We start from the raw sequence: 464,396 nt of genomic DNA, 5'->3' as shown, positions 1-464,396 counted from the left end.
ATGAATGTGTAAATATAGCTGCCTTGTCTCAGCTGCTGGAGATCAGCTGCCAACACACAGAGGCCTCTACTGTATGTTTTCCCACCAGGGGACGCCACATCACTCACCATTGCTCAGGGGGCCACAGAGGAGGGACCCCGTTTAAAAGACACGGCCACTTAAGTGCTGCCATTTGTGCTCATTATAGCTAAATCTGGCATAAATCAACTGTTCTTTTTTGGGATTCATTTATTTCTATACATGGTCCTTGTTTAATAATACTAATCATAGCTTGAAGCTCAATAAGTATCATCTTTTCTGGGTTATTTTGTCGCATTTCTAACTAAGAAAACTAAGAAAGTGAATACATTTATCTCTCTACCCACTGTGGAAATATTCAGATCATTTGCTTTAGTGGAAGTGCAAATAATACAACAAAAAAACATAACAACATGTACTATTTTACATCATGTTTTTGGATTCATACGAATGCTGAAATATGAAAGGTAACTAAAGCTGTCAGATAACTGCAGATGAGTTAAAAGTACAATAATTCCCTTTTGAAATGTAGTGGAGTAGAAGTATAATATAGCATAAGGGAAATACTAAGTAAAGAAAAAGTACTTATACAACTATGCTTAGGTACAGTACTAGAGAAAGTTAAACGTTCTGTCTTTATAAAACAAATGTTGGATGATTTTCTATAAGTAGACAAAAGATAAAGACCTGTGGGTACAAATTGTTCTTTTTGCTAGAACAGATTTGTCACACATCAATATGTGTGAGACAGATTTGTGCAAATGATGAGTCATTATTATTCAAGGAGGGTGGAGGGTAAACACACCTGCTTCTGCTATATGTGTGAGACTTAAACTGTCGTATAAAAAATAGAAAGAGATAGTGTTTGTTAAAGGGAAAACACATGAAGACAATAACCCAGTTTTTGTTAGTGGTGGAAGAAGTCCTCAGATATTTGACTTAAGTAAAAGTAGAAATACTACGTTGTTAACATACAAATAAAGCCATATATTTAATTTCTCAAGTACACGATTAAGCACCTAAAAATAAAAGTTGTCATTAAGTTTGATAGCATCAGTAACTTTGCAGATACTGATTTTTTAATACCAAAAATGATGTACACATTGATGAATTGCAAATTATAATCCAGCCATTTTATATGGGTTATTCTGAAATAGGACATTTTGCGTTAACATTCCTTTATATTTCAAACGCATGCTTTACAAAAAAATCTGAATAAGGTATTTTTAGTTTTCACCTACAAGGAAACTGCTTTGGTGAATAATGGAAAATTCATAAAAGAAAATTAAAAAATGTTGAAGAAAAACTAGAAAAAAATAGCTGAAATTCTACAAGATACACCTATAATGAAAAAACATACAATTACAAATATATATATTTTTAAAAGTACATTTACATGTGATTATCAGAATTAAAATAGGAAGAGCTGTGAAGGGCACAGTCTGCAACAGTCGGATAACACCGTCTTATGGTATTTTTTACTTCATTTAAATATCTGGAACATTTCCCCACCGTAGACTTACCTCCAGCAGCATGTTATTAAATAAATACCTGAATAATTGTCTTATTTTCGCTGTTCCCTCCTGTGATGGAGCACAGGTGCACAGGGCTGATCCCGGGTCGGTCCCACTGCGCCTGCGCCCCGCTGATAGGCAAACAGAGCAGCTATTGTTAGCCGCGGACTGAAGTCTCCAGCAGGTTGTGTCAGAGTTTATCCCACACTCACCACCTTCATACCTGTTGAATATTCACAACACCTTTTTTTGGTTTTACGAGAGACTCTGTCGAAGAAAAAAGCTAAGCTGTGTGGGGCAGGTGAGGAGAGGGAAAAGTGGAAGGAAGGAAGACTGGAAATCTCGGAGGAAAGAAGGAAGTAAACACGACCATTGGAGAACTCAACAGGTTAAATGTTATAACACACGGACTTTTTTAAAACTTCCAACGTCGAAAAACGTACGAAAACAACAACAAAGATGCCGTTGGGACCATGGAGGAAGAAAAACAAGTCGACGAAGGAGCATTTGGTGGAAAACGAGGAGGTCGGTGGCGGACACGCAGGTGCTGGGAGCTTGGCTAATAAATCCTCGGTGAACGGAGCAGGTCTACCGCCTCCACCGGCCAACCTGAGGCCCAAACTGGTGTTCCACACGCAGCTGGCGCACGGCAGCCCCACCGGCAGGATCGAGGGCTTCTCCAACGTCAAGGAGCTGTACGGGAAGATAGCAGAAGCCTTTAACATCAGCCCACCTGAGGTAAGAGGAGCCCACCTGGTGTTAAAGAAGGACTCATGGGAGTGATTTCGTGATGCGTTCAGGTGCTTCATTTCAATTATTCTCAACGGGAATATGTAGGCTACTTTTAATGTGTAATTGCCCACATATAACATCACTGAATTAATATGTATGATCTTAAATCACTTTATTATTACTTGCAGCGAGTTAAAAGGACATGCTTACCCTCTCAAATGTAATGGAGTAGAAGTATAAAGTAACATACAATGAAAAAACTAAACTAAGCTGAGAAAAACAAACTCACAATTCCTGCAATACAGGTAAATGCTTTTGCAAACAGGGTTATTTAACAGTGTTTTGCTTTTACTTATAGTATCTAAAATAACTTCCTCCATTAATGGTTCCTAGACATTAACTCTGCAATGTTACTCTCACTACATTTCATAGCCATGTGTTTAATAAGTATTGCAATATGTTTCCTTTCAGATTAAGGTGATGATATAATTGATCATTTAATAAATTGCAATCCATAGTGGTTTAATAGTGAACTCAAACCTCTACTGGCCCCTTGTCTGTTTCAGGTGACTGAGTTTTTAGAAGTTCTATTACATATATTTAATATATATTCCCTTAAATCTTAAAGGCTACTGTTTGTGACCTAGAGAGATCAAAAGATCAACTATATAAAATAACACTAAGGTTTCAAGAAGTCAAAATGATGCAACTTTATGTAGTTCAACTTTCCTTCTTCTTTCTTACCCTTTTCATCACAACCCCCAGATGTATCTTGTTAGTGTTAGAGACCCCACAATGAGAAAACACCTGCGTAAACCTCACTCCACCTAAACTAAACATTAGTGAAATGCTGCTTACTCAGTGCTGCATCAGTGACGGGAGCCATTTGTCAGGCAAAATACTTTTCGATCCTTAGGTGGATTTTGCTGTGAATACTTGCATACCTACAGTACATTTCTAACGGTGTATTTGTACCCTGTGCTATTGCTACATTTACTTAAGTAAAGAATCTGAAGTACTCCTCACCACTGTAAGATGAATACCAGCAGCAAAGGTTCGGGTATACATTTTTATAAGTCGTATGTCTTAGAAATTAGCCACGTCCATTAAAAGTCCACTTTCATTTTCACGGGTCAAAGCTAAATGGTGTTTGCGAAGGCACGCCCTGCCAGCATTGCACAGTGCACACCCTTAACAATATTAAGATAGATCTGTCTTGTCATCATTATAAACCTGACCTTACCTTACCTCTATTTTTAGATACAGCATCATCGTTTTCTGCAGGGCAAGCAGTATAAAAAAAAAGCTTGTCAATGAGGAGGAGATACTGAAAACTAAAGCAGGCTGTTTCCTTCTCTCAGCCCAGACTGCTTAAGCTCATCTTTTCAAAGGAAGGTGTGAGTGGCATGTTTGGCTTTTGTCAGCCTGAAATATGACTAGATAGTCCGGCGTGGCAGCCTGTTATCAGTCTGCTTTGCTGTAAAAGCAGCAGATGTGAACTTCCTCCCCCAAGAGAGATACAGTCGCTTCAATCAACAAGTGCGATAGTTGGAAAGGAATTTGTCTCAGTGGCATGGTACATAGAGAAGAGAACAATACAGGACTCCACGGAAAGATGCACCTGTGATAAGAGGAGGGTTCCCTGACACGTCCCACAGTCTTTCTGGTTATCTGATAGTAGGAAATGTCCTTAAGGGGCTCAGACTGCAGTTATCACTCAGCTATGTTCTATGGGTATATGTTCTATCATGTGTATCAATAACACTCATCAGGACTGTTCTGTCTCGACTTGTTTAATAGAGAAACTGCCTCAGAGCGCTTTCTTTTTCTAACAACATGCACAGTAGAGGAGCTAATGGGATTTTGGATTTCAGCAATTCTTAAGCAGCTTGTTTAAAAAATACTGGTATTAACACCTTTGTGTCTCTGAACACTGCCCTCCTGAAGTGTCTTTGACCAAATCATTGATCGTGTGCCAGCTCTAGCACTTCGACTTTGTATAGGGATAGGGATTGAGAACCTGTTCCACTTAAAAACCGGTTTGAAATAGTCAGTTTCAGTGAAAAATTAGGCCTCAGAGGTTATTCATTTTTATTGATGCAGGCAAAGAATTCATGCCGTATGATGTCAAGCTCTGCGTCTATGCTTACGGCAACTTGCAACAAAAATCATGGCCAAGCGGGCTTCATTTACATACACAATGTTCTGCTTGTAATATCTGTAAAAGGGTCATTACAAGTAAAGGTGGTTAGTGGTACTAACACCACTAATGCGTTGAAATGTCTTTTGACGTAAAACAGGCTTAAATTCCTGGAATTCCATGCCTTTAACACTCTCTCTACTCAGTGTGCACGATTGACACTGCTTTCCAGCTGAGCAGCGGGATGTCTACCAAGGTTAAATAGTATCAATAAGCAGGATCGATTATGGCAGTACAATCTTAGCAATTCAATCCATTGTACCGTAGCCGTTTTGACGTTTGACTCCTCTGTAAAGTGAGGGAAGATCTATAGAACAGGGAACAGTAAAGAATCATAATGCCGTTGCCACCTGAACGTTTCTTTCTGAAATGATGCTTTGAACCTTGCCAAGCAGGTAGCAAGAGAAAAATAACAACCCACGTTTTCAACAAAGCTTTATTGTTGGTGTAGAAAGCGTGTGCCACGGACTGGTCAGTTCAGAAATGTGGAACAGATAGTTGCTCAGAGAGAGACGCAGAAGGATGGAGTGTGAGCTGTTGTACTCCGCAGTTTTTGCCACAGGAAGTCCCTCACGTCCTGCTCAGTGGGCATCGCCTCAAATCTGACCAGATAACTCGTCCCAGAGGACTCTGGCCAGACCTCCTCCCTCCATAAACACACCCAAACCTCGCCCTGCTGCCCATGTTGACTGCAGGTGACCTCTGTCTCCCAGAATAATAGTATATAAAACAAACTACAATCTACTATATCTGTGTGTACTACTATGTTATATGTTGTGTGTCAACTTTTACTTGCACATTCGGAGTATGGGGAAACGCAATTTCAATCATCTGTGTAATTACTTGTACTAATTGCATGGTCTGATCGACAATGAAGTTCATTCATTCATTCATTCGTTCATACTATTCAATGGATACCTGCAAGTTAGGCTTGATCCTGGTTCCAATGGTGTGTGACGATACCAAAAAGACAGTTTTTTCTCAATCCATAAAGAGGAGCTAATGACATTTTGTTCATTCTAGCCTCCAAAATGACCATAAAGTAAAAAAAGCACCTTTCTATAACAAAACCTGAACCTAATAATTGTAGGACTTATTGATTTATATCAGATTTCAGGGATTAAGATACACATTGGATCTCACTTTTCTGCGTTTTCAATTAAAGGATTTGCTACTTTATCTACTTTGCTTTATGATATGATGATACTCCATGCCGTGGACACATTCAAGTCAGTTTTATGGGGGAAGGGCAAGTGGACGGTTCGGTGCTCAACATGTTTTTTATCACAAAACTGTCAAATGCAGTCTGCACTCAGAATGTGCGGAAAATAAAACGTCCCACTGAGATCACACTTATTTTGAATATGCCATCTGCTTAAGCTCTTTAATGGACCTGAATATTTATTTCAATGTACTATTGATACATGTTTGCATATTAAAATGATCACAAGCAGCTGTGAGTAAAATCAGATTAAATACGAACCATAGACTTCCTTATCCAGAAAACGCTTAGATATTATTTTTAATACACATCCCAGAGAAAGGATATAGTATACGGATGGTTTTAAACTTTGAAGTCATTTGTCGTGTCCTTTTAAATAAGATATCAGACACGGTTTACATTATTTAACATGTTATCAGTGTGAGGTTAGGGCTAAATGAAATCTGAAGTTGCTGTTTATGCAAGCACCTTAATACACAACAATGGAGGTTCTTAAAAAATAAAGGCGATCAAAACATTTTCTCTCAGATTTAACGTAACGGTCCTAGCTGAGTGCTGAATATACATGTGTAAAATATACATTTAGTGGCATGTCGGTTAAACTGTAGTCAATTCAGTGAAATGAATTGACAGATGTTGCATCGATAATAATAAAAATGCAGAAATTCAACTCCTAAAATATCTGCTGTAAAGAAACGAATCAGTAAAACTCATTTAGGAGCTGCTTCATATTGAAAGTAAACAAGAGGACTTTAATACTCGCCCACAGAGCCATTAGAAACCACAGCTGTGTGTGTTTTTTAAACCAGTGTCTCTCAGGGCTCTGAGGTTACTCTAGAGTGCTCAGCTGAGCCCGAAATGAATTATGTAATAAGCAATAGCATTGTCTTCCTCGTGCTCATTGCCTGTAATAAGTGACACATTTATTTCCAGAAATACTACAATTAATCGTTGTGTTGCCTTTTAATAAGCACTCGTGTTAAACCAAGTCACTTTATTTAGGAAGTAGAAGTGATGGAAAGGAATGAAATCAGATCTTATCATTGAAACAGCAAACACTCTAACAGTCAAAGCCCTTCAGAGAATATGTTGTGTAAACTCAGCTCAGTCTTTATGTTACCTGCGTCAGTAAGACACGGTGTTTCCGTCTTTACGTGGACCATGGGATGTTTTTATGTGCTCGGGTCAAAGTCTGCTCGTTGTCCTCTTCAGAGTTTGAGGTGTGGCTCTGTGACTGTGCTCCTCGTCCAGCTGTCGCAGAAAGAGCGTGCTCACCAGACACACATTTGCGTGCACTTTGAATATCTGCGCTGCGGTCGTGTTGAAGAACCAGTCATTCTGTCCCTTTTTGTTTGGCTGGGTTGCAGGTGGTTTTGCTTCCATGTTCGCAGCCAGACATTTCTTAACCAGGGGTGGGGATTAGGTGGAATAATCTCATTGGATGAAGTTTGAGTCTGCTGTATTAGCCGAGATCCTGCTCTCACTTGTAGTAGTTTACTAATGTAACGGATATTGGATTTATCCGACTATTCATGTATTTTTTTTGTAGATATTGTTCATTGAGCTCTCTTCTATTTTAATATGAGCACTAAGCACAGATTGGGAGCACCGTGAATCCAGAACAGCAGCAGTACAACTTAAATCAACAATATCCATAGTATGGTCCATGTTGGTGTGTAAAACATCAGAGACACTATCATTATATTGCAGTCCAGTTCAAAACGGCTGCAAACTACAGTCTAAATCATAAATATGTAGCAAAATAAATTGAATTCTTCCCTGACAGTGTGCCAAAACTGAACAATATGTGTTTCTAAACGCAGATTTTACTCTATTTATGGATGTTTTAAGGGAAGTGACCCTAAATAGTAAGCACATACACAATCAATTAATGGTCAAATGTAATGTTCAACTAGTAGCACTTGCTTATGCCTTGGACACAATTATTTACTCATGAAACACTTGAAATTTAGTTACTGGTTTTGTGAGTTTAGAATCATCAAGTGGGATTATTTTGGTTTATTATAAAGGGTCTAAAAATCTCCTATATATCTTAAATGTCCTTAAACCCACTGTCCTTTTGTGGAAAACCCACCGAGTTGTTTTATATAAGACGTCCTGAAGTTCTCCTGCAGCAGGTATCAAGTGAACATGTGGTTACTGGTAATTGTGCTTCATTACACAGTGTTAGACAATAGATTCTCCCTGTGTGACTGTGAACACACCAAGAGAGAAATATCTGACATAGTAAGGAGTGTGTGTTTGTGTTCAGACCCCAGGTGTGTGTGTACGTGTTCATCCCTGATTGGATGTGGTTTTTATAGGGATTTAAGTGGTTGTTTACCTGCAGCGACGCAGAGGCAGCTGAACCTGCAGGGTTTCAGAGATGGGTTCAGGTCTTGATGTGTGTTTGGAGACAAATAACACTCGGGTTAAAAACAATGGTTGTTATGATTACCTGTCTGGTATAGTAGGGGATTTATCCGGGAGAGTTTGACCCCTGTTTGCTTCACTGACCTCTCCCCCTCCCATCAGAGCTGTAAATGGTGTTCTATTACTGCCTTGGTGTATCAAGCTATTCATTAATCTGCAGTTATTCTCTGAGGATTCAGTGTTTCCTTGGTGCATTCACAAAGCAAGTACCAGTAAACCAGGCTTACTTAACTTATTGTTGATTATTTAAAGGGAATTGAGTTTGATAAACCTGTTTGATAATCTAAGCAGGTCAGGCTAGTTTTCAGACTTAGCTTCTCCTCAGACTGAACCAGATTTCAAACCAATCCAACACAGGTGAATAGTTTCAGTCGATGACTTCAGTGCATTGTTGTCAACATAAACATACATACAAAATATAAATATAAAAAATATGAAAGAAGATGTTTGTAATAAGTAGTCTCTGACAAATCCCTTTTTTCATATTATTGTGCTATAAAATAAATGGGTACCACTTTACAATAAGACTACCCCTTATAAAGGATTCATAAAGGGGCTGTAAACAGTTTATAAATCATCAACAACCATTTATTAACCAGTTTGAACACAGTTCGCCTATATCAACACAGGCTCACTATTTGGCAACATGACTAAGCATTATATTGGCTACCTAGCTTACTCCGTCTTCTTCATCAGCCACGTCCTTGGTATCTGTTGTTCACTGAGTTGATTTTCCCCACATCCATTATGATGTTTCTTGGCATCTCTTAAGCTAAATAGCAATATAAGGCTTAGCAGTACAGATACATGTGGGCTCACTATTTGGCAAGCAACAGGTCACAGTTGCCCTGTTTGTCTCATGTCTTACAAACGCTTATTTATGATTTATGAAGTGTTCACAACGTAATTAATACATGAATTACAAACTATTTGCAAACCCTTTATAAGGGTAGTCTTATTTTAAAGTGGTACCGCCTAAGTTATACATTATTTTACATACAAAGAAAAGTCACTTCCTCTGAGCTAACATGTTTAAACTGTTCTTGTTTTGCTTTTATATGGCAATTGTTTTGTTTGTTGCTCTTATATTTTGCTCTTGGTTATATTTAGTGTGTTCTTCTGAGTGACTTTGAGCGGCACAGCTTTGTTTTTCCATGTTTGTTTCACTCTCTTGATAATATCAGTGCTTGAAAACCAGAATCACATTAGCTCTAAATGGACTTTATGAAACAGATTTATCTTGGTTAGGTTGTCAGGCTCACTCACACAGACCCTTGCTCTGTTTCTGACTCACTTTTTATGAGATAAACCCCTCAGTTTCCCTTTCGAGGGATCGCTCATCCGCAGTGTGGTAAATGATTACAGCGGCTGAAATGCTGATGGATGTGATATCCTGTTGAAAAAGCAGCCACACCATAATACACAGCTTACATCAGCATTCCCTGTTAACTGCTGAAAACACCTGACCCGGGAATAACAGAATGAGAAACAGGAAATGTTAAACTGTCTCTGCTAGCCTTTCAATCATTATAACCCTCTTCTCTGCCATTAAAAGATCTGTTGAAGAGGATGTAAATGGACAGAGGCTCAGTTGCCAAAGAAACAGGTTTCCCCAGTCAACACTTCCAAGTGCAAGACATCATTTAGAGGGAGAGCCAATTAAAGGCTGTCTTTATCTTACCGTTCTTCAAACACAGGCTGGAGAAGGCCTTACACAACACATGTAGCTGCAGATTTGTAAAGAGTCATTACATGTACTCTTACTTGTATATTGTGGAATAAAGCCTGACGAATCTCTCATTTTCTTGAACTGCAATACATTTTTTGGAGCATTGGGTTTCTTCTAAAGGTAATTTATTTCAGTACACTTATTATTTGAGTAGCTTTGTTGCAGTGTGGGATGCTAGAGTCAAAAGAAAACCACTTAAAAACACATTATGTAATTTTCCGCTGCTCTAAATAAAATGATCACCGTATTTGTTGACTTTGTGAATTGGCTAGGGACCGTGGGAGTTTTCCACCATCATTGCAGTTGGTTTATTTAGTGTTTATAGGGAAGTAGGTTTTTACCGGTGAGTCGGTTTCTCTGCAGAGGTCCTCCTAAAAAACAAAAGGACCAGGTTATCAAAACTGGGAAGAAAAAGTGTGTCTATAACGCCGTCCCGTTATTGTTAAGGCTTTCAAACAAACAGTAAAAACAAAAGTCCATCCCGAGTTGTTAAGGTCAAAGATGTTGTCTTTTAATGTCTTTTTTTAAAATAGGAAACTTATTTTTCTCTTTTAAAGGCTTAAAACAACTATTTCCACCAATTTAGCATGAATAATTAATGCATGACTCCTCATTGCAGCTCTAGTGCCAAATCTAGAACATGAACATTGTCTCAAAACTCGTATTCAAATCTGATTCATGTGATTTTTCTCCTCTTGAATGTGTATTTGCCTCTTTGACTTCGACCCATGAGTATCTCTTTACTGTGTGGTGCTGAACAGATTGCGCCGCCTCTCCTTTCACCTGCCCTTCTGTGGTGTTATCAGGGTTGTGGTCAGCGTGATGCAGGCAGTGGGAGGGGTAGTATCTGTTGTAGTTAGTCAGGTTTGTAAGAGGAGGACAGTCGCTCCGCTGTGTGTGTGTGTGTGTGTGTGTGTGTGTGTGTGTGACGCAGCATCGCAGATACACCCGTCTGTGTGAACACGCTGTGTCCTCGGAGCGCTGAGAGCAGGCGCAGCCTTGGTAACCGGGTGTAGGCGTCTGCTGCCGCTCCTCCCACTCACTCCTGGGTAATGCCCTGCCTGGAAGGGGCTACTGTTATGGAAAAGAGCCATCAATTCAGCTACAGTCCACCCCTCCTTCGCCACCTCTCCTCCTCTAGTGGCCTCCCTTTTATTATAATCTCATTCTTTCATAGTCTGGTTACCCAGGGCAACGCATGAGGCCATGTTGGCAAATGTGTGTGTGTCTGTGTGTGTGTGTGGACAAAAAAAAAAAGCCCAAACAAGGCCGGCCTCGCTGCCAGAGCCTGATTGGTGCACAAAGGTCATCTTCCTGATAGAGCAGCACGAATCTATCCCTTTCCAAAGTGGTAAAACCCGGAAGTCAGTCACTAAATCCTTGCGAGGTATTTCCCGATGCTGTTACCACATCAGAGGTTCCATATGGGCACAACCCATAAGGTTAATTTAGGTAAATAGAGATGAAAGTAGATCAGTTATATTTACTTCCACATCCTCTTTCAGTAATTGAAATGACTGAAGTTGTACTTTTAGTTTTTAGTATATTCCCTTATTTTAGTTTTTACATTTAGACTATTCTTTAGTAGTACTAGTGTAGAAGCATTCATTTGTATATTTTATACCCCTTATTTTACCTTGAAATAATGTATTAGTAATTATCTAGTTATTATTATACATATTTAATATGCTCTGTTGGAAGGAGCCTGGGACGCTGATTGCTAAAAACTGCTCTCCGTTTGTTTGTTGTGCATGAGATAAATAAAGAAGCTAAACCCGAGATCTTATTAATAGCTTCTGTCTAGGAGAGCCTGATAAATGATTCACACAGCGGTCTCCTCCGGGGTTTAAAGTGCTGTCAAATCAGGCCGCTTGTGTATCGTGTTTCTGCCGATCACATTCCCCCCCCCCCACACCCCTCTGTCCGGCCAAGAAGTGGCAGCATGCTAGGTGTGAAGCCAGATTTCCACATTTCTGGCAGAGAAGGGAAAGGTCACTTTCCTCTTTTGCTTCATCACTGGCTCGGACTTAAGACTCTGAGGGGACGGAGGGCATAACTTGCTGCTGCAGTAAGAGCTGCCTGATGAGTCCTGCATTTAGCTGCTGCGTCATCTGCACTCAAACACCTATTTTTGAATCTGCGTCACTTTTCAGGCTGTGACTTTAATGAGGGTCATCTTTTGATTGTGTATTAAAGATGAAAACTTTTAGTGGGGTTGACATTTATAGTAGGGCCTCTTTTTTCAAAATCAAAATGACTTTTTAAACCCCGCTTTCAAGCTCAGTCTCCTCATACTCCATCATGCCACACTTGCAAATTCCTCTGGATATTTTCAACATTTCTGATTCTTTTTTATTTCTGTGTGTCCAGATCCTGTTCTGCACCCTCAACACTCACAAGATCGACATGGACAAGCTGCTGGGGGGGCAGATCGGCCTCGAGGATTTCATCTTCGCCCACATTAAAGGGATCAAGAAGGAGGTGGAGGTTCATAAATCTGAAGATGCCTTGGGCCTCACCATCACCGACAACGGAGCGGGATACGCTTTCATAAAGGTTGGAAGAGGCAGAGCTTCTTATCCTCGACTTTCTTTCACATTTAACCTATTTATTAGTTCCTCCTGATGCATATTCCAAAAACGCACCACAGGAATGCACTATTTGTTTTGCTTGGTTTCTCTTGTTAGCGCTATGTTGCTCAACCTGGTGTTGCAGAATGATAATGAAACAGTCCTTGTATCCTTGAAGGAGAACAACATAATTACACGGGTTGGAAAAAATAAGGCTTGGGAATTAAATTGAATGAATTGGAAGAATTAGTTTGTCATTTCTTTATCTGGTAAACTGTACTGTCATGTTTACCATCACTCTAGTGGTCTTAACATATACTTAGCTCATTCCAATATCACCAATGAAACCTGACAAGGGTAATAATTAATCTGGGTTTAAACTAACACATTTATTTAAAAACAACTCATTTTTTTGTTTAAAAACCTCCAGTACTTGACAATAAATGATCGAAGATACTTACATGACCTTACTGTGAAAACCTCAGCTTGTAAAGGACAGTATATTGTCGGTCAATGGACTTGTTTGCGTAACAGCCGCATTTAAGGTCACTTCACACACATGCTCTCATATTGTAAGTCATAATTCAGCTCAGTGTTTCTGCCTCTGTTCTAATGAGCTTATTTAGTCTCAGACATCTTACTCCACAATAATGCTCACATGTGCCATCATGTGATGCCCAAACAGCACTGCAGCTGACGGTGTTTCTGTCACAGAGAAGCCTCTGCCGGTGTTTTAATGCAACGTTAAAGTAGGGCTGCCACTAATTATCATCTTGATAATACATTATACTGCAGATAATTGTCTAGATCAGTAAGATGTCAGAAATGCCATTGAATTTCAAGTGTAATATGACATAAAATAATGAAATTCACACCGTGTTCGGCCGTTTTTGCATGAGAAAGGTTGATCTGATATCTTATAAACCAGTCAGCAAAAAGTCGGCTAATGAATGAGTTGATATTTGTTTCAGCTCTTCTTAAAATCCAGTGACAAACTTTTTCAGATATATTCAAATGTAACTTATTGATATCTTTAAAATAAAACTACTATATCTTTTGATATTTTCCCAAAACTTAATCCTCACTTCTTTAACATCTTACAGACTCTTAACACAAACAGCCTTGCCTTTTTGACCCGATCTGGGCGATATTACACCCTCTAATGCACTAAACAGGTTGTTGTTTTTTGAGGTGAAGAGAGCCAAAGGTTGATTTCACACGAGGTCTGCTTCAATATATATAAAAAAAGAAAATGTATTGAATTGACAGCTTCTCTACAGTTAATGTTGTCTTCCTGTTTAGAAAGTCGAAGTAAAGATCATTGATATTCCAAAGTTCCCAAACCCCATGCTGTGCAGAGCGGCATACGAATATATTTGCATCACAAATGTTTGTGTCCTTTTCTGTCAAGCTTCTGAAGTCTGGTACAGAAATGCATTTAGCTTTCCGTGGAGGCAGTGCTTTTACATCAGTTATGCAACCCAACGAAAGGGCAGATACATTAGACTAGTAGCTGTATCTCTACAGGATATTTAGTACTCACTCTTGTCTGTATTTTTATCTTGGAAAGACCTTTGTGTTTGCTGCTTCATACATTTCTGACATGATTAAGCTGGCTTTTAATGATATTTTTCCCTGATCCATGTATTCCAGCGTATCAAAGATGGCAGCGTGGTGGACGGGGTGAAGGTGATTAATGTGGGCGACCACGTGGAGTGCATAAACGGACATAACATCGTCGGGACACGGCATTACGAGGTCGCCCGCATGCTTAAAGAGCTGCCCAAGGACAAGACGTTCACACTGAAACTGGTGGAGCCCATGAAGGCCTTCGGTGAGTCAGAGACAAAACAACATCAGCTTTAACATATGAAATATGTTTCACTCAAGGAAAACCTTCAGGGTTTAGTCTCCACACGTATCCAGGAAGGATGGTGCTGCAGTGTAACTCAGAAAAAACACGAGATATTATTGTGCATTTATAAAACGATTTGCATAAAAACGAAAACATCAGAATGTGCCTACGCTTCAAAAAGGTCAAATTATACCTTGGCTGTCTATACTTTGTAGTGAGGCTGCACTGCTTTTCTTCAAGGACTATAAATATCTTACAGAAACCATAACTGGTCATTCATAATGCTCATGTCTGGTTGTAAGTGGCTGAAAACACACATGTTCAGCAGCATGACAGAAAATCAAATACAAATCTACCGCACCTTTCTGTTTTTGTATCTTATGTGTATTATTCTAAATGTGTACTCTCTATTTAATGACTGTTTTTAAGTGTATCTAACTGACATTTCACAAAGTGTTTGTTTTGCACTGCCTGAATGCACTTTTTGTAAAGCACTTTGAATTACCCTGTTGTTGAAATCTGCTTTATAAATAAACTTGCCTTGCCTTCTGATTGACAGAAATGCTTGAGCCCAGGTCAAAAGGGGCCAAACCTGCCAGCGAAAACAAGATCGGCACGGGGAGGGGGACCCTGAGACTCCGCTCCAAGGGCCCAGCTACTGTAGAGGAGGAGGTGAGGGTTTTTGGGGAATCCTGCCGGGGTGTGGATGTCCTGTGTTCTTTAACTTTTGATGTTATTATTGAGACTGCTTGAAAGTCGTCTTATCTTAAATGCTCTCCAAGTTGAAAATACAAACACATAAACCATCCAAACATGTAACATCCGCATCCCCATCCCTACCGTATCATCCACATGCACTCTTTCTATAATAATATATAATAATGAACGAACCAAGGATGAGATTGGTTGAAACTGAGCTGTGTGTGTTTTTGACATTTTTCAGCCAACAGAATTTGAGGACAAGGCGGTAAAGAAAGTGGACGACCTCCTGGAGAGCTACATGGGAATCAGAGACACTGAACTGGGTGAGTGAAAATGACTGGAGCATTCATTTCCCAGAGCAACGCTTGTACATTCTTCACTTCTGAGGAATGGGAAGATAACCTTTTCTCTATCAGAAATATAATTATCCAAGGTGAATTGCTAAGCCTGTGTAGCACACTTGCTATGTTTAGAGATGTGTGCGGTTTGTGCCAGAGTTCTTAAAGACAGTAGCTGAAGTCTTGCATACTAATTTCCCTACAGTGGCTTCAGTTAAAAGAGGAGATAATTACATTCACGAGGTAAAAACAGAGAGGGACTCTTCCAGAAAATCATGTAGTCTAATTGAATTGTTTATGGTTTAAGGCAGGGGTGTCCAAACTACGGCCCGGGGGCCAAATGCGGCCCGCAGGACATTTTGAATCGGCCCTCAGCAAATTCTAAAAGTATAATGGAATATGGCCCACAATTTAAACTTTTGCTTGTCTTATATTGTACTTCTCAAATTTAAATGTTCAAATATATTAATGAGCCCATTTTCAAATAAATTCAGTCATTTAGAATTTAAAACATTTTCTAACAAATCTTAGTTGATAAAAAAAAAGCCCAATAATTTATTTCTATAACCAGCTTGAAATGTAACCTTCATGTTTACTCTTATTATCAGCAATCTGAGGCTTCTGTTTTAAGGGATGAGCTGCCAACAAAATGAATGAAACCCAAAAGACAGATGGGATGTAGGCTGTTTTTTCCTTAAACCATTTGAAAGTATCGATCATTATTCGCCTACATTTGATTTGTTTTGCTAACCTATAACTTAACCTATGAGGCAATATTCACCTCTATAAGTGGTCCAGATCTCCGTATATTTTGCTGTATGTGGCCCTCGGTGAAAAAAGTGTGGACACCCCTGGTTTAAGGGGTCATACTATAAATACCAAGCTGATATAAAAGCATGAATGACCTCGAGATCAGGTTTACGAAAAAAACCTAAACATTTTTGAGATGCTCCAGAGCTCACGTGATTTAAACAAACTGCAAGAAAGGGAATACATTCAGTGAAATGTGCTTCTTCTATTCTCTCTCTCTCTCTGCAGCCGCTACGATGGTGGAGGTCGGCCGTGACAAGAAGAACCCGGATGAATTCGCCATGGCGTTGGACGAGACCCTCGGAGACTTCGCCTTTCCCGATGAGTTTGTGTTTGACGTGTGGGGGGCCATCGGAGACGCCAAGCAGGGAAGATTTTAAACTAGCTCTTGTCCCTGAAAAACATACACACACACACACACACACACACACACACACACACACACACACACACACACACACACACACACACACACTCTCACATGTAATATCCTCAGAATGAAACTGGACAAACTTCAACCCCCACAAACTGGAAGTGGATTGATCGTTTTTGCCATCAGTTTGCTCTCGAGTGTAGCTTTGCACTTTGGAGTGTCTTAAAGCATCAGTAAAGTCAGTTTAGGTAGGGAATTAAACACGTAATGCATTTCCAAACACTGGATCTGCTTCCTGGACGAGTTAGTGATTCATTCCAGATGTTGTAAAATACTTTTGTACCCCCACCCCCTCCCCCGAGAGACACTTAACAGCTCTTGTTGCTCTTCTTCTTGAGAGTAGCGAACACCGGTCTATTACACTGGGTTTGTGCACACCTTACATTTTTTAACAATCAGTTTAAATCACACTCTATAGCTGTGTCATTTCTAATATACAGATGTTTCACAGCTTTTTATAGATTTTTCGTTTTATATATATGTGAAAATGTTGCTGGTGTTAAAGCAGCAACGTTGTGTAATTAGTGTAATTATAGTGATTGAAGCAATACTTATTTTATTTCCCTCCTTTCTTTTAAAATCTTTTAAATGTCGGATCGTCGCCCTCATTCACTTTGCTGATGTTTGTTTACTTTCAGATTTTCTCTGTGCCCTTACACACCTCAGGCTGGAGCCCTTCGTCAGTAGATGTAGTAATACGCAGAAGTGAGAGTTTTATTTTGAAATTGAACTTTAGCCAAGATTTCTGACACATTCCAACACCATTCCTCATGTTTCTCATGTTGTTTTAGTCCGTTAGGCTTGTTAAAATGTCTAGAAATGAGTCTTACTTTTAGATGCGTGCTTATATTTTTCCTGTAATTTATTTTATTTTGATAAATCCTATGCTGCAAGTCATTTTTACACTGAGACATGGCTCGGTATGAGAGACAGTTTTTTCTTTAATAAGCCATTTTTAGGGCTGTGTCTGGAATGGGATCAATTGCAATCCAATGTCTTCAATAAATGCACTCGCATTAATGTACCTGCACTATTTAAATCACTGTCAAACTGAATTTAAATAGTGACTTGATTAGTGTCATCTGCTGTTAACTGTGTGCAGCAGTTTCATATTGTTTGACACACCATAAGGGATCACTGTTGTACGATAGACAATAAAATTTGATATACTGTTATTACTGCTGTGTCCTGAATGCATCACGCTCACGCACGACTCCGTACAACAAACTTTATTTGCACACCTGGCTGTGTACATGTATAAAATACATCAAGACACATTACCAATGTTTTCATCCCTCGTTCATAGGGTTTAACCAACAAAACTAAAAAGGTACCGAGTGGTGCCACGTCACGAGCAGCAAAACAAACCCGAACAGGAAAACAACAAGTATATAGCTATAGCTAAAAGTATACATTAAATGGCAGGTTTAAATGAATAGGTAATATTGTTTAAAGACTGTGGATAATATAAATCAGAAGTACAGAGCCTACGTTGAAGTGCATGGTGAAAATATCACATTATAACAAACGTACTGTAGAGGATATTTGGAAGCACGTTACTCTAGATGTTAATATGTCAAAAGAAATACTGTATCATTTCCGTTGGCTAAAACATAACTCTACTTGGAAAATAAATTACGAAGTTGTAATACAAGGTGTTACGGAAACTTTTATACACTAATAAGACTCAAATGTCATAGTCGTCTCATGACAAACATGAACATGTGCTAAAAACTTGGCATTTTCCTGAAGATTCCATTCAGGAAACAGTGTAAGAGTTAATGGTAGCTAACATGGCTAGCGTGTGTTGGTGTTATCCTCTACAGATACAGTACATGGCATTAACAGTAGACGACGACAGGAAGTGTTGGAAAAACCGTAGAGGACAGAAGGAAATACTCAAGCACCGATTTTAATGGTCGTCTTGGGTTAGTTTCGTGTGGGAGTGTCGCTGAGGCTCGGGTGGGGGAGGTGTAGCCCTTTCAGCCCGACGCTCCTCTGCGCCTCCTCACAGCTCGTCTCCGGTGTGACCCTGCTTGAAGGCGTCGCCCGTCAGCGCCTCCTGCGCCTCCTTCATGCCGGACACCACTGAGCGGGGAAACACACCGTTAGGGCTGAATGATTCCGAAAAAATAACTAGGTTTGATTCTATTTTAGCGATATATTATAGGAATTTGAAGACGGTTTTGGTCGCTTTAAAGTTCAACTTTATAGTCTGGATGTTTTACCATGTTCGGCGTTGCTGTAGAAGTACTTGTAGTTTGGGTTTCCGTTCTTGTTGGTGATTTCAGGATGGACTTTACCGCTGGGATCTGTGAGGAAAGAGAACATAAGGTTAAAATCCAAACAATATAAAGCTGCCACCAACCCATTCTTTTCCTCAACTAATCTGATGGTTATTTTCTTTATTATTTGCTCAATAAAATGTCAGATAATTGTGAAAAAGCTTTCCTAACAACTCTTCAAATACAAATTAATTTCTACAAAATGCTTGTTTTTCCCAAACGGCAATTAAATAAGGAAGGTAGTTAAATAATCTGAATGTACAAGACCAGCAAATATAAATGTTTGAGAATCTGAAAACACTACATTTTGGATACATTACTACTATGATCATTTGCAATTTGAATAATTGACTTATCGTTTCAGCTTCAAAAACAATATACAATTTGAGCCTGACCTTTAATATTTGTATGCCTGCTTCTTGAGTGATATTAGGTATCTTTGGCTCTTTACTTGCTGTAACAAAGGTAAACTTCCCCTCTGTGGGAAAGATAAAGGTATTCTGATAATCGTTAAACTTTTTCCTGTTAATAAAGGGGATATATTAAACCATTTGGCTCTTCCTACATCCAATCAAACACCTTCAACTATTTGAGACGTTGCTGCGTCACATTATTCCTCTGTGTTGTCCAGAATGCATTGCAGCTCATTTACAAATCCTTGATCAGAAGCTTGCTTCTCTACACACTACGATAAGAACAGGCTACTGAAACGTTATCAGACACTCGCGTGTTACTATAGACTAAACTATCCGTCTCTCTAATCAACGCTTTTTGACTCAACCCCCTCCGTACCGAGGAAAAGAATCCGAGGAATGTATCCTCCATCAGGGCTGTAGGTTTCATCCTTCGGCTCCTCCTCATCCTGTAAACACGAGATAACTGATCACTTACAAACCTGCTCCAAAACAGATAATGTTCAATGTGTAAGTGTTGGCTAGTAGCAAATTATAATACACATGAGTGAATTCAAACCTGGATAATTCAAATAAACTGCGTATATTTACGTACCTCCACGTTGATCATAACAAAGTTGTGTGCAAGCTCAGAGATTTCCTTAGACTCTGCAAATTTGGGCTTCAGTGCTGATGTAAAAGGAACAAAGTGATAATCATGATCTTGTATTGCCACAAACAAAAGCCAGTTTTGATAATAATTTTCAGTTTTAATTGTTTGCCCACATAACAGATGATGATTAGCCTGCGCTGACGGGACAGGATTACTAATGTTTAACCATCTGCATGCAGTGTGATACCGTTTGCTTTCTGTCTAAATGAATAAATGTCTCACATCACACAACATTTGAATTGTTGCCTACGCTTTTCCCCTATTTCCTGATGTACCTAAGCCTGAGCTTTTTTTATTAATTAAAGTGAGTAACATATAATTAGAGTATTTTACCTTTGCAGGCTCCACACCAGGTCTTGTGGATGATGAGCATGATTGGCAGTCCGCTGTCGATTCAAACACATGAAGAAATGTGTTAATTCTTTACCTCATTGCATTTACATTTTAAATAAAAAACGTCAAATACTTTCTACGATTGTATAATGCATACGCTATATTGTTTATACGTTATTTTACTAGCAGGTTGGTCTATTATAGTGTGTTCTAACTACATCTGTATATTTGATATTGTGTATTCTATAGAGACTCTACGGATATATATCTTTTCACAGTTATCTATACATTTACTGTTTATTATATTTTTAACTTGTGTGCAATGCCTTGTTAACATGCTGCTAACTGACTTCAGTTTTAGCCTGCAACTGCAATAAATAATGATATGTACATACTGTTTAAAGTCTTTGAATAAAACATTGAAGAGTAAAAAAATCCTGAACATCTGCTCCAGTAATTAGTGGAAATGTAGACGTTGGGATTTCTTTAAAAGTCGTTTCAAGCCTCAGGGCTAATGGTTGTACAGAGGTGGTTCAGCAGGTTTCAGGAAGTGTGTGTAATATTTCCCCTCTCAGTGTGAACTCACCTGGCCTCAGCTTCTCTCTTTCCATCATCCAGCGTCCTCCAGTGGATGTTATCTCCAAACCCTGCCGGGGGGGGGGGAGTGGATTAATGAGCACACATCCATTGTGTAACTGGAACATTATATTTCTACAGCAGGGCGGGTCTGCCCTAAATACAATATCAACAAAAAGAGGTGCCGGGAAGCAAGTGAATGGAGGCAATGGAATACACTATGTTCACTCACTAAGCTCACAGGTTTATTAAGGTAATTATGGGGCAAATTATGCAATATACTAAATTAAGATTCCTCCTCATCTGCATGCACCTGCAAGGCTTTGGCTGTTGCATTTAGTTACATATCCTGGTACAACTGCTGTACATTTTATAGTATGTGAATGTGAATGTAGTATTACTGTATAAAATGACACATATATACGTGAGAAACATATGATTTCTGTCATAGTGTGAACTGTTTACAGTTAAGACTTTTGAAAGTGCGGTCAAAATAGGAGACTATTTATGGTGTTATATTTGGGATATTTTAATACAGTATCTGTGGTTTGGTGATGCCATTTTCTGAATATACAGTACAAACCTGTTTGAGCAGTTATACTATTTTCCTTTATCCGCTTAGTCATTATATCTACATTACTGTGGAATATCACGGTGTAAATATTATGGTGTAAATATTAGGAAAAGCACCTGTCAAACCTACAATATCAAAAGAGGTTTTGGGGGAAAAAATAACAGGATATATGATTATCTTCATTCATCTATTTGTACACTTGTTCTGCAATACTAAAATTAAATTAAAATAGAAAGTCATAACAAACTGGTGATATTGTTCTGTGTTTGCAAATATCTGGTATTACATTATGCATATATTTATTGTATTAAGTTTCCTGCGGGACAAATACAGTTGTTTTCATCTTAATGAAATCACTGTTTGCATTAAAAAGGGAACACTTTATCTATACAGTGATTTTGCAGTGAAAACATTTCTGTTTATCTGGAGAAAAAAAAAGGAAATTTAGGGTTAATTTGTGGCTGACAAAGCGCACCTTTACTAAAGCACCTGTCGAGGACGCAGAGTTTGTGATCCAGGATGTTCATACAAAGACATCCAGCCCTGGTAACTCTATCAATGACCAGGAATCTGCTCACACTCGCTCACTTTGTGTGTTAACTCCAAAAACACAAACTCACCTTTACCGCTGGCTGCTTGCACAACATCTTGAAAGCACGTCAAAGAAAACAAAACCTGCAGAGATGAAACTAAAGCGATTTTCACTAGAGACGTTTGCATTTTGACTGGCCTTTTCCCCCTCACAACTGCAGCTAACTCATAAGCTAATGGCACTGACTGTAGTGAACCAGTGACCCGGATGTTCAACTCCAGGATTACACAATAAAAGTCTATCCGATTAAAAAGTGTTTCATTTGTTATTTATTTTTCTGTTAATAGAGGAAAATTATGATAAAATAATAGATGTTTGCATAAAACAAAGTTCTTTGGTTTTAGTTCCGCTGCCTTAATTAAAAACAAAAAAAACCATTATCTTTGCAAAAAACGAAATGCTTTTAGATTTGATTAATTAATTTATCTCAGGTTATTTCACAGCCCTGATTATCAATGGAAGCATGTTGCTACTTCCTTCTCCATGTCAGGCATGAAAAGTTCATTTATGTTGCTTGCAGATAGAATAATTAGTTTCTTAAATATGTTTATTTCAAAATAAAATATTTGAGGCGTGATTGACCCCTCCTCAGCAGTGACGTTCAAACGACGTCACATCCACAAAACCGCGTGCTCCTGGCAGCATTTTGAACTGGTGAAGTTAGACAGCGAATTATTAGAAAGAACCGGAAGTTAGTACCAAAACAAAAGTTTAAAAGCCGCTACATAATTAATAATTTCATATTTCTAGGCCTTCTGTATGTCAAATCCCTTTGGATTATATCAAAACGTGTATAGTTTCACTTTAATATTAATATGTTCCTTATACAAATCAACCAATGAGCTGGTGTTGCGTTCACGGTCATTTTACTCTGAAAATCGTATAGGGAAGTGTTTTATATTACTGCTGTCTTGACCCTTCAGCTTCATTAGTAGCGTGAACAGTTCAACGGACTGTCAGCTAATTCCTTTTAAAAGGTAATACAATCTATTATTCTGTGGTAAACTTCTTAGTCGGTTTGTTTTATCGTTTGATTTTGAAGCTGATGTTTGCACTTTCCCATGTCAGGAACAAAAAGACGGTTGGTTTATCTTGTTCAGCTAATATTAGCTAAATTAGCCGTCTTGCTAGTTAGCAGCATGACTAGCAGCTAGGTTAGACTCAAATGTCATTTCGAAAATAAGCCTCAGATCCTTTTCTTTTTCCTGTTCAATTTATATTATGTCGTGGTTAATAAATGTAAATGATCCCAACAAGCGGTATGTCTGTCAGCAGATCCGTTAGCACTCTGTTAGCTCCGTGCTAACGTGTGGAAATGAGGATTATTGTAGCTTTAATTGCCCAACTCATGCTGTAGGCTACAACATGTAATCACACGTGCTTCTGTAGTTTTGCAATAGGTATTCGGACATTTTTATTTCAGTTAGTACAAATATCGTGAAGTACAAGTCATAAATTCATAACCAAAAAAAGTAATTTTGCAAATTTTGCAGTGAAGCGTTTTCAATGCTTTTCAATTATGTGATATTTCTTGGATTAATATGACTGCTGGCACAATGATCACATAGTGGAAATAATACAGATGGAATAATACAGAATTGACAATCAATCAAAAGTAATGGTACTCATTTGCAGTAAAGTGTTCAGTGTTTTCAGTGCTTTTCTATTATAGGGTTTTTTTTTTAGAATAATATTGATGCTGCGATCATTTGTAAATGCAAAACTGCTGTAGATGTTTTAGTTTGAGCATAAAATGAAAAATACAAATATCTTTGTTTGGTGTAGGCTACTTGAGTAAATGTGTGGCACAGTAAAAGGCTTCTTCTTCTCTTCATGATCAACTGTTTTTGCTTCTATGTAAAATGCATGGGAATAAATAATTAAAGTTTTTGCTTTTTCATTCTCAAACAGAACACTATGAATCAAGAAAAGCTCGCCAAACTCCAGGCACAAGTCCGGATAGGTGGAAAGGTACAGTCTGGACATCTAAATATGTAATTCTCTTTTCATGGTGAAAAAAACGCCCAGTATTGAAACCTCAGTCAGTTGTCCCTGATTTTTAAGGAGTGTTGTGGCATTCAGCACCTGCCAGGTCTTTCCTCCTGACCTCAGCAGTCCCTTTATGGAGAGAGCATTTGCCCCTTCATCTGTGGCCCCTGTGGCTTTGTTACCATGCATTGTGAGGTCTTCAGCCACACACTAGGTGGCGTTATTTGTTATTTTAGGTGTGGCAGGCCTTGAGCCCATTTCCAAATTGCACCACATTGGCACTTTCAAAAAGCCAACAGAATAGAAAGCTTTTATTTTTGTTGTAAAGAATTCAATCACATTAGCAGCGCGACTGCCTATTACAATTAAAACACACTTAAAAAATGCCTCAACAGCCTAGACTGGCTCCTTAAATCTAGTCATTTTAGTCTTGTATTTGAAACCCCTTTACCACAGATATTATCTAGAAATGATTAATTTGTGTGTTTAAGATGAAATGAAAACAAACACCAAAAAGGTCTGTGTGTGACCTGATGGTTTAAACTGTATTTGAGATATTTGTAGACGCAGCTGTCTAATCGTTTCTTTGGATTCCTCACCTGTTCTGTGCTCAGGGAACCGCCCGCAGGAAGAAAAAGGTTGTTCACAAGACGGCAACAGCTGATGACAAAAAACTCCAGGGATCCCTGAAGAAACTGGCAGTGAACAACATTGCTGGGATAGAAGAGGTGAGCCATCAAAGGAAACTTACTCACAATTGTTGTTTTTTAACTTTCCTGAGCGTCCCGATAAGGAAAGATAAAAGCACTGGAAAGCTCTCTCCGATCACGTCATCTTGTTTATTTATTTTTTTGTCTCCTTCATTTATCTTGTGGCTCAGTTTGCCTTTTTTATATATGACTGTGAATTATTAAACCAGTTAAAGGTTCATTTTTTGTTCAGGAAACGGTCTACGGCTCAACCTGAAAATCTACATAAAGTACTGCTTATCTTCATGCTGCAGAATCTGTTGTAAGGTCCTATTGGCTCTAAATCTGACTCTGTGGCGTTTGTTTCCCCAGGTGAATATGATTAAAGACGATGGGACGGTGATCCACTTCAACAACCCCAAAGTGCAGGCGTCTCTGTCCGCCAACACCTTCGCCATCACGGGCCACGCCGAGACCAAGCAGCTGACGGAGATGCTGCCGGGCATCCTGAGCCAGCTGGGCGCCGACAGCCTTAGCAGCCTGCGCAAACTGGCCGAGCAGTTCCCACGGCAATGTGAGTGCACACACACACACACACACACACACACACACACGCACACACGAGTACAACAACAATTGAAAGTGCAATATACTAAAAAGTAAGAGCATTTAGACGGTGATGTTTGATGAAAGACAACATAACCATCACCTGAGAATATGTGTTTGCGTGTAGGGGATTCAGTTTCAAGCCTTTGCATGTAATTGAAACTAAATCCAGTGACGCAAACGGATACAGGAGTGGCTTTTCCACATGGCAACACAACTCATTATGTGATGTGTTTTCTCCAGTTGTCATGGAATTGTAGATGTTGTCATTTTATCTTACCAAGTATTTCCATCCACGTTAAGCACCACCTCAGCATGGAGCTCCACTTTGGATTAACTGTTGGTTTTCTCTCATGTATTTGGCAGCAATGGACATAAAAGCAGTTAAGGAGGAGATCGCAGAAGAAGAGGATGACGATGTACCAGGTATAAACTTAGATATACCTGCTGTTCCCCATGCTCATTAAGATTGTTAAAGATCACTGTTCCTTTTTTAACTTAATCTTTGTGGATTTACACAAGTTGTTTCCAAAATGGTGCAGTGTGTATTTTAGGGCTGTTGCCTTTTTTATCAGCCAAGAAAATAAGAACTATAGTTTTGTTTGCGTTTTTTATTATCAATGCTTCAGTTGCAAGCTCGTGACAATAAGGCTTGAATTACTCTCTATGGCTGTCACAAAATCCTGATGTTCTTTGTTGTTTCTTATCTTCCAGATCTTGTGGAGAACTTTGACGAGGCCTCAAAGAACGAAGCAAACTGAAGAATCCTTTTTTTTTTCTCCGTCAACCGTTTTATGTTTTACCTCGTTCGGACTCACAAAGGGCATTTCCTCTTGTGCTGGAAACGGTTGTTAAAGGTGCGATGCATCAGCATCTCCGGAGACGTTTAGCACTGCGGTCTAGCCTGCCACTGCAACAACGTGCAGATACAGTAGGTTTTCATTTCAGTAGGCTGTGATGTTGTGGACACGGCAAGAAACAAGGATTGGCACGACTCTCGGCACCAAAAGGACTCCAACTTCTTTAGAAATAAACTTTCTACATTGTTAAACATGGTTGGTATTTAAGAGATTGTTTATTAAATTGCAATTAAAGAGAACTCTTCATTCACTTTGCATTATAGCGGTGATTATGACTTTAATAAAACATTTTTGGGCTATTGAGACATCTGGTTACTTGACTTCTTAGATTCGTTTTGGCCGTTACAAGAAAGCTTTTTACCTTTAATGGCAACTCATGGGGAAACAACGAGACTGCAGTATTTGATTAACACTTTCGAAGTAGTAGTCGAGGCCTTTTATTTTAAGAGTGAAACTGATGCTAGTTTTATAAATAGAATAACAGTTATTATAAGCCCCACAGTGGGCCTCTTCCTTTACACTTTCTTGAATTCATAGATATCTGAGCCGTTATGTAACACAATATTCTGGATGGTGAAATAAAATACTTAAGATACAATTTTAAAACTGAACTTTTTGTTTAAACTACACTTCAATTTTGCAAGTAGGACTGTGAAATGCATTTAAGCATAATTCTCAATTACAAGTTAACACCTGTTTTTAAAATCTTTCTAGGCCAACTTTTTAAAAGTATTAGCGTCATAATCTATTCAAAGTACCAAACTAAAAACTCATTCAGCAGTGTCCCAACTTCCAAATAAATAAAAAGCTCATTAAGATTACTGGATTATTATTATGGATTATTATTATGTTTTACTCACTTCAATCTTGCAACAAAGGATCCATTTCCTTAATTTTCTTAAATGAATAATATGGTAATATGAAACTGATTCTATAAAATAAATGTATCTGGGTAAAAAGCCTAATATTTTCCTTAGAGATGTAGTGTAGTACAAGTCGAAATGAGTAAAATGCACAAGTTAATGCACCATTACTGATCAGAAGTTATTTTATTGTGTCTGTTCAGGTAACGTGAAGGGGTTTGCACTTGTGTATTAGTTATGCATCAAATATGAAGAACTACTGGCCTCACTTTTCCCCACTATAGTACATTGTTGTTAAAACTTGGAAGTGGTTGGGTGTGCACATAAGGAGACTGTCGCATCCCGTTCCATTGATCCCTGTGACGCTGCTTTGCTGCATCGTGCGGATCAATGATGCCCTGCTGTCAGTCTGCCCAGCTGGAGAGCCTCACAAGGTTACCGGGGATGAACGGGCCATTTTGACTCTTGTGTGTCCTGCACCGTGAGGCTGGGGGGGGGGGAGTCGGCTGCGGACCCGCGGACCCGCCCCTGGGCTCACCCCTCCACCCTCAGCCTGGGTTGAGCCAAAATGTCCTGCTGCTGCGGCTGGACCTCAGAGCAGGAGCTGGATGGAGCTCAACAGCTTTACAGATGCGTCAAGAAACACAGTGGCAGCTTGGTCAGAACCGGAAACTGTGTTGTAGCCTTTAAAATTAAAAGCTTACGTTGACTCATTCCTGCATTTTACTTGCACCATTGTGTCTCTTAAACTATTTATGTCTATTCTTATTATGTTTAAAGTATCTAGTCTACTGTATGTTGCACTGTCGAAGGAGCATGGGGCGTAACATATGTTTTGTGTTGTAATACTACTTTTATTTTATCATAGGGTCTGAACACTTACCCTACTGTAAGTTTATATTGATTATGACACAAGTCGTACGGGAAGATATATTTCACTTGGACTAAGAAGATAAATAAAAATACAGGTTATTTTAGTGAGATTATAAATTAAATAACAAAAGTTAACCTAGAATAGAAATACCTACATTAGGGCATCATTTAATCAGATTTACTATAAAATAGCTTGTATAATTGAGTAGTTTAGTTAAATATGTTATAGCAAAGTTATTACATGCAATACTGCCTACAGATATTAATTTCAATCTGAGTTTAAATCTAATTTACATTGACAATTTCTTCTAGAATTGTATTTTGTGTATGACACATTGTTTAATGCTGGATAAATTCAGTAATTAACTGTTGGATATTTTAAACAAATGGTGTTCTTATAAGTTATAATATAAAACTGAGAAACAGTGTAGCTGGTGGGGTTTTATTTTGAAATATACAACCGGAAGTAGTTGGTCTCCATTCTGGCTGTCTTGATGGTGCTTCTTATTTTTCCCAATATTAACCCTTGGGGGAGGGATCTTGAGTGCTGTCGCACAACTACGGCAGACTACAGGCTGTACTTTGCGACTTGCGCTGTGTGAGTTAGGTAGCAGCGGAGGGTCTACCTGAGGAGACTCAAAAATAGCCCTCAAAGGCGATTAGGTATGACGGATACTGACGGAGGGGCTCCGCGGGAGGACTGTACGTAGAGATGAGGATTCCTCCGGTGAGTAAATGTTTTCATGACATTTCATACACTGTCTGTTGTTGCTCTGACGTTACAACCCGCCATTGCAACGGCAAGTGTTATAATAACTAAGCCGAAGAAGTCGTTATGGATGTGGGGTTTTATGGTCTGTTTGGCTAGCTAAACGGTAAGTGACACCGAGAAAGGTGATGCACTATTTTACGTTCAATTACACAACACGCTGCTTTACGAGCTGTAGCTTAACAGTCACTAATAAAAACACTAGCAATGCAGCAAAAAGCGAAATATACTTTTAATGACTGTGATGAATGGGCTGAGTTAACCTGAAGAGGAATGCTTTTTTAAATAACCGTTAAAACCGTTAGCCACACAATAGCCGTTAAACCGTTAGCCACCAAGCCCACCGAGCTGCATACGGTTGAGTGTCCGTCAGAGGAGCACGTCTCTGCCGTCACTCGGAGCACGACTACACGCTGAACCCTTGGAGCTAACACTAGCCGCTTCATCCTCCGGATACACCCTGCTGCTGTACAGTGGGGTTATTTGTGTCTAAATGCTCCATCATATTGTTATACCCGGCTTGGTTATAACTGTTTTGTAAACTTAACTCGTGGCCTTTTTAGGTGTGGACATTACACTCAGCTAGCAGCTAATACAACTATTAACCCAAGTTCTGGTGCCAATAGAAACACCTCTCTTGTCGTGTGTGTAGCTGTTTTTATCATTACATACCGCCTTTAATAACACAGGGAAGCTTCCCATGGCTTAACCCAGTGTACCTGTGAATAATATTTACTATCCAAGGCTGTGTTTGGCCTGTAGGCAGCAGGCACACACTGCTATTTTATGATTGCATAATCCAAGCTAATGGTCATTTGTGTTGCCCTGGAGAGTTTGTTAGTGCTATGTCTTTTACATTTACCTCATCATGTGGTCTCAGGGCCTTTTATTTAAGATCTGGAGGTGGGATTCATAAAAAAACCAGTGGGCCCATCCCAGTGCCAGCTTGAATAGTCATCACTAGTGAAGAATTTAAAACGAATTTGTCACTGAAGAGAAACCCAGAACAGATCATATCAAAGCATCTGGAAAGGCTTGAGTTCATAACACTCATACTTTCTCTTGGCTTATCTCCATCTTGACTGAGTGGCTGTCCAGGGCATTTGATTTTTACCTCACTACATCGTCAAGCAGTATTAAACCCCGGGCGGTTGATTGAGTAGACTGATCCAACAGGCTTCCCATTCAAAGACCAGCTCTCTTGTGTGCAGAGACTTCCCAGATGTAGGTTACTGTACGCTTTCAGAAACTATTACAAGTCTCTCCCTGATGGCAGCCCGGCACAGCAGCCTGTCTCCTCTTTCCGTTTCTTCTGTCGTGTGGCGGTTAAATGTAGATCAAAACATAAGGGAGAAAAGAAGATGATAATAGCTTTTGACACTTTCTGTGAAGCAGAGTAGCTCTTTGTAACAGGAGGAAAAGCTACTCTCTTCACTTTTCCAGTCTTCAGATCTAAACAGATTTGCCATTATTAACCTCTCTTTTCAAATATATTTGTTTCAAATTATTGAGAAGACTCATCTTTTGAGGATACAAACCTGTGGCAGGTTTTTCTTTTATGTATATTTCTGAAATATTTAGCCGTACTTGGGAATTGCATCTTTAAATTCTTACAGGAGGAGGGTAGACAACTCCCTGTCAGGGCGTTAATCGTTACATAATAATGTGTCAGTCAGGTCATGCGATTATGTACTTAGAAAGTTGTGGCAGTCCATTCTTAAAGAGGGGAAGTGATCATTGGAGGTTTCCTGTATCCACCCGGAGGCGACGCCGTCTGGAGCACGTCTGTGCCGGGTATGGATCTATAAATGCTGTTTATCAGGATGTGGGCCTGCAAACCTGGGAAGCACTTGGATCAGTAGAAGGAGAAACTTTGTTCAGAGGTCTGTCTTCCTGTAGAACTATTTACCACCATTATCACATTCTCAAAGAGAGCTTAAAAATATAGTTTTTTTCTCTTAATCCATAACATTCAGTAAAGCATACATCAGTTTGAAATGTATTACTGCAACTAATAATGTCTCAATGTGTTTCTGTGTTTCTATTTAATAATTGAAGTATTGGGGAAATCCCGTTAGGACTTCCCAAGATGCTTGTTTCATTTGATCAAAATTCTAAAATAGTTTTAAAACTAACAATTATTTTCATTATTGATTACTTAATTTACCTTTTTGGTGTAAAACAGCACCCACATTTCTCAGCCCCTTCAGTGGTGTCTTTAATGCCCAACCAATAATACAAAATCTGAGAAATGTTATTTTGTTCTTGCATTAAACAAAAGAAAAATGGCAAATCCTCACGCCTGTGAAGTTGAAACATTTGGTCTTTTTGCTTGAAGAACTCATTAGATAATTATCAAAACAGTTATACAATAAATGAAGTAAATGTCATAACCCAAAGATAGACGTCAAGGCTTTTAAGGGAATTCCACGTAATGTGTGAGGAAGTGACTGCAGCTCCCTCACAGAAAACAACAGCAGGAAACCCGAGTCTTGTTCTGACAGCGAAGACCTAATGAACTGTAGTAGCATACTTCTAGTTTGTCCAAGCCGCCTCGCTGTTTATGCCCTTGTCTTATTTAATTTTGCTGCCGTGCGGGGATGTCCAGTCAGGCGTGCTTTATCGTGTTAGTAGTCTGTAAGGCCATTTCATTATTAGCATGTCTGGCTTACAATGGAGGGTGCAGCATGGCTGTGGAGGGGATCCTCTGTTGTTCTGTTTAAATATAGAATAAGGTCCCTTTTCTGGTTCTCAGTCAATTCAATGTTATGTGTAATATTTGTATAACAATAAAAAACAAAATATCCAGCTGCTGTACTAGTTTGAGGATTTGCAACATTACCCTATTTTTATGCAATTTTAGATTTTAATATCTCTTCAGTTTCTTAGCCTGACAAAACATGTGATTTCATAATGTCCCCTGATTTTTGTGCTTCACAAAAGGTGGGCTAATGTGCTAAAAGTGGCAATGCTAACATGCAGATGGTATAAAGGTATAGTGTGTTTGTTTAGTGTGTTAGCATGCTAATATTGAATAAGTTCCCCTTAATGCAAAGTGGAGGTGAGGATGGTGTGAGCGGGGTTAGCTACGCAGGTATTTTTTCACAAACTATTGGACACAATTTGACCAGATGATGGTGCAAAATCAGCTGATCACCAAAGTAGTTACACAATTTTACTCAGGAGGATATAAATGTACCAGATAACATGGCAATCCATTTAATAAATATTGAGATATTTCAATCTGAACCACAAAAGCAAACCTCATGGGATTCCCCAAAGTCAGGAGGGTTCATCCTCTTTACCATCCCAGGAGCTTTGCCTCTATCATGGATAAAATAATGAACTTTTACTGGTAACAGCTTCACACATATGAAGACCTGCTTGTTGTTTTACAATGTGATAACAAGTGTGAAAACTTTGTTGTGTTTATAAGCACTTCCTAGACATTATTATAGGCACTGTTAAACACAAGTTTAGTCTGAAAATACATTTTAGGTCAATTAGAATAACCGTCAGGTGTGGTTGCACATCTTGATTTTCCTGTTTGACTCCAGGCCACACCACATGTAACTGCTTGCGTTTGATCCTTTTTGAGTAGTCTAGTTGAGGAGTTGGAGCATGTTTTAACAAAACATGTAAAATGAGATTGTGTAACTTCAGAACCATTTTTGTCTTTTAGTCCGACGCGCTCTCTCATGCACATTTGTCTGCTCTAAAGCATCTCCCCAAGTTTACATTTCTAAAAATACAACCCCTTCGCGCACTTTGACTAAAGCTGCATTATTTAACGCCTCTGCAGAGTAATTAAATCTTAATCAGGGACGGGCTCCTGTCGTCATGGAGGTGTATCATGGTTGTGTGTGTGTTTGTTCACGTGTGCACTGTCCTCCATCCACCGGAGCTTTTCAGGCTCTTACGGTGCGGGGCGCATTCTTTTAGAGGCAATCTCTCTGCTGAAGTAGAAACTGGAGAGGTTTGGCAAAGTTAAACTTTTGTGCTACCATTCAGTGATGGGTTCAGGTGATGTCAGGGTGATTTACTCAACCCAAACTGTATTATCTCAACTTGATCTACTCCTGCTGACAACACCTCTTAGTTGTGTTTAATCTTACCAAAAGAGTTTCATACATTGATTAGTAGTCACTGTCAGCTGTTGTTAAGCAGCTATTTTTAAATCATGATTTAATATGCAATGGTTTTGAAGATGTCAGTGTATATTTATTGAAGCAGCAGTAGTGGAGTTTCTCGTATTGATCTTGCAGTGACGTCACGGTGTGTGTGTTGTGCCTAATCTGAGTCATCATACTCCATCTGGACTGCGCTTGCCTAATGGTTCGTAAGATGCTCTAATTACAGCGTTGTGTCTTTGTTTCATTCACTGATGGATTATTTATTCTGTCGGTCTTCTTATTTTAAACGGGGCCTTTTTTGGCTCTGACAGCAGCGTTTCCTCCAGAAATGGTTTGACCCACGGTACACACTACAGTACATGTGTATCCTCCTGTCCTGTGCACTCTCCGTTTTGCTGACGTCGTGCACATGCTTGCGCTTTAAACTAAGCGGAAAATGTGTTGACTCTGCTCCTTTCTCCGAAGCCTTCGCGCTGCGGAATATGTAGTCTCTGGTGTAATCCCTGGTCGCTCTTGTCCTTATGAGAATGACCCTGAGGTTCAGCATGGCTGTTACTCATTTGCTGCCACACACACACACACTCTCTCTCCAAGGTCTTCTCATCAGCAAGGACAGACTGGGCAGGTTTACTGTGCAGTGACTCAGGCTTCATCTGATTTCCATTCATGCCTCTGATTGCCTTGTCGAGCGTGAATGAGTATTTGCTCACGATGTATGATTATGTGCAGTACACATGATAAGCTCGATGTGCTCTATTATCATTTGAAACATGGTGTTCATGAACTCAAACGTTTCCCCCTTACTGAGGTGTTGTTCTGATTCATCGTCAGTGTGATGGGGGGAGACATTACCTTTGAGCCGTATGATCTGATGCCAGTCTAAGCTTGAATATGAGGCTGCAGATGGAAAAGAGATGTATATCAATCCTTTATAAAATGTTATAATAGTGACAAAGGCCCAGTATAATTCCCCCAAGCTCAAGGTGAAGTCGTATTGTTTTTATCCAAACATCTAAAACTCAAAAGATGTTACTGTTAACATTTGTGACTAAGAAAAGCCTCAAATCTTTACATTTGAAACCTCAATATCTTTTGATTATTTGATCAATTATAACTAATCATTTTAGCAAATATACAAACATTTGTTACTTGCAACGTTGAACCTTGGCTTGTGTTTTTTAAGGCATTTTTGTTTAGTTTTTTATTTAAAAAACAGCCTTAGCCTGAACCGTAGCTGGACGTATTGACCAGTCGAACTCAGATGTTTAATTTGTACTTTTTTCAATCTCAAGCTAAATATGAAGCCCAGATCAATCACTTAGCTGGCTTTACTCACTTTACTATGATGTGTAGTTGATAAACTGTAAGCATCTAGGACATGCTGTCAGCTCATTGCTTTTATTGCCTTGTAATGAGACTGGCAGCTTGCTTTTCCACGCTGGTTGAGAAGCAGTTGTTGGACTGAAAGGTGTTTCCCTCCCACTTCAAGGTGTGGGCGCTCGGCGCTTGCCAGACTGGGTGAAGTGAGAAGTGAGAAGGGAAACCTGCTGAGAAAAAAACACCGCCTGGGACTGCTGAGGAGGACCTCTGTGCAGGTGAGGAGAGATGAAGAAGCCAGCTGTAATACAGGTATACAGAGGAGTCAGTAAAGGCATTTAAAGAATGAAGACTGTCCAAGTTACAGAGCAAACAATTGATCCTGTGATACAGAACACCAGGCTGGTGAGAAAGTTTATATCCAAGTGTTTGATAATTAATTTATAATTTAAGTTATTTTTCAAAACTGAGACTAAGGATCTGTTTCCAGTTCAAAAGAAATAAAATATGTTTTTTATCTTTTTAAAATAATATAAATGTAGTATTTTAAAGTGTCCGACCGTCAGACGAAGCAAGTCAGTTAGAGATGTCACCTTGGACTTACAGTAAGAGAAACGGAATTATTGATTACATAAACATAATCTTATCATCTAATCAACCATGCGATAAATTAAGAAAATAATAAGCGGATTAAATGATGCTGCGACACATTTTTTAGACTTGAAGAGGTAGAGAAGTGAATACGTGTGTATCCTGAATGACTCTTTGTTACTATTTTCAAGGCTTATAACTCACTCGATAACCTTCGTATTCATAACATACTTTTTGACCTTACCTATACTTGCCTTTTATTATCTTTGTGGCCCCAGAGCGATCACAAAAGAGAGGACTGCTAGGGAAGGAAAATGAGAACGAAGAGCCAACGGGGGTGGAGGGGATGTTTCTACTTAAACAAAGCTTATTAAAGTGAGATATGAGAAAGGAGATACGATACAGGCCATGGGGGACATTTGCATACTGCATGGAAATGAACGGATTTATTTTTAAGGACACTCTCTGTGTTTCTAGGTTCACACGGCCGTCGGCAGCGTGGAGCTTTCTGACCCATGGAGAATTATTTCCAGGCCGAGGCCTTCAACCTGGACAAGGTGCTGGACGAGTTTGAGCAGAACGAAGGTGAGCTCCTCTGTTGTAAAGAATGTGGCGAAGACACGGGGACAGACAGTGAGTCATTGTGTCTGAGGAAAGACTGACGGGACAGGGTGTAATTGTCGGATTGAAGTTTCAGAGGAGCTGTGGTTAGGATGCCCTTATGTAACCGGTGAGTAAACCATCACTGTGTCAGACACAACACCCGAACAGTTTCTGCAACATTTCCAGGTGTCGATTGAAAGTGTGCAGAGAAGAAATGGGGCTAATTGGATTATCAATTTCCCCCGGGCTGGTGTGAAACTGTGTAATTGGTGCAAGACAAGAGTCTTTTGTTTCTTCTTCACACTTAATGCTTACAATCACTAAAGAAATAGAGTTTGAAACAGTGCTTCCACAGAGCTTATTTATGGTGATTGTAGAGTAAACAATGTATTACTGTGCTGCAGAACAAACGATCTGTTATTACAGAGGGAAGACTGCTCCTTTTCTGGATTCATGACTGAAGATGACCCCAGAAATATGCCAGCCCTCCATACACAACATATTTTAATGGTTCTCTGAGCTCAGTGTGTATTTTTGCTGTGAGCGATTAACTGTGTGTACTTGGCCAGAGATCCAGCTTGGCAGATTAACTCTGTGTGAGTGAATGTGTGTGTGCGCTTGAACCTGGTACGGCACATACCGAAACAGCTTAGCATGAGTTCCAGTGAAGAAAGGAAAGCACTATACAGTAGCTGACGTGGCTGTTAAAGAAAGTCCTTTTGAATAAATATTATACGATTTTCCGCTCGTATTACCCAGCATTCATGTGTCAGCTAGCTTGACTGATGTCTCCCAGGGGTGACTGAGCCGTTTGGCCCACTTTCCCTGAATTCCCACACTAATTTCCCACTCCCTGCCAACCTCATTTCTCAATTTGTCCCCTGGTTTGTCTCCCATTTTTAGCTCTCGATCACCTGGGACTGTGTATATTTGCAATAGTTCTCCGTGGCAGTTCATTTGAGGCTTCCTTGTGTTTAAGGTTCATGATCTTTTCTCTGGGTTAAAATCTGGGTTGAACTGAATTGTGTAAAGTTTTATTCGTAATGTTGTATCGCTGCATTGTCAGATAAAGATTAAGCTAATGGTATTATGCTATTTGGAGAGTACGATTTTAGGTGTGGCTGCATAAGAGTCTCTCTCCCTCCTGTGATCCAAACGGTTCCCATAACTTATGTGTTGTTGTTGTTGTTGTTGTTGGGAAATAAATAGATGCTATGATTTTCAAAATGTTTCTGTCAGAATTTGCCTCGGTTTATTTGTTGTTGTTTATCCTCTCAAAAGTAATATTTTCAGGGCAGGAACTGAAGGGATGCAGCTGTATTAACCCGACAGTCAAGCAGCGATCTTACAGCACCATTAAAAAAAAAAAAGCACTTCTATAACCAGAATAATAAAGAATGAAGGTTTTTATGTCGACGTTCAGCCTTTCATTTGACGCCTCAATAGAAGCTTTATGTGTAAAGAAAAAAATGGACAATATTATTTTTGGTGAGCTCCAGTCGCTGATCAGTTTTCCTCTTCTTCCTCTGCCAGATGAGACGGACAATCCCATTCTCTCGGACGCCAAGTGGACCCAGATCCTGGCCCCCCCGGCCCACCTGCTCTCTCTGAACCCTGCCCTGGCCCACGCAGACCTCAGCCCCGGGGAGAGTCCGCTGCCCTTCAAAACCCTCCCCAACTCCTCCTCCAGCACCTCCCCAGGGGGAAACCCCAAAAGACATCCAGGTCTAGAACCTCCATCCTGGGTAGAGGAGAGGCCGGCAGACGTCCACAGCCCTCCCCTCCCCCAGCCCAACATCGGCAAACTGGTGGGCACCGACGACCTCTCGCCGCCCCCGGTGACGGCCTGCACTGCTGTGGAGAATGGCTGCCCTGCAAGCCCAGCACTGGGTGGGCTCAGCACGAAGATACACTCTCCTTCAGACAGATACCCTGGGGATTCTGATCAGGAACCGCATCACGAGGAAAGAGCCAACTCAGCATCAGGAGGAAGCTCCACTGTCGGTCACACTCACTTCACGTTTGAGGTTGGATCAGAAACAGAAACTAAAATAAATCCCAATGTGCAACTAACAACACAAAATGGGGAAGATGTCCAACAGAAGGCCCGTACAGCTGTTTCACAGGACAATGGTCAGGAAAAACAGACTGCAAACCTTAATGAGGAGTCTGTAGAGAGTCTCCTGCATAGAGAAAAAGACATGCGGAGTGATTGTAAGGTGGAGGAGAATGGTGTTTCTCCTCCTGACAGGAACGGAGTGGAGCAGAAGCAGAGGAGATGTGGTCCAAAGGGACAGACAGACCAACTCCTCAGAATACCAAGCCTTCCCAATGGTTTGGAGCAGGAGAGCAGTAACCATTCCAAACCAGAGGAGACAGAGGAGGAGCAGGAGGAGGGGTTTTCTCCCTCTCCTGTCCCCTCCAAAGAGGACTCCATCACTGAGGAGAAAGAAATGGAGGAAAGTAAGCAAGAGAGCAGTGATGGAGCAGCAGTGGGGTCCGGTAGCATCCAACCAAAACTCAACAATCGGCTGCAGCCGGTCAGTGTTCCCTTCGGAGGAGCGCGGCCAAAACAGCCGGTCAACCTCAAGCTCCAAATCCCACAGCCTCTGTCGGGCCAGGTCCAGAATCAGCTCGGCCAGCCCGCCACCAGCAGGAACAAAAACCAGGAGAACCAGTGTCGTAGAGGCACGCCCTCTGAAGCTACTCCCAGTGGGACTGAGCCCAGTTTAGTGGGGGTGAACGGAGATGGTGTTGTCCACTCTCCTGCCCCGATGCCCTCAGAGAGCCCGGACAATGACCTCCAGGCCGGCCAGCAGGGCACCCTGTGCCGGAAACCTGCCAGCTCCCTGGGTGAGGTGGCCCCTGTGTGGGTCCCCGACTCCCAGGCCCCTGTCTGTATGAAATGTGATGTCAAGTTCACCTTCACCAAGAGGAGGCACCACTGCAGGGCCTGCGGCAAGGTCAGTGGAGTGCTGCTTTGCTGGGTGAAGTTTGGCAGAAGATGAACTGCTTACAATAGTCAGCCTCTCATAAATAAAGAGACACTTTGCACACATTCTAAAGTGATCAAGAAATCGATCAGATGAAGTAAGAATACCTTTCCTAAGCCTACTGCAGCTGTATGAGCTACTGGAGTGCATCCATTAGCTATACTGTATTGAGATTAAGGTCAGGTGCATGACTCTGAAACGCTCCTGCCAAAAAGCTTGCTGACTGTTACCATGCTGTGTTTTATTATTGCTTACTCCACATGTTTGTTCTCCATAATGTTCACACCTCTCCTGGGGGTTTGTCAGAGGGATTAGCCAAATGATGTTGGCCTTTCAAGATGGGTTTGGAGAAAGCTTTCACATAAGATAAAAAAGAACTAGCAAAGGAGACGCGACAACTAGATAATGTGTGGCATTTTGGCTTTAGTGATAAATCAATTAGCAAAAGGTTTGCTAACTCAATCTTTACCTTTTGAATGAAGAGATTGTTTATCTATAAAACACACTTACCTGGAATCATCAGACCTGTAATGTTGGACAATCAAGCAGTTTTTTTTTAGGTCAAAAATAAATGTACATAAACAAAAAGCAAACTGCAAACAACATAAGAAAGGCAATTCGGCCCCGGCCGTGGCGCAACTGGCTGGGGCACCTGCACTGTACGCCGGTGACGCGGGTTCGATTCCCGACCCGTGGTCCTTTCCGGATCCCACCCCGACTCTCGCTTCCACTTCCCTGTCACTCTCCACTGTCCTATCCGATTAAAGGCAAAAAGCCCCCCAAAAATAACTTTAAGAAAAAGAAAGGTAATTCAACTTTAGTGTAGTAACCTTGAAGTAGCTTTAATTGATTCTGTGTAAGGAGGTAAATGAAGTGTTTGATAGAGGAGTTAGAGCTTTAGGTCTTTGCAGTAACTTCCTAGCATTATGCCCCCCTACACAAGTAGCGGGGGGTCCTCACAGTGCTTTAAAGTGAAGGTGTTGACACTGCACTAAAAAAAGTCTGCGGACTGTTTCCTAATTTCCCATGGTGGTAAACAAACACACTCCTGAGCAGGGAGGAGCCGGCACTGCAGTAATACTGACACCAGCACCGGGCCCGCAAACAATACACACAGCGGGATCCTCCGTGCACCCGCCATCAGCTGTGAGAATCCCAATGTTTCTGGATAATGAAGTGTAATGAGGTGCTAATCCATTGAATGTAAAGTACCCTGCACGCAGCTGTAGCTCACTGGAGCACTGGCAGGACAGGAAATGAGGCACAGGAAATCAATATCCATAAAATGGGATATTTGCTGCATACTTAATCACAACTAATTTCCAATTTGCCACCTTTTTGAAATCCTCGCAGTATACGCAACATGTTTTTGTCGAGTGTGATCATCATTTTGTAGGAATGTAGTACAAATACTCTTCTTTTTCTTGGTGTTTTTAAGGTGTTCTGTGCGACGTGCTGCAGCCTGAAGTGCAGGCTCACGTACATGGACAGGAAGGAGGCTCGCGTCTGTGTCACCTGTCATTCTGCTCTGACCAGTGGTGAGCATAACTGCAAGGAAAAAGTTGGAATTCTTTTCAACACATATTTATACGTTTTATATATAAATGTAACTGAAGATGCTGCTCAATTAAAAAAGATTTTAACCATTAAAAGCTATTTAAAATATTGGCCCAAAAAGATATTCTGTTTTGAATCATACTCAAAAGGTTCTTCATGTGGTACATTTAACTTGCATAACTACACAGAAATTAGTCAAATAAAAAATGTAATTGCATTCATTACATGTAAAGCATTGATCGGTGCGGTATGGTAATGGGAACAGCTACTATATAAATAGTCATTTTTCCCAGCTGACATTTTGACATGGCGATGCAGGACAGCACAGGTGTAATGAATGACACTAATTACGGCTGTGGCTAATTCAGGAGAGTCCGCCTGCTCACTGTAACGCTTACTGAGCCGCTGATGGGGAGAAAGCCCTCGTTAATGAAATTAGTTCCACATGTGGTTTCATAATATGACATTCTGTCAATGGGCTCAATCAGGAGGAAATGGACCTCCTGATTGAAGTTGGGCAGTAGCTTTAAATGAATATACAGGGAGTCACAGAGATACTTGCATCCTGTTGAAACGATCTATTCATTTATATGTATTTTAGTTATAGGTGGAAATGTGAGAGTATCTGGTGTTGTATTCTATCCTTTGTTCTTGTTGTTTCTGCATTGTTGAGCACTGTCATTTATTGTTTTGATTAGCGCTTCATAATCAAGCTTTTATTATTATCAACCACACAGGATATACATGTTTGGTCTCACATTGAACGTTCATAGCGTACAATCTAAAATGTTACATAGAAACTTGGGATATTCTATGAAACAGACACAAATGAGCTCTTGGATCAGGTGAAAGCAAAGCATTTCCCATCATGCCCTGGGGCTTGCAATCGGTGGAGAGCAGCTGGGACGCCTGGCTCTAGAAACTGCGTCCGCCTCAATATCGTGAGGATATTGTTGCCCAGTGTGTGCATGACATCATAGCAAGTCAGGACAAGTCTGGACAAATAAGCACAGGGATCCTTTATATATATTATATTTTATAGAATTGGCATTTTCAAGCAGTCTCCAGTACCAGGCATGGGACATCTGAACGTAGGATTTGATGTATTGCTAAAAAGAAATGTTCTGCGATCATCAGTGTGAAAATGTGTCTGTATCAAGTCTGAAGACGACCTGTACTGATGGTGTTTTCTGTCAGCTCCACCATGGGAGACGCCGGCCACTGCAAGCAACCACAGTCCGAACCCCAACAACCCAGCAGAGTACTGCTCCACCATCCCCCCCCTGCAGCAGGCCCAGGCCTCGGGGGTCCTCAGCTCCCCTCCGCCTACCGTCATGGTGCCTGTGGGAGTCCTGAAACCAGCCGGCAACGAGGGTACACACTTTACACTGAATAAAAAATGCTGTTTTTAATTAGTTTTTATGTTTTAAGTGGCATTCTGTCCCCACTGATTGGAAATAAATCTTTGTGTTGCTCCTTCTGATGAGGGTTATCTTGCTTGCAGTTTTCTGTAACTCTGTGTACTCTCCCCTGTAGGGACCATGACGCGGGAGCAAAGGAGGGTGTGGTTCGCTGATGGACTGCTACCTAACGGAGACGCATCAGAGTCCCCAAAACCTCCAACCTCCAGTCCGGCCCCCTCCCACTCCCTGGCCATCTCCACGTACTCAAACAAATCCTCCCCTCCTGAACACTCAGAGGTACGCTCAGCACAAACACTCCCCCTCAGCTAATGCTATTAGGTGAGCGTGTAATGTTTATATGAGCTCGTCTGAAGCAACAAAGGACTCTTTCACTGGGATCCTTGGTGGTTTACCCGCGGGGTCACAAACATTCAAAGGAAACATTCCTTGTTTAATCAGATAAAGTTTCCCTCAGAACAAATACAACAAGTCTGGTTGGTTCTGCTGTTGTGCTGCTTTCACACTAATTAGACCTCTATTGATGAATAATATGAGGGTTAAGGATTGCTCGGATGGCCTGCTCTGCAGACAGAACTTGTGTATAAAATCTGACTTTCACATGACACCGTTAAAGTCAAACCGGCATAAATTAAGTAATGCACAGATTTTAATTTAATCAAAAGCAAGGTAGTCTGAAGGAAAAGCAAGTACGTTTTCTTGGTAATGTACGATTTAACTGTAGTTTCTTTTAAGATATGACCCTCTTCCCGGCTCCTTTATACATAATACAATACACCATATTATGATTCTTTAAAAAAAATTGAATTAGGTTTCTGCCATTAGAGCTATAAACAGATTAGTCAAAATCCAGCTTTCACAACACCATGAGTCATACTGGCAAAATCTCAAATTAAAATGTACTTTCAAAGGCCTGATTTACAGGAATAGGAATTGTCCACAATTAATCTTGGGATATGAACCCCTCTCTGTCCTCCATAATGCATAATGCACACCTGACTTTAAAAAAACTGAATTTAATAGTTTTTTGGTCATAAGAGCCGTACAGATGTATCTCTATCCTAATCCAAACCTCTTGAATACTGCTTATCAATGCATGTTATAACTCACTTCTAACCCTAAAACCCTCCGCCCACAGGCCGCTCACACCCCTGTTGCCCCAGTGGGCAGCCCTGTTGGCAGCTCGCTCAGCCTGATCCCGGAGGACGGGCTCCCTCCCATCCTCATCTCCACCGGAGTCAAAGGAGGTACGGGAGGCCACATCACAGGTGCTTGCCCTCATCCTCACCATTCTGCTGCCTCCTCATGGTGCTGCTGCTGTGTGTGTGTGTGTTTGTGTGTGTGTGTGTGTGTGTGCTGGTTGAGTATGTTTTACATGTGCTCTGTTTCACAGCTCATGTTGCGACCACTCATTGTCAGCGGGGCGGGGGGAGGAGAGGGATTCATCATGGGAATGCAGTGGGGAGGGAATTTATCTGTTATCATCTCCTTCACTTACCTCACACGCGACTCCTTTATCATCCTCACTCCGACATGTCCCGCCCTCGCTCCTTCCTGTCCATTTATCTAACTTTACCTTGACTCCTCCTCCCTCCATGCTTCTCTCCTTCTTTTCCTCCTCAACACCTGCAGACTATGCAGTGGAGGAGAGGCCGTCAGAGATCGTCCTCATGCAGCAGCTGGAGGAGGGAGGCCCCGACCCCCTGGTCTTCGTGCTCAACGCTAACCTGCTCGCCATGGTCAAGCTAGTCAACTGTGAGTTACCCAGACCTTTTTCTACCATGGTTTGAATATTATTCACACTGGGAACTTTTGGAGGAGCAGTGCACGGATCTGCTCGTAAATAGTTGATTTAATGTAGATATAAGATAAAGGGGAATATAATATTTGTACTGTATACATTTTTAATTGTGCTTTAATGAGGCTTTTGTCTGAAGTACACAGAAGCCAAGATTCAGATTGAACTTTTCTTTGGTTCCCATTTTCAAGATTGGATTACACATTAAATCCCCAAGTTTCCTGATTGTGCTGCCTATTGTATAATCTGCAACAGTGAGCGAGCATAGTATTAAAACACATTTTATTTCCCATTAGCTCTCATGCTATATGTAAAGTGCTTAGCTGGATGTTCATTTATTCATCCGAGCACCTAGCAGGTATGAACATATAAGATCTTAGCTTTTTAGGCATTTCAAGGGCGCAGACAAAAGAAGCCACCTTTACAGACGGATATGACGTTAACATTTCTGAATGGTAAATGGTTTAAGGATGTAAAGACACCTAATAATTCCCGTTGTAGTTCCAAGCGTTATCATTAAGGTAATTCTATGTTCCTTTTTTGCTTGTGAAGTTTTCTTAAAAAAGCAAAGACTGACATTTAATGTCTGCGCATTTTTCAATTCAGACTTGTGTGGGAATCATTACAGAATTGTGCTAAATAGTAAGATCTTAACACATGTCTATGGCTCTGATGTAACAGCAGGAAATAGTGACTGACACTTTATCTGTTCCTCCCACCCACAGATGTAAACAGGAAGTGCTGGTACGTGACGACGAAGGGCATGCACGCAGTCGGCCAAGCTGAGGTGGTCATTCTGCTCCAGTGTCTACCGGACGAGAAGACGATCCCGAAAGATGTCTTCACACACTTTGTGCAGCTCTACCAGGAGGCCCTCAGTGGTGAGAACACAACCAAAAGTTCCACCAGGAGCCCCACTGTAAAACTAGTTCACCTGCACGGTGGGTCCCTCTGAGGGAGATGGCAGCTCATTAGTAGTCATGCGTCTACCTGTCAGGTGCTGCTCTGTTAAAAATGAGCCATGAGCTTTATGACCTTAAAGTAATGCAAGGTGGGAAACTATCCCAGCTCTATTTCTGTTCCACAGAGACAACGAGACAACAGGTGTTCCTAGTTATCCTCTATTTGGAAACCAGGTTACTCTCCACCGCCGCTGAACTGTGTCTCTGCGTATTCCATGAAAAATGGTCTAAACATTAGCTCCCTGCTGTCAGGTCTCCTCCCTCCGGGTGTGACACCTCACCAATGCTTGTCTTGCGTTTTACCCCCTTATGCTGCAGAGCAGAGTCGGCTAATATCGGGTGACTTTGACGGCTCGCTCCCCTCAGGCTGTTTCCTTTTTAATATTCTCACTGGAGCAGTTTCAGGCTGTTGGAAAGGAGCCATACTGTGGGTGTCGCTCCTGATTAACTCGCCGTCAGTCAGGACTGGGGAAGAAGTGCTGGCTTTAGCAAGTCCCTGAGCTTTGTCATGCCGTTTTTGCAGTATGAGGCATGTAAAGCCAGCTACCCCTCCCACAGATCATTAGAAACATGAACCCTTTGTGAGTAATACGAGGCTGTAGGGCAAACATATCTTTTCCCTGCTGTGGAACTCAAAACAGAGCTGTACAGATACACTTAAAGCCTCTTTCTTCTCATATTTACCACTCAATTCAGAGTTTCTCACTCCTTTTCTTGAACTTACTCCTCTACATGTTGTTTACGTTACCTTTCACAATATTCCCTGCTTTTCTTTTGACCTTTATTATATTTTTCAGATATCCTGCAAACACACCTTTCACATGGCAGTCTGCGTATACCCCTCTTTCCAGAAATATATATTTTGTTTATATTACTACTCTTTTCTCCCCCACTACCAAGCTGCCCCCGCCCCCTCTCTTATTTCACCAACCCCTCCTTTTCCTCCCAACGTCTCCTATATCCCTAATCTCTCTCCTCCCCTCCTTCCTCATCTCCTAAAGGCAACGTGCTGAGCCACCTGAGTCACTCGTTCTTCACGCAGAGCTTCCTGGGCAGTAAGGAGCACGGCGGCTTCCTCTACATCAGCCCCTCCTTCCAGTCGCTGCAGGACCTGCTGCTGCCCAACCCGCCCTACCTCTTCGGCATCCTCATACAGAAGTGGGAGACGCCCTGGGCCAAGGTCTTCCCCATCCGCCTCATGCTGCGGCTGGGCGCAGAGTACCGATGTGAGTCGGGGGGGATTCACACTAGGAACAGTAGCAATACAGTAATATGTGTAATTTAATATTTTGAAGTGTTTACATACAGTTCTCCTGAAGAAAATGCAACAAAATAAATATACACATAAATGAGTCCAATCACAAAGTTGACCTTGAAAACAGCCGCTGATGAGACGATGTAATCTATAGATCAATTGAACATTTGTTATGAAGCTTTCCATCATATGAGCAGATCTTTCTTTCCAGTAAACATGGAAATGTAGATTTTCATATTCTCCATTTTGCGGTGTGTTGAGCCATTTTCGCTGTTGGAAACGCAGTTAGTTTGCAATACAAGCAAAGAGATCAATGAAATCATTTTATGGGCCACATCTCCACCTTGCACTTAACTGGCTTTCCTGAGAAATCCAAGCTGAAACTGTCTGTAGTTCCTGCTCGTAGTTTTTGTTCTCTTATTGTCTCACATTGCATCATGGTGCAGGAAGGAAAGATTTTTCAGCTGCTTTCTGTTTAATTTATCACACACTGAGAAAGGTATTGCTCAAATGAAATACATCTAGCAACAACACTTATTGGACCTCGCCCCATAGGATGGACAATGGTTTCTTAAACAGAGATTTCATTTTACTGTCATCAGAACCAAACGTCTCAAATTGGAGGAAGGGAGAGCTAAGAGCGGGAGTGTCCCCTCATGGTTGGTTTGATGGTTTCCTTTTGGTAAATATAAAGATCTAGCTTAATCCAAAGAGCTTAGTATGTCAGTTGTCAGAAGAAGCCTTTATACATCAAACCAGCCTGCGTTTCTCACGGCTTCTCATATGAACCAGGACGTCTTGTGAGGGGGTTTATCGGAGAGCCTCCGCTCCACCAAATCCCCTCTCTCTACGCCGAGCTGCCAGCCTGAGTGCCGCCTGACACCGCTAAGCCTCCGCGTTGCTTCCAGCCAGCCCGGATAGAATACATTAACAAATACACGTACAGTCCAGGCCCTATACACAAAATACCACCTTCACCTGAAATGAATCTGCCTAACAAACGGTGAAGTCGTCTCCTCTCACCTGTAATAGTGACCAGCAGGAGTTTGTGTCGCACGTCATGGTACAGATCTCCACTGAATGGCAGATTTGTTTTTATTGCTAATGAGAGTTTGGGGCGAGAGTTCTTTTCCAGCTGTTTGCACAGATAAAGCTAAAAATAGTCATCTAAGGAGCTTTGGTTGCTGGTGAAAAAACAGCCTTGGTTATCGGTTGTGGATTAGGAGTGCTCCTCTTAACGGCGGGGGGTGCTCTGTATGTGATGTGTGGGGTCTCTTCAGTTCATTTGCATTAATGAGTAAAAAGGATAAAGAACACAGGATACACAGCTTGAAAAAACCCGCTATATAACTAAGATAGACCAAGAACCACGAGTGGGGAAATAGATAAATGCTAAGGAATGTTGTTACAGCAGCAAAGGAAACGAAATCCTAAACACGTTATTTATTTCAGATAACATGTTGGTAGTCATACCTTTCTATTGTGGATTTCTCAACAACCTAACCTTTTGTTTTGCAGTCTATCCCTGTCCGCTGTTCAGTGTGCGCTTCAGAAAGCCGCTCTTCGGAGAGACCGGTCACACCATCATGAATCTGCTCGCAGTGAGTGGCTTTGTTTTTTTATTATTTGAGTCCGAGGCTGTAGTGCATGGTTTGTGAAGTCAAACAGACCCTTAAATCACCAAGTATTTTTATTTATTATTTTACCTGCATGAAGATTTACAATTTGAATAATGCCGTTTTAAAATCTTCATCGTAGGACTTCCGGAACTACCAGTACACGCTGCCGGTGGTGAAGGGTCTGGTTGTGGACATGGAGGTGAGGAAGACGAGCATCAAGGTCCCCAGTAACCGTTACAATGAGGTGAGTGTCCTGCAGCTGATTACCGCTCTAAACATCTGATACACTTTAAAAATGAACAGACATCCTCTTAAATAAGGTCTCCATCGATCGTATGGACCGTATCATGAGACACATGTACTACACATAGGTTTGTGTGTCCAACCAGCAAAAGACAAATATATGACATTTTTTATATTGTTTAACCCTTTGTTGACGGCCCATGTAAATTTGGTTCGATATCGAACCATGACGTCTTCGCCGTGTTTGAATCACGCATTTAACCTCACCGATGAAAAAAACTATGTAGATATGTTGTCAACACCTAGCCAATCACTGTCAAGTAGTTGAGTTCGTTTTGATAGCCTATTGGCTGAGTTATGTCATTTTACATCTTGTGATCGTCCCGCCCTAAAAAGGTTCGCGTGAATCGCCAGGTGAATCGCGTTTGGCTCATTTCGCGGCTGCACACTGAATGAACATGTCAGATCGTAGGCATCCTCAAGTGCGTTTTTCAGCTGCTGAGGTGGCAGAAATGTGTTGTCAACACACAAATGATGACAATAGCGGTGAAGACAGTGAAATAGGAGGTATATCCAGTGGAGAAGAGTACGAGTTGGACCGTGAACTGAATGAAGACTTTCATGACGACGACGACAACGATGATACGTGAGTAAACAAATAAAGTTCTTGAAACTCAAGATTGTATTTTAGACTACTTACAGCTTCATAAAACATTATAGTTTCGAGGGATAATACTCAGAGTAGACTGTGCCTTTTGTATAATGTGTTTTTTTGTCTGTCACAACAAAAAAAATCGTGCCTGGTGATTGTTTATTTTTGATCGCGCTTTATAGTGATGCGCGGGCTGGCCCAAAACCCGTGGGTCCCGCGGGCTAGCCCGTGGGTCGGGCGGGCCGGGTTGTTTTTTCCGTGGAAAATGCGGGTAGCGGGCGGGTCGGGTAAAAATCGCAATTATTCCAGCTATTATAGTTATATGTATCCGTTCATATGCTTGTCTTTTGTGTAAGGATAAAATGGGGTTTTCTCCCTCTCTTCCCGCTCCGTCTCATGCACCGCACACAGGCAGCACGTCAGAAGGCAGCAGCAAGCTGCGAGCTATGCCTCCTGTCAATCATTTGTTTAGCGAAAATAATAGCCTGCCGTGCATCTCCTCATAATTGTGAGCAAAACCCCTCGTTAATAGGCCTACCGTTTGGCAAATCACGACGTAAACTCACTGGTATCTTTTTTTTTTTTTTTCTCCCATTTTCGCGGGTTGGGTCGGGTTGGGTTAAAAAATCAGAGCGTAATTTTGCGGGTCGGGCGGTGCGGATTGGCTGTCACGATGGGTTGGGTTGGTGCGGGGGTTAAAAATCCTTAACCCGCGCATCACTAGCGCTTTATCTCTCGCGGGTAAATTAGCCCTTTGCCAACATTGTAGCGTTGTTAGCATATGCCATGGGCATGTCTGGATGAAGAGCTGAATATAGGATTGAATAAATAAATAAATATCAGTGTTACTCGTTCTGTTTAGTTCCAGAAATGTCTATTTTTGCTCCCTATAAGAAAGTAATGGCATATAAGAAAGTAATGGGATGCCTAGTAAGTAGCAACCTTCTCTGACTGAAAGTAGCCTTGAGCTAGGTTTTGAACAACTTGTATTTTTGTTCTCAACTTCTAGACAGAAAGTAGCCTAATGACATTTAGTAAGTAAGCAACCTTTCTGCTACAACTTTTCTGACTGAACTTAGCTTTGACCTAGGTTGTGAACAATTTGTATTGTTTTTTTTATCTCAACTTCTAGAAAGAAAATAATGACATGTAGACAGTGGCAACTTTTCTGCTACCACCTTTTCTGACTGGAATTAGCCTTGACCTAGGTTGTGAACAACTTGTATTGTTTTTTTTATATCTCAACTTTTAGAACTCAACTTTCTCCTGGTTCTGCCACCGACTCAGAGGAGGATGAGCCTGAGCCTGAGCCTGAAAGGGAGGCACCAGAAGAAATGCCAGAGCGACCGCGCGCAGGGAGAGGACGAGGGAGAGGACGAGGGAGAGCTGCACATCGAGTGAATCAACCTGTTGTCCAGACATCTAGCTATGATGATCCAGACATGCCCAACCAGTTGCCATCTTTCCGTCCTGTACGCCAGCCTGGTGTTCACCTAGATGTACCAGTAACACGAGGTACCATGACCAAAGCCATAGATTTTTTTCAACTTTTTTTTACTGATGCCCTCCTGCTACAAATCTGCACCTACACAAATGCTTATGCCTGGGAGGAAATACTCAGAAAGCCCTATTATGGTGGCACAGATGGTACATGGAAAGAAACCAGTCCAGATGAATTGGCACGACTGATGGCCCTTGTAATGTTTTGTGGCCTTGTCCCAGTTAGTTCTTTTTACAGACACTGGAGCACCAAAACCCTGTACCATGGCCTGTGGGCACGCAGCATAATGTCAAGAGACCGGTTCAAAGCATTGATGGCAATGCTCCATGTTGTAGATCATGGTGCTGAAGATGAGCGTGATAAACTACGTAAAATCACTGGCCTGTTAGAGACTTTCAAGGTGACGTGTAAAGCACTTTACCAACCATTCCAGCATGTTGCTGTGGATGAAAGAATGGTGAAATCTAAACATAGGTCTGGTATTCGCCAGTATATAAAGAACAAACCCACAAAGTGGGGAATTAAGCTCTGGGTGTTAGCTGACAGTTTGAATGGTTATACTTATGACTTTGACGTTTACACTGGCCGAAATGTTAATGCTGCACCTAGTGAGAATGGTTTGGGGTATGATGTAGTGATGAGACTCTGTAGCTCTCTTGCACACCAGGGGTATCATGTGTACTTTGACAACTTTTACACATCCCCAAAACTAGTAAAGGACTTGTTTCAGCTCCAGATGCCTTCTTGTGGGACTGCAGCTGAAAACAGAAAAGGTTTCCCTGACTCAGTAAAGAAAGGGAAGCAGTGGGTGAAAGGGAAAGATAGGGGAGCTATGAGGTGGGTCCGCGATAACTGTTGTTTGGCATTGCAGTGGAAGGACAATAGGCCTGTGACCCTTCTGTCATCTATCCACTCAGCAAATGAGTTCCTGCATGTGCAAAGGAGAGAAAAATTCGCACACAGGTGGCATTGTATTAGAGTGAAACAACCCAAGGCTATACATGACTACAATTTTTTCATGAATGGGGTTGACCGGTCTGACCAGCTTATTGGGCAGAGCACAGCCTTGAGAAAGTGCATGCGATGGTGGAAGACTCTCTTCTTTCATATGATGGATATTGCTGTCGTAAACAGCTTCATATTGTTCCAGATTCACCGGGCTGCAAACCCTGATGTAGCTGCGCTCAAGCGACCACAAAAGTATTCTGTGACCGAATTCAGAGAGGAGCTTGTCCGGCAGCTGGCTGGCCTTGAGGAGTATGGAGAGCCCCCAGTTTATGCTTCTGTACAAAACCCTGGGGAATTTGTCTCTGATCACATTCCTTCTGTCTCTGATACAAAGAGAAATTGTAGAGTCTGCTATGACACCAGCAAACAAGCACTCAAGGTTGTTACAAAATGTGATGCCCCTCAATGCCAGGTCTACTTGCACATAACTCAAGACAAGAATTGTTTTAAAGTATGGCATACAAAGAATTATGAACATAGAAAGAGCAATAAAAACAAAAATGAATTGTGAACACAGAAATTGATTAGTTTTGTTCCTTGATTTTTGTTGATTTATCTTGTCATAATTGTTCATTGACTGCACTTTACATGATTGTTCATCATCAATTAGAAACACTGTCTTAGTTGATTGTTGATTGACCGTTGCTGTTGATTGATTTTGTATTGTTTGTTAAATATAAATAAGAAGAACGTTTTGGTACTGTTTATAGTGATTGACAAGAAAATATTGTTTATTGCACATGAAAACAGGAGGCACTTCCCATTACCATTGATCTGACATTGAGTGTTCATTTACTATTGATTGTTTATTGGAAATGCACTTACTAATGAATTTACATTTATTATTAGATTTTATTGATTGACTGACATGCCTTTTCATCCTAAATAAGAAGCACTTTTTTAGTTGATGGTTGACTTTTTGTCCATTGCTGCTTATGTTTATTGATTGTTATTTTTCGTGATTGATAATTGCACTTCTTTATTGAGTTACCACATCTAAAAAAAAATGACTTAAGCAATATGTTTTGTAATAACTTATGTTTGCAAATAAATCAACTAAATACCATCAAAATTGATGTTGGGTGTTTTGGTGGTTTACAAAAAAAAAGTTAAAATGTACATATTTGGGTTTTTTAGGTGTAAATTTTCAGCGGTCACTAAAAGGTTAACACTTTCTTTTCCAGAAGGATTTGTATTACCTGTCCTAAAGTATAATGAAACATACCATATATAGCTCTGTCTCATTGATATATGGCCAAAATAACTTATTTTGACCATTCTGTCTGGATTTTGAGGTCAAATGTCAAATTGGGCAGTGAAGACATTCTACTCTGTAAAGATTCTATAATTTTCTGCAAACGTACAGGGCATAATGAATTGACCATAACTTTTGAGCAGAAAATGATAAATTGATTCTGTTTTTTTTCATTGAGTAGGGGACAACTTTGCTAGTCTGTCATATACTCTATGTTTTTCCCTATCTACAACAGAAAATAGGGAAAAAATAACATTTCTGTTGAAATCTGTAATTTTTATGATTTTTTCGGATTAATTTTGAGCATATTTATAAAAATAATTATGCTACCTTTACACATAATTATTTATGTTTTATACCATTTTAAAGTGCTCTTTCTTCTGATTACAATGGTGTGTATATTTCATCTCTGCCATGTAGTATGGCCACACAGTAAGGTTATTTGTGCCATGAGGTCATCAAGTGTGGAAAAAATGGAATGTTCGGGGCAGTCAACAAAGGGTTAACAAGGAAAGCATTACATATCCTGTTGCAGGGAAAGGGTTCAGGTATTTGTAAGGGAACATGAAATGCAGTCTTTACTTTCTTAGTTTTTGTTTTTATTCACACCAGAGTTTGATACACCGCTTTCACACACGCCAGACTTGTTTTCTTGGAAGCTCTCTGAATCTTTTTTACTCAAATATGTTTGACTTTAAAGCAGATTCTAGAAAAGGAGAGAAGGCAAAGATGTCTCATGTTTCCTATGAAGCTTTTTCCTCCATAATAATAAATCATCCCTCTAACGAATGAAACCCTCTACCAGACTAATGACATCAGTGGAGGAGGCTCCCTTTAAGCTCTCTGCTCATCCACACACACACACACACACACACACACACACACACACACACACACACACACACACACACACACACACACACACACACACACACACACATACATGTTCGTTCTGTGTAGGTGATGTGTGACGAACTCTCCTGGGGCCCTGCAGCTGAACGGTAGGCGTGGGCGAGCTATAACGCTCCCTTGAGGGTGTGAATGAATGTCCGACCAGAGGAAGTGCTACACACGAAGAAGAAGAGGCAGAGAGCCGCGATGAAGAGCTGGTTGTAGCGTTTGGCGGCGGCTGCACCGACAGATGGGAGAGCAGTAATGTGAAGTGGGGACCGTTTCTCAACAGCTTGCAGACGAGCGTTCCGCGCAGCAAGTGGTTAAAGCCCTCCAGATTCTCACTTTTTATTTCTGATTCGAGGAGGGGCGGCTTCAAAGACAGGCAGGGGATTTAGCAGAATTAGCGTGTGGATCTTTCAACCATTCATACCCACCCCTGTCGGCGTCTTCTTCACACAATCTGTGATCTCACCGCAGTCTCATTCCACTCGAGGACTTCACCCACGATCCCCCTGCAATTAGGCTTATCCAGGCGGCCTCAGGGTGCGTTTACTGACACACAGCAGAGGGCAGAATAATTAATCATGGGTTGGATTTGTCCTTGCAGCTGATGAAGGCCATGAATAAGTCCAACGAGCACGTGCTGGCCATGGGGGCGTGTTTCAACGACCGGGCCGACTCCCACCTGGTGTGTGTCCAGAACGATGATGGCAACTACCAAACGCAGGCCATCAGCATCCATCACCAGCCCCGCAAAGGTGCTGACACACAAACACATCCATTACGTTTCCCTTTCAGCTCGCTCTGTCTGGCTTTAATGTCTGGAGCTCTGAAAACCCTCCTCCTGACTGTCTGATGCTACTTTGTCCTGCTCGCCTGAATAGATTGTTGATTTGTGACGTTCAGCTGAAGTTGGGATTGTTTTTCTCTACAGTTACTGGAGCCTGCTTCTTTGTGTTCAGCGGCGCTTTGAAAGCCTCGTCGGGCTTCTTAGCCAAAACCAGCATTGTGGAAGGTGAGAAAAGTAACAACAAAAAACATGTTGGCTGAAAAAAGGCTGTGGGGAGACATTTTGGAAGCTTCCTCACAATGCTCTCGGTACACAGGAAGAATAATTGGGTACAAATTGTCCAAATGAGATTGTTGCGTTTTGTGCTGAAGTATATTTGATTTGCAAGGTATTTTACTTCCTGTAATATCCAAAAAACAGACATCCACATCTGGTTGCTTGATCTGTTAACAGCCTCAATATGTTTTATATCATGATACGCAAGGTTGTCATCATATTTCCCACCTCTATCTGCAACTGACAACTGTTTCACCATCAATTATTCCAATGGTCATTTTTTTGTTTAGTCACAATTATCTGAAGCCTGAGGGAACATTCCACAAACTCAAAACATGAATTAACAGCAGTAGAAAACGGAGAAAGAAGTAAATCCTCCCAGTTGAAAGCTGAAAGTGCTTTATTATTGTACTTCCATAATGCTTTTGGGTCTCAAAATTTGTCTAGAGAGGTTGGGTTGGATTTACATGCGTCGTTACACCCATCATGACGTTATCTGATCTTCGCGTTAAATCGGCGACATTTCCAAAGTATTAATTGCGTCTGGAAGTTCTTGAGTAATTGACTCGCAGATAATTAAACTCTTTGCTCCCGCAGTAATCCTGATAATGGATCTTCTCCTCCTCAGACGGTGTAATGATCCAGATCACAGCGGAGACAATGGACTCTCTACGGCAAGCCCTGAGGGACATGAAGGACTTCACCATCACCTGTGGGAAAGCGGACCAGGAGGAGAACCAGGAGCTGGTCCACATCCAGTGGACGGAGGACGACCACAACTTCAACAAGGGGTGAGAGGGAGGGGGGGAAGGGGAACAGACGGGGAAAGGGAGTTATCTCACAGACAATTGAGCTGATAGCTTCCCCGCCGCCGCTTTACTACTTAGCTATAAAAGCTCATTATGCACGCTCTGGGAAATCCTCCGCAGGGAGTGTTAGCCGGGTGGAATGATGGGGTTTGATGTGGCGCAATCAATTTGACGGCAGTCTTGATAAAATGTGCACATTTCAATGTGACTTTAACCATCGGATATAACTGACAGCAGACACTATATCACTTCAGCAGAATATTAACCCACATCTCAGCTGATAAGTCACTCACCATTCTGACACTCCTCCGGCCTCCTGCACTTTGTTTTTGTTCTTTATAGAGGAGGAAGAAATAGAAATGTGTATTCTACCACAGAAGAACATTAGCTTCAGCTCTCCAAAACACAGAAAGCCGCTCAGGACAATGCATCACATAGAACAGACACGCCACTAAAAGATATAAATAAAACAGAATCTAAAGAGGCAGTTCGGGGATTTGGAAGAAGATATTCTAAATCCTTGATAGGCTTTACTGATTTGTCTGTGCCAAACTTAACATCTGGCACAGAGACGGCAGTAAAAGCATTTTAGATGTCTCTTTCGGTGAACACACAGCACATTCAGAGTGAAGGAAAATAAACAAAAACAAGATGAAAGTTGTCTGACTCCGACCTCACCCACTATCTTCGTCCAGCGATCTCTAACGAGCATGGACCTGAACGCTCTGTCATAACGCTGCTGTTTTCTGTTTTTGCTCATTCAGGGTCATCAGTCCGATCGACGGGAAGTCCATGGAGTCCATCACCAGCGTCAAGATCTTCCACGGCTCCGAGTTCAAAGCCAACGGAAAAGTCATCCGCTGGACAGAGGTAACGCACTGACGCTCATTCACTGGTTCACCTTATTTTTGGCACGCTATACTATGACTCTTTCAGACTTATCTGCATCACTGTACTTTACTACAAACTGATTTTTTCTCTGACTGGGTTGTTCGTCTTGGTTCCAAACAGAAACACAGCCTTCATTTGTAATCTGGGTTATTTCTCTTCCTGTCTCTCAGGTGTTTTTCCTCCAGAGTGAAGACCAGCCCAGCAGTCTGAGCGACCCGGCCGACCACAGCCGACTGATGGAGAACGTGGCGAGAGCGTTCTGCGTGGCGCTGTGTCCCCACCTGAAGCTGCTGAAGGAGGACGGCATGGCCAAACTGGGCCTCAGGGTCACGCTGGACTCGGACCAGGTGGGACTCTGATTATTATACATATTATAAAATATGTATGATCATGGCGTTGAGTTGGACTGTAAATAAAACAAAAGGACAATACTGTGTGTAAACACTCATCATTATTTTAGAGACCACATCGATTGACTCTGGTAGTGAGGATCCATTCTAACATGTTGTCCCGGTTACAGGTGGGCTACCTGGCAGGAAGTAACGGGCAGCCCCTCCTCCCTCAGTACCTGAGCGACCTGGACAGCGCTCTGATCCCCGTCATCCACAGCGGGGCCTGTCAGCTGAGCGAGGGCCCCGTCGTCATGGAGCTCGTCTTCTACATCCTGGAGATCATCTCCTAGGAGCTTCGCCTCCAAACACCGTTTGCTTTCTGACGTCATCTCCCCCTCACCTCCCCTCCAGCCGTTTGCACTTCACAAGAGCCCGGAAACTGTGGCGTGCCGGCGGGGTAGCATCATCACGTCAAACCTATGCATCCAGCCGCCAGGTTCCTGCTCCAGGGGCCGCCCGGGGCCCGAGGAAGCTCCCAGCAGGATCGCCTGAACCTCAGCTGACAGGAACCCTGATCTCTGCTGGTCCTGTGAGGCGCTGAGCAGGAAACACGCACCGGGGGTCGGACTGACGACCACAGTGTGTCACAGCGCCCTGAAGAGTATCACCCCCCCCGGAAGGATTTAATGGCGTATTGATTTACATCATTAAATAGATGTGATGTGGCTTCTTTTACACTGATTAACAGAAAAATACAATCAGTACTGACCTCTAGAGAATCATCATCAGTCATTTAATCAGCCAACCTTATTTATGATGAGTCAATTACAAAAACAAAGGAAAATAGTAAACCATAAAGAGATCTAATAAAACAGAAGCAATACCATTACAAGTATTAAGCAAATTAACTTTCCCTTACAGTATTATTAATGATCCTAACTGAGATGTATAATAAAAGGTATGTAATAGGCCTTATATTTGTTACAAATACGGTCATTTGAGAAGTAAACATTGGGAGCTTTTAGAATGTTTATCCTGGAGTCTGGTCTGATTAAACAGAAGTTGTCTCAAGTTCAGACCTAGCTTCACTTCTGCTGCACTTTATTGTTATTATATTTCGCTTAGCCTCACATCTTCTGTCAGAGGTGCAGAAAATAAGGACTTGCCAGACTGATTATTTATGATGACTCTGTTCTGTTGGTCAGTGAAGAAACAAAAGCCACTTTAGATGTTTTCTGAAGTTGTACAACAATGATTTCCAGGAGGGTGGATACTTCACAGGCTGTGTTTGTAGCTCACGTCACGGTAACGTCACTGTGGCTCCTGAAGCTGTGTGTAGCACGGAGACTCGTATCCACTGCTGAACAACACCGGACTTTTCCTTTTGCAGCAACGTTAAAACAAAGAACTCTTTAAACGGTCCGATGAGGAGTTCAGAGGTGTGTCTGTGTGGTGGTTGTTATTTTCTGTTTTGCACCGTGGTGCTCAGTGCCTGCAGCAGCGATCGTTTAGCTTCACCTCTGTAAGCTTTATCAGCGAACACCAGAGGCTTCACTTCAGTCACCTGTTGGAAATGATTTTGTAAGCGGCATCCTAACTGCATCTGTAGCCTCCAGAGATGAAGACAGAACTACTAAAGAGAAAGCCCTTAGAGCAGACGGCTGATTCAAAGGAATAAAATAAAGCTTTATTGACAAACTGGATCTGAACATAAAGCTGAAGAAGGAAATCAGATTTAAATCTCATCAATCATCAGTGCTCGTTGTTTGTCCGCCACTCGTTGAAGATGTAAAGTTATATTAACGGTATATATATATAAATAAATATATATAAGAACTGTATTAAATTGCAGAAGCAGTGCACTGGATTCTAAGCCATTAACAGGAGAGCCAGAGCGATGCCGTTGTGTCCTGAAAGACGTTTTTATTTTCCAATGGCAGAAGAGAAAAGTGTTATTAAAGATCCTGCAGAAACAAAGAATTGGATTGGACCTGAAGCTGAATGTATTTCGTCTCTGCAACGTATCATCCTTCCAAAATCCAGAAACCAAGAACATCCCACTAAAGACTTTTTCAAAAACGTTTCGTAGGAACCCTGCAGATTGTGTGTCGACACACAGGTCTGCTCTGGACTGCGCTCTCCTGCAGCATCATGGACCTGGGAAAAATTAAAGAATGTATTCCTCCTGTTTCTGTTAAAAATCTGCAACATGTCTTTTGTTTCTGGCTAGACTAATCACCAAAAACCACCGTGTCATGTCCAAATGCTCTGTACAGTTTATCTATCATTCTGCATTATGGCAATTCCTCCAGTTTTAAATCATGCTAATATAAAACCAGAAGGGGCTACTCAAAAAATGCTGTTTGGTAATACAGTTTTTAAAGCAAAAAGTCGTCATCATAAGTGAGAATCAGACAATCACATGGAAATCTGCAGACGAGCCTTCTGAATTAGACCCGTAGCAATTAGTTTATCTCTCAATTTGAAGTATTTTAGGAGCTCCTGTAGCAGAGTAACGTTAGCTCACTGGTTCTGGGTTTATTACTGTGATCATACCCGAGCTGGTGCATCTCAATCACTGTGTCTTCACTGTGTGACGTTCATCTGACGAGGAGACATGAGGATCTCATTTCTCTGACCTTCTGTTTTCTGTTCTGTTACCGTTTTCTGACGTGTGCAATATGTCCTGAATCCAAAAGAAAAAAGGTGCAATTTGTTTGACTGAAAAAGTAGCATTTTGTTTTTTTATTCAGTTGTAAGATGTTACTCTCTAAATTATAACACTGCATGCAAACGAGCTTGAAACAGTGAAGAGAGAAAATCTACTTTGCGTTTTGACAGTTTTTCGTTTGTGGATGAAACAACACAATGAATCCACTCCTTCATAAACTGGGTTTTGGTAAAACATCTTTTTTTTTTTAAATAAGCATAAGTCAAAAATGTTTGAAAAGCCAAAAACCCTGTGCATCTTCTGTTTCTTTTCACTACAAATGTCAAGAAAAGTGGTCTTTATGAAACAACTGTAGTATATGTAAAATAAAAACTTATAGAAAATTGAAATTGGTGTGAGTGGTTTAGTGTTTACCTTGTCTTCAGGTTTAATTTGAACTGGAATAAAACACGACGATGCAAAATTAAAACAAGATTTTTTTAATTGGTACATTTTGAAGCAGGATAGGCAAATTCAATCAACAATTTGAAACAAAATATAGCCTAAATTCTGTTTTAGATTAAGTAAATATAATCAACATGACATCATCTTTCTTTAGAAACACGCATAATGTTTTACCAGAAATTAAAAAGATGTTTAAAGTGTTTTAAATATTTCCGCCCATGTTTACAATAAACCTAAAATTGCTCTGAAGTTTTCCTAAGAAGGAGAAACAGTAATGTGGCGACCACAGTAACGTTAGGCAACGGAGTAATGTCGCAGAGGTAAATCTGTTGCTAAGTGTTTATGCACTTGGCTCAGTGAGTCGGTATGGCTTCTTGTGTCGCATTGATTGAACATTTAAAGGGTCAGTTCACTCACATCATGACCAAAAACATAGATTTCTCCTTCCTCTAACAGCTCCATGTCTTTCCAAAAACTATCTTCTGGTTATTCTTCATTAATCCACCCGGTAACAAGTGCTCCAATAAAATTACTTCATTATTTTGTTATGAAAGACATGTTAGCTAACGGAAAAAGTACGCTTAACCAAGTTTAATCCTGTGGTTGTCATTTTTGAGGGGCTTTTTGTCCATAAAGCTGAGATTGTAAATTCCTTATTGTCCTTGAACATTATTTAGATGTTTTTTCGTTGCGTTGTTTGAGCAGAACAAAGTCAACCTTCATGTGTTTATGGATGCAAAGCAAAGTAGGAAGATTAAGAAGATAGGAATCCTCCCTGTAAGTGAACTGGCCTTTTAAAATAATGGAGATGCATAGTTGGTAAAGTTGTGCCTCACCTTTTAAATTAATAGTGGGACATTTTGATGAGAGTAATCCCACTCACGCAAGCATATTTCCCAAAACGTCAAACAATGAATCCAACTGAAATGTTGAGAATAAGATCACCCAATCACGTTTACTAAAAGATGATGTGCTGTAATGGATGTCTGCCTCGGATAATTAGCTTCCTATATGATTAAAGATCAGCTCAGTTTGTACTAGTGAGTGTAAACAAGACAAATATCAATCTAACGCACCTAAAGCCGCGGAGAAGTTAGTGTGCAGTTTAGTGACCGCAGTGACAGAACACAGACGGTGCCAAAGAGGGAGTGTGCTCTTTATAATAGTTAAATAAATCGTACCTTGGCTTGCTCCTTTAAAACATAGATGAGAGACGCTGCATCTGCCAGGGTTCTGAAGCTGAAGACAAGATCAATTGTGTGGGAGGAAATGATAAAAAGAGTCCCAGTTCGGGTTTTAAATGGGTATGAAATAATAATTAATGATGCCTACAGTAGATGGCGGATGGCACAGAAGCATTGCAATGTGTGTGTGTGTGTGTGTGTGTGTAAGAGAAGTTTTCAAGCTTAACTTAAGGAAAAAACTGTTAAAGAGTACACCATGATTAGAATATTTCACCCCCTCTACGACGGGTGACTGAAGCCAATTGTCAAGCATGCATTTAACCTTAAATTGACTATTTTAGGGCGGATTAAACGTGTGTCGCTGCTCCCCTCTCCACTGTCAGTTTCTCCAAATTTGGGGCAAACCATTCGCCACCCACTGTGTGCATGTACCTCATAAAACCCACTAAGAATCCCTCCTTCACACTCCGCTGTTTCTGTAAGGTTTGGCAGCGAAAGAGCAGATTTCAGATATGCAGGATTCGACAGCAACAGTGATTACTTTGGTATTAGTGCATAGTTGCAGTTCTCTATACCAGAGCTGTAATAATATGAGGAATATATACACATTCTTCCATATATTATAGTAACATGTCGGGCAGCAGGATCATGTTAGCTTCACACCGAGCCCCTCAGCAGACGACACACAGGAGACTCTTCTGGAATCTGAAAAGGATTCCTGCAAGTCTCCCCTGATGCATCACAAGCTCGTGTGATTCAGCAGCAACGACACAAAGCAGGAAAACAACAAGTACTTTTGGTCCATCAGCAGGCGTCAGACTGAAGACCAGCTGACCTACCGTAAACCGTCTCCATGTTACTCCCGCTCGTGTCTCGCAAAAGGTGCAAAAGTTGTATAAAGTCAGAGACCCGTGTTGCTCCGAGTCGACTCTGAACAGCAGACCGTCTTCATCACATCACAAACTCTGTCCTCCTCCGAGTGTTTTTGATTGAGTTCCTTTAATCTGCAAACAAAGGAATTATCAGTCAGGTGAGTAAAGGTATTTAAACACAGCCTGAAACATTTAGAAGAACTGTTAACTTCTCATCATGTTCGATAAGAAGATCAACACTCCTGTCATATGCATTAATGGTGTCATCATCTCATCTACCCCTTTTTCTGTCTCAAACACTTAAATTCAGACAACTTAAAGGAGAAGAAAGTTACCTTCATCTTGTGAATCATTCCTGATCTTGCAGCAGCATCTAAACGAGAACCTGGGAGATAAAAAGAAACAACATCAGATGTTTTTACACAATCTCCAATGTGTCTATTGAAAATATCCCAACTGTATATTTAACGCTACCTGTGACGAGTCGATCACCAGCCAGCGCTCTGTGCTCGACTGCATGTCCTGTCCGCTCAGAGGCTCCCGCAGCCGGACCTTCACCTCAACTCGCCCTCCTGTCGGCTTACGGCCGTCCATCACCTGAAAACACACACATGAAGGTTTTGACTTACAGATATTTATCACATCTCGAATACCCCATACATTGCTTTTATTCGTGGTGTTGTTTGATCTCTAACTCACCTCTACGATCTCCCTGATTTCACTCTGAGTCTCCAGTTTTTCCAGCTTTAGCAGAGCCGCCCCGATCGGCTTGTCGCTCCGTAAGAAACCTCTGAAACGATAGAGAGCACCACATCAGTGCCGGACTGCAGCGGGGGGGGCTTTGCCTCCCTGCAGAGCGGCTCTCTGACTCACCCTTTGTGCAGCAGCTCCAGTTTGAGGCCTTTGGTCGTCACCAGCCTCCTGAAGCCGCGGTGGTTCCTGTTTATCGACAGCGTGAAGCTCTGCTTGTATTCTGGTTTGAAACACACGAAGAGATGAAGCCTCATGAGACTTTACATATCAAATATTATTAGAGACATAAACCTTTTATTCACATGATCTGAAATTGTTCAAAAATAAACTTTTCTATAGAAACAAAATCTATAAGGTGACTCAGAATCAAACCCTTTTTTTAATCAGGACAGGAGAGACTGGGAACATACACAGCCCACCCAGATGTTGAGTCTCACCTGGAGAGTTAGTGTTCTTGATGACGGCTGTTCTGTGTTTCTGCGGCTGCTCCTGGAGACAACAAATCAGAAACAGAACACTTTGAGGAGAGAAGTCTCATTTGTAGATCTCAGCAGCCTGCGGTGACAGGGAACATTAAAGCGATATGTCAGAGGGTCTCACCGCGCTCGGGTACGGGAAGTCAAACTTAATGTAGGCGTCCAGGTCGTTGGGCTGGATTCCTGAAGGGGAAACAGGAAAGACCTTTTGGTTAATTACAAAAGGTCATAATGACATCAAGTTAAAAGGTAGGAGCCAGATGTTCCAACATAAAGACAATGATTGTAGATTTGAAGTTTGACTAATGCCTTTTTTTATTTATGTGACACAGCAGACGCTTTGTAAACTGAATTCAGGATGTAAAATACCACTTCTGTGTTTTCATACATTTTTTTCAGTATTCGCAGACAACCTGTGGACATACTGTCCTCTGTGTAAGGACTAAAAGGTGGAGACTTTTGTTTTTACCACTAGGAGCAGGAAGATTCATCCCTTTGACGATCACAACAACCATGTCAGTGCTGCTCAGGTCTGGAAATATCCTGAGAGCAAAGAAAATGATTAAATAAAGAGAGGAATTGCTTTAAACTCTACATGAAGTACAACAAAACTGTCTGACTGTGACAGATTTACTCAATAAATCAAACATAAATAGACAGCCATTCATTTCAACTTTCTTTGACAGCGGAGGATTGCCCCTTTCACTCTGATCTTTTGCAGTTTAATCTAACTGACAACTAAAGCAGAAGTCCCACCTGACCGTGTGAAAGGATCTCTCCTCAAAGTGATGTTTGGGAGGAGGCAGACCTTTGGACTGAGCGAGCTTCAGCACCTCCAGACTCTTCTTACAGCTCTCCGCCATCTTCTCAAACCTGCAGCACACACACACAAATACACAGGAGACATTGTGAGACATTTTCTGACAATGTATAAACTGAATAATTACATAATTTAAATAAATAAATCATCTATTTAATCTAAGTATCTATTTACTTAGTCCAGAATTATATATAGATCTTGGAGCTTGGATGTAAACTGCTGTAAACTCACTTTGTTGTTTCGGTGACGTTCCCCAGGTGTGTGAACTGCTTGGAGTGAGTCATACATTTCTACAAACAAAAATGGAGAAAGAAAAGGAACAATACATTCAGACAGCTCAAGGAAACAGGACATTAAAAGATATATATAATATGACAATGTATTCAACTTCAAGAAGAGCTGTGGTTGTAAAAAACAGACTTTCTTCTCAAGTCTTAGAAATGTTAATATTATGAATAATAGTAGAATGGAGACTTCCTCCTGATAATCTGCAGCTTTACCTCGTACTGCTCTTTGAGGATCTTGGCCAGCTGTGTGTAGAGCTGCTCGGCTTTCTCTGAGATCTGCACGTCGCTGTGATGAACTAGGATGAAGTCATCGTCTTCATCACCGGGGGGCGACGGCACCTACGGGACAGCCGTACAGAGAGGACGGCTCAGATATATGATGTGTGTATTCTGAGGGAAAGAGGCACTAATACCCCCTGAACCTCCACTCTAGTCTTATTTAGTTATAGCTGTACATAAGTATTATAAATGAGAGATACAAGTGATGGTGAGGGGTTTTAAAATGCACCTTTGGATCATTCAAAACATGTTTTCAGAACCAAAGGCATATCGAGAGTAAAATCAAGGCTACATTTACGTGGAAAACAAAGAGCAGTGTTTCCAACTCTCCTCCAATGAGAGTAGCTTCCACTAGCCGTAGAAGTCATGCGTTTATTTGCATGTTGTTGTAAACATTGTGCATCAGTTTGAATAAAAGCTTTATGTTGCAGCGAATGAGAGCACGGTGTAAGAGGAGAGAGGGAGCAAAAAGTATTCCGAAAAATAATCTGAATTGAGACACTTTCCCAAAAACAAGACACTGTATTAATCCCACATGTTTCTTAAACAGAGTCTGGAATAAAACCAGCTTAATAAATAAAGCCGTGAGATCAGTTATACTATTCAAACAGAGCAAATCTAACTTCCTTTATTTTTGAATTATTGTGTGAGATTTGGAAAAAAAAGTCAGTCAACAAAGCAACCAAAGTCAGAACTGTGAAGGTCCGGTAGCTCACCGTGCTGATGTCCACCGTCCTGCCGCTGCGAGCCGCCTCGATCAGCGGGTCGAAGCCCTTGGCGGTGCGCAGGAGGATCTTGGCCTGCTCCATGTCGCTCTTCTGCTTGGCCTGCAGAGCCGCCTTCATGTACTGCTTCTTCCTGCCCTCCAGGAACTCCACTGGAGGACAAAGAGACAAAGAAGACATCGGATATAAACAGCGACAGGTGGATGTGTGCAGAGGTGCTACATGGGAACAGTTATGGTGCTCTCGATGCAAATAAGGGCAGGGTGATGTTGGCAGGAGTCCAGCATGAAAACACAGGGCCTGTCTGCAGACACACACCTCATGTTTCATAGGTGATGATTCAGAGGGATTATTTTAGTTTGAGTCTACATATTACTTTGTTAAGAAAACTCCTACTTACTGTGCATTTCAGATATTCAATTTACTGACAGATCACGACCTTTATGAAGCTGGGAACAGATCATAATTGGCCTTCTTACTTAAATAAATGACCATTTAATCATATAGGTCACAGGTTCATTCACTATCCATCAACTTATCCAATCTAATTCTTTTTGAAGCTCAAATTAAAACAGTTTTTATGCATTTCTGATTGTTTTTCTCAGTTGTTTTGTTGGTATATTATTAGTTTTCTTCCTTAAAATCACCCAACTCATGCTAGATAAAGAAATAAAACCATATCCTCCGAGGAAGGCAGCAGCAGGTGATGGTCTGACTGAAAGGTTTTGACAGTTTTGGTCTTTTGTTTAGTTTTTTTCCCCCTCTTATGTCAGAGAGCAGCTAACGTGCTGCTTCAGAACCCAACGTCTGATACCTCGAACATCTTCTCTTGTTTTTATTCCTCGCAGATATTAAAAGGACTTCTATGACCTGCTTCACAAGGGGCTGATCTCTCTGGTGTTTCCTCTCCAGGACTGACCTGTAGCTGAGAGTCCCTCCCTGACGGCTGTTCCTTCAGGTGAAGTAGAGGAAGTCCTCTTCCGTTCCTGCGCTGCGGCGGGGACGTCTAACATCAGCTTCTTCGGCTGCGCTGCAGGCTTAGTCTGCAACAAACAAAACACTCCGTCAACAATTTGTCCACAAACTCTAAACACATAAATGAGCTACAGATGAGCCACCTCCTCTTCCTTCTCCCCGTCTTCTTCTTCATCAGCTATTTCAGTCGCATCAGTGGAGGCTATTTTATCGGCTGCCTCCAGAGCAGCAATTAATCCCTGATCCGCTCCCGCTGGCTTCTGGCCCGGGATCGGAGGAAAACCTGAGAGATAAAAGATCATTCTCATTAGAGTTTCTTAAACATTAGATTTAGTCTTTTGGTCAAGTACAAGACCTTTGTCTTAAAGCTCACTGGCAGCTTTTAGAGTGTAACAGTACACAGTAACACCTCAGGACAACAGGACTGGACATTAAATCAATTTAACGGAGCGGAATATGGCTGGGAAATTACACAGAAACCAAAGACGAAAGAATCTCACCTGGGGGAACCGGCAGCTCCTCAAAGTTCACCGGTTTTCCTGCCTTGTGAGTTCGGATGGCACTCTGATATTGCTGCAGAAGGAGAGAGGTAAAACTATTCAGAGATAAGACTTGTTACCGGAAAATGCTACAAGTACAGTGTTTGAAGAGCTATGAATGCTTCGTCCATTTCCTGGTATCAAATGTCTCCACTGGTTTTCTTAATCACACTCAAAATTATTTTTTTATGTCATTATAATACTTGATGGTAAACGTTTAGCATGTAAGAGGCAGAAAGATCAGGATCAGTCTCTCCTCGTACCTTAGCGATACGGTCGTGCATTCGGGCTTTGCGGTCGTCTCCAGCAGCTTTGGCTTGACTGGACGCCTCCACGTACTTGGCTCGTCTCTGCTCCAGAGCCTCCAGCACGTCTTTGGGAGCCGATGGGGGGGCAGCGGCAGCGGCTGAGGAACAACGACAGTGAAATAGTTTAAGGTGAATACTGGCTTTCTCCCAATGAAAATGCTAACATGCTGATGTTTAGCAGATATTCAGTTTCCCTATCAGCACTAAATACAGAGGAGATCTAAGGGGGATGGGAATGTCATTTCATTGGCCTGAATTTAGTCATCAACCAAACTATTTGAGATATGGAAAAATTGATCTGATGTAAATAAATAAAATCTCATCACATCACAAACAGTCTTGAATTTATCGTCTATATTTGTTGAACAACTTTGTAATTTGAATGGCAATCCATCCAGGGATTGTAGAGAAATGTCAGTCTGGTTTTCTGCTGTAGTGGTAAGCATCAAGCTGACATTTGATGGTTAATCTGAAATGCTGATAAGAGAAATAAGGGATGCTGTATCACCGCTCTAATCCCATAAAAAGAGTGACTAAAAGCTGAAGGTATTCCCACCTGGAGCAGAGGTAACTGGTTGGGTGGCTTCTATGTTTGGCCCGCAGGAAGCTTTCTTCCCGGGAGCAGAAACTCCTCCTGCAGCTGAAGCCCAAAAACACAAGATTAATACAAACACTCAGAAGCACACACACACACACACACACACACACACACACACACACACTCAGGCTTCTGTTTATTAATAATATGAGATTATCGTACTTATTAAGAACAAATCCAGGGGGCATATTGTGTTATTTGGTAAAGTTAGCTGAACAGAGTGGCTGCCTGTCACCTGCTATCATTATGACTTCTTTTTTTTAAAGTTATTTTTGGGGGGCTTTTTGCCTTTAATCGGACAGGAGAGTGACAGGAAAGTGGGAGAGAGAGTCGGGGTGGGATCCGGAAAGGACCACGGGTCGGGAATCGAACCCGGGTCGCCGGCGTACGGTGCAGGTGCCCCAGCCAGCTGCACCACGGCCGGGGCCATCAGTATGACTTCTGTCGGGTATCGAGACATATTTCTTTCCATCGCTTTCAAACGCAATAGTAATTGTTTTTGGGAACAGCATCTTGGGAAAAGATGTTCTCTTTGACAAAGGATTGATCAAAAACTAATTTTTAATCCCTTATTTTTGATCTTACTTTGCCTCAAAGGATCAAAGAAACCCAATCAGTACACCTCTTTAAAAAAAAGCATCTAGTGGTAGAAACACTAATCAAACACTTATTTCTCCCTGATGACTTCTGCCACTTATATTTCCTTTTATTCCTCCTGTATATCACCTTGAAATCTCGGTTTTTTAAAAGAGATTTGGTTGTGTGTTGTACTCTTCTGTTCCTCACCCTGATCTGGAGATGGGGGGAGCTCACTGAGGTCGACTGCTTGTCCTTTCTCCAACGCCTCGATCATCACATCGAACCTCTGCACCAAAAAAAACACAACAAACCAAAACTCTGTCAAACATAAAGGCGGTTCTGTCTTGTTCCAAATTGTTGGCATGTTTCACATACTCCAGGGAGAAATTCTTCTGACTCAGACAACAGACTGCACGAATATGGAAGTGTAACTTTATGCTAGCAACATGTAACTATCATTTATATCATTTTGTGAAGTTCATTGTTTAAATATTTAGAAAATGTAGCTTTAAGAGACACACACACATCTAAATTGGTTCATTTTCATGACTAATGTTAGGTATATGAACTGAGACAAGATGTTGATATAAAGAAAACAATAAGATCTTAAATACTAAACGTTCTTTAGCATTAACCAGGTAAAACAGCATGTCTATTGTCACAGCTGCTGCTACATTCCTACAGCAGAAAACTGCATTGTTGCTTCATGTAGCAGCGGGAACAAGTCTTTATTATATTCATACAGCTTGTAGAGAAATATAGGAACATAAAACGTAACAGACAAAATCACGGAAATGATTTTACTCCCTAAAAAGTTCCACTTCTGCAAATATATGTGTATTTAATCTAAAGGAAAGGACAATAGAGATTCATCTTGCTGTAAGTTGTATGTATTGAGTTTATTTCCCCAAACAATTGTGTTCAGTGGGGAAGAAATGCTGGCACCCTACAGAGAAACCAGTTTTTAGGAGAGTCACATGTATTCAAAACACTGCAGATACAAATCTGTGAGAGGAGACACTGTCCGTCCTCATGTCCACTGACTCACCTTGCCGGTCTTGAGGTGCAGTCTTGCTTGCTCCACATCCCCCTGCTTCTTGGCTCTCAGAGCTGCCATCTTGTATTCTTTCTGTCTCTCCAAAAGCAGCGTCCTGGTTGCCTCGTTCGCTGTGAATTCACGAGGACAGAAACGCAGAACCGTTACCACAATGAAAGAACCACATTCATCCTGTATAGAGAAGCTTACAATGCGCTGTGAGCATTGTGAGGTTAGGTGATGTCTTTTCAAAAGAGTCATGTATGTCTCGATTTTTGAGATGAGAAAAATAATCTGAAATGTTTAAAAATCAACATTTAGAAAAAACTCAAGAAATCTGAAACAAAATCAGATCTTTTAGGAAAAAAGCGATAAGTTTGAAGTCGGAAATTCTAAAAAAAAACGAAATTTGCAGAAAAAAATCTGAAGTTTAAAAAGAAAATTAAAAGGAAAAGAAATTAAATGTTAAGAATAAGATATCAGAAGAGGATTACATACAGGAAGAAGTTATAAGAGAATAGTGGGACATTTTTAAAAGTCGAAATTTAGAAAAAAAGTGATAATTTTTAGGAAAAAGTTATGTTTTTTTAAATGGTCGGAAATGAGTCATTGCATCCTGTCTCTTCTGCAGTGATCATTCTAAAATCTGAATGTCACACCCCTTAAAAACACACTGTAGTCACTATCTGCTCTCTGAAGACACTAATAGCTTCACTTTAACTTTGTTTCGCTGGTTTTGCAATTTGATTCTGTGCTTTGATTGAACTGGGGATCTGAGGGAAGCGGGCCGGTGTAACCTATTACCGGGTTTTAATTGTAAGCTACTATCTTGTACACTTGTATTGTCACATGAATATAATCACTGGTATGATTTTATGTAATCCGTCTCACACTGACCATCAGTGAGACCGGTCTGAGCTCTGTCTGCAGGCTCCTCTGGAGATGGGACGGTGCTCAGAGGCAGGGAGGCGGAGGGCTTCTCTTCACTGCTGGGGGTGATGATCTCCGGAACAGCAGGAGGTGGCGTCGTGGCCTCCGACCCCGCCTCCTGATCAGAAGGAGAGGGTTCAGGAGGCGAGGGTACGGGGGGAGGGGGTCGATGGGGAGCAGCAGGATTAGAGGCGGCACTCGGGGCTCCAGTGGCGACAGGAGGAGGGATCTCTGCCTCGTTCACGGGTCTCCCTTTTTTTACAGCAGCGACCATCGACTGCAGAGTCTGTTCAGAGCAACATCACCGTCAGTATCATCTGCACTTCTATACAAATTATGAAGAATATTTCACTGCACTACAGTCATTCCAGGCACAAATTTCTAACAAAGAAATTAGTAAACATCTTAAATCACGGGTTTTGAGAACTGATTTAATGACAAACAGCACGGTGTCTTTCCTTATGAGCTGAACTGTATCGTCCTACAAATCTGTAGCTGTTGGGCATGTTTAGTGCTGCTCACATAGTTTAAAGAAAGGCCTTTATTGAATAAAAATAAACTGCTCTTATTTGGCTCTTGAATATGAAAAAGTTTGAACATAAAAAGTTGTACTCAGAAATATATTAGACAATTCCATCCATCCATCCATCCATCCATCCATCCATCCATCCATCCATCCACCCATCCATCCATCCATCCATCCATCCACCCACAGTGGGGGAAATAAGTATTTGATCCCCTTGCAACCAACAAAAATTCTGGCTGCCAAGGACCTGTTAAATAAGTCCTCTCGCTTTAAGAAAGTACTACTGATATCAACTCTTTACCTGGATAAAAGACACCTGTGCACAGTCAATAAATCAGATAACAAACTCTCCACCAAGAGCAAGACCAAAGACATCTTGTGGTCATGTTGGAGCTAATGTCCAAGAACATCAGGGACAAGATTGTAGACCAGCACAAGTCATGTATTGGCTGCAGTATTCTCACCTTCAGACCACGATCGAATCTCCTGGCTTTGGAGGTCTCCCCTCCAGCTTTAGCGTTTTGTAAAGCTGTCTTGTACATGACGACTCTCTCCTCCAGGGTGTGCTGGAGGCTGCCGGGGGCCGCCGAGGAGACCTTTACTTCCTGCTGCTTCACCAAAACAACAGACAGGTTCAGTCAACATTGTCTGAAAACAGCTGGTAAACCTACACTACAGGTCAAGTACTTATTCAGAATTTGGGTCATAGAAGTATTTGTTTCGGATAAATAAAACATATCAATATCTCATCTTTATTCTCTTTTCACTGCGAGCCACAAACGTGTTGTGTAGGTTTTACCAGGGGGGAAAAGCGTGTAGAAAGGAAAGTAGATTTACTAGAAACAGCGGAACATAAATACCTGAGGTGCATCTTTTCTACCATATTAGTAAGTTCAAATAAAACATTTATACTTTACAAACACTGGGGAAAAGGGGGATTTAAGATAATTAGGCAGCTAATAATGTACACCAGCAGAAGGCAAGGACGACACATTTTCCTTTTCTTGTTACCAGTAGCTAACACTTTGTCATGTATTTTGGTGGCTGACGGTGTAGATGTGCCAGAGAGCAAACTGTGTTTCGAACCTGTTTCAATGTGGACTCTGGTGTTTCAGCTTGAGGAGATTCAGCAGTGGCAGAAGATGGGGAGGAAACATCATTCTCAGCTTCCTCCTCACCCACCACTTCCTGTAGCTCTGCCTGATGAGGAGAAAAATAAAGCAACTGATCAACATTTGCTCGTAAATCTGAAAATTTCACGTAATTTAATACTTTGTGCTACTTTATAGTTCTACCTCCCTACATCTCAGAGGGAAGCATTTCACTTTTTACTTCACTATATATATTTAAAACTTTTAGTTATTATTAAGTGATACGTTAAGTCAAATACCAGTTTAAAAAATATATATATATTTAATGGAGATGCCTTTCATGTAACCCAAGAAGCTAAATGCATAACAACATGCTAAGTACTGAGGTCAGTTGATATTTGTTACAAAACTGACACATTTGGAAATACAACACAGCTCTGTGCCACTGTTTTTCAACATGGTGTACCTACTTTAAGAACCAATAAATAGTTCACTTGTGTACAAACCATTTCAAACCATGTGGCTGATTGATAAAAGGCGACGTTATCGACAATCAACCACAACCAACCACAGATCCTCATGAGGGCAGAGATAAAAAAATGCAAAACAACCAACCAATAAATCTTCATCGTCCTCCAAGTTACTGTCATCTTCATCGTCATCGACATCTCGCATACAATCGTCAGCCATTTTTGCGATGTCTTCCATGGGCAGCGGATCTACAACACAAACATGGTGCCATGTAGTCTGGGTTTGTATGCAAGATTAACAACATATACTACATGGTAATATAGTATTCTTTCTTATTCTTTATTAGGATCATGCAGTAACATACGTAAATGTCATTCATTGCAGGACATTTCTTGGTCGAGTTGTTGTGGGAAGGATTTCAGAAACTCGTAAGCATCATAACTATACATTATAGTGAAAAGCATGGAAATAAAGGATGTTTAGTACCAACAGACAAAAACACTTCCCATATTTCATATTCTTATACCATCAAAAAACTTAAAAGGAGAGGATAACAGTCTTTTGATTCACAAGGGAGAAAAAGTGTTACAGGAAGGGCCTTTTCCATATCAACATGACACTCCTGCACAAAGAGAGGTCCAAAGGTAAATAAGTTCCATGCTTGGGTGTGACCAAAGCCGTAGCCTGCTGAACAGATCTTAGACGTATACAGTGATGTGGAGGTCTGTCCACATGCTCGGATCATATAGTGGATTACATGCTGGCAAAATGTATATTGGGGTATAAACTGTAAGGTCAGCAGATAAATAAAAAGGAAATGGAAGTACAGAAATGCTGAAGATGTGTTTTGAGTGTCATTCATTCTTGATTTTCACTCAGTATCTTACTTGATAAATAAAGTATCAAATTTCAATATCAGCCAAGTGAAAGGTCATCAGACCCTGCACATATTAGTCCATCATGACATATAAACACTCACTTTTCCCCTTCTGCTTGGCTCTCCCTCCAGCAGCAGCTTTATTCCCAGTGATAGCAGCCAGTTCAGCCTCTAAATCCGGGTCGTCCAGATTCCCCTCCATACCCATCATCTCTTCAGCGTCCAGATCTACAAACAGACCCATCTGAAACCAGAGAGTAATAGATAAACTCCCTCCCTTTGGCAGCTTGTATCAAGACAAATCTTTACATAAACATCCTGATCAGTGTTGCTGTTGTTGTTGTTGTTGTTGTTGTTGTTGTTGTTGTTGTTGTTGTCACCTGCTTGGCTGCAGCGGCGCCTTGGCCTCTGGGCTGCGGAGCTTTCTTCTTTTTACCAAACATGTTGTTGTTGTTGTTGTTGTTGTGGCTGGATGTTTAACAAGCCCAAACGCGACACTCCAGAGATCTAAACTACAAACACAAGCACGTTTAAATGATATGATTGCTGCAGTGTAATATCATGTGTGTGGTTGCAGTAGTTAAAGTCATGTGAGCGGTTGTCAGGAGGCTCCCAAACAGACAGTGAGAGGTAACCCAACTGACGGTTGTGTTAGCTAGCTGTTAGCTAACCGTGATTCTCGCCTCTAACTCTTAAAGTTTGTTTACGAGAAAGATGGCGACTGTTAGTGTCACAGTTAGCAACCATTTCAGAGAGTTGTATCCAGCTCTAAAAGCGTGAGTGTCTTTACCTGCTCTTTCAGCACTTCATCAGATACTTCTCAGAGGAACAGTTTCATTTCTGTGGGTTGACTTTGATTGCGCATGCGCAGAACAGGGGAAGCGTCCAGGGCTATTTTTAAAGGAGCAGCCCTCAGTTCTGTCTGCCAGGCGGCCCTGAGTGACCCCCCCCCCCCCATTCACAAAAGATTGGGTCTGATGTTTGAAAAGAAGAAGAATACATTTGCCTCATTTACTGATGATGATATCGTTTATTTATAGATAACTTCGATGCAATAAGTCTGGTAAAAGTACTGTTTATTGTTTTTGTCCAGTTGTGTTATACCATTATTTCCACAAATGTTTCAATCCTTAATGTTGTGTATCAATTATCTGTTGCTTTCTTTGTGCCAAATATGAAAAGAAAGCCTTGACTTATATTGTATTTGAGTTGATAATACGTGTCCTTCTACAGAAAAATATAATAAAATAATAGATGTAAATACAATAGTCCATATCTACGAGTTTCTCCCTTTATTCTCAGATCTGTGACTTTATTATTATTATAACTAGTTCAGTGAGATTTATTGGGATTGTGCCTCCAATTATTTTTAATCATCTGCTTAAGCACTTTTTTCACAGTCAGTTGAAAGTGCTGCCAGCTCACCAAATCATATCTGCCAAATAGTTGTTTCTGTGTTTTCAGAAATAATACTTGGAATGTAAATGACTTATGCTAAAACAAACAAACGTTATATATAGATAGACACTGAGTCCAACATTTATTGTTTGGCCAAAATTCCAAAACAGATGAGAAATTAAAATGCAAAAACTACTTTTTAGATAAAGAAACATTTATTGACTCCATGATAGCAAACAGAAAAGAACGGATAAATACTTAACAAGCTTCATTATACCAATCCAGAAGTTTTAGGATAACAAATAATTATAGACAGCTTAAGCCTGGAGTTTAGTGCAAGAAGAATCAGGATTTGTATTAGGGTTATGCTTATAGGAATGAAAGTGGTACACAAATTGTTTAACATGAAAGCGTGTTCATGAAAAGTCCCAGCCTGGCATGGACTGACGTTACTAATCCCATTGGTTGCTGCTGAGCAGTTTGGGATAAGACGTGCCGATGCATCGCCCGTTCCGATAGACGACCAGCTCCAGCAGGTACTCGTCCACCTTCACTTCCACAGACGTCCTCTTCTCCCTCGACATGAGGAAGATGATGGTGAAGAGAGCAAACTCGAACTCTGGACTGACGCCGATGAAGACACCGGCAATCGGCTTCACGAGACCTTTCCAACTGAACTGCAGATTCAGGACGTGGTCATCCTCGTCCGGCTGCAAAACAATGAAGTTCATTAAGAAATACATTTCAGTTCAGTTCATCTTTTTTGTCCCACAAGGGGAATTGTACTTGTGGCAGAGCACGATTAACAACAGAAAACATGAACATATATATATTTTTAAAGTAATTCAAGTTTTACCGTAGGGTGGGATAAAATAATGTGCTTCAATCCTAATTGTTAGCAAACGGTTCATGGTTACATTTAGCTTTTATGCAAATGAATCATGTTTATTGGAACTTCAAGAAACAAAAAATAAACGTATTGCACTTTGCTCTAGGAACACAGTCCCTCTGATCTGAACGGAGAGGATACAATTTCTCAAAGTATCCATCAAAGTCTTAGCGATAAAAGATGTCTGACATGACCTTGGTGTGTTTCTGTATCTTAATCATGCATATAACATACAGTGTTTTCTTACTGTATTTTTGTTCGCTCTTGCTTTGTAGCCTTTGTAGTCAATATGGTCATGTTTCTCCTGCAGGTAGAACTGGACCCAGTTGTGAAGACCCAAAATCTCCCGGCCAAACTTGGTTTCTCCCACAAACACATGTTCGAATCCACAGGAATCCTTACTACAATGAAGAAAACAAAACAATATGTCAAATAGTGTACAATGTCTCCATGTGTGTCTGAGATCAGTTCCATTTTCAAATGTATTTCCTTTGCATTCCTGTTTTGTTTTAAATATTTTCAACAATGAGTGCTTTAACTTTTAATAGTCAAAGTACCTTTTACTGATAATACTTACATACTGTTGTTACTGCAATATTCTTTTTGTAGTAGTACTTTTACATTAGTAAAATATCTACACAATGGGAAAACATTCTGTGCCTCTTCTTAAAGAAAACATGTAATTATTGCAACATGTGGCTTCTGCATTCCAGCTGCTCCCCCTGCTGTTATTGTGAGACTCACCCTCCACTCCTGTCCCTGTGGTAGAGTCTGAACCAGATGTCATACAGCTGTCTCTTGAACTGACCACGGTCAGATGGGGACTGCCCTTTGTTGGACAGATATCCGTGAGCAAACTGATCAGAAAAACAAACAATAAAAACAAGCTTCAAGCTTCCAATGACAAAAAGGTCACTAATAACACACATTTCAGCTTTTATGTGACATTCCTTCACCTAATTTAATAAAATAGTTTGGATTATTTAAGGTAAACTGTTGCTGATACTGTGGGTGCCTATTTAGTTTTTTTTTAATTGCCATTCACATGCTTAAAGCCTTCAGTATTTCCTCAAACATTTATGATCAGTATAGTAGGAAAACCTTCAGGAAAAAAACAAAGAACTTGATGTTAAAAAATAATAAAAGTAAATAATAAAAAAGGTGTCACAGTGGAAAGCATTTAACTGCACTTGAAAAAGTGTTTGCACCCATGCAGGATAAAAGAAGGCACCAAGACATTGCCATGCCATAAAAAGGGAAATTAATTATCTGATCAGATGTTTAATGCTTGCAAACTTCCTGTTACCCTCTCTTAAACCTAACGCACCTTCATGACAGCGGTCTCCATCATGGCGTCGATAAAGATCTTGTTCTCTTTCAGCTCATCTGACGTCACTTCCTCTTTTATGCCTGTGGAAGTCTCATAATTGTCCAGCAGGTTCACGAAATCTGCATAAAAAAACACCACATGCCTGTTAAAACATTTTAGGTGGCAAAAGAGTAATGGAAAAAAGGAACTGCTACTTACGTAAATATGTCTCGATGCTCTTGAGTTTGTCTTCATTGACATAAGTGAAGAGAGGATGTCTGGCCTTGTCTCTGGCATAGGTACTGCCCTGAGCCACATAACCTGCCTTCCCCTGAATAAAACAGACAGATGTTAAAACTGACAGATGTTAAAACTGACAGATGTTAAAACTGACTCCGTTTGCATTTGGTGACACTTCACTGTGACTCCTGTCCAGATGGGGTTTGCATTTATTGCATGTACTGTATCTCCGACTGAGTGCTTTGCATTGCAGATAAGTGTAAAGGTCTTTATAACATACTAACAACAGTCACAAGGCAAAGTAAGTAAAAAACAAAAAGGGGACATAGAGAAATGAATAAATACAAATAAGTATTTTAGTTTGTGGAAATAGGATTTTAAGTCAGACATTTTCCGGTCTTTAACAATATACAAATTAATCAAAACAGTTAAAAAATAAAGTTAAATAATTAAACAAAATAATAAGGTTTACTCTTTGTGCACCTCTGGATTAATACCGTTATATATTTGTTAGAAAAGACAAGATGAATCTTTGTATAATTCTGGATGAAGGCAGAGATGTGGGGCTGACCTGGAGGGAGATGATGTAATCTGTCCCAGGACGGAGGCGGTTTGTGTCGAGGGTCCAGAGCTGGTTCAGCACCTCGGTGAGCTCCCGGTCAGCCTGTTGACTGGGGAAAAAAAGAATAAAACAATTGCAGCAAATTAAATAGTAGACAAACCAGAAAAGGCACAACATATTAGGATTATTTACAAATTGAAAGCACACACTTTTTGCATGTGATTTGCACTAAATCAGAGCAAAAGAGAATAACTTTATCGTCATCACACTCGGGTACAAAGACATTTTGAAGGCTTAAAGGAACACATTTTAAAAACAGCAGTGATAAAGGCAGTAGCATCAGCAAAGAGAAGACACTAGGTATCTTAAATTAAAATGTAAATGCAAGCGGAAAATGTACACCATTCAATAAATCTTTTAGGTTGTTAAGTTTTAATGAGACACTGACATTAAATTGTATAATGCATTTTAAATGGTAATGGCACAGAAATTCCCCACAATGTTATTCCCACTTTCCATTTAGTGGTACTTAGCCTGGCAGATAGTTTAGTCTGGTTTTATTTTCAGAAATGTTGTGATTCCTGCCACTTCCAAACAAATAATAAATGTTTGTGTGGACAAACCCTTAACCTTCAGACAATCTGATACTAATATTATACCACCAAACCACATACAATACAAGAAGTAGAGAACTCCACCTTTAAATAAGTGGTTTTGAGTTGGTTGCGCATTGTTTTGTGTAGTATCATGTTAGCTTCTGTTCTCTGAATGACTTCATCAACACATTCACATGATGATAACGTTTTTAAACAACACTACTCCATTGTTTAACTGCTGGATGATCAGTGGTTGTAAAAGAAGGACTTCTTTTAATCTCATACTTCCTGTGGAAAACTTTAATAAATCCCACATGCAGCAGGACACTTCCCCTTTGTTGAGTAATGAAGCTTAGAAATGGCTGCATGTTGAAACATAGCAAAGAGATCAGTCAAGGATATAACAAATAGCTCACAAGTCAAGTTAACGTTAAAAACCCCAGAGTGTGTTTAACGTTTTGGAAATTGCAAATCTGTCTTGCACAAGAAAAAGTTTTAAAACAGTCGACAACTGGATTAAAGAGTCATAAATGAGCTAATAACAAACATGCAAACAACATGAAAAACCTCTGAAATACATCTATCTTGTGTTTCTATAAGACTATGTGTTTGTTACCCCAAAAGAAACTTACCTCCTTGCCATGTTCTCCGTTCAGAGGCAAGACGTAATGTAACAGTCCTGAATTTCCTCTTCATGCAGACAGTTAACTGAGATGTCAATCATGACGTTTCTAAGGGAACCAGCCAACGCCCACGTTTCCTCCCTTTTCTCATAGAAATAGCGGACGTCATCCTCTGGTAATGCATGATCATAGATCACATTCGTTTCAATTGTTTGTCCTTCCTTCACGGCTGAAGGGTCTTCGGAGCGAGGGGCGGTGCGGAACCCTCGGAAATAATTTCAAAACAAAAGCCTTCGTCTGGGAAAGACGCTTGATGTATATTTTGAGATATCGCTGGAATTACAAACGAGAGGTCATTGAGACAGGCTTTAATCCACTCTGAGATACCTATACCGATAAGAATAGTGTTATAGAGGGCGAGAAAAGGCTTAGTTTGGGAAAGCGAGAAGGATATTGACGGATTCAAACTTGACTGATACATTACTCAAGCACAAACGACGGGTCTTAACAACCATAATTAGGTAGACAAGGAGCTTCAACACAATTCCTTTCAAAACAAGCCGATACACGCTACAACTTCAATCTGTAGCAGCAAAGAGAGAAGGGTGCGTCTACAAAGTGCAGCGCCTGAACTTCTTCTTCTTCTTTGGGTTTAATGGCGGATCGCAACCAACTTTAAAGTGCATACCGCCACCTACTGTACAAGATTGTGTAACATCATGTCATTTGCCCTTTCTTAAATTCTACTCACCAGCGTTGTGTCCTCAACTTAATCTGCGCTTGAACTTTTATTTTGAAATCCATACCTACAAAATAAAACGGAAGTAGAATTCCGCGCAGGCGCAATAGCCACACACGTTGTTTTGGAAGTTGTTCATGCAAAAATAGACATATTTCCGTGTTTGATAAGCTTAAGTCCTAGAGTTTTATCGTTGTTTCGCATGTGTGTCTTACTTTGGACTATCATTACCTGTTATTAGCTGTTCTAAAACTAGGTGACAGGAAAAGCTAAAGTTTAAAGAAAGCTAACTAGCTGGATAGCCTAGCCCTTTGCAGCGACAGCATGGCAGCTGTACTGGGGCTGATAGCTGGGAGCTACGAGCAAGTCACATTTGGGTACCGAGTGAAAACTGATCAAGAAGTAAGTTGCAGTTATTAAGTAGTTTTTTATTTATTGTGCAAAAAGGGTCTGGGCGATATTTTCTGTAACAAGTATCTGTCAGTGTGATTAATGTACAGTACAACAGGATAACAACACTTTGTAATGCTATGACTAGGATTAATGTATTTTAATAGAATGATGGACAGTCAATTAATAAGTTATCACAATTAATATAAATGTCTTAATAAAAATAACTGCAAAATCCCTAAACAATTAAAGGAAAATACAACACTATGTTGAAAACAACCCAAAAAAATGAATCGTTAAAAACATGTATCTATTGTTTGTCCTGCAGAAGTGGACAGCGAAGGCAGACTTCACTAATCATGCCCACACAGCATCTATATCAGCTGCAGCAGCCAGCGAGAGGTTTGTGGTCACAGGAAGCAAAGATGAGACCATCCAGCTGTACGACATGAAGAACAAGGTCGAACACGGAGCTCTACTGCATCATGATGGTGAGACATCTTCAGGATATCACCTATTTAACATCAAGTCATGAACACCCAATTCTACAGTGTGAAAGTGGTAGCTGTGGCTTAGTGGCTTGGAGATCTCTTGCTTGATATTGATCAAAGAATTGACCTTGCTTGCTATATAAGAATGGTTGGATTGTAAATAAATGAAGGACACTAGCTTTTGTTTTTGTTGCTCATCTCACTTTAACTTCTCCGTCATGCAGGCACCATCTCTTGCCTGGAGTTTTACGGGACGTCTCATTTACTGAGCGGAGGCGAGGACGGACTCATCTGTGTTTGGGGCACAAAGAAATGGGAATGTCTGAAATCCATCAAAGCTCACCAGTAAGCACAGAGAGAGAGAGTGATGCTGCAGAAGCACTTATTATAGTGTTAGTGATGATGTTGTCTTGTATTTTGGTTGCCAAGACGAGTCAAATGAACTTGCTTTATCTGCCCGTTTTTCCTCAGAGGTCATGTCACATCGCTGTCCGTCCATCCATCTGGAAAAATTGCACTTTCAGTCGGAACAGATAAAACTCTCAGGTAAAAAGACAGTTAACTTGGGATAAGATTCTGTTGGTTTCTCAGGGTTTTTATAGATAAAAATCTAATTAAATTTCATTAATTGTTGCAAAGTCTTTTTTAAACGTATAAAAAATATGTCTTATAAACATTCTGTAAATGGCACAAGTATTATGTATAAACAAGACAAATATATTATTTAAATGAATAACGTTTGCATGTTTTTATCCTATTTTAGAACTTGGAATTTAACTAACGGAAGATCAGCCTTCATCAAAAACATAAAACAGAGTAAGCCTCCTGTAAAATTCTGTAATTAAGGACAGTTCACGTACTTAATGTGTGCTGAGTGTATATGTATTAAAATGTACTTTTACACTTTAACAGATGCACACATAGTCAGATGGTCTCCTGAGGGGGATAAATATTTGGTTGTGGTGAACGACGAAGTGCACATCTATGACCTGGAGACCGCCTCTGTGACGGCAACAATGAAAAACCCCAAGAGGATTTCATCTGTGAAGTTCTTAAATGTGAGTTTTCTGACTAGACTAATTGCACTTATAATAATATTTATACACGGGGCGAGGGGAAGAAAAACAAGGTCTTTTTGTTCATTGTATTACATCGGACCTGGGAAATGAATAGAAACGTTTGGTTAAAGGTTAAATACATGGTCAAATAATCCTAATCCTACTTTTATTTTTTCAGAACTCCATCCTGGCTGTAGCAGGAGACGATGAAACAGTGAGGTTATGTGACTTGGGAAAAGAAGAGTGGGTGTGTGAGTTTAAGGCTCATGAAACCAGGTAAATTATGCTTACTTTACTTTTCAGATCCAGCTATGTCAGTTATTTATACCTGCATTTCTCAAAAAACACATTCCTGTAATGATAGAGAACTGGACTTTGTAACTACAAAATATTATTGACATGGTTTCACCCTAAACCATACCAAAATATGATCCATTCAAAATGTTCTTATTTCAGAGTGAAAGCGGTTGACAGTTTTGTGATGGAGGATCACTGCATACTGGTCACGGCTTCAAATGACGGCTTCATCAAAATGTGGAAACTTTTTCTTAAAGAGGCATGTATTTAATTTGATTAGTCATTTACTTGTAACTTTAACCAGATTAAACATTTACCTTGCAGTGACGTTTTAAAATAATATTTCCACAGTGCTGACATCACACTGTTTTCACATGCATAGCTGAAGTTGTAATTTTGTCTTTTTTCAAAGAGAGTTGAATTTTAAAGCTTAATTTTAAATAAAAACTGCCACCTTTACTCAAATAACTTTGAATAGGGTTTATTTTATTAACTTAACATGTGATGAATCATAGCCCATGACCGTGTCCCCTCTCCTTTTTTTTTTACTAAATCTTAAATCCTGCCTCCTTTATGCCCCTGCTGTCCATCAGGAGCTGGAGTCTCCCACTCTGCTCATGGAAGTGAACACAACGGCCCGACTGACGTGCCTCGCTGTGTGGAAACCTTCCTCTGTACAACTGACCGCTGAGGAACCAGCCGCTCAGGCCACAACATCTCAAGGTCCTGCAAACACTGACTTATGTTGCACTTCCTTATGTTATTAAAAATAATTGAGCTACAGATATCAGAGGGTTTAGTGAGGCTGGTGATGTTGATAGGGAAGCACTCTAGGTAATTCAGCCATGTCTTGCTAACCTACAGAGCGTTATTAATTAACCACAATTATTCTATGTAACACACTCCATCTGTTTGCTTTGGTCCGCAGAACTGATTCAGGAGCTTTCAAAGACGAAGAGAGTCCGAATTGCAACGGAAGAAGTTATTCTAGAAGACGAAAGCAAACCCAAGAAGAAGAAAAAGGGCGGTGGAAATAAAATGAAAAAATAAAATCAGTTTTATTATTCATGGCCTTTTTTACTTTTGGACTTATTTTGTTGCATATGCATCTTATTTTTGTCGTTGCCCAACTTTTGTGAACATCATTTGTAAAAATATGTTGAACTCTGAAAGAACAATTACAATGGAAATGAAATCAGCAACAATAAATATGTTTCATAATCCATACACTGCTTTTAATCCCGGGTTATATATTTTTAAATGCTCATGTTTACCATGTATGGATAAAGCACAGCTGTTGGTTTAATGCTTCTGAAGGATATGTTTTTGTGGCAAGATAGTTACAAGTCTATTTTGGAGGCATTGCTTTCTGTTTTTGGCAATGTTTAAGACTGATGATATATCAATAAAAAAAGATATGAAATATCACCTCATTTCATGTTTTGCCTGTCCACATAGTGCCTTTTTCGGAGTGCAAAAACATCATTTTATATGGAATCTCGTTCCTGATTAGTGAATGTTATTGAAGAGGGTTGGTTTTACATATTTTTCTGCTCTCAAGTGTTTTCATTCTACTCAATTTTATTCTGGAAAGCTCTTTGAGAATTGAAACACAATTTATTAATCTTCGCATACTTTTACTTTGAAACGACACCGGAAGTGACCCAATCAGGGTAACATTAGGAAGTTGCTGTGTGCCAATCGGAGTTAGTTTTGAAAATACAGGTAAGACATAAGTATCAATTTGCAGACTCTTGTTGCTATTATAAAGGTTTTATTGTTATTAAATTGGGATCCAATGCTGCTAAATCTAGCATGTCCTCATAACAAACTTTACTGCAACAGCAGCTGACATGGCAGTGGACTGGATTGGGTTCATCTATGCTGCTCTGGTGTCCGCAGGAGGACTCATAGGTTACTTAAAAGCAGGTAGCACACGGAGACCATGCCAATCATAAAGTACATGCAGATAGATATATGTATATAAACCAATTAAGACATATATAAAACCTGTTTCCTCCTCAGGCAGCGTGGTCTCTCTGGCTGCAGGGCTGCTGTTTGGTCTGCTGGCTGCTGCCGGTGCTTATCTGGCATCTCAAAACCCAAAGAATGTCTGGCTTTCACTAGGTGAGCAAGTTTGAGTTTGTTAAAGCATGATTGCAGCTTCCACAAACACATGGCAATATCTGTCTCCCTGCAGGCACCTCTGGGATTCTGGCAGTGGTGATGGGGCTGAGATTTCTCAACTCCTGGAAGTTCATGCCAGCTGGTTTAATGACTTTAGCAAGGTAAAACAGAATCACTTCTTCACAGATTTTAATTCCCATCAGTGATAATGAATTAGAGACCTTTACTTTAGTTTTCTTATACACACATACTTTATTTTTCAGTCATTTTTAACCATATATTCAGTTGTAAATGTTTATTTTCAGTGGACTGATGCTGGTGAAGATCATCGCTGGAATGCAAAGGAAACCACATAAATCTTAAACATATGTACAAGTGTCTTTTCTGTTTGTCGATGCATATTATGGACGTTTCCACATACTGTACAATCAATTACATTCCCTAGTTTACTATTACATTCTGGTTCTGTATAAAAAATGTGATACAAAATACGTGACTTTATAGGTGAAGGTACGAGAAAGGAAGTACATTTTTCTACAGAAGTGTTTTTATCTTTAAAATATATATCTGGTGTTTCCACTTTAATGAAAAAATAACAAATGTATTGTCTATTATTAAAAGAAAATACTGACAGTAGGAGTTATGGGACACATGTGTGACACTGAACAATATTTATTAACGTGGCAAATGTAACAGACTAGCAGGAAACCTTTAAAATATTTTCTGGCTATAGTGCATGAGTCTTTGGTGGTGCCGAGTGGACTGGTGCTACTGGTTTCCTCTGTATTTGGCGGTCCAGTCGACCCGTCCGTGCACTTGCTGGAGGTTCGTGCTCCTTGCTAAAGAGTTCCTCCCTGTGGCGCTGGATCCAGAGATCTGAGGATTCAGAGATCTGTTCCTCCACCCTTCATGCTCTGGTAGATCATCATGAGAGGGAAGAACATTTTAGGCTTATTTCGGGGAAGCAACATCAAACTGCACACATACATTTAGTCTTTTACCTTCGTTTAAGGGCAGCAGTTTATTTGAGGAGGTCTTGTTCTTGGATGATTTGATTCTGGACTCCACTCTTAGATCAACTACAAGATTTACAAAAAGGAAGTGGGTCAAATATTCAGGCTAAAAGAATGACACTGATACAAAGTCATACAGTCTGTAACAGAATGAGCGTTTTGTAATGGTGGATAGAATTTGGATTGGAGATTTTCCATTTTGTAAAATACATATTGTACATTCTGGAGCTGTTACCTCCGTGACCCTGACGGAAAAGCGGGAGAAGATGGATGGATGGACATTCTCTTCTATCAAAAATAATAGACAACTTCCAACAATATAATGGAGGTGGACGACGGACACTGGAAACTGATTATTAAGTCTCTTAAACTCTTTTAATGAGACATATTTATATTACAGATCTGCAGATCAGTTTCTTTATCAAGCGATTTATCTTTTTCTTTTTATAAATATTTTATTTTACCGCCTTTTTTTATGTTATTCTACATTACTATCATTATCATACCTTGTACAAATGTGTGCATGTATATGAGTGTCTTTGAAGTTTCTATTCAATATTACTACAAGACAGTTGATACAAAAACTAATGAACAAATTCTTCAGAGCTGGGGCTAAAATAACTTAAAATCTCCCTTAGCCAGGGACTATCTTCTTAGACATCTATCTTGACTATGTTCTAACTCCAGGGGGCGCTTTTGCTAAACAATGACGGAAGAGAAAAAGTGTACACATAAGGAAACTGCTCTCAAAACAAAAACAATTGAGTTCCCAGTGGTTTCTAGTAAACTAAGAATAAAAAGGCTGCCATTTTGTGACTCACTGGCAGAGCTTCCTCCTATGGGTGCCAGTGGGATCCTCTGTCTCGCTGATCCTATTTCAGCCTTCTGAAAAGGTGGCATGTGTGTCTTCGGAGTTTTGTTGCTCAGGAAGGAGTCTGTAAGAACAAGACATACACCACAGTTAACTGATGACCTGCTTAAAGTCAAATATAATCTAATGCTGATGCCATTACTGGCTTAATGTCGGGATTTCAACAATGTCAATCATTTCCAAATAACAGCAAAGTAGAGGCATCCTCATCAGTCACAACCCCCACCTGTAGCTGAGTGAGCAGATACCTTTAGAAAGATCAAGATCCTCCTGACTCTTCTCTTTAAGAGGCTGCTTATCTGTTAGTTTAGGAAGACTATTGTCTAAAACCCACAGCACAACATAGAGAGAGGAGAAGAAGAGTTAAACACGACGGAAATAAAATAAGTGTATCATTTACATCTTGCATGTGTTTCTGTAGGGCTGTGCATTATAGTTGATCACAGAATGCTGTATAGCTTTTTTGCATCTTTTTGCAATAACTCCAGAGCGATGACATGTTTGTACAAAAGAACTAACTATTCTGCTTCAATCCATACTTTCAAAAATAATTGTATTTCCCTCAAAAAGCTGAGTTTGCCGCACGTAGGGAGGCACACACTGGCGCACAGGCAAAAGTTGATTTAAAACCAGTTAATCAGAATTTCATGTGTGTTCTGAAGTCTTTCTTACTTTTATTTGGAGGAAACTCTGACGTATTTTCTCTGGGGAAACCTGAGGCGCCCCACGGGTTTCTGCCGATCACCTCTCTTTCTGCTGAGGAGCTGTTCTTTGGATTTATGCCTAAAAATGACAAAATCTCTCAGTGAACTCCTGAGACCACATATCAAGTTACAATGTAAATAATGATGAGTCTGGTCTGTTGGGGTTTTATCTCTTTCTGTGTTTCGGCTCATTAATGCATTATTAATTTAATGAATTTCCTAAATGACTTTTTTCTCACCGGGCAGATACCTGGACTGGCGGAGGTAGTGCTGCTTGGCGGACAGCGTGGAGGAGTCAGCTCTGTTCGGCAGCTTTACTTCCGTTTCGTTCTGTGACTCTACAAATCTAACCATGACAAAGCACATTACTGTATTTTCTCATAACAGTAATGAAACGTTTTGAATGAAAATAAGGAGGTCTAACCGACAGCTGGGCCCGTCTGCTGCCGCGTCCTGCAGAGAGTTGATGGTGGGCTTTTTGGAGATGGATACTCCGGCGTCTGCGTCCTCACCGTCGTCCCAGCTGTCCACAGATCTGTAAGACGTCTGTCCCCAGCGTCTGCGTCCCGTCCTCACTGCACTCATGCTGTTCTCTGCTCCTGTAGGCTTTGAAATAAAGAACAGAAGTTCCCAAGAAGGTCTAACTTTTACACTCAGAAGCTGCAGTTCATTGGTACCTACAGCCTGATAGCTCATTGGTTGCCTGTTTTTCACCAGGCTAAGGGGTTCCTGCTGTCCCTCCGTCAGCCTGGAAGAACACATCGTTTGGTTGGTGTTTTGCTCCATGTTGTTCTGGGGGAGGAGTATCTGCTGAAGAGGCTGGTGCTGAGACTGGCTGCATCTCTGCGTCCTACTTTGCTCACTGGACTCTAGGTCCGTCTTACAGAGGGACAGAGGCTTTGTTTCTGAAGACGCCTCGTACATCTTTGGCTGAGCCTTGTGCTGCTCCGAGTTCTTCAGAGGAGCACCGAGCACCGGGCCGACATGGAAGTATGGATACCGTAGGGCCTGTAACACAGGGAAGATAGTCCTCAATCTCATTTTTGCTCACAATGTATATTTACTAGGAATAGGAAGCTCACAACATTGCATAAAGCAGCGTATTAATTATAGAAAAAAAATAAAAATATGATAAATACAGAAATGTAGCCTTTTCAAAATAAAAGCCCGGACAAGAACATGAAAATAAAGCAATGGATTCTTGTTTAAAGGACATGGAATTAAGTATACTGTTTATAAAAAAGAACTAATGAGACAAACCATAATAGCATATTTCTAACACTGACATTTTTTGTTTTCATAACAACGTGTTTCTGTCTCAAACTGTACACACAGTTTGGTTTTACAGCAGGTCAACGTAAGCTGATTGATTCCCACTTGTGCCTCGTAGGCTTAAAATAGAAACTCAAAGGTGCTCGAGATAAAAGTACTCTCCAAACACTGCCGAATCAAAATGAGAGAGTTGCCTTCACTGTAATCTTTGTATGTTTCTACTCAGTCTATGTTCAAACTTAATGGGGTTTAAAAGTACCTGAGCAGCACTCGGTCGTTTCTCCGGGTCCCACTGCAGCATGTCTCTCATCAGTGTGATCGCCTCGCTGCTGGCGTTTGGGATCAGAGATCTGAGGCTGGTGGGGACGCACTTTGGGAAGCGGAAGTTCATCGAGATGGCGAGGTTGAAGCCCTCAGGCCAGTCTGACTGATGTGGAGAGAGACAACACAAAGCAACAGTTAGTCACAACAACTGTTTGAAATGATCATCAGTAAAGTAGATTTGATTAATTGATTTTAAAACCAGATTTTCCCACATTAGGATATCCAAAATCCAAGACAATATCTAGTCAATGCGATTTGTGCTGAGATGGTTCACCTTCTTCAGCGTTCCCAGCACCTGACAGATCTTGAAGATCTCGTCCACCTCGCTGTTTCCAGGGAACAGAGGTCTGAGAGTGTACAGCTCCGCCATGATGCATCCCAGCGCCCAGATGTCGATGGGTGAGCTGTAGCAGTTAGACTTCAGCAGAACCTCTGGGGCCCGGTACCTATCAGAACAGCCAGGGAGGATATTTATAGCAGATTTACAGGCGGTGACTTAACTCTAGTTTGGCTTTAGTTCCTGTTTGGTCCTTTGCCAAAGAGGTCAAGGTTTTTATTTGGTGTGTTTGTCTAGGGGCGGTGGTGGCAAAGTCCATAGGGTGTTGGCATGGGAACTGGAAGGTCACCAGTTCAAGTCCCCGAAAGACCAAAGTGCCACCGTGGTGTCCCTGAGCAAGACACTGGTTACCTACACTGCTCCCCGGGCGCCGTACATAATGGCAGCCCACTGCTCCTAACACTAGGATGGGTCAAATGCAGAGACCGCATTTCGTTGTCCTAGTACTTGTACTCTGTGCAATGACAATAAAGTTGAATCTTCAATCTTCATCTATCTATTAGCTGTATCACATACAAACAAATGAGTGTCATTACATTTAGTGGAACGGTGTTACATGGGCAAAGGAAGAGGAGGATACACAAATTATTTTTCACTTTTTGTAAACATTGCAAAAAAGGACATTAGAATCTCAGAACCCAAGTGCACCAGTTGCAAAAGAGCATATTTCCCCCACTTTCCCCACGTGGTATCTAGTCATGTAGGAATGACTTGTAATGTATATTGTCCTGATATCATTTTGAAGATAAATTAGTCTCACCATCTTGTGGACACATAGTCAGTGTAAGGCGGCTGTGAGCGGATCTCTCTGGCTAATCCAAAATCAGCGATCTTCACCAGCTCTGGACCCATACAGAGCAAGTTCTCCGGCTTCATGTCACGATGGAAATACCCTGAAAAACATTGAGAAATTAAAATACACATGTTCTGATGGTTGTCAAGATTTGCATTGTTTTCTCAAACTAAATAGTTAAGTTTCTGCCGCCATTACAACAACTTGTAATACTAATGATGACACAACACTTCAACTCACAACTTCATGATCATTCAGAGTTAAAACATCTCTGACCCAAAAAATATGTTTTAACCCGACACAGTCAAGCAAGCCTTGAACAGGGTTTGTACAAAGTCTTGAAAATTCAAACTGTTTTGTTTCAAGAATTACTTATATGGTTGAATTTTTGGGATTCTTCTTGTAAAATGTTTGATTTTCAATCTGCCGTTTTTTCTGTTGTTTTAGGTGGTTTCAAAATGTTTAAATGTTACTCTTATAAAGCTGTACGAACCCTGTTGGAAAGGGAAAGCCAAAGCAGAAGGCCCTTACCATGCTTATGCACAAAAGCTAAGCCAGACAAAACTTGGAACAAAATGTTCCTTATCTCATTTTCAGAAAACATCTTATCTTCCCTGGCAGCGGCAAAAGAGGTGAAAGACAAGAAGACAGAAAAAGAGGGGGTAAAGATAAAAACACTACGTAAACAATCATGCCTTATTCAAGTGGGGAAATCAGCAGCACGCAGCAGCACTTAAAACAGAGTTGGAAGAAGAGAGGAAATGTGTTCAGTTAATCCTTGGTACCACTCACACCTCCTCTTCTCACAGGAGAGAAGTGAGTCATTTATGGCGGAAAAAGATCCTGGGATGCCATGATGAATTGGGACCAGCACATCTCTGTGCTGACAGCTTGATAATACAGACATATAATCACTCCAATTATACTCAAAGGCTTTGCTGTAAGTCACCTACCATGTTTATGAATAAAGGACAGTCCCTGTAATATCTGAAATGTCATGTTTCTGACGAGTGACTCAGGGAACAACTTGTTTCTGAAAAAATCAAGACCGACACATGATGACTCAAGCTGACCCGAATCATTCTCACATTCCCAATGCACTGCAAAATGATATGACAAAAAGAACTGTGCACACAGCGGGTAAATGTCTGAAATAAGACAGTCGCTGTAAGATGAATTCTTCTTACCTTTCCTTCATGAGCTGATAGAGGTTTTCTTTCATATACTCAAAGACAAAGTAGAGGTGGTCGTTCTCTCTGATCACTTCCTTCAGTTTCACCACATTGGCATGGTTCAGCTTCTTCAGTGACTGTCAACACAAAGTATTAAAGAAACACGTACAATAAGGATCAGCTCATTATGTAGTAATGTTTGAAATTAGATAGAACATTCGTCTCAAAACAAAAACAATACATGCCCAGAAAGTGTTGGTTTTGTTTTTTTTCATATAGTAAGGTAATGTAGGTAGTGTTATTTATCAGGCAATGCAAGAGAAAGAGATTTGTTGTGTTTTTACTTTCAAACAAGGCCAAGTTACGACAAAACCTAGACTCGTAACAAATGCTCATTTAAAACTTAGTTTATTTATAACTAAAACGCTTCAATAATAAATGAAAATTGATATTGTTTCAAACTGTATTGATTGGACATTTAAATATCAATCCCCCCATGGAAATACAATATTTTTGGTAAATAATGTATAGTAGATATGTTTCTTGCTGTCCTAAAAACAAGCAGAAAAGTTGCTTAATATAATAATTACTGACACGCTGTTATTATATACAGTATTTTTAGTTTATACTAGACTATGATTACTCTCACCTTAACCTCTCTTAGATTCAAGCACTCATCCCACGAATAAAACTTCCTCTTCATTCTGTTAGGGGTGAAAACAGATTTCAGAATTTCAGAATTTTTTTCCGGGTATAAAATGGCTTTCTTCATGGTGACTATGGGCTCCAAATAAATGCCTAATCACCTATTATAATACCAAAAACAGCTTCCTGTCAACATCATTAGTTTTAACCTGTCCCCTTCTTTCCTCTCATACTCCAGGAGCAACACTACGCGGTGTGCTTTCACTTCTTTGACTGTCATCAGCAGTGTCAGCTTGCACTATAACCTTACATTTACAAACAGTACCTGAAGGAGCCTCGTGAAACATTCATCATTCATTTCTTGCCAGAGATCTTAAACAGCTCATCATGAAAATGTAGTGTGCTGTCAAAATAGGACGTCATGACGACATAAATTAACAAAACCTAGGATAATAAAAATATTTATAGTAACAATAATAGTGAAACTGTCTGTGCATCTTCAAGATTCGCCTTAAACTTGGCATTCCAGAAACTTATTTACCCTAAATGCCTGAACATTCAAGATTCAAAGGCTTTTTTGTTGTGCATAATATCTATGATGCAGTTTTGGCAATGAACATCTTAAGTCCCAGACTATTTCAACAGGGCAACATCTAATATAATCAATATAAAAATGAGGTAAAATCTGCAACACAATCATGCAATAGACATAATGGTGCAAGTAAGTTGCATTAATAGGAATAAAAACATTTGAAACAGACTCAGATGTAAAAACAAGAAGAGAATGCATAAATAAATACTGTATTAAATAAAAATAGTATATTGTAATACTATAAAGAATGATGATGCAGACAAATGCATTTTGTTTTGGAGGACGCAACACATTAGGGTCAAGATTTTTGAAGCACTCTGAAACAGTTTCTCAGAGTTTAATCAGCGTAATGCTTCGAGGCGAAACGACCCAGTTTACACTCACCTTTTTATGGCCACCATCTCCCCCGTGTCGTTGCTCTTTCCCAGGAGCACGCTGCCATACGTGCCGTCCCCCAGCTGCCTCAGCGTGGTGTAGCGGTTCATCGTCCACAGAGAGCCCTGCCTCTCCTTCAGTGAGGAGTCTTGACAGTCCCACACAGTGCAAGAGTTGGTCATTGTTAGCACAGTATCATCCCTTTCATAGATACCTATGCTACTCTGAGGCTACTCAAAGACTCTTGAAACACAGAAATAAAACATGAGTGCTCATCCTTTACCTTTCTCTCTGCAGGTTGGTGATTAGGGAAGGTGGAGGTTTACCTGGCGAGGGAGAGTGGAAAAGTGACGCTGCCTGCTGTACTGTGTCTCAACTATCCTGAGCTAAGCCTTGACGGCAGACAGAGGAAGGGCTGCGAGGGGATTAAAGCTGACATGTGATTAAGTGCCAGGTAACAGGCTCACAGGAGAACCCTCATCAAATATAGGACACATGATGACACATTTTGTCAACGCTTGAAGAAGTAGTTAGATCTTTTACTAAGCTCAAAGTAGAAAGGTAATAAAAAATACTAAATACTTCAAAAAAATAAGTGTCATACCTGTCCAGCGTAGTGCTACAAGTCTGCATTCATCTGAGTAAAAAGGTCACATTACATGGATGAAAAGATCCAAATGTTTTCAAAAAGTAAAATGTATTTATATGAAATATCATTTAGACTTAAATCCAATCCAAATAGATGTGACCAACTTTCCCAATATACTGTAGATATACAATGCTGCATTTATTTTTGAGTAAGTAGGTCACAAGACATGAAAGCTATTTTAAAAATCAAGACATTTTAATGAAAAACTGACACATTTTCATAAAGATGTCATATAATATTCATTTAAAGTAGATAAAACACCTAAATCAAATCAAAAAGGCTTGGATCATATGAAAGTTGAAAAAATATTCTATTAAAACTGTTCATGACAATCAGGGCACATCAGTAATCAAAAAAGCTTTGCTACAGGAGACACATTTATTATATTGTAAGCATCATTTTTTACTTTTCATTCATTTGTACTTAACGTGCAAGTAAGCACATTGTTTTTTTGTGTGTCATTTAAATGGTCATTTATTGATGGTCCCTAAGTGAAACCCTGTGGTTGAGAGCACTGGGCTAACCTGATTTATATTGTAGTTACTGAATAAAGACTTTCAAATGTTGTTGTTTTTCTCTCTCCTTTCAAAATAAAAGGAACCTTAATAATACCAGTCCATCACAAGCTGCAACACGTTGGATTCTCTCTTACACTGTACACCATTGAATCACGGTGTCTGAAAACTTTATCATGTAGCATCATGTGGCTAGTTAGCAGACAACAAGCAGGCCAGCATAAGAGTAGCCTAGAAACTGATGCTAAAGAGCTAAATACGCTAACATTACCCGCCTGACCAGCTCTGGTGTTCAGCCATTAGATCCAACAGACACTTCATGTTGGTGTTGTTGTTTTAACCAAATGTTTAAACCTTTAAACTTGAGTAAAATTGACGTACCATAGGAGGCATTTTCGTGCTGATGGAGGTGATGAAGAGATGCTGCTAGCTTTGGGGGAGCGGTTTCCTGTCTCCTAGCAACGCAGAGACTTCCACAATAAAATGAAATAAAAATAATACTAATTTACTCATATTATCCACAAAAGTGTGCACTGTGATGGACCTGACATGCAATGCAGTATATTATATAACAATTCAAAAAATAATCTGCATATTGTTTTGTTATTTTTTATATTTTGATCCTCCAGTTGTTTTGGTGTTTTTGCAATGACGTCAGTTCCCATTTTTTGAGGCTTTGTGTTTGAGTATTATAAGGAACATTGACCTTGTTACTATTAATAAATATAACACATTTAAGCACCTGAGATATTCTATTGTATGATGTTGCAATTGCGCCATCTAGTGGTTAATTGTTTAACCCAGTATCTGATTGTGACGCTGGTCTCAGGCAAAGCCACATTTTGTTTATTCCTAAGTAATTATTCCTTATTAAATATCATTGTATTACAGTTAAGCAGTCACAGTGTATGTGAGCAGACAGCTGTTGGGTGGCTAAGCAAAAAATGATATGTTAAAATGTAATATAAGTTGGTTTTACTGTCCTCAAAATGAAAAATACAAGCTTATTTTATTGCTAAGACCACTGAGAGCGACCCAAAGACACTTAAAATATCCCACGACCCCAATTTGAAGACCGGATATATCATCCACATTATAGTCTTTTTATAGCGACACTTGAACTTCTTTGAGGCTAAAAATAGGCCTATTATATTTAGAGATTTGGTAACTAACACTCTGATCATGAGAAATCAGAAGAAGAAAAAATTGCATGGATTAGAATAACATAATCGAATAGCTGGTACAAAAGATATTAGACATTAAACGGTAAAATTCCGTAATTATTGTAATTATATGTGATAGAATTCAAAATATTATCTTGAATGTATCCGAATGTTAGACAAATCTTCATAATGTAAAGAAAGAGCATGACAGTGCGTAACAGACTGATATAAAAATAGATCATGTTCACAAGAGGTGTCTTTAGGTATGCAGGCATGCAATGTGAGGAATGAAAATCATGACCAGCATTCTCGAAATGGCCATACTGTAGTACCGTGACGCGCCGTGCATTGCACCTAACAACTGTGCAGTCAGATTGTTGACTGTCTGCGCAGCGGATAGTCGCGATTTTTTCCAAGGTTGTGCTTTTGGTTACTTACGGTAAGATGGACCCGCAGTGTCCACTAAAGGATCAGGTGATCCACTAACTACGAAGCGAAGGCTGACTGGGGAAAATGCAAAATGACATATAGCAAATGTCGGAGCATAATTCATTCACATTTTCGGCTCAATTTCGGACTTAAATCGCACCGCTGGAGCTCCAATGTGACGATGGCTCGCTAGGGCTGCTGGCGCAACTGCGATTTTTTTGATATTTTAATTTATGAAAAATCACATTCACAGACAAATATTGGTTTCAACATGGGGCTGTGCTACAGCTTGCGTCCCCGGCTCTTCGGGGACCTGAGCGGGTCTATCTCAAACGCTACCTCGGACTCGGACCAGCCACCGGACGCTGCCGTGCCGACCCGCGCCGGGGGAGCTCGCCAGGAGGACACCGGGGGATGCGGGGAGACTTCGGCGCTACGCGGCCCGGTGCGCCCCGGGGACCCGGCCAGGCTACCCGAGCAGCGCCGTGGAGACACCGGTACCGACGGTGTGCTCATACAGAACGGAGGTGGCGGAGGAGGAGGCGGTGGAGGAGGTAGCGGTAAGGGGACAGGAAAGGACCGCGGCCGACGCTTACAGCTGCTGCAAAAGACTAGCACCCAAAAGCAGAAAAACTGGGACAAATTGCTGGTGGAGGAGAAGGAGGCCGAGAAGGAGGCGAAGAAAGTCAGTAAGAACATTGACAGGGCGCTGAAGGAGCTCAAACGGGAGTACAAACAGACGCATCGGCTGCTGCTGCTCGGTAGGTGCCTCTCTGTTGTTGTTGGATCACCAAGCTGTTTTATTATTAGAAACAAAAACGTACTGGCCTTTCCAGAAATTATGTCACTACTCTGGCGAGGCCTTATTGCCACCACATCTGTTGGCTGGGCTGGGTGAAGACTACCCCCTGCGGCTGTCATTGCCAGATGTGGAAGATGTGGTCTCTCTGGGTCTGCTGTCCTCTTACTATTTATCATACTTGATATTATGAGAAAAAAATAATTAAAGATGTTTAAGGACTTCAGAATGGAGCAGTAGCTACACACAGATTTACAGAAAACACCTAGCATGTGGCTATTGGGCAATGCCTACTCTGAGAACAGTATGGTGTAGTGTACAGTAGCCTGTATGACTACAGATGAGAAATACCCTTCTGAAATCCAGGTATAATATAATATAATAATATAGTCTAAAATTATGCAGAGAGACCACTTACCTTTGGTTTATTGGGCCATATTTACTGTGAGTATAGTACAGTATGGTATAATAGAAATGATTTGACTTCAGATGAGAGATAGCCTTTTGAATATACATAATGTAGTATACTATAGTCTAGTGGCTTATAATGTCATGCAGTGTCATTGAGAGGTGGCTTTAGTATACAGATATTGGGAAAAACGTATCCTGTTAATATCCTCTGAACATTTGATTATATGGTAGGCCTATAGTGTTGTTCCCTGTAGAAGAGTTGAGTGTTGTAGATCATTTAAGAAAATATCACTTAGTTGTCTTTCGTGTTCAAATACGTCAAGGGAGCACTTAGCGTCTGCCTTTAGGCCTTGTTTACTATGAAAATGTGTATAGTATAGAACAAAATCGTGTTGTCTATAGTATATGATGACAAATAGCCTTATGAAATAGGTACATACTATATTATAATGGATGGTAGTGGCTGGCAATTATGAGTGAGTATAATTTAGTTGGCTTTACTATGCAAATATGAAGGTCAGACCACTTTGTTTTTTGCCTGTTTGGGCTATGTTTCAAATCAAAAGTATAGTATAGTATTTCAGATGAAAATAGCTTGTAATACTATACTTTTGATTATGCCTCAAAGAATGCTAACACATTGATTCCAATTCTTATCATTAATCGGATGAAGAAGCACTTCCTGATTACAGCTTTAAATATCACATGTAAAGAATGACTTACTTTAGTATTTTAGAAACCGTTTAGGTTGTCATCGTAGCTGTTAAATAGCCGTCCTGTCATAAATAATACCTTTTAAGTCATCATTTAGGACTCTGGCATCAAGTAGAGGATTATAATATAAACGTATCCTAGTTGAAGCTCTTATTGGTTTATTAGGGGTGTGTATAAATTACAGGGCTCATATCTCTTTTAGGTCGTACATTTCATCTGTTTCCAATCACAGTTTATGTCATTTTTCCAGAGAGTTTCCTGATATCGGTCATTAGCATCACATAATTATTCCTCGGAAATTCAGATTGATGTGTTTGTCAGACCAGAGCGCTCTAACAATGTTACTCTGTTGTTTACTTCGACTTAGCTTGTTGTTATTTTACCACACATACAGCAACCATTTATATATTATGTGCTAACACACTGCTTTTCAAAAGGTCAAAGCTTAACCTTCAGAAGCAAAAGTCTTGATCAGAAATAGGAACTTATAGTGTTATCAGAGCTAATGAGGAAGTTTCCTGATTGTTTACATACATTAAAGTACTACTACTGCACTGTGAGAATATTGCAATACAAGAAATAGTCTGCATTTAATACATGTTTTTTGATTAATCTCACAGTTTTGTTGTATTTTTTAGGTGTACAGTAGGTGTTTATGGTTATTCTATTTTGAACTACTTCTTAGAGAAAACACTTAATATTTCACATTAAAGGAGTAATTGATTTCCACTAAAATGATAATAATACAAGTGATAAATCAAAATGTAGGATTAAATGTGTAGTTTGTGTTAACAGTCTGAATCTGCAACATAACAAGTAACTAAACTATCAAATAAATGTATGTAAAACGACTGTCAATCTTTCCCTCTGAGATGTAGTGGAAGTAAAATTAAAAATAAAAGTATCTCAAATGTACACTTAAGTAAAGTCCTTCAGTAAATGCACTAAATTAAATTCACTACTGGAAAACATTGTGACCAACACTTAATACCACATTGCATGCATGTGCTTTACTTTTACCAAAGTCATATTTTGTTACTGTTTATAATGAATGACTTCCAGTTTAATTTCCTGAGTAAACAGATGTCACTACTCACACACAGGAAGAAGTGGCTCATCCTTATAAAGTCACACAGGGAAGTGTCATACATTATAGTCGCATATATTGTGTGTGACCTGTGTCATTTCAGCCCATGATTTAGGGCGGCTTTCCTTAGTATTATTTATTCTGTGTCCTGATAAACCCAGTAGCCTCAGCACCGGACAAAGGCTACTTCTGGTTTTCTTGAGAAGCTTTTCGAGACTTTATACCGTCAACGTCTCCAGTAGGACTCTTGTTGCATGCCAGAGGTGGTTTCTGTTCCTCTGAAAGTGGACACCTTTCAAATAGTGTTACATTTCAAGGCAATGTATGCTAGCTAATCTGGGTCACTTTATCTGTTTGTATTTGCTACAGGTATTTAGTTGAATGACGATAGCCATAAAGAGCTAATGTTTATCCTAAGTGGGCTGACACTTCAGCTTGTGCTGGAGCTGGAAGCCATCAGTTGAGTTTGAGGCATTTTTATTCGGGACTAACATTTTGTAATGTTTGATATTATGGAATCACATTTGGTATCCTATAGATTAGTTTTAGACGGAGTACAACTCTAAAATTCCTCGTCGTTTTTATAAAATAGCTTTAAAAAAATGCACGTTTTTAAATACAGAGCAGTTGAAATTCAGAAATGACTACTTGCATGAACAGGGTTATGAATATTTTTCAAAATGTATATTAGAGCTGAAAATACCACACGCTTAAGTGATGTGTCTATCTGTAGGAAATTCATTAGCCACATAATATTTTGGTAATCAGTTTTAAGTCATTTGCACTTAGAGCAAAACTGCCAAAGCTTTACTGATTCGATCTTATCAAATATCCATATATTTAGATTCCAGTTTATTTGGGAACATTTTGACAGGCATTTTTCACTTTTTGTCTTACATTTTTAATACAAAACAATTGATGTATTTAAAAACGTTTAATAATAGATATTAAATCTGATACAAAACGTTTTGGTCCCTTACAAATACAACACAAAAATAAAACTTGAGCCTGCTTACCTTTTTTATTGTTAGACCATAAGGCTTGTGGATGTATAACGTTATCGCTTTTACTACCTTGATGGCTCAACAATGTATTCTTCTCAATTTAAGATGCCAACCGTCACGTCCCGTAGTAGATGGCTTAAATAAATTGTGCTTTATTTAAAGTTTACATTGAGTGGTACACATTCGAGACAGCATGGATACTTCTCTCATTTATATTGATGTTGCTAAATTAACTGATACTGTGATATAATCTTATTTTCAACTAAAATAAATCTTAGGGTAAATGCTCATATTAAAGTCTTTTAGAAGCCTTTTCAATATTAAATAAATCAAGGTAGTTCATTCCTCTTTTAAAGCGGAGCAAAATGTTTAATGCTAATCTAATAGGGTAGAGTTCAAGTCAAGTACATGATATATTTCTTATCAGTTAAGATTACTTAAAGATTTTGACCTCATATGGACTTCCCTTTGTGAAACGCTGTCCTATTTTAGCCTCCAAAATGCTTGTGAAACTGCAATAAATAACTGATCATAAATCTGATTTCCTATTTATAGACTTTACATACTGTGTTGGGACCTGGAATGTAAGTTCCGGTTATTTCTTGGAAAGGAAGTGACTTCATTGTTAGGTCTCAGATCAAATGTGCTACAGGCCAGTAGATTATATCTGCTACAGCTTTCCTAGATGTCCTTAACATGCTGTTTCATATCTCAGCCTTATCACCATTCATGAGCCTGAACAACAGGTTGCTAACAATGAAGTGCCCTCGCTAGAGCTGAGGCAGGCGGGCCAGTGAATAGTCAGTTTAAAGCCACTGATATTCACAATTTCTTAGTTTTTTGTAGGTCTTTTTGCATGTGAAGCCATGTTTTTTGAAAGAAAGCTCACTCAATCTAACATACAGTAGAGCCCTGTTGGCACTCCCCTTCAATACCAGTAGACTAAGGTGAACTTTGATTTGTTCTGGATTGGTTTTATCATTGACCATTGCTGAACTTTGCTACTAACACAGTTCCAAGTTGATGTAATGAGCAACAGGATGTACTGGAGTATAGTTATCATCACATTTATGATACTGAGAGCAGATACAAAGTGAACCACACCACACGAGAAGGACATTGGACTGTGTTTATTCTCCGGGTTTTTGCTTACTGTATGATTTAGTCTTTATCATGAGCCTCTGCCGCCAAAGAGAGTGCCATAAAGCAATCCTTCCAGCAGCAAATAATAAAAAAAAATAATCAGAGAGGCTAATTTTAGCTAGATATCATTTGGATGTCTGCCTTGTTTTTACAGTACATGCTTCAAATACAGCCACTGCTAGTGAGAGAAAGTGGAAGATTTATCCATGGAAAATAACACTTGGATGGTTTATTGTAACAGTTCAGTGGCAAAAAATCTTTTTTACCTGGCGATGTATTTGACTATATTTAATTTATTCATTAGAGTGCAATCATTTTACAGAACCTCCAAAAGGAAAACGGCCTTTGTGGTTGCCATTTTGAAGAACAGGCCACTATCAATCTTAGAATAGTAACGACATCTTGAAAACAGAGTTTACTTGCAATAGAGTATTTTTAGGTCTTAGTATCGCTGTGTTTACTTTAGACACTTTCCAACACTGCACACATGCACACATACTGACAGAGACATTAATCATGAGAGATAACTTCCAGCTATTACTTAGAAATGGTGTAATGATAGTTTAAACCTCCCTAGACAAGTTGGAAGACATAAAATGAATCTGCTTTAATATTTTCTATTTGATGTGGTTGTACCCCAGAAAGGTAAATTGACCTTGTTAAAAATGTGTATAAATACACATACTCCTTCTGTAGTGTATGCAGTGTAGTCATGTAACTAAGTCAATGTAATCGAGAAAGGCACTTAAGTAATTTAAGGTACTTTATTCTTAACTTGAATGTTATCTTTACTCTTGGGTTGCCAATTTGGGTCAGGGCCTTTATGCTTTTCGCTCTTACATTACCAGGTTCAGATCCCTTATACAAAATATCAAACAAGTGATGCATTATGATGTTTAATTAAGTAGTATATAAGTATTAGGTCTATACTGAAAATGAGCTTTTGGATCCTTTGCCAGCTGCACCATTAAAGTTAATTAATGAAAAACAAAGAATTGTAAGCAAGTAAAGTCATATATTCTATTCTGGAATAGGACATTCTGCATATTGAATACTTCTACTTTTTGGATGTACTGTCATAAAACCCTGCTCAAACATACACCTCTTAAACTCAGATTGAATGTTGGCACTTTTCTCCCCTTTAGCAGATTCATTTAAAATCAGATTAACCTCAACCAATCTTTTAAACAAACACACCTTTTTGAAAAAGTCTAGCAGTTAAGAGGAAGCCACAGCAAGTTAAACATGAAAAAAAGACACTTCTTCCTAAAAAGTTGACCACTTATGCAACAAAACCTGATTGTGTATAATTCATAAGATGCTGTTTGTGGTTCTGCCTCTCACCACTAGAGAGTGATGTGGGCCAGTTTCTTGTTTTGACCTTGCTTTCTGAGGCAGGGAGACTAGGTTTTTTTTGTAATGAGGGTGTGGAGGGGTTGGTGGTTTTAATATTGTCACACTACTAAAGGTGAAGTGAGTGTTCCAGTTTTGATTTGCATACCACACAACTTTGTTGCATTCATTTCACTACATTAAACTAGTATTTGCGTTGTGTTTGCATAATGGAGACAATAACAGCACACTCCTTCTTACATGTCACACACATAATCATTCACGGTTGCCTCATGCTTTTAAGGTGATCTATGAGTGTTTTTCATATGAGCAGACAGTACAGAACATATGTAACTTCCTTTCTGACCACAATACAAAGTGTTGTGTTTTAGCCTAGCATTAGCTTCATTACTAAGGCGGGCCTTCTAACTAATACCAGTTGCTCTTGAAAGAAAAATACTTAATTCTCTGTCCCACAAATACTGACAGAGACATGGATAATGACAATATGTGTGTGACTTCTGCCTCCAATAGCACACAATGGCAGCATGCATGTAAAGTGCAATGTTGGTTACTGTAAAGACAAACCTGTACAAACCCACACCCCATGTTGGCCTAGTTTCGAGCAAAGCCACAGCAAGCTAAACATAAATGTCAGACAAAACTCACAACAATGACAGTTTCCTACTTATCGGCTGAAGCATGACTTGCAGTGCTGGAGTGGTTCTGGTGCATAAGCTCTTAAAAAAAAATTGACTTTTGAGTCCTAAATGAAGGGCCCCTATGACCAAGAATTTGTCCTGTGATAGTTGTTGATAGAGCTCCAACTAATATTATTTTCCTTACCGATTATAAATAATTCCTGATTTTTTTCTAGATTCATCAATTCAATGTTGATCTATAAAATGTTAAGATTGAGCCAAAAATACAAAGATATTCAGTTTATCAAAAGATCTCCATATGATTGAAAGGCTATAAAAACAGCAATTTGAACATTTGACTTCCTATAGTATCAGAGCGCTCTTAATTAAGATGCTATACTATACACAGAATTGATATTTTGGATGATTTTGGGGGGAATTATCTTTTCATGCTCTGGTCAGTGCATGCAGTTGGCCAGTACAGTGTTGCAGGGTCTCTGCTTCTTACTCAAGGGTTCATAAGCAGATGAAATATTGAATCACTTTTTCTAAAGGGTTTGCATGATGCATAATCTATCACTTAAAACAATCTTTGTCTACTCTGCCAGGTAGGGGATGCTTTAATGGTTGTTGAAGAATCCTAAAATAGACTTCCATAGAGTGAAAGTCCCCAATTAAGATACGTTGTGATATTTCACTTTCTTTGCTGCAGAACGAGAAGAAGTACTCATATCCTTTACTGTGGTTTTACTTTCATTTCTATGAGAAAAAAAGAAACCACTCAATTACATATAAACATATTGCATTCAAAGGAAATGCAAAGTACCTCCATTTGCACCTGAGCATAACTACTGTTTCTTTCCTATTACTATCTGTGGTATACTCCTGCTGAAGGGTAGGTCAATCTATCACCCAACAAAATATATTTCATAAAAAATATTTAGCATTAATAACCTCAATCTGAAAAAATAGTACCATGGAAATACTCACAAAAGTAGCTCAATTATATTTCATTTCAGTCATGAACTTAATCTTTGTTTTTCACCACTGTATTATTTGTAATTTAATACTGGATACACTTCTAAATGGGGGCATTTTCCCAATGAGTTCTTTTAAGTTTTGAAGGGAATTAAATATATTATAAATATTTAGTATTTATAAATGATGGTATAAGCAGTCATGTATTTAAATAAGTACTTCACTTTTTTTCACAATTTGAGGTACTTTACTTATTGAGTCCATTTTATGCTCCTTTCTACTTTTACTCCACTACACTTCAGAGTACAATTCTGTACTTTTTACTCCACAATTTATTTGACAACACAATTCACTTTGCAGATTCAGATTGTTAATGCACCTTAATACAAATCAACTAGTAAATTATTTTAGAAATATTATAGATTAATCTACTGGCTGAAATACTCTAGTAAAGTATTAAAAGGTTACCTAAGTACAGTACTTGAATACATGTACTTAGTTACTTTAGTGGTGTCATAGCCTTTGTTTGTTTTGTTTTAGTTGTATCTATATTATTGCACATTGGTGTTATTTCACTTTAAGTAAATTACCCGAGTACTTCAACAAACATTTACAAGTAGTCCTCATTCTCTGAAGGACTACAATGATGGCCCCCAGGCCTGTAATGTATAAAGAACAAGAAAATTACAATTTGCACTTAACAGTTTTAAATGTACCTAATTATTTTTCCACCACTGCATATATTATTGTACAACTCAGTTAACTTTGCAGGGTGATATTTGTGATGCTCCTAAATATAAATCAACTAGTAAATGATGTTGAATTATTATAGATTAAGGTACTGGCAGAACAAAATAGGATATTTCAAACTGTACCAGCTGCAACATTGATGTATAAATACATATCATTCTGAAAAGGCCCTTGTCTGCATAATGAGTACTTTTACTTTAAATAGAATTCGTTTTTTTTGTTGCTTACCTCTGTAAATGATCAGAGTACTTCCTCAAGCACGTACGAGTAGTCCTCATTCTCTCAAGGACTACAATGATGGCCCCCAAGCCTGTGATGTATAAATAACAAGAACATTTAACATATGCACTTTAGTACAGTTGTAAATGTACTTAATTACAAGTAAAGCACAAGTCCCTAAAAATTGTACAGTACTTGAGCAAATGTACTTAGTTACTTTACACAACAGAAGTTTTGTTTGTTTAGTTAGTATGTACATTATTGCACATTGGTGTTATTTCACTTTAAGTAAATGATCCGAGTACTTCCTCAAACACATACGAGTAGTCCTCATTCTCTCAAGGACTACAATGATGGCCCCCAGGCCTGTAATGTGTAAACTACAGATAGGTAAAGCCCAGTGCACACACACACTGTAAATGGGTTGCCAGTTTGGGTCAGGGCCACCTCACTGACTGGAAGCCAACAAGAAGAAGAAGAAGAGACCCAGCCCCTCTGTTAAACCAGCACACAGACAGAGGCGTCCGGGTTTCCACCTCCACCCCCTTTGCCGAATAGTTTGATAGCAGGAAAGCGACGGACTAAAACGGGAATGGCTCCTCTCCCTTTTTTCACACAAGTTATAAAATGCTATATCAGTGCGGGTTGTTAATGTTTCAGTTTAACGCTGTTAGTTTGTTTTCCACCTCCACCACCACCACCACGGTCCACGGCTACTTCCTGGAGCCACAGAGAGAGGCAGTGCTGAGTTAAAGAGACAGATAGAAATTCAGATAGAAAAAAAACACTGAGAGAAGAGAGGGGTTGGAGAGACGCGATAGGAACAGTTGACTGGATTCCCAGAAATTGAGAAACCCTCTCTCTTCTTTATTTATATGTATTTTTGATATTTCTTTGTAAAAACCGAGCCATTAATGTCCGTCGGTTTGTACACTGACACACGGTTTGGATGACGGTTGGCTGCGGCTAAAAGCGGAATTGTAACGGGGGAACATATTCCTCTCCCCTTACGACGGAGAAGCCTCGCAGAGATTTTTTTCCCCCTTTTTTTATTTTACAGTATTGCTATTTTTAAACCGCAGAATCCACCCGGGTGTTATTTTATATTTTTGTATATATTTTTTTTTTACGGTTCCACAAGGAAGGGGGTTAGGGCGACGGAAGATGGGTTGTTTGGGCAACAGCAAGACTGAAGATCAACGCATCGACGAAAAGGCACAACGAGAGGCGAATAAAAAGATAGAAAAACAGTTGCAAAAGGAAAGACAAGCGTATAAAGCCACACACAGGCTCTTATTACTGGGTAAGGTTGATGGCTATCTGAAAGCTAATCCCTTTTCGTTTACCGAACACGTAGCCCCATTTGACAGCGCTTGCAATAATAATATGTCATGGGGGTGGATATTGATGGAAGGCTTCATTTCCAAAAAACATGTATGTGTTTTAACGATAACCCGGATGTCCCCTGTTCGTGGTCGGTGATATTTTCATGTGTTTCTTTGGTCGAAAGGTGCGGGAGAGTCCGGAAAAAGCACCATTGTGAAGCAGATGAGGATTCTACACGTCAACGGCTTCAACGCGGAGTGAGTGCTTTCTTTTTTAATATTACATAGCGACATAAACGCCTTAAAAATACATATTAATGCTTATGGCTTCCCTCCTAATGAATAACACTGTGGAGGCCTGTGAATGGATTTTCCCCAGGCACTGCAGCGCCTGTTGGGCCCAGTATCCCATGCAAAGCAGCTAATATCTTTCCCCCCCTCCTCTCTCTGTCTCTCTGCCTTTTCCTCCTTTTTTTCGTGTACATGTACAGTTATCATACATATGTTATGATCTCAGTGTCACACAGATGCCAAATAATTCACCGTTTCCTGTTTCATGTAAGAGAGGGTGAAAGGTTGTGATCGACACAGGCCTATTGATGATTTGTTTTGCTGCAAGGCCTTGCATGGCATTGATCTTACCAGTGGTCTCTTTTAAACAGGCCTAGTACATGTCAAGAGTCCTGTAACTGTAGGAAAACCCACTGTATGTGTAACATGGAGGCTGGATTTTCAGAAGATAGGAGGCATTATCTTGCATTTTATAAGATACAAAAAATGAAGACAATCATGACTACAACACCTCATATCCTTTACTTCAACGTTTTACTGAACCCCATGCTGTATATCCTTGTTACCGGGTGCATAGTTTAAGCCTGGACACCTGCACTGTATGTATACATGTTGTAAGAATACAGTCAACCCTTATTCTTATTTAATTCTAGCTTGATTCATCTTTTGTGGGCTGCTTTGGGTTGATGTTTTCGTAACCGCTGCCCTGTTCGTCTACTCTTTTCCCCATGCAGAGAAAAGAAACAGAAAATCCAAGATATTCGGAAAAACGTGAAGGATGCCATAGTGGTAAGTTTCATCTGTATCACTGCCCGAATAGGGTCAACGTCTCTGTTGTTACATCTACTGCAATCACATTGTACTGATTATTAGTGTACAGGCCTTTTTTCAATTATTCACCCCTCTTAATGCTTGTTTTTTTGTTTGTTTTCTCCCATAACTTCTGCTTTGTAGACTATAGTGTCTGCGATGAGCACTTTAATACCCCCTGTCGCGCTAGCCAACCCAGAGGACCAATTCAGAATCGAATACATCAAAAGCATAGCACCCCTCTCTGACTTTGACTACTCGCAGGTAAGTCGTTCATAAAGTTTGTTTGCAGATGTGGATGTGGATGGTATGTGCTTATTTTGTCTGATTTAATGTGCGTGTTGGATGCTATGTGACCAGAGCGTTTTCTGTTTTACAACCAACAATGTAGATCTTGCACAAGATACAGGTCAATGATGGCAGATGCAATATTCCTATAACAGACTTAATGTTGGCTTTTTAGTCTTTAATTTGTTCCTTTTATGATCCTTTTCCTTTTTCTAACCAACAAATCATACAGCATTGTTTTTTTCTCCTGGGAGTCATAAAGTTTTAAAGGGAAATGAAAACTTACTTGTAAGAGATCAACAGTTAATTTAAGTGCTTGTCGAAGGTTTGATCGCCTTTTGTAGCCGGAGCAGTTGTACTGCATATGGATGTGAAGGCGAGTTACAGCACATGGGATTCTTTTCAGTGTGTCATCAGGCATTCGATAGTGCGAGGTCAAGCGTTGGAAATGTAGGTGATGTTTTACATAATTTTGAAAGTGTTCCTTGTTTGACAACAGCTGTGTAGCATTGCAAAACAGGAATGACTGAGCTGTAGATGCACTATTTGAAAGACTGAATTTGTATGTATTTGTTAAAACAGTTGGCCTTCTATGGGAACATTTAACACGTGATCCTGTATTAATCAAGCACTGGGTTCATCTCTTTTCGGTGTATTGATCTGCTCTTTGGCTGTTGGTTGTGTTGGAGTCGACAATGATCCCGGAGCAATTGCACAAACATTTGTTTTCTTTAAAATATTGTCCTTTAGATCAGAAACTATTCGTTTATTATTCCATCAGTCGATTGAGCGAAAAATAATCAGCAACTCATTTGAAAACAGTTTGAGTTACTGTATGCCAAATATCCTGATCCTAAGTTTGCAGTTGTTGCAGATAAATACATTTTACTTGTGTCTTTTTATTTCTTAGCCACAATATAGAATATGACTTTTAACAACTAGGCCTGAAAATCAAACTCATGTTCAGGTTCATCCATACCCTCACTTCTCTGCTTTGTTCCTAAAGTGGGTTAGTTTTTGCATTGCTATCTTAAATCTTTGCATGATGTTTCCCAGTTTCCCTCTCAGCTACTTTATTTACATCACCAGACTATCCATCAAAAGGATTTGGGTGATAATTTCATAACAGGGCCCATAGTGAGAGTGTTAACAGGGCAGCAGTGGATGTTGTGTGAGGGTCGGGGCCATTGGGAGAGCTGGCGTTGAGTTCCCAGGCCGGGCCAGGCCAAAGGGAACAACATGGCTCTGTGTGGAGTGTCTGTGTTTGTCATCAGTCTCAGGCTTCACTAGTGCCGTCAGTGTCACCACTACATTGTCACTTCGTGCCACCAGGCATGATACCCAATACAGCGGCGCGGGAACACGGCCAATCACTAACCTGTGGCTTTCACCTGTTGGCGCCGTTGTGAAATGTGGAAGTATGTTTTACCCGGATACTTTGTGAGAGATGATGTCATAGTGAATCAAGATCATTTATCTAACAAGGAAACCATTTCCTATTGATGAACATGATGTTCAATGAACACAATAAGATTTAGTAACTGTTATAGCCGTGGATGGGGAAAAAGAAGTGGACAATATTCTCTGACTTCATACATTTCGCTGATTGACTTTGTATATATTTAGACTGGGAGGGTGAGGGTGATAGATACATGACAATTGTGAAAAATCTGCATCACAGCCAAAGTTGTTATATTTAAATGTGTCAAATAAGAAGTTAAATGGTGCTTTTGCTTTAGAAGTAACTCAAAATTATAACTAATGGTTTGCTTATAGTTTTCACAGCACAAAATAACTTAACATATGACATACCTTACTTAGACCATGTACAGTTTTTGCTAAAATACATTATGACCATGGAGATGAGTCAGTAAGCTATTGACTGCTTTTTGCTCTAAACTTTTCCTTTTTTAAGAATGTTTTCTGAAACTAATCTTAATGTTCTTCGGACACTTTATATCATCCAAGAAATCGTTCATCCCAAATCTCTGTTATATTCAGTGCCTTCTGTCATGAAGGCTTGACACAGCCTTATGTTTTGTTGACAGTTTTTGTTTGTGGTAACAATTGAAATTATATTGTTGTTTATCAAATGATATAACTTTATTGGACATTATAATTTGATGTGATAGCACAGTTAGGGGCGGGCTAATCAAATAGGAAGGCGACTAGCAGCAGAACTATAGCTGCCGGCCCCGGAGTCATGAGTCTTTTAAAGGTGCTGGAGAAGTTGCTGTCTCTTCTGTGATCATGTATTGGATTTCTTCCTGTATGATTTATAGTTAGTTGGTGTACTCACATGACAAGATAGATCATTAATATTAATGCCTCCACACAACAAAACAGGCCTGGGAGTGTTAGCTACACGTACAATAGTTTTTAGTAGATTTTCCCTTGCCTTTATCTTTATGACTGGGATGTTTCGTAAGACGACCATTTCCTCTTGACTTATTATGTAAATGGCCGTGCTTAGCTTTACTTGCCTGTATTCTTTATCATCAAAGTATCCCTTTTTCTTTTTGCTACATTTTTCCCTGCAGTAACTTGGGATAACAGTGGGCCCATGGAAAAATAAAGCACCCACACAAACGGTTGTCTATGCAAATGGAAACAAATGTCACTGTGGTAGCTATGCTAGCCACCCGACAGTGTCCGCCGACTGAAGTGGAGCAAATTCAAATGAGCCCCTGTTTTCACACAATGTAACTTTCTTTTTGTCGGACACGTGAAAGCCTACATGTTCCGTAAGCCTCTCCTTTTTAATGCTCAACAAGCAGGTCACTAACTATTGAGTCAACATGTTAGGCCTGTTTATGGTATTTAGATACACTTTCATCAAAAATACAAGGATTAACTCCACAGAAGTTGTGTTTAAGGGCTTATTAATCAAGATGTTGTAGAAGGTGAACTTCATATTATGTTCAGCCAAATCCCCAAAATACTGATCTATTTCTGTGTTACGATTCAGAATAACTGCACCAATGATTGGTTTAAAATGTACATCATGGCTAAATGTGTGCACACAGCAACTGTCAGTGAGTTTGTACCTTTATTTAATGTCGGCCTGTAAACTCTGATGACAGTTTGCCATCCAATTTCTATTTCTATTGAACGTGACCTGCTTTTTGCCGCTTATGTTCCTCACTACAGCCGTACAGGGGTTACACCTCTGTAGCAGTCCCTTGTCGTTCGCTTCTTGGTGATTTCTTCATGATGAACAGCTTCAGTTCAGGAAGTTTGTTCTTTCTTTAAATTTATTACCTGAGGATCAGCAATGTGGGGCAAAAGGGTGGCATGTAGGGCTGCTCCATTTTTTGGTCCCATGTTATGAAAGATGAGCAGTCGCTCTCTCTCTTTGTTTTGACTCTTTTTTTATAGTTAAATTTGTCTGTAGTCTTTTTCTTTTTTTGACTGAGGTAACCCATGAAAGATCTCTCTCTCTGTACTAGTTACCATTATCTAAAACAGATATCCCTTTCAAATCCAATGCATGTGGTGCTGATGGTTTACTGAGCAGCTAGCTGTGTGTATGTCTGGCTATGTATGGAGGGATTTGAGATTAGTGGCTGTACATTTTGCTCTAAGACCAAAGGTCTCTTCAAAACTTTACCCAAAGGAATTTGAGTGTCCCCTCGCGACGGAAGATGCAAACCATTTGCTCCACTACTTTTGTTTTGCTAAGTCGAATCAGTTTTAGGCCATTTTGTTCCCTGTGTCATCCTGACCTATATGATTCAAGTGAAATATTACATCACACACTTGATTAACATTAGGCTGAAGCAAGAAGGAGCCACGGGAGAATCAGCATCTGGTGATGGAGGGGAGTGGACTGGGAAGAGCACAGGAAAGAGTTAAAAAAGCTTGTGTTAAAGCAAATTCCCTCCTGGTCTCTTTCTGTGTTATCAGTTCCTCTGTAGGGCACTGCAGCACACACTGCATTTATTCAAAGGCCCAGTGTCACACGCCTCTGTGGAAAAGAGCCCTGAGGACCATACTCTGCTTTTTCCCCCCGTCTCTGCCCCTTCCACCCTCTAACCCTCGTCCTCCCTCTATCCAGTCCCAACGCTTGCTAGCTCTGTCGGGCCCTTCTTTTGGGTTTTCAAGCCTCCCCACGTCTCCCTGGGTAAAGCAAATTGTCGAGACCTGCAGAACCAATAGCAAAAGAATGTAATCAGCGCTGTGAATCTTATTGATATTAGTTGAGGTGAAAGTTTGACTGTAACAGACGTGGAAGCTAATACAGGCGAGAGAGCAAACATGGCCCCGTTTTCCTTCATAATCACAAGTTTGGTTTGTAGAAAACTTAAATTAAATGGATCAAAACTAATGGAGGGTCGCACTTTATTGTACATCCCTAAAATATAGCATCCATGTTAAGGTTATTCCTTACTTTTTGCTTGAGGCTCGAGCTTATATTCATCTGTAACAAATAAAAGTAAACAATTATTAACGTCTCTTTCTCTGTGAGACTTCAGTGGATTTCCTCCATGTCAAACTTAATCACCGGATCTGCCGAGAGGAGATCTCCCGGAGCATGTGATCATTTATCAGGCTCCTTCTCCCTCGCTCTCTCTGGTTCGGGGCTACTTTCACCCTCTCCCCAGTCAGAGCGCGGAGTGCAGAGAGTCATGTGGTGGTTCCAGGCGAGAGGAGGAGCCCATCTGAAAGACATGTGCACAGTAGCAGGCGACGAGGGATATTAGCCCAATCATCTTTGTTTAAGGCATACAGAGAGTCCTGGGAAATGTTTTAAAGTCATTGATAAGACGAGCCCCCCCCTCATAAAGCTCCCGTTGAGACATGTGTTACAGCATCATGTAGCCTTTGGATGGAGTTTGCACAGCTGGATTGGCGAAGCTCTTATTTGTATATTTTAGGAGATTTGATTTACTGTTTCTGAAACGTTAGCTGAATGAGAGCACAATTAAGTTAAGGCTTCGTAGCGTACCACCTTTGTTGCTTTAGGTTACGGTTAAGAGAGAAGACCTTGTGATCAGAAAGTCATGAGTTGAAATTCAGGAACTGTTGGATAAACCTGTATCCAGGAAGTGAATGAGAACTTATATCACCTTCCTCTGCTACAGCTAATAGAGCTGTAGAGTAATTAATAGCAAGTATTCACATTATTCAGTGTTAAATACTTTCTTGCACTTGTGCATATATATATAAGGTAGGGCTGCATTCAAACACTTTTTAGAGTTACCTTATTAGAAGGATGTTCCTCTGAGTTTGATGTGACTTTATTTTCTTAGGAAAGGCAATATATAAAAAGCTGATCAACTCAAGAAATAGTGGTCAGCACTGTGAAGAGCATTCATCTGACCAGTTGTCACTAAGTTACTCTAGTCTTCACAAGTGCTGGTTTGTACTCAACACAAGCAGAGTAATTAGGAAATGTGTGATTTTAGGGAGACTCGCGTACTGGAACTATTTCTTGACAAACACCAGTGTATTTATCCACTTGCTTCCTTGTGCAGAGTCTCTGGCTGTAATGCACACTGCTGGGTTGGTTCTGTTAGCTGACGTTGTTGTGAAGTTACATTTAGAGGTTTGATGGTATTGAAATAAACCTGGCGAACTTTTTCTTGTTCACCTGGAAATATTTACAGCATTTGTTGGTAGGTGTTTTTCACGTCAGGCTACATGTTTCCTTCTGCTTCCAGTCTGTATGCTATGCTATGCTATGCTATGCTAAGCTAATCACATTCCTACTCCAGCTATATATGTTTAGTACAAGCGGTGTAAGGAATGTCACTTTTATTTTGAATTTGAAAGACTCATCACTCCATCCAAAACAAAATCATCACCTTGAATAAAGGGATTTTACGGATGTAGTCCTTTTTGAAATCTACTTCCTGTTAGGAACACAGCTCTCTTTGTGTGCGACAAACACCAAGAGCAAACACTTCTTTTGACTGCAGTGAGAATGTTGTTTTTGAAATGCTACACTGCGATATCAATACATAGATTGAAGCACAATATATTTAGTTAGATAAAAACATGTTGGGATTTTTGCAAATGAATACGTCTATCTTAGTTCTGTTAATTTTGACTTAATACCCTCTGGAGTTAGAGTTGGATCAGCCAGAAACAATCATACAACTGGAACCTACAAATAGTATAGAATTATTAGCGTAGCATAGTTTTTTTTCTGCGACTGTGCAGAAATACAAGGCTTAGACAAAATAAATAGCCATGCAATAAAAGAAAAGAAGCAGCATTCAAATGTTGATTTATTATTTGGAAAGTCAACTTTATGAATGACGCCTGTTGGTACAGCCCTTTATTGTACAGACATGAAAATCCTGTTAAGAAAACAAATAAGCACGTTTCCCAAAATGTTGATCCATGCCTTTAAGGCAATGCTAAAACATTTATATATAGTATTAAAACACTCTTTACTCTTTGTAATTAACAGCAGGTTTTGGCCCCAAGTTAATTTTACCGAACAGCTCATTGACCAACCGTGTAAGACAGTGGTTGTGCCGGGCAGATGTGTGTGTGCACTGTGTGTATGCACTGTATGTATTGTGTGCAACTGAGAGTGGTGCGATCATCGTCTAAATGTATATACAAAATGACAAATAAATGTTTCCATTCTGTGTGTTTTTTTATAAAGCTATTTAGTTTTAAGCTATTTCATGGCAGCACGAGTTTCACAAGTTCAGGTTTTTCAAGTTAATCTTAAGCTACTCATCACAAAATATATTTACCAGTATTCACCACATTATCTAAAATACAAAGAGCTTGCTTAGGGCCTTTTTAGGCAGATAAATGATGATTTTAACCCTCTTGAAGGGATCATGTTATACTTGTTGGTCTTCACGTATAAAGCACAAGGACTTAAATGAGCTCACAGGAAGATGTTCATAATTTTAGATTTAGATTGCCTTGTGTAATCTGCTTTAACCATATAATATGAATGAACTGAAAGCTGCTGACCTTCCCATTGAGACATAGTACTTCTTTTTGTTGTCATATGTAGTCGTTTGATCCTTAATGCTTTTTTCCTTTTCTTTCCTCAGGAGTTCTTTGATCACGCAAAGAAGCTGTGGGACGACGAAGGAGTGAAGGCATGCTTTGAGAGGTCCAATGAGTACCAGCTCATCGACTGTGCACAATAGTGAGTTGAAACATTTGAATACATTCTGTGATGTGATACAGGCTTACCGTACTTGCAGGTTTGCTCGTAACTAGATGCATTGTGTAATCAGTTACTAGTAGAGCTATTATGGTAACAACAAGATAAACAGCTGTTCTTTTCGTGTGTTTGGTTCACATCCCTTCTCTGTCCTCTTTGTATCATGTTTGAGGTAAGCGCTGTGCGGTGTGTGTGCTGGTGTCATGCCGTATATGAATATGGCTGATATATGTTTACTCTGGGTGTGGCAAGACAAGCGGCAGTTGAATATTTCCTTTGGAAAATGATACTTGTATCGTGTCATGTCAGCGTGTTGACATCTCACCATGGCAATATGCAAAGCCTGGCCAGGCCTGAATTAAATGCCCAGCTGTTGAATTTGGAATTGTGTGGATGCAATGTTTGTCTGTAAACACAAGTTAATGTTTAATAATGCTGCATTTAAAGTTGGGGATCTAATGTTGGTGATGCTAACAACCTACCTGTGGAGGTAAAAGATTCATTTTAAGGGACTAATCAGAATTGCTATGATTTGTGGGACCAATCTGTGTAGAGTTCCTAATATGATGGCATTTTAGAGACTGCAGAAACTGATGCTTCTGTGCACGGTGCCCCATATTGTTTGGGAGGCTCCCACTTTACCTTGGGCCACCATAGGGTGCTAGTCGCACACAGTGGAGGGCCCCTAAAAGGAAGTTTGGATATGCAAAGTGGCTCACTGATTACAGTGTTCTCCTTCTGCTTCCTCTCTGACTCACCTCTGGATTCACATGTAAATATGAGGACATGTTCATGGTACAGGCTCAGGAGTGCAGCCCACTGGAAGTTGTCCCCTCCCGTCCCAATGGTTGGCTTCCTTTATCTCTCAGGGTTCGGTCAAAGGCACACTTTATCAGCGACTGGAGATATTGTGTTGTTGTCAACGATCTGGGAGCCTGCCGCGTTACGTGGATGTGGAGCTGAAATGTTTTAAAGATGGTAGAGCACGTAGACAAACAGTCTCTGTACTCTCTTCCTGAATATCTTCCGTTCCTTGAACATAAATTTGACTTCGGGTCAAGTCTTCCCCTGGTTGCCCTGCCTGAAAGCAGCTTCCATAGAAAGGAGAGAGATAGTCAGGTGATGGTTGGAGAGTCACATGAATCTGTAAGGTGGAGCTGTTACAGTCCAAGGCCTGTGTTTGTCTTTGCTGCTCTGAGTCAGTCTGTGTCTCTGTGCGGTACGACTGAGCAATATTATGTAAAAAAAGCATCTTGTGTTTATTTCAGTCAATATTCCAGTATCATGTAATATCAACATTTAAAATTGAGTTTCTTAATCATCTTGATACATGAGGTGGTTGTCTTCATGTTGAAATCTGAACGATTATTCTGTATTTTTCACACTGAAACCACTGAGGCTTGCTTGCTAGCACTGTAAGTTGACATGGACAGAAAGCAATAAAAGACTGAATTAAACACATTAAAGACAGATAGTATGTTAAAAGTGGCTTGTATGTGACTGTTCTTGTGTTGGAGTGCATTTACCGGTTTTGAACTAGGCTTTTTGTCCATATGTTGGAAGTGCCTTAGCATTGTTTTGCATTACAGTGATTATATATCTACTCTGAAACTACAAAAGGACTGATGCTTTATTGCTAATTCTAAGTCCCAGTGGTCTGTGCTCCCTGTTTCCAACCTCCTCCTCTTCAATATCATTCACTTTTTTGATTGCTTCTCTCTCCTGCCCCTTTTTGCTGTCCTCCTATCACGGCCTCTCTGGCTGTTACACTGCTGCTTCTGATTGGTTAACAGCCGGTGAGCAGTTGTATGTTTGGCCAATAAATTTCCATCAGGCTAACACATTTATATTACTTGTGTCTAGAGGAGATAAAAGATGGTAATAAGTTACAGATTTTTGTGGTTAACTATACCATTAAACACACAGTTTTGCTGTGGTTAATTTTCCTGTACTTCTGTGGCGGTGGCTCTTGTTTTATGTGTCAGAAGTTTTGTGTTCTTAGTGCTGGTTTTAGTTTTGTGAATTCATTTAAGGGAGCTGGAATTATCAGTTTTCACATTTGCCGATGATTTGGACATCTCTGTTCAGTAGAATCATCACAATAAGCTCTATTGTCAGTGTGTTTGATTCATGTCTGGAATTTGTCAGGCTGCGTGGCCTCTCACTTACTTCCTCTCTCAGTTTTAACCTCTGCATGAACTATGTGGACGGAGGGCATTGATAGATACTCTGTCCTACATGGCAGCAGACCTGTCTATGTGTAAAGGCCTACACACACACACACACACACACACACACCTATTGTTGTTATGACCACCAAACTACAATAACTGTTCTCAGCGACTATCCTGGAAGTAGTGAAACGCTGCTAGACGGCTCCAGCAGCCAACTGGGTTGAAAGGAAGGGAGCAGAGGTCATAACTTTGGACTCGGGCTGTATTTAAACAAACTTTATACTGTGAGGAGAATGTCCGTTGTGTTGTTTTGGCTTTTCCTCTAAGTGAAAGAGTATAAGGGTCTGCCTGTTGGCTTGTCCCTTCTTCTTAGTGCTAGCTACTTTTGAACTTTGCACCGACCCGACCTGCCCTTAGAATCCTATAGTTCGTCCAGGAAGCTCTTTCTGATCTCTGTTTATTCTGAATTGTGTTGTAAATGTCTTTGATCACAGATGTCATAATAGTGCTTTCTTTCAACAAGAGTAAATTAAACAGGAAGTTGTCCGACATGTTTGTGGGTAGGAACAGATTGACAGGCTGGAAGCTTACATGCTAACAGTCAAACACACTAGATAAGTGATCGTAAAAAAAACAACACCAAATAACTTCACAAGGAATGAAATGATGGTTAGATTTATAGCTATAGATTTTGTGAAGGCAGATTATGCTCTTCTGCCACCTCGTCTGTGTTGTCCTTCACAGACCTTGCTACACTGGCAGATATTTTTTCCAGCAGGCCTGGCCCATTGGACAGAGGCACAGGAAATAAGTATGGGCCGATGGCGAGCGCTTGTTATGCCAAAGAGCACGTCCATATCGATGCTTGTGGAATCCTGTCACCCATTGATCGGCCCTCTGCATTGCACATTTATACGTTTTAAGAGCACAGATATGTGTCTGCCAGTTGATTGATTATGAGCTATTTTCAGCGGCGGCAGGCTGGTTCCATTGCAATGCCTTGGATGTGTCAACGGCAAAATCAAACACTTTTTCACACGCAAATCTCAACTCCCAGGCCTCCTGCTTTTTAAAATGTTTACTGTAGTGAGTGTTTGTTGCAGTCCCACAACAAATATGACACAATTTATGACATGGTTCATACACTAAGGTATTGGATACTAGAGTATGATTGTTGTTGGGTGTTAGATGCTGTTTGGGCTGGTATGGAGCTCTTCCTTTGTGCTGGGCCAGAGGAGAGCTGCCCTGGATGGAGCTGGACTCTGAGAATGTAACTGCAGAAATGAGGCTATGAAAGACAGCTGAGCGATACAGCAGGTTTATTCCTGCAGTGAGAATGAGGTCCGGGACGGAGATGCTATGTTAGGTACAGGAGCGTGCGTGATGAAGCTTTAGATGCTCATAAGTGGTATTTTATCCCCTATTTTTTGGAATAGCTGGAGTCAATGCATGCACAATGCATTGTGTTCATTGTACTTTACCAGCATGCTTTCAGTGTTTGGCTGTAGGATGCAGAACAAGTTGAAACCATTATTCAACTAATATTCCACAACTTATGCTATACTATACTATAGCGCTAATACTATTTGATAAAGGCACATATGAAACAATAAATGCCAAACCCTTCAAGCTTCTCAGTTGTTTTTAACACCTTGTTTTCAACCCAAATGATCATCCCTCTACAGTAATTGGTCTCCACAAACTCGTCTAGAGTTAATGGTTATCATTAGGTAGGCTGTGACCAAGCCGACCGCTAGCAGCTAATGGTGCTAACAGCAAAAACTGTGCGAACAACTGCAACAGAGCTAACAGAGCTAACCCGAGGGGGAACCACAGGGGGGCTGCTACATTTGGGCTACAAGGTTGTAGACCGGGAATGACTACAGTGCAGAGCTGTGGCCATTAGCTAGCCACACACAGCACTACAGCACTAACATGAACTAACATGCACATGCAGCCGGACCTGCTGTGTAAACAAAGCACAGAGAAGCTCAGATTACCACACACACACACACACACACACACACACACACACACACACACACACACACACACACACACACACACACACACACACACACACACACACACACACACACACACACACAGTGTGACTTCATTCTCTGCCCAGGTAGACTTTACTCCTATACATCATTACCTAGCAAATAGATTTTTGCTACTCGGAGTATGACTCACAAGTGTCACGATACGATATCATATACATACTTTTCATTGAAAGAATTGATAAAGACCTGATCATGGAGTTCTGGTTGCTTGCAAAGCTGGTGAGCACCTTTTCATTGAAAGAATAGCTGGTCCATCTCGAGTGAGGCTGGACTGTTGTTGTTGCTAGCTTCAGGGCTAACCCCCTTTACTTTTATCAGCATGTGGCTAGCAAGACACTGGTGCTTGTCTTGAGTCTTTAGAGTTGAAGACAATTAACTGAACACACACTAGCACTGCTAGCTAACAGCAATATGTATCAGTGTTTCCCATCGCAGCGTTGCTATTGGATCGTTGCTCATTGAATCGATGGATGGATCATTGTACCCCCTCTTACTGCTATCTTTATAGTCTGAATATCAAATTAAAAACCTTTTGAAAAACTTAAACCGACTAAAACAACAAAGTGATTAATCAAAGTAGTAATGAATTAATCAACACATGTTTGCAGCTTAACAAAACAACTTATCTACTATTATCCGACAAAGAGTTGCATACCTGCTCTACCCACTGAGCTCTACGACGGCCTTTCACACTTTTTTAAATTAAATAAATTGAACTTTCCAAATCCTATCTCTGTTGTATTCAAGATGAGTAAAAGTAAAGGTTGTGCATGTTAACATTTAAACCGATTTGTATTCTGCTTGATCAAACTCAGTGCATCATATTTTCTCCAAATGACACTCGATTTGTCACACATTTTTCTTAATTCCCAAGGAACATCACAAGTCGGGATGTGATGTTATGTAGTGGGTCGTGGATGGCGGGGTACAGCTGTGATGGGACAGATCTCCGGGTCTCAGGGATGGGATTGTGTATCGACATATCCAGGGCTGGGTCTGGTCCTTGGCTTAGGCTGGAGCTGGAGCTGGGCTGGGCTGGGGCTGGGGCTGGGGCTGGGGCTGGGCTGGTGCCGGGGTTGGGATGTAGTGCTGGTCACGGGACTCTGTCACCAGCCTGGGGGCCACTGACACAGTCATCTGGGGCAGTAAAGTGCTAAGAATGGCCGGCATTGTCAGCCAGCCCCGGCCCCTGAAGGGCCTACAGAAACAGAGGGGCTACGCTTCGCAAACAGTGGATCTCCTCAATAAGGAGCCTCTTCTGTTCACGGAAGAGCCCGAGAGAGCGATATTTATACACTGGCTGCATGTCACTGCTGCTTTTTCCTGTCACCAATAAGTTGCTTCATTTCATAATGTTTTAGTGGCTTTGATGTTCCACAGCATAACACCAGCAGAAGAGGCGGATTCTGACAGGGCTCTTCTTACATGTTTCACTGTAATAACTCGTTTCAGATAGTTGGATTTTAACACATAACAGTTATTTATTTATGCCTGGATGTTTGTCTCACTGCAGTCAGAGCAACATTTGATGCTAAACCATTGTGATCTATGTTTTGAATGATATCTAAAGTCACAGGTAGCATTTAAAAGGCGTAGAATCTGTTAAAACACAGTTAAATCAGAAGAGTCCATACACGTTAACAACTAGAGAGAAGAGGGAGTGGATAGATGAATAGGGTTTTTTCAGTAGTTTAAAGACAGAACAAATACAACGTGTAATTAGCTTGGTGTGTTTTAAGCTTTGATCCTGTTATATAAATGATGGATGATGATGTATATCTATTTTTTGGAATCCTCATGTTTTTGTTTGTTGAGGGCTGAAGCCACTTCCAGTAAACACATCTTTTAAAAATAGCCTCAAAGGTTTCAGTTTAATCTCTTATCTCTTTCTAGTAAATTGTGCTTTTTAAACTACAGCAAAACTCACATCATAAGTATGACTACACCAAACGCTAAATAAATAAATACTTGCTTTATAAAGAATCATAAAGTGCCTTAATCCAGATTAACAAAAACCTTTGTGTCGCTTGCTAAAATCAGATGACCCCGCTGTCAGCTGACTGGGGAGGCATAATCAAAGAGGGCACTATGGAAGTGTGTGTGTGTGTGTGTGTTTGTTTGAATATATCTGAGAGTGTGTTTGTGTGCATGATTTCTGAGGAAAAAGAAAGGAGTGGTTTTGAGCTGAAACGGTAGAATCTGATCTACTGGAAGATCAGTGGGACTCCATCTACACAAACCACTGTCCTTAAGGTTGTTAGAGCCCCCTGTGGGACTCTCTCTCTCTCTTTCTCCCACTTTCCCTCATGCTCTCTCGCTCTCTCGTAGCCTATCTATCCAGTCCTCTCTTGAGGCCAGAAAGCGACAGCAGAGAGGATGTTGTAGAACACATGTTGTTCCCTCTGTGAAGCCTCTTCCACAGTGTGTGTAAACCCAAAGTGTGGGTCCAGAAAGCGAGTAATATTCATGTTTCTTTCTGTGTTTAAAGTACGGTGAATGTTGTTTGAAGATTAAAGTTGTAGTTTTAAGAAAGCTCTCAGTCTGTCTGGGCATTTGGAAACAGTTAAGAGAGCCTAAAGCTGCCCAGCATAGCATGCTACATGTCACAAGATTAGCTACACTGCCACTGTGTTTTTATTTTGTTTCTAGAGACCAGAGGCTGTGACAGACTCTATTTAGGTTTGTCTATGAGTTGGATCTCATTTGAAAGCAGGCATTGCTCTATTAGTAAAATTATAGATACTATATAAACGAACATATTCAAATAAATGATTAAAATAGCCTGACTTCCTGTCAACATGTTGAGTCTCTTTCATCTGTTTACTTATCAAATTAGCAAATGTATGTTGTGTCTAGTTTGTTTGTGTTAATTGTTAGTTTTGTCTCTTTGAATGTTTGATATGAGCAGCGCTGCAGAGAGAAACGGGAGTTTATGTTCCACTTAAAGAAGGGGAATTGTATCTATAAATAGATTTTTATTTTTGGGTTAAAATGTGCGTCCATTTTAAAGGACAGACAGAGACACAGAGCGAGGCTTGTGAATGGCGGATATCTGCGAGTCTGTTACTGTGTGCCGACTACACACACGCATACAGTACACACTGACACACACACATACCTTTCTCTCTCTCTCTCTCACACACACACACACACACACACACACACACACACACACACACACACACACACACACACACACACACACACACACATACACACCCTGCTGTTGACCAGGAGTGTAAAGGCACAGACTGCTGGAGGACAGCAGTGGCGCTGCAGGTTCCCTGCTCAGAGATTGTGGAATGGTCGTCCATACACCCCCCCCCCCCCCTCCTCCTCTTCTTCCTCTCTCCCTCTCTCTCTCTTCACTGAGGCTCCCCCTCCTTTCTCTCCCCCCTCTGTCGCTCCCTTTTCTCCCCCTCCCCTTCCACCCCCCTTAGAGCTTATGTAAACTAGCTGTGGAGCCAGGGCAAGCTGAGGCTATTTTTAGCAGCAGCACTGCAGAGCAGAAACTGGCGGAGGGTCACGTGTGCGCAGCCGAATCAAAGGGAGTATCCCGGCAATGCGCTGTAAACAAAGGGAAGGTCAGTAGCAGAAGGTGAGACACAAAACGCCTCTGTGTTGGTTTTGTGTGCGAGTGTGTGTGTGAGAGGAACTACTCACCGTCCGGCCATACCTTCTCTCCTCTTAATGCCCTGACATAAAACAAATCATCGCCAGTGTATGAATGCACCCATACGCTTTCCTGCTCCCTCTGTCTCCCCCTACTACACACAAATACACAGCTCAACCATTTTGCCACTGCTAGAGACAGAAGGGAGGGGTGAATTGATCAAAGCAGGGTTTGACACGGGAGGAGACATTTTGCTGTCTAATCATGACAGGGGCTCCCAGCTCCACACTCTCCCTGTTGCTGCCGAGCCGGCCTATCACAGCAGCAGACCTGGAGCCGTGCAAAATCCATCAAAAAGCACATGACCGCGTGTGTTTAGCATTGACATTAGCATGTTTTCTATCACATGGGCCCTTTCAAACCCCCAGCGCCTGCTCTGAGTTTGTGTGCTGCTGTACCTCAGGTTGTGTAGCCGGTTAGGCCTGGCTGGCTAGCATCAAGGCTAGCAGTTAGCGGTGTCCAGCCACACCCAGGAATAAGGTCTCCTTCCATCTCGACCACTAGTCAAACAAGACTCAACTTTCACCTTCTGTGGAATGTGGTCAGAGGGGGGCACAAAGCTATTAATAGAAAGCTTTTATATGTTTCTGTCACAGCGGTTTGTTTGCCTAGACAGTTTGAGCTGTTGGCTGTTTCATCAGGCTTGGCTAAAGGACGTAGCTCGGAAGCTAACTTAAGTAAACATTTGGCTCCAGCACAAGCCATGGTTGGGCGGTTTGGTTGGTTGACTCATTGTTGAAGGCATTCTTAGGCTGAGTTTCTGCAGCTTCTACATACTGACCACATAGATAAGGAGCCCATCTTAAAGTGTCCTGACATAACGCTACATTATGTCAGGGGAACATCCGGTTCCTCTTCTTATGCCGTGGTGGTTCTTCTGGGAAATACTGTACCCTAAAGCAATATTTATTTAGAATGTAATTCCAGTCCACACCTATTGTGTTTTTCCAGCTGGTAGGTTAAACAAAGGCGTAATGTAGTTGCATGTTCCCTTGTGTAAGCTGCTACACACTGCATTAGTCCTTCAGTGTCTGCTGAGGCATAAACACAGGAAACAGAAAAAGTAATCTGCTAATATTTTGGTTGCACATGTATTTTATTTCTTAAGTAAATGCAAACATCCAGTTGTGCCATCATTTAGATTAGGTGTTTTTCTTTGGTGTGTGCAGGGTGCAAAATGATGTGTAAGTGAATGTTCAAATTTAATTATAGATGTTAGATGTTTGTTTTTTTGGCTGGTTAGTAAAGCTAATCTACCGCCCACTTGGATATTTCACCAGCATTTGGTGGCTGGTAGCAAATAGACTAATTATATTTAGTGTATTGGTTGACAAAACAAGGACTTTGATGCCCTTGGGTTTATGGAAATTGAGTTTGGTATGTGTTGGTATTTTCTACACATTTTCCAGACCACTCAAAGTAATTGTCAGATTGATCAGAAAGAAAACAATGGAAACTACTTTCATTTCTATAAATCTGACAGAGTGTATATTGTAACCATTAAATACATAAATCAGCTGCATACATATGATTTAATCCTGAGTATGTAAATACAGACGGCTCTCTCGTCTAAAATAACAAACATTAGTCGACTGTAAGTGTGTTTTCACTGGACTCCACTAGCATTTTGCTAACAAAACTCACACAATCTGTACCTCTAGACAACTGAGTGGGCCATTTTTTGTCAATTCAGAAAGTAGTGATAACTTTTATTTTAAGTTAAAATAATAATCTGCAATTAAATCCATTATGTTTTACAGCTGTGTCAAAATTGGGTAAAATGGTGGAATGTGACTTGTACTGTAAAAGTTAGGGATGACATTTTACTTGAAAGCAAGTTGCCCAAAATGACGTGTGTGTGTGTCCTGTGACCTCCCTGAACATGACAGCAGAAACTCCCTTGGTAATTTGTTGACTAGCTGCATCCCAGCGTCTATAAACGCTGCTGTGATTTCCATTTTTTTTTTTGGGGATTGCACCAAGGATGTGGTGCTTTCTCTGTGCAGGCTTGTTACAAGCCGTCACAACATCACCCCAGTCCGCAGTTACCTCTGGGCCAAACAGAGTGATTTTACAGTGTGCATTACCGTAACGGGGCCCATCTCATGGGACTCCTATTGACTGCTCCGTGACTTGTAACATCCTTATCAATTATCCCCACGGTTCAGCTCTCAACTCTTATAACCTTGTGTTCGTCAAATTTATCACAACTGTCATGTTGTGACACACTTTGTGTCTCTTTACTAACTGAAATACAGACTGTGTAGTCTGTATTTCAGCTACATTTGACTGGAAATGTGACTTATTTTTGGTTGTGTGCGTGAGACGGTGGCACTCTAAAATAATCTTCCAGTCTTCATGAACCTAAATTTGCTGTGCCCTCCCACCAAAGACACACACACACACACACACACACACACACACACACACACACACACACACACACACACACACACTCACACAGAGACACAAATACAGTGTAACGCTAGCACAGAGCACGGTTCTGCTTTGTGTTGATGTATGGGAGAGTCTGGGAATGGAAGGATACAAGTGCGGCCTGGCTTAGGAAGAGACGGGGGGATAGAGCGAGAACGAGAGAGAGGAGTGGTATGGACCGACTGGGGTTGCCATGGGAACCCAGCTGCTAAAAGCAGGCAGGGTCAGTGTGGAAGAGAGGCTGTGTGCAGCAGGAGCGAAGGGATGCCACCCGGAGGCCAGTTTGGGAACTACACAAACAGCACCCAGGCCCTGACGGCTGGAGTTCTGGCAGAGGATGCGCATTTTTGACATCTTTTAAAAAAGAGTGTAAAAGGAAATGACATAAAGACAAAGGGACTAAGGTAGACTGTGTTTGGGAACCACCCAATCAACCATCCCTTCTTTGGGAATCTTTGAGCAATTGGCTGGGAAGAAAATGACAGTTCAAGTCCAGGATTGTTTCTGAGAGGTGACCAAATGAACAACAAGTGGGGACATTTTGTAATAGTGGTAGCATTGCAGTTGCTGATAAGACAATAGTTACAGAACAACACTAAAAAACCAACAGAATTGAAATAAATTAGAACAGAATTATCTGAGTTTAACAGGATGAAGTAAGTAAGGCACCATCTTCGGATCGTTTTTGGACTTATATCACACTCATAAATAAGCCTGTAGCGTGAATGTTGTCTCTTAAATATTAACTAATATTATTAAGGTTGTTTAGATATACCTCTTAGTCATGCTATTATGAGCATATAACTTATACTATTGTTTTTCCCCTTTTTATTTTGTGTTTTTGTCTTGTATGCTACTGATATAACATGTATTTTAAAAACAAGAACTGTCCTGGCGTGTATCAACAATGGAAACTTTGAATAAAAATGGTTGAAAAGGGAATTCACTTGTATTTTTGGAGAGACTGTATTTCCTTCTTGTTTTGGTGGATTCGTAATGGCAGCCCGGTTCAGGCAGCAGGGCTCGGTTCAGGCTTATGCAATCAGCACTGACACTGTAGACTCCCCTGTCTGATATTAGTCAGTGGTTATTGACTTTTGATTAGGGGAAAAGAGGAAAAGCTCATTTTCACTGGGTCACCGGTTGACTTGGAAGCGGAACAACTAATTTAATTTGACATGGAGGCTGTGGTTGTTTACGGGCGAGAGAATTGAAACCTACTCGATATTGTTGATTAGACTATTTTTATTTTTGTTTTCTATTTTTGGCACAGACTAATTCAGTAGCTGACAGATAGTGTATCGATGTTGGGCCTCAACATTATTTAGAGAAGCCCATAAGTCAATTTCACTATGAGAACTGTAGCTGGGAGCTCCACAGGGATACGGTTCAGGCCTGACATGATCTCTGTGTTCCCACTGCTGCATGAATTTAGGAGTCTTTATAAGCAGAGGCAACATAATGGTCCACGACGACATTGAACAGAGACGAAAATGGCATTTCAATGTATTTTACATTTTTATACAACACCTTTTCAAAACCATGGCTTGATGCGGCCCTGGAAGGCGAATTGGCGGCCTTGAGATTAAGCAGGCACTTTTGTTTACACAAGATTTGGTTTGACTTTCAGGAGTGTCTCCGTTCTTGCTCCTATATTTAGGAAGTACCCACTGAGCCGTTGATGGATTTGTCTAGTTTGAGAACTATCTTCCAAACTGCACAATGTTCCTGTTTGGATGGATTGAGGTGAACTCCGGGCTCAGATCTTTCCACCAGGTGACCAAGATCCTGCACAGCTCCACCTTTTACTTTCTGTGTGTGCCAAACCTGCTCAATTTACAGTCTTTTTTTGTGACAACAAAGATAAAGCATTAAAGGGAAAAGTTGAAATATAATATGATGGTGTTTTAAGGCCCTTAGTGGTAAACCGGTTTTATTCCACCTTAGATCAGGAAGTATCAAAACCGGCCTACTGTGTGTTTAACCAGGCTGCTAGCCGTAGCCATGTTGCTAATGATACATGAACAAACAAAAGCAGTGTGTCCTGTGTTGTCGGTAGGTCTAAGAGAAAACGGAAGGACACAGCAGCACCAACAATGATACCACTTGGAAACACTAGGAGAGGAAAAGTTGAAATGCTGGCTGTTTCTTTAATCTCTTGAGTTTTTTCCCACTGAATATACCAGCTTTTACGGGTTTGGCTGACATATTATTTAAGGATGCTCAAAGTTTTGCTAAAGTTTTTGATAATTGATTAATGGATTAAAGATGTGGGTTGGTGATCCCATTTTAATAGTGTCCTGTTTAATGATGAGCAGTCATTTTCATCACTGTCATTTTCATCACAATTTGCACTTCTAATAGATCAGTGGTTTGCTTTATCATTTCCGTCATTGAACTTTAACTCGAGTTGGTTGAAATTCAGCAATATTTAGTGTATGTCACGGATTGTTACTTAAAAATACTTATTTTTGTTAACAGCCAAATACCCAAAAGATTAAACCGAACGACAGTTAATATACAGCACCAGGAAATATGTAAAGGTCCTAAAAAAAAAAAAGCTTTTTTCTTTACCAGCTAGACCCGGTGAGGCTGTGCTGTCCAGCAGTGAGCTTTAGAGCGCTGTCACCAGTCAGTTGGAGACTAAAGTGAAAGTCCATTATGCTGGCCTGAGCGGCTCAAAATATGGAAACTATTGATCGGGTCCTCTGCTCTGCTAATTAAAGATGCTCCACTATTTGTAAAAAGTCAACCCAATTATCAAATGAGCACATGAGGCTGGGAGCTGTTGGCCGGTGTGAAGGTTGCCGGGGACTTTTTTCCAGCCCTTATTCCAGCGTTGTGATGACTTTTCACAGTTTTTTTATTTCACTTTTGTTCAACAACGGGCTCTTTGTTTTTGGATGTGTGTTGTTTCGATGCATAAAGTTTATTTTGAATGTTAGAATGGTTTTGTTGCTGTTTGGTTTACTTTCTTTTGTCTTTAGCTTTATTTGCATTTAGGCCAATCTGTTTGTTGTGTCTTTAAAAAAAGATACCTAATGCTACAGGAGCTTGTATCGGTGCTCTGGTTTAGAAAGAATAACCCGTAGAGCTGTGTGACCCATGTCCCCGAGCTGCGGTGTGAAGCGTTTTAATGCCCCCGCCTCTCCACTACCTCCATCTTCCCTCTTCCCCCCCTTTTCTGCTCAATGGACTGTCACATGTGAGCCGAAACCACGTGGGATCGGAGGCCCGAGGCCCCCTCCCCGCATCAACTGTCCCTCAACATGTTGGTGTGTGGATGAGCTCCTGCCTGTGTCTGTTTTATGGAAAGATGAGGCCAACAACACGGAAAGACCAGGCCAAGTCAAGTGATATTGTCCACAACAAAAACTATACATAGCAACACAGACTGGCCCGCAGGACGAGTACAGTGTGTTTTGGTTAAATACAGAGACAAGCCCCGCAGACAGAAAGAGAGGCACCGTTAATAGACAAGATAGTGGTAAAGTTCATTATTTTATTCAACATGCCCGTTAAGAACAAACTGTCACAGATTAGATGTGCCCGATTAATGTGGTGTGATGGTTTGGATTTAAGTGGAAAAAGCAGAGCAACAAATTCTTTAAAAAAACCAAAACCATAATACATGTATTGTACACATACCAGGAACAAAGTGGAAAAAAACTGGTGGCCTGTTGTCCCCTTGAATCCACACATTTAACAAAGCGACCACATCACATAACGATCCCAGCAGAGAATAGTTCTGGGAGGAAATTGAAGAAACCGACAAGAGCCGCAGATTTCCCCGGACATGAGATCCAGCTTGTCTATTTGTAGCGCCGGACCAGAACAGCCTCTGAAAACTGCACCAAACCTTTTGGATAAAAGCATTGTCTGGACGTCCGCTTGGTAATCGATGTTATCTTTTTCAGTCCCCCCCCCCCCCCCCTGGATCCTTGTTTTATTTTTTTCTTACTGTGTAGAAGCACTATATTTGGCTCTCCAGTGCTCTGCCAATAGTACTTCTGTCACATGGCAGTCACAAAGCACTCAGTAATTATAACCTTGCTAGGTTTCTGCATGATGACTGACTAAAAATACTCCCACATTGTTGCAGTGCTGGGGTAAAAAGCTGGATTTCTGGAAGTTTTTGCATTTGTTTTTGTGTGTGTGAAACAGTCTCTGCTCAGGGGAGTCGAGTGTTTGTGATACTCTGCTGTGTGTATATTTTTAGATGTGTGTGTCTTGTGCAGTTCAATGGGTTTGCTGGTTTTGTTCGCCTTGGTTCCAGGGAAGCACTGATTGGAAAAATTGATTATTGTGTAACTTGTTAAATGTTGATCTTAACCCGACATGATGCTAACGTGTTCGCTGGTACCGATCATGGCTTATTTCTGTTTCATGATAATGCGTTCAGGTTTTCTTAGTTTTATTTTAAACGATGAGAATAAAGAAGAAATTCCAGTGTCAAAAGAGGTTAAGAAGCAGGAGACTTGTATAATGGACCTCCCTTCTAACTTATTAGACACACAAACAAGAAGGAAAACATAAGCGCAACTTCATGACACCATCTTGAATTTTAGGGAATGGCGTGGACATTTTAGTGCTTTTTGTTATAGTTGAACTATTTCATAGAAGATAAAATGTTAATATTTAGCACATTTGAAAATATCTAGTAAGGTCTAAAACAACTCTGAATGAGCTAGTACTGCTGTTCCTTTTATAGTCCGTAGAAACCATGCTAACCTTTTTAGGTGAGGTGAAGCCCAAAGGAAGCTTCCAGCTGATAAAGTCATCATCTTAACTTTTAGACATTGTCTATTCGTTCCTCTTCAGGTCTCGTGAACTCTTGTTCTGTAAAACATCGCCCTACTTGTGGTCATAAAGTTATTTAAAGCTACATGTTTAGATATCAAACTTATTTAGAACAACTGTCCGAAGGTCAATTAGTTACAGACGAGGTGTGGAGGATTGTGGGAGTTTTTTTCCTGCTGGATTAGACCTCTGTTCAGCCTGGAGAGATGACTCGGCATACCTGGTCTGGTTAATAAGTACATACTGTAGTGTGCACTAAAATAATAAATAAGCACTTTAGTCTGTGGTAACGTGGCATGCGTTAGTCATTTTGGAGACATTGTAAAAGCTAATTTAAGAAGTCAATAAAAACAATCATATTGCATTATGGGAATGCATTTTGAAAGTGTGGTGATACAGTAGATACGTCTTCTTGGTGTAACACAGTCTAGTTCTCCTTCAGAAATAGCCTTACTTCTCCTTTTTTAGCCGACTGAGGGGAAGAAATGAAGTCGGTGTGTTGAAAACATTGTCAGAGCACATGAGCGCTGTCTCTGTTATCTAATGCTTCATAATGGAGCATTCATTCCCCGGCTTATTTAATTCTACAGGAGTTTATTAAATGTGCTTCTTTTCGGGGTGAATTGAACTGACAACCATAACACAAAAGTCAGGCCTTAGTGTTCATTTTAAGTCTTTAGTCTTACTTAAATGCCGGTTTATTGATATTTAGTTAAACTCAATTTGTTTTTTTAGGTCAAGATTAAGTTGACTTAAAGTCTGGGGACTTAATCTTATCCTAGTCCAGGAGAATTGTAACTATTTTCAAGTCTTGTTTTTAGTCTCGTTGATACCGGCACAGTCTGTGTTTAATGACGTCCGTGCTGCCTCGTAGTCGTCTTGTCTGAAAAAAGGTTGTTGACGAATGTATGCAGTCATAGATTTCCTTAACGGAGCTAACGCTGATCGCTTTCAGCCGTGTCTTATGACATCCTGAAGCTACAGATGGTTTTGGCGAAAAATGAAGGATAATCCTCTGCTTTATCTTTTACTTAATTTGTATCACTCTCTCCATTGTTTACTGTTATTAAATAGCATTGCTGTCATAAGCGTTATCATGGACTGCTGATGAGTGATGAAGGGTTTAAAATGGAGCTGCAGTTGGTAACTAGTCGTCATTATCAGGTTTATTGTTTTCTCAAAAAACCGATTGATTTTTAATTTATTTTGAACTTGTAATCAATTAATCAACACATGTTTTAAGCTCAATTGATGAACCAGAGAGAGAGAGCAAGAGAGACGTTTATTCCTTCACTGTTAAGGTCCTTAAAGAGAGAGTAACACTTTTACATTTCATGCTGGCAAACATATTTATAGACCAAAGATATTTTTGTTTTGGGCCCCAGATCATCTGGATCGTGGTCTGCTGTTGGTCCTGTAGTAAGACCCTTCAGGAAACAGAGCTAAACCTAGAGGGGAGACCTGCTGAACCTTCACTCTTAGACACTTTATTCATCCCAAGTTGGTAGAATTGTTTTGTCACAGCAGCATTGTGACATCAATCTAAAAGAATAACAAAATGACTTGAAAATAGAATAAAAAACAAACATATAAACAATATTTATATATTCTCAGTAAAAAAAAAAGGGCATATATTCAGAGGAGTATCCAAACACTATAAAATATACAGAATTAAACAATAAAACAAATGGTTTACAGTAGCTTGAAGTGAATAGTAATATATATCCTGTATAGTGCTTTCTCACAGCAGTGCAGTAATGGAGCTTTTTTTAGTCGATAGTAAAAGCACTTCTGTCTTGAAACGGAAGTTGGATCCCAAAATAAGGCATTGTGAAGCACCCTGGTTCAGGTGAAGAACAAGGCCTATACATTTAGTCTTGTAACTGGGTGATGCAGACCGTCCAGGGGCCTGACTGACCCTGTGTCCCTGGCCCCGCTGTCCTGAGCCTCTGCTGCTGCTGCTGCTGCTGCTGCTGCTGCTGCTGCACATGCTCCCTCAGTAGTGAAGAGACGGCAGCAGCAAGCTGTCTAACCTCCACAATAACCGCCTTATGTAATCACTCTGGCTAGAGACAGACCAAAATAGCCCAGACTGAGCAGCCCTGCCCTCTTGTGGCGACCGGCCGCCTCAACACCGGCCTACAGAGAGGCAGGCAGACATGGCGGCCGCCTTATGAAGCTTCCAGTGGATCTCACACGAGCGTATGAATAACTGTTGGAACTGACGCAGCACAACGGGTTTCATGAATGATATGAAATATGTGACGTGTGATCAGATGTGATGCTTGTTGGTAAATAGAAAACACTGTGTTGAAAGAGGCCTGGGGTTTCTCAGTGAGACGAGCTCTGGTTCTCTGTTCATGCTTTAGAAATCATTAAATATGGAGATTTATCTGATTGATTTTCTTTGAATTGTTTGAACTATGATAAACTAACTGATGTTCTTGCAGCCTTATTAAGCATGTGTTGTTTCTTTGTTTGCAGTTTCCTGGACAGAATTGACTCTGTAAGACAGAATGACTACACACCAACAGACCAGGTCAGTCTCATCACTATGCACACTCTATAGTCTGGAAATCGCCTCATAAAGCTTGTCTCAAATTTAACTGAACTCAACACGTCTTCCTTTCCAGGACCTGCTACGCTGCCGAGTGTTAACTTCAGGGATTTTCGAGACGAGGTTCCAAGTAGACAAAGTGAACTTTCAGTAAGTGTTGCTCAGCGTTCACTCGGCTCAGACGGCTGTTCCTTTGGCTGGTATATCCTTTAATAATGGTGTATTATAGCAACTAGGAATATATATTACATACGCATACTAGATGGAAAAAAATGTATGTGCCCCAAAAACACAATTCTTATCTTAACATTAGCAAAAATAATGCCTATTTCCATCTCAAAATCCCAAATCCCCCAGTGCCACAGAAAGCAGCGGGGTCTACCCAAACATGAAGTAGTTTTTCTTTCAAAAAAGCATAAATCTGCTTCCTGTTTTGCCTCACTTTTGTTCCTGTAATCACGGTTAGGATGAACGTTTCCCCCATTGGTTGCAGTTATAAAAGCAGCCAATAGAAGATAAAGTCTTTGTTTTTTAACAGTTTTGGATGATGTCAGATGAGATGACCCATTTCTGCCGCCGCAGACACAACAGACTTATTCTGCAATCTGAATCGAGCCTTTGTTTCAAATGATATCTTCCTGAAAGATTGATATAAAAGCTCTGGCACACAATCCCCCTGCGGGTGTGCCTTTCTCATTATTTAACTTAAATGTTTAATATTACTTGGTTTTTTAGGATATATAGGATAATGGGTATTTGCAAATGATGCTATACTTTCATGTATTTTATAAATGAAATCTTTAACTTGACTTGTCTTCATAAGATCTACAATCCCTTTTTGAGCATCAGACCTGAGATCAGGAGAAGATTTAAATCCCTCTAAACATTTGCTAAAAGTTATGAAAATAGTCCTCAGGCCTGCTCAATACATGAACTCTTTGATTATACAGTGCAGGAACGTGTGTTGTTGAGTCTAACCCAGTGTGTTGTCTCCTCCATAGCATGTTTGATGTTGGAGGCCAGAGAGATGAAAGGAGAAAATGGATCCAGTGCTTTAACGGTGAGACTTTCCCTTCTTCATCATGAACTTAACATCACAGTGTCCTCCAACACATCTCATCCGTGGAGCTCTCCACCTCTTATGGGTTATTCCTACACGCATGATGCCAGAGAGCTGTCCTCATGTAGTTCCTCTCCTCTTCCTCTTCTTCTAGACGTCACTGCTATCATCTTCGTGGTGGCCAGCAGCAGCTACAACATGGTAATAAGGGAAGACAATAACACCAACAGGCTACGGGAAGCCTTGGACCTCTTCCGCAGTATTTGGAACAACAGGTGAGGCGGAAATCTAAGGCTGGATGTAAGGCTGCTTCACTGATCCTCATTGGTTAGAATTAGTCATCTGAATATGCTTGTAGCTGTCAAATCATAATGCATAGCTTTCCAGTTTGATGTTGCTTTTCAACAAGGCTTATGATCATGCTGCTATAAACAGGTCATTAAAAAATCAAAAGGGTTTAGGGGTCGAGGCAACGTCCACATCTCATATAACATCCTGTTGTGTGTTACCAATAAAAGCATAAAACAGTAAATGGACTGTACTTATATGAGCTTTATCAGGTCTTTCCGACCTCTCAATGCTTTAAATACTACCAGTCATTCACCCGTTATCACCTCATTCATACAGAGCAGTGCCACTTGCTCTAGGAGCTAACATTCACACACATTCACACACCGCTGGACATCAGGAGCAACTCAGGCTAAGTGTCTTGTCCAAGGATACATCGACATGTTGACTGCACGGGCTGGGATAGAACCAGCAGAACTTCTGGTTCAAAGACGACCTCCCACTTTCGCCCTCTGTAGAAAAACTCCCCTAAAAACACCCCGCTTCTTTCAGTATCCACACACCTTTATGCTGAAAACCAAACCGAGGTGTTCAAAGGGCCGGTCGTTCCATCCTTTGCATTGAACCAATGGGGTCTAATAGCCATGTTGACTCTGATGCCGTGTGAATACTCATCCTTTGATGTTGTGTTGCAGATGGTTACGCACTATATCGGTCATATTATTCCTGAACAAGCAGGACATGCTGGCTGAGAAAGTATTAGCTGGAAAATCCAAAATTGAAGACTACTTCCCCGAATATGCTCGCTACACCATACCAAATGAAGGTTTGTGCCCTGCTGAAATAAAGACTTTAGAGTTCCTCTTTACATCAGTGTGTGTCTGAATGAGAATCTGTGTTTCTTTTAGCAACTCCTGAACCTGGTGAGGACCCGAGAGTGACGAGAGCCAAGTTCTTCATCCGAGACGAGTTTCTTGTAAGTATTTCGCTGTTTGTGGAGAGGTGTAGTTGATGACTGTCCAGTAGGGGTGGCACGGATCACAAAACTCACGGTTCACGGTGTATCACGGTTTGAGGTCCACGGTTTACGGTTTTGTACGGTTCTTGGTGTTTTTTTACTTTTTTATCGTAGCCCCATAATACACGCCGTTACACCAGTGGAACACTGTAATAGTCACTGAAAAGATTTTACTACCACAGCACAACATTACACAGTGCCTTTAGCAATGCATTACAACTTGGTCCTTGCCATTCTGGTAACAGCCAGTTTATAACAGGAGCCCTGTCTCTGAGAATATTCTTAGGCAGATGCTATTACTAACCATAGTTTAGGATACAGCATTTAAAAGGGTATAAAATTATAGTTATAATGTAATAATAATGCACAAACTTGAATTTCAATTGACTCTAAGCACACTGTTTTAACAATCTCAGAAAGGTAGTATTTTGATAGAGCAAGAGGGAAGACATGGATGATTTCAACATGTTTTACTTTATTACTCAAAATAAGTGTCAGGAATGTTTGCTGTCCTTTGAACAGGCGAACACAATTGCCTATGAGAACATGAGGCCGTAAACATAATATGAGCCCACCATCCAACCAGCCTAACAGAAAACAAAATCAACAACTCTTCTAATCCCTGAGAGTGAGGATGTATTTTTTTCACTTGAAATTAAAGTGCAGTGCTTTGAAACATATGGCTGGATTTGGTATCTAAACTTAAAGTGCCAGTGCCACTGTTATATTAACAAAATTTCGAACAAAATACACACAGACACAATCAGTATAAAAATATTGCAATAGAACCAAACACTGCACTGTTTAAAACAGCCTTCCCCCTTTCACTTAATTCTCATATTCTTCTGCATGAAAATGAGTTTGTCAACATTTTCTGGCAAGAGACGAGACCTACTTGCAGTTACAATGTCCCCTGCTGTGGAAAAAACCCGCTCACTTGGCACAGATGTACCTGGGACAGCCAGGTCACGTTGTGCCAACTTTGCTACATAGGGATACGTGCGTTGGTCTTCCACCATGCGAGGGGATTTTCATCCACAGAGATGCAGCCTGTTTCCTTGTATGAAGTGACTTCTTCACGAATTATATCTTGGAAAGGCTTTGTGCTTCTTGCCTGTGTTGTAAAAAAATCGTAGCTTTTTGGAAAGAAATTCGCTTGTGTGGCTGTCGTATATTGGGCGCGTTTGTAATACGCAGCTTCGTAACTCCCATTGGGGATTAATGTGGTGGGCAGTCACTGTCAGGTAACTTTCCGTGGACCTAGAAGTCCATCCATCCGTCGTCAGAGCTACGTGGCATGCCAAAGACAACTCCGTCACTATTTCCTCCCTTGTCTCGTCATATAACTTAGGTATCACATTGGTGCCAAAGTATCTGCGAGAGGGCATGACGTACCGCGGCTCCCGGAGCATCCTCTATCTCCGGCCTGGGCGGCCCGCCTTCTCCACTCCCACTTGCCATGTTTGTACACGCTGACACACCTCGACCTCTTAGCTTTCGCTTCTTTCGCGCGAATGAAAACCACGTGGTAACATACGGGCATTAGGCTACAATGCAACGTCGAACGTCTGGAGAAAAAAAAACAAAACAAAACCGTGGACTCCGTACGGTGCACAGACGCACCGCACCGTGGCAAGCAAACCGTACGATTCGGTTTTTTCACCAAAACCGTGCCATGCCTACTGTCCAGCCAAGAATAGCTTCATCCTTTCATTCGTCAGTGTTTAAATTCATCTAATAACATGTTGATGTACATGATACTAAATCATTTAAACTGTACATTCAACGTAGGATAAGTTTAATATTCTGTTTATTGGCCTGAATCTAAAGTTGCAGAGGCCAAAACACTACCCTCAGCCTCATCCTTCTTCTGCGTCCTCCGTTCATTGAATCACTTTTGCCTTTTCAGCACCGTGTGCTATTGCAATGGACAGGGTGGGCTGGGGCTAGCTGGTTAGCTCATTTCAGTAGATATCTCTGCAACTCAATACACAGACTTTTCTGACTTAACATAAACACTATAACCTCTGCCAAACATTCTGATGAGAATTTTAGTCATTTTTGTTATCTTTAAACTTCCATTTTTGCCACATCTTACACATTTCCCCTTTTTAATAAACACGTTTGGTTTGATAATGTCTAATACATGGCTGTTATTGTAGGGTACCTTACTTTTTAGTAGGAACATAGGAGTTGAAATGAGGAAATTTCCTTTTCTTTTTTGCCAAAATCTGTTCCTATTTCCTGAGGTAAACACCTGCGAGATCAAGTGTTTGTGTGTGTGTCTACTCAATACCTATCCACAGTTAGTTCATGTGTATATAGTTGCAGCAGATTAGCATCAGCTCAGCTGTTTAGAGATGCTCAGATGCTCCCGAATGACCAGACTGTGGATTAAATGATTTTGTATGGTTTCCACTTCAAGTATGATGTAGTTAAGAGGAAAATGTTCTACAATAAATAGTACTACATAATCTAATGAGAGAATCAGAACATTTGAGTAAGGCTTTTTATAAATCTAAGGAAAATATATGTTTATATTCCAAAGAAGTAATACTTTTAAAATCACAGGAAAACTTCACAGCAGAAATCAAACTTGAGTGATGAAACTGACATGATGGTAAATGACAGATGGATCAAACTCGAAGTTAGAAGGACAGGAAGTGATCTTACTGTAAATACAAAGAATGTGATATTTAAGTAAAAAGGTCATTTGTCAGAAGTTTCTTAAGGACAAAGGCCAGGAAGACTGAAGGACACAGACACCAGTTGTGGGTTAAAAGTGTCTAACAGGCGACCTCAGATGATATTTCCTCCCGTCTCCTTCTCTCCTTCTCAGCGGATCAGCACTGCGAGTGGCGACGGCCGACATTACTGCTACCCCCACTTCACCTGCGCCGTGGACACAGAGAACATCCGGCGGGTGTTCAACGACTGCCGGGACATCATCCAGAGAATGCACCTGCGGCAGTACGAACTCTTGTGATGGGAGACGCCTCCGTCAGCCTTCTGTGTTTCTCTCCACCATTCTGCATCCTTGACGAACCCTTCCTCCTCCTCTCCTCCTCCTCCTCCTCCTCCTCCTCCTCCTCCTTTACTCCTCACCCCTCCTCCCTGAAAGAAACCCTCTGACCACCCCCTCCTGTCGAGGACTATGAAGTACTACTGAAGTGTGTCAAATCCTCTTCCTCTTCTTAACTTCTTAGCTTTTTGTACGTTTTTTTTTTTCTCTCTGAGACCGATTCCTCCCCGTTTCACCGATGTGAAAGGAAGGTTGGGGAACAAAGTTGTTGCGTGCCGTTTCTTTCCTTCCTTTTCTTTTAATCCTTTTTGAATGCCTTGATTTTTGTCATTCCACTAAGCCTTGGGCTACCTCCTTTTTTTTTCGCCCCTTTGTGTCCTGTTTTTTTTTGTGGCTTTGTCATTGGACCTGGACTGGTGGGTGTGGATACATGAAAACACACCTACAGGACCTCAGTGTAGAGGCAGTGTGTGTGTGTTCAAGTGTGTGTGAAGGAGGAATGCCATGTGAGCGAGCGCATGTGTTTATGTTTGTGTCACCTGCCGGGTAAAGCTGGCATCACCACCATGACCTTTGCCCGCCCCCCCCCCCCCCCCCTTTCTGTTTTTACAATTTTATTTGGTTTGCCCCGTCACCCCCTCTGCCCTGCGTCTCCTCGGGACGACGCCCCCCCGGAGAGGGATGGGGGAGGGGAACCGAGTGGATGAAGAGATAAATGCACTTTGCATCAGGTTCCTTAATATTTTTTTTTGTTGTTGTTGTTGTTGTTGTTTTTTCTCCAGAGGAAGCATACACACAATGTAGCATCACAATATTTATTACCCTGTCACGATGTTAGCTTGCCGAGCTGCAGGGCGCACCGAGCGGCCGAGAGACGTGTGGAGCGAAAAAGTGTGAGGGGGGGGGGCAGGAAACACGAAGAAGGATTTAAATGAAGGAAAAGGGACTGAGCTCTCTGCACCTTAGCCCTGCTGCCTCCACGGACTCGGACCTGCCTCCTTTTTCCACACAAACCATCCTTTTAGCTTAGAGATACTGATGGGAGGGGAGGGTGGGAGGGGTGGAGGGACGGGAGAGAAAAATGTATTGTTCTCTTTTTTTTTTTCTTTTTTTGTTAACTTGTACACTGTGCAAGGTCGAATTATCCTGTACAGACTGTAAAATGTAATATTATTTTGTACAACTTAATTGAAAGAAAAACAAATCTACTTGTAGATCTTTGTGCCTTGATTATGGCTGTACCTGTAAATGAGCTCAGATGTAAGTATGTTTTCGACTGCGCTGTACAGCTTGATGTCAATCTCTATCAGCAGCGGAAGACTGCGGGTAGGGGACTTTCTCTGTAGAGTTTAGTTTTTTCTGGTTTATAAAAAAAAAGGAAATGCTGTTTAGTAAAAAATAAAAAATAGGGAAAAAATCCTAAAAACCTGTATACATTATGCAAATTAACCACTTACCTGCAGTGAAGACCAGATGTTGCAGCGCCATGCCTTTTTTTTCTTTCGTTCTTTTGTTGGTTTTATTTTTCCTCCTTTTTTTAATTTTAATTTTATTTTGAATTTCACAGCTTTAAACAAACATTGGAAATCCATTGAAAGTGTCCAAATTGCAACCTGGTGTTGTTTTAATAGGAACCAACGTTTTTTCGATATGAAGTGTGTCTGAGATCTGTACTGATGTGCGTGCCTGTGCGCATGTGTACATAAAACAAACATAGACTCACAGACGCATTGTGTGTGTGCGTGAGCGTGCGAGGGCGAGTGTGCGTTGTGTGTAAAATTTTATAAATGTATGTACATGTAAATTTATAGGTCTATATAAATATATATGTACAATTATACATGTTTAATTATGTGTGTGCCTAGGTGTACATACCTATGTATGTATACGGTAAATATGTATACATACACACATAGGAAAGCATGTTTAGAATGGAGATGAATAAATGAGAGCGTGCAATATTAGTAATTCTTTGGTCCTTTGGAGCCATACCCAATGGCACAGGCACTATGAATGTGTGAGCAGCACCCAACAAGACAAGCTCTTCTCCTTGTACAAACAGCATCAGCCTTTTCTTCTGCTACAGTACACGTCTATCCCCAAAAGAGAGTGAACTGACTGGAGGTGCAAAAACCTTGTTTGGCCTGGGAGGATGATTAAATGACATTTTTATTTTCTTTAAATAAAGAGGCACATTAGAGGACTTTGCTTTATTTCCATCTTGGTGTCCAGTTGTGTCCAGATTTGTTGCCGTTGTTTTTGTGAAAGCTGCAGAAGAGTTGTTCTTATTCCCTGAGAGGACGACAATGCCATGAAATGTGATATTATTGTTTAGCATTTAAATATTTTAAACCCAACTTTAGTTCTAAATATATTTACAGAATTCTCATTTTAACCATTTAAATGACAATTTACAGAAGGCCATTTTTGGTATGAAAAGAAAACATACAAACAATAATTTTCTGTGTAATTAATGCAAGGGGATTTATATTTTATCACAGAGGGTAAAAATATGTCGATAATAAGGAACAGTTTTGATTTTAAACATTTCTATTTCAGTGTTAAAAGGAAAATGCTTTCTTTCTACATTAGAGGACAAAAAATATAATCATTTTAAGATATTTAAATTTTAGGCAACATCTTCCAGAATCATCACCAACAAGTCTTCATTCATTTCCAGAACTTTAACGTTTTTATTGTAGTTCTTCAAATGAAAAAGTGCACAAATATTAACCTTCTCCTGTAAACGAGTGTTTATTTTCACTACACCATTTATCATGAACTTATTATAGGAGCTATCCAGCACCCGAGCTAAAGTGTAAGATAGAAACATTAACAAAGCTGAAATGATTGGTTCATTTAAACTAAGAATGTCCCTGTTGAGGCACGAGGGTTATTATGCGGTGTTGCAGGTTACAGTAGAGATGAGGGGGGCTGGGCACCACAGAGGGAGTGTTATGGTGTAAATACAGGTGGTTTTCACAGCTGACATTTTGACTCATATGAGGAAAAGTACAGGTGCTACTGACAACATTAGAGATGGCTCACCTGTATTCAAGTGTCCCTGATCGCAATGACAGGGAATCAATGTGCAAAACGAACAGAACCCTAAACCTGAAGCAGCTGAAAGGAATTCAACTCATTCATTTTATTATTTACGCTCTTGCTTTTTCTAGTGGCTGCTGTGAAAAAGGCCCGTTGATATATTGCAGTTTGTCGTGAAATACGAGACATTTTTTCATCAACAATTACATAGAATAAGTCAATCTTAAATCTTAGGCTCCCACCAACAATGCTGATTCAATTTAAGTTGAAAACATCCTATTAAATGATCTCATACAAGTTGAAAAGCCAAACATTAAGAAGTGCAAGTTATAATGAGTTTATCTGGAATGTGGTTATTCGGAAAAAGGATTTAGTCATAATTTAATTGTTTTAGGTCTTAGCTTCTATTTCAGCTTAATCACTTAAACATAACCAAAATGTAACATATTGTATATTATTTTGGGCTCTGAGAAATGTTGACATACATTTTATATATTTTTCAGCTGATTTGAGAAACAACGATCAATAGATTAACTGAAAAATGTTGCATCCAATTTCTTCATAATTCCAGGAAAATTGATGCAAAAATCGTATACAAAAACATATAGTGCTGCTCTTTGATTTGCTAAATTACCACGAATGACCTAAAACACAACGATATTTCCCAGTATGCGTCACAATGTGTCCTACTTTTGAAATGTACAAGTTCACAGGAAACATTTCCATATGATCCATCTCTAATACAAACACAGAGAGACAAATGGAAGCAGGAATCATGTCTCAATGTCAGGGACATTTGCCCAATGCTTTGTACTTTAATCTTTTTCACATGATTAGGGTTACAAATACAGGTTTGTGTTTCAATCACATCCATTTTCTTGTGCCAGATTTCCACATTTCAAAACAGTGTAGAACATCCCATAGTGCTTGAATCTCTTCCATAAAGTGACATGGCTTCAGGTGATTGATGAGAACTCTAAAAACGGACCTTAAGATGTCCATTCATTATTTACAGTTTCGACACATTTGGATAAAACTCTCACAAACATTTGGCACAGAAAGTCAGCAATAAATATTTTCAGATATGCTTCATAGTAAAAACAACGAGGAACCTGGACGGGGTTTCATCAGACGAGAGGGGAGGAGGTGAGATGCTCGGTGTGCTTACATTAAAGAGACAGAAACTGACTTTACCACCTGATTTCAGACAGTGAGTATTTACATATGTACTTTCCAGTCATTTTGTTCTTACTTTGTGGCACAATTGTACTTCTTTATACTCACAGTTTAACTGCAAAGTCAATATTTTTACTCTTTTGTGCTTAAAAACTTCTTTTTGCAAAAGCTCCTCCCGTTTGGCACTCCCAATGAATATAAAACTAACAGTAGTGATGATTTTTAACAACAATTTGGCACAAAATCCTCTACTTTCTCATAAATATCACAAGTGATAAACTTTAAGTCTTTTTAAGACATTAAAAACATGTATGAGTGTCCTTCACAGTGCCGTAAAACATTTGGACAAACAAGAGTTTTGCAAAGGAACTTCACATTTAAGTCCAGTGCACTTTCCTGGTGCAACCTGGGAAATGTAGTTCACAGAGACTTGTGCTTCCCCAGCAGGCAGAGGCTGAGGCACTGCAGCAGGCCTTTCATCCACAGACAGTGAGCGAGGACCAGCAGCAGCAGGCAGCCGCCGGCCGAGCAGTACACCCCGATCACCGTGCTCTCCTCCGGCAGGAAACACTTGGACATGGCGTAGCTGCCGGGGGACACTGATGCCTGAGAGGGGGAGACAAAGAGATAATATAAGTTAGAGGTGATAAGCAGTTAGTATTGCTGCTTAAAGGGGTCTTGGCCACCAGGGGGCGTCCCAAAAACACTCTTATTTGGTTCCTTTTTACACATTTTCATATGCAAAGAAAATGCAAAGAAGAACATTGAATGGAAGTGGCCAGAAGCTAAAAACTATAGGATAGATCAGATAAACTCAGAGTCATGAAATGAGGGAAGGAATTTTTCAGGAGAATTTTTATTTTGCTCACCAGGATGAAGCTGGGGTTGTTCCTGTTCCTCCAGCTGAAGGACGGCACGCTGATTTCAGGGTACTTGTTGTCATGGAGAACCTCACATCCGCTGTGTGTGTGTCCACTGAAGATGAGGCGAGGCTTGAACCACTGCAGCAGCTGAGGACAGAAAACACAGCTGCTCATCATCCGAAAAACTCTACGCGGGAACATTTCTGATAGAAGCATTTATTTTTATCGGACAAAACAGCTTTAGAGGAGATGTGTGTGGCTGCAGATCCTCACCCTCTGTGACGCCTCTTTAGACAACACGTCGTATTTCTCTCTGAACAGCAGGTGGCGCTCTTCAGGTGGAGCTGCGTCCTGCCCTGTGCAGCTGGCATCGCTCACTCTGTACAGAGGGTAGTGCTGCAGGACAGAGGACAGGGTTATGATCACCTTCCTATTTATTCTAATAAACTTTATATATGAAGTACCATACAGTATATGCAGGTGGATCTACAGTTAAGGACAGTAAAGGATTAAAAGATGAAATAATAAAATAAATGAAGAACAAATTTAGAAAGAAATATAACAGAATGAAACTGTAAATACTACAAGATAAAGCTGAGCAATCAAATTAATACCAACAATAATAATAATAACTTAATATTAAGACAGAAAAATATCGATACAGTATGCTAAGAAAAAAAGAATGCATCATTTATAGAAATACAACTAAAAAAGGCATAAAAATAACACTAAAAGTAATAAGGATAGAAAAGAGTGGAGACATTCATTAAAAATATAAATATTGAAACTTTAAAAAAGTGTAATTATGTTATGCAAGGGTGATACCCCATAGTTAGAGAGAAAATTAAGTGGGCTATTTTATTCCAAATAGAGCGTCTTCTGCCCTCGGCTAAACTGAATGCTTTAGTTTATGAAGCGAGCTAAACATAAATGGCTTCAGTAATCACTCGTGAGTCACTCGTGGAATTCTTCTGAGCTTTACTGGCAAAACCATTTCTTAATTTGTAAAACTGTGACAATAGAAAAAGAATAAAGAGCATAGTTTCAGTATAATTTAAACATACATTTCACATTCAACAGTATTGCCATGTGTAAAATAAACAAATCTCCGGTTTTATTAGCAACTAATAACATATCAAATAGCGATCAAAATGCTATACGCTAACACGTAGCTTTTACGGATTAAATAACATTCCGACCATAACAACACAAAACGAAAGTATCAATACGCATCCATAATAGGGCGTCTTTGTACTGAATTGACAGATTATGCCTTTCTTAAGTGCAACAGGTGAGGAAAACGGCAGACAACACAGGAACGACATGTGCGGAGAACTCGGCTGTACTCTAGCTTTCAATACAAACTCACTTCCTGCTCCCGCGAAACGCCACTAGATGGCGGTAATTCTCGCAAATCAATAGACTTCTCTTAAAGGCACATTACAATAAATCTCACATGCGAAATATACAAACAAAACAAAACTGAAGGACGGAATAGAGCGGGACAACAGCAAACATATGGACAAATTGCTACTTGCAAAAAAAGAAATCAGAGAAGCTGTTGAAAAAATGTCCAAATCTGAAAAAGCCTTTGTACTAAATAAGTAAAATAATAAACGATTCAATCAACAGAAAATGAGTTGTCAACAATCAGATTTGAACGCGATGCTTCAGCTTTCACTGAACTTAATCTGCCAGTAGATAGAGCTGCGGGAACCAGAAGGGATTTGATTTACAGCTACAAGAAACAGATGGATCCAAACTGAGAAACAGGAACACATATTCACTCAATAACTGAAGGCACACAATAAATCAACTGCTCACATGTCTTTGCTCAGTTGAGTAAATGTTTAACGGATTGGTTTGGAAATGTTTGAATTTGACTTAACACAATATGTGTGTGTGTGTGTGTGTGTGTGTGTGTGTGTGTGTGTGTGTGTGTGTGTGTGTGTGTGTGTGTGTGTGTGTGTGTGTGTGTGTGTGTGTGTGTGTGTGTGTATACATTAAAACATCTGCTGGTCGCTGCGATCGCCCCTCTTGTTTATTCTGGCTATAAGGAAGGCTCTCAACAATGTACAGAATGACAGAATCCACAGGCCTTAAAGAAAACATAAAGCTCCAGCGGTGTGAATCTATGACGATTTGCAAGGAAACAGCCTGGGAATAAAGGGACATTTGGCCACAGAAGTCAATGAATGTGTAAAATAGTGATGGAGTCACTTCAAGGAGGGACAGTCCAGTGACCAGGGAAGCTGTTAATCTACAGAGTTGGTGTCCGTAATCCTTTAATTAATTAAGCACCCATTATTTCCTCTGTCAGAGCTTCTGAGGGGCATTGTGTGCTGTACGGGTTCAGAAACAAATGCAGTATGTGCAGTGGTCAAAGTACATTTCCTCGTACTTTACTTGAGTATTTCGATTGTGTGATACTTTTTACTTTTACTGTACTACATCTCACAGGGAAATATTGTATAAAGTATCTAACTAAAACATCAAAAATTAGAAAGAAAGGAATGATATTCTGTAAGGAGAAAGGATCCATACTGCAGAGTGAGTACTTTTACTTTGATTTAAAGTACATTTTGCTGATCATATTTCAGTTTTATACTTAAGTAACATTTATTTTCACAAATTCTACTTGTAATGGAGCATTTTTAAGATAGGTAGATACCTAATCCATCCAAAATTGGGGCGAAATGATGATATTTCTTGAGTAAAGGACTTGGTAATATGCTACTCAACTACCTAGTGGTGTCAACAGTATCTCACCTTGGTTCAATGTTGAATAACAACATTAAAATGGATTAATCGTAATTGCTGATGACAGAAAATAATAATATTCTATACAGTGTGAAAGGATTTGAACTTGTAAAGGAGTATTTTGGGGCGATGGTGTTCCTATTTTTACTTGAGTACAGGATCTCAGTACATGCAGAGGGGAGCTGCAGATTACCTGTAACATGATGGGGGGGGTGGGCGGGTACATATGCGATCCCTCACAGCTGCCCGAGTTCTGCAGAACAGACGACATAAAGAATTCATCGTTTGTCTTTTACACAAACCACCATGCGTCTTCAAACATCGTTCTTATTTCACATCTCTCTGTTCTTTCTATTTTAAGATCTGTGCAGTTTGCAGGAAGACACAAAAGCATTTAGCCGCCGCTTGAAGTTGTAAAAACACTCTTTAAAAGAACTCAACACCTGATACAGGTACAGCTTAGCTTAACTGTGTTTCTCTCACGAGTGTGTTGGAGGGGCTGACAGCGTGACAGGGTGTGAAACATGTTTTCCTCACCTGAAGAGAACAGTTGAGGTCTCTGGAGAGTTTGATCAGCTCCTTCTCCACCGACTGGCAGATGGGACACCCGTCGCCGTGCAATGCCACGCTGTTCACCAGCACGAAGCTGAACAGAGGGAGGGGAAAAAAACTCAGTCACTCTGGCACAAAGTCCAAAAGAGCTGCAGAGATAAATCACATTATGCAGTTTTTATTCTGACTGCTTTCATGGGCTGGTTTGGATGTTTTTAAGTGGGGTTATATGGGGTAGGCTACTTATCCAGAGTCAGTGTTTTACATACAGGAGATTAGGGTTAGCTCCCTCTCAGTTTGGAGGAACAGGCAGGAGTACTAGCATAAATCAGAATCAGAACTGGGTTTATTACCAAGTAGGTTTACACATATGAGGAATTTGCTGTGGTATAAATGGTGCATACAAACATAGAAAGAGGAATATGTTTAATATGTACAGTAAGAAATACTGAATTGAATATGCTTTGTACTGCTGTGGACAGGGGCAGCAGGGGAAATGCTTTCTGGGCACATAAACAAATCAATATCAGTTTTACTTCACATATTTTCATCGCTTTATCTTTCCAACAAACAGCCCTTTCCGAGCGGAAACTGAAGTCTTTATATCCATGTACGTTTCAAAGACACCAGACTACTTTGACAAAATCAACTATTTTACTTTGCAGATCATGGGAGATGCTTGTTTACTGCTGCCTCGATCAGTTAGTGTTGTTGTGTTACTTTGGTGTTTTAAAGGGTTAGATTAGATTCAACAGAGTCCCACAAAAACACACTAAAGAATCTATGCTAGAAAGTCCGGCAACTTCTTTGTTTGACAAAGTAAAATGACAGTTTTTCCTCAATGGAGTCTGGTGGATGGGTAAGGGTTTCAGTTCCCTGTCTGTTAAGGCTGGCTGACGTGATGTAAGGCAGAGAAGATATGATGAATATAGTTTACATTTAAGCAGATTATTTTTAGATGGGCCTTTTTTTAGGAGGATTAAATACATTTTGCTGCTGCCCACGTTCACAGTATTCAAAGCCCTAAATCTGTTTCTCCAAATATAATATAATTCTTGAAAGTAGTTTATTTGCATTGGAGCTTAATTAGATGCTCTTTTTTTAAAACTTGTTTTCAGTTTCAAGGACACACTTGAAGAACTTTCAGGGCTCCATAATGTGCTTGCTTCAGCAGCACAGTGTGGGAACAGGGATGCAATTTGTCATTTGGTACCTGTAAGCAGAACACTTCACTGCCAGTTTTCTTGTATTAAATCACTTTTCTACATCAGACTGAGCAAATGGATTAAATCTGTGACCTTCAAGCCGTCTGAGTTAAATTCCTGCAGGGTCCTCGTGTGAATTGCATCCTCTCGTCACTCACTTGACTCCATTTTTGGTGACGATCCTGGTGGAGGAAGCGTTGAAGACCTTTTCGAAGCGCTGCAGCTTGAACCAGTCCATCCTGCAGGGAGACACAACGCGCTCGTCACAACAACAAACAAACGGGCAACCTGCTGCTCAGTCTGTCAGGTCTGCGTGTTACATTAGAGCTCTTCCAGCGCACAAATCTGATCAGTGCACATAAGAACCCATTCATGTCTGCATTTTCTGAATCACAGGCATGCACTGAACTGGAGGATGATTCTGGGCATCCTTTGGTATTTGTTTTGTTTATTTGCCTCGAAGAACAAAGATCCTGACACAAAATAGTACTACATTCAGGGGGTGAGAACAACAAACACAACACCTCTGAAATATTATGACATCCAATACAGGCTCTAAAATAAGCACAATGTTGAATAAGATCTCTGCAAGCAATGCATTATAACGTCAGGTGATGCTTTCAGGGCCTTTTTTCATACAGATTTGTTTATGCAAAAAAACTGGCGCCCGTTTTTTTTTTACATATGCGCCGTATCTCAGGAACAAACTTTATTAAACCAAATTGGAAACCAGCTGACTTTTTAATAAATCTCTTATGTATTTTACTGCAGCTATAATTGATAGTCTTGCATTGTATTCTATATTACCTTGAGTCACTTTGTATTCACTTGTCTTTGAACTTCTGTTTTTGGTTTGTTGAGAATATAAAAAACATAAGGACATCCCAAAAACGAAACACCTCAGTGACCTTAGAGGTATCTATGAACCTCCTCATTGACTCAGCAGCAAATAATCCCTTGTAGGTTATGGACCGTTGTTTTGTCCTCATTGTTTGCTGAGTCTGCGCTGTAATAGGAGGAGGGATTTATTGACATTTTTCTGGCAGCTATTTATGATCTTATCTCAATAGAAATAAAATCATCACACTGAGGTGTTTTAGAGCTCTGACAAGTGACTAATAGCACAATCGAAGTCTTTTATTCTGTGACACACTCCTTGAACTTTGCTCAATGTTATCTGAATCCACCTGAACCTGATCAGCCGGTTTAATAGACTAAAGGTTGAGCAATAAAAAGAACGTCACTCACTCATAATGGAAGCCGATGTCGTGGTTCCCAACCAGCACAACCAGTTCTGTGTCAGTGGAGTGTCTAAACATCCTGTGAAAGCGCCGCACGTCGTCGTCCCAGTGCTGCGGAGAGACAACAACAACACAAACACGCAGCTGAAGCAGGATTCGGGACAGCCTTTAATAAGACAACAGTCCTATGGGATGCTCATGAGAGTTAATGGGATCTCTGAGGGTCGCCCAGCAGCCCCCATGGGTGGCTTAGCTTTGATTTAGATCTAATGTTGAACCTGCAGGGGCTGAAGGCGCACACAGGAGGCCTTTAATTGCATCAGAGCTACGAGATGTTTTCATACTGATGTTCCTCTAAATGACTCCTGAGGCTGGTTTTAATTAGAGCTGACTGACAGATGATTAATTGACAATACTTGAAATAATAATTGATTCGACTTTGAAGTCAATTATCAGGCAAAATGGTGAATTACGTTATAAAATATGCAAATTTGTCTTACTTTTTGTATCATTTTTAAAGGGGCCCTATTATGACTATTTTAATTTCTCATATTTGTACCAAAATGGAGGATTTCCCACTTTTTCTGTGGACAATTTCTGAGACAAAAGGCAATTTGACGCAGTTTCTTAAAGGTCTGGAAACTTTTTATCACTATTTTATGAAGTGTGGACTAATAATTAATCATCCCTGACAGATTAATAAACAATGAAGATGCTGTGTAGGTGCAGCCCTTTTTCAAACAAAACAAGCAACTCCGGGATGAAATCTTGAATCAGTACAGACATTTTTCTTCTGACGTGTAAACAAATCAGCCAAGAAATTAATTGACACATTGATTCCTGATGAAAACAGTTGGCAGCAGACCCACTTTCAGTATTTCCCCTTCTGCAAATTCAAAAGCTTTGTGTGCTTCCTCTTGCAAAAACATCCAGAATACAAATTACACAAGAGCTGTCAACCAAGAGTGAAAATGACTGAGGAAGCTGACAGGGGAACACAGTAGATTAGTGCAGATGTTACAGTCTGAACGCTTGTTTTCTGTTATAATGAAGCTTTCCTCCGTGCTTCATCCTTCTTCTGTCTGAGTTGACAGATCCCCATTTGACAGTCCAGCACTGGATGAGTGAGAATTCCCAAAGGAGGTTTTTTCAATCACAAAGCCTGATGCATGTGGGGATGAGAAGCTGCTGTTGTTAATGTTGTGTTTAAAATCCTGCAGGCCTGGATGTTACAAAATGATGATGATCGGCCTCTGCTCTTCTTCAACCACCACCACCATCATCATCATCATCATCATCATCATCATCATCATCATCATCATAGTCAGCACAGTGGGTTTTCAGACAAAGCACAGAGAGAAAAAGCTTACCTTTTGCGAGCTCCACTTGCCTTCGTCGAAAATATCCCCAAGAATAAACACTATTTCGGGCTTGAGGAGCCACAAAGCGGTCTGGAAAGCCCTCTCCATCTGCCATTCCCTGTGCGTGTTTGGAGACAACAAGTAAGCGTTATGGCTTGTTATTGTTTACACTCCTGCAGACCCCTGAGCACAGACGGATGGATAAAGGAAGAGTGATGGATTGAATGAAAAAAAAACCCTGACAATCCCTACCTCCTCAGCTTGTCAAACCAGTGTCCCCCCACAGCTCCCAGGAGGTGGGTGTCTGACAGGACCATAGCGCGGACTGATGTGGAGTCCAGCGGCCGGCCGTCGATGCCCTCTCCACCGCCTCGAGCATGGCTGATCTTCGGCCAGGCACACTTGAGGATGGTGGGAAAGTAGATGAGATATTCGCAGTAGAACAAAGCACCGATCAGGAGAATCAGCACCAGCAACGACACCCATCTGGCGCTAAACCTCGGCATTTCTGCGTTATTCGGAGGCTCGGATGCCCTGACTTTGCGCACTGGCGGCGGTGATGGAGCGGTCCATGAGGCATCTTCTCTTCCAGACCCGAAGACTGCTCAGGTCTCCAGCCGTGTGATGCTCATCGTGGCAAGCCGCTCTGAGGCTGCGCCGGATAACAACAAAGAAATATATAAAATAAAATAATATATCCGTGTGGAGAGCTGGTGATTAAAAAAATAAAAGATAGAAAGTAAAAAAAATAAAATCCTCTGCTCGTGGAGAGAGCCGCGAGGAGCTGTCAGTCTGCCGCTGTTTCCAAACCAAAGGTCTACTCTCCGCTCTCCAAGTCAAGTTGGAAATCAGACTTCCGGTGATAGGATTTTCAAAATAAAACGGGTTATAGTTTAGAATAATTATCAGTCACCTGATTTCATTTAAAATTACAATTGTATTTAAAACGGCAACTACTTTGCACCCTTTATTATGTATATATCCTTTGTTTATAGTGTTTTTAGTAGTAGTAGTCTATAATTGTGTTGTCTAACTTATTCTGTATATTTGTATATTGTGTACTCTTTAGATATGTATTTTGTCTTTTGTTAATATGTACATACAGTAAATTACCTGTCTCTTTATTGCTGCTGCTGTAAAAATCAATCCTAATTTAGGATCAATTAAGTACATTTTATGTAATCTAAATCTAACAACAACAATATGTGTTTTGAGTAATGATGAAAGAAGAGCAACTGAGAAATTTTACATAAGTTAAAAAAACAATATCAAAGTATAAAATACATGAAGTTAAAAACTACTGTTTTCGAAAAGCGTACTAAATCACACAAGTAGCACAATATTAAAGTGTCAGCAGTAAAAGTATTCTTTAAGCAAAATGGCTAATTTCATTACAATACATAAACATATAACAAGAATTATAAGGGTTCTGAAGCTGAGATTAAGCTGTTTTCCAAATGCAAGATAGGGCAAATGTATTTATATAACACATTCATATCCAAAGAAAACCCAAAGTAATGTACAGATATTAAAGGGGCAAAAAAAAAGAGCATACAGTAAAAAGCAATACAAATAATTCAAGCAAAAGCATAAACTATAAACCAATAAAAACAACAAACAATCACAAGCCCACAGAATGAAATAAAAACAATGAAATAAACAAACATACCTCAACATTAAGGCAAAACAGCTCACTTCCGGTCCTTCTCTTGTTGACACCTGCAAGCTTGACTGTTTGTGGAGAGGAGGGATGATTGTCAGGGGAGAGTTAATAAAAAGCCAAGCGATCAGCTGTCTGTAAACTTTAAAACAATTGATGAATTTAAGAAGAAATCTTTGCATCTGTCCACACAAATACCTTGAGATGGAAATGATCCAACTATAGTACAAATGGGATTAAGTGATTAAGAGCCACAATCTAATCAGCCTGAGCTTCCTTTGTGTGTGCAGCTCTGAAACTCAAACCATGGAGGAGTTTGAAGCTCACACGAAGCCCCTTTGACAAAACTCTCTTAATCACAGAACCTCAGTTACCTGCTTAACCAGTTATGGTTTTGAGACTCAGTCACTCATGTATGTTCTTCCCACACATGCCTTTTACGGCCCCTTTCTTTCTCTCCTAAGACATCCCTCGCAGCTGCAGAAAAACACACTTTTTGTGAAAGGTTTTACTTGCAGAATGAGGAAGCTGCAGGAGCAAAAAAAATAGAGCAGTGCACAGCAACATTCCAGAGGGGGGAAGTTGCCACATGACAGCGTGATTACAGGTAAATCAAGACTTATGATCGAGAAAAAGCATTTCTGTCTCAAGAAAACCATTAAAGAAAAAGGTTGTGGAGCCTCAACATCTCTGATCCAATCCAGATGTTCAGTCAGGTTTGCTCCACACTCCCAACAGACATTGAAGTCATGAAGAGTATTTACTTTAAACTCTCCCTCAAATGTACAGCTTTATTTTAAACCCTCAAACTGAGACTCGCCAGCTTTCAGTGTGAAGGAGAAAGCGCTGAGATTCATTATTACCAATAAACACACACCCTAGAGTCATTTGGAGTGACTCTCCTTGGAAAGAAAAAAAATACAATTCACTCTTTTATGTCACAAATCCTGCTTTCATTCACATACAGAGTCTAGGCTATTACTGGGGACAATGAGATCTACTCAGTAGGTTCCCTAGAGCTTTTTAGGGGGCAATTAACCTAAGATTAAGCTAAAAAAGTAGATAAAAATGGCAGAATTTTGGGGCCGAAGTCAGTCTTTCAGGCTAGTACTCAGTATTGCTCCACATGTATTTAATTCCCAAAGTAAAAACGCATTTGAATCATCATTTAGCTTTTAGTCAGGAGTTAAAGGTTGTTAACACATTAAAAAACACTGAGTATGTTAATCACAAGGCTAAGTGCTACACACACACACACACACACACACACACACACACACACACACACACACACACACACACACACACACACACACACACACACACACACACACACACACACACACACACACACACACACACACACACACACACACACACACACACACACACACACACACACACACACACATTAAAACAGCTGGGCACTGTAGAAAATGTTAATTGAACTAAATAGAAGACTCATTTCAGCTGCGGATTAATACACATTCATATGTTGTTGGATTAACTGGAGCACTACGGCACAGAGTAAACACATATCAGGTTCTATCAAACATTTATAGGAGTACTTTGTCCTTGGATTAGTTGCCATAAAACTCACCAGCCCCTTAAAAAAACGTTATTAATAATTAACAAATCAAGTATTAACAGATAATCAATATTCCTGATATTGTGGAGAAGTCTTTTTTAGATCTGTATGTTGAGGAATAGAAGTTGTGATCGATAAAATTACATAGTTGTTGGATTAGCTGTTATTTCTGTTAAATCCGTTCTTCCAGCTGGCTCAGAGTGGGTTGGTTCTTGCAGGCTTCCTAAATACAGTCAGGATTATAATATATAAGCATGCCTTAATATCAGGACTGAATCAAACTCAGGATGATTAAAGCCTCAAACTGAAACATCAGTGTGGAAATTCACCACATGTGGGGAAGCTGCCACAGATTCATTAATGGAGGGGAATTATTGGACTGTAATTTGTAAATGAAAAAAGCCTTAATGCATGTCATGCCGTGTGTTGGGGGTGGGAGGATAATGTGACCTATCGTGCTGTGCTGTTGTGTTTTCTGTGTGTGTTTGTGTACTTTCATACCTGCGGACTACCAGAAAAAAGTATGTTTTGTACTGCAAGGTTCCAGGACGCTTGAGAAATAAAGAAACATCTAAATTATTACAAGAATAAAGAAAACTCCAAACTTGCAGAAAAAAGTCAGGGTCCTTTGTAGTGTCGGAAATGCTATCATTTACGTCACACCTGAATGCGACAAAGACGAAATTTCCGTGTGAGGCAGGTTTTTCTTTAGTAATAAGGACACCCTGCTCGTATTAAAGTCCTTCAGTTAAAGTATTTTCTTGTCCCCTCTGATAAACGCCAGTCCAAACCAGAATTTGTTCATGTTGAATATCTCTGAATGCTCGGCCTCCAGACACTCATTACACGATGTTTGTTCACATCTGAACAAACATCGTCTAATGGTCAAAAGAAAAAATGTAGCTGTGATGACTCAGGCCACCTGTGGTTTGAAGGAATAATCTGTCCTTTAGGAAAGTTTGATTTAGGATCCGCAGAGAAGAACCTGCCGTTTTTTGTGCACTGATGTTTTACCCCCCGGAGAATATGGTATTTCAAACTGAAATTAATAATTCAAGGAGCAAGTGAAGTATGACACGGGCGACACAGGGTTCCCAGAGCCAATTGTGGAAGTCCCCCGAACGTTCTTTGTACATGCCATTTAAAGAGGAAAAACGAGTGTGCGCACCTAAAGTGTGTGTATTCCCATGAGGTAGGCAATAACTCTGTGTGCCTCACTAAGGTGACTTAGGTCAATTCCTAGGGTATCTTTAACGTATTCCAGATGTTGTTTTTCACTCTTCTTCCACCCACCATTCCTCTGACCTCAGGGAGCATCTGCCCTGGTATATCTCCAGATTTAATACACCACACAAGTCACCTGTCCGGAGTTGTATTTCATTTATTTTGTGGATAACTGATAAATTGCTAAGTCAAAAACCATGTGTGTTTTGGTACATTTTGAATCATTAGTGCATTTATTAAAGGTTGAACATGTCAAAAAAAACAAAGCCTTTAACCTAAAAGAAAAGTTGGACATTTTTCTTCTTCGTTCTTCGTCGCACTTTGAGAGCAAAATTAAGAGGCTACATCTAATATAACTGTGTGGTCTTGGTAAGGGGGAGGGGGCACAACTCTAAACACCAATGAGAAATAAAAAATAAAAGAATATATATATATTTTTTTCAATTCCAAAATGTTCATTTGGGTGGGCTTTAAACATTTTTGGTGGCTGAAGTCCACCTTAAATAGGCCTAGCTATGCCACTGGTGTGCCCTCACTCTATTCCTCTGTGCCCCTCTCTATCTCTCACACATAGAAAATGAAAATCTAAAGACACACATACCTCTGCTCAGCCGGATGTCTTGTAAATGTCACACACCATGATATTGATAGAAATCAGTATTAAGACCAGAAGCAAATTATTGTCAGCCACACACTCTCTTAATAATGAGAAAACTACACATTTTATATTACTGCATGTTGCTTCTTTGAACTAAGTTGGTATTCATTGCCTTGAACACTCCTTTACAAATGTGGCTTTACAATATTTAAATGTTTGTATTTAAAACAAACCAATGACTAAGGTTGGTTCAAATAATGCTTCATGACGGTTATTTAAAAATAAATGAAGTGTATTTTAGTTCATTATCCTCGCATGATAACTATCTCAACTTGTACCCTGTGACTGGCAGAAGCTCTGCTGACAGAGATGCACTTTCTCTCTTATTTATTTTGTTACCGCGGTTCAGGCAACTCAGGAGTCCTTCTGTGTCGGGGGCCAGCTTTCCGTGAGCAGGCCCTCTCACACAAATCTACAACTGCAAAGTGTGACCGTTTTGATTTGACAACTTTGTATTGAGTTATTACGGTTTTATCTGAGTTGTATTTTCGCCGTTCAGAAGCAGATCTCTCCCTTCCCTGTCACATCGCGAGTGCAGTAAAGCCCGCCTCCGGTACTGCAGGATCTGCATTCTGATTGGCTAAATCAGTGTCGGAAACTCTGTGTAACAATTGGCCTGGAACTTGTGTGTTGTTAATCCTTTGTGAACTTGGATACATATGCGCAAAAAACCCCCCAAAAAACCACACAATTAAAATTCGATATGAACTGAGGAGCCGCATGAGACTGGGCAAAGAGCCGCATGCGGCTCAAGAGCCATGGGTTGGCCACCCCTGCCATAGTGTCTTTCTATTGGTTTAATTTGTCACCTATGTTACAACAAGGTCTCCATACGCACAGTTTTTCTCTATACCTAGGTTGAAGAAATTTCCTTTTCCTCCTTTAAAGGAACTGGTGACTATTCTCGCCCAGCCGTACTCCCCCTGAAGGCAAAACAAAGCAAACATTAGATATTCTGCATTCAAAACCCCCAAATCTATGAATTACCTGTACTAAAAACACCGTCTGTCAAGTAAACAGAGTACATTCATGCCTAGTAAAGTAGTTAGGTGTGAATGTTTTAGCTGCAGAGGTGATTCATTTGCAGGGTGTGGTGCAAAGAGAGAAAGAGATACCTACCCAGAACTCTCCCCAGGAGTTCCTGACTATCCAGTACTCGGTGCCGTCCTCCGACACACCCCACCCAGCCACAGAGATGATGTGATTTGACAGAGACAGTGGGTGAAACTCTGAGAAGATTCCTCCTGAATATTCCTCCAGGCCAGCAGTGGCCATCAGGGCACAACTGAAGGGAAGAAGGAGAGTTTTTCAACCTGACTATCTACTTATATATCAAGTTATATGAAAAAATCCAGCCTTTTGTGATTCTAATAGAAGAAGCAAGATAATAAATTATGAAGGTAAAATAATGAAATACTAAAATCCACAGATGAAAGTCAATAAAGACAAGGGATACAAAATGGTGAGATAGAACAAAAGCTTGAAAACAAAGGCTATCAATATGAACCCTTGAGTTGCTCCCGATGGCCAACTGTGAATGAATGTGTAGGACTGTTATATACCAAGAGCAATTGGCACTGCTCTGTATGAATGAGGTGTCAATATGTAGTACGTAAAGCATTTTAAGGTGACGAAAAGACCTGATAAAGCGCTATAAAAGTACAGTCATCCAATTGAGGAAGAGGATTTAACACACTTCGTTAATCCCACATGGGACAATTCCGTTTTAAAACGATTTAAAGGATGGTCTTAATTTCCCTATTCATTTAAACTTCCTTTTTCATAAGTCCTCTGTCGACACTATTTTGCGATAGGATTAGAAACCCTTTACTGAGGAAACTGTTTAAATGTTAATCACTGAAAAGGGTAATGATGAGTCAGAAAAAATATTGGTTTAAAAAAAAGCCTCAAACCTATTTTTATATACCTAAAAAATGCTTTCAGAGGAACACAGTGCGTCCTTGTAACTAAGTGTGAATCTGAGTGCTAACTTTCACAAACGAGTTTCCTGCTCTGAATCTGCAGATCTTCACTAAAGCAGTTTCTCCCTCAAGGTCTTTTATTGATATAATTTATAAACAAGTTTTATATATACTTTTTTCTTCAGTCGATGATTTAAACTCAATTTCAAACTTAGATTTCTCATCCTATTTGAAGCATTTGAATTCGCAATCCTATTATTCCCATGCATCTCCAAAGTCTGATCCAACAGGTCTGCTGGAGGTGTCTGGATAAATAAGATAAAGAACTGGGGGAGGAAGCCTTACTCTACCTGATGGGCCCATTGGTGTAAATCTCAGCTTTTATCTTGTCTCTTCCAGAAATCTTTCCGTAGTCGCCAACTTTCCACAAAGTGTAGTTCTTCACCACAGCACACGACTCAAAGTTGGAGCAGGTGCCACACTGGTTAAACTGCTCACACTCTGGAACAAATGAGATGACATAATGATGATGTATTCTGGACTCAGACAAAAGATATTTAAAGACAACATCCATGATATTGTTAATTTGTTTAGTTTGAGACTCAAAACATCGGCTTTAAGGAACAACTGGAGCTTACGATGTTGTCTAAATGTCCCAAATAATGTCCCCAAGCTGATGATATCAGTTTTTACAATATAATAAACCTTCTCTACACTTGATCCAACATTTTAGACAGAAAAAATAGTAAAAAATATGTAACCTCCAAACCATTACCCCAATATTTGACTGTTATAATTGAGCTTTAAAATGAAGATTTCCCTCATCGAAACAAAAGGGTTAAGCACAAACCAATCAAAAAAAGGATAATCCTGCACCAGGTTGTCCACATACTTTTGGCCAAATAGTGGATCCGATTGATTAAAAGATAACACGTTTATATTTATATACTTTGGTCTCTGGCCTGGTAGTTGTTGCAGGTTTCATCAGGAATGCCTTTCCTGTGAGCGTAGGCGTAGACTCTCAGGTGATCTCCTCCGTGACAGGAGCCGGCCTGACCGCAGTCGATCACGTTCTGCACTGACAGGTAGGCCGACGGCCACACTCCTCCTCGCTTTATGTTGATACGGTCTTGGACAAAAGAATAACAATACAAACGTTAAATGCTAAATGCTTTACAACTATTGGCTCGTCATGATATATGTGATACTGTACATTGTGGAAAAAAATGTCTACTAAATTTCTGTCTGTCTCAGAATTATTTGACTTTAATCCCATCTCCTATCCAACCCCCCGTGGTTACCGGCTAGTGCACTGGTAGCTCCCATGGCCCAGCAGGAGCCGCAGTACTGGGGGATGTGCTGATTCCGGGTGGTGCTCACATAATTCTTCCCCTCGATGTTCCTCCAGTCCCAGGACGGAGGAAGGTCCGACACTTTCACGTACTCATGTGGCCGGGCCTTTGTCCTTAAATCAGTAAGAAAAGGAGCTCATGTTTACATTGATAATATTATCAAAAGATACAAAACAGTTGATAGAATATAGAAACACATTATATCAGAAATAGTCACAGTTCAAACTTGGACATTTGCAAAAGATAACATTTTAATGACAGTAAAACATCTAGTGGAAATTATCACTGTCATAAAATCCCAAAATAATGTAATAAAGTACATTTCATCTACAGAAATCGAAATGCTTTCATTGAGTAACTGTTGGGTCTAATTGTGTACGATACAGTTAATCATGCGATGATCTTTCCACATTATAATAATAATTACTATGCAAGCCATGCAGGAAAGGGCAACAACCAATATTCAATCCCTATGATAGCTTTTCAATACGTAGGCCAGTTGAATGTTCATTTGAGATCTCAGGGATTTTCCAGAGATCAATACTACGTTATGATTTATAAGGATATAGTAAGCTTTAAGCACGTTGTGTCTTCATTTGTCATTTTTTAAACTTTGATATCATTTCACATTTTAGTGCCCTTTCTACCGTACATGCATGCTCAGCTCAATCCATTAAGCTGGTGATTATCAAGGGGGACTTGAATACCTGTATACCCTGCTGGGTAGCATGTTGTTTGATTAACATGTTGTTGTTGATGTTTTATTTTGGATTAAGCATACCTTTAAAAACTGTACCATTACTTTAAAAAGTACATGATAAAGCGTAGATGTTTACGTTACATTTGACCACTTACTACATTAACTTACAACACAAACCGAACCTGTCATGTAAAACACGTAGGATGATTTCCGTTTGTTTACTCACAACAACAAATTCAAATCCTTAAACTGCGCCCTGTCAGAGCAACATGAACATCATTTCTCCACTTACTTTACAACGTCTGGAGTGTCGTCTGTGATGGGTTTATAACACGGTTCAGATATGAGTCTTGAGCAGGGGCGGCTGGCCCATAGGGGGCGATAGTGCACCGCCCTCCTTAAGCCAAACGAAAAAAAAAAAAAAAAAAAAAAAGAGAGAAAAGAGTTTATTTTGCCGGTCTAAGTCTTAATAGTATAGTCCAAACAGCAGCCTGAATATCGCTGCGACAATCAGCAGCCTGGATGTCACTGTCCAACCAGTAGCCCCGCCCCCTTGGGGCGATATCAGTCAGATTGAAAATCGCCCCAGGCGCTCTCATAGACTTACATGTTGAGACTCGTTTTTTCAAAAATCGAACGATACAATGCATTTCTATGGGCTCCGGGGGGGCTTGCCCTAACGTGATTTCGTCATACGCAGTTACGCACTGATGCGTGCTCGGACGTACAGCGCGCGCGTCATGCCTGTTGGGTCTGTTGGTTTTCTATACCTTTACTAAACCTGTAAACTGTATAGTGGTAAATGGAATATGTTCTGGAAAATTTTGATTAATTACAGTTTTGATTATAGTATAATTTGATTTGATTATTGCTATGGCATCCATGATGGCTATAAATTGTAGACTGTGCTAAAAGTGATTTCAAGGGCAAACTATTAGATGACAAACTATCTGTTAATGTGTGTTTTATTGTGGAACCAAATGTATTGTATATTTTATGTCTGGGGTTGCATCTAGTGGTTGAAAACCAAATTAAACAATGAGATGTGACACTGTAAAGCTGGCTATCTGACTTTTATTTATTATTATTTTACCCATTGAATGGGTCATCTTAGCCATCATCACAACTTTTGCCCCCCCTGAGAAATTTGTCAGGAGCCGCCACTGGTCTTGAGGAGCTTATTTGCATGGAAAACGACGCTAAACAAAGCAGCAGCGCTATGTGTGTTATTGAAGACTCCATGTTGCTACCCCACCGTCATGTGACCCACACGCGCAGCCAGCGCCCCCTGCCGGCTCTTGTTACCACGACAATAGCGTCACACAGGCTGTTGAATTGATCGTGATACGTTTATTATTGAATTGATTGTGAACTTGTTGATTTATACGGTTATTTTTTTCATAAATACAAGTAAAACAAAAACAGTGAAACTTAATTTACATCAGTGAGATTGAAAAACCATTATACTTAGATGTGTCTAAGTTTATTTATAGGTTTTCTATTTTTTAAATGGTTTGTAATTATCCCTTATGAGTTGGTAAGTACATGGCTGAAGTAATTGTACATTTAAGTGGTATTTTAATAAAAGAAAAATACAAATTAAATGAAATGTTTTAGGGATGAGACGCTTTGTGGATTATTTCACTTAACATTGTTTAATGTATGTATGAAAGTCTACTTTATTTCACACCAAACATTTTAAACAAAGACAATCAACTAAATAATAATCCATAGCTTAATTATTATGTTCATTTTATACTTTGTGTTTTTTTTAAATTAGTTAATTACTTATGTGTTTTATACTTCTGTCTCATATAACACATCCCTATTTTGCTTTTCAACACAGTGATCAATGTCTATATATATGTCAATAAAAACAGGTGTTAGAGCAGTGCAGGTTTGGCAGCATCAGCAGGAAACTTTAAATAACATACTCAGTTACAATCACATTAGGACTAATGCAGGGACTGATGATTGGTTTGGTTTTCATATGCAGCTCCTAACAAGGTTATGAAGTCACAGGATGAGGCTCAACTTCAATCAAGGTTTGTTTTTGTGACTGGGAAGCACTATTGTTTGTGCTTTTAATGATTAAACTAGAATCAGATTAGATGTGCATTAGCTGTCTAATGAACCCCCTGCAGGAGCACGAGATAAATCACTCACCAGTTATACTCTATTGTGTGATCCATCTTCAGGTTGTGATGATGATGCTTAGCAGTTAATATAAAATCTGCTGAGTAGTAAGAGGAAAGTATGTTCATGTGTTAATGTCGGTGTCAAAGGTAATAAGATGCAAACCACCTTAATAATAATATCTCTGTAGTACATGCAATAATTCTGGGAAGAGAGTTTACTTTTGGCGCTTTAAGGCACATTCAAAGCAGCACTCTTACTTGCAATTAACCATTTTTGAACAAGTAAATAATTCAACAACTGGCTTTGATTAGTTTCTAATTTTGCAACTTCACATAACTGGAAACGGTATATATTCAGTGAGATGTTTTAAGTCATTTTAAAATGTATGAAATCAGGCAGCCTCTTTCCACAGTAGTACAAGTTGCAGGAGTAAAGTAGGTACCAGGAAAATATAAACAGCACTTCATTACAGAACAAACGTTGAATCATGGCTCTGAACATCTGAAAATGATGATGTATGTGACAGTGAGGATGGGGAGGTTGCGTTTTCCCAGAAGGAGTCGCTCACCTCAAATCATTTATTAGTCTCCATTCAAAGCTCATGAAACCATTCGCAAACAAACCTGCTGCTATACGAAACATTTAAATAACAAAAGTAAACAGCTATAATTCTGGGCTGACAAGTCGACCTCAACTTCTGACTGGATGAATATAAAGAAAACATTCTTGGTCCACGTAGACAGGAAATAATATTTATGGAACTAAAATAAATAAAATGGAAGGTTTATTTTAGTGGAAACATGCTCAGTCCAAACTGAAACTAAATGAATCGAGTAAACTTCATTTGACTATAAAAGCAAGGTACAAGGAAACAATATTTTCAAGTTTTTTTAAAGCCCTAGCCTACTATAATCATTTTCAGGTACATATCTATATTTTGTGATACTACTGGGACATGTCTCCATGCTTTAATGTTCAAAAAGCTCTTTATTTTTCTCCTACTGCCTGTGCTGCAAGAACTCTTTCCACCCTCTGTCTGAATCCAGAGCCCAGTCTCCTCTGATTGGTTAGCTGGCCGGCTCTGTTGTGATTGGTCAACAGCTTAGAGTTGGAATGCTAGCCAATAGGCGCACGTGTTACATAGTGATGTCGCTATGTTACAGAAGTAAACAAAGGAGTTCAATGGAGGCGTTTCAGGCAGGGGTGGGGGGGGGAGAGAATCTGCTTCTGGATTTACATGCACAAAAACCTATATAACAAAAAAGGCATAATAGAGCCTCTTTAATTTATCCACATTGACTCAACATGATAGATAAACATAGATCAAATGTAACCCTTTACATTGAAATTGAAAAAAAACGTACTATTGGAAATACTTAATCCTTTAGGAATATAATTATTTTGGGTAATAAACTTTCTTCTACTCACAAAAACATCAAACGTCCTCCTCTTTAAATCATTTCCTCTGTGTTTTCTCTGACAGCAGACACCGCCGACTACTCTTAAGAAGTCCATTGTGTTGCGACACACAGAGACTGCTGTCTGCTGCGGGACCAGAGGAATGAAGTCCCGTCGACCTTTGACCACTTAGATCATCGCTGCTGCGTTCAAAACCGAACTTTTCCCCACTTTGGCACTTCTTCAGACGAACAAACAGTTCTCAGTAATACATGGCCTCACAACACAAGGCTGCTCTTTAAATCTGAGTGCTGTAACTCTTTCAGGCTGTAATGTGATGTTACAAACATCCAAGAGGTAATACAAGACCATCTGTCAACATATCAGCTCTTCACGACGAGGCCTACATCCTGGATATGTGCATGAACATGAGCATCCTCCTGCCAGCTAATTCTGAGGCGACGACATCACTAACGGACCTTTGGATAATGTATGCCATTATACTTTTTTTAATTCGTAACACAAAATAGCTTTTAGACCTGGTTTCTTACATAGGAAGCACAATCATTCAGTACTGGTCATTTGTCCTGCATCTCTTGAAGATACAGCCTCTACTATGCATCAGTAATTGATGCTCTTTGTGAGAATGGTTTAATAGTAATCGTTGAAGCTTGCCTTTCTTAAGTAAGCAGCCTGGCTTTACAGAGGCCACTGGCTTTTGTTCTAGACTAATGGATATATCTCTATTTTATATGGTACAGTTACTCATGGTCATTTCACTAAAGTGGTCCGGACTGAAATCCCAACAACTATTTGATTGATTGTCAATAACTTTCTGCAGACAATAACGGTTCCCCGAGGATGAATCCTTATGATTTTGACATGAGTTTAACTTGAAAGTTGAGTGAAATGTCAGAACACTATTGATGTTTTTGGGGTAATTGTATACCCTCATTCATGTCTCCCTCAGCATTGATTTGAATCTGCTGGAGATCCCCTGGGTTTTTATTGAGCGCCACCACGAGGCCAAGATTTAAATTTCCTAAGTACCTTTTTTAAAGACTATACCTGCAATATGAATGGAGTTGCCACGTGAACTCATTACCCTCATGTACTTTGTATTAATGCTAATTACCTAATGCATGCTAAACATCAGCATCTTGGCATTGCAATTATAAGTTAAGCGAGCTAATGTAATCCATCCATCCATCCATCCATCCATCCATCCATCCATCCATCTTCTCCCGCTTTTCCGTCAGGGTCGCGGAGGTAACAGCTCCAGCAGACAGCCCCAAACTTTCCTTTCCCTGGCCACATCAACCAGCTCTGACTGGGGATTCCAAGGCACTCCCAGGCCAGCGAAGAGATATAATCCCTCCACCTGGTCCTAGGTCTACCCCTCGGTCTCTTCCCAGCTGGACGTGCCTGGAACTAGGGAGGCGCCCAGGTGGCATCCTCACTAGGTGCCCGAACCACCTCAACTGGCTCCTTTCAACGCAAAATGTAATAATTTAGCATTAAAAAATGGCGGGAGAAAATAAAGTCAAACTGTCAGGGAAATAAGAAATATTAAATCTGACTGTTTTGCAGCCGGATTACAAGTATTTGTATGTTTAGTTTACATGATCTTATGTGCAAAGATTACTAAAAACCAACAAGAGGTTGAATCACATCTCTTTTAAATTCAAATCTGGGAGTTTCCTTTCAGCGATATACACTTGATGTCTTTCTAAATTCCAGAAGAGGCGATCTGCAGCCGCAGCTACCACAGAGGACACTAAAAAGCCCACTTAAGCAGAGGCACCTTTAGAGTGCATGGAAAGTGCATCCATGTAAATATTGAACAAACACACCGTGTGGATTTCACTTACGGATCAATATCGAAGCAATCTGGACGATAATCTCATTTGCACTTCTGTTTTCTTCTTGGCAGAAGCTCCTGCAGACTGGCACTGTGGGATCTCCAGTGAACTTACTATAAATTCAGCGTTTAGAAAGATTTTCACAAAAGTAATGAATATTTTATTCTGGCAGGGTTTCTGTGATAGACTAGACAGAAAGGACCTTTTTTAAAAATAAATAATAAAACAATCAATCTGCTGCTGAGGATTGTGTGAAGTTGTGAATACATTGACTGTCTTTTGAGATTGTTACTCTGAACTGTTACTGTGAAGGTAAAGTGTTAGGAGTCAGACATTGATTTTACTTGTGCTATTGATGTGCTATCAAAAGGTTTGTGAGACCATGGTGTCACATATATTTTTCAGATATCTCATTTTGAAAGGACATATTATAGAATATCTTTGCATTTGTGTCATTTTTACAAATATAAAAGATTATTCCTTGCAACATTTAAGCAAATAAGGACTCTTTTTTCATAAAGTGTGCATAATTTCTGCTGTAAATGTTACCCAAGGATGTACACTATATGGTCAAAAGTATTAAGACATCTAGAAATTAAACCATCACATTAAGCACATTTTTCTCAATGGGAGTCTGACTGAGATTAAGAGTCTATTTTCCAAGCGACACCTGTAGGGAAATTCTGCAGCAACAGAATAAGAGAACTAAGACCAAAGGTACCAAGAAATGACATGCAGTAAAGAACAAGGGTCTGTTACTGTTGTACATTTGTGCTGCACAATGCAAAGCAACACCAATCATTCCAGTGTGAGGAAGGTTAGTCAGTAACATCTGACCTGAAGCTTCCCTGTGTTCTCTATAAAACTGGTTTGTACATTTGTACAATTTGTCAATAACTCCCTCTCAAGAATTGGATGAATAATGGATCAAAGGCAAATGTTACTTAAGATTCACATCCATCTGAGGGATTACATCAGCAGGGCCGGACTTCAAACGGCAGAAACAAATCAAGCGCTGCCATGTTTTGAGGTTGGTTATTGATCATGGCTGGCTGCAGTTCAGGGCCCCATAGATGACTGCTCCCACTTGACCGCTGCAGCAGAGCATTTGTATTTCCAGAGGAAAGCAAGGCTTCAGGGCAGACAGGCTGGCAGCGAGCAAGCTGATGATCTCTTAAAGTCAGCTTTTCCCTCAGAAGAATTCAGCTGTTTATTTTTCTTATTTTTATAAACTAAATCCATTTTGGTGACCATGCCAATAGGTGATTCATCACAACCTGAAGCAGGATCTCTGCAGCTTTAAGTGTTTTCCACACAGAGGGGCATTTGGCTCAGTCCTGACGTCTCCTATCATATACATTGTTTTCCTCCTGCCTAATGCACTCCAGAAGACACAGAGGAAACAGCATGAATCATTTCCTTGTCAATAAAGTCGATTTCTTTTAATTATATGTAAATACTTTAAACTTGGCTCCTCCTGTCATGCAGAAGAAGGTACACAAGGTCAGCGCTCCTTGGTTTGTGCTTGAATGTAAATAGCTGTGATAAATAAACATTAGTGGAGCTTTACGAGCTTGTACTTTTATATTATTTAAAGCAATTAAAAACATATTGTTTGTCTTGAATTAGATAATTTGTACATTGTAATTGCAGTTTCTTCACCAAACGAAGTGTTAACATCATAATCAAACATCAAAACTATAATTGTAGTAACTATAAACATCTGTAATGTTATTCTAATGAAGATCTTCAAATGGATGTCACTGCAAGTGCATTTGCTGGTGAAAAATTCAAAAGAAATCAAGACTGAGATTAAAAATTAATGCTGATAAACCTAAATGCAGTTATAATAGATCTGTGGTAAAATGTTGATCTACCATCGGTATTTGGATTGGCATTTTAGTTATGGGGTTCCCCAGTCTGAGGGCACTGTGAAAAAGAGAAGCCTCACTAAAAAAATTGTTTTTTGGCATATAATTCTCATACATTTTCTTTAAATGGCCTAAAGAAACCAATTAAAACAGTGTAAATAAAAACATAAAGGCTTTTTTATGTTGCTTTTTACAAAGAGAAAGGTTTTGGCTCAAGGACACTTCAGCAGCGGTCAAAGGGATTTAACTTGTGCATGTTATCCAAATGACTAATACCACAATGATGCAAATCCCCTTAAATGTCCCTAACATTTTGGACATTTTGGAAATAGATCTGAGTGGAGTTGAAGATTGAGTCACAATAGATGTCTGTTTACTCAGCATATTATTAGATTAAATGTAATCAGAGAAGATGCTTTGCTACAATGCTCTTAATTATTTCAAGAACTGAAAACGTCTTTGTTGAAACAATTTTTTCCTGCCTGCAAGGAGAAATCTGACAGGCCTGTGTTGTGGTAACAATGATTACATTGAAGTGGATGTGCTGCCTTGTGCAGAACCAGTAGGTGTCGTTGTTTCTTGGTAATGAAGAGCTGGACAGACCTGAGGGGATGCAATGATCACTTATAATAACATTTATAAAACCGTCCTAGAGGTTATCGTGCTTATACAATGTTTATGTACCTAAGTATGCAGATTAAATACTAAACTATAGGGAAATAGTTCAGTGAAATAAAAGAAGCTGTGGATTTTGGACGTGTTATCTTTTAATACTTGTGGTATTTCTATCCATCTACGCGTCCCACCTCTTGCTTCCAATTATCCCAGTGGGCTGGACCGGTTACTAGAAGAAGCCTTCTGATTGGCTGGAGCAGCTGCCAATCACAAGCTCGTCCTGTAGCCTCCTGTTGGCGAACACAATCCACACCAGAAGTCAGAAAGTCAAATTTCACCAAGGGGGCAGAAAAGGGAAGGGTGCATTATCCGGTTATATGTCGTGTTTCTGTCACGCTTCACAGTAGAAGAGTAACCAGACTTTTTAAAATATACTGTTAACTTTCTCTTTAGTGTGGCTTTGCAGTTTTAAAAAATCAAGTTAATTGGATTTCAGGACTTCTTGGCTCCTTTTCTCCGGTATTTGTCTGTTTGCCCACCTGAGCCCGCTACTCAGTTTTGTGCAGCATGACTTTGCAACGCGTCTGATCAACTAAAAACTATATCATGGTGACATTACCTACCGGTGACATGCCTGCTGTGGGGATCCTCTGTAAATGCGCAATCTCTCACTGTGGAGTAAGCAGCGAAGTCCAGGTGTCACCGGGGAAAAGTGATGTGTGCAGGAGCGTCAGTTTGATGTCAGCTGGGATTTGACAGAGCGCAGGAGTTTGGGATGAAAGAGAAACCTTAAAAAAAAGACACATTTCCCCGCTACTTTTACCTGGACTCAACACGGACTGCCCGGAACCATGGCTTCTGAGATGGTGTGCGGGCTGGTCTTCAGGCTACTGCTGCCTCTGTGTCTTGTAGCTGGTGAGTTTTTCTATCATTCACACTTTTTATGCACCCTAAATTGTTCAATAGTGCTTTAAGCTGCGGCAGTTCAATCAATTACCCTGATATTATCATTGTACAGCAATGAATTAACATTTAAAGGAGGATGTAGCTTATATTTAACGTTGGGGCTGTTTTTTTTTATGGCAAATTCTCTTGTTTTTGCCATTTTTTTGAATAATCTGTCACATTAATTCAAAATCTGAGGTACAATTGTACACACCTGAAGTATATGAGCATGTAGGAACTTAAGAGCAGAAATCAAATGAATGATAGATGTTTTTGATGATTTGTGATTGACCTCATGATGCTGGAGGTCACAGTTAATTCATCATCACCCAAACAAAAACAATAGATATCATAGAGTCACACATTATCTTATACTTAAGTGAATCACAAACAGAAGTGTACCAGCAACACTCTATACCTGTCCGTCACCTTTTATTGGATTTAGTAAAGGAAAGCACAGTGTCCAGTCACTGCAGAAACAACCTCATGCTCTCTGCACAGTGTCCATGTCTCAGTTTGTGTGTTTTAGAAATGTAGGATATTAAAATACAGACATATTAAGTGCATCTTTTTCTCTAACCAAAGTTCGAAATGCAGAAATAATCAAATCACAAACCACTTTGCTATAATAAGAATAAGAACAGAAACTATTCCTCACTATCAGGTTTCCTATGTGGGTCAAACAAGGCATCAATTGCAGTTAGACTGTGTTATTTATATCTTAATAGCATTATAAATTAATTTTGGCAGTTTTTCGTGTGGTTTCTGATTTAGATAACTTCCTAATGATGAAACAATAGTCTTTTTTTTATTGTTGAGCTGCTGACTGGACATCCAGTACATGAATGTAGTGTGTATTCACTCTTTAAATTGCCTTGACAGTGTTAGAGCTACATGTCAGGTTTCCACATTTTGAGATTCAATCAGTTAGTTTTGGTTTGTTTACAGCATTTATAACTTTGTTAAGAAACACTCTGCACAGATGGAGTTATTGTTGCTGTGTTAGTGAAACTTTAGTTTGACTCACTGAAGATTTTGAAGATGGTCACAGTCAAATTTGGCAGCTTATTTGGATTTAAAAGTGAGTTTTAGCAGCTTTAAACGGAGGGTAAAAGTCTTAGATTTTCCTAATTTCATTGAGAAAGAAACACACACACCAACCAAACTGATTCAGAGTGTGTGGAAATGAAGCTGGAGGCATGATCGCACTTTGCAGACTCTATTAAATGCAGTTTACTTTGTGTTTTAAGCTGTAATTCTGTGGTAGGCCACAAGTGAAACATGATTAGCGTCTAACTGCCACTGAGGTTCCACTGTGGTGTCTGTGTAAGACTTATGGAGCTGAGGTACTTTTAAAGCTAACAGCATGCTTTCTATAGATAAGACCCACTCAGTACTGCCATAATGCATCACTTGACAGCCCGACAGCCCCTTTTATTTCCAAAAGCAATCGTGAGGCCATGCATTGTCTCCATTAATTCGTGGAAAGTCGTTTTAACAGTATGAATTAATAATGCGGTTGTGAGGGAGGAAAGAATTGCCTTTCCCTTTTATCGTAAACATACCTTTAATATTTGATGTTTTTTCAAAGTGCAAATGAGAGCTTGTCATTCACTGCAGCTGTGCACAGAATAACTGACAGGATGAAGGAAATGTAAAGTGGAAAAAATGGAAAGTGTACAGGAACAGGATAGGGGATAAGAGCAGCTTACTTCTCTTCATTGTTTCTCTTTGACAGTCAAAGATCTCATCTTAATTAAAACTGAATTGTTGCGATTTCAATCAATAATCAATAACCAGCAACCTATCGGCTATTGTTTGTTTGTTTCTTATTTGTAACACTTGTGGCTGAGAGAAATTGTAAGTTTCATTTATTTTCTGCCTCTTGTTTTGTCCATATTTCAGGGTTGCATGTCATGCATTTAGGGACGAAATAGAATTGAGAAAATATATGTTTTGGCTTCTCATTGCTGAATAAACAGAGAGGAAACACACTGCAGCACAGCAGATGTTATCCGACTCCAAACATGTCCCTTACTTTATATGTTCTGTAGTGCAATATATGTGCATGCACACCCGCTCCTTTCTCATGTCCTATAGTGAAAGACTTGTCTGCTGACGTTACCTAGTCTGTGTTTCCTGTTGGCCATCTGACAGCACCTCTTTTGAAAAGCACAGTACTGCTGGGCTGTATGTGTACACAGTCTCCTCTACCACACACACACACACACACACACACACACACACACACACACACACACACACACACACACACACACACACACACACACACACACACACACACACACACACACACACACACACACACAAACTTGCACACAGCTACAGTTTAGCTGATCAAACAGGATGCTGTTTACGTGTTTACTGGATTAGTTTGGAGTGAGAACATGATTATGAGCGTGCAGTTTCCCAAATGTCTGATCTGAATTCAGACTCGTGGTGACACTTTTACAGAGGGATCTGCAGATCAGATGTGTTGAGTCAGGCAGGTTGCAGCAGATTAAAGCACTGGAGCAAACAGAGGTGGGAGGTGTTATGCAGATGCTGGGAACATTACTGGATTCATGATGCTGTAGGTTTCAATTTAAACTTAAGGTGGACAAACATACTCATGCAGGAAGTGACACAAGAAAATAAATCCTCTTCTCTGTGTTCATATTTATAATGTCACCAATATTTTCTCATTTTTTGCTCTTCTCTTAATCAGTAGAGTGCAAAACAAACAGATTGTTTAAAATGTAATTTGAGATGTATAAGAATACTCTTAAATATCATATAATCAATCATTTTGTTGGTCCATTGATTCCTATCAAGACTATAACATCCTTTGTGTGATATTAAGTGAGAACCGGTTGAGGCTATTCATTTGTAAGTAGATTTGTTTTGCAGTTAAAAGACAGGGATCCATTGTGACCCACGTTTTAAAACGAGACAGACAACAACATATCTTTAAAAATAATGACTGCTCTCTAATGTTCATGGCACACAAGTTGTATGCTTAAAGCTTACCCAACAGTACTTAACAGTTTACCTCAAAATAAATCATTTATACTGCTGGCGTGCATCTTGTTACTCTCTGGGGCAGTTTTTGGGCATTTGCCACCATCATGATACTTCAGAGAAGAGGTTGTTTAAAAGTAATGCATTTTAATCCACTGAAATTGAAGCCTTCTTGTCTCTTGACATAATAATTGCCCTCTTGCTCAATTTAATACATTAGTTAATGTTACTATAATATACTTTATACTAAAATACTATGCTACAATAAAACCGCCTAATGTAAACTTGTTCTGGGACGACAACTAGCCTATGCTAGCTAATGTTATCTTCGTTGACGTTAGCACCTATCAGTAAGCTTCTTTTCTACTAGTGCTTCTGTTTTGAAATACTGCTGAGCCAGCACCTACTCACACTAGCTTCTACTGTTAGTAAGTTAGTTAGTTAGTATGGTTAGTCACTATTTAGCTAATTAACAAACACACGTCTTATCTTCAAATTGACTTAAATGGACTAAAAGCTGCAATTACTAGTTATTATCTGTTATTACTTACCCTTGTTTTTTAGGATCTTATATCCCTCAACTATTTATTCAAAGTTTCTGAAAGCAGTTAAACTCTGCGCAGTGGTGGGTATACTTGATGTGGTGTGCTCTTTATTAGACCTTCAGTGCGGCTTAAATTCCTCTATTATCGGCCCAGTGCTTTCTCTGGCCAGGCACCACACCTCCTTATCTTCTATCATGACATGTATGTTTTTCAGGCTCAAAAACTTGAAATCAGTTGGCCTTAACTTCACATTTGAAACTGCCTTTCCCTCATGTGTTTAGACTTTGTTTGGCCGTAATAATAGCTTTTACTGGGAGAGACAAAAGCCTGATTCAGACGAGATGTGGAGGTTTTTCAGTAATCTGATGTCTGAAAACAAGGGCAGTTTATTTTCATTCTTTGTGTAAAAACCCTCAGATGGTGAGTCATAGAGCGAAAGCAAATGGTCAGGAAGACTGCGGTGAAGTGTCTGCAGGGTAACAATGGGAGCAGAGTCATGCAGATATGGATAGATTATCCGTAAAGACACACAAGGCCTTCTTTAGATTTATAACTACGAACAGATGAATAATGTAGGCAGCAGACTCTGGGCACAAACTTGGGCAGGATTGGAGCGGATTTAATGCTACATTTAACGAAGATAAAATTAAGTGGGTGTTGAAAGAAATGTTGCAGTGTGTTCGTCCAAAAAGCAAAGATTGTGAATCAGTAGAAACTTAGGTTGTAAGGGTTCCTCCCCTAATATGTTTCAAAATAAAACAACAACAGATATTGTACGATGAAGTGTTTTTTTATGGTGTTATATTCTCATGCATTTCAAGCATTCGTGCATGCTTGAAACCTAATCACATCATATACAGATGTGTGTGTTTTTTCTCAGAGATGATAGTCCCCCATAACATTTATTGACTTTTGTTAGTTTTCATTGGTCCGTATCAGAGCACAGAGAAAACCTGAAGGTTCACTTACCGTAGAGCTCCAGCAAGGGAGAAAAGTCAGAGCCAAGTCAAATGTCAATGAATAGCTCCATTGAGTGTGCAAAGATAAATAAAAGCTCCATTTTCAGCAGTTAAGTGTAATTTTTCAGTAGATCAAGACCAGTAGCAGCCCAGACGGGCCGATCTCTGTGACTGCAGTGACGGTAACTCACGTCAGCCGACCTGCTTGTAAACTTAGTGCTTGTTGATTTAACCGCTTAGAGACTTTTGGGAGGTCAGACTGTGTGCCTGCATTTTCTACAAGGTCACTGTGTACTTCCCTCCATTCCCTGGATACCTCCTGACCTAAAAATGTTCAAAGAAATGTCACACAGGAAGGGACTTATCACATTTATCTGTAGGATTCTGAAAACCTAAAATACTCTACGTTGTAAATGTGAAATATTAAATGATTTTACAGCTCTGGTTGTTAAGCATTAAGGCTCAAGCTGTGCTTTCTGCATAGGATTCAGTGATGAGGGATAAGTGTTCAGTACGGTGTGGTTCATTTTAGACGCGTTAATTGATGTTCAGTCAGCGAGTTATGTGAGCCGTTTAACTGGTAAAAGCTCCCGATCAGAGCAGATGGTCACTCTCTGGGAAATGGGGTGTGTTAAGGATCAATACGTCAATAATGGTTTTTGGAAGTCATGTTTGCACTCACGTGTTTAAACTTTCATCATGTGCTCAAAAGACTTCCTACATGTGTCTCAATGGGATATGCATGTGTGTGTGTGTGTGTGTGTGTTGTGGGAGTGTTTAGGGGGAGTGTTCGGGAAAGGGTGGGTGTGTGGAGTTACCTTATCAAATGTCAAGTGGAGAAACACATCCTAAATAGTGAAACAGTGCATTAAACCAACAGGCTTTGTTCATTTATAGATTAATCTGCGGTTTCTTTTCTTGGTTAATTGTTGTTCTCTAAAATATCCGTCTCATTACACGGTCTTCAACCCACAGATATACAGTTTACCATTTAATAAAGCTGAGAAAAATTGGCAGATCCTTCTATTTGAGAAGCTGGACACACATAATGTTTGGCAGCATTATCCAAATGGTTGCTAAAATAACCATTTGATTGACTTTCTAATTGTTTCAGTTTTTAAGGAAAAAATAATGCTATGTTTTCTTAGTGTCTTTATTAAACCAACAATCATCGATGACTTAAATTAAAGTGAACCAAATATAGCAAAACATTTAAATGAATCAACATCAAATCTCAACGTAGGTATCGATCTAAAAGACTTATACCAAGTACTTCATTATATTCAGACACTGGTCTTGAAATTTCGAACTCTTCACGCTGCGTGTTTCCTTTTTATTCTCTGGCATCCAGAAGTGGTTTTCCTGTTTTCCCAACTCAGAGGTCCAAAATGTGTATTAAACACCTGGTGCCTGAAGCCACTCTTTTATACATTTTAGTTTTAGCTGATTTTAAAGATTTTTTAAGAAAGCATCCAGTTTCAATAATGCTCAAAGTCCATTTAGTATCATGAGATTCTTGCCAAATGAAATCTTCTATATGATACATTAATCTGTTCTTGTGCAGCAGTAATGAGCAGAGATTAGTTAATTGTTCCTCCTGACACCCAGCGAATATTGGGTGATTATTGTTTCTGAAAACAAACATCAATGCACTGAATGACTCAATTAAGCTCAGTTTCATTTTGTGATGCAGGCCAGATGACGGTGAGAAAGTTTTAGAGGAACGATCTGGCTTTAACGACTACGAGCAGCTTTTCTACACTTGGAACATTTTACTACGTTTAGCCACAAGTTTCTCTTAAATCTGTGTTAAGTTGATTTCAATGACGACTCAGGCAGCTTATTAGACCACTGCCAGCTTCTGGACTTTATTTACTGTTGAATGTTACAAAAAGCAATAATGAAACTGTTGAATTTGTGGACTTAAAATGCATCGATTGCTTTTTAATCTGTATCTTTTGTGTCTTTTTGTTTCTGCAGCTTGCCTGTTCAGGTACAATGGCCTGTCCTTCGTCTACCTCATCTATCTCCTGCTTATCCCACTCTTCGCGGAGCCCACAAGCACAACAATGCAAGGTAAGATCTTCAATTCATCTCTCTTTAATACTTTGACACATCAATGGCTTGGGCTCCGTCCATCGCCTGGAGACGCTTGACTGTTTCCCAAAAAGCCTCCAGTTAGACTTGCGATATTGTTCTCTGTAATGTAAGTCAGCCCTCCTCTAGGGGACTTGAATTTCCTTGAGATGAGGATAGATTTGGCTCATAGTTCAGCCCATGAAGGGTAATATAGGTTAGTGCATCTGTAAAAATAAAAAAAGATCCACAAGCCAGCAAGATCTGAGATAGGAAGACGTGATCCATCAGGGTCGGATCTAACGTCCACCAAATCATAATTAACATTTTAGGCTCGGTTGGTTTATTTTGACAGATAAGGTCCATAAAGATGATAACATACTAAACTAACAAGCCATGGTGTTGCAGAAAAAGACCCAGAAGAGGAAAGTTGAGATGAGGGCTGGTTTTGATAATGGCTAACCACTTTTATTATTACAGAGGGGTATAAAAGTTGCTCCTAAGGCTTCGCTGATTCCTTAGATGGGTTGATTTCGCAACAGCATGATCTGCTTCCATTTGACAAGTGTTTTTAGTTAATTCAGCCAATGGTATTTGGTATTTTGGTTTAGATAAGACTTCAGAAAAATGAAATCCCTCCTCAAAGCTGGCAAACCGGCTTCCATGACTATTCAGCGGCGCCTTGTCCTCTAAAGAAATATACTGTTGATCACAGGCTGAGGTTTATGAGGCCGAGGTGACTGTTCTCCTTACGGGTGATGGATGTGGGATTGCGGTCGCCAACTTTAGCCGCGCCTTTATGCATTCCACTCACCGCAAAACACTACACATAATGTGGGTTTCTGTAGGAGACCACATGCAGTGTTTAATTATATATAAACCTATATTGGCGGCGGGAACAACATCCAGTCCGAAGAGCCGTCTGTGCTCGTCTCCAGCTGAAATAACAGTCAGGAAGTAAAGGAGGGAGCAGAGAAAGTGGACCACTTACCCTCTCATCAATAAGAGAGAAGTCTTCTAGTAGTGCTCAAGCGTTCGTGTGTCTGATAGCTGTTGACTTCAAACGCGGGTCAACCTATAGTGGTTACAGGGTCTAATTAGTGTAAAGTGTCCGGTCATTCCATTTAAGATAATGCAGTGTAGTGCTTTAGGATACTTCAACACCAACAATACAAATCAGACTGCAATGAACCAAGACAGCTAAAACATTTTTATTCTAAAGATGTTTTTAGCCTCAGAAATAGCATCGTTCCTGGGCTGTAAGACTTAATATTTAGAATCAAAGTTCATTTACTGACTATTTAGATTTAAGTAAAATCTACACGCATTGGTAGATTTAATTCATCCATATTTATCTTTATTTTCAACACCGCGTTAACATGGTGTGGTGGGCAAACAACAATCTCAATATGTCATAAAAAAACTACTTTAATTCAAAAAATGAGTTGAAAAAGTTTTAAAAAATACTTGCAGAAGGCTCCAGATTTAGATAGGTTTTGATAAAACAGACTTCTTAACACTTAATCACGTGTCTGTTAAAGTTAATATTATCAAAGATTCATTTACAATCAAACAAAGTTAGTTAAATTCATTATTTTAATAATTAAAAAGAACCAATAACATCTCATTAAAGCTGTTTTTGTCGCAGAGTGAGGACGTTTCAGTGAGCAGGGTTTTATTCACTGGATTACTTTTGACTGAATATAAAATGATTGGAAACTATAATCGTATTGGGTAAATATTTGTCAGATTCTTGAATGAAAAAGGGATTTATTTTAGCTGCCACACCAGTTTATTAGATTAGAAGTAACAACTGGATGTGGTTGAGGATGATTGCTTTATTATCAATTGTCCGTTTAACTTCAGGACTGTATACATTTAGGATCAACTGTGGTTATAATTGGGCTTTTTAGTGGTTATAATCCTGAATAGATAATGAGAATTTGAGAGTTACAGTAATTGCTCTTTTAATTATCTATAGAATCCATGAAGAATACACACTGACAGTATAAACTCACACAAAAACAGATCTCATCCAGATCTCGTCGTGCAGAAAAGAGAGTTAGAGAGAGTTATGTTTGCCTTGTTTTTTCATTTTGATGGTCTGTTTCATTTTGTCTGTTGTGACTTAAAGTTAAGTTAAACCAAATGTATGACATGATGAATAATTCATTCGATGGAGTTCGCTTTAAAAAGCCACAACAGTGCGCTGTGCCTAAGGATATGTCAGTAAACAAGACTCCAATCCTCACAAGACAACAAGTATCTTATGCAACGGGCTGCTGTTGTTTGGGATTCACTCTCTAATGTCGTTATTGGAGTTTTTGGCTCCACATCGAAGGCATTCAACTCTCAGTGGAGGTGAACAAATTCTAAACGGCTGCTCTCATATGGGCAGCGGGCGTTTTAAGAGCCTTTACAGCAGGTGCTATATGCCTCGTTGAAAAGACACCAAGATGACAATTTCCCTTTGGGGAGTCTTTTAGTTCTGTTGCATGAATTTCTATAAATATTTGATGTTACGGATGATTTATCAGGTTTATGTTTACGATAGTAGACTTCTAACAGAGGGTGTCTGGATTAAACACATCACTTACTTTAGAGTTTACTTAAATCTATTTTTATGACATCTTTTTTAAGACCTAAGACAAGTACTGCCAAAAGTACTCTGAAGTTTTCTCAAGTAAATGAGCAGTTTGAAAATACTTTTAAACAAATGTAATGCATTCAGAATCTTTCTAAAGTAAAAAGACGTATCTATTTGCATCCAACCAACTTAAAGGTGGTTCCACTGCATAGTTGAGTGGTTAGCATATGCCCACCTTCACTACTGTTTCTCTGAATAAATGCACTCTCGGGCCAGGAAATATCTTAAATCAAACTTAAAGAAGTAAAATAACTCATCATGGCATAAGGTAGTGTAGTAGTTATATATAATGTGTGTGAATACTAGTAAAAAAGTACAACATTGGTTTTAAAACATGTAGTGTTGTAGGAGTATACAGTAGCATAACAATGGAAATGCTCCCCTATACTGTAGTTGTGTACATGTTTGAGATTATTTCATATTACATTACATATTATTACATCCATCACTGCTGGCAAAGTCTTCTCAAAAAGAGCTTATGATCACACTGGGATTCAAAACATTTAATTGGCCCTCTCTGACATGATTTGGCAGCAGCATGTGGCTAAATCAGCTCCAAATGTTGGTCCAAACTGAACAATGCCCTCTCTTTTGGACGGCTGTAAAAAAGGACTCATGGGACGGCGTTCGGAGACTGAGTCATGAAGCTTGAGGACCGTTGGGCAACCGAGACGGTGGCTGTCACACAACAAAAATGCGGTTTTACAAATAGGAATCACGGGATGCAGAGCCAAAGCTTTTGTTTTGTCCAGAGACTTCGGACAAATTTGGAAGGAGAAGCTCCCTCAGTCCTCATACCTCCGTATTTACAAGCATTCTTCTCCCTCTTTGTGAAAGCCCTGGGAGTTAACAATGGGAAATTAGCACAAATTGTTTTCACTTCAACATTTAATTTGCCTGCAATGGTCTGTTGTTGCCCACATTTGATAAAGTTAGCCCTCGATGGCTCAAGGCTAAGCAGTAGTGTTTCACTGTAGCCAGGATATTGTGCAATACGAACTGTGTTCCCCGCAAAGACGCAGTCAATTTAATGAGATGGAGATGTTGCCCTGGAGAAGGAATAGACCAAACTGTGCAGATATGTGGAATATTATAATCTTAAGGCTTATGAGGAAAATAATTTAATTTCTTCATCAAAGAAGAGTAGTCCCATAAAGTTTGTTTTACCCTGAGAATGAAAACGTTTTTACCGAAACAAAAGGGGGGGGGGGTCTGATTAATCCTAGAATTGAGAATTATCACCATAACAACTACTGAAATTATCCCAAATACCTGTAGGTGCACTATAAAATAGCCATGTGTTGCCCATGTGTGGCAGCTCCTCACACTGCGTATCCTTCGCTCCCAGGATCAGTAATGTCCTCTGACAGCTTTATTCTTTACCTACATTGAAGACAGACCCCGGGTCAGTCGACTCCTTCGTACAGTATCTGTAATTTCCTGCGAACACAAAACGCCACCATGAAGACCACCTAAAGAATAAAATTGGGAACAAAAGGTTTGTTCTTACTATGAATTGGAGAGAATAAAAGGTCTTGTGGTCCACCAGAAGGTTATATGAAATAATCTTTGCTTTTCACAGCACAAAAAGCACTTCAAAAAGCTTCACCCACACTAACAACGGCAAGACTTGCTTTAATTGAATATATCTGCACGTTCTTTGTTGGACGGGGTTTGAATCTCTATGGTTTTTGCACTTATTGTAAGTTGCTTTGGATAGCATCGTCAGCCAAATGAGATCCTCCTTGGATGCTCTCCTACTGACCTCCACCTTTATGTAAAATAAACTCTTCAAATCAACTCCAGGTTTCATCCATGCTTTTTAATGTTGCACAACTCCAAACATATTAAAACTGCAGTCAGCTCTCTGTGTCTAGAAAAACAAAATTTTTCTGGGTTGCCGTGCATGAGCGGCAGAACTGACATGTGGAAATCCTTAAAGTGAGTGGTGGTGGTGTTGGTGAACTCACTGTATCTACTCTCCTCCTCCTGCAGGCCACACAGGGCGCCTGCTGCAGTCCCTCTGCTTCACCAGCATGTCTTTCGTGCTGCTCCACATCATCTATCAGATTACCGTCAACAGCCTCCTGGCCGGGAAGTCCATCACCCCCGACTTCAACTGTGAGTACAGTACACTGCAGCATCTATGTGCGTGGCTCTGAAGGTACTGATGTTAGTTGTGAATGCTGAAATTAAAACACCTCACCGGTCAATAAGGATGAAGGTGCAGAATGGATTTGACTCATTTCTGTTTGCAGACCTTTTGAAACGCATACAGGAAGTCACTTGTATGTTTTAGAAAAGACAGTAGACTAATAAAGCCAGACTCAACCCCTTAAAGCTCGATTTCATGTTTTATTTATTTGGATAAACTGTTTAGGTTGAACTCTTCCCTAAAAATGATGTTTATATATATAAAAAAATATGTTGTATTAAATACATTTATATGCAGGATAACACAACTGGATTATATTTACTGTCTGGTCTTGTAGTTTGACTCATAAACTGGGGGGATTATATCTGTGTTTTATTTATTTATTATAAATTATATTTAATTATTAATATTATTATTTTTGTAATTTCATTTTTTTATCTTAATAGTTAACAACTTTATTTCTTTATATGTTTTTTTATTTGATATATTTCCAACAATATTGTATTTATTCAATTCTAAAATGAAGAGACTGTTGCAATACCCTAACACCCTCCGGAATAAATAAAGTATTCCTATTCTGATTCTGAAATACTTGATACATGACACAATTGAAACCAGATCCCCTCTTTCCCCGAACCTAACTAAGTGCAGTAGGAGCACCCGGTAGTACTGCAACCATTAAAACCGGTGGGTGGCATTTTACAAGTTGTTTCTTTCCCCTGAGTGTGTGGTGTGTGAGTGTGTGTGTGTGTGTGTGTGTGTGTGTGTGTGTGTGTGTGTGTGTGTGTGTGTGTGTGTGTGTGTGTGTGTGTGTGTGTGTGTGTGTGTGTGTGTGTGTGTGTGTGTGTGTGTGTGTGTGTGTGTGTGTGAGTGTGTGTGTGATGCTGAAGGGGCCAGGTGCTTCTGACCCTCTATTTGTCTAGATTGTGAAGCATTTAAAAAAATTGCTGCTTTTGCGATAAAAAAATAGCATTGCAACTTGATGGATGTTCAGCCCGACTAAAACTGGATTTATAACTGAGGTAATAGAGGAGGTTGCTTCCTAGATACAGAGTGTGTTTTTCTTTATAGTTTCATGTCCTCCATCACCCTCCATCTCTAAATAAATGCATTGTACGTTAATTGGACCAAATTGTCCTTTAATGGTATCTGTGTTTACGTTTTTCCCGTGATTACGATGGTCTGCCTCATTTCATTCCTAAATATGAGAATAATTTGCTGCGATTGCCATATTAACATAGTTTCATAAACTTGGCAACGTCTTTGCTGGGTATTTGTGAAAAACTGATAATAACTGACCTTTTTTTCAACTTGCTTCATTATTGCCATCACTCTTAACCACTCCTACTGGGATTACTCTTGTAGGAGAAGACAAAAGCAGCCCGAACTGACATAGTCACAGTTTCGGAGCCTCCATAGTCCCAGAGTGTGGTTACATTTTTTAAAGGAGCTGCGAATAAGCTGCAATGTAGCTTTCTGCATAACTCCTGAACTCTGACTCAAGCTATAAGCTACATATGAGGTTTTTAACCTTATAGCAGCAAAAACTAGTTGCTATGTAAAGATATAGTAGAGTAATGTCTTCCTCAGCAGTGAGTGTTGTAATTTGAGCTTCTCTGACCTCTTACACATCATTGTAAAAGTGAGATAGGAGAGTGCAGTCCCAAGCTTCAAACTTTAACCAACAATATCATGTTTTTTCTAATGGTTTAGCTAGCTAGTGTTAGCTAAGATAGCTAGCAAGCTAATCATTTGTGGACTTGGGTCATTTGGCAAATCATCTTTTCAGCTATGGACATAAATTAATGAAAAATCTTTCCTTATAATGTTGTGGAAAATCTCCATTGTCATGTGGCATTATGTTTCATTTACATTTCTTAATTTGTAGCAGACAGGGTTGGACAGTTGCCACAAAGTCCCATGAGTACACACAGTTTCAGATGCTCAAATCTAGAATCAGCTCCTCTATACCTGATAAGTTGATCACTCCCAGAACTCATGTAAGATTAAAACAGTGAGATATTTACTTGTTGTTTTGAGCTTAAACTCGTACCAATAAGATGTATATCACCAGAGGAGGTATAGTGAGGACATTTCCATCCAGAAAACTGAGTTAAGACATGCTCCATTTATAGGAAAAGGTCTCTAAAAACACTTCATAATTTCTAGAATTTTTCTCACTCTTATTGCATTTTGTCACATCGTAAACATTTATGAATCCAACACATTCCCTAAAAAGTAATTAGCTCCCTTGTGCCTCATGGCGACATTAAAAAAGACATTCTTTCTGCAAGTCTGACGCAGAGTTGCGAAGGTGTTAACAGTTGGCCTTGAGCTTCTCATGAAACTCTGTATCAATCTGTAAAAATGTAAATGTGTCTAGGCTGGACAGACCCTGACCTTGTGTTGTGATGACTTGTTTCTTTCTAATGGAGGCAACTCGCTTTCCAACGTGGAAGTCCAGCCAGCTCTGCTCAGAAGGCAGAGCGGACTTTTATCGCCTCAGGGAGGAACAAACACAGCCGTTACGAGAGGGCAGAATAAATATTTACACCAGCAAATCTTCATTACCGGAGGACTATCTATCCATCTGTCCATCTATCCATCTGTCCATCTATCCATCCATCCATCCATCCATCCATCCATCCATCCATCCATCCATCCATCCATCCATCCATCTATCCATCCATCCATCTATCCATCTATCCATCTATCCATCTATCCATCTATCCATCTATCCATCTATCCATCTATCCATCTATCCATCTATCTATCTATCTATCTATCTATCTATCTATCTATCTATCCATCCATCTATCCATCTATCCATCTGTCTATCTGTCCAACATATTTCAGGAAAACACTTTACTTTCAAGACTAAAGAGTATACACAGGTTTTGGACAATTTAAGGCTGGTCCACATGAATGCCTTTATCCTTTGTTATTCAAACCTGCTGAGTGTGGACTTTTGCTTTAAGTGAAAGGGTTGAGGGTTTTGTTCCAGACTGTGTATCATGAAGCTCCACTGGCACTTGAATAAATAACATCTTGAGTCATTACCTGCCACATTAAACAGGAAAGCCCCTGTATGAGCACTGGGCTGTTTAGCAATCGCTTCCAAGTTAACAGCTGGTGGATGAGGCACCGGCTGTGGAAATATAACTTCACACTCATAATAAAAGAACTCATGGAGCTGAAGAGACACTAAAGAGGTTAATTGAAAAATCATAAAAAGTCAGTCTTATGATGTAAAGCAACAGCTCTTGTAAGGCTCTTTGCTGACTCCTCCACTGTAATGACTTGTATACATACAGTTGGATTTTACTTCCTGAAGTTAATGTCATCCTATTTTTATTTTTGGGACAGGAAGCATTAATCTTTGTCCCCTGGATCCTTCGCCTTTATTCTGGGTAAATGCCTTATCTCTGATTTCTATGTCTGGCATTTAGCCCCCCGACACCCTTTTCCTTTTGGCAGCCAAGTATAAACAAAGAGTCCTCGTTTTGCGCTGAGGTGCTTATCCTCCCTCCTGATAGCTTCATATAATTTCCTTTATTCTTCGCAGCCAAATACACCATTAGAGCAGTGAACTGAGTTGAGTATGAATGAGTAAACCTTTCCAAAAAAGCTAACACCTCCAGCTGTTAGAGCAGGTCAGTGACTGGTTGCCAGATGAGCCGGAGCCGGCTTTCTTTGGAGTGATTCCTCTTTGCTGACTCGACATGATGGGCATTGTACTAACCGTCAAAGAGTGCCAGATACAGAAGTCCTTTCTGTTATTGTCTTAACTCATTACAGGCATTGTCCTTTGTGGCAACCCCCAGCCATCTGGAGGTAAAGCAGGTTGAAACAATCAAAAAAAGGAAGGAATTGCACATTTTATTTGGTTCTTATCTGCTGACAATATATATCTCAGCAGCTCATAAAGACTAGCAGCCTGTGGAATCTGTGTTTTGTCACCAGTTTCTTGGGAAAAGTCTACATTAAGTCCCTTTGTTGACCTTAACCGCCCTCCGTTTCCCAAATGTGAGACATTTTCTAAATTCTCTCAGCATACCAATTGTCTGATTACAGCCATGGTGTGCTGAAAGGTCGACGCTGCATATCACCACTCCCTGCAGAAAAGGCGTTAGGCTCCAGAGATAGAGAAGAGAGAGTGCAAAGCAATGCTGTGTCGAGAGGTTAACGGCCCAGCAAGTACAAAAGCTGTTTTATGATGCTCACATAAAGTCTGAGGACAGGTATTTTTGGTGCTCAGCTAGGGTGGAAAGCGGCCTCTGCCTCAACGGGCAGAAAGTCTCACACTCTTTTCCAGAAGCCTCCACACTGAGTCCAGGCTGTGCTACACAATATTCCTCCTCTGCGGATCCGACTGGCCTGGTTTAACCTCAGGCGTTCCTCCTGGATGTTATTGGTTTCCTCTTACACCTGTGGGCTCAGTTTGGGCTGTGTGAAGTTAGGTGTTGCAGATGTTTGGACTGTCTGTAAGAGTGTGTGTTTGGCCGGTGGTCACTAGCTGGAGAGTTTATATTTGAAGATGTAAATGAGGCATTAAGTCATCTATGACCTTTATGAACCTTTGTGGATGTTTATTAGTTACAGCAACATCAATTGACCTTATCTGCTCCTGTAAAAGTATCTGGCATGACTCTAACCATTTCCTCTTAGGGTTATTTATAAATGGCACAGTACATAAAGCCATACAACCAAAATAAATATAAGTTTTCAAGCATCCTCTACATCCCTGCACCACTTCTGCAATGGGAAGCTACTCCTTTTAACATCTTTATTGGTTGCATGTTTTTATGCAGTAGGAGCTTCACAAACAACCTAATTGTGGCTGAATTTTACTGTTTAATGTACTCTTGATTAAACAGTGGTGATTCACACTTCAAAGGGTTGTACAACTTGTTCTTAAAGTAAATTGGAGCACACCATAGTCCACTTTAATCAAATACAACGTCATTTTCCAAAAACAAAATTGTGGCTAGTGAAAAGGCTGAGTAAATAGTTACTTTAAAAAAACCACTAGACACAGTCTAGCCCTGGTCTTAACCACTAGGACTTAGAAAAAGCCAAAAAAAAGAGAGCATGCTTTTTTATATTAATGAAATATATTTGGCTTCTATTCATTATTTCCCTTAAAGGTCTCCTGTTATGCTGTATTTGAACAATATATTGTAGCACAATAACTATACGAAACATCTCTGTGAAGTGTTTTGCTCAAAATAGCAAACAGATCCCCCATTGTAGCCATGCCTCATCCCCCTCTATTTCAGCCCTGTTCCTGAGGTGCTGATTCTGTGACTGTCGCTTTATATTGAGCTGGTCTGAAGCTGGCCACGCCCCTTTGCAGCGTCATGCAGCTCTCTCTGAAGAGAGACGTTTCTAACGGAGAAACCCAGCTAAACGCTGCCGTGATTAAACCCCATATTATGTTCCAAACCACATCAAGCATTATTTCTGAAACACTTCTCAGTGTTTACCACTAGAACAGAGACATTATATGTATTATATATACAACAACTCCTGCAGACATCCTGCACAGAGACACAGAGGTGCTACGGAGGGGATTCGGCTCATTTGTACCCCCGTTTTTTGGGAGTGTGAGTAAGGAGGAAAAGAGAGAGTTGTATTTTCTGACACTTTGTGAGTCTCCTTACACACCGGGGACACATCAAAAAGTGCATTTCGCATAATAGGGGACCTTGATTTATTGATATTTTTTCTTACATAGAGATAGGATGAGATATAGCCTTCTTCTCTTGGAAAAAAACACCCAAAATAAAATCAACCTAGCTTAGTTTTAGGAAATAATGAAAAGGCTGTGATTTCAAAAAAAAAAAAATGGCACCTAGGCTTAAAGAAAGCCTCCTGTTTTACGTTTTATTTTCCCTCAGTGTGATGTGTTGCAGTCGGGTCACTCTGTCCTCCATCAGTACGTTTAAACTGCAGGAGGACAGTTTCTCACAGTTCAGTAGGAGGACGTCTGCGGGGGAAGTGTTTGATGTCAGAGGTTATGTCAGGGGTTAGGCATGCGGGCTCCTCCCATCACAGATGTTTTCTTAATTTATTTTTTAGAAATGTAGGTATCGTCTGCACTCTTTCCTCCACATCAAACCACACAGCTCATAACATCTGTGATAGCGATGCTGTGATTTCCTGCAGCTATTTTACAAACTGATGAGTAATAGAGACACACCGGGGTTTTGCACTGACAGTCCATTACAGTTTTATTCACCTTGAGTGGAATTCAGTTTCCTGGTCCTGACAAAATGCCTACACTGTGACTCATTCCTTTACTGGATACTGCGGGTCATTTAGGAGAAAGACCTTTCCTCCCTCTCTTTTCTTTTGTATTTAAACATTTCATGCTGTTGTTACTGGAAAAAAAACCTCCTGAAAATAGTTGCATACAGGTGACACAGCAGAAGCACTCTCCGCTGTCTGTTTTGAGTTGCTGACGTGTGTTTGTACGCCTTCACTGCGCTCCATAAACCAGAAACTTCAGCACCTAATTAGTTTTCTAATACACCAACAAAACAGCCGGATACATCCAAATGTCATTGAGTAGAAATCCTCGAGGCTCAAACTGACGTCGTGTTTTCTTTGGCGGTGAAACAAAGGCCAGTCAACCTTCGACTGCTGTTCACAGAGTGCCGGCTGAATACCTGGAAATCTCTCTTTGAGTGCTGGAGTGACGTTCAGGAACACTTCAACCAGTCCCGTGAAAACAAAGCTCACATGAAATGTTTTTATTTCCCATCAGAACAGAAGGATTGTTAATTATTCACCTGGAGATTAATTATCAGCTGAAAGTGATTTATTTCCTGGCTCTTACAAATTTGAAGCAGATGTTAATGGTTTGGTCAGAGGCTGGAAAACAACTCCTACGCATTAGATCCTCATACTTTATATTAAAAGAAAAAGCTATTGTTTTTTTAATGACTATGATATACAATTGTTAATAAAAGTGTATATCTTTTCTTGATTTACTGACTGACTGACTTCCTGTTTTCTCCAGGTTCCACGTGGGAGAAATCCATACGACAAATTGGCTTTGAAAGGTAAGAAAATTCAACACTTTCACAACAATTGCACCCACAAAAATATCATGTACAGCTTAGAAAAATGATTCTGTTTAACATTTTGTCAGTGTATTTATTTTATTTTGAATGTCATATAGCAAGCTTGATGAGATACAGAAAATAAATCCCTTTGAATATCTGTAAATCACATTTCTCCTGACGAACATGAGGCATAAAGTGTGGATTCTTTTCATTTTTACTCAGATTTTCGAAGTATTGTAAAAACTAGATGCTTTTTTTGAGGAAGTTGTAGGATTATTTGATACAAAAGGAGTGTAATGACCATCCAAAACATGTATTTTGTCAGAATAAACAGCAAAGCCTTTAAAGAAAATGAAAATATTCCTCCCACCTGTCAAAGATCAGACCTGGTTGTCCTCCCCTCTTATAGGTTGCATCATCTCTGCAAAGTGTCCTTATTATAGCAAACCCACAATAACATTAAACACCACTTTTAACATTTAGCAGCACTGGCCCGTCATCGGGGTTTAAAAACGCTCCTGACCTGTCCCTCTGTGGATTCTTGATGAACACTAAACCCAGTTACGTCGGACAATCAGTCGAGAGACCTATTTTTCAAAGCTTTCGCCGCTGTCTCTGTCTCCTCACACCCCCGTGATCGTGTTAGATGCGGTTTCCTAAGTACGGGAATGTCCAAACTCGGCCACATCCTCTTTCCAGTACTCAGCGGCCCTCGGTGGATAGTATACTGTAAGTGGCGGAAGTAGAGTCGTAAACATTTTATCCCGGCTGCATTTACCTGTTTTTGTTAGGGATCATACGCAGTGTATACAATATTTACTGCTGCCTTGGCAGATGCTCTTTCCCTTTCACGTCCTGTATGGAGGAAAATGCAGAGTTGATGGAGTCTAAAGTTTAAAAATCGCAGCTGTTTTGGTGTCTTTTCAACCAGACGGATCCTTCAGTTTCCTCAAGCTTGACCTTTTCCAATCCTTTATAAACACCAAATATTTATGTCATTTAGGACATATTTCCTAGTGTTCGTATTTGTAGTTTTTAGCCAATGCCTCACATGTAATTTCCCCTGCAGCGCGAGGCAGTTAGGACAGGTCTTTGCTCTGCTAATGTTATTGTAATTTTCTCACAAGCGGGGGAAAAGTCATTAAAGTTTCTGGCTCAACTTCGTCTGGTTCTGACGCTTTCCATCTCTTTCATCCACGTGAGGATGCACAAAGCTTCATAACAATAAAGCGCAATGGAAACAGACGTCCTTGATTAGATTGACCTCGCCAGCAGCAGCCTGTCCCATTTATTTATCCGAGTGTTTCCATGGCGTTGATTAGTTTTCAACTTGTTAACTTTTATAAGCTAAATATCCATTGAAGGCCAGAAGGAGATTGTTCCTGTGTGAAGCGACCAGTTGCATTCAAGCTTTATCCAAACATTTGGTCCCGCTTTTTACTGCAGCCTGCACCACAGAAACGCCAGAGTCAGTTTTGTTTTTTTTAAATGAAAAACACTTTAATTACACTTGGAGCTCAGCATGACATGTAAAGAAAACCCTTTGGTGGCCAAACACAGGATGCAAGTGTGATTGTTGTAAAACTGAAATAGAAGTCGGTTGGGACGATTAAAGTGCGTTTTGAAACCTGCTAGCCATTTCAAGGACATTTTTTATTTGCTTTAATTCTACATGCAATCATGACACCTCGTAAATCTTGTCCTGAGGCGGCAAAAAAAAACTAACAAAAAAAACCATCCCGTCTGACGTTTCTGAGGCTGTCATGGCAACAGCTGGCTGCCACTGTGCAGCTTCCTGTTTGAATCACCGCTCTGGTATTTAGTGAGAGGTGAGCAGACGCTTAACAAATGTTACAAAAGCTTTGTTTGCTCACAGCGATATCACCACAGGAAATCAAACAATGTCACATTTTAGTCAAATAATGAAAAACACACACACTGTTTGGACCTGGAGTAAATATGATCTATTTATACATGTTTATTATCAGTGCACAGTTTTATTAGTGAAGATAACTCAGATAAGTCAATAAGCCTTAGCATAACGTGCTAAATCTGGAAAATCTAAAGTGGTTTCAAGCCTTTTATTTGATGCAGTTTAATGGGGAAAAAACAGCTTATTGGTCATACCACCTTCTTATGAACAAAGGGAGTAAACATGTTTTCTCACAGCCTTTTTGTTTGAATGGAATTTCACTCTTCAATTTTAACTACAATATGTTTAAAACAGGCAAGGCTGATTTCATTAAAGTGGGTGGTACGCCACATAAAAGCAGAAGAGTTTAACACATGTTTAACTTACTGTCGATTAATGAAAGAAAATCCAGATTCCCAGGCACTCATGGGAACAGGTGTAGTTTTCTGAAGGATAATTGCAGTAATAATATTTGTTCCCATGAGTTTGAGTGCAGATGGTCGGGATGGAATGCTCAAGACAACTTCAGCGAGTTTGTTGAACTTCATTTTAAATAATCAAGCTGACATGAAGATTTAGTAGAGACGAAGGGAGATGACATGAGACGATTATCCAAGATACAAACACACGACAGCACAAATGTTTATGTTACTCATCCAAGTGAAGTCAACAAGAAACCACAAGTCCCGGGTTTTCCTAGACGAACTGTTTTACATTAAAAGTGATCATTACATTTGTTTCACTCGTCCCATTTTCCAGCGTTTTGTTGCCATCCTAGCCTGCATGATTGCTCCAGATGACAAGTTTTGGAACATATTGGGTTTCCGTCTGACGTTGACGACACAAGCTTTCTGTCAGCGTGATTCCTTCTGATTTCTGTTTGTCCACAGTGTGATTGGTGCAGATGCGGGGAACGGCATCCGAGTGTTCATCCCCGACATCGGCATGTTTGTGGCCGGCCTGGCCATCTGGCTGCTGTGTCGCAGTCTGGTCCAGAAGAGACCGCCGGAGGACATGGCCCAGTACAACACCGACTTTGAAGCAGAGGAACAAGTGGGTTTCATCTGGGGTGCTTGAACTGCAGCCTGGAAAAGTTGACAAGCAGTTGTTCTTTTTTTTCACTTTTTCCTGTTGAGCATTTCTCACCGTACAATCGACTGATGATTGTTTATAATAAATCAATCAGTGAATTGATTTAGATTTATAGATGTAAAAGATTCCCGGACCCTGCATGGCATCTGACTGTTATTATTGGTGTCATTTGGCATTAAAGAACCTCCAATAGAAATAAGATTGGGAGTCAAACTAGTCAAGCTATGGTAACTTTATTAAGTCTTCGACGTAGCCTACTATAGCCTACTTTACAATACTAGAAATAAGGAAATATTTAGGAGTCTTTTTTTGTGAATGTAGAATATTGAGAAGAAAGAACGTACTGATTTGGATGAGGTAAATTGTGGCGATGTCTTCAGGAACAACAATCTCTGGATGTGGGATAATGGCATTTCCCATAGCGTTGCACATCCTCACTACAGTGTGTGCGTGGCAGTGAAGTGAAGAAATGTGGTTTCATGACAACATTCATCCTAAATGTACCACTTTAATATCAAGGACTATGACTTGAATCTTGTCTGAGAATATTACCGCTATTTTTATCCCCAACGAGCGTGTTGTACAAAACTGATCAGAGTTTCTCCCTTACTTTAGTGGCCAACTTACTCCTGCTTCATACGTAACATCGACATTGAGCGTCATAAACAGAACAGGAGTTTGAGTAGCGAGTTCCCAGCGAGTGTTGATGACTTGGAATAAAGCCCCCCATCCCCTGGCAAGTCGTCCGTTCTCTTTATGACTCAGTGTTAATTAAATCCACATTCACTTTCTCTTCCACTGAGCTGCTCACGTTGGCACAGATGGCAGCGCTCCCCATTACTGAGAAACACCAGGAATTCATATATAGCGCCCGCGTTGTGTTCAGCCTTTTAAATCCGTCAGTGAACCATCTGAGCTGAAGTTGTTGTTTGAGTCTAAACAGGCTTTGTACCACCTGCTACTTTCTTTGTCTAGAACTTCAGTCCTTTATATAAAGCCCCATGAATGGTTCACTTGTTATTATGTCCCTGTTTTATTGAGGCTGTAGGAAAACAGCGACACACAGTTGGTTAGATAGAGTCGCCAAGGAAGAAGTGACTCAATATCTCAAGCCCACATCAGTTTCCAGAGGAAAACCTGTACCGTGGGTTAATGATGATGTCTCAAGCAGCCAAATATATGCTTAAATAAGCACAACTGGAGTATGCACAGGGATTGTTTCTAGAAGTGCTACCTGTAGGAAACAGTTTTCAGCACCTTGGAGAGCTCTGACCTCCAGCTGCAACATTCATCATTCATATACTGTCACTTTCACCCCCCCCCCCCATAAAGGAAGAAGAGGAGAAGCTGAGCCTGGACGACAACATCCTGCTAGAGGAGGACTACGAGGCGGGGTACGAGGCCGAGGAGGATGAGGAGGAGGACGAGGAGCTGGAGGAGGAGGAAGAGGAGGAAGAGGAGGAGGAAGCAAAGGAGAGCACCAAGATGAAGATCCTGCGCCACGTAGCCGAGGTGGCGTCCAAAGTGAAGGAGATTATCGGGAACCTGATCACGACTGCAGGGAAGGTGGTGGTCACCATCCTGTTGGGCATGACAGGTGAGCGGCTACGGGGGATGAAGAGTGAATCTGTGTGTCATCTTACAGCATCACAGTTAGAATGTTGTTAGAAATCAGTGTGACACTCTCAAGTGTGCTTCGGGTTTGATTTGCAGAATGTAGTTAAGAAATACAAGCGCTTTTCCACAGGCAGCTGTTTGCTCTCATCAGCTGTGCTATGAAACTAAAATCATGGGTGTTTGAAAAATGAAACATACTTTAGAGATGGTTCCCAAACTTTTGACAAATAAGGCAATGTGTGACCTTACACGGTCTTAATGTAATAAGATGTCAATTAAATGTTTTATTTAGATTAAGATGACTACTTTTTTGTTTGAGTCTTGAGGATTTTAAGTTGCCACTAATTCAAAATAGAAAAGAATACAGTGTGTTTTTATTTCCGAGTCCAGAACTCCATCCTCGAAACCATTGCTTTATGCTGTGCTCCCCTATTCTCTTCCTAAAATAATGGTGTATAAGCACAAAGTGTAAATGGGAGAAGGCACCAGTTTAATGGATTACAAACACATGTGAGTCAAACAGTATCTATTGTTTATATACATGTGAGGTGTGAGCGCTGTAGGGTCGAGGAAATTACGTCAACATTTAAGTTAGCATTTTTCAAATTTAACAATTGACCTCCAAAGTGTTGTGTTTTATTTATAGCAAAAACTGATGAATAACAACCATCCTGATCAGTCTTCTGATATGTGTTTATCCTTGCAGGTATCATGCTGCCCTCGTTGACCTCGGCTGTGTACTTCTTCATCTTCCTCTTCCTGTGCACCTGGTGGTCTCTCTGCCGGACCTTCGAGACGCTCATCTTCAGCTGCATGTGCGTCCTCATGGCCATCTTCAGCGCCGGACACATCATCGTCCTCTACCTCTACCAGTTCCAGTTGTTCCAGGAGTCCATCCCCGCTGACAATGTTACTGTGTAAGTTTTTAAATCTTTAACTTTGTGGCATTTGTTTTGAACCTAACAATAAAAAACCCTACTTTTTATATCAGTCGAAATGAACAAAAATCTTGTTTCAGCTCTGTTTGTTAAGATGCAGTTAATCTAGATTTTGATTATTTGACGTCCGTTCTGCCCACAGAAAGGGATGAGTCATTCATTTTAAAAACAAATTCTGCTAAACAACAATGAGTGATGGCTCAATTTAGACACAAATTGCAATATATGGACTTGACGCCCACTAGATCCCCTTTCTCTTTGATAAATCGTTGACGTTGTATCCCTCTAGTTAAACAGCACACGCCCAAACTAATGCTCCGTGCTAATGTGAAAGTAAAATGATGTGATGACAGCGCACAGCGGCCAGCGCTCCTTCCACTCAAATGTATTTATAACGCCCAGGGCAAATTTGTTTAAACGATAATAAATATTTAGTATTGCTACAAACAAGAAGGCAGAGAAATAAGCAAACCCAGCTTGAGGGCAGATATATCAAACTCCTACTCACAGCACATCAATATCAACAGCAGAGCTTTTAGGCTCTTCAACCAGTGATGTTTTATTATGCATGAGATGGAGACAATCAGCTGTCTGTGGCCGCAGCGGTGAAGCGCTGTGGTCGGAGCTCAGCCACAGCGTTGCACATCTTGCCAGCATGCGTTAGTCACTGCTGTAATGAATACAAACTCTGTAGCAGAAAGTTCCTCCGGTCTCTAAGCTCACTCTGTTTGACTGACAACCTGGAATGTAAAGAATGCTGTTTATTTGCTAATTACTAAAAAACACACATTAAGACCACCACCACCCTGGATGATTCACAAAACAGGGATTATCTGAAGGAGGATCATTGAGCCAGTCCAGATGCCTATTAATACTAATAAGTGTATCATATATCCCTATTATGCTAATATGTTTTATGCTGTATAGCTTTTATTTTCACATTCTTACTGAGCCAAAGTCAGTCATAACGCTTTATTGACAACAATCCTCTGAATGTTACATCATGGTTAAAGGCAGAGAATGATAATATTTAATCTAAATTCCTTCTGAATCTGAATCTGCATCAAATCACTCACTGATGTTATGTAAAATGTAATCTACAAAAATGTCAGAAAGGCCCATCCCACCGTATTAAAACTAAACTAATGACTGCTATTATGCAGACAAAAGCATTACAAATGTTGGGGTTGAATATAAAACGGTTAATAACTTCCAAACAAAAATACAATCAAGTGCAAACGGCTAAAACACATGCAGATGATATAAAAAACAGAACATACGTGAAATATGCCACGTTGCTGTTCAGTCATTTTGCACACTGTTGTCACGGGGTCAAATTCACAATACACTTCCATAATAACCTCTTTTATTCCTGATCTTGTTTGACAGGTAGTAGAGCTTTGTTCCTTTATTTATGACTGTCTTGTTCTGCCTGTCACTTGGTCCCAGATAAATGAGTTTGAGCGGAGAGGGACGATACTTCTAACTAGTTACTTTTGATTTATTTACACAGGTTTAGCGACCACAAAAGCCGCACAATTCTTTTGTGAATTTGCCCCTCAGAGTAGCTTTTGTCTCAGAGTAGCTTTTGTCTTGCTGCCCTTGGTGTTGCAGGGTTTTATTGATCTCACAGTTTCTCATTTGAAAGCTGTGCTGCTGTGTGTCAGGACCGAGGCTATTTACAGCTATGTATAGCTGAGGCTGCCTTGAACAAACCCCGCTCCCTGCCCATCCTTCTCCTGGGTCAGATGGCAGATAAGGTGTGATTACAGACACTGCATTGATGGACGTCTTGTTAGGAAACTCATTAGAATGAATGGACCCCTCTAACACCACCTGCACAGTCATTAATAGTTTGTTTAAACTGTGCAGGCTGGGCTAACTATACAGTGGCAGCAGTATTCACATCATTGGTTTCAAATTAATGGCTCAACATATAAAAAGATACAAAAAAATACACTTCAAGGCTTTTAAAAATCCCTCAAGTTAGCAAAATTGACATCTTCACCTTTTAGGATTCTCAAAAGTTGGATATTTTCCCACTTCACGCTTCTAACAATACTTACAGCTTGTAAAATACTCTATTTTATCTATACAGGGACTGAAATATCATTTAGGCTTGTAAAATGCTAAATACTTTCACCCGTTTGGTGAAGAAATTCTGTAAATTGTAATCTTTTCAGGACTTTAAATGTCTGGAAAGTAAAATGCTAGAATGTCACTTCCCCCTATAGGGCTCTAAAATCTTGAAATGAGACAAAAGAAAGGTAAACCCGCAGCTCATAATCCGTAACCACACTCAGTCCCTGATGGACATTTCTTCATGTTAAAGGGTCATGAGGTCAGAAGGTTGGGAACCATTAATGGACAGTAAATACGACTAAACATCTAAATAATCACCCAAATTAAGACCCTAAGCAGCTCCATTTGCTTCATTAAGTAAACGGCAGTAAATATGGGACTCTGAGTCTTCTTTGATTGCTCATTACACGCACAAGCCACCTATTTAATCATCTGAGGTCTGCCCTCATGTGTTCATGTTGACTTTCCGCAGCGTTGAGGTATTTCTGTCTCTCGCTGTGTGAAAACTGAGGCCTACTTTGATGAAAAAAAGTAACACGCACTCCTCTGATCCTGCCTGTTTCCTCTCTGCACCGCCACCCTCAGACAGTCTTTATTTAACCGTTGTCAACAGCACATAGAAAACAACAACACTAAACCCTGTTCATGACAACAATGTTAAAATAATGAGGCAAATACATAAAAAACATTCACTTACATGACATTACTTAAGTTGAAGTAAATACAGGAATATAGTAAAAAATAACAAATAAATACAAAAACATAATAATAAAAAATAATACAATTAATAATTATAATAAAAAAATATTAAAGAATATTAAATAATATAATATATAAAAACATAATAATAATAAAATACAAAGAATAATTACAATAAAAAATAAAACAAAAATACAAATAATAATAGTAGTATTTTTATATATGTATAAACATTTTCCTCGCTGTCCAAAGCTTAAGACATATCCTGGTTTTCCATAAAATGCATAAAAGTCTCCCAGATAGAATCAGACAGTCTGAGGGAAACTCTTATGGTCGTAAATACGTGTAGCTACTATTGGACAATAGTCCCCCTCAGTGCCGCCCTAATTGTGCTTGTTGACAGTAACTTGGCCTTGCTGTCGGCCGGGTGTCGAGTGAGGCTGTTGAGAGGCCTGGCTTCCACTCCACTTCCTGCCTCTCCTCCTTACAATGGAAGTCCCCAGTCATGTGACAAGTGGGCTTTCCCCCCCGGTTGCAACAAGAAACCGGTCAGGAAGTGTGATGGGGTCAGAGGGGCGCGTCCACTCCTCCACATGGCACAGATAAAAAGAGACTCGGGAGGCGTCTAGATCTGTGTGGCTGTCGCTGGGATACGTCAGCAGACTTCCTGTGGAGTACATGATCTTTGTTTTGCTCAGAGGAAGAGGAGTGAAACATATAGCATCCTTTGTGGGACACACAGAAGCTGAGCGTCAGTGCTGTTTCACAGATTCCAAGGTTAGAGAGTGGAAGGAAATTTGACTTACAGGAATGTCATCAACAGAATAGTGGAGACTATTTGAAGTGGAGTTGTTGCAGGTACTTATATATAGTCAGTGTGTAGATAACCATCTGCATGCCCTACAGTTGGAGAAACATACAGCAGATATGGACTGAAAGTGAAGCAATGTACGGCTTTGGACAGGTGCTGCAGAAAACATATTAATTCCATGTCATTACAATTTCATCTTTTGCCAAGTTATACTCAAAGATCCTGATTTTATAACTCAAATCCTGGCAATGGTTCCAGTCCTCATACGTCTGTCTCTCTGTTTCTCTCTCTGTCTCTGCAGAGTATTTGGCATCTCCCCCATTATCCAGACCGACTGCTCCTACACGTGGAAGCTCATCGTGCACCCGGAGCGTAAGTGGTACCACTTTGTCAATCCCATCATGCTGCTGCTCCTCTACTACACCCTGGCCACGCTCATCCGCCTCTGGCTGCAGGAACCCATCGATCAGCTGACGGTGAGACAGAAATGCAATGAGAGTGTTTCAGTTCACAGCTTTGTGACATTTACAGGAAGATGTGTCCGCTAATCGGTCACGCAGGTTAATTGTATTACAGTGTGAATGAAAAGCAAGTGGCAGATTTTTGAACCTTAGCAGTTTACACAAACCATTAAGAAAAACTGAAAATATAACAGCTTGGATGAGATTTTTGTGGTGCCCTTTTCTGGTTTAAGTCATCAGATTGATTCTCCTGATTGGATTTACACTATTGTTCGTTTATAATATGTAAAAGTATGTCAGGCAGCCTCAAGACTTCTAACAAATTTCTCTTCTCTTTCCTTTACTCAAATCTTTGCTAAAGTATTCCATATTCAACGGCTCTATTGTCATAGGCACAGCAGCTACAGTATAGGTATCGCTTCTAGGCGTACGCTGCTTTTACAATGCAAAATAGAATACAGTATATAGGACATAAAACAGTACAATTAAAATAAATAACAATGAAAAAATAAAACTAGTGGAAGAATAATAATTAATAAAAAATGAGAAAAATAAATCAATACAATAAGCTAAATGCTTATTGCAGATAATATTGTAAGTGGCCAGGTAAAAGCAGGAGTCTATTCAACACACCACACCTCCACACGGCTCCTCACTAGATCCAGACAGCAGACTGAAATAGAACCAGATTAGATTAAATGGGCAGCCAGGTGGCCTCGCGATCAGAGAAACTTTATTGATGGAAGATTTCAGGACGGTCGATCGCTGTCCGCCGTCGCTCAGGTGATATCTGGCACACCGCTGGTCTAATTTTGACAAAGCGTGAGGGCAGAATGCATCCCAGCATGATGTGGGGGACATGTTCCCGTTAAGTTACGACTCCAAGGTCCACATTTCATACACCTTTCATACGATAAGTGCAGTTCACGGTGGTTCAAAGAAGACAGTTGACATCTCTTAAAATACTCACAGAAAATGCATATATCACATAGAATACAGTTTCCAGTAAAAGACATAAAAACAAACTTCAAATTGCATAGAAAAGAAACATCGACACAAAATCAGGTGACAGCTTAAAGTGCACCGGAGAGCATATCAATTAGACTCACCGTTGTAAATGACGAACTCTGTATCAAAGATATGAAGTCAGATTGATATTTTCATTTAAAACTGGAGTCCAGTAATCTTTACCCAAAACATCTTATTAATAGGCGCTAAAATCGTACTATAACCAAACCAAAAAACACAACCAAGGTCTAGGCATTGAAAATAAATCACTTTCAAAACAATATTCAGGATCCCATATGTACATGTAAAGATGTTTCCCTTGGTGTCTTCATTCGACCTGTTCTTACGAACCATCGACAGATTTATTTTTGAACTTCCTCCCAGTAGAACAAATAGAAGACAGAATCTCTAATTCTTGTTTTGAACAAAAAAAGAAACCCCAAAGGTTATTTGAGGTTAAAATGAAAGCACTAGTCCAGTTAACAAATAAAACCGGTTAACTGTTTTGTTTATGGACACCTGACACACTTAAAAATAGGTACTTTAATCTAATAGGTTCAAGAGATCATCTAAAGACGATTAAAAGCAATACATACAAAAATAAAACTGGTGATTTATCAATTAAAGACTTACTGCAGGAGCTGTTCTAAAACTATAAAATAATGTTAACCTCTGAATGACTCGAGGTAGAAATGACAAAACACGCTCTCAAAAAGTGTGTTTTGCTGATTATTCAGAGCAATTGCTGCATTATTTCTGAGAAGACAGTCTCTGTTTTGTAATATTTTAAATGTTTTCAATTTCATTTTGTGTGGCACACTCATCAAATTCAATTCACCTCTTTGAGTATCAGCAGAAATCGATTAGATAAATCAGAACGTGGGTACATAAAACCGAAATGATCTCCATAGGGATGCATCTAATGATTATTTCCATGAGTTTATCCTGCCAAATATTTTCTGGATTTCTGGATTAATTAGCCTATTAAAATGTCAGATAATTGTGAAAAATGTCCATCCAAGTGACTCTACTCAAAGCTCTTGAAATGCAAATCACATGTAATGTAGGAACTGTCATGAATGTCGCTCCTGACCTCGTCTTCCTTCACCTCGCGGCTCGAGGGTCCATCGCCTCTGTCTGTAATGGAGTTATAGATCAGTGTTTTTATAGAGGGGTCAATACTTCCCTGTAAACCTGTGGGGCCGTATGCATTATTGATCTTTCCACAAAGGGGTGTGTGAGAGTGTGTGCGTTTTAACCTTACACTTACACTTTAGATGACTCTAATAATAAAACATAATTGCAACATCACTCAGGAGCTGACAGGTTTGTTTGGCAGTGAAAACGCCACATACTGATGGAGCTTATCTTCAGAAAGACAAAATGAGAGACAGCATGCATTGTTACGGTTTCCTTATTAATCTGTCCGCAGTCTGAAAACAGAGATAAGCACAAGTCAATCACACAAAAGTGTCGAGATAATGGTTTAGTTTTACAGTTAAAGGGGCTCTGTTATTCTTTTTGGGTGTTTTCCCTTTCCTATAGGGTGTTACATAGGTTTGTGTGCATGTAAATGGTCTGCAAAGGCTACAATCCCTGTGTTTGCCTAAAACGCCTCCTTTGGACTCCTTTGTTTTCCCAATACATGGTGACATCACTATGTAACACTCACGCTTCTATTGGCTAGCATTCCAACACATTGTACGTGGTGTCAACATGTAAAATGAACACAATAGGGTCCCTTTAAGACTTGGACTATGCAGTTTGAGTTTATTGATAAAGGATTTTTTCTGCTTGCCATTTTATTTTATCTCTAAGAAACACATTTAGCAGCAAAGCCAGAGTGAGAACCACAGACAGAACTTCAATAATGCAAAGTGGATTTCTCCTCCAGGCGAAAATGACAGAGTAGGAATGGATTTTAATGAATTAAATTCAGATTTCAGCGAGCATTATGATACGTAATTAAGAAAATCATAGACTAAAAAAGGTGTTGACAACAAGACATGTTTATCTGATATTGAGCCCTTACCCAAAATGTACAATTCGCCCCATTTCTGTAATTTTTTGGGCCATGTCTTGTTTATAAGAACACCCTTACGTGTCTGTCTTTTTTTATTTAATGGTACTGACCTTTTAAAATTCCTTCAACACAAACTGCACTTCCTAGTTAAAAGATGGATTTTCTTTCCAATTTGAAGTTAACAAGAAAACAAGTCTTGAAAGCGAAATATCTTGCAAGTGATTAGCTTTTTAAACACATTTATTTTGTATTTGCTGATGTTTATACACCAAGACACTCCTGAGGTGATGCTGTTGGTTGTGGATAAAATACTAAAGGTCACCCATCTCCCCCTCAGATACGGCAAGCCTACACTGTGAAGGGTTTTCAAAACGCGCTGATTAAAATATCTTGAAAGCAGGAGACTGAGCTCAGCGTCCAGTGGAGGAAAGATATTTATCATCCAAACTGTCTATCTTTGTTTTTTCAGGACGACAAGGAAGATGATATGTGTGAGGAGGAAGATCTGGATGGAAACACAACGAATAACGGGGCCAACAGGAAGAGGCAGCTGTGGTGGGAAACACGCCAAGGCACAGATGAGAAAAACGTACGTCAGGATTATCACACACACGACTAATAGAGTGTTGGTTACTGGACAGGTCATGAACTAACCATCTTTTAGTTAGGATATCATTGTCATTAATCCAACAGCCTTGAAAATATCATGAATAGCTTGTAGGAATCGTTTGTTTAAACTTCTTGAGTGCTCGACTTCTTTCATCAGCATTTCCTGCCAATTAAAAACCTTTCCCTCTTACAACTGATAACTAATTTTGACCTGGAATATTTTGGTTTCGTTCAGATTTATTATTTGTTTAATCTGTATAGTTTCCTTTGAAAAAAATATAGCAGGAAAAGTAATAGAAAATAAATGTAATGTATAAAGATAATATATTATAATAACAAATTGAAAACAAATGAGGAAAATAAGAAAAATATAAATGAATGCAGAAAATAAATTCACACTCCAGCAAATAAATATAATGAAAAAACAGTAATAATAATAGAACTAAATAAATAATAATAAAATACTTCATTATAATTAAAATAATAAATAAATAATAATAAAATACATCATTATAATTAAAATAATATAACTAAATAAATAATAATAAAATACTTCATTATAATTAAAATAATAAATAAATAATAATTACATTAATTATAACAATAATATTACTAATATTAATAATAGTAGTGATTATAATAATACAAGTCATATTTATTGCATATACATAAAGTTATACTTTAAACTCAAGCTTTAGTCGCAAATTATTCTTTCAATCTTACATCTTGTTATACCCGAGCCTTCACTTCCATCAAAACCTCATTCCTGGAAAGATTTCAGCTGGAAACGCTCAGACACTTTCTGACCTTGTTCCTGTATGAAGGTCGGTAGTCTGTCTCCACCGGCCACCTCCCGAGGTATAAAAGCTTTTAGGGTGTGCAGACGGAGAGGAGTGATGCGCTGGATTTACAGAGTAATTCTGCTGGACTTAGTTCCTGCATATCAGCGACTATAAAGAGCAAGGAGGCCTTTGACTTCAGCAGCTCTTCGATAACACACCTTGCCTTGTATGCTCTTTTTTCTTCTCCTCCTCCTAGCTCCTCTCCACCCAGGATGGCTTCAGTACAACCGAGGTGGGGGCTGCTCTGGATGTGTCTAAAATCTGTGCATCTTTATCCCCTTTAACCCTCAGTCTTGCTGCAAGAAAAGGAATCACTGCAAAGTGCTTTTCACACTGCACCCTCTAAAAAAAGGGTTATCATTCATTGTGTTTAGAAGTTTATGTTGACCTCTTTTCCAGCTGTGTTCGTAACGGCTAGACTGTGGTGCTACGACTGTTCATTTGTAATCATAAAGCCCCTTTGCTCATGTGCCTCTGAGATGGAAACATGGAAAATGTCAGGAAGTTATTATAATAAAAAGTAATTTGATTTGGTTTATTTTCGATGTTCTTAACAATAAATGCTGTGCATCAGAATAGATTGCTGCAGGGATGACAGATTTTAGTAGGCTAACGGGGATGTTAGCATCACCCTGGATCCCAGTATGGTTTCTCCATTGGATAATTGAAACCTCCATGTTTTGTTTAGGAGGATCATCTATGCCAATGAACCCAACTTTTATGATTTTTAAAGCTTCAATGCAATTGGAAGAAGTAAAAAGCTAATGTTGGGCTTAAAACAAATTACACCACGGTCACATGGCGTCCCTACCACAAAGCTAGCTGATTGCTACAGTAGCAGCCACCTTTTTCTTTTTTACGATTCTTAATTGATTCTGTACTAGCAAGGTAACTAGAAAGGTATTTCATTTCGTAGAACAGAACGTGAGAATCTCTTGAGCTTTCGTAAACCACAGACCGAAGTGCAAAAATGCTTACTCATTACCAGACTTTATGAATCGTGATTTTGTCTGAAGCACCACAAACAACTTTTAAAGTCTGTAGCTCGTATTTCTCATGTTTCCAAAAGCTTAGAAATGTAGAGTTGATATCCAAGTTACACCGTTTTGACTTTCATCTTATAAAAAGGTTGTTTGCACTATGTGTTGAAAGGCAGGTTGTGTCTGGTTAAATGAAAGAAGTGTGCAGTTTGAAAAGCAGAAGAAATCCCTGTTCCGCCCTACAAAGACAAAGTGTAGGGACTAAGCTGCTAACACTTAACTTATCTGAAATTAACAAACTCATGTCCAGTTCGTGGATCATTTGATCGCATACTGTAAAGCAGTTACTCCTATTGCCTTTGTGGGGCAGAACGCAGTACAGTCAAGTGACCCCATAGTAAACCTGTTCTCTCAGTTAAAGAAGTGTATTTGTAATGTTTGACGATGATCCACAGGCTGTTCCCACCTCAAACGGGACGTCCTTTGAGTTCGTCACCACTGAGAATGGACCGGTCTGCCTGGACCTGTATTCCACCCCACAGTATAAAATGGACCAGCCCAGTGATGGTACAGGTGAGCTGTTTCCCGCTTCTGTCTTCTCTTTAAAAACTGAATGATGTAAAATGAGTAGTGGAACTTCTGGAGATGGAATACAAAATGATACAGGTTGTTTGGATACAGCAAGAAGTCTTTGTGGTTAATTTCATTTTCACATCAATCTTAGTTAGGATTATGTTGCTGAGACAGACTCCGGGACCGACATCTAGAAACGTATCTTAAAAAGACAGTTTAATTTATGCAAAACTCACATTTCATAAGGCATCCCGGTTTCTATAAGGGTTACATTATGCTTTTAAGAGCCTTTATGCTTTTTTTATATAAAGATTTTGTATTCTGTCTTAATAATTGTGCTTTTAAGAATAACTGTGTCAGAAATCATTGCATTTTCCTGCAAGAGACACTTCATTGTTTGATTGCGCAACATTTAAAAGTCTTGACACTTGTACTTGCACCTTGTCACAACTGAATTCACAGAATCATCTTAAAGGGGCCACTCACTGATTATACAGATCACAGTCAAATTACTGGCACTCATCAGGCCGTGAACACAGCTGCTTAATGTCTTCTGTTACTGAGTAGCTTGGTGAAGTTGTTTTGGTCTTGCTTTTTTATTAAGATGGCAATGTCTATCTTTTCACACATACTGCAACTAGTTGATGAATGACCATTAACCTTTGCAAGACAGGGCACATTTATCTATATAGATCATTTTAACACAAGGCAATACAAACTAAAAATACAAACATTTTTAGAAACATTACTAGCATTAAGATCTAGTGCAGCATAAACACAGGATACAATCACATTTAAAAACAGTCTTTCAAAAGCCAAGAGAATTAAATAAAATAGAACAAGGCAGACATACAATTCAAGAATAAAGGTTACAGTGCAGTGTGAGATGAGTCTTCAGCCTGGATTTCTAAGTAGTTAGTGCTGCGGCGGACCTATAGCTCTCTGGTAATTTTTTTCAGAGATATGGAGCATAATAATATGAAGACATACATTCATGATTTGGACTCTTCTTTTTGAAATGTGTGTCTTGAAATTGTCCCTAAGTTTATACGTGTAAGCTCAACACTGAATCACTGCAGTTTCCCACGTAACTCAATAATGTAACCGAGCACCGTAAGTATTCTAACAGTGAGTTGTGTTTCTGTGTCCAACCAGAGAAGAAGGAGGAGTGTGTGTATGAGGTGTCTATTCCCCTGGAGGAGTCGGAGCATGAAGGAGGTGATGAGGAGTCTAAGATGAAGAAAAGAGGAGTCGGTGCGATGGTCAAAATCTTCCAGTTTGTCATGAAACAGAGCTACATCTGTGCTCTCATAGCCATGATGGTGAGTAATGCATCCCACAGATGGTGAAACGTAGGAGCTACAGAAGCAGGCTTGTGCTGCATTAATGTCAGGATGTCGGGAAGGAAAACATTCAATATTACTTTTAGTTTGTGAATTTAAAAGCTCTTGCAAAGATGACTATAAAAGTCAGAATCATCCTCCTGTGTTCATACATGCACATTAAACTACAGTGCAATGCAAGCCTGTGGAGCTGCTGGCAAGAAAAAGCATAAAACATAATTGTATTTATCACCTGGATCAATAAAAGTAAAACACATGCACGATAATGCTCTAAGTTCACAGACAGATTATTAGACAGGTTAGGTGTCCCCTAGGCAGACCCTTCTTTTGAAATTACAGCTAACATTTCACCTTGGGAAGTCACAAACAAAAAGAAAATGACCCAAAAGATGTGTATTTGAATCTGTGGCTCTTGTTCTTATATGGAAGGGATGAGAGCCCTTTATATCTCTGTGTCCAGGGGCCCGTGTTTCATAATCTGAATATCTCTGAGTAGCCAAACTTGTGCTGACAGATATGACATGTACGTCTATGTTATGATGTGCCAATCTTGTGTAATCAAACGGGGTGAAAACTGCACGAACTGCTCGTCCCTTATCAGCCGCATCGTTCTAACAGTAAGTTAAATGTTGTGTTCTTCAGGCGTGGAGCATCACTTACGTCAGCTGGCTGACGTTCGTCTTCCTCATGTGGTCCTGCATGCTGTGGATGGTGAGGGACCGGAGGCGCTACGCCATGCTGTCCTCGCCCTTCATGGTCGCGTACGGAAACCTGGTGATAAGTCTGCAGTACATCTGGAGTTTTGAGAACATGGATCCGGACAAATACTCGGGTTTCTTTGTCAGGAAGAAAAATCCTTTCCACTCACTTTCATCCAAGGTTTGGGAGTTTAAATAACACTTATTTTGACAGTGCCAATTATTTCCGTATAAGACCACATATTGAATGACAACCTCTGATGTTCAAGGAGTTATAATGCAACAAATTCACTCTGTATGTAGCTTATGGGATGTACTGTAAAAAACTGGTTCTCTCTAGTAATCAATTTACTAGATCAGTGGGCAGTCTTAAAATGTCCTCCTCAAAAGCAGTCAGTCAGACTTGCAGTGGGAGTTTTATTACCATCATACTACAGGTTTATTATAGGGTGCTTGTGTAATGATGCAAATATATATCACACTCTTTTTAAGGGTTAAAGTGTCAAGTGTATGCAACACATGCCTGAAAGTTTAGCAACTCAAGTTCGATTGTATATATATATTTCCTCTATGTTGTTTTGACCACACATATTGTGCTCCTAACACAGTAAGGTTAATTATTTGGTTTCTGTTTGTCTGAACTTTTTATTTGCTGTGTGCAGATCATGTGTCTGCTGACCTTTTGGCTGCTGCTGAGACAAACGCTCACAGAGAGACGGGAAAAACAAAATGAAGAAAGTGCCAGTCTGTCAGACGTCCATGTGGACGATGAGAAGAAGAAGGGTAAACCCCTGGCTCTTATTTTATTTAGGTTATAAGAGACGAAATACAACGTGTATGTACCAGTATGTGTGGATGCAGGTTAGTTAGGCCGGTCTGAAGTTAGTCAGTGTGTCATTTTTCTGATTGGCCGCTGTGTTTTATAGAGGAAGAGGAGTCTGAGGAGGGAGGAGAGCAGGACACCATGCACGTTCTGGGCACCATGGTCATGGCTATGCTGATTAAATACTGGATCTACATCTGCGGGGGCATGTTCTTCTTCGTCAGCTTCGAGGGAACCATCGTCATGTACAAGATCATCTACATGATGATGTTCCTCTCCTCCGTGGCGCTCTACCAGGTAACAAAACACACCTGCGCACATGTAACTAGATGGCTCTTGTGATGCTGACGGCTGATCTGATCCGTCAAACCTTTACACGTGTTCAAATATATCCTACACACTTACGTTTCCCAATTACAGAAGCTGCTGACATTTTTAGTATGCTATAAAAAGTTAGTGTTCAGCAGGCTCATAGTCCACAGTGTATTCACGACTATTTTGTAACCCCTACCAGAGTCAAAACAAAGCAGTAACCCTAAATCCAGATGTGTTCTGTGCTCTACGATACATTTAATGCATTAAAGCTGTTAGATTTGGAGGATTCATTCCCCCGAATAATCACTATTATTCCTGTTTAGGTGCACTACGAGTGGTGGCGGAGGATCCTGAAGTACTTCTGGATGTCGGTGGTGATGTACACCATGCTGGTCCTCACTCTGGTCTACACCTTCCAGTTCAAAATATCTGATGACTTCTGGAAAAGACAGCTGAAAATGAATGAAAATGGGTGAGCTTTTCAGGATAACCATAATCATAGAAAAGACGTGTTTGATATACTGATAGTAGCTCCCACACACAGAGTCTGAAAGACTGTCCTCGCTCTCAAATCTTAGTGGTTTGAAACATCGTCACTTAACTTACACAGTCTATTGGGTTTCAACAGGTGAGAACAGAAAGCACTTCATTCAAAATAGAACAAACTCACATTTTACAGCTATGCAAATTCCAAAGATTCAAGTCACAAAAAAAAAGGAACATTTGTTTTTTCTTGACATTTTTAAAGGGCTTTTTTCACATACATGTACCCATTGCATATCAGAGAATTTCCCTGTCATTTAACTTTATATTTCTGACTTAAATCTGAGAAATTCAGATTTTTTTACCAGAGTATAACCCGCTTCCCCAACTGCATGTCTTTTCTTTTAAACTCACAAGGGCCCTAATACATGTAAACACGCAATAACAAATAATACATAGTGTATAGGTGTCTTCAGTTTAAACTAAACTTAGGCAAGGGATGTTGTTCAAAAAGGCGATCAGCAGATTTCCTTGCCTCTATACGAGGTTATGGGTTATTGTATACTGCATGAATAGTACTTCACAAACCATTATTGTATACCATCCAGCAATGACAGAATATTGATTCCCTTTTTAAAGTTGAATTATTCAGAGTGTTTGTATTTGTACAATTAACCTTCTTTTGCCATCAATTCCCTTTCTACTGAATCACTTGTACACATTAACTCCTGAGAGCTTTTACTCACAGATACCCTAAAAATGATTTCCTCTATTTTTTCCCATCATGCAGCTTGAAGGACCTCGGCCTGGAGAGGTTTACTGTTGCCGCTCTGTTCACCAGGATTTTTATCCCCACGTCCTTCCTGCTGGTGTGTATTCTCCACCTTCACTACTTCCACGACCGCTTCCTGCAGCTCACCGATCTCCAGGCTGTCATGGCTAAAGAGGAGAGCACAATCTACAGGTGAGACACTTTGGGTTTGTCGTGTTTAACAGGTGAGAATAGAAATAGAGTTATACGAAATCGAAAGATTCAAAGTCACACATTTATGAGAAAGAAAAGGATAATTCTTTTTTTTAATTCATTTTTTTTGGGGGGGGGGTTTTCTCGTTTATTTACTACTTAAGATATTTGGTGTTAAGAATGTTTTAAGAACCCTCAGAAATGGTCCTTTTAATTTCCAAAACTTCATGTTATAGGCCATTGGTTCGATCTATTTCTGTCTGTTCCTCAATCAGATGGTTACAAGAGCTTTTAATGATCACGAAAATACCTTTGAAAGCAACCAAGAGTAACTGATGATCAGGACCTTTCAAAGATCATAAATCTTCCATTTGTATAAAATCTCTCATCATCTACGACGCAATGAAGTGATGCAGTCCGAGGCCACGAAGTCTCTTAGGAAAACATCTGCTTCCCTCCATGACGCAATTGTGAAAACACATAATAGGAATGGACTGAATTATACCACTGGAATGAATACCACTGGAAGTTTATAAACAATGTCGCTTTCTCATCTTTCTCCGTTACATTCATGGTAACAGTTGAGCGTGGCGTGAAAAACACTCATCCCTTTTCATCTCACACTATTCTGGATAATCACACCCCCTGTTAATCCCCCGTTCGAACCACTGTTCTTCGTCACACATCTATTGTTGTTGCCCCTCCGTGTTATAACATTCACATTTTCCAATCTGTGAAGTGGCGTGTTTAACTTTACGGCCGACCGCTCGCTCAGCTCGTCTCTGCTTCTCTCTGTAAACCTGCTGCCATCTCTCCTCTCTTCTGACACCTTTTTTTAACACAGCCACGCTAAAGTCAATGGCCGTGTCTATCTGATCATGGATAGGTGGGTATCTGCTCGCTTTCTGTGGCATCCATCACCATCCCATTTCACCTCTGAGTCTCTACTTCCTCTTCCTGTTGCAAAACCCCCATTCTGTCTTATCCCTGTGACCCTTTTTTGTGGCAATGATGATACATTTATGATCTTCTGAAATACCCTTCTCCTGGAGTTTTGGTATTTACTGACATGAATGGTGTTTGTTTTCAGGTTTTCTATATTATTATTTTGCCTGTAGCCTTCACTACATGGGCTCTCGTCATCTTCCTGGATCTCTAACCCCCTTCCAAACCCAAGCCCAGCCTTTTCCCTTCTACTTCTCTCCAAAAAGCAACTGTATAACAAGCATGGTTAAATCTAAAATAACTATTCTTCCCTTCCAGTATCTTGCAACACACCCACTTTTCTGCACTGAATCCCAGAAAATTACCCCCTTCCTGAAAAAGCTCGCCTATCCCGAACCACATGAGCCTTTTTGGCCCCTTTTTATGCATTTTAATGAAACCATGTGGATGTTTTAAGGTGATTTAAAGTGTCAGTTTCAGTCTTCCCCTGTTCATCTGTGTAACTTTATTGTCCTGAGCAGCATCAAAAGAAGAATTCCCACCCTGAGCAAGTAAGTGTGACCACTGGATAATGAAATGCCTGCCTTGATATGCGGCCGGTTTCATGCAAGTCAAACCCGACCCAGGAGCTTGCTACATTGCCTGAGAAGATTTGAAAGGGTTGCCTCCTTTTTAGCTCCTACCCTTATTCTTGGGCAAGAAAGAAAACTCCCTCAGACATTAAAAACAAACAACGTTTAAAGAATGCAGAAGGAATGTGCACTGCTTATTGATTACAATGCCTGCTCTATTTCCAGTCAGCGGACTCACAGCTGATGTTTCCCATCCAAACACTTTCATCGGAGCCTTTTGACAATCACCTGGACCTTGTGTATTAATGTGTGTTGTATTTACATGCTTATGAGGACGGAAGGCCTTCAAAAAGATAGTGATGTAAGGGAATAAAATAGGATAAATAATACCTATACATTGAGTTATCTAGGACTTTCCCCTGCGCTGATCTAGTGACATTACTGTTTACTGTGAAGATCTATTCCAGGTTGCTTTCTAGTAAGGTTACATTTCAGGTTACCAATCTCTGTTGCTTTTTCTTTTGGCGGCCCCTTTGGCCATAAGCGGTTATGCAGGTGTGTTTTAGGGACATACTTCCAAGAGATACAAACTATTTTAAAAAATCTAAATCCTAGAGATTATTAATTTGAGGTTACTTAAATTAAAAGTCTCCTTACTTAGTAAAACAATATATATTTTAAGTCATGTACAGCTCCAGAAAAAGTAAAGAGAACACTCCAAATTGTTCTTAAATCTTTATCTCTACATGTATGGCAGCCATTCCAGTGTTTGTTGAATTTCAACCCGGAGAAATGTTATCAGTGGTTTATAGAATACAATTAGAAACGGACATACCTATAAATAGTAAACCAGGAGAAAATGATAATGCTGAATGGTCTCTTAAAATGTCTTGTATTTAGCATGAAGTCAAACGATTTACTTGAAGAAAAAAAGGCTTGGGGTTAAGATATGAAGACGCAGGACTTTTTTGCACATTCTCTCTCCACTGCCCACCGAAAAACCTTTAAATTAACCTAATACTTAGAAAAAGTAAGTCCTGGTTCGAGGTTTATATAACCGTGAACATATAGGAAGTATTCCCAAAGTTAAAATTGGCCAGATCCCAACACTAATCGTTTCTTCAGTTTCTAATTTATTTAATTCATGAATAGAACATTTTGTGGTTCTAGAGTAGCAGTAAATGGACCTGGGTGGTGATTAACTATACCTACTGGTTTAAAAATGGCTAGCTTATAAATACAACGTCAGGTAAACGGGTAAAAGAATCCCAAAGTCATTCACGGTCCTCATAAGTGTAGAGATACAAACATGTGTGTGAGTCTGCATGCATGTGTGTGTTTGTAATAACTTCTCCACCTGTCTTCAGACTGGTGCACCAGGATGGCAGCCTTGCGGACATCACCATGCTCAGCGCCAGCTCCGTGGACGCAACGATATCCAGAGAGGAGTCGCAGCAGGAGAAGGAGCAGCAGGAGGATCAGGGGGAGTGGAGGCTGGAGAAGGAGAAGGCCCTGGTGGTGGTGATGGATGACACCGACACGACTGGTGAGAAACCGAGGACTTTCTCCGACGCACAGCAGTCCAGCGCCGAGGAGAGCCACCACTGCAGTGCGGGGACGGAGCCGGAGCCGAGCACCGAGCAGAGTTCAGGTACTCCGACAACACAGTGAAGAACCATGTTAGGACTTGTTGAGTGTTACATCTTGAAGAATTTATCCAGTATTTCTAAAATGTGTTTTCAAGTTTCTCTGAAAAACATGAGGTATTAAAACAAACTCTTATGAAAAATAGACAAGCCCAGACCTCCATCAAGACCAACGGATTGTTCCACTTCCTGAGTTAGACTGTCGTTTTCCGTGTGTTCATTAACTAGTATAGAAAGAACAGGGACACTGCGTGAGGATGTGTCTTATTTTATTGCTAAACAACACAACACTGAAGTGCTGTTTCTCTTTGACGGGGTGTGTGAATTTCCCAATTGGAAACTTGTTTTACAGCAAACAAAATTGGTTTATTCCAACAGCGTATGAATGCAGGAACATGCTGTATCTCGTAATGTTATCAAACAAGAAAAAAGTGTTGTATCCTCTCCGTCATTTTGCTCTGCTCCAAAAGAAAAACGTTTCTTCCTTGGGCTGTGAAACATCCTTCCATCAAGTATCATATAAAACTGCAGTATTTTTTTCCCATATTGCTGCTGACACACACACACACACGCACGCACGCACGCTCGCTCGCTCGCTCACTCACTCACTCACTCACTCACTCACTCACTCACTCACTCACTCACTCACTCACTCACTCACTCACTCACTCACTCACAGACAGACTGAAAACTCAACTTCCTTGGCGATGGTAATAAAACTACTCATCAGGACGCTGAATCTCTGATCACGTTGCAGTCTTGAATGATACAGAGAATGTTGTTAAGCAGTCCAATACCTACAACATGTGTTACAATGGACATTTCAACCAGACTGCCAAGATAACATATCAAATACAACCCCCACCCCCGTCCCATCGCAAAAGAAAACAAGTCACTAAATAAAGTGAATGATAAATACATAGATCATTTTGAGAAACACAATAAAAGCGATATATGACAAAAAAGAAAGAGGAAAAAAAAGCAAAATAAATCAGAAGCATTCAATTAGAATTGATGCATCCCACACAACTCTAGACACAATCATCCTCAAATTGTTAAATCCAGCTTGCAGTTCTCTACGTGTGTGATGAACGGCGGCCAGGCCTTGTAAGATCTATCAGTTGATCCCCTCAGAGTGGACCTGACTTTCTCTAGTTGCAAAAACTGCATTAGATCTCTAATCCGGTGCGTATGTGTGGGTGGTGCTTCGTCCTTCAATTTAAGAAGAATTAGCCGTCGAGCAATCCCAGACACAAGAACAATAGCATTTAATTAATATTTTGGAAGGTGAGCTTCTTCAGTCACCACTCCAAACAATGCTCAAAGTCTTTTAAAGTTTTCCTCAGTGTCTCCTCCTCTCACTGTGTTTACAGCCGAGACTCACATACGCAGAGGCGCCCGCTACAGCCTCCTCTGTCAGGAGCGTAGAGAAGTTTTCTCCTGTCTCTGCTCTTCAGTCTGCTCAGAAGACATATGTTGCATACACTCTTTAAAGTCTCTCTTAGACTCAGTGTGCTGTCCAAGTATCCGCCGCCTGCACTCTCCACCAGCCGGCCGTTAATCATCCAGAGGAAAGCTGTAAAAATCTGTTGTTTTGCAGATTTTCGGGTTCAGTAAGATTTACCTCCAGTTTTCCCTGCTGACACAGAGCGTAGCTCAAGTGGTCGCTTTCATCCATTACGTCGCCCTGCTAGAGCCAACTATCACTGGACCATTAGCATATTTACGCAGACCGTCACACTGCTCCTAAATTAAAATGTTGTTTATATACACAGAAAATAAAATAGGTGATAAAACACAACCCTGCAGGGCCTCTCAGTTTATAATGAGGTGCAAGCTATGTGAGCTATATGCCCTCTCAGTGTTTTCTTATCCAAACAATGAGGCCTCTATTAAAACCTGAGATAATATGGCCTTGTAGAAACACATACACCCAAAACCAAACTATGGCTGGAGTGTTAATATCCTTTTTGAGAATATTAAGGCTTCATTCTCAGCTAATTAAAGCATTAGAAATAGCTTATAAAATACTGATTTGAGGTGTTTCCATACATCTTGACACACAGTATGGGGAAAGATTACATAAACAAACATTTACAGTTTCAGAATACATTTGAAACACATGTTCAGCTGTTCTGTTTGCTCAAATAAACGGTATACATATCGAAATGTAGCTTTCCCTCCCTAAAATGCAGATTGTCTTACACATTGGTCCCACTTTAATCATTTAACACTCAATAAGAATTACTACCCTGATGTGTGTTTGCTGGACGGATTTTATTGTGCATAACTTCCTGAATTGGAGATGATTTGTAGGACTGAAACCAAATATTACCTTTATTAAATATTCAAATACCCTGAATCCCAATGGTATTTTGTTTCCTATAACAGACAATGAAAAACTAGAGAAAAATTGGGAACTAGAATTACCTTTTTTTGTGATTTTTTTGGTTAAACACTCATTTATGATCTGTTCTTGGGCTGATAGATGATAGGTGTGTTTGTATTTACTATTCATCACAACCAGATTTAAATATGTTGTGACCACTTCTAAATGTTTGCTGAACTTTAACTTGTGTTTCATTGGAATTGCTACTCAGCCGTTCTGCAAAGACATCAATCTACTAACTAACAATAACACTGGAAAAGTGCATTTATTAGGGTCCATCTTTACCCAGTGGTTTAACACATTTTTATGGCAGTCTTTTTCTGATACTTCTGATGGTACACTAACAAAAATAAAAACATAGTACATCACAAGACATTTTCTTTGCAGTTTGCAGCTCAGTTTGCAGCTTTAAGGCTTCCTCAGCAAAATGTCAGTACAGTGTAAACGGAGAATTACTGCACAGCTGTAATCATGCAACCTGGAAACTCTTCACATTTGCACCTACTCTCCTCTTTCTCAGATCTGAAGAATAAATGGCATCTGGTGGTCGACCGGCTGACGGTGCTCTTCCTGAAGTTCCTGGAGTACTTCCACAAACTGCAGCTGTTCATCTGGTGGTTACTGGAGATCCACATCATCAAGATCGTGTCCTGCTACATCGTCCTGGTCTCGGTCAAAGATGTAAGAAAGATTGAGATCACACCGTAAAACAAGGCTCTGTGTCTAAGCTATAAAGCAGAGGTGTTATACGAGCCAATTTGCCGCCTCACATTCTCAGGTGGGGGGGAGGTTAAACGGAGTGACAGTGCCTTTGACATTTGGGCCCCTTGGCTCTTTGAAATGTCGTGAGTTTTTCCCTTGTTAAAATGGTGCCACATGCTACACTGCCATTGTTCATGTTACATACAGTGGTACAATTTGTATTTGTGTGTAAATCAACACTCCTGTCACAATCCTCTCTAGCTAAGCTCATTTAATACAGTTCTGAGTCAAAAAATGATTACATTTCCAATCACAAATACCAACAGTTAGCATTGCTCACATTTTCTTGGTGGATTTTATTGCTCATATGCTGTAAAAAATAACAACACAGAGCCAACTAGAAGCAGTAGGAAGTGGACCAGGATTGTTACGCCGCAGATTTCTTGCCATAATTTTTCTCTGGATGAAGAATTAAGCTTGGATAAGCTGCTTGGGCTTTTATATTCTCATTAAAACTGACTTTTATAGACTCATATTTATGTTTCGTAATGATATTTTATTCATAGTTCTTGACCTCATGTTTTATGAGTGCTTTTGGATTTGCCTCTCAATTTTCTTCAGTTTCTTTCTCCAGTTTTTTTTATGTTGTGTAAAAGTGTACTCAAACACTCAATACTTAATTATGAGTCACATACATATAATACATGAAACCACGAGAGAAATACTAACTCTAGTTGGTGTAGGAGGGGAAGGAAAAGGAGGGAAATGTCATTGGGAAAGGATTCATGTGTTTTTTCCTGTCCTCGTTGCATGCATTGTCTCCTCTGCAGGTTTCTTTGTTCAACTACGTGTTTGTGGCGTCCTGGGCCTTCGCGCTGCCGTACAGCCAGTACCGGCCGCTCGCCTCCAGTGTTTGCACGGTCTGGACGTGTGTCATCATCGTGTGTAAAATGTTGTACCAGCTCAACTTTGTAGAACCCAAAACCTACTCCAAGAACTGCTCAATGGTGAATATAATCAGGAATGGCTGCACTAAATGTCTCTGTTTATTCTCACATTTGAGGCTTTGAATCTTTTCTTAGATTTCAGGACATCCTAAAAAAACCCTTTTTTTAAAATTCAATATCACTTTTCCATAATACTACGTGCCTCCCTTTGAGGATATATCTATAAAAGTATAATTTGTTATATAAAAAACATGTTGGAAATTTGGAAAAGATCACATCTAGCTGTGTTTAATTCATTTAGACTTTTATTTTCAATTGATAAAGCTCTGGATTGATTGGATTCACGATTAAAATACAAATATCTGAATACTAGTTATATTAATATAGCTAATCTTTATTTGCAGCTGTGCAGAAATGCCAGGTTTAAACAGAAGTAATTGGCATGCCAGAGAATTTACATTTAAATGTTGGTGTAGAATTTGACTGTCAAAGTAATAATTGCTGCTTTTAATAACCCAGTTCAGCCCTAATCCTTACTATCCTTACATTTCAACTTCATTTATACAATTATGTTTTCTGTCCACAGCCAGATGGCTACTCAAATGACGAGGAGATTTACATGAAGAATTCTCTGCTGTATAAGAGTCCGGTGGATCCAGCTAACTGGGTCGGCCTGGAGAAATCTGAGGACCTGCTGGGTTACCTAAGGGTGAGCAGGACACACAATCAAAAGCAAACACACACAGAAAAAAGTAATGTGACCTGATTTCCATTCCTGATGGATTACCTCAATATCAAATGCAATGCAAACAGAGACAAGAGAAAATAAATATCAATTAGAATGTATTTTTCACATAAGAACAACATATATCCTTTCCATCTGTGCAGGAAAACCTCATGATGCTAGCTCTGTTAGCATTCGAGGTGACCATCTACCGCCATCAGAATTATTTCAGACTGAGGAACAAACTGTCGCCTCCCGCTGCCCAGATCATCTTCCATGATATCACACGGCAACACCTGGACATCGGCATCATCAGCTTCATCAAATACTTCATCAACTACTTCTTTTACAAGTTTGGACTTGAGGTAAAAGAGCTTAAAGAGGCCCTATTTACCTTTTGGGGGTTTTCCGTTTCCTGTAGTGTGGTATAGGTTTTTGTGCATGTAAATGGTCTGCAAAGGCTAAAATCCAAAAGTTACCTCCAGAGGGAGTTTCTCTCCCACACACTCCCACCCCTCCCTCCATCGGACTCCTTTGTTTACTTCCTTAACTCTAACACATTGTATAGGCTAAGGGGCGGGACATCTCTAAGCTGTTGACCAATCAGAACAGAGCCGGCCAGCTAACCAATCAGAGCAGACTGGTTTCAGATGGATGGAAAGGGAAAAGCACAAAATACAAATATGTACTAGAAAAGTAGCATAATGTATCCTCTTCCATTTTTTATAAAGTTTATATTCCTCGTGTGTTTGCCTCAGACGTGCCTGCTGCTCGTGGTCAATGTCGTCGGGCAGCGGATGGACTTCTACGCCATGCTTCACGCCTTCGCCCTGATTGGAGTCATGTACAGACGCAGGAGGAAAGCCATCGCTGAGATCTGGCCCAAGTACTGCTTCTTCCTCGCCTGCATGCTGACCCTCCAGTACTTTGTCTGCATCGGAATCCCGCCAGCAGCCTGCAAAGGTTTGTGTGAACAACAAAGCCAGGTTGTACCTACTGGTTGACTGTTGTCATAATCATCTGGTCATTATTTAGTGCTAAAATGCAATGCTCCTTGGCATTTTTGAGGTCTAATCTGTTGTTAGTATGTCAAGGCTTTGATTGCCTTTCTTTTAAAGTGCTCCTCAATCACAAATCATATCTATCTGATGATAATGGTGTATGTTTCTATTTCAGACTATCCCTGGAGGTTTCCCAACTCTACAACAACCTCCAACGTGGTCAAGTGGCTCTATGTTCCAGATTTCCGCACCCCGCCTAATCCATCGTTCCTCATCTGTAGGTTTTTATTTTATGATGTGTACTGGTTATTGCGAAGGTGTATAAGGGTTATGCAGGTTAAAGAAATAATATAACTCTGAAGATCAATGCTTTGAATTAAGGAGAAAAAACCTCATAAATGTGTCATACATGTCGGGGGAAAAAACACTTTTTTGTCAAGGAACCACATAGCTTCACATTACAAGGTGTGATAACGCTCATAACACCACAGTCGCCGTTATATAACCAGGTTCCATACTGTTGCACCTCCTCACTAATGCACATTTATCAGCGGCTTCTGTGCTGTGATGTGGATCCAAGTCAGCAAAGTGAAGCCATGTGGTTGCTTCACTAAAAAACACACGTTTCTTTTACATACATTTTTTATCTCTGAGATTTGTGGGTGTTTTTCTTCTCTCTTTAATGACAGAAATTCTGAAGAAACTCTGTAGTGATTTGTTTTTTCACCTACTATCGTCATCGTAGGTAATGATACCAATTGTCATTTAAGTCTCTTGTATTGTTACTACCAACATTTCTCCTCTGCTCTTCTGTAGATGACTTCATCTTGCTGCTGTGCGCCTCCCTCCAGAGGCAGGTCTTTGATGATGAAAACAAGGCGGCGGTCCGCATCATGGCTGGAGACAACGTGGAGATCTGCAGGGATCTGGACGCAGCCTCTTTCAGCGTCCATAACCCCGTCCCCGACTTCATCCACTGCAGGTACAGCAACTTTCAGCAACGTTTAGCTCATTTACTGCAGCAGGAAGTGGACCAAGTGTGTTCATTTTTCATTCCTATCAGAGCTACTTGGGTAAAGTTTATGGCACTTCAATCCAAGACTTTTATTTCACTTATATTAGATTTTACAGAACAGTACCAGTAAACATTTTATAGTTTGAATGCCATTTGAGCCCTGCATCACCATGGAAGACAACAAGATGCATAAATGGAAAGGAAGGAAAGTAGCGAGCTTAATTGATGCTTAACGATGTTAGATGCTTACAATTTTGTCAAAAGTGAAATTTGTTCATAACAAGCAGCACTATTAAGAAGGTTTTTAAAATTGTATCATATATGGGTTACATCCCACAATATGGATGTGAATGCTTATGTTGTCTATGTAGAGTAAAAGCTTTGCTTATACTTTTTAATAGTAAAGCACTAACTGGAGTTTCACTTTAGTTGTTATTTGCTCCTACCAATGCAGAGATGTCTATTTGGGTCTATAGTTTTCTAGATTATACACTGGTATAAAATGTATTATTTGGCAGATTAAACAGGTGTAAAGCTCACTGTACCCATCCTGCTCAGCACCAAACAGAAGACAGACACAGTCAGCAAATAGCAGGTGAAAATAGTGGATCATTTGGCAGCTAATGTGCCAGATATTTCCCTTAAACAGAGTAAATAATGGATTTCATCAAGTGAATACAAATGCAAATCTATAATAATATTGCCCCAGAACGACTGAATGTGTAAATAAACATCTGTTTTCTAACCCAACATTTTTTAAGTTTATGGTTCATGACTTGTTTCTGCTTGAAATAATACTAATTGCAAACCAGGATGCGAGAGATGTAAGTTATCAATTAGTGCTTTGAGTTCAGTGATGGGGTAACAGGCAGTGAAGCAGGCTGCAGGTGTGAGTTCCCCCCGGTTGGGTACATTTTAGAAAAGTATAAAAATAGGTATCATACTCCTCCGAACTCAGCCTAATAAGACTCCTCTCCAGTGGAGCTGCTCAGATGCTAACTCAGGAGAACACTGCTGTTATACTTGGCTGCTTTCTGCGTTACCGTACAAGTCCTGAGTGGAGTGGTGCTGAATAAGAACATACTCTCTCAGCAAATCCTTTATCCTAGACAAATACAGGTGAGACAGATGACCGTAGCTTAGTGAGAGACCCATTGTATATACAGAATTCAGAATTTTGGCTATTGATATTTGAGTTCAGAGCTGGATACCGACTTTTCACATGAAAGGAGTGAAGAGAGATTTTTTGAGAGCCAGGGAAATAGGGAGCGAGAGCATCCTGACCTGTCCACAGTCATTGATTATGTGCTCTTCACATTCCACTGTTTTGATGCGCAAAGTGGACAAGTCTTTTATTAACGCACTCTGTGTCCATCAACAAGCCCCTAGTAGAGAGAAAGAGAGCAGTACAGCCCGTCTGTCCGTGCCGCGGCAGCTCTGCACTTATTCCATCGTTTCCCTCCAGGATCGAATTACGGATACGGGGTGGGGGGGAGAAATCCATAATCCACAAAAACACTCTGTCCGTCACTCCGCGACTCAGGCGCTTTTGTCCTGTACTCTAACTCAATAAATAGCTTTTAAGTATGGAAAAGGTATTTTCTCCCCCTGATGAAGAAGGACACTCACTCAGCGATTCCGGCCCATCAACGCATCGTCCGATCCAAACCCACTTCATCACAGCTGCTTCCTAATACTGCAGCTGCTGTTGTGGTCCCATGTTTTCATTTTCATTAATGAATGTTACTTCCTATGTTTTCCTCTCCACACATCTTATTAATGGTCTCTCAGCTGAAAACACAGGATACTCACACATGCTCTTAGCATGTTAGACACACGCAGCACATGCAGGAGTGTAAGGTATGTACCTGAGTGACAGGAGTCAGGTTTCAGGTTCATTGATCAGACTCTTACCGGTGTCCTGACGCAGTTCACTCAGTGTGATTGATGGGCGGATTATCCTCACAGCAACAAAATGAACTGAGTGCTGTTTTACATTTTATAATGTGGTAAGCAGGTATCCTTATTAGCAATGTAGCTCAGCTGGTCAGGGTCCAGGTTATTCATTTTTAACCCTGTGTAAAACTCAGCTTATAAACTTTAGTCAGTCTCAAATTAATTAATAAATGGCTGATTAATTACATTAAACTTGATCCCAATTAAAGTGATCTAAGATATCCAATATAAGGAGCACAGATACAGCTAAATTAAAGGAGCTATATAGCAAACACGGTACATATATCGCCTGTTAAAAATGTTATTGAACTTCCATAAAAATGATCAAAATAAGTAAATTTAGGATTTGTTTTCATGTAACTGGGCTTCCAATTAGGGTAGCTCTTATTAGGTGATGTGTTTCCTGATGTTGATATGGCATGAATGCATCAAGTTTGCTGTGTACATTGCATTTGTTTACTGTTGTCATATAACCTCTAGGGATTTAAGTGAAAAAAACTTCAGTGAATTTGCCTGACATTTACCGCTGCCAAAGCAAAAAGAATTTACATATTGAATTCTTCTTTTTCTTAAAACAGTGCTCACATATTAGTTTTACCACTGTCCTCTAGGTCGTACCTGGACATGCTGAAGGTCATCATGTTCAGCTACCTGTTCTGGTTTGTCCTCACCATCATCTTCATCACGGGGACAACGCGCATCAGCATCTTCTGCATGGGCTACCTGGTGGCCTGCTTCTACTTCCTGCTCTTTGGTGGAGAGCTGCTGCTCAAACCAATCAAAAAGATCCTCCACTACTGGGACTTCTTGATCGCCTACAACATCTTTGTCATCACCATGAAGAACGTGTTGTCTGTGAGTCCTCCGTCTAAACTTGTAAATCAAGAAAATGTCAATTATAGCAGCAACGTAATCAAAGTAACTGTAGTATTTTCTCACCAGGCATTGAAACAAACCAACTAAAAAAGAAACATACAACTATAGACGCATTGGTTAAGCTCCAGTTTAAACACAACTCAGGTTTTAAATCCCTTTTGTTTACCATGTCATTGGTAGAGCTGTAACAAATGTACAGACCTATCATTCAACACTGTTACAGACATTTTACAGACGTTTTACAGATGTTCAATCCCCAGTCCTATAAATGATAGAGGAATCCTACATATTATGAGGTGAAGTGATATCATATTTAGATTTTCAAACCTCCAATTAATGAATTCAGCAGAAAATCTCATTTGTGAAATCAGAGTTTATAAGATAGTTTTAAGATATTAAAATGTGATAAAGTCATTTGTTGCATTAAGGTATTTAATGAGGGGTTATTGTTCGTAGATCCTGGCTTGTGGCTACATCAACTCTCTGATTGAGGACCGCTGCTGGTCGGTCCAGTTGTTCAGTCTGGCCTGCACCATCAAGGAATACGACATCAACCAATCAAGTGAGTGGACACAACAGCTGACTTCTTATTTCATGATTGCCAAAACCTTTTTCCAAGAAGGTCAGAATATTCCTTTCAATAGGTGAAGCACAAATCCAAATGTTGGTGTCACTGCTAAACAAACTTTATTATTTCTTTGTGCGCCCAAGAGTGTGTTTCCTAGGAAGCAAAAATGAAACACACCCTTGTTAATTTTTCAGTCCTTTCTTTCTTTCTAAATACTCAGATTCATCAAGTATCAGTAAATAAGGGTCTCCATCAACACCCTTGAGAATTTAAACGTGTAATCGTCCTCACTTTCACCCTTTTATCATCAGAGAACTGTGACCTGCCTAAAAACGAGGCGGGGATCATCTGGGACAGCATCTGCTTCGCCTTTCTGCTGCTGCAGAGACGAGTCTTCATGAGCTACTACTTCCTGCACGTGGTGGCTGACATCAGGGCGTCGCAAATCCTCGCGTGCAGGTGAACCACCCCGATGCAAAGAGACACCTGACTTTTCGGCAAAGACATCATTTTGAGATACAAGCGCTTGGGGCATGTGAAAAATTCAGTTTGATGTCAGTATAGTCAGAAGATATACCAGACTTATTTTATTCGCACAACAGAAACTAATGAGGAACAGAAAGGTGCAGTTCATGACAATTGCACCTTTCTATTAAATATTAAAGAAGGATCAGACTTAGACTCTCTGACAGTGGATGTTTTGATTGTGTTTCAGAGGGGCGGAGCTCTTCCAAGCTACGATCGTGAAGGCGGTGAGAGCCAGACTGGAGGAGGAGCGCAAATCTGTGGAGCAGCTGAAGAGACAGTGAGACTCCAAATAATTCACATCATCACAATTTCACTTATTCTTACATGTTTTTATCTTTCACAGTTGATTAGATATTGCCCAATACACTGAATTACCTTGAACTTTTATACATTTACATAATTGCAAAAGAATCTGCAGTTACCTGTCTCTCTAGATTAGATCAAGCATTTGTTTAAAAATACTCAACGCCCCAAATTTCCTGAAAGAGTTGTGTCTGAAAGAGGCCACAGATCATGCACAAAAAATGAAAGTATACAAATCCTCTTTCAAATTCACTTTTTAAATGTTCAGTATTGGAAAATGCATGTTGTTGGGTTTTAACATAACCTACTGTCATTGATTGATTTACTATAGTTTGAGCTGACGTAACACTGGCATTATTTTTATATTGTCAACTTCTCTTGAATATTTCAAAATCAAAGCTGTTAGTCTCTCCCTTTTGGTGCTTTTAAACTGTCCTTGGCAAAAGAATAGGTCACAAATAGATACGCATAGGCCTTATAATACAGTTCCCCAAACAATAAAATGGTGTAAGGAACTATTTTAAGAAGCTATTTCATACACATTCATTGCTGCAGTGAGAATGTAGGGACAGTGCCTATCAACATAAACCACAGTATGCGTGTTTATTATGATGGAGAAAGCAACGCATAACCCAGTGCAGCAATTTGGAAAACGTTGAATAGTTTTCAGGCAACATTGAGCTTTATGTTACAGAATAAATAAGTCATTTGCTGTACAGGCGATAATTGCACATGGAATACATTTTGGTTTTGTTGGCTATAGGAAAACAATGAATACATAGTCTCATTATGACTAAACTATAACATCTGGCACAGTTACCTGTTGTTCCTGACTTTGAGTATCTTTGATGAGTCTCAATTTAGCCCATAAGTAAGTAGACATGATTCAGAAAGCCATTTAAAATCAGCTCTGTATTAAAAGCAACTCCTGGCTCGCTCATTACTGTTTCCAGGAAGCCATTGCTCAATATATCATACAACATAAAGTCAATGTATTTCCACCACTTACACTTACCTCAGGATTGACTCATAAGCTCTGATAACATCCACTCTCCCGCTCTAATGAGCACTACACTGTTTCATAACGTACACTAATTTCCATATACGAAGCCCAGAGATGTTTACGGTCAGTCTGTTAGCTGTGGGTGATGTTCCTCTGTGTCGATACTTCGTGTCTCTTCACTGACTCTCTGATCTAATCAGGATGGAGCGCATTAAGGTGAGGCAGCAAAAGTTTAAGAGGGGCAAGGAGAAGATGCTGAGCATGGCGCAGGAGTCTGGAGAAGGACAGACCCTCGTCCAGCCCGAGGAGGAGGACGATGATGGTATGACGAAGGCTGCCGGGACGCTCTGTACAGGCACTGTTAGCAGGATGTGTTGAGGCAGTGGTGGAAGAAGTACCAGATACTTTACTGAATCAAAAGTAGAAATAACATGGTCTTAAAGTACGACATTGGAAATAAAATTCATGAATTTAAAATGGAAAATTATAGAATATCAAAAGTAAAATTGCACATCTCATTTAACTGTGTTTAGTAATATAAATCCATCATATATTGTATACACTTTACACACAAGTATATCATTAGATTTCAGAGTAAATAATAACTTCACTAACTATAAGTCAACTAAATGTAGTAGAATAATATGGAATATAAGTATAAATACACCAGTGTAAAGTACTAGTTTGCCAGAATTAAACTTAAGTTCTAAAAATGCTGTGGAGGCAGTTTCCATTTTCAATTTCAGATACTTTGTATACTACTGGGTAGTAAAACACTGCATGATATCATATCAAAATATAGCAAATAAACTGTATATGCACACTTTATTGTGTTTACACTAAGTAAGTATTAAATAGCAACTGTAAGGGACAAATATTTGTAGTAAAATGAGAAGCATATCAATATTCTTTGAAGATCAAGTGAAATAAAAGTGTAAAGTATCATTATGTAAACACAAGATACAATTAAATAGTAACTATAGGTACAAAATGTGTTCTAAAATGTAGTTGAAGAAGTATAAATACATATTTAAATAAAGTATAAATGGAAAAAACCGTTTTAAATAAATACCTCGAGGTATTTTCCACCACTGTGTAGGAGTGTATAGTGTTGATGTCTTTGCTAGTGATCAAGACAAATGGGACAAATTGTATTAATGCCTGAACTCATTGATATATGTTGTATTTGCATTAGTTTGTGATCCAAACAAATTAAAAATAGAGCAGCTTAATGAAAGAAATGCCTTGAAGTTTACACAAGAATTAATTCTCTTATGAAATGTGTATTGATGTATTTGTGAAATTTTAGGAGCACAGCGAACGAAAGCCAAGACCAAAAAAAAGCAGTGGTGGAGGCCGTGGGTTGACCATGCTTCTAGTAGGTTGACCCCCCAACCCTCTTTTTTCTCTTCCTCCACTCTGATCGGCCCTTGTGTCCTTGACCAGAACGCTGAGGATTCCCATACTGCCCTTGGGCTCTGAAGGCAACAACTGACACGCAGACTGTAGTCCTTTTCTGTCTCTATTCAAGGGCCCTTTTTAAAATAGATCTCATATTATATTAGATTAGAGAGCATTACTCATCTGTAATGGGGATACTCATACACACAATTGCTCATAGAGGTTATTTTTACCGTACAAAACAAGTATTTACTGTAAAAAAACTATAAAAAGAGACAGAATTAACAGCTCACGCTACATTTAAAGATTCATTTAAAAGCTTACATTACTGAAAAAAGGAAAAGGGGGATAAAACCGTGCCCTGTGGGACTAATTAATTAACACTGCTGTAGCGCTTCCTGATTCCTAATGCATTGTATACTTACTTATAATACCTTATAATGTGTTAATAGCACTGTAGAATTATAAGCACTCAGAAATATTTACATCCTAAATCACTTTATAAGGACTTATAAGGGTCCCATACTCATTTACACTTTTGTTTTTCCTTTGGCACGGCTCATTGTGTATTATAATTCCAATAATTGTAATACATTTGAATCTTTAGCATGCAGTAAAATCATATAACTCATTATAAGAATGTTTACAATGCATTATATACAGTATAAAAGGGCTTGCAAAACATCACGGTTATAGTTCAAATTTTAGTAAGACTGATTGGAATAGATCCTTAAAAAGGTCTTGATTTAAATGTATTAATTGAGATTAAAATGAGGCTTTATTTGATATTAAAATGTCCTGAATCATCTTTTTAAAAGTATATTAAAAATGAAAGGTTGCCTTGTTAAACATGAATACACAACATTTTATGGTCTTAGATTTTATCCCGTGACATTAAAACAGTCTTACATCTAACTCGCCTTAAGCTATAGGAACCCTTTCCTCACAATGTTTTGTTTCAGAGGGAAATTGAATTACTACCGGTTACTTCCTGTACCTCTTGTGTACACTACATGTGAAGAGACACTTTGGATTTGAGACTATATATAAAAGCGAGTGTCAGTAGCAGGCTTGCCTTAAATAGACACGATGAAGAAAGAGAAAAAGACTAATGTCTGGAGGTCTGTGCTTGAGAGTGTTTGAAACATCGTCATCGCTCTGACCTACAAAGCCCACAGTAGGGAATCACTCTGTTGTAAAACAATTTGATGCAAAGATATGAAGTCGACTCGCCTTTATTCTCAGTACTGGAATAAAGGATGAAGGGTTTGTTCATTCTTTGCCCGTAGGCATGATCACCAAACAGGCGAAAATCCAACAGTTCCTAAACTAGTGATTGAATATTAAAATAACGACCTTTACTTTTTGTGGTTAATTGAACATTTTCCTGAATCAGAACAGAGGTCGCCTGTTTAGTTTGAACTCATGTCTCTTGTCGTTCTCCACCCCCACATGACATTTTCAAATTATTTCTCCATTTTTATCTCTTTGTCATTTGATGTTTCATCTCCCAGCATCCTCCCTTCATCTCCCGCCCAACGCGCTTCTGTTCAAGGACATAAGTCAGCCTCGTCTATCCCATCGCTTCTAACACTGAACTAGACTGGAGTCACTTGCTCTGTCGAGTAGCTTAAAGGCTTACATGTGCTTATACAGGAATAAAAGAGTCTTTAACAGACACCCTTCATTGTGCTTTCTGCTCATAGTTATATCTCAGTCATATTAACATTGTCTGCATTTTCTGTTTCACCCTGTCATGTCTGTGATGTTTTTAAATGTGTGTCTGTATCACGGCTCACTGTAGTAAATGTTTGATATGAAGTGAATTAGATTTAGTTTAACGGTAAGTGGTTTCTTTCTTTCAACAAGGAAACTTTTCCTGCTTCTCATTTTAATGTTGTGATAAAACAATGAATGATTGTGTGTAACTACATTTGCCCTCTGCCTCTTCAGTGGTTAGAAGTGGAGACTATTACTTGTTTGAAACTGACAGTGAAGAGGAAGAGGAGGAGGAGGAGAAAAAGGAGGACGATCAGCCAAAGAAGTCTGCGTTTCAGGTGACTTCTAGAAGTGGTTCATTTTATACATCCGTGTGGAACAGTGGGGTGCTGTGAGGTCAGTGGATGGGGAGGCACTGGCTAGTATCAGAGCCATGTTTACATATGAACCAGATAGAGCTAGCTTAAATACAGTTTCAGTCAGAGGGGAGGCTGAGCTGGTCGCCTTCCTCAACATGTGGCTATTTTGAATTCAAAAAACATCGTAATTATACAAAAATGGTTTGTGAAGCAAAGATTGGTGGAAATATCTTTCATACAATATTCATTTAATCACTTTTTGCAACAATTTTTTATTTTAGTATGACAGTTCTCCCCTGACCTCACATCACTGGTGTGAAACAAGATTGTTATTCTGTTTCAGTCACTCTTATTTCATGGATTGATTACATGTTTTTAATATTAATGAGGATTTTATGATCTAAATCGTAACAAAATATGCTTACTTAAGTTCTGTTGCACATTGAAATACGGAAATAGTACACTTCTTACTGTTACATTCGCTGTAGTCAGTGGGGCAAAGTAATCTGAACCTGTATTAAGTAAAAGCCCATATAACAGACAAAATATCCTCATTTCAATTTACGTATCAAAAATGAATCAAAGTGAAGTGACTTATTCTGCAGTTATTGTTTAATGACAAGTGTTACCAACATTTCACTTCTGTCGCTGTTCCAAGTGGACGAATCGCTTTGAAATACAGTTCTATAATCTGAATAGTATCTTGTTCTTTAAAAAGCACAGCCCGTGCAGTCAACATTTCGATGTATGCTTGGGCAAAATACTTGACCCTTGGTGTGTGAATGTACATGTATCCCTGGAGCAAGTGGTACTGCATGAATGAGGTGTGAATGGGTGAATGACTCGTGTATGTAAAGCACTTTAAGGGGTCGGAAAGCGCTATATAAGTACAGTCCGTCTCCCATTTAGAATATTTCCCTGCGAAATGTAATGAAAAAGAAGAAAGTTAATTACTTTCCACCCCTGACAGAATCTGACGTTTGATTTCACTAGTGTAATGCTGATTGAAATATTACATGCTAGACTATTCATGCGTTTCTAGAATCTGCAGAGCATCCTGGATACAGCGTGATGTTTCCTCCACTGTGTCCTAACACATGTAACCTCTGATGTTTAAGTTGTACTAACCCCCTCCCACTCTGTTTTCTCTCTGTAGCGAGCTATTGGGAAGTTTGTCTCTGCTGTTATAGCTTTACCCAAGTCTATCATTAAGCTGCCTAAAACCATCCTGCAGTATGTAGGCAAGGCAGGCAAGGTACTAACAATCACTACTAAGTAACAACACTTGCTCTCAGTATGAACATCTTAACAACTAATGCAACAAAACTGCCTTTCCAGCTCATGTTTGGTGATCTTTTTGAACAGAAATAACCTAAACAGATTTGTACACACAACAGTGAACAGTGATTTGAATTTCACAATCAAGCACTAATTTGGCTTAAATCAATCAAACATAAACTGGAATGGAAATGCTTTGAGCTTTGCTCTTTTGTATGCTGTTGTGATTGTGATGCAAGGACTGGAGCTTTGTTCTGACGTGGTATTGGTTGTGTTCAATGTTTCCTGTCTATTTTGGCCTTTTTTGATATGGTTTTCTGCTTTAAAAACGAACTGTTTGAAGGTTAAAAAGACAATACTAGTGCTAGCAGTCGGGCCTGATCCCTGACGTAAGACAATTTTTGTGTTTTGCTACCGTTTGTGCATGATTCAGTGTAATCACTAAGCATTTTAAGACTGTGGAATTAAAAAACCTGCTTGATATGTTCAGTAGATCACAACCACTATTAGGCCTTAGTTGTTTTATTAAGTTTCATAGTGCACCTTTGAATAGACCGATTTAGAATAAGGTATTCATTGTAGCGTTTAAGGAAGCATTGCAAGTCCCCGCTGCTGAGAAGCATTGCATTCATGAGATATATATTAAGAAGTTATGTAATGTGTCTTTGAAAAAAAGTTAAGGTTTGTTTGTGTTAAGTCTTACTTCTATTTGTTGATGCTTTGACATTTGATTGATCATCTTCTGGACCTCCTCTCATTAATCCTCTCTGCTCTCCAGTTTCTTTATCACGCCTGGATCACAGACCCCAAAGCTGCTCTAAGAGCACGAGGCAAAGAGAAGCGCAAATTTTGGAAAAAATACACAAAAGGAGTCAGACGTAAAAAAAGCAAGAAAGATGGTAAGCAAGTTATGGAGAAAAAACCTCACATTAAACAGACTTCAAAGTTAGAAGGAAATTCACGTTCTTTGAACCGTAACTGTTTGTCTTTCCTGTACTTCAGCAGGTCATGTGACCGTAGATCTGGGTGAGCTCTCAGATGGGCAAGACAAACGAGAAGAGGAAAAGTCAAGTGGTCCAGGTTGGTTTTTGTTCAAAATTAACTTGATTGTGTGGTGTTCAATCGTCAAAATACTTCATCTTGAAGAGCCACCTCTGTCTTGCAGCTCAAGAAGTTTTATCAATGCAACTGTTTTGTGTCTCGTTTCCTCCCCTCAGACAACATCATCAAGCGAGTGTTCAACATCCTGAAGTTCACCTGGGTGCTCTTCCAGACGACGGTGGACAGCTTCACTAAGTGGATGAACGACATGTGCAGAGAGTACATCGACATCTCCACGGTGCTGCGGATAGAGCGCTGTATGCTAACCAGAGAGGTCAAAAAGGTACGTTTAAATGCAATATATTCTTCTTTTATTCAACAGTTTATAGACTATATCAATGGTTTTAAAGGTAAAAATATATAACGATACATACAATACAATTTTATAAACACTTGTACATATTTCTAAATGTTTTAAATATATACCTTAAACACATAAAGAATTTTAGTCATCAGATATCTAGGTCTTACGTAATCAGAGACACCAGCTGTAACAAACGTTAGTAGCAGCCAAGCTGAGCAAATGTTAGTGGAAACCTTGCACCCTTTCGATCCTATGTTTTCTCAAAGAAACATGAGAAAAGTTAAATGAAATGATGGCAATTGTGGTGAAATCAACATCTCCCATGATCCCACTCCACCTCATGATGCCACCAAAGGTTGATATTGTTTTGATTAAGAGACCCCTAGTGGCTGATGAATGCATATTGTACCTTTTTAAGAGGACCAGTGAATGATTATCTTCTCTTCCACCAGGGTAACGTGCCGTCCAAAGAGAGCATCCACGTCCTCTACCAGAAGGCCATGAAGCTCAACATGTCCCGTCAGGCCAGCATGGATCAGCTGAGTGAGGACGACTCGGCCTCGGGCTCCAACAGGCTCCAGAGAAGGAGAAGACCTAACCCGATGGAGAGCCAGGACTCCACGGCCTCCAGAGACAGCATCTCCAGGTACACTGGTCAAAGCCATGCAACATGAGAGACCAAAGGAGTCAATGTTTCAGGGACTTTCTGCCTCCATTTTAGGCAGGACGTTTACTCTTCACAGGAATGAGACTTTTCACATCTTAATGTTAATTTAACACGAAACAAGCAATTTAAAGCCACATACTTGAACACAATTGCATTAAAATCTAACAAATATATGTATTTAATTATGACTGGGTTGTAATGTCATATATTTAAGGTTGGTACATTGTTATGCTTTGTCCACATATGCATTGGTAAAGATGTGTTACAGTGTTCCTGCATCACAATCGCTCGGATCGATGATTTGTCAGGAAGAAATCAAACATCATTTCTAGATTTTCTGTAAAACTTGTAGTTCCACGTGTAGATTTATTTTTGGTATCGGTATTACCAATAAATGTTTTCCTTATTTTATCTAGACATGCAAATTGTTTTGTTCCGTTTGTCCAGGTTTTTGAAAAAAAGAATACCTTTTTTAAAGTGTCTTTATCAAAGTTGTGAGCATCACAGATAATATTCCGTTTAAATCCCTTCTTGGAATTTGTAAGACAGATGTTTTGAGCCCTATGAAACTAAAACTCTCTCCATGTCTAGATACCCCTAAGGTAAGTGAGTCAGGGTGATTGTTTTCTGCCTTTTGGATGAACCGATCCTTTAAAGCAGCCATTGATAGCATTGGGTATGTTCTATTACGCATAGTTGAACCATTTCATCCTCATTCTCTCATTGTTTATGGTCATGAGGGTTTGAATACGTTTTTAGTTCATGTAAAGGTTGGATTACATGCTTTTTTATCCCCTGTCTGTGTTCAACCTCACAAAGATCCCATCTCATTCCCCTCATCCCTAATCATCATCTGTCACTCTCACCACCTCTCAGCGGTTACACCGAGGCCACCACTCTGTTTTCCCGCCAATCCACCCTGGAAGACCTGGATGGGATGCCAGAATGCATTCCCAAAACCAGCGAGCGCGCCCGGCCCAAACTGCGTAAGATGTACGGCCTGGACGTTTCCACCTCATCCATGGACAGCTGTAGCAGCTTCATGTCCAGGTGCCTGGCCTCTGCATCCCCCACAAGCACACCTGTGTTCTCATCGTCACTGACATCAATCATGTTCTATCACTTCAGCTGTATCATTGCATTTCCATTTTGGTTATTGCATTCTGTAAAGAACTCAAAGATAACAAGATTTCTACCCCAGTAACATTCACCGATATGAAAAGCAATTTTACAACGTATGATCTGCTGCTCCTCAGGGTTGTAATAAACACACTCTTCTTGTTGAAGTGTTCGTATAGACATACAATACATCTTTTGTTTCCAGTTAATTCAATAAAAATGTAGTTTAAGCCGTTGAACAGATGTTTTGCGTGTTGACAAATACTGTATACACAATTTATTATATCTGTTTAAAATCACCTGTTAGTGTCTTATAAGTTGTTTATTATCTGAATTCATTATTATTTAAATGAAAAACATGTCCTTATCCATGGGTAAGGTATAGTGTTAAAAAAATAATCCAGTTCCTGCAAAACAAATGGATGGTAAGAGAAACAGTGCTTCAATAAATACGGGTTGATAAATCGATACACTGATTTTATTTGAGACATTTTATTCCCTGTAAAGTCCATGTTAACATATAGGCCTTATCACAGATTAACATTATTGCCTGCTGTTTTTTTCCCGCCTGCAGTGAAGCGACCCAGGTTGTGACGCTCTACTCCAGACAGGGCACCACGGACACCATAGAAGAAGTGGAGGATGAGCACGATCAATGGGAAGACAAACAGCAGGCGGTTCCCTGGGAATCTCAACAGCTGGACGAGAGTGAGGGGGCCGAGGGCGGTGGATGGAGTGATGCAGATCCCAGGGACCAAGGGGAGAAGGAGGTGGAGGGTGAGGCTGAAGAAGGTGAGGAAGGCATAGAGGTACCAAAGGAGCAGGAGAATGACGAGAGGGATGAGGCGCCCTGGGACTCCTTCGGCCCGGGTGAGGGCCCCTCGGACTCCTTCGGCCCAGGTGAGGGCCCCTCGGACTCCTTCGGCCCAGATGAGGGCCCCTCGCTCAGGGTGGAGGAGACAGAGTCTGCCCAGGAGAAGGTCTTCACCACTGACAGTGAGGAGGGGGGAGGACAGCCGGACTTCACGCCCTCAGAGGGGAGAGTCGGGCTGATTTACACTCCTGATACAGACGCTTCCAAAACGTCCGACGCTGACGTTCCTCCGAGCTACAGCAAGGCCGTCAGCTTCGACCGCCTGGAGCTGAGCGACGATGACAGCGACATGGACAGGAAGAGGGGGCGGATGTTGATGACCTCCGACAGCCGCTCCGACAGCAGGTCCGACCTCATGCTGCCCTCCATGACCACTGAGCTGACCGCCAGCGAACTGCTGCTCAACAAGTGAGTCAAAAAACTAAAGCCTTTTAGCATGAAGAGTCACCGGAAACAAATGATTTACTTCAGCCTGTAGATATATTTTTTGCAGGTCTTTGTTGTGATTTGCATATTATATTGTTGATTTTGCACATCTTTATAGATGATTTGTGGTCATTTTGTGCATCTGTATGGCGGTATCGTGTCAACTTGCATTCCCTTGTGGTTGTTTTGCATTTCTTGTTTGTTGTTCAGTAACTTTTGCATCTCCCTCTGGTCTATCTGGGTTCATTTGTGTCTCTTTATAGTAGTTTTAAGTCTCTCTGAGGTTATTTTTTGGTCATCATGCACTTCTTTGTAGACTTCTTTGCATCTTTTTGAAATAGAATTTGCCACACTCGCTTCATATCTCTTTGAAATTGTATTTGTGTCAAGTCCCCACAATCCCATACACCCCTTGTCCTGTGCCTGACAGACCCATTCAGTAACCCATTCATACGTGCAGTTATTTTTGTGAATCAAAAACATTCTGCAAATTGAAAGTGACTGAACAATGTTGAAAATCATTTAGGTTTCTATAATGTTTACGAATCTACAAAATAATGGAACACTGAATCAATCCGTCTCGTTTTGTCCAGGATGTTTTACGATGAGGAGCTGGAGCAGTCGGACAGGTTCTACCTGAAGCAGCCTCTGATCCTGCAGCTGTGCTACGCCCTTTACAACATGCTGGTGGCGCATTCAGAGATGGTGTGCTACCTGGTCATCATCATCAACCACATGGTGTCGGCCAACTGCGCCACCCTCGTCCTCCCCACCACCATCTTCCTCTGGGCCATGCTGTCCGTGCCACGGCCCAGCAAGCGCTACTGGATGACTGCCATTGTCTATACTGAGGTACAAAAAGAAAGAAAGACGTCCAATACATTTAAGTCAAATCTGCAGTTGTTTACAAAGTTATTTTCCTAAAGTTGGTGAAAATATTTCTCAAGCATCAACATATGAATGATTCATGAAACTGTGCCATCATCCTGACGTTTTTTTCTCCCACCAGGTCACCATCGTCGTCAAGTACTTCTTCCAGTTTGGCTTCTTCCCCTTCAACCAGAACCTGGTATTGGATAAGGGCAAACCTTATCACCCTCCCAACATCATAGGAGTGGAGAAGAAGGAAGGATACGTCCACTACGACCTGGTCCAGTTACTGGCTCTCTTCTTCCACAGATCCATCCTGAAGGTTCCTGCCAAATAAATATTTGGACAATACTAACCTGAATGCAACTATACTCCCTTCAGCAGACTCTCAAGTATTCTGTGTGAAAATATGATACAGCTTTTGTTAATCCCTGAATTCTTCCTCTTCTTTTCTTTTCCAGTGTCACGGTCTGTGGGACGAGGACGACTCCAAAGAGAGGAGAGCGCCCTCCCGTCAGAGCGAGTCAGAGGACGAGGGAAAGAGCAAATTGGAGGAGAGTGAGAAGGGGTCTGAACAAGCCTCCTCCCTGGTGAGTGAGAGAGGCTCCACTCACACCTTGAGTTCCTTAAACTTTGGCACCTCCATCGATTCAGGTCACGTCCGGGTGCAGTACCCGCAGCAGCAGACCTACCAGCGGCGCAAGAGCTCCAGTGGAGGCTCGCACATTTCTCACCGATCCCTCCACTCCACTGCGAGGTCCAAGAGAGGTGAGGAGCCCCTAACTAAACTATTGGTTCTTGAGCCGGGGTTTGGGACAAAATAGGTTTTTAGATTACATCGCCCATAGTATTAATGCCATGTATGCTCAGCTTTTAGTAATCAGTTGCCGAAATGTTAAGAAACCAAAGAGCAATAAACCACTTCCCAGAGTATAGTGCCAATTGTGTGGCTCAGGAAGTAGATGGTGTGATGGAAAATTGGTTCCAGCTTCAGTGTTATCCAGTTCAAACTAAAGGTTTAATTGAAGATTGAATAAGATGGATCGACAATGACTAAAGATGAGTCATTTCGATGGTATTTTAGTCAAAACAAGCTTAGCAGGACATTGAATAATCACTCCGTGGCCTCTGTGGACACTGGTTCATTTATTTGACTATATTTTGTAGATATAGGTATAAAGTGTATGGTTTGATTTAGATTAGCCTGTATATGCATATGCTAAAAGATATAAAATAGCTCAAATTTAGTTAACAGATGGTTGTCCATCAATTAGAGGGTTTTGGTTCAATCCCTGGCCCTGTGGTCAACATTGTCAAACTGTCATTAGGCAAGATACTGAAATTCAAATTGCCCCGGATGGCCAACGGTGTGTGTGTGAGTGTGAGTGTGAGTTTGATAATTTACCATTTAAAGATGTATCTTAAGACAGTTTAGGAGCGATCAATGCGACTTGACGATGTTGAGAGCCATTGAACTAGACAACTGTTTTAAAACATGAGTAGGACCACCCACACTCTTCCCCCCAAAAAAGCCCATAGCCATTCCTCTTTTTAAAATATTATCCCGGAAAAAATAATAAAGAGAAGGAATCCTTTGAGCTCTTACTACAAAAACAAGGCTTGTGTTGTCTAGCCTTCACCCCTGAAGTGAGTCTTTGTTTTTGTGGATCTCATCTCTTTATCAGCGCCTCGTCACGTTTCATTTGCAGCTGGAAATGTAAATTGTTTCCACAGGAAGTACCACTTCCCACCACAGCAGCCACAAGGACGGCAGCGAGGCCAGCGTCCATCAGAAGACCCGAAAACAGATGATCATGGAGAAGCTGAGGGAGCAGCTCCTCAAGGGGAAAGCCTTCATCATTAAGCGGTACGGTGAAGCACAGCTGGCTCATAAGGGTGGTGTTTTGTTGTCCACGGCTGCTTACTGGCCAACACACGTGATTATACAAGAAAGCGTGTAACTTTATGAGGGCTTTGATGAGAACTGTGCTCAGCAAATACTCAAAAGGAATAATGGAAAATTATATCAGTGACATACAGCAGCTGAAACCTTTCAAAGGTCTAAATTTAGACCTTTAATTACCGCTTTCCCGTTTGGCCAGTCAGTGTAATTTTTGTAAGTGCTGCACCAGACAGTCAAAACATGTTACTGGTTTGATTTAATCACCGTGGAACAAGTGGTTTCTGAGATATTACGTCCACAGCTGTAACTGAAACACAAAGAGAATGGTAATTTAGTCAATCGTTAACATTTTATAAAACAACGAGTTGCAGACAAACAACGTCAGACAGAATTGGTCATAAAATACAAACAAACACAAATGCAATTAAATAACCACAAATAGCCTTTTCCTAATTCAAAGTTTCCATTGTAAAACAGCTGTGCGTTTAGAAGGCTTTTTGAAGCTCGAGACCAAATACAGTCACTTACAATCCCACGCTGACAGACTGACAGATGGACTGTTTTATTGTTTAAGTAAGGGATGAAGAAACAAGTCCCTGCTGAACAATTTGCTCATAATATCGCCTCTTTCAGTCATATCTTCCTTAGCCTTGAGAAAAGAGCCTTAGAATAGTATGTCAGATTCATGCCAGGCTCTTAAACTGCAGAATGGTTTGAACCTGTATTTTATAATGATAAATCCCATGTCACCTTATACACTGCCTGGCCAAAAACAAAGGTCACAAGCCTGTGGGGGGCAGTGCTATGATCTGGGGTTGCTGCAGTTGGTCTGGTCTAGGTTCAGCAATGTGCCCAAAGAATGAGGTCAGCTGAATACCTGAACATACTGAACGACCAGGTTATTCCATCAATGGATTTTTTCTCCCCTGATGGCATGGGCATGTTCCAAGATGACAATGCCAGGATCCATCGGGCTCAGATTGTTAAAGAGTGGTTCAGGGAGCATGAGACATCATTTTCACACATGGATTGGCCCCCACAGAGTCCAGACCTGAACCCGATTGAGAATCTTTGGGATGTGCTGGAGAAGACTTTGTGAATCTCCTGTCATCAATAAAATATCAAAAGAAAATTAATGCAAGACAGAAATAAATGTTGTGACGTTGCAGAAGCTCGTGGAAACGATGCCACCTCGAATGCGTGCCGTAATCAAAGCTAAAGGCGGTCCAACGAAATATTAGAGTGTGTGTCCTTTTGTTTTGGCCAGGCAGTGTATTAGAAGTGTGTGCCAGGTAATCCTAATAGCCAGATGAACCCCCGGACCCCATGAAGAGCATTAGACTACATAAATATATACTTTGGTTTGCATGTGTAAAAGAAACCTTCTCAAGTGGAGTAGGTAAACAACTTTAGCCGTCCTACTACTCCTAAGTAGTGTCATTAGACGATATAAAACAACTCCAAAAAACATGCATGGGATGATTTTACTTAAGTGTAATTATTTTTAAAAGTGTGTTAGTGGCTTTTAAAAATACATTTCTCAAGAACAGGTAACTAACGAAGCTTATTGTTTGTTTTTTTTCTCAGGTTCCTGGAGATCTACCTTCCCATGAGGCAGTTCTTCTACAACCTGGTCCACCCGGAGTACAGCGCGGTCACAGACGTCTACGTGCTGATGTTCCTCGCTGACACCGTCGACTTCATCATCATCGTGTTTGGCTTCTGGGCGTTTGGTGTAGGTTTAAAAATAACATTTAGACCCAGAATCAAAATCACTTCTGACAAAGTTAACGTTTATTTTCTTCCCTTGTAGAAACACTCGGCTGCAGACATCACGTCATCGCTGTCGGAGGATCAGGTGCCGGGACCCTTCCTGGTCATGGTGCTGATCCAGTTTGGCACCATGGTGGTGGACCGGGCCCTCTACCTCAGGAAGTCTGTCGTGGGAAAAGTCATCTTCCAGGTCATCCTGGTCTTTGGGATCCACTTCTGGATGTTCTTCATCCTGCCAGGAGTCACTGAAAAGTAAGGACTCAATCATAATGTCCAATAAGACTTGTTCTTTATTCAGCCTAAGGTCATTAAGCTTCCTGATAGAGGGTCAGTTCAACCCAAAATCCATAGTTTCTCCTCTTACATTGAGTGATGTTTATCAGTCTAGATTGTTTCAGTTTTAGTCGTGTTTTTGGCCGTAGAGATGTGTGTCCTCTCTAATATAACTGAACTAGATAGCATTTGATTTGAAGTGCAAAATATATATATTTCTTTCAAAACTCAACAGCTACAGTATGTCTCGATTCAAATAATCATATCCTAGTTATTGAAGATCCACAGACCTCGTTGTGAGCAGTTTCATGTACGAACTATGTTGTTTTAAACAAACTATAACCATTTTTTATTTGCGGGTTAACTTTCTCTCTAAAATAGGGGTTAGAGTCTTTGGTGTATGTTTTTTAGCTCTGTTTTCTGTCTTTTCAAATAAGTTAAAACATTATTAAAAGATGTATTCCATGAACATTTCATATCTCTAAAGACTTTTTTCCCATTGCACTCAAGTTAGTATTATTAAAATGCAACTGCATATTGGGATTGTGGTGCCTAAAAAGAAATGAACAAAACAAAACTACTTCATCGTTCTTTTTCACAACCTGTCTCTCTTGTGTTCCCCTCTTAGGCGTTTCAACGAGAACAAGGTCGCTCAGATGTGGTATTTTGTCAAGTGCATCTACTTCGGGCTTTCAGCCTATCAGATCCGCTGTGGTTATCCCACCCGCGTGTTGGGAAACTTCCTCACCAAGAGCTACAATTATGTCAACCTCTTCCTGTTTCAAGGGTGAGTTCATCTGGGAGAATCTCATTTCTTCCAGCTGGGCAAACAGGGCCAAGGCTCCGGTCATGACATCACGCTGCTGCTGCTGCTACAGGAATAGAAAAGAGACACACAAGATTACACCTGAGGCTTCCTGTTTCAGAACGGGGAAACCATTTACCTAGAAGAGAAATCAACATTTGTTATTGTTAAGTTAAGCGTTAGTATTCAGGTCCTTTCTGTAACATCTAGTGCTGAAATGATAGGTCAGGTTAACATTATTTGTTAAGCAAAAACAAATAATGCTTTTCCTGCTTCTTAAATCTGCTTTTCAGAATCAGACATTCTTTATATATCTCTGTGGGAAAATGCATTTTGTAGCAGTTGCTCCAATTTAGAGATAAATAAAATAAGATAAAAGTATGACGTCGAATATTCCTTTTTGGAATATTTAATATCATAATCAATTGTGTATCTTTCGGTTTTGGTAAGTAGATCAAATAAAAAATAAATATTTATAGACTTTCCAGAGAGTTCTCTACACATTTTATAGACTAAATCTTAATTAATTAGGAAAATAGTCATTAGCTAAAACCCTCGTCATGCCATTATTATTTAATATGTATTGATTAACTGAATTTCACATTTACAAACTACACCTTTAGTAACTAGAGTATTATCTACCTCTATAGGTTAAAATAAGTTGTCTTCAGTTCAATATATTATTTTGGGGGGGTTTAATGAATACTACAGATATCTGGCTATGCAATTCTATTTATTTTATTTTATTTTATTTATTTTATTTTATTTATTTTATTTTATTTTATTTATTTTATTCTATTTATTTTATTTATTTATTTATTTATTTATTTATTTATTTATTTATTTATTTATTATTTTATTTATTTTATTTTATTTAAGTAATCTAGTAAAAAACAAATGAGTGGCCACCAAATGGCTTCTTTTTATTACTGTTTTTAATAGAATATAGTTGTTCACAAACCCACAGGAGACTTTTATTTCTAAAATAAATATAAATAAACATGAACAACAAACACCAGAGCTTATATTATTAGGCCCGTTCTTCTCTTGTACACAATGAACATATTTCTGAAAGTGATTTTTCTGTATTAAGATATTGAATCATACTTTTTTACCTCATATATATGTTCCCAGAATAACTAACTGTTGTGTGTAGTTTCCGTCTGGTACCGTTCCTGACAGAGCTGCGGGCGGTGATGGACTGGGTTTGGACGGACACCTCGCTGTCTCTGTCCAGCTGGATCTGTGTGGAGGACATCTACGCTCACATCTTCATACTGAAGTGCTGGAGAGAGTCTGAGAAGGTGTTTATCATTGTGCCATCAGTGTGTGAGAGAGACTCACTTCAGAGCCAGAGTCTGTCATGTAGGAATCCATGCTGAAATGTTCCTTTTGAAGGTGGATCTATTGTTATTTTTGTGGGATTTTAGCGTTTGCAGACCATTTACTTGAACAAAAACACCTAAATAACACATTAAAGGAAAAGGAAAACCCTCAAAAGCATAACAGGGCCTCTAACCTTCTTTCTTTTTAATGAGACTCTTGTCTTTCTCTAAATCCTAAAGCCAGCAGACTGAAAAATAGTATAACAATGCACTCTAGTATTGAGGAAATACTACAGGAACACACATCTTAATGTCCTGTTTCTGCCTGCGTCCGCAGAGGTACCCCCAGCCGCGAGGCCAGAAGAAGAAGAAGGTGGTGAAGTACGGGATGGGGGGGATGATTGTGGTGCTGCTGATCTGCATCGTGTGGTTCCCGCTCCTCTTCATGTCCCTCGTCAAGTCCGTGGCTGGAGTGGTCAACACGCCGCTGGACGTGTCGTTTTCGATCACGCTGGCTGGCTTTCAGGTGTGCACAACGTTTATTTCATCAAGTAATCTGAGGCTTAACAATCCTGCACATTGCTTTACTGATAAAACTCCCATCAAAGCCAAGTCCTTTTGTAATGACATGAAATCCTGCATCATTTGAGTAGAGTTCAAGTAGACCTACAGGGAGTAAAAAGATCTGTGATTGATTCAAAGGCCCGGTCCTTATTTAAATGGCTTGTCACTTTTTGATTTGTGATGTCTGGGAGAGAGCAGCCAGAGGATTAAGATTATGTTTTTCTAGAGAGGGAGAATAATCGAACTGCAGCATTTAATGTTTGATTGTGTTTTTTTGGAGACAGAGTGTAATTACTTAAATAAACAAACACTTCCTCTTCTCACAGCCCATCTTCACCATGAGCGCTCAGCAAAAACAACTGCAGAATGTGTCAACAGTCCAGTATAACAAGTTTCTTCAGAGATACAAGAAAAACGATGTGAGTATGAGAAATATAAAACAGAAACAAGGATGGATGTCAGTTCTGTTTGTAATGTTGTAAAATCCTCTGCATTTATGCTCAATCATGTAAATGATTCATTGATTATTAATAACAATCCACTCAAAAGCTGGTGAAATTCTTCTTCATTGAGAGGTTCCACTTCCAGTTATTCCCTGCTTAGAGTCACACCGCTGTGTTGGCTAATAATTCTACACACTTTAATATTGTTTATGCTGTGGTTATCAGGACGCCTTGCAGTGGCTGGAGAGCTACAGCAAGGACGACCTGATCATCGCAGAGCTGAAAGGCAGCTCCAACTCTCTGTGGACCATCAGCCCGCCCAGCAGGAAAAACCTGATCGAAATGCTGAACAGCGACGAGGAGTTCCCCATCACCGTGGCCTGGTCCGTGCAAAGGTACGCAGCGGATATCCCTTCCACGTGTTGTCCGTTCGTCATGCATGCTTGTATCTACATATGTGATGATACTGTTTTTAGAATGACATTACAGTGGGGGCTGCGTAGGATTGTTTACAACCAGTTCAAACCAAACATTTCCAATCATTCCAGTGCTGTAAAGGCAACATTTATGGAAACAACAACACAGCAATCTAACAGCACCATAAATAACATTTATGGCTTCCTTTAGCTTTTTTTATTTTGGGTGTCATCATAAAATATTACAAAGAACTTTCAACACTTCATTCTAAATCATCCAAAGTCTTGGATTTAAAATAGATGACTACATATTTAATGGCAAGACATTTTCAATAAACAGCCACACATACATGCACTAAAAAAAGGTCCTGCAGGAATATGAAAAATCCTACTTTTCTAGTCGTGAAATTGTGTTGCTGCTTTCTACAATTTGAACGGCGCTTTAATCAAATTCTTCTTTTTATAAATGTCCCAACTAATATTCTTTTAAGGTGACAATACTTCAATGCCATCTATGTCACTCGTGTTTTAGCAATGGTTGTGTACTTATTTGTCTTTATTTTTATTTCATTACTAATGTGTGCTTTACTCTTTTTATTATTTCATGTCTCTTTTTTTAACTCTTATATCTAACACTGTAAATGTCCCCGCTGTGGGACTAATAAAGGTCTTTGATTCTGATTGATTCTGTCTGCTTGCACAACTGGTGTATGACAATAATACATTTCATTTGTATTGCACTTTAAAATCAACTTCCTCTCAAGGTGCTTTACAAGTCGATGATAGTAGGGTTAAAAATGACCTACGAAACAGATTTAAAAATAAAAAGCAGGACTCACAAAGAGCTGGAGGTTAATACGATCAGTCAAAACATTTTCTTTGTTTTTTCCTTTCGTGCTCTCAGAAACCTCACTTTTGGTGCCAAGGCTGAAATAGCGTCGGGAAAACGAGTGACTGCTCTCGACTCGGAGACAAAGAAGGAGCTCATAGAGATCCTGAATGGGACCGGAACCACTTCACAAGTGTAAGTTTATCAGCTTCTCTCAGCACTTTGTCACTGCGATGATCAGGAGCTGAACAGATGAGCTACTCACTTTGTCGTCATTTAAATTGGCAGTTCAGGTTACTCTGACATATTGAAAAACTGAGGAGCATAAAACAGTTTGCAGTAAACCGGCCTCTCTTCCTCTGCAGGATCCTCAAAGAAATCTTCCCTCGTTTCATTCGAGCCCCCTCTGACTCGGATGCCAAGTCTGTGGATCATCTTTATGACGGTGAACAACTTGATCACTGTGTGGATGGGACTGAATAAGACATTTTGCATAGTTTACACTTTATTTGGTGACGAAAAGACACTTAAGAGCCTCGAGGTCTTGTAGGAATATAAGTACTAGAAAGGGAGAAATGCTTCTAGAAGGTAAAGCCTTTGCTATCAGAATAATGGTAATAATAGGTTTTATTCTTATTGCGTTACTGCAGATCAAAAGATGTTGAACATAAGCCTGACGTTGAAGCGAACGGCGAACTTTACGGAACAGATCCATGAGTGGTGGATCGTCAACCAGATGCAGCCCGGCCCGATCCCGAAGAGAAACCAGACCAAGAATGAAACCGGCCTGGATCTCTACGTGTTCAGCGACCAAGTCAGCCCCCCCAGCCTGGGCTTTCTGGCTGGATACGGGTATGAGGGGAAATATCTGTGACATATACAGTATCTGTATCTACTATGAAAAACATTTAGCTCATTTTCTAAAGCTGTACAACTAGTTAGAATATAAAGGTCTGTTGATTTTAACTGAAGTTGCTTTTGATTACAAGGGGATTTAGCATCTTGAGACCCTGCAAAGTTTTTTTAGTAACTTCTACATTTAAAGGACAAATATGTCCCTTTTTCCCCTTAGAAATGTCTATAAACAACTCGACCAATGGTATCGATTTTGTTGAGCTGTGTACTTTATTTATATCCTAAATGTTCCAATATTTTTTAAACGCAGGAGTGTTTTCTTCGGTCACCTTAAATGCTGCCACCCCCTCTGTTTGCATGAGTCAGTGTGATGATTTTCTGTCATAAATGTACTTTTTATCCAGTTGAAGCACACTGCAAAACTATTTTGGAGAAAAACTTTTTTGTGGTTTTATTGGTTTAAATAACCCGTTCTGTTTGTTTGGGTGAGGAGGAGACCTCTCTGGATAATGTGGCTCCAGGTAAAGCCATATTCTCCATTTCATCTAATTTCCTTCCTCTCTTTCCTGTCCAGGATCATGGGCCTGTATGCCTCTGTGGTTCTGGTCATTGGCAAGTTTGTGCGCGAGTTCTTCAGCGGCATCTCTCACACCATCATGTTCGAGGAGCTGCCCAACGTAGACCGCATCCTCAAGCTGTGCACGGACATCTTCCTGGTGCGAGAGACGGGGGAGCTGGACCTGGAGGAGGACATGTACGCCAAACTCATCTTCCTCTACCGCTCTCCAGAGACTATGATCAAGTGGACCAGAGAGAAAACTGAGTGAATCTCAGCGAGGGGACGTTAATGGATGAAGTTTACGTGAGCAGCTATTTTCGCCTTCTGAGGGAGCTCAAAGTCAGCCAAGGACCAACCCTGTCCTCTTCCACTGAGCTCCTACGGCTGAAATACAGTTTTGGCTCCACACTAAAACACTTGTTTGGGTTCTAAACTAGTATTATATACAAGTTACCGCTAAAAAATTATTGAGGACAGATTTGCCGGTGCTGTATTTATCTCTGGCTCTGTTTGGCATCCAGAGGATATAATGAACAGCCGGTTGGAGACGGAGAACTCTTTTAATACAATTTTCCTAAGTTATAAAAAATCTTAAAGCTAATATAAAGGTTTTTAAACACAAATTACCCTCATCGCTCTTCATGCCTGCCTCAACATTTTCACAGTCGCACAGTAGGCGGAGAGAAACTGGCTGCATTAATCTTTAAGGGCTTCCCATTTACAAATGCACAATAGTGACCACATGAGCACAATCTCATATCTTCTCCCAACTGAAACGCTTGGACTGTGGGACTGTGCAATATTGAGTTCCTCCAAGATTTTGAAGGACGTGGACGAAGAGAAAAAGGGCCGGGTCTGACTAAGAAACATGAACATTAAGACCTTTTTTTTATTTAGTTAAAGGTCAGAGGCCACACGGGAGCCTCCTGAAAGACACAAAGCATTGCGAAACATTATCAGACAATGTTTAATTGCCTTATTTTGTTTGTGTGATAAGAACTGTTATCAACATATCTTTCTCAGGAAGAGCTGTTTCACAGATATTCATCGTATGAGTTTTATGTTACAATATGTAGGCGTTGATGGATCTTAAAGATTGTAGAAAAAGAAGAGAAGTATTTAAATGGCATGAAATGTAGTGTGGATATTGTTGAGATGGACTGAGTATGTTTACTGCACAGGGAAACATTTTAAAGGCTGTATTTAGAAAGTAAATTGTTTTCCTCACAGAGATTTATTGCCAATCCTAAATGTTCTGAACCATCTACAGGTTGGCGACACTAGAGACGAGCAGAGGGCTGTTTCTGAATCAGGGTAACGTGCATTAGGTGGAAGATTCCTACACAACACTTGTGAACCTCTCGCTGTTTTTAAACATTCATACTCATGAACACTGTGGCGCGTTCAGTCATCAAGGAAAAACACGAACAGAAGAAAAAAAAAGACTCCTCACGTGAAGGGCTGAGACACGAAGCCCTTTGGTCCAAACTATGCATTAGAGGACATTGTAGCATGATAGAAAAACTTCATTATTGCCATGACTAATTTTCATTACATGTACATACATACAAGTTACCGGGGGACAGGTCGAGGTGGAATGAAATGTGAAAATGTACCCGTGTGTTTAAAGCGATGTTAAGGTATGATAGAGGTCCAAAGATCTGCGAATAAAACATCTGGAAAGGTGTCGAGTTTTGAATTCAGATGCTGTTTGCTTGTGCGAAAGGACTGCGAGTATGTGCATCGACACAATGTTTACTGACATTTATAGAAAAGGCTTCCCTTAATTTTAAAACCTGGGAAAATCCATGATATTAAAACTAAGTAACGTTGTGTTTGATAGACTTTAATGGCGTTAAATCCATTTCAAAGTACTTTTGATGTGGTTTAAAGCCACATTTCTTGTTAGAACACCTGCATCAACTCAAAAGTAATTATCTCAAAGCCTTTTAATTTACAATAATTTCTGTTCAGTCTTTGTATATCGCTGTAAATCTAAGACATAGCAATATGGGGATTGAGAACTGAACGGGACGTCTGTGGCAACATTGGCACAATCAATGGTGAGTACGTTTTGAATCAACTATCAGTGATTGGTTTACTGGAGACTAAGCTAAAGACCCGCTCTTCATCTCACTTGTGTGTGAGGCTTTGTCGATTGCTCAGTAAGTTCACATTTGAATTTATGTTTCTAATTTTGTATAATACATGGTTCCCTTTCAAGAAAAGAATCATCAGCTCTAAATGTATCTGTACAAATCAGCAGTGGTATACTGAGTGACTTTAAGGTACAGTTTGGGTAAAACACAAAATCAAGGAGTAGTTTATTTTCATTTCCCCAGATTGTAAGGTTTATGTAAACCCAAGTCCAGTGGAGATTGTTTTTAATGCACAGATGCATCTCAGATCATCAGAATAACAGTATAATTATGCATTAAATATTGGGAGAGAGCATTAGCCTCATTAAAGATAAATAGGTTTTATGAAGCGACACAATCATTGCATGTCTGTCGGAGGCCAGACATCTGCAGCCGCTGTGAGTCTCACTGATGTGGAAAATCGTTCTGCTAACTCGTTTAAGAAAATGCACAGAGACCATAAAATACCACACAATGGAAATGTTTATTGATGCATGTGTGAAGTTTGGAGATATGCTTTTCAGGAATATACAAGAAGTGGGCCACAGCATAAATAAAAAATGTAAACAGTCCCTTTATCACCTTTTGGTATCAGAATAAATTTGGCTGGCATGTGAATTATATGATCCCTAATTAAAGGCTTCTCACATTTAAGGAATTAGTAATAAGATAACTCACAAAAACACAAATGCAGCCTTAAAGGGGACATATATGAGGAAAAATGCATTGAAAACATCACTGCAGTGTCCTTTTGTCATGTTTTAGGTGCTTTAATTGGAGCATTGTGCTGTGAAAGATTGAAAATAAAGACGGAGCCAAGACTATTTTTAGGATTAAGGTGGACAAAAACACACACACCTTCAAAACAACACCTTTCAACAATTGGCTATGAGCTGCGCCGTCAGGAATTCTACTCTTTCCTTTAATTCTCTTGAATAAGCTTTATTGCTGAAGACTATAGTGTCAATCCATGTTTAAGCCTTGATATTGACCAATGAATACATTTGATTTTGATTATGAACTATTGCATTATTCCAAACATGCATTAACAAACTGATTGCATATTGTTCCAGTTACATTTTCCACAGGCTGCAGCCAATACTGAATAATTTAACTCTGTACAAATAAACACCTATACACTGATCAAGATATTTAGAGTATTTCTGATTTGTAATATACCTATATCAATCTTAAGACTACTCACAAACAATAACGCAGAATGTACAGCGTCACAGAGACAAGAAATAATAACATTTACATACGACAGGCATTATTGAACATTGAAGAGTTTGCATTACACAGAGGATCCACCTCAAAGACATTTTAAAAAGGCTGCTTAAACTCGGGTGGACTCTTTGCAACACCGACTGTAACGGTTGTTTTTAAATAATTTCTTTCTTATTTTTTGCACAATAAAGATTAAACAGCCACATACTTGGCCTTAAGAGCTGGAGAATTTGTCAAGGTTTTTAACTCGCAGAGGGTACACGGTAGAGTCGGGCACTCTGGAGGTTAACACAGCCCTCCCTCATAATCATCCTCATCATCAGCGGCTGCTGGTGCTCCACTAGCGCCGCCTTGTGGCGCAGCGGCAGCCTTCTTCTTCTTTCCCCCGCCTCCGGGAACCCTCAGGGAAATGGCCAGCTTGGCGTACTGTGAGGATAAAAAATGAGTCATCAGATATCAGATCCTGAAAATGTATTTTCTCAATAAGCTTCATGACGCATTTTCTGCAGAAGTCAGAGTTTAAATTACAAACTTTAGAAAGTCATTAGTCCTGATGAAGCAGATTATGATGTGTTTGAGTGTTTAACCCTTAATAAATCATATTTAAAGCCTTGTTCATACTGGATCAAAATCAATTTCACTTAGGGACACAGGAAATGAGAATTCCATCAATGGCCAGCCATGTTTAGTATATTGACAAGCGTGTCTGACTATATAGCTCATATGGACTGTTTACATACAATTAGACAAACATCGTTAGCCGCAATTACTGTCTGTTTTACAGCAGAGTTTCTGGTCCTCCTGTAATTTAAATCTAGTCCGGAAAGATGACTTTGTATCTTACAGTGGATCTCTCGGTTTTTTCCACAGGAAGAACAGCATCTCATTATACCATTTGTATTTATAGGTTCCTTGTGAAATCTGACTTTTGTGTGAAAAGGAAGAAAGTGTCTTAGCTGCAAGGATGAGAACCACAGGGGATTAACTGAAGTCAAACATTTTACCATCCAACTGACAATGAACAAAGCAGGATAAGGAGAAATTACAATCATAAACTCTGGATCCGTTCAGAATCTCCAAGTCCATTTTTGACTATACACACAGAAAACTCAGCCCCCTTATTAAGTAATGTGTATCACCAGTACTCACGTCATTGTCCATGTATTTCAGTAGAGGCGAGTTGCACACGCGGTAGACCTGATCCTCGTCCTGCTCGTCGTAGCCCTGCAGTAGCGTCTCCATAGCGACAGAGTCCTCACTCCCACTGTAACCGGGCAGACTGGTGGAGACCCAAGAAACACATCATGTAAAGACCCTCAGGTTTTAGATGTTACACCATGAACGTGAGGTAATGTCCAGGGTAAACAAAGCAGTAATGTGATTTTTTTTTTTAAACATACCTGTAACTTTCTCTGACACACTTATCAGCTGCTACATAGTCCCCTCTATGAAGATGAATCAGCACTTGAGCAGTTGTTTTCTGAAGAATGAAAACCGCACAGCAACATATAAGTTTACTCTCTTACTACGTTACATTTATTCAATATGTGTATTTAATACGGACACAGTGCTGTGTTTACACTGCTGGGATATATTGATCGTATTTGCCCATCTGGTAAATGTATTCTAGTGGTAGTAAATAAAGCTTGATTAAGTTGCTAGGAGATAATTAGATAAGATTAGCATCGTAACCCACCTTGAAGCACATGGGGAAGTTCTCAATCTCTTTGTACATGTTCTTTTCCTTTTGCAGAGCGACGGACGCCTCATCCAACCTGGTCAGAAAAATGAAGACATTGTGAAGAATAAAGAGCAGGTACTGTTTAAGATTATTCATAGTTGTAGGTGAATATTTAAATACATTTCAATCAGCTTGTAAGCCTTTATTTATGGGATGGATCTCAGGGATTTTTGGGAATAAAAGGTTAGTGGATTAGTCCATCACTTTGTCCAGTAGATTCAAGATTCAAGAAGCTTTATTTATCCCGAGGGAAATTGAGGAGCATTTGCTAAAACAGGATAACTGATAATGTGTTGCATCAAAGTATATACCACCTACAATTTGGCAGCGCTATCATCACTGTCCTTCCATATAAATCTTTATCTGTTTACCTTCTTAACCTGACCAGAAGTCTGGAGGCTTTCCCCAGCAGCTCGACTGCCTGACGCAGGCGGTCCTCATTCTACAGAGAGAGGACACATGGATGAATATGATCGGGACAAAAATTAAAACAACAACATCATTCAGCTTTGGTTGGAAGCTTACCTCAAACACGCCAGCTGCCTTCTGATACAGGTCCACAGCTTTCTCTAGATTTATAGGCTCAATCAGTCTGGTGAATACAAGAAAATGTTTAGAAGAAAGCTAAAGCATGTAATGCATACAGACAGAAGACGTTAAATCTAATGTTAAACATCAAATCCCTTAAGTTTATTAAAAAATAAAGGGATATTTTTTACTTTCCAGCGCGGTCCAGAGCCATGGCAGCGGTGTCAGGAGTCCCGTTCTCCATGTACATCATGCAGGCTTTCTCTATCAAATCGATGGCCTCCGGCATCTTCTTTTGCTCCTGATGCAATGCAAACACAGCAGAGTTACAATTCTGCCGCAGACGATGTACCTACGTCTACGTGCCAAAGAGTTCAGTGTTAAATCTGCACCTACCTTCATCATCATACCTGCCTGCTCAATAGCCCTGAGGAAAAGAAGGACAATTTGAAAAAAATAAGAGTTTTGTTTCTAAGGTTTGCGGTTGGCTTAGAGTAATAATTGGGTCATAAAACATGATACTTACTTTGCAGCATGAAACAGCCTGTAGTAAAAAGTCAAGGAAATAACAATACAGACAAAAGTGCAATGTCATGAAACAGTGATCAGAGTTCAGAGAGGATACGTCTTGTTTTCTGTTTGATATTCTGCTTCCTTCAAGTAAGCATCCTTTGCTTGTTCATACTGCTTTGCATTCTTGAAGCACACAGCTATACAAAAAGAGTCACATATTAATACAGCTGGTGGTACAAATGTGGGATATGTGGTATAAATGGTAGCCATAAATAAAGAAATAACATTGATTTTTACCTGCTTTGGCATATTCTGACGCAGCACTGTCAAAATCAGGCTTCCACTTAGTCAGGCTTGTCTTTAGGCTACAAAAACATGACAATAGGAAATATTAGGAACTGAGGATCACAGAGTCCTCTGTTCCCCAGCAGCTTAATATCCTATTAATATGACATATTAATAAAAGATATGAATGTTGGAATGTAAAATATTGAAATGATCCACCCCCAGTTTACAGCCTATACTGCATGAAACCTATGCACATAAATATGAGCCAAGATATGTGTATGTTTTCCTTTATATCGCAGAATGACCTATCAGATTGTTACCATTTAAGCTGCATAAATACATCTCAATTCATTTGTTGCTATTTGAACTGCGAAGACATCACTCATTTCTAACAATGTGTAAATCAATAACATGGACCATGGGAATACAGGGATGACCCCATCTAAATATTAACACCTGAATCACAGCAGATTTAGCTACATTTTCAGTGTATTGACAATTAAAGAAGAAGACATACTTGCAGCTTATTTATTGTATATTAAAACGACCTATAATGACGTGACGATGCAAAATTGAGTCCATTTATGCCGCATAACCCCCTGGTGAAAATGCCAGTGGCCTTTACTGAAAGCTAACATCAATAGTAAAAACAAACGGCTGTTTCCTGTAAATGAGATAAACCAGATTATTCATCGTAACTCACCATTTTTCAGCTTTAGCTATATGCTCATGAGCTTCGTTTATCTTCTGAGCAGCCATGCTGTCGTTAACACGAAGAGGTTTAGCGAATTGTTATGGATAAAGAGCGATGTTGTACCGTCGCTGTTTGGATTAACAGGAACTCCTCTTCGGCCGCAACGTCACGAACGTCATCCAATGTCGCAGACTACGGGTGCCGCAGAGGACACAATGCAGCAGGAAAGCGAAAACACTCGCTGCTGTGATTTGTTTGTTGGTTAAAGAAATACAAATGCTTGACCCATTTGAGTTATTTTCTGTGTGACAGAATAAAGCACGACATAGCAGCCATCTAAACCATGTTAGGTGAACAACTGCAGGTGAAAAAATAAACAAAAATAAATGTATAAAAAATAAAATAATAGGAACATTTAAAACAGAAGCACAGCCATTTAATTCATCCTACTGTTTAAATAGGTCTGTAACACCCAACTCTCAACAACTCCCACTCTAGATTATGATTTTACAGTTGTTTATGCCCCATTTACAATATGTGTAAACGTACGTGGACAGCATGTGATCTGTCACTGCCAATATAATGCCCTCACAGTGTACAGTTTACATACACCACATGTCCATTATTTGTATGGTTTCATATTTAGACTTTTCATTATTTCTAATTCCATTGTTTTGCCAGTGGAGCTCAATTTATAAGTATTTTAATTATTTAAATATGTTTGTACTTACTCTTTTTTTTCGTTTTGACCGTGTCTCTCTTGAGCACTGCTGTAAGAATATGGGCCTGCTGTCTTACTCTCTCGAAAAATCTCACTAAATAATGGCAAAATCTGACTAAATCGTACTAGTTATTAAACAGCCCTCAACGTGCATCATTTCAGACATAGGTCAAACAGGTTAAACACTAGAATAAACAATGGGCATACCTTTACAATTGTCAGAGCAGAATCGAAGAAGTTCATAACACTTGGAAACAATGGTTACAAAATCCTTTTATTGTTGTGCACACTGATTAGAGTTCAGGTCTTCTTTGTTTAATTACATGGTTTTCACTTCTCATCTACGGAAGCTCATTAGGGCCACATGACAAAGTTCTGACTTTATCAGAATCAGAAGTACTTTATTTATCCCAAACTGGGACATTTTTGGCAAACTGGGACATTTTTGAAAATCTCAGAATTCAGAGGGGAAAAAACTCGGAACTGAAATTAGTTTAAAAGTTTTTATCACATCCCAACCTTTTTTCTCAACACTGTTTAAAAATGAATCAATAGACTTACCCCACTAATTAAACTCTACATAATTGAACATCGTGTATAGGTCACTTTCAGGAGTTTTACACTGCGGGGGTTTCGTGCTTACTGGCTTATCATAACATTTGTTCTCAGAACTTCAAAAACAAATAATTATTACATCATAAAATAATAAGTTAGACGCCTGTAGAGGAGCGGCGGAACCGGAAGTGTGGTGTACTGTGATCAATGACGTCATGACGGTTGCGATCTCTGATGGCTGAACAACAACAACTGTCCGCGAGAGACAAACTTTCACAAACTTCTTCTAAAACAAAAGAAAGTTGGAAATAGCAACATTTTTTCCGTCGTATGATAGTCAGGAGTGTTTGTTTGTTTATTCCCTGTAGTTACAAATGTGGAATAAGTGATGGATTCGAGATATGACATACCACGGAGGGCCGCCGGTGGTGGCGGGGGATCCGCGAACTCTTCCCCCGCCATGGGGGCTCAGTCGCGCCGCAGGAAGATGCCTCCCAGACCCGCTGATTTTAAACTTCAAATTATCATTATTGGCTCCCGTGGTGTCGGTAAAACTAGCATCATGGAGAGGTTTACCGACGACACTTTCTGTGAAGCTTGCAAGTCGACCGTAGGTGAGGACAGGAGACGTGTTTTTGTCAACTTTGTTTGACAGGGCGCTGTCTACTTACTGGAGGAAATGGGTTTAAACTAGCCTGTGCTGGACATTATAAACATGTTCTTGACTACTTTTCTGTAATGGGACTGAATAGAGGTTATACTATACGCTATAGCTAGCTAACTTAAGCTAACGGTAACAACAACCCTGTTGTAGCTAACAAAACTGTCATAGCTAAAACTATGTTGCAATGAATCAACTGGACCAACATGTTTCATGCTTTGAATAATTTGATTGTTTTTGCATATTCTATGCTGTTACAGGGGATGTCTATCAGGGATTTTAAAGCCCAACACACTAGCAAGGGAGACTTGGTTGCTTAGTTCTTAGATAGCATCTGCAGCTGTCCAGTAATTACTTAACTTAATTTACTGCTGGGGGGAGCCTGTTTTTATTTAAATACATGAGGGTATATAGTCTTGTCCCAATACGTGCTATAATTGAATGTCATTTCCATTTGTGTACAGCCATTTTTTATTTTTCTATATACAATTACAGTTTTCCTACGTAAAACACATGATCACTTTAATTGAGTTATTACAAAAAAGTGCCAGGTGACAATTTAATGTTTCATGATTATGGATCCTGCCAGCTTAAAACACATAAAACCCTGAACATGTGTAATTGGATAAAAAGTCCTGTGACCAAAACAACAGTCAGTCAGTCATAGTGTCCAATCCCAAAATAGTCACACATAAGCAGCTGCTGTGGCAGAGCTCCATTTTGTGCCCTGTCATTCCTGTGGCAGCTTGGCACTAATAATATTTTATCTTTTGGTCACAGACATTTAATAAAACATAGGATTTAACCAGACATAATGCAAAAATCATTTCAATGCAGCTTCTTGAATCAACCAACAAACAAACTATCCAGGAAATGCTGGAACGTGTACATGTCCACATGTCTGTTTCTGTTTCCTCTCATAGGAGTTGACTTCAAAATCAAGACAGTGGAGCTAAGAGGGAAGAAGATCAGGCTACAGATATGGTGAGTAATTCCTCAGAAGTCCCCAATTCCTTTAGTCTTCTGCATGGTTCATTTCCTGTGTCGGTCCTTTCACCCTGTAGGCTGCTCTAACAAAAACTAACTAGTGCCTTGTAGCTGTTTACTGTACATAATGCATATAAAACTAAGACTTCATTCACATTGCATGTATTTTTCCACAATACCAAGTCATGAGGTAGTTGTTCATATACGTTAAAGCTGCAAATAAAATCAACTGTGGATCCTGTGGGAATAGAACTGTTAGCGTCGTGTTGAGCAGCACATGATGCTACTTTTCCTGTTGCTGTCTAAATAGCCAACACTTTAATCTGTGCAACATCAGAGACTGTTGGTGTCACTTTTACATTTCGTACTTTATAAATTACTATAAATGTCAAACATGAAAACACTTGTGGAAAACGCCCAGAAAAGACACATAATAATTAAAAAACAAATATTTGTACCGTTCATAAAATGACAAGATAACTGTAAAAGTTCATAGGGCAAAGACAGAGTAGTGTTATTGTATGCATACTGGATGCAACTGTACTTATTTTGTAAGGGCAGCAACAGTATTTACTAACAGTATAAATAAAGAATTATGCAATTATGAACGCATGTCTTGTATGTTTGTCTGAACATGCCACAAGGTACAGTTATGAAACATTTGATACTGACTGAGTGTATGACTGGGTTGCTTGTGTTGGCCTCAAACTGGTGAACTCCATCGCTTATTTCACTAACACATCTGTCCTCTTCACTAACACCCCACTCTACCACCTCCACATCACTTCCACCCTTTACCCCGTCCCATTTTACCCCCGTTTCTCTGCCCACCCTGCGACCTGTCCGTTCTAGAGGACCATCCTCAATGTGTCTTGTCTGTCACATTGAACTGCTCACATCAAGCTTCACCATGTCTACGCCTTAACCTAACCCGCCATGTGCTGCTGTGTGTCTGTCCGCTCCTCTTCTCATAAGCCTGACTGTGACTCACAATGGGAACGACTGAAGGTACGGTAACCCTGCACTGTTGCTGTCGCTCAATCTGCTTATTGTGCTGCTTAACCTTAGTCTGATCATCAGCTGAAACATAACATGAAGCTAGAATGAATCTACACATACAAATGTTTAGAACCTTTATGTTGTTCAAATGAAACGTTTATTTCCAAAATGTTAATCGATAGTTTGCTTTCGTTTCAAGTGCTTGTACTTATTTTAAGTGTCACCTTGATCAACCTATAAAAGCTGCTGTACCATCATTATCTGTTTGTGTATCATCCTCCCCTTATGGCTGCCAACAGGAGGAGTTGTACTGTTTGACAAATCCACATACGAACACTTAAGTGCTAACATTATAATGTGTTGTAAACCATTTATGAAATGTGTATGCACTGTTTATCGATACAAACAGTGGGGGTTAAACTAAAGTGTAGGAATAGAGGGTAAGCGTTGATTTGATTACGACGCTTCACAAAACTGATTCCTCTTCCCCCATTTGGTGTTTGATGTTGTTTCAACAAATTGTGTTTCATTTTGTGTCATGCAGGGACACTGCTGGCCAGGAGAGATTCAACAGCATCACCTCCGCCTACTACAGAGGCGCCAAGGGAATAGTGCTAGTGTACGATATCACTAAGCAGGAGACCTTCGACGACCTGCCCAAATGGATGAAAATGATAGACAAGGTGAATAGACAGCTGGAATAAGATGAAATATGCATCTTATTTCTTGTTCTTCCTTCTGGTCCGATGGAGTGTTCTTCTGCCATTGTTATATGCCAAGAACAAATGTTTAACATTACATAATTAACTCAGATTCTTTATTTTTCTAGCAATTATGACCAGGAAATGTATTGGAAAGGACTATTTACCATTTTATTAAAAAAATAACAACTAATAATGACTTTGTATGTAAGGCCTGGTCAACAACAAACAACTGTTTTTATAAATATTTATCTTCATTGGGTATCCCTCCTGTAGATATAGATTTCTGTCCTCATAGTCATTTCCCTGCAGCTTTATTGATCAGAATGTAATGTTATGTTATGTTGCCAGATCATACTGCTTACATACATATTTGTGTAAGAAAATGTCTATTTAGTTTTTTTTTAAATGACAACCTTGTGTTCTCATTTCGCTGCAAACTGCAAAACCAATTTCAATGGTTTCACTTTGCCGGAGTATCAGGTCTGACTTTATGAAATGTGAGTCTGATGAAGCCCTGACGTTTTTTATCTCTTTTCTTTCTGTTTGGTGTCAGTACGCCTCAGAGGAAGCAGAGCTCCTCCTGGTCGGGAACAAGCTGGACTGTGAGGCTGATCGTATCATCTCCAGACAGCAGGGAGAGAGGGTGAGTTCAACACACTCATGCTCCTATTCAACATCATATAACATAAACACATCTCTATAAACCTGAGATCAAATGATCTAGAAGAAGGTGCAGTAAGACGAACAACAGATAGAACAGGTATTACAAGCAGAACCTCTTTAAAGTTTAGTGAAATAAAGAGACAAATTATGCAGAACGGAGCGCAGACAGATGCTTTCAATATGCCCATACACTGATAACACTGATATCATACCCACCAAACAGATATTATATGCATCGTAGCAGTTGATTCAAGCATGTGATTTAGATATTTATCCAATTTTACTATCAGCTCTAGAACAAATACTCTACAGTTGTGTTGTCCTCTGGAACGATTCACTTTCAATCTATTTGTTTTGCAGTTTTGCTCTAGAATAAGTGGAATGCGCTTCTGCGAAGCTAGTGCAAAGGATAATTTCAATGTGGATGAGATCTTCCTGAAGCTGGTGGATGATATCCTTAGCAAGGTTGGTGTGTTTTCAGTAACAATGAGTTAGTCAAGTGTTTTACATGTTTTTGTAAATATTGCCTTAAATTAGTAATAGAAGATTTGTGCAGAAAAGGACAGTTTCAACATTTCTGTACAGCAGTATGTTGTCAATATTTTGTGTGAAAATGTCATTAAAATCAAACAGTCACAGGATTATTATCAAGATGATCAGATTCTCTTGCTTCATAAAGATAAATTCCTTATCTTTCTTTCATACAAATTGAGGCTTATTCTGTCATTGCACTCAATAACTGACCGTGGGTGTCGATGTACGCACACCGCCTCAATATTCCCTGCATTAACCCTTCATTTCCTGACGTGTCTTCTTCTTCCTGATACAACAGATGCCTCTGGAAGTTTCCAACACGGAGCTTTCCAACAGCGTCCTGTCTCTGCAGCCTGAACCGGAAGTGCCTCCGGAGTTACCGCCTCCCCGCATGCGCTGTTGCTGAGAGAGTCAGAGTGGTCCCCCATCCTGTGCACGCACGCACGCACACACACACACACACACACACACACACACACACACACACACACACACACACACACACACACACACACACACACACACACACACACACACACTACACTACACTACACTACACTACACAAACCACACACACGCAGAGTACCAACCTGGCCACCAGGGGGCAGCAGACAGCAGCAGTTAGAAATGATTGATTGCTGATGTAAGAAGCATGGACTCCTCTCTCAACAAACGCTATTATATTCTCTTCTCCTGTTTCGTACACTAACAATTAGGCAACCTATTTACTACCACCCCCTTCTGTCTACACTTGACCCAGACTACCTCATTCCTCGGACCGCTAGCTGTTCCCCGCAGGTTCCTTGGAGGTAGAGAGCCCTCTGGTAGCAGTTGCACATTTTACAAGAGGGTGATGATTGAGGGCCTTACAGCTTCCTGTTACTCATTACATATAGTGTACACTAAATTTGCCTAAGTTGCCCAGAAGGTCTGGTATCTCTGCATCATCTAGCTAACAGAAAAGGGATATCTTGGATCTCTACATCTTAGTTTTATGTTCTGGGGTTAAGTACAGTCCTTTTGTACTGTCACTAAACGTTTTTAATTACCAAGTAACAAGATGACTTGAGGTAAACAAAAGCACATGATGTAAATATGGCGTGTTGCTGTAATGACTGGACAGGCTGCAGATTGTTGTGGCCAGCAGTAGGTGGTTGTGTGGCGGTGGATCATATCAGTTCATATTCCTTTTTGCCTTAAAAGTGTTAAAGTGGCTGGAACGGCTCATTTCACATTTGTATAAATTGTTTTGCACTACAGTCCATCTTAGCTAAGACCACATGCAGAAAAAAATAAGTGCACAACTTGTAGTTTAGTAAAGATGGATTTTGCCTTTGGTAGTGGTCATTCTGATCTGAACTCCTCTACACTGATAAAGTGGGATGGAGTATGCAAGGAAAGATGGGTAATGTAGTCTTTGAGGGATTGGTGTTTTTATAGGGGCATTCTCCATGTGTGTAACTGGCTTGTTAGAGGGAGTAGGAACAGTAAAGCTAGTAGACACAAACATGGTTTTAGCCTTTGTTTTGTTACTAATATTGCCAAGTGTTTTATTTTTCCTCTGAACTCAAGATACAGATTATAGAAGATCGTTTGAGTCTCCCTTTTCTGGGTGTAATAAGTGTTGGAATGTTTGTTTAGTAATTGAAGGACTCAGGAAACTTTGATGGCTCATATCTGCACATTTTGACAGGCTTCTAGTGTTGATGTGATTCGAATTTCACAACACACTTATACGGAGACATCTTCAAGTATCCTGCTTGAAAGGGGACGTTGTTTTTAAGAAGAGGTCAGATGTTTTTAATTTATGATTTGGAAGTTTGTTACGCACCAGTATGGGCGTTTCCCATTATTCGTTCATTTTAAAAGAAACAAGGCTATGCATGGTCAGCCTTCCTGTTTTCGTAGAGATAAGTAGACATTTGAACTCTTCCGTCTTTTGAAAATGAATGCAATATTGTAGCACTTAGTCCTGTTTTCTATGAGGAAGTGAAAGCCTGAGGACAGTCTGAAGGTGAGGGACGACGAGCCCATTCAAAGGACCGGATTTAAATGACCGAAACTGACTTGGCGTTGGTTCTTTTGATTATTTTGTTGATTTCTAAAAATTAAAGTCAAGCTTATGTGGGCTTCAGTGGCACATTATGTATCCTAATAAATCAACAGTTTCATACCAACAAAATAAACCCTAACCCCAGCCGGCATACATACAAATGATTTGTCACTTTGCAATTGTCATCACTTCTTTTGGTTTTGTTTTGTGGAATAAAACCTTTAATTTGCCCCCTTTGTGACTTCAGCATTTGGCACTAACCCTGTGGTCTTCGTTTTTAATAGCCAAGCCTTATACTACTCAGTGTTTTAGATATACATTTGAAGAAATGCTTTTAATTTGAAATGTGTATCCTTTTAAGATGGAAAGACTGTACTTTGTATTAAAAACATGTTATAAGTCTTTGAAAAGTTTTGGCATGTTTAAAGCAGATATGTGGTATTTATAACTCATGGCATTCTTGGAACTAATGAAAAATGCAATTAAAGATATCTATATTTATTACCAGATTATGCCATTTATTTTCTGTGACTGTGTGTCTCTCCATGAAGTGAAATGTGTGGTGTCTCAAGGACGCTTGTGTGGATTTCAGGAACACATTTTACAAGTACCAAGATGCTGCAGAAGTGTTTTACTGTAAGATATTTTCGATTGGAGTCTAAGGGATAATTTAGTTGATTCAAGGAGCTTTTTTAAGACGTTTTAAGTGTAGGATTTCCCACAGGAAGAGGTGAGTGTGGCTCCTTAATCCATCTTTCCACCCCCTGTGAAGGTGTTCAATAATAGCCAATAGAGTGCATGTCATTAGGGCATGCGCACCAAAGCGTGCAGACCTTGTCCCGCCTGGTCCCACAGAAAACCAAGGGGTGTGCTTGGGTAGCAGCGCATGCGCTCCGCAGAAAATCACGGGCGTCGATCCTCACACCGCAGCGATTGCAGATTTTACATGTCAGATAGGAGGGAGTGTGAAGGGGTACGAGAGACGGGGGGCCCAGCACTCACAGCACAGTAACACAACGATGGAGACCCGATCTGTGGAGGAGGAAGAAGAAGAGATGTGACTGCAAACACTATTTTCTCTCTAAGTCTGCAACCTGTCTCTCATCCACCTCCGTCCCAGTAATCCCATTTTCTTGTTGCAGCGTTTCCTCCAAGGACTACAAATGACAACCTGGTGAATGCTAACGAGATGGAGTAAAGAAAAAAAATAAAACAACGTCCAGCACATTGCAGGATGCGCACAAGGAGGAAGAAGGTAGAGCAACCTGGGTGTCTTTCTGCTGTCGCATGTCAGAGGTTTTCCGCGGTGCTGTGGATTGATCGTTTCGGTGTATAATGGAGAGCCCCAATGGCTCTGGCAGCGACACCAAACCGCAGAACCACCAGTTGGAAAAGAAGAGACTGAACCGAGCCCCTTCCCCGGCCAGACCTTTCCTCAAGGATGTGCACTCTCGCTCCACAAAACCACCTGCAATTGTACCGAAATCCCCCAAACTCAGCAAGCAGTCCGCCTCGGTGCCCTTGGTGCATCCGAACCGCATCTCCAGACGCAGCCCGTCCGGGGCGAAGGAGAAACCAGCCCCGGTGAAAAGTAACACCAGATCTCCTGTGGCGAAAAAGCCCACAAAGGTGTCCCAGCATGCGGCAGCCGAGCCCAAAACCGCCAGCATCAAGCCGGAGAGCAGCACCAGCAGCAGTCCGGTCCTCGCCAAAGGGAAGAAGGGGAAACTAGCCTCTTCTCCGGGCCCTCCCAGCCATGGATCTCCAATTCGGGTACCAACCGGTGCACATCTTGTTAGGGTCAGCCAGACCGACAGCAGCTCGGACCTGTCAGACTGCCCGTCCGAGCCGCTGTCGGATGAGCAGAGGCAGGCAGCGGCCGCTAGTAGCGACGCTGAGTCCGGCACCGGCTCCAGTGACCGGGATCAGCTGGGGGGTGATAATCCGCTGCTGGAAGAGGCGACCGGAGCTCCACCGCGCACAACCGAGGCTTCCGCAGCCAAGGGAAGCATGTCTCAGGCTCAGCAAGGAGAGAAACACCGGCAGGAGAAACCATCCTCATCTTCATCAGCCGCACAACTCAGACTGCCAGCAGCCAAGGATGTTACTGAGGAGGACCTGCTGCGGGAGGTGGAGGACCTGCGATCCGAAAACGACTACCTCAAGGTATGGCGATAACATCTCCACAAGTTACCAGAATCAGAATACCCTTTTCCTCCCCCACAGAGGGGAAATGTACATTGTAACAGCAAGAGTAATGTAATTAAGAGGCATGTATAGAAATGACAATTTACAACATCCAGGTGGAGAACAAAAAGTACCGGTGACAGTAAGTGTAGCATCTTTCGTAGTGACAGGGCTACTATATGCTTAATTGTTGCATATATTTGATAAACACAACATCTACATTTAAAAAGAGACTTCTTTCAGTTGCAGTCTTATTTAATCCCTACTCCAGAAGCATCTGCTTCCCACAGCTGTCAATTTTTCCAACAGCACAGAGGGTTCAATCCCCACCATCACCTGTTTGTTTTTTGTAGGTGTCCTTGAACAACTTTCACCTGCTCACTAATTCAAAGCATTTTCTGAGTGTATCAATTATTAAAATCTAAAGGCATCAGCTGTCCCCCCGATGATGCCCATGTCGACTCTCCATCCATCATGTCGGCTTTTACCCTCCCCTGTGGGTTTGACCTTTATTGATGGGAGTTTTATTGAAAATGTCTTCTCTCTGGCTTTTGCTCAGACTTTCCTTTTTAAATTTGTATTGCTTTCAAGTCACCAAAGTCTATTCTGACTGAAAAATGTTTGCCCAAGTCCCCATCCTCAATTTGCATCTGGGACACCGAGAGAACATCATCTCCTGTAATGATGTGAATAAGTTGAACTCATGGATGCATACTAGGTTAATCATTACTATGTTTTCCAACATCGTTATTTTTTACATATTGCTTGAAGATCCTGTTTGAAGATCTGATCCAGGATCCCCCTCCCCCCTTTTAAGTAGGTTATCCCCATAAGTTGGGGAGGGGAGGCAAACAGATAATGCGGCAAACAATCTTGCAGTTTCTTCTTTTTGAGACGGTTTATTTGCATGTTTCTCTGAGTATTATTGCAAACTTGATCACGGATGTCTGTGTCTCTCTGCGGCTCGGTGCAAACACAAGAGAGTTAATCAGCTTTACTGGCTCTGGCTGTAATGGCTTTATCCCGCAGGACTTGATACCAGTCAGATGTCCCATGTGTGTTGGGTTCAAACACCCGCCCGCCTGCCTGGCTGTCAGTCTGCCAGCTGGGACGCTGAGGTGAACTGTTCTACCTCCCCCATCCCCCCAAGGACTAAAATATCTGGGAGTCCCCACCACTGCTTTACGTCAGAGCTGCTCCTGGACAAACATGTTTATCTTATTTTGACCCCTTTTTCAACCTCTGTTATTGTCTCTTGGTTTTTGTTTGGTGGTAAAATGACAGGAAATTGATTACTGGGGTTGCTGCTTACACATTCTTTAAGAGTTGTAATTATTAGCGATAAATCAAATAGTCCATTGACTGAAAATTATCCAGACAGTATTCTCCTAATCAATTTGAGTCAATGCTAAAACAAAAGCAATTACTGCCAGCTTCTGAACTGGGAAGTTTTAATATTTTTCCAGTTTCAAGTCGTTATTTAATGGAATATTTTTGGGTCATTCATAACAAAACATTTCATTATGTTCCTCTCAGGTCTAAGAGCTTGTGATTGACCTGTTTTAACTGTTTTCATAGAAAGCAATTGAGATTAATCAAGAACATAGTAGTCAGATTAATCATTTTTACTATCAACTAAACTGCTAAACAGTTTTGAGATTAAGAAAAGTGAGCATGGTCTGTAAGTACTCAGAAAATTGTCAAAAATCTTCCTGGAAGTGATTAAAAAATGTCCTGAACTCCAAATATAATTCCTCTCCTATCATATAAAAGAAGACAGGTAGCTTTGAGCACTTTCTTAGGAAAAAATTACCCAAGCTCTCTAGTTCTACCTTATCAAATGTGAAGATTGACAGCCATTCTTTTCCTTACTCGATAGCAAATGGATTATCTTTTGGTTTTGGTCCGTTGGTTGGTAAAAAAAACACTGAAATGAAGATGTCATATTTGGTCTTGACTCGTGAGAAATTGTGGTCATTTCTTTTCAGATTTTCTTTGACATTTCCCAGAGAATAATAATGACGAATCAATCAGGAAAATAATTAATTGCAGCAGCTGCTCAATAAAGATATCCACGTTTAACCCCTTTAAAGAGACGACCAATTACCGGTGCTGACTCAGTGAACACACTCCAAGTAAACATCAGTGATGCTCTGAATGTACCTGCTCCCAGGATGCATCTGTGCCTCTGGCTCTGCTTTTAACCTGGACATCGATTGGAGGACATTAGCTTCTTCCTCCGGGGCCCTCCTCAGATAACAATGGGCTCTGTGCTTTTCCAAATGAGGATAGATTTAGTTTTCATTAATTGACACTGTCTTCCCCCCCCTCCTCCCCTCTTCAGGATACAATGTTTTGTCGTCAGGTGCCAGTCAGACCCTGTGAATCTCCCTCCCAGGGGAAATCTCACGAGCCTCTCCATGTTGGAGGCAAACTGAAACCCCAGAGGATAACGAACTGAAACTGTCGTAGTACTACAGATAAACCTTTTTATTTTCCCTCCACCATGCCGGGTAATTTCATGGGGGAGATGGGCAATGTGAATACATCCAATCCAAGAGATAAGACGCTTAAAGCCAACTAGCGATGTTACATCATCATCATCATCACTGAGGCTACGTGCATTACTGGAGCTCGTATGTAATCATATGGAAGTATAATCTACTAAGGTATATTATATTATATTGCATTTCATATTTAATAGCTTTATGCCTGAAGAAAGAAATCGTCCCCTATGTGAGTAATACATCTGTGTTTACTATAAACCATGATACTTTCAATGAAGCAGAGAGGTATCTTCATTGAAGGCTAGAAAATGTCCCAAAATGCATTTTATCAGTGTTTCTGACAAACCCTGTCTTGTTGCATCAGTTGGCTTGTGTGTGACCCTCTGAGTTTTGTTCTAGCATCACTGTCAGACTTTCCTCTTACACAACACGTTCGCCCATGGCACACTAAAACTTATTCTTTTCCATGACATTGCTGGGTTTTTGAGGACAACTTATTTGTTCACCTAAAGGCACCTCAAGTCAAAACTTTCACGGAGAAAATATTCAAATCCAACTGGCAGATTGCCATGAAATATAGAGTGAGAGCACATTCAAACTCAGCTGAACATTTTAGACTATTCATTAGCTTTCCTCTTGCACCAATCTCTAAACACAAGTATAAAGATGCAAAGTCTAAGAGGGAAAGTATACTTATTCAACTTCTGGATTCTAAAAACGTTCTAACCTTATATCCCTTTTACTGTTGCTGTGAAGTCACCCTTTAGAAGAAAACTCCTTTTGACATTTGGTAAAGTATTTCCTAAACACAAAAGCTGCTTTACAAATAGAACAATTATGAAGCTGTTAAAAAGTACTTTTCTTGCTTCCACACAGACATTTTGTTGCTACAGAATTGGACAGTACATGATTCACAGGAATATCACCTAAAAAGGATATATTTAATGTAAAAACAAACCCAAGTCTTAACCGATTGACCCTTTTGCATCTGTTTTGCAAAGTGCGCTGAAAGAAAAGTAATTTTGTCTTGGCTCAAGTGTTGGTTATCAACAACTTACCCATTAACGCAGTTTGGATGTGGTATTAAAGTGTCTGCTCCTCTCTGTGTGTCTCAGGATGAAGTGGACGAGCTGCGGGCGGAGATGGAGGAGGTGCGCGACAGCTACCTGGAGGAGGAGGTGTACCAGCTGCAGGAGCTGCGGAGGGACCTGGACCGCTCCAACAAGAACTGCCGCATCCTGCAGTACCGGCTGAGGAAGGCCGAGCAGAAGAGCCTGAGAGTCGCTCAGACCGGACACGTGGACGGAGAGCTGCTCCGCAGTCTGGAGCAGGACCTGAAGGTGTGTGAGAGGGAATGTTGTAATATGTTAAATGTTTCCTGTCTTAAATATTTGTCATTGTCGATGTTACAAATGGAGCTGCTGTGGAACAGGAACAACTTTAGTCTTAAATTGATGATAAAGTATTAACGTACCACAAAACAGCACCTTGAAGCTTACACAGACATTAAAGCTCTCCACTAACCCACAATAATGAAATGTATTTTCTTAGAGTAATGACCCACAGTAGCTTCTCAGCGTCGGGAAAACATTCGACTCCAAGGGAATCGTTTAATGTGCAATCAATCCAAGTAGAAAATGTAATTATAAAATAAATAGTGGTGATAAATGTTTTAGTTCTGCAAGTAATGATTAGTTTTCTAATGGAGAATAATATTTATCTTAAAATCCATAAAATGTCATTAAAAGTCCCAAGCAGACGTCTTGAATTGCTTGTATTGCCTCAAAAGTATTTAATTAAGAACATTTTTACTCATCTTTTTAACACTTTACTGTTTGAGTATAGTAGTCAGTCAGCTGAAATAAGTGTGGATGTTTTCTTGAGTGATGACTGCTTGATATACAGTACATAAATAAACTAAATAAGTATATTGTGTGTTAAAGGCACATATCATAAAACATGTGTGAATCCATTCTGTTTTATCTCTTTGCATTGCATGTGTTTGTCCTTCAGCATATTGTCCCTGTGATCTCAGGTGGCCAAAGATGTGTCGGTGCGTTTGCACAACGAGCTGGAGAGCGTGGAGGACAAACGCAGCCGAGCCGAGGATGAGAACGAGCTGCTCCGCCAAAAAATCATCGAGGTGGAGATCGCTAAACAGGCGCTGCAGAATGAGTTCGAGAGGACCAAAGAGGTGAGAGGACGAACGTGGAGATGCTTTTTGATGTGAGGCTGTTAACGGTCATGGGAGGAACTTTTGCTTTCATGCTCATACAGTAGAGGAGTTTTTTTATCTGTAGAGGTGCTAGTTGTCTTGTACACTTGCAATAGAAAAATCCAAATAATTCTCAGACACACAAGAGTTTAAAATATTGAGAATATGTTTTGTCCAAGTTGGGAAACAAGGTGTTCTGTTGAAGAGCTTTGACAGCTAGTTGTGGTTTAATCAGGAAAGCAGTGATTATGACCACTGTGCTGGATGTGATTATATGATGTTGTTGACTCTGCTGTTTGCACGGGATGAGTTTTCAGTCTGCCATGACATGCTGTTGTTGTTGTTGTTGCCTCTTAACTACCTGCACATAAACAAGGAGATTATTAGTGGTGATCTCTGGCCTGATCACTGCTGTGAATTAATTTCATCAATCCCTTAAACGCTCCTTGACGGCAGCTCTGTTCAACGGTGCATGTTATATTAACGCCTGACAGTAATATGAACATTTCATTCTGGAAGAATAGTTGCTGTAGAAAGTGTGTGTTACAGTAGATGTATCCACACTGGAACTGATAATGAATTTGAGCTGCAGTACTACTACCTAAATATATGTGTAGTTTAAATATTTATGGGCTGTAAATCAAAACGTTTTTCACACACAACATATTTATTTAATGGATGTATCCGAATATCAGTGTTTCAGGGAAAACAAGAACCATTTTTAGCCTTTGTTGCATAAAAATGAACTGATAATTGAGTTTTAAAAAGAGTTAATTTGTTTATTTTTTGGTCACTTTATTATTTTCCTCTTTTTTTTGAGTTGTGGGACTACAGCTCTCATTCTTCTTGGGTTAATGTTATCAGAATGGAAGTGAATGTTAGCAGAAAGTTCGATTTTAAGCCTTGTTTATTTATTCATCTGTTTACATTTTCCTGAATCTTCAGCATAAAAATCTGAATCAGAATCAGAAATACTTTATTTATCCCAAACTGGGAAATGTTTTCATTGCAGCAGTGAAATACAAAAAGAAGAAGCATAACAATTAATTAGAAATAAAAATGAGTAAAAATGAGAAATATACAAACGTCAAGGTGTGCATGTTATGGCCAGTTCACAAGAGAGGCTATGAGCAGTGAGTTGTATGCCAGCCAGAGGGGAATTATTGTAAAGTGTTATTGCAGTGGGCAGGAATGTTCTCCTGTTCCTGTCCTTGTGACAGCGGAGCTGGAGAGTCTGTTGGAGAAGGAGCTGTCCGCTGTCCTTCCAGCTGCAGGTGGAGAGGGTGGGTGGGGTTATCCATGATGGACAACAAAAGTCTTAATTCTCTTGCAGTTGCACTGTAGCTATGGGTGTACAGACACACTTGCACTTTATATTGTTTCTCAGACTGAACAGGATCTTAAGTATCTGTATCATGAGCTATTCATGTTATTTTCACCCCTGTTTTACAGTGTAGCCGCAGAGCTTTTATATCAGTTACCCTGATGTTGCTCAGAGCGTAAGGTCTTGTTGCGGGTAATAAGATGAGCAGAGGCTATTCACAGAGCTGCCGTCGTTCAGCTGCTTACACTAAATTGATTTTGACATCAGCAGGTAACATACCGTCTGCCAGTCGAAAGAAAGTAGGCTAATACTGCACCAGTCAGTATGGAGATGAGGCTTTTCCTCTCTTTAGGCGTCAACAGGGACACTGTTTCTGTCTTTCCTCTTGTCACACACGCTGCCTGTTTGATTCCCAGCTTGTGCAACAGTGACACCATATGTCCTCTGTTACATGCCTCTCTATATAAGTCTTTCGCTGGTTTGAAATCTATATTCTGAAGCAGCTCGTGACCTTAACTGTCTTTGTTTGCAACATTGTTCTCAAAGGCAACTCATCATCCTCCGACTGAGCTGCATGTGCTCTAACGAAGACAGGAAATCCATGTGTAGCCGGATGTGCCAATGCAGCAAATGCGAGCTCCAGTTTTTGTTGTCGTCACTTGACACGGGTGACCTTTCAGAAGAAAACGATTAATGTATACTAGGGCGGAAGTGAGAGGACGCTCCACATGAGCAGGTTTTTAAAATGTGTTGCAGTATCGGTGGTGGATCCAGAGCCTTTTTTCTGAGCCGTGTTGAGACAGAAAGAATCACAGGATGACACAGACTGTCGTGTACACAGAGAAACAGGCGAGGGTGTAAAAAATAGAGGCTGTGAAAGCGCCTGCTCCGAATATTTGCAGGTTTTGTGTTCCCCTGTGTTTTGTCCTAGAAAAACACAAGCAGTCTCTGAATCTGCATTTTCCAAATCTCTTCCCCCCTCTCTTACGTACCAGAGGCATGCACTTATAAAACAGCATCCCGACATCTTCTTCTGGAACAGTTTATTTGTCTGTAATTGTCCCTGAGTTGAATCACAATGTACTCAAGTCTTTGCATCCTGTGGAATATGTAATGCACATGAAAAGTATTTATAATAATTTCATGACGGATGCATTTCAATGAATGAATGTTAAAATCTGCCCTGCCCTGTGTCACGGAGATAAACCACAAAGGATAAGGGAGGAGCATGATTAATGATAACAATGTGGTTCGTCTGGACTAAAAGGTTCTTCCTTTCTGCTATAATTAGACCTTGTAAATTGTGACCCAGGTGTAATGTGAAGCAGCGAACGTCAGAAAACCTTTCTGACTCGTTTCGGATTTCTACTAGTTTGGAGAAATCCACCAGAGGCCCCTGAGTCTTTTTCCATTAAGTTTAGTTAAAATCCTTTATTTGCAGGTCTTTAACCACTTCAAATAGATGGATGGATGTAGATAGATGGATGAATAGATAGATAGATTGATAGATAGATGGATGGATGTAGATAGATAGATGATAGATAGATAGACAGACAGACAGATAGATAGATAGATAGATAGATAGATAGATAGATAGATAGATAGATAGATAGATAGATAGATAGATAGATAGATAGATAGATAGATAGATAGATAGATAGATAGATAGATAGATAGATAGATAGATAGATAGATAGATAGATAGATAGATAGATAGATAGATAGATAGATAGATAGATAGATAGATAGATAGATAGATAGATAGATAGATAGATAGATAGATAGATAGACAGATAGATAGTCCTTAAAGCCTGTCTCCTCCCTGTCCCTGTGTTCCTCCTCTGCTATCAGAGGCTGCACAGTGGGACTCTGGCCCAGAGATTGGCACCCCTGCATGGATTAATCCGAAGAGAAGGCCTGTTATAAAACAGCCTGGCGTGTGTCGGTACACTCTGATGGGAGGGGAGGGCTACAGAGAAAAAGACAAAGCGGCAGAGAATGGTTTGAATCAGATGTCTGCGAGCGATACCGCACCACAGTTTACAGATATAATGTCAAACGGGGCCTGGTTGTCAGGACCCTCTGTTGAAATTGTGTAGACTCCTAGAGCAAATTGCTGCTTCTGGCTGGGCAGTATGAAGGTGAGCAGTGATTGGTCTACACCCTTTTTATTCCTCTGACATTAGAAGAAAGGAACTCTGATATAGTATCTAATGTAATGGAACTAATGAAATGTCAACCAGAGCATCAGGTGATTGATTAGGTGCACTCTGTTCCCGATAAGTTCATCTTTCATTACAGCAAAATGATAATGCTCGGTGCCGTGCTTGTTGACAAACTGAAGCCTCACTTGAAATGAGATCTCATGAGCACATCACACAATAAGAACCCAAAAATCTAATCCTAATATTTTCTACCACATACTTTATTCTGAGGCGCTCTCCTGCAGTCAAGGGTTATTCTGTGAAGTTATATGCTGCTCCTCTTCGACGCTGCTAAGGGTTGTTATTACATCCCGAGTTCCTTTACTTTACTGACAGTCAAGTAATTATTATAGAGTCAAAAGTTTCACTGAAAGCGGCAGTATCTAAAGATTACAGAGTAACGTTTGTTTTTGAATGCCATTCCTTCTGTTAGTGCCATAAATAAACCTCAATGCACCCCCTTTGTATACGAGCGTATAGGCATACATTATACAGGAAAACATCCATAAATAATAAAAAGAACAACAATGATAAAAACAAATCAGCGTTAGTATGTTTAGTATTGGGCTGCAACAACAAAAACAAAACAAAGATGGACTGAAACAATTAGTACTGTTTGCAAAAACTGGAACAATTCTGTATATTTCCTTGATCTACCTTCTCACATAAGCTTCATTACTTTCCTCTAGCCTGTATCACTTGATTTGAGTATCTTAGGGTCAATTGAAACAAGGGAATTGGTTTGATATTATAACCAGCCCTAATTAATAACACTCTAATATATGTACAGTGGTATTTTCTGACCAAAACTAATATCATCTACAAGCACCTTCAGTGGAAACTATCCACCCACGTCTGAAGCATCATCCAGCACGAGTCCTGGCAGCATTTGCATATTTTTTCATACATGTAAAAATAGGAATCTAGGGCATTCCCAAGAGGTGCCTCAAACTCTCATGTTGCTGTTTCACTTCTACAAAGGTACGAGAGGGGATGCCTGCATTCATAATGAGTTGCCGCGACAATGGCTGAGCGAGAGTCACTGCAGACATTTGTTTTTATCTCAGATCACTTCTCTGTCTCTCACAAGATCTCAGCAGAAGAAGGAAGACTCTCATCTCCTCATCTCTGCTTCTCCCTTCTCCTCCATGTCTTCCTCTCTCCCCTCCTCTTCTGTGGTTCCCTGTTGGAAGAGTGTGAGGGAATCTCATTGACCTAGTTAATATCTTGTGTCTGACTCCTCCAATGAGAAGCAGAGCAGACGTGAGGAGATGAGTAGCGCAGGGACTGCTGTAAGTCCAAATCTGCTGCAGTGACATGCATCCATATCAAGCTTTTACAACGACTTTGCAGCAAAATCTCCATTTACATTCTGGGCTGCAGAACATGCTTATAAAATATAACTCTTCAGGTAGAGACTGCCCTTGAATGTAGGACATTTTCTGCTCATTTTTAGATTCATATTTGTTACTGTGACATGTCTCCATGCTTTAATGTTCAAAAAGCTCTTTATTGATCTCAAACTGCCTGTGCTGCAGCTCTCTTTCACCCTCTGTCTGAAACCAGAGCCCAGTCTGCTCTGATTGGTTAGCTGGTCGTCTCTGTTGTGATTGGTCAATCGCTTAGAGATGTCCCGCCGCTTAGCCTATCACGTACAATGTGTTGTCACTATGGGATTTTAGCCTTAGCAGACCATTTACATGCACAAAAACCTATACTTCACACTACAGGAAAGGGAATACTACAGAAAGCATAACACGGTCCCTTTAACAGAACAAGCTGTGTTGTGAAAATATTTTTAAATAATAATAATTGATTCTCTAAAAAGGTTAAACTTGGTATCAAATCTGTCTGTATGTTTATCTCCAGTTTAATGACGTTTAAAAAGGCAAACCTGTACCGACGATTCAGGAATGACACTGTTTCCCTAAAGGCTAACTATCACCGACACAAAGCAAATGAGGAAATCCTGAATTCTGATGAAACCCTGGAGGATGTGTTACAATTCTGAGAGCTGCCCTTTGAAGTTTCAATCCCATGAAAAATGAGATTCCTCCTTTTTGCATGTATTATATTTTACGTTAGTATCAAAGCTGCCACTTTATAATCATAGGAGATCCGCAAGCATTCGCTGTAGCAGCAATCAAAGTGTTTGTAAATGTCTTCAGACACATCAAGAGACTTTTTAAATGAGGAGTTTTGAGTCATCTGAAACACGATCTTCAGATATAAGAGACTTGACTCGGGTTTCAAATTTCATTTAGCTAAAGTATCTAAGATGGCAAAACTTTTAGGATACTTGACTTTAAGATTCCCTTTTTTCCGGAATTCGGTTCCATGTTCAAACCTTATTGCTGCCACATTTATGTTATGTCCCTTTGTTGTGATTTAAATGTTATAAAAAACCCATTAAAACAAAGATAATCCGAGCTTTATGAATCTGATTGAACGTGGAAATCAGGCACCTAGAAATAAAGACTTTAATGCAGTCTGAATATAGTGGAAATAAGTGAGGCTATAATGGGAATGGCATTCGTCCTGCAACTATTTTGACATAAACACAAGCATTAAACTAATTTAATCATTATTACAATCTGTCCTAATTGGATTGTGAAAGTCTGAACCAAATTTCATGACAATCCATCAGATAGTTTTGAAGATATTTCACTGAAAGCCACAAATGTTGTCATTGTAGCACTAAAGGGAAAATATACCAAACATGAATCCCTTAACCAAGTTTAATGCCGATATATGTAATAGATGTTGACGTTTCTCAGCCTAACGTGGTGGAACAATTGACAGACAGCCTCCCTGCTAAGCCTAACCTAGATCTGAAAGCAGCAGGACATCCTGCGTTGGTTTCTTGGGAGCCTCTCCTCTCCGCTGTAACAGATTGTAATAGCAGTTATATTTTGGGAGGCTGACAGCAGCTTGGCAGGCTGTAAGTCAGACTGAGTCATCGAGTGTCTCACCTCTCTTCCAAACACAAGGAACAGACGGGCATTCAGAAAAAAATCAAACTCCCAATAGTATTTAGGGGCCAAAGCCCTGACAGAAATATCATCCTCAACAAAACTGTTTGTGGACAGAGCCAAAGTTTGAGAGGGAAGATGTCGGTGTTTGAGTTATGCTGCTAAATTATTATCTTTAAGGAGGATTTTGGAATAACTTGTAATCTATTGGGTTTTTATTTTTCTAATAATGAAAAGAGAATTACAGAAAAATGGTTGGATAGTTTTGTGAGGAGAAGTGGATATTGGAGTAATATTCAGAAACCTGAGTCTAAATCCATGTACTGTAGGTACTTTAGATAGAAGATAGAATCAGAGGATGAAGCCCTCTTTATTAGTCACATACATGCACACAGCAGAGCACACACAGTGAAATTGGTCCTCTGCATTTAACCCATCCTAGTACAAGCAATGTAATGGGGAGGGGGGATTAGAGGTTTCCGGTGCCTTGCTCAAGGGCACCACAGCAGGGCCTAGGAGGTGAACTGGGACCTCTCCAAGTAGCAGTCCACTTTCCATATTTCAAGTCTGCTCGGGGACTTGAACCGGCGACCCTACGATTCCCAGTCCAAGCCCCTACTGACTGAGCCACTGCTGGACAACTTTTATGTCACAACTGTGTTTATGTTTGCTTTTTCTGGATATCACCTCCTCCTACAGAGCAAAACAAATCAACACACGCAGATTAGGTGAGTTAGTATTAAATGTCGGGCAGATTTTTTATCATTCTGCTGAAAAATGTTCGCAGACAATCAAGGATTTAATTGGTTTTTCATGGAAATGTCAAAAAGAAAAAAGAGAAATGCTATTTGAAAATCCCCAAGGTAACTTCAGTTAAATTGTTTGTTTTGTACAAAAAACAACTACAATCAATTAGCCATAATGTAAGACAAGCTAAAGCAGAATATATTGGCATTGATCACTTTGATCACTGTACTGACACTGTTGTAGGGTATCGGCACTACTAGGGACATTGTATAATTATACCCAGCTCTACACACACAATGAGTGTATTTGTTTAATGTTTTACCCAGCAGCACTCTCTCGTCAGTCTGGTTATTTATTTTCAACTCACCATGCTTTTAACTTATTTTCAATCCTAGAGCACATAAGCTCCCCCCGAAAAAGTACAGAGCTGTGTTTGGTCAAGCTTGCAGTATCCCTCAGAGTCCTGGATCAAATTCAAAGTGCTCTATTTCGGGCAATATACGGCTCTTGGAAGCTGCATTGGGAAAATCCCCTGAGCGTTTTCCTCCATAGATTTAGCAGCATGTATGTGCCTATAGACTCCTGCTCCCGTTTGAAGTGAAGCACGCTCGTTATGGGAGATGAGAGGAAGTGGAAGACAGACAGATGCTGTGCTCACAGTTCTGTGAGGTTGTATATTGCATGCAGTCATTACTAAATGATGACTTCAGCGATAGACAGACCTACACACATCGTTACACTCTCAGGCAAAAGCTGTGACATCCTTGTGAGTCTTATCTCTCCTCCACCTCTCCACCTCGCTCTTAATAGCTTATCCTTTGAAAAATAATCCCTTCTTCTGGTCTAAATCGTCTCTGATATACTATTATACAACTTTGAGAAATGTCTTGTCCTACTTTTCCTCACGTGAGCTATCATTCATGACATCTTTTAAAAGTTTGACAATTTTGTCAAAATTGTAAAGCTCTGCTGGGTTTACATATTTTTGCATTATGCACATGTGCAAAACAGCTTGAAATGAATAATTAAACTTGATTGTTTTTGTGTTTTGGGAGATAAATCGTGTGACAATTATTCTCTGTTATCATCCCCCGTTTTTTCAATAATAAATAATGATTTGAAATCTGCACCATGAGTAATAAGCAAACCTTAGTAGGTAACAGTTTAGTGGAAATTAAGTGCATTTGATGATGATTTTATCCACATTAATCCATAGTTCTGTAAGAATGACCCACAGAGTCAAACCCTGGCACTGATTAAGATAATATCTGATATTTATTTAATTAAACATTTTATTGAAATGTTGGTGTGCCAGTGGTAATTAATGTCAAGTTTTTAAAACCCTGAGACGTACTTAATTGAAGTGTGTGTGTGTGTGGGGGGGGTGTATATAGTGTTCTTAAGATGTATTACATATAAATCCAACTATAGCTTGTATAGTGAAGTGCATGTATATCCAAATAAAGCATATACACACCAAAAAAGAGGATCAGTTGAATCTAAGGGTTCTGAAATACTCAAAAATCTGCATTTTTCAGCATCTAATTTCATCTGAGAGAACAAATGTAGACTTCCATAAAAAAACCGAGGTATTATAGTTTCCTTTTGTTGTTGTAGGTTCACTAAAAATAATACTTGGCCTGTATTCGTACAATTCTGCCAACCGATTAGTCGTCTACCTTGATAGGACCCTCCATCTGGCCCTTAATGTCCAGGTAACGACCCCTCAGATTACTGCGGGGCCTCTGCGGCCACCTGAGCTCACAGTTCGTTATCTTTTACAATGTGCTGCATGGCCTTATGCTCCGCTGTGGGTTTTGACATCATTTCAAATCCTTCATTGGCTCCTACCTTTTTCGAGCCACAAAAGACGGCATGTGTGCAGAGACAAGGGCCCCTCCCTCTTATTACCAGCCTATTGTGAAGCTTTTGACACCCACGAGGGGATGGTGAAGTACTGAGTGGCGGAAAGTGGTGCAGGGCGGGGGACAACCTCATTATCAGCCAGCTGGACTGTCCACTCAAACACCCCCCTCCCCCTTTTTATCCCTCACCCTCCTCCCATCCAGCAGAGAATAACACTCTGTTGTCTGCTTCCCATTAATGAGCATAACAAACATAGCTGGAGCCCAAATGAAGGATCGTATTTGGACTGCTCCAAATTAAGATACGATAAAAATGCAATTAGTACTTAAATGGTTTGGATTATTTAACGCTAATGCAGGATTCTTACTGAGACTGAGTTTGTTCCCTTTTAGTTGAATGTACTTATAGTTAGTTGGATAAAGATTCAGCTAAGTGTTATGTAATACAGGCTACCAGATAGACTCATTGAAGTTCTTGATCATTTAAAGGGGCCCTATAATACTCATTTTAATGTTTATATTTTGTGCCTTTTTTCTTTGACATGTCTCCATGCTTTAATGATCAAAAAGCCCTTTTACTTTTCTCATACTGCCTGTGCTGCAGCACCTCTTTTCACCCTCTGTCTGAAACCAGTGCCCAGTCTGCTCTGATTGGTTAACTGGCCAGCTCTCGGTCAATCACTTAGAGGTGTCCCGCCCCTTTGCATATCACACTCAGTGTGTTGGAAGGCTATCCTCGAGAAGCGCCACTGTTACATTGTGATGTCACTTTGTTAAGGAAGGAAACAAATAAGTCAAATGGAGGTGTTTCAGGCAGGGGGGGAACATTGGGATTTTATCCTTTGCAGACCATATACATGCACAGAAACCTATATAACACACTACAGGAGATGGAACCCCCACCCAAAAAAAACAAAGAAGCAGAATAGGGCCTCTTTAAGGTTTTATTAATCAGTTCCTGGTTACCACATACCTAACGCTCACAGAACAAGACTCCAGGCTCTTGATAAAAACTACTTGCCTCCTTCTCATTATGAGGATCTTAGCAATGGCTGCGGTTCCCTGCTTGATTCTTATCACGGGATAAAAGATCATTAGCTGCAGATAAAGCCTTAATTAAAGCCCGGCAGCCATCTTGAGGAGGTTGTTTACGGAAACAATCAGATAGGGCCGTAATAGGCTTACTGGGTTTTCCACTGTTCCACTGGTCTGGTATTTTAATGAATTCAACGGTGTAGTTTCTCTGATTCAAGGCATTTTCTATTTTTACATTCTCTATTATCTGACACCTGACCAACCTCTGTTTCTTATCTGAAGGTCTAACATTGTGGAGAAATATGATTCATCAGGTCTTTGATTCACACACTTTACTTGAGTAGTATTACATAATAGGATCAGCTTATTGGTGGCGTTGGTGTATCGGTTGCATGTTTTGGAGAGGTAATAGAAAGTATCAGCCTCGATGCTAACTCAAATCACCTTTTTATTTTATCAAACAGACTTAAACATGACTTAATCCAAAATGTATTTCTTCTCACTCGGTTTCAGCAAGACTCATCAGTTTGCTCTGTTTACCATTGAAGCTAATAAACCTGGCTTCATCTTGAGTATTTCTCCACGAACGTCAAGGTCACATACCGAAATGAGAAGTAAGCAATTAAAGATGCTAGTTTGCTAATGATAGTTGTGTTAGCACTATTGCAACACACCTACAGCAGGTTACAAAGGAAGCAAATAGGGAAATCTATCGCAGTGTTACCCAACTTACGGACTGCTTATTCACTTTGTAAAAAACAAAACCTGATTTTCTTTTTGTACTTATTTGTAAAAAGGGAGCCAGACTGTGGGAAAAGAGCTTGTTTATATAAAAGAAAGAGGAATCATCACTGTCCGATCCCACAGATACGAGATAGAGGCTTCTGCAAGTCAAAGAACGATGCGCTACGGGCCTTTTATTTCTTCATTTAGTCTCTGTCTGTTTATTGACTCCTTTCATGTTGCCCCTGAGCACAGCAGGTTTAATATCCATGATCCAGCAGCTCCGAACAAGCACTCCAATTGTATCATACTGATCTAATACTAAACTGTGATAGTTAAAATGTTATACAAGATGTGACAGCTCTGATTGTTTGATAGCAGAGTAAATGACTTGTCGGTTTTGGTTGTTGACAGCAACAAAGACATGTATTTATGTGTCACTTTGGACAAACACATCTGCCACCTGAAATAGATTTAGCGATAGAATAACAGCGTCATCCTTAAAGTCTCCTCTGAAAGAGAATATCTTAATCTGATCTGCACCGACTGGTTCCAGACATAAAGAGTTGATCCGTGTTCTTTGCATGTCTGAGCCACTGACGCTCGTTGTGACAGGAACAGCATGGGAACGGTGGTAGCTCTTTTTTCCACTTGTGATTCGTCTGCATTATTTCAGCTCCGGTCAAGTGTATCTCTCCGATCTCATCAGCTGTACGTCATGATGAGAGAGAGCGGAGTTCAGCCCTGTCCCTCTCTCTTTACCTTTTATTATTATTATTATGATATGTCATTATTGAACAAGGAGCATGCATAAAACAGATTAATCTCAAAAAGAGAAGAGATGCTACATGCCAGATTACAGCTAGAAACTCATTTCCATCTGCAGGCCCTGGGCAAGTACACACATAACAATCAACACACATTAAAACATGTCCTAGTGCTACAGCAATTAAAACAGATACTACATTTGTCAATATAAATATAATTTTACAATTCATTTAACTAACATCTGAAATTACAGTAAAATGAATGTTGGTTGCCCAAAATCCATTTGTTTTGCACTATGGGTTAAGGTGTGAAAATCTGAGCAGGCTTTAGGCTCAGCAGGAAGCATATTCCTTTATGAATATCACCATCCCACACCGCTGGCCCGCTGCCAGGCTGCCTTCCCAGAATACTTTGCTGAGGAGTTTTCGGGCAGATGACACGGCGGCTCCTCCTCCCGGCCTGTCTGAGCCTCAGTGTCATTTATAGCTGTTAGTGCTGCTCTGCAAACGGGACGGCTCCTGTGACACATTGAGTTTTCTTTTTTTATAGCCACCACTTAGGTGTGAACTGTCACTCGGAGTGGAGGCCTTTTAGATTAGATGTGCTTTAGATGACCTCCAGACAGCAGAGGAGTGAATGCCTTTCAGATGAGTTTATGGCTCTTTTTGTGTCACCTGAGTGTCCCTGGAGGAGCATTTCGCTGAGTCTGCATTCTTTTTTAAAGCTCTGCGAATGGGCAGCTACACACATTTCCACCTGGGAGCTGCACTACAGTCTCACTGAGGGCTTTGTGATAACTGTGGAGGGAACTGGGTCACCCTCTCTTTTTTCAAGAGTTGATTTGATCCCTTCCTACTGCTTCCACCTCCACTTTGCTTTCACTGTGGTTGGCCTCTGTTGACCTTATTTGGTAATCCTTTTTTCAGAAGTTAAAATGCAGACAAAGCAAAATGTTTATTTGTATTAAAAATGTTTAAACAATATTAATAAAAAAACACACACAACAATTAGAAAAGGTTAAAATAACAAGAATTCCCGTTGAAGGTTTACACATAATGGGAATTTGCTTTTGTTTATAAAAGTGCGTAGATTCAAATTGGAAGAGGTATTAAGTTGTAAAAAATATATATAATTGTTATCAGTCATTATATAAACTATTATAAACTTTAAAAACAAAGAGAAATCCTTTACCAAAAAAATATACAAAGAACTTGGCAGTGCAATTTCATGCTTGTTACTGCAAGCATAAAAACAGGGTTGGTGGCCGAAGGGAAAAGTGATCACGTTACAGCCCAAAACATTTCCGTTAACAGAAACACACTGACATTTCTAATTCTATGCAAATAAAAAACAAATACGCCAAAATGCAAGCAGATGAAGAAACATACAACACGTATTTTCAGATTGTATTTGTATGTGTTTTGACCCATTTGTGGTTTTATATTTGCATCGTTTCTGAAGCTGCAGGGCCTTTCTCTTAACGGGAGTGATTTGGGCCTTTTCAGCGTGTCTGCCACCGTTCTATCAGCTCTAAAAAATACCTTTGACTGGGTCTCTACAAAATCAAGAGCAGAAAAGGCTAACTGTATGCATCACACTGAATCAATTCGTCAATCCTTAGTGTTAAAGTCCTCCCTCTCTCAGTTCAGATTGTTCTGCTTGCTTCTCTCAGACCATCCATTTCCATGGCAGCTGGAGATGTGCAGCACAGCCAGGCGCTGGGTCATTAATTACTGTGAGAAGATTTCCCGGCTTTACTTCTGTTCGCAAGACAACCGAGCAGCGAGTCTTCTCAGCAGAGACATCCTTACTGTTAGTTACATTTGAGTTCAAACACCTTTGTATTTAATTAATGCATGTTTTTAATCGAGTTAATATAAGGAAATGTTCGCACTGGGTATCACAAAAAAAGCTCCTCATCCAGTAAGGCTTTGTGTGCTAGGAGAAGAAGCATGAATGTGTCTATCGATCTCTCAAGGGGGAACAAATAAACCGGTCTCAGTTCAATTTAAAGGATAGGAAAGACATCTTAAACAAGCAATCCTTTTTACAATTTGATTTCTACCCTTTTTTCTCATATTGATGGTGAAAAACTTGACAATTTTACCTGATCTGGTCTTCAAAAAGTATTCAACACGCCCTTAAAAGGAAGGAAACACAACCCCTGACTCTATATATAATAATTAGTAGAAATAAATCAAAGTTTCATATTGAATATTTTAGTTTTCTCACTTTTGCAATCTTTTCCCTTTTCCATTCTAATATACAGTATTCCTAAAGCACCGTGTCACAGGACTGTTGCCTACTCACCATTTCTTATTTTCTCTTTTATGCAGAATATGCAGATTGCTTTACCGCAGCACGTACTGGGACAGCGCTTTGGCTTGAATGAATCCGAATACATTTGATTTTTGTGGCATGAAGGGACCTTGAGGTGGAGCTGGGTGTAATTAAACATTTCAGAGAAGCTAGCCCTGCTAATGTGAGCGCTCAGTGAAGAGGAGCCTCTCTTCCTCCTGCACCCTCCTTACCGGGGGATCTGCTGATTCAGCACTACACACATGCGGCAACCAGTTTGCCGGTTCATGTATCATGTCTCTGAGACACACACAATGACTCATCATAAGGCTTGTCTTGTGTTCTGTTGTTAAACCTGATTCACTTTTGAGGACACACTAAATAGTTCAGTCTTTATTCTTAAATCAACAACATATTAGAAGCTAATTACTGTTGTCATTTCCACTGAGTATGAAACAGCAACACAGGGGATTAGCATAAAAACTCCTGGTGAATTTCTGATGATTTATTTCTCCTAAATGTTGTCTCAATCTTGTGTGTTTGGTTGTGGCAGTTGGCCTCATGTTTCCTGCGAGCAGCATGCCAGGCTGCCGGGTTGTTTGGGTAGATTTGTAAAGCGTGAGTGAGAGTGGATTGACACGCCCCATAAAAGCTCCATTGTGCTGCTCTTAAATGCATGTCGGGTCTCAGACTGAGGTCATGGCGGGCTTAGTGGAGAGGAACAGTACGAGAGTGACCCCTGTGCTGCAGACACACACACATACACCCACATTTAATTGTACACTCACACACACACACGCAGGCGGGCATGTTGTGCACATGTTGCGGCAGAGGATGATGTATAACCTGTTTGTGTCAGCACCGGTCTCTCTAGCTGCTGCTGTCCATCCCTCAGAGAATTGATGTTCTCTCAATCTGCTATAGGGCCTTCAGGTCTCTAGTGCTAATCCAAGAATAGCAGCACTGTTGTCACCTCATATAAAACCTGTTAACTGCCACAGGTTTGTTGCAGAAGCAGGAAAAAGCCCCTTTGTATATTACTATGCGTCTTACTCTGGGTGTTTTTGTTCATCAGAGAGACATTTTTTCACTCATCTTTCCGTGTTATCAAGATATCTTAGAACATCTAATTCAACATGACAGGTACGGTTAGTCCAATAATCAGTTAATTAGGATAATGTGATACGGATCTTGCATTTCCATATTTGTTATTTGATTATCATCATCATTGTTTCACGTATTATGCTGCATTTAAGGAGTGGAAGAAGGGTCTTACATCTAGGACTTCTTAACCAAATAGTATGTCTTGGTGTTATTTCTTTACTTAGAGAAACATTAGTTTTATTTGAGAGTGTTTTTGTTTCCATTTGACAAATGTAATTCTAGTATTCACTCTTTTAGACATTTTTGGTGCTGAAAGTTGGCTCACTTGCTGCAAAACGCTTCGCTATGTTTACCAGCTACTCACTAATTTGTCTGCCTTTTGACACTGGGCAAATAAAATGCAGTGGTTTGATCATGGCCTTTTCTTTCGTTCCTTTTTAGTATTCTACTTATTAAATTCAATATTATCACAGACAATCGATACAGACTACATTAGTAGAACATCGTGATGCTAATGAGAAAAACCAAATCAATGATGTAGACCCTTCTTTCATTACACTCACTTGTTTCATGCAGCTTTAACATCATCCTAAAATCACTTCTGTGATGTCTCCTCTCCACCAGTCAAGTGCTTTATGCCAGAGCCCGTTTTGAATTTCCCCCAGTAAACAACATTTAGTAAAATCCTTAAATGTGATCCCAATGCCTGGCAGCTCTGCTCCTGCATTAATAAGCCTCCTTTCTGACAATAAGGATTTCACGCTCGCCGCAGAGGAGGAAAGCAATCTCTGGACAGCGATTGATGTCAAGAAGCAGGGGCGAAAGAGAGGCCAAGGCCTGTTTACAAGATGCTCATATCCGCCAGGGGTTGGCCTGACATTGGAGTGACCTCAGAGACTGCTGCATTCAGCCTGTCTTACTGCCACACACACACACACACACACACACACACACACACACACACACACACACACACACACACACACACACACACACACACACACACACACACACACACACACACACACACACACACACACACACTGGCAGATGTAAATAAGCCCACTCAAGCTTAGCCTCAGATATGCATAGGGACAATAAAGCAGGCCCTGACAAAAGCACAAAACATGCACCCACAAGACACATGTGGGAGATTGACAAATGCAGATACACACATGTGCACACAAACACACGCGTGCACATACTGTATACACACACGTGCACACCGTCTGAGAGAAGCGCACTCTACTGGATTACTTTAATTCAGTTAGCTTTGAGTGGTGCACTGCTTTTTGAAATATCACTGCAACAGCTACCCTGTAGTCGGTAGGAGGTTTGTGCAGCATTTTCAACATCAAATTGAATTCCAATGAGTTGCATGTCTCACATTTGGCTGATGGAGCAAATCCGGCTGCAGTATGTTTAGACCACGCCGGCCTACTGCAGGTGCTGCGAGCCAAAGATTGATCCGCCTTATAAAAATAACACACGTTGCAAATCACGGCGTAGCAGGCAGCAGCTTTAAATGAAAACACGGCTGAAATGTGTCCTTGGTTGCAGAGTGAAATTAAATTAAATGATCGAATGAGAGACATTTATACGCCTTCATTCATCAAGTGTGTGTGTGTGCTGTATTAATTAATTTATTGGAACGGATTACAGTCCAGATTGAGCGCTCATTCATCCAGATCTCCCTAATATAATCTGCCTCTAAACATTTCATAGCGATTTATCTCTCTGAGCTCTCCCGCCGGGTGAGCAATATTTATTCTGTTGTGTTCGAGTCTTAGGCGTCTCTGTCAGGGCTCAGAAGGGTTTATCTGCATCCAGTGGCCCGTCACAGCTCCTTTTGTACTCTGCCCCCCCTCCGCCAGCCCTCCTTCCCGCCCTGTTTTGCTGGTCATACCACACTTGCGGTTAAATCCCATTTCCAGAGCCAGACTCTCTGCACTGTTACCGTCTTTGAGGGAAATCAGAAATAGGCCAAGCTGTTGAGTACAGATGCTGCTGAAAATACTCTCGCCGTGTTCCCATTGCTTCACATCCAACACCCCTAAACATTTATTTTTCCTCCTCTCCTCATTTTTAGTGATGTCATTTGGCGACGTCATCAAGCACTTGGTCCAAAAACGCCTCACAAACGGGCGTGTCAGAGTGCACGTTTTGTCTCTACCAAAATCCTAAAGGTTGGCTCTTTTGCTGCTAAATGCTCCACTGAGTTTACCAGCTACTCGCTAATTTAGTTTTTCTGCCTTTTGACACTTGGCAGGTAGAATACAGTAGTTTGTTTGGAGCCTTTCGTCTGGAAATACATACAAAATGTGCAGATGAGAGCAGTGAAAGTGAACCAAATGTCTACTTTTTCCAACCGGTTGGGTTCCTTATACCAAGGCCCTTTTTCAACTTCAACCAATCAACAACATTTTGTATTATTCTATTATTTGACGTGCAGTCCCATGAACTCTCTCTACTGCAACGGCCTTTGAGCAAAATCATAAATAGGCCAAGCTGGTGACTACAGATGCTGCTGAAAACATGCTTCCAATAGTTTTGGTGATGTCATTTTGCGACGTCATCCAACATTTGGTCCAAAAACGTCTCATTGTCTGATGCAAACGGGCGGGTCAGAGTAAGCGTTTTTGGTCTCCACCACATCCTGAAGGTTGGCTCTTTCACTGCTTTTTTAACCAGCTACCTGCTAATTTTGTGTGTGCCATTTCATACTGGAAAGGTAAAATATAATCGTTTGATGGGAGTATTTTGTCTGGAAATACATAAAAAGGAGCTGATGAGAGCTGTGAAAGTGAACCAAATGTTTAGTTAGGTGCTTTTTGCCAAAGCCCTTTTTTTTGGGATCACTTAATAAGCAACATTTTGTACTATCCTTACATTGGTAAATCTCTGCACTGTTACTCTCCTTGAGCAAAATCATAAATAGTCCAAGCTGTTGCGAACAGATGCTGCTGAAAATACTTCCCCATTCTTACTCTTCCTCCATCCCAAAAATAAGTTTCCCTCCACACATTTTGGTGATGTCATTGTGTGATGTCGTTCACTACTTGGTCCAAATACGCCTCGGTGTATTGCGCAATCGGGTGTGTCAGAGTACACTATTCCCCCTCTCCCTTGTGAACTCTCCGGTTCTTCCAAGAACATGTAGTGAGATTCTAGCAGCAGCACGTCTCCGGTTTCCAGCGGCAGAGCACTACAGAGGAAAACATTACCTACTGAACAGTGTGTGTTGAATATATTCCCCTGAGTGACGCTAATGGATGCCGGAATCAGTTTCACACCTACAAACGCACACCGTAATGGCGACTTGTGACATTTCTTTAATTGTAGTGCAGAGTAATGCCGGAGGTAATTGTTAAACATAAACACATTAATACACAGGTCATGCACATTGCTGATGTCTTTATCTTGATGCTTTACTTAACAAGGACTCATGCAGGCATACACACACATTTATGAGCCTGGCTTTGAGGAGACCTCTAACTAATGTTTATGCTTTAATACCAAACTCAAACCTCAGACTTACATAGCTAAACTTCATTGTTATCTTACCCTAAACCCACCTCCTCTATCCTTTGAAAATGGTACTGCATCCAGAGGGAGTAGGGGCATATATAAATAGACCTTTATCTCTGATTTATAATACATATTTGGTGTGTTCGCTAAATAAAACAACTTGCTTTGACTATGCAATCACCTCCTAAAGGCTTTATAACAACAACATAAGGTAAAGCAACGTGTTAACCCTAACCCTCACATTTGCAAGGAGCTATAAATATATTGCATTTATGAATAAACATCACCATGGAGAGGTGCCTGGAAACAGCTGTTTGTGGCTTGCAGCACTCTCCGGAGAAAAGCAACATAAAACATGTTCTGTTTTCTGAGTATTGATCTTCTCCGCTTTGTGTCAGTACTATGGACAGCGCACATAGACACACCTTCAACACACAGCAACCTAAAACAGAGCCGTTGATAAACAATGCATTTTATAGGTACATGTCAACTTGCGTCAGAGCAGTCAGTGGGAGTGGGGGACGATGACCAATATTACAATTCAGACTCTTTAGTCTTAAATATATTACTTTGTGGTTTATGGCAACAAGCCTCCCCGAGGCAGCCTGTTTGTTTTTTGGGACCATTTTATGGCTTTTTATTAGCACGCAGTGACAGGAAAAAAGACGAATGAGAGATCGGGAACAAGAGTAATGGTTCCTAGCTGGACTCAAACCAGAAATGTTGTGATAAAATCTACACAAGGGGTGCATTTTGGTTTTAATGCAATGCCATTTTTGGTTTGGCCCCTAAACGAGTATTAGTTGTTCCCATTGGATGCTTACAATTTAACCCTTATACTGTCATAAACCTCTGTCCTAACTGTAGACCTTATCTCACATCCAAATCCAAATCTTCTACGACTTCAGCCTCATCTTTATGCTAGACTCAGTAACAATCCCGAACATAAATGAGTCCTTTGAAGATGTTTTTCCGCGGCTAAAATGACCCTTTTAACTCAAACTGCCTTTCTGAAGACACACAATTATACAATTTCAGACATCCTTCACGGGTCACACGCTGATGGGGATGTGAAAAGCAGAGGAGAGAAGAAAAGAAGGAGGGAGTGAACAAGGGGAGGGGATAAGGCCGAGTAGAAAGATATAGACATAGACATATATAGATGTGGGGTTCAGGAAGGAGGTAGAGGAGAAGGCCAGAGAAATACTGTCAGTCAGTCAGGGCTCACAGCGCCTGCCTCATTCAGTCCCGGCAGTGTAACGACTGTGTAACTACAATCTGCTAATCCCGCGGGTTGGCAGAGGCTCAGGGGAGCACAAACCAGCTGCACCAGTACAACACATCCCAGACCAGCTGGAGCTGCGTTACTGCATGACTGACTGCCACTAACCTGAGCTAACAGGCGTGTGGGAGCAGTGCATTCAGATGAGCATTAAGAGAGATGTTGGTACCTTTTTGCTCTGCTAGAGTGCAATCGTGTGTTAAAGTGGAATAAATAGAGCCACACTGAGAACAGGGAAGTGTGTGTGTGTGTGTGTGTGTGTGTGTGTGTGTGTGTGTGTGTGTGTGTGTGTGTGTCTGTGTGTGTGTGTGTGTGTGTGTGTGTGTGTTAGGGCTGGGCCACACGACGTAAATCGGATACTATGATATTGTTTCCCTTGATATCTTTATTGTGATGATATTCAAATGAGATTTTTGATAAATTAACCATATTTATGTGGATATAGTGGCTAAGTGGGTAATTTAAAGTAGTGTAAGAGCTGGAACAGCCTGGTAAGTTCAGAAAAGTGCATTAATTTACTGTATTGCAGCCTTTAAAACCAGGAAAAGACATCATTAACAATATAAAGGCTGCCAATATCTAAGAGGATATTGAATGTCATATAAAGGGTAAAGTATGCATGTTATTCGGCCATGTCATCCAAAAAACAGCCAACGATAACGTGCATGTGGGAGTGAGTTGCATGTATAGTTGTGTTTGAAACAAGCATTCAGAAGCAAACGTATCCTCCGTGGTTGAGTGAAATTCCAGTATATGCAGTGGATGTCAGCGGTGACTCAGGCGGAGGTTTAGCGTTTAGCTTTAAGGGGCTTCAGAGCGCAGAGAGACGCCATCTGTTGCACGGATCAAACCTGTAACTCTGCAGCTCTGACCTCTGTGCTGAACTTCTCTCTCTCCCATTTCACTGTTTATGTGACCCCGCTTTGTGAAATGCTAATCTTATTGATCCTGTACGCTGCGATTAGGATGGGGGTGTATAAGCGCGCTGCTCTACTTCAACTCAAATCTGCTCTCTGTAGTGTGCATTATTTCCCAGGAGCGGCACTACAGTTTTATCAGCTTTCAATCATCAACTGATAAGGGAACAGCTTGTCAAATTTGTGTGCAGATAGCAGCTGCCTATATGAGAGAATATGATAAACGCTTAAAGGGGCCCCATTATGCCACAATTCAGGTTCATATTTGTAATTTGTGCCTCTCCTGTGACATGTCTCCATGCTTTAATGTTCAAAAAGCTCTTTATTTGTTCTCATTTCACCCTCCGTCTGAAACCAGTGTCCAGTCTGCTCTGATTGGTTAGCTGGCCGGCTCCTTTGTTATTGGTCAACCACTTGGTGATGTCCCGATCCTTAGCCTATCACGTACAGTGTGTTGGAGCGTTAGCCAATAAAAGCTCAAGTGTTACATAGTGATGTCACTGTACTAGTATTTATATGAAATAGATCTGTACTTTGATCTGTTTTAACATTGTTGGTGTGATTAGCTAAATTAGCCAATAGCTCAATCTGGCATAAATCATCTCTTCTCTTTTCAAGCATAATGTCACAGCTTTTCAATGTATAGGACACATTTCTGCTCACAAAATTGAAGAACATTTTGACGTTCAAAGACATCATCAGTCAGTCACTTAAGAACACTTCTTTCATTAACACGGCACACAGAAAAGAGTCACATCTTTCAGCAAAAAGCTCACAGCACGTTCATTTTGTTCAACTCCACAAAAACATTTCTTCCTTTTGTGTCTGATATCATTTTCTGAGCTGAAGAGAATTAGATCCAAGGTCACACTGAGGTTTACTCAAATGCTTTCCCAGGCAATAGACTCAGACTGACTGTTTGATCAGTGTTAGCTCCTCTCTGATCACATGTGTGTTTCTCTAACCTCGGATTGACTCCTGTGTACAGTAAACAGGGTTCCCGGGGGTTGTGGGGGTCTGCGGTTGTGAGGAGCTTTTGCACAAGATGCCGTCTAATCCGCTGTCTCCCCAGAGACTTGGTTTAATTCCTGTCACCAGGGCCGGGAATTAAACCACGACTGGTGTTGGAGATACTGACACACACACAAAGCTGTGACTCGACAGCGGGGGGTTGTCTAATGTAGACGGTTAATAAATAACGAATAAGGTGAAGCCTTTATTTCAGTCCGTTTGAGGATTCCCGAGGTTGACAGGGAATTTACAGCAGTTCTTTCCTTGTTGTTTTTGATCCTGGTAACTAAAGTGCGTCTAGACCAGATTTATGAACAGGTATTCATAAAAGGCTTGAAAATCAATGCAATTTAAACTGTTTATTTTGGACTATATTTCATAATTAAGTTAGAAAATACTATTTGATTGATTCGTCAAGTATTTAATTCACTCCAAACTTTATTTCAGAGTATATATTCATTGAATTACCAGACAACGTGCTATCTGCTACCTGTTACACAGCATATTGTTATACATAAAAAAAAGTGATATTACCTATACGTAAAAGATTGTCGCCATATATATATTTCTCGGCTTCTCTTTTTCCATTAGTTTATACAACTATTTTTAATGTACTGTAGGTGATGAAGATTCTGTCTCATAGTATAATTAATCAAATATAATGTTTATAATAATACATATTCACGATAAGGAAATTGCTTTTATTTATGTACTTTTTGGGGCTTTTTGGATGAACCACACCTGTCATTGTAGAGCCTGACAGACCCTTGGTGTCCATTATGTATTGGTGGGGTATGTGATATACGTATAGTTACTCTCTTTCAAACATTACAAAGTGTCATCACTCGTCATTTTGACATTAAATTATTTGGAACAGCCAAAGAAAGTGAACTTGACAAGTTCGCAATATCAAATCTGTGGAAAACCTTAAGATGTGTGTCGTGAAAACATCTGAAGAACATGTCGAACACTTTATATAATTGATTTCAAGCAAGGGTTGACCTCAAAACACGGTCTATTAATCTCTCTCTATTCAGCACAGTGTATGGATGCCTTTGAATGCACCATCGGCACAGAGGTTGAGTTCGGATCAGACAGAGACTTCAAAAGAAACTTTGAAGGGAAGAGAAGCTTGAAACTCTCCTCTGAATGTATGTGTCAGAAAATATTGATCATTTAAACACACCTCAGCTGGAACCAAGGTCTCTTGAGCAGCGGGAACTGCAGTAGAAATGTTTCAGCTAAAAGGGAAATATGAAGTGAACAGAAATAAGGCACACATCTCTTTCTCACACGAAGATAACCCACAGTATGGTTGTGTAACGTCTGTGTTTTGGAGCTTTTTCTAAGCAGGCGCTCCCTTCCTGTCGCAGAGCCAGAGCCTGAGTCAAGGTCCGTTCCTGCTTCGGGCGAAAGAGGTTCACCCTCACACTTTCCATCTGCCTGGCCATGAATGATTCACTCTGTCCCGCTGCTTCAGTTTGGCCGAGAACAAAGCTCGTACAGTGAAGAGTTTGCTTTATACAAAGTAAAAAAACCTGAGAGAGAAGTAGAAGAAGAACATTGTATCCTTAAACTGCTGCGGCTGAAACGTGATGAATAATCTTCTGTTCACTGACTGAGGTCTTAACCCAAAGAGAATTCACTTATAGTCAAATTCATTCCTCGAGTGGAAACTTAAAAGTCAAGATAAGGTCAGATCGACAACCCTTTCATAACTCTGTATAAACGCTGCCCGTCTGAAGTGAACGCTGTCACAGTAACATGTAAGCAGTATCATATTTTTGACACGTAGTTTGCAAACACATAGAGAATAACCTCAAAATCTTACTGTATTTTTGTTTTCGAGGACTTTTTAGTATTAATATCTTCAAGAGATTTCTGTGTTTGCAGTCATTTAAAAGCTAAGATTAACAATGAACTTAAAATACTTAAAATAAGAGAGATATTAAACCTTGTCAATATTCTGCAAGTTATTAAAAAGGATAGTTTGTGCCAGAACAATTATCAAAAAATATAATTGACTATAAATTAACTGATATTATGGTGTACTCAGTTGTTCTCCACTTCATCATTTGTTTGGAGTGCGTAAATTGAGATTGTGTTGATGATAAAGTATGACCAATCTTTAGGACACATATTTCACTTTTTGTTGGCATTTAAAACGAGACAAGACCAATCAATCAAAAAGATGAAATTAATAATTTGCTGCAGCTTTGGTTAAATGATCTCTGTTTGACTTCAGAGGTAGAAGCGCTTTGAAATACGATCGCCACCCTGAGATAGGAAACATTAATATCAAGTTCTTCTTCCTTGAAAGGAGCCGGGATGACTGATCACCACCACCTTTAAATAACTCTTGCAGGGTGGCAGTCTGTTCCTGGAAATACAGTTCACACTCTGCATTTATAGACAGGGGTTTCTCCCTCTCTCCTCCTTTCATTTCCTCTCTCCTTACGCTTTCTTATCTCCGTCCTATGGAGCTGCAGCCGTTGCTAAGAGAAAGTGCACAGACTTGATAAAAAATGAATGATTTTTATTAGTGGCTAAGACTAAGCTGGTGTGCAGAGGACCCGGTTTTATCCAGGGTTTGCGTGCCAGGCCTGCTGTCGTATTATCTGCAGGACAGATTTCACCACTGGACAGGCAGATGCTTTCCTCCCCTCCCTGTGTCACTGAATCTAAGCCGGGATAAGACGTTGATCATACTGAGCTCAGAATACGATCTGAAGTACCCTGGTGCCATCATACGTAGAAAAAAAATCATCATCATCATCATCATCATCTGGAGGTTAAGTAACCCCTATAGTGAGCAGAATTGTCTGAAGAGCCGATTTGCTTTAGAAAATAAAACCCATCCATCCCTCTGCCCCTCTGCTGACTCGCAGTCACAGTGACAACCAGATGATATTATATCACCTGATCTTCCGTCTGCATTAGTGTAAATACTTCCTTATTAGATTTATCTTTGACCCGATGATGGAAATGTTATGTAAGATATCCTCACAGATTAATGTTCCTCTGGAGCAGAGGCTGCTTCATACGAGGGGAGTTGGTGTACATGTTAGCACACATATTTGTTCCACTGGTAGCATAGGGGCTGTGCACTGCCATCAATACTGTGATTGTTGATTAAACAATAGCATCATGGTGTACGGAAATATCGTTAACGCCACAAAACTGCTGAAATCTGCACCATTGAAAGTGTGTTTTATTGGTGATGTACTTTTCTGTGTCCTTCTTGCAGCACCAAGTGATTACATGTTTAACATCCATCTTCCATGATCTTTCACAGACTGCACAGAGGAGAAGAGGAAGCAGGGAATCCTTTAAAGACAAGAAATCCTCAAGTCAGGTAAAAGAAATATAATATTCTGTCTTTTTCAAAACACAACATATTGTATTTTATAAACAATAAGGGTTAATATATTCTATATTGTCCCTATTGTCAACAAATTGAATGAAAACAACAATGACTATTCCTCTGTGCCATAAAGCTCCATTGACTAAAAACAATTAAAATCTCATTATTGATCCATAGTTTGTTCCTTAATTACCATCATTTATACTGACTCAATGCCACATGCATTGTCCTCCTCTTGCGATACTTAAAAAAAGACAATATATAGATTAATCCACCATTTAAAGTAGTCCTCAACAAACGCACCCTTTATTTCTGCTTGAAAAGGTTTTTACCAGCCCTATCCCCTAAAGGTTAATGCCTCACCCTCTATTCCTTCACCCTGCTAGGAGGACAGTGCAGACCTCAGGTGCCAGCTCCAGTTTTCCAAAGAGGAGTCGAGCCTGATGAGGAAAAAGATGGCGAAGCTGGGCCGGGAGAAGGACGAACTGGAGCAGGAGCTGCAAAAGTACAAGTCGGTCTACGGGGATGTGGACAGTCCTCTTCCTCTGGCCGAGTGCCCCGGCGGCGGGCCTCACACGACTCGAGAGGCCGAGCTGCGACTACGACTCAAGCTGGTTGAGGAGGAGGCCAACATCCTGGGCAGGAAGATCGTGGAGCTGGAGGTAGAGAACCGAAGCCTGCGGGCGGAGAACGAAGACATCCGCTGTCAGTACGAGAGAGACTGCTTTGGGCGGGAACCCTTCTCCAGCATGCCCTCCTCGCCTTACGGTGGTGATGCGCTGGATTCGGCCAGTGAGCTTCGTCGGCATCTGCAGTTTGTGGAGGAGGAGGCCGAGCTGCTGCGGCGCTCCATCTCAGAGATCGAGGACCACAACCGGCAGCTAACGTCTGAACTCAATCGCTTCAAGTTCGGGCCCAGCACCAGCAGCTCTGTCGGCGAGGAGGGCAGCGAGGGAGGATTATTCAAACCTGGTAATGGCGGGAATGGTAGCAGCGGGATTATGATGGAGGAGCTTAAATCAGCCAGGATGCAGATCAACGAGCTGAGTGGGAAGGTGATGAAGCTGCAGTACGAGAACCGAGTGCTCATGTCCAACGTACAGCGCTGCGACCTGGCCGCTCACCTGGGCCTGCGCACCGGCAGCCCGCGAGACAGCGACGCAGATAGTGATGCAGGCCGGAGAGAAGCTGCAGAGGAAGAGGAGGCAGGGCGACTTCTCCTCCTCCAACCCAAACGGGAAGGCCCTATTGGTGGGGAGAGTGACTCTGAAGACCTGTTTGAGAAAACTGGCACCACCTCAGGGTTCGGGAGCATCAAACCCTCAGATGGAAGCGAGCTGAGCGCCAGTGAGAGGGCCAACCGCAGGAGGGAGGAACGGGAGTCGTTCACCCACGTGAAGCGTGAGGCGGAGAGGCTCGGGAAGACAGTGGATCGTCTGATCACTGACACCGACAGTCTGATCTTTGAGGGTCGGCTGCTGGTGACGACAGGAGAGAGTCTAGAAGCAGCGGTGGCGTCCGGATCCAAACCAGATACCCAGGTTCTGGACACCATCAACACTCGCATGAAGGCTTTCCGCACCGAGCTGCACATCTTCACGGAGAAGCTGGACCACGTGGGGGAGGGGCTGAGGGACAGGACAGACGATCTGTCTCCCATGCCGAACCTCACAGAGTCCAGCAGCTTCCTGTCCACGGTCACCTCCATGTCCCGGGACTCTCCCATCGGCACCTTCGGAAGAGACCTGGTGACGGACTTCCAGGTAAGTTCAATGGAGTCTGATTTCCTTTGTCCTTTTCTATTATTTTACAAGGTGACGTTTCCCTGTACTTTGATGTTTTTTTCTCTGTGGCTGCTTGGTTTGTTTGCTAAAGTAAGCCTTGATTGGGAATAAGTCAACAGTATTTACAAAAGATTTACTTGAAATTAAGAAGATGTCCTTAGAAAAACAATTCATTTAAAAAGTACCTTAAGAACAATCACCAGCATCCAACGGCCATAAGGGACTAAACTGGTTTTCGTAGACCAAAAATTCGAAGAGCTTCTTGCTTTGAAACAGTAGAAAACTAAAATGTTTTGTCTACAAAATCCTGGCAAGTAAGAGATACCCCTCTGATGTGTTTGCAAATGTGAGACTTAATTTAGGTTTGATTTAAACGGCCGTATGTGTGCAGTCATTAAACTAAATGAGATCCTAAGTCAGCACTGTTTGAAAAAATTCAGCTCTAATTAAAGACAGTGGCAGCGCCGTACATCTTTAGCAGAACACATACTATCCACAACCATGCCGTCAATGGGACCTCACTAAGTTGCAAGCAATTTAGGATAGGTTCGGATTTGTTCAAGTCTATCGTGATGCAATATTGACATGGCCTTATGTCTGTTGAGAGTAATGGGTCTTTCTCTGCAATAGGGGAAAAAATACAGTGTGTTCTTTTCAAAAATGTATGAATTAGGCACTTCAAAGTCTGTTTTCTGACATCTGTGCTCCTGCATAGGTGTAAAAACAGGTTGGATAGAGATTTTGTGGCTCCAGAGGGAGCTGTGTGCTGTCTGTTGAGCTCTGATGGAGACTACAAGTTAAAAGAAGTGAGCTTAAGAGACCTATGTAGCTCCTTATCCCTGCCTGAGGCTACTATCCTAACATTCATATATCAACGGCAAAATTGCTCAAGGTTGAGTTGCTTTGTGTGTAAAGTCAGGTTTTGACTAGCAAAGATAATGCATGGATTAAAACGAACGATATCTCTGGTTCTGCTGCGTTGATTTTAATCTCTCTGATTTTAAGTCTGGCAGAGTCGCAGGAGTCTAATGCCTTACTGTTTGAGAACGCTTTTAAAGGCAGCCAAAGTTTATATGAGGCTTGACTAGTTTAAGTTGGCCACATGTAGTGGAGTCCCTTCAAAAGTATTTATGTACAGAAGTCTTTGTTTGGGTTTTCCTGGACAGTGTTCCCTTTCTGAGAAGAAATGTACACAGAGCAAAGGATTTCACAACTTTCTTACAATGGTGGGGATTTATCACTTCCTGTGGAGTTGTTAGAAGACTTAACAAGGAGATCATCTATTGAATTGTAGGCAGTGGGACAAGACTTATAGTATCAGGAATGGTCGTTTGTAAATCAAGCAGAAATGACCACTCATGTTTGAGCGAGTTCTGGTTGATTGAAGGTAAACAGTCCATAGGGAGCAAGCACTAGAGGCGATTTGCATTGGAAGAAATACTATATCACAACCAATCGTCTGACGATGAGTTAGCTGTTATCTGCTTGCGCTTGGCTATTTATGGTTGTAAATCTTGTTTCACAACTTTGAATTCACCCCCTTTTTAACCTGTGAATTGGACTGTAGACGGACTACAGACCGATATCCGCAGTCAACCCCCATTAAACCCAAATAGACCCGTTTGCCCCCAGAGGCTCATAGTTGTCAGACTGATTGCACAGGAATAAACTTGCTTGTACGATGCTGCTTTTTTAATCTCCGGTGATGGCTTTTACTATCATTTTAAAGCAGAACTCACCAGCAGTGGATTGGTCGCCCACCCACAGAGAAAGCGACCTGCAATTAGACCCTCATAACACCCGTCAGATAGACTTGACAAATCTGAACCGATCATTTAAAGCCTCAATAAGACATGTTGAGAGACTCTTAGAGCCCCAGACGTCCAGTGGCTGCACAGGGTGACATATCAGGAATCTCCGCTCCGACATGAGCCACCCAGCTCCACCACACTGGCACCCCCCCCCCCCCCACCTTCCTCCTCCGACCCACCATCGCTTGCTGCTGCCGCTGCTGCTGCTGCCACATTCACATCTGCATCCCCATGCACATCCTCATAGCCAGCAGCCCTGCCTGCCTGCTCCCCGCACTCACTGTCTGCAGCCTCCAGTCAGCCGGGGCCAGGGGGGGGGGGGCTCTGTATGAATGGAGTAAGAACTGAAGGAGTAATGGCAGCTCTCCTATTGGACTCAATTCAAAGCTTGTCCTAATATAGAGATCTACTGCATGATGGAGTAACAATGTTTATCTACAGCTCTGCTACACCATGCTATCATCTGTGTGATTTACAGATTTGCAGGAAGTATTTAGATCTTTAACATAAGTAAAAGCATTTATCTCACACTGTGACATTACTCTGTTTCAAGTTATAGTCATTGAAAATGTACTTAAGTATGTAAGTATAATAATATCAAGGAATTTCAAATAAAAATACTTAATTATGAGAACAGCTCACATTTGAAAGTTTGAAATAAGATATTTGGGGATTTTTATTGACTAAAGTCTGATGTCTCTATGTTATTTCAGCTGTACTTATGCCCATATGTGTGGGAGAAATTAAATGATGTCTATATCACATCATTTTATTATATAAACATCATGTCTTGTGAGTAAAATTCTCAATTTGTAAATTAACTACTAACTAAAGCTGTCAGGTAATAATATTATAATGATAATCATAGAGTTAAAAGTTAATGTTTCCTAATTAAGAAGTAGAAAGTGGCATTAAAACTAGAAATTCAAGTGCAGTACTTCAGTAAATGCACTCAGTTACCTTCAACTACTGGTGACTCATTATGACACACATGGTATAGCTGTTGTGTTTGCACAACATATCACGCACACACACAGACACATGGTTAGTCCATGGTGTTTCCAAGGAAACGAACATTGAAAGCCTGTCTAAAATAACCTCCATTGAATAAAAAAAGGTTTGCATGGGGCTGTGTGAGCTGCCTGTGGAGGAACCTCGCTGGCTGCCATCCTGCTTCTGCTCTTGTGTTGTTGCAGCTTAGTGTAAGTCAACATGTCAACACACTGTGTGCTCGTCCAAAGCAGGTTCATTATCTCTGTGCTGCATGATCAGGCAGACATCTTGGGTGTGTTTTCTAATCACTCACAGTGTCGTTTGTAGAAAAACAAACTGCTATTCAAACATTTCTCAAACCCAATCTGCTTCTGTAGAGATAATGGAGCGACGCTGCCTTCATGCTTAATGTACACAACAACTTGTTTGTGCTTTGCTCCTCCGCCTGTAGGACTCGCTGGTTAGTCTGGGTGAAGCTGGGTGGTTTAGTCAAAGCTAACCACTGCACTTACTACTCACACCTGTTCAATGCAATTAGGCCTTCACTTATTGAGACTTGTTGGTGTAGAATTGTGAAGTTTAAAAAGCAGAAAAAGTCCCTGCAGCAGCAGAGTGCAGGGTATGGATATATAATACATTTAAAGAAATTAAGATATGCACAAAAGCGCATTTATTCTAAGATTTATACCGTCATTTTATTATATTTCTCTCATAATAACAAGAGCCAGATCTCATAAAAATCTAGTAAATATGTAATATATTTGAGTATGACTAGCTGAGTATCCTCTAATTATGGATCATGAGTTCTTCAGACCCTCTAGTAAAACTTTTGTACACAATAGTTATTAAATGCGAAAACAATTTCCATATATATTAAAATCCTGATATTTGTTTTTTTTATGATCTTGTGAAGTGGTGCAAACGATTCCTCATAATTCTGACTTTCATTGATGCTGATTGTAAAGAAACCAAAGAATTGTACCCACTTTTATCTTCTATAACTCTAATATGACTTCCCTTTATACTTTACATTATGACTATTTAGTCACAACATGTATAACCTCTGATCAGTAGGTACAATCCAGAGATGTGGCTCTTGGAGTTATGAGATTTTTCTGAATTAATTCTGAGATAATAGTTTAAAGATATAGGCGTCCTAACTTTGAAAATATATCACATTTTTTGCCTTTAGTGAATGCTACACACGTATTTAGACAGCTATGTAGCATTAAATTCCTGCTAGCTAGGGGGAAACTCATTCACCAGTATCATGGCAGTGCCTTAAAGCTCCTCCAGTGTATTCAATGCTGTAATGTGTGAAACGATGTGGCTCTCCTTCTGCAACACACTGGGCTGTGCGCAGGCATGTGTTGGACACCTTTAGCGTGCTAGCTCTCGCTCTGCAGTTTGCCGTGGTATCTCTCAGCTGTTGGTTTTGGACTCATGTATCCCTCATTGCATGCGCTTCATAACAAGTGTTTTGCATTCTTTTCCCCCCCCTCGACTCCCTCTCTTTGTTCCCGTTGGTGTTCCCGCCAGATGTTTCAGCCCATGATTTTGTTCATCCTCATTCTCGTTCTCTTCTCATCTCTCTCATACGGCGTCATCTTTAAGTTGGTCTTTCTCTTTGCGCTTTTCTTCGTACTCTAGTCCGTTTGTTTTTCTCCACTCCATGTAGTCTGTTAGTTAATTCCCCCCCCCCTGCTTATATTCTTTATCCATTTTTCTGTTTTATTTTTTGTGTTCCCCACCTGCTTTCTTTCCTCGTCCCCTCACTCCCGTTTGTTGTCTTCTGTCTGTATTGTCCACCTCAAACATCTCCCTCCCTACCACCACCACTTCCTGCACCCCTGTATCCTGCACCCGTCACCCCCCTAACCCCTCACACCCCTCCCCAACCCTCACCTTCCTTCCCTCCCCCTTCCCCACCCCACGTCACTCACAGTCCGGTCAGAGGGATGAGCTGGAGTGGCGTCTAGGACAGGAGCGAGGCGTGGAGCCCCAGAGCCAGAGCCAGGTTGGGGCCCAGAGCAGGGGAGCCCCGGGACTCACTAGGTACTACAGGCCCCTGGCTTTAAGAGCAGAGGTCAGTGCCTCCCCCCTCTTCCATCTCCCTTTCACCTGTGGGACTGAGTTAACACCGGCTCCCCCACGAGCCCCATACACCGGCCTTTCTGTAAACTCTATGATATAATCGTTTAAAGGTTTGGTTTCTGTAGAACAAAATGTGTTTTCCTTCCCATGGTGAACTGTTGCAGCCCTGCAGGGCTCTAAAAGCATGTCATTTTATTTATTTTATTACACTTTTTATACAGCAAAATGTACGAATGAATATAATCTATAGTCATGCCATAGTCACCCATTTCGAAAGTTGCCACAGCTAAAATGCATTACAGTTAATACATTATTCTCAGGCGCTTCCGGGGTTTGTTTTCGGAGCGTCTGTTAGCCTGAGATGCAGTCACTATGGGTAGAAAAACGTTGTATACAGTGAAGAAATGTATATAATTTACAGGTACATGTTATTTCTGAGACGTTTTACTTTATAGTTTGTTTACTAGAGAAAAAACATGAAAAAGTCCCTCAATACTTCACAGAAGAAAATCAAGTCTATCCAATCTCCCTTTCTTTATTCTCATGTGAAGTATCTTTTGAAAGGTATGTTATGCCATAAGTTGCCTTCTCACACTTCATACTTGTCAAACTAATTATACAAAGCCATATCAACTAGACATTTGGCTGATTTCAAACCACTAGGGCTAAAATATTCTGATTGTGTTATGACCTGAAGGCCGCTCAGTCCAGCACGCCCAGTGACACTCCAGCCACAGTCACTGTTTTAAAGCTGAACACAATTTCACTTCACTCACACTTAATATCACTTCCCTCAACCACTGATCCGTATTTCATTATTTATTCATTTAACTCTTTTGATTTAACATTCTCTTTTATGCTTTATTAAATTCACACCATGAGCCTTGGACATTTTGGATTGATTTCAAAGTAGACTCATCGCATCATACTCAAGGTTAAAGAAAAGTAGTGGCTTTTATTGCACCAAACGTTATGATTGCATGTTGTGTGTTATAAGATACAATCTGCTGGTAGACAGTTCGCTGCCCTTTAAAACAGTGATACAGCTGCAGTGTATCGACTTGTTAGGCATATGTATGCACTCAGTGTATCCCAGCTGAGTCGGCACTCTGCAGTGATGCCCTCTGTTCATCACCACCGGCTGCAGCGTCAAAGGTAGAAGAAGTACTCAGTATAAGAAGTGATGCTACATTGTATGTCCTGCATTCAAAATCTTCCTAAGTAAAGTGCACATGTATCTGCTTCATATATCAAATAACTGCATTATGATTGTTGATGCATTATTGTGTCACTCAAAGCTAAATGTACTTCATTTTTTCTACCATTAACTTATATATAAGTGCAGTTAACACAGAAGTGTCACAATACTCTTTAAAACACACACAATCAGAGAGAGGTGTTAGGTAACGTTGCAGCAGCTCACTCAGATCAGTTGGATCTTTCAGTGACTCGGCGCTTTATACACCGGCTGAGTAATCGCTGGACACTGTGAATCATAATCGCTGCCTCATGCTTGTGTTCATAGAGAAATCGCCGGCTGTTATGTAATGCGGAGCGCTGGCAGTGACACTTCACTACTACAGTTACAGTTACAGCACATCACTCTGTGTGTCCCCGTGCTTTCTGCCGCAGTAATCTGCGAGGTGGAATGGATGAATGGGAAAGCGGCTTGGACAGGGCTGGATTATCTCTGCGCTTTGGGCCTGTGTGATTTGGATTTGACATTGGGCTGACAGGGAGGTGATCCGGGGTCAGTACACACTGAACAGCTCAATTTACTGTCGGAGGGTGCAGAAAATGCCCAGCCGGTGTGCAGGATAGATAAAGGAATCACATTAAAATACGCTTATATTTGTTTTTAAATGAGGGATCATTACATTCAAAACCATAAACATAAGCATCTCACTTCCCTACAAGCATTGTTTCACCCTTAGTCAAATAAAAATACAAACCTCACAAGAATGGCAGTATCATTTTACCCGACACAGTTAATAATCACTATTTCTGTAAACCCAAATGAACATCTTTGATCATTCAAAGTTGTCAAAAGGCCCAAATTGTTTCTGAAAATAGCCTACCTCTATTCACTTTCTTACCAAGTGTTGGACGAGAAGATTGATAGCACTCGTGTATCTCTACTGTATGAAGTTTAAGCCAGCAGCTGGTTAGCCTAGCTTAGCTTAGCATAAAGACTGGGAACAGGAGGATCCAGCTAACAGCACGACAGTACTAAAGTGCTAAATCATCATTCAACAATTTGTATCTTGTTTGTTTATTTTGTACGGATATGAAAGCGAAATAAGTACATATTAGAAGTACTATTATTAGGAGGAGTTTGTGTCAGACTATTTATTTTTTTGTTGGCCATGTTTTTTACCCTTAGGACAAATCGAGGTTAGCCGATCCCTCCTTTATGCTAAGCTAAGCTAACTAAGTGGACAAACAACGCTATCAATCTTCTTTTCTAATAAAGTATATCTTGTAGCGATGTTTGTGAAGATGATGAAGAAGTCTCCGGAGACACCAGCTTGTATATAGTAGGGTTTATTACAACAGCATAGTATCATACACCAACACGGGCGATGCGGGGTTCCCAGAGCCAATTGTGGAAGTCCCCCCGAAATCTCTTTGTGCATGCAATTTATAGGAGAAATGTGGGTGTGTGAGAAAATGCGATGTTCTATAAGAATGTGTACCCAAATAAGGTGATCTATACGTTCGTGCACCATGTCTTGTGCATACCCAAATAAGGTGAGATATACGTTGGTATTTTTCTTACTCATCCCTGGAGGCCTTCTGACATATTCCAGAGGTTTGTTATACAACCTCCTGTTGTAGCACATCACTCTCTGCACTCTCTATGACCTCAGAGAGTAACTAACTGTATATGAACAGATTTAATACACCACACTAACATTCACCATAAAAGTGAATAAGCACATTTCCCCCAAATTTGAAATGAATGATTTATACATTTTAGTTTGAGCTTGACCTAAAAGCTTTGAAGTGGCTCGATCGAAAAGTGCATCATTAAATCTTAAACATTACCTGAGATGCTGCAGAAGAAGGTAATATAATCTGTGAATCTCTTCTACAGCCTTGATCAATGCTATAGTAAGCCTTTAAACTGTGAGACAGACAGAACGTGTGAAATCCATATGAGCTGTTATTAATCCAAGTTGTTGGTAAAGTGACTGTGTGCTGTTGTGCGTTCAGCTCCGGGACACGCCTGCTTCTGAACTCACGTTTCGTCTGGATCACGAGCGGAGGCTGAGAGCGGCTCCAGAGGATCGGGAGGCCGTGGTTCCTCTGCCTCAGGTACAGCACTGCCGTCACACCGTATGAAGAGCTGTATCACACTTCACTTATTCTGCTGTCTGTGCTAAAGTTTCAACATGATTTTAATTAAGTGTCACCACGGGACAGGGAAAAAAGTTTGACTTCAATATCCATACTTTGCATTTTTTGTTTAGAGTTACCTTAATGTTGCGCTTAGCTGCTCTTACAAAATGATGACAAAAGGATTTTAGAAATGGAGAAAGAAGTAGCAACTGCAAGTAGGGGTCTGTGTTTTAAATAATATACTTTTTACAGTTTAATTCTTAATAACTTTTAATAAAAAAGGTCACTTAGAGCCCAAAGTGCTTTTTGAATAACTTATTTTTTTAGCAAAAATGCCCAGAATTCTCTTAAGCTTACTTAATTAATTCATAGTAATCCTGCAGAATATCCTTTGTTGAACAATTGGTTGGATTAAATGTGGACTTTTTAAATCAAATAGACCTACCGAAACATTGATGAAGCTGCATATCCAAAATGAAGGCTAACAATGACTTAATAGATTTCTTAAATGTCCCATTCTTATCATTAGAAAGTATTTTAAAATATGGCTTTTACTGACAATATGGATTCAATCTTCTCCCGATCCCCCCTGCAGCCGGAGGATGATCGCCTGCGTCTGGAGGCGCAGCGCGGAGCTCTGGAGCTGCAGGGCCTCCAGACCCACGACGTGCCGTGGCCTCAGGAGCGAGCCGTGCTGCAGCAGGAAGTCCGCCTCTTCAGACGCAACACCATCATCTTCTACATGAAGCTGCGGAGCATCCTCACCACCTGGAGGCTCGGACGCAAGGATGATGCCGAGGAGGAGACGACACGTCAGGAGGTGAGTCAGACGATTGTTAAGCTTTGAGGTTGTCCTTTTTTTTATAACTTTAGTGTGTTTCCCTACATGTTTCCTCATCAACATACTGCAGATTGTTTATTTGATCACCTGTGAAAGAACAGTCAGGAGGCATAAGGTCAAAGCTGGTTGATTAATTATCCATCAACTGCTAAATCAGTACACAATAAATCTGATTACTGAATTGACAAAGCAATAAGGAACATCAGGAAGTGTTTTGAGTTGCTCAATAAGGAGAAGTCTGAAAAGCCAACAGAGAAGTGACTCGTCCAGAGTGAGTTCAGTTCAGCCCTGGTTGATGGTCTGGTTAATTGGTCGCCCATCTAATTGAGCGTCTCCATTTGCTGTCCGGCTTGTTGAATCAGCGGTCGATGCTTCACCTTTTTCTGTTACCATCTTGTGCTTCCGCCTGATTAAACTCCTAATTTGTAGGATTCACGTTTCACTGTTGTTTTTTTCTGGACATGTTAAGCACTGCACGTCCCTAGAGACCACAGAGCATGTGAGCAGCACTGTGAGGTCTTTTTCACTGATTTACCTGTTGACTGAGATACACCTTGTTCCTCCTGTGTATTGAAAACAAACTACTTTTGTGGCTGTAATCAAGATACATACATTTTGCTTCATGAAATATTACATTTCTGTCTTGGATCGGGCATTTGTTATGTACTTCTACACCACAAAGTCTCAAAAGAATGTAAATTCTCATGATTATGTCCTGACTAGTCATTATTTATTCATGCAGTGTCTCATCTTGAATCCTAATTTTGCACCTACAGATGGTAGAGCAGTGAAAAGCCAACGTGCACCTTCAGGATGTTTACCTCCCGCCCTTAACTTGACATTGAATCTCTACAAAGTATTTTCTCGAGTGAGGTTTATTTTTAAAGCACCAGTACAGTATCAAAGGGCTTCACAGTGCTCCTTTTAGAAACAGTCAAATAAAATGATTTCTCCCAGTTTGAACACCTAGGTGAAATGAGAAAGAATGTCCCAGTCTCAGTGCCCTTTCTTATCAACTTACTGACTTTTAAAGGGGCCATAGTGTCCTAATTTCCAGGTTGATATTTGAATTGTTTGTGCCTCTACTGTGACATGTTTACATGCTTCAATGTTCCAAAAGAAGTTAGCGGGCCGGCTCTGTTGTGATTTGTCAACTGCTTAGAGATGTCCCGCCCCTTAACCTATCACGACAATGTGTTGGAGCTCTAGCCAATAGAAGTGCGAGTGCTATATAGTGATGTCACTATGTTACGGAAGTAAACAGTCCGATAGAGGTGTTTGAGGCAAGGGGGGAAATAAACTCCCTCTGGAGGGAACTTTGGGATTTTAGCCTTTGCAGACCGTTAACATGCACACAAACGTATATAACACACTACAGGTATAAAGCATAATAGGGCCTCTTTAAGACTGGCTCCTGATAAGTCTATAAGGGTGCAAGTCTTTTGTAAATGTGCACCCTTATAGACTTAGAGGTTCTTGAAAAGTGTTACCACAGAGTACAAGTTTACCTTCATCTATTTAACCTTTTCTATAAAGATTGGTCTAATGAGAGCGGTTCATCTTTTATGCATGGAGCTCTTTATCCAGAACATCATTAATTAAGTTTAAAACGTAAACTGCTGCAGATAAGCTTTTTTAAATATTAAATGAAAAGTATTACACCAGATTTGCTTTGGTGTACGTGTGCATAGAAAAGGAAAAACATAAATATAAAAGTGAAGGAAATTACTCTAAAATAACTAAATGTTCTGTCGATATTTAGAATGTGTCATTTATTCAAAATAAAACCCCAACTATTTACCTGTGTGACTATATAATGTGAGAGGCTGTGGGTATTAATCATGTGGTGGTTTGGTCAAAGACTAGCGACTCAGACAGGGTGTTTCTCTGCCTCTCCCATTGCATGCTGGGAAAAGCTCAGCGACTGAGTCTGAATGTGTTGGTACAAAAAATAAATGAATTAAAATGCAGGCTTTTCATGTCATCTGTTCCAGTTTGAGAAGTTGGAGGGCATCCCAGAGCTGGGAGTGATAATGGAGCAGGCGGAGGGGGGGGAAGAGCAAGACGACAGGCTGTGTTTACAACAAACTCCAGAGGACCCCCCCGACCCCGGACCCATCCTCCCTCTGCCGTCACCTGACCGACACCTGCCACACCAGAGACAGGTACTCACTCTCTCACCACTTCACCACTGCATTTATAGTAAGATAGAGTTAGGAAAAACTGCAGCTCAAGTGACTCCAAAACAAAAGAACAAGTAGTCACTTTTTTTCCAGTAAATTGTGAATAGTTAGGCCTTGAATTATTTCTTCCGTTCACTTTCATTGTGTTCAGATGAATGTTTGGCAGCCGATCCTTAGAGCTTTGGCAGGGTATGCAGATGAGAGTTTTGGCCTAGATAACAGCAATTATTTTTTGAGCACACCCAGTTTTTAGGCTTATTGTTTATGCAAAAATATGGACTCTCCGTGACATGCAAAGCACACAAAAGGAGCGCCTGTTCCTCACATGCGCAAATGTTTCTGCATTCTGTGTGTTGAGATCTGCTTTCAGTCCGTCTGTGGTTCACTTATCCACCCTGTAAAACTAAAGAAAGTACAGTAGGCATTTTGGATCAGATGCATTATTAAGCGGCTTTAAGTGCTCTACTTTGTCCCTGTGTTTTGATTTTGCACGACATCATGAAAGTGGTTTGCACAGTGATCTAACATTGTTACTGTACTCTGTGAGTTCAGTTTTAACAAGCGTGCACAGTGGACAATATTAAGCTTTATGCATGAGAGCAGAAATGCAGACTTAGTTGCTTAGTAAGCAGTTGCTCATGTGGCTACTACGGTGGAGCAGATGATAATTCCTGCAGGCAGAGTGAGATAGAGTATGTTAAGCCGTAGAGAGGTCATTGAAAGATTTCAGGGAGGAGTTGCATGTGATTTAGGCAGTTAGGCATCTGTGTGTCTGGATCTTTTCCCCTCTGGTGCTGAAGAGTAGATACCGATGAAGTGCTAAAGTGTGTGAGATGAGGTGTTTACGAATAGGGATTGCATGAAAGAGGATTTTGTTGCAAATTGTCCTAAAAAACACTTCCATTATATGGATAATCGTGAATATACTCACATTAATGACTTGAAAAAATCTGGCTGTCACAGTAGAGAAGTGGAAAATGAAGCCTGATTCTAAAAACACATGAATGTTGACGCACGAAAGAAAAGACTCCCACAGTTTAGCTTTTTCTTATCCTTTATTTATGCGGGGGACCTTATAATCTACAGTTACCATATTTAAGATTGTTTGATTTTCATTAAATCTGTAATTATCTGCAATGCAATAAAAGATTTATTTCTCAACAAATTGTAAAGTAGATAGGAAGATCCTCACAGAGATATAACTCAACTTTGTACTATTTAGCATATTTCATACAAACATGAAGCCCAAAGTGCTTCACAAAGAAAATATTACATATTAAAAATAAATATAATAAAATATTTATACTTGATGAATGAAACATACAACCGTACACATTTGGAATTCAAGTTTTCTGTCATTCGACTTATTAAGAAAAGCCTAATTGCCTTGTAAACTCTTGGTAAAACACACTTTATTCAAAGTATACAAATAAATATGTGTACGTCTTTCTATTGTTCCAACACTCACCCACTTTTTTCCCCCCAAATAAACCCTCAATTCACCAAGTTAGATGTGAAAATGAGCCTCTTCTACCCACTGTGTCTTTCTCTGCATGCTAAACAGATTCTCCTACTCCTACTATATTTGTCCAATTTCCCAACTTTTATTTACATCCGTTCATGCGTTTATATAAATGTGCTTTTATTGGCAGGAGACAAGGGGAGGTAAGATGGGCAAGGACAAGGATGAAAGAAAGGAGCGAGATATACAGTATATGGGAAACAGGATGGAGTGCTCAGATTGATTTATGAAGCACTTACAACACGGGTTCATCCCTGAGTGCTCTCAGAGAGAAACAAAGGACAAAGATAAGGACCATCAAGACAAAGACAGACCCTGCTGATCTCAATCACGTGTGTCCTGGATTAACTCGCCAAATAAAAACAAAACATTGTGCAGGGGTCTACCAGGGGTCTAGGTGGTCGTAGAGCCGTGTAAGAAGGAAGGAGTTCTGATGAAATGACTGTTTTGTCCTCTCTGCAGTTTGGGGAGAACCGGCAGGTGCTGCAGGCGGTGCGGATGCTGCTGGAGGATTTCAGGGAGGAGCTGCAGGAGGAGGAGACGCGGCGGTGCCAGCTGCAGCAATCCTACGCCAACGACAAGGCCGCCTGGGAGGTCAAGTGGGCCGAGATGAAGAGCCGCTTCGGACAGGTACAGATGGCATCTCAGCGTCCCCCTTAAAGGGACAGAACACAATCTGCTGTAGGAAACTAACGGTGCATTCATTAAGCTGCGAGGTGACAGGAAACATGTTCTCCAGGGAGAAAATCATCCGACTCAGGGCAAGGTGGTAAGGAGCTGAAACAAATAAAAACGTTTTTGTTTTTTAACCTTCTCTCTTGGCTGGTCAGAGTAGTTTTAAAACTCCTCTAATGATATCAAGTTGTCTCTTAATCATAATAATCACTAGCAAGGTTGGGAGGGTTACTTTAAACCTGTAATCTGTTCGTAGTTACCGATGGGAAAATGGGATCGGTAACCTAGTTTTTAAAAGTATCACAATATAGATTTAACCTGATTCTTCTTTTGATTAACCTCAATATCAAGATCAAGGTCGAATGCAATGCAAAAAATAAAGAAATATAGTACAGTACAGTACATCTTACATAGAAGAAATACAATCCGATCCTCTTAAGACAGAATATGCTCTTTTATACTACAGTTTTCCTGTGTCCTCTGTACTGGTGCTGTAAGGGCATACACGTACCTGCATCCTGATGACGTTACATGTAATCAGTTACTCCTCAACCCTGATCACCAGTGACAAACAAATGGACAGAATCCAATTCATAATCACCACTTGAAGATGTAATTAAAAAAGGATGGGCGGCTCCGAATGAGACAACAACATGAATCACCTGCTCAGTCATTCAGCACGGTGCCTTTGTGTTCGATGTTCCTCTAATCGTCTCTCTGTGATCTCAGAACAGCTGTTATCTATTATGCACACTCGTTATGGGAATATCTTCATCTCAACCTGATAGGAGTGCTTGAAATACGATATGAGTTTTGTGTCACCGTTAAAAATATTGCTGTTTGAGTCCTCCAAGATTGCCAACACACTTCGGTTGACATTTGCTCAAAATGTTGGCACTGCTTTGATAACGCTCATAGACTGTAGTTCTGTTTCCCATTGAGTGGCGTATAGGAGAGTGACGAAACAGACTTCAACAGAGACTTACGTAAAGGCCCCTTGTTATACTCTTTTTCAGCCATATGTTACAGGTCTCAGATATATACGCATGCCATAAACCCCTCTGTTTCAGCCTTGTTCCAGAAGTGCTGATTCTGTGTCTGTAGCTTTAAATGCTAATGAGCTGCTGCTGGCCACGCCCCTCTAAGGAGTGATTGGTTTAAAAAAAAACAATGGTGCTCAAGGAGGAGATTCAGGTGATAAGGTGGGCCGGTGTTACCTTGGTTGGTTATCGGCTATTGGTTCGCAACCCAGAGAAACATTGTGACATCAAGTGGCCAAAATCTGATCAGCTCATTTGCAGACAGGTTTTTATAAAGATGGATCAGGAGGACAAAAAGAGAGAGCATATTTATTCCTGAAATTGTATATATAAATGTATAAAAGACATTAAAAAGTGGATATTTATTATGATTATTGGTGAGCTTTAAAGATGTCATAAAATATCAAAAAATCTGAAAATTCCTGTGCAACATCATCATGGAAATACATTTCTTAATGGAAATATTTAGTTTGAATGCTGTTTTAATGGAGTTGTTCTACTAGGGATGCACAATTAATCAACATTGCAATTGTTAAAGGCAGAATAGGTGTTAAAATGAGTTTTATTAATGCAATATTGTGGAGCTGTGTGTTCCAGCTGTATATCCCAGCCTAAACATCGTATTCTACAGGCCTAAAAAAACATTTTTGATTGGTGCAGATCCTTTCAAAACACCAAGATCATTTTATAATATATTTTAAAAACCATGAGACTTGAGGCAAAAATGATCAATCCCTCCAGAGTCATATCGCAATTGCAATATCAGTCAATATAATCGCACTAGTTATTTTGATATCATGCAGCCCTGATTTTAACACCACGTATACTGACGCATTTGATTTGGATTGTGTGTTAATAGTTAGTAAACATGTCAACACTAGGTTTCCAGTGAGAGGAAGTGAGTATAAGAGCAGTGTGACGAAGAAGGAAATGAAGTCCATTATGTGTCGGAGTCTTGTTGTATGCGGTGTCTGATTTTAACTCGAGATTTTCTTTCCCTTTAAACGGCAAAGCGTGATCAGGATCAACAGATCAATGTGGGGGAAAAAGACAGCACCCAATCAATTTGAGGATATTCAATATTTTGTTTCTCAGAAACTTTCCTCCTTAGATATATCTGAGGAAAAAGTAACTGCAGCTTTGGGAACCAATTAAGCATCAGTTTGATTTAAAGGAAGAAGATGATCTTTTAACTCCCGTGCTCTTAATCTGAAAAGCTTTTACATGGTCCATATCCTTCCACAGAGCAGAGGTCGCTCAGGGCTTCAATGAGAACTAATTTACTCCTCTGATAACACCACGTTGAGCTCTTCTGTTGCTCCACTGTGCTCCGTCCTGATTAAGACTTCAGAAACATGCCCCGAAACTTTTGGATTTTCACTCAGGATTATTACACAGCCCAGCAGAGCAGAGCAGAATTGCAAATTACCCTCACCTGTGTGTCTATGTGAGGAAGTAAGAGAATTGTTGAGGTATTAATAACAGGCTGGCTCATGTTTAGAACTTTTTGCATATAGTATAAAGCCTCCTAAATAACTGTCTATATTTATCATTTCTAACTAATGGCTTTTAAGTCAGCAGCTATACTGTATAAGTTAACCTCTCTATTGTGTAATCAGACACGTTGAAATTAATATAAAGGTATTCACGATGATCTTTGTGAATGGGAGTTAGTTAAGCTGCTCTTTGAAGGCAACTTTGACTTGCTCGTCGCAGCCGGACTCATGGATAAATAATAAATCTGAATAAATATTCAAATTAAATACAAAAATCGGAATCCCAAATATTTGTTATTCATTTATTTTATTTTATCAAACTGAAATTCTATGGCAGTTAGCAATGTTTATTATTTAGCATTTTTGTCATTTAATAATACAAAATTGCAATAATTAATTTAACCCATCAAATCAATAATCATAGAAAAATATAAATAAAAAAACAGTCAAATGAAAACATTAAGTGAAATTAAATTGAAACCTGAACAGTAATTGTTAGAAGAAAGATTTGATGTTACTATATTTAAAAAATAAGGGAATATGGGAAAAAAGGAAATCAGTGAGACGTAGAGGGATGTTGAATCCATGATGTTTTCTGTTCCAATTTCCCCTCATTGTATGCTGCGTCTGATTTTACTTGAACTTTCTCCAGTATGTCATCACACACATTTCCCACCTGATATAAAACTAAACAAGCCAAGTGTTTGTGAATGGGCGTTATGTAAGCTGCTGACTCGACTCGCTCCTCACAGCTCCACGCTGCAGACTCAGTTTGTACCATTGTGTTGAGGCTTCAAAGCCCTCTGAAGATAACAAAGCTCTGTTCTTCCAGAGAGACTTTCCTCCATCGCTCTGCAGCTTTTAAGATTTCTGCAGTTCATCTGAATCCTCAGTTCATGTCCTTCCTCCAGAGACCGGTGTGAAAAATACATTTGGGAAGGGAGACCTGACTCAAGTTCTAACTGTGTGTTTCTGTCGACTGCAAAAACAACTCCTGGTGCTTTGTGATTCCTTCTCCTAACCTCACTGTGCTTCTTTTAGTTTTGACTGTATTAGTAGGCATTAAGACCTGAAAAAGCCCTGTCTTTGAATTCAGGTACCAGTCTAGAAACAGATGTGCTGCAAATTGAACATCAATTAACTATTTGAAGATTGGATTTTACACCAAAAGAAAGAAGTTATCTCGGCCTAATAACCTGTTTTAATAGCCAAGCTTCAATCCAACAAAATCCAATAATTCCAATATAAATTGTGCTATAAATTAGGGGAATCAACCCTTTAATTGGAGCCATGTTAATTGTTGTAGTATTTCATCATAACACCTTTTCTTTGGCTTCAATTGTTCTTTTTATACCATAATCATGACTTTATAATGACTTATCAACTCAACATCTCTGTGTCTTTGCTGTTTTTTACCAGCCAGAGGATGAGGCACAGGACAAGGTGCGAGGAGAAGCTCAGGGAGGTGAAGGGGAGCCGGTTGAAGACCCCGAGAGCGAGATGGATCTGGAGCGGGAGGAGCACCGGCGGCTGCTGGCCGACAGCCACAGCGCATCTCTTGACCTCCACTGGAAGCTGCAGCACGGGGAGAAACGGTGGAGCCGAGAGAGGGGGGAACTGATGGAGCGCCATGACCGCGAGAGGCAGGAGTGGGACGGCAGCATGAGGGAGCTCCACCGCAAGATGGAGAGGGTGAGAGGATCTTAACTTTTTAATCTACACACCACATCTATTACACGTCTGTCCGTCCTGGGAGAAGTTTCTGTCATCTTCTCCCCATTAACTGTGAGTTTTTCAGAGGATGTCGTTTTTATATTCTGTACAAGCGGTTAAGTCCCCTGAGACAAAGGTTAAATGTGTGATATTGGGCTATATAAATATAATAACCTTTGATTGATTGAGAGCAGGGACGAAGTGTAAAGAGAGAAATTAAGTTTGAGTAGAAAAAAGCGTCAAGGGAGGACAGGGACAGGGATAAGATGGAAGAGAAAAATAGGTTAGATTGAGAGGAATAAAGTCAATCAAGCCAAGCTCACATACTAGATATTTAAGGAGTCTGTCAATAGGAAATTAATGAACCCTTTTTAATGAAGAAATCTTACCAATGGAACAATTTATTAGCTGTTCTGGAGCTTTTTGGACATATAAAACGTGCGTTTCTAAGATAATCAAGGAACCTTTCTGTTTAAACATTTCATCTTTCAACCTAATTAAAACTGTCAAAACTCTGTCATTAATTCATCCTTTTTTTTATACATAAATGTAGTGTTTTCTCTACTGCTATGACATGTCTGGAGATGGTAAGACCTATGCCAACCACAATCTCTTAAGAGAATACCTTCATGGGTGTTGCTTTGTCTAAAGAAGATAATCATTATGCATTCACATACAACAGAGGATCCGTTTCAGATGTACAGACAAAACAGTATAAATAGATACTCAGAACGCAGCCTTGAAACCCCTTAAAATGAACTGCTCAAACTGGAAAACACATCTGAAAGATCTGAAGCCTTTTCTTGTTAAACAATGTAAGTGTGTCTTTATACCCCAATGGATTCAAGAGTGACAAAGAGTGACAAAGCACCCCTATAGGCGATTATCCTCTCTGTTCTTTTGTACTCTAGAAAAGTCAAGGTTAGACACAGTAAATACTAAGCTTTACTGAATAATTGATGTATTTTGTGGGATTTAATTAGCAGAACTGCAGCTTCTAAACTCTGTTTGTGTTTGATGTTCGGGGCCGGATTGAGCTGGTTAATATAATATGAGTGTGAGGGTATTTACATATAAAGCAGAGGCTGGAATATTAAGACAGAAAATAGCAAGAAAAACTGCTGATGCAACGGCTGAATGTAGAAACACAGAGCAGGAGGAGTACATACATTATTCAGAGAGTCATGCAGCACCCTGAAACACAGATCAGCAGATGAACTGATAACAGTGGGTGAAGTGATGGGGAGGTTCTCCTTTAACCTTGAGCCTAAAGCTGGGCACTTAACTCTGAACGCTGCAGGTGGAGCTCAGAGCGAATGCATATATTAAGCATACTGTAAATGCAAAGACCATACGTGAGGACGCATAAATCCTTCTGATCAATTAGTTGGGCGATATGTGTCTACACTGTTCATCCTCTGTAGTAGACTCATTGATTATTTGATCCACAGGAAAGAAATCACCAGAATTTTGATAATTAATTTGTTTTTAAAGTAAACTTTCACGCAAACATGGAAGAAAATGCTGTATTTATCCCCTTAAATTTGGAGATTTACGTTTCATGACCCAATCTGTACTGATGTACTGACAGATATGAAGAATGTCTGTACAGATATGCTCAGGTTGTTTGTTTAGAAACAGTTTTGATGTGAAATTGCCACCAGAATTCCCTAAACATTTTATGGGATCTTTATCAAAGTGTTTTTTTATGTCATTTACTTGTTTGTTTGTTTGTTTGTTTGTTTTCCTGATTATTTGCTGATATGATGTGAGGGAAAGATGGTTGAGATACACCAAAAAACCCACGGCTGAAATTGAAGTGGTTTAAATGCTCGAGCTCTTCATCCAAAAGCCTAATTTTAACCCCTCAATATCACCATCAGTAGAAACCACATGTCAGGCTGTAATGTAAAGACCGTCAACAAACAAATACACATCTTTTTAGGAAATATTGGCAAATTTAATAAGTGTCAGGAGTTTGTATATAATGAGCTCACACTCCCAAACTACAGTCTGATTCTTTGATTTGATTTCTGTGGCTGACCCTCTGATATGTGTGTGTGTTTTTAGATGCAGAGAGAGCTGAACAGCCGGCGCGGCGAAGGCATGGACGTCAAAGATGGCAGCTCAGACCTCAGAGGCATGTTTTCTCCTCAGGACAGTCCCTGCATCGCCCCCCGCTCCCCTCGCTCCCCTCGCTCCCCCTGTACCTCGACCCAACTTCAGCCCCCACCCAAGCGCTCTCACTCTGACTCCGAGGCCATGCTGGAGCAGCAGGGGGCTTCCATGAGGCTGAAAGGCCCGACGGAGAACCTGTTCCTGGACGCGCTGTCTCTGGACCCCCTCAGCAGCCTGGAGATCCCGGCCCCCTCCAGACTTAGCGAGAGCGAGAAGAGGTTCCCCTGCATGAAGGAGGTAACACATGCACCAAGACTCTTCTACAGAAAACCAGAGATCACTTTTGGGTATGAGGGAAGAGGGTCAAACTAGAGCATTTACAATACATCTCCTTACACTCGAGGATGTTATGCATTTCTCTTAAGCCATAACAAGGTCCTAATGGGTTGGTTTTTTACATTTCATTGATATTTTAATAAGGGAATTAGTCCTGCCAAGCAAACACAATTAGATCGACTGTCACTTAGAAACTTGAACCTCAAATGACTAATATTTGTTTTAATTTGAATTTATTCTTCGATTTTTTTAGAAGGTTTCCCTGTTTTCTCTTTTTTCTTTGTGGGTCATTGTAGTTATAAAGAAAAGTAAATTACATAGCTGGGGAGGTGAGTTATGATCAGAGAAAAAAAAAAAGATGGTATTGAATTTGTAGATTTAAGAGGAAAAAAACCTAAAACATTTTTAAATGATAAAATCACGAAATGTAATCGAAAAAAAACTCCTTTGAAAAATGTGTTGTGATGATGTCGTTCCAACATGGCACAGTTAAGGTTTCTGATACATGCATTCAATGTATATTGGTCACTTGTTTCAGAACGGTTTATTTATATTTTATTCATCTGCCTTAGAAGTTTTCAAATAACAGATATTAAAACATTTCAACTACTGAGTTTCCCCCTGATGTTACCTCCTATAAATCCTCTTACACTGGAAACTTTCTCCCCTGATTTAACTTGTTACCCGTTGTGTTTCAGGCCCTGAATGAGATTTCGGAGAGAGAAGATGAACTCGGGAGCCCGGAGGACGACATGGCTGTTGGGAGTCTGCTCAGGTAACCTCAAGTCAAACTAAGTTCAAAGAGTGTTTAACTGGGTAAACTATTCTGTGATAAGCTGCTGCATATTAATAGATTTCAGCAGTAAACCCTTGCTGCAGATTGTTCAGCCTCCTGCTAGACTTCTGCTGCTCATACATACACATGAATCCCTCAGGAGATCGGCTGTGATTCTGTTACTGGAAGTGACACAGAGTTTCCCCCTGGTGAATTCTTTGTGAAACTTTCTCAGGTGGCGGGGAAGTGATCCAGCTCAATGTGCTGTTAAATAATTTGAGCAGTTTTAAAACATCGAGAAGGATGAAGTTGCTTTTTAAAAACAAACATGCGTATTGAGGTTTTTTTCTGTTGTGTTGTTTACTTTTATTTTCCTGACTTGAGTTCATTTTGATGAACCGTATGTGCCTTTTTGTGTTTTCCAGAGCCAAGTCTGTGTGCTCCATGAGCGACTTCCAACGGTTAATGGACAGCTCGCCGTTTCTCCCCGACAAGACTCGCCATGGGGATTTAGAACAAGACGACGTGACCCCTCCTCTGTCGCCGGACGACCTCAAGTACATCGAGGAGTTCAACAATAAGGGCTGGGACTTCCCATCGTCCGCCTCCGGTTCGAACCCTGCCCTGGAAGGATGGACAGACAAACCTCCAGCCTCCTGGTTCCTCACCACCAGCGCCACCCTGACCACCAGCACCCTGAGCGGCCCCGAGCACTGCCACAAGTCCCCGCTGAGGGGCAACGGGGCCGGGGCTGCAGGGTTGGGAGCGGAGCACTACGACGTGTTGCTCCACAGCCCTACCAGAGCGGGGGCAGCTGAGCGCACTACTGCCCAAGACCCGGACTTCCTGTACGCCAAAGGGACCAAAGCCAGGGGCGGAGGGGAGGCAGGGGTGGGAGCCAGCGGGTCGGACGAGGTGTTCAGCGGCGGGAGGTGGACATGTGGGCTCCTGGAGGGTGGGGGATTGAGGACCTCTCCTAGTCAGTCTCCTATCTGCCCCACTGTGGGCTACACCTCCTCTCTGGAGCTGCAGCTCTCCAGGAACATGAGTGACGACATGAAGGAGGTGGCGATCTCCGTCAGGAACGCTATCCGATCGCCGCCCGGGCCCTTGGTACGGGACACCGCCTGCCAGACCAACGGATTCACCACCCGAGGCACGCAGACCACCCAGACCATCAGCGTGGGTCTACAGACGGACCTGCTGAGGAACCTGACCAGCAGCCCTCACCGCTGCCTCACTCCTAAAGGCGGAGGCACGCCGATTTCCTCGCCGTCACGCAACACGAGGAAGATCCAGTACTCTCCCGTCGTCCAAAGTAAGTTTGAGCGACCGTGCTGCTCGCCAAAGTACGGCTCGCCAAAGCTCCAGAGGAAACCGTCCATCACCAACAACAAGGCTGATCCACCCAGCAACAGCCGCGCCCCGACGCCCACCACGCCGCAGAAGAGCAGCAACGAGTCGGCGTGGGCTCGTTCCACCACAACCCGCGATAGCCCCGTCCACACCACCATCAACGACGGACTCTCCAGCCTCTTCAACATCATCGACCACACACACGTTGCCTACGAGTCCATGCCCAAGTTCAACAAATCCCCCAGTCGCTCTCGGCCAAACACGGAGTCCGGTCCAGCTCAGGGGGCCATCGCAACGGACCCCAGGAACGAGTGTTTGCGGATTGTCCGAGGACGCTCTCCGAGCCCAGTGCAGATGATACTGGAGAACACGGAGGGGGGGAGCATACGGCAGGACTTGTCCGCCCCGCCGGGATACACGCTGGCTGAAAACACGGCCCGCATCCTCAACAAGAAGCTGCAGGAGCAAGGGTTCAGAGACGAGAGGCGGCTGCAGGCGGGGGGGCAGAGCAGCAGCAGGCAGGCGGACTCTGACAGAGGACAGGCCGGATGTATGGAGGTAAATATAAAGGCGAACCGGATCCATCGCTTCATCACTCATTTGATCTGGGGCCCTTGTATTATGACGCAAAAATAATTATGACTTGTGGATTGAAGACTTTAAAGCTTCTGTGGTTAATCAGAGAAAAAGCTGGAGTTGTAATATGACTAAATTGTTGCTTTTTTCTCAGATCGAAAGCACTGACTGATGCAATGGTAATGTCAAAACATTTGACCCTCTTCAAAAATACTGAACTTTCCTTCATGGCTGTACACTCTTTAAGGTTTCTTCTTCTTCTTCTTCTTCTGTACTTTCCTCTTCTCTGTCGTGTCTTTCCTGTGTTTTGGATTTTATTTCTGTGTCTATAACTCACACTGAGGCCCGACCGAACCCTGATTTATGTGTCTGATGAGCGGAGAAGTGAAATTAATGATCTGAGTGAGATCATAGCTACCGAGTAAATCATTATCAGCAACTCTCCAAATAAATGTATTTCCAGTGGTTCCAGTTTTGAAACTGTTTGATCTCCTCTATACTGGAGAAAACCTAAGAAAAGTGCTGATTTCACTCTTTAAAATCAGCGCTCGGACATATCGGTCGGGCCATTTTCACCACCCATTCAGCTGACCTGTGGGAAAAATAAAAGACGGACAGAAACCCATCTTTCTGCTCATGTTTATATGATGAAACAGAAAAAAAAAAGTGCTTTAGTTTACTGTGCCGGCACGCCTCTATAGACAGATTACAACTTCAGGTTGTGCAGCATCAAAGCTGTACATTAAAACAATGTTCAAAGACATACTGTAAATATAAAACCATAGCATTCACAGTGAGCAACATAATCCCGTATGTGTCCACTAACATGCAGGACTGAGCAGCTGCTGCTCACTGCAAACTAGATTACATCTGATATGTGATTTTATAAATGATAGTGGATCATTTCCTGCACTCATCCGCTAAGTGAGGCCTTCTGGAGCATGTAATATGTTTATATTATAATACACATCTGGACTTCGATCATATATTACTGTTTCTTTGTGCCTCAAATAGATAAATACACACAGTGGGGGTGGGGGGGGGGGGGGTAACATGTCTTTAAAGATCCCTATTCAAACTGTTTAAAATGTCAACACGTAACCAAAAGGCAATGTTGCAAAAGCTATGTGGAAATGAATCAGTATACCTACTGGAAAAGTAAGTTTACTGTCTGTTTTAGGTTAGGGTTAGGGTTAGGGTTTAAATGTGTTAAAATGTCAGACAATATTGGAGAAAGCGATCACAGTCGTGTAGAGGTCAATAGGACTTCCGTTTTACTAAACAATGTGCAGAAACTAAAGTATTTCTTTTCATTATTAAATCATTTAGCGATAGGAAACTCTCAATCAACTATTCGATCAATAGACTTATCATTTAAGCTCTAAAGAAGATCAGAGGTCAACCGTCAAACCATATCAAAGTTTTACTACATCCTATATATATATATATATAAAATAATCAGACTTTTATTTTTGCTCTTCTTTAACCCAGTTTTTTTACAACTAGAAGAAGGTTTTAGTTAATCCAATCATGTTTTGCTGTTTAATTTCCAGTATCAAACACACTGATACAGTTTAAAGCAGGAAAGCAAAACAGCATTTGAGAAGGTTTGGGATATACATTTAAATAAGTGATGAACATTTGTTGAGTCTTTCTCTGTAATGTTGACCATTTGATCAATTGATTCAATGATTTAGCAATACCAAGTTACTGATCTGCAGCAGTGCCTTTTATAATGTCATATCACCTGACCGTAGTTTATTTGTAGATAATTGTATTTATTTCCAACACTATCTGACCGGCCTGTATCTACTTTAAGGTCCCAGTTTTTTTCCAGGTCTAAAGTGAATGGGTGTGTGTGTTAACTTTCCAAACTGAAATCGTCCTCTTTATATCTTCTGGTAAACCTCTCTGCCTTTGATATGTCTTACTATAACTTATCCAACTTCTTTTTCTGCTCGATTTTACAAATTAACATATCCCGCTCTATCTCCCCCCCTTCCCCCCTCTCTCCTCCCCTCTGGGCTTTATCTCCCCCCTTCTCCTCCCCCCTGTCCGCTGTGCTCTGATCCAGAACCACACTGTCATACTAACAACTCCTTGGGGACTCTAACTCTGCTTGTCTCCGTGATGTAAGTTCCTCTTCCTCCTCTTCCTCCACGAACCTTTGGCAGTGGGTTCACCAGCCAAACGGACCTCTCACCTCACGCCGTGCAGACCCCACCTTCCCCCTCCCTCCTCCTCCTCCTCCTCCTCCTCCTCCTCACCCTCTTCATCAATGCATGCTTCACAGGACGGCAGAGTGACAGTGTGTGAAGCCATCGGAGTGTCATCTGTTTCTTCGTGTTAATGCACGCATGCTCACTTTCTTTGTTATAGATCATTTGTTTGTTTTATTTAAAGGACCATAGTGGTGTTTTTTGCATGTTTTAGTCCATTAACCACATAAATCACATCTGCTGTTATACAGTGCCATACCATACGTTTAAACTGATTAGGTTTAACACATTTTCTCACCAGTAAGGTATGAAAATCTACTTTAAGAGACTGAACTGAAGCAGCATTAGTGTGTTATGACGGGGTCATTCTGATGGTCCTTATATGAGAGACTGGAAGGCCTATTTTTGCAGATTAATAATAAAACAACAAAGGCAGATGGGCCACTCAAATCCATTCATTCCCTGTGGATATATCAATGTCTAAAGTCAAGAAAGCTGCACATTTGAGGATCTAGCTTTTAAAGAGTGTAAACTTGAGTAGGGTATGAGCTGTAGGTGAGTTTTTACAACATATTTACCCACAAACATGCTTTAAACATATGACTATTGGCAAGCTTAGAATGCAAAAACGTTTCTGCTCCTTTAATGACAACATCAATTTGACAAAAACTGAAGTATTCACTGTAATCGGGTTTGCATTGGAAGTCTTTTTGAAAGTTTTAGCAAGTAGATTATCATAGCAAACAGAGAAGAGATTGATTGAATTAAATGATGTGACTTTAATCGGATAGATCCTGCAAAACCGCCGGTATGGTCCTTTAAAACAAACTCAGTCCATGTGATTCGAGAAGAGGCTCTTTAGGACGTTTCTTTGGAGGCCCTGTACGACAGTAATTTGGTTGTTACTCTAACATTGTGTTTCTACCAGGAGACTGGATGGACTGTGAGGTTGTCTCTCAATGTTTTTACTTTCTTCACCCTTTTTTTGTCCGTACAGTGTTTTCTTTTTTCTCTTCCAGTTCCTGCTAGTCATGTCCTCTCACACTAACAAGTCCTGAAAAGATAAACCGAAGAAGACCGCTGCTAATACTCATCTCTTTCTGTGATGCTTGGTGGATATTAACTGCTTACTCTGGTCCATTCTGCATGCTTAAAGGGAAAATCCACAATCAGATACTCTTACACTGCTACACAATATGACACAGTCTGTCAGTCACAATTAAAAAGTTCAGGAGTTTGCTTTGGTATACTAATTCTGTACAAAAAAAACAAGTAAAAAACGTTCACTTTCGAACGTTCACGGTCGGACAATTCTGTGGCGATCAAAAACAATGTCTTCTTTGAGAACTTAACCGAAGCGACAGCAGGTATTAGTTTCTCTGCTTCTGCTCTGCACATAGGTGATCATTTTTATTTGCTTTGCTATTACACTTACCATGTTCCCTAAACACGTAAAACACGCTTATCGAAACAACCTCTAAGAAGTTCAATTTTGGGAATTATTATTCAGCGACTTTCTAATCCCTCCCTGACAGGGTATTTAGTCTTGTTTTTCTTGCCCATCATCTATTTTTGTAATCAATTTAGCTTAAAGTTACCAGGAGTGGGGTTCGAACCCACGAGGGCTATTGCCCATTGGGTCTTAAGTCCAACGCCTTAACCACTCGGCCATCCTGGTTACTCTTGCAGGTTATCTTTAGCTAGAACAGGTCGATTTGATCACTTAAACGTGATACTTGAAATGTTGTGTGCAGTACTTCAAAGGTACATTTATTAAAGTTGATGCGCAGTAATGACTCTTTACAACTAGCCATCATCTAGTTTTGTAATCTATTCCATTCACCTAGTTCTTAATAACTTAAAGTTACCAGGAGTGGGGTTCGAACCCACGAGGGCTATTGCCCATTGGATCTTAAGTCCAACGCCTTAACCACTCGGCCATCCTGGTGACTCTTGCAGGTTATCTTTAGCTAGAACAGGTCGATTTGATCACTTAAACGTGATACTTGAAATGTTGTGTGCAGTACTTCAAAGGTACATTTATTAAAGTCGATACTCAGTAATGACTCTTTACAACTAGCCCTCATCTATTTTTGTAATCTATTCCATTCACCTAGTTCTTAATAACTAAAGTTACCAGGAGTGGGGTTCGAACCCACGAGGGCTATTGCCCATTGGATCTTAAGTCCAACGCCTTAACCACTCGGCCATCCTGGTGACTCTTGCAGTGTATCTTTAGCTACACAACATTCATTTCATAACTTAAATCACCCATCAGATCGGTCAAAAGTGTGTTTATAAAAGATGATGAGCTCAGGATGTTTGGCTGAACAGTGTTGACTCCTCTCTCTGTCCAATTACTGCCTGTTTTTTCAACTACAGAAGTGGCAACTGGGTCTAGGGATGGCAATGCTGGTTGGTAAGTCTAGCATTGTGATGCAGAGAAAAAATCAGAGTAAAAAGAGTCCCGAAAACAATATTATAGAACATTAATTTGGGACGAGATGCGTGCCAGTGTTGTTCTACATTAAAAACAATGCAAGGCAAACAGAGAGGCCTCTTTGAAAGGAAACAGTCACTGGACAAAGAACAAGTAAGCTACAAAATTGATCATATCCACGAATGCCATGTTGTCCCCAATAGGGATTGAATAAAGCAAGAAATGGGTTCTAAAAGAAACACTTTATTTCTTAAAACCTGACATTTAATTTAGGGTTAGGGTAATTTTTTTGTCAAGCCCCACTTAACTTGATCAAAGGAAGCCTTTTTTCATCTATTGTCAAAGACGAATAGTGTTTAATGCTAATCCTGATGTTTAAAAAAAGACAGAGTATTTATGAACAGTGTCAAAGTGTTTTACGGTGGATTTCCCCTTTAAAGTTGAACACTGACAGAGAAGTTGATGTGAAGCTGTTGTTCAGCAGCCTCTCCTGTGCACTGACTTCCTGTTAACATTACTGGTGCATGATCTGTGGAGTGATCTGAGGTTTTAGCACCGCATAAGAAATCTTGTATTAACCCACCAGCCGCTCATTAAACGACTTCTCGTCTGTGTTTCCGGTGTGTGTACACAATCCATCCGTTCACAAGCAAATTATTTATTGATGGAGACGCCGCACATCCGTCTCGCAGTGTTTGAAACGCATCATTTTCTTCAGGGAATATCTTTTCATCCATCTGACTTCTTCAGTTCATCGCGCCATCGCCGTCGAGTCATTTAGCAGCACCAGTTTGTTGCTTTGCGGGGTCAACGTCTCCTTTCCTTCACCCCAAAATCTAACGCCTGGAGATTATCTATTTCTAAATCAGGCCAGTGGTGTGATATCCCTGCGTTATCATTCACCCAATCGAGCTCTGACTTCATTCAGCCGCTTGTCTCTCATCGCTTCACCCTCTTTTTTCTCACTTTTTTCATTTATGATGCGGAGGACAGATGTATTGCAGTCATTTCATCACCATGTTTACCACAGCAGAAATATGCATACATAATTCTGAACCAATTTCCTTTTTTTAAACCCATTTGGTTGTACTATTCTGTGTCATACACATCCATCATTGTGACATACATCGATGTAAACACACAAAGCAGGACAGTTGATCCTTTATGTGACTCCAGCTGTGTCCTCCCACAGTCTGGTCTCCTATACATGACATTTCCATATATTGATACGGCATTGTCAATAAAATATCGAGCTTAATGTATTTTTTTCCCAAGTTAAGGTTTGTTTTTGATCACAAATGCATTTCTTTGATTATATTGAAAGACTATTTTATAAACACTTATTTAAAGTTATGCTTTTAAAAAGAGCGGTACTGATTGCTTGAGAAAAACAAAACAGCCTTATGTAATGACCCTCCCGGCTGTTTTTTGTTTAACATTTTTAAATATATTTCATACATCTGCCTCCTGCTCCACTTTATGTATTAGCTTTTACTGAGTAAAGCCTGCAGGTGCACTCTATAAACAGCTCCACTTATAGTAATGATCGCCTGAGAAAAACTAGAAATCCTTCTAAAATTGAATATAATAATATATAAAACTTCCTCTATGACACCCTTTAGACACAAGCATCATTTATACGTTTGACCCTCTGCTCATTCACTTTCTTTCACTTCATTTCACTTTCTGTTTCACCTCGTTGCTGCGTTCCCCTCCTCATTGACAGCTGCTTGTTGTTGGCAGGACCTTCCTCGCTCTCCAGTGGCTCCTCCTCTGGACTCATGCTTCCTGAGACCGGCCCGTCCGGCAAACCGCCGCCCCCCCTCCCGGTGGGCCGCCCACTCTCCCTCCTCCTCCCCAAAGTGGAGCGAGGGCACCAAGAGGACGTTCACCTTCCCGCCGCCGGGACACCGCAAACCCATCCTGGAGGGCGAGGAGCCAGCGTGAGGCCGTCCTCTACCTCCTCTCCTCCACCTCAGCCTAAAAGACCCAGTACCTCAGAAACCCCCCACCCCCCTTAAACCTACAGACTCCCCAGAGACGGAGCCTGAAGGAGGGGTCGGGATCCACCCTGTAGCACCAGCTGACCATCGAGGAACCAGAACTTCTTTTTGAGAAGAACCTGGAATGTACTGTAATATCATAATAAAAAGATTTACATTTTCCATAAAAGGTGCCTGCACACTTGAGTTAATCATGCCCCACATGTGTGTTTATGTATTTAAAACATGCATAATTTAGTCACAACTTTGACTTTTCCAGGTGAAAACTGTAGGTCAACTGATGCATTTGTAAGAAATTGACGCCAATTTTCTGCATCTGTTTACAAATGTTCAGTTTTTTTTACGCCGTCCTGCATCCTGTCATATTCGATTTTCTTTTCAATGACAACAAACCTTTTGTTTCTTACTTTCCAGCTTTTAAAGCTTGACTTTCTGTTTATTTACAAGAGGAGGAAAGACAACACAAGCAAACAAACAAAAAAAACTTCTGCTTCATCGGGTCTGAAGCAGAGACACATGATGTCATTTCTGATGTACTTCTTTCTTTTTGGGGGATGAATGTTTCGTGTAGAAGAAGGGTGTCGACAAACTGAATAACCTTATGCATATTGGAAGGCAGTTGTTCAAATATCAGTCAAATATCTGCATGCCTTTTGAACACTAGCACTTTAGTGCATGTACATACGAGCTCTAGTCATTTGTGATCACTCAGCTCCGCTGTGGGAGGAAAAAGAAAAACATGTTGGGATGGAAATTCCCACGAGCTGTTGTTTTTGTTGTCACATGATTTGCAGAAGAAGAATTTTTAAGTGAATTATTGTACCTACAGGCTGTCTTTGTACAGTTGTTACTATTGGATATGAATTACCTTTTCTTTTGTCAAGAAAAATGGGATTGTGGGGAAAAAATATGAATGTTTTAAATGAAAATCTATGTCAAAAAAGTCTACCGAGCTATAGTCTTATGTAAATACTAAATGGTAATAAACATGAATGTGTATTTACAATACTTCCTCCTCAGCCGTGTGTGTTTGTGCATCGATATCTCTTTATGATACAGGTTGGATATACAGCTCATGACAGATTATACGCTCTTTCATTAGACCTGAGTTTGCGTTCTTGGCAGAGACTGATGGATCATGTGTGTGTGTGTGTGTGTGTGTGTGTGTGTGTGTGTGTGTGTGTGTGTGTGTGTGTGTGTGTGTGTGTGTGTGTGTGTGTGTGTGTGTGTGTGTGTGTGTGTGTGTGTGTGTGTATGGATTACAGTGCAGACCACAGGATTACAGTGGGTCAGGGGACACACACACACACACACACACACACACACAGTGAATGTGAATAAGAAGATTGTGTCCTCCCAGAAGTGAAATCCTGTTGCATTATGGTCATACATGTGTCACCTTACTGACGATACTCTCTTGTCACGCAAGATAAAATCCAGGAACATCTACACTCCATTATTTAAACATGACCCTAGTGGGGTGTATGTGTATTTCTATTTGGGGGTTTTATACGCTAACATTTTGAGGTAACTGCTGGCATCTTTTATCACTGCACACCTTTTTAAGCAGAAAAAGCACAAGTGATTAGACATCAATGTCTGTGTCTAATTCAATTGTCCCAGTTAGCCAGCATGTGTAGTATGTACCATGAGCTTGATAGATTTCGATCCTTCTTGACTTCATTATTCACAGCTGTGCTTTCTTACTTGTGCATTTCAAAATGTCTGCTGTGAAAAGGGCTAAATTTAAAATCAATATTTTTAGAGTTCATGCACAAAAGAAATGTATCCAAAATGTCTTGGAGCTTTCCCAAATAATCCATTTGAGTAACAACAAATACTTAAGTGATCTGTGATACGAAAATCCTATGTATGTGTCAACAGATGGATATTTCCAAATGTCTATATAGCAATATACTACTACAGGTAAATGAAAGTCATTTTGACCTTTTAGTTAAAAAAAACACAATTATGTCTGAGGTGCAGCACTTAGTTGTTTGCTGCCAGCTATTAGAGACACGTCACAATCTTGCTTTGATCATTTTCAGCTTTTCACTTTTAAGTAGATACATACATCACAGTAATAAAATATGTGGATTTAAAACGGATGTCTTTTATTGGAGAGCTTAAAGCTGTTATTGACTCTAAAGAGAGGGGAAGCAGGAAAGGGAGTCGTAAAGAGGCAGAGTGCTGAAGGCCTGCGTATACCTTTCACAGAGTTATAATGATGAATAATTAATGCACCAACTGCACTCTGGGAGCTACTGATGGCACCCAGCAGGTCAGCGGAGGGAGGAAGACGAGGATGCTCTGCTTTTACTTTCATTCGCCAGAGAGGAACCCACCGCTGCTGAATAATTTAGACCTCCACACACTCTCACATGCAACACACTGCTACTCTCTCTAAACACTGGACTCTGCTTTAATGTGTGATGTGGGCTGCAGCAGGAAGGGCGTGACCTCTGTGAAATAGAAGTCACGCTCCAATACTGTAGCAGCCCCGAAGCAAAGACGGAGAAGGACAAGTCTTAAACCACTTTAAATTTAAATTATGTGGCATTTTCAGAAGTTGAAGTTTCTGTAGGTGGCACTACAACCTCTGCAGTTTATGAAAAAGCCTTTTAACCTTTGAGGTCCTGGAACAGTAAGAGCTGAAGGTGTTTGTATTTTTTTTAAAGAAATTCATGTGGTAATCTTTGTTTAAAACATAAGGATGCAGTTCAATTATTATTAATTAATCCCATAAAAATACTAAAAGGTAGAATGAACTCCTTTTCATATGTTTAAGTGTTGCTGATATTTTTGTGATCCTGAATATGGCAAGGAAGAGTTGAATTAAAAAGTTCTTCTTATTTCAGAATGACTTATTTAAGACTTCTCAACTTGGTCTACAATTTTGGACTTTATGTAGGACTAACAACCTTTGCTTCAATGTCTGAAGTCTGACTCCATGCATGTTTTAAAGTTATTCAAAATCTGTTTGGATTCATATTTTGTAAAAACTAAATCTGAAACGGGTGCGCGTGGCTGGAGCACCTTTGACCTCATTGGTAAAGGTGAGCTCTGGCCCCGCCCATGTCTCGTGTTAACACGAAAACCGCTCGCTCAGCACCGTTCGGTTTGTGCGTCTGTTTCTCTATTTTCTCCATTAAAGGAGAAAGTCTGGGTCTGTGTGTGACTCAGATAATAAGTCTGTTGTACACCGGAATCGGCTACTAGCAGATGCGTCGGAAAGGTAGGTTAGCATCTTTATTTACATTAGTTTATGGTAATTGTTAGCCTGTTAGCTAGGGACTGGCAGCGGATGACGTGCATATTTTGTATGCTGTTTGTTTGTTTGTTTGTTTGTTTGTTTGTTTGCTTGTAACTTGCAGTGGCTGACATTGGTTGTTAATATTTTGGGAGTAAAAAGGGATCGTGGTCCCTTTAATTAATCTGTGTTTACGATGACGTGGAGCCCCATGCTTGTTGGTTTACAGGACAGCGCCATCTTGTTTGGTTATAACTTTTACTGTGTGATTAAACGAGACACGCATTCGTGTGCTCAACTGTAATGAACGTCTCCTGCGTTTCAATACGATCTCCACACTACCATGTTTGCTGTCAACACTTTCACTATACTGTGTATTGATGAGTCTGCTGTAATAGTTCTGGGTTTCTTTGTGGGTGTTTTGTTGAAAACTTTCCTGTCATATACAGGACTGTATGTGTAGTCAGTGTTTGCTCTAATTTGTGATACTGTACCTAATCCAGCATGCCTAGGCTACTTTTGAATCTCAGGTTATTAGGGAGATGGCAACTCCTCTTCCTCAGTAGAGACATTTAAAAAACAACCCTATGGAGACATGCTAATCAGTATCCATATGGGCCTTTCCCACACAACACAACAACAGCAAAGCAAAACGTTGGTGATTCGTCTAACTAATAAAAGGACTTTCAGATTAACACTATCCACTTCTCTTTTTTACATATTCATTTCGAAAAATTAAACCGTATCAAAAGCAGGATTAACCAGAAAACAAGGATTATTTTAGAGGTTGATCACTTGATGTCTGATCCACCTCATAGTTGACCCACACAACTTTACAAAGTCGCTTGATCCAATTAACTGATAAGAAAAGGTAAATTATCAGAAAGACTACTGGATGTTTGTCGGGACATTTAGTGACAAATATCTGCCTTTCGATGGGAGGACAAACCAGTTATGTAAATAAGTTTTGTAATAATACCATCCGAGCTGTAAAAGTTTGTCACTACCTTTTCAGCTTTGAGTCCTTTTAGAGCCAACAGTTTAAAAACTGCTGATCCATGAATACATCAAAACTGCAGGACACAAAATCCAATATTTATTGGGGGAAGAAACTCAAACAGAATCATTATTATGAATCAGTTTTCTCCTGGCCAAAACGATGTTGACAACTACCTCCCATGGGTGTTTGATGTGTGCTGAGTTTAACAGTGACTGCAAAACTTCCCTCGATATTAAACTAACTCCTTAAACCAGATAGGTTTGAATATTTGCTCTGACATTTGGCTGTGATTGAAAAAGATAGGAAGAGCCATGTTTTCATCTCCGGCTGCGATGAATAATGCAGCAGAGGCTGTCTGGGTGTCTCTGTGAGATTGTTTGGAGCGGTTTCCCCTCGTGTTCCCAAATCTTTGTCTGTTTGACTAAACAGATGAGACGAGCCTCTCCTCTTTCTCCTTGCCTTGTTTTGTGGAGTTTGCAGCTGCTGTCTGAGGACTCAGCTGACGGTTGAATGTGAACACTGGGGATCAATGTGCCAAGGTTGAAGTCCAGAGGATACACAACAAGCTGTGGCCACTGTTGAGGTGCACATAGGTGTCTTTTGGAGTTTTGTTTGTTTAAAAGCAGCACTTTATTTGTAGAAATACCCCGTTTTACTAGACTGCAGCTGAGAAAATTGTCCCACCAAGATTAATAAGCATTCCTGACACCAAAATATTTGGTACAGTAGTCAAAATGAAAAACTGTGTGGTATCAAAATACCAAAAGTTGATCCAAAGATTTGTTTTCAAACCACCAATCGAGCCACAAAGAAGGTGACTTTCATATCAGTAAAGGGAGAGGTTTATTAACCTTTTGAAAACGGCCCAGACGATTAAATAACAGAATTTATAATCTGACATGGATAAAGACGCATTTTATTCACTTTCACTAAAGAGCCCTCGTTCTGCGTGTGTCCCGCTGGCCGAATTAACCGTTCTGAGGCTCCACGCTGCCTCGTTCAGTGTGCAATCTGTCAAAAAATTCGACCCCCAAATTGGGAATGCTTGCATCTGCGAAGGCCTCCGACAGACAATGAGCGACACAATGGGCCTGGCTGTGCCATTCGCTGAGAGGTTGTCATGCCAACGATACAAAAAGCCCCACGCTCGACCAGGAGCCCAGAGGAGACTTTGCCTGGAGGCCCTTCACTTCCCCTCACTCTCTCTTAACATCATTATTCATGTGAAGGGAAAAAAAGCCTGTCATCTTTTCCTGTGGAAGCCGGTGGCTGCTTCCAGTCTGTTCACGCTGTTTTTTTTTTAAGGATTGTATAGCTCCACAAGAAGTGAACTATTGTGTGAGTAAACAGAAAGTCCCATTGTGCTGAGGAGTGTGACGGCTGCTTGAACCCTGAACCAAACCAGCAGGACGGTCGCTCGGGCTGGCATCGGATCAGAAACAATATGATCAGCAAGGGAAATGTTTTCAGAACACACAAAACAAGATTACGGCTGTTCACATTTATTATTTTTACTATGCGAGAACTATGCGTTAAAATCTAAAATACTCAATAAGTAATTTGTTTGTTCTTAACTTAAATAAAGGTATACGTTTTATCAGTAAAGCTGTACTTCAGGGGGAGAAACAAAAACATATTTGGCTCCACGATTTACATTTGGGGAAAAACCTTTAGTTAATACCATCAGAAAAGAGTTCTCACAGATTCAGCAATGCAGTAAATACTTGTTTTTAATATCCCTATCCCACTTCCAACGGAGGGTTTAAAATGTATTATTTAGAATCGACGCAGCAGAACCAGACATAATAGTTTGTGGTAATTTTGCACCCAGCAGTTGAGCGATTTGGGCTTCATGCGCCACCGAACAGAGCCCCGCCTCCAGTTCTCTTTATACACCAGGGCCCCAACCAGACCAACTTTAAAGCATTGGATTTTACGTATAATTAGATGCTTTTTTAATGTACAAATGTAATCCTGTAGAGTCATTTGTAGCTAACTGCTAAATAAATGTAGTGGAGAATAGTATAATGAATCATCAAAATGCATGTATTTCCCCACTGGAAATGGGAATATTCAAATTATACATGTACCAATTGTCTGGCTCCCTGTTCAGTATTATTAGTGGACGCTTAATTTTCTGGCTGATTTTTTGACCTGTGGTTGACCTCGGTTGTCTCAAATCCCTCTTCTTCCACATGCAGTAACATTTCAAAATAAAAAATGTCTTCAAGTTCAGTTACACCATCTGTCTCTCTTTAGAAACGCAAAAACAAAAAGACGCCATTCATTTGGAGCCTCCTTGATTCTCCTTTTGTTTGTGCAATTTGCTTTGGACGTGCCCACTCTCACGCACACACACACACGCATACACACACACACACACATACACAGTGGGGCATTGCATCCACACAGGCTGGGATGTATAGTGGCGAAACCTTCGGCTCACACCACCTCCGAGTCTCTCTGAGCCGGTGTGACATCCAAAACAATGACGGAGGATTATTTTGGGATGTAATCCTCCGACAGCTCGGGGTTGGGGAAGGTTGAGGAGGAGTTACAACGCTTCACACATGTAATAATGTTCTGCTTTCCTTCCAGAGCTGTATAGAAATATGTTCATTTATAAGACGTAATAAAACGGAAAGTAAAATGCCATTTAAAGTAGGTTTAAAATGAATATACCTTATTAAGTTTTAAATTGTATTTTTAATTATCTGTGCATGATTTGAATGTTTCAAGGGGAAATGATAGTTTTGAATAGTTGTTGGATGTTGTTTCCAACACTTGTATCTGATACTTTCGCCATCAAATCTGCGCCTCAGGTTCCCCACGCAGCGGCCTTGTGTCTGTAACTGAATTAAGGAGATTACATTTCACAAACTGACTCTAAAGCACTGTGAGCAGGGAGCTGCTGACGGAGCATTCTGAAGGAGTGACAGTCAGCTGGATGTGGACAGACGGCGGCACATCCCTCTCCAAACATCAGATTGTGATTACATTAACACACACAAGGAATTATGAATAATCTGCTCTGGGATTGTTAGGATTAATACCATCTAGATTGTATGCATCTATAAACATTGGGCTGTGCAGGAAATAAAGTGCCAGCCTTCAGTGTGTCTCTTCAATGCAACATAACAGAGGAAGTAGAGGACTGATTCTGATTGCATCGCAAATACATATACTGTCTTTCCAGCTCTTAGTGTGTGTGTGTGTGTGTGTGTGTGTGTGTGTGTGTGTGTGTGTGTGTGTGTGTGTGTGTGTGTGTGTGTGTGTGTGTGTGTGTGTGTGTGTGTTAATAAAACATCTTATCTGTGTGACGCTGTGAGGTTACAAAACATCTGCAGACTGCTGTTGTGGTCAGAGGAGGGGGGTTTGGAGGAGGTGGGGATAAGGAGGTTGTCATGGAAACCTGTTCTCCGTTGCTGGGGGTGATGATGTAATATTGCCCATACTCGTGTTTCTCTCTGACACACACACACCACACACACACACACACACACACACACACACACACACACAGATTAAATGAAACAAAGGAGGTCCGCAGCTTGACCTTCTGAGCTACTTTCATGACAAAGTGTTTCATCTTGTTTCTCATTTTTAAGACAACAAATACTTGTAATTTCGAAAATAATCCAGCCGCCCTCTTATTTCCTCTCTCATCCCATGTAATTGCTGCACTCAAAGAGTGTGTGTTTATGTGTGTGTGCTCAGGCATCATCATCATAACACAAAAAGGCTTCTAGAAAGCTTCAGAAGTAGCGTAAGAAATGCTTCAACAGTGAAACATCAGATAGCAGCTGTAGAGGACGAGTCCTGCCACATGAGGGGGCCAATCAGCTGCTGAGCTCCAAAGGACAAAGGACACAACACAGATTCAACACTTCATTCAAGTAATGGAAACGTATCACATAATATACATCAGGTGTCAGTCAAAAAACAAGCTGTGCAAAGCTGACTTCATTATTTGAGGATCCAAAAAGAGAGGAAATATTCACGTACAACGATAGGAGACTAAAAGACTTATAAAAGATAGCAATTCTGTGTTCAGTTAGTTTGACATTTTGGCCCAAACGCGAAGCAGCCCCATATATTAACACGTCATTTTAATGAAACCAATTGTCATCTACTCTCTTTTATCGACATAAAACAATTTGAAACGCCTCAGTGTCTGATCCCTTTCATTCAGTCCCATAGAGTGCACAGACGCTCATCTAGAAGCAGCAGGCTGCGATGGTCTTCATCGTTGCATTGCATGAAGAGGAGAAGGAGGAAGGGGAGGAGGAGGAGGAAGGGGACGGTGGTGTTCAGGCTGCAGCTTCACATCTCTGGCTGAACAGCTCCTCGACCACCTTCGGGTCAGCCAGGGTGGAGAGGTCGCCCAGGTCCTTCTCGTTGCGGGCGATCTGCCGGAGGATTCGCCTCATGATCTTCCCTGAAATAAATCCAGAGTCAGAAGGTGTTTGTGATTAAATGAGAGGAGGAAGAGGAGGAGGAGGAGGAGGGTGTTGAGGTGGTTACCTGAGCGAGTCTTCGGGAGTGCTGGAGCGTTTTGAATGAAGTCTGGCGTAGCGATTGGTCCAATTTTCTCTCTCACTGAAAAATGAATCGAGGAAATGAATGCGGTTCAGATAAAGATTGCCTGAACATACCTTGAACATTTACCGTAATGGACTGCTTTGATTCAAATGGGTTTGTTCAGTCAGCAGTTTGTGAACAATCTGAGCCTTATTGTGCATTGTGTAAAGTGAAATGGGCTTCGGAACATTTTAAAAGAAGGTTCAAATGTTATAAATGAATATTCTAAATATATTCGAATATTTCCCGTGTTGGATCAATTTCATCATCTTATTTGAAACATCAAACCCAAAGAAAATGCAACAAAATACCTGTTATATGACCAAATGAACCGTCAATTTATCCAACCAACAGTCCCAAATTAAAAGAATGCGATTACCAAAATAGAGGAAAGCATAACGCCAAAATATCTGAGAAGAATCAGTAAGTGTTTTGAATATATTACTCTAAAGCGCTGGGCATACAAATATCAACTAATCTATCTCTAAAATTTGAGCATAAGAAATGACACCCAAACCCTGTCCATCCCTAAAAGCTTTTTAAAACTTGGATGTATTTATGGATCTAAAAATCCCATTGATAGTCTGGATTGTTCCAATATAAAGCCAGGCAAAAGTTATACAACAACAACTCTTAAAATCCACATTCATATCCTCACCCAGCCTCTTGAGCTCGTCCTGCAGCGTGCGGTTAAACTCCCGGCTGTCCTTGAGGGTGACGAAGCAGTACAGACACTCTCCCTTCACCTTGTGAGGCCGACTCACCACCGCAGCCTCCGCCACAGCCGGGTGCTCCGTCAGCGCTGCCTCCACCTCCGCTGTGCTCATCAGGTGGCCTGAAAGACGTCCAAACACACAAAGTCATGAGGGACAAAACACGCAAGAGACGAATAAACACCAAGTTTCTGAGAAGGACAATGAAGAGAAATGGCTTTCAATTCAAAAATGTGTTTTTGTTATTGTTGTGAATTACATAAAAGGGTAGAATGAAATGTGTCCTTTTTTATTTAGGGTATTTGTGTTGTCAGACAGTGAATCAGTTCAGTACCTGACACATTCAGCATGTCGTCTATTCTTCCTGTGATCCAGTAATAGCCGTCTTTATCCCGCCTGCAGCCTGAGAGAGAGAGGAGAAAACAAGTTGCATAACCCCTCAAAATATTTTCTTATAGCCTTTTTATCTCTCCCTTAAGAGGCTCTATGGCATTTTGGTGCAAAATCAAGTAAATGTTTGGTATTCAGTGTTTCCTAGAGGGTTTCTGTGAGAGTAGTGGCTTGAACATCCTGTGGGTTTGGGGTCGTGGTCACATGTAAAAAGTATTTTTAACATTTCATCATCAATTTGGTGTACTGTCCTGCTCTTCCTTGTATACAGTGTTCAGAGAGGAAGGCAAATCAAGAATGTAATCATTCACAGAAACTTGTATTCAACTTCACACATTAACATGCCTTGAGATGAATTCTGATTACACACACACACACACACACACACACGGTGGGTATAAAAAAGTGCCTGCAAGCGCCAGCCCACCCGTTGAAAAGTGTAAAGATATTTCCGGTTCATTATAAAACTGTGGCGGGGGAAATTAGATTATGACAGGCCGCCACGGTCTGGGTAATTAAAGGAAAACACTGGCTTTAAAAGCTCTTCTGAGTGTGTGCAGCAGGTGGGTGAACTTAGATGTTCAGACAGTACACGTGATGTACATTTCTCACCATCACCAGTTACATAAAAGCCCGGGAATTTCTTGAAGTATGTGTTCTCGAAGCGTTCGTGGTTTCTGTACACTGAGCGCATTATGCCAGGCCAAGGCCTCCTGAATACCTGTAAACAAAACACAGATAATTCATATAAAATATAAGAGAGGAGTTACTGCTGCAGCAAAGTTGCATAAAGTACATTTTAAAACTTACGAGATAACCCTCAGCCTCGCCTTCCAGTTCCTCTCCGTGTTCATTGAGGATCGCTGGCTCTACCCCGAAGAAAGGGAAGGTCTGAAATATGAGATTTAAAAGGGAGATATTTGTAATCTGCAGAAATGTGATGGAATAGCGTTGCATCTTCTGCATTGTTTCAGTCCAACCGTCGCCAGCATTAGATGTATTAACAAAACTAACTCAGGAGATGCTGGTGTGTTACAGATTTACATAAAGAGCTGGAGTATTATATAATCCATGTTGTCACTTACAGCAGAGCCTGGTTTCAGGGGCGTGGCAGCAGGCAGAGGAGTCAAAACATGACCTCCCTGTGGAGGAACAAAGGGACATTTAAAGGCACCTGAGACTCAGAAATGTGTCTCTGTAGCTCTAAGGGACACCATGTAGTATTCAGGGATATTTATCATCAGAAATGGTTTTAATATTCATAACATGATTTCATTGGTTTGAAACTAAGAATCCTTATTGTGTTAGCTTAGCATGAGCCCTTCTTATCCACATAGGGAGTGGATCCTGATCACTGGAGTCCTATGTTGCAGTAAAAATGACTCCGAATTGTGTGTTGATTGCAGGCAGGTAGCATTTCCGGCACTTACGGTCTCTGTCTGCCAGAAAGTGTCGACCACGGGACATCTGCCCTGACCGACGACCTCGTGGTACCACTGCCACGCCTCCGGGTTGATCGGCTCTCCAACAGTACCCAGAATCCTCAGGCTGGAGAGGTCATACCTGGTAGAGGCAGGTTATAAAACTTCCGTCAGATATCTTATATTTTCCATCATTATGTGGTGCTGTTTTAGTTTTTTTATGACTCGGGTAAGGGTCTATATTAGCTAGGTTAGATTGCTACCCCAGCATCACGTGCATCCAGTGAAAGTTGTGAGCATATTTCACCCAATTCCCCTAAATTGTCTGCCATAAAATACCATTAGAGCGGCGTAGCAAATGTTTGTTTATTGGTTGTCAGCTGGAATAAGCAAAAGAAGTAAGAAAACCAATAAGTGTCTGTTTTCCAGGTGTGTTTAGGTCTTCTAGGGTTGATGTTTTTCTTCATTGACAAGCTGATGAAGACCCTTTTACGGAGAACAGACTTATATGTCGCCTTTCTTTATTGTCTTGGTATTGTTTTTAAGGATTCTTGTGAGTTTCATGTTGGAACGAGTTAAAAAGGCATGTTCACTCGGTACCAATCATCAGCCAAAAAGTTTACTTTCCCTCACCACCAAGGACTCTGTTACATAAGCCTTTAGATCAGACGGAGATCTTTCAGAAATATAGATGGACATTTCCATATGAAAGCTGGAAGGACTTGCAGTAAAAAAAAAAAGGCTGGAAGCACCTGTCTCATCTAGCTGTGTTTTCAGACTTCTCTAGCTTCTGGAAATCTGGATTTTTTTCTGAGCTGCTGTGACATTAATGTGTTCATGCAGGCTCTCACTTCTGCAGCGGCTCCCGTCCATACTTCATCAGCAGGCGGATGGCCGTAGGCGCCGTGTAGAACTTGGTCACTTTGTATTTCTCAATGATCTCCCAGAACCGGCCAACATGAGGGTGAACTGGAATCCCTTCAAACTGGACGAGAATCATAGAATGTCTTAAATGCATGATTTGTAATTATTTTCTCTTTATCAAAACATTAACAAAAGTAGGAGTTTTTGGGATTATTTCTGTGTTTGTTGTTCAGGAGGTTTTATTAACAGGAGAGTAATATCAGTAGGTCTCCTCCTTTCCAAAAACAAGAATATGCAGTGAGTAACACCGGTAAAAATAAATTAAAATGAACTAATTCCAGGTGAAGAATTAATGTTTTCAACCCTGACTGATGAGTAACAGATGAAGGGGCTGAGAGTTAAGCTAACCTTTGCTCTGTCTGTTTCTTTAATAATGTAAGATCCAGATTTACTTGGAGTCAAATGATCTGCAGAGACTTCCTTCTCACCAAAACAAAAGGTCCAATTGAATTAAACTGGGATTAAAAACACTGAATAAAGCTGTTTAATGTAGAAATCCGTGTTTATCCTTTGCTGTTTGGCTGTCACTAATTAATATTTAGACGTCGACTGAATAAAATCTCTTTTTCTATTTTGATTTAAGTGTCAAAAAACGAGTAACCATACAAAAATGAACAAAGTACAACAAATGAAAAGGACCATTACGTTGATTTAAAGACAAAATTAAACAGAATTTGTGACATAAATCTGGTCCTTTTTAGACAATGGGAAATGTTACACACTATACCTTTCTAAAAAGAGACTCGTATACGTCTTTTTGTGGCAATATGGAGATTTTTAACAAACCAAAAATAGCAAAGTCTCCTGACTCACTAGGACACTTGTGGCTCCGTTGGCCAGGGGGCCATAGGTGATGTAGGAATGTCCGGTGATCCAGCCGATGTCTGCGGTGCACCAGTACACGTCGTCATGGTGATGGTCGAACACGTACTTGAAGGTCAGTGACGTGTAGAGCAGATACCCGGCAACCGTGTGGAGAACACCCTGTACCGCACACAGGAGGGAAACATGAATGAGGAGAAAATTGGTCTACACAAAGGAATATAGAAATAAGGGGGGGGTAACAGACATGCAGGTGTGTGTGTGTGTGTGGGGGGGGGGGGGGGTTGTGTGATTTCACACACTATCTGATGCTCTAAGCCCAGTGTTTTGTGTAATGACATGTAGCCCAATACACACAATACAAATGCAAATGCAGTGCTTTCAACTTTCTAGGGCTGCATTTATGCCCATTATAAACCCATTAATTCTCCCTTTTTCACAGCACAGACGCTAAAAAATATATCAAAGCTAGCACTGTTAACACCATTACAGGCTTATCAGAGGAGAAAATAGACTTTGTGATTTAAAAGATGTGGTTTCACTGAGAATTTACAGCTGAAAAGGATATAAAACTGGTTTCTACATATGAACGCATCTTACCTTGGGTTTGCCGGTGGAGCCGCTGGTATAGAGGATAAACAGCGGGTCTTCAGCGTCCAGCCACTCGGGTTCACACTCTTCAGGAGAGTCTGTCATCGCATCGTCCCACCACACGTCACAGTCTGAGTCCCAGGGAGTCTGAACGCACCAAAACGGGGAAGGAATGCCAGATATAAGTGTGCTAAATAAAACAATACACATAGCAACACACCATGTAAATTTTAAACTTCAGTATGCCTCTTAGAAGCCTTTTTCTTATGTACGGAGTATACCGAATAAGCAGTAATATCTAGAATAAATAGTCAGAGCAATGTATGAATATGCTAGATATATACCTTGTGATTGAACATATGTACCTGCAGTTTGTTGCATGCAGCTCCACTTTTTGTCCTGAGTGCTGGGTGCTTGATGACGAGGCATTTAGTGACAGTAGATGACCCTCTGTGCAGAGAATAAATACAAATTTGAGGCAGTAAAAAGGGAACACAACTTATTTAATGGCAAGTTTAAATGACTGTTGCCTGCTTTGAATGACTTTGATATTTTACATTTGCATATATTACCTTTAGTAGTTTTATAAAGGTTAGGGTTGAATAGTGTTGGACAAACTGTTTCACATGGAAAATGAGAGATTTTGAGATAAAAATTGGAAGTCTTTGGTATATTTCACAGAAACACTTTATGTTTTGTTTTTAAATGACACCCGGGATAACTCATCCCTCCCTGGCTTATGTTGTTGCTATGGGAGCAAGCAACTTGGGCTTTCCTCTGTGTGTGTGTGTGTGTGTGTGTGTGTGTGTGTGTGTGTGTGTGTGTGTGTGTGTGTGTGTGTGTGTGTGTGTGTGTGTGTGTGTGTGTGTGTGTGTGTGTGTGTGTGTGTGTGTGTGTGTGTGTGTGTGTGTGTGTGTGTGTGTGTCGTGTGTGTGTGTGTGTGTCCGTGTGTGTATCCGTGTGTGTCCTGTGACTCATATGCCAGCAGTTGAGTCCCATTAGCAGCAGCTAGTGTAAATAAGGGCGGTTGCTGAGAAGTGGACTCACTTTTCCCGGCACTTCTCCAGCGCCTCGTCTGCAATCTGTTTCAGGTTGATCAGCTTCTCTCCTCTGTAAACACCATCTGTATATTACAAAGAATAAAGAGGGAGAGGCGATAAGCTGTGTAAACCAGCAGGGAAAACCTATATAAGCACAAGTCTCTGAAATGTAGACTTATTTTATTTAGTTTGGTCACACCGGAACAGATGAGGTTTATAATAATGCATAATGAAGGCAGTTTGCTCTACAGTTTATGACTTGAAACCATCTTTACAGCTACATCACTTCATGCTGCTGCCGCTCCTACCTGCAGTCACCAGCAGGCTGCTGGAGGCATCGATGATCCTCTCACACAGAGAATCAGAAGAGAATCCTGCAAACTGAACATGCAAGAAAAAGAAAAGACAAGATTTAAAATGATAATTCTGCTTTATTCCAATTTGGGTCTGAATGGCCATCAATTCTTTTTACTTCTTTTTTGTGATCAATAAAATACAATAACTGTTATCCAAACCTGAAAAAAACAACACACAACAACGGTTAATATGTGCAAAACCGTCTTTGAACTGTGATAGACGTTTACAAATGATTGGTAAGTATCTGCCTTTCATGTGAGCTAAAATATTGCCCCAAAAAAGTCTGATCTTCCAATTCCTCGTCTCTCTTTTTCCATCCCCATTTTTTTGCCATATTGTTACATTCCGTTATCTGTACGATAACCTTTGTCATCACAATGTTGTTTTGTACTCCAAAACTTCAAACTAAAGAGCCCAGCATTTAAATAATTCAATAAATAAAACCATACTTGCCCATAAGCCTATCAGGTGCAAGTCGCTTTAAGAAGAGAGAACTGGGCAAACATGTGCCAACATAATAAATCTGAGTTAGCATTACGCACGCTTCCTCTAAAATAAAAAATCAGGTGTCTCAAGTTTTATCTGTAATTTGCTTTGAAAAATGTGAACACCCGTCACAACCCAAATGTTCCATACATAAATAAATCCAAGCCTTGAATCGAAGGCTCTCCTCTACCTGTTCTACTGCTTTATGATGTGTTTTCCTTAAACTTTAACCATTATACATCAATTGCTACTTGTGGCCATAATGGCTGCAGTTCAGTGAAAGCTAGTCTCTTTGCTTGTGCAACAGAGAGTCTGATGCTGGCTGTTCTCGCTCATAGCCATGTACAAAGAAGTCACCTTGTTCAGTGTTACATACTGAACCAGACACTTTCAAAAGAATCTTTTATATCATTGTCCTCCGCTGTCTCCTCTACCAGACACTTCTGTTCAGGCCAAGGTTACAAGTTCACTGAGTATAAAGTGTCAGTGTTGGTGACAGCGTTATGAGTCATGACACTGAGGACTCGGGACTCAGCAAAATGTCACTGTCTGGCTCCCTCTCTGATTTCATTTCATGTCAAGCTAATTTATGACTTATATTAACAGACACATGAGAAATCCAAGACACACTATGCCAGAGGCCCTTATGTTGCTAAGTGGTGTTCATATCAAATATGGAAAATGTACAACAGTGACCAAGCACCGACAAGGTCACTTACACTTAAGTCTGCCAAAATGAGGCCTTTGCAAGTCATGAAGGGAACGCATCTTGGAGCCGCCTGGAGATATTTATAACAGTGCTACTAACCTTTGCATGTATAAGGAAGGTTGAGAAGCTAAAATAGCGTTGGCTTCCTTTCAAATTGCAATGTTTCTGATGACTTTCCAAGCTTAATACAGCCAGTAAATGTCTGACCCAAGTATTGAGTGCAGATGATTACTAGAGAAGAAAGGCAAACACTGCTAATCTACATGCTGGAAAAAAATATTGAGGTAACTGAGGTAAGTTGAACATGACATTATATGAGGCTCCCTCTTTATACAGCAAACCCTAATTGTCAGCTCCTCCAAAATGAGTGAAACAAGAATAGAAGACTCGTACTACTTACCACTATGGAGTGAACGGCACCTATCCTTGCACAGGCCAGCATGGCGTAGACGAGCTCAGGGATCATGGGAAGGTAGATGGACACCCTGTCTCCCTTTTTTACACCTTGAAAAAGCAAGCCGATGTGTGATTTTGGGTAACACAAATCATATCTCGGCCTGATCTTCTCAACTCAAACCAGCTCCAGTAACTCAGCTTTAGGGGGAGTTTCGGCATTTTGGATATGCGCCAAATGCTGTACTATCTCTCTGATATACAGCAAGTCTATAAAATGTAAAAAAAAATCTTTAAATGTCTTGTTTTGTCTTTTAGTTTTGTGGAAATCTTCTTATTTTCTCCCGTGTTTTGCACAAAAGTGTACTGGTCTTAATGTTTCAGCTCCATACAAAGCATGTAGTTATATTCATTTGTCATCTCTTTCTTGTTTTATCTCATTTCATTGCTACTGGTAATTTATGAGGATCAAGTCTTCTCTGTTTTTTTGCAGCTGGGCAATTAGTATTGATGTTATGTTCTTTAACTGTAAGATTTCTCACCCATTTTCTTGAGAACATTAGCACAGCGGCAGACCTGGCTCAGCAGCTGGCTGTATGTGATGGCCATGTGGTGGTCAGGTGAGTTTCCTTCCCTGAGAAGGGCACACAAAAGAGAAGAAACACAACACAACTGTCACGCAAGCTTTGTCTGTATGTGTAAATTTCATTATGCAATGTCCGGCTAACTGACAGACATAGAAACCCTCCAGATTCACCATTACCTCCAAAAGTATCTTCTCTCATAACATGACATTGTGGTTTGAGTTCCCTGAGTTCAGGGAGATAACCTGTCCCCTCAGTGGCTGCGTCTATATTAGGTTTGGATGTCTGTCAGGAGAGTTACTATGAAAAGTATGTGGCACAACGTTTCACAGGCCAGCGGGCAGCATGTTAGCACGCCTCCAGTGCGTGACAGAAGCCAAAACACTGGACAAATCTGGCATCAACCTTATCTCCCTGTTGATGGTGGAATTAATGTTTGCAGTGATGAAACTCGGTACTTTTAAATGCAACGGCTATTTGTTTTTTTCTTTTAAAGTCTTTGCATTAATAAGTTATGAGTTGGCCTCTTGGCAAACATGTATCAGTAATTCAAAAAAAAATCTAGAGTTCCGCAAGGGTCAATCCTTGGACCATTTTATTTTGTGTTGCATTCAGTTTTACGTTATTTGAAGAGTACATATGTTCATATATTACTTTTTCCTGCATTTACTTGCACCATTCTGCCTCTTGAACTATTTACTTGCTCTATTTTAAGTCTTTTGTTTTTCAAGTATATATTTATACTTACTACTGACTACCACTAAAGTCTTTAACTTACTTTTTAATCTGCAGCCTGGGTTTCATTCGAAATGCTGCTGCTTAAAATCCAAGAAAACTCCAATCCTCAAAGAACTTTAACCAAAACAACTCTAAAGATATAAATCACCAAAATAATGTAAGAACAAAATACCTCAGGGCAGTTTCAACTCACAGATCCTTTGAGGTCATCAGTTATAAACTCTAAACCTGGTTGAAGCTGGTTTTAGCTGCTGGACTGCAGTTGCTGTTTATTTTTGCCTCTAGACATTGTGCTCTTGTTGTATGTGCCCGATATATATCAGCCTTTATTTATATGCTCTGTCATTTACTTGACCTTTTCTATTTGTTTTACAATAGATAGATAGATAGATAGATAGATAGATAGATAGATAGATAGATAGATAGATAGATAGATAGATAGATAGATAGATAGATAGATAGATAGATAGATAGATAGATAGATAGATAGATAGATAGATAGATAGATAGATAGATAGATAGATAGATAGATAGATAGATGGATGGATGGATAGATAGATAGGTAGATGGATAGATAGGTAGATGGATAGACAGACCCATTTCTCACACACAGTTTAAAGTGTTATTGTTGTTAAAACAATGTTTGCTTTAAGGGGGACACTCCAGCTGTGGGCCACCTGTCATCACAGAGCACTGAGACATTTCTCAATCTCAGAAAAGTAGCCACAAATAATTGATGCAGTAACATATCAATACAAACAAAAGTACACATTGACTCTTTCAACCTTTTTGGTGTCTTAGTTTTTTTGCACTGATCATCTGTTAGAGACAGTTTTGCTTTTATTTATTGTTCGATGTGTGAGTTAGGATCACTTAAGTGTTTAACAGTATAGAACAACTCATCTCACCACTCATACCTACAATATAAAAAGGGGTAATAAAACAGCTGATACACAATATCCTCATCATATGACGTGGTTAAACAGTAATGGCAAACACTTTGGGAGATTTATTACATACACCAAGTGCTCTGATATAGTGCAAATTGCATTTCTTTGGGCAATGGCTGGTATCCGCTGTGCCCAGTTCTACTGAACCCCTATTACTGCTGTGCTTGCAGAACCACTATTTGTCATTTGCCAAGCCTCTTCTGTTGACAGAGCAAATATGTGCCATAATATAAAGTCAAAACAACATAAAGTAGAGACTTTATGGTGGTTTGTCAAGGGTGTGAGACTTTACTGTAAGCAACCAGCTTTTGCTAAGTTAAAAGTAATTTCAAGAGTTTTGCCGAAGCTTGTAATTATTCAGAAAAACTCATTTTGAGCTCATATTCAACATAGTGCAAAAGAAAACAGTTATATGCAGAACACACTCCATTTGACTCATATTTGAAACCTTTATATGGGAATATTTGGTCAAGATCCAAGTGATTGAACACTAAACAACTTGTTTTCATGAGTGCAACAGGGCAATCTGTTGAAACATGGGGTTACAAAATGTGTAATTACAAAAGCAGAGTGAATCTGGGAATGTTTTACAATAGATCCTGTGAAATGTTCTCTGTTGATTCAGGGGATTGAAACATTGAAGCATTGGCACTAGCTGAGGTTCGCTTTGGCAAACTCAGGGACACAACAGTTGCTATTGACTGGAATACCTGACATAACTCCAGGCAGTATTTCCCATCAAAGCCATCATTCATGGCAGACAAACATTGTGGCTTACCAGTAATAGGCAACCCTTTCACCAAAGTTCTTCTCCCTCACAAGCCTGTCCAGGACATTATAGCACATGTTGGTTTTGGCCCCTTCCATGCATTTGACATAAATGTTCCCTTTTGTCACATCAAAGTTGTACTGCAGCAATGGTCCTGCTGCAGTCTTCTTCCAAAAGAACTCATCTGCGATCTCCTTCCAGAAGGCTGAAAGAGAGTGATATTTCATGTCAGTGCTACAGGCTGCAGACAGGATAGCAAACAGGATAGATAAACACAGAGATCCTGCTGACAGTAAGTCTCTCAAGGAGCTGCAATGCATGGAAACATTGTAAGCACTGCACTAAAAATACAAGTTGGTTTGACCTACCTTCTGGATTCTCAAGAGACTTTCTGTACAGTGCCAGATAGGAGTTAAAATCCGGCACATGAGCATCCTTCTTCAGGTCATCAGGAGGGTAGTACATTTTTTCCTGGGATTCAGGAACAACCATTGTGGAGACAGATGTAGACTGGCCTATATCATCTGAGGGTCAGTCAGAAAGTGGGTTAATCTGGAGTCACTGCTGATCTGCCTGTATCCTGAGTAAGGTAAGAAGACTACAAGTCCTCCTCTACAGAAGCAACACAGCATGCATAAAGACCCACCTCTAATCCCCGATCTGCAGGCTCCCTCACTGTGTGTTTAGGGCCAGGACAGCCAACCAGCTCGCACGGTGCAGCACTCCCACTTTTTCATTGGTTGAGCCCCCCCTGGCCTGTTGATCGCATTATTTTCCCAAGCAAGGAGGTGGAGGAGGAGTGTGCGGCAGCAGCATGAATGCTTGGATTCATGCAGACACAGGATGATTTGTTTTGACAGGGAGGCTGATTGGTTCTCTGGGAAAGTAGCAAAAGAGGTAACAGCATTTAAAGAAAGTAAACAAAATCCCTCATGCTTCCCAAAATGCTCTTGAAAAAGTGTCCATATTTATAGGCAAACTATGGCCCTTGCTTAACTTCTGTTACCTATACATATTTTATGTTTTAACTGAAAGTAATAAACTTCCCTTTTTTTACGTGTTTCAAAATGTGGCTATGATACATTGTATTTCATAAATGCAAGTGCATGATAAAAATTGGACAGTTGAATTTTACTAGATAAAAAGAAGAAAACACATGACAAAAAGGAACATTTTAGCTTTATTTTCTTAAAGTCATCATTTCAAATATCATAAAACGTAATTATATAAAATGTAGTAATGGAAAATATTTTATATTTTTATGCTTAAAACTATCTGCCCTTGGAAACGCTGGTAAACATGCAATGTGAGCCACCATTCGGATTATATAACAAATGGGAAGATGGCTCGGTTGGCTTCCTGTTTTTTGATCTCCGATTTCAATCTGGGATCGATTCAGTTTGGACCAGACTGACGTATGACGTAGCCTTCTACGTAAGACCCTCTAAATCGAGTATAACAACGCTTGTGTTGATGTCTGCCGTTGCTTTCCCGTCCATTTGGTAAAACACCGGGACCAAACTCCAAGCCCCAAGATGTTTTTGGCTGCTGCAGTTCGCTCCGCAGTATCGCAAACGGTATGTTTGTGACTTTCTTTATGGTATTGGGTAAAAGTATTAATGGCCTCTTCCATTATTTGGAGAAAAAAGCCATGACTTCTCACAAGGGCAAGCAGTGAGGCCGCTAAGCTAACTAGCATGCTAGCTTACGTAGCTTTCTGCTGTCAGACGTTTACAAGGTGATCTTTGGACAAAATCAGCAATGCAAAGAACAACTTACTCTGGACATGAGTGACTGAATATTGGCTGAGAATTGCCTCAATGAAATTGGAAATATATATTATTTTGGTGGTAGACAACACTGGGACACGTAACGGTCACTCACTCGATGTTGATGTGATTCTGTAGTTATACAACATGGCAGAGCTCTTATTTGAGTGACAGTTAGTGCTGATTGAGACTTCTTTCCATTTGTAAAGGTTTTTTGGGAGTTGTAAATTGACATACAAAAACGATTATTAGACAAATGCAAAACAAAGATGTGTAAGCATTTGTAAGTCCATTTAGTTAAGATGTGGAATCGTTTTGAGAAGGAAATGTGTAATATACTTGATAGATTTAAACATTTCTGTTATTTTATTTTGAAATAATATGAACAAATACAAAAGTGAGGTGTTAACACTAGTGGCTGTATAAAATTGGCCTTTATGTTTAGCATTACATTTGTTATTATTTTTAGATGTATTTGTCTCATACAAAACTGAATTAAATTTGTTTAAACATTAAAAAGCGGTGATAGGGTGAGGGTTTCTTAATGTGTGCGGGTTTCCTAAAAGAATAACATTCAGAAATTCTCTTTAGTGTGCCTGATGATTGTGTTAAAGTTGTCATTTAAAGAATGCCAATTATCTTTAATACATTAACATTTTATTTCCTTTTCCTTTTACTGGTTATTTCAGGTAGTCTAAAGTGAGACGTGTCCTCGATCCTGGGAAGTTAACATATCAATTGTCACACAGACAGGTATCTTATGTGTCTTCTTTCTCTCTGTACTTGCAGGCGAGGCAGGTCAGGAGTCTGCATCAGTCTGCTGCGCGTGCAGGAGCTGGAGGCATCTTTGTGGTGAGTTACAGTCAACCAGTGCTGTGCAGTGCAGTGCGGATTAATTGTTTAGTGTCCGTTGAACACCTTTTTTAATTAGCTTACATTGTTGCACTGGCCATAGTGCAGCACGGGTAATCGGGGTTATTGTTAGGTTGTCATTGTGCCTCAGGTGGAACCTACAAGATACGTCCTGGAGTTTGGTAAACTGGGCCAGAATATTTCACTTGCTGACAGGTTTTTTCCCGCTCTTAAATCAGGGACCCCTTTTCTACTTTGTAGTTCATACTTTTACACTAACAGACCACTAAAATAGACATAACATATTTCTGCACTTCCTGTAACATTCACTTGCTGTGGCCTTGCATAATCGCATCCCAGCTGTAATAGAGACTATGCACATGATGTATACAAACGCTGTAATGTCAAAGCATCAGTCCATTTTTTATTATTTTTAACATGTGGAATATATTTATAAACAAGTTATCTATAGTTATATAAAGCTACAAAATGTGTGCATAAATGTAATTAACAGATGACTTAACAGTATGTTAGTCAAATGCTCTTCAGGTATCCCAGAAGCTGCCTTCACAGCCTATTAGAGCCATGCTATCCAAGAACAACATCTTATGTGATATCTTGATGTAATGGAAACATGCCATGGTTTCATTGTCCCTGGATAGTAGAGATGTTTTCCTTCTGTTAATGGAAGGAAAGTTGTTTTGGCTGACTTGTCTTTGAACTGCTCTTCAATTGGGAATATTGTTTTTTGACTATTTCTAACTTCAAGTCCACGACATTTCCAGGTTTTATTATTTCTTTATTGCACAAAGATTACTCACAAGGGGGCAGTGTGTGCAGAAGCCCAAATAGTTATTATCTGTGATTAGTCTTTCAACAGTCTGAGAGCAACACCTGTTTTCCCATGTGGACTCACATGATGGGTTATTCATCTTTTATCATTCACTCACTGGAAACGTGTTGTCTCCCATAATAGCAACTTGACATATTTAAACCGGATTAAAAATAAAATGGTTTATAATTTCAAGGATGACATGGATAATTGTTAACAATGTCTTTTCTTGCTGTTTTAGCACAGAGACACTCCTGACAATAACGCAGATACACCTTTCGAATTCACTGAGGAGAACAAAAAGGTAAAGGTGACATCTGTGTTGAGCCATTTAGGTGGTGTCCCCTTCCAAAATCTGATATTTCCCCCCCTGTATTAGGCAGTTTTGTTATCAGTCCATGTACGTATTCAATAGAAATGCATAAGTTGAGCTTTTTTAGACATCTGTAGTTTTTTTTAAATGATCATGAAAGTGTTGGAAATTAGTTTATGGAAGACTCCTTTTTAGTCATACACTAATTTCAGTCAGAAAATATATTGTTGCAGTGTTTTAATGTCTGTTGAATCGAAGAGGCTCCAGCTTTGTTTTTGATTGCAGCCTATAAATGTGTTTATTTACCTCTGTAATTCATGGTAAAATGAGTACCTGATCACAATCACAGACACACAATAATTATTTTGTTACGTCAACTTCTTTTAGCTTAATTAAATATCTGTGCAGGTAATGCTTTAAAACTAGCAACTAGTTTTTTTTTCCTTCTTCCTGTAGAGGATTGATGCGATCATTTCGAACTACCCTATCGGACACAAGCAGGCAGCCACCCTCCCGGTGTTGGATGTAGCCCAGAGGCAGCATGGATGGCTCCCTATCACCGCCATGAACAAGGCACAGTGATTCCCCTGAATGTGTTTTACAGCTGTGATGCCAGTTTGAACGTGTTTTAATAACTTTTCTTATGAAAGGCCATTTAATACCGCATATTAGGTGTCATGTAAGGAAACCTCCTTTTATGTGTGGTATTGTTTTCATTCAGGTGGCTGAGGTGCTGGAGATCGCTCCGATGCGAGTGTATGAGGTAGCGACCTTCTACACAATGTTCCTGCGTCAGCCCGTGGGAAAATACTTCATTCAGATCTGCACCACAACGCCCTGCATGCTCTGCAACTCAGACAGCATCCTGGAGGCCATCAAAACCAAACTGGGTAAGTAAGAGTGATATTTTCATTTATCTGTTTTTGAGTGTCATGTAGGCCTTAGCTTCACTCATGATAATAGGGAAGATGCAATTTAGTAAATCAAAAACCAAACTGGTTAAAAGAGACACTTTCCATGTTACGGTAACAGGACACAAATGACAAAATTAAAGGCAGATAAAAATAAATAACTTTTAATTGTTTGTACTGCAGATAAACATAACAACAAGAACGACAAGTAAACATGCAGTGGTCTCTGCTATGCAAACAATAGTGAGTTATAGATGCAAATAAGAACACATAAGACTGAAATCGAGCCGGATGACTGTTAACCTACTTCCGTCTGTCTGGCACATATTTGTTTGTGCTTTCAATCAACTTAATAGAGAGGCTTTCCTTTTCATTATAACACCCATATCGCGTTACAGCTGTGAAATGTCAGGTAGCGCTGCTTCAATTAAAAATATTTGTTGTTTCTGTAACATACTCTGCAGCTTGTCAGAGAGGATTAGCTAAATATATAGCATGTCTTCATTTGTTTTTCCACAGGTATCAAGGTCGGAGAGACTACTCCAGACAAGATGTTCACGCTGCTAGAGGTGGAATGCCTGGGTGCCTGTGTGAACGCGCCGATGGTCCAGATCAATGACGACTATTATGTGAGTGCTCGACCACTCTGTTCAGATGGCTTCCTTACTTAGCACTATAACTAAATAAAGGTCAAAGCATGAAATAAAAAGAATGTCTGCAGATTATATCTCAGTCCTGTTTCAAGAAGGGTTCCTTTATTTTAGTTTCTCTAAAAGCCAATGCAGCCTTATTTGTGTACAGTCTACAACAAATAAGGCCAAAAGCAAATTAACAGGGCGAAACCAAACCATGATAGACAATAATCTTTAATAATAATATGGCTGAAATAACAATGTTGTGTTGTCAGTGACCTCAGTTAAAATGTAACTTATGAGCCAGACGTGATGTGGTACAGTAAACATATTCTGCACTCAATTGCAAATAGGAAAAGAAGGAACCTGATTAAATAAATGAAACTGAGGAAGGAGGATACTTTTTGTAACAAAGCATTGCTCATGTGTGATCATTAGGAGGAACAGCGACACGGTGTTAACACCGAGACTACCGTGGTGCAGTTTAGCCTTCTTTGTGAATAATTAGGTGTCAGAAATGCACGCAGTATTTGGCTATTAGATCAATTTGGTCCTTAAGTTGCATGCAATTAATTCTAGTCAAGATGTTATTATATGTAAACAAGCCCATGTGTCACAGCTTTGGAGCAGCACTGAGGCGACATTAGTGTAGCTGCACAGATACACGCCTGTTAAACAGCCTGTTCATTTGTCAGTGTAGAGGCCTTTTTGTGCACAAACATAGGCAGTACATGAGCCCTCTTAGTGTTGTCTGAGAAGACTATACAATAATTATTAGTTATAAAACCAAACAGTCGTAATTTGGTTGGGGGTAAAAATAATACCCTTGCTTTGGTTGCCTGCTTGGGCATTCTGATTCACTATTTCTGAAGTAAAAAGCCTCACAGGGCACTCATGTTGTGCACGATAATTTACGCAAGGTTAAAACTGTAGTTTTGACATTTGAAAAGGTTATATTATGAGTATGATCATTTTTTACTGACAGCCTTAACCTTGTTCTAATATGATGCTTGAAACACATATAACTTTTTTAGAATTAGCCATAATCTTCATAAGCTTAATGCAGTTCTGGAAAAGTAGTATTTCAATCTTCTCTCCTCTCTTTAGGATATAATATGAATAAGAAGGTGTTCAAACTGGTTGAAGGATGTGAAAACTGTTTTGACCTTAATAAGCCAGCACGAGACTATTAATATATGGGAAGTGTGCTATTCTGATTTCTTCTAATTGACCCCTGGTTTCTTGTTATCCAGGAGGACCTCACACCTAAGGACATTGACGAAATTATTGATGAACTTAAAGCAGGCAGAGTCCCACCGCCTGGGCCAAGGTACATATACAAAATCATCTATTAACTATTATCATTTCTGGTTGATAAGTAACATTTCTAAACTTCGCAACTATCTGATTCTTTTTCTACAGGAACGGGCGTTTCTCCTGTGAGCCTGCAGGTGGATTGACTTCTCTGACAGAGCCTCCTCCAGGGCCAGGTTTTGGGGTCAGAGCGGACCTGTAGGACATTTTGTGGCCACCATCTGCTTTTATCAAAAGCAACTTGTCCCTGAAGATGATATTATGCTTTACTCAAACATGTTGTGTAAATAAATTGTTCATATACTTGTGCTTTAGGTGTCTTTGTGTCACTTACAGGATTCTAAAATGAGAATTAATGTTACGGGAGACTTATAATTGGGTTTAGGGAAAAGTGGTTGGTTAATGTCACCTAGCTGTGCCACATGATGCTGTGAAAGTAAAGAGGCTTATATCTCAGTTTACATTGTCAACCCTTCTTTGATAACAGCTTTCTTCGACGTCACATTGTAAGTTTATCTGCTCAAGCCATACACCATATATAACTGCATTCTAAGAGACGTGCCTTTAAAATGTTGGCATACAAGTCACAATAGAGGTCACATCCTTATGTCAAAGAGTACATTAGGTGTAATGCAACTGTATGTTATTTTATCAATTTTGAGTGTAACTGCCAACAAGCCATGGCTTATTTGTCTTTAATAGTTATATCTGCATTCTCATACTCAAAAGATAACATTGACAATTAGAGGCTACAAATTGCTACTATGTGACTGTGGTTACTATGGAATTATAGCCATGTTACAATAACTTTTGACTCATTCATAAATTCCAAATATCTTCAAAGTTAATGAGGCCAAGCCATTATATGATAAACCTTAGTACTGTTAGCAAATATGAGTGACTGAATGATTAGGCTTTCTGCAAGTCATTCAAGATTCACATGCCATAGTTGACTATAATCCATGTTTGAAATATCCCAAAAGAAATAGGTAATTAATTATCAATAATAACATCACAAGTCAATGCTTAATAAGAATGGTCATGCATGGTTATATCTACACTCACACTCAAAACAATAACATATGGATAATTCCTACTACGTGAATGTAATTACTATGTAGACTTAACCTGCTACAATAACATTTGACTCATTCATAAATTCCAAATATCTTCAAAGTTAATCCGGTCAAGCCATTATATGATAAACCCTTCTCGACGCACACCCCCTTCTTGCTACTACTGCTCCTGTCATTTCCATCCCGCCCCAGTGGCGTGTTCCGTGTCTAGCCGGTGCCCCTCCCCCACTCCCGTTTCCTTTGCGACTTTCAACAAGCCTGCTCTGCAACATACAATATTATGCACCATGACGCATGCGCAGAACACATACTCCATGATGCAAATGTCACTGCGCAACCAATTCAAAGCTGACTGACACAATGAGTTGGCGGGTTACAAGAAAAAGGGGCAGAATTTACGCGGTTGTCACCAAATTATTAAGCCATGCTCAATATAGGATACCTGAAAATATGCACAACCCATGATCTTCGAGAAAGTTCCTACTAACCGCAACGGAAAAGATGACGTCAAGAGCCCATTACTGATCCCTCACATTCACGCTAATATCCGATTGTTTAAACGCTACTAACTGACACAGTATGAAAGCACGTAGCATATTCTTAACATTAAAGGTGCGGATTTACTCACAGTATCGATAAAACAAAGAGTTAAATCGTTGTTTCCACACATACCCATCTACAGTCTATCCAGCAGACGCAGACCTTATAAAATCGGTGGGGGCTCACGCAGTCACGTGGCTCTCCTCGACCAATCAGAGCGCCGCTTGCATGTTTTGCTGGGGCTTTTCTCGGAGAGGACGGGCAACGAACGGCTGGGATGTTTTCAAAAACCAGTGATGAACGTCACACAGCCGTAGGCTACGGTTATAACGTCCAATATTTAGGGAATAACTGTTTATATTGCGCAATATTCACATATAGCCGAACGTGAATGAGTCCGTGGGATACGTGCGACCCAGTTTGAAGGTAAGAGCAGCACAAGGTTTGTTGTTTGATTGAATCTTAAGCGGGGCAAAGACGTTAACGTTAGCCATCTGGCTAGCAGGCTAACGGTAAGCTAACGTGAAGTAAAGTGCGTGCGAAAATCGAATGTTATGTGTTCGCGTGGGCTTGGTATAGTTTGTGTGCCACGTGCGTTACACAGATTGGGAACTGTGGTCGTTTCTGTGCTTAAAAGCCTCACTTCTTCTTTTCTTAAGCGAGAGGGCAGAAAGCCGAAAGGAAAATGTCGGGGCAAATCAAGAGGGTTAGCCCCAGCCAGCGAGGCTGCTGTGTCGGGCTGGAAACGAGCTTGCTAGCTAGCTAGATTAAGCGCTGGGGAGGGGGAACGCTGTGAGGGCAGTGAAGGGGCTGCAGTGGGCTTTTGTCTCAGGCTGTGCTGTGCTCTCGTGTTTTACATTGCCTTTAAAACATTACTATTATTTATGCTGGCCACATAGTCGGTACACAACATTGTGCAACACATTCAGGATGTAATTATACAGTAGGTCGCTATGTTTACAAACCAAGTTGAACATTTTAGCGCTCAGTCAGAATGAGAATCGAGGTTATTGCAAGGTACGTTTACACGTACAAGGAATTTCCTTTGGTGTATGGGGGTGCACACATAAACAACATGAGGAAATAAGTTGTAAGAGAAGGTAAAAAACCAACCGATTATATAAAGGAATATCTTTTTAAACATTGAAAAAGAATAAAGCCAAGTATTCCACCAAATATTGCTTGCTGTGCATTGAAGGCAACACTAGCGACATTACCGTGAGGTGGGTGTTGTCTGCAACGAGCTAAACAACGCCACCGTTTATCTACAGCCAGCGCATTTGTTTTATATTAATATATATTCTGAATCTAGTTTGAATATATTTATATCTATAGTTATGTTTTTACTAAATTTATACAAGGAACTAGCATAGCTTGAATAACTAGGAGCTTGCGCCTCTCAGCCTATGACTGTGACATCTTGGGGGTGTGTTGCCTGATACAAAAGCTGCCTGTTTTTGCATGGCGACCGATCCGAACCAACATTACGTCGATTTTAAATGTAAAATGCCTGAAGTTAAAGAGATATTTTTTGGGGATGGAAATAATACACATTAAATTATCCTTTTATAATCTCACATACACCAAAAGCAGTAGAAAACCGTGGTTAAATTGCCACTATTTTAAATGATATTTATTTCAGTCATGTATGCCTGATTTATATTTTGCTTTTTGAGCAGTAATACATTAAACCACAATTTGAACAATAACACATTATTCACTAAGAATGCAGAATACTACAGCATTTAGCAGATGTAAATTATATGAAATGTCTTTTCTTATATGGCAAAGGCAGAGAGAACCTTAAAATGCCCAACCAGGCTGCCATCGCCAAGAATAGGAAGACAGGGCTAACTATATCAAACATTTTCTTTCCAAACATTTGCAAAACAAAATACTTTAATCCTTTTTTGTGATTAAAAAAAGAGCAGTTTGTGTTTCTATTACTTTGCTCTACTAATGATTACGAAACAAGGACGCAGAAGAAGAAATGGCTTATGTCAGCAAAACAATGGTAAACATGTAATGACTGCTGAATAGTTATTTCATTAACAAAGTAGCGAGGAAGACAGGAAGTTTACCAGGTTGTCATTTTTAGCTGGATTCAAACGCACATCCTAGTCATTTCACTCACTGTCACAACCTAAACCAGTGATGAAGAACTAATTGATAACATCGACATTGGTAATGTACGTAGGGTTGGCAACCTGCGTCCTTTCAGTCCCTCATGACTCATCATTTTTTTATTTTACTGAACTGGGGACTCATTTACTGTCAGATTTATCACTTAACATTATTTAAATTATTAATTGTTTCTAGAACTCAAAAGCAATTACGTTTGAGGGGATCTACGTTTGAAAGTATGTTATGATACAGGAATGTATAATGTAATTTGGGGTGAGGTTTCGGTGATTAATCTACTATCTATTGGCCTGCTATCGTTTGGTGTTCCATTACCATTTAATATAGGTACTATGATAAACAAAAATGTTGCAAGTCATAGCCCTGGCAGTATAGAGATAAAAGACATTTAAATGTTACTCTGCTGTTGGAGAAAAGGAGTTTTAGATACAACTATGCCATTGTTGATAGTCTGCTGGATGAACCAAACATGTTTATGGGGTCGTTCTCAGTAAGTATTCTTTTAGTCTCTATGTTAGGTTAGTGCTAATCCCTCAATATTCAACTATCATTGAGACTGAAGATCCTTATTGGCAACTGAGGATGCATTACATAATTTGGCTGTGAATGAGTAGGAACTGTTGTGCCAAAGGTTATAGTGTGAGAAAATGGCAAGGATATATCATTTATTTTGCAACACATCACCATTAAGATTTGTTGTTTGAGTTGTACATAGCTAAACGGCCCTTTTTTTTTTTACTAACACTTTTTCGTCAGTAACCCCTGAATATTATGCTTTTTGTGTTTTATAAAATAGGCTGCATCTCTAAACCTCTATAAAAACACCAGTGAAACTAAAAGCTCTTCAGAATCCAGTAATTTTTATTCATAATTTAGTATTTTAAGATGTCACCAGATCTCGATTCAATCCACCACCTTTTGGTATGTAGTGGGACAGGACATTCACATGGATGTGTCGCTACAAATCTGCAGCAACTGTGTCATGGCGTCTGTCAACATAGCGTGTATGTCTGTGCCAGCGTCTTTTCAGTTGTTCCCAATAGGGAGGGAGCATATGCATCCATCTCGATAAGAAGTGCTGCAACCTGTTTCGTGTTTCTGAACGCTCTGTCTTTTATGAGCGGCACCTGATCACTTTTCGTTCAAAATCTCTTTAACATTTGGGAAAGTGCTGTTGACGTCACTGTGGAATACTGAGAAGCTTGTTTCGGCCTAGTGTACGTCACATAAATGAACATAAAGACTGAGAAGCCAATTTGATGAAGCAGATCAGCTGGGCGAACACGGATTGTGCCCTAACCTTGCTTTTTAAATTCAGGGTGACCAGCACACTCGTACAAAGTAGCCCATTAATGCAAGCCTACTCTGATTGGTGATCATGGTGAAAAAACAATGACAAAGAAGCCAGTCGTAATCGAGATGGATAATATAAAAGCTAAGGGGCGACGCTAGTCCCCGAATGATTCCTTATTAATGGCACTAATCTAAAAAATAGGGTATTAAGAACAATTTTTATATAATTATACAGTAACCCTAACCCTAGGACAAATGACAGGATGCTACCTGGTCTGAGTGCTCCTCTTAACGGTTGAACAAATGTCTCTCTGTCAAAGTTGATATTTGTACAGGACCAATGTACTTACATGTGTTACGTGCTTTTACTGTACATGTGGTTAATGATATTGCTAAGCTATTTGGCAAACGTTTTCAAATGTATATCACACAGCTCATGTACAACCCAGAGGGAGGCTGACGCAAAAACATTGACGCCTTGTTCATTTGGAAGGCTGCAGCTGTCTGCCTTTTTCAACTTGTATCTCAACTTATTAGTGTGGTGACAAATCAAAAACAGTAATGTGTCACTTTCCACAAAGTCATCCGCTCCTGAAAAAGTGCTGCCTAGTGTTGTTGTACTTGATAAGCAGAACAAAAATATTTCATTTTATTGTGACACGGTTCTGGGGATTTTGTATTGGTAACTAATTTGGAATCAAGTTTCAGTTCCCAACCGTATCATCACAACAAGTGGTGTACTGTCATGCTGCAACCACTGTAAAACATTACTTTTCTAAAGTATTGAGTTTTGACTGTAAACAAACCACCTTTTGCCACCATGACATTTGTATGCACACTCAGTATAAGAGGGAATTAAACAGCAACCATAGCCAGGTATTGGTTGACCTTGAGTGATGACTTGCAATTTTCTAAGCCACGTTTCTGAATATTTGCTGTTTGGTTGGAGTGAAGGGTTTTTTATTGCCAGAATTGTTGGTGGATATGTAAGTTTCCTCGTCCTCGTAATTTCTCAAAGGGTTTCCTTGACTGACTAAATTTGATCTTGTCAGAGCTTTTTCTTTAGCTGTTACAGAGCCATCTTTCTCGCAGACGTTGGATTTGTTTCCAGTCCTTAGCCACATTGCCTCTGCACAATTTGACAGTCAACATTTGTTGGCACAACTTGGAGAGATATTTGGAGTATTTGGTTTGATTAAAGGAACCCCCGATTCAATTGTATTGTCATATATTAATGATTAGAGGCATGCTCAATACCGGGATTGTATTATATTAAAATATTAGCTTATTTATATGAAAACTGAACGAAGAAAAACATTATTTTCTTCAATTTCTACCAGATCATGAAAATCAGATGAGGGAGGGTCGGCAATTACAGGGGAGGAAGAACTAAAGCAATGCAGCTGCATTCAAAACACACAGAACACAAGAGATGCATATTGTATATCTCAATTTTAGGTAGATAATGTATCAACACAGCCCGGCTAAAGAACCTGATTTCCAGTCACACTGAAATGATACATTTTCTAAATTGAAAGCCAACACAGAAATCTACTTCATATGTAACTGGGAAACTGAACCGGCGCCACTATAGACTTCCAAGGCAGACCTTAAGCCTCTTAGTTAGAGAATAGGGTATTGGCCAGGGTGCTGTAAAGCAGGAACAATTATGTAATGACATACAGTATTCCCTTGTGTTCTGCTTTAGAGTTGTATTTTCATTGGGATGGATTTGTTTTGTTTGTTTTAGTTTTGAGGATGATTGGAAAAGATATCAAACTTTGTATTTTTTTAAATCACAGAATAATGGAAATCTACAATGTCTTGTGCATTACAACCAATCATTGTTTTCCCTGGAAAAAGATAGAAATGCATGTGAAGTAACACAGACAATGGTCAGCAATGGTGGACAAACTCATTTCCTCCAGTGTGAACATCAGTTCATGTTCATGTGAATCATAAGAGGAGTCGGTGTGACTCCTAAGGTTGGTGCCCTTTGTACTAAAGACCTTTCCCATGAGAGGCTTAGCCTCTGAGATATTCAGACTTATATTTTGTTTTCTTTGTCTAATCCTTCTTCCATCTTGCACCTCAGCATTACAGGCATGTTCTGGCTGTTATAAAGCAGTGAAAGTATTGGAATTTACCAAACTGAATGCAGTTCCTCTTTTTTAGTTTTTAGTTATCACACCAGGGGAATGTCTTTAGGGAAAACCCCCAAAACGGTACATTTTTGTTTTACTCTACTCCTCCTTACTTGGTTATGTTGAAGGCTCATATGATTTGTAATATATAAATACATGTCCTACGAACAGAGAGCCAAGGGCAGACATACTGTTTCTTCGTTTTCAGACCTGTTAAAATTCTGCTCTGTATTTCACTATAAGTTGAAAGGCACATTTATTGTGTTGCAGTTCAAATGCGACTGAAAGCACCAGTGCAGTCTATGATATGAAGTGCCTTTAGCCTGGCATCTGCAGCTGGCTCCATCAGCAGAGTATCCGCAGGGCTCCAGACTCACTTTTTTCACTAGGAGCACTGTGGCCCCCAACTGAAAATTGTATATTCACATTTCTACTAAATTTCACTGTATTAGTAATAAATACTTTGATAATAGATGAAGGAATTACCACAATGTGCTGTTTTGAATTCAGCGTCACATTTTATTTTTTATTATACTTTTGAAGATGCAACATAGAGGGTAAACTGACAGCACCATCGCTGTCATGACAAAAAATATATTCACAGAATAAAAAAAGTGCTCAGTGCACAGCACTTAACAAATGAATGTAAACATGAGGGGCACTGGCCAATAACATTTCAGTAGAACATTCCTTAGTCGAAACGTCGGTGTCCCCATTGACCATAATTGATAGATACGGAGCATCTTTTATCTTCGTGTACCCTTCAGAGTATCAGCAATTACCCCAACGAATTGGGCACATGCTGTGTAATTGTTGTATGTTTCGTTCATTTATAATCCATTCTTCCTTTGCCGGTCGAGCTGACTTTTGAATTTGGTGAAGGGTAGTTCTTCTTTAGCAACAAAGTAGGCCATGTTAAATTTCAGGTCTCGGCATACTCTATGCTTGAGGCTAAGATTGTGTTTAACTAGAGTATTGTGATTAAACTGCGAAGTGCCTGCACTGTCCGCAAACTTCGTGTTCCCCGCAGTTCTGGCGTAGCGACTGCAACATTCACAGTTCATGGAGTTCGTCTCCTTACTGTACCTCAACCAGCTGAATTCTCGCAGCCAGTCTTCCCGTAAAGTATGGGTTCGGACCTTTGTCGCCGCACTAACCTCTGAATCATCATCCGACTGTGACACTGTAGGCTGTCGCGCTTGCACTGGCACACTAGCCGCAGGTCGGAAGAACGAGTGAATAGTTTGCTTGCTCATATTTCAGACGCATGTAGCAGGTTGTGATATCTTTCTCCTCGACTCCTCCAAAGATGTTTACGCACCCTTGATTATCTGTGGGACCCTCCCTCTCCACACGTTCCCTATCCTTCTCACACTTATTGGCCTGCAAAATATGCTGGATTCATTGACACGCCCCTTCCATGTTTAACGTGTAAAAAAACCACGCAAATTTGCACATGTGCGACCAGATGTAAAATTCAGTCGCACACTCTCAAATTTTGGTCTCAAAATGCGACCATTTGGTCGCACTCTGGAGCCCTGATCTGCGTCTTCAAGAGGCACAGTGTGTGTGCGTTTGTGTGTGTATCTGTATGTGAAGAGGGTAGAGCCTCCTGATTACACAACGTGTGCTAGTCTTTGCCAGCAGCTGAATGTGTGTAGAGCATTGTTTTTGTTTGGTACGATGAGTGCAGTATCTCAGCGTGTAACGGCTAATGTTTTCCTGATAATCCGCCATGTGCTTCTAAAGAATTTGAGAGCCCGTGACCTTCCTGCAGCAGAACACAGCATGCCGATGCAGAAAGAAGAAAACGCTTGTTTGTAATATTACAACATTCTAGGATTTTAATTATTAATGAGTCCTTAAAGTATCCTTTTATGAATTACCAGTCAGACAGATTGTAGTGAATGCTGATAGTTTAAAAGGGAACAAGGACAATTTGATGAGGGCCATGTGGTTTACAGTCTGATGGACTTCTTTCACTTTGCTGAAGCCAAAGAAAGCGATCATATCCTGTTTCCGCTGGCTCGTAAGGTGGCCATGCTTTCTGATACCCGAGGATTCTTCTGCTACAACACAGGTTAATGAGTTTATTCACAGGATGGTTTCTGTGCGAGTCTTTCATTTGATTTGTTCAGATCTCCTTTCTCTGTAGAATTAAACATTTCTTTGACCTGAATTATTTCACAAGGTGTAGTTGGTGTTCAAACATTGACCATGTAAATGAAAGTTGAACTTGTTTAATAGATTTTAAATTATTTTGTTTATACTTTTGTGTCTTGTGAACTATTGAACTATTATTTGACATTACAACATCATATTTTTATTCCAAAAAATGTTATTCGTCTGAAACCAGTAAGTAAAGCAAAATAAAGGTATTTATATAGCACGCTTCATAATAGAGGCCATTTCAAAGCACTTCACAGACTTTTGAACTCAAATGAAATTATAAAATGTACTTAAAATACAAGGCCACTAGCTTCTAATATTATGACCAATTGATGAATGTCAATTTAGCAACTAATCATCAAAAATGAATAAAGAAAGTTGCATTAATTGCAAAGACCAAACCCACATTGATTCATGCTAAAAGAAAAGCCGGGCCGCTATGTATCATTTTAAAATGGAGTGAGTTTCTTCTTGTTTTCCTTCCTAGTTGTGAACAGGCACTCTTTTTAATGCCATGTGATCTTTTTGTTGTACCATTGTGCAATGAAAACACTGGGAGAAGGTTAACCTGTGTCAACTTCTTTTATTTTTAATGTTCCCAATAAAGTAGGAGAAGTGAACTTGCTGAGTCTGCTCAGGATAGACTATGGCTTTTATCTCCATTATCTTAAAAGCCCAATGGAGAATGCAGAGAAATGAAACTGCTAATAATCTTTATGCTGCGTGACGGTTGATAAAATACCTGTTTGCTCAGGAGTGTGTCTTTCAGCCAGTGTAAGGACACAGTTGCTGTGTCAGCTGTAACACACTGACCTCGGCAAGGCTCTGGCACTGCAAAGCTGTAGTTTTGGCAGAGCCGGGTTAGCCACGTGTCACGCCTGTGATCCGATCGGCATCTCGTCAAGCCAAATAGAATGTGGCAGGAGTGGATGGAGTCACGTCTTGAATGTCATGATGAAAACTGACAACATTTCCCTCCCATGGTTTGTTAGAAGGATGCCTGCGACTTGCTCATACAGACTCAGTAAATTGGGCATACCATGAGGTTGTGACACCTTGTTAGAGAAGCGTTTTCGTTTTATAGTCATGTGGGTGGCTTGAGGCGTTTAGTAAATGGCTAGGTGAAAAAGCTGCAAACTCAATGTTTTTACTGTTTTGTTTTTGTTTGCCTATGAGTTCAAAAGTGACCATTCTTACAGAAATGTTATTTAGGAGTTTTGAATAATGTTTCTCCATTTCAACGGGTAAGATTTTTGCTGTTGATATTGAAGTATCCTTAAAGTTGAACAACAACAATTACCCAGTGTTTGGTCCAGTCATGTGAGCTTGGCACTGCGGTGAAAATAAGAGCAAGACCAACGCCTAGGTCCTAACCTTTGCTCTAATCCCTCCCTCATTCCCCGACCCCTCCTTTTTTGTTTTTTAACCCATTATCAGTGAAGGCTTCATTGTTCTTGTCCGCTGCTTGGGTATCAGATCATTAACCTACATTCAGAGTGGTGGTGGTAGGTTTCTTAAGGCTCTCAGACTCTATTAGACCAATTTTAATGGCTGCGTTTGAATGGGCTGAGCCTTCTTCTCCTGCTAGTAAAGTTAACCCTATTGACGCCTCTGGTGTACAAACATTAGGCTATTTTATGAGGCTTTTGATTTGTGTGCAAGGCATGCATTTAATCTCTCCCTTGTAAATTTAGGGCTATTCCTGTTTTTATGGAAGCTTTTAAGTGACATCTAAGGCTGTGAAACAGTTCCGCACTCAATCTTACATAACAATATACATTGAGGACACCTGGTAGTACATTATGCCTGGGTCTTACAACAGTTTATTGCTTGGATTATTATGAATCAAGCCAAAAAACTGTGGTCTCCTGGAAGTAATTTTACTGACCTTAGTTGATCTATAGATTGAGCAGTAAATTGAAGTCTTTTGGTTTTATCATATGAACATTTTGACAGTTGACCAGGTTGTTTAATTTTAACCACCAAATGCCATCTGTGAGGGTTGGTGCCTTGATCAAATCTATCTGCTTATGTAACATTTTGGCCGGAGTTGTCTTGTGTCTGTTTATAAATTTACTTGCCATTATTGGCAATGGTAACCAATGCTTTTCCCATGTGGGGGAGGTTTTATCAGAGCCTCTCCACCTCTTCCTAGGAACACGGCTGGCTCTTTACGCAACCAAACAACTACTGGAACGAAGGCCAGACATTCTGGTCGGAGGAGGCGTTTCATCTGTCTGGGGTTAGGGTAGTGAGAGTTGAACAGACGCCTTCAGGCATCCAGTGTCACGTGCTGTTTGTTTGTCCCTGTGGAAATACATTCAAATGACCCAGTGGTGATTGGAGAAAGACGGCTGAACTTATTGTGTGGATGCATTTTTATGCTTTCGAATTTGGTGGAATGTGAAGAAATAAGGATGGCATGAATATTTCTATCGTATGTTTCTAAAATGAATTTGCAGGCTTAGGATGGTTTTGCATTTTATTTAGTTTACTATGCTTCGGTAGTCCAGTCAACTCTATGTATTAAAGCTGCAACTTCAGATTATTTCCATTATTTATAAATACATCTACATGTATTTTTTCTCAATTGACTGATGCATTTTATGTCAGAAAATAGTGAAAATGTCCATCTCCAGTTTCTCATTCAAAGGTGATCTCTTTCATGTCTTGTTTTGTCTAAAACCAAAAGATATTCAGTTTACTGAAACAGAAAAGGCAGGAGATCTTATCTGAGAGGCTGCGGACAGCCTTTATTTGCACAATAGAGTTTCAATGCACCGTAATGCATGTCAATGACACCTCCGTTATCAGCTGCTAACAGCAAACATTAAATGGCTTTCCTCCTGCAGATTTCAACGTGTAATTCATGTCCATAACAATGAGCATTATCCAGGGAAAAAATGTATCATCCCCTGGACAAGTGGATAGGGCGTTTACGCCGTAACATTATTGGTCTTGAGCGAAAATTCCCTTTTTTATATTTTGAATACAGGCATAAACCAAAATCTCCAATTTATGAAGAAGGAAGTAAACCAGCATTTTATTTGTTTGTTACCTGATCAATCATCATAACATTTTTAGAATTGAGACATTTTCCATAATTTATACAATCATTTGTTCACTGGCATGTTGAAGAATTGGAATATTTTATCTTATAATTTTGTGTTCCATCAGGGAAATAATATGGCTGGACATTTTTAGGGCAACACATCAGATTAGTCGAGCCATTTATACATGGCTAGCACAAGCATTGGACGTGATATAACCATGTATGCTGTTAGTGTGTGTGTGATCATGTTGAAGATGGCTGTCTCTTTGCTGGGTATTGTTACCTCTCCTGCCCCTCTCCCGTAGTCTCAGTAATAGGGCTTTTGCGCCTGGCTTTGTCCTGCTACTCATTAGGGAGTCAGAGAAGGAGGAGGTGGAGGAGACTAACGCTAGGAGTGGATGCGCAGCTGAGAGACCTCCCCCATCATTTAAACTGACGGCATACAGGACCACAACCACGTGACCGGCTGTTTACTGTTGCAGCAAGCGTAGTGTGCAGGATTTGCCTTCCTCCTATTTTAGAAGCCTGCCTCTAGCTTTAATGTAGATTTCACAATACTTTGCTAATAATCCACTTGTTTTATTTTACCCATTTTATAACATTTTGAAACAGTGATGAATTCAGAGCATTTGTTCTTGTAGGTTCCTTTGTGTGCAATCACACGGGACACCAGGGGGAAATCACATGTATGAGCTCTCAGCAGGGAGTACTCTGGAAGCTGTAGTGGAGTAAGGCTGCTGCTGGTAGTGCTGCTGCTGGTGGCGTACTCTGTGCTCTGTGTGTCAGGCTGCATGCTATTCTTAGCCGCTTTCCCTCCCTGTCCCGTCCAGCAGTCTGTGGATCCGATTACCGTACTGTGTGTGCTCTTCATCTATCCCAGTAACACCACCACCACACTCGTCACCGCCCCCCAACTCCTCAGACCCCCAAACCGCTGAACGCACGCACGGCACCGAGGCAGCCGCTTTGCTGTCAGGGCCAACATGCTCCAGCACTACAGGGAAATGGTTGTTTTTGTTAGTCAGGAACCAGTGGAGTTAAAGTGCAGGAACACCAGGTTATAAATAAATGCAGAGAGACATCTGCTTCTCAGAGGGACCAGCATTGCAGCCAGCGCACTTAACTCAGGATTTCTCTGACTTGACATACAGTATATTAGTATTTGAAAAAATCAGACCCATATTTTTCCTTACCAGTGTTCGTCATGTCCAGGCTTAAAGAGGATAATTCTAGGAACTGTTATATTTTTAAATCTCATAATCTGAGAAGTAAATTGACCTCCACCCCTGATGGCCACCATGCTTTGGTCATCCACTAAAACAGTCACAATATTGTGGCAACATGGCAAACCGCACGTGGTTTGAGTGACCTGGTCAGAAGGATTGTATACGTCTTAGAGCTGGACCGATTAGTCTTTAAATAAGGTCTCCAGTAATGATTATTTTCATTGTTCGGTTATTTGTGTGTTCTGTGAAATATCAGGTCAAGGTAAATATGGCCGGTGACAATTTTCTAATTCCTGATGTCTTTTTATGGTACAAAAAACGATAAAAAAATCCCCTAAAAGATATCAACTTCATCATCAATTTAACGATGGAAAAGCAATCCTTACAATTGTACTTTTGGGGCATTTTTTCTTAAACAAGTTTGTGCTTAGACAATTTAAGAATAGAATATCAGCAAATATTTTAGACTATTGATGAATTGTGTCTCTATTCTCGCCACAGCATCTCAAACCGGACTGTCTTTAGTGTCCCGTCTTTTCTCGGCTGTAGAGATCTCGTCCTTTCACACTCGTGATTCTGCAGTTTGAAAGTCTGTTTCATCCCAATTACGTGGGTTGGATAACTGTTGCTATTACTGTTTTCGCTGTTAGGGATCCAATGTCAAACTAATCACAGCCTCAGTCTCTGTGAACTGTAGTAGTCATCAAGGCTCGGTTTGATCTAGACTTGAAACAGCCCAAGGTTAATGGCAGAACTCGCAGGAGCTTATGCAGCCCTGAGCTGCTCATGAAACGCCAGTGAATGAGAATGCCAAACTGGCGAGTTCCCAAATACCTCTGTAATTATAGTCACACCCTCCTCGCCTCTTCTCTGGGCCAGATTGGAGTCCTGTCAGCGTAATTTCTGGCCTGGTCCCGGCCTGTCCATACCGCTTTAATACCCCCCCCCCTTACATTAGTCTCTTTGGGCTGCTCAATTCTCCCTTTCAGCCGCCTGAATGACGATGCTGCTGCATACCGGCTATCTGCTGACTAATGACGGACCTCTCTCTGGCCTCAGCTGAGCTGCAGGGCTGTGTGTGTGTTTGGAAAAAACGATACCTGCCAACACTATGCTATTACTTAGGATCAGCAAAGGTTGTAAAGGTATCAGAGGAAACAAAATGTTGGATACCTGTGAGAAGTCTAGCCTTCCAATTCGTGGTAACTCAGTGCTGAAAACCAGACAGACTGGATTCTCTCCGGCAAGGCAACGCTTATGTGCAACTGTTAAAATGTTCCCAGCTGTGTTAGTAACCATTTAATCCTTTTAGAAGTGTTGTAGTTTTTAAAAATATGTAACTTAAAGAGCTTGATTTCACTGATTAATTGCATATTTGGTAACACAATATAACTCAACTGGCCTTACGCTTATTCTCATAATATATTTCTTTGATTAATTATTTTGGTCATTAAAATCCAATAATGGTTCAAACAAACCTACAATTCCCCGGGAAAATACAATAGAAAAATCACAGGAACTCATCTTTGGAAAAGTCCAAGTTGAACTGAAACCTCACAGTGCATCAACTTACAAATGTCCCCCACAAACGGGTTACAACAACAGAAGTGTGATGCTCTGTTAACCTGTTTTTGTCCTAATGCACTTGAGCTGTTTAAACTTGTAAGTCGTGTGGCTTACCCATAAATCCTTGATCAAGCCACATAATTGTCGCAAGCTAAGGGATGTTTATGAACTGCTGGTCTGGGCTTGTTAGCGTAATGACATTTTTGAACTTGAAGGACTGCGGTATGATCCAGTCAGCCACAGTTGGTTTTCTCCTGTACTTGTGTAAGCTTTAATTGTACTGTCATCGCAGTTAATGCGTCGCTGTTGACTGTTTTATAGGTCTGGTGGGTTTGATTGTCAAGTCCGAAGCTTTATATTGTAGTCCATTACTTCTGTCTTAGTTGTTATTGAAAAGCAACAATTTGTTTTCCATTTCCAAGGATTATCTTACGTCGGTTAGCACAGTTGCTAGTTTTGCTTTTGAGAGATTTGAGAGCTTGTCATTTTGAGATTGTGGTTACCTTTGTCCTGTCAGTTTTGAACCATAACATGTGTACGAAGCCACAGAAAAGGGAAAGCTGTACATAACGTTAAGCTGTTTCAACATTGAATGCTTTACGATGTACTAAACGGCCCTTTTTGGCTAAAAGAAATTGGGTATAGTATTAATGCAGCTCTTAACCCTGACAGTTATTGGTTAATGTTTATTGTTATTACAATTTTCATTTATTTAAAAAAAAAACTGTTGCAATTTCTCAGACCCACAGGATAAAACCCAAATGCAGTTAACTGTAATGATAGTCTATGAAAACGTCAATATTCACATTTAAAAAGCTGGAGCCAGTGGAAAGACAAGCAAAGCGATAATCGATATACTCCCATTGTTGATCACAGCAGAGCACAGCTGAATTGGGATTTTCTTTTTAGCAAAGTGGGTGACTCCAGTAAAGGTGTTGTTTTCTGTGTGAATAACAGCAATACTAAATAGAATGATTCTAGTTCTGTATGCATTATAGTAAAGTTGTAACTGAATGCGAATTGAGTAACGGGGTTGTCCCAGTCATTCTGTGGAGGCTGTTTCACAACGAATCAGTAGGTCTCAGGTTTCCTAAAATAGAGTTCACAGTTTGCGGTACTTTCTTTGGGCTCAAAAGATGCTATTTCTGTAAAAATCAGTTGGGAGGCTTTGTAAAACAAAAAAAGAAGCTGGGAAAGTTAATTGAAAGTATAGCAGAAAGAGGATCTTGTGACTGAAATCGCCGATGTTCATGTGACAAGATAACGGACACATGCCAAGTCGCCCTTTGTGCGCATGAGTGTTGTCTCTTCGTCAATGCAGGCGCCTGTAGAGCCCCTGATGACTCTGCTGCATGTGTAACTACACCGTCACCCACCACATCACAGAGAAGCTCGGTTACAATGATGAGTAGACCATAGTGACATTGTTCAGAGCATATGTTTTCTTCTTAGAGTTTAAGAGTCCCTAAAGCTGTGATTCATGCTGCCTTGTGTAGTTATTTCCTGCATGTTTCTTTTAGTCTTTTTCAAGAAAAGGGCTGGAAATTTCACTAAAAATCCCTGACTACTTTTCTCAAAGTATATCTTTAAACACAGCTGTGGCCACTCCAGTCTTCTTTGGGGTTAATTGACTTTTCCTTACTTAGCTTGTTTCCACTGCTATTAGCTGAAAGTCTAGCCTGTAAACAGTCCCAGAAGAATTTAATTGTAAGTGTATTTTAAACGTGTCTCTTGTTCTTACAAAGACACATGTGGCATCTGTAACTGTCACCCAGACTGTGATGGCAGCGGTGAAATTGTTCTCATTGCTGTGGTTTTCTGTCTGCAGGTGCATGATGAACCCACTGAGCTGTAGCTGTCACAGCTAGTCAGGTGCCGCACCATGGCCAAACCTGGGAGCGACAGAGATGGAGCCATGGTGGATAAGCAGGCGGGGAAGAAGGTATGTGAGCACATGCAATAGACCTATAACTGACAACACAAAGAATAGAACTATTGATCACTTATTAGTGTAGCATAGCGGGCTACACGATGCAAATGTGCTTAAGCATATTGACCCTTTAGCAAGAGGCCTCTAAGTCAGAAAGTCCCTCAGTACAGTAGATCAACCAGACTTTAGTTACAACAAACAATACAACATATGCACTGAGTATACTTTAAATTAATGATCATGATTAACCAAACCATTTCAATTCAGTTTTTTTTATTATTTTCGTTGTCAAACATCATTTTATTTTAAAAATATTGAACTAAAAGAGCCTGCACTTCATCTTCTGGAAGTTTGTTCTTGGATTTTACAGTATGAAGTCATGATGACAAGTTTCTTTAGACCTTTCTATAAATGTCTCTCTTCCCACTCACTGTTGATCATGCACACATCTGGGTGCTGGCCACATTTAACCTCCTAGCTTTGTTATCACCTGTGCCTTTTCTCCACTCTAAACAGCCGCACATGTGAAAATTGATGCTTATATAGTTATTATTTCAGACATGATTCACCAGTAAACTAACAATATCCCACGTCCCGTATTGTTACATGAATACAACTTAATTTTCCCTTTCTTCATAAATGAGAAAGAGCTTTTATGTTTAAAGGCAGAAGTGTTTCTCATCTTAACCCTCCCTGCTGCCAGACACTTCAGCTTTGCACAGCTGGCACTTTGCTTCACTGAGATCAAAGAGGCACTACACTGCAGACATTTTTTCCTCCTGCCAGAAATGTATTTTACTGCACCAAAGTGCTGCTCACTAAAGTACTGGTACTGAAAAAAAGAGCTTTCTCTGCAAATCAGAGTGCAAGTAACTGGAATTGTAAGACATTGTGATAAAATACAGACATTACTGGTGTTGTGTTCAGGCCTGCTGCAGTGGGGGCTCTCACTGCTGCCCTTCAAGATTTAATTCACATCTTAAATACTTGTATTATTTTCTGTAGAATCCTGCCGCTATATGAACATGCAAAATAAAACCGAAGTTTCGTCCATGAAAGATAATAGCAGCTGCGTGAGGGAGGGGTCAAATTGATCTTTTTCGGTTTTGTGAAGTGACGGTTGCTTTAAAGTTTAATGATGTCCCAGACTCTGCTCTACTCGTCTTGTATTATAACCTATAATGTATGAATTGTTTCTTTCTCCTGGTGTAAAGGGCAGCTTTTGTGTCACACCTGTTTGTTTATGTAATAAGTCTATAAGTACTGAAGAGTCCTCTGGTTGTTCAACTTGCATTTTCGCAAACATTCTCCTATTGTAGCAAACGTAGCACCGATAAAAAAAAATATACAAAGTATAAATCTTGATATTGTATGTTTTCTATGTAAACAAATAAAAGCTAGTCACCCCTGATCTTTCACTCCAGACTTGGCAAGTTCCCAGCTTTCGTAACAGGATTTTTCCTGAGTCATGCAAGCAGACCTGCTGCCTGCAGGACCAAACAATATGTTGCAGACACAACACGCTGCCCCTGGTATCATCATCCGCACTTTGTCAGCATCATGTTTTAGAAAGCTTTAGTTGTAACTGAAAGGCAGTGTGCATGGTGAGCTTTAATATTTTAATTGTTGAACTAGTTAGCACAGCTCTGTGAAATGTGGCTGCCTCAGTTTATTTACTGTCAGGACTGTATTGTTTATACACACACTCGCATAAACACACAGACAGGCTTGAGTCACAAACATGGCCACACCTTCGCTGTGTTCTGAAATGCCTGATTCTTATTTTTGTTTGTCCTCCTCACCTCTCTGACAGAGTAAAGACAAGTTGTCCCCTTTCACCAAAACTCCGAAGCTGGACCGGAGTGAGTTGCTGGGGAAGGAGGGGAAAGCAAAGTCTTCCATGAAGCGCAAGCTCTCCTTCACCGCCAGTCCGCTGCGGACCGAGGAGCGAGACTCCGACACCGGTAAGAGCTGCTCCTCCCTGCTCCTCTTTCACCAGCCATGCTGCTGGCTGGCTGCCATGTCCTCACACTGCCCCCTGCTGGCCTGTCCTCTCATGTTTTCTTGAGGGATTGTCTGTAGGTCAGAGGGTTTACACTTAGTCCGCATCAGGGTAAAAATCGGGCAATCTTTATGAAGTTATGGACTGTTTTGTTGAGTAACGAGATATAAACACAGTTGTTTTAAAGACTCCTGGGAAAAAGAGGATGGATAAGCATCAATGCTTCCTTTTTAAAGGTTTGGCTGTTAACCTTGTTGTGAAAATAGTAAGGAATCCTTCTTTAAGACAAAAGTAGATTGTCTTTTAGTTCCTTTATATAATCCTTATATTCCTCAGTCAAATCTCGTTGTCTCTGTAGCCAAAAGCCCTGCATATCTTTATTGTGTTTTGCAATAAACCTCCAATCTTGTCTAAAAATGAATCACTAAACCAGGCTGTTTGACTGGGTAGTGTATGTCGACTTAATCGCAACTGTTTTGTGAAACTCCTGAGAACTTTTTGAAAACAAAACTATTCTTAAGGATATATATATTTATGAGTAACCAATGTCCTTCAGATTGAGATCCACAGGCAGGGTAGTACTGTTAGGAGAATTCACAAGTGGCAGCTTATGTGGAATTTGGGGACATAAACAATGCCATTTAAAAAGACCGCAGCGTTCTCCTGTAAGACGTGGTATGGACCCTGCAGTTATAAGAAAACTGCTCCATCTGAGCTCCTGGTGGCCCACACACTGTTTTTAATACAATGCTTCACTAAAATGCTCTGCCATTGTGAACCGGAGCTCTTAATCTGACCAATCTTACCTGTGTAAATAAACTATTCAGCTTCTGTCATTTAGTTGAAAAACTCTGTTTACATCAGATTTAAGAGCTAAAAATAGGTTTGTGTTTCCTACATCTGTAATTACAGTAACGGGTTTTACAGACTGTGAGGCCCGGTAGGTTTCCCTTCATCTCCCATGTAGAGCATTTCATTGTGTGGTCCTGCGTCATCCTGACAGACGAGAACCCTACATTTAGATGAACTGAGTTTATTTTATGTTGCGCAGGTTATAAAGCTAAGCTAGCATGGAGGGCGGATTTGCCTTCCTGCAGCCTTTGCCTCTCGGGTCCTGTGTTGACTGCAAGATAAAAGAACAACGTGAAGTGACGACTCCACTGACCACGCCGGTTCTTCTCTCCTGTGTTGCCATGACTCATAATCTGTGCGTGGAGTGCGAGTGTGCCTCTGTCTGAATTTGAGTACATGTGAGAGGAGGAGGGTGAGAGAGAGAGAGAGAGAGAGTGAGCGTTAATGCAGTGCTTTCCCACCCTTCCACCTCCCCTCCCTTGCTCTCCCCTCCCTCCTCTCTCCCCTCCCCATCCTATCTGCTTTGCACTGTAGATGACTCAGACCCAGGCCAGTCGAGTGAGACCTGGGGAGAGAGATTAGTGCCTCCCTGCAGGATATACGCAGGTAATCGCTGCAGCCCGATCCTCAGCCCCCTCGTCCTCTAAAAGTCACGTCACTCTGCTGCTGTAAAGATACACGCACACATGCACACATGCACGTGTGTGTGTTTTCGCCCTGCATCTGCCCGTGTTACAGCTCACGCATGTCTGTGTTTAGTAACGACCGAATGATGGAGACGGGGGTGGCACTTGGCTGGCTAAAGAGAATGCTTTCTTTTTTTAATTCCCCCCTTTTCAAACCTCATGCTTGTCATCTGTTACTTCGCGTTCTCAACAGATACAAGCGAAAGAGGGAAAATGTGTCACTGTGACGATGAAACTGCTCTTCTTTCGGATGGTCCTCTAACATCTTTCTTGGTTTTCTGCAGATAAAGATGGACCAGACAAGAAGAAAGTGAAAAAGGAGGCTGGGGGCAAGAAGTCCCAAGCTCCCAACCTTTTGTTTGGGTATCCTCTGTCAGAGCGAAAACAGATGGCTCTCCTAATGCAGATGACTGCCAACAGTCCAGGTTCGTGTGCTGCCCTTTCACCTTACCCACATCCTCAAGAATACTCAGAGTACGTTTACTAGGGGATGAGTCATGCCTCCGAGCGCTCTTCAAGAACATGCTGTCTAACATTTCAAGGTTGTTTGAGAATAGGACATCTTCAACAGTAAAAACAGCTGCTCTGTATAACTGACATTGTGCGGTTGCCTTTTAATATGTAACCGGGGAAGTTTGCTGGGATTATTTCTTGTAAATAATATGTTCTGAGAAAGTGTAAGACTAAACCAATCAGTACATACAAGTACACACAGGTTTTCAGGTTCCAGTAAAACCAGTGTCACTGTGGTTGCTCAATCCAATGCTCATTAAAGAAACTGCTTGTGGATGTAACTGCCCAGGGAAGAGATATGGAGCCAACTGTCCATTGTCCTTTTTAAATACACAAATAAAAGACAAATGGATATCTAGATTGGCTCCGTCAGAATCTACCTACCAGCAACTCACAAAACATCTGTGAATAATACAAAGCATGCTTTATAAAGATGATTTTATTCTGGAATATCTCTGTATTTATTCTCTCTGGAGCGAGTTAGGCTACATGTTTCTGCTGGCTGTAGCTTAGGATTTTGGCTATTAGTATCAATCTTTAAATGTTTTACCAGGTCTTTTATAATCAATGAATAGAAGCATACTAAATCACACATAAAATATAAGCACAGTCATTATTGTCCTCAGTAAAGCCATTTTCTTTGTCTTGCTCAATCCAGTGACTTGCACATTAATTCAGGCGGTTATCTCAACCTGTGACAGGCTTCTGCTTCGAGCATCAATTAAGTGCTTTTCTCTCTCTGCCTGTGCACAGACTCTACTCCCAGTCACCCCTCACAAACGACCCCTGTTCAGAAGAAAGTCCCCAGCAGCGCCTCGTCGAGACAAAAGGACAAGGTCAACAAGAGGAACGAGCGAGGGGAGACTCCCCTTCACATGGCCGCCATCCGGGGAGACGCCAAGCAAGTTAAAGAGCTCATTAGCCTGGGAGCTGACGTCAACGTCAAAGACTTCGCAGGTACGATCCCCTGGGAGGATATCATTTAGCAGCTTTCATCGTAGCTGCACGGAAGATATTAATGACACGTAGCCTACAACAGCTAAATAACAGATGCTTAGTCAAAGGTGATCTCTCATGATGAGATAATAAAAACAGACAGTGTTCATCTCGCTATCACCTGGGCACGTTTTAATGTCAATATCAAGTTGTTTTCCCTGATCAACAACTACAAATCTGTCTTTTCAATTCAGAATGTTTTTTATTTAATAATTTGCTGTTTTATTTCCCTCCTCAGGCTGGACTCCTCTTCATGAAGCCTGTAATCTCGGTTACTACGATGTGGCCAAGGTGTTAATATCAGCGGGAGCGGAGGTGAACACGCAGGGGCTGGACGACGACACGCCGCTCCATGATGCTTCCAGCAGCGGGCACACAGATGTAAGAGCGTCACCTGAATAAACCTTGAATATAACGTAGACGTTTACAGTAGTCGTGTTATAGTAATGATTATTATAGGTAGACTGATCTTGAGATATGGAGGGATGTAGTATGCAGTGAAAAATGTACGTCATAAAAATCAATTATACTCTAAAGTTCAGTTAATGAAGATAACATAGTACATACTGTACAAAACAAACAACCTGTATATGGTTTTCTAACCTATAAAGTGTATAATATTAATAAAGACTACGGCAGCTAATGAGGATAATGATATATATTAGGGTTTTAATAACAGTCATCAGGCAGACTTAACTCCAATTGAAGTCTTACTGTTGCTGTTATTTTATCTTTAACATTCTCGGTTTTGTAGGTTTGTCTACAACCTTGATGTTCGTTTTGAGAGTCTTAATACTCCTTTTTTTTTTTTAATACAGATTGTGAAACTGCTGCTACGCCACGGCGGTAACGCTTTCCAGGCCAACAAGCGTGGGGAGCGCCCGGTCGACGTGGCCGACTCTCAGGAGCTGGAGCAGCTTCTAAAGGGAGAGGTGCCACTGTCGGACCCAGAGGAGAGCTCTTCAGGTAAGCAGAGATTGCTGTAGAGTTTCACCTACCCCCCTTTTAAAGTCTCATATTGAAATGCTTACTTTTTTATTACTTGGAAAGCACCTCGCAGCCCGATGTGTTGTTTCATTGTAAAGGATCCAGACGGCTTAAACAACGATGTGTTTACAGCTTTACTCTGACATTCATCTTCATAAATATGGGGCTAACATTTAATGAACATTTTATGAACACATTAAAAATGTTTACACTCATGAAACACGTTTTGGGCCATAACTCAAGAATATGAGTTGGCTGAAATGAAGTGATAACATGTTAGTGTTTCTTTTTATATACGTGTTAAATGATCTGTCAGATAGTCAAATTCTAGTTTATTTTTGTCCCAGTTTTCATCGGTATGTCTATTGCTCTCTTTTAAATTAATAGGAACAAAATGCCAGAGTTTAATTCCTTGTATGTTTAGACACTGACTTGGCTATAAACGCTGATTGTGATTTTATTTTCTGTTTAGTACTTCTTGCCACAGACGGAAATGTAATAATAAGATTTATCTTGCCATAGAGAAATGTTGCAGTGTAGCCGTATCGTGTAATCTTCAATTATGTTTGTGTGATTAATATGAATGGCTATTGACTTTCATTGTGTCGTTTTAAAATAGATCTCCTCTTGTCTGCAGAGTCTGAAGACCCTCCGTCTGTCAATCCGTCCAGTGTGGATGAGAACTTGGAAGACTCCGACACTGAAAAGGACTCAGATGGCAAACCGGTCACGAAGGCTTCATCATCCGTTCCAGGTCTGGACGAGTACGAGTTCAAGGACGAAGAGGAGGAGGAGGATCTCAGTAAAGCCCTGAATGATAGACACATCCTCCGGAGGGAACTACGGCAGCAGGAGAAGGAGGAGAAGGAAAGGAATCATGTGGCAGGAAAGCAGAGTGGAAAAGGGGATTCTGCCTCTAAGTCCAAAAAGCAAAAGACTCCTCGTGTCCACTGCAGCTCGGATACCTCTAGTGACGAAATGGAGAGACTTCCAGAGAAAAGGAATTCCCCCACCTGCTCTCAGAGCTCTGAGAGCCTCAGGGCCGAAACCAGGTCTAAAAAGGACATTTCTGAGCCAAAGGAGAAGGGCAAAGTTAAGAAGAAGAGTAAAAGCCAGATTAAAAACAAGGAAAACCAGGAGGATGGGAAAGAGAATAGCAAAACGTTGGTACTCTCTCTTGCAACTGTGTCAGAGAGCACAGAAAAAGGTCGGGAGGAAGACCCCTTCAAGATGTCTTTCAGTCCTAAAGACGACTCATCCGTCCACCTCTTCCATTTGTCGTCCATAAAGTCACCAAAACTGAACCACAGCCTGACGGATAAACAAACGCCACTCAAACAGGAAAATACTAAGATGTGCATTTCCATCAGCGACAGCTCGTGTCCGGTGGACAGTGTCAAGTACAACCACTACACGGAGGCAGACTACTGTACCGAGGGCTCCAGCACCAAGGGGTGCAAGCACAAGGAGAAAAGCAAACATCAGCAGAAAGACTCGAGCGGAGACGGGGACGACAGTCGATCGAGTCCTTGCAAAGACGGCAGCATAGGAAACAGTGTGGACATCTCTGAAGGTGCCTTACGGAAGACAGACTTGGACGGCAAAGTGGTGAAGAAGCATAAACTTAAACACAAAGAGAAAGACAAACACCGGAGGGAGTACGAGGCAGAGCGCAGCCGCCACAGGCAGAAGGAAGCCAGGAAAGACGGCCACAGGAATTTGGAGTTTGACAGAGAGTTCTGGAAAGAGAACTTCTTCAAAACTGATGAGACTGATGAGCATCTGCCAGTGAAAAAGGAAGGTGACGAGAACAGCTCACTTCAGAGGACCTCTGATTTCCCTCCCGTCAAAGATGAGAAAACCACGAAGGAGAAGCACTCGAGCAGCAAGGAGAAGAGGCCGAGAGAGGAGCGGGAAAAAGACAAGGCCGTGAAAAAAGAGCGGAAGGAGGCGGCTGTCAAAGAGGAGAAGGTAAAGGATTCAAAGCCGAGTGAGCGTGACGAGAGAGTGGACTGCCACGGCTCAGGGCGGATTCCTGAGGAGTCGCTGCAGAGCAACAGCTTGAAAGAGGAGACAGAAGAGAAACCCATAAGTGGGATCACAGCTGATCAAGAACAGCTGGAGCTCTCTGAAAAAGGCTCACGCGAGAAAACTGACAAGAGGCTCCCAGGAAAGGAGAAGGATTCGGAGAAAATGGAGAAAAGGCACCCTGACAAGGAAAAAAAGGTCAAAACGGAGCATTCTGACAAAGCCGAACCACAGAACTCAGTGGAACGCTGGAAGGATAAAGAAAGAACAGGGGCCGTTTCTTCCCACTCGCCTGGAGATAAAAACTACAAAGAGAATGAGAAACTGAAATCTTTATCTACAACTAAAAAGCACGAAGACAGCCGGAAAAACAAAGATAAGTTTGACAAGCGGTCCGATAGGGAGAGGCCGGACAGAGAGTATAGTGTTGGGGATCACAGAGAGAAGGAGCGCACTAACTCTGATAAGAAAGGAAAACCTCTGGAGAAGAACACAGATCACAGCAAATCTGATCGTACAAAAGAGAAGGACTGTGAAAGGAAAAAGAAAGATAAACTAAAAGACGGGACTCTTTCCTCAAGTTCCAATCTCAAGTTGCTTTTAGAAGAGAAAAAGAGCTATCTGTCCGAGAGCGGCAAGTCCATATCTACTAAATCAAAGGAGGAAGTTGTGAGAACACCAGAGAAAGATCGAGACCGCAGAGACCGGGACAGAGACTTGGATAAACACAAAGACAAGGAGAGGCACAAAGACCGCTCCCAGCAGGCCAAAATAAGCAAGGCCAAACCAAATGACACAGATGTGGATAAGGCCAAATCAAAAGCCTCCTTGGCAACACGCGACCCCAAGCCCAAAGAGAAAAGGCTTGTGAACGATGACCTGATGCAGACCAGCTTTGAGCGAATGCTCAGCCTGAAGGACCAGGAGACTGAGCAGTGGCATCGCAAACACCTGGAGAAAATCAAACAGAAAGAGAGGGAAAGGCTCAAACAGCGGCCTCTGGCAGATCCTGGGAAGTCCAAGCCCAAAGACAGAACAAAGATTGAGCCATGCCTGAGTAAGGAGCTCATGCGCTCCAAAAGCTCTGAAGCCTCTGATGTCAACAGCAGAGAGAAACCCCTGAAGGATGGCACCAGTCCCAGAACTATGTCGCTGGATGGGAAGACTCTGCCCTCCATCAGCGCAAAGGTCATGTCCGCGGTGGAGAACTGTCTCACCAGATCACCTCGGCCGGAGAGTGATCGCTGCGGGATCATGTCCAGGTCCGTCTCCTTGATATCTGTTGCTAGCTCGGAGGATTCGTGTCAGGCGACGACTTTAACCCCCAGACATGTGGAGTACGATTCCGACATGAACCTGGAAACCTCAGACTCCCAGCCAGCGTTCCTCCAGTCTTCCCTCGTCATCCAAGCCACCAGATCGCCGTCCGTTCACGATAAAGAGTGTCTTCCTGACGTCCCGCAAAGTAATCGGACGCTTCTTCCCAGCAGACATGAATCTCCGTACCTCAGGGCTATTCTGGACGAAGAGGCCAACTCACCAACGGAAGGTAAAGCTGCTGAAAATCTGCCAAAACAGAGCCAGACTGCTGAGGAGCCTGGAACAAGAGAGACCTCGGCAGAAACGGAGGAGTGTCAACAACAGTATTTGAATGCAGTTGCTGACTCAGCCACAGAGAAAGAAGGGAGCACTCCTGTTGGTTTAACATCACAAATATCAAACTGCGATCCTCAGAGTAAAAGCCAGACACTTCCAGAGAGTAGTACCTCTCAAACGGGCTCAACAGAAAAAGAGAAAACTCTTCCTTCCTCTGAAACTCCTGTTGTGAAGGACTTACCATGTCCGACAGAGATTCAACAAGCCGACAGTAAGGATCCAGATGAGCCACCCACGCCTACATCCTGTCTCTCTGCTGAAGCAATAGACACAGACTCGAACCCCCTCCAGGAGGATAGTGCTGTTTTTGGTGTGGCGAGCGAGCAGCCAACAGAACCAGCCGCCACACAAGTTTCTGACCTTGAAGAGGAACCTCTTGAGAGTGCTGACGGAGCAGAAGAAGAGGAGAGTATGGAGGTAGACGGCAGAGGAAGTCCTGTTCCCTCCACGAGTTCACACATTCCCAGCTACTCGGCAGGGGAGTCCTTGCCGGGCTTTAGCCAACCAAGCAGCGAGTCCAAATGTTCTTCAGAGGACATGGACGTGAATGACCAAGACTGCAAGAACTCAACACCTGAAGGTGAAGCTGAAAGTCTAAATGCTCAGGTGGAGGGAAAGGACTGTATCCCTGCAACGGCGTCCTATAGTGCGAGCCCCGAGCACAATGCCGAGGAGATGAGTGATGTCCCGCAGAGCTCAGAGAGCAGTAACGCTGCTGTCTCAACAGAGAGTCCGACAGGAGAGGGTGCTGTAGCGACAGAGGGATTCTCTGAGCCTACAGCAGAGGCCAGCTCTGAGCCGATGGAGGTGACGCCCACAGAGGAGAAACCAGAGTCATCTTCAGCTGGGGAAGAGCAGAGCATCGTCCAATCTGCAGCCCGGACCAACAGCAGCAGCAGCAGCAGCAGCAGCAGTAGTGTTAGCAGTAGCAGCAGCAGCAGCAGCACCTGCAGCGCCTCAGGGAGCTCCTCTCCACAGTCTGGAGACCGGGACTCTGATTCTTCTGGTGCTAAGTTCAAGAGTCTCTCTGCGGACAGTGAAATAGACATCCACCATCCCCATCCTCGCAAGAGGAAGATGCCCAAAGCGTCGGGCTCGCAGCCTTACTCCGCGGCTCAGCAGCAGGATAAGGAGCTCGGCCAGCAGTCTCTGGCAGCCATCGTTGACTCGGTGAAGCTGGAGGAGATCCAGCCCTACCAGACGGAGAGGGCCAACCCTTACTACGAGTTCCTGCACATCCGGAGGAAGATCGAGGAGAAGCGCAAGGTGCTGTGCAGTGTCATCCCGCAGCCGCCACAGTATTACGATGAATATGTGACCTTCAACGGATCCTACCTCTTAGATGGGAACCCGCTCAGCAAGATCTGCATACCAACTGTGAGTTCCTGTAAAACTGATTAGTTGCACAATAATCAATAAGCGGTTCTTCTAACGGCATCAAATAAAAATAACCACTCTTGTTTTTGCCCTGTACTCTCACTAATGTTGTAGACATTTCTGAACAAAGACGGTGACTAAATGTTCGTCAACAACCTTTTTTCCATGACTAACACACGACACTGACGCAGTGATTTAACTCTGACTGACTAAATCACATGTGGTATGATTGGAAGAAAAAGACTCGTAAAAAATAAGAACTTTACCCTTCTCTTTCTTATTGACGACAAATGAGACAGAGTGAGAACGGATGTATATTTTTCAAAGCAGCCGTTACATATTCTTTGCTGCTTGCCATATCAGTACTACCATATATATATATACTCAATATAATCTGACTAAATAAAAGCAAAACAATTCCACAATTTTGATTTGATTAGAAATATACTAAAGATTGAAATGCCCAGACTTTTCTTCAACTAAAACAGAATGAGTTTGACAAAATATGATTTAAAAAGCTGGACATTTTACACAGGACTGAGAGTAAAGACATAAACAGCGGGTAAAATGAATGTTGTATTTAAAAGATAAACTGTGTGGTGATAATTATAGTTGATATCATCCAGCTCTGAATCTCAGCATGCACTTAAAGGTCCTTTAAAGATCTAACATCTTGGGTGCTTCTTTTATATAAATAAGTAAATAACATTAAATGCATTATTCTGCATGGTGACTCTTTGATCCTGTTTTAACTCACTGTCTCTCTCTCTTGTGTGTTTGAACAGATTACTCCACCTCCATCATTACCTGAGCAGCTGAAGGAGATGTTCAAACAGCAGGAGGTGGTCCGTATGAAGCTACGCCTGCAGCACAGCATTGAAAGGGTACGTCGTTTCACTCCTGAAGGGTGGTGTTTTGGTTGTCGTGTACATTTCTCGTGCCATTTGTAGAAACTGAAATGGAAAAAATATTGTTAAAGACGTGCCTTTTTTTAATAGGCCTCTTGACATTTTGAGTCTGTGGTTCTTACTGTTGACTTTACAAGGACATCAGAGCTCTAAAGATGCTTGCTGCAGATGGTTTAATACCACATCATGTTGGATTTTATTAACCAGATGTGTTGTTCTTCCTCTCTTTCAGGAAAAGCTGATTGTTTCTAATGAGCAGGAAGTCTTACGAGTCCATTACCGGGCAGCAAGAACACTAGCCAATCAGACGCTGCCTTTCAGTGCCTGTACGGTTCTATTGGACGCTGAAGTGTACAACATGCCTCAAGAAGCCCAGGTATGTGACATTTACCTTTAAGGTTCTTCTTAGACACATGTTTCATTCAGTCAGTGATAGAGTGGTTAACTGCTCTGTGTTGACGGGTTGTTGTTGTTGCTGTTGTGTTTGTTCCACAGAACGATGATGGCAAAACGTCAGTGAGAGACCGATTCAACGCCAGGCAGTTCATGTCCTGGTTACAAGATGTTGATGACAAGTTTGACAAACTAAAGGTGAGATCGCTGCGATTATAACTTTGTTCTCACAGGTTTTCTATTAAAAGTTTGAAAGAAAATATGTCCCTTTCCTCATTTTATGGGAACTTTATCTCCCTTTTATTCCTCACGGAAAACCTCCGGCACATATCCTTTACTTTGTCCATCCAAGTTTTAAGTATTTGCTCTTTTGGCAGGCTGTAAACATTCCTCCTGTTTATACCAACCATAAATAGATCCCTTTCCATGTAAGTGATGGGAGACATAATCTACGATCCCCGTTTGTTTTTGTAAATGTACGTTTAAAAATGGAAGCGATAAATATGAGGCTACAGGAGATGATACGTTCCAAAGTTAGAGCATATTTTGTTCCCTTGGTTTCTAACCATCTTTACACAGAGGCAGAGCTGAAATGTACCATGTGACATCCGTATAACAAATAGTAATCTATTACTCAGTGGCGTATATTAATTGTTAACCATTCAAAAATATACCATGTGTAAAAGAAAATGTGTATAAAAGCTTGGAAACTCCATTTTTACTGCAGTCAATTTCCCTGTTTGTTTACATGTTTGTCTTTGTGGTCTTCACATGACCAAATCTACCTCGAAAAAATACATTGTTGAGCTAAATAGGAACATCTTGTTGGATAACATAATGAACGTATGTCCTTCCCCCCCCCCACAGACGTGTCTCCTGATGCGGCAGCAGCACGAGGCGGCGGCTCTGAACGCCGTGCAGCGGCTGGAGTGGCAGCTCAAGCTGCAGGAGCTCGACCCGGCCACCTACAAGTCTACCAGCATCTTCGAGATCCCCGAGTTCTACATCCCGCTGGTGGAGGTCAACGACGACTTCGACCTCACCCCGATATGAGCCGCGGAACGGACGTGCTCTGACACAGCGGCGGCCATATCCCGGACACAAGAGGCAGCCCGCACACATTCAAAGAAGAAAATGTGAAGCACTTAGAATGTGGCGGTGAAACAAAAGAGCATTTAGAAAAGAGACGGTTTACTCCAGCGCTCTTACAGTCCAAACCGGCCCGCCCACCACGAGGACCTGCGGTTTCTCCTGCAGGAGAAGGAGGCCCAGAGGAGCAGAGACCAGACACTGGTGCCGGCGGGGGGGGGAGCAAAGAGTGGACGAGGACCACCTGCTCCTCACGCAGCACGGTCACACAACTGAAAAGAGTTCAATTGTTTTCAAAGTGGTTGTTCATACATTGTGTACAGACTGTGCTCTTAATTTTTTAACTTATTTTATACATAAAACAATTGTGCATTTGTAAATAGCCATGTAATTATTGTTTTAAACTTGTAAAAACAAAAAATAGATATTTTGATTGTAAACTTGTTCCGTCTCATGTTTTAATGGACCAAAGTTGGTTTTTATATCAAGTGTCCTCTTCTTCTTCGTCCGTGATGTTCTTCTTCTCGTTGTTGTTGGCTTAAGATCTTAAGCGCGTGTTGGCTTTCGTTGTGTTTTTTCTTTTCACTGGTTTTCTCTTCCTCCCTCATCTGGAGCTCCACAGCTGGTGTTTTTTGACTTTGGCAATTAAATGCTGTGCATGCGTTGCGTTGTTTGTACTTTTTTCCTAAAGAGCTGTACTGTGGACTTTATCGTGAGGTTTACTGAAGTGTTCCATCTTTTATTTTATTTTTTCGCGCCACTGTTATGTCCCTTTTCTGCGGCCTCACTCCTCGTGTGTTGTCCATCGTGTCTCGCGCACATCTACAGTCTGCTGTGGCTTCCAAGGGAAAAAAACACATACTTTTACAGTTTCAATGTGAGATCACAACAAAACCTATTTTTTCAACATAATGCCTTTTTGAACAATAGTTCTAAAAAATGTCTATTTTAATATTTACTTGTTACATGACTTGTACATATTTGTAATATATAATTGAATAAATTTTATTTGTTGTGAAATTAAAATTGGCTTGCAGGTTTTATTTATCGTGCAGCGAGAGAAATAACAGGTCGATAATATAAAGCTTATGGATGAATAGAAAATTACAAGAATCTAATGTTATCTGTAAAATGTATATATTTTGGGATATGAAGATGCCAAACATTCAGTGGTTTTATTTTTCTAAAATGTTGGGGTTCGCCGTTTCCCAGGTTTTCTTTTTTAGGATCGGTTGACAAAATCAAGATATCATTTTTGCTGTAGGAAAAAAAAAGGAAAATATGTATTAAATATTATTTTAAAAACATAATATTTAATGCATATTGTTTTAAAAGTATTCAAATTGAGGTTGCAGCCCTGTAACAAACAGTACATTTATGAGTAGTCATTAGTAACCCTCTTTAATCGTTATTTATCTCGGCCACTAGATGTCGCTGTACTCAACACTGAACACCCAGTCTGCTCCATGTGTTGCAGACTGAAAAAAAGGAATTCTGTAAAGCTCCTCTATGATCAAACATCAGTCTAACTAAACTATACATTTATTATTCAAATGACACATTCATAATAATCCGAAACTTCAACCATCATTTCGAACAACTGTTTTGATTTAAAGTCACAATAAAGATCAGATTTAACATTTTCTTGCAAAGTAAATATGTAAGCAAATAATCTGACTCCGTTGTGTTGCTCTCAATATTCTCACAAAGAAATAGATCTACAGCTACAAAGAATAACTAAAGAGGGCTGAGCCAAATATAAAACTTTTGACTACTATGTACAGATATTTATACAAAAGTAACTAGCTATAAATATATAGAAAACAGCTAAAGTAATTCTCTAAATTGCAAACCAGAGTGCAAAGGGTGCTGGAATTAATATAGGATGATTAATGTAAGGTTATATGCACGATAATTACCAAAACTACAATGGATAGTGGGGTTTATTCACGTTTGGGTTAATGCTTGAAAACAAGACACATCGTGTTTAAATATGTTTTATTAATTACTGTGTGCCTTGGTTTACACTGTCCCTCTTCTTAAACTGAATTTACTTTTAAACTGTTTTCACTGAAGGTGTGTCCGTCCCTCCCCTGCAGGCTGGAAGTGGGGCCTGTTGTGTTTGATGGAGTCTTAGGAAAACACGTGTAAACACATGTGGAGTGAAATGGCCCATCAGAGACTCTCCCGATAGCAGACTCTCGTTTCTACAAATGAGCTTTGTTGGGGGGGGGGGGTCGCTTCACAGCGGGAAGTCTGCAGCTTCACAGCTTCCGAATCGCCCTTTCTCACCTAATGAGGACACTCACAAAACCCGCTGATAAGACCGCAGACAAAGGGCCGTGTAATGGAGTGGGGGGTGGCTCGGGAGAGAACTGCTTGTGTAGAAAAAAAGGAGTTAAAACAGAGCCCACCTGGGCGGCGAGAAATGACCCGAGTTTGGTCTAAAAAAGGAGATTTTACGCGGAAGACTTTTACGCACAGCGTGGCGCAGATGTAAACGTTTGTCAGTCGGTGTTCATCATGCGGATTCTTCCACGCCCGTCACCCTGAAGACACTCCGGTGTGTGTGTTGACCTGAGGCCCGGTGTTTTCCTCCGCAGACTGTTGGGAAGAAAATGGAGTGTGTGCCTTTAAGGCGCCCGACTGCCTGTCGCTTTCTGCTGCGGAGAGACTGACGCCCTCTGGACACAGTGGACACTTGAGCGGCGGCAGAACACCATCCTGGAGAAGTTCAAAGAGAAAACAGCCACTCTCCCTGTTGAAAAGAAAAGTCTCGGATTTGTTAACAGCGCTGAGGTAAGTTTAAACCCCCTTTCACTTTATTATGTCGCTGTTTCCTGCACTGCTTTCTCTTGTGGCTGCGTGCGAGAGAAACAAAGTTTTTGTTGTTAGCGATGAGCCCCAAAAAAGAGAGGTGAAGAAACGCGTCCATGAGTGGGGCAGCTAATGTTCCTCGCATGTTCTCTGCTGAAGTGGAACAATGTGCTGCAAAGTGGTGAAGTGTAAAAAGCAGCAGACAGTGTGTTCACGCGCTACACTTTGTGAAAAATAGGTGAAGGAGGCTGATGTTGCCAGATGTGTGTGTTGTTATCCCTCAGTAACAGTGTGAGTTAGGTCTGGCTTTGAATGAAATGTGACGCAGGCCTTTTAGAAATGTGATGTTTACATGTCAAAGTTTTTCTGCATCACACAGCTGAAATCTCTCTTTACCTTGAACACACTTCTACACGTTTTTGCTGCAGTTTGAAGCACTAAAATTAAGTTGTAAAATACCACAATGTTAAAAAAAATCTCTCCTCTACTGTAAAACTACTCAAATGAAGGGAATACAGATAAATACCTTATTAATTATAGTTGCTTTGCTCAAAATCTACTCTAATTCATCATTAGTTTATGGATATAAAACAAGAAATTACATTTTACAGTTAGAGCTGCTACTAATGATTTTAACGTATCGAATGATCTGTATTTTTATTGTCTCAGTGAATCTTTTGGTCTATTAAAAGTTAGGAAATGTCTACTACCAGATTCTTAAAGTCAAAGGTTATAACTTTAAATGTATTATTCTGCTGAATCCAAAACCTAAAGACATTCTGTTTAATATAAGCAAAGAAAAGTAGGAAATGTCCTTATTGTAGAAGCCACTTTGACATTAAAAACTGCTGGCATGATGATGGTTGCAGTTCCTCTTGCTTTACTTTGCAATTTTATATCGGAATTGTGTAAACAAGAGTGGCTCCTACGCAGCGTAAGGAATCCCAAAGTGTATCATTTCCATCATGCACCACCTTTATTGTCCTCTTATCTTTTTTTGCACCAACTGCAGCTCTTCACTTTTCCTCCTGTGGAATGCGTGTGATGGAGTTGTGTTTATTTGTGCGGGTCTCTGAGGTCCTGTCCTGTGTCTCGTGTTGATGTAGGTGTTTCCAGTGCCGTGCTGGTGAGCCGTCAGGATGAGGCCTGGTCAGCTGATCCTCCCTGCCGCCGCCGCTCTCCTCTTCCTCCTCTCAGGACTGTCCCCGACCTCCGGCTGCAACAAAGCCCTCTGCGCCAGCGACGTCAGCAAGTGTCTCATCCAGGTAAAAGACATCCACGTATTCTTTACATACTTTCTCTGCTGCATGATGGAGTTACCCACAAATGACTCCCCTTTCGCTTCTGTAACATTGCTGCACTGATTTTCTGAGTCACTAGCAAATGTAATTGCACAAGGTCTTGAATGTTTGGATCTTTATTTGAATTTTAAAGAATGAATATTTTAAACAATGAAACTCTTGAGGCCTCTATAATGCTATGGTTTTTGTTCATGTAAATCGTCTGCAAGTCAAATCCCCATGCCGGAAACTCCTCCTTTGGATTCCTTTGTTTACTTTCGGATCATAGTGACATCATTATGTAACAGTCACGCTTCTATCGGCTAGTGCGCCAACACATTGTATGCAATATGCTAAGGGGAGGGATATCTCTTAGCAAGTGACCAATCTGAACAGAGCCGGCCAGCTTACCAATCAGAGCAGACTGGGCTCTGGTTTCAGACAGAGGGTGAAAAGAGGTGCTGCAGCACAGGCAGTATGAGAAACATAAAGAGCTTTCTGAACACTAAAGCAGGGAGACATGTCCCAGGAGAGACACAAAATATGAACCTCAAAATATCCATAATAGGGCCCCTTTTTAAATTTGTATTTTTAACTTTGTTTTTAAACTACATGTCTCAAAAAATCTGGTTTGCTGCAAGATCCAAAATATGTAAACAGCAGACGTCCACTGTGAATTTTTGATTCTGTACCTCACTGCTTACTAACAAACAGACAGATAATCTGCTGAGTGCTGCTGATCATTTCTGTTGATTAAAGTGGAAACATTTTTACTAAAGTGCATCCAAGTTCAAGCTTCTCATCCTTCAGTGTTACAGCTGTTTTTTTTGTAAACAGAGATTTCTATTATCTTTTTGCAAGAACCCAAATTAAATGTCGTCTGCAGCCGGAGTTGATTTGGAGCTTAGAGCAGTTGAAAGCATGTTTTAATCATATTTAAATTAGCATTAAACTGGCAGAACGGACTAAAAATACACAAGAAAATGTGCTCCCGCTGTTATGTCTTTTAGGCAGTTTTTTGAAAACACTTCACATAAAAACAGAACTCATGAAACCCAGCCGCGGCCAAACTCAAGTTAAAATGTGTCTGTGAATCCGGAACGGAGAACAAAGATGGAATCTGTTGGGAAGAATTCAAAATGCATTCCTTCGATAAGCCGAGTAAAGTCAGGAGGAAGGCTTTTCTCACAGCGAGCAGCACAGAGCTCACTGTCAGTTTCATGCACACCTGCTTTCTACCTGTAACACTTCTTTGATTTATGTGCGGTTTCCTTTTTATTTCACTCTTCTCACTTCTGTTGACTTTCTGACATCACTTCTCTCGTGTCGCTTTTTCCCTCACCCCTGAAGGCCAAAAGGTGAGAGACAGAGGGTGGTACCCTGCTGCCTAACACGAATCCTGTCATGACATTTCTGTTATTTTTAACGGGAAAATATGATGAGAAGTGTCGGCCTATTTTTCCAGCACCTGTCAGGTCGAATTTGAGCTGCTGCTTGTCTTCTGTCCTTCTGTGTGTGTGTGTTTGACCTGCTGTGTGTTTAGCTGCCCTGCCTCTCACATTAACATCAGTAAAGTACTGTGTTTAACCTCAGTGGCCATTTCACCTGTGTGACCTTAGTTAACCACAACTATCATTACTATTTTCTTGCAGGCAGTTGAGGTAGACTGGATTGTTGGCACAGAAGTTGAGCTGTGTAAGATAATGAAGGCTTTTGTTTTGAAACGAGAGGTGGAAAACAGTTTGAATCTATGAAGGATAGACGGCAAATTCAGAGTTGCAGTTGTAGTTTTTTCCCCTTCTTTTAGAGACATGTTTTGGTTTATAAACATCTGTTCAGTTCTCTGTATGATGGAACTAGAGATGTAGGGTTTGTGATAATCCTGATCAAAACATAACATTAAAATGAACAGCTTGTATAATTAAGTCAGAGGCGTAAAGGAACTCGTTCAACATTGTTTTGCACTTGCATTTTTAGTAAAAAATCAAGATGTGATGATAAAGGCTTCAGGTTACTGGAGATTCTTTGGTTTTGGTGCTTTGATATGGATTAATAGTCAGACATTTTTTAAATTTCAAGTTCTTGAAAATTGTGTTGAGGAACTTTCTGATGTATAGGAACAAACTAGAATGGAAATACCATTACACCGGTTTTAATAATTCCGGGGATACAAGTAATTCACGTCCATACTTTTACTTGTTAGGGTAAGGCAATGATTAGCTGTTTGGGCCCCTGTTCCTAAAACTCGCTTCGTTAAAGAATATGTTTTCTGGTTCAGATTCTTCAATAAAAGTGCCATGATTAAATCACCTTGAAGCTGCGCCCTCAGGGGTCTTAGTTGGTAATCCTTCCTTCTTCCACCCTAATTCGGACAAAGTTAACCTGCAGTAACCTAATTGTACGTTGCTTTAAGGGAAACTCTCCTTGCGGCAGTCAATAATGACACACAGCACATGCAGTACATCAATACACTAAATATAAACACCTTAAAGCTGCAACCATCCATTGCAAACCAACAACGTAGAAAGCAGAAAGCAAATGTATAAATACGTTCACCATTACTGAGTTAAAAACCAAGTTCTTGCTTTAAAAATATTGTTTAACGGCCCATAATGCACCTGGTGTTGTATAGCACCTGTTGCTGAAAGAAGACATGTAGCAAATACATATAAAGTATATCTGTCCAAATTATTGTTTATAAAAATATCTTTAAATCGTTAACTTAAATAGCAAGTTATTGAACAAATCAAAGAGAGTCCAACGCCTTCATGTTGCTTCTTTTATATGAAAAAGCCATTTAGAAAAATGAGCAAATTAGAACATTTTGATAAACAAATACAAAATCTTTATGGAATGTTTGCTCTTATTTACTTTTAAATTGTCACCAATAGTTGGAACAGAGGATTATTCCTTTCCCTTTCAATTCATAGTTTTTGTCAGCATTACATTAATGGCCCACTATTTTTACTGGACTGTTGAACATATGCAAACTGCATTCAGTGCAAATTTAAAGCTGTAAAAAGTCACAGGAAAGAAAGTCTCTAATGGGCAGTTTTATTTGAAGACTTTCAGATCAGATTTTTTTCCAGGAGTTTTTGACACAAACTTATTGTAACAAAAACCTCAAATCTCAGCAGAACATTTGTGGTGGCTACTTGCTCTTCTTTACTTCCAGGTGGCTTATTTCGGCCGATGAATCATTAGTAGCTTTGTCGACCCCGCCGACTCCGACCCGCCGGCTGTCAGAGGCGAGAGCGATGGTGCCGTGGAGGAGAAACTCCCTGCCTGCAGCCCCTCTGTAGAAGCTCCATGTTGCTTGTGATTAGTGGGATCTGCTGCCCGACGCTCGCTTTTACGCTCTGCTGCCATCTCAAGTCATTTGTCTGAATTCCCCAAAACCCCCGAGGGTGGGAGAACATGAGCGAAGGGAGGGGAGGCTAAGGTCAGGAGGAGGTGTGTGTGTGTGTGTGTGTTGGGGGAGGTTGGCTGAGGGAAATGTACAGTTTAGTGCAGAGATTCACAGAGCCGGCTCTGAGCAGCAGGGTGGGGCAGCAGATTTTAAAGTTAACACACTGCAGCGTTCGCTCTGCAGGACGAGGCTGCACATGTTCACTTTCTCTCCACAGCCCCTTTGTCTCGCTGCAGCTGAGTTTTCACTGATTACAGCACGTTTCTGCCTGAGGGAAGCCAAATAGGAGAAAGCAGTCGAGATTACCACATCAGTGAGGAGGATGTAGATTGTAGGGTTGCAACTGCGATTAATCCTGGGCATATGATTGTTTATTCTGTAAAATGAAAGATTTCACTCAAAATGCCCATCAGAAGTTTCCATTTGTTGGCCAACCAACTGTCCAAAGCCCAAAGAGATTCAATTATATATAACACATTTGTTCTTATATTGTAGTTGATAAAAACTTACAAAATGTATAAAGCTAGACTAGCAGTTTCCCCCTGTATACAATAGCTATGCTAAGCTAATCATCTCCTGGCTTTAGCTTCACGATAGAAAAGAGATGCCTTATTGTTCTCCTTTTGGAACATTTGACAAGAACGCAAAAACTATATTTACAAAATTGTTAATCTTCTCACTAAGATGGATATAGTGTTTCAATGTAGATATTAAACTTATGAAAGGCTAGCAGTTCCCCTTCTTGAAGTTGAACCGCTAGCTGTTATTATAAAACCACAAATTGTACTTTTTAAATTTCAGCTTTCTGCTGAACAAATTATGAAACACATTGTGATTAGATATAGAAAAGCTAGTTTGTAAAGATAGGCTAGCGGATTCGCCCTGTTTTCAGTCATTAAACTAAGCTAAGCTAATCCCCTCCTGGCTATAGCTTTATATCTAATAAAACATCTTATTTGATAGGTAAAACTTGGCCAGAATGTGAATCGGTCTTTTCCTGACAATATTTAACTATTAAGTTTAGAAATGTAGTGTTTTTATGTAAATGTTTTAAGCTTTTGAAGGGCCAGCAGTACAGTATCTATGCTAACCTTAGATAATGACCCAGTGGCTCTAGCTTCTAACTTTGCAGACAGTGGAAGTACCAATATTCTCATTTAATAGTAGACTTTAGCAATAAAGTGAAAGAGTGTATAACCAAAAATGTTGAACTCTTTATTTAAGTGGGACAGAATGTAGATATTTTAAACTTTGAACGAGCTAGCCGTTTCTCCCTGTATCCAGTGTTTGTGCTAGGCTAACCATCTCCTGGCTCTGTCTGTTAGAGCATATTTTATTTCCATGAAATGGTTGTTTAAAGTTTCCTGAATTGTGAAATACGAGAGCCCTGTTTTTCCCCGGGGCAGCTGTTTAGTTTTTTATAATTCCACCTTGGAGAGTCATAATTACTCCTGGCATCAGATCTTGATCAGAGGTTTGGGGATAGAGAGGCTGGTGATTAAGTGAACTGTGTGTGGTTTTGCAATCCCTCACTTGGTGAGTCATGGGAGAGTCTTTTATCAGGCGAGACTGTTTTTGTGTAGGACATGGCTTCTGTGAACATATAAAGGAGGAGAAGAATAACAGAAAAAGAAAGCAAAAGGGAAGAAAGAAAGGGGGGAGAGGCTGAAGGGAAAAGGGAGGAAAGGAGGGGGAAAGTGTGTTGTTGGTGGGAGCAGACATGTTCTGTTCTCCAGGTGTTTTCTTCTCCCTCCCTCCCTCCCTCCCTCCCTCTGTTTCTCCCCCCTCCACCTCCCTCATCGCAGTGACCTTGACTTGGAGGAATGTGCTCCCTGTTCTGTGTCAGGAGAAAACGGGGAGGTGGGGGGAAGAAAGAAAGAGGAACTCACCCACTTTTCAACCCCACCTACACATTTAGTTTCCTTCACTGTCTCTCCGTCCCCCGAGACAAAGAGCAGTAGAGGATGAAGATATTTCAGAGTTTTTTAGAAGAGTTATGGCAGCTTGTTTCCCCTTCTGTTGATTTGAGCAAAGCATGCTATAAAAGTTGTTTTTTACTCCTGTTGTAGTTGCACTGCGTTACCTTTTTTAATACATATTGTACAAAATATGTCTGCTTGAACTTGAGTAAGAATTACACTCATGCAACTTTAGTTTTTGAGGTAAAACGCGGGTTAGGTAATAGCAGCAAATATAACAACTATAACAACTAATAAAAAGTAGTCACTGTGCAACATGTCTCCTTATAAGTCTATTATTTATAATATAATTGTATTGTTGGGTCTATATTCCTGATTCCTTAGTGTTAAAGCAGCATCTGAATATTTTAACTGTTACTTTCACTGAGAACAATTTTATTTTTGATAAACTTAACAGATTTTTTTTAACACAGGTACATGTCTCAACTATAATCCCCTCTAAATTCTAGAGTGGGAAAAGTGTGACGTTTAAGTACAGTACTTGAGCCTCAGATTCAGTGTAAATCCATTCAAGAAAATGATTTGAACACTGTGAACTTTGACGTGTCAGAACCTGCTCTGTTTATGAATGGAAACAGCAGAGGGTTATTTTTCTCCCTCAGAGTTATTGGGGTGTTGCATACTTTGATAGACACCACACATGCCGTGAGCAGTAATAGTTACTGTGCATGAAGGGAACCTGCTGTTGCTCTGTGTGCTTTAATGGTACGTCTGCTTTTTGCGCATCAACAAAGACACTTGTTGAGTCTGCTGGGGGATTTCTAACACTGAGGCCTTCATGTTTTATACTGAGAATAATTCTTCATTACATTTTTTATGTGCTGTTTAAATGGCATGAATAGGCTTAATGAGAAAATTGTTTCCACTGCAGTTTTGTCCAAAGTCGCAGTAATGAAGCATTTTGAAACACATGATTATGTTAAAAACAATTATAGAGTAAACCTTTTGAATTGAATCAAATTAAAGGGTTGATAATGTATCAACACTCCATTTACTACACCACTGATGCATCTTGTTGCTGTGTGCCTTGGTTTCTCCCTGCAGAATTTACTTGTTTTTCTTAACTCGAATTGATTCATCCAAAAACACACTAAGCATTGTTTTTTTACCTAGATGCTTCCTGACTTCTAACTGAATTAAAATAAATTGCTTGTTTACAATATTTAGATGATGATGTTTCAGTACGCTAAAAAAAATGGTTCTTGTGTTTGGGTTTCTCTCAGAACACTTGGTCAGGAACTCAAAGGGTGATGTTTCTTTCAATTGTGATGATTATTTATAGACATACAGGATCTGTTAAACTGATAAAGAGGAAAAGCCGATGTCAAGCACATTTCTTAATGTAAGAAATGAAGATGAAGTGAAATCTAAGTGAGTCGATTTCCTGCTTACCAGACGGTCTTATACACATTATTTTGGAAACGGAGATATTGAGGATCTTCGGTTCTGTTTAATATGTTACATGCATGTTGCTTAATGTGTGTATGTGTGTGTCCTGCAGGAACTTTGCCAGTGTCGTCCGTCTGACGGAAACTGCTCCTGCTGTAAGGAGTGCATGCTGTGTCTGGGGAACCTCTGGGAAGAGTGCTGCGACTGCGTGGGTGAGTGAGCGTCTCCGTTTATTAGCTACATATTTTACAGCTGACAGCAAAGTTAAGTCAGCATTTCATTTCGGGATCTACTTTGTAGCCCACGCTCCGCTATGACTGTCGAGCTGAACATCTGTAGAAGAGATTAGTGCCAGCAAAGGTTGTTTTTGAATTGTATGAATTATGAACTTTGTCAGGTACAACTTTAAAGTTAAACCACAGGAGTGAAATTGAGTCTGATTTTGATTTAGTTTGGACAAATCCATTTAGTTTCTTCAGTTTTTCCTTCTCGTAAAAATATGTAATCTAGAGCGACTGCTGCTTTTTATTCAATATATCAAGACGTTTTCAGTCTGAATTCAATAAATATAATATAGTTCAACTCATTTCAGTTTTTAGAAGTTTTCTACTTAAATGAATTCTAATTAATTTAATCAAAACAATATATTTTGTCACTATTAGTTTAAAATCTGTTCCTTATTGTCATTTATTAAATATATCTTTTTAATTTCATCGTTTTTTTTACCTTTTGTTAATTTTGCAATAGTTGCCTAATTGCTGTACATTATCCCCACCACTAAAAAAATACAATCATTTTACACAATAAACTGCACTGTAATTTTAAACGATTGATTAGATGTTTAAAGTAAGATTATATAAGATATAACTTTATAAATCCTTTTGGGGTAATTTAGGCAGCAGGGCAATAATAGCAGGGATAAAAAATAAATATGTAAGTAACAAAAATAATCAAAGTTACAACAATTGGAAAAAGATAAAACACAGTAGTACTCGCATACCTCTTACTTATCATACCTGAGAGTGTGCATAAAATATATGTGTAACTACGATGTCTGCAGTATTTACTGTACCAGTATACAGTTCAATGAGTCTAGTCAGTTTGCAGTTTATACCGATAAACATAAAGCAGGTAATTAATCTGAAGTTATATACAGTTGATTAGAGTTGCATACAGATAACAGGAAGTATGCAGTGAGCCCTATAATTGATCACTGTGATTGCAACATATTTAAAACGTTTCTGGCACTAATCTCTTTCCATACATGTGACACTTCAGTCTTGTTAACCTCTCCATCACCCCACCGCAGAGCACTCTCTCTTGGTAAAGTGAAACTGTGGCTGTAATGCTCTTGACAGTTCAGAAAGCAGACGGTTTGTTTGAGTGTTGCTGCTCTGATACGAGATGAGTGTGAGGCGAGGGGAGCCAGATATGAAGGTGCCTCTGAGAAGTGACAACGTCGAGGTTAACGTGACGCAGAAGCCAGGAGGAAATTAAAGGAATATTGTCACTAGTGAGCAGCTGCTGCACATGTGGACAGGAAGTGTCGAGGTCCTGCGCGAGATCAAAGCGTGAAGGAAGCCGGAAGAGAGAGGGGACGAGGAGGTCGACCTGCGAAAATGATCTTTGACTCTCAGCCTCCCGGCGAGGTGCGGTGGGGGTGTAAATCCCAGCGAGATCCGAAACAACCGGATTTGTGAAACGAGAAAACATTGGGCTTGGTAACTCCTCAGCTGTTAACGCTTCAAACCGGCAGAGGCGGGACAGAACTGGGCACAGATTTAAAGGGTCGTAAGAACACACTTAAATAAGTCAAATGTGTTGGAAGACCCAGACCGAGTTGTTTTCAAACTTTTAGTGTCTTTTTTTTAAGGGTTTATCCCTTGTTTTGTGTGTAACCTCCTCAGTTATTTCACTAAATGTTTAACATTTTGTGACTTTGTTGACCGTCTGCATCTTTTTGCATCATCTCTTTTAAGTCTTTTTGATTGGCTTTGCTGGTCATTCTGTCTCTGTTTCTGATATTATTATTTTTTTAGGTCATTCTGCATCTTTGTGCCCATTTTTATGATTCTTTTTAGTGGATTTAGGTCCTATTTGCATTTTTGTGTTTTCTTGGGGTCACTCGGCAACCTTTTGCATGCCATTTTACGTAATTTGGATAGACTTCCTGGTCTTTATTGCATCTCTTTCCGGCCATTTGTGGTAGTTTTGCATGTCTTTAGTCGTTTTAGGATCTTTTTGCATGTTTTGGGACTCTTTGTGGTTGTCTTGCATCTGTTTTTGTGTGCTGTTCCATGTGTATTTGTGGTCATTTCTATCGTGTTGTTACATTTGTCTGTAATTGTTTGGCTTTGCTTCATAGTCCTGGTTTATTTGGGTCTTGATTTGTGCCTCTGGTCATTTCTGCATCTCTTTCTGATTGTGTTATCACATTGTAGTTGTCTAGTTTTTCTATGTAGTCATTTCATTGATTTTCAAACTAAAAATATTATTATGGCGTCCTGTCCCACTGTTGGCTCCCTCATCGACCGCGCCCCTGCGACCCAGCCCCTTTACACCATTAATCTCTCAGATCAGCTTTGATGGACAGATATTACTGTACGTGCTGACAGGGAGGCTTTATTAAAACTCTTTCATGTGGAACACAAATGCAACGATCTGACACTAAGCGAGCTGAACTAGCTGCTGCTGCTGCACAGATGTTACAGAGGTGGAGCTGAACAGCCTTTTAAAACACACCGAGGACAGCCTGTAGCTCTGAGCTAGAATATATCTCTCTTTTATAGCTTTTTTGTTTTTGTTTTCTGTTACTACGCTAGCCTTATGACCACTTTAAGTAAGTTTCCACTCTAAACATGTTATCTTCGCCAAACGCTGGATACTTTGAAGTGTGAATCTGCGAGTGGTTAGAGCAGGAGCAGAAAGGGAGGGGAGGGGGGGGTATTTTAGAGGAAGGGAGGAGGGGGGAGGACCCATGTGTACTCTTTATCTAAAACAGCTGTTCTGGCTCTGCTTTTAGCAATGGTAAGTAATCCAATTCCTCTGTCAAACTCCGTTCCCCATTAAATGATTTACCCATTAGCCGTAATTCACTTTGACTCATTTGAAGGTTTACAAAGATCCTATCAGAGGATGTGGGGCCACTACTGTATTTTGGAAATTAAATGAAGTGTTAAAAAGGATCTTAATTGAGATGAGATATTCATGACAGCTGTGTGGTTTTTACAAAACTGCCTCTGTGAGCTGAAATCATGTGTGAAACCATTTAACTGTCACCAGTGTGCTACGAGGGTCAGTTCAGTCAATTTACGAGATCCAAATAGCGTTTAGCTTTATTTAGACTTTAACTAGTTTGGCTTTTATTTCCCAGCTTTTAAGATATCCACCTCCTAAGCTTTAAAGGCTCTAAAGCAGCATTTTGAGTTAGGTAGTGGTCTTTGTCTTAGGTAGTTGTGTTTCTGCTGTGGGAGAACTTTAACTCATGGCCATAGTATTTACTAAATCCTGGCTATAGTCATATCACCAAGGACCAAATTGGCCTGCAAATTGTTTAGAGATATCTTGATAATACTGTTATCATGAATGTTGAATGGTGGCCCCTTTTTTAAAGTAAAAGTCTGACATTGTGAAGCCCCTGGTAAAAACGTATGAAAACAGCCAACGGGAGGGGGACAATATTCACAGCAGTGCCATAAAACCAACAAATCTGAAAAAGAATAAGAAAATATATTCGGTAATATATATTATACATTTTGACGTATACAATAAATAAAAATAACAAATAAATGTTAGAATATAAATACAAAAAAAGGATAAAATAATTAAGAGCATTCGCTTTAATGCACAATGCATACATTTCTCATTCTTGTTTTTTGTCTATTATTTACATATCTTTTTTTAATACCCAGTGTAATTTATTTAATTGTATTGCTTTTGTCCTTATTATTTGTCCCATTTGTTTTGCTTTACCCTTTTGGTATGTGAGGAAAAGTCATATACTGTATCACTAAAACCGGTACATCATCTTCAACCTCTCAATAGAGACAGGAATTTCTTTCTATATTTTCATGAACCCACCTTTTAACATCTCCATCCATCTCTTCCTGTTAGGGATGTGTAACCCGAAGAACTACAGCGACACCCCGGCCACGTCGAAGAGCACGGTGGAGGAGCTGCACCGCCCGATCCCCTCGCTGTTCCGCGCCCTCACCGAAGGCGAGGCTCCGATCAACATGATGGTGGTTTCCTTCCCCGTGGCCGAGGAGCTCTCCCATCACGAGAACATGGTCTCCTTCCTCGAGTCGCTTGACCCGCACCAGAACGTCTCTGTGCCCGCCAACAGCATCCACGCCAGCTATGACTCTCAAGGTAAACCAACCGAAGGACTATTTTAGCTCATCCACATCAATCATTCAGTTTCTGAATACGTTATACATGAGGAAAAGTGTGCTTTGCTCACATTCTTTATTATTACATAGTTTTCTGGTCCTGTCAGGTCCAGTCAAATTCCCTATTTGCATTTTGCACACTCACTAAGACCTGTAGTAATAAAATCAGGCCTCGCTCAGAGCTGAAGCACTCTACAAAGTCTTGAGCTGAGAACAGTTTGGGGTAGATCAGGTTCTCGTCATTTCAGGGGGGACAGAGCTGCCAAGAAGACCTCAAGTTTAGGGATTTGTAACTGGGTTAAAAGTGTTGTTCCACTGCCATTTTCTTTATTTTCATTTGTGGGTGTTTTGGCTGTCTGCCTCCTGAAGACACACTCTTTATGGTTCCCACAGAGCAGAGAAGTTAACTCATTAAACTCACCAACACATATGGTCATGCTTATTCGCAGCAAATTAATTTCCCCCTGAAGTAAAAGTAGCAACATTTAGGGTTAAAGGTAATTACTGTAAAACTAAAAAAAACTCTTTACTGGATTCGTGACTCATGTGTTATTTTCTCTCCCTGTATATTTTATTTCAGAAAACATGTGCACGGTGGTCTACTTTGACGACTGCGTGTCTATCCGACAGTGTAAACTATACTGTGAGTCAATGGGAGGATCCAAGTACCGCTGGTTTCACAACGCCTGCTGCCAGTGCATCGGACCCGAGTGCGTGGACTACGGCAGCAAGGCTGTGAAGTGCATGAACTGTCTCTTCTGAAGTGTTGGCACATATTGGTACCAATGTGTGGGCCATACCAGAGGACTGAGGGCAGAGGAAACTATGACTGTTATGTGTTAGCATTCCTCCGTTACCTTGTAAAATACCCCCTACACGCCCTCCTGCAAACCCTGCAAAAGTGTTTTTATTCTGCTGTTATGTTTCACTGTATATTTTTAGATATGTTTTCAATAGTGTTTTTTACTAGAGGTGTATATGAATAACGTATTTTTACAATTATGGTCTGCTAAATCCCAGTCTCGTGCCAAATAAAGAAATGTTTGGTGACATGGATCTGTTTTATATCACAGAGAGGTTGCTGACCTTTCACTATATTTCCTTTTAAAAGATGTGTAAAAATGAAAATGCATAGCATGAGTGGAATAGTAAATGTTTGTCCTCGCCAGTTGCATGTCTCCGGCTTTAATCTTAGCCTAGTGTTGTCCGAGTCAGGAAACGCATCATTTCCTGGGGAAACAAAGTTGTTATTATACCATTCTGCTCCACAGGTGTTCAGCTGCTCACTGACTGTCGCTTGCAAGCGGAGAGGAAAGGGAACGTTTACCGATGCCAATCCCTCACACACAAATGCTCTTTGTGATGCCCGTGCGCTCTCAAAAGGCAGCAGGGTGCCCTATCACTGATTCTGTTCCCAATTGGCATGAAACTGCAGTTTGCACGGACCAATGTGCCGGCCGCACAATGAGACCTTGTTTGCCTTTTTTTATGATATTGAATCACGACCTCATTTTGCCATTGCAGCTGTGGGTTTGGAGCAGATGGTGCCAACAAAGATCAGAGGACTAATGTGTTTCATGTGTCCGTGATGACCACCAGGGTACAGAGTGTAACCGCAGAGTTTGGGAAAGTACACATGACTCAGAATAGCACGTGGTTTCACCAAATTTAGATGATAGTTGCTTTTCAAAACATTGTTTGACAGTTTATCTTGTACGCAGGCTTGTATAACATCACACTTGTGGTTAAGATCAAAATGAGACCACAGCCTAAACATTCTTCATTAATTCCAGATTATTTTGGGCTAAGGAAACCTACATAGACTATACTTTTGTGGTGAGAGAACTTAGGTAAGGCTGGAAAATCGCATGAAGGCAGGATATTGTGTATGAAATGTTTCAATATTTACTCATTTACTACTGTAAAACAACAGTTATCTGATATACAAATACCGTTTGGTGAAGCAGAGGTTAAAACTATCAAAACTTAGAATACTGAGTCCTAGGGGACATAAACATATTTAGGGTATTTTAAAAAAGGATATTGACCCACCTGAAAATAGGACACAGGATTAACACAAACATGTTTACTATTAGGCTTTAACAGGTATGACAAAAAAGAAGGTAACAAATATCAGGATAAATTGATGAGAAATAACATAATTACACCGGAGAAAACTATAGTACAAAAGAAATATACATTCTCCTACATTTCTTAAAAGAAACGGGTATGATTGAGATACATTTCATTTTGTAATTGTTTCATTTATCCCTTTTTAAAAATTGTGTTTGTTTGCCAATTCCAATGCTCCTCATTCCTCTCCAATAGGTGGCGTTAATACACTAAATCGTTGGTTGCTGACCTCCAATATACCCTATAAAGGAAGAAAACGGAAACGTACCGTTCGAACTACATCACCCATCATGCATTTCGGCTTTCGCGCAAGCGCAGATGGGTTTATTTAGAATACAGACAAGCGGAAGCTCCACTGAAACTGACCGAACGGGATAGTTTTTGGTAAAGTTTCTTGTCTTTTGTATTTTGCGTGTTTAATGACAGTGCAGCGGTTACGAAATACAGTTAAGCAAATGTAGTTTACTTTGTATCTTATGTTGTTTTTTTACGAAGGAAACAGCCGCTTTAATCGCGACGTACAGACTGGCTAATGAGCTAGCTTAGCAGGTTAGCTGAACTGACGTTAGCATGATGGGCCCCTCCATTCAGAAGAGAGCTTCTACTTTCTTAATGTTATTAATGTCAACTTACTTATATACCTTACTGCAAGAATTACACTGCGTATTGTAACAGGAAGGTGATGAATTTTGAGTGGTTGTAGTAACATTAGCGTTATATAGAAAGGACAGGATAAGAAAATAGTAAGGATAATCTGCCCACAGCGAAGGAAGGTTAAGATGTCAGGCAGACTTAATTAACAGGGTTTTGTCCAGAGTTCAATTAAGACAGTGTTAGTAAGCAAATGACAGTGGTTTTGCATCATTTATCACCTGTGTCTTTTAGGTGGTGCATCGTGAATCCAACACACTGACTTCTAGATTTAAATGTGTGGTTTTGTTTTGTATTGATTTGTCACATGAGATCTTCAACTTACCGTCAGTTTGAAGAACATTATTACAGTGATTAGGAAGGTAAATTAAACTTCCATTTTTATAAATACACCCCACCCCTTTGCAGTGATTTCGTAAATTAATTGTCTTCCTACAACATACACACTGACAGCTGAGCCTTTATTGTAATTTCAACGAAATTAGGGCTGCTAGTCCTGATCAGTGGAGTTAAAGGACACAAAAAAACACCAGGATATAAGCCAAACAACTTCAGCAACAATGCACAACAACAGTTTTTAAAATACATTCAATGTATACGTTGTCATTTTGCACTAGAATAAGATTATATTGGATCAGAATAAATGTAATTATTGCACACGATCGAGTAGGTTTGTAAAACAGTCATCATATTTCATTAGAGGAGTCATTCAAAGCGTGTACGTGAGGCCAAAGTGGTGTTTGACATAAACAAGGCAGACAATCGTTTCAAATGTTTGTGTAACATACAGCTGAAGAAAATATCTGCTCGTGGACAGACGGCAAGGCCATGTTTCTGCTAAACCTCTGTTCATGTGGATGATGATGGTGGGGTGGACTGTAGATCTGATTTTGCTGACAATAGGTTGTGAGAATCGGCTGAATCGGAATTAGGAAGTGATAGAAGTTCATAGGGCAGAGCACCATCTGCTGGGTAGACGTTATTGTTGCATTTGTTCTGTTCATACTGTCAACACTTGTTTAGTGAAAATAAGAAGCAGGAATGGACTACAGATGTTTTTATCCCACTTTTAAGTCTCTGGGTTTTGAAAATGTTTAAAATGTTTTTGAATATTTTGAATTGTTTTACGTCATTGTCCTTCAATCTAACAGGTTTTCTATTTGATGAGGCAAACATGTTTGGATTTTCATTTAAATATTCCTATTCTTAATGTAATGTTTATTTGTGGTGCTATAATTTCCTCTCAAACAGAATAAGCCACTTCTGCTGTGCTAAGCAGATTCATAGTAGGGCCAGAGAAACTGTTCCACTTATTCATTTAAATAAATCTATTGTTCAACCCTTCTTTAATTAAGGCTTAAGGCCATGTCTTAACTTTCAGTTCATTATAAAGTTTGAATGTTCAATTATAAACTTTGTTGCAACAACTGAATTTCCAAAAGCTATAAAACCTCACAGACCTGTCCACTGTCTCTCTCATAACGAAGAGGCAGATAGCATGATAACCAAGCGGGAGGAATGTTTGAAGTATGTGTAGGCAAACTGAACCCAGATCTTTTGAGAGGTGGAATAAAAGACTATGTTGTTAGAGCCTCTTATCCCGTCCGCTGCAGGTGTGATGGAGAGGTGATGTTCCAGTCGGAGGAGTGATTTGGCCCGAGAAGTCATGACTGAGTGCTTCCTGCCCCCCAGCAGCAGCCCTGTAGAGCAGCGCCGGGCAGAGCACCCCGGGGGCGTGGCTCGCACCCCCAGCTCTGAGGAGATCAGTCCCACCAAGTTCCCCGGGCTGTACCGCACGGGAGAACCATCGCCGCCTCACGATGGACATCACCACGAGGCACCCGACGCCTACGTCTCAGACGACGACAAAGAGCACAGCAAGAAGAAGAACAAGTTCAAGAAGAAGGAGAAAAGAAGTAAGATCTTATCATTTCACCTTGAGGGTTTATTATGTAACTGTCACTTAACGGCAAGTTTTGCAAGCCATTTTTAAATCTCTGTCAAAGTTAAGATAGATGGTTGAAAGCTCAGGACAAACTTTACTTTTAAGTGACTTTGCGCTACAAGTCTGGGTCAGAGTAATCCTAATATTTCTTTTGACTTATTAATAAAAACATTTATGGAAATAACAAAACCATATAATGGGTATGTGGATAAAATGTATTTTAAAATGTTGGTTATACAACATGTTGAAAATCGCAATCTAGGATATATGTTTGTTTTTATGTTAAGTTTCCCATCACGGAATGCTTGTTTCTGCTGCACACATTTTATTTACTGTACTAACACCTTACTTAATTATTACATAATATCTTATACATCTGAAATAGCCTTTTGTCAACCTTGCATGCAAAAGATAAACGAGTCGGTATACGTATCGCATGCAAATGAATGCTAATTGAGTAATGGGCAGGATTTACATTCTTGGTCAAAGCTCTCGCATGAGCAAAAACAGTTTAGTGCTTGTTAATGCTTTTGTAGATTTTTTGTTTTATACAGGACATCAGTTTTTTTGATAGGATTAGTTGACATTCACATTCCCTCTCCTATCCCATTTGGAAGCTAATAAATGCATACAGTGCTTCGGCTACCATTGTATTGTTGCCAAAGATCTCCTCAGTAATAGCTGTTGAACGAGCATGCTTCCAGCTTGTCCCTCCTGTCGGCTGTATCTGCCTGTAGCACGGAGAAGTGTCTTTCACTGAGTTGTGTTCAGGCACATTGTCCCATTTAGTATCAGGATATTTTCCATGTCTGTTTTTAGCTCTATCACCAGGGTGTGGTGGGAGAGAGGAAGAGATGGACAGTTCAGAGCACACCCACAGAGACGAGTGTAGGTGTGTTTTGGGTAGAAATGTTATACAACTGGAACCGAGTAAAGTAGATTAGAAGAGACAAAGAGGCCACTGACTCTCTGACTGTGTGGTGTAGCTGTCAGGAAAAAGGTTTTAACTGAGCTTGTCCTAGAGGGAGGTCAGAGGAATTCTTCTAAAATATTGAGATTTGCGAGTCCTCTAGAGGATTACAGACTTGGAGTGAGGGATTAAATATCTTAACTTAATGCAGCTAGAAATAAGACCCGAAGTGTTTTTCTCTGAAGGACTTTTAGAACGTCTTGCCTTATAAATCATCAGTTAAACAATGCTGACCTCATAACAAGGGTGAGTCAATCAATCATTGCCTTTTCATTTTACCTGGCTCTCATATTACTTTCCTACAACACGCAGTGAATAAGATTTAATTGCATTAAAAACATCAAAACATAAATGTATTTAACTAAAATCTTCATTTCCACATTGGTGAGGCATAAGGTGCTGTGGGAGCTATGCTAAATCTGTGACTGACCTCTTTTCCAAGTCCCCATTCTCCCCCTCCTTTGCTATCTTCTCTCCCTCACACACCTCTCTTCCTGTTTCTGTTTCACTGCTATCATGGTTTTGCCGTAGGAGGAGGATATGAAAACGGGGGAGTTTCTCCCCTCAAATCTAACCCTGTTTCTGTTTCTTCCCCTCTTTCTTTACTTTCTTAGCGGAGGGCTACGCCGCCTTCCAGGAGGACAGTTCAGCAGACGAAGCAGAGAGCCCGTCCAAGATGAAGCGCTCCAAGGGAATCCATGTGTTCAAGAAGCCCAGCTTCTCCAAGAAGAAGGAGAAGGAATTCAAGGTGAAGGAGAAAGAGAAGGAGAAGGAAAAGGAGAAGGAGAAGGAGAAGGAGAAGGAAAAGGGTCCCAAGGAGGACAAAGCCAAAGATAAGAAATCAAAGGATCTGACTGCAGCCGACGTGGTTAAACAATGGAAGGAGAAGAAGAAGAAGAAGAAACCCACAACAGAGGCAGAGCCTGTCCCAGTGGAGGTCCCCACCTTCAGGCCCATCTTCGGAGCACCTCTGACTGAAGCCGTGAAGCGGACCGCTCTGTACGACGGCATCCAGCTGCCAGCCGTCTTCAGAGAGTGTGTAGACTACATCGAAAGCTATGGCATGAAGTGTGAAGGCATCTACCGAGTTTCAGGTACACACACTTTGAGCTGATGATTTGTCTCTCGTGGTGCAATAAGGGATAACTCAGGGTTCAAATCCTACGCTGGTACGAATTTGTTTCCAGAGGGAGCATTTAAGAAATCAGTTTGGATCACAGGGGGAAAAACGCAAAGAGAACAGTATAACGAGAATGACCAATAAAGCCACCAGGCGATAAGTAGCTTAATTAATAAAAACAACTCAGCAGAATCTATAAATGTTATTGAGGATCTTAAACCATGTTGTTTTCTCTGCACTGCACGTGCTACGTATTTATTACCTTGTAGGCTACTTGAACGTTAAACCGGAACCTTTGATGAACTGAATGCAAATGATTATGTAGCACTAAGTATGAAACATTTAAGAATTGTTTTGTTTGGTATTTTTACTACGATAAATTCAAACATGTGTACTGAAAAGTTACAAGATGGTTTATTATTTGTAAGACTTAAAATCAAGTCAAGTCAAATAGATTAGAACTGCACTGAATAGAGGTGAAGGCAAACTACAAATGGGAAAGCTGTTCGAAAGGTGTGAGTATTTAAATAAAGTGGAGGTTAAATCCCGATTTCATTGGTGCATGAGGGAACAGCAGGAGAGGTACGAACGCTGAAATTCTACATTCAAAACATGCTTTTATACATGAGGCATAAAACCAAATTGAATCCCTGATTACTACCATACTTCAACTGAATCTCACATCAACCTCTCTCCCTCTCAGGTATGAAGTCCAAGGTGGATGAGTTGAAAGCAGCGTACGACCGGGAGGAGTGCCCCTGCCTGGAGGAGTACGACCCACACACGGTGGCCAGCCTCCTGAAGCAGTACCTGCGCGAGCTGCCGGAGAACATATTGGGTCGGGATCTGGTGCAGCGCTTCGAGGATGCCTGCGGTCGGCAGGTGGAGGCAGAGAAGATGACGGAGTTCCAGAGGCTGCTGGCCGAAGTGACGCCGGAGAGCCGACTGCTTCTCTCCTGGCTCGTCACGCACATGGACCACGTCATCACCCGGGAGCTGGAGACCAAGATGAATATTCAGAACATCTCCATTGTTCTCAACCCAACCATACAGGTCAGAGGGGAAGCATAGATCTAGCTGAGTGGATGAAGAGGTCAAAAATAGGTGTTAAAATGTTGCAGAAATTAAACAGCAACAGGCCAACTAACCATCCAAAAGAAAAATAAATCAGGCTCTACTTCCAGGATAAGAAACAGTCCCTTAGCAACAAACCAACCAAGCTTTTATTGGATCAAATAGCCAGTTCATCTTTAAAACGCTGGCCTAGTTTAGTGAGTCTGATTTATTCCCACAGGGGAAACGCTGTGGCTGCTCCACTTATTCTGAATTAACAGGAGCAACAACACCGTCAAATAAACACTTCTCTTAATTAATGATCAATTAAATGTGTCAATATGCAGGAATGTGTGTGTGGTAGAGAAGATGTTTTAACTTTTACAAACAGTATGACACACCCTGCAAGCCTAAATGCAGTGTGTACAGAGTGTGTGCTATGTGTTTACTGATTTGTTTACCTTGTGTTTAGATCGGGAACCGTGTTCTCTACATGTTCTTCACACACGTCAGGGAGCTGTTTGGAGACGTGGTCCTGAAGCCGGTGGTGCGGCCGCTCCGCTGGTCTAACATGGCCACCATGCCGGCGCTGCCCGAGACCCAGGAGAGCGTCAAAGAGGAAATCCGAAGACAGGTGAGGCTACAATGTTCAAAATATGCTTCATCAGCGATAGACACCTCCCTCATGTCTGGTTAGTATGAAATTGGAGCCAGAGACCGGACAGGCAACCCTTCACATAACCCTTCATTATTCCTCAACGTTTTTACACTGTGTTTTATTGTGAATAGAGTATTTGTCAGACAAAACAAATGATTGAAACACATCAATTTGTTCTTTTTGGGGAGCAGCAACCTGCCTAAAAAGTCCTTAAGCAAGACACTATTTTTAGGCATTAAAGTCTTGAGAGTAGATGCAAAGTAATGCAGCAGGAATTTAGCAAAGTAAGCTGCTTCTGTTGCAGCGCACATCTTTGCCTCTGATACTCGGTGTACCGGGACTTAATATTTGTTCTCTGTGGGCCAGAAGTTCCTGTCCTTTAATATATGGCAGATCATGCAAAACATGGCAAAATAAAACCAAAAGTGGAGATGCCTAACCTGCTGCTGCCTTCTTCAACTTCTCATGAGGGATTTTGCAAAAGGCAGTCCTAAAAATCAATCTGTTTCCTAATTGGATTTCTTTCTAGAGAAATACCGCCTTTAAATAATGCATGGGAAATGACATGCATCTTAAAGGTTTGTGCATAGACGTTGAAGTCATTTTAAGTTGCTCTGGAGTGAAAACTGAATATAAATATGTTTGTGTGTTAGGAGTTCCTGCTGAACTGCCTGCACAGGGACCTGCAGGCGGGGGTGAAGGACTTGTCTAAAGAGGAGCGGCTCTGGGAGGTGCAGAGAATCCTGACTGCTCTGAAACGCAAACTGAGGGAGGCCAAGCGCCAGGTTAGTTCTGTGTAAAATATTTTTGTCTGTGTTTTATTTTTTGTGATAAAACATACCAATATATTGAGAGTGGCGCTGTGAAGTTATGAGAACAATTGACGACACAATCTTTTGAAATAGCTTAAGAAAATTAGAGGAAAACTAAAATCAGTCAATTTCATCTTTATGTTTTCTCTTGTTTTTTGTTAAAAGTTAAAGAGAGAATCTGCAACCTTATCTGTTCAAGAGCATACAGATATAACTATTACAATTAAAGGAGCATTATAAATATAAATATTTCACTTTTTAATATATCAAAACTACTGTCAGTACCTGGATTACTTTAGATCACTGCACTTATGTACATTTTTAGTGCTTGTACTGGATTGAAAGCAGGCTAATACACATAAAGCACACAGATAAACACCATATAAGGCAATCCAGTACAACAGTACTTTAGATATTTATGTCCCTCTGATAAGTTTGAAAGTACAAGGAAAACAAGAAAAGTTTGAACATAGTTTTTATTTCATTATCTTTCGTCCTTTTGAATTTTAGGACTGTGAGACTAAGATAGCCCAGGAGATAGCAAGCCTCTCAAAGGAAGATGTTTCAAAAGAGGAAATGACCGAGAACGAAGAGGAAGTCATCAACCTCCTCTTAGCACAGGTGAGTAAACAAACACAGAAAATGCCACAATATGTGTCTATTGTTTTATAAATGAACTAATTCAAATTCTGCCTACAGTCCATTTGCTCTTACTAACCAACCTGAGATGGAATAACTTTTGTGTTTCCCCCTGAATCATCAGGAAAACGAGATCCTGACAGAGCAGGAGGAGCTGATCTCTCTGGAGCAGGTGCTGCGAAGACAGATTGCCACCGAGAAGGAGGAAATCGAGAGACTGCGGGCAGAGATTGCAGACATACAGAGGTGAGACAAGACTGAAAATGTTCAGGTCCTTAATATATTTTAAACTATACTAAAGATATGAATTATAAACCTTCGGTGTGTTCCTCAGTCGGCAGCAGGGGCGCAGTGAGACAGAGGAGTATTCGTCGGACAGTGAAAGCGAGAGTGAAGATGAGGAAGAGCTGCAGATGATTCTGGAGGACCTGCAGAAGCAAAACGAGGAACTGGAGGTGAGCAAAACGTTGGTGACATGACATGGTTTTCTTTCTGATTATGTGATTTGAAAATACGGATGTGATCCTTATAAAACCTGAAAGATGATTTAATGTGTGTCATTTTCCTGTAGAACAAAAACACTCACCTGAACCAGGCCATCCACGAGGAGCAGGAAGCCATCTTGGAGCTCCGCGTACAGCTCCGCCTCATGCAGAGCCACAAACTGCAGCAGGAGCTGACCGTCCAGCCGCCAGTTGAGCAAGCCCCGCCCCCGCAGCCGAGCCCGGAGCCCCGCGCAGAGGAGCAAACCAAGCGCTCCATCGTTGCTGTGGTTGCCGGCGTAGAAGTCGCTGCATCGGCCAATGGCAAAGCAGCTAAAGATCCTTCAAAACCCTCACCAAACAAAGACAGGAGGGACACCAACATGTGAGACGTGTTCGGTGCTGCTGTACGTCTCTACCGCTGGTCAGTTGTCCTGTAGTGTCACTGGAGATCTCACTTTGCTGGATCCATGAGTTCATCAGTAATAGTGTCCACCAAGTGGCGGGTATGTCTAAAGCGTCCCGACTCTTTAAGCAGAAATCACACAACTTGTTTTCCCATTTTTTCCACGCAAATAAAAAATGATAATAATACAAATAAAATATAGCTGTAGTGGACAACTGGCTACTATTGCGAAAGACTAGGTGGAGCAAATCAAATCCACAGTGCCAAGCCTGTATGAAGAAAGGAGAAATGAAGGGATTCATAAAGAAAGGTAGGGGAGGGAAGAAAGTAACAACAGTCAGGCGCCTTGTCAGTATCAGACATAACGTTTATTCTTTTCCTGGTTCTCATGAAATAAACACAGACCAGACCATATTCCCTGTATCTCACTATGTCCCTCACCTTAATGCAAATAAGACATTAGGATAGAGACCACTGTGCCATAACCGAAGATGCCAGAGAACCACTAATACAAAAAGCTTTTTGAATAATGAAGAATTTATGATTGGTCTGTCTATATATTATATATTTAAGTAGTATTCTGAAGAATACGGTTGACTATTCGGGAAATGCATTGATTTTAAGTTACAGCTTTTTTGGTAATATATGAATATGTAAAGATATATCGTAGGTGCTTTCTTTTCTTTGAACGGCAGATGCACATAAGCACAGTGGCGTTGTACCTCGCAACTGACCAGTGGATGAAAACTATTAACGGCAAACAAATGCGCAACTAAAAGAATATTCATCACTGGAAAAAATGTAGACAAACAGCTGGAGGCCGCTTTGTTACAGTCACACGCTGTTGTGCAATCATCTTCTCTGCTCTCTCTTGCACAAACAAGGAAACGTGGAAAAGGATTTTTTCCAATTTAATGATGAAACAACAAATCTGTAGTGATGATTATTGTCGCCAAAATGTGTGCAGAGACACAGAGGCTTGTTTAGTTTCGTTGTGTATTTCTTCATGTTTTGTTTTTTAACTTCATGTGTGGAGATATTGTTCATGGCATCAGTTGGAAATGAGTCAAACAAACCCTCAAGATCACAAGTCAATCATTTCATTTCACAACTGATCCATGACTCGCTAAGCACTGTCATTGTTCAGTGATATTTAAAGCAAAGGCATGACCTGACTAACTTACCGTTTGTGTATATCATTGTAAGATTGCAAACATACTGTATTTTCAGCTCTTGTGTTTTGTCATTTGTTATTTTTCTTATTAATGAGCTGTATGGAGTATGCTAGTGTGAATGCCCCTGCTTTGGTTGCGGGTAAATCAAGCAATCTCATCTGGACTCATGGTTCAACGTGTTATTAATCCTGTGACTGAAGCAAATACATACTAGTTTGGGCTCAGAAGCTTCTCATGAGGTTATTTTCATATTGTTCCAAGCTTTTTGTAGCTTATTGTTGCAGACAAAATAATGCTGTGAAGAATAAAATGTCAATCCAATAAATGTATCTGCCTATTTGTCTTTTTCTGACTGCCCACTGTTTACCTTCAGTCAACTATGTCTACTGGAAGTGAAGTCTATATTTAGTACTTCCTTACTTTCCATTACACATTGTCCAAATACTTATGTCCCCTCCCAACCTGATGAGGTTTTGCATAAAATATTTGCACAACATTTGCATCCATTTTGAGGAAGTGAAGCATGTAATTGGAAACCTTTGTGAATCAAGGCGGTGGGATGGACAAGAGGCCAAGAGATAGTGAAACCACCCCTTTGTTTTTTTTGTCATTGCTTTATCTGGTTTCCGATTTGGAAAGTAGTTGTGTCAAGTAGCAACTACACAGCCTGAAAAAGACCGGATACAAGAAATGTTTCAAAATTAAAGCTCAACTATAATTTGATGGGATTAATGTATGTTGTGTGATTTGTTCCTCCATTTTCAAATCACTCAAGTTTAGTGGCAATGAACTTATTTACTGATGAAAATCTAGTTGTATCTTCTTTATGGTAGCACAAACTGACATTATCTATGTTTATGATTATTATTATTATTGAATCTCTCCCTACAATTAATAATGCATTTTGGCCATTTTTACTTCACTTGAACGTCTGTGCAGAATAATATACATGCAAAGTTTGACACTAAAAGGCTGTTTTCAGTTTTGTATGCTAAAGGGAAAACATATTCCTGTGAGTTTGAGGAAAATATAGCATCATAGTGTTATTAAACACAAATAGTTAATAAACCAACAAAAGTCCTACTTGTATACAAAATGTTCATTAACATATTTTAATCCTACCTTAATCATACACCATAAAAGGACTTGTATCTATCTATACAATTGGTCATTAGACATTATTATTCCAAGCAGATTATTGCTAAAGATTTCATAATTTGTCATCATTGTATTGGAGTCTTATTTTGAAAGGCAACACCGGAAGTTCTTTATATCACGTTTACATCTTGACGTCAGTTCATTAGAGATGGTCAGTCTGTCTGTTTCGGGGGCTGGGTCTGTCTTTTACCCAAGAGGAGGAAAAAAAGTTTAAAGCATGACGGGACAAAGACACTGAGTGAAAACAGACAAATAATGATTTAAAAACCACCTCAACTCACCATGGCCATAAGGGAGCTCAAAGTTTGCCTTCTAGGGGTAAGTGGAAGATGTTTTTTGTTGATACACTTTGAGGGAAAACTCCTTCTTGGCAAACTGTTGTTGAGCTAGTTGACTGAAAACCAGGGCGCAGCAGTCATTTTACATTTCCTTTTCATCGTCTGTTTTTAGTTACTTTTAATCGTCTAACTGTGGTTTCCTGTCTGTTTTTATCTTCATATTTTTAACGCCTGTTGACAGTTTATAGCCCATTACGTCATTGTCATACCAACCGTTACTAGCGAGCCGTTAGTTATATTTCCTGCTGCGTTAGCGAAACTGCCGTCTGTGTTTATAGACTGACAGGGATGTTCAGGCACTGCGTGTTGACTACAAAGTGGTAGTTTATCAATGACTTAAAGGGGAAATGAGAACTTGTTACAGCTACAAAATCATTAAACAACTCAAAACGTAAACCCCCCTTTCGAGCCTCAGTAATCAGAATACCTTTATTCGTCCCACAGAGGGAACATGGACATTGTTACAGCAAGTAAAGAGCCAAAGATAGAATATGAATTAAGAAGCATGCACAAAATACTAAAGTAGAAATTACAAAATGTACAAAATACACATCCAATAACGGTTGTGAGATAGCAGCCAGGTGATAGGATTAAAGGTGGAGGTATATATTGCAGTTATTTACAGATTTATTACAGAACATGAATTGTCTAATTTAAGGGACAGCAGCCAGAAATAACAATACTATGTATGATATATATATATATATTGCACATAAGTAGTATTGCAAAACAGGAGTGTCATATTCTTTGTTGTTATAAGACCCAAACAACCAACACCATCAGCTAATTTGAACAAATAGTAAATCATTTATTTTTAATACAGCTGATTTTTTTAATGGACCCAAGCCAGTGGAAGAACAAATCACTCTGTACTTTATTAAGACTGCCACTTATTCAATATAAGATGCTTTGTGTGTATGAAGTGTGTGTTGTACTGTGTATTGTGAGTGTTTTATTGTCTTTATTGCCAGTGCCAAAGACACATTTCCATTATATGAAAATGTAATGGACAATAAAGTATTCTGAATCTGAATCAAACCTTTGGAGTCAGCCACAGGAACTGACAAGCTCAACAGGCATTTTAATTGGGGACCAGGGTTATCTATAAACTGTCCTCTCCTTAATACAGTATATGGATAGAAGATAGAATTGGACCTACCTTGATGCCTGGATTACAAAAAAGTCATGATGCAAAAGAGAACAGCATGGAAAAAGAAATCAGACCCTTAACTTAAGTAATAGTTGAATACTACAGTCTAACAATACTACATTACAAGTGAAAATCCTGAATGCAAGAAGTATTATCAGCAAAAAGTTATTGAAACAAAATCAATCATTTACAAATACATGTAAGGGTACTTTAATGTTGTAATTCATTAACAGAGGGTCACTTTCATACTATACAGCTGGTTGGATAAGTATTATTGTAGGCCTACTGGGTCATATCACTTCAGCATATCACATGTATTTGTAAATGTAAAGTAACGTGTCATATAAATGTACTGAAGTAAAAACTACAGTATTTGCCTCTGGAAATGTAGTCAACAGTGTACAAAAGTAAAATACGTATTCATTTACTTGTTTGGCGATTGAAAGATTTTATTTTTACTCAAATTGAATAACAATTGAGAGTGGATTCATGCCCAACAGGTATCTGTGATGGGCTGAGCATGTGACCAGACACAGGCATGATCAATGTGGTTCAATAAAGACCACTAACTCTGTGTGTGTGTGTCAGGAGTGCTGTGTGACTGATGTGTGACCCTCTATTTTTCAGGACACTGGAGTTGGGAAATCTAGCATAGTTTGCAGATTCGTTCAGGACCATTTTGACCACAACATAAGTCCCACAATAGGGTAAGAGCACTGCAGTACAATTTTTTTAAAAAGGGCATGGTAAGAGCATGACACATTTACATCAAAACAACAATCCAATCAAGCAAACAACAAAGAGTCAGCTGCCCTCCCCATTTTTAAAGTTCCAAATTAGTTCATGGCTTGATATTAAATCTAGTCCAAAGTCTAAATTAGCAGTTTGATCATGTGAGATGTAAAGTGAAAAAAAGTTCATTTAATTATGTCATTATTTTTTATATATTAATGGTGAGGTTAGTTGACATGACAATAGTATAACTCATCATAATAATCAAAAACAATCCTTTTACTAAGACTCATTGTTCAGTTAATCAGTGTGATTTAAAGAGGTAACAATAATACTAAATTAATGATGAATATTATTATTAATAATAATAATTGTAAAAAATCCCCAAAATGATTACCCAATCATACATACCAGAATCAGTATAATTGCCATGTTGGAAAAATAAAATTGCCAGGAAGGTTTTACAAATAAGGTATTGGCTTTAATACATTTGATTATAGTCTAAAAATCTAAATATAAGCACACGATCAAATATTTAATAATATTTAAATTACATCTACAAAAGAAGTATTTTAGGGGATGTACACATATGTTTAAAGACCCCATCTTACAAAAGCAAAGCAGAACATATTCCCGAGTCTATGAAACACTAATGGTTTGTGCATATTTTGACAGGTTGTCACTATTAGCATATCATTAAAGCTTACTGGAGTCTAGTACAGAACATATAAATACCAATTTTGAACACACAAACAAAATGATAACCTTTCACAAACCGTGAGACTGGCAACCTTTGGCTGAGATAAGTTGAGGTGAATTTATAATTTTGTTTTCACAAACAGTCATATTTAAACCTAGCCTACGGTCGTCAGTGGTTATTGTACTGGCTCTTTGTTGTTTCATGGTTGTTTTGCACAGCCTTTGACCACACACTGCCTCTGTGCTTTCAGGCAACAAGGGATCAGTGTCCACCATCTTTACTCTCAGTGTTATTTGTTTCCTGCTGACGTGTACAGATTAGCTTCCTGTGCATTTCAAATAACGTGTGGAAACATTGTTGTGAAGTGCTTTTTATCTCCCACAGAGCATCATTCCTAACCAAAACAGTGCCGTCTGGGAATGAGCTACACAAGTTTCTGATCTGGGATACAGCTGGACAGGAAAGGGTGAGTGAACACACAACAGAAATCCTAATCACCTAAATTATCACTTTAGTTTTGACACATGATAGGACTTTAAAACCATTATTTCCCTTTCAGGAGGCTATCAGTGACACAATAATTTACCTGTCAATGTTCCCCATGACATATAATTATTAATAGGTGTAGAAAGGGATGATTGACATGGTATCAGAGCTCATGAGACTACAGTACCCTCACTGTGATTCATTTTATGGAGGCGGTAGTTAAAACTAGCGAGGAATGCTTACAGTGTGGAAAGACTAGTCATTTCTTGTTTTATGTGAAAATGATATCTTGTGATCCCCGAGTTCAAAGTTCTCTTTAAAATTCTGTGAATACTATAATCTCTGGCTGCATGGATTAAAAATCCATTGACCAAACGCACACTGTCTTTGTACGAGTGTTGCTTAAGAGCAAACTGGTGATGACGTTTATTATGTTTTCGGATGGTTTGTCATGAGCATGAGAGGATGTGATTCACATTAGAGCTGACTGCAGTTGTGGGTGGTGATGTGCGGTAAAGGTAGCTAGTAAAAGAGAGGGGGCTTTATAAAGAGCTTATACATAGTCAGTCTTTTACCTAGAACAGATTCAGTAAACCCCCAGTTTGGAGAAACAGTCTGGATTGCATGCACAAAAGCAAGTAGTACATTTGAAATGAACAGATATATTTCAGCCACCTAAAAAAAGAGTGTATGCTATATTTAGAACATGTTCAACTGAATACAGTCATATATCCTCTTGTCAGGAAGTTAGCATCACCTTTGTGGACATTTTCTACTCACAGAACAATGTTTTATGGGTCATCTTCAATGTTACGATCAATATTAAAGATTGTGTTCGACTATTTTTTAAGTGTTCTTCACGGAGCATTTCTGTTGATATTTGGGTTTTGATTTGAAATATTGATTGAGCCTGCTAACTTCTATAAATATGTTGTCTCTTACAGTTTCATTCTTTAGCTCCTATGTACTACAGAGGATCGGCTGCTGCTGTCATTGTGTATGACATTACTAAACTGGTAAGAATAAAACAACGTGTGGTACCATTAGAGCTGCTGGTGTGTGCAGAACCTCCCTGGTTTATTAAATATGTGAAGCAGAAGAAGCTGGTTACACTAACGTTTAAATCCCTTTTCCATCACTCTGGGATGCTTCGCTTCAATGGCCTACAAATGTCATTCTTTCCTGCACTGCTCATGGAAACTAGTCTGAAAAGCGTAATGCATATTCTCATAAAGAACCTCCCTGACCGTGATGTGCTCTTGTTGGTCAGGACTCTTTCCAGACACTGAAGAAGTGGGTGAAGGAGCTGAAAGAACACGGCCCAGAGGACATCGTTGTAGCCATAGCAGGGAACAAGAATGATTTAGGAGACATCAGGTGAGCATACGGTCCTTTTGTAGTCCGAAGCCATGGTTTCTCTTGTATGTTATGGGGCTTATATTCAACTTGCACCTACTACTTGATAGAAGGCTTATTATAACAGTCCTGAATTAGCACAAACACATCTCTGTATTATAAAAGCCATTATTTCCCTGCAGGTTCAGTGCAGTTGGAGAAAGGACTGTAAAACTGCTCTTTTTAAAGGGGAAACGACGAGAGAATCTCACTTTTTCAATTCTTGATCACGTCAGTTTTGGGCTAAATTAACCCCCAAAAATGTAAATTAAGACAACCCTGTCAGTGTTTGTGTGTCTGCGTTGGTCAGAATACATGAGGCAAACAACAAGTAAGATTCCACCTCACTTCCTGTATCACATGCTGGCTTTTGATGATATACCGTGTCCAATCTGAGTTTATTCAACAAAGGTTTGACCGCTACCTTTGCAAAGGTGTGCCATACTTTCTGCAAGCCAATCACAGCAGACTGGGTATTTTGTCGGGGGGGGGGGGGGGGTGCTAAAGAGACAGGTGCTAAAACAAAGCATTTCAGACAGAGGGGGGGGTGCAGGTATATTCATCCAGACAGTAGTGTATTTCGAACATGAAATTATGAAAATGTTTTAGTGGAAACTGAACATATTAAACATTTCTGCACCGAATTCGTTTTCATTTTGAGCAGTTGAGCACAAACAATAAAGTAGTGTTGTTGTGTAACTTCTTTGTCTTTTGTCAAACCAACTCCATGTTTACTTTAGTGTCCTCCTCTTTTTCAGGGAAGTTCCTATGAAGGAAGCGAAGGAGTTTGCTGAATCCATCGCAGCTATTTTCATCGAGACTAGTGCCAGAAATGCTGTCAATGTTGAGGAGCTCTTTCAGAAAATCAGTACGTTACATGTCTTTACTGTGTGTTGTTTCTATGCCGTGTGTGTCTGTATTATTTGTGAAGTAAGCAGTATGAAAGGAGATTCATGCTGAGGCCAGAGGAGCCTTTCTGTGATACCGGCAGCTGTTATTTATATGTTCTCTTATTGTGTGCCATATAATCCTAGTTTGGGGTAGAACGCTTCAATTGTATGACAAGTCCAAGGTATTTTTGCCAAAGTGTGGGGCAGATAAACACCGTTATATTTGTCCTTTACAACTTTAATCATGAATTTCCCTTAATTACATTTTATAAATACATTTATTTCATCTTCAATTTAATTCCTATCTTTATGATGAAGTATATACTGAGAGGTTTGTTCATATATTATTTACACCCTGATGTATTCCTAAAAACAAGCCGAAATATTTGTTGAATGGCTGTTGACAGTATTTTCAGACCTATTGAGATATCTAAAATTCCTTATTTAAAAAACCTTTGACTCTAATATGTCGATAAAAATGAAAGGGAACACGTTTTGAACCTGGCTTTATTCAAAGTTCACAATGTGGTCCAAATATATATGCAAATGAATACATATTGTGTAAGATAATGCCTCATTTTATTCAAACTTAACATTTGAAATTGTAATACAAACAATATGTTTTACAATGTCAGTAATTAACTGGGTTGGTTCAATGTTTTACCATATTCACATGTTTCTCCTAAAACTTGTTGATATTAATAATAATACATTTGATTTGTATTGTACTTTTCAAGGTACGCATAGTCGCCTGATATCAGCAAAACAAGAAACATAGGAATGTTTATTAGTTGTTTATTATATTACTAAGTAAGCAAATGAAATGTCAAGAGAAAATGGGACTAAAACAAAAGTGAGAAGAGTAAATCAAATCTTCCATTGTAAATCTGTAAATGACGCTGTGATGTGTGTTTAGGTAAACAGATCCCACCCCTGGAAAACCCTGAGGATGATGTCAGCGACTCCTTTAAACTCTCCCGACAGCCGGCTCCGTCCACCAGGAGATGCTGCTAGTACCACAGTGCCTCAGCACCAGGGACCCACTGGGCAGCACATAGTCCACAATGCAGTGTCTTAATCTGGGGAAAGACAGGACAAGACTGTGAACAGACCAAGGTCAGCTTGTCAACATGAAACATCAGTGTTATGAGGGGCATTGCACATTTTTATAATTATAGTTTAAACTCTTATGAGGTCTGGAAGCCTTCAGTTTGTCCCCCTCAGGTGGGGTTTTGCCTGAATTACATCAAGGGGTTCTCTCTGTGTAATACGGCACACAGCTCAGTACAAAGAGGCAGTTTAATCCCATTTTAAAAACTAACTTTAAAATGAAGCACACATTAATACCAAGTAGGGCTGCACCGAAAAGTCGAAGCATTGACATTTGATTTTTTGTATAATGATTTGAAAGCTGCACAGCATGTTTTTGTTTACTCATTTTGCCTAAACCCGGTATTTGTACTAACTTCAGATAAAGATTAGGCTAGTCTAATAAAATTAGTATAACACTATTTGTAGAATGAGATTCAAATGGGTTTCTGCGTACCATTGTTTTTCCGATGATTCATGTGATACAAAGATTCTCATTCTCAAGTTGTACAGTCCAAGTTATAATGTATTTAAAAAGATAGATGTAATCTTTTCCAACATTCACAACATGTTTTTATGAAACAATCAATATTTGTTGCCGTTTAGCCTTTTAAAACCACATCATTATTATGAAAACGGTTTGCTCTTGCCAAATGGAGACAAGCACCTGTATCAAAAGGAGTGTCAGCACCATAAATGACATCTATGTAACCACAATTACTCATTTCTTTAAGATGTCATAAAACAGCGCGCCACACATTCAGAGGTAATTCAAAATGTATCAAATATAGTATCCTATATATAAGCTTTGAATGTAAAATAAATGACATTCGGTGCAGCCCTTGCTTTTTAAAGCCTGGTTTTGATTATCGAGGCAATTACGTTTCATTTCAGGAGTCCTTTCTGTTGGTTTACTTGCACCGTGTCTCTTAAATGGCACGCATTGAATGAAGTTTTTAATAAGTACTATTTTTCAACAAGGTTATTCTCTTCCTCTCATTGTGAACATGTATGTGTCACATTGAACTAGAGTACATTGAATAGGAGGTTGTTGAGATCCTTAGACAAACACTCACTTCTGTGTTTGGCTCTAAATGCAGCGGCTTTACATTCCTCAACGCTGTGTGTTTTTTCACATTAACTGTGTAAGGGTTTTACGATAATGCTGCAGGATAAACAGCTTACAGGCCTGATTCCAGTATGACAGCCCCTGTTGAAACACTGTGATCAATAATAGAATTGTTTACATGGTTATTTGTTGGAGATGTTTTTTTCTACATGCTGAAATGTGTCGTCTGAGATTTCACTACAGGGAATGAATTTAAAGGATTTTCTTTTTCACCCTGAAAACGGGATTATTTTATATTGTTAGGAAGAAAAATGACCTGCATGTGTTTTACTCTTAAACGTGTCCATAAGAGTAAACAAAACTCTTAAAGCAAATATGGGAAAATACCTGAAAACGTATTAATTTCAATTTAAAAAGGTAGTGGAAATGTTTGCTATTGTTTTGGTAGAAGTGCCAAATTTGACCACTTGAAACATTAACGACAGCGTTGTTGCATTTGTTTAACAGTATTAATTTGGAGTCACTTTTTAGTTAGAGTTCAAGCAGTTACAGAACTCTTTTTTTTTACATGAACGTTGGCTTTCATACATGGTTTTGTATGTTATAGTTGATCTCTTTTCTACATTACGAAAGCTTGAAATAATCATGAAATCATTTGTACTTAATTTGGTTATGAAGTTATTTAAGAAAGCGCCATTTTTACCAACATGAAAGATGGGATAATGGATTTCAATTCAAAGCTGTTTATTCTTTTAGTCTTATTTTTGCTGATCTGTAATGTTCCTCTTTCATGTAAAGTCACGCCGAACTGCTTTCAACGATCTGCTAATTTCTGTGGCCTTGCTTCCACTAAAATGTTACGCACTGATTGGCTGAAATTGAAAGTTGAAACTGAATTAGGAGCTGCATGGTTGACCAGATGTTTTCAATGCAGTGTGATATAAAGCCATACAAGAGATGATGAGATACTGAGCAAAAACATGTAATAAGATTTTATGTAATATGTTGACATTGTCATGAGATTTTCATTTATATTTTTCCCCGCACAAATGCCTTTTTTGATGTTTTTCTAAACAAATGTATGACATGTCTTAAAAATACTTACTGCAAGAATAACGCATGACTAAGTGTACGCTTCAAAGTCAACTATGAAACTGCCAATAATGTGCACCCACCCTTACAAAGTATGCATAAGTCATGCTTCCCTGTATCCTCTGTAGACCAGAATAACTTTGTATTTTAATCAGTGTAATAAAGTCGTGATTATCGATGTGTTTCTTTTGTTACTGTTACTTTTACCCAGGATAACATGTTTGTTTTTAAATGTCAAAGACACCAGGATATAGCTTCACTGCTTTAAGGTTGTGTTATTAGTGACCAGAGAGATGAGTGATAGGAGGAAGGGCTTCACTAACAAAAAGTCACGACTTGGATTAGTCTCCTGACGTCATGGGAACATGATTTTGGCTGCACAATATAGATGGAGCTTTTATATCAGTCACTTCATACCAAGTTATGTGAGGGCAATGTGACTTGTTTTATCACTCCCTTACAACTTCTCCAAAGTGTGTTAAGAGTTATAACTCTCCAACAACATAGTACCTTTTACACCAAAAATAGGACAAATCAGTTTTGTGTTATTTTTGCACCTATTTGTGTAACTTGACCCTTTAATAAATCTGAAACAAATTAAACACCAAGTGGAGCACAGAGTCCTATTCAGTTCACTGCGATGGATTACTGCCTCAGCAGTGTACAGAGGGGGGGGGGGCTACACTTCTTGCCACGGAGATGGATTTAACCATAACCACAGTTTTCAATGGTCTCTAAGAGAGAAAAGTGCCATATTAGTAGCTTCAACACAGTAAACACACTGTATGATACATCAGGTTTCCCATCTGTATACATCAAGTTACGTATTTCTATTTCTTATTCAGTCTTAGTTTTGAATACAATAACAAATATATACGCCTGTTTGGTTAATGTGTTGATAATGTGGTTTTTGAAATTGACAGCACACGTTGTCTTAATAAGTGCACTTATGACACTGGCAATCTTTAAGGTAAACAAAAGTGTAAATCCAATCTATGACATATACCTGACCTACTCAAAAAGCGAATAAATCATTAAAGAAATATAGCCTTTCCGATAAACTGGCGGGATGATATTAGATGTATTATTTCTTATTGAAATATGTTTCAGCCCAGTATCAAACAAGAAAGCAGTAATCTGCAGCATAATCTCAAAGATATGATAAAGATTGATTAAAAGATTGTTAGTTTACTTTTTTTAATTTAGAGAGTACTTACTGGCTACATCAACTGGTAATACAGCTTTAATGAAGACATTTAAAAGATAATTATAATGGAAAAGTTTCAAATGTATAAACTTGTGTTGTATTTGTATTGAAGCATTATGTTTAACTTACACTTTTCATTGTAATGTTTTAAATTTGGTAGTTTTTTTTATCATATACTTTTTTCATACTTAATGAGCTTTGTTGGGGAGGTGAGTTTAACGATTCCAATCGCCAATCTGTAATTGTTGTGCAAATGATATGATAATAAAGAAATGTTGACTCGCTACTACTGAAAGTGAAAAGAGGAACCAACAAGTCCCAATCAGGTTAATTTTCAAAGTACAAAACACCCTCAGTGTGTATTTAAACCCAAACCACAAACACAGACCACGTAACATCCATTTAAATGCCAAGGGGGTCAAATAAGGATTCTCCTAATTGATTTAAAGTATTTTCCCTTTTTATTGTAACCGCAGTAGGCTATCATGCTTTAACTCAAGTGATTTTTCCTTTCCATATTTAATAAGAATTAAAGTGATCTGCAATCAAAGATTGCCATTGCCAATTGTTGTGCATATAATAAGAATTCTCATCTTCTTAATGAAATTGAAAAGAGAAAACAAGTACAAAACCACAAACATAGACCACGTAACATCCATTAAAATGCCAGGGGGTCAAATGTATTTAAGTTATTTGTCCTTACGTTTCAGTGTAAACCGCAGTATGACTGTGTTTAGCCATAATCACATCAGTTGCTGAGCCACGTGGACGCGCAACAGGGTTGTGCACACGCACGTTCAAGTAGAGTTGTACCCACATGCTCGTCCGCAGAGCCCAGTCAGCATTTGACTCAGTAGTGGCAGCAGGGGATCTAGGATTTCCACTTGTCAGATATAACTCCCCGACACCGAAATACAGTGCAGCCAAAATGTCAAAGTTGGAACAGATCCTTATCCTTGACCCTCCCGCCGACCTCAAATTTAAAGGTACGTAAATCAACATTTATTGGCGTGGTGGCGGAAAATTACCTGAGTGAAGCGATTTCACACTCCCTCTAAGCAAATTTCGCTGCTAGTAAGCTAGCTAGCATTAACCGCCATTTTAAGTTAGCCAGGGAAAGAAACAGGCCGCTGTTTCCTCCTCGAGCTGTAGTGACGTGGAAGCCGGCGTGGCGAGCCCCTTGACCGGCTGCCATTTGTGACCTGATGCCTGACAACACCTAGCAACGAGAGGTGGAAGAATGTGTGATAACTGCCAGTTGTTGTTAGCTGAAGTGAGCACATAACGAAGTATCTTTAGTATTAACATGAGCTACTAACGTTATGCTGTGGCTAAAAGGTGTTAGCAACTGTTGTTTCCTTGGGGCTCAGCCTACCCTGAAATGCTTAGCACTCGGACGTAATGTGGAGTTACGTTTTTGTGATAAATGTAGTGTCCTTCCAGACATGTGTAATGTTTGACGTCTGAAGGAACTGACCGTTTGAATGACAAACTTTGCTAACTGACGTTAATAACGAAAGCAACATTTAGCTCATTCAAGATTCAAAGGCTTTATTGTCATCAGTGGTGGCAAAAGTATTCACATTCTTTACTTGAGTTAGAGTACGAATACCACACTGTAAAAATACTACATTTCAAGTAAAAGTACTGCAACGAGAAAGAAAAATATACTTTAAAGTATTAGTAAAAGTACCCAATGCAGAATAAACTCTATAAATATAAAAATATGTTAAAGCTAAAGCAGCAAATCTTCACATTTAAAAAAGCTAGAACTGTTACATGTTTTAAAGAGAAAACTTCTTAGCATAATTGCTGCCACCTCATTTTTCTTTAACCCTCTCATGGTTTTAGTTACTTCGATAAAATATTGGATGGTTTAATCTATACCAAATAATCATATTTTAATGTTTATTTATCTGAGTGTTGTGTGTGAATCTGAATTTAGAAAGAAAATAAATCAGTAAAATAAATATATGAGGTAAAAAGTGCAGCATTTGCTTCAAAAATGTTGTTGTTTAGGAGCATGAAGTAGTATACAATGAAAATACTCAGGTAAAGTTCAAGTACCATAAATGTGTACCAAAGGACAGTACTTGAGAAATTGTAGTTGGTTACTTTCCTCCACTGATTGTCATATGCATGGTAGCCACAGTGTAGTAATGGCAATATAAGTCCCAGGCTCCTCCAACAATTCAACATAAATATATAGCCTAAAAAACTATAAAACATAGTGCTAGAAATAAAAATAGGGCATAGTGTTTCAAGACTAATGTGAAAGTAAATGCAGGAGGAGTGAAATATATTCATGTAAAACAGAATAAGATCATCTAAAAAGTAGAATATTAATGAAATACTGTACACTGAATAAAATACGGCTTGTTGTTGTGAGAGGCAAACGGATAAATGGTGTGAGGTTATGAAGGCACAGAGCGCTGGACTTATAACAGTCTCATGGCCTGTAGGATAACACTTTCCTTAAGTAATGTATTTTCTTGTAACTCCATTAACCTTACAATCACAGTAAATCAAAGCAGTCCACACATTAGATTACCACTGGGTGTTTGCCTGTCCATGATAAGGTTCAATGATGTGTCTGGGAACTGTTGGCTGATTATAGCTAGGCTAGCTTGCTAATGCAAAAGTTGATATCTAGCTAATGTAGCTAGCTGCTCTACTGCCAGTGCTGTAAAGTATCTAAGTACATTTACTCAAGTACAATATTGGGGTACTTGTACTTCACTTGAGCACTCAGTTATGTGCTACTTTGTACTTCTACTCCACTACAATTCAGAGGTAAATGGTGTACTTTTACTGCACTACATTTATGTAATACCTTTAGTTACTTTGCAGAGTTTGTATTACTAATGTGAAAAATAGACAACACTCAGATAAAAATATAGTTACACCTGGAGTAAATTCACAAACTACCCTGCAGTATGCAAAGGATTTAAAAGTAGCTGCACCTTTACCAGCTTTAATAACAGTTTAATGATCAATAATTGTAATCAAAACATATCGTATATTATTCTGGAATGGACCAATCTGCATAAGGAGTACTTTTACTTTTGGTACTTTAAGTATATTTTGTAATAGTAAGGTACTTGTACTTGAGTAACATTTTGAAAGCAGGACTTTTACTAGTAACAGAGTATCCCTTCACTATAGTAGTTATACTTTTACTGAGGTACAATAACTTCCTCCAAATCTGCTATGTATATGTTGTTAGCTAATCATCTGAATCTGTAACATAACTAGTAAGTAAATGCCCTTCAATATAGTACACATCTGTTTTGCAGACCTGCTCATGGTTTCAGAAACTACCATATGTAGTTTAAGTTTGTGACTTTTTTTATTTCAACCATTGCTCTTTTTATAAGGTGACCATTAGAAGTAATTGTGATAACAGTAACTGTTGTGTGGATGTAAGCTAGTCTCTCCAGACAACAGTGTTGTAAAACGTTCCCAGCAATTAAAGGATTTATTGTGAACATTATTCATTTAAATCCAGAATTGTTTTACCTTAATTGCCTTTGCCCCAGTTTTGAGTCTCTGCTGCAAACCTATTTTTCAATGAGACACTGTTTTATTGTTGATGAGTGTAGCATTGTGGTTGAACCACACATCTTTCAGCTCATTGTCTTGATGATCATAAATGCTGATTGTTAGTTAGGACTAGATATGAGTGGATACTGATTGCAGCCTGGACATGACAGGACTGTAGGAAAGGTCAACAGTCAAAATACCAGACCCGCATAATAGCTTTGGTTTAGGGGAAGTTACAGAGATGTTTTGGGGATGAGGTGTCCTATTTGAACTTTACACCTGATGATAACACGGACTGAGAAGAAGCAGGAAAGCCTCTATTATCCCAAAAATATGCACCCATTGTCTGTACTATATTAAATTAAATAACCAGTTAGATAAATGTTTTCTTCTGCTACTAGTAGGCCTGACTGCATCAGGTTTATGTCTTCTGGTGATGAATGGAGCATGCCAGTAAATGTAATTGCAAAAGGCCAAAGCTTAAACAAAAACAAAAGGCATGGTGAGTTCATTTTTAAAACAAGCTGCTTAAAATGTTACAGTAGTGATGAGCATCTGAATAATGTAGAGCTCAGTGCAACTGCTTAACAGTGCTTTATCGGACAACTTCAGTGATGTAATGCAAATACAGAATGAAGGTTTTGCCTGCATCAATCGGATCAGTTTTTTAAGGATACATTTTAAGTCAGAGGTACAACTTAAACCCAAATACCTAAATGAATGCGTCTCTCTCAGCCAAACCCTAACTTATTTTGACATTTAGTCTGATGGCTGAGACGTGGTCTGTCATAATCTGATCATGTCCTTGAACCCCTCCTTTTATCGGATTAAAAAGATGATGTTTCTCCCAATTACGCTTTTTCTGATTCATCACAAGGTTTACATTTTCTGTAATCGGGCAGGTTAAACTTTCACCCTCCGTTTACTCACTAGAATAAATGCAAGGTTTAGTTGCAAAGTTCATCAATAGGCTGATAGACTACTCATAAATGATTAGCTCATATTCTAAACTATATTACTGAGAAACAAAACTCCAGAAATTAGAATGGAAATGATGCTGGTATGGTCTTATTATGAAATGATATATGAAATGTTGCAAAGCTGACTTGAAGTTACACCAGTGCTGCATCAGCTTGATTTATAAAGGTTTGCTGTAGTTAAGGTGGGTTACAGAGGAAAATGAAATGGGGCCTATTTAGCCTTTGAGAAGCAATATGAGTAGAAGAAAGATGACCACCTCTCCTTTACTGTCACTGAGGCCAATCTAAATTGGTCTGCGTATATCGAGAGCTGCTCTGCTTTAGAGCCCCTGCTGGGATTCCTCCAGCAAGCTAGAGGGGGCAGCCCTCCTTTCCTTGGCTGGTATTTTTAGATTAGGACAGGCCTGGGGGACCCTAACTCAGTTTACAGGCAACGAGATGAGAGAGACGGTGCTAACGTTGCTTGAGCAAAGTTGGCTTCTCAGATTTAGGCAATGGATGCAGGCTATGTGGGTGTATATCTGATGTGCAGTACTGCTTTCCAGGGTTCTATCTGTCTGAGTCCCAGTTTTACTAATACACCCAACATAACTTCTACACCTTACTTCAGGTAACCTTACATTCTCACCTGCATAGTCTGGAGGAATGGTTGACGAGCTGTAATTATCATACCTGCCATGTACTTTTGCTCTGTCAGTCACATTCTTTTCAACTTACATTCCTTACTCATTCAAAAACATCTGAATGATCATTATTTCAACTTACAGAACTCTGGGCTTAGACTTACACAAAGGCACTGGTCAACTCTTAAGTGAGTTAATAAGGGGTCAAAGGATAACAGGTGAAACGTTGCATCTTGACAAAGAACGTCACACGTCAGCAAGTGTTTGTATCAACCTGGTTAGGTCACAGCAGGAAGCACCTCACATTTTCTGCCACTAGCTTGAAAAAAAGAGGAAAAACGAAGTTGTTGGAAGCCGTGATTGTTCATAGAAATATCAGGTGCTGCAGAGAATGTTTTTCAGGTTTGTAGGAATGCCTTTGTGACGCACCTGTGTTCAAACAACGCCTTCAGTCATCACCAAAACGTGTTAGCTTTAGCTGGGTGGAGCCTCTCCTATCGGGTCGTGCTTCGCTTCTTATCTTTATAAACACTGGAGCTAAAGGAAAGTTGAACATAGGAACTCAGCTTTATTTAAAGTTGTTATTATTTAAAACAAAACAAAAGATTCCTAACTAACCATCATATTTTGAATTGATTGATTCTGGAGAAACTATGTATGAGGGTGTGAATCTTTCACTCTCTCACTGTTTATTATTCTGAGAGTCAGGACTCAATTCAAAATCAATATGTAATGTAAGGATGCTAGTAAATTGTATGTGTAGACGCAAAAAGGCAAACGAAAAACAAAGGGTAATGTCATTCATGCTAATTAATAACAAAAGACACTTTGATAATTTAATAATCCTCACGTATTCAGGTTAATGTCTGTTCCATAGATAAAATAGGTAAACGTTAGATAGCTGTCTTTTTAAAAATAAATTGCACACAAAAACACTGTTAAACTACTGTTATTTTCAATAAATTATACGATATTAATTCCAATAACGCTATGTTGTTTAACATTAGGGCTGAACGATTTTGGAAAATAATCTAATTGCAATTTTTTTCTTCAATATTGCAATTGCGATTTAACATGCACATTTTTTTTCAAGGTCTTCTTCTCATGTATTTTTCAACAAACACAAGCAATAAATAAAAGTGATTACAATCGTGAACCTTGTGAGGTAGCAACAGTAGCGAGGCACGTTCTGCACAATACCTGACGCTGCGCAGCATCTTCCTTTTTAAAGGCAAAATAATTCCACACAACTGACGAGCCGCCCCTCTTTGGTACCAAACTTCCAGCCGTGCACTCTTCTGACCAGCCTGAGGCCATTGTGCAACAGGTTCAAGCGCAGCGTTGACTTCTTTCCCTGCTTGCTCGGCTCCACTCGGCTCCGCTCGGCTCCGCTCGCAAGTCACGTGGCCAGTCAAATCGCAGCCTTTGCGGTTGGAAAATCTCGTGTTGTCATATCGCGATATTATCGCAAATGCAATTAATCGTTCAGCCCTATTTAACATTACTGTCCTTTAGTTGCAAATTAGTTTTTTGTACAGTAGATATTTTCCAAAAATGAATTGTGGATCTATACAGAATCTAAAGAGATCATATTCTCAAATGTTGTATAAATCAACCCCTCCGGCCACAGACGTTTATGCAGTGATATGTTCACCGACCACTGTCAGTGCAACTACCAGCGGTTGTTCCGGTTAACCCCTTTTAATTTTTAGTCAAATCAAGTTGGTAAACATTACGTTACTCGGTTGGACAGTTTTGGGTGTCCCCATGTTTCATGAGTTTTACATCAGGGCCCACCTGGCAAAACCTAAATCCTGGTTACTGACAGAACTTTATGCATCACTTCTTTGGCCGATATGTCGCCCGACAACCAGCGATTGTGTCTGACATAAACACTCTTCTCAATTCAAACTACAAAAGAAACTTAGTAGAATGTACTAAGACTGCCTTGGTTTGCTCAACTCTGGACCTGCATGTGTTTTATCTGAACCAAACCAGTAAGGTGCATTCTTGGTCCAAAATTAATGTTTTGTTTTCCATGACCTCACAACTTGCAGTATTTCCTTTTTGAAATTGTTCCACTGTGAGTGAAGTTCTATGAAACCCAAGTTTATATTAGAAATTGTGTCATTAACATAAAAACAAGGGGGATAGAATTTAAAAAGATGACACCGGGGGACCTCACCCGAAGCCCCCATGATATTATGTAACCATGCATCATGGGATATTTTTCTCTCCAGATTCCGCACTAATTTTCTGATCGGGTTTTATTTATCTTGGGATCCAAAGTTTCACGATATGGCTCATCAAAGCTGGATGGTGCTGACCCTGGTTACGGTCCTAATTTGAAGCGAGCTCTGTCACAAGATGTAGAGCTAATCAATGATCTCCTGATGTCCAACCTGGGGAGGAACGGAGCATAATATTTTTTGGAGCCGCCTGATCTTCGTGATCGTCTCATGATAAGCTTTGCATGTCTAGGTAGTAATACCCGTCCATCAGGCACGAAAGTTCAGTCATTTGAAAATAATTTTTTTACAATTTTAACAAAGCATCTTCTGAAACCAGGGGCTCTCAAACATGTCTTACAAATGAGTTGTAAGTAGCTGGAAAGTCCTCAGTATGCTCCAACCAAGCAATACATGAGTAATACTGAAGTTTATTGCAAGTCTTTGATTTTGAAAGTAACGCTGGCTTTTATCCGTTTAGTTTTGCCTGGTGTTTTAAGTCTATTAACAGTAGAACTATCCTGCTTTAAGCCAAGGAAGTCAGTATTCAATTAGTCCTCTTACTCATTTAGGCCTTATTGAGTTGCAGCTTGACTGTATTTTTCAGCTAATCTTTTTAAAGTTCTTTTGAACCTTGGCAAAAACATTGCAGGCCTTATGTGTCTTTAATGGAAAAGGTTTAACTTGAAATATTGAATTTACTCAGGGAGGTGGTGTTCATTGAAATTGAATTTGAGTCTGCAGTTCCAATGTTAAAATGCATGGTATTTACCCTTCATTTTTCTGGTATTCAAAATTCACTTAAAAAATGTGAATCCATTGAAATTTTGGATCATGTTGGATTTTGCAGGGGGTTTCCAAATGATTGCTGCTGACTAACAATACAAAGGGTGGTGCTGCAAAAAGTTAGAGGCCGGCTTTGTGACATGAGAATAGCTGCACCATCTTACAGATCTGATGCGTTCCCTCTAGAGAGTGTACTCCAAATACAGAAATAATAATGCACTTGCGTTTGTCTTTCTTTTCCCATCAGGTCCTTTTACAGATGTAGTCACCACCAACCTCAAACTGAAGAACCCCTCTGACAGAAAAGTCTGTTTCAAAGTGAAGACGACTGCGCCGCGCAGATACTGTGTACGGCCAAACAGCGGTGTCATTGATCCCGGAGCAACTGTCATTATCTCTGGTAAGTTTTTCAGACTTTTGTATTTATTATCTGCCTTTTTTCTGAAAGCTTGGAGAGATGGTGGGAAAACCTGGGATGGAAACTAGGTCAGGAACATGTTGCAAAATGGGGTCACAGTCCAAGAAGGTCTGACGCTAAGTGGAAGCAGTTTTCACTAAATCAAATCCACATATTGGACACTTCAATGATCGAATTCAACAACAACTTCTCTTTTCTCGTTTAAAAAGACACAATATATTCAAATTATTTTACATTTCATCTCGAGACAAGTATGATTGGCGAATCGCTGTCTACCTTTAATTGCGCAGCAGTAATGATGCTGTAATGCAATGAAGGCGGTAAGGTGAGCAAAGTTGAAGTGTAACTGCCTATCTTCTGAAGCCCTGGGCAAATGTAGGTTTCCAATCGGCTCTTTAGGGTCAGATTGGCATCACTGGGGCTCCTGAAACTCTGTTATTAGTTTATCAAGTCGTATTAAGGACCGTTTCCTTGCTCAAATTGGAGAAATGTAAAGTTTCCTTCAGCAACTGCAGACAGCTTAAATAGGTATAATGCGCTTTAACGGTAACGTTCAAATGTCCACACACTTACACCGCAACCACAGCACGATCCACTTCCTGTATTCCTGTTTACACAATATCTAAAATATGACTGTGATGCGATACCTGCCTAAATGTAGGTCTGAACTAAACATATTTTGAGTTTGCTGATGACAATGTTGGAGGAATAAAATATAAAGGGTTATTGTCCCTTCTCTGCTCGGCATGTTCCAAATATTTGTATCGTATCCAGAATTATGACATAATACGCTGCCCCCGTTGGTCGTGTGTGAAGTGATTTAGGCAGCTCTCAGTAAACCCATTACCATTGTACATTGTAAATGAAAAGAACTCAAGCTAACCACAAGGAGCAGCCGCTCATCGAGGCGGATCACACGAGGCTTGTTCGCTACTGTTTTCATTTGGATTGAGTATTTTTTGCTGGAAAATGAAGATTGTCACCTTCATTACATTTAGAAAATAAAGTGCTTTATGTTCAGATGTGTGAGGAGATTATAGAGCGATCCAGTTAAAGAAAAACTGGATTATTTATCAGAAAACCTTCGATCTTCTGTGACCATTTGAGATGACCAAATGACATAAGAATGTCCGAAGGATGAGTTATCTTTAAATATTTAAGGTATCATTTCTTCTGTGCAGGGATGTCTTTACTCAAATGTTTTAACTATGATATTGTTTTCCTTTGCAGTCATGCTACAGCCCTTTGACTATGACCCCAATGAGAAAAGTAAACACAAATTCATGGTGCAGACCATTTTTGCCCCATCAACTGTCTCTGACATGGATTCATTGGTAAGTGTGTTTATTTATTTAAGACTTTTCCCAAAGTTGTTGTTTAAACTCAATATAGCACAACACTAATCAGCTGTGTAACTAGCCTTTTTATTGTTTGGAAATTCACACACCTTCATAATTTGAGATGATGCAAAAGTCAGCTTTCACTCCTGTGTTGCTCTTTCAAAAACAACAGAATTCTCTCTTTGTGAGAAACCGCTTTCATTTTGAAATGTCTCTGATGGTTCTTAGAGTATATAGTGTATAACTCAGCTCCCCCCCCCCAAAAAATGAACCAAACCTGTCGCAAAATAAACGACTTGTTGTTCAAACTAAAGCTATTTGAATTTGATAGATTTTCACCAAATGAGGGTCGGTGGGTCAAGAAATGTCTTCCTCGATTCGAAAAGAAACGTGTATCCAAAATACATGTGATATTCTGCTGAAATAAGTCAATGTTTTAACTGAAAATAAGTCTCCAAATAATAATAAGAGTCAAATGGTAACATTACTACATCGTTTACACTGAAAACCCAATTCAATTGTTTATGGAACTAAATCATTTCGTACAGTTATAGTTTGGTTGTTATTATGTAGAAAGATTTCAAATGAATCAGTAAAAATAAGCTTTTTTGAATTCACACGTGATGCTGCGTGCTCCCGATCCCTCCCACTGTACCCGTAACTGAAACCCGCCAAAAGGGCAGAGGGTCTTGCATGCTTTGGGTCAGTAGATAGAAAGTGAAACTTCAACTCTCCTTTGTAAATATTTACTCACTGAAAACATGTGGTCATTCATTTGGACACCACTACTAATTATGCAAAAGCTGTTTATGTCAATAAATGAAACATCTGAATGTAGTCCTCATTTATGGCAGGGTAATTGGCATTCTGCTGAGTCGCCATGCAAAAAAAAAGAATCAAATCGAGCAGTGACGCATTCTCAGTAGTCCACCAGAGGACAGCAGAGGCTCAGTCAGCCACTGAAACAGTCACATACCCCGAAGTCATGTTCATGAACTGGCTTGTTTTGAATGAGGAGCAGAATCCAGGAAGTGTAGAGGAACAAAGGTAGGACTGCGCCTCATAAGCACTCTGGAATCTGGAGTCTCTATCAGGAACATGTATTTCATTACTGACCTGTGTTATACCTTGTGACACAAAATATATCCCTTACTCAACCATAAAGTAGTGTGTGTGTGTGTGTGTGTGTGTGTGTGTGTGTGTGTGTGTGTGTGTGTGTGTGTGTGTGTGTGTGTGTGTGTGTGTGTGTGTGTGTGTGTGTGTGTGTGTGTGTGTGTGTGTGTGTGTGTGTGTGTGTGTGTGTGTGTGTGTGTGTGTGTGTGTGTGTGTGTGTGTGTGTGTGTGTGTGTGTGTGTGTGTGTGTGTGTGTGTGTGTGTGTGTGTGAATCCAGCTGCTAGCAGTTTGAGTTGATGAATAACATGCCCATTTTTCATCTCCACCAGTGGAAAGATGCAAAACCAGATGATCTCATGGATTCCAAGCTGAGATGTGTCTTCGAGCTGCCTTCTGAAAACGATAAAATGGTAAGAGGTGCCGCCGCACATTAAAAACTGCTTACTTCCACATAATTAAAATCAGAATCTGAAGTGTGATTTCGTCGCTGAAGGACACATTTCCAGAATACCAATGAGTTCCATAAAGGGGAAACACGGTGGGGGGGGAATCCACAGCTATAATATCAATTGAGTATAGGGTGCTGCTCTAATGACAAAACCGGGGAAAGATTATTTAAAGGGAGTACAAAACCTTAGCGTCTGGTTTTCTTCCCTCCTAATGTACGTTTTTCTTGCTTACTCTTGACTCCAGGTCTTTCTGTCAGAGTTTAACAAATGTGCCGTCCGCACTGCATTTAGCATTTTAGCAGATAAAGTCACTCGCTGCCTAAATCAAGCGCAACAGCTCCAGTGTGAATACCGAGTGCAGCTGCTGAGAAAGCGTTCCATTTCTGCATCGAGCCCAGTCACATAAGTAGTGTGTTAACAATAACATAATTAATTTAGACCCCGTATTGAGAGACCTGGTGAAGCCTTGAGTCTTAACAGTTCTGCTATGACTCTAGTGGGGGTGTATGGTTTCCCAATCCTATACTCAAACATGGCACACACCCTCTTAACCTTTATCTGAGTGTTTGCAAAGAAGCTGTACACATGCCTTTTTTAAAAAGTGGATTGCATTAATTTGTTCTTGGTTAACCCGTGCCCCTGTGAACTCTGGGAGCCTGTATTAATGAGCTCTCAGTGTGTTCAGGATTTATATAAGCAGTGCCGGAGAGCAGCTCAGCAGGTCCTCACATTTAAGGTGAAAATATACCAGGGCAAGCCAGATTTAGCTTACGTTAAGAGGCTCTGCACTGAGGATCTAAGGACTGCTGAGTCAACACGGGTGTCTGCTTTCTGCTTTGGCACGTGGATCCTGTAGATGATGTGCAACCTGCTGAGGAGGAAGATTTGTAGGATGAAGATGTTCAGTAAGGGCTAATGTTGACATTTCGGAGCATCATTTCTTTAGTATTTAGGAATGAGTTGGCTTGAGTCTAACTTCTAATTTTTACAGTACCAACAAACTATCTATTTTAGTGTCAGACATTCTGAAGAACTGAGAGTACTGGTTGACACATTCTACAAAGTTCTATCCCCCTACAAAGTTATAAAGATGGATCTGTGGTGCAAAACAAATAATCCCATGCTCCATAAATCACTACTTCTACCGGACGAGGCCTGAGGAAAATATTAAACAACCACAGGTTATCGTCAGTGTTCAGGGAATTAGTTTTAAGGTTTAAACGACAGCCAATAACTTGCCAGATTTAAATTTCTCGGTCTTAGATCCCGTTTCAGTTTGCGGTCAAATCATTTTGCCAGTTTTATTAAGCAAAGTTGATGTAAAACTGCTTATGTTTTAGACAAGCTTTGCCTCGTCTGGATATTTCTTTCAAAGATAACAGGGTTGTGATGGTTTTCTAACCAAATCATCTTATTAGAAACATTCCTAAAATGCCCTTTTAGTTCACGTAGTGTTGATTTCACACAGTAAGTGAAGAGGTGTGGTTAGGCCAAGTGACGTGGTGGATATTTGAGATGCTCGAATATACTTTGGAGGGGCCTACAATAATAAAACATATGCTCCCACTTAATAACCCCAGTCTCAGGCCCACTGTGTGACAGAAAGGACAGTAAGTTACGATCGGGCATCCTCGGTTTGTTGTTGCACTTATTGATATCATGTGGTAGAGAATTGAGCTGGGCCTGGATGTTTCTTCATATAAATGCTTTTCTCGGCTTGCGGTACGAGGCATAATAACATCATATCCTGTCTGTGTATTGATTGTCAACCCTCATCTACAATACAGTTGTTGTACTTTCATTACGAAGCTCCCAATGCCGTCATGTTGTCTATCCCATGAAATGAGGCCACATCAAACACGACTTCTGGAGCGACGCATTTCCTCGCTGGTCTCTTTGATCTGGCACTGTGAGCTTCTTGGCCTCAGACAAGGCTGCCTTTCTCTGGCTCAGTTTCCCGTCTAGAGGCTAACCTCCCTACTTAGCCCCGGGCATGCTGAATTTCACTTCAGTGGTTCACTCTCTCTCTTTACTTGTTGGGCAGAATGACGTGGAGGCGACCAAAGCAGCCCCGGTGATGAACTCTGCGAAGTCCGACTCCTCAGCATCCACGGTGCCTCTCGCTGCCTCCCTGGACGACTCGGAGATGAAGAAAGTGATGGAGAAGTGCAAGAGGCTGCAGGCTGAGATGAACAAGATGGTCGAGGAGAACCGGCAATTAAAGGTTCGATGTGTAGATATATTATATCATGACCGAAGGCTCTGCTCTATAAAAGTGTCCCAATGAGGGAGACGGTTAGCCAACATGTACGATACCAGGAACCGGAAATCAAATGAGTTTAATTGAATTCTGCTCATTTCCTAATTTAAATCTTACTGTGAAGTCAAATGATGTTCCAAAATAAAACAAAAAACCCTTCATAACCATTTTCTGTCCAAGCGCAGCTCATAAAGGGCTAAGTAACTGAAGTGTCTAATCACATTTACGTTTCTTTTGTGAGTTGATATAAATTGAATTGATTTGGTTAAATGGACATATAACATCTATAATAGATAGAATCGGAGGATGAAACCCTCTTTATTTGTCACATGCATGCACACAGCAGAGCACACACAGTGAAATTAGTCCTCTGCATTTAACCCATCCTAGTACTAGGAGCAGTGGGCAGCTATCGTGCAGCGCCCGGGGAGCAATGGGGAGGGGGGATTGGAGGTGTCCGGTGCCTTGCTCAAGGGCACCACAGCAGGGCCTAGGAGGTGAACTGGGACCTCTCCAAGTAGCAGTCCACTTTCCATATTTCAAGTCTGTTCGGGGACTTGAACCGGCGACCCTACGATTCCCAGTCCAAGACCCCTGAATTTAATCGGCTCAAAATCATATCGCGGCAGACTGTGATATAACAAATATCCTGTTCACCAAGATTTGATTTGATTGTGTCATCATAAAACCTGTGATTTACACCTCTTGTATGGAACTGTCTGTCTGACTGATCTCTGCTCCTCTTCCTCTCTTACAGGATGAAGGTACTAGAATGAGAAAGGTACCTCGCTCAGACCACATGACATCAAATTCAACTAGTCTCCTCGGCCGAGAAGCCAGCACCGCCTCCCTGCCCTCCCTCCTCGTCGTCATAGCAGCCATCTTCATCGGTTTCTTCCTAGGGAAGTTCATCTTGTAGACTGGGAGATGCATGCCAGCCGTATCCCCACTCCCGCCCCCCCCCTCCCCCCCCCCGCCCAAGCTCCGGAAATAAAACAGGCCTGGAAAAACCGAGAAGTCTTTGTGTTGACTTTGCCATATCATTGGTAGTGTGGCCTACAGTGAACACATCTGTACAGCATCATTCGAAGGCGTCGCCTTTTTACAACCTCACACGATTAGTACACGACACACTTGAGAAAAGAAAGGCGACAGAAAAAGTGATTGCTCCCTTCTTTTGTTTTGTGTTGTGATGGCTGGATTATACAGGTAATGTGGCGGGACAATGAAAGATGTAAACGATCAGTCAACATGGAAGATGCACCTAGAGCGAACCATGGGCAAGAGGCAGTCAAAACCATTAGATTTATTTCTCTTATTTCTCTCTCTCTCTTTTTCTCTCTGTTGTTTTTAATAGGAATTGAATGGAATGTTAGGTGTCTTGTAAATGTTGTTTTAAAATCCTTTTAAACAGAAAAAGGAAAGAACTTGCATCAAAAAGACCTTGCTCTACCTGTCGCTGGATCGCCTCTGAAGTAAATTTGTTCGGTTTGTAATTTCTACTTCTCGTCTTGGAATGTTCTGGTCCAGCTGGGGAAGATAATAGGTGCCTCCTCCTTCTTGTACATTTCTGTCCTTTTTGATTTTCCTCACAACACCAATGCAGACTTTATATATTATTATTATTATTATTAATATTATTATTGTTATACAAATCATATATTCCTTCTGAGGCAAATATTGACTGAAATAAGGTTTCCATTCTTAAAATCCTGTCCCATGGTATTAAGCATTGAAGAAATAAAAATGTGGTTTCAACTGCCGTCTTTTCCTGTGTCTGCCGCTTCGATGATCGCAAATGGAAATGGTTTATTTGTGGGGAAGGGACAGGGCAGATTAACAGCTAAAATAAGTATTCATTAATTATGGGATGCTATAAAATGAGCGTACTGCGTTTGTGTGCCAGGTCTTTCCCTCAGTATTGCTGCCAACGGTTTTTATTTGGATACATTTTTCTTAGTACAAGGACAAAGTATGGTGTTGGATGTAGTCTTCATTCCTCATGACATTTCAGCTCATATTATTTGGCTTTCAGCTATCAGCTGCCAAGAGTCTCTAGAAAGTGCTTTATCAGCCTTGGACATCTGCTCTGTTATGAACCTTAATAAGAACAATCAGTCTGAAGGTATACTTTAACTGACAGGACTAATCAAGGTACAAGTTTGGATCTCTTTCTGTACTGCTAAATTAAGTTAGAAAGGGGGGATTGTGGGGGGATATTCTCTTACATGTTATTGGTTTCATCGTGCAAAAAATAGGCAGTTTCTCAGTATTTTTGAGGTTGTTCTGTCAAGGTAATTGGGTACATTTTTAGTATATTAGATCACTTTACATGGCAACATCTGCAGTGGTCTTTTTGGCCCCAACCCTAACTTACTTCAGCATGAAGGTTAAAACACAGAACCTTTTTTACAGGATGCTTATTTTCCCCAAAAGAAAAACCTGCAATCATTTTATTAAAGCCTAAAGTAGCATGATTCATACGGACTCCAGGAGGACAGCGTAGCGTGGGAAAGGACCGCTGGATGTTTTTGTTTGGTTCTTTGCTTGTTGCAGTCAAGAGGGGGAACAACCAGTTCATATTTTACTGCAACTATACGCAGACGGTGACAAGCTGAAGGATTGTGTCCACGTGACAATATTATCGCATCGTTTGCAAAGTGATAGTTGTGCCCATCCACTACTTGATAGGCCCGTCAATGAGAAGCAGAGCACAAAGGTAAGGCACCGGTGATGTTCTCAAACAGCTTCCAATATGTGCGACTGTTATATTACTTCTGGCCTATATACCTAAATTACATTTTATTTCCCATTAGTTTGAGATCACCTTTTTAATAAATACTATGCTCTGACTTTTTGTTATGACGTGCTATACTTACTTTTTATGAGATACTATACTATGACCTACTAATCTGACCTTTTGTGACTAATGGTTCTCAGAAATTTTGATTTTTTCAGACTTGTTTTTACAGAGACACAGAAGATACATTCAGAAATAGATCGTTTTTTACATTAAATCTGGAAACCTACGTACAGTATCTGCTGCAGAGTACTCAGTTTAGTGTTTAAGTGGATGAGAGGCAGCTTTGTGAACAGATGTTGGGACTGCTGATACTGAGCTGACATAAATAACATGTTATTTATTCTGTTTTACTGCTGGTTTCTTTGTCTTCATGTTACTGGTTATTATGGGTGGGGGAAACAATCGCAATACTATCGTATCGTGGCTTAAGTATCGCAATAGTATCGTATCGTGGGGACCCTGGTGATTCCAACCCCTACTATTTCCACATGTGAAGCAAAACAATGGAAACTTATTGATTATTTGCAGCGCATATTCTCATGATAAAGGTTATTGAATTTTTCCATATTGCTCCTTCCCTATTCCAATTTTAGTCTTCAATTGCTAGTTAATGCATATTTTCCAGGGGCAGTTTCCTAATCTGAGTATGACATAACAAGCAGAAACAAGGTCAAGTGTCGGCCAGTGAGGATGCAGCTCTTTGATCAGTGAGTGAATAAAAATACCTCATTTCAGAATGCATGAAAGGTAATTGACTTTATTGTATACAAAATAATGTGGAATAGATGACATATCTTCTGCAGAGTTTGTCAAACTGTAAGGCAACATTTACAAAATGCTGTAAGTAGTGTAGTTCCCTTTTACTAGAAAAAAACTTCCACACATCGAATAGTGTCTTTTTTGCTGTACCAAGAAATGACTTGATAGTTGTAGGTAAATACACAGTACAAACAAACTCTCAAGTCTAGGTGGATATATCTTTGTATATTTGTGGAACAGACAGGTCGGTCTTTGGTTCCACTCTAAAGTGCTAAAGTTTTTGTGGAGCAGCAGTGTCGAGTCTTTGGTTACTGGTAACAAGAAGTTCACTTTTTTCTCCAGTTTTTTATCCTCTTTCACATCAGAGAAGTAAAGCGTTTGTCTGCTCTTGTAATCCACACTTGCTTGTTGTGTCTTTATGTAGAAAAATGTCTGTCTAGCTCTGCCAGCTGAGAAGCAGAGACGTCACAAACGCGAGGACAGCCACCACGGCCTGCTGCTGGCTGCCTCTGTGCCACCCTCTGCAGTCATTGTGGTGGGGCGGAGGCATGTCCATGTACTCCGTCCTGCCGTACTGTGACGGCTGGCTGCTGGCCGAGCATTGCACCAGCGGCATCTGGTAGGATGTGGCTCGTTTCTCCGGCCGGTCGGGGCTGGAGCCGTCGCTGGGGCGCTGTCCGTTGTAGAGGAGGTAGCGTCCGTGGCCGTCCTGCTCCATGCGGAAGAGCTCGTACTCTGTGTGGGGGAGGCGGATGCCCAGTGCCACACAGCCATTTGTTAGGGTGACGTCCTGCTGCAACCCCATCTGCCAGGAGCCCTGCACTCCACACTCGTTACCGTTGAAGACGTTGAGCAGGGAGGTGGTGGCAATGTCCATGGGTGTTACTCTCATGTGGTTCACTAGAGACGGAAACACAAGTCAACCTGTTAGTGCCAAATGCTTCTTACAGCAATCCTGAACACCCAGTTCTCTTAAGACTCTCAAAATCCAATATTTTCATATAAAATACTTTGAAATGGATTAATCTGCATAATGAATACCTTTAGTTTTTGTACCTTGAAGTATATTCAATCTACAAAATGTTTTTTATTTAATAACATTTTGTAAAAAGCCCATTTTCTTGTAATAAATTATTTGTACGCAAGTAGCCTACTTCTTGATTAATACGGACAAAAACGCTTTTATTTTTAGCCTAAAATATAAGAATGTTAACATAACATTAGTCTAACTATCTGTTACTAATCAAACCACTGCATAACCTTATATTAGAGAGTGTGAAATTATTTCTCCATAGTTTCTAATTTTAACTTCCATTCTTACTTTATTTTTAAACCAATTGATAGTATTTTCTGTACCTATTTCTTCCCTTATGCTGCAACAACTGGATATTCTGTTTGGAGTTAAATACATATTGCATCTCATAATATAATCCTATAGTTGCTGAATGTCAAAAGCTGATTAGTCTTTTTCTGTGGTTCCGCTGGAAATCAGACACTGGTGAAATGCAAATTCAGCCAAGGTGTTTGTTTTCAAATAGCAACATGCAGAACAAGTTTGAACAGAGCCTAAAGTCTTAATCACACTGATGATAGAAGGCACAAGTATTACTATTCATTTCAGAAAGTGAGGACAGAAAAAAAAGAGGAGCTATAGCCCCCTCTGAGAAGTGTTGGTATATTTGACTCAGGAAGATAACCAGTCACCTTTGAAGACAAACTCTGTCCCGCCCATGACGCGGGTGGAGTGAAGCCCTCGGCTGTAGCGCCCCCGGGCGTAGATGGTGAAGGTGGGGTGTTTGCAGACGGGGTCGGAGTAGTGGTAGTAGTGGCCCTCCCAGGTGTGGTTGTTGTCGTGGAAGATGAAGTGGCGGGTGAGGAAGAGCACCTCGGGGCGGACCTCGCAGCGCTGGCTCACCCACTGACCGTACAGCCCCACCGTCAGGTCGGCCCGCGGAGCCAGGATGGGGGGGTGGAGCTCATCGGAGCGGTAGATGATCCGGCAGGCGATGCAGCCATGGTCGTGGTTCTGGAGAAAAAAGGACGGTTAAAAGGTGAGGAGTGGGTGAAATCAAGACCATTAAAGAAAAAAAACTAAACACTTATCATTCACCCTTTCATACTTATCAAGCAAATGCATTACTTATATTAGAAGAATGGAAAGGCAAGTAAAAAATAACAATCGCATCAACTATGGGGCGGCAGTGGCTCAGTCAGTAGGGACTTGGTCTTGGGACCGAAGGGTCGCCGGTTCACGTCCCGGACCCAAAAAAATATGGAGTGAGCTGGTAGCTGGAGCTGGAGCTGGAGAGGTGCCAGTTCTCCTCCTAAGCCACTGCCGAGGTGCCCTTGAGCAAGGCACCTAACCTCTGCATGTGGTGTGTGCATGTATTTCCTCTGTGTTTGTGCATGTGTGTTTAATGTCAACACAACAGAGTAGAGAAAGCAATTTCCCTTCTATAACACCTTTGCACGGTGGTAAAAAAGCTCCACCTCTTGGGAACGGAAACGGAATTGAATAATGGGAGGATCACAAAAAGTATAGTAATGAGTCACTGGGAAATTACTGCAAGCAGGAGATTAAACCCACCATGATTAATAATTAAAATGTGTAATCTTTTCAACTCAAACTGTAATATAAAAATGCTTTAATTAGAAACATTTAAAAATGGCTTCAAAGATAATGATTGAATCTGGTTCATCTTGAATATTTGATTATCATCAGCAGATTATAATCAACGTATCATTAACAATACATCTATTTTCATGTAAGGGAATCTTACAAAACCCCTTAACTTTGCACTCAAAGGAATAAACACTATTTCAGTTAGAAATTAAGTTGTTCTTGCTCTGGTTTTAGAGGGCAACTGTGGCTGGGAGGGAGTGCGGTCGTCTTTCAACCAGAGGGTTATGGGTTCGATCCCAGCCCTGTGCAGTCGACTCGACATTCCATGATCCTTAGGCAAGATACATAACCGAGTTGCTCCCGATGGCACGAAGTGTATGAATGTTAGCTTCCTAAAGCAATTGGCTCTGTATGAATGGTGTGAATGGCTGAATGACTCGTATAAAGCTCTCTGAGGGGTTGAAAAGACCTGATAATCGCTATATAAGCACAGTGAATTCACCATCTGGTAGATAAGCTATTTCATTGACAAACCATTTCTAAATGACCCTGAAAAAAGTAATTTTCTTAATACTAATTATTAGTTAATGTCAGATGGAGATAGTAGCATAAAAGAACATTTTTTACACAAACTGTAAATAAAATTAGTGATGAAAAACAGTTTCCGCTGTATGAAATTCCAGTCCAATAAAATCCAACAGTGCTGAAAGCTTTTAAAATCCATCATCAGAATCAGGAAATCCACAATAAAAAAAGCAAACTCTTTGGCGTCTGTTTGAAGTTAAAGGAGGAAAACTGTTTCCTACAGTCTGTATCTCTCGAGTGTTGGAAGCCAGACATGGCTCCAGCATTTTCTCATGGTGATCACATCATTTCACCGTAAAAAGACAGATGTCTGGTCGGAATTAAGCCATGACAACGGGAAGTCCCGCAGCGAACAGGGAGCTGAAACATCACGCTACTTACAAACAACAGCGGGAAGTCCTTTCTCCACAATCGTACTGACCAAAAAAGTGTTTGAATGATCATTAATCATGTTAAGATCGCATCATGTCTGGTTTAGTGGACCCTGGAGCAGCATGGGATCATAATATCCACAGACGGGACAGATGTGGGGCTGCAGGGAGATTCAGAGTGGGGACCTTCAATCACCTTCAACTAAATCTTTTCCAAAAACTCCAAGGAGGCCGTGGAGATTTGTTATTCGAGGGTGGTCAAAATGTAAGACCTGACCTTCCCCTAACCTATCACTCTTTCCCCAGACAACATTACGTCCACAAGAGATTCATGGGAAGTTAAAAAAAATGCAGAAAGAAGCGGCAGAAAACACGAGTATCCCTACAGCCTACAGATGAGATAATCCCTGTGCAGCCCCATAACGCTGCAGAGTCAGAGGTTAATGAGGGAGGCCTCCCGTGTGCATTACAGTACGTTTTACTGCACTTTTGCGTCTGTGTGTATAAGTAGTATGAATGTAGCGGGGGGGGGGGAACGAATAAATAAATAAACACAGTGTGCAGAGAGAAAAGTATGCATGTGTATTTTACATGTAAAAAAAAAGGTGGAGGTTTTCTGAGGCAGGTGTGGAAAACGTGTTCCAGGTCTGCAGGAGCTTTGAGCCTGTAAAACATAGACAGTATGTCTGAGCTGGAAAAGAAATGGCGTGACTTTGAACACATCTTCCTTCTATGGATACTAACCTCACACTTTCTTTGGTTACATATCCCATCCAAGGAAAAGAGGGGATATTGTTCATAATCCCTGCATTTAGACATCAATAAATCAACATAGCAAAATACAAATTATCACATTTAATTTGAATTAAAACCAAGAGAAAAAATACTGAGGACGGCAAGAAAAATGCAGATATAGTTACCTCAAATGAGCCAAGCCTTTAGATGAGGTGTTTTTTAGTTTGAAATGAGCTAAATCCCTTTATATATTACACTACACATTTATTATCTTTAAATGTTTTGTGGTCAACATTAAGTCTGTAAACAGGGGATCTAATAGCCTAGCTCTCTCTGAAGGTAACAATCACTTCTAAACTCACAAATTTCACATGTTTGCACTTCTTCGCAGGAATGATAGTTCCCTAATTGAAACACATTTTCTGACTTTTTCTTGAAGAAATTATGATCATGATAGACCTGTCTTTGTTCATCACCTGTAAATCAACCCATCAACATGTTCCCTTAACTAGGGATCAACTCACGTCAAAAACAGAAGAGCCCTCACATCTGATAAAATAGGAGATGCTAGGATAAACTATTACTAAAAGCACACAGACCAGATTCATGGTCTTTACATTTAAAACAGCAAAACCTTTCAGTGAAAAGCTTGAGTTGCAATAAATTGTTGGCTCTTCCTATTGGAAACAAAGCATTTCATATCCTTACTGGAATTGAATTTAAAAAAGGAAATGAGGGAGGATATTACTGCCATTACTTCATATACATTTATTAATTCATGTTTTACTGCTACATTTGGCAGCCACTTTAGTTTGAACCGACGTACAAATGAGGTTCAATCCAAGCCACAGTAGATCAAGGAGAGTTAGAACAGACTTTCACTTTGTTTGGCAGCCATCTTTCATTTGGGCATTCTGGGGATTACCGCCATCGTTCAGGGGAAGATGATGTCCAGAAGCAAAGCTTTTACGAGGAACAGAAACCACTTCAGGCTTTAAACGCTTCTTGGTTATATCACTGACACTACGCCCAGAGCTGGAATTTAACTAAGAACATTTACTCAAGTACTTAAGAACAAATTGGAAGTACTTGCACTTGAGGTTCTTTTATTTTTTATCCAACTTAGTACCTCTTCTCATCTCAGAGATAAATATTGAACTTTTTACTCCAACATTTATCCTGTTACTTTTCAGATTATCAGCCCTTTCCTCTTCAGTAAAAAAAGAATCATGTATTTTTCTTCATGATGACTTCTTTTTTGTAGTACATTTGACTGATATACTATAGGTAAAGGTTTGCATGCCAGACACAGTGTGGTACTACTTTCACTTAAGGATATGAATGCTTCTCAACAAATGAAAACACTTCACGATGTTCAATGTTGGGATCTTAGAGCAAGACTAGCATCTCTCCAGAAACAAGACTTTCTAGGAATTAATTACAAGAGTCTTTTCTTAGTTTTCCCCGTCTTCATCTTGCAGGACTTAAATATATTTCGAAGGCTTACAGGCTCACTTAGAGGAAGCAAAAGACAACACAACTCAAACTAACCTCGGGAGGCAAAGCAAATAAAACTCTGCATGTGGGAGACGTGTAAAATCAAGAAACACTTAACAACAACAACAACATGAAGACGCAGATCTCTTCCTAACAGGCTTCATTATCAAGTGGTCATTCCTCTGCCTCAGAGATGACGCGGCGGTGAACCAGGCGACAGAAAATGGAGAAAACAGATCTGAAATAAAATGTAAAAACAAAGTCTGGTGCCTTGCATCACTGCTGAGATCCACCCAATAACCACGAATGAACACACTGGCACCAGCACATGTTCTGGACTGGGCCCAGCTCTGGGTACGCCACTTAGGATTAATGGATTGGATCGTCACCATGGCAGTAAAAATCCCTGAAAAGAAACCATTACAACCCCAAGAGATGGTCAGAAGAAGTGAGGTATTTTCTACCACGGTTTCACAGAATTGCAAACCCAATTCACTGTAGGTTTACAGTAGGTGACCAATGGGGCCTCAAAATCTGACCGAAGCTATAAAATGGGGAAAGACGGTCAAAACATGTTTGTAAATCTCAAAGATTGCTTTATTATAGCAGCATAATTAAGTAAAAAACCCAGATTTGACTCTCATCACTATGTAGGTAAGTGAGGAAATATATTTATTTGTCATTTTGGTGAGATGATCCTTTGAGAGCTATGCTGTAATTCTGTTTGAATCTTTGGAAGTGCAACAAAAAGTTAATCCCATTTAGTCCAACACCTCTTTTCTTCTTGTTCATGGACGACTGAGGAGAAATGGAGCACATGCAACACTTTGATTTAAGCCTCAGGCATGCATGAAATTAGACCTGGTATGTGCTCTCTGGAATAATTCATATGGCCGCATGATTCCAAATTCTAGGAATACCACATGTTGATCGCTCCCAGAGATAGGCCGGGTTTCACATTGCGCCTCTGCGGGCCGGAGGGGCTTAAGGGGAGCAGCTCTGGTCATTACAGCACCACAGGAGGGTCGCTGATCACAGATCCTCACTCCACACACTGTTTACATTCTGATCAGCAACACCAAACCCTATCATCCCTGTACAAATGGGTGTTTATTTAGACAGCGGACCAGAACAGGATTTCATTGTAATCTCTGTAGAGGGTGACAGTGAAAACATCACTCTAAGGTTTCAGCCAGCGGGGGGAACTGCTGTTCAGAAGTGTAAATAGAGAAATTACATCCCGTAAGCACAGCGGGGGAAAGAAAGGTCTCCTTCTTGATCCTGGATTTGGGAGATGAAGTCAGTATAGTTTCTGGTTTTCTATCAGTGCAAATGTTTAGTGGAAGGGCAAGATTATTGACATGAACACTGATCCTAAATCACATTGGGATTAAAAAGTATTTTAACTGGTCTTAGTTGGTGGTTTGTTGTTTCAGACAGGTGGAGTTGCAGAACCATATCGATATCATCATAAGAAATCAATCACAAAATAAACACTTCTACACTTTCTGATTATCCCAATGCTCTTAAACCTTTTTTAAAAAAAGCTTACTTTCAACTACTACTTACCCAGATCTCCTCACAGTCTTGTATAGGCTACTCTCAACACAAACGCTCATAAAAGAGGACTGTTCTTAAGGTCACTTCATGCTGCTTTTGGTGTGTGTGGTCTTTTCAGTGTGACGGGTTTACACAGTGGGAGCTGAGTTCAGCAGAGGTTTCTCCACAGAGCTGCGTGCTCTGGACACAAAAACAAAACTCTACTCCCTGCTTGGTTATGCATTCCAAAAAACCGAAAACGCAGAGGATGGGGAGAGTTTTCTGGCTCGACAAAAGGCCTCTACAGATGCAACAATCAGATCTGCTCATCCATGAATAATTGCAAAGAAACATTTAAAGATGGCACAATGTCTAAAGCGTCTGAGAAGCTCAACCAAAGACAGATTGTTGCTTCATTTGAAAAACTTTTGGTCGCCTTCAGATGTGAAACAAGCTTAAATAAAGTCATGCATTACAATAATAGCTTATTGGCAGATCAAGTCTGACATTTTTCTTGCACCACGGCAGCACCATTTGCAACATTAACAGAGACAAATACCAAGACAAGATACAAGGAGTACACAAAACAGTGCGTCAGTCTAACCTTATAAATTATTGGACCCTGTATCTCCGATTTGATGGAAACAATTCATGTTCACGGTTCAGGAAATGGTTGGGGTCAGATATGGGGTTGTTGGCCAGCCTCGATTTGTAGGAGTGGTTCTGGAGGACCGTCAGAGGATCACTAAGGTCTGTTGCATAAATCTTTATAGAACTGGCTTGGTGACCTTTTATGGCAAATTATTCAATTCGTTGAGATATTTTATCTGGACCAAAGTGGTGGACCAATCATCGAACATCAAAACATAGCAAGGATCAGAAAATCTAAAAATGAATCCACTTTATTTGCATTTTCTTTTAATCCCTTGGTAGGGAATTAGTAAGCTACACAAATAATGCAACTCACTGATATTCTCACACTACGAAGAACCCAAGGACACATTTCCCCCTAATCCCTCTAATCTTTGAATAAAAGATGATCATTATGGCTCACCTTGGCGTTCTGCAGGGCGGTCTGGTAGCTGGACGGCTTGTAGTACAGCCTCTGGGACGGCTCGGTGTGGATGTCTCCCAGAAACAGCTCCTCCACCAGGTGATCCAGGTTGTGATGCAGGTACTGCTTCTCCACCCTGAGCAGCTGCAGCTCATGCATGGCAAAGTTAAGCTCCCGGGAGCAGTCATAGCCGCCCTCCTCGCTCCACAGCTCGTAGGCAACACTGGGCTCCCAGGGGCCCTTCACGGCTCCTTTGCAGCTGTGGTTGAGCCTCTGGCTGAGATCTTTGGCCACGGTGGCTGTGTGACAGACCATTTGGACGCGGTGGAGGTGGTACTCCGCCTCTGTGCCGCCGCGGATGATCCAGGAGGCCTGGCGTAGGCGCAGACGGCCGCGGATCACCAGAGTGTATGAGGGTTTGGTGCAGTGGTTGTCCTCGTAGTAGAACTGGTGAGCCTGGAAGCTGTTGTTGGAGTAGAAACTGTAGGAGCGCGTCAGGAACTCCGGGCCTGGTCTCACCTCACAGCTGCAACAGAAAAACAGAGGTTTCAGATAAACATGTTGAAATAAATACCAAGGAGTTTTGAGTTTGTCCAGTCTGAGTGTTTTCTTCAGGCATGTTTCTCATGCATTGTCTGGGTTTGCACAACTTATGTTTCACTCGAGCTTTCCTATCACATGTATCCGTACTAGCCTTAACATTCTTGTTGATTTGGCATGTAATAATTAGCCTCCTTTAAGATACTGCCCTAATGTTGCTTCAGGTAGAAAATCTGTTGGTTTTAATCCATTTTAGTTACACTGGCATTAACAAAACCCATTAGCCTTTTGACCACATTCTACTTTTTAGAGATAAGATATGCGTGTGGCAATTCAGATACCAGAAAGAAATTAACTGAAAACTGTGTTTGTTAGTTCAGGCCTCTGCGGCTGTGGCTTAAGTTAGCATAGCCTAACTAGCACATGTTGGTATAGCATGCTAACACAATTCATTTCAATATGAATACTGTCATCATTAATCTTCTTAATGGATAACAACTCAATTAATATATTAATTCATTTAATTTAATCCAGTTATTTGTTTTATTTAACTGTAATTGACAAAATGTTTGGTGCATTAGCTCCAACCCACATTACACTACTACTACCACCACTACCACTACCACTACTACTTCCTATGGATGGACAAACACACAGTTGTTTACCTGGTGGAGACCCAGTGCCCTTCAATGTTTGGAGGCATAAGCACACTGATGCGGGCTCCGTTGTGAAGGTGCTTCAACATGTGCTGGCACTGAGAGTCTTTGAGCGACCGACCGAAGGCTTTCTCCAGAGAGAGACGGCTGGACCGAGCGTCTGGGTGGTGCAGAGAAGAGCCACCTTCAGCCCAGCCTGCAGGAACAGAAACGACACCAAATGAGATTTATTTCATCAACCTCTTTAAGGCATGATTGTTTGGGAATTGAATAAATATTTATAAAAGTCACCAAAGAAAAATGATTACATTTGTATATTTCATGAAAACACTTCAGGATTCACATCATTTCAATGATAAAACTCGAAAGCTTTGAAGGATACAAACTTCTTTATAGTTTGAGTTAAGCATTAAAGCAGTGTTATGAATAATACTAAACCCCTCAATTCATACATGACACTAAATAAAACACACACAGCAAATAGAACAAACACAGAATTAATGTTTAAAAGTTCCATTCATTGATGTTTGATCCCTATTCAAATGTTAAACCACTAAAGAATGAGTTTAGTTTGGCAGAACCTCCTTCTTTTTGATGGTTCAACTCTAATAAATGACATGAAAAAAGGTCACCGCTAAAGTCTATTACTCTGAAAGGAAATTAACAAGATCATTTTCTGTTTCTTTTTGAAGTTTCTCTCTCATGTTTGCTCTCTGCTTATTCAATCAGCCAGGCTACTTTGAAGTGTATCGAGGGTTTCATGTGCTCATTTTAACTCATGTCATCGCCCCAGGATTACAGGGCTTTATCGGTGACCTGCAGCACCTGGTATGAGTGGAGGCTTTAAGGGTTAATATTAGCTGAACATGTGATGAAAATGCAAAGCTTAGATGTTAAAGTTGAACAACTGAGACCTGGCTTTCTGCTACCATTAAAACAGAAATCAAGTAACAAAAAACGAGTAACCTAAAAAAAAAAGGGACAAGAGCAGTATTGAGGTTTGAAAACTAGTAATTCCCACCCTGAACGTGTACCCCGATGCACCACATGAAATAACAATACCTTCAACAATGGACTGAGCTTAAGTGGATACAATATCGGAAATGAAAGCATTTCCAAAAGCCTGCAGCCACAGAAAAGCCTTGAAGCTCACATTCCAGTGAGGATTTATTCCATGTAATACTCTAATATCACCAAAATCTACCTTGAGATACGAAGACTTTGACTTAAATACCTTCCATTGGGACCCAACTTGCCTGGCAATATCATTTAACACTTTGGTATGCCACTGCGGTCGCCTCTGTGGTTTTTATTTGGGACAAACAACACCAAGGGAGGGCCGAAGAAATATATCTGATTAAAGAAACCAAAAGCTCCACGAAGAAAAAAAGCTCCTTCCAATTGTTTTTTTTGCACAGAAACTCCTACGCGTTAGCAGAGACCTGTGTGCAAATCACCACATCACAGCGCTGCTCAGTGGAAACAGTGCCGAGACGCGAGCCCCCGACTCAGCTGGTTGCATTAGTAATGCTGCTGGCTGAGATGTGGTAAAAATCAGAGAAAATACTTCAGTTTGCTGTGTGTGTGTGTGTGTGTGTGTGTGTGTGTGTGTGTGGTCCTTTTTTGCATACCAGTCAGGCCAGGATCAGAGGAAAGAGTAAACTGTTTGTTTTTACAATGAGGAGAGGGAAAACTACCAACGTGTGTTTGTGAATATCAAAAGGAAACCTGGTGAGATGGTTAATGCAAACACACTTTTCCCCCTCACAAAAGGTTTCCATGCGTCTGATTTAATAGCAGGTGACACACACACACACACACACACACACACACACACACACACACACACACACACACACACACACACACACACACACACACACACACACACACACACACACACACACACACACACACACACACACACACACACACACACACACACACACACACACACACACACACACACACACACACACACACACACACACACACACACACACACACACACACACACACACACACACACACACACACACACACACACACACACACACACACACACACTTAACACTTTGGAACATCCAAATATTATTATTTGTTTATAGTAGTTTTTCTAGTGTCAACATTTTGAGTCAAGTACATCAAGAAGAAATTAAGTTAACCAACTGTAATCTCACGATCTCCAATGTGGATATTTGCTGGGGTTTTTTGTCTTAGTTGAAGTTAATGTTTTTAACAGCAGAAGTTCAACCAACTTAAGTTCAGTTTATTTAAAGTGGCAATTGACAAATGAGTTGCTTTAACGTATTGAATTTATATTTAGAAATATGAAAGATAACTCCCAGCGCAAGAGCCAAAACCTTGGACAGCTCCCAAGAATCTTAAATGTAGGATTAAGTAAAACTTGACATCAGCTCTGCAACAGATGTTATACAAATGTTAAACAAGATAAGGAGCCGATAACAAGATGGGGAATTATCTCCTGGTGTACTGCTGCAGCTTTCTATGGATTATGGGTAATGTATGCCCTCGTCAACAGAGAAACCGACTTAGTTCTCCCAGTTTTCCAAGAATGAGGGATTTCCCACTTTAAAATATGTGTCTAATGGTTAAAAGGAAAGCACTCTGTGAATAAAAGCAACAAAAAAAAGTCTAGCATTAATTCTATTTAACTGTTATTGATGACTGAATGAATGTGGGAGAAGGAAGTGTTTCTGGATCCAATATAATGTAGGGAAGTGACAGACCTGATCCAGAGTCAGCTGCATCAGACTTGTTCACATTCATTTATTGCTTTGTGAAAAATATCACAAGTATAATGAAACACAAGGTTTATTAACGTTGACAAAACGAGAACTTGGAGATTATTGTAGAGATTCTGTGTAGCCCGTTTCGCTAAATTACTTGCTCTGAGGAAGCATCGACTCCTTTTCCACACATTTAATGAGCGTTGAATGTGTGAGTGGTGAGAGTCTGTTCCAATCGCTTTCTTTAAAGACAAACCCTCCCCACATTAAGGCAATAATCAGAATGGCTCAACTCAAACCCTCAGCAATCCCTCGCTGATGCAGCTTTCCCAAACTGCTGCTCTCTATCTAAATCAAAGCGACCACAAAACTCCCAGAGCCCCAAACCACAGAGAACATTTTCAGTTGGCCTGAACCCACCAGTGAGGTCACAGCACTGGGACCCCTGACAAGTGGAGAGACTCCACATCGTTTGTGGGAAGAGGGAAGTGCCAGAGCGGAGACCGGACAAAGGACTGTTCTTTGTGTTATCTTAGCATCTGGCAGTGAGGACGTTACAGAGGTGGAAAGAAATAACATAACATTTTAGGATTTTAACTTTAAAGTCACAGAGTACGACGGTAACATTTCAAAGACGTATACTTGGGTTTTTATTTTATTTTGGAAGACTTTCTACATCTAATGATTTCAGAGGGAAATATTGCACTTCTTGGGATCAAATGCACACTTTCTGACACTTTGAGTACGAGTTAGTTTGCAAACATGACATATTATCTATACTTTTAGCTTGAGGTTAAATCATGAAATATAGTTCCTGCTGCTAACCTAAACGTCTCTAGCCTTGCTAGTAGCTCAGTTGCAGTATGGTACTGACTGGTAAGGCTCTGCAGGACTCATCTTAAAACTCATTTTGGTACCACGTCCTTTATTAACAGTTAAGCTACAAGCGCCGATGGGCTGTAGCATATATAGCATGTTGATGCTACATGCTAACACCACCAACACTAACATGATGCTGCAAGTTCTGATGGGCTGTGCCATAAGTAACATTTGTTTAATGCTAACACGATCATCATCATTATTTACTGCAGCCTGTTAGACATTTGCTAATTTAGCACTCACCACTTGAGGCTAATAGGAATCCAAATCCATGTTTACAAGAAGTGTTTCACTTTTGGTTGATTTGAAATCGTGACTGCCCGTTAATTTCTGCATCTGGAGTTTAGCTCTGTTAAACTCATATTGTCCAAGACATTTTTCTGTTATTTTTTAAATAGTTTCGGTTACTTTTATGACTCAAAGATCTTTCTTTTTTTTGCAGCCCTTTGCCAGTCATCTGAAATATGAGGGTAGTAAATGTCACTCAGCCTGACAACACCCAGAACTGCAGCAGTGTGTGTTTCAGAGCTCAACTGATAATCTTGTCAGCAAACTGAGTTCATTTCATAGATGTTATGTTTATGTTTTATATTTTGTCTACATGTACTTTACTTGACTTTGAAGGCTGATGCACACCCTCAATTACTTGTAGACAGGTGCGTAGGATGAAAAGTCCAAAAGGAAAGAGGGAATTCCCGCACACATTCCCATTCCCACATATAGGAAATATATAACCGAGACCACATCACAAGGACAAAGCACATAAATGTTGTCTCTGTAATCATTGAAAGTAAACAAAGGTGTGCAGGAATTCCCTTTTATCTTGCCCTGTTATGCAACCCAATGTGTAACAAATAAAGCATATATTCATAAATACAAATAAATAAACTCATACGTAAATACATCAAAGCTTCATGGGGTTTATTTCTTTGCACCGTTGACACACTTTCTCTGAATATATAGTTCTGTGTATTTGTGTAACTGCAACTATCCACAATAACTGAAGTTGTAAGGTTAATTAGCCTTCAATCTTATATTAACCATTACCTTTGATAGTTTAAATAAATGATCAAATTGTCAAATAACACCAGAGTTTTGTTTGAATTACTTAACTTGTGTTGGTAAGCTAAACATGAATTATTTTTGTTGGGTGTTTAAGTTAAGAAAAGCCAAGTTTCCGACGATTTCCCTTTTTTAAATATCTCTCAAATGATTATTGGCTTCAGCCTCAGATGCACATCGGTCGAGTGTTAGTTAATATTAAAGATAAAAATGGATAAATAGTTTATCAAATAAATGTCCCTTGCTGCTCCAAACTCCCATGTGTTGACTTCCTGTCCTGGCAATCATCAAAACTTGACAGGGATAAACTTGCCCTTCTTCTCAATCCAACATCAAGATGAACACAGGAAGTTGTAGAATAATCAATTGACAGTTTGGTTAAACTCCTGGACATCTATAGTTGTAATAAAACTTAAAGATCCTTGTTTGGTCCAGCAGAAGTCTCACTATATTCATATCAGTGAAAAATGGATCAGCAAGCTGCTCCATGCCCTTTAAAAAAACAAAAAACGTTCAATGCTGCGAAGAAATAAAGTTTTCTCCCCCAAATACATTTACATCACACACTAATCCAGGCTGACAGTGCATTTTCAGTGTATCTATGAAAGGCTGCAATAACACACCACCTAATTGAACGTTGGATTCACTTAAAGACACTTAAGGATAAGTGGACTCCAACATATCGTTTTATCTCAACCCAGTCATTTGAAGTTGCAGCCAAATGTTGCCTTCCACGGTCACTGACAGCAGATGGATTGGGTCAACTGCAGTCCCATAATCCTCTGCTGCTCAGACAGGTTTTCATCAGGAATGGATGTTTTAAGTGGCTCTTAACTCTCCAAGTGCTTTCATCTGCCCAGCTGCCCCAGGGTAGCTTTTTTTTATTGCCTTTTAGCCTTCAAACATGTTCATCACTTTAGCATAGCAGATAACTAATCTAGAAAATATGATTATTATTATCCCTGTTGGACACAGACACACAGCCATGATGGTAAACAGGTGTGTTGAGATGAAAACAGGTCAGGTTTTAATCGGATATAAAAGCTTCAAACATTCAAAAACACTAGAAATAAAATAAAAGACGAAATAGTTTGGAATCATTTTTCGATTTTGTGGAACACAGCTTCTTTTGTTTGTCATGCACACGTGGAGTCCAACATGTTTTCACGCCACACTTGCATTGATCAATTAATGTTAAAGTTTCTTACCCAGAAAAGCAACAAGAAGCAGTGTACATGACGGCCCCATTCCGCTTATGGGGGAGTGAAACGATCTTAACTGGTCACACTGGGGACTTCGGGGTTTCCTTTACGCAGCGTCCTTGTTTATTCCGACATAAATCCTCACATTGTGTATCCAAAGCATGGAACCAACACTCCTGGGATATCCGAGCATCATAGGAAACACACCTCGGTTCGCAACACAGAATATAACCCACCGGTGAACGAGGTTCAACACGAGGAGGAAGGAAAGTCCAAACTTGACTGAGACACTGAGGAGAAGTTCAACGCTGCTCTTCACTGCTGAAATGAAGCAGCTCGGTTGCTTTTACGCGCGTCCTCCATGCGCCCTGGAGGAGTGTTTGTAACGTGTGTTCACTGACCGGACTCCCCCGCCTCTGCAGAGATTTTGGGGGCGTGGAGTGATATTTTTTTTACCCCGTGAGGTGCACACTGCAAAAGAATCGCCCATGTGTGCAAGGTGTGTGGATCCTCCATGTTAAGTCTTAAAAGTCCTCTTATAATTTCAGGTTTTCTCTTTTATCTTCTGCAAACTTCAAGGTTTCAAGGTTTTATTGGTTGGTATTTAACTTGCCAAGCAGCATTAACATCATATAACCATGACATCATTGTGCAACATCTATTTTATTCAACATTCATTGTCAATTATTCCCCTTGAAAACTTGACGTTACAAGAAGTATATTAAAAAATATGTATATATATTAAACTAAATTCTACCACCTAATGCATATTTATCCCCACTAGGTTTGAAGAAAACAGATGTTATTGTTAAAGTGGGACCTATTAAATCATACTTTTTATAGGGTAAAAGTTAGTATAAAGTAAGATCTTCTTTACTCCTAACTCTTTACAAACAAACATGTCTTGTCAAATCATATTTTCATTCCAAAATAGTGAATGTGAAGTGCCAAAGTTATCTAAACAAGACATAGCTTGACTTAACAAGTATAATTGACTGATATAATTGCTGTGAAGATGGTTTACATTGAATAGTACGGTGGTAACCAAACAACAATTATAAAACAGCCTTAACTGTGGACGTCCGTCCTCCTCATTAGGGTTCAACATCCTGCTTGTTATCATTCATGATGAAGGCTGCACATTTTTCTTGACCATAGCTCTCAAATTATACACCTCCTCATCATTAGCCCGCCTGCCCGGGGGGAGGGAGAAATAACACCTGTGTGTGTGTGTGTGTGTGTGTGTGTGTGTGTGTGTGTGTGTGTGTGTGTGTGTGTGTGTGTGTGTGTGTGTGTGTGTGTGTGTGTGTGTGTGTGTGTGTGTGTGTGTGTGGGAGGGGGGGGAGAACTTGGCCTTGAGTTTCCAGCGTCTCTTTTTATCTTGTGGTTCTCTGCTGTTGTCTCTGATCTTTTGACCCTGAGGCGAGAGACTCTGACGGAGCCAAATGTGGTACGCCAGCCTTTGAACACTGATTGTATCTGGACAAAAGCAGCAAACTCAATCATTTTTCATTCATGACGCTATATTTTGTGTCAGTTTCAACTTACAATCAGTAATTATCCATAGAAACTTTCTCCTCTGCTTGGTATGTTTGATTAATTTACAGGATGGAGAATAATATCCTGTTGAAGCTCAGTCTAACATGACTCACTCACTTAGTTTTCCACAGTAGTACACTTAAAGGACTACTCCGTACGTTGAGTATTGCACACCTGTAACATTGGCAAACTTATAATGGACAGTTTAAGATAAAAATTGACAAAGATAATGAACAATTATTGGTTTTGTATAGTGAACAGTTATATACAAAGAGAAAGGTGTTGAATCCTGAAATCTGAAAACCTGTGATAGCTCAATATTTATGAGTGTTTTTCTCTGTAAATAAGTTGATAAATACTAATTAAAGAAACAGACAGTCATTTTTACAAACTTAAAAGTCCTAAAGGATGATTTAAAGGGTTGAATAACATTTAACTATTGCACTGATTTAAGTTTAGTTATACATCAAGACCTTTTATGCTAAATATTTTTGCTGTGTAAAGTTTACATTGCTGCTTTCACATTGAAATGATAGTGACAGAGGCTCAGTCTTTCAGTATTTAATGTGCTTATCCAATAATCCTCCAATCCTTAATCAGCAGAGCATTGCTCCACTGAGGGAGTTCTAATTAATTTCTATTGTTTGGTGACTTAACCCTCAAGGATGCCTCCCTCTATATCCGCTGCATGGTATTTGCTCTTTTTCCTCTAATCCTGGATCCAAGCTCTGGGAGAGTGACCTCAGCCCTCCTGTCTCTCTCTCTCTGTCTCTCTTTCTCTTTCTCTCAATTCCTTCTTTTCTCAAGATCCGGAAAAGCCGCCGTGCAAGATCCGGACAAACAGACTGATGGGATTTGCGAAAAAGCCTGGAGAGGGGTTTTAATAAGAAGAGCTGTATAGAAGGAGAGGCTGGAGGCAGGGAGGTGAAACTGGGAGGCTTGTTCTGGTGTGTTGACCCCTGCGTTGTCCTCTGTGGATAATCAAAGCATCGCTGCACCCTCTTTGTGTCGCTGCAGCAATGTGATCCATGAGCGGTGGAAATAAGGCTGCATTCATTGTCCAAAGACTCAAGGGCACAGTAAAACCGCTGAGTCGTTTTAAGCGAAACCTTGAAAATGTATTCTGTTACAGTTACTAGTTAGCTGTTAAAAAAAGGAAACAATAACCTCATCTGAAAATATAAAAGCCTGATTCATTTCAGCTACTTTTGGATAACCTCAACACCAAATGCAATGCAGAAGCAGAAATATGTCTTCTTCAAGAGGCCCTACTAGGCTTTTTCGGGGGTTTTCCCTTTCCTGTTGTGTGTTATATAGGTTTTTGTGCATGTAAATGGTCTACAAAGGCTAAAATCCCAGTGTTCCCTTTTTTTCTCTGCCACACACTCCCCACCCTGAATGAAACACTTCCGTTGGACTCCTTTGTTTACCACCCTAGTGACATCACTATGTAACACTATTTCACTCACGTTTCGATTGGCTAGCACTCCAACACATTATACATGATAAACTAAGGGGGCGGGACATCTCTGAACGACTGACCAATCACAACAGAGCCGGGCTGCTAACCAATAAGAGTTGACTTGTTCCAGACAGAGGGTCTTTTATAAATATTATAATGTATTTATCTTTATTTTAAAATGTATTGAATCACTATTATCCTGCTAGTAATCTTCCTTTTTAAAAGTCATTTTGTTTTGCTTCTCGATTATTTAATCCCGTTACATGTAATCCATTACTCCCCAAGCCTGAAACTTGTACCCTCACATCTTCTGATGGAGATGTTGATGTTATCATGCGTTTTCCTGTAAATGCTGGGTCTTTCTAACATGTTTTTTGCATTAAGCCTTTGTCATCAGTGTCGCTAAACATGTCAGAGCAGATAAATGTGAGTGAGGACATTTCAAAGAAGCAGCGTCTCTGTTTCTGATTAAAGCTGTTTATCAAAGACTGGATGACTCTGCTGTTTTCTGTTTACCTCTTTTCTTCATGTCTCCCTGCAGACGTTTGTGTCATTTCTCGAGGGGGCTGTGAAAAGGCAGAATGAGAAGGGAGTGGTACACATTGAATATAAAACTCACACTGAGTTATGGCCTGTTAATTGTTTTAACTGTTGATTGTTTGTTACTGTGTGAGGCCAGAGGAGTTACTGACAGTAATGGCAACGTGTTTTCAGTGATATATTAACCATCATCTGGAGTGCAACCTCTCTAACCCAATAGTCTTTGTCAGAAAATCATGCCGAGCAGCCAAGCTTTGTTTCAACTCACAGGATTTGATATAAAAATACCAGAACAGATCCCTTAGGTTTTACACATACCAAGCTGTCAGCTTGACTTTTAGGGGAATGTGTGAAAAACAATGCATGGGTTTTCTTTATTGGATTTGAGCAGCAAAATGTAACGTGGAATCTCAGATGTGAATATTTCGCTTCATTAAAGCACTGGAAAAAGCTGATATGTCAAGACTTGTAGACATCATATTCAAGCTAAAGCTACTTAGACATGCATTAACACATCCTTGGCTACTTCAAGGCAGCAGAAACAAAGATTTTAAACCTAACACTTACGTCTTATAAGTCCATATGACAAACGTTTATATATCCATTACCAAGCATTCATTACATTAGCATTCATTGTGTATTTACTTTGGTTTTAGCAGAGCTGTTTTTGGTCTCCACCCAACCACTTAGAGAAATATCTGGTTATAAACCAAAACAGTGAAGCTGCAAGCAATAAAATCAAAGCAATGAAAATATGCTAAATTGCTCCGTAGAGCTGAGGGGAACTGCGTGAGTCGTGTGACAATACTCAACATGTCAATACTGTTTGGTTATTCCCCTTTAAGCATCATATAAAAGAGATTCACCTTGCAAGAACAACTCAAGTTGCATGAGAAGTGAGATGTCTTTGAAACAAAAAAGAATACATTTACTTGATTTTCTGTCCCCGTTTGGGTCATATTTGAAGCGGCTGCCATGGATCGTGCAGTTAAAATATACTTCAGTGATATAGCATTTCACTTCCATAAAAGTCAAGGGTAAATGCGAAACAGATTAAAAAACAATTAAGTGTTATGTCCGCATAGAGATAAACCTGATGACATTAAATGTGTTATTTTACCATTAAGAGTCACAGATGAGAATGCAAACTGATCTTCATGTGTGAGATAAAACATGTGAAATATATCTGCTAACTCTACTTTGCTCAAACTGCAGGAGGACAAGTGTGATACTTCTCAGCAGTCAAAAGGGTTTCATCCTCCAATTCTATCTAAATGAGGCGACGAGCAGGCCTGTGTCCAAGTTCAGTTTCAATATGGCCGACATCTGCCGCTGCAGAGACTATTGAAACAGTTAAATCAATCCAGACTAGGAGCAGCAAAACGGGGAGACAGGGAGTGGAGGGGTTGTCTTTTTATCTGTGATGCGATGGGAAATACTCCCATGTGCAATGCGAGATCCCATTGTGTGGAACTGCAGGGTCAAGGAGAAATCGTCTCTGAAAATAAATAAATCACAGAAACAAGGGAGACAATGGAGGCTGAATAAAACAACACTTCCTGCTGCTTTCATCTCGTTTTTATTTGCATAATCTAAAAAAACTCATTCAGGTCCAACTTGTAGTAGCTTGAAAAAAACACCCCCAGATGTAACATTTCAATTTGAAAGGCAACAAGCTTTTGAGCGATTGCTTCCTCCAGGAGACCTCGAGGTCTTACTGCGGGTGTGAGTTGATTGACAGTAAGCAGAGCATAACGTAATGCAACGCTGATATGAAAACACTTGGCTAAGCTCAGAGGAATAATGATAAAAATTAAACACTGACAGATCCCATAAGCTGTCATGTTTTCTGTGAAGGATTGTTTACCTAAGGCCAGTTTTCAGGAGGTTGTTTTTCATAGTGGGTAAGAATGAGCTGCAGCACATGGTGGCTTCTGAAGGAAGAAAAACACAATTATAAATATAAAAAGGAAGACAGAAGCTAAAAGAAGCCAAGAAAGATAAAATATTTCAGAGCCATGATGCAGCATGACCATTTCTCCGTCTGAAACAAGCTAAAAGAGGCCTTAGCTGTTGCTCCGCCATGCCAAAGTCAGGATTCTTATGGCTTTTGTGGCCTCTGGACTTCTCTGTCAGGCCTGTTTGTCCAGTGTGGTGCCAGCTGCTTTGTGAACACACAGGCTGAGTCCACATCATCCAGCTCTGCACTGAGGAGAGGAAGCGGAGGCCCTGGCAGTGATTTATGCTAAAAGCACAACCATAACCATAAATATACATGATGGGTTCTTCTAGTGACCGGAAAACCAGCTTTGTAGGTACTAAGTGTTTGAAAAGAGGGGATAAAGGGGGAAAAAAACTTGGCCAGTGTGTTCCTACAGAGCTGCTTGGGAATCGAGGCAAGCTCAAGGCTCATGAGTTATTAGTCAGAAACTCAAAATTGGTGCCTTTTGAGGACAAAGGACAAAATGTTAGGGAACCTGTGCACTGACTTTGACTGTAGCTTGTATTGTATATAGATTTAAACAAAAAAAGAGCTATTACATACTCACTTGAGAGTCATATTTGTACTTTCTTCCTCTACTGTGACATGTTCACAGGATTAAATGTTCAAAAAGCTCTTTATGTTTCTCATACTGCCTGTGCTGCAGCTCCTCTTTTCACCCTCTGTCTGAAACCAGAGCCCAGTCTGCTCTGATTGGTTAGCTATCCGGGCTCTGTTGTGATTGATCAACCTCTTAGAGATGTCCCGCCCCTTAGCCGATCACATAAAATGTGTTGGGTGCTAGCCAATAAAAGCGCAAGTGTTTTGTAGTGATGTCTTTAAGTTTGGGAAGTTAACAAAGGACTCCAATTGAATTGATTCAGGCACGGGGGACAGGAAAGGGAAAACCCCCATGGACCCCCAAGTTTTTTACAGAGTTGAAAACATCTAACAAGTCCTAATTCCACAGAAAGATCATGTCAGCACTTGTTGTATCGGCTTTCATTTCATAGAGTTTTAGCAACACATGTTAATAGCATTTGTTCAACATAATAATGTTTGCAGCGCCGCACAAAGACAATCAACAATCAATGACTGATCTCATGAAGGGCTTCCATGAATTCAGATACTGAGACTTTATTTTATTTCTGGCCAAGTGGTTTTCCCCCCTGGGTGCGACACGCAGCTGCAAGCTTCAAAGGCTCTAGCATGAGTCTGAGGAGGAGGAATGAAAAACTGTCAAATGTTTCCTGACCATTTAGAAGGAGAGCAGCCCCGCAAATATATCACTGTGGACTCAGATTAACGACTTAGAGAAAGACAACAATGACCAACAAGTACCGCCCCTCAACGTCAAATCTTTAGAGCTTGTTTTCAACCAAGTTTAATTTATGATAGGGCTTTAGGAATATGGAAGTAATACAACTTTTCAAAATTAAAATTGCTGTCTTAAGAGCTAGTGCCAGTTAATAAACGTTTTTATTTGCACGCCGTAAACATCTTTGCTGGGGAACATCATACGCTACACACAAGAGATTGTATTTTATGACTATGAAGGTTGTTCGTAATAAGAGGTTACACCATACATTGTAAGATGAAAGCAAAACGACATTAACTTGATGCATCACAAAAAGTTTAAAAGCTCGACAGTATCAATAATATGGGGCGGTGGCAAAGTGGTTAGGGGCTTGGCCTGGGAACTGGAAGGTCACCAGTTCAAGTCCCCGAAAGACCTAGTGCCACCGTGGTGTCCCTGAGCAAGACACTGGTTCCCTACACTGCTCCCCGGGCGCCGTACATAAAGGCAGCCCACTGCTCCTAACACTAGGATGGGTCAAATGCAGAGACCGCATTTCGTTGTCCTAGTACTTGTACTCTGTGCAATGACAATAAAGTTGAATCTTCATCTTCATCTTCATAAAGAAATTCTGGAAGTTAAAATTAAAAAGTTGAAAGAAATTTTTTCTCGAAAAACAGTATTTTAAATATATTTGAAAAACTATTGTCCAAGTCATGTGTTGCTGAATTGAATACAAACATGAAACTTGCAACATGTTTTGTTAAATTGAGGAATCAAACAGAGACTGAGGTTTAAAAATATCTAAGTCTTACAGGATACGATAATAACTCATCGTCTGATCCAGTCTGGAATTGTACTAGCATCACAGCAGCTCCATTTGAAACATCAAACAAGGACAAACAGTAAGACACGATACAAGGAATACAAACATGTAACATAGAAACAAGCTCAAAGACCCTCTAATGTCCATTTGACCTGGGATTTAACTCAGGAGGGCTTCAGTGTAACCCTGTATCTCCGATTAGATGGCAACGATTTGCTGTTCAGGTTGGTGTTAGAGATCATGTTGTTGGGCAGCCTCATTAGGTTGTTATGATAGGCAGATTCATATGGTCATTTTGGTTATATCAGAGATAGTTTGAAAAGTAAACAGAAAGTAAGTACAATATGAATATGACAATGTATTCAAACTATGGTTTTAGGTAACCACAAATATCTGGAACGTGTACAATAACAGACCCACAGCTGTTTCTACATTAAAGTTTCTGTGGGAATTTGAGCTCTTATGGTTTTAAGGATATTTCCTATGTTGGCGTTTAGTCAAGCTCCCGCCAGCTTCAGCCCTCTGTACGGACTGACAGGTGGATTTGACCTTTGAACTCACAGTTTCTCGAGCTACTCCTGAGCCGGAGAGTCTTTGACCCTTCATTGGATTTTCGGAGTGATGAGGTCAACAGGCTTTTCTCCGCCCTGATGCTGTGTGGCCGGCAGTTTTTTATTTCCCACCACAGCGACACAGCTGCAGGACGGGCTTGGCTTTCATCGTGCCGTGTTAATACGATATCGGTATTTAAACTTTTGGCATGAAGTTCAGGTCACTTCTCTGGAGGTTGGAAGGGAGGAAATCACTTAATGATGTAAGAAAATACAGGGCAAGATCAACTCCAATATCATTAAAACAACTGTAAAGCTGTTGAAAGTTTTGATTTGTAAGTTTGGTGTCATTTTCATCATGTTAGCCATAAAAAAGAAAGAGAAAGAGAAAAATGACATTTGAAAGCAAGTTATTATTATTATTTGTATTATTAAATGTATTAAATAAGAACTTTCTCCAATTAAACAAACACAAAACAGAGGTTATGGCTTTTGGATCAAAGGAGGAAAGAATGAAAGTCAGCGCAGAGCTTCAGTCGTCAAAGATCAACACAACAAATAAGGCAAGAAATCTAGGTGTAGTTCGGACTCAGACCTGAACTTCAACAGTCAAATTACAGCAATTGTTAAGTCAGCCTACTATCACCTGAACAACATATCTAGGATTAAAAGACTAATAACACAGCAGGATTTGGAAAGACTAGTCCATGCTTTCATCTTCAGTAGACTGGACTACTGTAACGGTGTCTTCACAGGCCTCACTAAAAAATCAGAAAGCTCCAGCTCATCCAGAACGCTGCTGCTCGATTCCTCACTAACACTAAGAGAGTGGACCACATCAGTCCAGTTCTGAAGTAGTTACACTGGCTTCCTGTCGGTCAAAGAATTTTAAAACACTGCTGCTGGTTTTTAAAAGCATCACAAGGGTTAGGCCCAAAATACATTAATGATCTCCTGCCAAATTATCGACCATCCAGGAGTCTCAGGTCTTCTGGGATGGGTCTGCTTTCTGTCCCAAGATGCTATAAAAAATTAGAAGCAGCTTTTAGCTTTTATGCACCCACTATCTGGAATAAAATCCCAGAATCCTGCAGGTCGGCTACAACTATTGCTATTTTCAAAACCAGACTTATCTTTTATCACTTTATATTTAAAAACACATTTTTTAGGATAAAATGCAATGTTACAAACACACTTTTGCACAGGACCAAAAGTATAAATATAGTGCTTTTTACTGATATTTTGAACATGTTGACTGTAGCTAATAGCATCACATTAGAAAACACAAAGCTTTGCAATTTCCGAAACCAACTCTAGTGTTACCAAGCAAAAGGAGGCAAGGAACAAATTGTTGTATCCTGTAATTCACTCTGTGTTCCTCTGTTTGATTCAATCACCTAATCTATTTCTGGTTTTTATATAGTAAATTCCTATTCACCTATCATAAAAATCCACTGAAAAGGATTCAAGGTCATGGAACATTTTTATAGTATTGTTTTCGGCTAGTGCCCAAAAAAGGGAAACTTGATTGCATTGTAAATTGTAAAGCATGCAGGTGTTGCAGGGCTGCACCACAGGTGGGTTGGAACTGATAACCTTTCCATAGCATTGCCCTCCTAACCAACTTTCAATCCTTCTGGACCCACACAACTTTCATCTGCTACTAATCTAGATGCTTTCAAGCACACAGACAAAGTGTATTATGATGGTAATTCATTACATCAATTGTCAGGAACATGTCTGTGCAGGGGGAGATTGCTATTTGAATGTTCAGCTGTGGAACACGAGGAGCAGCGGGGAGCGGCAGGTACGCTCATGTTTGAGCTGTGGTGCCTTTGAGTGACGGGAAAATTGCTAGAGGGTCACATTTCAAAAAACGTCCCATCTCTCCCCTCAACATTTGATCTTCTCTCCGTGAGTGTGTGCGTGTGTGTGCGTGTGAGATAGAGTGTGTGTACGTGTCCAGGCCTGAAGACAGGAAAGGCATCAAGAAGGTTTTTGATCTTTTATAAGGGCAGATTTGTTTGTTCAGGGATCTCCAAGCACACACATTAGAGAGCTTGAGGTTGAGTTTCAGTGACATAATTGCATAACAATGATGTAACACTAATACAATAGAAACATACAACAAACTTAAGAGCTTGAAGAACGTCTTGCCAAAGCCTCTTAAGCAGTAAAAAGATGAGCGTGGGAGCCAAAGTCAGACTATCTGCGCGAGTGAAGTGGTCAGAGCCCGGAGATTGATGGATTCTCAACGCAACACCACTGCAAGTTTTCCATGAGCAAAGACAGCTTTGCGGCGTGTGTGTGAAACAGAATGTGTCCCAGATTTTCTCTCCTCTTCTTCTCCTTCTTCTTCTTCTTCTTCTTCCTCCCTCTCCTCTCTTCTCTGTGGGCTGGATGCAGGGAGCTTTGATGTGGCGCTCTCTCAGTGTTGTGACCGCAGGCCCAAGAGGAACCAGATGCTCTTTGGACCGACTTGTGGTGCAGAAGCAAATGTAAAAATAAAAAAAAAGAGGAGCGAGAGAGAAGATGGGTGCAGGGTGACAAGGGGGGCACAGTTTACTGTGATGTTTCCTGCACCAAAGCAGACAAAGCAGGGTGTCTTTGTCTACAGAAAACACCACAACAGATGAACTAAGACTTTTATGTCAATGTATTGTTGACTGGGTAACAAAATGGCAACTAGAATGTACAGAGGTGGTAGACTAAACATATTTTATACTTAAGTAAAGTAACAATACTAGTTTGTTAAGTTAAGTAAAAGGCCTGCATTCAAACTCTTAAAAAGGACACAAGTATTGGCATTGAAATGTACATAAAGTACTTAATAATCATATTAAAGACTGGATTATGACTATTGATGCATTAGCGCGTTCATCACCACTGAATAACTTTGTGTACTGCTGCTGGAGGTCTCAATCTCTTCGGTAAAAAAGTACATTATTAACTTCCTAAATGTTATGGACTAGACGTACAAGGTATCATAAACCAGGTACTCAGTTAGTGTACACATATCTTAAAATTGTACGGCACATTTACATTCGACCAGTGATAATTGAAGCGTTTTCTAGCAGCAAAACATCCAGTCATCTGCATAAATGAGTAATTTGTTTGGGTGCAAACCAGCCAGAACCAGTTTCAGGATGAGAATATAGTGGGCAAAGTTAAATTGGATGTCACATGAAGCATTTATGCTCGATAAATATTCTTTTAACCATACTGCCATCAAAACATTTATTTTTATTAACTCAAGACCCATCTTTGGTTTAGATTTTCCTCTGTTTTTCATAAAATATTTCTTATTTATCACAATTTGTGGGGGTTTTAATCTCCCTGAGCTCGTATTAAAGTGCTCTTTTAAATAGTTTTATGTCATTTGCCATATTTTTTTTCACAAATAACGTTTTCTGACTCATTGATCTGGAAAATACTTAATATAATTAAAGTTATGGATATGGCATAAAAAGTCATAAATTACAAGGAGATATCTCTCTCTCCCGGCTGCCTCATGGCCGTCTACTTTAGTTACTACATTTCCCAGAATTACTTGTGGCTACACCCAAAGACCATGTCTGAACTTGTTGCTTTCAGCCGTGGGTTTTCTCAGTAGATGGAGGGACAGCAAGATTTATTATGGTCCCAAAAAAGCAAAAAACAAAAGTGTTGTGGCTGTTAAAGAAAATGCTGCATGTTTTGCTGCTTGTTGATCCGATACTAAAAGAAATCCCACAGACGTTATAGTTTCCGAGCCTCTTGCTGTGGTGGTTCAGTGTCTCTTTATGTTTTTCTCGTGTCTCGCTGCGGTCTCTTTGTGTTTCTTTGTAGAGTTTTATATTTCTTTGTAGTTATTTTATGTCTCTTCCTGTTACGTTGGTATGGGTCTATTTCTGTATAGGTAAAGGCCCAAGTAATCTCAAAGTCTGTGGAGGAACTGGTCTTCCTGCTTTTTATGGAAATACTTTAAAGAAATAGAAATGAACCCTGACATTAATTTGTTTGCAGTTTTTTTATATAATCTAAGATAGTTTTTCCAGTCTTTATGACCCTTCAAAGCATTTTTCCATACACAAGTCACTCATTTCCATCCACTTAAAGCATGCAAGAGGCCATCTGTTCAAGGAAACACATTCAGACACTGTTGGCAATTTGGGGTTTAAGGATAATTTGATAACAGCCGATTTTAGTAAGGAATTATAAAGAAAACATAAAAAATGGTTCTTAATTTCTCATTTGATGTTATCAATATGTGGGCAGGTACCTACAAAGAAAAACACCTCTCAAAACAGAAACATTTGTACTCCTCTGATAGTTTATCATCACTGTTTTCCCGGGTTGACTTCTCCTTTGAGGACACTTGAGCAGGCTGAACATTTGCTGACACAGCGGGTTTTTTCTGTACCCAGGTCCTGTGTCTGAAGGACAAGCCGTCTGACCACCATCAACCACACCAGCATCAGCAGCACGACAAGACGAATCCCATACGTCTCCTCCACGACTCTCCAAGACCGGTCTGTACTGTACCATTACACAAACCTCATAATAGTTGGGATTTATGACCCCCATGTGACAGCGTAGAGTTTGGCAGGAAGCCTACGCAGCTCCGTCTTCCACTTCCACCACAAAAAACATAAAGGCGTGTATTTAAGAATTTCCCGCGGGTGGGTCGCAGGTCACTGGGGACAGTAATGTAGCGGAGAAGACAGGAAAAGAAATTAAAGGAGCGAATAATGTGACCTTTTAATGCCTTCCCATCACTGTCTGCAGCGAGAGAAAGGATAATGGCAGAAAATCAGTATTTCCACTATTTCTCTTCATCATTCTGACTATTTCTCTCTCTTTCTGTGAGGCAGTCATGCACGTGAAGTGTTTATCTTGCATGTCAAATAACTGTTTATGCAGTAAACCGAAGCAGGGCAGTACAATGGCAGGGTAATGGATGGTAGATGCAAGTAGAATGGAACGATCCAAGTGTTTTGATTGGAGGGCAATCGAAACCCGACTCAGAATAAACAAGTAAGAACTGATTTTGTTTATTAAAGACAAATACAGAGAGGGGTTTTCATGAGTGATGGTGCCGGGAAATTTCAAAAAGGTTTTAAATGAGCTGCAGGATCAAAACCAATTTAATCGTGGTATGATTATACTTTTTGTTGCTTTGGTGCAGAGGCGTGTTGACATCTTAACAAATGCACAATACAACCTGACTGACTGGTAACAAAAACCACAAACCCCAAAGTCAGAGTCACCTGGAGTCCAACCGGAGAGTGTAAGTCATACTGTCAGCCTATTATGTTTCTTCTGCAGCATTTCTGCATGCATTGACCTCAGATAGTAGAGACAGGCATGAAACACTAAATCAAACTGTATGCGCCTCCATCGGACTCCTTTACTTCCGCCATATAGTGGCATCCATATGTGACACACACACTTCTATTGGCTAGCGCTCAAACACATTGGACATGATAGGGGAAGGAGCGGGACATCACAACAGAGCCGTCCAGCTAACCAATCAGAGCACACTGGACTCTGGTTTCAGACAGAGGGTGAAAAGAGGGAGTATGAGAAATAAAGAGCTTTTTTGAACATTAAAACATATCACAGTGAAGGCACAAAATACCAAATATGAATCTGAAAAAGAGCAGAATAGGGCCCCTTTAACCACAGAGTATGTTACCAAAATGAGCTTTCAACCAGCCGCATGTACCTAAGCCAACTGCTCAAGTTTCGAGTGATTTACTGCCATTGTCAACAAAATGTCAGCCCCTGAGTTTATTTTATTTTATCTAAACTAACCCGTCAACCTCGCCAGGTAACCGACATGTCCCGACAAAGACTGATTACTTGGCTCCACTCGGCTGTATTTACTTTCGTCCAATAAAATGTTTCCTGCCTCAAACAAATCGTTGTGTGACCAAACCAACAAGATGCTGGTTTAAGAGATTTAAAATGCAGATTTTTCCAGTCAGCGTGGAGCAGGATGAAAACCCCTGACAGAAAAACTCCCAAACTATGCCAGTGGTTTGTTTTATGTGGTCGAGTGGTGCCCATTTAGGGATCCTCTTTGGTTTCCCTCTTAAAGATCAAAGCATCCGAGCTAATCCATTTGACTGGGACCTGCTGTCGCCACGACAACAAGATCACAGACAGGAAGCCCGTCCTTCCTTCACGGGACCTTGTCATCAACAATGCAACCGCTCAGCAGTGTCTGACTCCCATAAGTCTCTGTGAGTGAGTGAGTGAGTGAGTGAGTGAGTGAGTGAGTGAGTGAGTGAGTGAGTGAGTGAGTGAGTGAGTGAGTGAGTGAGTGAGTGAGTGAGTGTGTGTGTGTGTGTGTGTGTGTGTGTGTGTGTGTGTGTGTGTGTGTGTGTGTGTGTGTGTAATTTAACTCCACAGAGCATAAGCGTTCTCGTTTTTTCATTACTGTGTGTTTGTAGAAATCTTTGAGTCTGGATACAAAATCTACCTGTCCTTTTATCTGCAGGTGTGTGTGTGTGTGTGTGTGTGTGTGTGTGTGTGTGTGTGTGTGTGTGTGTGTGTGTGTGTGTGTGTGTGTGTGTGTGTTGAGTTTTGCTTCAGTGACCCAGAAAGAAAGATCTTTCACTGCTGCGTTTATCGATCACTTTAAGCCCCCTGTGTTTGCCCAACAAATAAAACGAAACCAAGACTGACATTTCTTTAGACTTGGAAAGAATTACCGAAATATTTCCTTCTTTTAGCACGAAAGTTATTTCTATGGTCGACTTCTTGCATAAAACTTATGACCACCTTTTCTAACAAAAATGGTACTCTGTTTGTGTTTATAGCCTTCAAAACCACACCTATCTGGAGGGTTCAGGATGCCTGAAAAAAACTAGATGTGTGAGGAGTATTTGTACCTATTCTGAGTGGTCAACCTCAAAGGCCTGGGAAAGAAATGATCACTGGTATCATTTTAGAAGCAAAATCACGTTGAAACAATATATCATTACAGTGTTCATTAGCATTATATTAATCTGTGTATTAGCAAACACCTTGAGATCATGTTTTTAAAGTGTGCTATAAAAATTAAATGTGTTATTATTCATTAACTTTGATTACTTATGTGCATATCGTTCCCTTTGAGCTACTTCTTGTGACTTCCTTTAATGGTGTATTTCTAATGTTCTATATGGTATTTATTATCTTGTTGAATCAGAAAATGCTTGTCTGAAAACTTAAATCAGGCTAAAGCTAACATCTTCAGTTAGTCAAATCGAGGTATGTTTGTAATGGTTGTTTTTTTGACCCAGCAATGTGACTACAAGGACTCTGGGTCAGCACTGAAACACCATCTCAGAAACAAACATGGTGAATTTGGTACTTAAAGACCTACACTTTGAAGGATAACCGCTGAATTTGTTAAAACTGGATTTTTACGTTAACTCATCATTAAGAACTAATAACATAATCAGCGTTTTGATTGGTTATACATCCTTTATTTAACCAGGTCTCATTGAGATTGAAATCTCTTTTTCAAACAGCGGCCTGGCCAAGAAAGCAGCATGAACAATGATACAACAAACACAAACAATACAGGCAGACGAACACAACTGTCGTAACACACAAATGAAATGGTCAAATAGCCAGTCAGTATGCAAATAAAAGATACTGCTATCGGTAGCTTGCCAAAGAGTCCTACAGTGCGGTCCTACAAGGAGGGGAAACAGTGGAAAACAAATTGCCGTGTCCTTTGTTGTTGGTTGCTCTTAAGGGGAAATGCAAAGTGATTTGGTTTTCTTTGTGACAGTGGCGCCAACATAAATAACACTTTGTAAACGCTAAGCAGGGGAAAAGTGGTGTGTTTGATACTTAACACTGGGTGGAAAGCTTTCTTTTTAATCCAACCTTGATCAGAAACAAATTTCCCTCCCAAACTCTTCAGTGCAGATCATTACCTCACTCCTGTCCATGGCCTGATGGAAACAGTGTGTGTGTCCCAGTGTGTGTGTTCGTGTCACAGACTTTTGTCATCTTCGGCCCAATGTGAACAATATGATTTGGATGCCTGCGGGCCTTTACACTCGGGGAATGTCGAGTCTGTGTTGCATTAAGAATCCGTTATAATCTCCTGATTGAAAGATGGAATGAGGCTATGAAAGCTGGAGGGATCAGCTGCAGCACATTAGGATCTACATCCTGACAGATCTCCCTCCTCTGGGTTCAAGAGATAGATTCAATGCTGTCCATATAACCAGATTTCCCCTCTTCACTCCATCTTGTTTGCATAACACCAAAGGCTGGGCGAAATTGAAAAGATAATCCCTTATTCTTTCATGTGTTTCTGTGGGGCTTTCTGCATTGAATGTGAAGCAGCGTGTGTGCAGAGGACATTCAATGGGAGCCCTATTTGTGAGCTGGATCAAACTGCACTCTCAAATACTTTTTATGGCTCTTTCTGAAAGTACAGGGTGGTTTTGATTTGCCGAGGAGTACTTAAACAAAGTCATACTTTCTAAAAGGTTTATAAATTGGTCGAAACGGCTTTGAACATGTTTAATCATGCTTTACAGATCACGACAGCATTAATGAAAACAACATTTGACAGATTATGATGAAATCCCTGGTAAATCCTGCTTTAGCAAAATGACTATTTATGAATACCACTCAGATTAATCTTGATTGGATCTTACAAATCTAGCCACTGACATTTATAACAGCAAGTATGCTTGCTTATTATAATGAAAGAAGCTAATGATCCTTCACTAATGATTTACTCTGTTAGTGATCAATTATCTGGATAGTTCATTAAAAATGAATAGAGATTTTGCTTGAGTTGTGTTTGTTCAAAAAGCTCTTTATGTTTCTCATCCTGCCTGTGCTGCAGCACCTCTTTTCACCCTCTGTCTGAAACCAGAGCCCAGTGTGCACTGATTGGTTAGCTGACCGGCTCTGTTGTGATTGGTCAACCGCTTAGAGATGTCCCGCCCCTTAGCCATATCATGTACAATGTGTTGGAGTGCTAGCCAATAGAAGAGCAAGTGTAACATAGTGATGTTGACTATGTTACGGAAGGAAACAAAGGAGTGCAATGCAGGTGATTCCGGTAAGGGGGGGAGTGTGTGGGAGAGAAACCCACATATTTGAGTCTTCCCAGACCCTTTACATGCACAAAAACCTATATATACACACTACAGGAAAGGGAAAACCCCCAGATGCAAAACAGGGCCCCTTTAATTTCAACTGAAAAAGAAAAAGTGGGTTCATCTCAGCAAACTAACATTATCCGCCCATCAGAGAGTCCAGATGTGATTCCCTCACCATCACCATCTAAAGCGAAATAGTGAGTAAAGTCTGAACGTCACTTTAGAAGACACTGATTAAGCACAGTGTCTCAGAGCCTCGGACTTGACTTTATTAATGACCGGGCTGAAGTGTTGTATGACTTTTTGAGCCATTAGAAACCTGCAGAGGATTTGTCACAGGGCCTTAAGCCGCCTCATTTCTTCCCTTTCCACGTCTCCAGGCCGCACTGTTTCAAACACTTCATTACTGATGAGTTGCGAGGCAATGGATTTTCAAACATTTCACCGACTCCGTCTCTTGGCAGTTTTATTTGTCTGGTCTCTCCAGCAGGATGGAAACAGATGGAAGGAGTGACCGAGGAAAATGTCCGACAATATCTAAACTATCTCAAACACTTGCCTCATGGTTTGTCTGCGATCCCAAGCTTGTGAAGGAACAAAAAGTGCAGCTGCAAACTTTAATAAACATGTATACTTGTGTTTCTACGTATATACTTTTTAAAAGCTTAATAACTTTGCTATAAGGTCCCACTTAATCTTATTTTTGAGAGAAAATGGTCTATATTTAGATTTAAAACTTACAAAATAAAAGGTTTTCCAGCTCTGTTTACCAGCATAAGTGTTACTATAAAGAAAACACTATTTTCTAGTTCATTTCTTTTTAAAGAAGGACCCTTAAAAAGTAGGAAAGTCT

The 464,396-nt window shown here is 40.3% G+C and overlaps 24 protein-coding genes and 3 non-coding genes across 48 annotated transcripts; 15 read left to right on the top strand and 12 right to left on the bottom strand.

Moving 5' to 3' along the window:
* Window positions 1–1,654: 1,654 nt before the first annotated feature.
* On the top strand, window positions 1,655–17,731 carry gipc2 (GIPC PDZ domain containing family, member 2). The gene is made up of 6 exons (XM_063885252.1): window positions 1,655–2,270; window positions 12,219–12,404; window positions 14,072–14,252; window positions 14,833–14,945; window positions 15,217–15,298; window positions 16,352–17,731. The coding sequence occupies exons 1-6, from the start codon at window positions 1,992–1,994 to the stop codon at window positions 16,501–16,503; spliced, it is 993 nt and encodes a 330-aa protein (XP_063741322.1). The 5' UTR covers window positions 1,655–1,991; the 3' UTR covers window positions 16,504–17,731.
* A 39-nt stretch (window positions 17,732–17,770) lies between these two features.
* On the bottom strand, window positions 17,771–22,197 carry txndc12 (thioredoxin domain containing 12 (endoplasmic reticulum)). The gene is made up of 7 exons (XM_063885253.1): window positions 22,010–22,197; window positions 20,826–20,886; window positions 20,240–20,292; window positions 19,850–19,923; window positions 19,634–19,703; window positions 18,785–18,868; window positions 17,771–18,644 (listed from the first exon to the last, which is right to left on the bottom strand). Exons 1-7 carry the CDS (start codon window positions 22,107–22,109, stop codon window positions 18,565–18,567), a joined length of 522 nt encoding a protein of 173 aa, XP_063741323.1. The 5' UTR covers window positions 22,110–22,197; the 3' UTR covers window positions 17,771–18,564.
* A 619-nt stretch (window positions 22,198–22,816) lies between these two features.
* On the top strand, window positions 22,817–26,428 carry LOC134866464 (transcription factor BTF3 homolog 4-like). The gene is made up of 6 exons (XM_063886668.1): window positions 22,817–22,958; window positions 23,893–23,952; window positions 24,585–24,698; window positions 25,032–25,233; window positions 25,632–25,691; window positions 25,980–26,428. Exons 2-6 carry the CDS (start codon window positions 23,899–23,901, stop codon window positions 26,024–26,026), a joined length of 477 nt encoding a protein of 158 aa, XP_063742738.1. The 5' UTR covers window positions 22,817–22,958; window positions 23,893–23,898; the 3' UTR covers window positions 26,027–26,428.
* A 1,963-nt stretch (window positions 26,429–28,391) lies between these two features.
* Window positions 28,392–58,590, top strand: zfyve9a (zinc finger, FYVE domain containing 9a). 5 transcript variants are annotated; one of them, XM_063884986.1, is made up of 19 exons: window positions 28,392–28,588; window positions 34,253–34,358; window positions 35,149–35,256; window positions 36,808–38,237; window positions 39,706–39,805; window positions 41,022–41,198; window positions 41,361–41,524; window positions 42,384–42,492; window positions 42,878–43,000; window positions 43,769–43,924; window positions 45,007–45,231; window positions 46,779–46,861; window positions 47,019–47,123; window positions 53,040–53,190; window positions 53,367–53,447; window positions 54,127–54,289; window positions 55,072–55,177; window positions 55,369–55,545; window positions 55,719–58,590. In XM_063884986.1, the coding sequence occupies exons 3-19, from the start codon at window positions 35,187–35,189 to the stop codon at window positions 55,878–55,880; spliced, it is 3,582 nt and encodes a 1,193-aa protein (XP_063741056.1). In that variant the 5' UTR covers window positions 28,392–28,588; window positions 34,253–34,358; window positions 35,149–35,186; the 3' UTR covers window positions 55,881–58,590. The 5 variants fall into 5 exon arrangements, with proteins under 5 accessions (XP_063741056.1, XP_063741053.1, XP_063741055.1 ...); XM_063884983.1 differs by having other exon boundaries at window positions 43,769–43,984; XM_063884985.1 differs by having other exon boundaries at window positions 42,384–42,513.
* A 74-nt stretch (window positions 58,591–58,664) lies between these two features.
* On the bottom strand, window positions 58,665–72,829 carry cc2d1b (coiled-coil and C2 domain containing 1B). 2 transcript variants are annotated; one of them, XM_063884988.1, is made up of 26 exons: window positions 72,762–72,829; window positions 72,352–72,483; window positions 72,074–72,215; window positions 71,239–71,342; window positions 70,619–70,732; window positions 69,997–70,143; window positions 68,974–69,292; window positions 68,089–68,207; window positions 67,248–67,326; window positions 66,420–66,503; window positions 65,819–65,961; window positions 65,517–65,589; window positions 65,160–65,299; window positions 64,961–65,084; window positions 64,033–64,193; window positions 63,251–63,376; window positions 62,982–63,040; window positions 62,687–62,803; window positions 62,400–62,473; window positions 62,055–62,113; window positions 61,892–61,943; window positions 61,575–61,674; window positions 61,401–61,491; window positions 61,176–61,298; window positions 61,037–61,086; window positions 58,665–60,833 (listed from the first exon to the last, which is right to left on the bottom strand). In XM_063884988.1, the coding sequence occupies exons 2-25, from the start codon at window positions 72,412–72,414 to the stop codon at window positions 61,075–61,077; spliced, it is 2,625 nt and encodes an 874-aa protein (XP_063741058.1). In that variant the 5' UTR covers window positions 72,415–72,483; window positions 72,762–72,829; the 3' UTR covers window positions 58,665–60,833; window positions 61,037–61,074. The 2 variants fall into 2 exon arrangements, with proteins under 2 accessions (XP_063741058.1, XP_063741059.1); XM_063884989.1 differs by having other exon boundaries at window positions 69,997–70,140.
* A 652-nt stretch (window positions 72,830–73,481) lies between these two features.
* Window positions 73,482–77,789, bottom strand: LOC134866143 (uridylate-specific endoribonuclease C-like). Its single transcript, XM_063886132.1, has 7 exons — window positions 77,598–77,789; window positions 76,379–76,478; window positions 75,787–75,898; window positions 75,586–75,707; window positions 75,003–75,115; window positions 74,506–74,659; window positions 73,482–74,079 (listed from the first exon to the last, which is right to left on the bottom strand). Exons 1-7 carry the CDS (start codon window positions 77,606–77,608, stop codon window positions 73,822–73,824), a joined length of 870 nt encoding a protein of 289 aa, XP_063742202.1. The 5' UTR covers window positions 77,609–77,789; the 3' UTR covers window positions 73,482–73,821.
* Window positions 77,790–77,814: 25 nt separating this feature from the next.
* On the top strand, window positions 77,815–81,991 carry pak1ip1 (PAK1 interacting protein 1). The gene is made up of 10 exons (XM_063886131.1): window positions 77,815–78,729; window positions 79,046–79,208; window positions 79,433–79,553; window positions 79,680–79,754; window positions 79,972–80,024; window positions 80,121–80,266; window positions 80,445–80,542; window positions 80,723–80,822; window positions 81,157–81,286; window positions 81,492–81,991. The coding sequence occupies exons 1-10, from the start codon at window positions 78,652–78,654 to the stop codon at window positions 81,611–81,613; spliced, it is 1,086 nt and encodes a 361-aa protein (XP_063742201.1). The 5' UTR covers window positions 77,815–78,651; the 3' UTR covers window positions 81,614–81,991.
* A 227-nt stretch (window positions 81,992–82,218) lies between these two features.
* Window positions 82,219–83,323, top strand: LOC134865797 (transmembrane protein 14C-like). Of its 2 annotated transcripts, none has more exons than XM_063885527.1 (5): window positions 82,219–82,288; window positions 82,409–82,492; window positions 82,589–82,690; window positions 82,764–82,851; window positions 82,996–83,323. In XM_063885527.1, the coding sequence occupies exons 2-5, from the start codon at window positions 82,417–82,419 to the stop codon at window positions 83,051–83,053; spliced, it is 324 nt and encodes a 107-aa protein (XP_063741597.1). In that variant the 5' UTR covers window positions 82,219–82,288; window positions 82,409–82,416; the 3' UTR covers window positions 83,054–83,323. The 2 variants fall into 2 exon arrangements, with proteins under 2 accessions (XP_063741597.1, XP_063741598.1); XM_063885528.1 differs by having other exon boundaries at window positions 82,245–82,288; window positions 82,412–82,492.
* On the bottom strand, window positions 82,919–95,548 carry LOC134865795 (serine/threonine-protein kinase MAK-like). 7 transcript variants are annotated; one of them, XM_063885519.1, is made up of 19 exons: window positions 95,478–95,548; window positions 92,334–92,422; window positions 91,393–91,425; window positions 91,072–91,114; window positions 90,798–90,936; window positions 89,826–89,880; window positions 89,192–89,313; window positions 88,536–88,618; window positions 87,972–88,104; window positions 87,149–87,320; window positions 86,810–86,977; window positions 85,960–86,286; window positions 85,703–85,884; window positions 85,518–85,624; window positions 85,247–85,357; window positions 84,823–84,897; window positions 84,525–84,638; window positions 83,692–83,769; window positions 82,919–83,604 (listed from the first exon to the last, which is right to left on the bottom strand). In XM_063885519.1, the coding sequence occupies exons 5-19, from the start codon at window positions 90,896–90,898 to the stop codon at window positions 83,459–83,461; spliced, it is 1,974 nt and encodes a 657-aa protein (XP_063741589.1). In that variant the 5' UTR covers window positions 90,899–90,936; window positions 91,072–91,114; window positions 91,393–91,425; window positions 92,334–92,422; window positions 95,478–95,548; the 3' UTR covers window positions 82,919–83,458. The 7 variants fall into 7 exon arrangements, with proteins under 7 accessions (XP_063741589.1, XP_063741590.1, XP_063741591.1 ...); XM_063885520.1 differs by lacking the exons at window positions 91,393–91,425; window positions 95,478–95,548 and having other exon boundaries at window positions 92,334–92,395; XM_063885521.1 differs by lacking the exons at window positions 92,334–92,422; window positions 95,478–95,548 and having other exon boundaries at window positions 91,393–92,311.
* On the top strand, window positions 93,490–137,790 carry gnal (guanine nucleotide binding protein (G protein), alpha activating activity polypeptide, olfactory type). 2 transcript variants are annotated; one of them, XM_063885525.1, is made up of 12 exons: window positions 93,490–94,305; window positions 104,133–104,205; window positions 104,973–105,027; window positions 105,193–105,312; window positions 112,362–112,459; window positions 130,111–130,165; window positions 130,260–130,333; window positions 131,185–131,243; window positions 131,398–131,518; window positions 132,227–132,357; window positions 132,440–132,507; window positions 135,389–137,790. In XM_063885525.1, exons 1-12 carry the CDS (start codon window positions 93,816–93,818, stop codon window positions 135,533–135,535), a joined length of 1,491 nt encoding a protein of 496 aa, XP_063741595.1. In that variant the 5' UTR covers window positions 93,490–93,815; the 3' UTR covers window positions 135,536–137,790. The 2 variants fall into 2 exon arrangements, with proteins under 2 accessions (XP_063741595.1, XP_063741596.1); XM_063885526.1 differs by lacking the exon at window positions 93,490–94,305 and adding an exon at window positions 103,093–103,925.
* Window positions 137,791–139,396: 1,606 nt separating this feature from the next.
* On the bottom strand, window positions 139,397–148,627 carry mppe1 (metallophosphoesterase 1). Of its 2 annotated transcripts, XM_063886807.1 has the most exons (9): window positions 148,027–148,625; window positions 147,784–147,892; window positions 146,421–146,524; window positions 145,331–145,411; window positions 143,953–144,061; window positions 143,609–143,668; window positions 140,929–141,051; window positions 140,662–140,802; window positions 139,397–140,398 (listed from the first exon to the last, which is right to left on the bottom strand). In XM_063886807.1, the coding sequence occupies exons 1-9, from the start codon at window positions 148,278–148,280 to the stop codon at window positions 140,213–140,215; spliced, it is 1,167 nt and encodes a 388-aa protein (XP_063742877.1). In that variant the 5' UTR covers window positions 148,281–148,625; the 3' UTR covers window positions 139,397–140,212. The 2 variants fall into 2 exon arrangements, with proteins under 2 accessions (XP_063742877.1, XP_063742878.1); XM_063886808.1 differs by lacking the exon at window positions 143,609–143,668 and having other exon boundaries at window positions 148,027–148,627.
* A 3,760-nt stretch (window positions 148,628–152,387) lies between these two features.
* On the bottom strand, window positions 152,388–158,167 carry LOC134866517 (cathepsin Z). The gene is made up of 7 exons (XM_063886729.1): window positions 158,053–158,167; window positions 157,171–157,233; window positions 156,128–156,291; window positions 155,776–155,955; window positions 155,177–155,327; window positions 154,024–154,189; window positions 152,388–153,827 (listed from the first exon to the last, which is right to left on the bottom strand). Exons 1-7 carry the CDS (start codon window positions 158,118–158,120, stop codon window positions 153,714–153,716), a joined length of 906 nt encoding a protein of 301 aa, XP_063742799.1. The 5' UTR covers window positions 158,121–158,167; the 3' UTR covers window positions 152,388–153,713.
* A 6,988-nt stretch (window positions 158,168–165,155) lies between these two features.
* Window positions 165,156–241,191, top strand: LOC134866537 (piezo-type mechanosensitive ion channel component 2). Of its 3 annotated transcripts, XM_063886752.1 has the most exons (53): window positions 165,156–165,678; window positions 172,214–172,309; window positions 176,952–177,077; window positions 184,136–184,178; window positions 186,984–187,146; window positions 188,518–188,782; window positions 189,509–189,719; window positions 193,634–193,808; window positions 197,294–197,413; window positions 199,711–199,828; window positions 200,984–201,150; window positions 201,814–202,050; window positions 202,532–202,652; window positions 202,796–202,989; window positions 203,331–203,479; window positions 204,281–204,454; window positions 207,339–207,622; window positions 210,527–210,687; window positions 211,539–211,715; window positions 212,242–212,364; window positions 212,544–212,744; window positions 213,138–213,342; window positions 213,556–213,657; window positions 214,197–214,362; window positions 216,963–217,206; window positions 217,684–217,789; window positions 218,107–218,254; window positions 218,511–218,600; window positions 219,830–219,951; window positions 220,939–221,007; window positions 222,984–223,087; window positions 224,265–224,363; window positions 225,165–225,285; window positions 225,389–225,466; window positions 225,604–225,770; window positions 226,244–226,437; window positions 227,335–227,508; window positions 228,152–228,859; window positions 229,471–229,729; window positions 229,887–230,069; window positions 230,209–230,515; window positions 231,482–231,614; window positions 233,238–233,385; window positions 233,464–233,675; window positions 234,325–234,483; window positions 235,658–235,805; window positions 236,164–236,352; window positions 236,717–236,809; window positions 237,059–237,228; window positions 238,154–238,273; window positions 238,444–238,523; window positions 238,729–238,930; window positions 239,508–241,191. In XM_063886752.1, the coding sequence occupies exons 1-53, from the start codon at window positions 165,615–165,617 to the stop codon at window positions 239,758–239,760; spliced, it is 8,922 nt and encodes a 2,973-aa protein (XP_063742822.1). In that variant the 5' UTR covers window positions 165,156–165,614; the 3' UTR covers window positions 239,761–241,191. The 3 variants fall into 3 exon arrangements, with proteins under 3 accessions (XP_063742822.1, XP_063742824.1, XP_063742823.1); XM_063886754.1 differs by lacking the exon at window positions 224,265–224,363 and having other exon boundaries at window positions 225,392–225,466; XM_063886753.1 differs by lacking the exon at window positions 224,265–224,363.
* Window positions 241,192–242,095: 904 nt separating this feature from the next.
* On the bottom strand, window positions 242,096–246,836 carry napgb (N-ethylmaleimide-sensitive factor attachment protein, gamma b). The gene is made up of 12 exons (XM_063886755.1): window positions 246,631–246,836; window positions 245,937–246,004; window positions 245,752–245,836; window positions 245,653–245,670; window positions 245,523–245,553; window positions 245,318–245,427; window positions 245,124–245,190; window positions 244,970–245,040; window positions 244,554–244,632; window positions 244,258–244,337; window positions 244,007–244,136; window positions 242,096–243,283 (listed from the first exon to the last, which is right to left on the bottom strand). The coding sequence occupies exons 1-12, from the start codon at window positions 246,684–246,686 to the stop codon at window positions 243,143–243,145; spliced, it is 936 nt and encodes a 311-aa protein (XP_063742825.1). The 5' UTR covers window positions 246,687–246,836; the 3' UTR covers window positions 242,096–243,142.
* A 1,249-nt stretch (window positions 246,837–248,085) lies between these two features.
* Window positions 248,086–255,005, top strand: rab12 (RAB12, member RAS oncogene family). The gene is made up of 6 exons (XM_063885619.1): window positions 248,086–248,511; window positions 249,482–249,542; window positions 251,089–251,227; window positions 251,802–251,891; window positions 252,272–252,376; window positions 252,744–255,005. Exons 1-6 carry the CDS (start codon window positions 248,286–248,288, stop codon window positions 252,849–252,851), a joined length of 729 nt encoding a protein of 242 aa, XP_063741689.1. The 5' UTR covers window positions 248,086–248,285; the 3' UTR covers window positions 252,852–255,005.
* Window positions 255,006–255,236: 231 nt separating this feature from the next.
* On the top strand, window positions 255,237–318,874 carry LOC134865846 (microtubule cross-linking factor 1). Of its 2 annotated transcripts, XM_063885616.1 has the most exons (15): window positions 255,237–256,664; window positions 260,308–260,532; window positions 261,228–261,386; window positions 286,481–286,540; window positions 286,936–288,312; window positions 293,083–293,223; window positions 296,448–296,549; window positions 297,169–297,393; window positions 299,409–299,579; window positions 301,582–301,749; window positions 305,750–306,022; window positions 308,114–308,458; window positions 309,196–309,272; window positions 309,698–311,186; window positions 317,607–318,874. In XM_063885616.1, the coding sequence occupies exons 1-15, from the start codon at window positions 255,834–255,836 to the stop codon at window positions 317,808–317,810; spliced, it is 5,847 nt and encodes a 1,948-aa protein (XP_063741686.1). In that variant the 5' UTR covers window positions 255,237–255,833; the 3' UTR covers window positions 317,811–318,874. The 2 variants fall into 2 exon arrangements, with proteins under 2 accessions (XP_063741686.1, XP_063741688.1); XM_063885618.1 differs by lacking the exon at window positions 293,083–293,223.
* On the bottom strand, window positions 315,019–315,101 carry trnal-uaa (transfer RNA leucine (anticodon UAA)). Its single transcript has one exon. It is a non-coding gene; the product is annotated as a tRNA-Leu (tRNA).
* Window positions 315,289–315,371, bottom strand: trnal-uaa (transfer RNA leucine (anticodon UAA)). Its single transcript has one exon. It is a non-coding gene; the product is annotated as a tRNA-Leu (tRNA).
* trnal-uaa (transfer RNA leucine (anticodon UAA)) lies at window positions 315,558–315,640 on the bottom strand. The gene has a single exon. It is a non-coding gene; the product is annotated as a tRNA-Leu (tRNA).
* A 7,117-nt stretch (window positions 318,875–325,991) lies between the features above and the next one.
* On the bottom strand, window positions 325,992–345,979 carry acss2l (acyl-CoA synthetase short chain family member 2 like). 2 transcript variants are annotated; one of them, XM_063885781.1, is made up of 20 exons: window positions 345,912–345,979; window positions 338,231–338,461; window positions 337,953–338,108; window positions 337,594–337,789; window positions 335,086–335,177; window positions 334,551–334,654; window positions 332,907–332,979; window positions 332,606–332,681; window positions 331,924–332,008; window positions 331,568–331,705; window positions 330,959–331,129; window positions 330,073–330,206; window positions 329,231–329,363; window positions 328,886–328,942; window positions 328,611–328,691; window positions 328,413–328,521; window positions 327,745–327,813; window positions 327,356–327,532; window positions 326,641–326,715; window positions 325,992–326,554 (listed from the first exon to the last, which is right to left on the bottom strand). In XM_063885781.1, the coding sequence occupies exons 3-20, from the start codon at window positions 338,074–338,076 to the stop codon at window positions 326,427–326,429; spliced, it is 2,022 nt and encodes a 673-aa protein (XP_063741851.1). In that variant the 5' UTR covers window positions 338,077–338,108; window positions 338,231–338,461; window positions 345,912–345,979; the 3' UTR covers window positions 325,992–326,426. The 2 variants fall into 2 exon arrangements, with proteins under 2 accessions (XP_063741851.1, XP_063741852.1); XM_063885782.1 differs by having other exon boundaries at window positions 345,956–345,974.
* Window positions 338,911–344,516, top strand: ndufv2 (NADH:ubiquinone oxidoreductase core subunit V2). The gene is made up of 8 exons (XM_063885783.1): window positions 338,911–339,161; window positions 340,143–340,205; window positions 341,279–341,341; window positions 341,807–341,923; window positions 342,072–342,240; window positions 342,781–342,890; window positions 344,147–344,223; window positions 344,316–344,516. Exons 1-8 carry the CDS (start codon window positions 339,120–339,122, stop codon window positions 344,407–344,409), a joined length of 735 nt encoding a protein of 244 aa, XP_063741853.1. The 5' UTR covers window positions 338,911–339,119; the 3' UTR covers window positions 344,410–344,516.
* A 112-nt stretch (window positions 345,980–346,091) lies between the features above and the next one.
* On the top strand, window positions 346,092–375,858 carry ankrd12 (ankyrin repeat domain 12). 4 transcript variants are annotated; one of them, XM_063885858.1, is made up of 13 exons: window positions 346,092–346,249; window positions 361,244–361,357; window positions 363,159–363,309; window positions 364,734–364,805; window positions 365,170–365,310; window positions 366,152–366,355; window positions 366,633–366,775; window positions 367,213–367,360; window positions 368,019–372,442; window positions 373,228–373,326; window positions 373,583–373,726; window positions 373,846–373,941; window positions 374,611–375,858. In XM_063885858.1, the coding sequence occupies exons 2-13, from the start codon at window positions 361,298–361,300 to the stop codon at window positions 374,794–374,796; spliced, it is 5,868 nt and encodes a 1,955-aa protein (XP_063741928.1). In that variant the 5' UTR covers window positions 346,092–346,249; window positions 361,244–361,297; the 3' UTR covers window positions 374,797–375,858. The 4 variants fall into 4 exon arrangements, with proteins under 4 accessions (XP_063741928.1, XP_063741927.1, XP_063741930.1 ...); XM_063885857.1 differs by having other exon boundaries at window positions 368,001–372,442; XM_063885860.1 differs by lacking the exon at window positions 364,734–364,805.
* A 1,127-nt stretch (window positions 375,859–376,985) lies between these two features.
* On the top strand, window positions 376,986–391,147 carry twsg1a (twisted gastrulation BMP signaling modulator 1a). Its single transcript, XM_063885079.1, has 5 exons — window positions 376,986–377,631; window positions 378,756–378,914; window positions 385,819–385,918; window positions 389,820–390,077; window positions 390,678–391,147. The coding sequence occupies exons 2-5, from the start codon at window positions 378,789–378,791 to the stop codon at window positions 390,857–390,859; spliced, it is 666 nt and encodes a 221-aa protein (XP_063741149.1). The 5' UTR covers window positions 376,986–377,631; window positions 378,756–378,788; the 3' UTR covers window positions 390,860–391,147.
* Window positions 391,148–392,512: 1,365 nt separating this feature from the next.
* On the top strand, window positions 392,513–402,468 carry ralbp1 (ralA binding protein 1). The gene is made up of 10 exons (XM_063886386.1): window positions 392,513–392,614; window positions 394,495–394,797; window positions 396,411–396,890; window positions 397,620–397,969; window positions 398,442–398,603; window positions 399,281–399,412; window positions 399,950–400,060; window positions 400,203–400,324; window positions 400,413–400,533; window positions 400,650–402,468. The coding sequence occupies exons 2-10, from the start codon at window positions 394,548–394,550 to the stop codon at window positions 400,947–400,949; spliced, it is 2,028 nt and encodes a 675-aa protein (XP_063742456.1). The 5' UTR covers window positions 392,513–392,614; window positions 394,495–394,547; the 3' UTR covers window positions 400,950–402,468.
* Window positions 402,469–403,439: 971 nt separating this feature from the next.
* Window positions 403,440–412,416, top strand: rab31 (RAB31, member RAS oncogene family). Its single transcript, XM_063886080.1, has 7 exons — window positions 403,440–403,617; window positions 405,415–405,494; window positions 406,604–406,685; window positions 407,650–407,721; window positions 407,976–408,082; window positions 408,859–408,968; window positions 409,907–412,416. The coding sequence occupies exons 1-7, from the start codon at window positions 403,582–403,584 to the stop codon at window positions 410,002–410,004; spliced, it is 585 nt and encodes a 194-aa protein (XP_063742150.1). The 5' UTR covers window positions 403,440–403,581; the 3' UTR covers window positions 410,005–412,416.
* A 1,802-nt stretch (window positions 412,417–414,218) lies between these two features.
* On the top strand, window positions 414,219–428,946 carry vapal (VAMP (vesicle-associated membrane protein)-associated protein A, like). The gene is made up of 6 exons (XM_063886682.1): window positions 414,219–414,433; window positions 421,855–422,007; window positions 423,256–423,359; window positions 424,809–424,889; window positions 426,973–427,152; window positions 427,946–428,946. The coding sequence occupies exons 1-6, from the start codon at window positions 414,265–414,267 to the stop codon at window positions 428,105–428,107; spliced, it is 849 nt and encodes a 282-aa protein (XP_063742752.1). The 5' UTR covers window positions 414,219–414,264; the 3' UTR covers window positions 428,108–428,946.
* Window positions 428,947–430,720: 1,774 nt separating this feature from the next.
* Window positions 430,721–446,601, bottom strand: LOC134865637 (protein APCDD1-like). The gene is made up of 5 exons (XM_063885297.1): window positions 446,250–446,601; window positions 440,360–440,546; window positions 439,155–439,680; window positions 432,455–432,776; window positions 430,721–431,650 (listed from the first exon to the last, which is right to left on the bottom strand). Exons 1-5 carry the CDS (start codon window positions 446,287–446,289, stop codon window positions 431,187–431,189), a joined length of 1,539 nt encoding a protein of 512 aa, XP_063741367.1. The 5' UTR covers window positions 446,290–446,601; the 3' UTR covers window positions 430,721–431,186.
* Between the last annotated feature and the right edge of the window lie 17,795 nt (window positions 446,602–464,396).

This window comes from Eleginops maclovinus, chromosome 6 (genome assembly GCF_036324505.1).
Source record: "Eleginops maclovinus isolate JMC-PN-2008 ecotype Puerto Natales chromosome 6, JC_Emac_rtc_rv5, whole genome shotgun sequence".
NCBI classification, from domain to species: domain Eukaryota; kingdom Metazoa; phylum Chordata; class Actinopteri; order Perciformes; family Eleginopidae; genus Eleginops; species Eleginops maclovinus.
The sequence above is the reverse complement of the archived record's forward strand: the minus strand, read 5'-3'. Positions and strand labels throughout refer to the sequence as shown.

Coding starts and splice junctions, on each gene's coding strand:
- gipc2 (XM_063885252.1), top strand. CDS start 1,992: ATGCCGTTGGGACCATGGAGGAAGAAAAACAAGTCGACGAAGGAGCAT. Junction 2,271..12,218: donor TTAACATCAGCCCACCTGAG/GTAAGAGGAGCC, acceptor CTGTGTGTCCAG/ATCCTGTTCTGCACCCTCAA. Junction 15,299..16,351: donor AATCAGAGACACTGAACTGG/GTGAGTGAAAAT, acceptor CTCTCTCTGCAG/CCGCTACGATGGTGGAGGTC.
- txndc12 (XM_063885253.1), bottom strand. CDS start 22,109: ATGCAAACGTCTCTAGTGAAAATCGCTTTAGTTTCATCTCTGCAGGTT. Junction 19,924..20,239: donor CTGGTGTGGAGCCTGCAAAG/GTAAAATACTCT, acceptor CTTTTACATCAG/CACTGAAGCCCAAATTTGCA. Junction 18,869..19,633: donor TCCTCGGATTCTTTTCCTCG/GTACGGAGGGGG, acceptor CTTTCCTCACAG/ATCCCAGCGGTAAAGTCCAT.
- LOC134866464 (XM_063886668.1), top strand. CDS start 23,899: ATGAATCAAGAAAAGCTCGCCAAACTCCAGGCACAAGTCCGGATAGGT. Junction 23,953..24,584: donor AAGTCCGGATAGGTGGAAAG/GTACAGTCTGGA, acceptor TTCTGTGCTCAG/GGAACCGCCCGCAGGAAGAA. Junction 25,692..25,979: donor AGAGGATGACGATGTACCAG/GTATAAACTTAG, acceptor CTTATCTTCCAG/ATCTTGTGGAGAACTTTGAC.
- zfyve9a (XM_063884982.1), top strand. CDS start 35,187: ATGGAGAATTATTTCCAGGCCGAGGCCTTCAACCTGGACAAGGTGCTG. Junction 45,232..46,778: donor GCTGGGCGCAGAGTACCGAT/GTGAGTCGGGGG, acceptor TTTGTTTTGCAG/TCTATCCCTGTCCGCTGTTC. Junction 46,862..47,018: donor CCATCATGAATCTGCTCGCA/GTGAGTGGCTTT, acceptor TCTTCATCGTAG/GACTTCCGGAACTACCAGTA.
- cc2d1b (XM_063884988.1), bottom strand. CDS start 72,414: ATGTTTGGTAAAAAGAAGAAAGCTCCGCAGCCCAGAGGCCAAGGCGCC. Junction 65,962..66,419: donor ACCAGTTACCTCTGCTCCAG/GTGGGAATACCT, acceptor GTTGTTCCTCAG/CCGCTGCCGCTGCCCCCCCA. Junction 62,804..62,981: donor AACGTCACCGAAACAACAAA/GTGAGTTTACAG, acceptor TGTGTGCTGCAG/GTTTGAGAAGATGGCGGAGA.
- LOC134866143 (XM_063886132.1), bottom strand. Junction 75,899..76,378: donor ATTACATCATCTCCCTCCAG/GTCAGCCCCACA, acceptor TGTTTTATTCAG/GGGAAGGCAGGTTATGTGGC. Junction 74,660..75,002: donor CACAGGGACAGGAGTGGAGG/GTGAGTCTCACA, acceptor TCTTCATTGTAG/TAAGGATTCCTGTGGATTCG.
- pak1ip1 (XM_063886131.1), top strand. CDS start 78,652: ATGGCAGCTGTACTGGGGCTGATAGCTGGGAGCTACGAGCAAGTCACA. Junction 78,730..79,045: donor GAGTGAAAACTGATCAAGAA/GTAAGTTGCAGT, acceptor TTTGTCCTGCAG/AAGTGGACAGCGAAGGCAGA. Junction 79,554..79,679: donor AAATCCATCAAAGCTCACCA/GTAAGCACAGAG, acceptor GTTTTTCCTCAG/AGGTCATGTCACATCGCTGT.
- LOC134865797 (XM_063885527.1), top strand. CDS start 82,417: ATGGCAGTGGACTGGATTGGGTTCATCTATGCTGCTCTGGTGTCCGCA. Junction 82,691..82,763: donor GAATGTCTGGCTTTCACTAG/GTGAGCAAGTTT, acceptor GTCTCCCTGCAG/GCACCTCTGGGATTCTGGCA. Junction 82,852..82,995: donor GGTTTAATGACTTTAGCAAG/GTAAAACAGAAT, acceptor GTTTATTTTCAG/TGGACTGATGCTGGTGAAGA.
- LOC134865795 (XM_063885517.1), bottom strand. CDS start 90,970: ATGACCAACTCTTGCACTGTGTGGGACTGTCAAGACTCCTCACTGAAG. Junction 85,625..85,702: donor GCAGACGGGCCCAGCTGTCG/GTTAGACCTCCT, acceptor TGTCATGGTTAG/ATTTGTAGAGTCACAGAACG. Junction 83,605..83,691: donor ACTGCTGCCCTTAAACGAAG/GTAAAAGACTAA, acceptor ATGATCTACCAG/AGCATGAAGGGTGGAGGAAC.
- gnal (XM_063885525.1), top strand. CDS start 93,816: ATGGGGCTGTGCTACAGCTTGCGTCCCCGGCTCTTCGGGGACCTGAGC. Junction 105,028..105,192: donor ACGTGAAGGATGCCATAGTG/GTAAGTTTCATC, acceptor TCTGCTTTGTAG/ACTATAGTGTCTGCGATGAG. Junction 105,313..112,361: donor CTGACTTTGACTACTCGCAG/GTAAGTCGTTCA, acceptor TTCTTTCCTCAG/GAGTTCTTTGATCACGCAAA.
- mppe1 (XM_063886807.1), bottom strand. CDS start 148,280: ATGCCGAGGTTTAGCGCCAGATGGGTGTCGTTGCTGGTGCTGATTCTC. Junction 144,062..145,330: donor GTCACCAAAAATGGAGTCAA/GTGAGTGACGAG, acceptor CCCTCTGTTCAG/CTTCGTGCTGGTGAACAGCG. Junction 141,052..143,608: donor CCCCCCCCATCATGTTACAG/GTAATCTGCAGC, acceptor TCTGTCCTGCAG/CACTACCCTCTGTACAGAGT.
- LOC134866517 (XM_063886729.1), bottom strand. CDS start 158,120: ATGGAGTCTTCAATAACACACATAGCGCTGCTGCTTTGTTTAGCGTCG. Junction 155,328..155,775: donor CTACCAGGCCAGAGACCAAA/GTATATAAATAT, acceptor CATTTGTTCCAG/AGTGTGAGCAGTTTAACCAG. Junction 153,828..154,023: donor ACTCCTGGGGAGAGTTCTGG/GTAGGTATCTCT, acceptor TTTTGCCTTCAG/GGGGAGTACGGCTGGGCGAG.
- LOC134866537 (XM_063886752.1), top strand. CDS start 165,615: ATGGCTTCTGAGATGGTGTGCGGGCTGGTCTTCAGGCTACTGCTGCCT. Junction 189,720..193,633: donor CCCGCTGACAATGTTACTGT/GTAAGTTTTTAA, acceptor CTGTCTCTGCAG/AGTATTTGGCATCTCCCCCA. Junction 236,810..237,058: donor AGAGATACAAGAAAAACGAT/GTGAGTATGAGA, acceptor TGTGGTTATCAG/GACGCCTTGCAGTGGCTGGA.
- napgb (XM_063886755.1), bottom strand. CDS start 246,686: ATGGCTGCTCAGAAGATAAACGAAGCTCATGAGCATATAGCTAAAGCT. Junction 244,338..244,553: donor ACTTCCCCATGTGCTTCAAG/GTGGGTTACGAT, acceptor TTCATTCTTCAG/AAAACAACTGCTCAAGTGCT. Junction 243,284..244,006: donor TGAAATACATGGACAATGAC/GTGAGTACTGGT, acceptor TTATCCTCACAG/TACGCCAAGCTGGCCATTTC.
- rab12 (XM_063885619.1), top strand. CDS start 248,286: ATGGATTCGAGATATGACATACCACGGAGGGCCGCCGGTGGTGGCGGG. Junction 248,512..249,481: donor AGCTTGCAAGTCGACCGTAG/GTGAGGACAGGA, acceptor TTCCTCTCATAG/GAGTTGACTTCAAAATCAAG. Junction 251,892..252,271: donor CCAGACAGCAGGGAGAGAGG/GTGAGTTCAACA, acceptor TTTGTTTTGCAG/TTTTGCTCTAGAATAAGTGG.
- LOC134865846 (XM_063885616.1), top strand. CDS start 255,834: ATGGAGAGCCCCAATGGCTCTGGCAGCGACACCAAACCGCAGAACCAC. Junction 260,533..261,227: donor GTCTGGAGCAGGACCTGAAG/GTGTGTGAGAGG, acceptor CTGTGATCTCAG/GTGGCCAAAGATGTGTCGGT. Junction 288,313..293,082: donor ACCTGGTGACGGACTTCCAG/GTAAGTTCAATG, acceptor CGTCACTCACAG/TCCGGTCAGAGGGATGAGCT.
- acss2l (XM_063885781.1), bottom strand. CDS start 338,076: ATGGTTGTTCCTGAATCCCAGGAAAAAATGTACTACCCTCCTGATGAC. Junction 326,716..327,355: donor GGACGAGCTCAAGAGGCTGG/GTGAGGATATGA, acceptor TTCATTTTTCAG/TGAGAGAGAAAATTGGACCA. Junction 326,555..326,640: donor ACTCCCGAAGACTCGCTCAG/GTAACCACCTCA, acceptor GATTTATTTCAG/GGAAGATCATGAGGCGAATC.
- ndufv2 (XM_063885783.1), top strand. CDS start 339,120: ATGTTTTTGGCTGCTGCAGTTCGCTCCGCAGTATCGCAAACG. Junction 342,241..342,780: donor GGCCATCAAAACCAAACTGG/GTAAGTAAGAGT, acceptor GTTTTTCCACAG/GTATCAAGGTCGGAGAGACT. Junction 342,891..344,146: donor AGATCAATGACGACTATTAT/GTGAGTGCTCGA, acceptor CTTGTTATCCAG/GAGGACCTCACACCTAAGGA.
- ankrd12 (XM_063885857.1), top strand. CDS start 361,298: ATGGCCAAACCTGGGAGCGACAGAGATGGAGCCATGGTGGATAAGCAG. Junction 361,358..363,158: donor ATAAGCAGGCGGGGAAGAAG/GTATGTGAGCAC, acceptor CCTCTCTGACAG/AGTAAAGACAAGTTGTCCCC. Junction 363,310..364,733: donor GGAGCGAGACTCCGACACCG/GTAAGAGCTGCT, acceptor TTTGCACTGTAG/ATGACTCAGACCCAGGCCAG.
- twsg1a (XM_063885079.1), top strand. CDS start 378,789: ATGAGGCCTGGTCAGCTGATCCTCCCTGCCGCCGCCGCTCTCCTCTTC. Junction 385,919..389,819: donor AGAGTGCTGCGACTGCGTGG/GTGAGTGAGCGT, acceptor TCTTCCTGTTAG/GGATGTGTAACCCGAAGAAC. Junction 390,078..390,677: donor CGCCAGCTATGACTCTCAAG/GTAAACCAACCG, acceptor ATTTTATTTCAG/AAAACATGTGCACGGTGGTC.
- ralbp1 (XM_063886386.1), top strand. CDS start 394,548: ATGACTGAGTGCTTCCTGCCCCCCAGCAGCAGCCCTGTAGAGCAGCGC. Junction 394,798..396,410: donor CAAGAAGAAGGAGAAAAGAA/GTAAGATCTTAT, acceptor TTACTTTCTTAG/CGGAGGGCTACGCCGCCTTC. Junction 397,970..398,441: donor TTCTCAACCCAACCATACAG/GTCAGAGGGGAA, acceptor CCTTGTGTTTAG/ATCGGGAACCGTGTTCTCTA.
- rab31 (XM_063886080.1), top strand. CDS start 403,582: ATGGCCATAAGGGAGCTCAAAGTTTGCCTTCTAGGG. Junction 406,686..407,649: donor ATACAGCTGGACAGGAAAGG/GTGAGTGAACAC, acceptor TGTCTCTTACAG/TTTCATTCTTTAGCTCCTAT. Junction 408,083..408,858: donor AATGATTTAGGAGACATCAG/GTGAGCATACGG, acceptor CCTCTTTTTCAG/GGAAGTTCCTATGAAGGAAG.
- vapal (XM_063886682.1), top strand. CDS start 414,265: ATGCTCGTCCGCAGAGCCCAGTCAGCATTTGACTCAGTAGTGGCAGCA. Junction 422,008..423,255: donor AGCAACTGTCATTATCTCTG/GTAAGTTTTTCA, acceptor TTTCCTTTGCAG/TCATGCTACAGCCCTTTGAC. Junction 424,890..426,972: donor CTTCTGAAAACGATAAAATG/GTAAGAGGTGCC, acceptor CTTGTTGGGCAG/AATGACGTGGAGGCGACCAA.
- LOC134865637 (XM_063885297.1), bottom strand. CDS start 446,289: ATGGGGCCGTCATGTACACTGCTTCTTGTTGCTTTTCTGG. Junction 439,681..440,359: donor GGGCACTGGGTCTCCACCAG/GTAAACAACTGT, acceptor TTTCTGTTGCAG/CTGTGAGGTGAGACCAGGCC. Junction 431,651..432,454: donor GACAGAGTTTGTCTTCAAAG/GTGACTGGTTAT, acceptor TTCCGTCTCTAG/TGAACCACATGAGAGTAACA.